General features: G+C 48.9%; 7 protein-coding genes, 2 long non-coding RNA genes, 2 other non-coding genes and 2 pseudogenes across 26 annotated transcripts in view; 6 read left to right on the forward strand and 7 right to left on the reverse strand.

Moving 5' to 3' along the window:
* Positions 1-1074: 1074 nt before the first annotated feature.
* On the forward strand, positions 1075-79455 carry CLIP2 (CAP-Gly domain containing linker protein 2). Of its 4 annotated transcripts, XM_057529270.1 has the most exons (18): positions 1075-1423; positions 11604-11751; positions 20055-20245; positions 35443-35993; positions 48988-49112; positions 50600-50813; positions 51455-51652; positions 52573-52676; positions 54675-54735; positions 60950-61054; positions 62711-63646; positions 65910-65967; positions 69212-69295; positions 70260-70416; positions 71957-72116; positions 73831-74022; positions 74310-74372; positions 77392-79455. In XM_057529270.1, exons 3-18 carry the CDS (start codon positions 20122-20124, stop codon positions 77401-77403), a joined length of 3144 nt encoding a protein of 1047 aa, XP_057385253.1. In that variant the 5' UTR covers positions 1075-1423; positions 11604-11751; positions 20055-20121; the 3' UTR covers positions 77404-79455. The 4 variants fall into 4 exon arrangements, with proteins under 4 accessions (XP_057385253.1, XP_057385252.1, XP_057385254.1 ...); XM_057529269.1 differs by lacking the exon at positions 11604-11751; XM_057529271.1 differs by lacking the exons at positions 11604-11751; positions 74310-74372.
* Positions 79456-110866: 31411 nt separating this feature from the next.
* GTF2IRD1 (GTF2I repeat domain containing 1) lies at positions 110867-224629 on the forward strand. 4 transcript variants are annotated; one of them, XM_057529781.1, is made up of 27 exons: positions 111215-111220; positions 146320-146448; positions 149153-149294; positions 152137-152292; positions 154109-154292; positions 155108-155418; positions 156491-156580; positions 158013-158096; positions 162808-162991; positions 168873-168898; positions 169841-169949; positions 170843-170880; positions 171322-171402; positions 172001-172090; positions 179149-179196; positions 180102-180167; positions 181222-181405; positions 186704-186753; positions 186973-187029; positions 188521-188604; positions 192628-192811; positions 193390-193418; positions 215639-215716; positions 217956-218148; positions 220191-220228; positions 222774-222892; positions 223975-224628. In XM_057529781.1, exons 2-27 carry the CDS (start codon positions 146326-146328, stop codon positions 224041-224043), a joined length of 2817 nt encoding a protein of 938 aa, XP_057385764.1. In that variant the 5' UTR covers positions 111215-111220; positions 146320-146325; the 3' UTR covers positions 224044-224628. The 4 variants fall into 4 exon arrangements, with proteins under 4 accessions (XP_057385761.1, XP_057385763.1, XP_057385762.1 ...); XM_057529778.1 differs by lacking the exon at positions 179149-179196 and having other exon boundaries at positions 110867-111220; positions 223975-224629; XM_057529780.1 differs by lacking the exon at positions 152137-152292 and having other exon boundaries at positions 110867-111220; positions 223975-224629.
* On the reverse strand, positions 219245-219318 carry TRNAR-CCU (transfer RNA arginine (anticodon CCU)). Its single transcript has one exon. It is a non-coding gene; the product is annotated as a tRNA-Arg (tRNA).
* Positions 224630-225270: 641 nt separating the features above from the next.
* LOC114238476 (U6 spliceosomal RNA) lies at positions 225271-225374 on the reverse strand. Its single transcript, XR_003623828.1, has one exon. It is a non-coding gene; the product is annotated as a U6 spliceosomal RNA (small nuclear RNA).
* A 1650-nt stretch (positions 225375-227024) lies between these two features.
* On the forward strand, positions 227025-372827 carry GTF2I (general transcription factor IIi). Its single transcript, XM_057528417.1, has 36 exons — positions 227025-227163; positions 270464-271449; positions 293963-294066; positions 298221-298359; positions 301362-301496; positions 302690-302873; positions 303041-303069; positions 307159-307213; positions 307713-307756; positions 317214-317291; positions 326076-326132; positions 328164-328220; positions 330108-330170; positions 338600-338710; positions 340211-340276; positions 343704-343887; positions 347487-347545; positions 348351-348422; positions 353158-353341; positions 354345-354403; positions 357511-357582; positions 358780-358963; positions 359613-359671; positions 360112-360186; positions 362817-362918; positions 363518-363583; positions 363914-364097; positions 365373-365431; positions 365813-365893; positions 366314-366397; positions 366563-366746; positions 367816-367844; positions 369538-369579; positions 370375-370416; positions 370882-370958; positions 371688-372827. The coding sequence occupies exons 2-35, from the start codon at positions 270726-270728 to the stop codon at positions 370938-370940; spliced, it is 3726 nt and encodes a 1241-aa protein (XP_057384400.1). The 5' UTR covers positions 227025-227163; positions 270464-270725; the 3' UTR covers positions 370941-370958; positions 371688-372827.
* Positions 333998-334332, reverse strand: LOC102997627 (elongin-C-like; annotated as a pseudogene).
* A 7980-nt stretch (positions 372828-380807) lies between the features above and the next one.
* NCF1 (neutrophil cytosolic factor 1) lies at positions 380808-396567 on the forward strand. Its single transcript, XM_007186522.2, has 11 exons — positions 380808-381349; positions 385686-385766; positions 388339-388414; positions 388566-388731; positions 389767-389822; positions 391583-391705; positions 392208-392315; positions 393162-393279; positions 395306-395410; positions 395986-396131; positions 396344-396567. Exons 1-11 carry the CDS (start codon positions 381278-381280, stop codon positions 396469-396471), a joined length of 1179 nt encoding a protein of 392 aa, XP_007186584.1. The 5' UTR covers positions 380808-381277; the 3' UTR covers positions 396472-396567.
* Positions 396568-403760: 7193 nt separating this feature from the next.
* On the reverse strand, positions 403761-458923 carry LOC103020815 (general transcription factor II-I repeat domain-containing protein 2). 3 transcript variants are annotated; one of them, XM_057529541.1, is made up of 17 exons: positions 458786-458923; positions 454525-454593; positions 450665-450768; positions 442155-442293; positions 432142-432261; positions 430112-430295; positions 429928-429956; positions 428450-428504; positions 428093-428136; positions 424438-424515; positions 414807-414863; positions 412188-412250; positions 410811-410888; positions 409800-409883; positions 408047-408230; positions 407686-407714; positions 403761-405582 (listed from the first exon to the last, which is right to left on the reverse strand). In XM_057529541.1, the coding sequence occupies exons 3-17, from the start codon at positions 450761-450763 to the stop codon at positions 403979-403981; spliced, it is 2847 nt and encodes a 948-aa protein (XP_057385524.1). In that variant the 5' UTR covers positions 450764-450768; positions 454525-454593; positions 458786-458923; the 3' UTR covers positions 403761-403978. The 3 variants fall into 3 exon arrangements, with proteins under 3 accessions (XP_057385524.1, XP_057385523.1, XP_057385525.1); XM_057529540.1 differs by lacking the exon at positions 454525-454593 and having other exon boundaries at positions 458786-458920; XM_057529542.1 differs by lacking the exons at positions 424438-424515; positions 454525-454593 and having other exon boundaries at positions 458786-458920.
* A 314-nt stretch (positions 458924-459237) lies between these two features.
* On the forward strand, positions 459238-471611 carry LOC103020541 (uncharacterized). 2 transcript variants are annotated; one of them, XR_009005466.1, is made up of 5 exons: positions 459238-460379; positions 463165-463296; positions 467225-467309; positions 469219-469456; positions 471336-471611. It is a non-coding gene; the product is annotated as an uncharacterized LOC103020541 (long non-coding RNA). The 2 variants fall into 2 exon arrangements; XR_451365.2 differs by lacking the exon at positions 469219-469456 and having other exon boundaries at positions 459289-460379.
* A 1210-nt stretch (positions 471612-472821) lies between these two features.
* On the forward strand, positions 472822-516481 carry RCC1L (RCC1 like). Of its 5 annotated transcripts, none has more exons than XM_057530194.1 (11): positions 472822-473195; positions 484477-484606; positions 488667-488795; positions 489987-490053; positions 490597-490648; positions 492361-492445; positions 495305-495486; positions 498382-498469; positions 499313-499486; positions 501896-501981; positions 515983-516481. In XM_057530194.1, exons 1-11 carry the CDS (start codon positions 472881-472883, stop codon positions 516019-516021), a joined length of 1347 nt encoding a protein of 448 aa, XP_057386177.1. In that variant the 5' UTR covers positions 472822-472880; the 3' UTR covers positions 516022-516481. The 5 variants fall into 5 exon arrangements, with proteins under 5 accessions (XP_057386177.1, XP_057386176.1, XP_057386178.1 ...); XM_057530193.1 differs by lacking the exon at positions 515983-516481 and adding an exon at positions 507942-508744; XM_057530195.1 differs by lacking the exon at positions 515983-516481 and adding an exon at positions 504802-505134.
* LOC103020152 (uncharacterized) lies at positions 495389-507980 on the reverse strand. 3 transcript variants are annotated; one of them, XR_003623819.2, is made up of 7 exons: positions 507859-507980; positions 506362-506894; positions 505636-506035; positions 503948-504417; positions 503520-503606; positions 495606-502198; positions 495389-495519 (listed from the first exon to the last, which is right to left on the reverse strand). It is a non-coding gene; the product is annotated as an uncharacterized LOC103020152 (long non-coding RNA). The 3 variants fall into 3 exon arrangements; XR_009005556.1 differs by having other exon boundaries at positions 495606-501262; positions 502035-502198; positions 505636-506894; XR_009005555.1 differs by having other exon boundaries at positions 505636-506894.
* An 84-nt stretch (positions 516482-516565) lies between the features above and the next one.
* Positions 516566-569970, reverse strand: part of CASTOR2 (cytosolic arginine sensor for mTORC1 subunit 2) — a 59032-nt gene continuing 5627 nt past the window's right edge. Inside the window, exons 2-9 of the mRNA XM_057530198.1 lie at positions 539113-539183; positions 529645-529838; positions 528823-528955; positions 528153-528276; positions 527313-527423; positions 526753-526835; positions 522380-522474; positions 516566-522299 (exon numbers count right to left, since the gene is read on the reverse strand). Of these exons, the coding sequence (XP_057386181.1) occupies positions 522234-522299; positions 522380-522474; positions 526753-526835; positions 527313-527423; positions 528153-528276; positions 528823-528955; positions 529645-529838; positions 539113-539183 (877 nt within the window). The 3' untranslated portion in view covers positions 516566-522233. The remainder of the gene's footprint in view (positions 522300-522379; positions 522475-526752; positions 526836-527312; positions 527424-528152; positions 528277-528822; positions 528956-529644; positions 529839-539112; positions 539184-569970) is intronic.
* On the reverse strand, positions 556070-556543 carry LOC103012999 (40S ribosomal protein S26-like; annotated as a pseudogene).

Genomic DNA, 569970 nt, shown 5'->3' on the forward strand with positions numbered 1-569970 from the left:
GGCCAAAAAATAAAAAAAAAGAGGTTCATTCATTTCTCAGAGATTATGGATACCAGTGGAGGGATGGTTGGTAGCAACTTAGCAAATTCATCCATTCAACAAGTGTCATTGAATGTCGACCCTTGGCCAGGCAGTGCGCTTATTCACAGGGCACATAAATAAGAGCAGGCCTGGTGCCTGCCCTCCCCAGTCTCACTGTACAGACCACACCTCCCCCGACACACCCACATTCCCATATGCAAGGGAGATGGAGGTGAATTTGAGATGGGCTTTGAAGGGGAAAGATGATTTGTCAAACCGAGAAAGTGGCGAGGAACCAGCAAGGGCAAAGGAACTGAGGTTAGCTTATCAACGGGAAAAGGGAGAACAAAGGCACAGAGGCCAACCACAGCCAGGCACCTTGGGTGTTGGGATTCAGTTACTTCTCATCCCTGGACTGCCACTTAGCCTCTGCCCTTGATCTACCTGGGAGGGGGTGGAGGGTAGGGGATGGGGGGTAGGCGGGTAGCTATCCCAATCCTCTGATATTGTAGGAGCCAGCTCCTGCCGGGGGAGGATGGTGCAGGGTTCAATCTGTATCTTGGGTACCACTTTTTCCAAACTAGTGTTGGGAGAAAATCACCAAGACATCCGTGCCATTTGTCCCCACCCGTTTTGGCCTCAAGACAGCTCAGTAGGACCTGGAGTTCGCACGTCAGCTACCCTGTCTCGTCTTCATCCCTTCCTGTCCAGTTCAAACGTCACCTCCCCTGTGAAGCCTTCCCGGAAACTCCAGAAACCTCCCCATCTGGGACATCCTTGTGAGCAGAGCAAGGCTGAAGGATGCGCTTCCGCCAAACACGACTGAAGCACCAATAGGTGCCCAGAGCTGAGGTGGGGGCTGGCGCGCCTCCGACGCCCCACAATTGACTGCCGCTGGAAGCGGTGGACAGGCTTCCACTCCGTTTTCCGCCCGCCCGCCCCCTTGCGGCGCGGCGCCGCAGCCCGAGAAACGCGAGGCCGCGCGAGCGCGCGCCTGACCCCCGCCGCGCCAGGCCCCGCCCCCCCGCGCCCGCCCTAGCGCCGGCCCCTTTTGTTCCCTTCTGGAGCCCGGCCGCTCGCTTTGCTCCCACTCAGCTCCGCTCCGCTCGGCCACCGGGAGCGCAGGCGGCGGCCGTGGCTGCTAGGGTCAGCGGCGGCCGGGGCTGCCAGGGTCAGCGCCTCCCGCCTTCTCGCCGCCGCCTGGCCGGCCGCACACGCGGCGCGAGGCCCGGGCCCGGAGCGCGAACGCGGAGCCCCGGGCGCCAGGAGGGGCTGCAGCTGGTGGGCAGCGGCGTGCGGGGAGGGGCCGCAGCATCCTCTGTCCCCGCGGCGCCCGGGCCGGGAGAGGAGGGGGCCGGGTCCCCGGCCACCCGTCGCTCAGCCTGATGCTGGAAGGGCGAAGGTAGGAGCAGCCGGAGGGACCCCGAGGGAGGGGGCTCGATGGGCAACAAAGGACCGAGGGACGCGGGAGGCCGCGGTAGCCCCGGCCTGGTCCGAAGCGGGGCGGCCGGCCCGCAGGCATTGTCGGGGCGTGGGGGAGGTCTAAGGGTCGGGGGCTGGCGGGTGGGCGTGAGCGGGAGCTGGTCCTGGGTGCACCCCCAACTTCCCCGTCGCCTGCAGGCGAGGAGGGGGCGCTGCTGGTGTTGGCGGACCCTTCCCGGGCTGCGGGTCCCCTCGGTGAAGGCATCACCGGCACCCTCGGTGCCCCCAACGGGGCTTCGGCACATATACTGGGGAGCCGCCCGTTCCTCCTCCCAAGGGCAGCGCTGGGCGGCTGGACGCGCCGCGGGGCTCTGGGCTCACAGGCCCGGCGGAGGGGGTGGTGTGAGGGTGGTGGTGGGGTGAGCCTGGTGGGCGCGGCTACGCAGCCCCAGGATTTGGGAGGACACGGAGCCCCCGCTCCGCTGGCTGGGGTCGCCTGGCCAATGCCCTTTGCACAACTTGGTTGAAGTGCATGGCGGAGGGGGATAGAGGGAGACTGGGGTGGGGCGGCTTTCCGCAGGGGTGCCCCCCCTCCAAGCTGGCGCTCATGGCTGGTGAGGCAGCACATTTTCTGCCCTCCCCACAGGGAGGGGCCGTGGCCGCGCAGAGGATGCTTCGCTGGGCCTCCAGGGCCCTCCCGTTTAGGTCCTTCAGGCAGGGCCTGGGCGGGGCGGGTGCCCACTGGGCAGTGCCATGCAAGTCCCAGCCCCACCCTGGATAGGAGCGGGCACCTTGTGGGGAGTCACACACCCAGCTGCGAATCCCCCAACCTCTGAGATGCCGCCTCTCCCTTCTGGGTGAGAAGTGGGAGTCCAATATGGGGGGGGGCTGCCCTCCCCCCTGTAAGATGCCCAGGGAGGCTAGTGGGGGTGGTGCTGGCTTGGGGTTGTGGGCAGAGGAGCGGGAGGGTGCAGGGAGTACCACGTGGGGCAAGACTCCCAACCAGTTGTAATGTAAACAATGAGCCCTTCATTCATCCAGCTGCTGTCACCTGGCCCCGCACTGCCAGGGGCTGACAGGTACACAGGACTGGAGCCTCGCCGCTCCCACGGAGCACAGCCCAGCAGCCTTTGATGAGTGCAGTGATGGGGGAGCTGGGAGCACAGAGGAGGGACACCTGGAGGATGGGGTGGAGCAGGGAGCTTGATAGAGCTCACTGTAGAAGTTTGCTGTCAGGATGCCACAGGGGGCTTGAGGGAGGGGAAAGAGCATTGGCAGGGGACAGGAGTCAGAAAAGGAGGCAGGAGGCCGGGTGGCTGGTGGCTGAGCGGAGCAGCAAAGGATTTGGGTGACTGGGGCATGAGGTTTAAGGCAAGGGAGGTTCTGTTGAGGGAAGGGATTGTTCTGTCCCTCCTACTTTCCCAGGTGGGGCTCCTTAGACGCCCTTCTCCAAAAGCCCCGGATGCATTGGCATCTGCAGTGCCTGGCCTGGGAGGGGTGTCGGGATACAGGCTCTGGGACAGGTGGAGGGGGATGGGACGGAGAGGAGTTTCAAAGGCAGAAGAGTCTGGCGGAGGAGACCTGGGGGGAGCCTCAGCACACAGGACTTTGTACCCATAAGCCCCCAGGTGCAGCCAGCAGGCTGGGAAGGAGGTGCCTGAAATTTTTATCCAGAGCCTGAAATCCCAAGGGGTGCCACCCACAGAGGCACTAATCCCTTTTCAGCATCTGCTGTCCACTCTGGCGATTAAGAGTTTGGATGCTGGAGCCTGACAGCCTGGGTTCAAAGCCCAGCCCTGCCACTTACTAGCTGTGTGACCTCAGACAAGTCACTATACCTCTCTCTGCCTCAATTTCCCCATCTATAAAATGAGGATACTTAAGGTATCCACCTTTTAGGGTTGTTGAGAGAATTGAATGGATGGATGTATGCAAAGTGTGTACTGTGATGGAGAGAATGCCCGGTGTTTGTTGTCGCTGCTGTACTAGGTGGCCCTCCAGCCTCCATCCACACCCACGAGTGGCCCATCCCCTCCCCAGCTGTTTGTCCATTGTCAGGTAGTCCTGCCTTTAGCCCTGCCCAAGGCCCTGCTGTTCTCTGCTTCAATGCAGCCTCCTCCCTGGGCTGTTTTCTCTGCTCTGGTCCAGCCTCCCTTGGTGATGGGAAGGCCACCATCCCCACAGCCCTGGCCATCCTTGCTCCTTCTGCTCTGGTCCACGATGTGGGGGACAGTTTTCTCTTGACCTTTCCTCCCTGGCCTTGCCACCCTAAAGATTGATCCTGCCCTCTTGATGCCATCTACCCTACCTCTGCTTCAACACCCAGAGGAGAGAAGCTGCGTTCTTCACCCCTCCTGGTTCCCTGCTATCTTAGTCTGAGCTGTTCTAACAAAATATTAGGACTGGATGGCTTATCAACAACACATTTATTTCTCACAGCTCTGGAGGCTGGAAGTCTGAGAGCAGCATGCCAGCATGGTTGGGTGAGGACCCTCTTCCGAGTTGCACTTATTTTTGTATCCTCATGTGTGGAAGGGGCTCGGGAGCTCTCTGGGGTCTCTTTTACAAGGGCACTAATCCCATTCATGAGGGATGCACCCTCATGACCTAATCACCCCCCAAAGGCCCCACCTCCTAATACTGTCTCCCTGGGGGGGTAGGATTTCAATCTATGAAGTGGGGTGGGGGGTGACACATTCAGACCAAAGCACCTGCCCGGTGGTCCTTGGGGAGAATGTCAGCCTTCGTGTAGGTTAAAAAAAAAAACAAACCCAATGCATATTGAATGCTTACTCTGCCAGGAACTGTTTGAAGCTCTGAGTGCCTGTATTAGTTTGTGGGTATCTTGATACCATCGCCTCCATTTTACGGATGAGGAAATTAAGATGTGGAGAGGTTTCCCTGTTTACCCTCCACACATTTGTTAAACATCTACTGTGTGCTTGGGAGACCTGCTTCCTTCCCCCACCCCACTCACCTACTTACCTGGTTCATTTTCCGAAAACGAGGTTTTGGCCGTGCTTTCCTCAAACACCTCCACCCCACTGGCTTAAGTACAAAGTCCAGACACTATCTGGCTCTCAGGGCCCACCCCCAGCTGGCTGTGCCCTGCCTTCCCAGCAAGGCTGTACCCAGACAGGCCTCACCTTTTATAAACGGACCAGTGACCCTGGCTTGATGGGCAGGCCTGGCCCTGAGCTGGAAGAGGGGGGAGGGCCCTGACACATGTCGTCGCAGGGAACAGGAACCGCCTCCAATTAGGTTAAGTGAAAGGGGAGTTGAGAGGAAAGGAACTTTGCAGGAAACAGTTGCAGGCGGCCTGGCTCGGCCTGGCTCCCCCAGGACCCGGGAAGCTGGCAGGCAGCCCCTCCTCCGACTTTCCTCTCTCTGGACTGTGGTTTCATTTTCTCATCCTCTCCCAGTGCCTCTCTCCCTTCTCCTCTCCCTGTAGGCTGCTCTCTCTGGGTTGCTGGCGTGGCCGCCCTGAATGGTGGCTTCAGCTTGAGGCCCCAGGACCACCCAGGGGCACTCCCCTCTGTCTCTGGGTGCCTGAGAGCTGGATGGGCCCAGCCTGGGTGAGGGCGCCCACCCCATCCCCTCCGCTGATCGGGGGCAGGCCACGTGGTCTCTGGGGCTGGGGGTGGGAGCCAGTGCTGGGCACAGCTGGTACAGTGTCAGCTGCAGTTATGACGTGGGGTGTGTGCTGGGGGAGAATGGGTGAGTGGTGGCCTCGCTGTCCCTGGCAGCCCACCGCAGGCCTCCCGTCCCCTCCCCCGCCCCGCCCCAGGCTCAGGGGCAGAGGATGTGCTCTCCTTTCAGCGCCTGGGAACTGGCGGGGGCGGGTGGCGATTGCTGGCAGGGGACCCACCCTGTCCCACCATTCCTTCCTCTGGGCTGCGCTGCCAGGCGCACAGAAACAGTAACACAGAACTCAAGTTTTCAGAGGAAACGCTTCAAAATGATAATGAAATATTACCCCTCTGAATAGAAAGTAGAGCATATCAGGTGGTTTTTATTAACAAGACATAAATTTGGGGCCTCGTGCACTTACCGGCTTCCGTCTTCACGGAGCAGCTCTGGCTCCATCCCTGGAACCTACCTTTGACTCCAGCTGCAGCCCAGAGAGACACTTGCTCCTCATTCACTTCCATCTGTGCCTTTTTGGCCTCTTCACCCTGAGAGGGGGGAATTTGAGGCTCACAACGAGGGCCTGGTTTTCTCATCTCTCCTCCCTAAGGAGGTGACCCTGTGGTGTCCAGGGCTGATCTGCTCCTGCTTGCACCCATCTCCTCCCCGGGGTGCCCCAGTCCTGCCCTCCAACCTGCAGCATCGAGGGTGAGAGCGGGTGATGGCTGGGCGGAAGCCAGCCCCTCGGTGTGGGGGGAACACAGTACACCTTAGTTTTGGACCCTGCCGTTGAGGAGCTTTTGCTGAATTAGGAAGACATCAGCCCCCTTCCTGAAAGTGTAAACGACATCAGCATCTTTGAGGAACATTTTAAGGCCAGAGCAGAAGAGCCTCCCTGCCCAGTGGGGTCATTGCCCCGGGAGTGGTTCAAGTTCCAGCGAGGGTTGCTCAGGCAGGGCCCGGGGTGGGTGGGATGGCTGAGGAGGCTCTCGGGGGAAAAGGACTGGGCCGCGTCCTGAAGGATGGGTGGACTTGGGTAGACAGGGAGTGCCTTCCGTATGCGCACAGGGAGAGAAAAGTGAAGGAGAAGTTTGGGCGGCAGGGTGTCGAGCGTCCGGCGGGGGTGTTCAGCGTGGAGCCCACTATTCTTCCAAGTCCACTGTGAAGTCGGGCATCTGGTTGTCGGACCCTGCGATGAAGGAGGGAATGACATTTGGTGTTTTCCGATTTGTTTTTTTTGGGGTTTTTTTTGCTACCTTGTATCCTGACTCCGCTCTTGCTGTTCCCTTTTCTGCTGTAGACTGTTCCCTGCATAACTTCATCTGCTTGTAAGTTCGCTCAATCAGCTCACATTCAGCTTCTTTCCTGTTCAGCTGAGCGCTGGGAACTCCGAGCAGAGGAGGGAAGGCATCTGAAAGGGTCTTGTGTGTTCTTTGTCCGATTCCAGAAAGGACTTGAGGTGACGTACAAAGATAAATGCGGTATAACGAGATGAAAAGGATGTGAGAAAATCAGAGCAAGGAGAAACCCTGGGTAGCAAACATCAGATGAAGCTGGAGGAGCTTCGGCACCTTCTATCGGCGGTAATTTGACTCTGAGCTTTCTAGCAGCTGGATCGAGGGGGATGAGGAGTTTGGAGTGTCTTCGCATTGTCACATTGTCTCGTGTAAGCCGCTGCTACATATAACATGAAAGCCTGAGTGAGGGGCAGCCGCTCCAGGGAGGGGCTGGACAGCGTGGTCCTGGTTCTGGGGTAGGGTCCCCGTGAAGCAACGTCTAGAATGGGGGGGGGCTGTGGGGGGGAGGAAGGCGGCCACCTTCTGATCTTTCTAATCCTCCTGGAGGGTCCTTACCAGCAGCTGTGGGAGCCAAGAGCTCGGGCTGATGCTCACAGCCAGCCCCCTCCATGAGGGCCTAATGGGCTCCAGGGGTGGGTGAGACCTCGTGAGCCAGGAGCCAGACTGGTCCCTGCTGGAGAATCCCCATCCTGCTAGGAGGCCTCAGGGGCTGTGATACAGGGGTGTGCAGAGAGCTCCGGACACACCCACTTGGCTCCCGGACTTGGCTAAGGGGCAGAAGAGGGGTGAAGGCATTCCAGCAGAGCAGGCGATGGGCTGGGGTGTCTTCAGGAGCAGTGAGAAGTTCAGGGAAGCTGGAATCAGGGTGCTGGGTGGGAGGGGTCCCAGGAAACAGGCCAGAGGCGGGTGGGGGCCAGGCCAGCTGGCAGAGGTGCTGCGGACCACGGCCTTGTCACCCAGGGCCGTGGGGCAGCCTCATGACCTCCTGCTTAAATCTGTTCCCTTGTTCCTGCAACCCTGTGCCTGGAGGAGCATTGGTCCCAGTTCTGAGGAAGTAAAGAGCAGTGGTTAAGAACGTGAACTCCAGGACTTCCCTGGTGGCACAGTGGTTAAGAATCTGCCTGCCAATGCAGGGGACATGGGTTCGAGCCCTGGTCAGGGAAGATCCCACATGCCGCGGAGCAACTAAGCCCGTGAGCCGCAACTACTGAAGCCCGCGCGCCTAGAGCCCGTGCTCCACAACAAGGGAAGCCACCGCAATGAGAAGCCTGCGCACCGCAACTAAGAGTAGCCCCCACTCGCCGCAACTAGAGAAAGCCCATGCCCAGCAATGAAGAAAACCCAATGCAGGCAAAAATAAAAATAAATTAGTAAATTAATTTTTTTAAAAAAATGTGAACTCCGTGGCCAGAGGGCCTGAGTTCGATTCCCACCTGCCGCTGCTCAGTGTGTCATCCCGGGCAAGCGACTTGCCAGCTCTGGGCCTCAGTTTCCCTGTTAGTAGAGCTCCCAACAGTATCTTCCTCACAGGGCTGCTGTGAAGACTGAACAGGTTAATATCTGTAAAGGGCTCCGACATGCCTGCAGCAGAGCAAATGTTACTGGTCTGGGAATTCCTTGGGCTGAAGCAGCTTGGCAGGGGATAGAGCCTCATCCCCTCTGAACCGCCACACCCAGCACACCGCACAGGTTCAGAGTCAGGTGCAGTGAAGAGCACTGCTGCAGTGGGCCAGCCCTGGGGGCGTGGGGCGGGGCTCAGCAGGTTCTGGTTAATTGTACTGACAGTAATAATAGCTGTGCAAGCTCATGAGAGCCTCTCAGGGCAGCAGGAACCCACTCTGAGAGCAGGCCTCAGTCTCTCCTTGATTCCCTCCAGAGACAGGGAGCTCACTACCTGATTCTTTGTTTGTTGGATCCACTGGTGAGCACTGGCTCTGTGTCGGGTGTGCTCGGTGCTGGGATTCAGAAGAATGTGAGTTAGTCCTCTCTGTCCTTTCCAAAGATCGCTCCAAGCCGACTGGTGAGTGTGGCCATGGGGTGTGACAAGCTATTGTGGGCCCCCAAGTCAACATGGGAAGGATGATGGAGGCAGAGGAGTGCACTTAATTCATTCATGTGTTCCTTAGACATCTTTTGAGCTTCTCTATGTGCTGGGCGCTGTCCTAGGTACCGCGAGTCCTGAAACCAACAAGATATGCAAAGAACCTGCCCTTTAAAGCTGCTCTCAGTGAGAGAGGCTAGGGATTATGCCAGCGAATGAGAGGAAGGGTATTCTAGCAGAGGGAACAGCGTGTGCAAAGGCCTGCAGATGTGACAGAGTGTGCATGGGGTGGCGGTGGCACTCCGCCAGAATTTGGTGGCTGGGGGGCATTGAGGTGGGGAGTGCCTTTCTGGAAGCAGTAAAAGAAAACACTGACTTTGAGAGCTTGTTAGCGACTGACCTCACCCCTGGGACCACTAAGTTCTGCCCCTCCTCCCCCCCTTCTTTCCCCTCCGCCAGCAGCCCTGGCTGGCCCTGCTGGTAACCATGGCCCCCTGCCTGGTTCATCCCTTCTCCAGGCCACCCAAGCGTGACCCCCTTCCCTGATTTCTAGCACCATTAATAAATTTTGCCTGCCTTTGAACTTCTTTTATTTTATTTTTATTTTTTAAATTTAATTTAATTTATTTATTTTTATTTTTGGCTGCGTTGGGTCTTCGTTGCTGCACACAGGCTTTCTCTAGTTGTGGCGAGCGGGGGCTACTCTTCGTTGCGGTGCGCAGGCTTCTCATTGCTGTGGCTTCTCTTGTTGCGGAGCTTGGGCTGTAGGCGCACAGGCTTCAGTAGCTGTGGCACTCAGGCTCCGTAGTTGTGGCTCGCGGATTCTATAGCGCAGGCTCAGTAGTTGTGGTGCACAGGCTTAGTTGCTCCGCAGCATGTGGGATCTTCCCGGACCAGGGCTTGAACCCATGTTCCCTGCATTGGCAGGCGGATTCCTAACCACTGCGCCACCAAGGAAGTCCTGAACTTCTTTTTAAATGGAAGCATACAGTCACACTCTAAGCACTTTTACATCTGCCTTCTTTCACTCAGGATTCACAAGGTTCATACATATTGTTGCATGTGGCTGTACTGATAGTTTGTACATTCTCATTGCTGTGCTTTATTCCATTGTGTGAATAAACCACCACTTATTTACTCATTCTGATGGAGGGATAATTTGGGTTATTTTCAGTTCGGGAGTATTAAGAATAGTCCATATCTTTTGGTGCATGTATGTGCACTTTTCCATGGTGGCATAGTTAGGAGTGGGATTGCTGGGTCATGCTCAGCTGTAGTGTGTAATGCCAGACTGTTTTCCACATGGCTTACACCAATTTCCACTCCTACTAGCAGTGCATGAGCGTTCTGGATATTCCACATCCTCACCAACACTTGGTGTGGTCCGTGTTTCATTTTATACATTCCGGTGGATGTAGTGTTGTCATGATGGCTAATGAAGGTGAACATCTTTTCACCTGTTTATTGGTCTTTTGCTTACCCACCCCCCCCCTTTTTTTTTTGGTGAAGTGCCTGTTCAAGTCTTTTGCTGATTTTTCTAACTCGATTTTTGGAGTTATTTCCATATTCTGAATAGGAATCCTTTGTACAATACAGAAATTACAAATTCTTTCTCTCTCTCCCTCCCCACCCACCCCCATTGGTATCATTTGATGCACAGAAGCTCTAAATATTGTCCAGTTTATCCATCTTTTCCCTTATTTTCAGCACTTCCTGGGTTGAAATCTTTGCCTGCTCCAGTGTTAAGGCAGATCTTCTTTCATGTCTACTTCTAAAAACTGTATTGTTTTACCTTTCACATTTAGATCTGCTCTCCATCTGGAGTTGATTGTTGTGTACGATGTGAAGTAAGTGTATTAGTTTCCTGTGGCTACTATAACAAATGACCACAGACTTAGTGGTTTAAAACAACATAAATGTATTGTCTTACACTTCTGGAGGTCAGAAGTCAGAAAAGGATCTCACCAGGCTAAAAGCAGGATGTCAGCAGGGCTGCATTCCTTCTAGAGGCTCTAAGGAAAAATCTGTTTCTAGAAGCCTCTTCCAGCTTCTAGAGGCCTCCCGCATCCTTTGGCTGTTGGCCCCTGCCTCCATCCTCAAAGCCAGCAATGTTGGACCGGGTCCTTTGCAGGCTGCCATCTCTTTGCTTCTCTCTCTCCTGCCGCCCCCCTTCCACATATAAGGACCCTTGTGATTACATTGAGTCTGCCTGGACAATTCAGAATAACCTTCTTCTCTCTGGTCAGCTGATTAGCAACTGTTCTCTCTGCAACCTTAATTCCCTTTTGCCACGTAAACTGACATGTTCACAAGTACTGGGGATGGGGCCATTACTCTGCCAGCCGCAGAAGGGAGCATGATTTTTTTCCCACATGGCTGTCCATTTGATCCAGCACCACTTATTGTAAAGACTCTCCTTTGCTCAGGGGTAATTTTTAGTTGCGTGTGCAAATTCCACCCCGACAGGGGTGGAGGCCCGACAGGCTGGGTTGGGGAGGAGAACCCAGGAGATGGGGGTGACTTTCCTGCAGCTGCCCTGGCCTGGATGTGTTGGATGGGGCTGCCATGGAAACCAGAAGTGAAGGAGGCAGTAGTGAAAGATGACTGGGTCAGCATCCTGGCCTGGAAGGCAGGATACCAGAGCCCGTTCCTTCCTGTTCCCCTGATCGCTGGGTGACCTCAGCAGGCCCCTCCCCTCCTTGGGCCTCTGACTCTGTCTGGTCTCAGGGACCTTCTTGGCCAGCACAGGTTTTCTTCATTTGGGCAGCTGACTCTCACTGTCCTGTTTGCTTCACTCCTGTGCCCTGGGCCTCAGTTTTCCCATTCTGTGAAATGGGAATAAAGGTGGGTCAGGGGGCAACTTGAGGTGTGTTGTTCCCCAGCCCTTCTTTTTGGGCCTGATAGGGGACCCCATCCAGCAGAGCCAGGGTGATGCCTGCCCAGTGTCCTGGGCCAGTAGCAGGAGGGCTACAGATGTCCAGTTGCTGGGGCTGTGGGTGGTTACACAGCCAGGAGTGGGTTCTGGGGCCATGGCTGTGCCCTGGTTCTGAGCATGCCAGCTGTGTGCGTGCATGTGTGTGTGTAAGACAGGGAAGTATATTGACGTTCCTTCCCTCCCTAGACCTGACACAGCCCTGATCCTTTTTTTCTATTTTTCTTTTTTTGGCTGCCCCACATGGCTTATGGGATTTTAGTTCCCTGACCAGGGATCGAACCCTGGCCCTCGGCAGTGAGAGCGTGGAGTCCTAACCAATTCCCAGCCCTGATCCCCTTTGCCGGGAGACAGGATCTGAACTCCAAGCTCGAGGGGAGGATGGCCACACCCCAGTGTGTCCAGCTCAGGTAGGACTGACAGGGTGGCCCTTCCCAGGGCTCTGCAGTCACCCCGGGGGTGGGCAGGACACGGAAGATACCAGCTGACTTTACAAAGTAAGAACCACAGCCCTGAGCTCAGAGGCCGTGAGGATGGTAGGATGGTGAGTGTGTGGGACTGGATGCCAGCCTTCCGGCCTCAGCCCCTGCTTGTCTGCCCCCGGCAGGTGCCAGGGAAGTGGGGAGTCGACTGGGGCTCTTAGGTCGGTCTGCCCTTCCCCGCTCAGCCCCGTGGGTGCCCCAGCACTCCATGTCCGAGCTGCTGGCACGCATGCCCTGCCGTCTTCCCAGCGTCGTCCTCCCTCCCCGTCCTTGAGGCCATATCAGCTGGTGTGGCCTGGGTTCCTGCCCCATCCCTGCTGGGAGGCTTGGCTGGGTCCCTTCCCCACGCTGGTTCTGGATGGCCGCCAGGCCCCTGGGTACTCCCAGGGCGACTTGGGGCCCCAAGCCGGGCCCACCACCACCCCGTTCTTCCTGGGGTCTCCCGTCCCATCTCCCGCTGCTGGCCGGCCCCTGTGTGAATGTTGGGCTCACGCAGCCCGCCCCGCGGCCTCACTGACCAGGGGAGAGCAGGGGTGGGTGGGGGGCTGGGGCGCGGGCAGACAGGCGCCGTCTCCTCCGCTCTCTCAGGCCTGAGGGGCAGCTGGTGTGAGCTGGCAGGACTCGCAGGGAGGGGGCTCTCCCAGCTCTGCTCTGCTCTCTGCTTGCACGTGGGGATTCTCGCTTCACCACTGGGTGAAATTCCCTGAACCTCAGTCGCATGCGAACAAAATGGGCCTCTTTTCCAAGCAGGATGGGACAAGCAGTGGGTGCCGGCTGGGCTGAGGCTCACGGGGACGGTGGTCACACTCGCCCTTGGGGCCCCTGCTGGATATGGGGGTTGGGGTAGCACCGGGTTTCTAGTGCAGGCGGGAGTGTTGGGATGCCCCGTGGGGCAGCTGGGGGGCCCACACCACGCCCACATAGGGGCCTGCCTTTGGGAGCCTGGCGGTCAGCACCCATGGGGTTCACTCTGTTTGGGGCCTGCCCCCCATTCCTCTTGGTGGGTGTGCATGGGGAGGGGAAGAACTGTTTCCTCTCCGCCTCCCCTGGTGTCTGTCTTTAAATTTTTTTTACTTAAAAAATGTTCTGAAATATTTTAGGCACTCAAAAAGAATAGACAGGGCACAGTGAACTCCCATGTACAGCCTGCAGGACTTGAGCAAATCTCGGGACTTCCCTGGCGGTGCAGCGGTCAAGACTCCGCGCTTCCAGTGCAGGGGGGGCAGGTTTGATCCCTTCCCTGGTTGGGGAGCTAGGATCCCACATGCCATTTGGCACGACCTGCAAGAAAAAAAAGAAGAGGAGGAGGTAGAAGCAAATCTTACAAATAGAAATGAAGCCCCAGTTGCCCAACCCCAGCCCCGTTCCCATCCCCGAAACTGCATTTCTTGGCTGTTGCACGGGATGCTGTGGATAAGCGCTGTGTAGGCGCCTCCAGAACCCTCGGCCAAGGTCCCCGGCTGAGTCTCCACTGCACCTGCACTGCTCCTCCAGGCTGTGCCCGCCCTTCGCCCAGCCCTTGGCCCACCGGCCCTTTCCCCGAGGCCTTTCTAGCAACTTGGTATCACCTGGCTTTTTGACTTTTCGCCCATCTGATTGGGTGGGAAACGGGATCTCCTTGCAGCTTGGATTTGCATTTCCCTGATGACTGGGGAGGCCCAGCTGCTCTCCAGCCTAACAACATCCTCTCCTGGAAAGCTGGCCCGGCTGTCATCAGGGTGCTGTCAGGTCGGTGCCCTCTGGTCCCTTTCTTCTCTGCCTCCAGCCCCATATACTACACACCAGGTGGGCGCCCCAGGCCTCAGTCACTTCACACCCAGACTGTCCCCAGATGAGCTCCCCACCCTGGCCCCTTCCTGCTCCCAGGTCCCTCCAGGTGTTGAGAGGTTCTCCTGCCTTCCACCATCCTCAGCCCTGCCTCCCTCCCACCTGCCCTCCTCCACCAGTACTTGTCACCTGCTCGGCATCTGTCCCCGCTCTGTCCCCTCCAGCCCCTGCCTCTGTCTCAGCTCAGGCCTCGTGGAGTCCCTGTCTGTCACAGCACCCCCATCATCCTCATTGGCTCCCAGAGGTTTTGCTGAAATGCTCATCCGATCTGCCGGATCCTTTGCTTGATGTCCTCAGTGGCTTCTCATCCCCTCAGCCTGATGCCTGGGCACGATTGGGAGACCCCCTCCCCCCGCCAGGGGTCCCTTTCAGTCTCTGGATAGCCACCCCCTGCACATTTTAGGCAGTCTAAATCCTTAGCTGTTTGGTTGACCTGGCAGAGCGGAGTCTGTGCCCCGCCGTTTCCCCAGCCTGGACCCAGCCCCCCACCCCGTGCTCCCGGTTACAGCCCTCCTCCTCCCACCTCCTTCGCCCCGTGGCGCTGCTGTGGTCTGGAGCCTTTGGGCTTGCGGTGAGTGGGCAGGGGCCACACTAAGTCCATCCCTGGCTACCATGTGGCCCGGCACATGGGTCACAGGCTCAGGAGGTGCGGGGAGCATGGGCACCCCAACTGCTGGGACCCCTGGGGTGGGGAGGAGGAGCAGCCCCCCGGAGAGCTGCCTCTGCTGGGCAGCAAGAGAGCCCAGGGTGTGGCTCTTGGCCGAGGTCTCTGAGCTGAGGTCTGGTGCTGGGAGCCTGCTTCCTGGTGCCCGCCTCCCATGCCCTCTGGGCGACGCTGGCACAAGGACATGGGCTTTCCACTGTCCTAGTTGGCATCTTTCCCCCTTCTGTCGGGGCCGCACCCTGGGCCGCTGATTGGTGGAAAGTTCTTGGGCCTCATCCCCCCCGCCCCCCACCCCCGAAGCTGCGGCCCGCCACCCCCAGGGCAGCTGAAATGGAAACCCTGAAATGCAGCCCGGGTTTGTCTTTGGTAAATGGTAATTGAGGGCGGCACAAAGGGGGCCTGTTGGTCTGAACGCCACCCGCCCTTGCTCGCCTCTCCCGCTCCCGCCTCGTCGGGGCCCCGGCTCCCTGGGGGAGGCGGGGTGTGCATCCCGGGCCTTTGGAGAACGTAATAGAGACCAGATCGTAGTGATGCTGCCATTTCCACACAGCCTGCGTGCCGGGCACAGAGGGACATTCGTGGGGCTGTCTCCTCGGACTCGCTCATCCGTGCTCCCCACACAGCAGCAGTGCTTTCCCCCCCTTTTTACAGGTGATGACACTGAGGTTCGTGCTGAGCCGGGGTCCCACAGCCACTCGTGGTGGGTCTGGGGTTTGGACTCCATGAGACTGAAATCTACTTCCTCCCAGGCCTCCCCCATCGGCTGCAGTGTGGCCAGAAGCCAGCTTATCCCCACGTCCCAGCTTTTTCCAAGAAACCCCTCTCTTCCTCTGTCCCACAAGCAGGGCTGAGTCATAAAGGGGCCCCTCCCCCTCTTCCTGTTCACCATTCTCCTCTCCATCTCCCCTTCCCTGTGCTCCCCCAGCACCGGAGGCCTGCACGGGGGCAGGGGTGGGACTGGGGTGGGCCAAGTAATGCAGCCTTGGTTCTTCTCTCTCCCGCCAGCTCCTCTGGTCTCCTTTGTCCGTGAGGCACGTGGGCGCTCTCCCCAGAGGCCAGGGGTCTCACAAATGTTATTCCAGGCCTGGGCCAGGCAGTGTAGGGAGGCGGAGGGCTAGACCTGGGTCTGGTTCCAGCCCAGCTGCTGAGCCATGTGTGACTTTGGGCTCGATCCTGCACTTTCTTGAACATCGGGTGTTCCTCCTGTAAGGTGACCACCGCCTCATCAGGGTGTAAGGCCTGGCACACAATAGGTTCCTCACGCTGGACGCCGCTGGGTCATCAGGGTCTGGGAGGGCAGGAGGGTGAGTGTGAGAGCCTCCAGAAGCCTCCCGTGAGAACAGTGTCCCTGGGGATTTGTGGCCTTGAAGGCCTTTGTCCTCTGGGCCGTAGCACGTGTGCTCTCATACGGGGTTTCCGAATCACAAGCTCTGTGCCAGGCGCCATGCTGGGGCTGGGTTCTCAGAGAGGAGACCGTAGCCCCACCTGGGGTTACCCGTGGGCTCCCAGGAGGCATGATGAAGGTAGGAGAACGGTATCCTCTCTCCTTGGCTCAGTGTGTGATCCTGAGGTCTCTGGGTCAAAGGTCCTGGGAGACTTCCTGGAGGAGGAGGCATCGAGCTAAGTGTTCCATATGTGGTTGGAATAGGTGAAGTGAAGCAGGTGGGAGAAAAGGCACAGGCAGAGTCTGGGAGGTGGGAGACTGTCAGGCGAGTGGTGAGGAAATGCAGGGTCATCGGCAGCAAGGCTGGTTGGGGAGCCTCCAATGCTGGACACAGTTATGACGCCTGGTCCCTGTCTCAGAGGGCACGTGGGCTAGTGAGGAGTCTAGACCAGCTGCATGAAAAGCTGTGATGTCAGACGGCCAGCTGGGCTGATCACTACAATCAACTCAGTCCTGCGGGCTGGACCCTGAGGAGGTGAGGGGGGCCTCCCGGGCCTCTCATCCCCATAAGCCAGCATCATTCATCCATTCAAGTGATTTCCTGAGCACCTGTAGGCACCAGGCATCCCATCAGTGCAAAGGATACCACAGTAAACCGACTCAAGTCTTGTCCTTGTGCAATAGAGAAAAACAAAGCAGGGGAGGGCTGGAGAGGGGTTGTAATCTTAGAAGGAGACATTGGAGCAGATACTTGGAGGAGATGAGCAACACACTGGATATTTGAAGGAAAAGCATTCCAGGCAGAGGGAACAGCATGTGCAAAGGCCCTGAGACTGGAGTGTGCTTAGTGTGAGCTAGTGTGGCTGGAGTGGAGTGGGTGAGGGAGGGCCTTGGAGGTGGTGAGGAGGGCCTTGAAGGCCATCGCACTACTAGGGGGAGCCTTCAGGGATTTCTTTTTTTTTTTTTTTTTTTGGCTGTGTTGGGCCTTCGTTGCTGCACGCAGGCTTTCTCTAGTTGCGGCGAGCGGGGGCTACTCTTCGTTGAGGTGCGCGGGCTTCTCATTGTGGTGGCTTCTCTTGTTGTGGAGTGTGGGCTCTAGGCGCACGGGCTTCAGTAGTTGTGGCATGCAGGCTCTAGAGCTCAGGCTCAGTAGTTGTGGTACATCGGCTTAGTTGCTCTGCGGCATGTGGGATCTTCCCGGACCAGGGCTCGAACCCATGTCACCCGCATTGGCAGGGGGATTCTTAACCACTGTGCCACCAGGGAAGTCCAAGGATTTCATTTTTTGTAGAATTTTTTTTTTAAGTTGCGATCTAATTTACACATTATTAAATCTATCCATTTTAAGTGTACAGTTTGATGACTTTTAGTATAAACACACAGGTATGCAGCCATCACCACAATCCAGTGTTAGAACATTTCTACCACCCAGAAAGTTCTCTCGTGCCTGTTTGAAGTCAGTCCCTGCTCTCAACCCCTGGAGACTGCTGATCTGCTTTCTGTGTCTATAGTTTTGAAATTTCAAATAAGTGGAATCAAACTATATGTAGTCTTTTGTGTCTGGTTTCTTTCACTTAGTATAATGTTTTTGGAGGTTCATCCATATTGTTGCAAATATCAACAGTTGGGTTCTGCATCTGCAGATACGGAGGGCTGACTGCACTATACCATTTTATATGAGCGACTTGAGCATCCTCGGATTTGGGTAACCACAGGGATCCTGAACCAGTTCCCCAAGGATACCAAGGGACAACTGTGTACTATCGTCTAGATGAACCTTGTGTTCATGTATTCACCAGTTGACGGACATTTGGGTTGTTTCCATGTTTTGGCTATCGTGAAGAACGTCACTATGAACATTTTTTTTTTTTACAAATGTTTGTATGGATATATGCTTTTATTTCTCTTGGGTGGTTGGGTCATACAGTAGGTATATATTTAACTTTTTATGCAACTGTCAAACTGGTTTCCAATGGGGTTGCACCGTTTTTCATTTCCACCAACAATCTGTCCTGATTGCTCCACATCCTCATCAGCACTTGGTATTGTCAGTTTTTCTCATTTTAGCCTTTCTAATCTGCGTGAAGTGGTATTGCATTGTGGCTTTGATCCACATTGCCCTTGTGACTAATGATGTAGGTCATCTTTTCACATGCTTATTGCTGTTTACGTATCTTCATTGGTGAAATGAGTATTCAAATCTTTTGTTCATTTTTTTATTAGGTCTTATTAGTAAGTTGTAAGGGTTCTTTATATGTTGGTGAATAAATGACCTTTATTAGATATATGATTTATAGCTTGACCCAAGCCTGACAGCGAGCGACTCCTGGGCTCCAGAATTCCTGGGGTGTCAGGGAGTTGGTCAGGGGATTAGAATGTTGGATTTGGCGGACTCTGGGGGGCAGGCCAAGGCTGGCAGGCATGCCTCATATTCCCATCAGCTCACCTGGGCATGTAGGTGCCACTACTTTTTGCCTTGCAGGAGCTCATTTTCCTTTGCTCTTATGTCTAACCACCCTGTTTGAGGAGCTCATCCTTCCCATGGCTATGCCAGGACGGTAATAGTGTTGTTGGCTCATCCTGCTGGCCTGGGAGCCTATCTGGGCACCCATATTCCTGCTGTGAGCATTGTGGGTTGGCTTCTGTATTAGTCAGAATTTCTTTGGTTGCAAGTGACAGTGTCCCTCAAAGAGAATTAGGTAAAAAGACACAACAATGCCTGTGTGTGTCAGGATTTGTTGGCTGATGTAAGTGAAGGGCTCAAGTGACCAGCTTCAGGTTCAGCTGGATCCAGGCTCTCCAAATCCTGGGACTTAGCTCTTCTTTCTCTGTGTTGGCGTTGTTCCCTGGCAGTCTCTTCTGTGGGGTAATCCTGCAGCTCCTGGCTTTCATCCCACACCTAGATAGCCCCAGAGCAAGAAGAGCACCTTTTCCTAAAGGTTCCAGCCAGAGTCCAGGCCCTGATGCTCCTTGGGTCACATGATCTTCCTTCAGCTAACCATGGGGCTCTGGCCAGGCCTGGGTCATGTGTCCACTCGAGGTGTGGGGATGGGGGGTCAGCTCATATAAGTCATATGGATCAAGAATGGAGAAAAGGGTTCTCTAAAAAGGAATAATATTCTGTGACCATGAGTGGGATAAGGATATGGCTGGACGGGCAAAGGGTGTGGCATTCCCCGACTGCATGAGTTTAACGTCCAGAAGGCACTGGTTTCCCCTGTTCCCGAGGTCCTGAGGGGGTGATGCTTTCTCCCAGAATCCTCTGTCCGTCCGCGGTGCTCTGCAGCCCCTCTCCCCGCTGGACAGTGTGCTCCGCTAGGTGGAGGACGCATCCTGCCTGCGGCTCTGGGGCAGGACAGGGCCTGGCCTATGGTGAGCCCTACGTGAATACCTAGTACAAGAGAGGGTGTGCACACAAGACAGTGGGGGAGTAGGGGATGTGGGCCTGTCCTTTCTGCCTCTCCCCCAACTCCCCTGCAGCCAGTCCCATCTTTCTGTCACCTGGGGACACATATTCCTGCTGTGAGCATTGTGGGTTGGCTTCTGTATTAGTCAGAACTTCTTTGGTTGCAAGTGACTTGAGCTGATCACCATGGAGACTGGGGGCTTCCCCTCTCAGGAGTCCCCTTTGTCAAACACCAGTGCCCTATATGCCATATGCATCGCATCCTTCTCTGCTTAGTCATGAAAACAGGGAGCTGTAATTGCGGGAGGGCAGGCTGAGGGCACAGCAAGTCCATCCTGGCGGGGGGTTGAGGCAGGTATAAGCTCCTCTGTGTGTGTGTCCCCGCACCTGGGGTGGAGTGGGTGAGTGCTGGATGGTGAACCCAAAGCTGGCGTATGGCCTGTGTGGTGAGGCTGGCTGATCAAATTAGATGTTGCTTTGTCCAGCCTGCATTGAGGGATGTGAGCTGTTGGCTGGTCCTAGAGGGTCTGGGGGCCGCTGGAGAGTGACCCACTGGGTTGCCCATGCATGTCAGAATCTGCTGGCCAGTGCTCTGTGGTGAGAGCTGCATTCAGCTGTTGGTGGCCGTGCTGACCTGCATGGTCCTGCTAAGGGGCTGCTGGGGTTAATACAGCCTGTGCTGTAGACCCCTGAGCCGGCTTGCTCCCGATTCTCACCTCCTGGGTCCCGGATGTAAGAGAGAGTGTGTGCCCGACCCAGAGTCTGGCAGACTGGAACACATGTCCTGGCAGCGCCACCGCCATGCTGGGCCCATGCCTGCAGCCACTTCTCTGTACCTCAGTTTCCCTATCTAGAAAATGGGGGTGAACCTGGTCCCTGCCTCACGGGGCCAGGGGTGCTCTGCCATCTGGTGACGCTGTGATGTGATCCCTCCTGTTCTCTGCCCACAGGTGAGTGACGATGGCGGAGAGCACGTGACCTGCACGGACCCTTCTCTGCCCGCCGAGTGGCACCATCATGCAGAAGCCCAGCGGCCTGAAGCCCCCCGGCCGCGGGGGGAAGCACTCAAGCCCCATGGGCCGGACGTCCACTGGATCAACCTCGGCCTCTGCCACTGTGACGGCCGCTGGCTCCAAGGAAGGTACGCAGGGCCGAGGGTGGAGCTGGGTTGGTAGTGGTTCTTCTGGAAGAGCCAAGGGAACTTGGGCCGCTCCCTGACCAGCCTGGAGGCCAGCGGTTCCCAGAAGTTCTTCTTGATGTCTGACCACATCCCTTTGAAAATGAACGGGCAGTGACACATGCTTTATGTGCATTGTTCCTTTTCACGCTCCTCCAAATCTGGGAGGCGGGTACCACTGTTGGCTTCCCTTAAGGATGAGGAAATGGAGGCCCAGGGAGGCATGGCAACTTGCCCACGTCACTCAGCCTGGAAAACACAGCCCAATTCAAACTCCAGCCTCTGCCAGCCTCCCTGCCCCCACTCATTCCCCTTCCATGGTCTGAGATGATCCCCATCTTCCCATCAGCTTTTTTGTCTACCACCCAGACCTGTGCCATTTGAGCTTTAATTGTGTAACCGCTAGTCCTCCTGCTGGTGGGCAGAGGGTTCCTGGCAGGGCAGGGGTAAGGCCAGGTGCTCGGGCTGGATGCACCAGCTCTGAAGGCAAATGGGTTGAGGACAGCTGTTAGCTATTGGCTTTTTCTAGTGATAAAAAGTAAGATAGTCCACTCTGTAATATTTGGAAAGTTTGATGTAGGGGTTAAATTGCCTATAATCTTCCCTAGAGGTAACTATTACTATTTTGGTTTATATCCTTTCATTTTTTTTTTTTTTTATCTCTTTGCAATCATGCTGCATATACAACTTGAAAATCTGCTTTTTTCTTTTTTTATAAATTTATTTGTTTTATTTTATTTATTTTACCTTTGGCTGCATTGGGTCTTCTTTGCTGCACGCGGGCTTTTCTCTGGTTGCGGCGAGCGGGGGCTACTCTTCGTTGCAGTGCACGGGCTTCTCACTGCAGTGGCTTCTCTTGTTGCGGAGCTTGGGCTCTAGGTGCGGGGGCTTCAGTAGTTGTGGCCCACGGGCTTCGTTGTACCGCGGCATGTGGGATCTTCCCGGACCAGGGCTTGAACCTCTGTCGCCTGCACTGGCAGGTGGGTTCTTAACCACTGCGTCACCAGGAAGGCCCTCTTATTTTTCACTTTGGTAAATAATGCTGTGATGAACATCTTTGGCACAAATTCCCGCTTTGACGACACTCCAGCCAGCAGGGTAAGACAAGGTCCATGTCATCTGATTGGCATAGAAGTTTGGAGAGGCAAAAACAGTCACAGGCCAGACTGGGCAATCTGGGCCCTGGGTAGGGTCAAGTGAAATTTGAGCCAAAGGCACGGGCAGTTGACAGAACCAGGTCCCTGGGAAAGCCAGACAGCTAGCATGGAAAGGTGAGGAAGATGGGTCATGTGGCCCATGGACAGCCCTGCCTGATACAGGCTCATGTGGAGGCCCAGACAACCCCTTTCAAGGTGGCAAATCCTCCTTTCCTCATTTCTGAGCCTGAGAGGAACCTAGGCGGGGAAAAAACAAGGGGGAAAGGCTGTTCCAGGTGAGGGAACAAGTAACGCAAGGACCCTGAGGCAGGAATGGATTGTTTGTTAAAAAAGAGAAAGAAGACAAGTCTGGGTAAAGAGGAGTGTGAAATGAGGTTGGGGAGGGCGGCAGAGGCAGGTGGTGAAGGGCAGGGGGACTGGGTTTGTTTTAAGTGTGATGGGAGCTGTTGGAGGATGTTAGCAAAGATTGTCTGGTGGTGTTGGCATCCCTCAGGCCACCAGGCAGAGGGCGCGTTGCGGGGGTTAAGAGCGGGGCTGGGGAGACTGGTGAGGAGGCATGTGGTCACCCGGGCGAGGATGTTTTTGCACTCACTGCCAGGGCTGTGGGAAGTGAAGGGGCTGACCACCATGAGTGGGCTTCAGGGAAGACTTCCTGGAGGAAGTGTGAGTGAGCTCAGCCTGAAGGAAGGGGGGAGTGTAAGTGTGGAGGAGGAGGACGATGTGGGGCCTGGAGACAGAGCATGGGCAGAGGCACCAAGTGGGCCTAGTGGTCTAGTGCGGGTGGGAGTTGTATACCCCACTGGCTGGAGAAGGGTTCCAGCCAGGCTTGACCCTGACCCTCTTCTCCACTGGAGAGAGCCCCTAGCACCTTCTGGATTCTTTCCTCATTGCCTCCTCTCTGATCCAGAGGGCCTGAGTTCTGGCTCTGATCCAGCTCTAATGTCCCTCCTGTGTGACCTTGGAAGCATTACTTAACCTCTCTGAGCCACAAATGGGATAATGTCATTTCTCTCATGGAATCAAGTGAGTTAATAAATGGAAAGTGCCTGCAGGCACAAGACTCATTAAAGAGTAATTTCTTTTCCTTTCATCCCTCCATAATCTCATTACAGAAAAATTTGAGTGATAAAAGAAGGAACTCCCATTACCCCTCCATTTAACCTAATCACACCCACCACTGTGACATATTCCTTCTGGTCTTTTTTCCTGTTCACATGTTGTTGTTTCAAGCAGTTAAGTCATGGGTTGTATCCAAACTTGCATCTTACTGCTTCACATTTGATTGCGTTCTATGGGAAGTGCCCCCCGCCCCCGTGCCAGGGCAGTGTCCTCTTTGCCGTCATTTTGAATGGCTACATCCTGGTCTCTCGAGGGAAGGGGAATGGACCACACTGTGTGGCCTGCTGATTGCCTCCTGGTCACACCGCACGGTGGTCTGGGGGCCGCTGAGGGTGGGGGCTGGGTGGTCTGACTCTGCCTGGACCCCAGCCCCGCAGGGCTGTTACTGTCCCGGGAGAGGAGGCGCCACTCCATGAATGCCCGATTGATCACAGAGACACGCCCCCTGCCGAGGGACACGGTGGCAGCAAAAGGCTGCAGCTGCGGTTGGTGCCGCCCTCCTTCCCGCTCTGGCACCTGCTGCCTTTGCAGGTCAGAGAGAGACAGACCCCCAGGCTGGGGGAGGGAGCAGAGAGCCGGGAGCAGTTGGCCAGGGCAGTGGAGCCCTGTGACAGGGGAAGGGAGATTTCTGCCGCCCAGAGCTGCTTTTGTCCCTGCTCCAGGTCTCATAACAAGAGTCCCAGCAGAGGCGGGACGTGTGGCAGCAGCAGGGGAGGACGGTGGCCCCACTCCTGGCCCACAGGCTCCCTCACCCACCCCGTGGAACTGGCCATCAGCTCTCCGAGGTGCTGGAGGTGCCCACCCCCATGGGAGGCTGGGAGGCTGGGACTCCGGGGGTGGGTGCTGGAGCACCAAGAGAGGGTCTGGCAGAGGCTGGAGCCTGGTGGTGGTTGGAGGGGGGCAGTTGCTCTGGGAATCGGGGCAGTGGCAGCCTCCCAAAGCATGAGCTCAGCCTCCGGGCAGAGGATCTGCCAAGGGTCAGGCCTGGGCTGATGCCTCCGCCCCCCGCGGCCTGTGTCGGTTCCCAGAGCGGTGACATACAGGGAGCAGTAGGACCGGAGGGGCCGTGGGAGGGGGTCTCTTACACCAGGAGGTGGCCCAGAGGTGGTCAGAGCAGGTGCACAGGAAGGCGGTCTGGGACCCACCCGTGGGCCAAAACCTGGGTGGGGCCTCTAGGTCAGGGGCAGCTCAGCCAGGTGGGATGGACCCCCTGGAGGCTGCTTCAGATCAGGCAGTCGGGGCGGGGAAGGGGGTCCTCGCTCAGGAGGTGACACTGGTGTGAAGATCTTAGTGACAAGCAGGAACCCGCCCAGCCGAGGCAAGGTCAGGGAAAGGGCCTCCAGGCAGAGGCAGTAGTGGCTACAAAAGTCCCGAGTCTTGAGACCTCTAAGGACGGGGATGGAGAGCGGCTTGAGAGGCCTGGGAGGGTTGTGAACGGGCCGGGGCAGGAGTGGGGACCGGAAGGGAGTTGGGGAGCTGTGACCCAGGCCGCCTGGGGGTTGGGAGCCTATCCTGGGCCTGAGGAAGATGTGGGGGGAGCTCAGGTCTCCGGGCTGGCGGCCCAAGATGCTGCTGGGGTTAGGCCTTCCCTTTGGGTCAGGAGCAGCCGGCGGTGGTCGGGCAGGTCCAACACTGCTGGGCAGTCGTAGGAACCACGGCAGGCTGTGCACAGGAGCCCTTAGTCCTTCCTGGGGTCTGCTTCTGAGCCTCAGGTGGGGGCAGGCCAGGCTAGGCCGTGGGTGTCCCTCTTGGGACAAGAAGGGCTGGCCGCAGGGACCTGGGGAGGACTCTAGGGACAGGGACAGACCATAGGCCACTGTCGAGGTCCCTCCGCCCTTGCCCCCCACTGGGGCAGGCGGGTCCTTGGAGGGCCTCTCCCATCCCTTGCCCTGTGGTCCAGCCCCAGAGATTTCCCATCTAGGAGGGACGGCGTTTGACACTTGTGTGTCACAAGCCGGCCCTGCAGCAGGTGTCTTATCACATTTCTTTCTCATTAACAACTGAGTGAGAGAACTGCTCTTCTGTCCATTTGAAAGATGACAAAACTGAGGCTTGGAGGTCTCAGCTGAGTTGCTCAGAGTTACAGGGCCAGAGGGTAGCAGGGCTGGGCTTGAGACTCATGCTGGGCTTGGTCTAAAGCTGGTTCAGGCTGCTGGCACCCACTGCCCCCAGGGATGAGACAGCTGGAGTGGCTGGACTCCTGAGTCCACTCCCACACTCTGCTCAGGCACCAGCTAGATGGGCAGGGTTGGAGGAGCGATCTCTTCTCGTTAGGTTGGTCACAGCTATCCCCCAGTGTGCCTGTGGCCTTTGCACACGTGGGGGACCCAGGACACAGGAGGTCGAGGACGCGTGTGCATGGGCGTCCCCCTCAGAAAAGCAGCGGGCCACTTGGGGCAGGGTCCACCTCCTATATATTGATCTCCCCCAAGGGGCCCAGACCTTTGCAGTTCTGGCTTATTGAGCTGGGGCCTGGGTGCTCCCACACCCTGTGGGTGCTCCAGACATGGGAGCCAGCCTGACGTGCCCGGGGTGGGGGGTCCCACAGAGCTTCACAGCTGGCCTCTAGTCCTAGACGCTGACCCCACTCCACTGCACCCCTGGAGGTTTGTGTCTTTCACCTTGATCCCCGTGCTTCCTACGAGGGTAGGTGGCTTCACCCCCGTTTTAACTGACCTGCCCCAGATGCTGCGCAAGCCTGGGCAGAACCAGGACCAACTTCCAGCCCTTGCTCCTGCAGAGCTAGCACTGGCTCCAGGTGGCACTCACTCCCTTCAAGGTCAGCTCTCCTGCTCTCCTCCCCTGACCACATCCTAAACTTTTTAATGGCATCAGGATGGGGAAAGCCAAGCTGAGCTTTTCTGTGGCTGGGCTGCGGATGGGCGGGGGGCAGGGCAGCCTCCTAATGTTCCTGATGACGCCCAGAATCGATTGGGAATGGGGGCGGGGGGAGGGGGAGCTGGGGGGAGCAGGGGCCCAGCTGCCAGCGCCTGCCTGCCTGCCTTGCCTGCCTGCCGTGGCTGGCGTGGCCGTAGCAGGGCTTCTCCATGGGGAGCTGGCTCTGCTCCTTCCAGGGTAAGCCTCCCGCATCTTTTTCTCCCTGGGGCCTCAGCTGAGTCTGCTGGGTAGGGGCTCTGTCCCCCTGGTTTGGGAGTAAGGGGAACAGAAGGGGGCTTCTGAGTTCCCTTTGGCTCAGGAAGGACGCTGAGCAATCCTTGGGACTGGGGCCCGCCCCAGAACGGCCTGGTAGAGGGTCCCTTCTGCAGGAATGGATGGCTGGAGACAGCGTAGCAGGGGAGATGCTGGGCCTGTGGTAGCCACAGGGGGCAGGCCCTGCCTTGGTCAGAGTGGGTTGGGAGGGGTCTTTCCAGAGACCATATGGGTGGGGCGCTGTCAAGGGACTGACTGGAGGGTGGACCGGGCTGGGGGGCTCACGGTGGGAAAGCTGGCTGCCTTGAGGAATGCTCTAGAGACCCGATCCCTTCCTTTGGACCTCGGTGTTGAGTCCCTGCCAGGAGAGCCGGGGTCTTAGAGCAGAAAGCTGCTTTGGGGTTTGTGGGGCATTTATGTATGTTGCGTTGGGGCCACCAAGAAGGGGAGGTCAGGGTCGTGGCCAGGGTATATTTCAGCCCCATTCTGGGGCTCCGGGGATGGAGAAAGGGTCTGTGTGGACCCCACCTCCCAGGGCTTGTGTTCTGGGTGGGGTGCAGACGCGTACCCTGGCAGCCTGGGTGGCAGGCTGTGCCAACCAAGGAAGAATGGAGTTCCATGGGGTGGCACTGCCAGTGAGGGGTGGTGGAGCTGGCCTGATGGGCAGGCAGGGTTTCCTTAGGTGACACAGAGAAAAAAATGCTATAATTTTAGGCCAGAGTGACCATGTACTGCCTGGGACAGCCCTAGTTTATGCTTGTGGTCTTGGCATGATACTATATTAATAGCACCTCTTTTCTCTCCACCGTGTCTGGTTTTGGATTATAAATTATGTAGTCACCTTATTTATAGCTCTTCCTAAGTCATCACACTGCTCATTCGCACATTAAAGGCTCTGACAAGTCCTGCAGCAAAGTAACCTTAACTTTGCTTAAGCCCCTGTTCCTCAAGTTTGTTTGAATTTGGAGATTAAGGTTTTGTTTTCATGATACCTATTAACACCTTGTTGAGCTATGTTCTATGGAACGTTTATAGATACGCTTTTTTCCCTCTGGCCTTCAGGGGCAAAGGGCCAACTTCATCATGCTCCTTGGTGCATGTCACATCATCACTGTGGGTCCCTCCAAGGCCCCTCTTGTGTTTTTTAAATTGATCCTTTTTTATCCTGTTTCCTATTCCCGTTTCCCCCACCCCCAGGCATTCGTGCCTGTGTACTGTGCATTGGGACACTCTTGAACCCTTTCTCACCAAGCATCACATCATAAACACTTCCTGCTGTAACCTGGAAAAATTATTATTATTATTATTATTTTAATTAATTTATTTTTTAATATTTATTTTTGGCTGTGTTGGGTCTTCTTTTCTGTGCGAGGGCTTTCTCTAGTTGCGGCAAGCGGGGGCCACTCTTCATCGCAGTGCGTGGGCTTCTCACTATCGCGGCCTCTCTTGTTGCGGAGCACAGGCTCCAGACACGCAGGCTCAGTAGTTGTGGCTCATGGGCCTAGTTGCTCCGCGGCATGTGGGATCTTCCCAGACCAGGGCTCGAACCCGTGTCCCCTGCATTGGCAGGCAGATTCTCAACCACTGTGCCACCAGAGAAGCCCTGGAAAAATTATTTGTAAAGAGTACTTAATAATCCGAAAGACTTGACCATAATTTATATAGCTGCTTACTATTTTGGGGGGCCCTTAAGTCCAGGTTTTGTTTGTTTTGTGAATAACAAGACAGTGAGTCAGTTTTTTCTTTCTAAATTATTTCCTTGGGAAATGGGCCACAGATGACATTATTTTATTATTTTCTTTTTCAAATATTGTATTTCATTTTTTATTATGTTATTTTATTACACAAGTAACATGGGCTTCTCGTAAAAGCCAAAGGTTAACATAAAAAGTGATCCCCATCTAGAGAGTGAAAATGAATCGGGGGAGTGATCATGTGCTTGGGTTTGCCTTCAGAGTGCTCACGCTGACGGCTCTGGAGGAGGGCCTGAAACAGGGGGCTGGAGACTGGATGCTGGAGACCCTTCTGGAAGCTTCTCTGCTGGGCAAGGTGTGAAATCTCAAGGACTTGATCTCGGGAGGGGTCTCTGAGACCCTAGAGGGAGGCGTGGATTTAGGAGTTATTCTGTGAAATTGCTAGATCTTGATGAATAACTGGTTTGGGGGTGGTGGGAGCGGGGGGAGGAGCAATGAGGGTTAGTGGCCTGAGTAAATGGATGGGTGGGGGGCACTCCCGAGATGGGGAGGACAGAGGAGGAGCTTTTGGAGGTGGGGTCACTTTGGTTCAGAATGTCTAACGTGAAGTCCTGGGGGACATCCAGGAGGAGGCAGCTACTGGAAGGGCAGATCTGGCGGCCAGGGAAGGGATCTGGACTGGGGAGAACAGCTTCATTCTACGTCATTTTGTGTCATTTGGATCTTTTACAAGAGGAATTTATTAACGTCTTTTAAAAAGCAGAAATGTGGCAGCATATAAGCAGTAGCTAATGGTGCAGGAGAGCGTTAGCTTATAGGGGAGCTCGGTGTAAAGCAGGGTTCCCAGGTACTGACCAGAGAAGAGGGGCATTTTTGCTGCCTCTTGGCCCCTCGCCACCTGCTCCCTGCATTGGAGACAGGTCAGGGGCTTGGTCCTTCTCTGTCTCCTCTTCCTGTCTCTCATTCGCAGGGTCTAGATAATTTAGACGGTTCTTTGATGGGCCACTATCCAGGGTGTGGGCTGGGATAGGGCCCATGGTGTGCTGGCGCTGGCCCAGGCCAGCTCACGAGAACCAGTTGTGAAATTGTCAGGAATTTTGCAAGCTAGGTATTAAAAACAGCCATCATTTAAACAATCAGATTGTGTGAACTTAAAATTAAGTACATTCTATTAAAAACATAGGTAATAAATATTCAAAACTCATGACTTCTAGTAGTTCTCCTAGTAGTGTTTATACCACTACTACTACTACTATTTTACTACTGGTAAAAAAGCTACTATTTACTACTAGTAAGATTTTGTAGCATCTGTGTTTTTTTTGTTTTGTTCTGTTATTTATTTATTTATGGCTGCATTGGGTCTTTGTTGCTACGCACGGGCTTTCTCTAGTTGCAGCGAGCGGGGGCTACTCTTCATTGAGGTGCACGGGCTTCTCATTGCGGTGGCTTCTCTTGTTGCGGAGCATGTGCTCTAGGCGCGCCGGCTTCAGCAGTTGTGGTGCACGAGCTTAGTTGCTCCACGGCATGTGGGATCTTCCCGGACCAGGGATCAAACCCATGTCCCCTGCGTTGGCAGGCGGATTCTTAACCACTGCACCACCAGAGAAGTCCCCAGCATCTGTGTCTTTGAGGTTATTTACTCTATGTTGGAAATACTATATATAATCTCTTCCCAATTCTGTGTTCAGTGGCATCATGCTGGTAGCTTGAGATGGATCATGGTGGGAGAATTTACACTATGGAAATTGGCAAAGGCTACAAAATCAGGGTTATTATTATTATTGTTTTTTTCTCTTGGAGAACTAGTTAAGACTTTCCCAGCACAGCACTGGCTGGAATATAGGCGGAGAGAGTAGTGGATGGAGACCACCCCGTCGGAGAGGACCACCAGGGTGGGCCAGGGTGGAGGACTGGGGAGGCCCCAGTCCTGTCACGGGAGCAGGGAGCCTTGAGGAGCATGGACAGCAGGGCCAGGCACCACAAGGCCGGGAAGGGCCCCCTGCAGTGCAGCGAGGGATCCTTGCAGGAGAAGTTTCCAGAGCGGGGAGGGGTCGGGAGCTGAGGGTCAGAGACAGACTGGGAAGCAGAGTCTTATTAGGGCATGGAATGGTTTCCTTCTAGACACTGCTGGATGGAAAAATACCAACTGCAGGAAGAGCAGAGGACCAAGTGATATCTAACTACAGCCTGGCTTGTGTTTTTGACTTTTAAGTACTATACACACACACACACACACACAAACACATACACACACACACACACAAACACATACACACACACACAGACAGAAACACATACACACACACACAAACACATATACACACACACACACAAACACATACACACACACACACAGACAGAAACACACACACACACACACACACACACACACACACACATACACACATGCCCCTACACGCACAGGATAAAGCCTGGAAAAACACACACCTAGATGTTAACTGTGATTATGTTTATATGATGGAACTATAGGTCCTTTTCTTTTTTTAAATCAGTAACTACATTTAAAAATTTTTCTGCAATGGACATGAATGATCTATGTAATAAACATTTAGAGAGAGAAAAGCTTGTTTTCTGGGAAGGAGAATGGGTGGCAGCAGGCGGGGGTGACGTGAGGGAAGCTGTTTTGTGGGCCAGGGCAGTGTCCATGCCACCCGTGGGCTCTGACCTCTGTCGGAGGGCCATTGCGGGAGAGGAGAGAGGTGGCAGGGAGGCGGGTCCCAGGGAAGACCAAAGGGGGATGGAGGTTTGCTTCTAAAAGGAGAAGAGGGGGCTTCCCTGGTGGCGCAGTGGTTGAGGGTCTGCCTGCCAATGCAGGGGATGCGGGTTCGAGCCCTGGTCTGGGAGGATCCCACATGCCACGGAGCAGCTGGGCCCGTGAGCCACAACTACTGAGCCTGCGCGTCTGGAGCCTGTGCTCCGCAACAAGAGAGGCCGCGATAGTGAGAGGCCCGCGCACCGCAATGAAGAATGGCCCCCGCTTGCCGCAACTAGAGAAAGCCCTCGCACAGAAACGACCCAACACAGCCAAAAATAAATAAATAAATAAATAAATAAATTTTTGAAAATAAATAAAAGGAGAAGAGGGTTCTTAGCTTTCCTCTGGAAACACAGGGAAAATGGGAAGGGCTCAGGGAGGTACAAAGGCGGAAGGGAGACCAGGTGAACTGGAAACTGCCTGGAGTGAGCCTCAGATTCCTTGACTGAAGAAATGGGAGCGACTTTCTGCAGCTCGGATTGTTGACTATTCCATGCACCCAGCACAGAGCCGGGGTGGGCCCCAGTTCTGAGCCGGCAGTGCAGTGCAGCTTGCATTGAGGGCCTGCTGCGGGGAACCAGGCTGGGTGCTGGAGAGGAAACCCAGCCCGTGGGAGCTTCCATTTAAGTCTGGGAGGCAGACATACACAGATGAAGATGGGGTAAATCTCTTGAAGAATAAAGTGAGTAGAGGGTGCTGCAAGTGGGTGGGCTTTTAGGTGAAGCAGTCAGGGAAGGCTTCTCTGAGGAGGTGAGGGAACGAGCACTGTGACTGTCAGGGCAGAGGTTCTGGGAGGTGCTCCCACCTCTGTTTGCAATGAGCCCTCTCTCCCCAACCCCAGGGCCCCGCGGACTTCGGTGCCTTCCTGCCAGGCAGAAAGCCGGCTGAGTTGTAGCTGCGGTCCTGGTGTTCCCCCCACCCCTTTGCTGGCCCCACTTTTGACACTGGGTGCTCAGCGAATGGGGTCCCTGGTGGCTGAGATTCGGCAGGTATGAAAAATGCCTGTCTCCGCTTCCCAGGCAGGGCAGGACCAAAGTCCTTGCGGAAGCAGGGGAGGATGCGCTCTCATCTGGGCACCTCCCACCACCCCCGCCTTGAGCGCCCCCCGCTCACGTTGGACCAGGCCACCAGCTGCTGTCACTCCACACCATGTCCTTTAGCCCTTTTTTTCAAAGTTCTACTTTGAACTTGAAACCAGCAGTCAATTCCCTTGTGCCTGGTGTCTGGGGAAGGATCAGCTGCTGGCGTGAGGTTTAAGTCTGTTGCTGTCCTTTGCTTTCTTGGGGTTTTGCCGAGCCGATGCTGGTCCATTCGGGAACTAGGAGGGCAGGGAGGCCCAGGCCCTGCCCTCAGGGAGCCTCCAGAACCGCCCCAGAGGCTCAGCCCATCAGCCAGGTCTCATAGCTCTGACGACACGCCAGCTCCTCTGGGAGGAGAGGTGGGGCTCGTAGAATGTCAGTGCTGGCCAGTACCTGAGCAATTTCTGACCTCGCCCTTTGTTGTCCCATGGGGAAGCTGAGGCCCAGATATGGGAAGGGGCACGGCCAGGCCCAGCCAGTGTGTTACTAATGGCTCCCTGGAGGGAAGGGGGCTCTAGCGGGGTTGCCACGCTTTGCCCAGCTCAGGCGGCTGCAAGCTCCCCGGGGTGAGTGGGGGAGTGGGTGAAGGTTTGTGCCTGTGAGACTGGGGCGCCAAAGAGGAAAAATGCAGCAGAACACCCAAGTGTGGTCTCCAGGCTTGTGACCTGGATTTTATTTTAGCAGCTGTTCAAACAACTGGTCCCCGGGGCCTGTGACCTCTGGAAGGGACGGGGGTGGGGAAGAAAGGAGATTACCTGGGGGTCTGCCTGGGCCAGGACAGCTGGGAGGACAGCTGAGTAGGCAGGTTCTTGCCAAGAATAGCCACGCAGGGTCCCCCTCGACCTGGGACCCTTCTCTGTGCTCTCTGCACAGACAACAGGTAGGGCAGGGTCTCACCTGAGCCACGGCCATTCCGTTAAGCAGACATCACAGAGCCCCTCAGCATAAGGAAGTGTTCTGGAAATGGATATGGGAAAGGCACTGACACCTGCTAGACACCTCCTATGCCTGCCTTACAAGGAAGCTCTGAGCCAGACCAGGTGGGCCTGGCTCCTGCCTGGGTAACTTTGGGCAAGTTTTATAACCTCTGTTTCCTAATCTGCAAGATAAGAATATAATATAGCAAAAGTACTGAGTCCAGGGCTTCCCTGGTGGCGCAGTGGTTGAGAATCCGCCTGCCAATGCAAGGGACACAGGTTTGAGCCCTGACCCGGGAAGATCCCACATGCCGCGGAACAACTAAGCCCGTGTGCCACAACTACTTAGCCTGAGCTCTAGAGCCCGCGAACCACAACTACTGAGCCCACGTGCCACAACTACTGAAGCTTGTGTGCCCAGAGCCCGTGCTCCGCAACAAAAGAAGCCACGACAATGAGAAGCCCGTGCTCCACAACGAAGAGTAGCCCCTGCTCGCCGCAACTAGAGAAAGCCCGTGCACAGCAACGAAGACCCAACACAGCCAAAAATAAATAAATAAATAAATATATATATATATATATATATATATATATATATATATATATATATATATATATATAAAGTACCCAGTCCATTGAGGGCACGTAGTCTCACTTCATGAATGGTAGCTGCTGTTTTAATGATGATAACCTTGACCCCTCGTTGTTAGCAGGACCCACGGGCTGCTTGGGCAGTGTTACAAGGGACCCGGAGCACCATCTAACTTGTGGCTTCCTCCCACTATGGCTGCTTTTCAGAGCAGGTTTTTTTTTTAAGGAATGGGCCCACCTGACCTAGTGGGGTTCCCAGGCCCCGTACTGCTGTGATCCCAGCAGAAGTTCCTTGTAACAAGATTGTCCTAGATGAGAACCAGGGACCCGGAGCTCAGCCCAGGCACAGGGAACAGCAGGACGAGGTTGGCTGCTCTAGGGGGTGTGTGTGTGTGGTGGGGGCAGAGCCACGGGTCCAAGGTCACCAGAACTTGCCTGGAAGCCCTTCTTCTGCCCCCTGATCCTTTTGTGGTTGTAAATTTTTTCTAATCCCTTAGTTTGAGGATCAATCATTTTCATCACAGTAAGAACGGTCAGCACTTGTTCACTTGTGTGGCCCAGGCACCGTCCCTAGGGCTTTGTGTCCATCACTGTACAGCAGCCCCGTGGCGGAGGGCAGGTGAGGAGACCGAGGTGGGGCTCCAGGGTCTGCTCCCTCAGCCACTGTGGCCTCCACCTTGTGGGATCTCAGGGGTGGAAGAGAAGAGCCTTGGGGACCCCTGCCCCTGCCCCCAGGGTCCCATGCAGGGTCCCACAGAAGGAGAAGGAGACATCCCTCTGCAGGAAGGAGTGCAAGATGAGATTGTTCCCTGCTCGGAGGGAACTGTAGGGTTTGGTCAGAATCTAGGAAACGGGTCCATGCAGAGGAGTCCAAGATTGGGGTGGTTGTAGTTTAGGGCTTGGCATGGTGGGTGCCTTGTACTCATTTCCTGGATGAATGAAAGTGCCCTGCACCAAGAGCCAGGGGCTGTTGGCCGGACCTTGGCTCTGCTGCCTCCTGCCTGGGGGGCCTAGATAAAGCACCTGATAGCTCTAAGCCTCAGTTTCCTCATCTGTAAAATGGGATCATGGAATCACTTCACAGGGTTAACTGTGAGGGTCCAATGAGCTACTGTATGTCTGCCTCTTAGCACAGAGCATCAATTCATGGGTGTGATCACTCTGGTTGTTAATCAAGTTCAATAGCAAAGCTCACTGATTTCCCAGGAGCCCAGCTCACAGCTGAGAGGGAGCCCTTTGCCCCTCAGTTAGGACCCCCGTCCTGGCTCCCCAGGCCCTGGGTGATCACATGCTTTCCCACCACTACCAGTGTCCCAGAGGGAGAACCTGCCTGCTTGAGCTTGTATGTCAGCCCTGCCTTGGAGTTGTGTGGCTTCCTCATCTCCCAGAAGCTCTGTCCTTCCAGCCTTGAGACAGCATGCAGCCAGGCCTGCGGCCCCAGACTCCTTGGCCTTGGGTACAAAGAGGATGCTGGTGGAGCCGCTGCCCCTGTGGCCCCTCTACTGGCTCCCCGTGGAAAGGACCAGAAACACAGGCAATTCTGATAGGGGCATGGCAATGTCTGCTCGCCTCCTGTCCCCATCTGTATTTGACAAGTCCGTCAGCCTCTGGAGTAGAGGAGGAAAAGGATGAGTCCTTCCCTGCCTGATACTTGGTCTGGCAGGAAGGAGGGGCAGCCTCCAGACCTTGAGGTATAAATGGGCAGGCTTGCCAGCATCCACTTGCACAGGAGGCCCTGCGTGGGGCCCAGGAGCCAGACACGCACAAAGCATGGTGGGTTTGAGCTCTGCTTTGTCCTTTTGTGAGTGATCGTAAGCAGGTTGCCCCGCTTCCCTTCTTTTTCTGAGTCTAGAGCACATCAGAGCCCAGGCCTGGGAGGCAGGCCCCCTCCGAGGGTTTGAGTCCCCATTTCTGCTGTGTGGCCTTGGGCGAGGCCCTGGCCTCTCTGAGTCTCAGGGTCATTCTTTCTGTAAAGAGGGGCTGGATCAGGGTACCCAGTTCAGTCCAGAGAGCCTGGAGTTCAGTCCAGGAATGAGGTTAAGTGCTTGCTTCCGCCTCCCACCCTCCTCACCCCCCCCTTTTCCTGGTCTGGGTGCCCTGAGGCTTGGGCTTCAGCTCGGGGACCGGGAAGAAGAGGGAGACTCAGGAGTGGAGTAAGAGGGTTTTCTGGCTCCTTCCTTGTCCCGAGATGTCTGTGGTCAGCTGTCAAGGAACAGTTAGGAGCCTTTCGTGGGGCCCAGAACTGGCTGGAGAAGAAGGTGGGGGGCACAGAGATCCCCCCACGAGACCTGAGTCCCACATGGGGCCATGGGCGGCCTCAAAGTAACAGCGGAGGGTCTGAGCCCACCGGGATGCGGAAGTAGCAGCTTGTAACCCTCGGTCATGGGTTCATTCTGCCCTCAATTTCGAGTGACCCTGAGCAGTGGAAAGCCTTCAGAGGAGGCACTGTCCTGAGCTTCTCTAGAACTTTCTTCCCTAGAACTTTCCAGAGGGGTTGGCAGAGTAGGGAGCCACCCGGGGATGCCTACGGCCCAGGAGGAGTGAGACCCGCCCCAGGCCCCACTGCCAGCCCCGCCTGCCTCAGTTTCCCCCCGGCCAGCTGGACTACGTGCTCCTGGGACCGCCAAGGGTCCAGCCCCCACCCGAGCCCTAACCGCCGCCCCTCTCCTCCTCCACAGGCTCCCCCCTGCACAAGCAGGCCTCGGGCCCCCCGGCCGCGGCCCCCGCCGCCCCCGAGAAGCCCGGCGCCAAGGCGGCCGAGGTGGGCGACGAGTTCGTGGGGGACTTCGTGGTGGGCGAGCGCGTGTGGGTGAACGGCGTGAAGCCGGGCGTGGTGCAGTACCTGGGCGAGACGCAGTTCGCGCCGGGCCAGTGGGCGGGCGTGGTGCTGGACGAGCCGGTGGGCAAGAACGACGGCGCCGTGGGCGGCGTGCGCTACTTCGAGTGCCCAGCCCTGCAGGGCATCTTCACGCGGCCCTCCAAGCTGACCCGGCAGCCTGCGGCCGAGGGCTCGGGCAGCGACGCGCACTCGGTCGAGTCGCTGACCACCCAGAACCTGTCGCTACACTCGGGCACGGCCACGCCGCCGCTGACCAGCCGCGTCATCCCCCTGCGGGAGAGCGTCCTCAACAGCTCCGTCAAGACCGGCAACGAGTCGGGCTCCAACCTCTCCGACAGCGGCTCTGTGAAGCGGGGTGACAAGGACCTGCGCCTGGGAGACCGTGTGCTGGTGAGTCCCCCCTCCCCAAGCACTCTACCCCACGTGAGTGAGCTGGATCCCCGGGACTGGGCAGGGCGGGGGACCCACGGGGCTCGGGTGGGGTCCGGGCTGGGGCACCCACTCCTGGTCAGAACCACAGAGTGACCAGGGAGACAGGTAAAGTGGGGACCCTGGAGACTGTCACTGTGTGACCCTGGGCAAGTGTCTTAACCTTCCTGGGCCTCAGTCTTCCCATCTGTAAAATGAGAACTTTAACAGTACCTGCCTTGTAGGTTGAAATGTGTGAATACATGTTAATGCCTTTAGACAGTGCCTGATACTTAGTGCCCTCAAAATGTTAGCTGTCATTGATATTATCCATTGATGCAGCCCAGCAGCGTGGATGTGCCAGGATTATACTGGAGAAGGCTGGGGACCAGAGTGCTCAAGACCCTTGGCCCTCCACCTCCTAGAGTAATGAAAATAAAAACAAAAATAAACAAATGGGGGCTTCCCTGGTGGCGCAGTGGTTGAGAATCTGCCTGCCAGTGCAGGGGACACGGGTTCGAGCCCTGGTCTGGGAAGATCCCACATGCCGCGGAGCAACTGGGCCCGTGAGCCACAACTGCTGAGCCTGCGCGTCTGGAGCCTGTGCTCCGCAACAAGAGAGGCTACGATAGTGAAAGGCCCGCGCACCGTGATGAAGAGTGGCCCCCGCTTGCCACAACTAGAGAAAGCCCTCGCACAGAAACGAAGGCTCAACATAGTCATAAATAAATAAATAAAAGAACATGAATTTCTAAAACAAATAAAAATAAAAATAAAAAAAATAAACAAATGGGACCTAATTAAATGTAAAAGCTTTTGCACAGCAAAGGAAACCATAAACAAAACGAAAAGACAACCCACAGAATGGGAGAAAATATTTGCAAACGAAGCAACCGACAAGGGATTAATCTCCAAAATATACAAACAGCTCATGCAGTCAATATCAAAAAACAAACAACCTATTCAAAAAAAGGGCAGAAGATCTAAATAGATGTTTCTCCGAAGAAGACATACAGATGGCCAAAAAGCACATGAAAAGATGCTCAGTATCACTGAGAGATGTTGAGATGTTACTAGAGAAATGCGAATCAAAACTACAATGGGGTATCATCTCACACGGCTCAGAATGGCCATCATCAAAAAAATCTACAAACAGTAAATGCTGGAGAGGGTGTGGAGAAAAGGGAACCCTCCTACACTGTTGGTGGGAATGTAAATTGGTACAACCATTATGGAGAACAGTATGGAAGTTCCTTAAAAAACTAAATATAGAACTACCATATGATCCAGCAATCCCACTCCTGGGCATATGTCCAGAGAAAACCATAATTTGAAAAGATACATGCACCCCAGTGTTCACTGCAGCACTATTTACAGTAGCCAAGACAGGGAAGCAACCTAAATGTCCATTGACAGAAGAGCGGGTAAAGAAGATGTGGTATGTATATACAATGGAATATTCGCCATAAAGAACGAAATAATGCCATCTGCAGCAACGTGGATGGACCTAGAGATTGTCATACCGAGTGAAGTAAGTCAGACAGAGAAAGACAGATATCATATGATATTGCTTATATGTGGGATCTTTAAAAAATGGTACAAATGAACTTATTTACAAAACAGAAATACAGTCACAGACATAGAAAACAAACTTATGGTTGCCAGGGAGGAAAGGGGGGGATAAATTGGAAGATTGACATATACACACTACTATATATAAAATAAATAACTAATAAGGACCTATTGTATAGCACAGGGAACTCTACTTAATACTCTGTAAAGACCAATATGGGAAAAGGATCCAAAAAAGACTGGATATATGTATACGTATAACTGATTCACTTTGCTGTACACCTGAAACTAACACAACATTGTAAATCACCTATACTCCAATTAAAAAAAGAAAAAAGACCCCTGGCCCAAGGTTGGGTGGTTCAGACATCTTATCAGCTATAACCCAGAGTGGTCAGGCAAGCTGGCTTACAGTCTCACTGAGCTGTCCTCGGGGATGCCTGGGATCTGAGGGCACCTGCTGGCCATGGCCACTGCAGGGAAATCAGGCCCAGGTTCGTGCCTTTGCTGCTACTTGCCAGCTGTGTGATGCTGGGCGATTCACTTAACTGGGCCTCATTCCCATTCATTCATCATCTGTCCATTCAGCAGAACGGGCATAGATAACTCCCGTGTGATACTTTTGCTGGGATCATTGAGAAGCTGCTGGCCGTGGAAGTGCATCGTAGTTACCAAGGGCTCTGGCTGTGCAAGACCTGGGTAGTGTCATGTGAGTGCCCTGTGGGGTGGGCAGTGGAGCCCCTTAGGGTTATTCACCATCCCTGAATGCTCCTCAGGTTGGGAGAGGAGAGAGGTTTAACCCCGCTGTGATCCTGCCTGGAACTCCCCTTGCACCTGCTGCCCCCTCAGGGAGTGAGAACTGGACGTACTGAGCAGGGGGCACTCAAGCTGGCACGAGGCAGGCACTGCTCTGGAAATCTCCGCCAGACTGCAGCCCTTCAGCAGGGTTGGCAGTAGCAGCAGACGGGCCCCAGTGACTTCCCAGCCTGAGACTGGGTTGCATCCTTTGGTTTGAAACACTGCTTTCTCCAGGGCGTATCCACGCCCAGCACTTTCTGCACCTTGTCTCTTTTGGTTCTCCCCACTGCCTTGCACAGTGGGTATTATCTCCCCATTTTACAGATGAGGAAACTGGGCCCAGCCCTGGAAAACAACCTGCCCAGGGCCACTCAGCCAGGAGGTGCTGGGCCATTCATTCCTTTATTCACTCATCAACTGTGACTGCCCTGGGAACAGGACATGCTTGGATTCTGGTGGGCTGGGGAGAGGAATTTGAAGGAGGGGTTTACTTTCACCTCAAGGATGGAGCCCCACGTGCCCCACCCTAGTCCACAGCTTCCCTTGGGTTAGTCCTCCAACCTGGACCGCTGTGCACAGCCAGGATCCAGCTGGCTCGGCCGACCCTGGGACTTGCTACTTCTCCCTTGTGCCTTCTGTAAACACCTGACACATCATCTTCCTATCCCTACCCCTCCCTTTAACAAATTATATCCTGGACATGAATGAAGGTAGAGGCCTGAGCTTATACAATTTGAGGATGGGGGCTTTTTAGGAAACAACAATACAAAAAATACTGCGTTCGCAAATTTTACAAATCATGTGATCCCATGAATGTACTGTCAGGGCCCTCCCCACCCAGAGCCTCCAGAGAGGCTGGTGTATGTGAGGGGCTCTGATTACCTAAGCTACGTTAGCTTCACCTGCCACAAACCTGCTTCTGACCCGGGTCAAAGGCATGAACAATATTTGTTATTTTTGAACGTAAATAACAGAATTTATGTCCGTTAAGTTAGGCTGCTCTTCAGCGATACCTCTGGATCCTGGTTTCGTTTGGGCCTTAGCACTACCCCAGGAGGTCCATGTACTCGCCAAATAGTCGAGGACAAGTTGTTTATCCTCTCTCTGCCTCAGTTTCTTTACCTGTAAGATGGGGATAAAAGTTCACCTGCTGGGAATTCCCTGGCAGTCGAGTGGTTAGGACTGTGTGCTTTCACTCCCGGGGCCCAGATTCGATCCCTGGTTGGGGAACTAAGATCCTATAAGCCGCACAGCGTGGCCAAAAAAAAAAAATTTTTCACCTGCTGCATATGTAGTGTTTAGAAGGTGGTCTGGCTCCAAGTAAGCTCTGTGAAGTGTTAGCTGGTATCAGCATTAAAGTCCATGAAGGGTGGGCATTCTCCCTGGGCCATGGGGTCCTGGGCACAGGGAGGGACTCAGAGCTCGGGGAGCCTCTCTGAGGTCACACAGCGGCTCACGTCCTGCATGTCCTTGACTTCCACTGGCCAAGTGCTCGCTGGGAGCAGAGCCTTGTGCCAAGAACTTTACACACAGAATCCATTTCCTCTTCAACCCTGAGGGGCCCTGGCCCCCGGAGGAACCCCTGGGAGGGTGACACAGGGGGAACATGCCTGACCTTCCTGGAATAGTGTCACTTAAATACTGGGAATCTTGTCACATGCCTGCCAGAGCCAAATTGGCAGAATTTTCAGGTGTGGTTTGGAGTTCCACACTGAGCTGCATGGATTCACCTCTTACTACCCCAGCTGCCCACGATGCAGATGTTCATTGTTCCATTTTACAGGCTGAGGATGAGAATCAGAGGCCTGAGTTTCCCACAGCACCCAGAGTGGAAGTGGCAGAGCTGGGTTGTCCTGCCTTTGTCCTTCCCGCCCTCGGCCCCTCCCCCGCCCCAGGACACACACACACACACACCCCTTCACACACACTCCTTCCTGCCCTCGGCCCCTCCCCCGCCCCGGCCCCCCCCCCCCCACAGATAACCTTTCTGGCTAATCCCTGAAATTCCTCCAGCATCGAATCATTCTATTCCGCCCCAACTTCCTCTTCTGAAATCCTTCCTCCTTGAGTGCTCCCATAGCTCGGACTGGGTAGTTTGGGGTAGTACTCAAGGATCCTGGGTGTCTGGAGTTGGGGCGCATGGCAGAGGTGGGAGCAGAGAGATGCAATGACTTGTCCAAGGACACACAGCCTTTTAGAACATGCCTGGCACAGCTGAGATGGGACCCAGGCCCAGTGGCCCAGTCTGGTGGGACCCTGGCACCCCTGGGCACCTTCCAGGCCCAGGGAGCCTATGGGGGGCCCTCGGCTGCCTAGCTGGCCTGAGACATAGCTGCTGTGTGTGTCCCCCAAGATGTGGTCCCAAGGGTCCATCCCGGGAAGTGGTCTGTCCGCGTGGTTTTAGGGTTGTTGCTCCAGAGGCAGCAGGGCTGGTGCGGCAGACTCTGGAGCCAGCCATTAGTTTGGGATTTAGGTCGTGGAAGAGAAGAGACGTTCCAGGGGAATTAACGGAGAAGCAGGAACCGAGACTATGTAGAAAGGCAGCTTGAGAACTGGTGGCACAGAAGAGGGGTAGGAAGACAGCCCCATCCGGGGACTGATCCAGACTCAGACAGGCCTGCTGGGGCAGAGACCACCGGGCCTTAATCACCCATTGTACAGGGAAGGACTGTGAAGGTCAGAGAGGGTGAGCGGTTGCCTGGGGTCACACAGCACATCATGGGCTGGCCTGGAACAGGAGCTCTGGGCTTCTATCTACCAGCCCTGGAATGTCCTCTGTATCCCCCCCACCCCGAGTGGATCCAGCAGTCCAGGTGGAGGGCTGGAAGTATCTTGGTCAGCTACAGTTGCCAGCATGGGGTATGATTAGCAAGGACCAGAGGAGGCTGTCTCAGGAAGGAAGAAGCCTGGCTGGTTGCTTGTGGCTCCAAGAGGTGCCCCAGGGCCAAAGCCGCAAGGAGTGGATGTCATTGGGTAATGGGAGAGCTCTGACCCCCAAAGATGTCAGATGGCCCATAGGTTGCTGTGGAGGGTCGGGTTCTCCAAACGTAGGCGCCAAGGTGGGGTTTGGGGTGTTTCTTAGGGCTTTTAACTTCTGTCAAAGATTGGGCAGAGGGAGAAGTCAGACTGATCTGCAGGCCAGACAGAGTCTCGGCCAACCTGGGGCAGCTCTGGAGCGAGATTGCCCATCACAGCGTCCCGTGCTGAGCCAACGTGTCCGGGCCTTTCTGCCCCGGCCTCGCTCAGTCACCGCATGCTGAGTGCCCCATCTCAGGCGAGGGGCTCCGCACAGCAGGGCAGCAAGGGCTTCCTTGAAGCGGGATCTGAGTGGAGCATCTCCAAGTACTTGAAGTCTCTGCCCCTTTATGTCCCTTCATGTACTGGCCACAGAAGCGTCCTGAGGAGGGTGGACCAAGAAACCTTTCCAGGGAATCGCCTGTACTGCTGGCGCCCTCTCCCGGCGTATCCCAAAGCTCCCTGCCAGTGCCAGCCTGGCCTGGCAGATAACCCAGCGTGTACCAGCCCGCGAGGCAGTCTGAGCAGCCCGGCCCCTCTGCACTGGGTGGGTAGGTTCTCTGCAGGGCTGTGTCCTGCCTGCCGCCCCCTCGGCAGCTGGCCTGGGCAGTGTGGGACCCGCCTCCTGAGAGATGAGGAATGAGGTTTTCTCTCTGCAGGTGTCTCCCTCTCTCCTCAGGCCCCGGTCAAGTTCCCACCACTCTGCTGAGAACAGACACCCAGCAGGGCCATCTGTAGTGTGGAGGCTGCAAGGTGGGCTCTGGGGTGTACAGGCCTGGGCGTGAGCTCAGCTCTGCCCCTCACAGCAGTGTCCCAGGGCAGGGTGCTGAGCCTCAGTTTCCTCGTCTTTAAAATGGGCCTGATATTCCCATTTCGTAGGATTTGTATAAATTGAATAAGGAAGGGACTTGCCTGGCGGTCCAGTGGTCAAGACTCTGAGCTTCCACTGCAGGGGACATGGGTACCACCCCTGATCGGGGGACTAAGATCCCGCATGCCATGGCGTGGCATAAATAAATAAATAAACAAACAAATAAATAAATAGAATAAGGAAGACTCCCGACGTGTAGTGAGCTCCCGGGAAAGGCTGGTTTTCTTTCCTTGCTCTGGGTGTTGTTTCTTCACCCCGGAGTCTTCACAGCTGAGGGGCAAGTGCTGTGATGCCCAGTGTGAGGCCTGGCTGTAGACGGGAGAGGGTTGTGAGGACCGGCCAGGGGGCATCCTGGGGGCTGCTGTCCTGGGTGCTCAGGCAGAGGGAGCTGGCGTCTGTTGGGAGCGGGGAGGGGTGAGCAGGAGGGGACTCGGTGGCCCACCGAGCACACAGGGCTGCTGGGCCTCCGTGTTCAGGCTCTGCTAATGGGGGGCAGAGCCAGGTAAGGCAGGGGGCCCAGGAGGTACTAGAGCTGCCTCCTGCTTCCTCTGTGTGTCGTGGGGCTTCTGGCTGGATGGCAGGGGGCAAGGGTGTGGCCTTTAGTCCTCCCATTTCCTAGAGGGGCAGGGGCAGGGCCTGGGAGGTCAGACTGACCCCAGGCTAGGAAGACTCCAGAATGTCTCCCTTTTTTTTTTTTCTCTTTGGCCACACCGCACAGCATGCGGGATTCTAGTTCCCTGACCAGGGATCGAACCCGTGCCCCCTGCAGTGGAAGCATGGATTCTTAACCACTGGACCGCCAGGGAAGTGCTGAAACGTCTCCCTTTTTCCCAGGGTCACAGTCGGGGAATTCTGGCCTGAGTTTGTGCAGTAGTCTCTGTCTGCCCCCTCCCACCTTTTCTTTAAAGTATCCACGTGCCTGGGAGGACAAATGACCGATTCCCCCATGTGCTGGGCTGGGGAGAGGACGGACCCGAGGCCCGCAGACCTACTTGGGGGAGTCAGCTGGGCCACTCACTACCTGCCGCTTAGCCTCTCTGACCCTCAATCTCTTCTTCTGTAACATTCATAACCATCTTCTCTCCAAAAAATTGCCAATGCCTGCCCCTCCCCCACATTTCAGCTGTGACTCTTCTGTGCTTCCCGGGAAGAACAAGGCTGTTGTCCACCACCAGACCCGCCAGCATCTGCGCACTCTGTCTTCCCTCCAGCTGGTTTTGTCCAGTCCAGGGCCCCAACCTCCAGCTCTTGTCCGAGGCCAGCCCCTCCCACCCGCCCCCTGCAGACAGCCTCCCTCCTCCCCTGCACATTCCCCCTTTCCCGACTCTCCCCCAACCCCTTGTCTTCCTCCTGCTATTTGCCCATTTCTGTGTCCTCCCTTCAGCTAAGCCCCTTAAGAGGCCCGTCCGTGACCGTGGTCTCCACCTCCTGCTCTCTCCCCATCACCGATCACTAGGGAACTCCCCCCCGCAAGGCCACCAGGGCCCTTCACATTCCAAGTACGATGGTCAGTTCTCAGTCCTCATCTTATTTCACCTCTTAGCAGAATCGGCCACTATCTCTCCCTGCCTCCTTCTAGAAGCACTTTCTTCCCTCACCTCCTGGGATTCCACATACTCCCCTGGTTCCTCCTACCTCCCTGCTCTTCCTCTTCCCAGCATCAGGTCAGAACTCCAGCCTCCGCTTGTCTCTCCCTTGATGCAACCATCCAGGCCCGTGACTTAGGACAGTCCAAGCATATGTGGGCATCACACTGCCCAGGGTTCCATCTCCTGTCTCATGTGTCAAGCCCTTAGTCAACATCTCCACTTAACCTGCATTAGTTTCCTATGGCTGCTGTAACAAGTACCATAAACTGGGTGACTTAAAACAGAAATGTACGCTCTCCAAGTTCTGGAGGTTAGACATTTGAAATCCCAGGTGTTGGCAGGGCCATGCTGTCTCTGAAGGATCAAGGGAAGAATCTGCTCCATGCCCTTCTCTTGGGTTCTGGTGTTGCCCGCACTCCTCGGCATTCCTTGGCTTAATAGATGCATTTCTTGCATCTCTGCCTCAGTCTTTACATGGCCTTCTTCCCTCCGTGTCTCTTCTCTTATAAGGACACCAGTCATATTGGATTAGGGCCCGCCCTAATGACCTCATCCTAACGTGATCACATCTAAAAGACCCTGTTTTTATTTATGTATTTGTTTGTTTGTTTATTGGCTGTGCCGCACAGCTTGCGGGATCTCAGTTCCCCAACCACGGGTTGAACCCGGGCCACGGCAGTGAATGCCCGGAATCCTAAGCACTAGGCCACCAGGGAACTCCCATAAGAGACCCTTTTTTTTTTTTTTTTTAATTTATTTATTTATTTATATTTATTTTTGGCTGTGTTGGGTCTTCGTTTCTGTGCGAGGGCTCTCACCAGTTGCGATGAGCGGGGCCCAGTCTTCATCGCGGTGTGCAGGCCTCTCACCGTCGCGGCCTCTCCCGTTGCGGAGCACAGGCTCCAGACGCGCAGGCCCAGTAGCCGTGGCTCACGGGCCCAGTCGCTCCGCGGCATGCGGGATCCTCCCAGACCAGGGCTCGAACCCGTGTCCCCTGCATTGGCAGGCAGATTCCCAGCCACTGCGCCACCAGGGAAGCCCCAAGAGACCCTATTTTTTAATCAGGTTACACTCATAGTCGTGGGAGTCAGGTCTTCAGCGTATCTTTTTGGGGAACACAGTTCACACTATAACACACCCAACCCCCATCCCCGACCTGCTCCGCCCCGTCCTCCCCATCTCAGTGAATGGCGCACGTGTGTCTCCAGCAGACCAATCCAGGAACTTGGCAGTTGGCCTTACGTCCTGCTTTTCTCTCCTCCTGACCACGTGATTCATAATCAGGCCTCTGGTGCTGCCTCCAAAATACACCCAAATGGGTCCCCAGCCCACCACCTCTGTGGGCAGCTCGTCTCTCTCCAGCAATGGAACCGCCCCCTCCTTGGTCTCCCTGCCCCCACTCAGGGCCCAACACTCCAGGAGCCCCCATCTCACGTGGGCTAAAACCCACCCAGCTTCCCATGGCCCCCAGACCCTTGTGGTCTGCCCGCCCACCCTCGTATGATCCGACTTCGCCCTCCGTCCTGGCTGCACTCGGCCGCCCCGGCCTCCTTCTCTTTGCTCCCGTACCAGGCCAGTGCCTCTGCCGTGCCCTGCTGACCTCCTCCACCTGGGACTCTGACCCCAGGGCTCCCCGCAGCTCACTGCCCCGCTTCCATTAGGCCTCTGCACCAAGGTCACCTCTTGGAGACGGGGCCCTCCGGTGCTGTTCCACGTAGCCCTTTCATCCTCCTGGAATGACAGCACTTACTCACTTACTGCTGGGCTGTCTGCTTCCCGCCCTGACGCGGAAGGTTGGGGTGTTTTGCTCACATGGCTGCACCCCCAGTGCCTGCAACAGAGCCCGGTGCCAGGAAGGCGCTCAAACCTTCCTGCTCCGTGAATGACTCACGGCCCTGCCAGGTGGTCCTGAGAGCGCGTGAGGTACCACGTGTGTGACGTCGATGCTGCCAAAGCTAGTTGAGCCCCAGATGCCCCTCACTAGCTGTTGAGGTCAGCGACGTGGACACGGTCAGGGAGGATCACCGAGAGGGGCTGCTCGCCTCTGTCCCCTCGTCTCCCTTAAGGTGGCCCAGTGCCACCACTCACCTGCCCGTCTCTCCCGGGCAGCCTCCTTCCTGCCAGGACCCCCTCCTTCCCCGCTTGCTCTGCTCTTCCGCCACGGCGGCCCGGCAGGTGCTGCTCCAGGCCTTGGAAATGAGCCCCTCACTGGACCCTCATGGCTGCCCCGTGAGACGGGGGGACTTGCCCCAGCCTGCTGATCGCAGAGCTGTCTGTCCTTGTGGGCGAGACGCATGGGTTTATTTTAAACGAGCCACCTATTTTAACTTCCTCAGAGGAAAATCCCGGAGAAACAGATAAATTCAGTCTGCCCACCTCCCTTGTTTTATGAGACCCGGGATGTAGTCGGTGTTTGGCCCAGGCCAGCGGGGACTCCAGCCTCACAGATAACCCTCAGGTGCTGGAAAAGGAGCGGGTGGGGCTCATCCCTCCGGAGACTGGGGCCCAGCCTGTCCCCCAGTGGGGGTGTGGAGAGGGACAGTCCCTTAGTGGAACTACAGGGACTCTGGTGCATTGCTGGGGAGGGCCAGGATGCAAAATGCACAGGCACTTAGGAAGACAGTTTGGCCACTTCTTACAAAACTAAACATACTCTCACCATATGATTCAGCAATCCTGCTCCTTGGTACTTACGCAAATGAGTTGACATATCTGCATGAAAACCTGCACACAAATATTTCTAGCAACTTTATTCCTAGTTACTAAAACTTGGAAGCAACCGAGATGTTCTTCAGTAGGTGAATGGATAAATAAACTAAGGTGCATCCAGACAGTGGAGTGTTATTCAAGGCTAAAAGGAAATGAGCTGTCAAGCCATGAAAAGACGTTCAGGAACCTTAAGTGCATAGTATTAAGTGACTGAAGCCAGTGGGAAAATGCCACGTACTATATGATTCCAACTGAATGACATTCTGGAAAAGACAAAACTTTGGGGACAGTTTTGATCAACCAACAGTTTTGATCAACCAACCAACCAAAAGATCGTTGGTTACCATGGGGTGGGGGAGGGAGGGATAAATAGGTAGAACACAGTATTTTTAGGGCAGTGAAACTATTCTGTATGATACTGTAATGGTGGGTACGAGTCATTATACATATTTCTCAAAATCCATAGAATGTACAACACCAAGAGTGAACCCTAATGTAAACTATGGACTTTAGTTAATAACAATTTGTTGGCTCACCATTGTAATAAATGCACCCCACTGATGCAGGGTGTTAATAAGAGGGGAAACTGTAGGGGCGAGAGGTGAGGGGATATATGCGAATTCTCTATTTTCTGCTCAAATTTTTCAGAAACCTAAAATATCTCTATAAAACAAAGTCTATTAGGGACTTCCTTGGTGGTCCAGTGGTTAAGAATCCGCCTTTCAATGCAGGGGGTGCGGGTTTGATCCCTGGTCGGGGAGCTAAGATCCCACATGCCTCGGGGCCAAAAAACCAAAACATAAAACAGAAATAATATTGTAACAAATTCAATAAAGACTTTAAAAAAAATGGTCCACATCAAAAAATCTTAAAAAAAAAAAAAAAGAGAATCCGCCTTCCAATGCAGAGGAGACGGGTTCGATCCCTGATCTGGGAACTAAGATCCCACATGCTGCAGGGCAACTAAGCTTACACACCACAACTCACAAAGGGGCTCTGGAGATTTAGGCAGTTGAAAGAGTTTAGGTTAAATTAGTTTAAGGGCCATAAAAACTAGGCAAACAATCATAAAAGACAGTTGCTGTCTGTAGGGAAAAATTGGTGCTGGGAGGGAAAAGTATCTGCATCTGCCTATCCGCGTCTGTGAGTAGTGTTTGCTTAGTCCCAGCACCATCAACCTGGAGACTGATCAAAATGAAGCCATCACTGCGTGGCAGGGGTAGAAACCCAGTAGGGGTGTGTGCAGCCTGGTGATGGGGAGGGAACGCCTCCCCTTCCCCGATGAGACGTAGATGGCTGTCACCCCCAAATTGAAAAAATTGACAAGTAGCAATATTAGCATGTCATTTAGAAATATGGAGGTCAACACCAAAAAGCTTCATCTTAAAGAGTGAAAGTGCTTCTGGGGAGAGATGGAGAAACTTACAGGAATTTTTAAGGCTTTGGAAGTGTATATATATATATATATAAAACTTTATGTATATATATAACTTGAATTGAAAGTTTTTAAAATCATTGTTATAGTAATATTCCTGATTATTGGCCTGTCCTGTGAGTTTTTTTAATTGTGGTAAAATACACGTAACATACCATTTACCTTCTTAACCATTTTTGAGCTTACAATTCACTAGTAGTAAGTATATTCACATTGTCGCACAACAGATCTTTTTCATCTTGCGAAACTGAAACTGTATTCCCATTAAACAACAACTCCCCACTTCCCTTCCTGCCCAGCTCCTGGCAACCCCCATTTAAACCATTCTTTTTTTTCTTTTGGCAACGCAGCTCGGCTTGTGGGATCTCAGTTCCCTGATCAGGGATTGAACCCGGGCCCTCGGCTGTGAAAGCGTGGAGTCCCAACCACTGGACCGCCAGGGAATTCCCTAAACCTTTTTTTTTTTTTTAACATCTTTATTGAAGTATAATTGCTTTACAGTGGTGTGTTAGTTTCTGCTTTATAACAAAGTGAATCAGCTATACATATACATATATCCCCCTATCTCCTCCCTCTTGCGTCTCCCTCCCACCCCCAAACCATTTTTAAGGATAACATTTATTGAGACTCTAGTATGCTCCAGACACTGCACATTTAGTACTTAATCCTCACAAAAGCCATTCTGACAGATGAAGATGCTGGAGCTCAGAGAGGTTAGGTAACTTGCCCAAGCTCACACAGCTTGTAAGTGGCAGAGTTTGAATGCAGGTCTGTCTTTCTGACTCCAGAGCTCTTGCTCGGGACAGCCCTGGGAAGCACTGTTTATACCTGTACCCCTCCCAACTGTCCTTGGGCCTCCCCCTCATCTCCCCTGGCCCTTGCACACTGCAAGGGAGGGGTGGGATGAGCCCAGGCACCTGGGTGCCTGTGCCATCTCTGCAGTTCCCACTGCATCCTCTGGACCTGAGTCTCTATGTGTGCCTATAGGTTGGTGGGACGAAGACTGGCGTGGTACGGTACGTCGGGGAGACAGACTTTGCCAAGGGCGAGTGGTGTGGCGTGGAGCTGGACGAGCCCCTTGGGAAGAACGATGGGGCAGTGGCGGGCACCAGGTATGGCGGGGAGGGAGGAAGGGAGTCCTCTTCTCCTGGGGTGGGTGCAGGGGTCGGGGTTGGGGCATCTGAGAATGCCAGTGTTGAGCGTCTGGGTGACTGTGCCAGACACCATGTATAGATGCTACCACCTCCCTTCTGTCATAGCAGCTCACAGAAGCATGTGGTGGGAATATCACCCCATTTTACAGATCAGAGAACCAAGGCCAGAGAGGTCATTGCTCAAGGTCACACAGTCACGAGTAAGCACTAGGAGTGTCATCTGTCCCTGGGTTCCCCTCCCCCTGCCACCCGTGACTAAGTGAGGTGGGAGCACCAGAAAAGGAGAGGCAGGGGTCCTGTCTTCTGAGAGTTGCCTTGGGTGACACAGGAAATAATCAGACAGTGCCTGGTGCTGTACAGCCAAGGTTAGGGTCACAGCTGGGTCCCAGGTTTCTCAGCATCTCTGATTAAAGGGAATTGACTGCCAGGAATGCTGGGTCGTGAGGGTCTAAGGCCATGCCTGGGCCCTTTGAGGGTTGGGGGGTGGGGCTGATGCTATGGCTGAGCAGCGTCAGGGGTGTGGGTCTAAGGCAAGGTGGCCCGCGAGCCTGTGTTGGCTGTCCCTGGGCTAGGTTCTGTCGTCCAGGTGAGGCTGTGACAGCTCTGAGAAGGAAGGTGTGCTAGGCTGGGGTCAGGCTGCACAAAGACCTGAATGTGGGAAGAGGCAGGGTGGGGTGGCAGTTTCAAGGTGAGCGGGAAACTGGACAGAACTAGATCCCTAGTCCCACGTGGAATCCATGGCTAGAGGTTTTGAGAGAAGATGATCCAGAGTTCCATGACAACACTTGCCTTCCTGTTTTCAAGACGGATGTTTCTCTCAACTTACTCTTGCTTTCAGAATCCAGGGGCAGGTTGGGCAGCATCCCTCACCCCACCCCTGAGATGCCTCCTTCCGGCTTCTGCTTCTCCATTTGGGGGCTCCATGGGCAGAGAGCCTTGGGGTTGGGGGTGGTCCAGGGGCAGCCATGAGAGTGGGGCTGCAGATATGGCTGGGGGCCTCTGACTGATGTGTGGGAGCCAAAGCATAGTGGGCTTTGGAGTCCACTGGGTCCAGTCTCAGCTTTGCCATTTAACCAGCTGTGTGACTGTGGGCAGGTTATTTAACCTCTCTGAGCCTAAATCTCATCTGTAAACTATGGATAACAATAGAGTGGTTGGGGGATCGAAATGAGCATTTATGTAAAGGGACTGGCATAGAGCAGGTGCTTGGTAATTGTTATTCCCCCATCCCCCAGAAATATGCCCAACCGCTGTTCATGGCTATGCAGAATATCAGGCCCTGCTCACCTCTATTCCCTTTCTGGGAGTCCTATTGGTCTTAGGGTGTGGGTGATGGGTCCCCCAGGAGAAGCCTCTCTCTGCTGGGCTCTGAAGAGGTAGGGGAGGCAGGCCAGGCTCCAGGCTGTGGGGCCGTGACAGTAGCATGGTCTCTCCTACCTCTCCAGGTACTTCCAGTGCCCGCCCAAATTTGGTCTCTTCGCGCCCATCCACAAGGTAATCCGCATCGGCTTCCCATCCACCAGCCCAGCCAAGGCCAAGAAGACCAAGCGCATGGCCATGGGAGTCTCGGCACTGACCCACAGTCCCAGCAGTTCCTCCATCAGCTCTGTCAGCTCTGTGGCCTCCTCCGTGGGGGGCCGGCCCAGCCGCAGTGGCCTGGTGAGGGATACCCTGGTGTGTGTATGGGGGTGGGGCGGGGACAGAGAGACCCAGTTGTCCCCTGACTTGCTCTGGTTCCAGGCATCAGTCAGTTTGGAGTTTTTGAACAAAGATGAAAGTGCATATTTTTTAACAGAGAAATTGACCCATTTACATTTATTGTTATTTTTATATTACCGATTTGTCAGTAGCTTAAGCCCTTCCCTGGGAGTTAAAGAGGGTCATACAGAGGCAGGGCAGGTAATACAGGTGCACGCAGGTTATACAGGTGCAGGGCAGGTGCTTTAGAAAGGCTGGCACAGCCACCTTGGGTGAGGAGAGAAGGTGAGGTTGCCCTTTCAGCAGAGCTCTGTCTACACGGGAGGTTCCTCCTAGTCCAGGAGAAGGTGGCCCAGGTGAAGGAGCCCACCATGAGGCAGACACCCAGGGGCTGTGACTCTCCTGGGAGCAGGGAGTTCCCTGGGTTGCAAACATCATGATTCCCTTTACATACCTAGGCAGAGTGTCTAGGGCCCTGGGAGGGGGAGGAACCGAACCCCAGCAGTTGAGGCACTTGGGCCCGCCACTTGCTGGGTAGTGGTGGGTTGCCTGGATGGTGATCCACATCCCTGAGTCCTGCCTGCACCCACGCCTTCCTGCAGCTCACGGAGACCTCTTCGCGCTATGCCCGCAAGATCTCGGGCACGACTGCCTTGCAAGAGGCGCTGAAGGAGAAACAGCAACACATCGAGCAGTTGCTGGCTGAACGGGACCTGGAGCGGGCCGAGGTGGCCAAGGCCACGAGCCACATCTGTGAGGTGGAGAAGGAGATCGCCCTGCTCAAGGCACAGCATGAGCAGGTGGGTGGGGCAGGCAGGGCCATGGAGCACCCAGAGGGCACCAGCGGTCTCCTCGGGCCAGTCTTGTCCCTCAGTCACGCTCAGTGAGGAGAACTTGGGGTGTGCAGAGAAAACTGAGATGCATGTTACCAATACCCCTCATCCTCCTGGTGAATTTCCTTCCAATGGTAGGTCCACATTCTACCTCCAGAACCTCGATACAAACTTGCGTATCCTGCTTTTTCCTACCTCCTATAGTGCGAGCATGATTTCTAGGTCATGGAAAATTCTTCCCCGTTTGAACGACTGCATTGCCGTCTGTCACGGGCTGTGTCCTTACTGACGTGGCCTGTCCCCTGCTGGTGTTTAGGTTGTTTTCCAATTCCTCGCTTTTTCTAAATAATACTGATGTAAACGTTTTTGGGGTACATCTGTCCACATTTCAGATCATGATTTCGAGCAGATTCCTGGGTTGGGTTTCAGGGAAGGAAGTCCTCGCCCATAGCCTTGACTCTGCTGCTGTCATGTGTCTACTCTTCCCTGATGCTTGTTCCCCACATGGGAGCTCCCTCCTAGGTCCCTGTCCCCATTTGGAGCCTGGCTCACTCTTCCCTCGGGTTCTGGAATTTTTAAGGCCAAGCTCACGTGTGTGTCGTGACAGGGGCCTTGACAAGACAATAGGTCTTAGGCCCTCAAGGGCTGAGGGAGGTGGCAGGTACTGGGGGCAGGTGGACCTGAGGTTCCCGTTCCTGGCACTCAGCCGGCCCTCTTCCCTTACATCTAGGTCCACGGTTCCGGTCAGACTAGGGCTGGCAGGAGAGTAGGGGTGGCTGGGTTCCAGGCCTGGCTCCTCGCACCACCTCCACACCCACCCCTCCCCCACCTGGCTCCCAGTCCCCAGGCAGAGGCTGACCCTGTCCTGGCCCTCGCTCGGGGCCCAGTATGTTGCAGAGGCAGAGGAGAAGCTGCAGCGGGCCCGGCTGCTGGTGGAGAGCGTGCGGAAAGAGAAGGTGGACCTGTCCAACCAGCTGGAGGAGGAGAGGAGGTAGGTGCCACTCCTGTCCTGGTCCTGGGGGGACACTTTCCCGGAGCCTCGTTAAGGATGACCAGGAAAAGCAAGGCTCAGGACCAGCAGGCACAAACCCCGCCTCCACCACGTACTGGCTGTGTCACCTGGGCTGGTGACATGAGCTCTGCGGGCCTTAGTCCTCTCATCTGCAAAGTGGGGTGATGATCCCCATCTCTGCAGGCTGTTGGGAGGACTTACAAGATAACTCCAGTAAAGCACCCAGCATGGCACTGAGCACATGGGAGATACTACATACGTCACTGTTTTCCTTCCTGACATGGGGTTCACCGTTCCTGCCCTGCCCGGCTCATGCAGCATCATGAGAACACCCAGATGGGCGGGGGGACCTCTCACTAGGGAGACGTGCATCCGATGTCCCCACCCCGTGACCCAGTTCAGCGCAGGGAACACCCCTTCTGCATCAGGTCCCTCGCGTGGAGCTCACAGCCCGTGTCCTGAAGCTTCATTCCCATTTCATGTGTCAGGAAACCGAGGCTCAGAGAAGCAGCAGGAAAAGGCTCCCGGAAACACCTTGCCCCTGGGGCTCAGCCCCGGGGCTGGGAGCTTTACCTGCTCTGTCTCCCTCTGTCTTACAATTAGCCCAGGAGGCAGGTATTGCCCCCCAGGTCACAGATGAGAAAACTGAGGCTCAGAGCAGGGAAGGGACTTGCCCGAGGTCATCAGCCTGTTAGTGGTGCCACTGGCTCTTTCTGTCCTGCCAGTGGCAAGTGGGAGTTGTGTTCCCTCTGTGTGGGGACTCTGGCCTGACTTGGTCCTGGGTCGCCTGGTGGGGCTCAGAGCTGACTGGGGCCTGACAAGGGCTTCCCTCTGCCCAGAAGCCTGTCTTTGTCTCCTAGCTGCTGACACACAGATTTCTGCAGCTTCCTCTGCTCCCCTGCACAGTAGCACCTCCCAGACCCAGCCCTCCACCTCCCCCAGCTTGGGTCTGGTTTTGGGCTTTCAGCTGAGGCATGTGCTCCACGGGCTGTTGTTACTGTCTGACTTGGAGACAGGAGGGCTTATTTATATCTGCCTGAGAGGGTCGGTGGGGCCCACGCATCTGGTTCCCATGGCAACGTGCCTGATGCCACCAAACAAAAACAGATCTTTGAGACGTCGTTGGAGTTGTGTTCAGGAAGGCCTGGGTGCAAGTCCCAGCATTGCCCTGCACTTGCTGTGTGACCTTGGGCAGGTCACTGGCCCTTTCTGGGCCTTAGTTTCATCCTCTGTGTGCTGGGAGCTGTCACCAGGCCCCAGGAGTAGCAGCTTTGTGAGCTGTAATGTGCCTGTGTCTCTTCCCTGTGCTCTCTCGGGGGTGGGTGGGTGTGTCTCCTTGAGGGTGGGCCCCACACCTGCAGCAGGGCGTTGGGGACCCTCCACATCAGGGAGCAGCCCAAGCAGTGGGGGCTGGGACTCTGGACCCTGATTTTGAGGGGAGAGAATGAGAATGGGGTCAGTAGGGCAAGAAGGCCACCTTGCCTCCTTCCCCACAGACTGTTCCATGCGGCATGTCTGTTCCCTGCTGTGATGAAAACAGAGCTGTTAGTGCTTCCATTTACTATCCATTCTGTCATTTATTTCCACAAGCACCCTAGGGGGGAAGGATGCTGCATTAAACATTCCTATTTTATATAAATATATATATGTGTGTGTGTGTGTGTATATATATATATATATATTTTTTTTTTTTTTGCAGAAGGAAGGATTTATTTCTTGCAGCAAATAAGGAGAACACTGGGGATCGTTCCCAAAGCAGTGTCTATTTTAGAGAAACCAGTGTTCTCTGTGTAGAGCATGGATCAGGAAATTGGGAGGGCTGGATGTTTCCAGGAACTTGGGGCTCTGGACAGTGTCTTCTGCATAATCTGAGTGTGGACTTTGGGCCACCTGTGGCCTTGGCTCTCTCTGCCATGGCTGACTTGGCAAAGCCCACCCCTCTGGGTGAAGCTCACTCAGCCCCCTCTCCCCCTGCAGGAAGGTGGAGGACCTGCAGTTCCGAGTGGAGGAGGAGTCCATCACCAAGGGAGACCTGGAGGTAATGGTCAAAGGCCCCCCCTACCACAGGCTTGCACCCCAGGCCCAGCCCTCGAAGGGCAAATGGCCATGAGGTCTACGCAGCAACTCTGGGCCCCCTGGGAGGGAGCAGGGGGTATTGCAAGGGAGAAATGGGGAAGGGTCAAAGATCATACCCTGGGGCGGGGGGAGTGGCGGTCATGAGAGACTCAGGTGTCAGAAGTGGGAATGGCTCAGCTCCAGGAGCCCCAGAGGGGCCATGCTTCCTGTGTCAGCAGCTGGGTGGAATGGACCCAAGGCTTCCACAGAGCTGGGCCTGAGGACATAGTGACCAGCCTCCGCCGTCCCTTCTTTCTTGGGCGGTAGCCCTAAAGGTGTTCTCTGGGCCCTTTGTTCGTCTTGAATTCCACATAAAATTTTGGCTGGAAGTAGCTTGTGGTTGAGTCACAGAATTTATAGACGGGAAAACAGGCTCAGAAAGGCAAAGGGACCCTCCCAGTCATGGAGCAAGTCAGCAGCCAGTGGGACCAGGACCCAGGACTCCTGACTCCTGCATCCAGCCCGTAAGAATGGCCAGTTACAGCGCCTCCTCAGTTATAGCACCTGGACGAGGGGTCTGGACCTTTCACTCTCACTCTCCAATCCAGCCACCCTTTCTGAGCTGAGGGATGAAGGATGCTCACATCAATTAGTAAAGCACTTAAGGATCCCTGCCCCCCAAGACAAACACCAGCCCTCCTCACCAAATCATTTGGAGGCCACGGGGCTCACTAGGCCTGCTCGCAGTTGGGTGGGCAGGAGTGCCTTTCCACTGAGACCCTTCCTGCTCCCTGGGAGGTGACAAAAGACAAGGACTCCCAGAACCGTCAGATGGGGCAGGGGGCAGTCAGTTCAGTCCCTCTCCACACTCTGGTCCTGGCCCTAACTGGCCTTGGGCAGCCTCTTCCTTTCCCTGGGCCTCTGTTTGCTCCCCTGTAAAATGAGGAGGTTGAACTAGGTCAGTGATTCTCAAACTTGAGAATTCATCACCTAGAGGGTGTGTTCAGACACGAAACGCTGGGCCCTGGCCTGAGTGGCCGTTCGGTAGGTCTGGGTGGGCCCTGAGAATCTGCATTTCTAACAAGTTGCCAGGTGATGCTGGTCTGGGGACCGTGCTTTGGGAATCACTGCACTAGATCATGTCTGAGCTCCAATGGGAAATTACGGTTTCTGATTTTGTGAAAAAGCCGTGTTAAGACCCCTATGCCTTCCAACGTCCAGCAAAATTGTGCATATGGCTGTCCTGTCCCTGGATGACCACGGCTCGGGGAGGGACATGTGTGATCTAGGGTCACTGACAGCTGCCCCTGTTGGGGCAGGTTTTGCTGCCTGAGCTTAAAGGATGGATACTGGGGCACAACCTGGTGTAGGAACCCCAGCCTGGTATCAGGGTGTTCCAGTGTAAGTTTCCGTCTTAGCCAAGGGGGCAGGTCATGTGGTTATGTTTAGCAGGCCCTTCTGCAGAGGCTGGGTGGGGGCGGGGGGGCTTCTGGGTTGCAAAGAACAGAGACCCCTCCTGCTAACTCCAGTCATCCGGGGGTTACTGAAAGGCTGCAGGGAAGTCTCACAGCCCCAGTGGCAGGCAGTTCAGGGAACCGGAAGGAGAAACAGCAGCAGAAATGGAGCCTATTCTCCCCCACTGAGGGGCCTCCCTCTTCTCATGACTCATGGTCAGTCTGTCTGTCTGTCACCGTGTCTGCAAGTCTCTTGGTACATCTGCTCCCTTCTCCCCAACACCCGTCCTCCTGGATCCGCCCAGGCTCCAGCACCCGCTGTCTCCCAGCTGTCCTCTTGGGAGAATCTGATCGGCCCCAGGCTAGCCAATGGGCTGGCTGCCTTTGGATCAGGTGTCCAGCCCAGATCCAATCAGCCCTGGCGGGGAGAGGCGTGGGGGTGGGACAGACAGTGACAGACAGCTAATTCAGTCCAAGGGCAGTGGAGCCCCGTTGCTGCTGTTTTTATTGTGACTATATTCATGGCCACCAGAAGGCAAAAGTCCCTCTCATCCTCACCCGTCTTAAAAGTCAAAAATAAAACCCAGAATACATCCTTGATCTTCTGGTCCCCCCTCCAGCTATGTCACCCCAGTTCTCTGCTTGTCCTTCTCCTGTCCTCCCCCAGCTACCCAAGGTGCCCCATTCCAACCTCTCACCTCCTTCCTGACCTTGAATGTTGGCCTGTCCAGGGGCTCAGTCTCAGTCTACACTCTCCCTGAGAGCGTCCAGTCTGTGGCATTAAATGCCCTTTATAAGGCCATGATTCCCTTGGTCCTCCCCTGAGCTCCGTGCCAGTATACCCACCGGACATCCACACCAGGAAGAGCAAGTGACGGCTACTTGTAATAGTTCCTGGGGCTTCAGGAAAAAACTGCCACAATTCAGTGGCTTCAAACAGCACACATTTATGCTCTCACAGTGCTGGAGGCCAGAAGTCTGAAATCAAGGTGTGGACAGGGTCAGTTCCATGCCTCTCTCCCAGCTCTGGTAGGATGGCTGGCAGCCACTGGTGTTCCTCGGCTTGTCGCTGCATCACTGCCTCTATTGTCACATGGCCTTCCTTCCTGTGTGTTCCCGTGTCTCTTCACGTGACCTTCTTATAAGGACACTAGTCATCAAACCCACCTTAACCCAGTATGACTTCGTCGCAACTACTTACATGTGCAAAGACCCTATTCAAAACGAGGTCACATTCTGAGGTTCCAGGTGGACATGACATTTGGGGAGATGCTCTTCAGCCCAGGACAGCACCCCCCACATGTAACGTGCCCCAAACAGATCTCTCCATTTGTTCCTGACTCCCCTTCACCCCGCGCCCCCCTTATCCTTCCCATCTCAGTAATTAGCCCCACAATCCCCACGGTTGCTCAGGCCCTGCAGCTAAAATTCATCTTGAACCTTCTCTTTCCCTCCTCCTTCCATCAGAAACCCACTTGACCTTGCCTCCAAAATTGTCTTCATCCCCACTGCCACCTTCCTGGACCAGGTCACAGTGGGTGACCTGAGACAAGTTACCCCTCTGTTTGGCCCCGCTGTTTCCTCTCTTGTTCCACACTGAAGCCAGATAGCCTTCAAAAAGAATCTTCAAAATGTTTTAACGTTGGAAAAATTTTTAACATAAGTAGAGAGGATGGTATGATGCACTTCCATTTACCCATCGCCCAGCTTCAACGACGATCAACTCCTGGCCACTCCTGTTTCACCGCCATCCACAGCCCTCTCTCAGGTTATTCTGAAGCAAACTGCAGACATCATATGACCAGATCTCTTGAAAACATAAATCAGATCCTGCCCCTTCCCTGCTCACACATCTGGTGACGCTACTCTAGATAAAAGCTGGGCTCTGTAGCCCAGGGACGACCCTGGGGACCCAGCCCTGCTCCAGGTATGTGGGGCTCCTGTCTGAGCTAGAACACCCCACGCTCTGTCTGAGCTTCTGCACGTGCTGGTTCCTCTGCCTGAAACACTCGTTTCTCCTCCACCCCTGCCCTGGTCAGCCGGTTCCTGCTTTTCCTGCAGGTCTCCCCTTAAATTGTATTTCTCAGAGAGGCCTTCTCTGCCTCCTTGCTTTTGCCTCATCCTTCTTGCTCTGTTCCTAGGCCAAGTCACAGTCTGAAATGAGCCTCACTGGTCATATATTGTTTGCATCCCTCCCCAGGATGTAAGCCCCTTGGGGGGCCCCTGTCTGTCTTGTGCTCTTTCCTGTCCCCGACGCCAGAGCAGGGCACAGCGTGGTGAGATGCTTCTGGAAAACAGGCTGGGGACATGTTTTGCGGTTCTTGAATGGGCGTGGCATCATGTTGCCTCCTGAAAACGTGTGCCACTCCCTGCTGCACCCCTGGTGGGGATGTCAGGTAGCTACCTGAGACTTGAAGATATTGGGGTTTTGCTGTTGTTTTATCATCCAGGGGTTTTGTGTTAGTGTTCTGTGAATTAAATAGCGCCTCGGTGTTATTTTTCCTTGGCATGGGAACACCCATTGTAAGGGGAAGAGCCAGAACTCAGAATCAGCTATTTGTTGAGAACTGGCTGTGCAGCTCAAGGCCTGGAGGGAGATTAAGAGGGGCGACGTGCCTCTGACCTTCAGGAGCCACTGGTGCAGTTGGGGAAACTCCTCCCCAATTAATAATAGCAGCCTTCTGTTATCCGAGGGGCGTCCCAAGGCAGTAGCTTTGTGCTTTGGAGTGGGGTAGACACCGTGCATGCAAGGAGAAGGCGGAAAGCTGTAGGTCAAGGGCTCAGGCCAGGCTTCACCGAGCTTCTGGGATTTGGACAGGGGGCAGGGACACAGGGAGTCCCCCGCTTCAGGAGCTTCTGTCACTGCTCCGTGTTGCTGCTGGAAGTCTATGTCTCCCCTCCGTGGAGTCAGGCTGGTTTGGGGTTGGGGAGACCCTGGTTCTAGAATCTGGAAGTCTGAGGTTTAGGCCTCCTGCTGCCCCAAGTTGCTGGATGATTCTGAGCCTGAGGTTTTCCCCCTGGAGTGGCCGCTGTGAGATAGGGGGATAACCGAGATACCCCGTGTGTGTGTTGGGGGGGCGGGGCTTGGGTTCTAAAGTTGGCACGTGAGACAGAAATTACATCCTCCCTTACACCGCCCTGAGTGTCAGCGTGTAAACGTGGTAGCTCCCACCGCTCACGCCTTGGGCAGCATCCCTGGAGCAGATTGAAGCCCAGGTCGTCCATCTCACCTAAAATCTAGGCTTCAGGGGCTCTCCCCCCGCCCCAAGCTCCCATGGGTGAATTTACCTGAAGCAGCTCCTCTGGGTTCTCCCGTGCCCCCATGGACCAGGAGGCTGGGAGTTCTGAAAGTGACAGTGAAGGGTCCTTTAGTAGGGGCTACCAAATGAAGTTGCCCGTGAAATTGTGAAGCTGGAGGCTTTTCTTGCCCTTGGGGCCACAGGTATGGTATCTGTGATCAGGCTCTGTCTAGCGTGGGTCCCGGGCAGGATTGCTGTGCCTATCATCAGAGGAGAGGAGCGGGGTGACATGGCCCCTGCAAGGCTGGGGTTGAGGCACCATCTTCAGCCTGTAATTTTCTGGAAGAGACTGAGCAGGGCTGTTTTTTAGCACTGGGGCATGCTGCCCTCTTTGGGGGAGAGAGAGAAGAGGCATTTGTTCCTTTAGGAAAATTCACAGGAATAAGATCATGGGCCAGAGGACATAAAGGTCTCTATAGCTCTTGATGAATTGCACGAGTATTTCTGGGACGATACTGTGAGTCTACACTGTCACCATTGCCCTTGCCCGTGTCGGGTGTATTCTTGGTTTTTACACAGTATGCTACGGTGCTAAGCCCTGCCTCTCCTGAACTGCTGCTCAGATTTGCTTTCACCTCGTCTCTCCTTGGTGATGACAGGATGAGCGGGAGGCTGCAGACAGAGGACCCTGGCTTCTCCCTATGGAGAACCTGGTGTCCAGACCCCTCTGGATGCCCTGGGCCTTCAGCCTCCTGCTGCCCTCGCAGATCTGTTACGGGAAATCCAAATGCCAGTCTGGATGCCCTGAGAATGTCGGGCTTTGTTAGTATGTGAAGCGGGTGTTGTGAAGCGGGGACAAAAGTGCTCTTGTGCTTTCGGGAGACCAGGCGCCCTCGGCGGGGCCTGGGGAGTGGGCAGTGCTGGGGCCGGGTTTGGGGCAGGGCGGTGGGAGGCATAGTCCAGCCTCCACGAAGGAGGCCTGGCCGGGAGAATCCTGATGGTGTGGGTATATTTGAAAACCTCCCATTCAGTCGGTTCTTTGACCTTTAAGACAGGCCTGGGGGCCAGGAATCCTGGGGTCATATACGGGGGCTTCCTGTGTGCAGGATTCTGTGCCTAAAATGAGAAACAGCCCTAGGCTCCCCGATGGGGCGGGGAGAGTAGGCTTTGCCTCCTCCCCCGGAGCTGCAAGGGGAAGGGCCACCTGGGGGTGACAGAAGGGATCCGGGTGCCCATTGTCGCCCCTTCCAGGGGCCGGCTTGGGCAGGGTTGCTGCAGTCTGTGCTCTGCCCTTAAACGAACCCAACTGGGACACAGTGAGGGGCGGGCAGCAGGCCCACCCCGCCCCGCCTCCCCAGACCTCCTCTCTTTCCTTGACCTGCTCTCCTGTCTTGTGCACAGAAGATGACCTGCCTCTCTCTCTCTTTTTCTCTCTTTCTCCGGCTTCCTGTCCCTGTGCCCCTCTCTCCTGTCCCCACCTCGCCACCCGCCCCGGGTGGACCAGACCCAGACGCAGCTGGAGCACGCGCGCATTGGCGAGCTGGAGAAAAACCTGCTACTGGAGAAGGCGCAGGCCGAGCGGCTGCTCCGAGAATTAGCCGACAACAGGGTAACCGCCGCCACCTCCTGCCACCAGCGCCTTCGCCTGCTGATGCCCCCTTCAGCTTCCCTGTTTTTATTATTTTCTCTCTCTCTGGCCGCTCTCCTCACTTTTTTTTTTTTTCCTTTTGCGCCCCTTCTAGGGAGGTTTAGGAACGTGCTTTTATGCTCCGTGGCCATGTGATGCTTGTTGAGAGGAGGGGGTCTTGGCTCTCTGGGACTTTGCTCCCCAGCTCGTGGTCCCACTGGCTGGGAATGTTCTGTGAGAGCCTCCCCCCGCCCCCCCGACATTGCATTGCCATGACCATGCTTTGTCATGTTCAGAAATCGGGGGCTCTTGGGAACGTTCTGCCCCTTCTGTGGCCAACCTATCCATGCCTCCCTTCTCCCCAGGCTGGGGAAGGCAGAGGTTGGGAGACTGTGGATCCAGGTTTCTTTAGCCTGGAGGGTCTTAAATAGAATGGCATGAGGGGCCAACCTGAAGGACCTGGGGCTGGGGCAGTGGTGGGCCTTTGAGGGAGTGGGGTGTCCCCAGGGCATGAGACTCTGTGTCAGCCCCAGGGTGTGAGTGGTTCCTAGACCAGGGAAAGCTCTGCGTGGGGGTGAAGTCCCCCCTGATTCCCAGGGCATGGTTCTGAGTCCAGTCTCCAGACCCTGCTAGCCCCTCCACGCCCACCATGCGTGCCCCGGGGGCTGGGCCCCCGTGCAGGCACACATCCAAACAGCTGGTCAGCCCAGCGGACAGCCCAGCTGCAGGTCCCCCGGCCATGGAGTTAAGCAGCCACAGAGCAGAGACTGGGGAAAACCACCGTACACGGACTGTGGGTGAAGGGTGGGTGACCATTGGTTTCTGCAGGTCGGCCTCAGTACACGAGTGAGCATGTGTGTGCCCGTGAGCGTCTGGAGACCCACACGGGTCCCTGTCCACACACTGGCCATTGCCAGGTGACTGCGTGTGCAGTACACATGCATGTACACGGAGTCTGCTTGAAGAAACCGACCCAGTCACGGTTGACAGGCTGGAGCCTTCCACACCAAGGCATCTTCCTCTAGGGTTCAACCTGATTAGAAAGACAAAAGCAGGTTTATTGAACTAAAGGTCACCTTCAGAAACAAATTTCTTAAGCTTGTAAAAGATTTAAAACTTTCAAATATATTGCACCCAAATCTGTGATCACTGACACGGTCGAAGTAGGTTTTTGGCGGATGGAGCCTCTGATCTCAGAGTTTTCCATCAGAAGGAGGGTCTGAGAGCATTCTTTCTTTATTTTTTTTTTCTGCGTTAAACATTAAACTGGACCCTTCTTTGGCCACCCCCTCCAAAAGGCCTCTCTGTGAATCAACTCATTCCGGCTGGAACTTTTCTAGGGCAGGATAGTGCGAAATTCCCTCTGTTGTGTGTGCCCTTTAAAAGTAACATGAACTTGAAGAAAGCCATAACCTCAAATAGATGGTTTCCTTTAGCCACTGATTTCTCCCAAACTGCCTAGAGCAGCAGGGACCAGGGAGTCCCCGAGTCACTGGGACACAAGCCAGGGGAAGCCTCCCTGGGAGCTGCGGTGGGCAGGGCGGCGCTCAGGCGGAGCGGGGCGTCCTTCCCTTCTCATGACCTTCCCCCGTGCCCTGCAGCTGGCCCGCTGACCCCGGTCTCCCTCTCTCCCGGTAGCTGACCACGGTGGCCGAGAAGTCGCGGGTGCTGCAGCTGGAGGAGGAGCTGAGCCTGCGGCGCGGGGAGATCGAGGAGCTGCAGCAGTGCCTGCTACACTGCGGCCCGCCGCCCGCCGACCACCCCGAGGCCGCCGAGACGCTGCGGCTGCGGGAGCGGCTGCTGTCCGCCAGCAAGGAGCACCAGAGGGAGAGCGGCATGTTGAGGGACAAGTACGAGAAGGCGCTGAGGGCCTACCAGGCGGAGGTGGAGAAGCTGCGGGCGGCCAACGAGAAGTATGCGCAGGAGGTGGCAGACCTCAAGGCCAAGGTCCAGCAGGCCACCAGCGAGAACATGGGGCTCATGGACAACTGGAAGTCCAAGCTGGACTCGCTGGCCCTGGACCACCAGAAGTCCCTGGAGGACCTCAAGGCCACCCTGAACTCGAGCCCGGGTGCCCAGCAGAAAGAGATCGGGGAGCTGAAGGCCGTGATGGAGGGCATCAAGATGGAGCACCAGCTGGAGCTGGGCAACTTGCGGGCCAAGCACGACCTTGAGACGGCCATGCACGTGAAGGAGAAAGAGGGCCTGCGGCAGAAGCTGCAAGAGGCCCAGGAGGAGCTGGCCGGGCTGCAGCAACACTGGCGGGCCCAGCTGGAGGTGCAGGCCGGCCAGCACCGGCTGGAGCTGCAGGAGGCCCGGGACCAGGGCCGCGGCGCCGAGCTGCGGGTGCGCGAGCTGGAGAAGCTGGACGTGGAGTACCGGGCCCAGGCGCAGGCCATTGCGTTCCTCAAGGAGCAGATCTCCCTGGCCGAGCAGAAGATGCTAGACTACGAGCTGCTGCAGCGCTCGGAGGCCCAGAGCAAGCAGGAGGCCGAGCGGCTGCGGGAGAAGCTTCTGGCCACTGAAAACAGACTCCAGGCTGTCGAGTCCCTGTGTTCGGCCCAGCACACCAACGTAGGCGGCCACCCCTCCTGCCTGGCTGTGCAGGGACTGCGGACGGCAGCGGTCCAGGCTCGAGGGCCTGGCTGGGGAGGGTCTAGGCGTCTACTGACCTTTTATTTCCAGTCCAGGGAAGCGTCCTCGTTGCCCCCAGGAGCACGCCGTGCGAGATCGGAGGGCACCTGGCTCGGAGGAGGAGGCCCTTCCGTTAGAAGGGCAGCAGGCCCGGGTGACCGTGGGGCCCCGAGGCGGTCTGAGCTGACCTGGCTGGGTCCCCACAGGCCATGCCTGGAGAGATGTGTATCTAGGCACAGGGAACAGCCTTCTTCCCGGTCCCCAGACATGTCCCCCTGTGCAGGCTCCTGGGCCTTCCCAAGGCACCAGTACCAGATGCTCTGGCACTGGGCTGGCAGAGATGTGGAGGGCAAACCCTGCCCATCTCCAATGCGAGCACCGACCTAGGGGACCCGAGGGCGGCCCCCTACCTGCTAGTCCTGATGGGACTGAGCAACAGTTCATCAGCCGCTTTCCCGAGAGCGGGGTGGTCCCTGGAGCGGGCTCTGGAAGGCTAGAGGGGCGGGACCCTGGAGAGGCTGCTGCCATTGGGATCAGCTTTGCTCCAAATCTAGAAGTCCCAGCTGAGCATGCTGGGGAGGCCAAGACCCCGGGTAGCCTGGGCGGGTGCTGCAGCGGGGGCAGGAAGGGCCTTATGAGTGGCTCTGGGCGCCACACCTGGTGCAGGCCCTATGATGCCCTATCTCACCTGGACTCCTTCAGTGTCCATATAGGCTTCGTTTCATAGATGAGCAAACAGATTCTGAGGCAGAGTACCTTTCCCAGGTTTTCTTGTCCATCAGTGGCAGAGCTTGTGTCCAGCCCCACTGCCTAGGGGCCAGCAGAGGGTGCCCGGGATGACAAAGTCAAATCTTATACGATAGGACAGCTAGCAGTAAGATCGTTGCCTTTTTATTAGCCATGGGTGTTCCTGAGCTTCTGGTTCCCTTTGTAAACTTAAACCAGAATTTAACAATTGAGCAACAAGTATTCAGGAGTTCCACATACAGGGGGTGCCTTTTTAGTAAAAGGAGCTCTGCCCGTGTCACACCTTGAGGTCCCACTGCATCGGCCTTTCTGCCCCCTTCTCCCAGGGAGGGACCAGCAAGTGCTCTCCCAGGATGCTGGGCAGAGAGAAGAGGAAGATTCTCAGGTTAGCTGTGTACACATGACCTGATTGGCTGCTCAGGCAAGGAGGGTCAGGCCTGGGACCCCAGGACCTGGACTCCTTAGCAGGGGAGGTTTGGGGCTGCTGCTGCCCCTCAGTCACAGACCTCAAGCCAAGGAGTGGGTGGTGATCTCAGGAATGCCCATCTCTTGATTTCCACACACATGGGGACTTGGTCTGGACCCACATGCCTCCCAGATTCAAAGGTTTAAGTCCAGGGACAACTCAATTTTTGGTCTCATGTAGTAAGTATGGGAATTTGGAGAAATTTTAGTGCGTGCCTCATTTTCCCTGCAGTGTGTGTAAGTAAAGATCTAGGAAGCTTAGTTAATCACAACAGACTGAGACGAAAGCAGGGCTTGGGATGTATAAGCAGGAGTATGAGGGGCAGGTGGATGGAGGTGACTGCCTGCTTAGCTCTGTGCTGCCCTGATATGCAGTGCTAGAATCTGGCAAACTGCAGGCTCAGGGGACAGCCAGCTTGGGCAGAAGGCCAAAAACTTCTACCAAAAGGCAGCAAGGAGCCTGTTGATGTTTTACCACACAGATATTTTTTTTTCCCTTGGTTGATCTTTTCTTCTTTGGCTTCTGGATTTATTTTTTTTAAAAGACGTGTTAGAAAAGAAGTAGCATTTCTTGAAGTCCCTCCGGGAGCCGACCCCAGTGCGTGCCCTGCACACGCTGCCCCATGGCGGTCAATTCTTGCTTAATGGATGGGAAACCAAGGCCGGGAGTCTTGCCTCTGGATGATGGTGGACACAGAGTCCCAGGACCAATCTCTGTAGGCATCCCAGGGAAGGAGACATCTGTTTAATATAATAGGCGTTTGCACGAAGGAAAGGGTAGGAGGTGATCACGTGGAAGCTACATAAACAGCCTTCCGGGGCCCTGGGAGCAGAGGGGGTCCTCTTGTCAGGGAAGCCAGCCCAAGGACATCTGTGCCCCCTGCTTTCTCGAGTCCCTGAAAGTCTCCTTGAATTGGGGAGAGGTGGGCTGGCTGGGGCTGAGGGCCGGGAGGGGGAGGCGAGTGTCCCCCTTACCAGGCTCTCCTTTCAGATGATTGAGCCCAACGACATTTCAGGGGAGAAGATGAGGATGAAGGAGACTGTGGAGGGTGAGTGGCCGCTGGGCCGTATGAGATGCGGGGCTATGGGGAAAGGCTGGTCGGTTCTGCCTCTGAGCTGGGTCCCGCTTTGTTTTGCATCATCTGCCGTTTGGTGAGAGCGGCCTACTGCGTGCACCAGCCACTCACCCACCAGGTGAGGAGCGCGGAGGCTCAGTTTATTGAGAACCTGATTGTATGTTTGGTTTTGTTATTTTTTTTTTTTAAGGGAACTCCTTTATTTACTTATTTACTTATTTATTTATTCTTGGCTGTGTTGGGTCTTCGTTTCCGTGCGAGGGCTTTCTCCAGTTGCGGCAAGGGGGGGCCACTCTTCATCGCGGCGCGCGGGCCTCTCACTATCGCGGCCTTTCTTGTTGCGGAGCACAGGCTCCAGACGCGCAGGCTCAGTAGTTGTGGCTCACGGGCCTAGTTGCTCCGCGGCATGTGGGATCTTCCCAGAACAGGGCTCGAACCTGTGTCCTCTGCATTGGCAGGCAGATTCTTAACCACTGCGCCACCAGGGAAGCCCTGGTTTTGTTATTTTTAAAAGAGGTATAAACTTCAGATTGTTCAAAGGGCGTATGGTGAAGCATCCTCTATCCCCTAGTTCCCTCCACAAAGGCACAATGTTGGCCAACTCACGTCTCTTTTCCGGAGATGGTTTATGCACATACAAGCACAGAGGTAACACAGGTGGTGACACACCTCCCACACTGTTCGGGCCCCTTACTTTTTTTTTTGGCCACGCCCTGCGGCTTGGCGGGATCTCAGTTCCCTGACCAGGGATTGAACCCGGGCCACGGCAGTGAAAGTGTGGAATCCTAACCACTAGACCACGAGGGAACTCCTTCAGGCCCCTTACTTCTTTTTTCCCATTTAATAATGTATCTTGGAGACTGCTCCCTGTCACTACATTCTTTTATATGGTCCAGAATATTCCATCATGTGGAGCTACCATCGTGTATTTAGCTGATGGATCACGGGTTGTTTCCAGTTTTTGTCTGTTACAAACCCTGCTGCAGGAAATTACCTTGCCCTCCATTAGGCTCAACCCGGGCCCTCAGCAGTGAAAGCGCAGAGTCCTAACCACTGGACTGCCAGGGAATTCCCAAGGCTCAACTCATTGTAACTCCCACCGGCTCTGGTTGAAAGTATGTTTCCCCACAAGCTTCACCAACAAAATATTTCATCAAACTCTTTGATCTTTGCCAATCTCAACTGTAAAAGATGTTACCCGATGTAGCTTCAACTTGCCTTTCTCTTACTGTGAGTGACACTCCATTGCCATTTCTCCTTGCATCCTTTGCCCATTTTTTTCCCTGTTGGGTTATTGATCTTTTTGTTGATTTTTAGAAACTACTTATATATGACTTTGCAAACATTTTCGCCCCATTTGTGGTTTGTCTTTTGACTCTTTTTTGGGTGATGGTTGCCGTGCAGATTTTTAAAAATCAGTCTTTTCTTCCTGGGATCCTGGGTTTATTATTTTTTTAATGTATTCCGTGGTTTCTTCTAGTACCTTTTAAGTTCCATTTTCTATGTTTAAATCTCTGATCCATCTAGAATTCTCCCTTCTATAAGGTGTGAGGTAAGGATCCATTTTTATTTTTTTCCCAAGAGTACCCACTTACAGCAGTACCATTTTTTTTTTTTTTTTTTTTTTTTTTAATTTATTTATTTATTTATTTTCGGCTGTGTTGGGTCTTCGTTTCTGTGCGAGGGCTTTCTATAGTTGCGGCGAGTGGGGGCCACTCTTCATCGCGATGCGCGGGCCTCTCACGATCGCGGCCTCTCTTGTTGCGGAGCACAGGCTCCAGACGCGCAGGCTCAGTAATTGTGGCTCACGGGCCCAGCCGCTCCGCGGCACATGGGATCTTCCCAGACCAGGGCTCGAACCCGTGTCCCCTGCATTGGCAGGCAGATTCTCAACCACTGCGCCACCAGGGAAGCCCTGCCAGTACCATTTTTGAAAGCCTCATCTCCTGCCTCCACTGATTTGAATTAACCAAATTTACCATCTTTAAATTCCATCAGGTAATTGGCTCTATTTCTAGACTTTCGATTCCTTTCCAATGACTTGTCTGTCTCTTCGTGTGCCATTTCTACAGTGTTTTGAAGCTTTGTTTATATTTCAATTACTGGCAAGGCTAGTCTTCCTGCTCTGCTTTTCCAAAATTCTCTCAGCCATTTTTTTGTTTTTAATCGAGACAAAATTAACTTAAAATAAAATTAACCATTTCAAAGCAGACAATTCAGGGGCATTAATACATTCACAATGTTGTGCAACCACTCCTCTATCTAGTTCCAAAACATTTTCATCACTCCAAAAGGAAGCCCCATATGCATTATCAGTCACTGTCTATTTTCCCCTCACTGCAGCTGCTGACAACTACTAATCTGCTTTCTGTCTCTGTGGATTTGCCCATTCTTGATGTTTCATATAGAAAGAACCATACAATATGTGGCCTTTTATGTCTGGTTTATTTCACTTAGCATAATATATTCAAGATTCATCTGTGCTATAGCACATGTCAGTGTTTCATTCCTGTTTATGGCTGAGTAATATTGCATCGTTTGCATCACCACATTTTGCTTATCCATTCACCTGTCGATGGACATTTGGGTTGCTTCCACCTTTTGGCTATTGTGAATAGTGCTGCATGTGCAGGTACTTGTTGAGTACCTGTTTTCAGCTCTTTGTGGTATATACTTAGGAGCGGAATTGTTAAGTCATATAGTAATTGTGTGTTTAACTCTTTGAAGAAGTTCTTTGCCAGACTCTCTTGGCTAGTCTTGCTTATTTTTTCCAAGTGATTTTAGAATCAGTTTATCTAGTTCCACAAAAATTACAATCTGGCTGGTATTTTTATTGGTATCATGTCAAATTTATAAATTAACTTACAGAAAGTTAATACCTTTCTAGCACTTTCCATGAATCTTTTTCATGACTGTTCTGAGGCTGTCCAGTATTGAATGCACATGGCCAAGTGACATGGGCACCATTACTATCCCCATTCTTCACTTGAGGAAACTGAGACTCTGAGAGTTAAGTTGCCCAAGACCACACAGTATTGGTGCCTCTTCTTCAGGGTGGGTTACCCAGAGGGACCACTGGAATGAGGAAGAACTTGGACTCTTGAGGCCAAGTGTGACCCCATTTTAGGGTTTTGATGGAAGGGCCACCCCGTCACCCACTGGACCGCAGTGTTGGCCCTGGAGTATTGATGGCCCCTCATCTCTCTCTTCACCCCAGGCCTGCAGGACAAGCTGAACAAGAGGGACAAAGAGGTGACAGCCTTAACATCCCAGACCGAGATGCTCAGGGCCCAAGTAAGTGGTAAGTCTCCCTCCTTCAAGGCAGATGCGGGGAGCTTTCTTTGGGCCGTGCCGTGTGCCAGTCCAGCAGGGGGTGGGTGGTACTGCGTCAGGGTGCCCTCCCCCACTCTGCCTTGAGAAGGCGGCCTGGCCCCGTTCACATGCACTGGGCTTCCACCTGGACAGCAGTGAATGGGGAGCAGTAGCCCACACTCGGTCCATAATATAATTGGGGACCCCAGCCAGCTTCTCTCCTCAGAGCCAGGTCTGTGTTCTCTGTGTTCTGAAATTGCATCACGAGTTCTCACTTTCTGGGCTTGAAGACCCTTGGGTTTCAGTCTCTCTACCTTTTGATACAGTATTTGTGCACCAACCCCTAGAAGAAATACCAGGATTTCAGAATCAGGGGGAAGGACTTTGGCCACAGCAAAAAGCAAGGCACAGGGAGAATGAGGCCAGAGGGGAGACGGGGGAGAGACGGGGGGGTCTGGAATTTGTGACTTGGTGACAAACTGGCCCTGCTTCTTGTCCGCCAGAATGCCATTGGTGGTGTCCATGAGACGGCCCCCATCCTGGGAAATGGTTCCCACCCCCACTCCTATCCAGTTCCCATCACGTTCACGTGGCATAATTGGTCCCGACAAAGGTCAGTTGACCTCAGATTCCTCCGGGGCCAAGGTGAAGTGTTAGCTTTTCCTTGTCCAGGCAATAGTGTAAATGCCCGGGCCCTGTCTCGGGAAGGGTGGACTGCTTTCCTGACACCAGAGGGCCCGGCTACTGTGTGGGAGCTTTGGTCTGCTTTTCGTAATAGCTCTTCTCGGCCCCTCGCTGCCTGGCCCTACAGGACGAGAGAGGCCCACCCAGTGGAGTGTGTCCCTGTGACCCCTGGGAAACCTGCTCCCTGCCCGGGCCTTGGCCCCCAGGTGGGATAGATTCCCACGGTGATCCCAATGCTCTCCCTCCTTGCCCTGCCGGCTGGCCCTCAGCACTGGAGAGCAAGTGCAGGTCGGGAGAGAAGAAGGTGGACACCCTCCAGAAGGAGAAGCGGCGCTTGGAGGTGGAGCTGGAGGCCATGTCCCGGAAGACCCATGACGCCTCGGGCCAGCTGGTCCTCATCAGCCAGGAGCTGCTCAGGAAGGAGCGGTGAGTCAGCCGTGGGCTGTGTGGTCAGACCTGCCTGACCCTCACTCCACCCAGTTAATATTAGCCAGTCTTCTCCAGAGGCGGGGCAGGGATAGACCCGGTGGACAGATGGCTGGCATCACTGATGATCACCATACTGTGCACTGCTAAGCTCCGATGAAGCCTCAGAATCCTTCTTAACACAGTTCTCCAAGCAGAGCTTATAGGAAAGGTTAGTGGTTCCCAAGCATCTTGGGCCCAGGGACTCCTTGAAACTCTTAAAAATTATTGAGGATTCCCACCACCTCTTCCTTGAAGCTCTTCTTGACTGATGTAGGCCACCGTGAGCTCCTCCATGCTTCTGTGGTACTTAGGATGGGAGTGGGAGATCAGCAGATTAACAAGTAGAGATTTATTTTCCTCACATAACAAGAAATCTGGAGGTAGCTGTAGCTGGCATTTGGTTCAGTGGCTCAAGATATCAGTGCCAACACCTTTGTTCTCTTGGGTTCTGTTAGACTCTCCCTCGTGGTTGCAAGGTGGCTGCTGAAGCTCCAGCCATCAGGAGCCATCATTCCTAGCAGGAAGAAGGAGGAAAGGGAAAGGGTCAGTGCCAGCAGATTTCCACTTTGTTCTCAACTACCCATGGCCACCTAGAGAGGGACTTTTCCCCTCCTCTATAGTAGATGCAAGCAAAGGAAAGAGCTTAGAAGGTGTGTGTCCTTTTCTCCCATGCCGTGCCCATGGAAGACATTGCTACTTGATCACTGCACTCTTTTTCTGCAAAGCCCAGAATCATTCTCACCACAGTACTCCAGGCAGCTACTGCCAGTTGATTAAGAGTTGACATAGGAAATAAAACTTATTTGACATCAGGCATTTAAAATGTCTTGCCACATGAGCTCTCTTGGATAAATGTTTTGTTTTTTAAATTTAACTTTATTATTATTTTTTAATTTGAGATAACATTGATTTATAACATTATGTAAGTTTCATATGTACAACATATTTCTACTTCTCTATTATTTCGTTTTTAATTAAACAAATACTATATTCTCTTTTTAAAATTTATTTTATTGAAGTATAGTTGATTTACAATGTTGTGTTAATTTCTGCTGTACAGCCAAGTGATTCAGTTATACATGCATATACATTCTTTTTCATATTCTTTTCCATTATGGTTTATCACAGGATATTGAATATAGTTCCCTGTGCTCTACAGTAGGACCTTGTTGTTTATATATTCTCTATATAATAGTTTGCATCTGCTAATCCCAAACTTCCAAATATTCTCTTTTTTAAAAAAAACTTCAAAATCATTCTAAGAAAGGCTAAGTCCTCTTGACTGTACCATCCCCGAATCCTGGCCCCTCTTGGGTTGTGGTTAGATGGTTTCAGGCCTTGTATTTCCTCTCTGGCCCCTCCTGGCACAGATGCTGTCTTAGTAGCCAGCGTCCCCCTTCAGGGTGGCCAGTCTCCAGGCACTTGGCAAATTGCGGAGCATGGGAGGGAAGGGGCCCATCTGAGTGCAGGTGTTCTGTGTGCCCCCCACCCCCTCCAGGAGCCTGAACGAACTGCGCGTGTTGCTTCTGGAGGCCAATCGCCACTCCCCGGGGCCTGAGAGGGACCTGAGCCGTGAGGTCCACAAGGCCGAGTGGCGGATCAAGGAGCAGAAACTCAAGGATGACATCCGGGGCCTGCGGGAACAGCTGACCGGGCTGGTACGTGGGGAAGGGGGCGGCCTGGGGATGGCGGACACCAGGGAGGGGCTGGGGCTCTCTGCTGTCAACCATGGAGACTGATGACCTCCTGGAGCCACCCCAGGGATAGCCAAGTCACAGGGAGCGTTCAAAATCCCCTAGAACCACAGGCAGGGTCAGCAAGGTACCTGGTGGAGGGGCCGTGGGCGGCCCCTTTTGTAGATATTGTAGCCGGCGGTGTGTCCGTCTGGGTGATGCAGTGCAGAGGAAGACTTCCTAAGAATCTCACCAATCCAGAGGTGGGATGGGCTACCATCAGGTGGTGAGCTCACCATCCAGAGGAGTAATCAACCAGAAACCAGCTCCTTGTTCAGGGTCCGACAGTGGCGATTCATGCATCCATCTCAGGAAGGAGAGGGGAACAGAGGCCTGACTGAGCAGTCTCCAGAGGTGGGGGTGGGGTAGGCGAGTGATGCTGGTAGCACAGGATGGAACCATCCCACTCCATCCCCCTGTGGTCAGCATTCAGGACGAGCCTGTGGCCAGTTCCTGGGCCTGGTCAACTCCAGAGCGTTGACAAGATAGGGTCTGGGAGGACAGGGCTGCTGTCAGGGGAAGCTGCTCCAAAGCCCCCTGCTGCCCTCCCACCCAGCCACACAGGCTCAGCCACGCTGGAGGAGATGGAAGGAGAAGAGGGGCCTGCAGCCATGGAAGCAGCCCTGGGCCTACAGGGTTAAGGGAGAAGGGTATCACTCTGGCTGCACCCAACTGTGTGTGTGGGGACCACCGGGCCCAGCCGCCCTGCGGCCTTTCAGTCCTGGCAGGTCTGGCCAGCAGGGGGTTGGTTACAGAGCCCTCTGTGGTCCTCGGGGTGCTGTGAGCCTGGGTATAACTCAGAAGCCAAGGCCCCGAGGCTGGTGTGGATTTGGGAGCTCTGATTCCAAGGCTTTCCCAGAGCCGCGTGGAGGGGGCAGAGCTGCGCTGACTGTCTCCATGGGCCACAGGCTGGTCAAATTTACACGTGACTGGCTTCCCCTTCCCCTAGGAGAGCCTCTCCCATGTCCCCCTGCACTGTTCTCAGTGCCACGGAGCTGCCCCCCTGGGAGAACTGGGGACGGGCTTGGTTGTTAGAAAACCTCCTGGAGCGAGGAAGGTCTGGGTGGGGAGGGAGGTTTGGGGAGAGGGTCAGAGCAGAGCAGAAGGGCCCTGGAAGCACCGGCCCGGGGAGGGCAGTGCAGGGAAGCTTCATGTGGGAGTGAGGAGGCTGGTCTGCCCACAAGGCAGGTGCATCTCCAGGTACCACAGTGGGCGGGGTCAGCTACGGAGCACTTGGAAGGGAAGGGAAGGCCTGTCCTGTTGGGGCAGGGCAGGGTTCTGAGGAGAGGTTCGGGGATGAGGCTGTAGGTCTAGAGGTGAAGAGGAGGGACCCGCATAAACAGTGTGGAGGGAGTCGGGGGGGTGCAAGAAGGAAAGAGGGGGAGGAGGGGTCCTGGGTTTCAGGGCCTGAAGAATATGGAGCATCTGACAGAGCCTGGGAATTGAGGGCAAGGGCCAAGGAAGATGCTTCAGAGAGGACCCTTAGGTGAGGGAGGGAGGCCTGAGGGGCATCCTGGTGATTCTCAGGCCTGACGCAGAGATGAGGTGGGACAGATGAGTTTCCGGCCTAAAGGAGAGACCACCCTCCTGCAGCACGTACACGCGTGCACACGCTCTTCCTCTCTCCTGCTGCTTCCAGGACAAAGAGAAGTCCCTGTCGGATCAGAGGCGCTACTCCCTCATTGAGCCGTCCTCGTCCTCGTCACCGGAGCTCCTGCGGCTGCAGCACCAGCTGATGAGCACAGAGGATGCCCTGCGGGACGCGCTGGACCAGGCTCAGCAGGTGGAGAGGCTCATGGAGGCTATGAGGAGCTGCCCTGATAAGTCCCAGGTGAGCTGGGTCTCAGCCAGGTCCTGAGGGGAGAGACTCCGCCCTGCGCCCTGGGAGTCCCAGCCCAAGGGGTACATGGCTTTACCCTGAGGAGCTCAGACTAAGGGCGGAGATGCCCTGAGAGCCTGTGTTTCCTAGGGTGGGTCCTGGGACCCCTATTCTGATGGGCTCTGCTCAGAGTTTGGATCCTGAGATGGTCCTGTTGGGAAGACCTCGCCATCTAGTGGACAAACCAGGAAATGCTGCCTGGTGAACCTTGCTCAGCATCTTGCCCTCGACTCTTACAGGCCACCGGCAATTCCGGTTCTGCAAATGGCATCCACCAGCAAGACAAGGCCCAAATACAAGAGGTAAGGGGCACCCTGGCCCCGGGGAGATGCTCTGCCACTCCCACGGCCCTCCTGTACAGGCCGACTTCTCTGGAGAAGAAACTTTGAAAAGCCACCAAAAATACAAAGATACATTGTGCAAGAGGCTTTACAATAGGGTTGCTCACAGAGTGGGGCCAATGTAGTCAAACTTGATTCAATTACCATCCTGCTCTTTTAACCTTGTTTCTCTTTCAAAAAAAAAAGAAAACCTTTTATTATAAAGTAATACATGCCTACTGGGCAACCTTTGGGGAAGAAAATACTGGCAATTCCCTGGCAGTCCAGTGGTTAGGACTCCATGCTTTCACTGCCATGGGCCTGGGTTCAATCCCTGCTTGGGGAACTGAGATCCCACAAGACACGCAGTGAAGCCAAAAAAAAAAATACTTACCAGTAGCCCTTCTACCCAGAGATGACCAAGGTTAACATTTTTAAGTGATGTCCTTCCTGAACTTTGCTAAGCGTGTGCGTGTGCGTATGTGTATGCATGTATAGTCAATCCTCACTATTCCGTATTTGCAGACTTACCTACTTGGTAACGTTTATTTGTAACCCCAAAGTCAATACTCATGGCACTTTCCTGGTCATTCCTGGACACCCGTGCAGAGTGGAGAAAAAATTTAATCATCAGACATGCATGTTCCCAGCTGAGCTCATACAGAACACCATGCTGCCTTCTTGTTTAGCTCATTCTGCAAACAAGTGTCCTTTTCACGGTCTATTTAGTGACATGGTTTTCACATTTTCATGCTTTTTTCTTGGTGATTTCCGCCATTTAAAATGGTCCCCAATAGTCTTGCTGAAGAGCTGTCTAGTGTTCCTAAGTGCAAGAAGGCTGCAATGTGCCTTCCAGAAAGTACTTTAGAGAAGCTTCATTCAGCCATGAGTTATGGTGCTGCTGGCCTTGAGTTCATTATTAATGAGTCAACAATATATATTCAGTGAGGTGTCTTTAAACAGAAGCACACATGAAACATGGTTACGTATTGATCCATCAACGAAAATGTCAGACCAGAGGTTCGCAGGAACTTTGTATTTCCACTGGGAGCGATGGTTCAGTATTTGCTGATTCAGCATCTGTGTGATTCTGTAGAACAGAACTCCTGCAAATAACGAGAATTGTTATGTGTGTATGTATATGTCTGCAGATGTGTGTACACATTAACTTTTTTTTTTTATAGATTTTTTTAAAAATTTTATTTATTTATGGCTGTGTTGGGTCTTCGTTTCTGTGCGAGGGCTTTCTCTAGTTGCGGCAAGTGGGGGCCACTCTTCATCGCGGTGCACGTGCCTCTCACTATCGCGGCCTCTCTTGTTGTGGAGCACAGGCTCCAGACGCGCAGGCTCAGTAGTTGTGGCTCACGGGCCTAGTTGCTCCGCGGCATGTGGGATCTTCCCAGACCAGGGCTCGAACCCGTGTCCCCTGCATTGGCAGGTGGAATCTTAACCACTGCGCCACCAGGGAAGTCCCGACATTGACATTTTTGAAATACAGTCCTCCTTCCTTTTTTAATAGAGGATTCCTCCTTTGGGGTTTGTCTGATGGCTCCTGCTGATTAGAGCCAGGTTCTACGATTGAGGCTGGAATACACAGTCAGTGCCATGTTCTTCTCCAGGCATCACGACTGCGGTGTGTGATGTCCATCTGCCCTTCATTCCTGATGTGAATCTTGATCACCTGGTCAAGGTGTTGTTTGACTCCTCCGCTGTATAGTTGCTGGTTCTTTCCTAACGAGCATTCAGCGGAGACCCCGGAAGACCTTGTGAATCCTCTGCTCCTCACCCAAACGTCCCCTGGATTCATCATCCATTCATGAATCTTGCCTGAGCTGGTCTTTACTGTGATGGTTGCAAAGTAACACATAAATTATTGTACTGTATCGTATTGTATTATTATTATTTTTTTGGACACGCTGCGCAGCTTGTGGGATCTTAGTTCCTCCACCAGTGATCAAACCTGGGCCCCCTGCAGTGGAAGCACGGAGTCCTAACACCTGGACCGCCAGCAAATTCCCTAAATTATTTTAATGGAGTAGGTAGTGTGCTCTATATTCAATTTCACCTCTTGGTTTTTTTCACTGAATATTTTCTCTCTTCCTTAAGCAGTCTTTGTAAAGTCTATGTTTTATAAAATTGTGGGTGGAAAATTTGTTTCCTGAAACTTCATGGGCCTGACTCCCTTGCTGGGAATGTCTTTGCTGTGTTGTGTTTTAAGCGGGTGCCTGGTGGTCTCCACCCCACAGTTAGCCACTGGCATTCACCCACAGTGTTAGAGAGCCCACCTGGGGCCCAGGTGCTAGCCCGATTAGGCTCTGTCCCTGGCTCGCTGTGTGACCTTTGGGCCAGTGAGGCTGGAGCACAGGAAGGAAGGCTTGTCCTTCCAACTTGGCCAGTGGGACCACGGCCGCCGGCGCTCATGTAGAGACAGGAGAACCCTGACCACAGCATCTGCCGAGGGCCTGGCCCTGTGGGTGAGAAGCAGAGAGAGAGATGGGTGCGGGGAGGAGGGGACCCTGCACAGGACCTGAGAGCAGGGTGGAGGCACGGAGCTGTAGAGGGACGTGGTGGGGTTGTGTCTGCAGAGGAGCTGCCTGTACCAGGCACCCTGGGAGTTGATGTCCAGACCTTGTGCGGCTTTGTCCTGCAAGGCACATGGGGGTCATCCTGGTTTACAAACGCAAAAACTGAGGCTTGGGGTCTCAGCACCAGTTTTCCTTTCCTCGGATCCAGCCTCCGTGCAGGCCCTCAGAGCTGTCTGTAAAACCCACCTGCTCTCGCCTCTTCCCCTCAATTCTCATAAACTGCTCCCACCCTGCCTCCTGTCTCACCATGCCCCAAACACACAGCAAAGAGACTGCTCCTTCCTCAGGGCCTTTGCACATGCTGTACCCTTTACATGGCCCAGGTGGGTCTCCTCCCCCAACCCCACCCCACCCCCTCTGCCGCTTGTCCCTATGCCCACTGAGACACTTGCTGACCAAGCCCTTTCTCTCTCCAGGACAAGCACTGACCCTGAGGGACACTGTGGAACTGCCCGGTCCACACCAGAGCCCCTCCAGCCTGCCCCAGCGGCGCCACCTCCAGGCAGGGGCCAGGACTGTCGCTTTGGAGGAGAGAACAGTGTAACAATAACGTACCCACCGCCGCGGATAATCCCCCACCCCGACCCCCCTGCCGGACCAGGAGGCTTCCTCAAGCACGACCTTCCACAGAAGGCGGTACAGCCCCGGCCTGGCCCCCGGGACCTTCAGCCTGGACGCCCTGGACACCCCGGCAGTTTCTGGAGTTGGTTTGGGGAGGCCGAGGTGATCCGGCCAGGCCCCCTCCCCAGAAGGAGCTGCCCTGAGGACCATCTTGGCCCTCTGGGCACGTCCCTGCCCTCCCTTTCTTCCCCTTCTTCTCCTGGGTCCCTCTCGGGCCCCAGAGCCATTGTCCCGGGAAGGGGCCAGAGGAGGGCTGCAGCTTCCCCTTCAGGCACCAATGAGGGAAGTCCAGCCCTTAGGAGCCAGGTGGGGGCCCCCTTTCTGCTTCCAGGCCACGGCAGTCCCCAGGGCTTCTTGTCCCCGCATACTGAGCCTCTTTCATGCAGTGGTACAAGTTCCCTTCAGCCCGTCTGCCCAGTGAGGCCCCAGGTTCAAAGTGCTGGGAGGCGAGGCCCTTCGTTCCCGCAGCCCCGAGCTGCTGGCCGGAGGGCAGTCACCAAGGCCAGGAGCTACAGTATTAGGAAAGTCTGGAAGCCCCTCTCCTTCCTGCACCCCCTACCCCCAGTGACCCGGCTTGGAGCTGGGGCAGGGCGGCCCCAGGGGGGCCCAGGACTAGGGCTCTGGGTATGTTTTGACTGGTCAGTAATATGCTGTCCCCTGGTTGACTTGATGTTCCGAAACCGGGCCTGCCTCCTGCAGATTCACCCATGCAGACCCCGACATATACACCCACTGACCCTTGGCACACACACACTCGGAGGGGTCACGCGTGCACACGTGCCGTGTAGGTGGGACTTTGGCAGTCAGCCACGCTCAGACCTGTGGATGCTCAACCTCGGGTTCCAGGACCAAGCCCCAGGCCTGGCAGGGCCGTGAACGCACAAGTTGCAAATGCTCCTGCGACCTCACTGTGCACATACACAGCCGGGTACACATGGGTGAGCCTTCAAGGGGGCGTGGCCACACACGCACAGGAACACACATCCCAACAGCCCCCTTTCAGTGGTACAAGGCATCTGCCTTGGGCTTTTTAAGCCCTGTCTTCTGTAGCCAAGAAAGGAGCCCGAGGATGACTGGGACAAGAAAAATCTCCCCGCCTCCCCCGCTTCCTCTCAAGCCCTGCCAAGTTACTCCAGCCTCATGCGTGGTGGGAAAAGACAGCGTCTGCCCAAAGCCCCCACTTTTAGAGCTGGAGGGCCCACGGGTGACTGCCTTGTACCCTGCGGCGTCTCCGTGGAGGGCCTGCCCCTCCTCCCCCAGCTCAGGGAGAGTGCTCACAGGGGCCTCTCCCACTAGGGGCTAGAGGGGGGGTCTGACAGCCCATCACGGCGTTCCTGAATTGCACCAGGGCAGGTATGCAGTTGGTGCCCTGGCAGCAGCCCAGGTAGCCTCTGAGTGCTCCTGGGTACAGGTGGGTGGTGTTCACGTCCCTGCCCCAAAGCAGCCCATCCTGGGGGTGGCCAGTTAGTCCCATCGGCCCCCTCCCCTCTCCCCGTTGGCTTTCGGTAGCTCTTGCATGCGGTTTTATTAACAGCGGTCTAGAAGCAACGCTGTAGTGGCTTAACCCAGAGTCAAATTCTACTCTTTCCAGCAAAATCAGGCAGCCGCCCTGCCCACTGGAGATTAGTCTACTAACAGCCAAAAGCCCACACTGGGAGGGGCTGAGCCCCCAGGGCGGGCTGGCAGGTGGCAAGCGCTTTCCCTGTGAGCATCTGCGCCTGCCCAGTGTGCGCTCAGCCATGCCCCCTCCCCAAGTCCTCCCGCACCCTTCCCTTCCCCAAAGTGGAATTGTTGAAGTGTGGCGAGTCCGTGCTCGAGACAATAAAGCTTGTGACTGAGGTCCAGGACCCCTGCAGTTTCTGCTTCTCTCTGTGGGTTCCCCTGGGCTCCCCCATCCTCTCTCAGCTCACTGGCACCCTGGTGCCAGGAGTGTGTCTTGATCCTGTGCCTGGTGGACTGCCAGCTAATTCTTACTCAGGTGTGAATGGCTGATGAGAGCCTCAGAGGGCCTGGTGTGGCTGCCATGTCCGAGGAGAGGGAGCTCAGCCAGAACAGGCAGAGAACCAGAGATGGGGGGCAGCAGCGGAGGCCAGGCAAGGTTGCCAGAGAGGTCTGGGGGGCTGGATTTGAATCTGTTGGAGGTATAAGTGGGCCCACAAGGAACAATGGAAAATACAAAATAGTATGTACAAAATAGTGATGGATCAGCTAACACAAATTGGATGCGTTCGGTGAGAGCACTTAAGACTTCAGTGAGCTAATCCTGTCTCCCGCAGCAAGATGTCTATGGATCAAATGGTCAACGTTTTGCAAGCTTTATGGTCATTTTGCAGGCTGTGCAGTTGAGGGTCCTCCCCCCCTCCCCCCATGGAGACTGAACAAGGCTCTCGAGGTTAACAGCTGAATGTACCCAGAAGCTTTGTGCTCTCTCTCAGGCACTGTATCAGCAGAGTCCTGGAGGAAGCAGTGGGACCGTGCGAGGGGGAATAAGAGTTTAAGGAGGGGTTGTGTGCGCAGGTGTGGACAGGGCAAAGGAAACCTATGAGGGTCTCTACTACCCCCCCACCCCCCGCCGCTCTTGCCAGCCCCTCCCATTGGCTGGACATAAGCAGAAGCCAAGGCAAGGGAGCCTATTTGAGGCCGTAGAGGTCAGCTCCTGGGGCACAGCCAGGATGGAGAGGGGGGTGCACAGTGGGTCTGGAGGTGGGGACAGATGGAGAGCGGTCAACACAGTGTCCATCCGGGGCAGATCTGGGATAGATTGAAACAGCAGCCAATTCTTAGGTTTCTGCCGCCTCAAATATCAATGGTCTCTATCTTTACAGAACTCATCAGCCCAGTATTCTGAAATTCAGAGAGCTTCTGCAAAGATCCTTTCCTCTGAGGCTTACCAAACACCGCTGTGACTTATTGGGGTTTTTTTTCCATTTTACCCAAGGCACCGTGTTAGGCCAGTCACCCACCAGGCGATGGCGCTTAGTGGGTCACCCTCCCCGAGGTAAAGCGTTTCCGGGACCAGTTTAACCTTCGGTGGGAACTCCACGCTGGGGGCTCGTGGTTGGAGAAGAGAGAGACCCCCCACCCGTTCATGGCTCCCAGGCCAGCAATCGATGTAACCCTGTGTGAGCTGCCGTGAAGGAGAGGTTGCTGGGGGCGGGGGCAGGGAGGAAGGAAGTGTGGGCAGGCAGGGACTGTCAAGGGGAGGGCCAGGGGCCTGGTGTCTCTGGCCCTTACAGCCGCAGAGCTGAGGGTGCATGCGACCTGAGGCCAGATGGAGAAGGAGGGCTTGAATCTCATGGAAGGAGCTTCCTGAGTTCTTATCTGTCCAGGGCTTGGCATCCAGGAGGTGCGGGATGAAAGGAGGACACCTGAAGGAGGGATGAGGGCGGCCGTCCGCCAGGGGTGAAGTGGTGACAACAGCCTGCCACAGAGAGTCCTTCTCACAGGGGCTCAAAGCCTGGGGGGCGGGAAGCCCAGGGGTGGGGACTCAGGGAGTTGTGTGCAAAGTCAAAGACCTGGAGGGCAGCCTTGAGCCCTTCAGAGCTGTACCCCTTGGGGGGGCGTCTCTGACAGCATCACCCTGGGAAGAGCTCAGGCACTGGACGTCCTTGGGGTCCAGCCCAGCCCGCCACCCTCTGGCTGTGGGCCAGGCCCATTTCTCCGCTTCCCTGAGCCTCAGTTTCTTCATCTGTAAAATGGAGAAAATAAAACTGGTCTTGTGCACCGTGGGGTCTAAATGAGACCGTGAGAAGCCCTTAGGTTATGGGCTACACCTGGTGGTTTCCTTCACTCTCCCAGCCTAGCAGGGAAGTTGCCCTTTCTTCATCTGCAGGCCCCTGGGAGCCCTCACCCCCAGCTTGGTGGGCCCCTGGACAGTCCAGTTTAGAGGCAGCAAGCTTGCTCCCCCCAGGGCCGGGTCTGGGGTATGGGTGGCAGGGGGGCGGGAGCCTGCCACTCTGGACAGAGGGTGTCTCGACACCACCCCGGGTCAATTTTTTTTTTTTTTTTTTGGCTGCACCACGCGGCATGCAGGACCTTAGTTCCCCAAGCGGGAATCGAACCCGGGCCCCCTGCAGTGGAAGCGCAGAGTCGTAACCACTGGCTTGCCAGGGAAGTCCCCTTGACTTTCCTAACTTTTAAGTGTTGAGATAATGTCAGCCATACAGAAGAACTGCGGATAGAATTCCCACACACCCTTCACCAGCTTCCTCTTGAGTAAACCTCTTGTCCAACCACAGGACGATGATCCAAATTAGAACACTGACACTGGTAGGGTACTGTGGGCTCAAGTACAGACCTTATTTGGATTTCACCAGTTTTTCCTCTAAATATCCCTTTTCTGGTCCGGGATCCCATCCGGATCCCACAGGGCATGGATTCATCATCCGGTCTGTAGTTTAGCGGACTTTCCTGGTCTTTCACGACCTTGACACATTTGAAGAGCATGGAACAGCTATCTTGCACAATGTCCCCCAGTTTGGTTTGTCTGGTGTTTTCTCACGATTAGATGGAGCCCCGAGGTGATGTACCCTCTCGGTGCACCATAGCGGGGGTACCTGATTTCAGTCAACCTGGGTTATTACTGATGATGATTAACCTTGATCGCTCGGTTAAGGTGATGTGTGCTCGTGTTACCGACCAGGGTTCTTGGCCTTCCCCAATCAATAGAAATTGACTAGAGGCCAGACAAGAAATTTGGGCAAGGCTTTACTGGGGCCCCTGCTGCAGCAGTGGGCAGTGAGAACAAACAACAGGTTCCCTTGGTTGCTCACTCCCTGAGGGGGGCAAGCTTGTTTCTTATATGGGGTAAGAGTAGGGGTGTGTCCAGGGGTCGGGCCGGAGGGTTGGCTTAGGAGTTTTGCCCACCCCTTAGGTGATGTTGTGTGCAGGGGCCATGTGCATGCAGTACCCTGCTTTTGCTCCAGACACCCTGTTTTTGCTCCAGCCTTTTCAAAAGTGGCGGTTGGGTTTTTTTGGTCTCTTTGTATCTTTTGGGTCCAGAATTTGCCCCAACTGCACATGCACGCAGTTATTTTTAGTCCCATACAGTTTCTTTGTCTTTTGTTGCTCAAGGAGAGGTGTGTCCAGGTGCAAGCATTGCAGCACTGCAGCAAAGGGTCCCAGGTCCCAGCCTGTCTCACTAGGATTCTCCACTGTCAAATTACTCTTTTTTTCCGTTTCTAATCGTAACTATTTTGGAGGATATACTTTGGGATTATGCAAATGTCCCATTTCTCCTTAAACTTTCACCACTGATTTTTGCATCTGTCCACGGAGCTTGCCTGCTGTAATTATTACTATGATATTCTAGTGGTGGTTTTCTAGTTCTCTCATTCTGTCTTCATTTATTAACTGGAATTGTTCTGTAAGAGAGAGTTGTTTCTTCTCCCCCATTTATTTATCTATGTATTTATTTCGCTATGGACTCATAGATATTTATTCCATACTTTGGGTTATTATCCAATACGATTGTTATTTACTTTGTTGTTCAAGTTGTCCTAGCCCTGACCATTGGGAGTGCCTTCACTTGGCTCCCCTGTCCCTTTTTGTTTTGTTTTGGTTTGGTTTTTTTTTTTTTTTTTTTTTTTGGCCACACCTCGCAGCATGTGGGATCTTAGTTCCCGGACCAGGGATCGAACCCATGCCCCCTGCATTGGAAGGCGGAGTCTTAACCATTTAACCACCGGGGAAGTCCCATCCCCTGTCCCTTTGATGCGCCCTGATCCTTTTGTTTTGTGAGCACTTCCTTACTTTCTACAGTACGCTCCAAACTCATTTTGTATTTCTCCTGCCTCAGCCCTGGAATCAACCACTGAGATAAGAATCTAAAGCACAAGCAACCAAAGGGGAAGAAAATAGATCAATTGAATTTCATCAAAATTTAGGCCTTTTTTTGCCTCAAAGGATATCCACCAAAGGTGAGAAAAAATGTATGCAAATCATTTACCTGCTAAGGGTCTAGTATCCAGAATATATAAGGAACTCTTTCAACTCAACAATAAAACGATGAATACCTCAATTTAAATTAGGCATAGGGGGACTTCCCTGGGGGCGCAGTGGTTAAGAATCCGCCTGCCAATGCAGGGGACGTGGGTTCGAGCCCTGGTCTGGGAAGATCCCACATGCTGCGGAGCAACTAAACCCATGCACCACAGCTACTGAGCCTGCCCTCTAGAGCCCGTGAGCCACAATTACTGAGTCCGCGAGCCACAACTACTGAAACCCGCGGGCCTAGATCCCGTACTCAGCAACAAAGAAAAGCCACTGCAATGAGAGGCCCACACACCGCAATGAAGGGTAGCCCCGCGTGCAGCAACGAAGACCCAACACAGCCAGAAATAAATTAATTAATCAATTTAAACAAATAAAATAAAATTAGGCAAAGGATATGAATACACATTTTTCCAGAGCAGATGGACAAATGGCCAAGAAACACGTGAAAAGATGCTCAGCATCGTTGGTCATTGGGAAATGCAAATCAAAACTTCAATGAGGAGACTTCCCTGGTGGCACAGTGGTTAGGAATCCACCTGCCAATGCAGGAGACACGGGTTCGATCCCTGGTCCGGGAAGATCCCACATGCCACGGAGCAACTAAGCCCATGTGCACCACAACTACTGAGCCTGCGCTCTAGAGCCCGCGAGCCACAACTACTGAAGCCCACGTGCCACAACTACTGAAGCCCGCGAGCCTAGAGCCCGTGCTGCACAACCAGAGAAGCCACTGCAATGAGAAGCCCACGCAACACAACGAAGAGTAGCCCCCGCTCGCTGCAACTAGAGAAAGCCCACGTGCAACAACGAAGACCCAACGCAGCCAGAAGTAAATTAAATTAAATTAAATTAATAAATAAAACTTCAATCAGAGGGGAGTTCCCTCGCAATCCAGTGGTTAGGACTCGGTGCTCACTGCCGTGGCCTGGGTTCAATCCCTGTTCAGGGAACTACGAACTTGTAACGGGGCACACTAACCCCCGCCCTCCCAAAAAAACCACTTCAGTGAGATACCACTTCACACCCACTAGGAGGGCTACAATTAAAAGGCAGACGGTAACAAGTGCTGACGAGCTTGTGGAGAAACTGGAATTCTCCTGCATTGCTGGTGGGACTGTAAAATGGTGCAGCCACGTGGGAAAATAGCTTGACAGTTCCTCAGAATGTTAACCATAGACTTACCATATGACCCAGCAATTTTACTCCTAGGTTTATACCCAAGATAAATTTTAAAATGTCCACACCAAAACCTGTGCACAAATGTTCACAGCAGCATTCTTCACAATAGCCCCAAAGTGAAAACAGCACAAATGCCCATCAGCTTATGACTAGGTAAACAAAATGTGGTAGATCCACATAATGGAGTATTTTTCCACCATAAAAAAGAATAAAATACTGATATATGCTACCAGGTGGATAAACCTCCAAATCATGATGCTAAGCAAAAGAAGCCAGTCATAAAAAGTCACATACCCTATGATTCCATTTATATGAAATATCCAGAATAAATTCATAGAGATGGAAAGCAGATTGCTGGTTGCCAAGGTCTGATGGGAAGAGGCAGTGGGGAGGAAACTGCTTAAGGGAGGTAGGGTTTGACTTTGGTGTGATGGAAATTTTTTGAAACTAGATAGAAGTGCTGGTTGTTGGACTTCCCTGGTGGTCCAGGAGTAAGAATCCACCTTCCAATGCAGGGGACACGGGTTTGATCCCTGGTCGGGGAACTAAGATCCCACATGCTGCAGGGCAACTAAGCCCACACGCCACAACTACTGAGCCCTCGTGCTGCAACTAGAGAGAAGTCCACGCGCTGCCATGAAGATCCCGCGTGCCACAACTAAGACCCGACGCAGCCAAATAAATAAATATTTTTTAAAAAGCAACATCTTAAAAAAAAAGTCTATTAATTTTTTACAGTAAAGACAAGGTTAAATATAATAAAAAAAGAAAGTAGGGAAAGGTCTCATACCCTGGAGGGCAGGGCCTGGCACACATGCAGTGGGGTCTGGTGAGGGGGAAACTTGTCCATTTCTTTTATGGAAACTTGTCCGTAACTACTGAGCCCGCGCACTCTAGAGCCCGCGTGCCACAGCGAAAGATTCCTGCATGCCCCAACGAAGATCCCACGTGCCAGCAATGAAGATCCCATGTGCTGCAACTAAGACCCAACATGGCCAAATAAATAAATAAATTTTGTGTTTAAAAAGTGCTGGTTGTATAATGTCATGAAAATACTGAATGCCACTAAGTGATCATGTAATCATTTAAAATGATTAATTTTATGTGATATAATTTTCATCTCAGTAAATTACTTTTTAAAAAAGAAAAGAAATTTTACATTATGATAATTGCCATGTTTCCACATGTGTACCAGTAAGATTGTGGGAGGAGTGTGATTTGTTCATATTAGCACCAAACTGTATTGGTAATCTTTGTTAAGCCGTGATGTGCGAACTTTTTTATTTGTTCAGCTAATTTCAGAGAAAAAAAATTGCCAAGAACCTGAGCAGGCTTAAGAACTGGACAGTCTGGTTTTGTATTCCAGCTCAGCCACTTCCCAGGTTTATGACCTGCACCAGACCCCTAAACCTCCCCGAGCCTCTGTTTTCCCATCTCCAGTATGGCAGGGATAGTGGAATACATCTTATGGGATTGTTGTGACAATCAAATGTGACATCCCCTCCCCCCCAACACAGGGTCTGTCTCCTGGGGGGTGCTGGTCTCAGGAACCGGGATTTCTCTTGTCCCACTTCCCCTCTTTACTCTGACTTCCTGGGGAAACATCGGTCAGACCAGCTAGGTCAGTTGGGAGGTCTTGGCCATCTCCTCCTGAGGGAACTGGGGGTGAAGCTGGAGGGTGGGTGAAATACACAGCCCTGGATCCACGGGGACCCATCTGGCAAGCCAAGCCTGTGATGTTTCCCATTCACCACCAGGTGTCACCCTCGGCCATCTCACCTCTGCGTATCAATCCACCGTGGATGGATGGGGAAGGGGAGACTGAGACCCAGAAGACACATGGCCACGTTCACAAGCCAGAACCAGATGGGGACCCAGATGCCCCAGTGCGTGACCCTAGAGCTCTCTGCCCCTGTGGCTTCCCAGTCTTGCTTCCAGCCTCTATGTGAGTATCTATCTGGGACCGAGGCCAGCTGGGGGTGGATATTCATTCCATCACCAGGACCCTGCAGACCAGGACCTGACCCATCTCCCTCCTCCCTTCACGGTGGCCTCCCCACCCTGCAGGACCTCGGGTCTTGATGCACCCCTCCTAACTCTAGGCTCTACCCCCCTCCATGGAGATGCCTCCTAGACCTAGAATCTGTCCTAAACGTTTTCTTCATGTCCCCCTTGCCGACCCCAACTCTGGGTACTTTTTCTGGTCCCCCTCCTACTCCCCAAGAGTGGCTGAAAAATGTCTTAAGACAGAAGTTTGGGGCCCAGTGTAAATTTAGGAGACAATATGGGATAGAGCAAGTAACCAGGAGACCGAGTTCTAGAGTCTTCTCTGGAAACTTGGGCAAAGTTTTCTGCTCTTTCGCTCGGGTGTCCCAGCAGAGGGAAGGACCTGCTGCCTCCAGAGCTGCCCCAGCGCCCATCTAGGTGCCCCTTACAGCCTCCTTCTCCCAGTCACAATGACCACCCTCCCCTCTGACCCACACAGACAACTTTGCCTCCAATTTCCCAGAAGCCCTGAGCCTGAAATTTACCAGGAACATCTTCATTATTCCCCTCCCTAGGTGTGCATCTCTGGACTTCATTACGTTTGTCACTTTCTATCCTTCATTTCTCAGTCCTGCGTGGACCTCCCCCAGGTACCCCGTCCCCCTTCTCACAACTCAGCCCTCAGATCCTGGCTCAAACCCCATAGCCTCAGAGAAACCATTCCAAGTGACCGGACACACACACACATAACCCCTGTTTTTCTCCCCCTGCACGCTCCCCACCCCCTCATGGCACAGACCACAGTCTGAACTTGCGTACCACCTGTCTCTCCCAGGGGCAAGCACCGTGTGGGGCTCACCCCATATCCCTCACAATTAGCCCAGTGCCTGACACAGAGTAGATGCTCAATAAACAGTTGTCAGATGGGTCTATCCCCACCCGACACACACACACCTAAATCTTCAGCCTTGCTTTCCTCTTGGCCATCTTCCTTGAACTCCAAACATTCCCAGGTTTGCCCTCCATTCTAAAAAATATAGCCCTTTATGGGTCTCCTAAATGTCCTCATTTACTTGTAATCTGAGTTTATTTTCTGTATCTATAAACTTCTCCAAGTTTTTTTTGCTGTTGTTTCCTTTAAAATAGTTTCTCTCCTAGTCCTCTTTCAAGTTTACTTCTTGTTTAGAAGGTAAACAGCACTGTCTTCATTCTCAAAGTCACTTCTTCATCCAGGGTCCCATCCTCTTGAAAATCTCTCTTTATCTCGTGGGTGGTCGTCTGCATCTTCTTAAACTCTTACATCTTTACCTTTCCTAGGTTTAATCTTTTAATCTCAGACTTTAGGCTTTGATCTTCAATCACATTCATTTTGTCACTTTATTTTATCATCATTTTAAACCTCTTAACTTTCATCTCTCATTAAGGGTAATTTTAACCCCGATTTCCTGGGTTTTCATTTTCATTTTGCATTGGCTGATTACAACTTTGTATTATATATACACATTTACATTTTAAAGTTGTCATCTCATTGGTCCTAGTCTTTGATTTCTGTCATCTTAATTTTTTTTCATTATTTCAAATAATTCTCTACTCTAAGTCTTGGCTGGCTTTTGATTTTCTCAGTTTAAAATCATTGTTTTTCTCAGGGATTACGTCATCTTCATCTTCCAGGCATTCAATCTTCACTAAACCCTGTGCAACTGGTGTTCTAGGATTGCCATCAGCTCTTTTTGAAAGGTGAGCACATGAGACCCAAGGAGGATAAACAGTTGCTGGAGGTCACACTGCCGGTGAATGGCAGGAGGGATGGCGAGCCCAGCGTGGCTGGGTCCAGGCTCCCACTCTCTGCTTCCCCTTCTCCTGGCCCCTGCCTCCGCTTCACCCCAGGAGCCCCCCTGGCCCTCTGCAGAGATCCCGTGCCTCATTCCCCTGGCTGTCCCTGCAGGCGCCCTCAGGTAGCCCCATACATCTCCCCACCCGTTCACTGCTGCTTTTTCCAAATACTTCATTCCAAGAAACTAGAGAGGCTCACTAGCCTCTCTGTGCAAAGGTCACCTTGATTTACTGAAGCACATGGTTGCCTAGAATCTCATGCCACCCAGGCTTTCACTAAGGACCTGCATGTTTTAGAATCCGTGGTCTCTGACACCCACAGCTACTGGAGTCAGGGCAGGTTCTGCCAGGAGGATGCCACAGACCTAAAGGCCTTGCTGGGCAGGAGGTCCTGCCCATGTGCACTGGCCTCCAGTGGGAACTGATGCTGGGGTCCTGGTAGCTGGTGATGGAGGACAGGAGAGGGTCTACACCAGGACCCTGGCCCAGCTTTACACCAGGCTGCTCCGACACAATCATTTCCTGGATGGTCCAGTCCTGTTCTCTGAAAGGCTGTGTGAAAGCCAGGCCGTCATGTTGCACAACGCCAGGGGATGCTTTTCACGTAGTGCCGCGCAGGGATGCTGTGTGAGGATCCTCCTGATGGGCCGAGGGTCAAGGAGCAGCTGGCTCTTACAGAGTTTATCCCAAACAGAGATCATCTTTGGGGTCACACAGGGGCTCCTGACTCAGGCCAGCCAGTTAGGTTACCTCCTCACCCCCAGCCCTTTCCTGCCAGGACCACCACAGGTCACCAGGATCCCCTAGAATGTCCATCCCTTAGGCTTGTCTCACCTCCTTCCCACACTTCACCCCCAGCTATAAAGAACAGAAACGTAGCAGACAGTTAAAAGAAAAAAAAAGGACTTCCCCGGTGGTTCAGTGGTTGGGACTCCACGCTTCCAAGGGGGGCAGTGCATGGGTTCGACTCCTGGTACCCTGGTGGGGAACTAGGATCCTGCATGCCACACGGTGTGGCCAAAAAAAAAAAAAGGAATATATCTGTTAAAAGGTGCCAGGCAAAACAATGCATACTGTAGAATCCCGTTTGTATATGAAATAAAACAGGCAACAGTAATCTATGCTGTTGGAAGTCAGGGTATGACTAGCAGGAAGTATGGGGGTACTTCTGGGGGCCTGGAAGATTTTATTTCGTCACCTACATGCTGGTTACATGCAAGTGTTCAGTTTATGAAATCCAACATGCTGTACACTTGTGGCATGTGTCCTTTTCTGTATGCAATACCTCAATAAAAAGTTTTTTCAAAAGCAAAAAAAGATGCATTCTCCTGCAGGCAGAGGATACAGCTTTCCCTGGGCCTGGACCAGGTCTGACCTGCCCTCTGATTATCGCATTAAGAGGGCTCAGACCCATCATCCCAGGTCACGACTCTGGGAGATGCTCCAGGCTTTTAGAGACTTTTAGGTAACGATCCATTTCTGCAAGTCACCCCAGTGAGTTTGGGGCCTGATTTAGAGCCAGGAACCGCAGGACTCACACCCACACATCTACGACACCTTACTGTGTGTTCTTTGTTCTCCTTTCATTTTTTTTTTTTTTAACAGCTTTCTTGAGATATGATTCACACACCATACAACTCACCCTTTTTTATTTTAATATTTTATTTATTTATTTGGCTGCGCCGGGTCTTAGTTGCGGCACGCGAGATCTTCATTGCGGCGTGTGGGATCTTTAGTTGCAGCATGAGGGATTTTTTAGTTGCGGCTTGTGGGAATTTTTAGTAGTGGCATGCGGACTCTCAGTTGTGGCATGCGGACTCTAGTTGTGCCACGCAGGATCTAGTTGCCTGACCAGGGATCGAACTCGGGCCCCCAGCATTGGGAACGCAGAGTCTTTTTTTTTTTTTTTTTTTTTTTAAAGGATTTTCTTATTTATTTATTTATTTATTTATTTATTTTTGGCTGTGTTGGGTCTTCGGTTCGTGCGAGGGCTTTCTCCAGTTGCGGCAAGCGGGGGCCACTCTTCATCGCGGTGCGGGGACCGCTCTTCATCGCGATGCGCGGGCCTTTCTCTATCGCGGCCCCTCCCGTCGCGGGGCACAGGCTCCAGACGCGCAGGCTCAGCAATTGTGGCTCACGGGCCCAGCTGCTCCGTGGCATGTGGGATCTTCCCAGACCAGGGCTCGAACCCGTGTCCCCTGCATTAGCAGGCAGATTCTCAACCACTGCGCCACCAGGGAAGCCCCCGGGAACGCAGAGTCTTAACCGCTGGACAACCAGGGAAGTCCCCAACTCACCCATTTAAAGTGCTATTTTTTTGGTATAGTCACGGAATTGTGTAACCATCATCACAATCAATTTTAGAACGTTTTCGTCACCCCAAAAAGAAACCCCATGCCCCTTAGCTGTTACCCTCTCAGTTTCTCCACCACTCCCAGGAACAACTGTGTTTACCTGGTAATGGCCTGCTTTTACCTTTTAGATAAAAACGGATCATGTTTCCCTCTGTATATCAGATGCCAAAAATTTCATGGGGAAATTGTGGCCCACCTCTGACAACTACACAAGCCCTCACCTCTGGCTTTATCTTCTTTTCCTGCCATTATTTTCCCTAATTTCCTAAACTGTTTTTGTTTATCTTTGCAAATACAACTTGAAAAACCCACATTAGGATTTGTTTGGCGTGGCATTGAATTTATAGATTAATTGAAGGGAGAATTATCTTCCCATCCATGAATTATCCTCCCATCTGTAAGCATGGTATATCTTTCCATTTATCTAGGTGTTTTTTGTTTGTTTGTTTGTTTTTGGGCCGCGCCATGCGGGAATCTTAGTTCCCTGGCCAGGGATCGAACCCGTGCCCCCTGCAGTGGAAACGAGGGGTCCTAATCACTGGACCACCAGGGAATTCCCCATATCTAAGTGTTTTTTAAATTTACATCCCAAAGTTAGCTTTACAATGTTATCTATTAGGTCTTGAGTAACTTTTATTAAATGTATTCCAAAATACCTTATACTTTGTTTTGGACTATTCAATAAATGATGCTAGGACAATTAGCTGTCCATATGGAGAAAGAATAAAATTAGATTCCCACCACCTACATAAGCAAAAATCAACTGCAGATGAATTAAAGAATTATGTGTGAAAAGTAAAGTTGTTCAACTTTTAAAAGAAAATGTAGGATAGGGAAGTGTGTTCAACTGGAAACACCCAAAGCAATAGTGGCTTAAGTAAGTTCTCTCTTAATTAAGATCATTTCTATCTCAGGTATAATCACTCTAGAAGTAGGCAACAAAACAAAGCTAAACAAAACCAGAAAAACTGTTATGACTGATTCACAGTGATACCAAGAATTAGGCTTCTAACTTTTGCCCTGCCATATTCAGCATGTTGCTTCCTTTCTGAGGTCGCCTCAAAGTCCAAAATGACTGCTGGAGCTCCAACCATCACATCTACATTCTAGATGGCAGAATGAAGAAGTTAAGGAAGGGAAATGTCCCAGAAGTCCCACAAAACACTTTCACTCATATATCATCGGCCAGATGTCAGTCTAATGGCCACACCCAGCTGGAAAGAGGGCTGGGAAATGTAGTCTTTTAGCTGAGTGGCAATATGTCCAGCTAAAAACTGGTATTCTGTTACTAAGGCAGAAAGGTAGAATGGATGTTGGAGGCCCCCAACAGAATCAGCCATAGTAAGTTTTTCTGAAACAAGATGCAAAAAGCACAAATGTTAAAGGAAAGTATTGGCAACTGTGACTAAATTAAAATGTAAAACTTCTAATAAGTAAAATATTTAACTTATTTTAATAAATAAATATTGACAACAAATGAATGTTAACTCTTAGTTTGGGGAAAGATTTGCAGTGCCTATAGCTAAGTGTTTTAAAATTTTACACAAAGAATTGGGATCTATCGTATCTAAAGAATTCCTACAAATCAATAAGAAAATGGTTAAAACCCAGTACATGAAACTTACCCTCATGCACCTAAAAAAGACCATAAAGGATGTGTTTTGTCTGGGCGGGGGGCGGGTTCCAGACAAACCAGCAATGTTAACACTGAACCCCAGAGTATACGGCAGGAGGCTGAAGAGGTGGCCTTAAGGACCAAGCTGCTGCAATGGGGCAATGTCAGTTAATAAGGCACGGGATGACCCAACTGACATGAGTGTTATACATGTGTTGTTGAAAGTGGCTTTAAATTTTCTCTGAAACGAGGTACAGTCGAGATAACTGAATAAATGAAAGAGTAAAGATGCAAACTTTTCCCACAGATGCTTCCTTCTGGGGAGTCTCAGCCTTTATAGCTTCAGACACCCCCCTCTTCCCCAGGGCTTCTGCAGCCCCATCCTCCTGGGCTGCTTCTTAAATAGGAGTCAATCCCAGAGAAATAGGAAATTCTGGCTGGCTTTGCTCGAATTCCCCAGGGATTTAAGTGCAACTGCTTGGGAGGTGACCCGGGATGACTGTGGAGGGGGTGGGACAGGGAGAAAAGCCAGTAAAGAGTGTGTCAGTGAGCAGGTGACTTTGGGGTAACAGGGGCCCGGGACCCTCTGAGATCTGCGGCTGGCTTCGTGCCTCAGGATCGTCCCACGGAGCGGGGCCAGCTGGGGTGCTCAGTTTCCAGCTCCTGCCTCTAAATGGTTGAGGGTGCCCCCCTTACCTAGAGCCAGACATCACCCTTAGGCGGAGTCACGGGATGCTGTTTGCAGGTAATGCCAGGTGGGTCAGGGGTATATGGGGAGGACACCAACAGCAAAAGTGTCACAAACAGCATTGTGTCCCCCCGACATTAGGACTGTGGTCCACCACCACCCCTGCCTGCAGGGCCCCTCCCAGTAAATCTGCCGCTTCTCTTTCCCATCTTTTCTCCCCCACATTTGGGTCAAGCTGGACAACTCGGTATTCCTGCCTCTTCCTGTGTTGTCTCTGCCTCCTGGGTTGTCCACAGGCTCTTTCCTCCTCCTGATCTGTCCTTGCCCCTCTCCCATCACTGAGGTCCAGCTTAGAAGCCAGTGTGTGTCTCTCCACTCCCCTTCTTTTGCTCTCTCTCTCTCTTTCTCTCATCCCCACGGCCTGTTGCCTTCCTCAGAGGATCCATCTAATTGCCTGGTATTTATTCTTGGATGCCCTGTCTCCCCAGCTAGCCTTGGGCTCCTAGAGAACAGGGAATGGTCAGATCTGCTTCCTCTGTGGGTCCCAGGGTCTATCACTGGGACCTGCACGTAGCAGATGCTCCACAAAATGCTCAAGAATTCTCATTTTGCAGATGGAGACATGGACCCAAGAAGCAAAGTGACTTACATCCCAAATGCCTTATTGAGCACCAACAGTAAACTCAGTCCCGTACACGGAGATCCTGGGGTAGGACTTGTTGGTCAAAAAAGAGGAGACGACTTGGTCCCTGCCCTCCGGGAGTGTCCAGTCCAGCCGTGGAAAGAGTGACCTGTGTCAGCGCCCGGCGACTGGCACTCATTTACGTGTCCAGCACACATGGAGTGTCCTGCCATGTGTTGGGAATGCAGGTAGTTGGGAATGGCCAGCCCTGTTTGCTCAGGTCTGTGCTAAGCCATGTGTGGGGTTCAGAGGCAGGAAGCCCAGGAACCAAGGGGATTCCTCCTTGACCTCAGTGAAGCCATGGTCCATCAAGGAGACCAGAGCATTCTGGGAGAAGAGGACCACCTGGAGGGTCAAGTGTTGGTGGGCAACATGGACAGTAAGGGGTGAAGTAGCTCAGAGAAGTGAGAGATCCAGGAAGACTTCTTGGAGGAGGTGGTGAGACATGGAGAACAAAAAGGAAGGGTTTCCTGGCTGCCCCAACCCTCAGGGACCATGGCCTTGTCTTGCCTCAATTTTCCTTTGGTTGTTTTCCGGTGAGGGCCTGGTCTCCCCAAATTCCCTGGGGGCCCATAGAGCTTGGGAGACCCTACGGGGTGAGATGAAAGGACATTGAAGCCCTGAGTGATGTTGGGCAAATCCCTCCCGTTCTCTGTGTCTCAGTTCCCTCATCTGTTAAATGGGTCCATCCCCCTTATCGCCCTTACAAGTTTGCAGGGAGGAAAAGAGACGATTTGCAGTTTCTGAGCCAGGAGAGGGCAAAGCTCCTTAGAGATCACGTCACCAGCCGCCTCATTTCACAATGGGGAAACTGAGTCCCGGAGAGGCAGAGGGCCCTCAGTCAGGTTCAGTGAGACCCCATCTGGGACTGAGCTTCCAGGACGATGGCAATGTGCTCCTCACCGGCAAAGTGGGGTTCCTCCCAGAGCAAGGGGGTCCCCACTTGGGGTGTGTGTGTTCTCTTCTTCTTTGGCACCTTAGAAATGTTAATTGAGGGACATTATGCAAAGAAGCCCAGATTGGAGATGCTCATTTGAATCCCAACAAGGTTCTATATTAAAAATAGCAGGAGGAGGAGGTAGCTTTGGGCTTGCAGGGAGGCAGCCGACCCTGTGCCCCGGGAGGGTCCAGACTCTTGGGCCCCTGGTGGGGCGTCCAGGTCTCAGAGCCTGAGTGTGGTCCACAGCTCTGCCAGCCTGGGGTCCCCACGAGTCCCTGTAGCACACTGGACACCCAAGCAATGATTCTAGGACTCAGATCTGACCCCATCACTCTTCTGTATATAACCTGCTGAGGCTGTCCGTTGCCCTGAGGATGAAACCTCAGCCCTGCGCTCAAGGCCTGTCGTGTCTGGTCCCTCAGCCTCATCTCCCACCATGTCCTCAGGGCTCCCCGGCGCTCCAGCCAAGGGAGAATCCTTTCTGATCACCCGGCCTCACCCTCACGCGAAGCGGTTGCACAGGCCGCTCCTGCATCCTGAGAAAGCAGTGTCTCTTCTTTCCCACCAGGACAGCTACGTCATCCTTCAAGCATCAGCAGCTCAAAGGCACCTTCCCAGCGCCTCCAGGCCAGGCTGGTTACCTCTGTCTCTGCTCTTCCACAAACTTCTCCTGTAGCGCCTGCTCTTAGAACTGATGTGTCTGTGGGTCTAGCCATCCTGGGCTGCATGCATCCCAAGGTCGGGGGCCACATTGGGGACCTCCCCTGGGCCTGGCCCCCCCCCCCAGAGCCAGTCCTTCTGCACAGAGCACGTTGAGGGGGGAGTGTCAGAAATAATCACAGGGCTGCCTCCCTGGGCCCTGCCATGTACCCCTCCCTCCAGAGATGGCCGAACTGGCCTGGGTGACTTTGGGTCCCCCACCCCGACCTGTCCTCAAGGACATCAGGGGGGAAGGGAGGGGAGTGAGGAGGGAGGCTGGTTATTAATTAAAAAGCAAGTCATGTGCAGGTCCTGCCTCATTCCAATAAAAACCGTCAAGGGTATTAATTACCAGATCTGGTGATAGACGCGGGGTAGGTTTACTCAGGCCGGGTAAGGATGCTGGTGGTCAGAATGCCAATGAGCGCGCAGCCTCTGTGGCTCGGGCCTGGGCCAAGGAGGGGCTGGGAGCTGAGGGGCACCTTGGGTGGACGTCGGTAATGAAATAACGCCACCGCCAGTTACCTCCTGCCGAGCAGTTCCCGAGTTCCAGGAAGGGCCCACGTGACCGCTTTTATGTGCCTTCCGTCATCTCACTCCCTACAGCCTCATGAGATTGGTCCTATTTTTATCTCCATTTTTCAGCTGGGGACATTTGGGCACAGAGAGGTTTTGTAATTTGACAAGGTCACACAGCTAGCAAGTGGCTGCACGAGGACACCAGTCTGGGTTCGTAACCACAGGGACACGAGGACCTAGACGGGCTGGCTAGCATCATCAAGCAGGCGGTCATCGCACAGGTGGGGAAACTGAGGCAGGAGAGGGCGTCACTTGCCCAAATCATACTGCACGTTGGTGGAATGGAAACCACGTCCCTGGGTGCTCAGTCCAGGAGTCTCTCTCCTCCTCAGCAGCTAAGTATGTGTGTTGGGGATTCCCATCAAGAAGGAATAGGGTGGAGGGGCCTCAGGTGGGCCAGGGTTTGGGGCCAAGGCCACTTGCCCTGTCCCGCCACTCTCCCCACCTCCCCACCTCCTCACTCTGCCACCTCCCGGAAGCCTCAGGAGCCCAGCCCGTCTGAACCAACCCAGTACTCCTCTGTGTCAGCCCCAGAAGGCGGTCTCAGCCCAGCACTAGTCCCAGTGGAATTAAAATAGGCCTGACCTAAATACAAGCACAATGCCAGCACTGAAAATACGGCTGTGTCAGCAGAAACTCCAACTGGTAGGAAACCAATGCACTTTGGGATGAACACCCCCCCCACCCCAGAAAGGGGGCCAGGCTGCGTGACCGTGGACACCGACAGTTCCTTGTAACATCCCCGAGCGTGACATAGAGGTGGGCAAGAGAGAAAGACACCTCCCTCCCTCCTGCCGGCCTGGCTGACGGCAAGTTCACAAAGCTGATCCGGCAGCCACAGCGCCATGGCTCTCACCCCAGGGAAAATGAGACCCAGAGAGGGGAGGTACCCTAGCCAAGGTTGCACAGCTCGTGGGCAGCAGAGGTCGGGAGACAGGTCTCTGGTTTCTGGGAAGGAGGACAAGCTGGGGGTGAAGGGACCAGTAAATGGGCTCCTGAAACAAAAGTCTGGGCCCATGAGGAGGATCAGCCTGGGGTTGATGCCTTTGACTGGCCTTGGGGTGGGGCCCCAGGCAAGCCCCTAGGGTTCCACGGACTCCCTTTGGTCACCAAAAAGAGCCAGCCCTGCAGGTGTGCACTGATGATGCAGAAGCAGGCAAATGAGCAAACTGTGCTCCCCTTGGCAGGGCCCACCTCCTGGGCCACACAGGGCCCTGCACTCAGAAGGGCTCCACGCTCAGTTAAATGCTCTGCTGTTGCCATCTTAAAATTCTTAATAGTTCTGTCATTGAATGTGTGTTTTGTAAGTGAAGTCCAACAGGACAAGGAACATACGTGGGGACAGAGGAGGTTCCTGATACGTACCCGTGTTCTGCACCACCATAGTCACACAGTGGAGGCAATGCCCCTTGGGCATGAAGTTCCAGGGGACCCATCAAGAGCAGGAGACTTGAAGCAAGTACAAGGTGAGCGTGTCCTACCAGGGGGCTGCCGACAACCTCGAGAAGCCCTGCTTTCTGTTCGAACCGCAACCTGCTTCGAATGCAGAAAAGAAGGCAATGACTTCTAAGAATCACAAAGGACCAAGGAACCCTATCATACCCTTCCTTATCCGTTACTTCCCTGCATTAGCCAACCACTCATGCCGAAAATGACGACATAGAAGGAAAAGAATAAGTAGGGCAACTCAGAGTTTCTTTTCCTTTTGGTCCTTTCTTACACATCATAAGCCAGAGGTAGAGGGAGTTGGTTGAATGCATGTGTATGGTAAAGTGAAATTAAAACAGTTGAGTTAGTTTTGTGCCGTGTTTCCACCTATTGGAGTAAGAATGACACACACAGGCGTGTACAAGGCATGATATAAACTGCGTAAACTCGGGGATTCCACATATGAGTTAAATGCTCTTATAGCTGCATTTAAAACTGGCCCTGAACAATATAAAGAGGAATGGTAAAGATGAAATGGCACAATGCTAATCACTTTACATTTAAATTTTTCTTTACTTAGAATGACATTAAATAGTAAATTTGGGGGCTTCCCTGGTAGCACAGTGGTTAAGAATCTGCCTGCCAATGCAGGGGACACAGGTTCAAGCCCTGGTCCGGGAAGATCCCACATGCTGGGGAGCAACTAAGCCCATGCGCCACAACTACTGAGCCTGCGCTCTGGAGCCTGTGAGCCATAACTACTGAAGCCCGCGTGCCACAACTACTGAAGCCTGTGCGCCTAGAGCCCATGCTCTGCAACAAGAGAAGCCACCGCAATGAGAAGCCCGTGCACCTCAACGAAGAGTAGCCCCCGCTCGCTGCAACTAGAGAAAGCCCGCGCGCAGCAAGAAGACCTAACAGCAAAAATCAATCAATTAATTAATTAATTAATTTTAAAAATAAATAAATTCTAAAAAAAAATAGCAAATTTTTCAAAACACCATGATAAGTCGAAAGAGAGACTGCGGAAGAAAGGGAAAGTTTTATATTTTAGTACCTTTAAGGACACATTTTTCTGGCTTGCTGAACAATGAGCACCTGCCCCCCTCACCTACCCCGAACCCCCGTTTTCATTCTGCAGTTCTGTAGCAGGCCCCGGCCCTGGGTCAGGCAAGAAGAGAAGCATGTGTTATGTGGTTTTATTTTTCTTCTTTATTCAAGTCTCCGCAAACCTGATTGAACAGGGGCAGAGTGCTGTGGGTCCACGGGGCCCAGAGGAGCAGCTGCCCAGCCTGAGATCAGGGACTCCTTCCTGGAGGCAGCGACGTGAGAGCTGGGCCTGGAGAGGTGAACAGAGTGCTGGCAGGCAAAGGGGCTTTGAGGATGCCGGGCGGCTACCCACCTTGGAGCCTCAGGGCTGAGTGCCCGGCTGGCCCTGGCTCGTGCGTCCACCTGAGCGGCAGCTCCAGGTGGCCTTGCACTGGCCCCAGAGGACCTGTCACAAGGCAAGGTGAAAGATGGTGCCCCAGGGACCAGGGGCCCAGTACTGCAGATCCAGGGCCTATAGAGGCCTACCCACCCCTCATTCAATGAACGAGCATCTCTTGCACTTCTTCAGGCAGTCTTCTGGTCGCAGGACATAGAGCAGAAAATGACACAGACCAGAGTCCTGGATGTGTGGGGACAGCTGGCTGGAAATGACCAAGAGCTTGGGGAGAGATAGTCTCGGCCGTCAGCGGTGACAGGAAGCGCCGGGTCCAGCAGGGCCTCGGGTAGGACAGGCCTGGACCAACAGTATCTCAGAAGAGGACGTTGCTCTCCGGGAGCTTGGGCAGGTGACCCAGATTCCACAGGTGTCGAGGGATACCTCTCAGGAGGGCCCAGCAGGCAGGGGGCTGGTGGCCTCTGAACACATTAGAAAGTGTCTCTGCTTTGGGCAGATGCCATGCCGGGGCGCTAAGCGTGATGGGCTGACCTTGGAAGCAACCTCACACCACTGAGCCCGGGTGAGCTGAGTGTGGCCTGGACTTCAGCCCCGGTCACCTGCCCTCAGCCTGTCCAAACACCCAGGTCTGGCTCAGCAGGTCTAGACATCCAGTGTGTCTGTCCTCGCAGGTGCCTGGCCTGCTTCCCCCATAGGGGTCCCTTAGAGCCGAGGGTAGTGGGGGGCACTCATCGCTGGTGCCGTGGAGCCTTACACATGCCAGGCACAGCGCTGACCATTCAGATGCACGGACTCATTTAGCTCCCACGGCACCTCCTCGAGGTAGGCAAGTCCCTCATTCCCATTTGATCAGTGAGGTCACTGATGCACAGAGAGGTGAGGTTATTTGCCCAGAGACACACAGCTAGCGAGGGGCAGTGCTGGGATTTACACTCTTAACCATTAGTCTGAACAACCTCTTTCTCTTTATCTCTTGGTTCCCTTAGGTTCTGGCTTAAGTGACCCCCTTTTTTTTTTTTAATTTTTACTGGAGTGTAGTTGATTTCCAATGCTGTGTTAGTTTCAGGTGTACAGCAAAGTGATTCAGCTACACATATACATATATCCACTCTTTTTTAGATTCTTTTCCCATATAGGCCATTACAGAGTATTGAGTAGAGTTCCCTGTGCTATACATTAGGTCCTTATTAGTTATCTGGTTTATATATAGTAGTGTGTATATGTCAGTCCCAATCTTCCAATTTATCCTTCTCGCCTAGATGGCCCCTTTTAGACCATTTAGGATGAAGCCCAGGGAAATTCATTAGAATGTTGGATAACTCCTCCCATTTTGAAAAAAACGGAGGCTCAGAGAGGGAAAGGGACTTGCCTGCAGTAGCACAGCAACTCCTGACTCCTTGCTCCAGAGTAAAGCAAACAGTTCCATTCTGTCACCCAAAGGATACTTCCTTTATGAGATCTCAAAATGTCCCTCAGCCTCCGGGAACCTGGGAGGTGAGACCTCGGGGATTGGACAGTTTGTGCTGAGGGGGCAGGTGGGGGCTGAAATCCTATCCACACCAGCTTGCTGGTGCGAGATGGGGCCCTGGGCTGGGGCTGGGGATGCAGAGAAGGAAATTCCAAGGCTGAGACCCTGGTTCCCTGGGTCCAGGTACTCCCCCTTGTCTCCTGTACAACAAGAACACACATTTGCCCACAGCTCTGCCTTCCTCGGGGACGAGAGCTGACGAGTTCTTTGAATGTATTCTTCGGAATTTGCTACCTGGATGGCTTTCCCCTGTCCTCCCTAATCTCAGCAGCCCAGCCCTGAAGGTACAGCTCCTGTACCATGTGACGTCTCCACTTGAACTTCAAATGGACAATTCTCAGTTTTCCCCCTTGCTGTTGAAACCAAGTCCATTTTCTGTGACCTTGGCCCCGAGCACTGACCTCCTTTTTTTAATTCACATTGACATGGGTTCAACCGAATTAACATTCCCACCTTCGAGGCACTCTCTGGCGAGGGTCCACCCCGGAGTTCTGGGCCAAGGACCTCCTGTGTGAGATGCTCCTCCCGAGGGGCTGGTGGAGAAGGGCAGAGGCAGCTCGGGGGGAGGGGAGGCTGCGGGGGCATCTTCCAGGCAATGGAGACAGGAGCACACTGCCTCTTTTATTTATTTTTCAGGCCACAAAAGCACCAGTTAAGTGTGTGTCCAGCCTGACCCTGGCGAGGAGCCCAGGCAGTTCCTCTGGGTCTGACCAGCTCCCAGTCCCCGGAGGATCCCGAGACTGTGCCAGTTGCCTGGGACCCAACAAGTGCCAGGGACCAGAGGCACCTGGGTCACCTGGATTTGGGGGTGGGCTGGCCCTGGGCCGGGGCAGGAAAAGTGGACAGAGAGGGGCATCTGGCCTCAGACCCCCGCTCTGGGTTCGGCCCAGCTTGCCAATTGTGTTGGTCTCAGGCCCTGTTGGTCAGGGGCCCGGGGTGAGGGGACAGAAATAGGCCATCTGTGAGGTTTCCCAGGACTCTGAGGAGTCTGGGCCCATGGCCTCCGTGTGCGCTGGCATTCTCTGCTCATTCATTTATTTTCAGAGCAGGAAAGTGGATTTGAAACGCTCCTTCTGAATGTTTATCCCCGGGGGGGGATTGTGGGGCTCATGAATAATGCAGCCCATGGAGGACTGGGGGCCGGCTGGGCTCTGTCCTGTCCGGAAAGGCTCCAAGTCTCCAGAGATGGGCCCAGGGCACATGCCGGCTGTGCCCCTTGCTCCACGGAGTTTGGGAAGTGTCTCTGAGCCTCTGAGCCTCCGGATATAAAACAGGAGTGTGGAGCTTCGCCCTGCCACCCACAAGGCAGCCCAAGGAGGGCCAGTCCGTCCTCACTGCCACCTCGGCCCTCTCCTGGGGCACCGGTGCACTTGCCTACAGCCTCACTCTCTGATTCTCAGAGCCCACCCATCTTTTATTTATTTATTTATTTATTTATTTATTTATGGCTGTGTTGGGTCTTCATTTCTGTGCGAGGGCTTTCTCTAGTTGCGGCGAGCGGGGGCCACTCTTCATCGCGGAGCACGGGCCTCTCACTATCGCGGCCTCTCTTGTTGCGGAGCACAGGCTCCAGACGCGCAGGCTCAGTAGTTGTGGCTCGCGGGCTTAGTTGCTCCACGGCATGTGGGATCTTCCCAGACCAGGGCTCGAACCCGTGTCCCCTGCATTGGCAAGCAGATTCTCAACCACTGCACCACCAGGGAAGCCCGCACCCATCTTTTCTAACCACGCACTTAATAGCATCAGAGCCAGACGGTTATTCCAGGCTGCTGGAGGACGCAGGCTGAGGGGGCGCCCGGTCCCACCGAGATCCAGGGGGCTCAGCTCGGCCGAGTGGGCTGTTGGGTGGTGGCAGTGGGCACATCTCGTCCCTGTCCTCGGTTGATCTGGGTGACCTCCCTTAAAGGGGCTGTTTTTACATCTGATGCAGGATGCAGTTCTTGTTCTTGTTCACACCCTGGGCCTCCAGCCTCACTTCTCCTGGGCAGGAAGCGGGGCCTCTGGATGTCAGAAATGTCCCCCATCCCCCAGGGACTGTGCTCAGGGCAGTGGCCCTGTCCTGCCCCTTAGCCCTCTGCCAAGACCCCTCAGACCACCCCCGAGCTCCTGTGGGACTGAATCGCCAGTCAAACCCAACTTGGGTGTGGAAGGATCATCCCTTCTGTGCCCCCTCACCTCCCAGGTGGCAGTCACACCACAGCTCTGGAGAGCCCTCTGTTGGTGGGGTGACACCCTGCAGGCTTCTAAATGCTTCCTGCTGAGCCGAAAGCAGGAATGATTTAAGGCAGACACGGGGAGGATCGTTGGGGGTTAAAATGGATCAGCAAATGGCCAAGCAGAAGTTCTTCTGGAGAGGATGGGGTGGGGGACCACATACCCGCTGTGCCCCTCCTATCCCTCACCCCATCCTCAAGGTCTGGGAGGTACTGACCTCATGCTATTCCCTATCATAATATTTACCAACAGTGCTGCAATTGAGCCAGGCAGCTCAGCAATTATAATCATGTTATCATTATTGCTGATAATTCTGATCATAAGCATAAATTATAAACAGGAGCAGGGCCCAGCGGGTAGGCGCAGGGAGGGCATGTAGGGGCAGGGAGGCTGGCCTCCCTCCCCATTCACCCACTCCCGCCCCCCTCCTGTTTTCTGGCCAAGGCCAAGTGTCCCCTCTGGAGCCTGGCCCTGGGATACTGGTAGCTGCAGGTGGCCCTTTCCCACCGGGGTCCCTGGCTGTCCTGGCCACCTCACACCGAGCCCTACTCTGCCTCACAGAAACTATTGCAGTGCAATTATTACAGAGACGGTCATTCTAAAGTGATCTTTCAGTTACGCCACAGCTGCAACCATGGAGACGGCCCCAGCACAATTACATGCCTCTCTCCGTTCTTGAAAGATTCCAGGAGAGGAGAGTCAGAGGAGACAGAGAGCAGGGACAGCGGAGACAAGAGGCGCAAGGAGAGAGAGTCGCAGAGAGCAAGAGAAGTGAGGACCCCCAGAGACAGAGAGAGACAGAAACAGAGACAGAGAGAAACAGCAGCCCCTGAGAGAGCTGGGAGAGATAAAGGCTCAGGGAGAGAGAGATGACAAACAGCATCACTCGAAAGATGTAGACAGAGAGACAGAGACAGATTCAGAGAGAGACGGAGATAATACGGGACAAGGAGACACAGAGGCCAGGGCAGACACAAGGACATAGAAACAGACCCAGGTGCATATTTTGCTGGAGAGAGCTACATAAAAAGACAGCAACAGATGGAGAGTAACAGAGAGAGAGAGAGAGAGAGAGAGAGAAAACAGAGACCAGCAAGTCACGTGACAGCAGACAGATGAGGCCTTTTTCATTCATTCATTCATCCATTCATTCATTCAGCAAATGTTTGTAGAGCCCTACTGTGGAGGGCTGGGTGCTGGGGACCCCGAGGCACACCAGGACCCCTCCCCATATCTGTCCTCACGTGATTTTAATGGGTGACTCAGACAGGGATTGAATCATCACTCACCCAACGTAAAATTCCAATGGGAGCAAGTGTTCAGAGTTTCTCCCCTGCTCTTTCCTAAGGGGCTCTGAGAGCCTTGGTGGGATGGGTGGCCGGGTCAGTGCGGTCAGGAAGGCTGAGATCTGGAGGATGAAGAGCTGACTTGGTTAGGCATTGGGTTTAGAAGGACTGTGTATGCAAAGGCCCGCTTGCATGCACTGATGCAAAAGCAAAGGCTTGGTTCCAAGGCCTGGACCAGACTTCCCCTTGGGAGATGGGGTGGTATGGAAGGCTGATGGGGGAGACAGGGAGACCCTGTGTGATAAGTCTTCTCCTGGGGGTGCAGCAGAAAATCCTGGGGTGGAAAGGACTATTTCAGCATGGGCTGAGGCCCTGGACCAGCGGGCCCATGGCATGGATGCCAGACGGGGCTGTTGGTTTACTATTTCCCATGGGACCGGAGAGCGTGGCCTCGGCCACCCCCATCCCTCCTCAGGCCGAGTCGGGTGCCCCCTCTGGCTCCTCATGGCTGCACACCCCACATCGTCGTGTGTTCATTGTTGGCTCCGAGCTCCCAGGGGCAGGTGGAGACTGGGTCTAAAGGATGCCTGCTACAGAGAGGGCGCCTTGGTGTGGAATTAGGGCTCTCCCATCGCAGGGCTGATCTGGCCCGGCCAGATGTCTGGCCTGACTGCTGGTCTGGGCACCGGCAGCCTGTGAAGGAGGAGCCAGACTGGAGTGCCGTGTGGCACAGGGGACGTGGCCGTGGGCTGGAGCTGTGTGGCTGAGTGTGGGCAAACCACAGATGCCAGCGCCTGAGCGACCCTTGGAGAACATGAAGGCTAGTGCGCCCCAAACTTGAATGTGTGTCAGAAAGACCCGAGGACTGGATTCTAAAGTGCAAAGTTCCCAACCCCTCCGGTGTCCGAGCCAGCACATCTCCAGGAAGGGTCTGGACCTGTGCTTTTTTTTTTTTCTTTTTCTTTTTTGGCCACTGTGCAGCATGCAGGATCTTAGTTCCCCAACCAGGGATCAAACCCTTGCCCCCTGCAATGGAAGCACAGGGTCTTAACCACTGGACCACCAGGGAAGTCCCTGGACCTGCGCTTTTAACAAGCACAGGGGAGGAGACTGGGGCCCAAGTCCCCCCATCAGTAGCCGAGCTGAGATGGAAGATGCCACAACACGACCCCCGGTTCCAGCTCGTCCACTTGCCTCACCTGGTTCCCTGCCCTTGTGTCAAGCACTGGGCTGGGGCTCAACTCACTATAGGCCTTGGGCTATGTTAGAAACCTCCTCTGCAGATGAGAAAACTGAGGCTTGGAGAAGAGAAAGTACCCAAACAACGCAGCTGAGCTTCAGTTCTTGCTGTGCTAGACTTCCAGCAGGGAGGGGGTTCCCGGCTGCTCCTCTCTTCCCCGCACCCTCCGTGGACACACACTCAGAGCGGGAAGTCCCCCCAGAGCTTTTTTACTGACTTTGCTCTTTTCCTATAGTTTCTGGGGAAGTTGCTTTGAAGTGTTTTCCCCTTGTTTTTTCCTTTTCTGGCCCTGAAGTTGTTCTAAGTCTTCACTAATTTATAACTCTAAATTTGCTTAGCAGAGCTGCTGCCTGGTACTTGCTGGAAAGTCAAGCCTGCTGGTTCCCGCTGGGGGTGGGGGTGGGAGCGGGGGGCTGGAGGGCCAAGACCTGAGAAGCAGGGGCCCCTCGTGGGGGATGATGTGAGGGACAAAGGCTTTGCTCCCCCTTGTCCCACATCCTCCAAGTTGGGGCCACGGAAGACTCACCGGCGGCCTCAGCCTAACTTCTGGGTGGGATGATGGAATTGTAACCTTGACCGTGTTTCTCAGGTACCTCCCTGAGCCTGTTTCTTCCACAGAATGGGCTTGATGGAAGATGCTGATCACCATGCCTGGCTTAGAGGAAGCATTCAGTAAATGTCAGTTATTGTGGTTTTTTTTTGGTTTTTGGTTTTTTTTTTTGGCTGTGCCGCGTGGCTTGCAGGGATTGAACCCAGGCCTACGGCAGTGAAAGCACCTAGTCTTGGACCTAACCACTGGACCATCAGGCAACTCCCACGTTATTGTTATTATTAGTATTTTTCAATGGTCGCTCTGTGGAGCAGGGAAGGGAGGGATGGAAAGCGGGGGGCAGGGGGTCTACAGGGGCTTCTCAGAGGAATCAGCAGATGAAGGGAATTTCGAGGCAGCTCCAGGACCTCCACTTCTGCTCCCATCCAGAGCAGCATATGGACTGAGCTTCTTTGCAAGAGTTTATTGGAAAAAAAGATTTTGCCACTTAAAAAGGGTTGGAAAATTACCCCACAGACCCGCATTGTCCAACACATGGCCACTAGTTACATATTAAAGTCTGTCTGGCCCAAACTGGGATGTGTTTTAAGTGTGAAATAGACACTGATTTCAAAGACTTAGTACAAGGAAAAGAATGTAAAATATCTCAATTCTTAAAAATATTACATGTTGAACACACTCTGGGTATGTTGGGTTAAATCAAATATACGACTAAAATGAATTTCACCTAGTTCTTTTACTCTTTCAACACGGCTACTAGGAAATTTAAAATTTCCTCCGTGGCATGCATTTGTGGCTCATATTCTATTTCTGTTGGCCCGCGTGGCCGTACACTACTTACCAGGGCCAAACCCCGGGGCCTGGGAGGCTGGGGCTGCAGAGCTGCCTGTGTCATGGAAGAAAGACCTCCCTGCCTCCCAGTTGTCTGCCCCAGCTTGCCGGGGTGCCCGAAATCCCAGTACTAGGGCTTTGCTTTCTGGGGTCTGGAAAGCTTGGAAGAAGGGAGATGATTTCTGCCCTTAGCCTTCTGGATGAGCCATGGAAAGAAAAATCTGGGAGGACAGGGCCCAGGCAGGGGATGAAAGGAGATGCCCGGAGGCCTGAGGGATGGCCCTTTGTTGGGGGAGGGGGTTGGAAATCTGGGTCCCAGACTTGGGGCCCCCAAGCAAGCCCATCACCAATCCTTTGCTCCTTCGCAGCCCTCACACCATCTGAGCACCCTGGCTGATAGGGATAACATTTAACATCTAGGCTTACAGATTCTCTGCTCACCTTGCCTGACCTTGTTTGATGGGTCCTACATGCTGCCTTGAAAGCACACTTCCATACATCGAATCTATTTTCCCTTTGGTTTCCATGATGGAATAAGAGATAGGTTGCTCTGAAGAGAAACAGGAGTAGTTAAATCCAGAAACCATTCAAGTCTCATTTTTAAAGGCTAGATAGTTATTATCAGATAAAATCATTCTTCCTGAAAATCCAAGGAAAGCCACGGAGATGGCAGAAAAGAACGGCAGTTGGGGGGATTGGGAGTCCAGAGGTCCTCGCCTGCCACTCGCCGCTGGGCTGCTGTGGGTTGATCCTTCCCCTCTCGGTACTGCGAGCTGCTTACCTGTAAGATGAGAGCATTGGGCTCACCGTCCTCACCTTTGGTCCTTGTGTTCACATCCAGGGCAGCCAAGTCCCAGGCTCCCTCTGGGCTTGTCCCAGTGTTCAGAAAAGGGATACCTTGATGGAGATGGCTAGGCTGTCCTTCTACCCTCCACTCCCACCCCCACCCCGTGGAGTCTCACCTCCAAGGAACAAGGAGCCAGAGGTGGCCCAGAATCGTGGGAAAGGAAACAATGCACAAGGAGGTCAGGGATCCAGGTTGGGCCCAAACCCCCCAGGAAGCAGGGGGCAGAGTCCATATGGCAAGTCTCTCGGGTGGCCAGTCTGCTGGTCAGAGACCCTGAATCAAACACACTGGGCCAGGAAGAAGAGACCGGCTCCTGCCTGGGAGTTCTTGGGCTGATGGGGAGACAGGACGCCCAGACGCACCGTCACTTCCACAAATGACCAACCATCCTACATTCCCACCTGTGAAATGGAGGCTGGCAGGCCCACCTGGTTAAGTGAACGAGGGCGTGGAAAGGGCTTTGTCATGGGAGCAATCCTGTGGCTTTGAGAGAGTTAGGAGGAAGGTGGAGAGAAGAGCCTTGGTTTCCACATCTGTGTAATAGTGGGGACCTGGCCAGACCTGGGCGAGGATGGGGCAGGGCCAGTGCAAATGCACTTCAGAAAGCTGGCAGGAGAAGTTCCTGTAGGTGGAAAGAAGCCACTGGCAAGGATTTCTCAACCAAACTCCCCTCTCTGCTTAAGGAGATGTTGCTGCCCTTCTCGGGAGAAGGAATTGAACTTGACAGAAATGTGAGTGTCCATGACCTTGTCCTCAGAATCCCCACCTCCTTATGAAGAGCAGTCCAAGCAAAAACTCCACGATTGACTTTGCCCCTAGATGAAACCAGCAAATTTTTTAAATGAGAATTGCCCTTTGTCGAGCACCTACTATGCATCAAGCACTTTGCTAAACATTTTCCTGTATTACATGCCATTTAATCCTCATAGCAATCTTATGAAGGACTACCTTTTTTTAAAATTTATTTTTTTATACAGCAAGTTCTAATAGATATTAGTTATCTATTTTATACATATTAGTGTATATATGTTCATCCCAATCTCCCAATTCATCCCCCCCACCCCCGCTTTCCCCCCTTGTGTCCATACGTTTGTTCTCTACATCTGTGTCTTTATTTCTGCCTTGCAAGCCGGTTCATCTGTACCATTTTTCTAGTTTCCACATATATGCACTAATATACAATATTTGTTTTTCTCTTTCTGACTTACTTCACTCTGTATGACAGTCTCTAGGTCCATCCACTTCTCTACAAATGACCCAATTTCGTTCCTAAGAAAGGACTATCTTGACTCCATTTCACAGATGAGGAAGCTGAGGCCCAGAGAGGGCAACTAACTTGGCCTAGGACACAGCCAGTGAACGTGGAGCCAGCTGTCATACCCCAGTCACACGCAACTGAGCGGGGCCTGGACATGCTAGGACAGGGCCTTCTGCTGTATCACACTGCCCCCAGTCTCTGCCTGGGTGAGGCTGAAGTGAGGCTGGCTGTTCCCACTGGGAGGAACAGCCCAGAGGCAGGCCTTGCCCTCTCAGCACTCCACTTGTTTGTCTGCCGCTCTGGATTCTGCCTGCAGAGGGCAGTCCTGAGCACACACCAAGCTTCCGATCCTTTAGGCCCGGGGGTCCAGAGGTTTCTGGCACTCTGCCCCTGGACTTGGGGTCCAGGAAGCATTCTGCCCAGAAACCAACAGCTCAGCCAGCCAGCCCTTCCTGGGACCAGCTTCCCCTAGCTGGACCCACTGAGGCCATGCCTAACCCCCAAAACCTCATGGGTCTGTGCAGATGTAATGGAGGGACCATAGGCCAGTGGGCAGAATGAGGGCTATGGAGAGGGTCCCAGCAATGCCACTCACATGCTGCATGTCCCTAAGCAAGTCACATCATCTCATTACAAAACGAGGCCAATAATACTGCCTTGCAGGCTTCATGTAAGGAATGGTGATAGCCTAGGTAATATGCCTAGTAGATATAGGTGCCTAGTAGATGCTTAACACAGCACCCATCATCACTGTTATCTGCAGAGGCCACGCCGTGGTTCACTGAGAGGCTGCAGGAAGGGGGAGATGGAGGCTCTGAGGGGTGAACTGCCTTGCCCAAGGTCACACGGTGGTAAGAGCCAGGATTTGAAGCCACCGGGTCAGGCTCCAGACCCTGGCCCTTCCCCTTAGTCACTCTGCCACACCAGGGCCAGCACAGGGCAGGTGGGGATGTGAGTCTGAGGGGGACCACAAGACAGGGTGCTTCAAGGTGTCCCCAGGCCTCCCGGAGACAAGGAAGATGAGAGAGTATCCCCAAGAGGCCGGGGCAGCATGGGATGGAGGGCATGACTGTGGCCTCATTCCCAATCCCCTGCTCTGGCTGATACCCTCTGCGGGCAAGGCATTCACTGGGCACAAGGGCCCCTCTGGGCTTGGCCTCGGGCTGGGCAGTGTGGACACAGCCTGCCAGGGGGACACCTGGCCAGCCAAGGTCAGCCTTTACCAAGGGCCCGTTGTGTGCCCGGCAAGGCCCCAGTGGGCTTTGCTAGGACCTAGTAGATTCTCAATCTGACTCCCTCCATCTAGGCCAGGCACTCCCCGGGGTTGGGGCCTGCCTGGTCTGTTTTCCTCCCCACAGTGTCCAGCATAGCAAGGGCCTAGCACAGGGCTCAGGGCACTGCGATGAACCACCGTGCTCCTCGTGATGAATTAAGATGCACGCTTTGCAGAGGATCGGAGGTGTGCTTCTGACTCCTTAGCACGGCTGGTATGGAGGGGAAGGGGGTGGCCTGGGTCGGGGGAATCAGGAGGGCTGCCCAGACAAGATGGGACCTGACGTGTTCAACTGCATCTGCTGCGACCTTGGGCATGTCACTGCTTTCCTTTCCATCCCAGGGGACAAAGGCTGAAAGAGGCACCCGGGCCAAGCCACCGGGAAATAACCTGGGCACAGCAGGGGTGACCAGCCGCTGCACTTCCAGTTTCCCCAGCGCGTGGCGCGCCGGGCCTACGGTCGCTCCGGGCCCTGGTGTCTCCCGGGGATCCTCCTGGCGCCCGCTGAGTGACCTTGACCCTCCGGCCCGGCTCCTGCGCCCCGGTCTCCCTGGCCGAGCCGCGGCTTTCTAATCCGCCCCGGCCTGACCTGGGGAGGCAGAGGGGAGTCGCGGGCAGCCAGGGGGCGCCGAGGCCGCCCCTCCTGCGGGCCACCCTGGCGGCGGGCGCTGGGGCGGAGCGCGCTCAGAGCGCCGGGCGCGGGGCGGGGGCACAACGCTCCCCCCGCGGTGCCCAGGCCGGGGCGCGGGGCGGGCAGGGCGGGCTAATCCCGTATGTAAATGGCAGCCAATGGAGGGTGGTGTTGCGCGGGGCTGGGATTAGGGCCGGGGCGAATGGCTGGCAATCTTACTGGGATTACAGAACAAAGAGCCTCCCTGCGCTCCCGCTCTCGGCTCCGCTCCCCGCGCCGCGCCCCGCCCTCCGCCGCAGCCCGCGCCGGGGGTGGGGGCCGCCGTGCGCCAGCCCCCCGGCCGGCCCGAGAGCCCCCGCCGGGCCCCCTCCCCGCCCAGCGCCCCGCTCTCCTCCCGCCCGCCCCCTCCGCCGCTCAGCGCCTCCCTCTGCCTCTCCTTCCCCCATTCTCCTGGATTAATTAAGGAGGCAGCGGCAGGAGGCTGAGTCCTGGCCGCGGGCCGGGGCCGGGGCGCCGCTGGCAGGAGCGCTTGGGGATCCTCCAAGGTAGGAGAAACTTTTGCGGGGGGCGGGCGCCGAGGCCCTTCTCCCCTCTCCTCCCACCCCCCCCGGGGCCCCCGCCCCTCCCCCTCAAGGTGTTACAGAATCTGGGTCCGGCTTTTGGGTGCATTGGGAGGCACGTGACTGGGATTATAATTCGGGCCGGGGGAGGGGAGGGACGGCCGCCCCCACCTGCCGGGAGGGGGTGGCAGTCGGGAGCTGTCACCCCCCGGCCCTTCCGGAGGTAGGGGCTCCTGGGGCGGGCAGCGGGCGCCCGCAGGCTGCTGCAGTTGGCGAATGAGGTCAGTTGTGCTGCCCAGGCGGCGGGCGCCAGTGTGGGAGCGGAGGGGGCTGGGAAGGCCGCGGCCCCCGCCCCCCAGTTCCCCCCACCTCCGCCTTTCTCGGGCTGGGCCGGTCTCCTGGCCGGTGCCCCCCACTTATAGGCTGAGTTCAGGCAGGACTGAACAGGACAGCCAGGCAGGACTGCCCCGGCACAGTGGTTCCTGTTGGGGTCCCTGGGGAGGGGGCTGGCCTGAGTGGTGGCAGCTGAGCTCCTCGTGGGGTGGGGGGAAGGAGACTCAGAGGGTGGCAGCAGGGGGTCGCAAAGCTTTCAGAGGAGCAAGTTGGGGATGCCCTGTCTGTGGGTGGTCTCTGAGTTCCCGCAGATGGGTGGGGAGGCCCCTGGAGCAGCCATAGGATGCTGGATGGGCTTTGGGTATGATGGGCTTAATGCCTTTCTTGGGTCCCCCAGCCCCTGCCTGTGGCCAGGGAGAGGGGTGATGCCCCGGCCTGGGCCCAGGGCAGAGGGGGACAGTGCAGTTGAGAGTTCCACCCTCCTGGCATTGCTGGAGGGGACTCGAGCCCTGGACATCTGGCCCTGTGACCCAGGCTCCCGGGACTGGACCTGGGGTGGGAGGCTCCTATGTCCACATCACAGCCCAAGTGAGGGAGCTCGGCATGTAGGGGTCTCCTTGCCCGGCACGTGGGGAAAGCGATGGCCTTGGGTGGAGTATGGTGCTGTTGATGTGGGGCGTGGGGCAGGTCCGGACAGCTTCTAGAGGAGTGGGCATTTGCGGGGGCTTCTCTTACTGCCCACAGCAGAAGGAAGGGGTGGCCAGAAGCTGCTCTGACCCCTCTGGCCATCGTCTCCCTCGTGTGTCTGGTTGCTCGGTGGCTAGGACTGCTGCTCCCTGGTACTGACCTGGGGCCTCCGGGCTGGGGAGGTGCCTCTGAGCAGCCCATTTATTTCAGCAGCGTCATTCCCAAAGGGTAAGGGCATCGGCATCGATTATTTATTCAGAGTGAGAGGCAGTGGTGGTGGCGAGGTTGGTGACTGCTGGCAGGGAGGGGCCGGGCACAAGGGCAAAAAGGATGGGGGCGGTCACGTGGCCATCAGGAGCAGGGGCCCAGGAGGGTGGGAGCTACACTCTGCCTTCTTCTGAACAGGGACCAGTGGACCAAGGGACAGGCCTGGCCCCAAGGGGACAGGATGTCGGAGCCCCCAGTCTGCTTTTGGGAGTTGGGGAGCTGAAGACCACACCCCATTCTGTACCCTGCTCCGAGGGTGACCTAGAAAGTTGTGGCTCTGACTCAAAGGGTCCCAGAGGACCCCAGCGGAGGAAGCGAGGCAGGGTTGGGACTCGGCCGCCACTCACTGACCACTCGTTCAAAATGTGGGTGGACTTGGGGGGAAAAGGTTGCAAAACTGGGTCTGGGAAGATAGCATTGTAGGGGCAGGCTTAACCTACTTAAGAGGACCGTTCTCTAGATGCTGGAGGAAGGGTCATTTATTTGCAACGTGCTTCATCTGTTCATTTAAGGCAGTCTCCCCGAGCTGGCTAGCCTTCTGACGTGGTTCCAGTTGTTTGATGCTTGGAAATAGTCGGAAAGGCAGACGTAATGATAGGGGTCTCGGAGACAGCTGTTCTTGCAGCCTCCCTGTCTCCAGCAGCCAGGGCGTCCCCAGTTTGGCAATGGCCCAGTTGTTGGAGACCCCGGGTGAGGATCTGAGGGTGATGTGGTGGGTGACAGCTTGGGGCTCTCGTGTCCTAAGCGTGACCTTGGAACCACAGACCACATCTGCTGGTCCATCCTCATTCCAGGTTCTGCTTCGTGTCCTCTGGCTCTCGTCTGCCCACCCGCTGCCTCCTGGGCCCATTCTTTGAAACCTGCAAGCTTGCAGTTTTCCTGAATGGCCTTTGCACGTGCTGTTCCTCTCACCTCAGAGGTTCTTCCCACCTGCGGGGGCAGGACTTCCTTAAATGGCCCCACTTGGTGAGGACTGGGGATAAGAGCTGTAGAATTTGCCTTTTTCCTCTCCTCTGTCCGGACTCAGCTGGCTGTCATGTCCTCCAGCCGGAAGCCTTCCCAAGCCTTCCCAGGACTGGCCGAAGTGCTACCTCTGTGTCCCCGTGACATTCTGTCCTTCCCCTGTCCCAACATTGATCTTAATCAAGAGTTACACGTCCCGATTGTACTAGGGACAGGGCGGGGACTGAGGCTTGCTTTCGGTTCCGTGGTGCCCCAGGGCTGGTCCCCAAATACTTAATTGAGTGAATGAATGAATGAAGTCCTGCCCCAGGGTCCGCATTGCTAAGCACAGTTTCTCGTGTTGTTCCTGAATTCCCATCTCTGGGGCAGGTTCCCACAATGGTTGGAATCCCAGGGTCTTTCCCTGAGCTTCCTGCCCCGCATCCTCTGGGAGGCTCCTCACCCCATCACCCCAGCCTGTGTCTCCCCCAAGCCTGAGCCTGGGGCTTTGCTCCCTGAGTGTCATCCATCCAGTGTCTCTTTTTTTTTTTTTTAATAAATTTATTTATTTATTATTTATTTATTTATTTTTGGCTGTGTTGGGTCTTCGTTTCTGTGCAAGGGCTTTCTCCAGCTGTGGTGAGCGGGGGCCACTCTTCATCGCAGTGCGCGGGCCTCTCACTGTCGCGGCCTCTCCCGTTGCGGAGCACAGGCTCCAGACACTCAGGCTCAGTAGTTGTGGCTCACGGGCCTAGTTGCTCCGCGGCATGTGGGATCTTCCCAGACCAGGGCTCGAACCCGTGTCCCCTGCATTGGCAGGCAGATTCTTAACCACTGCGCCACCAGGGAAGCCCCATCCAGCGTCTCTTGATCCTCCGACTCTCAGCCATTTGCGGACATCTCTCTCTCTGACGCTCTGCAGCCAAGACACAGCCAGGTTCCTTGGGACAGACCAGGAGGGTGTGCCAGCTCCAGGGGGTCTGTGGAGGCCTCAGGGGGCACTGGGAGCAAGAACTGCAGGGTTAATTCACAAGTCCCAGAGAGCAGAGCGAGCCCCAGGACCGAGGGCTCGGGAGGGCTCGGGATCCCCCGGGAGGATGTGGGGCCTATGAGATGTGACCCCTTGTGGTGACTGGAAGGGAATTCCCGGCAGGAATTCACAAGCAGGGGCAGACTGTGGGGAGGATTGTTTTATATGGGAGGAGTGAAGGAGACGAACCTGGTCCGAAGACAGTGGAACGTCACCCCTTTGGTGACAGAGTGACAGTGGGGACTTCTGGGTGTAAATGTTGGGGTGTCCAGGTGAGTCCCAAGGGGAGCCAGCCTCGCTGGGCGCCCAGGTTCCTCATTTGCAGGATGTCTGGCAGGGACTGTCTCACTGGGGTCGATATTTCGTCACTTCAGACTTAGTGCTGTGGGTTATGTCTGATGACACAGAGAGGCTCAGAGCCCTGGGGGAGGGTGGCGCATGGGGCACAGCCCTTGTTCACTTCGGGGTGAGTTAGGTTTCCTGAGTGAGCTGGGTGAGGCTGTGCTCTGTCCAGGCGCGGGCTTGGGGTGACTGGCGGGGGTGTGCCAGGCGGGGAGCAGAACTCTCGCTCCGAACTCCCTTCCTCCTGGTCCCGAGCTGGGCCTGGCTGACCCACAGCTATTTGTGTGCCCACCTGTCTCCCTGCTTCAGGACCACCTGCTCCGGGCTGCCAGATTTAGCCAGTTAAAAGAGGGACACCCAGTTACATTTGGATTTCGGATAAGCGACAGATAATGCAGTATTGGGGCTCTAAATGACACTAAAAATTTACTTCCTGTTTACCTGAAGTTCAGACTGAACTGGGGGTCTTGTGTTTTTTCTGGCAACCTTTCAGCTGAGGCCTCTGGGCCGTGAGACTGTTGGGGGTTAGGGAGGGACTCAGGGTGTGGCTGGGGCCTGGAGTTGGGGTCAGGACTCAACCTGAGGCTCGGGGGGATGGTCTAGAGCGAGTCTGAATCAGGCAGCGGCGATTCTGATTTCCTCGGTTGGGCTTTCTCCTGTCTGGGGTCCAAGCGTCCAGATCTCCTGTTAGGCCTGGGTAGCGTGGGGCCTCAGGGATCCCCAGTCTTGGAGGCCCTGGCGTTCAGAGTCTTCTGTGCCACTGCGGTCCATACGGTGTATTAAGAAGTGTTGGGAGGAGCAGGGAAGTTGCCGGGGTCGCCCTATCTGACACTGAATTAGGATTTGCAGGGCCAGGCCTGAGCCCTGGGAGGCTGTTTCTCTGGTGCTCCCCACCCCCCGCCCCCCGCCAAGGCTGGAGATTGCGCCCCCCGGGGCCCCTGGTAGGGGAGGGTCCTTGTTGGGCTGGTCACAGGTTTGAGGGGTTGTCCCTTTAAAGGGATGCCGGGTGAGTACAGCATGCCGGTTGCTGGGAATTACCTCCCCGCTGCCACGCCGCCATCGCCATCCGAGGCAGAAGCCCCAGCCCCTGTGTTGCACTGAGGCCCCTGGAATGTCGCAGGAGGGCCCAAGGCCAGGGAGTGACCCATGTCCCCTCCCCCCAGCTGGCTGTGTGCTTGTGTGTAAAGTGGCGATGATCCCCCCGCTCTGCCCGAGCCCAGTGGCGGTGCTGTGGTTTTGGGGGTTCAGTGTTGCATGGTGGAGGCCCCACAGAGGGGTAGGTGGGTCACACTGCTGCGGGTCTGGAGTGGAGATGGGGTGGGAACCAGAGGCGAGAGGTCCCAGCTTGAGGGCTTGGGGTCCTGGGCAGCTCATAGGTGCCCGGCCTGGCTGTGTGGTTGGGGAAGGAGGGACAGCTGAGGCCATGTCCCTTCCTGGCCTGTAGCTGGAGGAGACCCTTCAGGCTGCTTCTCTCCTGGAGGCTTGGGCAGGGCCAGGCCTGTTTGCTGGTGGGGTCTAGTGGGGTCTCAAGGTACGTTTTCTGGCTCCTGGCAGAATTGCCCTATGGGGGGGGGGTCTGTATCTGTCCATCCATCCATCGGTCACTCCACAAGCTAGTGAGAAACTTGCAGAGGCTCCAGGTCTGCAGGGTCTCAGGTCCTGGCATCCAGCCCCAGGCCGGCACGTAGGAAGGGCTCACCCCACGTGTTATCATATATATTGTCGAGGGATGAGGAATATCTGATGAAATGCCCAGGGCTTAAGTGTGCCGTCCAAGGAACTCGACCAATGCATGCATTCACATAGACCAGCCCCTGTCAAGACATAGAACGTTCCATCCCCCCCAAAGGTTCTCTCAAGCCCGTGTGCAGCCAGCCCCCTCCCTTCCCCCAGCCCCTGGCAGCCACTGATCGGGTTTCTGTCTCTGTGGCTTCGCATCCTCCAGAGCGCCACATAAATGCAATCACGCGGTATGCAGCCTGCGTCTAGCTTCTTCCATTCCGCCTAGTGCGTTGTCGGGGCATCGGGAGCTGGTCCTTTTGGGGGCTGAGTAGTACTCCACGGCACGGCTATACCACAGAGCTCCGCCACTCTTCTCGTGGAGGAGAGCTGAGCTCTGGCTCGGGGCCGCCCAGAGGGCGGGGCATCTTTTCCTCATGTTCACAAAGACACCCCCTCCCCACCCGCTTTGAGAGCCGACCCTGAGCCAGGATCGCTGCATACTTCTGTCCGCACAGCTGGAATTTCATCCTCCGTTTCTGGTGACTTGCACAGACGGGGAGCTCCTGATGAAATTACACCTGCCTGCAGCCGCCCTCAGGGCCGCAGTCTTCCACCCGCCCATCGACCAGGTGGCTCCCTGGACAATTGATGCTCTGGGGGCAGAGTGTGAACCTGAAGGGAGGGAAGCTGTCGGTGCCCAGTGGTGTCTTGCCCGTCTCTGTGTGCCCCACTCCCCAAGGAGTCTGGGGGTCTCTGGCAGTGAGTCCCTGGTCTCCACTTCTCCTGCTCTAGAGTTTGGGATACAAATTCTGTGTTTTCCTGAAACAAGCGGATATGGAAGGAGGGCAGGCAGGAGCATGATGTAGGGTCAAACAGAATGGGACTGTGTGACCTCGGGTGAGTGACACCACATCTCTGTGCTTCTCTGTGCTTCGCCGTGGTCATCTGTGAACAGGAGAACAGAGCGTCTGGTTTCCAGGGCCTGCGTGAGACTCAGCAGGGGTCACACAAGCTGCTGGGCTTCCACAGAGCCCTGGAGGGCACGGGACCCCGCGGGGGAAGGAGGTGGGGACATGCGGGCTTCCAGCACCCTTTGTCCCCCTCTGAGTTGGAGTAGGGCCACTTCTATCCAAGTTACCTTTTAGGGCTCTAAATAAAACGTTGGTTGACAAACATCGGAGATCCACAGTTGGCTGCGGCTGTTCTCCTGAATGTTCGCGTGGGTGGCAGCACTGAGATTTCGGTTGGTCACAGAACCTTCTGGTCAGGCCGATTCCAGCTCTGCCGTCTGCCTGCTGTGCGTGGCTTGGATGGCTGCCAGTCAGCTGAGCCTCAGTTTGACCGTCTAGAAAACGGAGGCAGCACTGCCTGTGGGCTCATGAATGGCGGTCCCTGAGTGAAGGGGGGCCCCCCCAGGGGTTGTGGCTTCCTAAGGAAAGGGAACACCGTGGGTGACAACAGCATGGCTTGCATGGGTGTCTTGAGAGATTTGGGGGGGGTTTAACTGTTTCTTTTTTTTTTTAAAGGAATTCCTTTATATTTATTTATTTTTTATTTATTTATTTATTTATTTATGGCTGTGTTGGGTCTTCATTTCTGTGAGGGCTTTCTCTAGTTGCGGCAAGCGGGGTCCACTCTTCATCGCGGTGCGCGGGCCTCTCACTATCGCGGCCTCTCTTGTTGCGGAGCACAGGCTCCAGACGCACAGGCTCAGTAGTTGTGGCTCATGGGCTTAGTTGCTCCGCGGCATGTGGGATCTTCCCAGACCAGGGCTCGAACCCGTGTCCCCTGCATTAGCAGGCAGATTCTCAACCACTGCGCCACCAGGGAAGCCCTTAACTGTTTCTTGTGAGGAAGTCATTGACTTCCTGATGAGCCAGCTGCCCCCCCCACCCCACCATTGTCCCCTCCCCCATGTCCTCAAAAGCTGGACCCCTGAGTCCCACCCTTGGGCTGTACTCGGTGGAGGGACCATGGCAGGCTAGCCCTGTGCAGAAGGGCCCTCGGGTGCCCCTGGGTGGCTCCCTGGAGCACGCAGGACTCCTGCCTGCCCGCCCACCCAGCCAGCTCCAAGGTGGTCCTGGCGGGCTCCAAGGGGGTCTTGTGACTGGGCCCATCTGGTGTCTCATGTTTATCCAGGAGCTGGTTTTTCAGGTGTGGTGGCTTTCAGCAGAGAGGCCCAGCTTGGGAAAGGTAGGGCCTCTGGGAAGGAGCTGGGTGCCCCTGTTCTCCATGTGTGCCCTGGCTGGGGGTGCAGCCCTCTGGGTGGATAGGCTAACCACAGCCTCCCTCTGATCCTGGACCATTGCCCACCCGCCCGCCCGGAGCCAGCCACTGCCTCAGATGCTCTGTTCTCTGCACATCCAGGGCGGGGAGATGCTCCTGGATGCCCTGGGTGGGAGGCCAGTGCCCCTCCTTGGGGGCGGCTCCTTTGGCTGCCTTAGAGCCTCCCCACTTCCCGGCAGGGTGCCATTTAACCATCAGAGCCTTTGAAACCAGACAGGCAAGGGTTTGAGTCCCACTTCTACCCCTCACCTGCTGTGTGACTTCAGGCGAGTGACTTTACCTCTCTGAGCCTCATCTGAACAAATGAGTGTGGTTATCCCTGCATGACAGGGTTCTTGGGAGGATCCGCTTGTTCAGTTGGGAGAAGCTGGTTCCCATCCCAGTGAAGAGTGTTTTCTCAACTTGTCACACGGTGATCCCAGAGGCTGGGCCTTGGAGAGTCCCAGGCCTGCCCAGAGAGGAACTGGATGCCATCATTCCCTTTTCTGCTCTTGCCTACTCTGCCCACGGAGCGTGGGCTGTGCCGTGCCTGAGTGTCTGTTTCTGTAAGCTGGGAAAACCCCAGGGGTAGAAGTGCTTAGTCCCCTTGGCCTGTCCACCTCTCAGACCCTTGGGGTGGGTGATGAGGCATCCCGATGCCAAGCCCTACCTTGGTGCTGGGCTACCCAGGGGTATGGGCCCCACCGTTCTCCCCAGTGGGCCTGAGGGCAGCCTGCAGGAGGTGACTGGAGGACGGGTGGGATTCAGGAGTAGTCTGGGGTGGGGCGAGGTGGGGGCAGCAATGTAGGAAAGGGTCCAGAGATGGGAAATGACACTCCAGAAGGCCTTCCGCGGGGACCAACTTGGGGGCCTTGTGTTGGGTCCAGGTGAAGACCTTCATCTGATTGCCTCACTCCCAGCCAGGCCCTGCCTGTTTCTATGATAGCCACGATGAGCTTCATCAGTTTTCAGAACATACTGCGTTCCCGTCTTGCTTCACAATGTGCTATTATTGCTTCTCCTTTAAACACGTTTTACTGCTCTCCATCCATTTCACTGGGCTAATTCTTGCCGGTCCCAGCTTGGATGTCACTTTCCTCCGGAAGCCTTCTCTGATGTCCCCTCCCGGGTCTGTGTTAAGTGCCCCTCCTCTGTGTTCCTACAGCTCAGCGCTCCTCACCTGCTGTGTTCCAACTGGCCTTGTACTTGTCTGTCTCCCTCCAGTGGGTCGGGGCCGTGCTGCCCTGTCCCTCCGCATCCCTGCCCCCAGCTCGCTGCCTGACACAGTGAGTGTCCTGTACCAACTTGTTAAGTGAATTAGAAGCAAGCTGGGTGCCGGGACGTTTGGGGCGGGGCCTTGGAAGGTCAAGGGGCTTTTCCACCCTTCCATCCCAGCTCTCACAGGCTCACCCCATCGTCCCCAGTTGCTGGCCAGTCTGCTGGCCTGGCTGTGCCTCTCAGAGGCATCCAGAGGGTAATGGCAATGGTGGTGGGGGGGCGCTGTGTGCACACCAGTTTGGGGGGTTCCCCCTCCATGAAGGGCAGCTGGGGCGTGTGGAGAGAGCACAAGTGTGAAGCCTCAGAACAGTTAATCCCCTGGACTATTTAGACACACGCTTTTTGTGCGTGCACGTGCGTGTGCACACATCTGTGCGGTGGTCCAGAGGCCGCTGGCAGCGACCGTACCCAGTAACTTGACGTTTAGCTGAGTCCTGACCACCAGCCTCAGACACGTGCCGCCCAGCGTGCGGAGCCCCTCTAGTCCCGGCGGGTGGCACAGGGACGAGACCATCAGTTAGGAGCGTGTTTGGCTACAGGCAATAGAAAACCCAAGTGCAGAGGCATAAACAAAGAGGGGTTTATGTATTCCCCCCAAGAAGAAGCCTGTGGGTGGGTCCTCAGAGCCTCGGGTTGGGGCTCGGTGGTGCCTTTAGGGACTTTGTTCTCTTCCTCTCTAGCATGTTGGATTTTTTTTTTTTTTGAAAATTATTTCCTTTAAAAGGTATACTTCAGGACTTCCCTGGCGGTCCAGTGGTTAAGACTCCGTGCTTCCACTACAGGGGGCCTGAGTTCGATCCGTGGTCGGGGAACTAAGATCCCATGTGCGGCCAAAAAAAAAAAAAAAAAGTAAAATGTACACTGCAGTGTGTTTTCATATATTCATAAAGTTGTGCAGTGTTCACCATGGTCTAATTTCAGAGCATTTCATCACTCCAAAAAGAAGTCCTGACCCATTAAGTAGATCCACACACACCCATCCCCTGGCAACCAGTCGGGGTTTGTCTTTCAGGATGTGACTTCTGCCCAGGGCTGGGGCCCAGAGCCTCTGTGGGAGCCCCCCTGCCACCTTCCTCAGGCACCCTTCTCCCTCCCCTACTCCTGAGCCTCCTGGATGGCGTGTGCCACAATCCTTAGAGCTGGAGGGGACCTCGGGATACGTTGACCTCTTTTCCTTTCCAGATGGGGAAACCGAGGCCCAGGGCTGGGAAGACACGTGGCTAAGGTCCCAGAGTTACAAGAATCAGGATCCAAAACCACATCTCGTGACTCTTGGTCCAGGGCTTCCCGTCCTCCTGCAGGTGCCCCGGAGCCTCCCCGGGCTTCCTCTTCAGGAGGCTGGGTGGGCGCATTGAGGCAGAACAGCTGGTGGGAGGTCTGGGGGCAGACCGTGGTGAGGGGGGTGGTGGTAGGGGAGTGAGTGATCAGGGTATGGGAAACACCCCAGATGAGGAGAGAGGAGAGCCTGCAGCGGGACCTGGTGGCTGTAGATTCTGCTCGGAGGCGGGAGGCAGGAGGTCGGTGAGCAGATGATGCGATGGAGTGTAGGCTGATGGCCCCTGGGACCGAGCAGGAGAGCGGGGCACCGATTTCTGACCCCGGGAGCTCATGGTGTCACCTCGGGGAAACCTCAAGCCTCATGATGTGTCCAGGTAAATCCCAGCGGACACCATCCTTGGGGTCTGTCGAATGGGGATGACGAACTGGAAGGACTGCCTAAAAAAGAGACCCCTGGAGCCCGCGGGCAGGGGTGGGCAGGTGGAGTATCGTGGGTAGTGACACTCCTGGTACGGGTGGACCCAGTCTTGGTGATGCAGGTGCTACGTTTATCTGGTGTAACGTTGAGTCACTGCCTGTGTGGGCCGCGTCCGTCCTCATGGCGCTGCGGAGCGCTCTCGAGACTTCTCACGAGCACGTGGGGTGGTGGGCAGGTGGGCGTGGCACAGAGCTGGCGCTGGCTAAGGTCCAGGTGCCCACCACCAACCTTGGGGAGCCAGTTGAGAGCTATGTCAGTCCCACCAGGAGGGTTCTCACTCTGCAGGCCTTGGAGGGCCAGGACCCTGGAGCCCAATGGGAGGGGACATAGGGATGCCAGGGGCAGTGCCTGGGACCCCTCCCTGCCGGCCTGCCCCTCTGCAGGGACAGAACTTTGGAAGAGGAGTGATTTTCTCATCCCAGGCTTCAGACAGGGTTTCTTTTCTGGAAATGAAACCAGTGCCTCCTTGCTCCCATTTTCTCGGCTTGGCGTCTGCTGCTGCAGACATGAGGGCAGACTGGGTGACCCCATGTCATGGAGGGCTGGCAGCTGCCAGAATTCTCCTCCACCATCTCCACAACTCACCCCAACATCCCGGAAGGCCCACGATCTTGGCACCGCCTTCCGCCCTGGTTTTGACTCAGAAAGTTACATCTCCGTTTCTGTAGGGTCCCTTCTGCTTGTCAGGACCCATGATGACTCCGGGAAGCCCACCTTGGGCCTCACTGCGACCCCAGAAAGGAGGCCCGGCCCCTGTCCTGAAGCCCCTCACTCTCTGGAGGGAGGCAAAAAAGACAGTTTGGAATAATGAACCAGGGGAGGACCCCTCAGCCTTTCTGCAGATACCCGCACGCGAGCCACGGGGCAGTGAGCCGTGCCTGGGGGGCTGCTCAGGGGAGGTGTGTGGGTGTCGGGCACATGTTTGCTTCTGGCAGACTTTGCTTTGCAGCTGGCCCCGAAGTCTTCCTGCTGTGTGACCTCGGGCAAGCTACTCAGCCTTGCTGAGCGTCCGTGTCCTCATCTGTCAGATGGGTAGAGTTGTGCTTGGAGGGTTGCTGCAGGGGGTGAAAGAAGGATGCTGACGGCACAGCACTGGGTGGTCACACGTGGCTGCTGATGAGGATGGCCGTACTGCGACTGAGGCTTCGTGGGAAAGTGGGGTTCAGCCAGGACCCAGGCCAAGGTGGGATTTGGATAGAAAGGCTCCGTTGGGGCCTGGCTCTCACCTCCCACCCCTGCTCTGTGAGGAAGGAAGGAGCAGGGTGCTATAGGTGTCTACGGGAGGAGGAGACAGGCCCAGAGAGGGGAAGCAGGTTGTCCCACGTCACACAGCCCCGGTAGGTGGCACGCCGTCAGTTAGACCCAGATCTCCCAAGGGCTGGCCCTGTGCACGCTCCCGAGACCATGGGCTTTTGGAAGTGGGGGCTGCCCGTCAGCAGTGATCGGGCCCGAAGGAGGGAATGGTGTGAGCTGGGCTGGGCTCCTCCAGGCTCTCCCCGTCCCTGGGGTTGGGAGAGAAGGGCAGGCACGGGTCACTTTATTGAATCACATCACCTGGCTGGAGCTTTAGGGGAGCCCCAGGTTGTCCCCGGTGGATCGAGGTAGCTAGGCTCCCCTCGTCCAAGTGAGGGTGGAGGTGGGGGCGTGAGTTCGGAGAAGGAAGTGGTGTCTGTGCACCAGCCTGAGTACACACAGGAGGGGAGGGCCGGGGAGAGGAGCGGGAATGTGGCCTGGAGCCCTGGCTCCCCCTGGCTTGTGCGGTGGAGGGCGGGTCACCTACCCGCTGGGCCTCAGCTGTCCAGTGTAGGATGGATGATGATCTAGATCCTGCCCCCTTCCCAGGGTGCTGGGGCCTCAGATGTGACGTGTGAAAGCAGCTGTGGCTGGGGAGGGCTGATCGGTGCGCACCTGTGTGTGGGAGCCTGTGAGTGTCCGTCCACAAAAGAGTGCATGTCATCCCCTGGGGACCTGGTCATTGCTGTGAGCCAACCCCCTGATCCTGCAGGGGCAGGGATTCACCATGACACCCCCAGGATGGACCGTGTGGCTCTGTCTTCCCCGTCTGGTGGCGTTCCTCGTCTAGAGCACACAGTGGGTCTGCAGGTGATACTTAACTATTTGTGAAAGGAATGAATGGGACTTGGGGCACCAGCACGTGTCAGCCATGAGATGTGTGCGTGAGTGTGTGGACAGAGGGTGCAGGGACCTGGGGCGGCAGCAGGTGCAGTTGACAAATAACCTGATGAGTGGACCTCTGAACGGAGGTGGCCTCCTGTCTCATGTGTGGGTCACCATTTATAACCTTTGGCTTCTCTTTCCCCGCCTGGGAGCTCTGGGGTGGGAACTGGGCCTGAGTCACCCCAGTTCTGGGTCCATGTCATAACAGGTGCAGTGAAAATACTGTGCAATTAGTTAGGGTCCTGTGGCATCCTTCAGGTGGATAAGGGGCTCAGGGGGGTGGACAGGCCCAGGACTAGGACTGGGGGAGCCCCCGGAATGGGGAGGGCAGGAGGAAAGGGTCCTGGAGTGTATGTGGTCAGGATTTAAAGGAGCAGGAACAGGGACTTCCCTTATGGTCCAGTGGGAGCTCTGCGCTCCCATTGCAGGGAGCCCGGATTCAATCCCTGGTCGGAGACCTAGATTTCGCATGCATGCCACAACTAAGAAGTCCGCATGCCGCAAATAAAAGATCCCACGTGCCGCAAGGAAGATCCTGTGTACTGCAACTAAGATGCCTGCGCAGCCAAAATAAATAAATAAACAGATAGATAAAGAAAACATTTTAAAAAATAGAATGAAATAAAGGAGTAAGAACAAGAGGGTGAGGGGGCTGGAGGGCATCCAGGTTGGGGGTGGTGCCTGTGGACAGGCCAGAAATGAGGAAGGGGTGTGAGGGGGCGGGTGACTCAGATGACTGCTCTGGAGTAGCTCAGGGCAGGTATAGAGGCCAGATGCCGGGGAGGGGTCGTGGTGGTCCTTCCATCTGGAGCTGAGAACGTCTAGCCCAGGTTCTCCAGTTATAGATGGGGAAACTGAGGCTCAGAGATGGGTGGTGCCCAGGCTCCACTTCAGGGTGTCATCAGGAGTTAGAAGCTAGGTTCCTTCCGATGGGTTCCTGGGACCCTTGCTCCACACCCCTGGTGGCTCACAGGTCAGGGGGCCGGGTTGAGTAGAAGCCAGAAACAAGGAAGGAGGGCGGGGCTGGGTTGCCAATTGGGGTGGGGGCCTGTGAGCCAGCCCAGCGGCCCGATTAGCTCACCCACAAGTGATTAGCTTTTTTCCGCCCGGCCTTTTCCCGACAAGACAAGGCCTGGTGCTCGTCGTCCACGTTTCTCATCCTTCTGAGAAGGCCTGTTTACGTCCGGCAGGGGGGCTCTCAGGAGATGCGCTCGCCCCAGGGGTTGGCACCACCTGGCTTCTTCCCACCGTCCCCTGACACCCAGCCCCCAAGCTCTGCAGGTGCCTGAGAACCGGTGCTGCCACTCAGCTCAGGGATGAGCTGCCCAGGGTCAGCCAGCTCCCCTGATGCCCAGCTGAGTGCCAGGCCTGCATTTCCCACCCAAGTCCCCCCAGCACGTAGGGGAACAGAAGGGTCCTTGTGCTGCCCCCCCCTGGAGCCCCGGGTGAGCTGACCTGGAGATGATGAGACAGGTGATGTCAGGGGGAGACAGCCACTCAGCAGGTGATGTCAGTGCGAAGCCCTCATCACCATCATCTCGGCTGCCTCTTTAACAAGCCCGTAAGATCTCCAGGCCCGAGCCAGACACTTTTCACACGTTATCTCACGCGTGATCCTCTCGATGCTGAGAGCGGTGCATTTGGTGATGCCATTTTGCTCAGGAGGAAACACGTGGAGGGTTTGGGTGCCCAGTGGAAGTCACAGGCTGGTGATAGCTGGGTGGACTCCTGATCCCAGCTTTGGTTGACCCCAAAGCCCAGGCACTTCCCCCCCCTCCTCATGCCAAGAGGGGCAGACAGGGCAGCAGGGGGACTCAGGCCGGCCGGGTGCAGGTGTGGTAGGTTTGGACATGCTGGGGCAGGGCCTTGGATGCCGAGGATGGTGGACTTTGGCTCAGCTTGGTTTTGCCTCTCCCTCACTCTTCAGACTTCTGGTTCCTTTTAGTGACTCATTCATCCACCCAGCAAGTATTATGGACTGCCCGCTGTGGTTCTGGGGGACAGCCGTGAACAAAACAAAATCCCCTCCCCACGTGGACACGTCCTGTTGGGGAGGCTGGTGAGACCAGCACTCTCTCTGCCTCCCTGGCTGGTCTTTGGGTCCAGCCTCCGCTGACCGGCACACACCTTCCCGTCCGATGGAACGAAGCGGCCGTGAGGTTGGCACTCTTCGTTGTCCTGGATTGGCAGAGGGCTTGGCACAAGGGTTCTTGGGCCTGTATCCTGAACTCAGAGCCTTTGGGGTCCATCTGGAAGGACCCGGGAGGCCTGGTCCCCAGTGGAGACTATGTCTCCATCCAACCCGATTGGTTCCAGGTTTTCTCATCCTAAAGGATGAAGCCCTTTTGAGCCCTCCCCACCCCTCCTTCTGTACCTCCTTTCTCTCCCACACCCCACGGCCTCCACCTGCTTCCACTCTACATCTGCTCCCCTGGGGTCACCCATTTGCCGCGCCTCCCACCCCCGTGTTTGTGTTCCTCTAGGCTCCTTGGCCAGCCTCCTGACCTCTGACCTCCACCCTTTTCCCCTCCCCTGACTCTCTGACTCTCCCTTGTCCTCAGTGTCCCTGATTTCTCCCACTATGTTCTCCCTGGCACGCTAGGCCTTTGCTACTGCCCTGCTGCATGTCTTGCAGATCTTGTCCCCTTTGCCCAGAGCTCCCGACCAAGGCCAGCCCCTGATCACCCAGGGGTTACAGGTGTCCCTCGGGATCCCAGTCTCAGCCTCTGGGCCTCCTGTCCTCCAGCCTCCTCCCTCTGTTCCGTGCTGAGCTGGGGGCACCCTCATCCGCTCTACCAACAGAACCAGAAACCCGGATGTCACTCCAGGCGCCTCCCTGTCAGGACACCCCCATCCACTCAGTCACAAAGCTCTGCCCTGCTCAGTGATCACATCCATCCTCTCCTCTGTCCCACTGCCACCATCTGCCTCAGACGTGGCCATCCCTGGCCTGGACTGTTGCAGAAGCTTGGTAGCTCCCAGTTCCCCATCTCCAGTCCTGCCCCCTGTAGTTCACCTGCCAGGACCCCCTAAACTAACCTTGTCTCGCCCCCGCCCCAAAGCTGCTGGTGGTTCCCATCCCCTAAACGATGACCTTCCAAGGTCCTTGACCTGGCCCCAGCAACCACGCCCACGTCTTTACCCACCACTTCCTGCCAGGCCCTGTCCCCACTCAACCCAGCGCTCTGCTCAGGCTCGACCAAGACACATGGGCGGCCCTGGCTGGTGGTTGGGTTTCCTGAGCAGCCGGTAATTTGGCTTTCCTTCAAACAGTCCTGCCAAATTTGGCTTTCCTTCAAGCAGTCCTGCCATGTTTGCTCAGCATTTTATTCCAAGGAGGTGGGCCCTGCGGGGGGTAGGGGGGGCAGAGCAGTCATCCCCCTTGTAGGTGAGCGGTGCCTGGGTATTGCTGCTCTGGCTTTTCTCCTCCCCTGCAAACTCCTGCTCCCACATGACATGACACTGCAGTCAGCTTGGGTATCGCCTCCTCCAAGGAGTCTTCCCTGATTCCGCCTTCCACCATCCTGTGCTTCTTGTGTGTCACTTTTTACCTTTGACGGAAGTATAATTTACTTAACAGTAAAATGCATAAATCGTAAGTGTCCAGCGTGATGAGTTTTAACCTATGTATATGCCCCGTGTAACCACCACTCAAATCAAGAAGTGTCACCCTGTGTTTTAATCTCTTTTTTTCTAAGTCTGTTTTATTGTAACTATCCTAGCTCCCCCCAGCCTGGGACTCTCTCTAGGGCAGGAACACCTGCTGTCTGTCCCAGTGCTCTGTGGAATGAAGTGTGATGGTTTTGGCGTGTGTGCGCATATGGTCATGTCCCCACATGCGTGACCATGAGTTGGGGGCGGGGTGTGGCAGAGGCTGTGCCCATGGGAACTGGTGCATTTTGAGCCTGGCCGGGGGCCCTGCTGCGAGGCCAGATGCCCCCTCCTCAGCTGGGAGAGTGCCTGATCCCGCTCCCCAGCCCAGGGCCTCCGCAAGGAGCAACGCCCCGCCCAGAGAGGCCCCTGCCGGCTGGCAGCCTGGAGATTAGTCTCCAAGGCCACGACGCCAGTTGCCATGGGCACGCGGGCCCGAGTCAGGATTGCGATTCCTCATCCTGGTCACGCAGGCGGTGGCCGCCCCTGCCCGCCCGCCAGGAGCCGGGCTTTAAATAACGAAATGGAAACCTGACCCCCGGGGAGCTGTCTGCCCACCGGAGCCTGGCCTCGCCTCCCGCTGGGACAGGCCCCTGAGGCGACCCAGACACCCGCAGGCTGCCAACAGCACCTGCCCTGTCTCCTCTGGGGCAGAGCCTGGCTTTGGGGGTTCCCTTCGTTGGCTAGCGCCCTGAGCACAGGCGTGGCCCTAGCCTGGTCCTCGGGAGCCCGCTCTGAGAAGAGAGCTCACCTTCATGAGCCCCCATCCCCACCTGAGAGGGCTAAAGCCCCACCTTCCAGAATCCGGGGCTCAGCAGGGGCGGGGATTCCCACGGCCAGGCCCCAGCTCCTCCTCCAAGCGGAAGGCGGGGAAGGCAGAAGCCCTCCCTTGTTTCCCCAGGAAGCAGCATGATGCACGTGTCTGCCCTTTGCCCGGGCCTGGGCTGCTTTCCTGTCCTGGGGGTGGGGCAGCACGTGGGTTGGTTCTTTAAAAAAACTTTTTTTTTTTAAGAATGAGGTTTCTGTTATTTATTTCCAAATTGCAAAAGTCCTACTCCTCACCTCAGATCATTTACAAAACGCAGAAGAGGAGAGGAGAGAAAGTCACTTGTGGATGCCGCCCACCGAGATGAAATGTCTGGAGTCTCCATCCCAGGCTTTTCCGCGAGGTCATTAGTCTGTATGCTGCCGGTTTCAGCCCCGGTGGGGCACTTAGGTTGTCTGCCATTTCCCTTTTTTGTGTGTTGGCGTGTGTATTTACGGATGTAGGACATGCTTTGGTGAAACGTTTTTGTACATAAATCTTTGTGTTTTGGATAATTTTCTCAGGATAAATTGTTAGGGAATTCCCTGGCTGTCCAGTGGTCAGGGCTTCACACTTTCACTGCCTAGTTCAGTCCCTGGTCGGGGAACTAAGATCCCGCATGCCTTGCGGCTCGGCCAAGAGAAAAAAAAAAGAGGATAAATTGATTAAAGGAGTGGGTCAAAGGGAGGGAACTTGGTTAAAGCTCTGGAGACGTTTCAAGGCAACTTTCTTGTATGTTGCGTAACTGGGGATCCCAAACCTGTCTCTTCAAAGCGGTTTATTGAGGGGGGGAAAAAGCTATTTATTACGTCAGCAGCTCGATAAGTGTTAGAAAGCAAGTCACCCAGGTGACTACCCAGATCAAGTTCAGAGCAGTCCCAGCCCCCCCAGAGGCCTCTATCGTGCCCCCTTCCAGCAACCACCCCACCCCACTTCCCTGCCAACATGACCACCATCCCGACCTGTAACGTCAGAGTTTGGCCTGCGTTTGAACCGCACATTAAAGGAATCCTACAGCGTGACCTTTCGCACCTGGATTCTTTGATCGTATTGGAGAGACTCTGCCGTGGCATGGCGTGTAGCTGAGTTTGTTCATACATCTGATGTCTTTTTCAACAGGCCAGGCATCAGGGAGCATGCATTGGAGGCAAACACATGGGCAACGCACTGAAAGCAGGATACCACCTGAATTATTGCCCATTTTCAAAGATATAAAGTGTGTCTCCCTAAAGGCCCTGCTCTGGTGAATAAGAAAGACTCTGCAACCAGCACAGCACTTAAGCTCATGGGAGAGCACGCCGTGTTATGGGATGAACTTGCACTGAGTGTGCAGGGATCTGGGGTACAGTCCGTCCCCTCTGGGCCTTGGTTTCCCCAGAATGCACGTGGAGGTGGTCGGATGGGGGTCCATCCAGCTCTGAGTGCTATGACATTGTATACTTAGAAGCACTAAGAGTTTCTTTTCTAAAGTGGGTGAAGTTTGGTCTCGCGATCCTATTTACCAACTTGCCTCACTTTCTACATAAAGTGAATGCGAGCTGTCTTTGACCTCTGCCCACATTACCCCAAGGCCAGGTGACTTGACGGAAGGATCTTTGCAGATGGTGCCCGTCTCTCCTTTAAAAGCTTGCACAGACCCTCTGTAAGAGGCCTTGATAAGTGGGCAACTTCCACTTGAAAACCCCCAGGGATGGGGAACCCCGGGGCCCACGAGGCTCCTGGTCTTCCATTTGGGGACAGCCCTCCCAGTGGGGTAGCTTTTCCTGTGTTGAGTCAAAGCCTGTATCCCTGTAACCTCTCCCAGTGTGACATGAATGCACATGGACTAGTGTGGGGCTTCAGGAGCCAGTCATGGAATCAAAGACTGGGGAGATGATGGGCATCACCAGGCCTGGCATCATGGGCCCCCTTGATAGCGCTCGGTAAATGGTAGGAGCTACTGTTAGTGTTCTTATTACTTTTTTTTTTTTTTTAAAGGCAAACTTTTTTTTGTTGTTTTTTTAAAAATAATTAATTAATTAATTAATTTTTGGTTGTGTTGGGTCTTCGTTTCTGTGTGAGGGCTTTCTCTAGTTGTGGCAAGCGGGGGCCATTCTTCATCGCAGTGCGCGGGCCTCTCACTATCGCGGCCTCTCTTGTTGCGGAGCACAGGCTCCAGATGCGCAGGCTCAGTAGTTGTGGCTCACGGGCCCAGTTGCTCCGCGGCATGTGGGATCTTCCCAAACCGGGGCTCGAACCCGTGTCCTCTGCATTAGCAGGCAGATTCTCAACCACTGCGCCACCAGGGAAGCCCCCTTATTACTTTTTAATTGTGGTAAAATACCCATCACGTAAAACTTACCATCTTAACCATATTTAAGTGTACAGTTCAGTGGCTTTAGGTACATTCACATCATTGTGCAACAAATCTCCAGAACTGTTTTCTTCTTCCCAAACGGAAACTCTATCCCCCTTGAACACTAACTCCCCCTCCCCCCTCTCCCCAGCCCCTGGCACCCACCATGTGACTCTGCCTCTGTGAATTTGACTACTCTGGGTACCGCTTATAAGTAGAATCACACGGTATTTGTCTTTCTGTGACTGGCTTGTTTCTCTTGGCCTAATGTCCTCAAGGTTCATCCATGTGGTAGCAGGTGTCAGAATTTCCTTTTTAAGGCTGCATAATATTCCATTGTATGTATAGACCACATTTTCTTTATCCATTCATCCGTCAGTGGACACTTGGCTATTGTGAATAATGCTGCTATGGACATAGGTGTATAACTAGCTCTTGGAGACTGATAATAATAATATTAATAAAATAATTATTTTTAATTATTATAAATTATTATTATAATAAAATAATAATATTATTTTATTATTATCAACATTGCTATGATATAGGATCTCAAACCTGGGATGGTTCTGAGAAGTCACCTCTTTCGATCCCTCCTTCAGTGCTTGAGTTGGTCCATCCAGTATCCTGCTGAGACTTCTTCCGGCCTTGGATGCATGCCAGGGGTGGGATGAGAGCCCTACTACCTTCTAACACCTCTGACCATCTGAGTGCCAGGAACTGGGGTGGCATAGGGTGGAGGAAAGAGGCTTTGTGAGAGGGATCATGGTAGAGGGAAGTTCAACCAGCCATCCCCTCTGTCTCCAGTTGACCCACTGGAAGGAAGCAGGTGGGGGCTTTGACAGGAGAAACTCGAATTTGATGCTTGGGCCAATGTTCCTCCATGGCAAGGATTAGGGGACGGCGATATTTATCAGGAGAGTCTTGGAGACTGAGGTCTATAAGAATAGATTCCATTTCAACTGACAGGAGTTAATCCCTCAACAGTGCAGTGAGGTGTATCCGATTTGCCCTGTTTTCCAGATGAGGAAAGCAAGGTTTGGGGAGGTGAAATAACTTGCTTCCTGGAAGGAAGGGCTTTTTCTCCTTGAACGGTGCCCGGCACTGGGGCTTTTTAAAGGTTATTGGATTGATTTATTTTTGTTTATTTATATCCCACCTTATTTCAGAAGGGATTTGAAAGATTCATAAAGAAACATAAACTATATAGCAAGATGGTTGGAGGACTTCCCTGGTGGTCCAGTGGTTAAGACTTCGCCTTGAATGCAGGGGGTGCAGGTTCAATCCCTGGTTGGGGAACTAAGATCCCACATGCCTTGCGGCCAAAAAACCAAAACATAAAACAGAAGCAGTATTGTAACAAATTCATTAAAAAATTTTAAAAAGACAGTGAAAAACAAAGGTTGTGGCCTGACACGGAAGCAGAAGTGAGTCTAAGTTTGATGAAGATGCGTGCCGTGGGGTCTGTTTCCATTAGGACTGTGTTCAGTTGCAAGTAATCTGATAAACAGAGACTTAAGAAGTGAGGGTTGGGACTTCCCCGGTGGTCCAGTAGTAAAGAATCCATCTCCCAGTGCAGGGGATGCGGGTTCAATCCCTGGTTGGGGAACTAAGAGCCCACATGCCGCAGGGCAACTAAGCCCTCGAGCCGTGACTACTGAGCCCGCGCACCACAACCAGAGAGGAGCCCGCGCACCACAACCAGAGTGAAGCCCGCGCCACAACGAAGAGCCCACGCGATGCAATGAAAGATCCCACGTGTCGCAACTGAGACCTGACACAGCCATAAATAAATAAATAAATAAATAAATAAATAAATAAATACAGAAACATATATTAAAAAAAAAAAAAAAGTGAGGAGTTTGTTTTCTCCTATAATGAGAAGTCTGGAGGCAGGTGGCCCAGCCCTGGGGCAGCCTTCTGGGACTTCAGGGAGACCAGTGGCTTCCCTCCCCTGGCTTTTCCATCCCAGGTGGTGGCTTTGGTCATCCTGAGGTACACGGGACTGTGGGCCACCAGGCAGCAGGTGGAAGGGGTGGGGCAGCCAGTACCTGCTCTGTGGGCAGGAGAGAAGAGGGTTGAGTGAACCAGCTACACCATTGGCCACAGAATCCTAGATTCTTCCTGCGGGTCGATCACCAAATGGGATGGCCACTCTCTAGTCGCCAGTTGCAAAAGGAGTGTTGGTCTGTTATAAAATAGACCAGGAGGCAAAAACAGATGGATGATTTTTTTCTTTGGTCCCACTATGAGGCTTGCAGGATCTTAGTTCCCCAACCAGGGATTGAACCCGGGCCCTGACAGTGAAAGCACCGAGTCCTAACCCTTGGACTGCCAGGGAATTCCCCAAAGGGGTGATTTTTACAACTGGTAAAGGTTGACTTAACTAGGATGCTACAAGAAAAAGAAACCTCCACTGAACGAGCCTTATGAAACGTGGGCTTTTATTATATCCAGCCTGAAGCCCGGAGGTGGCAGGTCCAGATCATGAGCGTCCAGGTTCTTCCACGGGTCTGCTCTGCTGTCCTCTGCATGATGGCTTCACCTCTTGTGCTGGCTCCTCTCGCGGTCCTCAGACAGCTGTCACGGTTGGGGGTGTCACATTCAGACCATCCTGAAATCCTCGTTTCAGTCCCTTTCTAAGAGCAGGGAAAACTTTCCTAGAAGCCTCGTGTCTCCGTGGCCAGAAGTGGGTTCCATGCTTCTCCTTAAACCAGTCCCAGGTGAGGGAATGGGATTGCCTTGACCTAAGCCTCAGGGCGTCACCAAAATTTGCTGCCCCGGGTGTGAATTTAGGTGCCAGGACCTAACGGGGGCTCTGTTAGCAGGGAGGAGGGAAAGGACCGGGGTCAGAGGTGGGATTGGGATTCTGGTGTCTCGACCGCAAATCTGGGCTGCCTTCCATTGTACTGTGGCCAGTGTAAGACCCCCTCCAGCTGCCCCGCTGGTGTGGAAGTCAGGGCGGTGGCCTGCTTTATTCTCTGCCAGCTGCAGCGATGGGTGGACAGTGGGGAGGGGGCGAGAACTCAGGGCCCCAGGTAATTCCATCCCCACTGGGGAGCCCCTGGGACAGGAGATCCCATGGTGGGTAGGGCTGCTGGGGAGAAGGGATGCCCCCCCCCCCCAGGAGGGGAGAAATTTCTTTTTGTTTGTTCTCTCAAGCTTCTTTTTCAAGAAACACAGGCATATGGCAGCGGATGGTGCGGGGGCCGTGTTTGGGTGGTGTGTGTGCTCTTGCCTTTGGCGTGGTGATAGTATTTTTCTCCACTGGCTCCAGTGCCCAGCTAGTACATCGGGCATTGAGACTTGAGTCAAAGGTGCTCCCCTGGCATCCGGAAGAAATCCAACTCTTTCCAGTGGTGGCTCCTGGCATTTCCTATAGGGACGGGATGGGAGAACTTTCCAGCAAACCCAGGTCTGAGCTCTGTAGAAGTCTGAACTGAGGAATGTGCATCCGGGAGGTTGAGGATGTGGACTGGGGTTTGTGAGGGGGACGTGGTGAGTGAAGGGGTCCTGGATTCATTCCTGAGGCTGCTGTAACAATTACCATAAACTTAGTGCCTTAAAACAACCGAATTTTTTTTCTTATAGTGTGGGAGACCAGAACCAGAATCAGTACCACTGGGTCAAAATCAAGGTGTCAGTAGGGTTGTGCTATCTCTAGGGGCTCTCAGGGAGACTCTGTCCCCGCCTCTTCCGGCTTCTGGTGGCTGCTGGTATTCTGTGGCTTGTGGCCGCATCACTACAGTCTTGAAGGCCGGCATCTTCCCATCTCTCTCTGCTCTGTCTTCATGTGGCCTTCTGTGTGGGTCAAATCTCCTTCTGCCTCCTTATAAGGATACATGTAATGGCATTTAAGGCCCACCCAGATAATCCAGGATAATCTCCGCATTGCAAGGTCATTAATTTAATCACATCTGCGAAAGTGATTTTTCCATATAAGGTGACATTTCAGGCTCCAGGGATTAGGACATGACTGTCTTTGCGGGGCCTTTTCTGGGCCTACCACAAGTCCTTAAGGGCAAATTTGAGCAGCTGTTCTTATAGAAGGGCTCTCTGGTAATATATACCAACCAGGAAGAGGGGGTGGGTGGAAATTCCCAGCTTACCCCCGTTTCTCTTCCCATCTCAGCTCTGCCCCACACTGGGGGCAACCTTGCACACATGCCTGTGGACACCCTAAACATGTACCCAAGTTCCATTCACCCTCCCAAACAGCTGCCCCCTGGGGATGCACCTGCACCTGCATGGTCTGCCCTCAGGTGTATCAGTTACCTATCACTGCATAACAAATAGCCCCAAACTTAGCAATGTCAAACAACAGTCGTTTCTCATTTTATCTCTCACAGTTTGGGATTTGACTAGACTCAGCTAGATGGTTCTTGTTCGAGGTCTCTCCTACAATTACAGTCAAAAGATGGCTGGGGTCGGGGTTGTCTCAAAGACTTCCTTACTCACGAGGCTGGTGCCTGGCCTGGGAAAGAGCTGGGGCTCCTCAGGCATCTCTAGATCCACTCAACCTGTGAAGCACAGTGGCTTCAGGACAGCCAGACTGCTTATATGTTGACCCAGAGCTCTGATGTTGAGTGTCTCCAAGAGAGCAAGATGCCAGGAGAAACCAAGCGCCCTTTGGGACCTGGCCTTGGAGGTCAGGGTGGCATCTCCAGAACATCTGTTGGTTAGAAGTGAGTGATTAAGGGACGTCCCTGGTGGTCCAGCAGTTAAGACTCCTCGCTCCCAGTGCAGGGGGCCCGGGTTCCATCCCTTGTCAGGGAACTAGATCCTGCGTGCCGCAACTAAAGATCCTGCATGTCACAACTAAAGATCCTGCACATGGCAATGAAGAGCCCCGTGAGCCACAGCTAAGACCCGGTGCAGCCAGATTAATTAATTAATTAATTAATTTTCTTAGAAAAAGAAGGGGCTTCCCTGGTGGCACAGTGGTTGAGAATCTGCCTGCCAATGCAGGAGACACGGGTTTGAGCCCTGGTCTGGGAAGATCCCACATGCCCAACTACTGAGCCTGCGCGTCTGGAGCCTGTGCTCCGCAACAAGAGAGGCCGCGACAGTGAGAGGCCCGCGCACTGCGATGAAGAGTGGCCCCCGCTTGCCACAACTAGAGAAAGCCCTCGCACAGAAATGAAGACCCAACACAGCCATAAATAAATTTTAAAAAAAATTAAAAAAAAAAAAAAGAAGTGAGTGATTAAGGCCCATATTCAAGAGGATGGGAATTGGATGTCACCATTGGATGGGAGAAGTGTCAAAGAATTTGCCATCATGTTTAAAGCCACCTTGGGTGGACACACCAGAGAAGAGGCCCCCTGGGGGTCCAGAACGGGGAGTTGCTTGCCCAGTGGATTCCAGGGTCTGAGTGCCCGGAAGGTGGTCTGGGGCAGATACGGGCTCGTGGCGGGGTATGTCCTCTTAGGCTTGTAGGCTGCTTGCCCCTTGGACCAGGGCTGGAGCAGGACCTCTGAAGTGCAGTCCCAGGCTCTGAGGTCAAGGGTGGGATTCCTACTAGACAGTCCCAGAACGTGACCGTGGTCTGTGTTGAAAGTGCTTCAGCCATCTGCCCTCCCAGCCTCACTGACGACCCTGAGCCACATCATGCTTGCTAGTGACTCGGGGTCTTTGCCTGTGCCACCTCCTGTCCAGGGTGCTCCCTTCCTCCCCACCCACCTTGTTCATGCCTCCTGATTGTTTCAAACCTGCAGAAACAGCCCCTCCCATCAGACACCTTTCCAGGCCTTTGTGTACCAGGCCGGTACTCAGCAGGCCTGGGGGGCACACAGGAACTGGTGGTCTCATGGGGGCCCAGACACCTCTGCATCCTAGCTGAAGGAGAGTTGCAGGGTTGGAGGGAAGAAGGAGCTGTGGGTGCCCAGACGAGGGGCAGCAGGCCAGCCTGGAGGGTCAGGACATGCCTGACCACAGCAAAGAGTGAGCCAGGCAGAGGGAAGGGTGTCTCTTCTGAAGGGCACAGGGGTGCTACGGCCCAGAAGCCAGAGGTCAGGCATGTCCAGGGGCCTGTAGGCTGGTGTGTTGGGCACCAGAGGGAGGGCAGCGAGGCTGGGATCAGGGATCAGTTCATCTCCTGGTGTAGCAGTGACTTTGGACAGGACGGTGACCCCCGAGGGCAAGGTTTGTGTCCTGTTCATCTGTGTGTGTGGCACTGCTGGGCCTGGGCTTGGGTTGGTGCCTTCTCTCTGACTGTCTCCCTACGGGGGGAGCCCCAGCAGGACTTGCATTAGCATACTTGCGTGTGCACCTGTGATGTGGGTAAGTGTGTGTTTGGGTTGCTAGTGCTCACACTCACCTGTGGGTCAGAGATGTGTTTGTCAGGTACACTCTCTCTCCCCCTTGCCCCATTCCAGCAGAGGTCACTGAGCAGCCACTCTCATTTTAGTGTTGACACTTAGTGAGTACAACCAAACGCTTCCCCTTACTCATAGAGTGAGTGTTATGTATCTCCAAGCCATGCTCCTTGCCTATGCCTCTCTCTGCAGAAATGCGAATACTGTCTGTCCATTTGTGTTCTCAGAGAACTCCTATTCCCCCTTCAAAACCCTTCTCAACAATCATCAACTCAGGAAAATCTTGTTTGGAAACCCTGACTCCCCCAAAGCTAAATAAACAGAAATTGTTTAAATAAAAGGAGGGGGGAACTTCCCTTGTGGTCTAGCGGTTAAGACTCTGCACTCCCAATGCAGGGGGCCTGGGTTTGATCCCTGGTCAGGGAACTAGATCCCACATGCTGCAACTAAAGATCCCGCGTGCCACAACCAAGACCTGGCACAGCCAAATAAATAAATAAATAAATATTTGATAAACAAACAAATAAAGAGAGGAGGAGCCCTTTTCCCCCATATCAAGCCCTGTTGCCTGGGTGAGCTTCTCCGCTTATTCTCATTTCATGGTTCTGTAATTTTTTTTAAATTAATTCATTTATTTTTGGCTGTGTTGGGTCTTCGTTGCTGCATGCGGGCTTTCTCTAGTTGTGGCGAGCCGGGGCTACTCTTCATTGCAGTGTGCGGGCTTCTCATCACGGTGGCTTCTCTTGGTCTGGAGCACGGGCTTTAGGCGTGCGGGCTTCAGTAGTTGTGGCACATGGGCTCAGTACTTGTGGCTTGTGGGCTCTAGAGCGCAGGCTCAGTAGTTGTGGCGCATGGGCTTAGTTGCTCCACGGCATGTGGAATCTTCCCAGACCAGGGCTCGAACCCGTGTCCCCTGCATTGGCAGGTGGATTCTTAACCACTGAGCCACCAGGGAAGTCCCTGGTTCTGTAATTTTTTGTGGACCGGTCCTGTGAGCTCTAGGAGGACAGGCACGGCTGTCTGAGTCATTTCCAGGAGGTGTTAAGTAAACAAACTGAGGAGAAAGGAGGCCCGGGAAGCATCTCCCCTGGGGCCTCCCCACAGGTGGCCAGACCTCCAGCTTCTGCTGAGTTGTTGTAGGCTGCCCGCCCCCGCCCGCCCCCCCCACCAAGAGCACATTGCCTTGGGACTTTGACCCCACTGATGGCCAGGTGGAGGTGTGCTCTCTGTTCTTCCCAGTGTGGCCTTGCTGGGTGGCTGATAAGCACCCAGTGTAGCCCTCGGGGTTCAACAAATGTGTGTGGAAAGGAAGGAGGGGCGCCCAACACATGTGCCCCTGATACTGGGGGACCCGGACGTGCCGGCACGTGGGAGGAGGGCTTGGGCTGCTGCAGACCCGGCCCGTGGGTAGCCCGTTGCTCGCCACCCCCTAGATAGGCCGCTCGCAGGAGGGCGGGTGGCGTTTGTTTCTTGGTTCACCCCCAAGCCAGCAGGGACAAGTGACCCTCCCCAGCCTGGTGAGGCCAGGCCTCCTGGTCTCACTCTGACGGGTGGCTACTCTTGTTCTGTGTGTGTCATACACACACTCTCTTTTTTTTACCCATCCCCATGCTGACACATGAATGCTCACTCACACTTCTGCCTCTTTCAACACGTACTCCTCAACCCCTGGGGAGACTTGAGGGATGTGGGATTCCCAGCTGGGCCACTGTCCAGGGAAGGAACCTGTAAAAGGTGGCCCTGGGCTCTGGGGACAGGCTCGCTTCCTGCAGGCCCAGGAAGGAGACATATACCCTCCTGGCAGGAGTTTCCTTACCTGCGCCTGCCCTGGGGTCCCACGGGCAGGGAAGCAGGGTGCAGGGTGGACCCCCTTCTCTGCCAGCCGGGCTGAGCCCCTCGATCTGTCGCTGCTCCAGAGGGAAGTGAGTTGAAGGCTGCGTCGTGGGGTGGAAGGAACCGGGATTAGTCGGCGTGATCTGGACTCAGGTCCTGGCTTTGCCACATCCTGGCTTTGGGACGCTTGAAACTCGAAATCCTTCTCTGTAGGATGAGGGTGGTTGTGAGAATTAACCGTGCATCGTGGCCTAACCAGTCCTGGGCACCTGGGGAGCAGTGTTGTGGCTTCTTCCCTCCCTCCCCTGGGCACCTGCTGTTCTGGCTCTGGCCCACTTTGCGTGTCCTCTGCGTGCGGCCCCGAGTCCCTGGGCTCATGGTGTGGAGGGCCAGCGCCTGGGCTCCTGTGGTCAAGTGCACAAGCCCTGCCCTGGTTCCTGTCTGCCCGGCTCCAGCCAGGAGTGGGGCCAGCCCACCAGTCTCCTCAGCCACCTGGCTGTCCTGTCACCGTGCCTGGGGTTCCACCCTTAGCCCCGTTCCTCTGAATTAGGAGTCCTGCGCCAAGGAGCAAAAAGAGAAGGGACTGGGAGTGTCAGATGTCCCTGATCTCATCCTGGCTTCATCACTGACTTTGAGCAAAAATGTGCAGCCTCTGGGACTTGTTTTTTTCACCCTTAAAATGGACCCAGTTCCCTCCATCCTGCTGCGCTCCAGGGGTGGAGGTCACAGGTGTCAGCGTGCTCGTAAACAGGCACTCCCAGGGGAGGTGGGCAAGAGGATGGCTCTTCAGCCAGGGAGAGGAAGAGGGAGCTGGCAGGGGAAGCAGGGCAAGGAGGGAAGGGGCGTGCGGGGTGCTGAACCCCTGGATGAAGGGGGCGTCTAGGATGGTGGGTGGGGAAAGGGGGGTTTTTATGGGTTGAGCTGGGAGGTTTATCTGCAGCCCTGATTTTTTGCCTACACACCCTTCTCCCCTCCACCCCCCCCCCATCAGCTCCATCCACTTCTCCTGCGGGGCCCCCTGTCATTGGGGGAGGTCAGGTTCCCTCCAGAGTGAGCACCTGTCTTCCCAAGGGCCCAGGCCATGGGCAGCAGTAAGAACAAGTTCCAGGACAGTCCCCCCTTAGCCTCTCAGTGGCCCAGTGTGGGGTGTTTAGGATTGGAAACCCCAGCCCAAGTGCTGTCTCCTCACCCTCGCCCAGGGCCCGGGGGAGTGGCCTTTCTGGGCCCGACTGCCATGGGGGCCTCCCTCCCGGGGGCAAGTCTGCTTTGAGTTGGGGCAGCGGTGACTCAGCCATGGACACAGCACTCAGCTAATCTTTGGCTCAGGGACCGGGAAGGCCTCCACCTCTCGGTGGCCGGCAAAGCTGCCACTGTCTGGGCCAGGAATCCCGGACAAGTGTAGGAGGCAGGCGGCGGGCAGAAAAACTGAGTTGCTTGGAAACATCCCCAGAGATCGTCCAGGCCCTGTACCTGACTGCGTGTCAGAATCTCCCAGGGGCTGAAAAATACAGCGTCCAGGGCCTGAGGTAGACTTGTCACCTCAGGGCTTCTAGGGGGTGGGCCCCAGGAAGCTGGGAGCTGGACCGGCAGGTGTTGGCGGCAGCTGGGCCACCTGCTCGCCTCACTCACAGATGGGCAAAGGGAGGCTGGAAAGCCGGGTGATGGGGCAGGTGTCTCACAGCAGTGTCCCTGCAGACCGGGGACCCAGATCTTCCCTCCACCTGCCCCAGCTCTGCGTTTTGGGGCTTCATAAAACAAGGTTGTCCCCTCCGGTCCCCGTGTGACCTTCAAACACATCAAGAGAGTGGCTTCCTCCCCTCCTGGGATCTCCTGGATGAAACAGCCCTGCTTCCTCCTCTGGGAGACCCTCCCCCTTTGTCCCCTCCCCTGAGGAGCCCCCAAGCCTGCCTCTCATCTCTAAGTGAAATTGGATATTTTGGACCCAAGGGCAGGACCTAATGTCCATGGCTTTGCCTTCCTTATTGGTGTCTGTCCTTGTCCTCAGTGGCCGAGAGGGGCATTTGGGCTCCCGGTTCTGCTGGTCCCTGTGTCATGGGGAGACCCACCATCCTGCTTTGCCTGGGACTAAGGGGTTTCTGTACTAAACGCAGGAAGGTCCCAGGCAAACCAGGGCGAGCTGTTCAGCCTGGCTGAGCATCAGCTGTAGATTCGATCGGCCGGTCTTCCTGCTCCCCGCGTCCTGGCAGGTGTGGGGAGTACAGTCCTCATGGTGCATGTTGACGGGAGAGGACCGGGCTTGGTGACAGAGGGACAGATGGACGGAGCTCACGCTCACTACCGTCTGTGATGGAGTGATGATATAGCAAGGAAGGCGGCTCACGTTCTGACAGGCGTCGAGGCGGTGCTGCTGCTGCAGGTCCTGGGACCGCACTTGGAGGAGCACCTGTGCAGGACACCTGTCCGACCCAGCAGCCTCCCTCATTTTCAGTTCCTGGACTGTTCCTCCTTCGTGATCCAAATACATCCAAAGTTGCAATCCCCCACGTTACCTTTTTATTTTGAGAGCCAGGCAAGGCCAGCGTTGTCAGACCACCCTGCTTATAGCTTGCAAACATCCTGGCTCCCACCCAAAGTGGCTGACCATCACACTTGTTGTCAGTTCCCCAGATATTTTTGTTTTTGGCCACTCCACGCGGCCTGCGGGATCTTAGCTCCCCGATCTTAGTTTCCCTGACCAGGGATCGAACCCGTGCCCTCTGCAGTGGAAGCTCAGAGTCCTAATCACTGGACGGCCAGGGAAGTCCCCGTTTCCCCGACTATTTGTTGAGTGTCCCTGAAAACCCAAGCAGGTGCTCAAGGCAGTGAAAATATGGTAAACCTGGCAGCCTCTGGTCTCCCAGAGCCACATTCCAGGTGGGGAAATCTGGCAGGAAGCACGTGAACAGGTCACTTCGGATGTTATGAAGGAAATAAACGAAGAGAGGAGGGCAAGGGGTGGGGGCTGCCGCCTGGCTGCGGGGTCAGGGAAGGCGCAGAGGACCCGGTGGTTGGGCTGAGGCCTGATGGGGCGAAGGGGGCAGCGGGAGGAGACGGGGACCGGGCAGAGCCTTCCGCGCAGGAGGAGCCGCGAGTCCGAGGCCCCAGAAGGGAGCACACAGTGTGTTTTGGGGACAGAAAGAGGGCAATGCTGGAGCCCAGCACAGAGCGGGGAGGGCAGACAGGCCCAGGTCACACGGGCCTGCAGCGTGGGGAGGTGGCATTCTGCCTGCGGTGGGAACCCCCTGGAAGCTTCTTAGCGGGAGCGCCACGTGAGACTGATGTGGCAGCTGTTTGCGGGGGGACCGTGGGGGCAGGAGGAGGGCAGGGAGGTTAGTGACGGGCCACTGTCCCCACGTGGGTGAGCGAGGATGGTGGCCTGGACAGGGAGGCGGCGAGAAGCGGGCAGACCTGGGTGCATCCTGGAGCCGAGCTCGCAGGACTCTCCCTGGATTGTTTCAGGGACGTGGGAGAAGAGAGCCGGGGGTGAGGCCTCAGTGTCAGCCTGCATCTGAGCTGATGGCAGGAGAGGAGCGGATCTGAGCGGGGAAACGCGGGCTGTGTTCCGTTTGGGTTGCTTGTTAGACGTTGAACAGGAGACGGGGAGGAGGTAGCATCTCAGGAGCCGGGGGAGGGGAGAGAGAAACGGAGAGTCACCAGTATACAGGTGACATGGAAGCCGCGAGATTGCCTCGCAGCGAGGGAGGGAGTTGGACGGGGTTGAGAAGAGGGCCCAGGGCCCTCCAGTGGTCAGCGGTCAGTGCCAGGAGGGACGTGGCCGGGAGGTGGGGGGGAAGCCAGGTGTGTGGCCCTGGGCAGCCCTGGGAGAAGGGTTTGGGGAGGGATACTCCCAGCTCCCTGCTGCCTCTCGGCCCTCGTAGGCCTCACCCCCCCAGGAACCCGGGGGTGGGTGAAGTCCCTTGTCACTGAGGGCTTCCTGGCCACTTGTGCCCCAGGTCAGGCGCCAGCCACCCGTCACCCAGGATGTCACTTCTGATATCCTCTCTCAGGTGACACAGAGCAGCCCTTAGCTGCCTCCAGCCTCGCCCGGCCCCTTGTCCTCGGCTTGCTGGTGTGTGGCATGTGTGACCGCTCAGGCAGTGGCCTCTCTTCTTGCCATCCACTCCCTCTGGGGACTTTCTCCTGTTCGTTTTTTGGGCACTTGCCTCCTGGTTAACTCGCATACTTTGCGCTCTGTTCTGTGTCGTTTGTTGGTTTCATTGGGTGGTTTTCTTCTCCCTCGTTTTCAGATTAGAAGTAGCTCCACCTTACAAATGAGAAAACGGGGGGTTTAGGTGGTTGGTCCAATGTGGTCCTGGCAGCCCCAGGCCTGGGTCTCACCGTGTGCGTGGTTCACGGCTCGTGGCTCCCAGCCCAGCGCTCTGGCCCCCCTGTTCCACCCGCAGCAGCTCCAGCCACGGGGACCTGCCCCTCTCTCCGAGGCCCGGGAGGGTCTTCTCCTGCCCTCCTACCCAAACGCACCCACCTGCCTAGGGCTCGGCCTCCTTGGGCTCCGGCTGCAGACAGAGCGGCCTGGGAGCCCAGATGGACCGGAGTCAGGGGATGGCCCACAGCCCGGCCCCCTCCTCCTCCCTCCCTGAGTCCCTGGCTCCTTCCTAAATGGATTAGGACCTTTGCCGGAAGGAGCCAGGAGCCGTCTGGGGCGACCGGAGGCCAGGGCTGGAGCGCTGTCTGGTGCCTCCTGCTTTGCCCTGATTCGATTTGGGCTCCAGCAGCTGGGAGGCTGGCAGCCTGAGGCCTTTCTGGAAGTGGCTCAAGGGACTGGGGTGCAGGGGGTGGCTGAGGGGAGGGGGCAAGACTTCACGCGCCCCAGGCAGGCAAACCTCTCAGCTGGCCATGCAACAGACCTGCGATTGGGCTTCGTGCCACAGAAGGCCCCAGGCTGATGCTTGGTCCGTTAGCAGGTCCCATCCGGGGCCTGTCATACCCTCAGCATCCCTTAATAACGTGGGTTTCAAGCTTTTATTAAAAATAAGGCAACCGGGACTTCCCTGGTGGTCCAGTGGTTAGGGCTCCACACTTCCACTGCAGGGGGCACAGGTTCGGATCCCTGGTCGGGGAACTAAGATCCCACGTGCAGGCGGCACGGCCAAAAATAAATAAATAAATAAGGCAACCTAGGAGAAGAAATACATTTTATAAACATTTAGAAGTGAACCCATACACATTTTGGCCAACTGCTGACCTGGCCAGTTGTTTTTTTTGTTTGTTTGTTTTGTTTTGTTTTAATTAATTTATTTTATTTTATTTATTTTTGGCTGTGTTGGGTCTTCGTTGCTGCGTGCCGGCTTTTCTCTAGTTGCGGCGAGCGTGGGCTACTCTTCGTTGTGGTGCACGGGCTTCTCATTGCGGTGGCTTCTCTTATTGCGGAGCCTGGGCTCTAGGCATGCAGGCTTCAGTAGTTGCAGCACACGGACTCAGTAGTTGTGGCGCACGGGCTTAGTTGCTCCACAGCATGGAGGATCTTCGCAGACCAGGCTCGTGTCCCCTGCATTGGCAGGCAGATTATTAACCACTGTGCCACCAGGGAAGTCCCTGGCCTGTTATTAAAATCAGTATTTATCTACAGCCAAGTAGCCAACTTGGGCCAGGACGGAGTCCAGAGCCAAGCTCTGGTGCATCCCTAATTCCTTTGAATGTTTCCATCTCTGTCATTGGATGCGTCTCACCTTGTTATGTGTGACGTGCTCTGATTGCTGTTCCGTGTCATCGACTTTACAACCCGCTAAAAGGCTACAGTCTGTGGTTTGGACTACACTGAGCTGGACACTGGGGGTGCAGCAGTGATTGGCAGACCGGTCCCTGCCCTCGTAGAGCTTACAGTCCAGCGGGCATCTGTGGTGGCAGAAGACACTATGGACTTGGCACTGTATTAGGTGCCAGGCCCAGCCGTCACCTGCCCAGGACCTCCGACCCCCAACCCCAGTTGCATGCACAGACTCCTTTACCCCTAAGAAGCAGGGAGGGCAGGACTCACAGGCTTCCTCTGATGCCTGCAGCTCTGTTCCTCGCTCCCGCCCCTGAACTGGCCACCTGGGGCCCTTGCATGGAGCACTAGAGGGTCTGAGCCCGGGGAGGGAAACTGAGCATTCCTGCCTCTGCCCTCTACCCTCTCCTTTGCTTGGATTGGTGAGGGGACAGCTGCCCCATAGGAAGATGCTGGCACTGGGTCATCCTGTGGGTGGGCCCCCTGGACCTGATTCCTGGGGTCAGGAAAGGGAGGAGCAGGATGGATCGGGGACCAAGGGAGGCTGACCTTTGTATCTAGTGGGGTCCAGGCCCGGCTGGGTAATACAGGGCCAGCAGACTTGTTCCCTGCCTGGTGTAGCCCCGATATGACGCCCTGATCTGAGGGCGCCTCAGCAAGGGGGGAGGATACAGCTCTGTCCTCCGGGAACCTCATGACGAGGGGCAACGTCCTGTGTTGGGGAAACCTCATCTGAGATGAAGGGGCCTCTGCCCCGTGGTATCTCTCTGCACCTCTGAGATTCAGTCCTGGAAGCCAGGAAGTAGACCGAAGCTCCACGGCCTTGGGGTGGTGGCCTTCCCCCGGGGAGCATGTGACTTGATACACAGCTGTGATGGGGGGGCTCGGGGACAGGTGGGAGGCCAGGGACACCTGCCCAGCCTGGGCAGGAAGGGGCAGGAGGTGGGGCAATCCGGGGCACCTTCCCAGCAGAGGTGACAGTTAAAAGCTAAGGGGGCAGTCAGTAGATGCCGAAGGGGCCAGGGAGGGCACTCAGGGAGAACAGAACTGGTGACAGCTGAGGAACCGTGAAGGATGTCCGTATGTTTGGAGGATGGTGACACTTAGAGTGCCTAGAGCATGGGGTATAAGGAGGAGTTGAGGCGAGGGACAAGAGTCTAGAACCTTGAATACCAAGCTGAGGAGTCAAGAGCTAATGTGGGCAGTAGGGAGCTATGGAGGGTGTGTGAGCAAGGGAGGGCCATGACCAGAGGGATGTGCATGGGGAGAGTTGGATTCAGGGCCTGCCAGACAGACTGCTTGTGGGTTTGGCTCTGGGGTGCAGACTTGGGGAGACATGCCCTGGGGCACCCCCCTCTGTTTTCCTGCTGTCTGTTCCCACACCGTGTACAGGCCGTGTGCAGGCTGCTGTGTGTCCAGGCCTGTCAAAGCTCAAACCCCATCATGCGTATAAGACCCTTAGGTGAAGAGAAGGCCAGCTCTTGATTTGTCCCACCTGGGAGGTAGAGGTGGCCTTGGTGATCCCGGGGGCCTGGCGGGTTAGCGGTGGGGGCAGCCGCCACGTGTGCCGCGCCCTATGGCCCACGGCCACCTCCGCCTCCTCCTTTCCTCCATCCAGGCGACCATGGCCTTGCTGGGAAAGCGCTGCGACGTCCCCACAAACGGCTGTGGGCCTGACCGCTGGAACTCCGCCATCGCCCGCAAAGACGAGATCATCACCAGCCTCGTGTCTGCCTTAGATTCCATGGTGAGTGCCCCTGCCCGCCCCTGGAGGAGTGGGGCAGCCAGCCTTTGTAACCTCTGCCGCTCACAGGAGCCCTCGCCGACCTGGGCCTCAGTGTCCCCATCTGCCACAAGGCCTCTCTGCCGACGCCGTGGGTGGGAGGCTTAAGTGAGGTCAAGTGTGTGGAACTCCAGCCCCCGCCCCCTCGCCCCCTCACCCCGTCTTCGTTTCATCACCTCTTACAGTTGAAGTCCCATCCCTGGGATGGTCACAAGTCTCCCTCCCAGCAGGTCACGTGGAGGGTAATGTGTCACAGTGATTCATTAGAGAGCTGTCACCCCCGTTGTTAAAGCCAGGGCTGTAACTGCATCACTCCTCTGACACCCTTGCCTCCATACCTAAACCTATAGCAGTTTATCCCAAATGAGAAAATAATAGGGAATTCCCTGGCGGTCCAGCGGTTAGGACTCAGAGCTTTCACTGCCAAGGGCCCGGGTTTGATCCCCGGTAGGGGAACTAAGATCCCACAAGCCGCATGGCTCAGCCAAAAAAAAAAAAAAAGAGAGAGAGAAAATAATAATGTCATTTTTCTGTAGACTTTTCCTGGGGCAAGTTCTGTGATAGAGGGTAGGCAGGTGTCTTTAAAAAAAAAAAAAATCTGTCTGGCATCAGTTAGCTGCACCCCCTGCATTTTGGTTCAGTGAAGTTGAACTTCAGAGAGGGCAGTACTTTGCCTGATGTCACACAGCATGATCAGTTTTTAAAGTGGGCTCCCAGGGGCAAAGTCTACAGTTTCCCAAGGACAAAGGGCCTCCCTTCAGGCTATTCCAGCTACAGGCAGCTCAAGGGCTGCTTAGGTGGTATTTGGGGCAGAGGTGGTAGACACCCCTGGGAAGGCCAGCTGGGTTTGACCCCTCCCCTGTACAGAGTGGCCTTCATGAGGAGGGGGGCCCCAGGAGCTCAGCCCTCTGCCAGTAGCAGTGTTAGCTTGGTGTGGTGGTGGAGGTACAGTTGACACAGGCAGCGATGGCCAATGCCACAGCCACTAGGCACTAGCCACATGTGACAATTGATACTTAAATTGTAATTTGTGAAAATTAAACAATTCAGTTACTCCATCACACTAGCTTCATTTCAAGAGCTCAGTGGCCACACGTGGCTAGTGGCTATGGTATCAGACAGTGTAGAAATAGAACATTTTCATCATTGCAGAAATTCCAGGGTCCACTGCTGGTCTAGAGGGTGTTTCAGAGGCTCCTTGGAGGAGCCAGTGACCCTGTAGCTGTCCTGGTGGCATGAACAAGACAGGCTCCCCCCACCCTGCGACAAGGCCTTTACAGGTTTCCTAAGGGACCTCGTGGGTGACAGCGGCACTTACTTGGCAGTGACTTAACGCCGGCACCCAGCGGGCCTGGGGCCGGGTCCTCAGGCGGTCTGCAGGAGGATTGGGGCCAAAGTGCTGTCCGTTCATCGCCTCCCCCCGCCCAGTCTCAGACCCTTTTCCGGGCATTTCCTCCCGACCCCCATTCTCTGTGCCTTTGGGTGCGGCTACTCCCTGCTGTGGCCTCAGCTTCTTCAGCTGAGAAGTGACCATGCAGCGCAGGGAAGGCTGTCCTCCAGCTCTGCTGGCCACTCCTTGGAAACAGCTGAATCTGTTTGTCTTCTTTGTTATACAGTGTTGCCACAGGGCAAGGGAGCAGTGGGGTTTGGTTTTAATCTTAGAGAGCAGGAAATGAACACCTTCCCCCCCCACCCCAGGAGCTCCCAGGGGACAGTCCTGCTGGCCCTGAGATGTCCCCAGCTTCCTCACCGGAGCGACTCCAAGCCGGAGCTGGCACTAAAGGCGTGATCACGGCCCAGAGAGGTTGTAGAACCTGTCCTAGATCACACAGCAGTGGAACTGCGATTAGAAGCCAGACCTCCCGACTGTCCACAGAGCGCTAACTCAGAGAAAAACCAGCATTTATCAGGCACCGACCGTATGCCATGAGCTTTGCGGGCAGGGTTTTCCCAGTGAAGTAGGCCTGAGATGCTGGTGGTCTTGGTCGCAGGGCCCCCTGTGTTAGGGCTTCCTGTGCAGTGGGCCTGCCAATCTCAACTCTGGGGCTGCAAAAAGAACCTCTTTGCCTCATGCCCACACGGGATGCCCCGGTTTACAGATTTTTTCCCACCAACCACGCCCCATTGAATCCCCACAACAAGCCCATTGCAACTCTGGGAGCTGGGCTGCTTGCCCGCATTCTGCAGATTTGGAAATTGGGGCCCAGAGAAGGGCATGACTTGCAGGAAGAGGCTGATGCAGGATTGAAGCGTGGATCTGTCTGAGCCTTGATTCTCCTGGGACCCATCCCACCTCCTCATCCAGGACTTGGAGAGCACCCAGGATAGGATCATCCCTGAGGCTGGGGCCAGGCCTGAGGCAGGAAGCCCACCCCAGAGCAAGGAGGGCCTGGGAGGAGGAAGGGGCACAGGCCACGTGTGCCTTTGTCCTCCTCCAGCCCCTGTAACCTTGTCTTCTTCCCCTGACCTTGGCCAAGCTCTGTGGGTGTCGTTGGTTCATTCCCACTGCAGTCTAAGACCCAGAACGTTGGGAGGGTGACCTCTCCCTGGAGCTGCTGGTGGGATCTCGGGCAGCTGGGAGCTCACCTCCCACCCCCCAAAGCTGGCACTGGGGGTGTCCGGAGTGGGGGGGTCCTTCCCCCGGCTCACATCCCTGCTCCCCCTGCAGTGCTCAGCGCTCTCCAAGCTGAACGCAGAAGTGGCCTGTGTCGCTGTGCATGACGAGAGCGCCTTCGTGCTCGGCACCGAGAAGGGCAGGATGTTCCTGAACGCACGCAAGGAGCTGCAGTCAGACTTCCTCAGGTTCTGCCGTGAGTACCCGGGGCTCCGGAGGGCCAGTCCCCACCGTCCCTGAGGGGAGGAGCTCTGGCGCTTTGCTGGGTCCCTGGAGCAACACCGGGTGGCCCTGTGTGGGAGGAGGCACTGGGCAGGAGGGGCTGGTGCAAGCTTCCCAATGTGGCGTCATCAGGGGCGGCCACAGTTTTTGTTGGAGTCACACAGCAGCCCCTCGGCCGATAGAGACTCTGGGCAGGCCAGACCCAGCTGCCTCCGTGTGCTCATGGACAGAAGGGGACACTGAGGCCCAGTGCTGTGGCCCAGTTCCTGCGCGTCCCTGATGCAGGGACCGAGTGCACGTGCTCAGCTAATACTTACTGAGCGCCTGTTGTGTGCGACACCCTTTAAGCACTAACTCACTTATTACCCTGACGTCAGAGGCTGGCACTGACCCTGTTACAGTAGCAGAATCTTGGAGCCGCCTCCTGGTGGCCCGTGGGGCTGAAGTGACTGAGGACTTGTCCAGCACGTAGGAAATGCTCTAGAAACGGGAGCAGTTAAGGATGATGTGATAAACGGAGCCGCAGGCTGGGCCACGTGCTGGTGCTGTTTACTGTTCCCAGCAGGCTCGGGAAACAGTCATCACCGGTCTACAAACGAGAAAATGAGATGCAGTGAGTGTAACCAGGGGACACACAGCTGACGAGTGATGGAGGTGGAGTTTGCTCTTTCGGCTGCACCCTTTCAAAACAGGGGGGATGCAGGGACTTCCCTGGAGGTCCAGTGATTAAGACTCCGCGCTTCCAATGCAGGGGACGCGGGTTCAAGCCCTGGTTAGGGAACTAAGATCCCACATGCCACGTGGCGCAGCCAAAAAAAAAAAAAAACGAGGGACGTAGCATGGGCACCCCCGGGACCCCTGCCAAGGGGTCCTGGTCGCTCCTGGAAGAAACCAGCACCAGCACTCAGAGCTGTGAGCCGGGAGCCCCGAGGCAGAGGGGTCATTCTGAATCCCCCAACTCTTCAATGCTACCTAGGCCTTCAGGGCCCCTCATAAGCAGCCCCGGCCTCTGCATTCTCTCCTCCCAGCATCCCTGGTGCTCACCAGGCTGCACTGTGCTAAAGTGCACGTTCCCCGGCTCTGTGTGTCCCTGCTCACCACTGCCTTTTGTCCCTGCTGTTCCCCACCTGGAAGGCCCTCACTCCTCCCCTCTGCCTGGCAGATGCCTCCCCAGCCTCCAGACTGACATCCCTCCCGCTCCTGGCCCCATCGGTGCCCCTCCGCCCCAGCGCCCATGCTTGACTGCCCCCCACCCCTTGCAGCTTCCTGTGCCCTGAACTTCCATCCACGCCTGTGCCCCAGCTTGGCGGTGAGCTCCCAAGGCAGGTCGCTTTCCCTTTCATGGTGGATGAAGTCCTATGGGGTTAGAGCCTGGGCGGGCATTCTAGCCCAGATGTTGGGACTCAGAGATCTTGGGGTTAAGAGCAGGCCCTAGAGTCAGACCCCTGGGGCCACATCCTGGCTCTGCCAGCTGCTGCCTGCTGGGCCTCAGCCTCCTCATCTGTGAGAGGGGAGGACAGTGCTACCCTCTCCTGGGTCGGTCTGAGGATTAAACGAATTCATACATGGCGAGCACTTAGAACAATGCCTGGCACTTAGTTCACACTCACTACACGCCAGCTGTTGTTTTCCTCACCGTTATTACCATTTTCATTACCCGACCCCTGCCTGGGCCTCGACCCTGGGATCAGCCATTTCTTGGAAGGCTGTCCCCCCTCCGCCCGTGCTGGGGCATATCGTTACTGGGGTCCAGCCGCTTCCCCAGCCAGCCCCCTCTCCCACCCGGCCCTCAAAACCTGTACCCTCTCCAAGGTTGGGCAAGGGGCTGGACCGGTGTAGGGTGGGCAGTGGCAGGGTCCTGTGGCCCTAGATGGCCAGGCTGGGAGCCAGACTGGGGCCTGGGGAAGGTGCACCTGGCTTCCCAGAGCCAGGCAGAGCTGCTATTTATAGCACCGGGAACTTGGCTGGTTTATTTCAAGCTTCTCAGGTCCGGGAGGAGAGCACACTCCAACCTGGGAGGGGCGCCCCCAAGCCCTCTTCTCATCCCCTTTCCAGTGCAGTTCCTAGCATCTTCCCAACCCAGGGATCCACTGACACTCCCAGGCCCCCACCCTGGCCCAGCCTGGCATGAACCTGCCTCTTCCCAGTCCCTCAGCCTCCTGGTGGGGTCCCCATCGTCTCCCCATTTGGCAGAGCAGAAAACTAGGGCCTCAACTGGTTAATTCAGAAATAGGTGATGGAGGACTTCCCTGGTGGTCCAGTGGCTAAGACTCCATGCTCCCAGTGCAGGGGGCCCGGGTTCAATCCCTTGTTGGGGAACTAGATCCCGCATGCATGCCACAACTAAGAGTCCACATGCCGCACCTAAAGATCCTGCGTGCTGCAACTAAGACCCAGCACAGCCAAAGTAAATAAATAATAAATAAATAAATATTAAAAAAAGAACAGAAATAGGTGATGGAACAGACATTTGTTGAACCCCATTCTGAGCCAGCCCAGCTGGTCTCTCATGAGAGCTCACAGACTGAGGCCCAGAGAGGGAAGGGACTTGCATAAGGTCACACAGCAAGTTAGAGGTGACCAGGGACGAATGCCCTCTGCTGGGCACTGGGAACTCTGAGGTAAGCAGCCCTGGCCCTAGGCAGGGCAGTTGGGGCAGGGCTTACTCGCCCATTTATTCTTCCTTCATTCATCCACTTGCACTCCGTGTTGGGTGCCCAGCTACAGGGCTTAGCACAGGGCAGGGACGTCCCAGCTCACTGGGCTGGTGGTGTGATGAGTACTCACCATGGCCCCGCATGCTCTGTGTCCCACAGGAGGGCCCCCGTGGAAGGAGCCGGAGGCAGAGCACCCCAAGAAGGTGTCTCGGGGTGAGGGTGGCAGCCGGAACATCCCACGGTCTGCCCTGGAACATGGCTCGGACGTGTACCTTCTGCGGAAGATGGTAGAGGAGGTGTTTGATGTTCTTTATAGTAAGATCCTTCCTCATTCCATTTGGGGCCCCCAGGCGGGTGGGAGCCCCCGGCCCTGCCCAGAGGAGGAGGCCCCCTCCTGCCCCACTACAGGCCCTGGGCGGAACCTCAAGGCGTGGGTTCCTTCTCTCCCCACCCCCAGCCCTCCCTCATTCTGCATCCCCAGGCATGGCTCTTCCGTCCCAGCCCCGTTTCCTGAACCACCATCCCTACCACCCCGCCCTGGCGCTGCTCACTGCTCCCTCGCGCCTGGAAGAGGCCCCAGGCTTGCCCTCGTCTCCTCGCCACCAGCCCAGCTCCCTGCTGCCCCCACCTGCCCTGTGACCAAGGGCATCTTCCTGAAGCACAAGTCTGACCACAAAGCTCTTCCCTCCACTGCCTTCTCAGGCTCCCTATCCCCCTGGGCGTGGCATCAGACCCTACCACGGCCCGTCCCCAGCCCCCTCCAGCCATGCTGACCCACCTCCTATCCTCCTGCTCATTCTGGCTTCATTTCACACCTGCTGTGACCTTTGGGCTGACCTTCCCCTCCTCTGTCTGGTGGACGCCGCGTTGCTCTCTAAGGCTCAGCTCCAGGAAGCCCCTAGCTCTGCGCTGGGTTAAGACCTCCTCTGGGCACCCACTGTGCCCTGTGCCCTCACTCGCCTGGTTGCTCTCCAGGATCAGGGACTGTATCTGCCCTTTCTCCTGTTCCTAGCCTGCACTTCAGAGCCCAGCAACAGTGGGCGCTCAGAGGGTGTTTGTTGAATGACTGAGTGAAGGCTAACTGCCCAGCCAAGCACTTCCTTTGGGGTGGAGGAGGGGAGGGGACAGGCAGGCCTGGTCTCCCTTGGGAATGTCAGATTACAGAGTCTCTGGCCCAGTGGTGACCTCCACACTCCCTGGGTGACCTCATGCGGGTCCCTTCCAGCCCTAAGGGTCCCACCCCATGATTTTTAATTTGCTTTATTCCTTTCCCTACCGCAGCCTTTGGTTCTGTGGAGCAAAGGTCGGGGTGGGGTGGGGGGACTCCTGCCGTTGTCTAGATGTCAGGAGGAGGCCAAGAGGGGTAGGGGGCCCGGAGGCCCTGGTGGGCATGCTGGCCCCAGGGACGGGAGGACTTGTCACGCATGGTTGGCTGTGCCACTGCAGACGCTTTTGCCAGATGCAAGGTTCACGCCCCGAGCCCCCTTGCACCCCTGCTCACTCTGCCCCGACCCCCCTTGCCTGCCTCGGGCAGAATCAGAGGTGACTATGAGGGGAGGGGCTTCCTTCTGGCTCCAGGTGGGAGGCAACAGATGTCTGTGAGCCCAGACTCTCGGCCCTCCCTCCCCTCCCCGCTTCCCACGTGCTCACCAGCTTCTCATCCTGTCTCTTCTCTCTCTTCTGCTTCCTCTCCATTCCTCTCTTCCTTACCTGCCCTCCTCTCTCTCATTTTCCTTTTCCCTTCCTTCCTGTGGCTTTTTTCTTGCAGTTTCTCTCTCTCACCCCTCTCTCCTCACCTCCTGCTCGCAGCCCCGGGGCCTGCTTTCCCCTCCACCCAGATGCCCGGAGAAGAGAATGGCGGGGGCAGCAGGGAACCCCCTCGATGGGGCAGCCCCGGCCCTCAGGTGCAGGCCGCAGGCCCCTGTCCACAGGCCCTGCCGCCCCCCTCACCGCCGGCAGGGGCTTATTCTGTGGGAGGCTTGCAGTGCAGGGGCCTCTGGGGTCCTGTTTCCTGGGGGTCCGGCACCACGGGGAGTCACTCAGCACGGCCCCAGCTCCGGGGCGCGCCCGGCCCTCACCGCAGCCCGGCTGCCGCCTCATACTAGGCCCCCTCCTCGACCCCCTCCCACAGGCGAGGCCCTGGGCCGGGCCAGCGTGGTGCCGCTGCCCTACGAGAGGCTGCTCCGGGAGCCGGGGCTGCTGGCTGTGCAGGGGCTGCCCGAGGGCCTGGCCTTCCGGAGGCCGGCCGAGTACGACCCCAAGGCCCTCATGGCCATCCTGGAGCACAGCCACCGGATCCGCTTCAAGCTCAAGAGGTGAGTGAGGCAGCCCGCCTGGGAGCGGCCCGGGGCCTGGTGGCTGGACCCCGGGGGCCAGGCCGGGCCGGGCGGTGACCTGCTTCCGTGCGGGCTCAGCTGCTCGTCCGCTTGTGCTGCCCGAGGGGAGGGGACTTCAGACTCCCACAGGGGACCCTGGTTGTAAGAGCTCCCAGTCCGATGGCAGAGGTGAGGCAGGAACTCAGTCACAGAGCATGCTCTGAGCCAGGTGTGGATGTCTTCCCGGGGGGCTTCTGTGTTGCAGAGAGGCTTGGTTGGGGAGGAAATAGCACCAGCAGCACTCCAGATATCAGGAACAGCCCGTGCAAAAGCGTGGAGGCGGGAAGCCGCATTGTGGGTGCCTGCTTGGGTTGTCAGCCGAGGGCTCCATTAGGGACTGACGGGCCATGAGGTCATGGAGGCTGGGCCGGGGAGGGTACCGATCGCTGGGGCAGCCAGGAAACAGCCTGAGGGCTGAACGTGGTCCGTCAGGGCTCGGGCACCACGGCCAGTGCACGAGCCCAGGGAGGAGGGATGCGTTAGGAGGTGCGAGATGATCAGCTGCAGCTGAAAGGACGCGATTGGTGGAGAGGGGGCACAGAGGCCAGGGGGCAGGGCCCAGGTCCTCGGGTGGCCCAGCCGTGTGGCCCTGTGCACGTCACACCCCGACCCGGGCCTGCACCCCGACCTGTAAAATGGGGACTGGTCCTGCATACTTCACGGGCTGTCGTGTTCTGCAGAGGGAGGGCTCGGGGAAGACATACCCCTGGCGGGACAGGTGGGTGAAGCTGTCACGTGTCCTTTCCTTTACCCAGGCCGCTCGAGGATGGCGGGCGGGAGTCGAAGGCCCTGGTGGAGCTGAACGGCATCTCCCTGATAGCCAAGGGGTCTCGGGACTGTGGCCTGCACGGCCAGGCCCCCAAGGGGCCGCCCCAGGACCTGCCCCCAACCGCCACCTCCTCGTCCGTGGCCAGCTTCCTGTACAGCACCGCCCTTGCCAACCACACCGTGCGGGAGCTCAAGCAGGAGGCACCCGCCTGCCCTCTTGCCTCCAGTGACCTGGGCCTCGGCCGGCCCGGGCCTGAGCCCAAGGCCCCCGCTGCCCAAGACTTCCCAGACTGCTGTGGTAAGCTGCTGCTGGGACTCCCGAGCCTGGGGCGGGTGGGACAGAGGTCACTCATGCAGGGGCAGCTTCCCAGGGCAGGTCGGGGTGCTCAGGGCTGCGGGGGGCACGTCGGAGCGAGGAGCTGGGGCGGGACAGAAGGCGTGGTAGCTCGGACTCAGTCAGACCCCGGGCCTCTGCCCAGTCATCTGTGAACAGTATCCTTGGCCTGGGACCAAGAGATGCCCGAAAGGACTCCCAGGGGAGTCTATGGAGGGAGAGAGTAGACATGCTAATCAGGTACGTGCATTTAATGAGCACCTACTACCTCCACCCAGTGTGGATTAGGGGTACTGGAAACACAAGAAAAGGAACAGCTGGGCATGAGAAAGACCTGTGTCCATATTTTGGCCCCTCTACTTAATGGCTATGTGTCCCAGGGCAAATCTCTACCTCTTTGAGCCTCAGTTTCCTCATCTGTAAAATGGAGATGCCAATAGTACCTGTCTCGCTGGGCTGTTATCATGATGAAATGACAGAGCACGTTAGAAACGCACATTCTCAGGCCCAGCCACAGCCCTGCTGAATCTGGCACTTTGGGGGCGGGACGAGCCCCAGCTGCCTGCAAACTGACGAGTCCACCAAGTGTTTCCGACGGGTGCTCAAGTTTGAGAACCTCTGTATTAAAGCGCCGAGTCCAGTGCTTGGCACAGAGTAGGTGCTTATAAGTTATACTTAACTGTTATTGTTATTACGAGAAGGAGAAAAAAGGACACCCCCTCCCCTCCACAGCCATGAGGGCTGAGCAGGAGGATGGGACTTATATGCCTGAAACAAGTGTCCCCATCTGTAAAATGTGACCAGGGACGTCCTGCCCTCCCCGATCTGCCATTTGGAGAGCACACTCTGCTAAAGAATGTCTCAGGCCTCTGGTCAGGGAACTTGCCTTGAGTTCATGATCACAGGGCTCAGTCCTGGGTTCTCCCTGGTTGGGGAGACTGTTACCCCAGAGCCCCAGCCCGCGCACTCAGGCCAGATCTGGGGAACCCCTCTTGGGGCCCACCTGGAACCTGTACCTTTCCGCTCCCTTGTCCAGGACAGAAGCCCACTGGGCCTGGCGGTCCTCTCATTCAGAACGTCCATGCCTCTAAGCGCATCCTCTTCTCCATCGTCCATGACAAGTCAGGTAGGACAGTGCCGGTGGCAGCACCCTGACCAGAGTGGGGATCCAGGACTGGGGTGGTGCTTATTACTGAAACGGATGTGTGTCCACTGGGTCTTTGTGAGAGAAAGGAGGAACAGCACCGCGCAAGGGACTTGTGAGTGAAACCAGAGTAAAGCCAATATATAATAGTTACATATTGCTGCATGCCAAATTGCCCCCAAACATAGCTTAAAATGACAAGCATTTATACCATTTATACCTTACGGTTTCTGTGGGTCAGAATTCAGGAGCAGCTTAGCTGGGTGGTCCTGGCTCAGAATCTCTCAGGATCTCAGCTGGGGCCGTGATCATCTGAAGGCTTGACTGGGGCTGGAGGATCCACTTCCAGCTCACCCATGTGGTTGTTGGCAGGATACCTACCTATTCCTTACTACCTGGGTCTCTTCGGGGCTGCTTGAGTGTCCTGACAACGTGGTGACTGGTTTCCTGGAGCTAGTGATCTGAGAGAGAGTAAGGAGGGAACCACGTCTTTTATGACCCAGCCTCAGAAATCACTGTCACTTCTGCCATATCCTACCCATTAGAAGTCAGGAACTTGGTCCAGTTCATACTCAAGGGAGAGAGAGGAATTAAACTCCACCTCATGAAGGAACAAGGGTCAAAAAAATATGTAGACAGGTTTTAAGAGTACCACACAGTACAGAGAACCCGAAGGTTTGGGATTCATTTGTACCAAAAAGGGATGTAGTGAGACTTTCCAGCAACTTTGCCTCGTGGAGGTCTCAGCCTCACCTTCAGTGAAAGGTTCTTTAAGAAACCTAGTTTCCTGGGATCAGAATGGAGACCACCACTGCCACAAACAAGCTGCATGCCGGGCAGGAAGGGGACCTGGATGTCCAGGCAGGACAGCATTGTGGGAGGCCGTGGTGGGCAAGGGATACAAGCAGAGATAGAATCTCACCAGGTACTAGCTGGGTGATGTCAGGCAAGTTACTCAGCCTCTCTGAGCCTCAGTTTTCCCATCTGCAAAATGGGAATAATATCTATTTCTGCACGTTGTCCTGAGGGATTAACTAGGATATTATCCATATTAAGTACTTAGCACAGATAAGCACTTAATAAATTAAAGATGTTCCTTTTATAATTTTAATGAACCAAATGATCGCTCTAGTTATTAATATGAAATTGAAGCAGAGGCTTTGGTTTTATGGGAGAGGCCAGCAGGGCTGAGGGTTCGAGGGACTCCCAACAGGGCCAAAGCTGGGTGAGACCCCGGGTGCACAAGGCATGAGGGTTAGGATTTCAAGGTCAAGACTCAGGAGGGGCCCAGGATGGACTGGCTGAGCCCGCACAATATCTGCTGCCGTGGGAGTGGACAGAGAGGCAAGAGGCAGCCAAGCCATGGGGTCCCTGCTCCGACGGGCCCTCACTTGTACCCCCTGTGTTTTGATAGAGAAGTGGGACGCCTTCATAAAAGAAACCGAGGACATCAACACGCTCCGGGAGTGTGTGCAGATCCTGTTTAACAGCAGATATGGTGAGTGGGCGGCACGGCCCGTGGTGTGACCCCAGCAGCGCACTGAGCGTCTCATTACGTGGCAATCGCTCGTGTTCCCCAACGTGACGGTGGGAGCCATATGCTGGCGGCACCACGCGCCGTCAGCGTGAGTGTCACCTCCTGTCTGGGTAGGGGGTAGTTGTGTCAATATTTCCCTGCCAGATTCTCCAGGGGGCGGGACTGATGGCAAAGCCCCAGACCTTGGCTCACCGGTGGGAGGCGGGCCGCTTGGGGGGGCGGTGGCGACCATCCGGGAAAACGGCTGTTGGCCTCTTGTGCCTGCAAGTCCCCCACGCACCACCCTGCCTCCTGCCTCCTCACCTTTGCCCGTGCCGTGCCCCCTGCCCGGCGTGCCCTTTGCACGCATTGCGGGCAGACTCCTACCTGTTCTTCAAGACTCAGCCCTTAAGGCTCCGATGGTTTCCTCTCTGTTCCATGTCGCACGCTCGACGCGCCTTGTCTGTATCTGTCCCCGTGAAGGCCAGGACAGCACTGGCCCCTCTGTGCCCCCAGCACCCAGGACAGAGCCGAGCTCAGAGCACGTGTCGGCTCACCGCACTCTGGGCAGCAGACACAGGTGGTAACCGGGGCAGGGGTGCCCTCCGTGTGGTAGAGCTTCAGCCAAGTGCAAAGTGTGGCCACTCGTTGGCTAGACGGCAGGGGCTGGACCAGACGGGCCTGTAAGCCCTTCCCACTCTGGGTCCTGGGACCCCCGAGTGCCCTCCCACACCTAGTCTCCTTTGTCCCCTCAGCAGTCCTCGCTCACTCTCACTTACTCGTTCAGCCTCTGTTGCGCTCCATCTATAAGCCCCGCTCAACGGTCAGACGCAGCGTGGCTCTGGCCAGGGTGGGTGGCTCTCAGTCACTGGGGAGATGATGCAGGTACCCACAGATCACTCAGCACGCAGGCGTGATGTCATTGAACCCCACGTGAATCGCGCAACCCCTCTCTGGGGAAGTCCCTCTGCACGATGGGACCAAGGGAGGGGGCTGGGGGGAGGGGCACCACCCAGAGCTGCAGGGACAGAGAGGAGGGTCCCGGGCCGCCTACATGTGCGGGTCAGGGGAGAGCACTGCCCTGGGAGTCCACGGATGCTTGCTGGATGCCCTGGAGATGGCCAGTCTCCCTCCCTAACCTTGGCCTTCTCACCATGACCAGACCAGACCTGCCGGGGTAGGGCTTCACTGCCCTCCCTGCCCTCCCTCCCCTCCTCTTGGCTACAAAAAACCCTCTTTCTCTACTCAACACTTCTGACAGCGGAAGTGTGGGTTTTCCACACCACGCAACCCTCCAGTTCTCTGTGGACACCAGCTAGGGGCCCTACAACTCGATTCAATTCTGACCCTAACTCCCCGGAGTTACACAGACCCCTCCCCAGGTTAAGGGCTCAGTCCCCCAAGACAGCACCCCACTTCAGATGCCAGTCACAAGTAGTGGGTCCCCAGGGTACCCACACTTCCATCCAATTTGGCTGCGCACCCGTGGTTCCCAGGACCCCCCTCCGCGAGTTTGGCAGTTTTCCATAATGGCTCACAGAACTGAGGGAGGAAACACTTTGCTTCTGTTGACCCGTTTATTACAAAGGATACAGATGAACAGCCAGATGAAGAGGTACATGGTGAAAGGTCCGGAAGGGTCTTGAGCACAGGAGCTTCTGTCCTCGTGGAGTCTAGGGTGCACCAGCCTCCTGGCACATGGAAGCTCTCTGAACCCCTTCGGTTAGAGTTTTTACAGAGGTTGCATTAAGTAGGTGTGATTGATTTAACCATTGGCCATTGGTGATGAGCTCAGCCTCCAGCCCCTGTCCCCTCCCAGGAGTGGGGGATGTTTCCAACCCTCTAATCGCGTTTTTGTTTTTGTTTTAATTAATTAATTTATTTTTGGCTGCGTTGGGTCTTCTTTTTTTAATTTTATCTTTAATTTATTTATTTTTGGCTGCCTTGGGTCTTCGTTGCTGCACGCAGGCTTTCTCTAGTTGTGGCGAGCGGGGGCTACTCTTCCTTGCAGTGTGCGGGCTTCTCACTGTGGTGGCTTCTCTTGTTGTGGAGCAGGGGCCCTAGGCACGCAGGCTCAGTAGTTGTGGCGCACGGGCTTAGTTGCTCCGCGGCATGTGGGATCTTCCCGGACCAGGGCTCGAACCCGTGTCCCCTGCAGTGGCAGGCAGATTCTTAACCACTGCACCACCAGGGAAGTCCCTCTAATCGCGTTTTGAGCCCCCTACCTTGTGCCAGGCACTCAGACCAACTCTGGTCTCAAGGTGCTTCAGCAAGTGGCTGAAGTTGGGTCTGCAGTACACGCAGTGGTGTATGGTAGTACATTCTAGTACGTAGTAACGTGGAGGGGTGGGGGCCCTCAGAAAGGGAGGACGGCTCAGAGGAAGGTGAGGTCTCTGGATAGGCTTGGGGAGTCAGGGGAGGCTTCATGGAGGAGGTGTTCTTTGATCCACCCTGGGGCCGGGGAGGCTTGGTCACGTGGGCTTGGTGGGCTGGGCCATCCTGGTTGGGGTGGGGCTGAGCGAGGCCCTGTACTGCAGGGGGCTGTTTGTACCCAAGTTTCTCCCCTCCCTCCCTAGCCAGGTGTGAGCAGGACGGGGAGTAGGGAGAGGGGAGCTGGGAAGGGCTGGCTCTGTCCACATTGGGTGGGTTCTGCCCCACCTCTGTGGGCATGACAGCTGCCAGTCTTCCAGCCTGTTGTGCGTGCTGGATGTTTCCAGAATGTTGAGCCTTTCCTAGAGGTCAGCACTTGGGCCCACCACCGTGGCCAAATCCAAGGAGGAGTGTTGGGCTTGGAGTGGTTGAGGCCTTGCCCCTCCTCAGGCCAGAGCTCCCTCTGAGCTGTCCCTTCAGCTGCCCTGGGGAGAAGCTGCCGCCCGCTGCCCCCCGCCCCATGAGTACTGGGGGATCCTGTGGCAGGGGTGGGGACGTTTGGCAGCCTGAACCATCCTGCAGACCCAGGACGAGCAGGTCCTGCTCCTGGTTCCGCCCTTTCAGCTACCAGCTCCGGGCCAAGTGGGCCAGCGACGTTGCTGGGGGTGCAGAGGGGGAAAAAACAGAAGAGAAATGGGGGGAACCCCAGCCTTGAGGAAGCCGCAGTGTCTCTCTGTCACCCGGGGAGAGGTTGAGATTACACCAGGGTCTAAGGATTGTGCGTGGTGGCTCTATCCTCCTCTTCCCAGTGGGCAGCAGGTGGAGGCTGGGCGGGCTGGAGCTTCTGTGCCCTGGGCTGAAAAGACAGGCCTAGCAAGTCAGATGGACCCGAGGGGAGGTGGATTCATGTAGACTCGAGGAACCCAAGAGCCCGTCGCTCAAGTGCTGGGGCTGGGGGGTGGCTGGTGATGCTGGGGGTCGGGGGAAGAGGTGGTTTGACAGCTGCTGAGATGGTGAGGGTTTAATTAGACGACGAGCTAAGTGTGACTTCACAGTGGGATCTGGCTGCCAAAGCCTCCAGCGCAGACCTGGGCCGCATCAACAGGAAAACAATCTTGGCGGTGCCCCAGGGAGGGCCACAGACAGGTGACCCTGCCCTGCCCTGGTCCTGGCATGACTGCAGGGGGTCCGGCTCTGGGCTGGCACTTGTTAGGACACAGACAAATCCTGGTGTGGCCAGAGGAGCCAGGCCAGGATGGGGAGGGGCCTGAGGAACAGCGAGGAGACGTGGAACCCTTGGGAGAGGTTGGAGTGACCCTTGGGAGAGGCAGGAGTGAAGTGGACACCCAGCTCAGCTCGTCTCCCAGGCCTTGGGGCCCCATGAAAGTACCATCAAGCACATAGTAGGTGCTCAAGAAGTATTTGGTGAGTGAATGAATGAAAAGGAGGAGCTGGGGTGTATGAGTGACTGAAATGGCACAGGACCACACCTAATGGTTTGGAGGAAAAGAGCAAGTAACCACTTCCTGAGCTCAGGTTCTGTCTACACTGCTGTTGACAAAGCTGTCAGCTTCCAGCGGTGTCTCATGTCACTGATGAGTGAGCGGAGTGCTGGGCCCCTCCCTGGAGGAAAGGGCACACCTGTACAACTGGAAGCATCTTGCCAAGAGTCCACCTCCAGCCTGGAAGCTTCCCTCAGCTGCTCATTCACTCCCAAATATGCAGGAAGCAGCTACTACGTGTCCTGCCCTATTTAGGTTCCAGACAGTGAACCAACGCACAGATGAATATGTTTGTAACGTCAGATTATGATAAATGTGGGATGAAAAACAAAGCAGGGTGGGCTAGGGAGGGATGGAGGGGGCTGTTTTAGGCTGGTGAAATGACATTTGAGCAGATGCTTGAATGGAGAGAGGGAGGTAGGGAAGGGTATGGTGATCTGGAAGAAGAGTGTCTGAGTAGACAGAAGAGCAGGTGCAAAGGCCCTGGGATGAGTGCGTGCTTGGCGTGTTAGGGAAGCAACAAGGAGGCCAGAGAGACCAGGGTGAGCAAGCAGAGGGGTGAAAGATGGAGATAAGGCCAGAGGTGATGGGGTCCTGGTCACGTAGGGCCTTGTAGGACTTTGGCCATCGCTGAGTGGGAGGGGAGCCTATGGGCATTTTTTAAGAGAGTAGTGATGTATTTGGTGTTTCAGGAGGATCCCTCTGGCTGCTGAGTGGCCAGAGTGGTGCCTGGGAGGTGGGAGGTGGTGATGACCAGGCCCTGGGGCCCTGCATGTCCCGCAGCCTCCATCCCGCGTTCAGCCTTGCCGTTGCCCTTCCAGCGGAAGCCCTGGGCCTGGACCACATGGTCCCCGTCCCCTACAGGAAGATCGCCTGCGACCCGGAGGCTGTGGAGATCGTGGGCATCCCGGACAAGATCCCCTTCAAGCGCCCCTGCACCTACGGGGTCCCCAAGCTGAAGCGGATCCTGGAGGAGCGGCACAGCATCCACTTTGTCATTAAGAGGTAGGGGGTGGGGTGCAGGGGGCAGGGCTGGGCAAGGGGGCGACAGCAGGCACAAGGCAGGGCCCTGGGGAGGCGACAGGGGTCAGGAGTGGAACGAAGGGGTTCTGTAACCTGACGGCTACGTGGCCTCCTCCTTCTGGCCTCTTTTTTTTTTTTTTTTTTTAGTAATCTTTTATTTATTTATTTATTTATTATATTTATTTTTGGGTGTGTTGGGTCTTCGTTTCTGTGCGAGGGCTTCCTCTAGTTGCGGCAAGCGGGGGCCACTCTTCATCGCGGTGCGTGGGCCTCTTCACTATCGCGGCCTCTCTTGTCGAGGAGCACAGGCTCCAGACGCGCAAGCTCAGTAATTGTGGCTCACGGGCCTAGTTGCTCCGCGGCATGTGGGATCCTCCCAGACCAGGGCTCGAACCCGTGTCCCCTGCATTGGCAGGCAGACTCTCAACCACTGCGCCGCCAGGGAAGCCCTGGCCTCTTTTGAGTATTGAATGGAAAAATGGAGGCACAGTGCCTGACCCGAGTAGACGCTGGCTAAGTTCTTAGAGGTGTTTTCCTGCCCCTAAAGAAGACCTGAGGCCTTTGTACTTACCTCCCTTCAGAGAGGAGCCCACCTGAGCTCAGGTGGGGCTGGGCCAGCCTCTCCCTTTCTGCACCTCCCATCGGACTACCCTGCCTGCTGGTAGTTTGTCCACCTTTCCTGTCCTCCCAGGTGGCCAGTTTCCCTGGTGTAGGTGCGGGTGGGTGGGAGAAGGCAGAGCACTATGGACTCTGGAACTGCAGCCCCTTCCCCCCGACCTGCTGCCACCCACCCCCCAGCCTTGTCTCCCAACTCCCACAGGGGGCTTTGTCCTCACAGCTGGCCGGACTCGCCAGCGAGCAGGCATCTCCAGGCAATGCCAGACTTCCTGGGATGCTTCCTCCTAAATAGTTAGAGAGGGAGGGGGCCAGAGGCCATGCCGTCCAGCCCCCTGCCTCCAGCAGCACTGCCTGCATCGGGCCCTTCCCAGGCATCCATTCTGGGAGCCCGCTGAGGGCGTGCTCCCAGCGTGTGCACGCACCCACACGCCTGCTTGCTTGTTTGTTGCCCTAGACTGTAAGCAGGGACTGTGTGTCTCGTTGCTGAATCCCCAGCGCCCACAGCAGTCCCTGGCACGCGGGAGATGCCAGTGTACATATCTGTGGAATAAATGGATGGATGGATGAAAGTGCTTGTCCAGATTTGGGCTCGGGCCATCTAACTTGTTAGAGCTTAGGAAATAAACAGGGTAATAGGAGAGAGAAAAATGGTGGGCGGGTAGGGGCGAGGAGACCTGTTTAGGGTGGTCCGGGGGCCTCTGAGAGAAGGTCCCATTGGTTAAGCCAGAGCTGGGAGGTTGAGAAGGGCCGCCTGCACCCAGCTGGGCAGTGTCTGGGTAGAATTGACCTCAGTGAGCAGCCCAGACGGCTGGGGTGCAAGAGGGTGGGGATTGACCCTGAGAGCGTGGAGTTGTTCTGAGCCTTGGGAAGGACGTCTGCAGGGTTGCTGGATGCCAGAGCTGGGGTCTGCCCGGCCCCCTGGCTGCTGGGGGAGAACGGACTCTAGGGAACAGAAGGAGGAGACTGGCGAGGAGGCTGCTGCAGCCGTGGGCCAGGCCGGCGTGGTGGGCACGGGAGAGAGCGGCTGGGGTGGGGATGGAATCCGAGCGGTGACGGGGTGTGCTGGTGAGTGGACCGTGCAAGTGGGGAGGGGAGTGGGGAGGAAGGCTCACCCCCATGTTTCCGAGTGAGTTCACCTTGGAGATGAGCAGGAGATGGAATTTTCAGAAGCCCAGCTGAGAGGTCAGAAGCTCGGGAGGGAGGTCTGGGGGTTAGAGATAAAAATCTGAGAGTTGGCAGAGTGGGCCAGGAAGGGATCACGGGCAGGAGAGAAACAGAGAAGGGAAGAGAGGGGCAATTCCCTGGTGGTCCAGTGGTTAGGACTCCACTCTTCCCTGCTGAGGGCCCGGGTTCAATTTCCTGGTCAGGGAACTAAGATCCCACAAGCCATGCAGCGTGGCCAAAAAAAAAAAAAGAAAGAAAAAAAAAGGAGAAGAGGTGGCGAGGGCTCAGATGGACTCCAGGATCCCCACGTTAGAGGCTGAGGCCAGGATGAGGAGGGGCCGCCAGCAGAGGAGGCTGAGAGTGGCCAGGGAGCTGGGCGGGCATCTCACTGCCACCGAGGGAGGTGATTCTGAGAGTCAGCTCTGACTGTGGGGCACTCCTGCTCAGAACCCTTCACCACTCCCCCACTCTCCGTGAGCCCCGGTGTAGCGGCTCCCAGGGTACCACACTCCAGCCTGTCAGCAGCCACTGTGCCCGCCTTAGTGCCGCTCCACCTTCCCTCCTGTTTCTCTGAACTCCTGCCTCCTCACGTACCTCCAGCCTTTGCTGAAGCCCTTTCCTTTGCCAGGAGCTGCTTCTCGCCCTCCTTCCCACCTGTCCTGTCTTTCAAGGCTCAATATTCTGTCTAGAAGCCCTCCCCTGTCCTCAGTCGGAAAGAATTTCTCCCTCCGGCAGCAGGTGGCTTCTTCCCCTCATCCGCGTCCCCACCAGCCCCCCAATCACCCTGATCACTGGCAGCAGTGGGACCACATCTGAGCCACCTCTGTGCCCCCTCAGCCCCTACCAGGGGTCCCACTTGATAAATCATTCTGGAGGTGAATTTGAAATCATTCGAGGGAATTCCCTGGCGGTCCAGTGGTTAGGACTCTGCACTTCCATTGCTGAGGGCCTGGGTTCGATCCCTGGCTGGGGAACTAACATCCCGCAAACCGAGTGGCGTGGCGGGACCAAAAACAAAATCATTTGTCAGGCAGTGCCTCCTGTTGTCTAGCTTAAGTCTCTCTTGCTGTTGCCTAAGTCCTTTTCCTTCAGTTGACTCCTGGTAGCAAGGGAGGAGGCTAGGAGAGCAGAAAGCAGCAAGGGCATCCCAGTGACCCCTTACATTCCTGACCATGGTATTTGAGTCCTCACTGTGGCTGACCTTCATCTCCCTCTGTCCAAACTGTAGGTCGTTTAATCCTTCACTAGTATTTGCCAGGCGCCTCCTGCAGGCCCAGCCCTTCACTGAGCTCTACTGAGGACTTCACGAAACAGCAGGCACAGTCCCCATCTGCCCCCAGGGGCTACCGCGAGTCATGGTGGGTGGTCACTCCTGTGATGAGTCCTGGGAGCATCAATCAGCATGTTTCCAGGTGTAGACTCAGATGGCATCTGAGCAGCAAGCCTGTGGGGCTTCCTGGAGGAGGAGGCTTGGCATCAGGCAGACTGGGCTTGAAGCCACACGCTGCGTGATAACCTTGACTAGCGCTTCTCTTCTGAGCCTCAGTTTCCTCATTTGTAAAAATAGGGACAGTGATGCCCTATTCCTCAGGTTTTTCTCAACATAGTATGAGGAGGTAGACATAACATACCTGACATGGAATAGATGCTCAATAAATGTGAGTCTTCTCCCTTGACCTCATCTCCTTCACGTATAGAGAAGTACTAAATCAGTGCTGACAACCTGGGTTCGAATCCTGGTCCTACCATTTTCCAGCTGTGTGTCCTTGGGCAAGTTACTTAACTGCTCTGCCTTACTTTCCTCGTCTATAAAATGGGGCTAATGAGGCAGATTCCCTGGCGGTCCAGTGGTTAGGGCTCTGCGCTGCCACTGCAGGGGGGAATGGGTTCGATCCCTGGTGGGGGAATCAAGATCCCACGTGCTGCACCGTGTGGCTAAAGAATAAAATAAAATAAAAAGTGGCTAATGATTGTTCAGGCCTCATAGTGCTGATGGGAGACTACATGGATGTGAGCAAGGTGCTTAGAACAGAGACTGTTCCTTTCTGAGCCCCAGTGCATTTTCACTGTTGCACATCCCAGCCTCGTCAGGGAGACATTTGAGATCACATTTGCGATCGTCCTTGCAGAAGGGAGTCAGAGAACAGAGCGCTTAGGAAGCAGCCAGGAGGGGGAGTTTCTGCCCCAGCCCAGGTGTCTGCAGGGGGCGGGGAGGTCAGGGTGCTCTCCTGACAAAAGGGAGAAGCCCCTCGACAAGGCCTGTGGGTCTTGTTATTAGTGGAAGGGGGCTCCCTGGCGCCTGGGTCCCCACTCATGCCCAGCCCTGACCCCTGAATCCCCGGTTCCCCCCAGGACACAAGCCCAGAGCGAGAGGCTCTGAGTTCACATGTGTCGGTTCTACCTAAGGGAGGACTTCAGAGGGAAAAGTGTCTGGAGGGGGTCCTAGAACTCTGCAGTGTGCAACAGCGACCCTTGGTCAGCGCTCATCAGGTGGGCCCTTCCAGGCCGGGCAGCCCATGAGGGCGTCTGTCACAGCGTTGGAGCCATGTCGGATCAGACTTTCTCCCTGTCATCTGTCTCCCCCCATCCCCGCCCGCCAACTCCACTAGGAACTGCAGGCCAAGGTCTCACACCCCCTCCCCTGTGCTCCCTGACAAGTAAATACAACCATAAATAATAAAACCTGCTGTTAACGCTGGGAGCCTCCCCGTCATTGGGCGGAGCTGAGGAAGCATGCCTCACTGTGGAAGCCAGTTTCCTCCAGAATTATTCCCTGTGGCTGCTTCTCGGCCCTGGGGGACCCAGACGAGCGTGAGCCTCCAGGAACAGTGGGGGAACCTGGCGCCTCTCAGAATGAGAACAGGACGCCGTGCTTGGGGTCTCACCGCCCCGGTAACCCACGCTGTGCCTTCTGTCGCTGACCTTTTTGCCTCTGTTTGAATTTCCCTCTGGGCCCGCCTCGGGCACCGTCGGCCCCCTTGTATTTGGACTCAGGCGAGCGGGACTTCATTTGTCCCACGTCGCCTCTGGGGGTGCCGGTTGAGTGGCCAAAGCCCTGTCCCCTTGTCCAGCCGCTCCGTGGCACGCAGGCCCCCCAGGCCAGCTGCCTGAGGCCCCCCAACCCGCTGGGGGCCACCCTGGGGGGTCTGGGAGCAGAGCAGAAAGGACAGCAGCCCTGCGGGTAGGCGGCCAGGTGATCCCAGCTCCCTCGCTGACCTTTACTCCATCCTCGTCCTCCAGGGATGAGAATTCCAGGTGTCTTATCAGGGTGACTCAGGAGCCCCCAAATGGCCCCTGGGCCCCTAGCCATCCCCCCTCCAAGCCGTCCTCTGTGTGATGATGGAGTGATCTGAGGGTGCCATGCCCCCTGGGGGCTCCCGTTGCCCACGGTGTAGAGACCACGTGCCTGGGCACAGCACTGAAGGCTGGTCACCTCCCGCAGGACGCTTCCAGCCGGCCAGATGGAGCCGCCAGCCCTCCCTATGCCTTTACCTGGACAACCTCTCAGCCCTCCCGCCCGGGCTCGCCACCCCCAACTCCGTGAAGTCTTTCCTGACCCCCTCCCTGCTTGGGCCCCCTTGGCTTCTGAGACACACCTGAGGGGTCCCACATGTCACGCTGTGAGGCTGTGATCTGGGACGCTCCTGGCTTGTGCCATCGACAGAGAGCTTCCTGGGAGCAGGGCCTACCCCGTGCCTGTCGCTGAGACACAGGTGGTGGTGGGTAAAGGCTGCGGAGCCCTGGTGGGAAAGGGGTGTGAGTTATCCGCCAGCTGTGGCCGAGGAGAGCTCAGGGCCGGAGGAAGCCCCGCCCCCCAACCTGGGTTGTCGAGCTGAATAGGTTGGACCCTCCGGGACCCCCACAGGGGCTGGCCAGTGCCTTCCCTGGCCGTAGAGAAATGGTTTGGGATGTCTGGTTGTGTGGGGGTATCTGGCTATTCTGGACCGTGCCCTCTCCTGCCCCCATGTGAGGCCAGCCCGGTGCCCAGGTCTGCGGCCATGCACGTGGGACTCGAGTGACCGTCACTGAGGGGACCTGGAGGCCGGCTCCCCTCTCATGCCCATCTCTCCTCTCTCCCCAGGATGTTCGATGAGCGAATTTTCACAGGTATGTGTGGGTACCGTCTAGTCTGTTCTGAAGCCACCAAGCTGATGCCCCCAAGAGTGCTTGAGCTGCCACCACACCGGACCCGAGGGAGCCTGGGTGTGGCTTCTGTATCCGGGGCCCCAGCTCCCAGGCGCAGACAGACTGTCAGGACATCCCCTCCAGACATGGGAAGCCCTGGATGGGGAATAATAAAGCTAACATTTGCTGAATACTAACATGTGATGGCTACTCTCCTAAGCTGTTAGCGTATTTAATTTTAATTTAATTTAGTTTTCAACAGTCCTATAAAGCGGGTTCTGGTTTTTTCCCTGAAGTCTAGCTAGTGAGCACTGGGGTCTAGATGCAAACCGAAGTGCCCAGGCCATGACCAGTAGGTGGCCTGCCTCTCAGGAGGAAGAGATGGGCTCTGCCAGGTGCAGCAAAGGGAGCACGGATCTTGGGGTGCAACATATCTGAGTCCCAATACCGGCCCTACCTCCCCCCAGCTTTGGGACCTTGGGCACAGTCATGTGGGCCTCAGTTTCCACATCTGTGAAAAGATAAGAGCACCATCCTCTGGGTTCCTGGGATAACTAAATGAGAGAATGGTCCCATGGTACAGCCTTGGGAGAGACTCGGTCCCTTTCCCAAGGGCTCCCTCAGCCCCAAAAGCATAGCCCCTGTCCTGAGGTCAGGACAGCCGTTTCTGGCTTCTTCCTCCTGCCCAATCCTCTGAGATCCCCGGCATCCTTATTCCTCATCCCAGGGGAGGCATCTCTCCCTGGACCCCTTCCTGGCTTGGCTGGACATGGAGGCCACAAGAAGGAGGGACAGAGGCTAGACCACACCTGAGGAGTGCCCCCAGGAGCTTCCCCCAGAGGCCCCTGCTGGGTGCCCCGCAGGCAGAGGAGGCTGGAGAACCTTCGCCCTGACCGCCCTGCCCCTCCCTGGCTCTCCCCCCAGGGAACAAGTTTACCAAAGACCCCACAAAGCTGGAGCCAGCCAGCCCGCCCGAGGACATCTCTGCGGAGGTCTCCCGTGCTGCCGTCCTGGACCTGGCTGGGACTGCTCGGTAAGGCCACACCCCGGCTCTACCCCAGCTCTGCAGGGAGGAGCAAGGCCTAGGGCTGGCTGGAGGATGCTGGGCCCGGCGTCTCACTCCACCTGGACACCCCGCACAGGCACCTGTGCGCCTCACCCCACTGTGGCCCAGGGAGAATCTAAAGGGACCCAGAAGGAGAACAGAGATTTCGCCAATTTTCTTCCACCTGGAGGACTCTTGTCACCCCTTGGGATCTAGCCATACGTTATCTAGTCTCAAAAGCCTTCCCTGGCACCCAGACTAGGTCAGGAATCTGCCCTGCATGTCCACAAGGCCTTGCACTTAGCTCACGGCCTGGTCGCCATTCACCAGTGCCCCCCACCCAGACCCTGGGCTCCTGGGGGCCAGGGATGGGCCATCTCTCCCGGAACCCCCACGTCCAGCCCAGGCCTCCCCGACAGTGTTCTATGAATGAACCAAATCCTCCATCCCAGGGTCCTGCCCAGCTTCACTCCCCAAGCCCCTCCCCAGACTCCTGAACCCTCTCCAGGCGGGTGGTCCCTACAGCTCTCAGTCCCCCCGACAAGCACTGATCAAACCCTCACTGCACTAAGTGGTGGGGCTCCTAGACTGGCCAGACCCAGGCCTCAGGAGCTCCCGGCTGGTGGGCAAGGTGGACGCCCAGAACGTCACCCCAGGATAGGGAGCAGGAGCTCGGGTGGGGCGGCCAGGGGACTGTTGTCCGGGACGTGGGGCACTGGGAACCTTGCTGGCGTGGGGAGGGGGGGGCGTGGATCCTGGTGGGATGGGAGCAGATGTGGTCAGGGGTGCATCTTGAATTGGCAGCCGCCGTGGGCCCCTGACTGCTTGGAGGGGGAAAGCTGGGGCGGATGCCATGTCATTTCTCGGCTTCCTTCCCACAGGTCGGACAAAAGCAGTCTCTCTGAAGACTGTGGGCCAGGTGAGGAGCTGGACCCCACTGCGTGTGTCTGGGGTGGGAGGGCGTCCACCAGCCCCACTCAGCAGCTCTGGGGAGGAGGCCGGCTCAGACCATGAGCCTGGGTATTCATGAATGTCCTCTGTCCACCCCTCTCCCCTGACCCTCCCCCAGGCCGCAGAGCATGCTGGGAGCTCGCTGGGGGCTGGGAGGGGTAGGTGGGATGTGGGTGGCGTTGTGGGAGACCTGGATTCGGGTATCACCTCTGCCTCCACATCCCTGGCGATGCAGGCCTCAGTTGCCAGGTCTATACGTTGTATCTACCTATAGCTCAGACACCAGGGCTGACGTGACTTTTCCTGGCACTACTAACAAGTCACAGACAGGAGAATGTTCAGGAATGACTCCCCTGCCCGGCCAAGCTCACGCCCACACTTGACCAGATCCCTCGTTTCCCCCTCACAGGAACCTCCGGGGAGCTGGGTGGGCTGAGACCCATCAAAATCGAGCCAGAGGATCTAGATATCATTCAGGTCACTGTCCCAGGTAAGGGCTGATCCTGCCACCCCCGCCTGAAGGTACAGGGATCGAACACCACCGTGTCCCCTCCCGGGCTGTCCTGTTCTCTCTCCCGAGCACCTGCCCCGGTCAAGAAGGGGTCGCCAGGCCGCTGCTTCTCTGGTCTGATCGTGAAAGGGTGCAGCATTGCGTGTGCTTTCTGTAGCCACGTCTGCCCTCTGGGCTGGGGGTCAGGTCTCAGCTCCGACCTTCCTAAAGGTCCCCGCAGCCTTCACCTCTCTGGCCTGGCTTCCCTGGGATTTGAGAGGCTGCGGGGGAGAAGAAAAGGTCATTGGAGTAAGAGGATCTGAGTTTGACTCCAGACCTGGATCCCTCTGAGCGTCAGTTTCCACATCTGTGAAGAGGGGCATGTACTTGTCATCTGGAGGCTCAGTATGGGGTAACCACAGGCTCCAGGCCCCTTGGGTCCCCGCTGTCCTCTGGCACAGCTACCCTCCCAGAGTCCAGGGTGCAGCTTCCTTAAGGGTCCTGCTCTGTGGGCGTGCTGGGCTGGGAAGTCCCTGAGGGACCGTGACGGGGTGGGACAGACAGAAGATGCTGTTGTCATTTGGAGTTTTGCCTCCAGACCCTTCCCCAGCCTCTGAGGAAATGACAGACTCGATGCCTGGACATGTGCCCTCAGAAGATTCCGGTTACGGGATGGAGATGCTGACTGGTAAGAAATGGGCTGGGGACCCACCTCCCTGGGATGTAACAGGGAGAGGGGTGGGCCAGGAAGCCTCTAGACTTTTCTTGGTATTGACTGTCCCCCTTAGAAGAAACTCAGTATATGCCTGGCTCCCCCATCCAGGCCAGGTTCCTTTCTGAAAACTTGAAATAGGCCTTGAGTTAATATTAAGTCTGGTTACTGTGTCTTTCCCAGGAGCTCCCATTTGGATAAATTTTTTTTTTTTTTTTTTTTTTTTTTTTTACAAATTTATTTATTTATTTATTTTTGGCTGTGTTGGGTCTTCGTTTCTGTGCGAGGGCTTTCTCTAGTTGTGGCAAGTGGGGGCCACTCTTCATCGCGGTGCGCGGGCCTCTCACTATCGCGGCCTCTCTTGTTGCGGAGCACAGGCTCCAGACGCGCAGGCTCAGTAGTTGTGGCTCACGGGCCCAGTTGCTCTGTGGCATGTGGGATCTTCCCAGACCAGGGCTCGAACCCGTGTCCCCTGCATTGGCAGGCAGATTCTTAACCACTGCGCCACCAGGGAAGCCCCCATTTGGATAAATTTGTTTATTTATTCAATAACTATTTATTGAGCACCTACTATGTACAAGGTCCCATGCAAGGTGCTGGGGACAGAGCAGTGAACCCAACAGACCAAAGTCTCCGCCCTTGTGGGCTGACATCCCAGTGCAGGGAGACAGGTAGTAAGCAAATCAATAAGAAAAGTAGGGGAATTCCCTGGCGGTCCAGTGGTTAGGATTCCAGGCTTTCACTGCCAGGAGCCCGGGTTTGATCCCTGTTCAGAGAACTAAGATCCTGCAAGCTGTGCAGTGCGGCCCCCCAAAAAAGGAAAAAGAAAATTAGAAAGTCAGATGGTGGTAAGTGCTATAGGGAGACACAAAGCCAGGAGGGGAAGTATCAGGGGCAGGAGGGGGTGGTTATTACAGGATTTGAGTGGTCAGAGAGGACCTCACTGAGAAAATGACATTGGAGCAAAGACCTGAAGGAGGTACGGGCAGGAGCCGTGTGGATATCAGGACAGAACTTTCCAGGCAGAGGGAGCAGCATGGGCAGAGGCCCTGAGGTGGGCTATGCCCAGCATGTCTGAGCAACAGCAAGGAGGCCGGGTGGCTGGAACAGAGTGAGGTGGGGAAAGGGAGGTGGTGGGTAAGTTATGCAGGGTTGTGTACATCAAAGGAAGGACTGGAGACTTAACTCTGAAGAGACAGGAACCAGGGCTGGGGTTGGCGCTAATGGAGTACATTTTAACAGTGTTTACTCTGACCGTGGAGCTGAGAACAGACTGCAGAAGGTCTGGGGACAAAGACAGAAACAGACTCTGACGATAATTTAGGCAAGAGGAATGGTTGGGCAGGTGGATAGCAGCAGGGAGAGGGTAGGGTTCTGTGGGTTTTGTTTTTTAAAGTTTATTTTGGAAATGTTCAAAACCACCCAAAGTTGAAAAGAATAGCTTAATGAATCTCACATGCCCAACTCTCAGCTCCAACCATTCTCAACAGATGTTATTATTGATAATAAGAAGCAAGAATTACTACACATAGTTAATGTTTTTAAAAAGTGAATCATTATAGGACTTCCCTGGTGGTCCAGTTGTTAAGACTCCGCGCTTCCACTGCAGGGGGTGCAGGTTCGATCCCTGGTTGGGGAACTAAGATCCGGCGTGCCGTGTGGCACAGCCAAAAAATAAAAAAAAAAATTTTTTTAAGTGAATCATTATAAAGACAAATGGTATGTAAATTATAGAAGGTTTGCGGATATGGCAGAAAACAATATTAGTACTTAGATGATTTGAGTTTGGAAGGCTCTGTAATAGAGGATGCAGGGCCAGGGCAGGAAACTTTAGGAAGATGGCTGGAATTTGTTTCCCTTGCCTGTGATGTCTGGTGTGGGCTTGATTAGGTGGGGAGAGGGGTGGGTATTGCTTAAGGATACTGTGCAAAAGCATAGTAGGTGTATTTAAATGAACAGTGTGAAGAAATCTCATAATGTTCAATGTGAAAAGCAAGTGCAGAAGGATATAGATAATATAGCATTTCTATAAATTTGGAGATGTAAAAATAGTATTGCTAATGTTTTATTTTAAAAAATCGTGTGCAAATATGACAAAATGCTAATGTGTATTCATTCCGGCTGATAGGTCCATGAGTGTTTGTTATAATATTCTGTATGCTTTACTGCACTTTTTAACTTTTCCCCTACCAAAAATAAACAAGTGACTGGAAAAATAAATAAGAAGGTTTCCTACAGACCCAGATGGGTGGTGCTGCGTTAATTGGTGACAGAATAAAGGCAGAATATCTCTGCTCCTCGTCTGCTTCCGTCTTCTCTGTCAGGGAGAATGGTCTGGAAACAGGAAAGAGTGAGGAGGACCTGGGAGTCCAGTTCAATAAGGAGATATAAAGGGTCCCCAGAGCAGCTGTGGATGAGTGTGATCTACGGATAATACCTAAGATGTCCATAGGACGTGAGAAGTCACAGCTGACAACAGAGATAGACTTGGAGATGAGGTTTTGCCCAAATTGCAAACAGGTGGACCGTGCATTAGTCCCAGGCACAGTTCTGGAACAGATTTCTACATGGGCGACTGTAAGCCATCAGAGGGGACCCAGTGTGGGGTCATCCACAGGACTGAGTTGGCTCATACGACATCAAGATCTCCAGATGACCCTGGGCCAGCTGCGGAAGCTCCTCATGATTTTTATAAACAAAAAGGTTTTGACTCTAAATGCAGTTTTAAGTATTGTTTTCAATTTAAATAAAAGTTATTTGAATTTCAAGCAAAAAAAAAAGGGAGGGCTGCAGGGGGACCCCAGCCTCCACATGGGGAAGGTTTCTCCTGTTGTCCTGGAGGGCTTGGTCCTTCCTCAAACATTCGTCAGTTAGTTGGATAAAGGGACCTTAGGCAGCAAGATTATGCAATTTGCAGATCCTTGGGGAGGAATGGTCAGTCCATCCAAGAATGATGTTCCCCATGGCCTTGACAGACCAGAACACTAGGCTGAAACGCACAAGAAAAATTCACAGCCCCAGGACGTGTGTCATGGGTTGTGTTCCCTGGGGCCCAGTCTCTGAGATGGAGTTTAATGTGTGGGGTGTATATTAGGGGCTGCCCTTGGGATTAACACCTATGTAAGGGAGGGGACAGAAGCACAGGGGGACGAAGGAGAAGGCAAGCCATGATCTGGCTGCAGCAACACATCCACCAACCCCACGGGGAGCTCGGAGCCAGAAAGGCCCCTTAGAGTTGCTCCCAGTTTCACTGGATATCCTGGCCTTTATACCTCCATCTCAATCAGTCACGAGATGCGGGCCACCCTGGAAGGGCAGTCCTTGAAGGGGCAGCTGCCCGCTGACCACACTCCCCGCTGCTAGGCCAACAAGCTCTTCCTTGAAGGGGATCTGAGTAGTAAGTACATCCCAGTACCTGCCACAGAAGAAGAGAGAGACAGTAAACAAACACATGCAGCCACAGAGAAACAAGGGCTTGAACAAAGGGGCATCTCTTGCACCTTTTAACTCAACAGAACTTTTGCTGAGCACATGGGGAAATGGGCACAGACCTGGTGCTGGTTAGAACGCAAATGGGCAAATTGCTTTTTAGAGAAATTTGTCAGCTTGAAGAGCCATAAAAATGAGCACCACCACCCCCTCCCCCATATGTCCAGCAGGAACCGGGTCCGAGGAAATTGTCTGAAATGTGAACAGTGTTTTCTGCACAGAGATGTTCGTGCCAACGTTAATGATGACCATGAAAAATTGCAACAAGCTGGTCCAGCTGTCAAGGAACTGTTAATGGTATCCTCCTGATGGACTATTAGGCAGGCACTAAAAATAGGCAACAAGGGAGATTGTAGAAGACGCAAAACTGATGGTGTTTACAACTGTGTTGAAAACATAATCACTGTTTTGGGGGGGGGGGAATATCAAAAAAGTAGCTATGTTAGGTTAAGTGATTTATCTTTGTCACTCCCTAAATCAGTTGCGATGTGCTTTTAATACCTTGGTAATGAAGAAAGAATATTGTCAGGCACGGGCTGGGCATGAGTGGAATTGGAAGCAATCCGGTGACTGTGTGGGGAGTGTAGTGGACCAAAGGCTCAGAATGAGCTGACAGTGTGGCCTGGTCTTTAAGAGGTCGCACATTACCTGGCTGCATTCGCAGCAGTATTAAGAAGACCGAGGGGGATTTCCCTGGAGGTGCAGTGGTTAAGGATCCGTCTGCCAGTGTAGGGGACATGGGTTTTATCCCTGGTCTGGGAAGATCCCACATGCCGTGGAGCAGCTAAGCCCTCAAGCCACAACTACTGAAGCCCGCGCGCCTAGAGCCCGTGCTCCGCAACAAGAGAAGCCACCGCAGTGAGAAGCCCGCGCACCGCGACGAAGAGTAGCCCCTGCTCGCCGCAACTAGAGAAAGCTTCACGCGCAGCAACGATGACCCAACGCAGCCAAAAATAAATAAATTTAATAAATTAAAAAAAAAAGAAGAAGACCAAGTGGGTCCCGATCTGTGGAGGCCCCTGGGGTTGGGGGGCCGTGGACCAGCATGATGCCATTTCTATTGGAAAGGCTTCTCCCAACTGGTGGTGTTACTGTATTGTACTAATCATCCCTCGTTTGCTCACCTGGTGCCTTGGGCATCTCTGGTCAGGCCCTCGATCGTTTACCAAGGTTGAAAATGGGGAGGCATTGAGCACATGGACGGGTTTGTTCAGGGTAAGTAGCCCAGCTCCCATGCCAGGGGGCGGGGGGAAAAGCAGGCAACTTTCTCACGTTTGGAATTAGGGCCCCCAAAGTACACAGGTCATCATCTCCTGCTGCCTTTGAAAGAGCCCCCCGCCCCCCAGGAGAGGACCTGGCCCCGCTTCCTTCTGTTTTCAGGGTCCTACAACAAAGGCTGGCAGAAGCCCCTCCTTAGTGACCTCTGCTTAGTAGAGCCACAGAGCTGAGCTGGTTCCCTGTGGGTGTCTGGGTCCGGTCATCTCCTGCCTGGCTCTCAGATTGCTGCTACCGCCTGGGGGTGGCCCTGCACACACGGACAGCTCAGAGCGGGGACGGACTTCCTGGTCTCCCCTCTTGTTCCTCTCAAGCCAGTTCGTGAACTTGATCGGTGCTGCCGCTGTGACATCTGGGCATCTCCCTCAGCCCTGAGACAGATCCAGCTCCCTGATTCAGGGAACCCTCCCTGGCAGCACTGCTTGTCCCTCTGTCCCCACCGGACTCCTCTCCTCCTGTCTGCCCCTCTCTGTCTAGAAATGGCAAAGATGAAGTTGATGAGTTTGGGATCCCCCAGGGGCTTCCCCTGAGACAGGGGCCTTCGTTCATTTGGGAGGAGAGTCCGGGAAGGGCAGTCCAGGTACAAGGGGGGACTGGACAGGACAGCAGTGCCGTCAGGCCCGTCACCCCCGTGGGCAGCTGAGCTGAGGGACCACGGGAGCCCATGTAAGTCGCACGCCTGAATTAACACAGCTGAGGAAGCTGGGAGCTGGGCTGGTGATCTGCCCTCCATCACTGGCTGAGAGCTGTTTCCAGGCATTGATCCCAGCCCTTGTACCTTGCTGGTCTGCTCCCACAGCCAGAAAAAAGCCTCCAGGCAGAGTCAGGTGGGCCCAGCATCTACCTGCCCATAGTGTACCTATTGCCATGAGGAAGATTTAGGCCGAAAGCTCAGGCCTGGCCCTTTTTAAGTCAGAGGCTGAGCATAGATGAAACTTTCCAGAACCTTCCGGGCTGAGCCCCAAGGCTTAGGCTTGTCTGGCAATCCCAGATGCAGGCTCCCCTTCCCTCCGTCCGTGAGTGGGCCTTGACCGTGGGCAGCTCTCCCAGGATCAGCCCCTTTCCTTCCCACTCACAATCCCACCTGGACCATCCCTGCATTCCTCATCACCGAGCATCCTCTCCACCAGCTGGCCAAGAGCAGACCCGGGGTCCGACTGCTCCCCCCCTCACCAGCTCAGCCTCATGTCAGGGGCTGAGGAAGGGCTGTTTAAGGGTTAGCCCTGCCTGGGAAAGCACCTGGCAAACACGGCAAACTTCCTAAGTCGCAGTTTCCTTCTGGTTGTTTCAAGTGTTGAAAGTCCCCACGCCTTCCTCCAGCTCTTGGCACCAAAGAGCTGCTGCTGATGGAGGCCCTGCAGCCCGCCGGTCGGCCTGTGCCCCGCCCCCTGCACCCCACTTCCACTGTCCGCACTTGGAGTTCATCCTCCTGCGGAAATCCGCCATCTCTGAGTTTGTCACCACCCTCCCCCCACACACTGTTCCCCCCTCCCTGCCTGTGTCCCTCTCCCACCCCACTGCGTTCCCTGGACACTTGGGTCCAGCCCAGGTGTACCCCCCCTCGGCCCCCCAAGGCCAGTCTCTCCCCTCCCCCGTACAGCTTGAGCCCTCACCTCCCCTGTTGTTCACTGTGCCACGACCTTGCTGCCTGTTGGATGGGCACCTGGGGACAAGGTTGGGTCCCTTGGGCCCAGTCCAGAGCCAGTGTCATCTTGTCAGACGCCCCGGGACCACAAGACCCTAGATGGCTCCACGCCCCCACCTGCCTTTCCTCCATCCCCTTATCCAGCCATGCCATGTGACATGTGGGATCGTAGTTCCCTGACCAGGGATAGAACCTCTGCCCCCTGCAGTGGAAGCGTGGAGCCCTAACCACTGGGCCACCAAGGAATTCCCTCTGTTTTTCTTTACGGCATCACCGCCATCTGGCATCGTATGTAATGTCTGACGTCACACGAGGAGGACAAGGCTTTGTCTTGTTCCCGTGTGTCCTCAATGCCTAGAACAGAACCTGGCAGGCAGTAGGTGGAAGGATAGGCTGGTGCAGGGCTGGTCTCCAAGGGGTGTTTACCAAATGTCACAGGATATCTGGTCTCTGAAGCTCACATGGAGGCGAGGGCAGGTGCTTGTGCAAAACTGGAGTCCCTGATCCCATCTGGGAGTCACCATGCCATGCTCCAGAGTCTGGGCCTGCCGTTCCCCACCTGTCTGCCCTGACTTTGGTGGTGCAGGAGATGATGAACATGGCTGCCTGGCACCCTCTTTTTCAGACAAAGGCCCCAGCGAGGACCCGCGGCCTGAGGAGAGGCCTGTGGAGGGTGAGGCACTGTTCACCCCCTACTTTTCACCCCCCCCACGTCTCCTCCCCTCCCCTGTCCTGCATCTCCTTTTTGTCTCTTCCCAACACCGGGTTTGGGGGTGGGTGTCCTGTGGGCTGCCTGAGTTGGGAGGAGGTTTATAGACCTGTCTTGTAGAACTAAGAGGTACATGGTCAGAGGTAGAAGCAGCTCTTTCTGGTAAAGGAAATTGTAAGCCTTTCTTATTTTGTTTTTATATACGCCCTGCCTCTTTCCACAAAGGTTTTAAGGCTGAGTCTTCCTGAGCAAGTCGAATTTAGGCCTGAAAGCACAAAATTGGCTTTGTGTCTAATAGACATGTTCAATCTCAGGAACACTGCTCATTCCCACCCTGTGGAGGGTGGGAGTAGGACAGGCAGGGAGATCAAGGTGAGGATGGGTCTGTTTCCACCCCTGGAACGGAATGAGTGGGTGTCAGAGGAGAGGAGCATCACTTTCCCAATCCCAAACCCAGCCTGGCAGGGGAGGAACTCTGAAGTTTTAATCAACATCCACTGCCACCTAGTGGTGGCATACTCAATTTGCAGGCTTAGAGTTCACACGCTAGCTAAGTCACTTACGGTGCTGGTCTAGAGTGACAATTACATAGAAAGGCCCATGGTCGTTCTTAGGCCTCAAAACCTTCCATTCAGTCCTGGTAATGCCCTAGATCCGATTTCACAAGCAGGTATTTGAGCCCCAGAATTGTGGACCTGTCTGCAGGGGTGCCACTTCTGAGGAAGTAGGTTACCTGCCACCCTCACCCTTCCCCATTCCAAGGTCCCAGCTCAGGGTCATTCTTGGTGCCAGCAGACCTAGGACATGAGCTGAGAAGCAGGGTCCTGCTGCCACTGGGGAGGCTCACCAAACTGTTCTTTGCCTTTCAGACAGTCATGGTGACGTGATCCGGCCTCTGCGGAAGCAGGTGGAGCTGCTTTTCAACACGCGATACGGTGAGTGAGGAGCCGGGCAGGGTCGAGGGCAGCCAGGCCTCCCTCCAGCTGCCCTGTTTTCCGAGGGCCTGACCCCCCATCCCAGCTGCTCCCTGAACAGAGACAGGGGAGGGAGGGACCGGAGGGGCTGGGACCCACTGGGAAAGGGCCGGGGCACTGCAGGGGCTGCCACCCTGCCCCTTCCTCAGCTCTAGACCTCCCTCCCGGGGAGACTGAGGCACTGCCAGAGAACCCCACCCTCTGAAACGCAGCGTCCCCACCTCCTCCTTCAACAGGCTCACACTCACTCACAGTCTGCCTCAGCCTCAGCTTGCAGAGGCCACTCTGACTGCTGTCACTGCTCCTCTGTCCCCACAGACACCCTCGTTCAGGGTCCTCAGGAGGACAGATGGATAAGATCTTTCCTACCAGAAAGACCAGGAAAGAAAACAGGGAGGCAGGGAGAAGCCTACTCTTCATTCAGCCCTTGTGGTTGGCCAGGCACTGGCGAGGTGCTTCACATGAGTTCTCCCATCCCATCTCACAAAATGCCCGTGTCCTTATGCCCATTTTACAGATGAGGAGACTGAGGCCCTGACCTGGGCCTCAGATCTCTCTGGTTCCCAAGGCGTGGTGTTGGGCCATGCAGGGGTTTGGGGTTATTTATGGTGGCAGGGGGACCCTCTGGAGGGCCTTCCGGGCAGCACGGGGACAAGTGGACTTGGGTGGAGCCGATGCCAGGTCTCACCAGCCGTCAGCAGTTTCTCCTGCATTGCCAGGGTATGAGGGCACGAACTGAGCGTAGGTCTGGGGGCCCCACTTACTTGGGTTCACATCCCCCAGCTCTGGGGCTCTGAGACCTGAGACAGGTCACGTCCCCTCTGGGCTCTGGGTCTCTTACCCACAGCCTGGGGCTAACAGTACTTACCTCAGGAGGGTCAGGAGGGTTCAACTAAGGGCTAAGTTTCAAAAGGGCTCCAGCACCTGCAGCCCCCCCATGCAGACATGGGAGGTGGGAGTTGAGGCCCGTGGCCCCATAGATCTGGGTGGCCCTACAGCAGCCGTATCTCTGCAGCCAAGGCCATTGGCATCTCGGAGCCTGTCAAGGTGCCCTACTCCAAGTTCCTGATGTACCCAGAGGAGCTGTTTGTGGTGGGGCTGCCTGAAGGCATCTCCCTCCGCAGGCCCAACTGCTTCGGGATCGCCAAGCTCCGGAAGATCCTGGAGGCCAGCAACAGCATCCAGTTCGTCATCAAGAGGTAAGGCCCAGCCGGGTCCACGGGAGCCCTTCCAGGCTTGCCCGGCACCCAGGAGCAGTGCCAAGTAGCCATCTTCCTCTTCAGACTGGGGAAGGCTTTTTTTAAAGAAAATAGGGCATTCGATGAGGTTTGGCCTCAGCTGAGCAGGCATGAGGTTGCCCAGGCCCAGCCCAGGCCTGAAGGACCTTAAGCAACCAGACTAATGCCCTCTCAGTCCCACGAGAACAGCCCCCAGTTTACCCAGCTGTAGAATAGGAGTACAGCCACCAGCTTGATCTCCTGGATAATTCTGAGCATCCTCTGGGTCAGGGGGCATCCAGGCTGAGGACAATGCCCCGTGACCCCAGGACTGGAAAATCAGGCATTGGCATTTTGAGTCCCTTCTGTTTCCTCGGGCATCTAATTTTTGTCAGCGAGGACCCAGGGAGCTCCAGTGTATCCAGCCTTTGTGCCAGATCAAATATAAAGTCCCTTTGGAGGAGATGGAGGCAGCTACTGAATTTTTAAAAGATGAGGGAGGACCTGGGGTGAACTGTTTTGTGTTTTTTTGCTTCTGTGTATTAACGTGATGTCCTATAAATTTACTTTTGGTTTGGTTGGAAGTGACAAGAAAGAGGAGACTCTTAAGGGTTTGTTCTCCCTGGGGGAGTAGATGGCCCCCAAATTGGGAGACTCACAGTGTCCTTCACGCCTCGAGTGGCAGGCTGGTGATGGGGTGTGGAGCAGGGAGCTCTCTCGTGGGGCCTGGTTTGCGCCAGGAGAAGCAGAGAGGGTGATGTTCCAGGAGATGCAAATAGTGGACACGTGGTTCCTTCCTTCCACAAATACATCTTGAGTGCCCACCGTGTTCCAGGAGTGATGCAGCAGCAAATGCCACCGAGTCCTGCCCTTGAGTTGGCTGACCTCACGGAATTAAATCATAGTATAGTATCAGGTAGAGATAAATGCTATGATGCAGGTTAAAGGGGCAAAGAAAGAGGGGCAGGAGGAACCTGTCTATGGAGGGGACTTTGGAGCAGAGACCTAATGAAGCAAGGTTTGCAAATTATTTGCAATGGAAGAGCATTGAAGCAGCGGGAACAGCAGGTGCAAAGGCCCTGAGGCAGGGACATCCTTGTGTGTTTGAAGTCTAGCAAGGTGCCATTGTGACTGGTGCAGGGGGAGTGAGGGAAGAGTGTGAGTGGTGAGGCCCAAGAGATAGCAGGACCTGGATCATACAGGGTCTTAGACTGGTTTAAAGAGTCTGGATTTTATTTCAAATTTAACGAGAACTCACCGGAAGTTTTTGAGGAGGTTGGGCAGGGGCAGAAACAGGGACTAGTGAGGAGGCTGTTCCTGGCCCAGGGGACACAGTGGCATCTTGGATTAGGTAAAGGTAGGGGTGGGATGGTGAAAAGTTGTCAGATTCAGACCGTGTTTTGAAGATGAGGCTGGTAGAATTTGCTGATATATGGGATGTGAGTCTGCTGTGTGTTATGTTTGAGGTGCGTGGGGGCCTTCCAGGGAGGGTTGGCAGGCGGATTACAGGGGTCAGACTCAGGAGAGAGGTCGGGGTGGGGACAGAACGTGGGAACCTGTCAGCATTCAGGAGGGACGTAGTACATGGGGGCTGCTTGCCTCATCCATCCCCTCAAACTGAGAAGTGGAAGCCCTTGGGTAACTCGCAGGCTCCTGGGTCTAAGTCCAGCTCCTCCTGTTACTCCCCCTGACCTTGGGTAGGTTGTTCAGGGTGTTAAATGGGGCATACTGTACCATTCATGGAGTGGCCCTGGAGGTCAAGGCTTAGCAAAAGACCTGGCACAGTGTAGGTTCTCAATTAAGATGGTTGGGTTTTTTTTTTTTTTTTAGTATCAGGTTTATTGAAGTTTAATTTGCATTCAGTAAAACTCACCCTTTTAAAATGCACAACTCTTTGATTTTTGGCAAACTCACACTGTCACATCACTACCATCAAGATACAAAACGGTTCCATCACCCCACAAGCTTCCCTTGTGCCCCCTTGTTGGCTACCCCAGACCCTGTGACCTGGTAGTTGATCAGTTTTTTTGCCATTTTGCCTTTTCCAGAATGTCATATAAATGGAATCATACATTGTGCATCTCATTGGGTCTGGCTCTTTCAGTCAGCTTTTGAGATTCACCCATGTGGTTGCCTGTATCAGGAGTTCATTTCTTTAGATAATTCGTTTTCTGAATGCCAAGTGAAGAAAATGATTCAAGTAGGAAAGAGTGATTAACTTTGTCCAGTGGAACAGTTGGGGTGTTAGGATTAAGGACCAGTTGGGGTGATTCTAAGAGATAATTGGAGAAGAGAGATTGAGCACTTGAGTATATTTATTTTGTTCTTCATTTAAAAAATTAGCCAAAAACACTATTGGGAAAATTAGTGAAAAATCGCCACTTCTCATTAATCTTAGTTCTAAAAAATATGTATTTTGGGGGTGATGTAAATGTTCTGGAATTAGAAGTATGGCTGCATAAACAACTTTGTGAATATACTATAAACCACTGATTCGTGTACCTTAAAGAGTGAATTACATCTCAATAAAGTATAAATGTATGTGTGTGTATGTGTGTCTTATGTATGTATGTTCATATGTGTTTATATATATAAACACACACACACATATGTATACATATATTAGCTTGCCAGGGCAGCCATAACAAAGTACTACAGACTGGGTGGCTTAAACAATAGAAATTTATTTCTCGCAATTCTGGAGTCTGGAAGTTCAGGGTCAAGGTGTCAGCAGGGTTCGTTTCCCCTGAGGTCTGTCTCCTTGGCTTGCAGACAACCACCTTCTTGCTAAGTCTTCACATGGTCATTTCTGTCTGTCCACACATCCTTGGTATCTCTCTGTGACCTAATCTCCTCTCCCTATGAGGACACTAGTCAGATTGGATTAGGGCCCACCCTAATGTCCTCATTTAAAGACCTTATTTTGAAATACAGTGAGCCTATAAAAATATATATGAGAAATCATCACTTGGAGGAGATATCACTGATGGATTGACTTCCACCTAAACCCGAATTCCATGTCCTTCTAAACAGCCTCCAGACAGCAACTGCCAGTTGATGAGAGTTGGCACAGAATCAAATCAAACTCCCTAAATCTTTGATCAAAAAACATTCTTAACCCAGATTCTTGAACAAACATGTATCCAAAATTTTCATATTCTTTTGTGCATTCTTCTGGGAATAGGGTCCCTTGCTTTCATCAAATTCTCCGAAGTTAAAAAAAAAAAAAAACCTTGGGAAATTTAAAACCATGGGTGGATTCACACGGATGGGAGACTGAGGTCCAGGGGAGGAGTGGCAGAAGGTCTGTCTGATTGCAGTGCTGCAGGGCAGTTCTGGTGCCGACCTCCCAGACTTAGCAGACCCCACGGATTCAGGACACAGTCCCCAGCAAGACCACCCCCACTTCCAACATCAGCTACAAGTTCAAAGGTCCCTAGACCACCGACACTCCTGAGCAGCTGGCTGCAAATTCAGGGGTTCCTAGGACCCCTCCCCAAGTGTGATAATTAACTAGCACGACTTACAGGACCCAGGAAAGCACTGTATTGCAATGACAGTTTTATAGAAAGGATGCAGATCAGGACCAGCCAAATGAAGAGACATAAAGGACAAAGTCTGGGAGGGACTGGACGTGGGGCTTCCATCCCCTCTTCCTGTGAAATCAGGGCCCATCACCCTCCCAGCACATTAGTGTGTTCACCAATCAGGCAGCTCCACCAACCCCAGTGTCCACACTTTTACTGGAATTCATTGCTAGCCTTCACTGGATTACTGGCCAAGTGATTGGACTGTCTCTAGCCCCCCTCCCCTCCCTAGAGGTCAAGAGGACTGGCTGATACCAGTGGCTTGAAGACCAGACAAGCTACATTATACAGCACTGATTCTAAGTGCCCCATTTTTGGTGCAACCTTGTCCAGCTGTAGCAGGCCTGTCTGGGTGGCGGGGGTCTGGGCTGAATGGCAGGCTGAGGGCACTGGGGAGGTCACATTGGCCAGAGGAGGGCTGACAGGGCATGGCGGGTGCAACAGATACCAGAATCACTCCTTCAAATCTCCCGAAGGGAAGGGATGCTGGACCAGGGTTCAGTGTGAGGTTGGGTCTGTGGGTGAGGCTTCCCGGGGAGGTGCTGAGCTTTTCCTCACAGGGGTATCCAAGCAGTGACACAGGAGACCCTGCCTGGGAGTGAGGCCAAAGGCCAGACTCTCAGGGCGCCGCCCCCCCCATCAAGTGGATGAGGATTTGGTGTCCCTCCTGGCAGCGGGCATCTGTGCCTGACACAGAGCTGGGCTCACAGGGCCAGGGAGGGAGGAGGCACAGCCCTGCCTTGGATCACAGTTTCAGGAGCTGGAAAAGCCCTCAGACTGCATTTAGACCCCCCATCACTTCCTCTCTGCCTTCTTATGGGGAAACTGAAGCCCAGAAAATGTGATGATTTCCCCACAGGCACTGAGCAGGGCTCCCAGCTCCCAGGCCAGAGTGCTTTCTGCAGTCCTGTTGTGTCTTCAAGCATGGGTTTATGAGGCCCGTTCCCCTCTGAGCCAGGGCAGGGTTATTATTCCATTTCAGATGAGAAAACAGGCCTGGGGTGGGAGGGGTCCCTCAGCTGGAGAGGCTGCGGGCGAGGAGGAGGGGATGCCCAGTTTGAACTCTGCCCCTCTCGCTGTGTGGTCTTGGGCACGTTACTCACCTTCCCGATGCCTCAGTCTCCTCTTCCTGCAAGTGGGATGATGGAAACAGTGCCTACCTCAAGGATGTCGGGCGGGTTACCTAATGTGAGGACGGGCTCTGTGGAGTCTGCAGGGATACAGACATTAGTGTAAAGCTGGGTCTGTTCCCCGAGGCCCCGACTCCAGAGTGAAATGGTGTCAGCCAGAAACCTTGGACCTTCCCTACACCTCCAAGATCTTGCCACAGTCAGTCCCGACTGTGTCTACACTTCAGACCAGCTCCGTAGGAAGGCCCCCAGACCACGTGCTCTGACCCTGGCCAGTGGCAGTTATACAGCATCCTGGAACCGAGAGTGAGGGCGTCAGCTCCACCGGGCCGGGACCAGGCTGGTTTCGCTCCTGGCTGGATCCTCAGAGCCCAGCGCAGCCCCCAGATCACACACGTGGGTCAGCAGGACAGCTGCCTGGGAGGCAGAAACCCCAGACCTTGACTGTCCAGAGCCAGGAGCGCCCACTGCACAGATGTGCAGACTGAGGCCCAGGGGGAGAGCTGGGTAGTACCGGGGAGCCCTGGAGGGACCTTGGTGATAGCCCCACTTGTGTCTTGCAGGCCTGAGCTGCTCACCGAAGGAGTCAAAGAGCCCCTCACGGACAGCCAAGGTACCCTGCGCAGGGTCACGGGCCGAGGCGCGGGCCGGGCGTGGGAGGGGCCCCAGGCTTCTGCCATCACCCGTCCTCCTGCTTCCTCTGTCCTGGTCCCGTCTACCCTGGCATCCCCCCATTGCCCTCCCTGCTGGGTTTGCCCCCACCAGATACCACCTCTGTCCCGGGTCCCAGGAGCTGCCTGCTCACCCTGGCTTCTCTCCCCCCCGCCCCCAGAGAGGGATTCCGGGGACCCTCTTGTGGACGAGAGCCTGAAGAGACAGGGCTTTCAAGGTAAGGTTGCAGCTCAGGATGGGGTCCGCAGTCCCAGTGCCATGACCTTGACCTGGCTTGGGTTTGGAGGGCCAGGCTAGGGGTGGGAGGGACTGGCCGCCAACCTCAGGGCCCCGGGGCCTGAGCGAGGCGGGCGGGCAGCCAGGCAGGGCTGGAGTTTGCCAGCTCCAGTGAGAGGCTCAGCAAGGTGGCTGGGGGTTCGGGGGTACAGGGCGTGGGAGCCGGCCCGCTGTCCGTCTGGGGAAGCAGCTGACCTGCCCGCTTCGTATTAGGCAGCCGGCAGTGCTCTTAGTGCTTTGAAATCCGAGGAGAGGAGGTCGCGGAGGGCAGGGAGGGCTCTCCGGAGAAGCAGGACTCTGGTTGGGCCAAGGAGGGGTGGGAGGACGTGAGTTTGGAGGAAGAGGCGTGGAAGATGGGGGAAGCCTGAGTGCAGGACTGCGGAGAGGACCGGACGTGAGAAACAGACGCAGAGAGGGGCCAGGGTCTGACGGGGGAGGCTCCCTCCCCACAGTGGAGGCTGGTATTACCTTTTGGTTAAGATCAAGTGTAATATCAGTAGGGGCTGCAGTGGCTGAGAGCAGCCGTCCACGTGCACGTCGGGGCAGCTCTAGGGTGTGGCTGTGAGTCCCCTAGGGTGGGTGCTCCCCATGTGGGCCCTGGGTGGTCAGTGTGACCCTGAGGAGAAAGTGGGGTCAGCCAGACCAGCGGCAGGAAGGGCCAGCCCCTGTGGGTGGAGGAGCCCGGGGAGATGGGACCCAAATCCCAGAGGGGCACCTGCTTACCCCCGAGCCTGTCAACTCCTTCCTGGGCAGCCGGAACTTTCTTTGATGGGGGAGTTCCGGCTCTCACCTCACCCCGTGTGACTCCTCGTACTCAGCCCTCTTAGCAGACTGGGATCCAACCGGCCAGAGACCCATCCCCTCCCTCCATCCTCCCTCACCTCTCTCTTCCCACAAGGGAGTGCCAGGCTCTAATCTCCCCAAGGCCGGGGGCTTGTCCGGGGGTCTCATGGCAGGTGCTGACACGCGGGCTCCTTAAGAGCTAGCCTCTGGGTGGATGAGTGACCACTGGGGGCTGCCAGGCCGGCTCCCTGCCTCCGCGGGGCTGCCCTGTCCGCTGAGCTCACGTCCCTGCGCTGCCTCCTGCCTCCCGCCTGACCCTGACGAGGCCCCACTCCACCCGCCGGTGACGCAGGAAGCTGCTCCCCTTCATGGCGTCTCTCACCTCCAGGGCTGGCTCATGGGTGTGGGTTTCAAATGTCAACAGTTAATTTCCAACTCATCGCTGTTGTCGCGAGAGTGTGCGTCCTTCCGGAAAAAACACACGTCTCCGTCAAGAAGTTAGTGCTGGAGGACTCCAAGGGGCCCACTCCACGGAGCTGATAATTGCCTGAGAAGGAGTTCCCCATAGTTAGGAAATCCTATTCCTTTAAGGTCACCAAGTGCCTTTTCATTTAACGGCCCAAATCCGTAACCGTTTTTCACTTTGCAGAAAATTATGACGCCAGACTCTCACGGATCGACATTGCCAACACGCTGAGGGAGCAAGTCCAGGATCTGTTCAATAAGAAATACGGTGAGTCCCGGGGCACCCTGGCGGGAGGGCGGAGAGGCAGGAGCATACCAGTTCTGGCCGTGGTCTCCTCTGGGAAGACCGCTCACCTGCATACAGATATGTCTTGAGCACTTACTGTGTGCCAGGCACTGGGGAAAAGGCAGTGAAGAAAACACGCAGTCTCGTGGGGACTTCTCTGGTGGTCCAGTGGTTAAGACTCCGCGCTTCCACGGCAGGGGCTGTGGGTTCGATCCCTGGTCAGGGAGCTAAGATCCCACGTGCCACAAACAAACAAACAAACCAAAAAACCACGCAGTCCCTGCCCTTGGGGGACCCTGCAGACCAGTGACGTGAGACCGACATTGAACAGCTCTACCCAGAATCCAGTGACAGTGAGGCGTTGTCCCATGATTATGCAGGAAAAGAACAGGCTGCTCAAGAGAAAATAGCTTTCCTTAGATTGGAAGCCAGGGAAGGGCTCTTGGAAGAAAGAACTGAACGATGGGTAATCAAGCAGAGAGTGAAGGAAGGGCATTCTGGCTGAGGTAATGGCATGTGCAAAGGCCCTGAGGCTTGTCTTAAGAAGGAGCCAAGGGAATTCCCTGGCGGTCTGGCGGTTAGGACTTGGTGCTTTCACTGCCGTGGGCCCTGGTCAGGGAACTAAGATCCTGCAAACCATACGGTGCAGCCAAAAAAAAAATATATGTGTATATATATATACATATATATATGTATATATATGTAGGTAGATAGACAGCTATAAGAAGGAGCCAAAAGCCGAAGCATAAGGGCAGGCACTGGGGGAGAGGAGGGCCCTGCAGAGCTGGCCAGAAGACAGATCCAATTGGCCAGGGCCTTGGAGGGAACCATGATACCGGGTTTGTGTTTTGGGCGGATTGAAGTAAATGGAGCAGCTTTGCACTTTTAAAGTGTCTTCCTGGCTGCTGTGAGGAAAGTGAGTGGCTGTGGGAGGGTGGGAGTGGACACTGGGAGACCAGCCCAGAGGCTGGAGCAGTATTTAGGCGAGAGTGATGATGGCTTGGGCAGGCCCTGGCCGGGATGCTGCAGGAAACCGGATGGAGTGAGATGTGCTTCAGAGGGAGAATCACTGGCGCAAGTTGACAGGGGCGGCGGGAGGAGTGGAGGCATCCAGTTGCATCCTGCCTCGAGGAGAACAAGCTGTATCTGTTAAGGTGCTTTTTGGTCTCAAGTAACAAAAACAAACTGGCTTCAACCGTTAAGGGGGTTAATTGGCTGATGATTCAGTTACTATGACTTTGCAACAGATCACCCTAAAACGTGGTTGCCTAAAATAACCATGATCATGTATTATCTCTGAGGTTGTCAGCGAGTCAGGACTTTGGGAGCAAGCTGAGCTGGGCAGCTGTCACCCACGGTCTGTCCCGGGGTTGCAGGCAGAAGGCGGATGAAGCTGGGGTCATCTGGACGGCATCCTCACTCACATGTCTGACGCCTGGGCTGGAGAAAGAGCTGCTGCTGGAACAGCTGGGCCCCTCAAGCATCTTTCTCAGTTTCTGTGTGACCCCTCTACGTGGGCTTTCTGGCATAGCAACTCCATGGTAGCTGGATTTCCTGCTTGTTGGTCGGGGCTCCTGAGTGTCCTGAGAGAGAGAGCCAGGTGGAAGCCATGTTGCCTTTTATGACCCAGCCTCAGAGGTTGTTCAGTGTCCCCTCTGCCATACTGCATTGGTCAAGGCAGTTACAAAGTTCCACCCAAGTGTAAGAGGAGGGAATATAGACCCCATTCTCTATGGGGAGTGTCGATGTTACACTACAAGAGGAGCATGTGGGATGGGAGAAAGATTGGTGCAGCTGACTTTGGACAGTACAGTTAGCCATAACTCAGGAAATCCAGCAGTAGGGTGGCTTTCAGGATTAGCTGGATCCAGCAGCTCAGGGAATGAACTTGGTGTCCTTCCACCGTGTCAGAATCATCTCAGGCTGACTTCCTGCTTGCTAGCAGAATGACCACAGCAGATCCAGACATCCCATCCAGGGAGAGAGCTGACTTTTCCACAGGCTTTCTCAGGAAAGCCTGATAGTTTCCTAGAATTCCCTGGGCCCTCTCCTGTTTCTCACTGATCCCCATTGAGTCACATGTTCAGTCTTTACCCAATCCCCATGGCAGAGAAATGCCACGTGCTCATCGGCTTAGGCCTGGGTTACCCAGACCTGTCACCGTGACAAGGAGGAGCGGGGGGGAGCACAGAGCTGCCAGAGACAGGTGGATATCCAAACTGCCAGCCAGGGAGAAGGGGCAGCGCCCTCACTGAGCGGGGAAGTTTGAAGAGGGGAGATGATGGGTTGCATTTGGATATGTTGAGTCTGAAGGGTGAGTGGAGATGTCTCATAGGCAGGCAGAGAGACAAGTCTGCTGTTCAGGAGAGGTGTCTGGATTGGATGCAAAAATTAGACCATAGGAGCAGAGGAGACACCCCTAGGGGTGCAAAGAGAGCAGAAAGAGGACCCATGCAGAAAGCCAAGGAGCCCCGTGTTCAGAGGTCAAGTCCAGGAGGGGGAGGAGTGGCCAGAAAGGGGAAACCAAGAAAGTGAGGCATCACGGACACCAAGGACAGGGCTTTGAGGAGGGGAGAGTGGCCATCTGTGTTGGATTTTGCCAAAAGAGAGCAAATACCTTCTGGGTTGGGCAACACAGAGGCCGTCAATCATTTTAGCAAGAGCCCTTTTGGGGGCAAGGAGTGAGGTAGTAGAGACGGCAGTGTTCCCATTCATGGATGATGGGTATAAGTACATTTCTGTCTGCAGCAAAGTCAGGATAAAGAATTTGTAAAACAGGCTGGAAATCCATAGAAACAGAAAGTGGATTAGTTTGGTTGCCAGGGCACGGAGGGAAGGAGTGAGGTGTGACTGCTAATGGGGATGGGGTTTCTTTTTGGGGTGATGAAAACGCTCTGGAGTTAGATAGTGGTGATGATTTCACAACCTCCTGAGTACGCTAAAAACCACTGGATTGTTTAAGATGGTAAATGTTATGGTATGTGAATTACATCTCAATTAAATAAAGCCAAACAACCAAGCTGAAGCAATGGCACGAAGCCAGGGGTGACATGAAGACTCAGCCATTCTGTACTTGCTAGATGCAGGGCATGCATCAAGCTCTGAGTTTCCTAGGAGCCAGAGCAAAAAGGGAAATGAGGCCAGTTATACCATTCCCAGTGTCCACGAGATAAAAATTAGTTTATTGCCCAGAAAAAGTTAAGCTACTTCTCGTAGTGCAAAGACGTGCGGAGATTTCTGCAGCACATCTTCGTGAAGGGGCATCCTGTGACACTGAGGAGTGTCCAGCCCTCCGTCCAGGAGGGGACTCCCATGGTGCACCCCACCTAAGTCAGAGAGCCATGGACGTTCACATCAGCCTGACAGCAGGCAGCAGGCCTTGGCCCAGAGTAGATCAGCAGTGGACTCAGGACCGCTCCCAGGCTGTGAGACAAAGTACAGTCCCTGGGATGGACATGCCACAGCCCTCTGCAGAGGGGATTGGCGACAGGAATGAGGCCGAGCCCCAGATATGGAAAGAGAGCCCTGAGGCCTGAGCCGCACCCTGGCTGGCCTCCCTGCTCCCAGATGCGATCTGCCCTTTTAGGCCAGGCCGATCCTGAACCAGGGTGAGGCAGAGCCTGTGGGGCTGACAGAGGATCAGGCGTTGTAGGGAAGGGCCAACTGTGCCCACGAGGTACCATCCTTGAGACGGCTTTCAGATTCTCAAGCTGTGAGGCCTCTGACGTTAGCCCCTGCCCTCTCCCAGCAGTCATAGCCACACGTCCCCTGGCCACTCCTCAGCCTGCCCTGGGCACAGACCCACACCCCCGCCCCCCTAGGGCCCCTGCCTCCCAGTCCCTCACTGACTGTGCCTTTCTGCAGTGCTACACGACAGCCCCCCACCGTAGCCCCCTGTGCACGGGGTGTATCACACTCATGCCTGGAGCACCCCCTGGCTGCTGACAACCCACCAGCCCCGCCTCTGGCTCCTGACAACACTTCCTCTGTCCCTCTCGTCCGCAGGGGAAGCCTTGGGCATCAAGTACCCGGTCCAGGTCCCCTACAAGAGGATCAAGAGTAACCCCGGCTCGGTGATCATCGAGGGGCTGCCCCCCGGGATCCCCTTCCGAAAGCCCTGCACCTTTGGCTCCCAGAACCTGGAGAGGATCCTTGCGGTGGCTGACAAGATCAAGTTCACCGTCACCAGGTACTCAGGGGAAGGGGGAGAGAGAGGAGGCGAGGCTACCACGGGAGGGGGCTCGCACCACAGACCCCTGGCCTTTCCTTCGGGTGGACCTGCCCTCCATGGACAAGGCAGCTCTTCCAGCACCACCCTGGGTCCTGGGGGTTGGAGGAAGGGGGACCGCAGGCCAGCCAGGGTGCAGGGAGCCCCACAGAGGTGAGACTAGCTCCCCTGCCCCCCAGCCACCATAGCAGGGGCAGCCTTCGTGGGCCCCGTCTACCTGCTGCAGCACCTGCACTCCTTCCTAGCCCCCTGGAAGAGGCCCGTGTCAGAGCAGAGGAAACCGAGACGAGTGATTTGCCCCAGGCCACAGAGCTAGCTGGGTGGAGCCAGCAGGGCAGAGCCAGTGGGAGACCCTGCTTGGCCTGGTGCACAGCGGCCCTGCCGCATCGTCCCAGGGTCCCCGGGGTCCCGTGCGCACGAAGCACCGGGCATCTTGTTAAAATGCTGATTCTGCTTCAGCAGGTCTGGGGTGGGCCCCACGCATTCCTCACAAGCTCCCAGGCCCTCCCCTGACACCTGCATCTCTGTTTCTCTTCCAGGCCTTTTCAAGGACTCATCCCAAAGCCTGGTAAGAGGCGCTGGCTATGGGGGACCACTTGACATGGGGGGTGGGCCATGGTGCTGGGGGCCAGAGGCCAGAGTGGAGCTCACCGTGGGGTACCGGTTCAAGGGCCCTGGGGCGGGAGCCCCCGCCCTTCTGTCCTCCCGCTTCCCTGGGCTCTGGCCCCAGCAGGGAGGAGGACGGCCAAGCTGGAGCCTGGCCCCGGTTCCTGGGACAGAGAAAGGGATGGTGGGGTGGCACTGGTGACTTTTAAGCCTAGGATGGGGGTTCAGGAGGGAGAGGCCTGGCCGGGTCAGTGCCCCCCACTTTCCCTAATGCAGGGGCCTTGGTGAACAGATGAGGTTGATGGTGGGTGGGTTCCTAACCTCAGAGGGAGGGGTGTCTGCAGGGGAACCTGCGAGCTTGGCGGTGGGATGTGGGTGAGTGCTTACCCGCTTCGTAAAATGCCTCTCCTGGCCCCATTTCAAGGCATCCACCACCCCCCCACCATCCCCCGGGCTATGTCCTGGCCCTCCCAAACCCTGAATGAGCAGGGGCTGTCCCTGCGGGGGGTGACATGACCACCTGTTCAGCACTCGGGGCTGGCCGGGCCTCCAAGGAGGCAGCTGCATACGCAGACCCCAGAGCCTGCGTGTGGAGAGATGGGGAGGAGCTCTGCCGCCTCTCCCCTCCCCCACTCGGAGTCACTGGCTGCCCTGGGCCCTTGGGGAGGCTGTGCTGGAAACAGAGAAAGCCTGCAGTACAGGAATCCAATTTCACAGTCACGGTCACATCCACTTCACTCCTCACCCACCTCCGTGCGCCCTGACCCTGCCACCTATAGCTGTTCACTCCCTGCGCCCAGGCCTGGCTTGGTGGGCTTCTGGGGAAGGGGCGACCTGGAGGGGGGCCAGACTCACTGAGGGGCGTAGCCATGTGGCAGCTGCCGTCGGGCTGCAGGGACCCCAAGGAGGAGGAGCAGAGGAAGGGGTGCTTGGGAGGGTTTCCTGGAGAGGAAGGTTCTCGCGGGGCCTCGGGAGAGCAGGACTTGGAGGGCCAGGAGGAGACGGAGGGAGAGGCAGGTGGTCAGCTGGGGAAGCAGCAGGGGTCCAAGGCCTACGCCCAGGGTGTTTTTCCAGAACTCTGAGAGGTGTGAAAGCCGTCGGATGATATTAGGAAGGTAGAGATGGTGAAGGTAAGGGCAGCAAAATGCAGCAGTGGTGGCCCCGGCGGAAACCTTGCCAAGAGATTACTGGGTGTCCGACCCTGTGCTGACAGCTTCCCGTGGGTCCATTTTACACATGTTTCCGGAGGTCCTTCCTCCTAGGGCTGGGCAGTGGTCTGGGTACCGTGGTTACAGACAGAGGAGGCATCTCGTTTACTCCTCACACCTGTGAGGTTGGCGCCAGAGCCTGACCTTCAGGGGGAAACTGAGGCTCGCGTTTCCGCAATGTGCCCACGTCACACGGCTAGCAAGTGGCCTGGCCGGCCTCTAGGCCCGTGATCTGGAGCACTTCGCCCCCGTGGAGAGGTAGGCCTGTGCGTCTGGGGGCTGCAGGACAGAACGAGGGTACGAGGGTTCAGATGCTCGTGAGAACATCACAGGCCCGGGGACCCTCTTCTCATCGGCCATGGGGGGCAGGACACACCTCCCCTGGTGCCACCTGGGGCCCCTGGCCCATCCCTGCTCTGTGGCAGGCCACTCAGCCCTCTGTGGACCTGCCTTGCTCCAGGACCGTGGTGGGCAGCCTGTGGTCCGCTCGCCTGCCCCGCAGCAGGGGCCCCGTGACCCTGTCAGCCCTGTGCCACTGAGTCAGCTTCAAGCCACTGCCCGTCCCGACTTCACTTTCTGCCCAAGTTGGTGTCAGAGCCGGGCAGTGTCCGTCCTCTTCCCATGAGCGGCAGCAGGAAGGATGGCCGGGCCTCCCTCTGCTGATGGAGAGGAGAAACAGGGTGAGGCAGTCCGTCGGCCTCCCCCTGCACACTCTGTGATCCCCAGCCCCTCCTACCCAGAAGGAAGGGCCCCACGGAGGCCTGAAAATATAGCTGCTCCAGAGGTATGCACGTATTTTAACGAGTTTGAAAAGCAAGAAATACGCGTGATCGTATGCTGGGCTGTGAGTTCAGCGCTTTGCGTATCACCTTTTTTTGTCCCCTTTTTACGGATGAAGAAACTGAGGCCAAGGGAACTTCAGTGACTTGCCTGGGACGCCCAACCTGTAGTGGGGGAAGCGTTGGTTCCACACCTGGCTCCCTGCTCCGTCAGGGAGGCCCACTGATGCCAGGCGGGCGGCACGTAATTCAGAGCAGCCACCAAATAGCGGAGCGTCGGGCTTTGGGGAGAAACACTGGGGGGCAGAGAGGCAGCCAGCAGCCATCGCCCCCTTCTGGGGGGGTGACCTCTTCCACTGACCACGGCTCGCCCTCCAGCAAGGGGGGCTCGGCAGCTCATCTTCCTGTTCGAACAGCTTCTTGAATCTCAGCCATCACCCCAGGGTGGCCATCTGCCCCCCATTTCTCTGTGCCAGTCTGCCCGCCCACCCATCGGCCTTCCCTGTGGCCCCTCTGTGTGCAGAGAGGGCCCTTGGAAATGCTTCCTCTGCCCACGTGGTATGGGAGAGGGTGGCAGGCTTCCTAGAAGAAGAGATGGGCACCTGGCCCTGGCCCCAGGCCTCAGGGATGGAACTGCCAGCGCCTTTCCAGGCATTGGCGCTCTGGGCCAGGTGTCAGCCTGGAGGGACCGGGGCAGATGGGCTGGCAGGCCAGCTGTGTGCTTCCTAACGCCATTTGTCACGCTGGGCTGGGAAGGTGTCCAGACTCACAGGGGCCTCCGAGGGTTCACCAGAGGTCGCCGGGTGCAGCTTCTGCCCCAGAAAGGGCTGTTCCCAAACTGTCCATTAGACAGTCGCTGAAGCCTGCTGCGGGCCAGCTCCTGGGGTTCCGAGGTGAATTGGAGCAGGAGGTCGGGTCTCTAGGGGAGGCGGAACGTTGGCAGGTGCCGTAGCCTGGAGAAAGGTAGGCTATACCTGTGCGCGTGGGGGGGTGGCAGATGCTGTGCTTTGGGATTGGGGGCCGAGGTGGTGTGGGGGCCACGGGAGAGCACAGGCTGGTGCTCAGACAGAGCCAGGGTGAAACCCCAGACGCCTCTTACTAACCCCGTGACTCTGGGCTCATTATTTCACATCTCCGAGCCTCCACTTCCTCGTCGGTGAGATGGAGATGGTCATATCTGCCTCCCCAGGTGATCTGAATGAATGAAGGGTGGGCAGTGGTGGGTGAGCCATGGAGGATGGTTTTCCCCCTGCTGATGCTTGAGAGAGATGTTTGTGAAGCCCTCAGCCCTGGACCGGCTGTGATGGGAAGGGCTCAGCCAATGGGGTTGGCAGTTGTTATTGTTATTCCTGGGGGTCGGGAAGGCTTCCTGGAGGAGGGGACATTAAGCTGGGCCTTGGAGTTGAGCAGAAGGGGGTGTAGTTCTAACACAAGGCACAGCCTAAGTGAGGGCACAGAGCGGGTGTCTGACTAAACCAGGCTCAATCCCAGGGGCCTGAGTGAGTGAGGCCTGGGCGAGGTGCACACCACTGGAAGCTCCTTGCCACCTGGCCAGGCTGCTCCCCACATCACCCACCTGCCTGCAGCAGCACTGAGTTAAATTAGGGACACTGGGCCAGGGGCCAGAGAGGCAGGTGGCTGGGGACAGTCTCTGCCCTCAGCAGCACCAAGTCAAGGTGGGTCTCTCCCCAGACCCAGAGGGGCCCGAGGCTGTGCAAACCCAGGACAGCAAAGGGGGCTGTTCCTGATATGTTGGGAAAGATCAGTGGTGACTAAGGAAGGAGAGGCCCTTCCCCCAGGTAGCTGGTGTAGCAACAGCTGTAGAACATTCTAGTAGGTCGGGAAACACGAATACATACCCATGGTGGAAATCTGGAAAATATGGAGATCTCACTGCCCAGATGGCTGTTTATTTTTACGATCATACATTTCGTCCAGATTTTTCCCAAGCTTATTAATTGTATATCTCGTCCTTTCCATAAATTTACATACACACACGCTTAAGCATAAGCATTTTCCCATGTCTTTATTTTATTCTATTTTATTTTTTTAACATCTTTATTAGAGTATAATTGCTTTACAATATTCCCATGTCTTTAAAACACTTTACAATGGTCTGTCATCAGGGTGCATCATAGTTATATAACAGTCCTATCCCCCAAGAGTGGACATTGGGGCAACTCCTCACACCGTGGATACCTGACATCCACATCATGCTGATGATTTGCTGATTACCAAGCCTTCCCATACCAGCACATTTGATCTCCCCCAATAACCAGTCCTACAGGAAGAAACAGGCTCAGAGAGGTTAAGGAACTCGCTGGAGGTCACACAGCCATGTGCCCAGGCTTTCCCCACCCCCGACCTTTCATCCACACTGGGTAGGTCTTTGCTGCCCCCTTCTGGCTATCAGCATCTGTAACATTAGTCCTGCCTGTCTAACCCTTAAGGCTCATAATCCTTTGAGTTCATTTATTTGCACAACAACAATAAAAAGATTATTGAATGCCTGTTGTACGCCAAGCAAGATCTGGGAATACAAAATAGAAAAAAATCTCTACCTCCTGTGGTGCTTATATTCTAATAGGGGAGACAGGTAAATAAGAACAAATAGTATCATATTCAATAGTGACAAGTGCCGTGGAGACAAATACAAAAGATAGGACTGTCTGTCAAGAGCACAATTTTAGAGAGGCCACCAGAAGTTAAGGCCTGAATGAAGACAGGGTATAAGCCATGTAGAAATCTAGGTCGATGGTCAGGGAACTAAGATCCCACATGCCGTGGGGCAACTAAGCCTGCGTGCCACAACTACTGAGCTCGCACACCTCAACTAGAGCCCCCATGCCACAAACTACAGAGCCCACGTGCCCTGGAGCCCACACGCCACAACTAGAGAGAAGCCCGCGCACCACAATGAAGAGCCCGTGCCGCAATGAAAGATCCCTCGTGCCTCAATGAAGATCCCGCGTGCCGCAACTAAGACCCAGTGCAGCCAGAAATAAATTAACTAACTAACTAAATAATAAATAAATGTTTAAAAAAAAAGAAAGAAAGAAATCTAGGTCAAGACATCCAGGGAGAAGAGTTGTCAGTGCAAAGGCCCTGGGGCCCTAGACATATTTTGAAAGTAGGGCCAACAGGATTGCTGAGAGTGAATGTGGGGAGGGGGAAAGAGAGAGATCAAGGATGGCATCAAGGGACTTCCCTGGTGGCCCAGTGGTTAGGACTGCACGCTTCCACTGCAGGGGACATGGGTGTGATCCCTGGTTGGGGAACTAAGATCCTGCGAGCCACATGGTGTGGCAACAAAAAAACCCAAAATAAAACAGGATAGCATCAAGATTCTTGTCCCAAGCAGCTGCAGAGGGAAGGGGAGGTGAGGATCTGAGTGGTGGGCAAATTTGACACCGTAGTGGACAGGTTGGGAAGGCAGTTGGATCGACAAATCAGAGCTGCACGGAGGGGTATAGCTCAGGGATAGAGCATTTGACTACAGAGAGAGTCCCCCTGGAGACGTGCAGTCGGGAGCCATTCTGTATTTCATGCATTTTAGTCATGAAACTGGTGGATCACAGTGGGGTTCAGCATGGAGAGTCAGAAGGGGTCCGAGGATGAACCCTGGGGCCCTCCAGCATTTAGAGCTGAGGAGAGACAAGTGAACCCCCAGAGGGTGTGATGTCCTGGAAGCTGAGTGAGAAACTGTCAAAGAAGGAGAGTGATCACCTGGGCCCAGTGCTGCTGCAAGGTCAGGTTCAGACCTGAGACGGGCCTGTGGGATGGAGCAGCCCAGAGGTCCAGGCATGGCACGGTCAAGAGCAGTTTCAGGGGCTTCCCTGGTGGCGCAGTGGTTAAGAATCCGCCTGCCAATTCAGGGGACACGGGTTCAAGCCCTGGTTCGGGAAGATCCCACATGCCGCGGAGCAACTAAGCCCGTGCGCCACGACTACTGAGCCTGCGCTCTAGAGCCCGCGAGCCACAACAACTGAGCCCGCGTGCCACAACTACTGAAGCCCACGCGCCTAGAGCCCGTGCTCCACAACAAGAGAAGCCACCGCAATAAGCCCGTGCATCGCAACAAAGAGTAGCCCTCTCGTCGCAACTAGAGAAAGCCCACGCACAGCAACGAAGGCCCAACACAGCCAAAAATAAATAAATAAAATAAATACATTTATTAAAGAAAAAAAAAAAAGAGCAGTTTCAGGGAGGGGAGAGGACCTGAGTGGAATCGGGCTCAGGGGAGAACAAGAGAAAAGAAATGAACTCATCAGCTGCAGATGATGGCCCTTTAGGGACAGAGGAGAGGTGGGGTGGGAGCTGCAGGGTGAAATGGGATGAGGAGAGGGTTTTAGAGATTGAATAGTGACTGTGATTTTAGAGAAATGGATGATATGGCAGCAGAGAGGGTGGGGAGAGTGGGCAGAGGAGGGACATCCCCCTGAGAACAGGAGGTGGGGAAGGGGGTGCTGAGAGCACTGCCAGAACCGCTCTGCACACAGGGGGACAGGGGAAGGGTGACTGGGGCGGAGGGAAGATTGTTGGAGTCAGGGTCCTAGAGGGAGGGCTAGAAAGATGGGAAGGGACAGTCTCAGAAGGAAGTACGACCTGGACACCGTGGAGGGGCCACCGCTGTTGATGACCAAGGGGTTTAGATGTGACTGGAAAGAGGAGAGGAGGTAGAGACAGGGAGGGCCAGGGGCTTGGAAGGCGTGTCTGCCCGCGCGTTGATCCCCAGGAAACAGGACGGATGGCAGCGGTGTGGGTGTCCTGAGCCCCGTGCAAGTTCAGTGCCACCCGCAGGCAAAGACCAGTCCTCCCCCTCGCCCAGGAGAACCAGCTCCCCGCAGGCAGGCCACGCATCTGGGGGTCTGGGAGAGCTTCCCAGGGAGCTGACATTCCTCCCGGGGGATGGGAGGATTCCAGGCGGAGGGGCAGCACTCGCAGAGGCGGGGAGCCCTGAAATGACCATCCATGTCCAACCCTCGCTGAGTGCCCAAGGCGTGCCAGGCCCCAGGCCTTTCCCCCAGAGCCTCGTGGGGTCTTCACAGCAAGCCTGTGAGGTAGATGCTGTTTTCATTCCCATTTTGCAGCTGAGCACACTGAGGCTGAAGGAAGCAGTCATATAGGTAACACAGGGCTGAAGTCATACCCACGGCCGTGCCGTTCTGGAGCCTGGGCTGGTTGGGCAGTGGGGGGAAGATCGCAGCAAAAGAATAAGGCCGAATCATGCACGGCCTTGACCTAAATGCTGGGGACTCAAGCTTTCTCTGGTGGCATTGGAGGCTTTTTCAGTCAAGGAAATGATAGGGTTGGATTTGTGTTGTCTTATGATTACCATGGTAACTACACTTCCACCTACCAAGGTGGATGGGAGAAGGCAAAACTGGAGCAGCGTGGGCTGTGGGACCCAGAGATGGGTGGGGTTAGGATCTAGAGGTGGCAGTGGGGCGTGAGGAGGGAGAGAGGGCAGAAGGTTCCAGAAGGGTGATGGTGGTGTCCATCCCCAAGGCGGGGTCTGCAGGCCTGTGGGACATCCAGGAGCAATCGTGGTGCTGAGAGCCTGCAGGGTGGTGCTGGGGCTGGCCTGGGTGAGCGTGGAGCCAGCAGAGAGGGCCCAGGGCAGAGCCGGGAGCACACCGACCTCCAAGAGATCTTGAGGGAGAGGAGCCTGTGAAGGAACAGAGGAGGTGGAGCCCGAGGAAAGGAGGTGGAGGGATTTGCGGGTTAGAAGCGCTGAGTCAGGCAGCTGTTTGCAAATCTCCCACGAGAGCAGAGTCCTAGGCAACACCAGAGAGATCAAGGAAATGAACATTCTCCAACGGTTCTCGAATAGCAGTGGCTTTAAAAAAAAAAAAAACGCCTTGTTAGGTAGTGAGTTCCCCATCACTGGAGGCATCCAAGCAGCCACTCACCTGGAGGCACTGCAGGAGAGGCGGGAGGGGCTTTGCCCGCTGCAGCTACCTTCGGCTTGTGCATCCCGTGCCTGTCTGCCCGGAGCCCCAGCCCTTTAGAACCAGGGAGGGCGCAGACAGAGGGGTCTCCCCACCCACTGACTCACTTCCCTCTGCTGCCCGGCTCCAGGCTTCCCCACAGCTGCCCTTCCCCGGCTCCCTTCTGGCCAAACACAGGCTTCCAGCTTCCTCTCCTTTTGGTTTGGTTCTTTGGACCCCAGCAGCTCAGCCCTCCCTGCCAGCTTGGGGGAGCTCCCTGGTGAGCAGCCAGCCGCCCCCTCCGGAGCAGGGGCTCTGGGCCCCGCAGACAGAGCAGAGCTGCCGACTTGCTGTGTGACTCCAGCAGCAAGTCCGGTTTGCCTGCCTGGGCCTCGCTTTCCCTCTTTGCAAAGTGGGAAGAGTCACAGCCCGACTGCCCCGGGGTGTCCCAGCAGGGCAAGGAAAGGAGGAATAAATGGCCCGTGCGCGCGGGAGGGGTGAGGTGGAGGGGCCGGCCAGGCCGGAGCGTGGAGGGCCTGGAAGGCCTGGCTCTGCAGCGTGGACTGGACCCTGCAGACCCGGCCTTGGCAAGCTCTTCCGCTGACGTCCCCGAGGCCGGAGCCCGAGCACCCCCGCGGGACAGGGCCGAAGCTCTGCCGGGCCCCAGCTTTACCTAGGAAGGCCCCATTCCGGAGAGTCTCCACTTGAGTTTTCATTCAAGGAACTATGTCAGATTACGTTCTGCTGAGACAATAGATCTTCCCACTTGACCTACTTCCCACCCCCAGCGTTGCCTGAGGCCCAGTTTGAGAAGCTCAGCTGTGGGTGAAGGGTCTGCGGAGGGGAGGGCTGTGATCCCATTTGCGGGGAGGCTACAAGGGGGGAACGGCTCCAGCCCCAGATGGCACCTCTTGTCATCGTCCCCACTGGGGCCTCTGCGAGGTCTCTGCGGGGTCTCCTGTCACTCATCGGGTGCTGGGAGGAGTGGGCTTCCCGGAGAAGGGGACCTGAGCCGGGCCTGGGATTGACCTCAGCAGAGGGCATTTGGGAGTGGGGAGAGGGACTGAATAGGAGCAGGAACAAGTCGCCTGCTGGGCCCTCGGGAGCTGGGTGACCTTGGGTGAGTTAACTTACTGTCTGTGACCCTGGATAAGTTAACTTGCTATCTCTGGGCCTCGAGGTCACATGGAGCAGGGACAGCCTTCATGGTCCACCCCCCGACCCTTGTCACGCACCCCTGCCTCCCTCTCTTCCCTACGCCACCCCCCTCCACCCTTCCAACTCGTAAGAGCTCAAAATAAAACCCTCCTTTCTCAAGTTTCTAAAGATGTCACAGCTCCAGTGCCAGCCACATGTTTCTCCACTTCATTATCTCTGCTTTTCTTTGTTAATTAGGCTCCAGTAATGATCTCACTTCTGCCTTCCCGGGAAGAGCTGGCATCTGCTGGGTGGGGCCTGGAGGCCTTTGTGGGCAGACGCCCGGCTGCCAGGCCCAGAATTGGCTGGTTGCCTCCTTTCCCGCAGGAGAGGCGGCCCAGTGGGCCACGGAACAATGTGACTGATGTCAGGGAGGCCCCGCCCTTTCCAGCTGGGTCGTGGCCGCCCCAGTCTGCCCCTGGGCTGGTCGGTGGTCCCAGCCCTGCCCTCCCTCAGCTCTGCCAGGTGGGGGAAGGGTACCTCAAGGTTCCCAGCGGCTGTTAGACAGGGGACTCCTCAGGCCCCAGGAGCGAGCAGTGGGGGGCTTCAGGCTCTTCTGCAGCATTCCAGAAAACCTCACCGAAACTAGTTCCCCAGCTGGGACCACCCAAGCCGACAGGAACAACCAACGCCTTTATTTAGGCTGGAATGAGATCAGCTCTCAGGGTCACCAGGCACTGCGTGCGGAACAGAAGCTCTCTAGCTGGCTGATAAATGCGTCTTTGAGACATGCAAGTGGAGGCCTGGGGGGCGGGGCACGAAGGATGGCTCAGCACACGTGGCTTACTGGGTGGACCGGATCTTTCCAACCTCCTGGGCTGGGTGGGGTGGGGTGGGGAAGGGTCTGGTGGCAAAAGAGACCTCCTGGTGGGAGGTGGGGATGGGGACAGGACAGCACAGCCTGCGGAGGGACCCCTGCAGGTTTGGGAGCTCAGGGCCAGGTACTTAGTCTGTGAACGGTTCCGAGGTGTCTGCTGGGCCAGGCACTGGGCTGGGTGTAAGTAGCTTTTGGGCAACACCAATTAAAGAGAACTCTGCCTCATGGAACTTACGTTTTGGTGTGGATGCAGAGAACAGACCATGTGCGAAGGGTAAAGTGTACCAGGTGTGAGTGCTGAGAAGTCACAACCCTAGATGTGCGGTGGCCGGGGAAGGTTGGTGAGCAGAGGCCTGAAGGCGGCAGTAATGAGCCAGGAGGGCATAGAGAAGAGCCTGGCAGGCCGAGTACAGACTGCAAAGGCCCTGAGGTCCCCTGCCAGGGTGGGAGGCCAGGTCGGGTGGGGGACCTGGTAGGAGATGAGGTGGAAATGGGAGAGAAGGCCGACTGTGGACGATGGGTCAGGATGCTGACCCTTGTTCCGAGTGAGCTGGGAGCCAGGGCAGGCTTCTGAGCAGAGGAGAGACAGAATCCAGTTTAGGATCTAACAGGATCCTTCTGGCTGCTGGGTGAGGACACACAGGGTGGCAGCAGGGGACGATGTAGGGAGTTGGTCCTAGCAAAGCAGGTGAGGCCCAGTAGTGGCAGCAGTGGTGGTAAGTCCTTAACTCTGGGCAGAGTTTGTAGCTGAAGCCGACAATTTGCTGATGTGGGCTGTGAGAGAGAAAGGAGTCGAGTTTGACCTCAGGGATTTGGGCTGAGCTTCTGGAAGGATGGAGGTGCCGGTAGGTAGCTGAGACGAGGAAGATGCAGGAGGAGCTGGCTGGGGGGGTGGGGGGAGAGGGGGAGTCTCAGGCGTGTTTGTGGCGTGTTAAGTCTGGGGTATTATCCAGGCGCTGTTCCATGTACAGTGGCGGCGGGGGGCGTGTCCAGGGAGTGTTCCAGGCTTGAGGTATAATTTGGGGAATCACAAGCCTGTTGCTGGTATTTAAAGCCCTAACAGAATGAGATCATCGGGAGTGAGTGGAGTCAGAGGGCCAGGGCCCTGGTGCTTTCAGCCTTTGTGGGTAAGGAAAAAACCGGGAGGAGCCAGGAGTGGGTGGTGTCCTGGGGCTGAGTGGAAGAACCCCGTTCTCCCTGGGGGAGGCCCTTCTCCCCTTGTGGCCGTGAGGCTCCCATGGCCCAGAGACGCGGCTGAGCATCTTGCAGGGACGTCAGGGGTCAGGCCCTGAGCAACGATGGCTTCTCAGCAGGCCCCAGGCCCACTGTGCCGGATTATAGATGCCACCCAAGGCAAGCGGGAGAAGGTTTCCCCTCCGCTCCACGAAGTAGGGGAGCCCTGGGTTTCCACTGTCTGTTCCATGAAACAGCAGGTTCTGCACGCCCTCTTGGGTGGGGACCTGGAGAGTGGCAGGGCTGGGTGAAAACAACTTCACTGGTACCAGCAGAGGATCTTCTTCGCCGGGGAAAGGAGGATGGATTTGCCCCACGGACAACAGAGAGCCCTCAGCGAGTTTAAAGCAAGGGAAGGACATGGTCAGATAGACTGTTTAGAAAAATCTGAGTAGCTTGCAAAGCAGAGTATGAATTTGGGGAGGGCAGATGAGAAGACCCACCTGGATTTTTGGTTGGAGACAAGGGGGCACAGAGGGGTTTCGTTGGCTGCTGTAACAAATTACCCACTCAGTGGCTGAAAGCAACACAGGTTTATCTCCTTACAGTTGTAGAGCTAAGAAGTCCGAAAGTAGTCTCACAGGGCTAGTCACGGTGTCTGCAGAGTGGGTTCCTTCCCAAGGCTCCGAGGGAGAATCTGTTTCCTTGTCTTTTCCATCTTCTAGAGGCCGCCTGCATTCCTTGGCTTGCAGCCCCTCCAGCATCTTCAAAGCGCATCCGTCCAACCTCTGTTGTCCCCTCTCCCTCTGCATTTGACCTTGCCTCCTTACAAGGATGCTTGTGATTACATTTAGGATCCACTCGAATAACCCAGGATAATCTAGCCACCTCAAGATCCTTAACTTAATCACACCAGCAAAGTCCCTTCTGCCATGTAAAGAAACATAGTCACAGGCTCTGGGGATTAGGGCATGGACAGCTTTGGGAGCCACTGCTCAGCCGAGGTTTCTCTCCTGAGCGACCGTGTGGGAGGTTGGAGCCAGGGACCCACGAGAAGGGAGGAGGGACAGGTTTGAGGGGACCTGGAGAAGCCAGCCTGGGATGTGCGGAATCAAAGGTGCTCGAGGGAGCAGGCGGAAACATGGGTTTGGGGGTTGCGGGTGCAGAGAGAGAGGAAACAGCAGCATGGATGTAACAGAAGGAAGATCTCTTCCCTCCCCGTGTGCAGCAGCTGAGTCGGACACTCCTGCCCTGTCCTCCCAGCCACAGCAGAACGAGGCCTTACTGCCAGGTGGTCAGTGGGCTGGGGTGAATCCTGGCTCTCCCTCTAACTCACTGTGTAACCCGGGGCACGTGGCTTCCTCTGTATGCCTCAGTCTCCTCGTCTGTAGGATGCAGACACTCCTAGGACCAACTTCGTAAGGTTGTCAGAAGGATTAAGTGAAGGAATCCATGCAAAGATCTAGGAAGAGTGCCGGGCACGCAGGAGCTTAATTTCTCAGACAGTTATTTACCGAGCGCTTGTGATGTGTCGGGTGTTATTGCGGGTGCTGGGGCTGTAATCCTGAACACGGGCAAACAGACTGCACGTTCAGCCCACAGGAAGCATCTGTTCTCGGGTCGTTGGCTGCAGAGTTTGCTGTACAGCATGAGGATTGGGATCGGTACCCCCCCTCCCCGCGTAAGGCAGTAGAGCCCTCCCTCGCCTGTGCGGTCCGCTGCCTCCGTCTGCCCACCTCGCCTGGGCTGGGTGCTGATGCCCTGCTCATCACGCTTAGTGTGTGGCATTCCGTACCTGGCCAGTCGTGGCCACAGTTCGGCCTTGGGACCATGGAAGAGGGAAGGGGAGAGGAGAGGGAAGGAGACGATTTCACTTGGGAAGGGCCATGGCCATGTCTGCTCCCAGGACCGTCTGTCCAAGACAGACCCCCACAAGAAAACCTGGCACTTGCTCTGCCCAGCCAGGTTTGCAGGTTCGAGCATGGAGCTGCAGGCAAGTTTGTGAGAAAGCCCTCTGAGGAGGTACTGGGCTGTTCTCGGATGGGAAAGCAGCACCCAGGGGTCAGAGAGACCTGAGTTTGAGCCTCAGCGCCACCCATCGCAAACAATGCGGCCTTGGTGGCTGGGAACAGGCACCTTGACTCCTCTGAGCCTCGGTTTCCTTATGTGTAAAATGAGGATCATAACACCTAGAGGTCAGGCTTGTCGTGAGGAAGATAGAGCATCTCTGCGTAAATCGCCAGGTACCGTCTCTGGTGGGTACGTGGCATCGGCAGATGGAGGATTTGCATCCCAGTGTCTGGCAGCTGGGAGGGCAGTGAAAGGGCCTGGAGCCCCAACAGGGGACGCCCCAGCCAGAGAGCTCTCTGTTGGCCATTGTTCCAGGCTCTTGTGTGCCGTGGGTCAGCTGAAGGTCAGACATCTGGGCTCCAGGGAGGAACCTGGATCACCTGCCCAGGCAGGTTGTGGTCCACCCACCACGCCCCTCCATCCCAGGGAAGGGAGATGGATTGACGGGGGCACAGAGCCCAGCTCGAGGGAACTCTGGGGGAGAAGGCTTGCTTTCTTCCCTCCCCTGTCCCCCTCCCCAGTGAACCCCATGCACTGATCAGATCCGTCATGATCCCTGGCTCATAACCCACTCTGCCATCAATCCCTGCATGTAACCATCAATCAATCAGTTGACTGATGGTTGTAACTTTTTATTTTGAAATGATTTTTAATTTACAAAAAGTTGCAAAGATAGCACAGAGTTCCCAAATACTGTCTGACCCATGTAGGATGTTAACATCTTGCATAACCATGGTCCGTTTGTCAAAACTAAGAAATTAACATCGATTGGTACCATGCGATTAACTAAGCTACAGGCTTTATTTAGATTTCTTCAGTTTTTCCACCGATGTCGTTTTCACATTCCAGAATCCAATCCAGGATACCACATTGCATTTAGCATTCATTTATTTTTATTCTTTCATTCATATTCCCACATATTTGTTTGCTCACTCGTTAATAAATACTATGGTGAACTCCCATGAACCCACCACCCGTCTAAGAATCAGAACAGAACCAATAACGTACATCCACCTACGTGCTCTCCCTCATCCTGTCTGCCTCTCTCCCCAGAACAAATATTCTGAATTTTATGTGTGTCATTCTCTTGGTTTCTTTCCCTTCAAAATTGCAAAACTGCAGGAAAAAAAAAAAGAATAGTATAATGCCTGCCTATATATTCTTTGTCTGGATTCATTCATTCTCTTTTTTGTGTTTGTGTGTGTTAATTCTTCTTTCTTCTTCTTTTTATTTTTTTTATTTTATTTTTTATTTTTTATTTTTTGGCCTCGCCATGTAACATTCGGGATCTTTTTTTTTTTTAATAGATTTATTTTTTTTTAATTTTTGGCTGCATTGGGGCTTCGTTGCTGCACGCGGGCTTTCTCTAGTTGGGGCGAGCGGGGGCTACTCTTCGTTGCGGTGCACGGGCTTCTCATTGCGGTGGCTTCTCTTGTTGCAGAGCATGGGCTCTAGGTGTTCGGGCTTCAATAGTTGCAGCACACGGGCTCAGTAGCTGTGGCCCCCGGGCTCTAGAGCGCAGGCTCAGTAGTTGTGGCGCGCGGGCTTAGTTGCTCTGCGGCATGTGGGATCTTCCTGGACCAGGGCTCGAACCCGTGTCCCCTGCATTGGCAGGAGGATTCTTAACCACTGTGCCACCAGGGAAGCCCAGACATTCAGGATCTTATTTCCCCGACCAGGGGTTGAACCCAGGCCCTTAGCAGTGAAAGCGCCGAATCCTAACCATTGGACCGCCAGGGAATTCCCTGGAGTCGGTAATACTTTCTTTTCTTTTAATTATTTATTTATTTACTTATTTGGCTGTGCCAGGTCTTAGTTGTGGCACTTGGGATCTTCATTGCGGCACACGGGATCTTTAGTTGTGGCATGCAGGATCTTTTAGTTGCGGCATGCATGTGGGATCTAGTTCCCCGACCAGGGATCGAACCCAGGTCCCCTGCATTGGGAGCGCGGAGTCCCAACCGCTGGACCACCAGGGAAGTCCTTGGAGTCATTAATTCTTAACGTTTTTTGCCAAATTCCTTCCCTCCCTCCCTCCCTCCCTCCCTCCCTCCCTCCCTCCGTCCCTCTCTGTCTCTCCCACAGGCACAGACCCCGCCCCATTGATTTCTGTCTCTGCCTCTTTCTCCATTCAAAGTAAGTTGCAGACATCTTGACTGTTCACGCCTAAATATTTCAACACACAACCCACAACTCCCCAGAACAATGCTATTCTTTTGCAGATCCACAATACCATTGTCACACTTATAAAACTTACTAACTCCCTATCATCTAATAGACAGTCTGTATTCAAATTCCCAAAAATGTCTTTGACACTGTCGTCCCCCGTGATTTAATCACTGCTCACAGGTTGATTTCTTTTAACATGTCTATTGCATATAATACGGGTCTAAACCAAAATTGTTTCATTTTGCTTTTTTTTTTTAACTTTTTAAAAATTATTATTTATTTCTTTAGTTGCACCAGGTCTTAGTTGTGGCAGGCGGGCTCCTTAGTTGCGGCATGTGGGATCTAGTTCCCTAACCAGGGATCGAACCCAGGCCCTCTGCATTGGGAGTGCAGAGTCTTATCCACTTTGTCACCAGGGAAGTCCCTTTTTTTTTTAACTTTTCTAACCAAGGTGTCCTATTGTAACAAGCCTGGAACTTGCTTCTGTCACTTAACATGACGTAACACAGGGTTGAAATGTGTGGCCATAGCTTTGTTTTCAGGGCTCCGTAATATTCCATTGAGTGACTGTACCATGATTGATTTGTCCATTCTCCTGTCCTTGGCCATCTGGGTTCCCTCCATGGTCTTGCTGTTACTAAGAGTGATCTTAGCACGCTTGAGCATGTCTTCTTTGGCACACATACGAAAGATTCTCTTGGGTACACAAGATCATGGGCCCGGGGAGGGCTTCCACCCCACTGCAGCACGGCCATCCCCTCTCTGAGCCTCAACTTCTCCGTCTGTAAAACAGATGGAGGACTTCCTTGCGGATCCAGTAGTTAGGACTTGGCATTTTCACTGCCGAGGGCCCGGGTTCAATCCCTGGTCGGGGAACTAAGATCCCACAGGCTGCGCAGCATGGCCAAAAAACCCCCAGAATTCCTGCTGCCCCTAAATACAGATCATGGAAGGGGTTAAGAGATGAACTGAGTTTTATCCTGGCAAAGGTCTGGTGCCAGGAAAGGGAGGTATCATGCAAGTCGCAGGGTCCCAGAGAGGGACTTGGCTCCGCTCCCTGCACAAGGCAGCTGTTCTGCCAAGGTGGGGTGCCCGTGGATAACCAGCCTCTGCTCTCTTGAGAGCCAGGCCCGCCCAGGTCTGCTTTCTGCCTGGATCGCCCAGCCCAAGCCTGGCAGAGAGGAGAGGCTGCTTCGAGAGGTTTGAGGAGGAGTAGTTATTGCACTCTTCCCCAGAGATCTGGTCTCTCCCTCTGAGCAGCGTTCCTTGCTGCGGGCTGCCTCTGTGTCATTTTGGATCATGACTGTCAGCTCACAGTCATCAGCCTGAGCTGGGGACCTCAGACCAGGCGCAGAAAGGCCAGGCTGCTCAGGGCTCGTGTACTTTGCCCCGGGAGAGGGCTGTGAGGCCACCCCAGGCCTCACCCCGAGATGACTGGCGTAAAACTGTGTACATAGCATGGCTGTGGTTTAATAAGCTTGGTTGCTTTCTTTCCCCAGGCAAAATTCAGTTAATCCTCAGGCTAACAGACAGCAGATTAGAAACAACAGGATGAGAGCTACAGTAGTGAGATAGACAGTAGTGGGAGAGAGGAGACCAGAAAACTGGAAACAGCAGCAAGAGGCAGGAGAAATGCCAGCCTGGGGCAGTGGGGGACAGGTCACTGCAGCCAGGGCAAGTTCAATAGCACTTTCTGGACGGCACTGGCGGTCAGGTCATGAGGGTGACCTCCGCCTACCCCCAACCATGTGCTTAATAAGAAAGGGGTAGTTGATGAGTTTTAGAAAATGGTCTCCCCCACATGCGTAAAGCAAACCCAGGGACTTAAGAGAACAAACTTCAATCGTCTGGAAGAGTTTCGTATGGAAGATTTCGTTTCCTGAGACTACACAAGATAACTGAGGCACTGACCTGGTAATAACATCAATGATAACTTGACACTGATGGAATAAAACCTTAAATTTTTTTATGCACAGTATCATTGGATCCCTCCCAACAGGCCAGGATTCCCATTTGAGGGATGTGGAAACTGAGGCTCACAGAGGTTGAGTGCTTTTCCAAATACCACACAGCATTAGGGTTACAGTCAAGATTGCCTTGCAACCTGCTGGGCCAGGGAACTTCCCTGTCACTGGCCCTGAGGACCCCCTTTCTCCCCACTGTCTACAGGCATTCAAGCAGGTACATTGAGGGCACACCGCACTCCGCGTGGAGCCCTGTGCCATTTCCAAATGGAGAACATTCTGAAATGTTTGCAACCGTTGGTGTCCTTACAGCCAACCTGGGTTCAGAGAAGCTCAGGCAGGACCCCCCCAGAGAAGAAGAGTAATAACTAGACCGTAGACTGTGCCAGGCACGGGCATAACGTCCTCACCTCATCCTCACGGCACCTCCATGTGGTCGTTGCTGCTAATTTTTATTTTTTAAGGTTTTTTTTTGTTGTTTTTCGTTTTTTTTTTAATTTTAGGCTGAGTTGGGTCTTCGCTGCTGCGCACGGGCTTTCTCTAGTTGCGGCGAGCGGGGGCTACTCTTCGTTGCACTGAGCGGGCTTCTCACCGCGGCGGCCTCCCCTGTTGCGGAGCATGGACTCTAGGTGCACGGGCTTCAGTAGTTGTGGAGCACAGGCTTCAGTAGTTGTGGAGCGCAGGCTTCAGTAGTTGTGGAGCGCAGGCTCAGCAGCTGTGGCGCACAGGTGCAGCTGCTCTGCAGCATGTGGGATCTTCCCGGACCAGGGCTCGAACCCATGTCCCCTTGGCAGGCGGACTCTCAACCACTGTGCCACCAAGGAAGCCCTGTTGCTACTTGCCAAACGAGGAAAGCCAGTGGTTGTCTAAGGTCACGAGCTAATAACAGAGCCAAGATTTGAGACCAGACAGTCAGACTTCAGAGCGTGTGGTCTTAACTCCTGGCAACAGGGCTGCACCTCAGAGCCCGGGAAAGACCACTGGGTTTACGGCCGGGGCCCCACGGGGCCCCAGTGATTGTGCCTCACCCCCCTCCCCATGTTCTCATGTTTCCTGATCCTAGTTTCGCCCACAAGCAGACCAGACTCAGAGGTGATGGCTGCCGGGACCGTCCCACCCAGCCTAGGCTAGGACAGCCGCTGCCCACAGCCATCCTTGGGGAGGTCCCTGGTGACCACAGGCCTGGCCACCCCCTCTCCAGACGGTGGGTGTGTGACGGTGGTGGCAGGAGCCTGGCTCTGTCAGGAAGGAGTCCTGTGACCTGCCCACAGCCTGCCAACAGGCCCACTTGGCTGGAGGTGCAGGCTAGCAGGGCGCATGGCCTTCCTCCTCCACACCGGGGCTCGCCAGGACTCGGCCAGGGGCCAGCTGAGGACGGTGGCCATGATTCATGTCACAGGAGACCAGCTCTGTCCTGGGCACCTCCGAGCCCCCCGACACAAGCGTGTTCAGCCCTCCCCCCTGCATGGAGCTGGAGGGCTGGGGCTCAAGCAGGAACACAGGCAGAGCCTCTTCACCTGGGGTTCAGGTTCAGCCTCCCAGCAACTGCGTCACTCCTTTGCCCTCACCACCCGAGGGGTTGCCTCCAGTTTCCTCTGAGTACACAGAGGACCAACGCCTCTCTCCCCTCCAGCCCCCGCCAGAGGCTGACCTGGCCTATTTCATTCAAAAACTAGTCCTCTAAGAAAAATGGAACTCCCTTACTCCAAATTAAGTAAAAACAAAGAGGTTGGGGAGAAGCCAGGAGCAGCTGCGGAGAAAAGTGGGCATCCTCTCAGAGGCCCGACGCTGAGCCGGGAGGATCCAGTGGTAACGCGCGTCGTGGGCCGGACAGTGCACGTGGGACATGCTTGGTCCACTCAGCAGCTGTGATTATTCTTGGTATTACGGAAAAAGGCCCCTAAACTCCCACCACGCTCCAGAGGCATTCAGGACACCTCCCGGTGCCACCAGCGTCCCTCAGGCAACCCAGGTCCCACTTTCCTGACATTTAACTGCTGCCACAGTTTGCTGCCTGGGACCGGCCCGTGTGCTCTTCCTGCTGGCTGCCCTGAGATGTGGTGTCACCCCTCCCTGTCAGCTGCAGCCTGGTTTGGGGGTGCTGTCCCCGGCAGATCAGACAGGACATAGGGGAGGGGAAATTTTCCATGTCCCCTAACATGTGTTGAGCACCCACGGGATGCCTGCAGCCCCAACGTGCAGATAAGTCTGCGTCCCACGGGGCCTTGGGTGGCATGGGTGTCACCTCCTCTGGGAAGCCCTCCTTGATTCCTGGCTGGGTTGGGGTTGTCCACCCCCCACCCCATGTTTCCACGAGCCATGCACTGACAGTTATCAAGCCCAGTTGGTCACCGAGTGTTCCTCACCGTCCCCTGCCTCGTCTAGGGCTGTGCTCTGTACTCTGCTAAATGCCCAAGGGCAGCACCGCATCCAGATGGGATGGTGCTCGTGAAATATTTGTCCAAGACGAATACTATATCAAGACAGTGAGCTGAAATGCTGAGAGGTGACATGGCGTGGCCCATGCGTGGCCCTTTGGGGCCTGGCGTTGCCTCTCACAAGGCGAGGGCAGTGTGCAGCCCAGCCTGCCCTGTCTTTGTCTCTCTCCACCCACTGGCAGCAGTGCAGCAGGAGCCTGCTGGGGGAGGTGGGGTTGGTGAGTGAGTCCTGCGCGCCCAGAGAGGTGCACAGGTGACGGCCATGTCCAGCAACTACGGGGACCTGAGCTTGTGGGCTTGCTTTGAGGTGCTGTCTTTTAATCCAGAAGGCTTTTTGTCATGTACGGACTGAGTCCGGCCCTGCCCTGAGCTTGAGAGGAGACAGAGGCGTGGAACTATGAGCTGATGGTACGAGAGATTTAGAGGAAACACCTTAAAGATCAACCCTTCTTTCTACAGATGGGAAACTGAGACTTCAGGAAACCCAGAGTGCGTGGTAGAGTGAAAGACGAGGACTTTTGGGTCAGACAGAGTATTCCTGGCACTTAGCGGCTGTGTGACCTTGGGCAGGTTACTTAACCTCTCTGAACCTTTGTGTCCTCGGCTGTGGTGAGCAGTGGCCGTGACCGCGTCCGGGAAAGCTGCCAGCAGAGCATCCAAGTGCTCATTGGGTGAATCCAGGCTGATCTTCCCCTGGCCTGTGTGGTGCTGCCGTGCCTGTGCAGAATGCCGGCCACCAGAGCAATCCCTGGTGGCAGGGGGTTAGCTAGATAGAGTGTCCTGCACCTCTCTGCAGGCTCTAGGTGGCCCTGGGGCCCAGGGCTCAGTCCTAGTTGTCTGCTGACCTGGAGGAGGGTCAGGTTGATTCTCGCCACATCCGGGGTCCTGAAAACCATCTGGAAGGGCCATGTTGGGGCGTGTGGGAAGATGGAGGGCTCCAGGGGGTGCTGAGTTTGGGGTCTTGGTGTGGCCGAGGGGAGCCATCACTCCCCAAGATGGGGACACAGGAGGAGGAGGTTATCTGGGATGCCTGACATTTGCAGTGTCTCGTGGGCACCCAGGTGGCTGGTTGGCCGTGGTTGAAGAGAGAGATTCAGGAACTCCGAGATACTAGGTTCCAGAGTCAGGAGCGCGGGCAGGAACAGGGCCAGACCAGGGACAGCGGGTGAAGGAGGAGGAGGCGCCTGGCAGTGCGGGAAGCTCTCTGCCCTGCGGGGCGGCCCTGGGCTGGGAATGGAGGCCCCTCCCTGGCGGTGGTGCAGGGAGAGGGCTGGGCCTCCTGGCTGGGGTGTGAAGGGCAGGCGGGGGCAGCAGACAGTCTGAGTGGCACAGAGCCCTTGGCTTCCTAAATGGAACCGAGTTCTGTGAGATTTTCCAGATTAGCACAGGGGTTGTTTTTCTTCACAGACCCATTCTGTCTGCTCTGCCCCTCACCGCCCAGGCCCTGGCTCCCTGCTGGCTGCCAGCTCCTAGTCCCCACCCCTGCCCCAGAGGCCCAGCCCCGTGCTTACTGTGCGAGGGTGCCCGGGCCCTTCCTGGAACTCCAGCTCCCTCCCCAACCCAGGGCACCAGCCCAAAGCCCAGACCTTCTCCATGCCATCCACTCCCGCCCAGCCCGGCCCTGCCTCTGGGGGGCTCCACGGACCCCAGCTGCTCTTCTAGGCCAAGGAGAGGAGTGAGGGGAGCACAGGGGCCAAGCAGAAAGTGCCTGTGGAGGGCTGCCCTGGACGCTAGGCCGGAAGCGTGTGCGGCCCCTACACCCCCAAAACACGCCTGTCTCCCTGGTCACAGGCCTGGGGCTCTTGGTCTGCAAGGCAACCAGGGTGAGTTCTGAGAGCCCAGCTCAGTCAGGCCAGCACACACTGCTGGACCCACCCCTGCCCCCTCCCCTGGCACCGGCCCGGGCTTTAGCCGCATCCAGCACGTTGTGACCTTTCTCCCTTCAGTGCCCACGCATGGGCCAGTCCTACACCTGCTGTCTTTCCCCCCCCGCACCCCACTCGTCACAGACCCCTACCTGCCTTCCAAGAGACCACTTGAACTTCCTGCTCTCCCAGGGGGCCTCCCCAGGCTTGCACGGACGGGGTAGGCACCCCGATTCATGCCCCACGTCTCCCCGGGGGTGTCCCCCGTCGCACTTCTGGGCGCCGCCCCTGCTGGGCTGTGAGTTCCTGGGAGGAGGCCCACGGCCTCCCTCTCCTCGGGGTGCTCCATGCCTGACGTGGGGCCTGTACGGGGCAAGGTGTTCAGAGGATGCGGGACGGGTGGATGGATGTACAGACAGACGGCTGAGGCCAGAAACAGGCTGCAGGGGAGTGGGCGGGCCCTGGAGAGTCTGCGCCAGCAGGTGAGGGTCTGGGCCGCCATGGGGGAGAAGGAGCAGGTCCGGTGGCCGAGACCCTGCCGACCCTCACGCCCCCTCGTCTTCCTCTTGTAGATGAAGATGATGCCAACAGACTTGGGGAGAAGGTGATCCTCCGGGAGCAGGTGAAGGAGCTCTTCAACGAGAAATACGGTCAGTGCGTGGCGGGGGAGGGCAGGGCCTGGGGGGCAGCCTTCCTTGGAGGCGCCCCTCCCTCTGCAGCCAGCCTGGCCTCCAGTTGCCCCCAGCTGGCCTGTCCGCTCCCTGGGGACATAGTTGCCCTGTCCGAGACTGATGGGAGCTGATCCCTCATTCTCCCCACCCAAGAAAGGGGAAAAAACCCTGATCTGTGGTGCACACAGTGGGGATGGCTGTGGTCAGCATTTCTGTTTCTCTAGGGCTGGGCTGTGTGGCAGAGGCCATGCCCCACGGCCAAGTGCTTGTTCACACAGACGCTTGTCTGCCCAACACACACTCAGCCCTGAGATTCCAGAGGAAGGCATCTGATCCCGCTGTCCAGGGGCTCCGTGTCGGGAGGGAACTGGCCGTGGAATGTATGAAAGGTGCCAGGTCCTGTGCAGAAGGCATCCAGGTGCCAGGGCGGAACCCAGGATGGTGTAGTTGATAATACGGTTACCACTGATGGAGCATTTTCTAGATTAGTGGATGCCAGGCTGCACTAGGTGCTCTATATACATTTTGTTTGTGATGAATTTAGTAGTATTGGCTCCACTTTGTATTGTAGCAGAGGACAATTAAAAAAAAAAAAAGAATTTCAGAGAGTGACAAAGGAAAACAGGAAAATGTAGAAGTGTGATGAGGGTAAGAGGGGGTAGCCATGGCCTGTCTGGATTGGTGAACCAGAAGCTCCTTGGGGACTTCTCTGGTGGCGCAGTGGTTGAGAATCCGCCTGCCAATGTAGGGGACACAGGTTCAAGCCCTGGTCTGGGAAGATCCCACATGCCGCAGAGCAACTAAGCCTGTGCGCCACAACTACTGAGCCTGCGCTGTACAGCCCGCGAGCCACAACTACTGAGCCCGCGTGCCGCAACTACTGAAGCCCACGCACCTAGAGCCCATGCTCCGCAACAAGAGAAGCCACTGCAATGAGAAGCCCGTGCACCCCAACGAAGAGTAGCCCCCACTCGCCGCAACTAGAGAAAGCTCACGCACAGCAACGAAGACCCAACGCAGCCAAAAATATAATTAATTAATTAATTAATTAGGGGGAAAAAAAAAAGAAAGAAAGCTCCTTGGAAGAAGGGACGTTTTAGCCACAACTTGAATGTCAGGAGGGGACAGACATTAGAAGGAAGCTTGCCAGGCAGAGGGAACAGCTCAGTGACTGGGGAGCAGCGAGAAGGCAGGAGGGCCTGGAGTGGGAAGATATCCCGATGACGGGGTGGGGAGAGGTGGGCAGGCCAGGACTCCAAGTTGGGGTTTCATTTTGAGAGTAACAGGAAGCACCTCTGCGGGTGGTTTGTGGTGTCTTTTTCACTTTTTATTTTGGAATCAGTTTTCAAACATATACAAAAGCAGAGAGAATGACAAAATGACCCACCATGTAACCCAAACCCGGCTTCTGTGCTTACCAACATTTTGCCAATCTTACTTCATCTATTTCCACAGGCACACTTTGATAGGTTTAGTACTTTAAAACAAATCTAATACATCCCAACATTTCAGCCACAAATACCTAAGTAAGGACTTTTATGTTTTCTAACACAATAAGAGTGGATTTTTAGCAGGCATCAGGTCCTCATTTGTCAGGTCCAGGCGTGCACACTTAACAAATCATTGCACTGGGCATGTGTGAAAGTACCTGTTTCATTGCCAGTGTTGGATATTGAATTTTTTTTTTTTTTTTTTTTGGCCGAGCCTTGAGGCGTGCGGGATCTTAGTTCCCTGACCAGGGATCGAACCCATGCCCCCTGCAGTGGTAGCGTGGAGTCTGACCACTGAACTGCCAGGGAATTCGAAGGATTTTTTTTTTTTAAGTTTATTGAAGTATAGTTGATTTACAGTGTTGTATTATTTCTGCTGTACAGCAAAGTGACTCAGTTATATATATTCTTTTTCATATTCTTTTCCATTCTGGTTTATCACAGGATATTGAATATAGTTCCCTGTGCTATACAGTAGGACCTTGTTGTTTATTCATCCTGTATATACTAGTTTGTATTTGCTAATCCCAAGCTCCCACTCCTTCCCTCCCCCACCCCTCCTGGATTTTTAGTTTTGCTAATTGGATAAAAAAAAGTGATGTGTGTGTTGACTTATAAACTCTCTGTGGTCCGGTGGCTACTGAGTGGGGCTGTGCTGGGTCCCAGCCGTTCCCCACAGAGCTTGGCTTTGACAGGGGACATCTTCCCTGACTCCCTGTGCCCTCTAGGTGAGGCCCTGGGCCTGAACCGGCCTGTGCTGGTCCCTTACAAACTGATTCGGGACAGCCCAGATGCTGTCGAGGTCACAGGCCTGCCCGATGACATCCCTTTCCGGAACCCCAACACATATGACATACACCGGCTGGAGAAGATCCTGAAGGCCCGGGAGCACGTCCGCATGGTCATCATCAACCAGCTCCAGTGAGTGCCCCCAGCACCTGCGTCAGGGTGGGCAGGGTGGCGGGGGCCATGGGAGAGGGTGCTGCTTGGATCTGGGAGGGGAACCCCCAAAGCAGGCCCAGCCAGGAGTCAGAGAGAGAGAGAGACAGAGAGAAAAGGAGAGAGAGGGACCTTTCACTTGCACAGAATCCAGGAGATGGACTAGCTTAACACTCTCATCTTAAAGATCAGGCAACTGATACCCAGAGTGAGGAAAGGGACAGTGTAAGTTACAGTGGGTCAGCTGGGCTCTAGACCCAGGTATCTTAGTCCATTCGGGCTGCTGTAACAAAATACCACAGACTGGGTAGCTTAAACAAAAGAAGTTTATTTCTCACCATTCTGGAGGCTGGGAAGTCCAAGATCAAGGTACCAGCAGATTTGGCGTCTGGTGAGGCTCTTCCTGGTTCACAGATGGCCCTCTTTTTGCTGTGTCCTCACATGGTGGAAGGGACAAGGGAGCAATCTGGGGCCTCTAATAAGGGCACTAATCCTGTCTCGAGGGCTCCACCTTCCTGACCTAATCACCTCCCAAAGACCCCACCAACAAATACCATCACACTGGGGATTAGGTTTCAACATTTGAATTTTCTGGGGACACCAGCATTCAGTCTGTAGCCCTGGATGTCCTGATTACAACCCCTTTCAACTGAAACACAAGGCCTCAGCATTCATGGGTGTTTATTTTTTTGATTTTAACTAAATTTGATTTTTTTTTTTTACTATTCCCCTCATGTTTACCCATCTTACTGTATTTAGAAAATAACAGTAATTCAGTACCCCCACCCCCCAGAGACAACCACTGTCTGTATTTTACTATATATCCTTATAGTGTTTTTTTAAAAATACAGTAGTTTATTTGACTATTTTCGGATTTAGAAACAATACACACAGCAAACTTGGGAAAATACAAGAAGGTAGAAAAACGAGGAAGATAACCCATAACACTCCTATTCAGAGTTAACACTGGTGGTGCTTTTTTTTTTTTTTTAATATTTATTTATTTATTTATTTATTTGGCTGTGCCGGGTCTTCGTTGCAGCGTGCAGGATCTTTAGTTGCAGCATGTGGGATCTAGTTCCCTGACCAGGGATCGAACCCGGGGCCCCCTGCATTAGGAGCACAAAGTCTTAACCGCTGGACCACCAGGGAAGTCCCTGGTGGTGCATTTCTTTCTTAGTTTTTCCTCTACCCATATTTTCTTTTCAATTTTACACTCCATGTTTTAAAATTAAAATAGTATTTGCATGTGTCAAAAAAATCAAATTATTCAGAGGGGTCTCAAATGAAAAGTAGAGGTTTCCCTTCCTTCCCAACTACAGTCCACCCCCTGAAGTAACTTCTGGAAAATAGGAGAAAATGCCCACCCCACACCCTGTAGGCATACTTCCCACAGAGAACCACCAAAGACATTCTGGGATTTTCCTTCAATGTTTCCACTTTTCTTTTAATGCCTGTTAGATATATATTTTGAAAAATGAAACTGAGATCAAACAGTATTTATCTGTAGACAGTAAGTAAAACTTGCTGTTTCCTCTCTGGCTATCTTGCATGTATTTGACCATTATCCATTTCCATGATAACTCCCTTTAATGACTGTTTAGATAGACCATAATGTCCTCTACTGATGGACATTTAGGTTACGTCTAATTTGTGGGGGGTGGTTCATATAATAACACTGCAAGTAAAATAATCAATAAAATAAAAAGTAAAAGATATTTTAAAATATACTACTGTCTCAAATATCCATTTACATAAATCTAGGCACACACTTTTGATCACTTGGTCAGACGACACCCTCGCTCTCTAGAGGAAACCAGGTCCCGAGACTGGCGATCATGCACCTGCTCTGGGCGGGGATGCTGACCGTTTTCATCCGGGTCTTACCTGGCTAATGTTCCAGCAGTGGCGGCATCTCATCTCATGTCATCTCACGAGAGACGTCGCCCAGACTCAGGGAGCAGGTGAGAAGGAGGAGGGGAAACCTCATTTTCTAACTGCCACCTCATCTTTCTCTTTTTCAGACCTTTTGCAGAAATCTGCAATGATGCCAAGGTGCCAGGTAAGTCAGAGGCTAAAGAGACCATCCTTGGGAAATCCCTGGCAGTCCAGTGGTTAGGACTCTGAGCTTCCACTGCAGGGGGCACGGATTCAATCCCTGGTCAGGGAACTAAGATCCCACAAGCCACGCGGTGTGGCTGGGAAAAAAAAAAAAAAAAGGCCACCCTTCTGCCTCTCAGGGACCAGAGTCTATGAACAGATCTGGGCCAAGTGGCACGCAATAGAGGGAAGTGTAGTCCCCCTGCCCAGTACCTCCCCAGGGAGCCTGAGATCTCCTTCTGCAGCGCCAGTATCCCCAGGTGCTGGAAGGCCAGGAAGCCTGCAGGCGCCTTTCAGAGAGGCCCTGCCACAGAGGGCCAGATCAGCTAGAGAGGATCAGCTAGAGAGGGTGTCAGATCTGCTAGAGAGGATGAGGGACAGGCTGGAACCAGCAAGAGGGGGCATCAGGTAGGATGGGGAAAGTCACCTGGGGAGGGGAGGAGGGGTGATGTGGGGTCGGCAGGGGTGAGGCAGGCGGGCGCTGCCCGAGACTGGCTGGGCCCCCTAGATTCTGCCTGCATTTGCAGGGCAGCACCTGCACCAGACCCTGGTCTTCTGGAACCTTTCAGGGCGCAAGAACCTGGGAAACTCTGGGATTCTGATTAAGCAGGTGTGCCGTAGAGCTCGAGAGGATGGAGCCCTGGGGATTGGGAGGTGCACCTCTGATCAAGAAACACCCATCTAGTCCCACCTCTCGTGGTACCTCTGGGAAACTGAGGCCCAGGGAGGGGAAGGGACTTGCCAAGTCCACGTAGTGAGTTGGTGGCAGCCTAGAACCTGGTGTCCGGACCATCCATCTGAACCACAGGCCACCGTGGACTGCAGGCCCCAGCGTGGCTGTTTAATGGGGACAGTGACGGAATTCAGCGAGGTGGCCCCACCCCAGCCTGAGACCCAAGATGGTCCAACTCCAGATGGTCCCAGTTCCCCTGGGACGCCACAGCCCGGGGTGGCACAGGCAGCCAGCAGCCACCTCCTTCTAGCATGTGCTGATGCCACGGGCATGGCACTAGGCACTCATGGTAGGGAGGTGACTAGGTTTGGGGGCTGCTCCCAAGTCAAAGGCAGACACCCAGAAGGCTCCATGGAGGCCTCAGGGAGGAGACTTTGGGACAAATGATCAGGGACTGGATGCTGTCACTTACATCCACCCCCCCCCCCACCATGGCCATCTTTAGGGTCTTACAGTGACCCTAGGGTGGCCACAGCCCGGGGCCAGCACCTCTGGCTTGTTTGCATGTGGAGCCTCCTACAAAAATCCCTCCTCCCTGGCTCACAACCTGGGCTCCTCCTGCCTCCAGAGTCTCCTGTTTCCCGGGGTCTTTATACCACATCCCAGACGCCAGGCTCTGGTTTTGCTTCAGCAGCTGAACAAACAATTGCCCCCTGGGCCCAGCCTGCCCTCATGCTGTGTCATTAAGACCCTTCTGGTGGACTGTGTCAGTAACCTGTCCATCCACTCAGTCAAGCCCAATCCCCACCTATGCATCACACAGCTGCAAATCGTTTTTTTTTTGGCCTTGAGAATGCGGGATCTTAGTTCCCCGACCAGGGATGGAACTCCGTCCCCTGCGGTGGAAGTGCAGAGTCCTAACCACTGGACCGCCAGGGAATTCCCCAATAGACACCTGCAAATCTTTTTGATAAGTCTTACATATTCACATGAATTGAATTCAGCAGCAACACAACCCCTGCTAGTCCTGCTCTGTGCTGGGCTTGGTACTAGGCTCTTTCATACACATAATCTCCTTTGAGTCTCATATCACAGTTGCCCCCTCTTGGCTCAGAGAGGTTAATCAATTTACCAGGGTCACGCAGCTAGTAAGTGGCAGCAGTGGAGTTTGAACTTAGGACTTCTGGCTCTAAACCAGGGTTTCTTTCCATTGGGACACTGCCTGTCTGCTTAGTACCTGTGACCTGTTACCATTCACAGCAAATCAGATCTGGGTCATCAGATCTGGGTCATCGCACATCAGCGGTAACAGTAGCAACGATACTGATACCAATTCCCAGTTTCTGACTGTTTACTGGGGACCAGGCACATTAGCTCATGTGACTCTCCCAGCAAGCCTGCAGGATCTTACATTTTACTTGTGACAAAATGAAGGCCCGTTGGCCACTAAGTGACTCCCCCTAAGACTTAAGTCTGTGTGGCTCTGAGTCTGGGGGTTCTGGGGAGGCCGGGAGCCCGCAGGCTGCATGGTCTGGGGAGGGTATAAGGAAACCCTGGGCCTGAGCTGAGCCTGCTGGGGAGACCTGCCTGGGGGAGGAGGCTCTATTGTTAGCAAAGCAGACAGGTGAGCGGGAGCAGGAGGGTGGGCGAGTGGGGCGTGGGGCTGCTTAGGGAAGGAGGCTGGAGAGACGGGCCTCAGCCGCTGGTGGGTCGGGAGCCTTGAGTGCTGAGAAGGGGACTTCAAACCTGAGAGCGAGGCCTTCTCCAGGGGGGGTCAGGAGGCCAAGACACAGTGGCCCTGGCACCCAGCGACAGCAACCCTTTCTCCCACCAGCCAAAGACAGCAGCCTCCCCAAGCGCAAGAGAAAGCGGGTCTCCGAAGGGAATTCCATCTCCTCTTCCTCCTCCTCTAACCCGGAGTCAGTGGCATCCACCAACCAGATCTCACTCGTGGTAAAGTTGCACAGACCTGGACCTGACTGCTCTTCTCTCTGGCTTTCAGCCGGCACTCGGGCAGGCTCGTCTACTCTGGAGCGTGGGTCTGGGGTGTGGGGAGATGCTGGGCGCTGAGTAGAGTCTGCAGACACATCTGCCTGCCCTACGCATGAGATAGTCCAACCCCCTCTCTTCAGGAGCCCACACGCGCCCGGGGAAGGAGTTCATACCCCCACTGTGCAGATGGGCAAGCTGAGGCCGAGGAGAGGGAAGGGACCTGACCGCCCACTCGGCAGGACCTCAAGCAGACTCCTGGGTTCCCGGGGCAATCAGATACTAGACTAATCTCTGTGCTCACATCACGTGCTCTGAGTCACAGCCCTGTGAGGTGTTCCCTGCAGTATGTAGACAAGGAAAACCAGGGTCAGAGGCCGAATGACTCTGTGGCGTCGTGGCTGGTCAGTGGTGGATGGAGACCCCACCTCCAAAGCTCCACCTGTTGTGTCATGTGGCTGGATTTTTCTCTCCCACCCACGAGGAAAACCTCATTAAGAGCACACACTTGAGGGTTCTTTCTGATTTCAAAATACTAGCTTTGAAATCCCAAGTCCACATGGGGAGAACATTGGAAGACAGTTGAAAATGACTTTAGGATTTGTTTATCCTTGGACCCCTTCCTGCTAAACCCCGAAGCTCAGGCTTTGCCTCTGTTCCTGCCAGGGTGCTCACAGAGGGTCCCTAGCCCCTCCCACCACCCAGAGAGACAGGACAGCTGCTTTGGAGCCTGACGCCTGGAGGGGGCTGAGTTGATGGGGGTGACCAGCAGTTCTGAGCCAATCCCCAATTCCCTCCCCACATGTCTACTCACATGGTTAGCCCCCGGGACACAGGTGGGAATAGGTCAGAAGGCTCCAGCCCAGGCCCCACGCCACTGGTGAACTGCGTGACCTTAGATAGGTCACGTCCCCTCTCTGGGCATTCCACGGCCTCAAAATAAATAGCATCTGAGGAAGCCCTTCAGAAAGCAGCGCTGAGTGTTCTGGTGTGCTCTCCACGTCACCTGGAGTCCTAACCCGGGCTCTCTGTCCCCCTCTTTCTAGCAATGGCCAATGTACATGGTGGACTATGCCGGCCTGAATGTGCAGCTCCCGGGACCTCTGAATTACTAGACCTCAGTGCTGAATCAGGACCTCACTCAGAAAGACTAAAGGAAATGTAATTTATGTACAAAGTGTATATTCGGATATGTATCGATGCCTTTTAGTTTTTCCAATGATTTTTACACTATATTCCTGCCGGCAAGGCCTTTTTAAATAAGTAAAAAAAAAAAAAAAAAGCATTGCCTTTGTTCCTAACTGTTGCGTGTTCTCTCTTGGAATTTGTGGCTGCAGCCGTCACTGGAACGAGGTCAGGAAACCCAGCTCAGGTGGCCTGCTCAGGCCCTCCGTCCTTGCCAAAACAGAGGCGGTGGCCCTGACCATGGGGCCCTGGGTACAGACTTCACTCATTTGGCTGCTGCTGGGGTCACATGACCTCAGGATGCGGCACCACGGAAGGCAAAGTGCTAGGCTGACCCCCCTGGCCTCAGGGATCATTCAGTGTAGTAAGGGGCCGTCTTGTCCTTGCCCCAGTAACTCAGGTGAAGTCAGAAAAGTCAAGTATGGGGACTTCCCTGGTGGCACAGCGATTAAGATTCGAGCTCCCAATTCAGGGGGCCTGGGTTCGATCCCTGGTCCAGGAACTAGGTCCTACATGCCGCAACTAAGGAGCCCAATTGCTGCAACAAAGGAGCCAGCGAGCTGCAACTAAGGAGCCTGCCTGCCGCAACTGAGACCTGATGCAACCAAATAAATAAAAATATATATATATTTTAAAGTCAAGTATGATAAGCAAGTATGGAATCTCCATAGCTGGAGGGAAGGCATCTTGGCGAAGGGGCTTTGGGTTGGGCCTGGAGGGCTGGGGTGGGTTTTTTTGTGTGTGTGTTTTTTTTAACATCTTTATTGGAGTATAATTGCTTTGCAGTGGTGTGTTAGTTTCTGCTGTACAACAAAGTGAACAGCTATACATATACATATATCCCCATATCTCCCCTCTCTTGCGTCTCCCTCCCACCCTGCCTATCCCACCCCTCTAGGTGGACACAAAGCACCAAGCTGATCTCCCTGTGCTATGCGGCTGCTTCCCACTAGCTATTTACATTTGGTAGCATATATATGTCCATGCCACTCTCTCACTTCATCCCAGCTTACCTTCCCCCTCCCCATGTCCTCAAGTCCATTCTCTCTGTCTGCGTCTTTATTCCTGTCCTGCCCCTAGGTTCTTCAGAACCATTTTTTTTTTTTTTTTTTAGATTCCATATATATGTGTTTGCATACGGTATTTGTTTTTATCTTAAAAGTACGGAACGCTTCACGAATTTGCGTGTCATCCTTGCGCAGGGGCCATGCTAATCTCTGTATCGTTCCAATTTTAGTGTTTGTGCTGCCGAAGCCAGCACCTGGGGTGGGTTTTTGATAGAGTTCTGGGTACTGAAGCAGAGTGATGGGTCACAGCTGCTTCTCAGAAAGACCACTTTGGTGGCAGGTGGAAAGGTGAAGGAAAGGATGAGACCGGAGGCAGAAAGACAAGTCAAAAGGGCCTGGCGGTAGTCCAGGCCTGGCACCCAGTGGCCGCTCATTCAGTCCTGGTGGGGAAGGCAGGGCGCCCTTACCTAGCGCAGAATCAGGAAATGGTCCTAGAAGCACATTAGGAGTTGGTGGGACAAAGCGGGGAGGGCTGGCGCAGGACGGTGGGACAAAGCGGGGGAGAGCCGCACGTGCCAAGGCAGGGAGGCCCGGACTGAGAACCTGGAAGTTCCAGGAACAAGGAGTCGCTGGAGCAGAGGACTCGAGGAGAGTGGCTGGAAGTGTGACGGATAGGCGGATAGGTGGGTGGGTGTGTTCCCAGCAGGCTGTTCCCTGCACATGGTGCTGTGATCGAGAGGTGGACGGGGGCAGAAATGCAGCCTGGGTTCTGCTGGCCCAGCCTTGCACGTTGCATCCTGTTCTCCCGGCCCTGGTGGAAGACCTTGTGGGCCGGGCAAAGGTGATGGGGGATGGTGGTGAGAGCCACAGCACGGAGTACCAGGGGAGAACCAAGACCAGATCTGCATTTTGGAAGGGTCCACTTCCGGCAGAGAGGAAACTTCAGAGGAGAGAGAAGCTGGAGGCCACGTGGGAGGCTCTTGTAGTTGTTCCAGCGAGAGCTGGCAGGGGTTTTGAGCCAGGTGGAGAATAACAGGGAGGTCAGCCAACAGGACTTGGAGGTCAACTGGATGCAAGTGCTGGGGCATGGAGGAGTCAGGGTGACCACGGGGTCCAGCCAAGGTCCAGCAGGAGGCCTACGGCTTGGAGGAACTGAGTCCTGAATCAGCTAAGTACACAATCCAAACAGTTCAGGAGCTTCTGCCAGCCCTCTGGGTTAGGCCGGTGCCCAGAGCTGGGAGGGAAGGCCCTGTCCCAGCCTTGCAGACTCTGCTTCCTCCTAGAAAGATGCAAGAAGCCAGAACCACGAGCTTGGCATGCCCCACCCAAACTTGTCCTCTCTCTGCCACATGCCAGTGGCCCCAGGACCTGCCAGGGCTCTCCACTCCATCCTCAGGCCCCTGGCCCTGGGCCCAGCTGGCCTTGTAATCTCCAGGATCAGGGGAGAGGCGACCCCCTATACTGACCACACCCTCAAGGCATAAACTGCCTAGGAGATCAAGGACATCGTTGCAGCTGCCACCTTGCCTTCAGCCCCCTTCTCTTGGCACCCAGCCTTACCCCATCTCATCCTGTCTCTCCCTGGATTAAAAAACCCCACTGCTTTCCCTCCCCCGCAGCACTGAGTGCCAACTTCTTGGCCCTCCCGGTCTGTCCCCCTCCTCTGCCTCTCATCCCACCGATCTGTCCCCTTTCTTCTCCACGTCAGCCACAGAGCAGTGAGCGGCTGCAGCCTTGGCACCGGCCTCCCCGCGGCCCGGCTGGCCTGGGACTTGGGTCCACCTGACGCCCCCGCAACCCAGCTGGCGCCTCCCGGTTGTCTAGACCGGCCAGGGCCGCCCCGCCCCCGGGCTCAGATCTGCGGCCAGAGCCGGAAGTGGCTCCGGCCCCGGGCGGGCGGGGCTCCGCGTGCCCGAGACGGTGCCCGCCGCCGGCTGCGCGGAGAGGCGGGGAGCCCCGGGGAAGGGCGCTGGAACCCCGAAACACCAGCGCTGCGGACTGCAGAGTCTCTGCATCTGTCATCTTTCGGACGTGTGAAAATAGGTAGGTTGGTGCAGCAAACCTTCGCGCCTTGTTGCCGGACTTCATTTCATAAAAGCGTAAGGGGGACCCCCCCCCCTCCAAGTCAAAGCTTTTGAACCAAGAGGTGACCTGTGTCCGTTTCCCCTCCTGTCCCGGGAGCTCTGGGCTTTGGGAGGTGTGTCCGGGCTGAGTACGGAGGATGATGTGCTTGGGGGCCGCTGGCCACCTCCCCTCCACCCCCCACCCCGCCTGCTCGCTTTGCCCACAGTGTGCCCAGCCAGCACCCCCAGATACGCTGGGGGATGCCTTACCAAGTATGTCCTCCCAAGCAGCCCCTGCTTTCTGCAAGAGAGCCAGATGCTGTTTATGCAACCTCTCCAGAATCTCAGTGTACTGTACTTTTTAAAGTGATTTGATTCAAAGCACTCATTCTTTAATTAAACTTCATTTAGCTGCCATCTGTCTGGGTTCAAAATTGGCTTCGTGTTTTGCAACTCTAAATGAGAATTGTTATTGGATTTGTAAACACATGCACCAAAAAAAAAAAAAAAAATCACAAAACACTTTCAAAAGTAATAAATGAGGAATGTGCAGAAGGAATGTTAGGAGCTGCATCTTAGGCGTTCTAATTGCTGGGGAATGTATTCTGGTGGGTACATAATCATTTTATATACAAATCTTTGTATAGAAATCTGGTATCAATGAAAAGATCAAGATTATAGAAAATGCTGGAATTATATCTGACTGAAAACAGTAATAAAGCAATAATCAGAGCAGGGACAAAGCGAGGGTGAGGCCGGATGGGGGGCGGGGAGCAGCTCTCGTGCACCTGCTCCCCTGCAGGGAGCCTCCCTCACCTGCCCAGCTGCTTCCCTTCTGCTAAAAAAGGAGGAAGGTGAGCCTGAGCTCTACTGGCAGGGGCTTCACAACAACCCTTCTAGATACCTTTTTAAGTAAGGAGTCAAAGCTTTATTAAGGCTCAGCTGCTGACCTCCAAGGTGTAGGGTCTGCTCCCTCCCACCTGGGCCAGGCAGAGAAGGAGAAAGAAGAGAAAAGATGGAGAGGGATGGTAACACCTCTTTGAGGCCTCGTGTAGTGGCTCTTCGGGGAAAATGGTATTAAGGATTTTTCGGTGGGGAAACTGAGGCACGAAGACAGTGGAGGAGCAGAGCTGGAGGCTGGTGGTCGCAGGATGGGCAGCTCTTGGTGTCAGAGTTTCTGGGTGATCGAGTTTGGAGGATGCAAGAGTGGGAGGGGGGGTAGAAGTTGACGTGTGTGGATTGAAGCAGGACCCCAACATCCCCAAGACTCTCTTTGAGTGATCTGGCCTCTGCCCTGTGCTCCCCTGATCTCATCTCCCAGGCCGTGTCTCCCCAGCACTGCCCTTCTGTCACATGGGGTTGGGGGTCCTTCTTTCATTTCCTCAAAGCGGCCTCTCCTCCTTCCCAACTCACGTGGCAGCGCCTTCCTGTTTTACCTTTCACTGAAATGTCCCCTCCACAGAGGCCTCTCCAGACCACCCAGTCTAAAGCAGAAATACCCTCCACCTCATAATTTTTAAATTTCACCTCCTTAAAAAAAAAAACCATGTTACTACTGCACTCATCTCCACAGGGGGCAGAAAGTGAGCCTTCCCTTAACTCTATTTTTTTTTTTTTTTTTTTTTTTGGCTGCACCGCTCAGCTTGCAGGATCTTAGTTCCCCGACCAGGGATTGAACCCAAGCCCTCAGCAGTGAAAGCGCCGAGTCCTAAAACCACTGGACCTCCAGGGAACTCCCTTCCTTTAACTCTAGATCCTCCTTCCTAGTGATTCCAGTAACCTTGCCCCCACCCCCATCACCCTCCCATCTATGGGGAACTGGGACAGGTGCCTCAGCCTGTTTTCCACCATTAAAGCCTGCTTGCTTGATCTCTGGTCAAGCGTTTAGACTCCAGAAGCCCGATGTTTCAACATCAATGTCCCTGAAACAGTCCACCTAAGATGTAGGAAATGGGAGCCAGGATAAACACTAGGTGCTACAAGAGGTACGAAAAACACTCCACGTGGCTTACACTTTTGGAGATAATAGTAAAATAACCACTATATACTAACTGTCTACAATGTCAGAGCCATTAGGTAAGACCTTTTGTGTGCACTGTTAATCCTCACAGCCCTGCAAGGTAAATATTCTTTCTTCCTCTTATAGATGAAGAATTTGAGGTTCAAAAAAGATCAAGGGTTATTATCCAGTGTTACACAACTAGGAAAAATTGAGCACCAAGCCAGGATTCAAAGCTAGGGCTGCCTGACTCAGAGGATTCAGGCCACCAAGCACTGCCCCAGGGTAGATCCTGCATGCAGCTGCCCCTCCCCGCTCTGGGTACATGGCAAGGGGTGGAAAAGCAGTGGGCAACCTCCAACTGGGAGGAGTTCTCTTCTCGTTTCCTCCTTGTTTGAAGAAGAACAGAGGTACATTTAAAAAGAGGGGGGCTTCCCTGGTGGCACAGTGGTTAAGAATCCGCCTGCCAATGCAGGGCACATGGGTTCGTGCCCTGGTCCGGGAAGATCCCACATGCCGCGGAGCAACTAGGCCACTGCGCCACAACTACTGAGCCTGCGCTCTAGAGCCTGCGAGCCACAACTACTGAAGCCCACGTGCCTAGAGCCCGTGCTCCGCAACAAGAGAAGCCACTTCAATGAGAAGCCCACGCACTGCAACGAAGAGTAACCCCTGCTCGCCGCAACTACAGAAAGCCCACGGGCAGCAACAAAGACCCAACGCAGCCAAAAATAATAATAAATAAATAAATAATAAATAAATTTATTAAAAAAATTTTTAAAAGGGGGAGGGCTTCCCTCGTGGCACAGTGGTTAAGAATCCACCTGCCAATGCAGGTGACACGAGTTCAAGCCCTGGTCCGGGAAGATCCCACATGCCGCGGAGCAACTAAGCCTGTGCTCCACAACTACTGAGCCTGCGCTCTACAGCCCACGAGCCACAACTACTGAGTCTGAGTGCCACAACTACTGAAGCCCGCGCACCTAGAGCCTGGGCTCTGCAACAAGAGAAGCCACTGCAATGAGAAGCCTGCACACCACAATGAAGAGTAGCCCCCACTCTCTGCAACTAGAGAAAGCCTGCGTGCAGCAACGAGGACCCAATGCAGCCAAAAATAAATAAAATAAATAAATTTATTTTTAAAAAAAAAGAAGGGGGGAAAATGGGTACCAGTTCAAGGCTCGCCCAGAAAAGTTGCTAAGACACTCCTCTTAGTCCACAGGAAAGGGACATTAACAAGAGGCCACAGCTGGAAGGACTAGAGAAATACAAACACATACAATCTCACATATACACACTCACACAGACTCATACACATACGTGCACATATTTTTAAAACGGTTAATTAGAGGTGTTGTCACAATCCCCAATTATAGCAGAGTGCTTGGCTCACAGATGTTGGACTGGCATCTGAGAAAGTGCCACAGAGAGGAGCCATCCTCAGCCACAGCTCTGAACACACTCGGCCCTGCCAGCACACAGCTCTGGTGGCCCCCACTGCCCCAGGAGGAAATTCTCCGGCCTCACTCCGGCATCTGGGGCCCAGCCCCCAACAGCTCCTTCTGTATCTCCCAGTGTGCCTTGGGCTCCAGCCAAACCATGTCCTTACTGTTCTCAGAACATTCTAGAGCCTAACATACCTCCACGCCTCTGCCCCGGCTTTCAGCCTGGCTGGCCCTTCCCCTTTCCTGTGCTTCACAAGGGTCTGCCCTGCTCTGTGGTCCAGCAGGAAGGTCCTCTCTTGTGCCACCTCCCCAGGAGGTCCCGGCCCAGCAGGTGCTCTCAGAAAACTCCACACAATGTGCTATTGTCCCCTGAAAAAAAAAAAAGAGCTTATTGAACACACAGCCTGAAACACTAGCTCCTAATATCTCCTAAACATCCCCCAGCAAAAAGAATGTCCTTTTCTTCTCTGTCGCCTTCCAGACATCCTGCTCTGAAGTCTGAGATACAAGCCTTCCTTGCTCAGGAAATCTGCTGTTCCTCTTAAAGTCTCATTTCTCGTTTTTTCATTTTTTCCCCCCTACCATGGTGTACATTACATCCCCATGACTTATTTATTTTATAACTGCGAGTTTGTACCTTTGGACCACCTTCACCCATTTCACCCATCCTCCACTCCCTGCCTCTGCCAACTACCAATCTATCTGTATCTGTAAGGATTTTTTATTTTTTTAAATTTATTTTTGGCTGCGTTGGTCTTAGTTGCTACACCTGGGCTTTCTGTAGTTGTGGCGAGCGGGGGCGACTCTTCGTTTTGGTGCACGGGCTCATTGCAGTGGCTTCTCTTGTTGTGGAGCATGGGCTTTAGGCACGCGGGCTCAGTAGTTGTGGCTAGTGGGCTCTAGAGCACAGGCTCAGTAGTTGCGGCGCACAGGCTTAGTTGCTCCGTGGCATGTGGCATCTTCTCGGACCAGGGCTCGAACCCATGTCCTTTGCATTGGCAGGCGGATTCATAACCACTGCGCCACCAGGGAAGTCCCAGTTTTTTGTTGTTTTATTTGTTATTTTGTTTTTTAGATTCCACATATAAGTGAAATCATATGGTATTTGTCTTTCTCTGATTTATTTCACTTAGTGTAATACCCTCTAAGTCCATCCATGTTGTCACAAATGGCAAGATTTCATTCTTTTTTGTGGCTGAATGATATTCTATTGTGTGGGTATATATATATACCACATCTTCTTTATCCATTCATCCATCCAGGGACACTTAGGTTGCTTCCGTGTCTTGGCTATTGCAAATAATGCTGTAGTGAACACAGAGGTACAGGTATCTTTTCAAGGTAGTGTTTTTGTTTCCTTCCAATAAATACCCTAAAGTGGAATTGCTGGATCATATGGTAGTTCTATTTCTAATTTTTAGGAACCTCCATACTATTTTCCAGAGTCGCTATGCTAATTTACATCCCCACCAACAGTGCACAAGGGTTATCTTTTCTCCACATCCTTGCCAGCATTTATTATTTGTTGTCTTTTTGATAACAGCCATTCTAACAGGTGTGAGTTGATATCTCATTGTGGTTTTGATTTGCATCTCCCTGATGATCAGTGATTTTGAGCACCTTTTCATGTACCTATTGGCCATCTGTACCTCTTCTTTGGGAAAATGTCTATTGAGATCCTCTGCCCATTTTTTTTTTTTTCTGGAGTATAGTTGATTTACAATGTTGTGTTAGTTTCAGGTGTACAGCAAAGTGAATGAGTTATACATATATATTTATCCATTCTTTTTCAGATTCTTTTCCCATACAGGTTATTACAGAATATTGAGTAGAGCTCCCCGTGCTATACAGTAGGTCCTTGTTAGTTATCTATTTTATATATAGTAGTGTGTATATGTTAATCCTAATCTCCTAATTTATCACTTCCCCCCATGTTTCCCCTTTGGTAACCATAAGTTTGATTTTGAGATCTGTGAGTCTGTTTCTGTTTTGTAAAAGAGTTCATTTGTATCTTTTTTTTTGCTAGATTCCACATATAAGTGATATCATATATTTGTCTTTCTCTTTCTGACTTACTTCCTCTGCCCATTGTTTGCTTTTTGCTCTTGCATTGTGTGAGTTCGTTATACATCTTGGATGTTAACCCCTTATCAGCTATGTGATTTGCATATATTTTCTCCCATTCGGTAGTTTGTTGAAGCCTCATTTTTTTTGAGGGGGGTCTCTGACCCTTTTTCCTTCTCCAAGAGCTTGCCCTGCTCTGCTGTCAGCCAGCCCTGCAGCTGCAGGCTGCTGCTTTTTTTTTTTTCGGCCGTGCCACTCGGCTTACAGGATCTTAGTTCCCCGACCAGGGATCGAGCCCATGCCTGCAGCAGTGAAAGCGCAGAGTCCTAACCACTGGACCGCCAGGGAGTACCCCAGGCTGCTTCCGCTCCCTTTGCTTCTGCCTCCTTCCTTCTCTCTCTCTGCTCTGCTACTGCCCCCACCTCCTATCGGAGGAGGTGTTTCTAGGACTCTGGGAGGCTCACATACTTGCCTCATCACCCGAGGGACTTCCTGCTCTCCAGACCTCAGACATCCTCAGGGCCTAAGCACCTGGTTCCCTGGATCGCAATGAAGAGAATGGTTTGAAGTGAATCTGGAAAAGGGGCAGGGACTGCAGAGCAGTTGGGGGAGTTACCTGCTGTGTCTTCAGTAGATTTGTGAAACTCTTGAATTGGCTGTCAGGACCAGGAGGTGAAAGTGACCAGAAAGCGTCCTCCTGAAAGGTCATAAGCCCATTGGAGTGACAGTTCATTGGCTTATTTAGTGATTAAACAAACACTCATGAAGCATCTTTGCCAAGACCCCGTGCCTCCTGCCTGTGATGGACAAGAATCAAGTCAACAGCCGACATGTAACTACAAGACCAGAGCTGTGAAGGAAATGAACAAGGCGTAGGAACCAAGGCTGGGGTGGGCCAGGGAAGAGATGAGGATGAAACTGAGTCTTTAAAGGTCAGTAGGAGTCAGCCAAGCAAAGAGCAGGAGGAAGGCAGACGTCTCCAGAGAGAGGGAGCAGGGCATGGGGGCCCTGAGGTGGGGATTGGGGAGGAAGTGGGCTTCTTTCTGTGGAGGTGACGAGTGGTGGGTGAAGGGGAGAGAGCCATGGGATGGAGCTGGAGAAGCAAGACTTCATCCGCAGTGTCCTGGCTACTGCCAAAGAGTTTTCTTTAGTCATGGGCGCAACATGATCCAATTTATGCTTCTTCAGAACTCACTCTGGTTGCTCTGTGGAGAATGTAAAGAACTCCAGCAACTCAACAGAAAACACACACAACCCAAGTAAAAAATGGGCAAAAGACTTGAGTGGATATTTCTCCAAAGAAGATATACAAATGGCCAATCAATGAATGAAAAGATGCTTAACATCATTAGTCATTAGGGAAATGCAAATCAAAACCACGATGAGGGGGACTTCCCTGGTGGTCCAGTGGTTAAGACTCTGCGCTCCCAGTGCAAGGGATACAGGTTCGATCCCTGGTCGGGGAACTAAAATCCCGCATGCCACACAGCGTGGCCAAAAATTTAAAAAAAAAAACAAAAAAAAACCCCACAATGAGGTACCACCTACTAGGATGTCTATGATAAAAAATAAAACAGAAAATAGCAAGGGTTGGAGAGGATGTGGAGAAACTGGAAACATCCTGCATTGCTGGTGGGAACGTGAAATGGTGCAGCCTCTGTGGGAAAGCAACTGGTAGTTTTTCAAAAAGTTAAACATGGAATTATCATATGACCAGTGTGATATTGTGATATGATAAATATATATTTTGGTCTTCACCTGTTTTCCCGGTACCACCTCCAAAAACCGTTGGGATTTCCTAAGTGATAAGAGCAACAGAGGTGTCTTTTGTTATTCATAACAAGCCCTTCACACACACCTGAGTTTATGTTAATGAGGTGACTTTTGGACCGCCCCTAAGGAAGGAGGCTGGTTGCCAGGTGAATCAGCCTTATAGTTAGAGGGTTGGAACTTTCAGCCCCACCCCCTGAACTCCGAGGAGGGAAAGAGGGCTAGATTCAATTACTCACCAATGGCCAATGATTTAATCAGTCTTGCCTAAGTAATGAAGCCTTCATAAAAATCCCTACGGTACAGGTTCAGAGAGCTTCCAAGTGGATGAACCAGAACGCCTCCATGTGCCAGGAGGGTGGTGCACCTCAAACTCCATTGGGACAGAAGTCCCTGTGCTCTGGACCCTTCTGGACCTGGCCCTATGTACCTCTTCATCTGGCTGTTCATTCATATCCTTTAACATCCTTTGTAATAAACTGGAAATCTAGTAAGTAAATTGTTAACCTGATTCTGTGAGCCACTCTAGCAAATGACTGAACCCAAGAAGGGAGTCATGGAAACCTCCAATTTATCACCGGCCCTTCAGAAGCTCAGGTGACAACCTGGACTTAGGATTGGCATCCAAAGTGGGGTCAGTCTTGTGGAATTGAGCCCTTAACCTGTGGGATCTGATGCTATCTCCAGGTAGATAGCATTAAAATTGAGTTAAATTGTAGACCCACTAAGCTGGTGTCTGAAAATTGGTTGGTGTGGGAAAACCCCCACACATCTGGTGACCAGAAATGCAGAATGTTGTAATAGAGGAGAAACACAGGAGTTTTTCATTTTCACCCAGCAATTCCACTCTAAGGCATTACCCTAAGGAATTGAAAGCAGGGACTCAAATAGGTATTTGTATACCAACGTTCATTGCAACATTATTCACAATAGCCAAAAGGTGGAAACAACCTGCAGTCCACCAACAGATGAACTGATAAGCAAAATGCAGTGTATCCATACAATGGAATATGATTTAGCCACAAAAAGGAATGAAGTTCTGATACCTGCTGCAACAGGGATGAACCTTGAAAACACGCTGAGTGAAAGAAGCCAGACACAAAAGGGAAAATGGCTCCATTTCTATAAGGTATTTGGACAGGCAAATTCACAGAGACAGAAAGGAGATTCGAGGTTACCAGCGGCTAGGAGGGGAGGGGAAAGAATGGGGAATGATTATTCTTTCTTTCTTTTTTTTTTTTTGGCTGCGCCGCACAGCTTGTGGGATCTTAGTTCCCTGACCAGGGGTCGAACCTGGGCCCTCGGCAATGAAAGCACGGAGTCCTACCGCTGGACTTCCAGGGAATTCCCTGGGGAATGATTATTTAATGGGTACAGAGTTTCTGTTTGGGATGATGAAAACGTTCTGGAAATAGTGGTGATGGTTACACATCATTGTGAGTGTACTTAATGCCACTGAGTTATGCACCTAAATAGTGAATGTTATATATATATATTTTTTTTTTAATTAATTAATTAATTTATTTATTTATGGCTGTGTTGGGTCTTCGTTTCTGTGCGAGGGCTTTCTCTAATTGCGGTGAGCGGGGGCCACTCTTCATCGCGGTGCACGGGCCTCTCACTATCGCGGCCTCTCTTGTTGTGGAGCACAGGCTCCAGACGCGCAGGCTCAGTAGTTGTGGCTCACGGGCCCAGTTGCTCTGCGGCATGTGGGATCTTCCCAAACCAGGGCTCGAACCCACGTCCCCTGCACTGGCAGGTGGATTCTCAACCACTGCGCCACCAGGGAAGCCCCAATATTTTTTACCATGATTAAAAACAAAAAATTTTTTAAGCATTCTGGCTGCTGTATGGAGGACAGTGGTGGCATCTAGAGGACCTCTCTAGTCATCGAAATCAAGTTCTCTCCTTCCGTTTTCCCCACCATCCATCCATGCTGGAAAAAGCATGTAGTATTGACCATACCATCCTCAGCCTGCCATTCAAAGATTCCCTGGCCCACCCAGGTGATCGGAAGCCCCTTGGACACTTATAGGTGGGCATCTGGGAGACCCAAGCTTGTCTTGATCCAACCCAACCCAGCTGGTCCAGGGAAAGCAAGTCCCTCCAGAGCATCTTGAAACTACACCACTGTAGAGAAATTTTGCAGGTAGGGGGACCCCTTCCAGGGCCCGAGAATGGGCTCTTGTCTAACACTCGGAAATGAATTGTCCAAGGAGACACACGTGCTGACAAAGCAAGAGACTTTATTGGGAAGGGGGCCCGGGCAGAGAGCAGCAGGGTAAGGGAACCCAGGAGAACCGCTCTGCCACGTGGCTTACAGTCTCAGGTTTTATGGTTATTGGGTTGTCTCTAGCCAATCACTCTGACTCAACGTCCTTCCTGGTGGCACGCGCATCACTCAGCCAGGGTGGATTCCAGCGAGAAGGATTCTGGGAGGACATATGGACTGGCATCTCCTCTCTCCTTTTGACCTTTCCCGAATTCTTCTGGTTGGTGGTAGCTTGTTAGTTCCGCATTCCTTACCAGGGCCTCCTGTTGCAAGTGACTACTATCTTGCCCGGCCAGGGTGGGTGGTTTCCATCAGTGGTTCCCCTAACAGAGAGAGTAGCTGCAGAGGGCTTTTTGCCAGTGATGGCAGAGCTGGTGCTGAGTACTCTAAGTGCCATGACAGGCGGTGCTTCCCGGAGGCAGTCCCTGCAGATCCCTGAGTGGCCACAGGCACCAGGAAGAGGGCAGGTTCAGGGCCCAGTGGGGGCTGAGTCACTCTCCATCTGGAGGGAGGAGGAAATTCTGTCTCTCTGGATCATGGGGATCCTTTTATGTGACTGTATCTTGCACATACCAACTGCTGGCCAGTCGCTCAAGGGTCCAGGAATCCCGCTCCTCTCCCAGGCCTGAGTCTGACACACGGAGGGGTTTCTCAGAACCAGTGTGATGAATGAACGGGTGCTGAGGCCGCAGACGCCAGCCTGGGAGCCCAGGGAGGCCCAGCCCCTGCCCAGGGTGACCAACAGGAAGTTGGCGTCTGAGTCAGGATTGGACCCGGGTGCCCCCTCCCAGACTGAGCCTCTCTCTGTCTTGGGCCCCCCCCCACCCCAGGGGGGAGGTCCCTCCGCCCTCAGACCCTGAGGAGGGGCAGCTGTTGAGTCACACACATGCTCTTTTCACCGGGTTTTTTTTTTTTTTTCCTTTCTTTTCTTTTGTTCTCTTTCTGGGAAATCTGATTTGAACTTTGAAAGCCGAGCCATCTTAGGATCGGGTTGCCAGATTTAGCAAATAAAAATACAGGATGCTCTGTTAAATGTGATTTTCAGATCTACACCAAATAATTCTTTGGTATATGTATATGCTATGCAATATTTGAGACAGAACTTACAGTAAAAGAAATTATTTGGTGTTGATCTGGAATTCATATTTCTGTATTTTTCTGGCAACCCTCCCCTAGAAGCCAGACTCTGTTATCTGCGGAGAGAAGGCGGCCTTTGAGCGGGGGGAGGATGGAGGAAGAAACAGAGCCATCAGGCCTGGTTCAGGAAGATGGTGGCCTCTCTCCACCGGCTCCCCCAGAACCTAGCTGGGCCCCGCCAAGCTGAGCTGCCGTCCCTTCCACGGCGCACCTCTGAACAATCCCAGAGGCTCTCTGTTTGCTCCCAGCCTGTCTGCCTTTCTCAGCACAGAAGCAATCCAGACACCTGCTGCAAGACGTCGAGAGATAAATGAGGAAGCTGCTCAGACAGCCGGAGAGGACAGGAAGCTTCTGGCTGCCTCGAGAGAGGAAATTGGAGCAGGGAGGCAGCGCTGGGGGAGGTGGGTCCAGGACAGCAGCACTGTGGCCCTCACCCCGACCCCTGGGTGGCACAGAGTGAGGGCCATGACGGCTCCAGAAGGTGAAGAGTCGCTGAAAAGCCCAAGCACAGTCAGCTGCACAATTTTGTTTGTGATTTGGTCCGGACACCTGGTTCCTGTGTACCGCAGCCCTGCTCAGCTGCACGTACAGCGGGATCCAGCCCCAAGGCCAGGCCCCCAGAGCAGGCAAGGTAACTGAGCCCTGCTCCTGAAAGCCAGGACCACTGGGGAGCCTGGGGCCCGCGCTACATGCCACAGCCGTGCTAGGCCACAGGTCAGGACCCCTGCCTTGTGTTCGTCCACTGGTCCAGGGCCCCAGCTACCCCTGGCACCTCCCCTTCTCTGCCAGGCTGCACCTGACCCTGGAGCCTCCTGTCTCCAGGCGGGGCCCTGATGATCTCCTGGGTGCCTGCCTTGTTAGGCTGCCAGCGCTAGGGCCCCACCCTCCAGGCCAAGGCCTGCGGAACACTCTGAAGCTGGTGGTGTTGGCTCAAACTGCAGAGCTCTTCTGAATCTTCCATTTCCTCAGTCTCCCCACACCTGGCTCCGCGACACTCTCCGTAGTACCTGCCCAGTCACTGGGGCCCAGCTTGCCTTGAACCTGAGCTGCCTGAGTGATAACACATAATTCCAAGAAGGTGTTGCACCCTTTCTCTTTCTTCCTCTCTCCCTTTTTTTTTTTTGTTGTTTTGTTTTTGTTTTTGTTTGGCCACACCACGCATCATGCAGGATCTTAGTTCCCCAAGCAGGGATTGAACCCGTGCCCCCTGCAGTGGAAGCTCAGAGTCTTAACCACTGGGCCACCAGGGAAGTCCCTTCCTCTCTTTTTTTTATAAGGTTTTGGGACATTATTGTATTTTATCACGAAATTAACGAACATTTCCTGTACCAATGTCAACAACATAGAGTACGAACGGAAACTTCATAATCTCGACTTTGCCTCCAGGCTTATCCGTTGCTATTAACTGTCAAAGTTCATGGTGACATGTGTATCCTTCAGCATCTTTATGCTGGCATAATTCATCACACACATACATCCACTGGTAATTTTTCTCCCTTTTTTTTCCTTTAAATGAAAATGGATCCTACGGTACTCAGGAGTGCATGCGGCACCTAAATGGTGGCGTAAGTGAGAAATGTGTTTTGTTCGCTGATGTGGGCTGCTGCCGCCACTCAGGCACACATCTCTTTATGTTTCCCCATCCTGAAAGTGTGACTTTGGTCCCCTGGTCACAAGACGGCTCTGCCTTGCATCCGCTGAGTCCATGTTCCAGGTGGACAGAAGAAGGAAGGCAAAAGATAACAGGCATATACCAGCTGACTCTGATTAAAAGCACAGTAACGTGCTACAAGAAAAACAATAGTTTCCCCAGAGGTTCCTTCCTGTAGATTTCTGCTGATAGATCTCATTAGCCAGAAATATGTCATGTGGTCATGCCTAGCTGCAAGGGTAGCTGAGAAATCAAGATTGATTGGATTGATTGATTGATTTTAGATTTTTTTGATGTGGACCATTTTTAAAGTCTTTATTGAATTTCTTACAATATTGCTTTTGTTTTATGTTTTGGTTTTTTGGCTGTGAGGATGTGCTATCTTAGCTCCCCGACCAGGGATCAAACCCGTACCCCCTGCACTGGAAGGGGGAGTCTTAACCACTGGACCGCCAGGGAGGTCCCAAGGTTTACTTTTTAAGCTGGGTACATGGCCTGTGAATAAGGAAGAAGGGGAGTACAGGTATTGGGGCGACACATCCAGCAATGCCTACTATAGATACCATACCAATAACTCAGCAACTCTTTTTCTCCGCACTTGATGTATCACAAATCTTTTCAGATTCCTATCAAAAGCTGTACAATAGTCCTACAGAATAGTACCACCATAATTTATAATTATACCGAATCATTTTCCAAAACAAAGCCAGTGGCAGTAAACATCCTTGTAGATACATCCTTTACTGCTGGTTGCTTCTGTTTCTGAAGTTTAGATTTACCCAAAGTGGCTTACTGCATGAAAGAGGGGCATCTATTGCTTTTATCAATTGCTGTGAACCAATTACCCTGACATTTCATAGCTTAAAATAACAAACATTTATTATCTAATATTGATTCTGAGGGTCAGGAATCTAAGAGCAGCTTAGATGGGTGGTTTTGGATCAGAGTTTCCTAGGAAGTTGCACTCAAGCTGTGGGTTGGGCTGCAGTCATCTGAAGGTTCAATTGGGGCAGGAGAATCTGCTCCAAGCTTACTTGCATGGCTGTTGGCAAACCTCAGTTTCTTTTCCTTTTTTTTAAATAAATGTATTTATTTTATTTATTTATTTTTGGCTGTGTTGGGTCTTCATTGCTGTGCACAGGCTTTCTCTAGTTGTGGCGAGTGGGGACTACTGTTCGTTGCAGCATGCAGGCTTCTCATTGCGGTGGCTTCTCTTGTTGCAGAGCATGGGCTCTAGGTGCACAGGCTTCAGTAGCTGTGGCTCACAGGCTCAGTAGTTGTGGCTCGTGGGCTCTAGAGTGCAGACTCAGTAGTTGTGGCGCACGGGCTTAGCTGCTCCACAGGATGTGGGATCTTCCCGGACCAGGGCTCGAACCTGTTTCCCCTGGATTGGCAGGCAGATTCTTAACCACTGCGCCACCAGGGAAACCCAAACCTCAGTTTCTTGATGGTTGTTGGCCAGCAGCTTTAGTTTCCCAGCACATAGGCCTCGCCTTAGGACTGCTGACAACGTGGCAGCATGCTTCCCCCAGAAAGAGTGATTCAAGAGAGAAAATGAGCACCAAAAACAGAAGCCCCAGGCTTTTTAATCACCTAAGATCATCACTTCTGCCTTCTGCTGTTGATCACACAGAGCACACCTAGTACAACTTAAGAGGACTACACAAGGGTGTGAATACCAGGAGGCAGGGAACTTTGGGGTCTATGTTCCCCCAGTGGCTGGCTACCAACTTAACCTGTTTTTTTTTTTTTTTTTTTTTTTTTAAATTTAAGAGTTTTTTTTTTTTTTTTTTTTTAATTTTTTTATTTATTTATTTATTTTTGGCTGTGTTGGGTCTTCGTTTCCGTGCGAGGGCTCTCCCCAGTTGTGGCAAGCGGCGGCCACCCTTCACCGCGCTGCGCGGGCCTCTCACCATCCCGGCCTCTCCCGTTGCAGAGCACAGGCTCCAGATGCGCAGGCTCAGCAATTTGTGGCTCACGGGCCTAGCCACTCCGCGGCATGCGGGATCCTCCCAGACCAGGGCTCGAACCCATGCCCCCTGCATTAGCAGGCAGACTCTCAACCACTGCGCCACCAGGGAAGCCCTAAAATGTTATTCCTAAATATTGTATTATTTTTGAGTTTGTTATAAGTAGAATTCTTTTTTTTCCACATCTTTATTGGAGTATAAATGCTTTACAATGTTGTGTTAGTTTCTGCTGTACAACAAAGTGAATCAGCTATATGTATACATATATCCCCATATCCCCTCCCTCTTGAGCCTCCCTCCCACCCTCCCTATCCCACCCCTCTAGGTCATCACAAAGCACCGAGCTGATCTCCCTGTGCTGTGCAGCAGCTTCTCACTAGCTATCTATTTTACATTTCGTAGTGTATATATGTCAGTGCCAGTCTCTCACTTCGTCCCAGCTTCCCCTTCCCCCTCCCCGTGTCCTCAAGTCCATTCTCTATGTCTGCGTCTTTATTCCTGCCCTGCCACTAGGTTCATCAGACCACTTTTTAAAATTCCATATATATGTGTTAGCATTATAAGCAGAATTCTTTTCTTAATACCATTTTTGGATTGAAATGCAATTGATGTTTTTGTATACTGGTCTTGTATCCTACAACCTTGCTAAGCTCATTCATTTGCTCTAATAGTTTGTGTGTGTGTGTGTGTGTGTGTGTGTGTAATGGCTTCCTTAGGTTTTATATATACATGATCATGTCATCTGCAAGTAGAAGTAATTTAGTTCTTTCATTCCGACCTGGATGCCTTTTATTTCTTCTTCTTGTTTAATTGTCCTGGCTTGAACGTCCAGTACAAAGTTGAACAGCAGGACTTCCCTGGTGGTTCAGTGTGTACGACTCTGCACTCCCAATGCAGGGGGCCCGGTTCGATCCCTGGGCGGGGCATCCCAGATGCATGCCGCAACTAAGAGTTCGCGTGCCACAACTAAAGATCCCACATGCCACAACTAAGAACTGGCACAGCCAAAATAAATTAATTAGTTAATTAACAAAAAAACAACCAAAGTTGAATAGCAATAGTGAGAATTGCCATCGTCATCTTGTTCCTGATTTTAGCTTTTTAGTCTCTGACTATTAAGTATGATGTTAGCTGTGGGGGGTTTTGTAGATGTTCTTTATCAGGCTGTGAACCGTAACTTACACTTAAATGGTAATTTTCATATAAAGTCATTGGTACAGTGTTTGGCACAGAGTAAGCCATGAAGAATGTTGGTTATCATTCTCATCATCAGTGTCTATTTAACTATCCTCCTACTGTGGGACATTTAGATATTTCCTCTATTTGACCATTATCAATAACCCAGCAATGAACATCTGTGCTGATCCCTGTGCCCTTTAAAAACCAAACAATATTTCACAATATATGTAAATCAAATCATTACGCTGTACACCTTAAACTTATACAGTGCTCTATGTCAATTATATCTCAGTAAAACCGGGAAAAAAATAGTAGCCCCCAAATCTGAAATACTATAGCACATTGGCTTCAACTTCACCCACAAAGGTTAAGAATATGGCAATTCTATCAATCCTCTAGCAGTAATATCTTCAAATCTTCTCCATAACTGTTATGGGTTGAATTGTGTCCTCCCAAAAAAGATATGTTGAAATCTTCATCCCTAGTACCTTAGAATGTGACCTTATTGGGAAATAGGGTCATCACAGAGGTAATTAAGTTAAAATGATGTCATTAGGGTTGGCCCTAATTCAGTATGACTAATGTCCTTATAAAAAGGGGAAATTTGGACACAGAAACAGACAAGCACAGGGGAAGACAATGTGAAGAGACACAGGGAGAATGCCGCGTGAAAGCAAAGGAATTCCAAAGACCACTGGTAAACCACAGGAAGCTAGGAGAGAGACCTGTAACAGATGCTCCCTCCCCACCCTCAGAAGGAACCAACTCTGCTGACACCTTGATCTTGGACTTCTAGTCTCCAGAACTGAGACAATAAATTTCTGATATTTTTATTTTTAGTTTATGGTACTTTACCACGGCAGCCCTAGGAAATTAACACAATAACTAAAACAGAGGGGAAAATGGAGATATGGGGAGGCAACTGGAGGTATCTGCAGCTCGGGGTCTGGAAAGGAAACGTTTCTTCCAACGCTGGGCTTCTGACCCAGATGCGTTACCATCATGTGCACAGGTTCTGTTCTGGGCTGCGTGTTAGCTGATGTCAACTTTGCATGCCTGATGGGACTTCCCTGGTGGCGCAGTAGATAACACTCCCCGCTCCCAATGCAGGGGGCCCGGGTTTGATCCCTGGTCAAGGAACTAGATCCCACACACATGCCACAACTAAGAGTTTGCATGCCACAACTAAGGAGGCTGCCTGCCACAAGTAAGACCCAATGCAACAAAACAAATAAATATTTTTAAAAAAACAAAAAACTTTGCGTGCCTGAGGCTGCCTGGAGCTTGCCCTCTCCTAAGCCTGGTGTAATGTATACAAGTTAGAACTAGACTTGGAATGGGGAGCTAGAACATGCCCGGGCAGGGGAGAGAGAGCTCCGGCCCCAGCACACACACACTCCCTCAGAGATCACCATTGTGACAATATTTGTGTGGAAAATGAGCTTTTTTTTTTTTTTTTTTTTTTCATTTTAAACAAGAAGTTTATTTAAACAACAAGACGCTTGACTTGAAGGGAAAACTATCTAGGATTCATTTCTTTTAGAGTAATTTATCCCTACTTAAAGACAGATTGCCCTACATGTAACAGCTACGTACAAAAAAGTTATAAAATTGTCCTTGGTTTTACAATGATAAATGAAAAACATTAAAATTCTCCAATCGAACAAGGTATGCAAGAATTTTTATGTTGTTCTTTTTTTGTTAAACAGTGAGAGCAAAATAACTTACTGGAATATAAAGATAAGAGCGGATGAGCATGCCACTAATGGAGAAAAGGGGGTATCTTCACAGAACCAGTATTTTTCCCCATTCCATCTCCATTTGATGTCGATCAAAACATACCGTTGGCCATTTAGTTAAAAAAAAAAAAATGCAATATGCTTGTGCACATACACCAGTTACTTTATGTACAATAAAGGAATGGGGAAGGGGAAAATGAAAGAATAGAGAAACTATACTGTAGTAGTCAGGATGTGGTGGCCCAGCACACACACACTCCCTCAGAGATCACCATTGTGACAATATTTGTGTGGAAAATGAGCTTTTAAACGTCTCATTTGTGCACACCTGCATTCACCAAACACGACTGAGCACTGCTTGACTCACTTTGTTCTAAATGGAGGAATCAGAGTTGCAAAAGGCCTGTCCTTGGGAGAGACAGACCTGCACGTGGGGCATTACAATGTGGAGAGCAGCAACGAGTTCACACTTCCAGAGGGTTGCCTCTGTGCCAGGCCCTGTTTTAGGCGCCTGACGGCTATTAGCTCATTGAAGGCTTATAATAACCCTTTGAGGTAAGACTATTATTATCTTCCATTTACGCCAGAGAAAACTTGCTCATGGCTACACAGCTAGTAATAGGCAAAGCCAGGATTTGAACTCGAGTGGGAGCTCTCAGCTCTCACACTATTCATTCCCTCTACAAAATTATTACAGTAAAAGGAATAAAGTGCTACAGCAGTAAATATGGTAACAGTAAATATGACCCTAGCAGTGGGCACAGTTTCCTGCGGAAACAAAGAGGGAAACACGACCCACTCTGCCTGGATGAGCTGAAGGATGTTTCCACGGAGGAGCCATTCCTTAGCTGAGCTTTGAAAAAAGAATTCACCGGAGGACTTCCCTGGTGGCACAGTGGTTAAGAATCTGCCTGCCAGTGCAGGGCACACGGGTTCGAGCCCTGGTCTGGGAAGATCCCACATGCCACGGAGCAACTAAGCCTGTGCGCCACAACTACTGAGCCTGCGCTCTAGAGCCCGTGAGCCACAACTACTGAGCCCACGTGCCACAACTACTGAAGCCCGCACGCCTAGAGCCTGTGCTCCGCAACAAGAGAAGCCACCGCAATGAGAAGCCCGCGTGCAGCAACGATGACCCAACGCAGCCAAAAATGAATGAATGAATAAATAAATAAATAAATTTATTTAAAAAAAAAAAAAAAGGAATTCACCCGAACCCAATGCTGGGAAGGTCATTTCACATATGTGCAAGACCGGGCAGGCATGAGCTATAGAGAACACATTTCATCATTAGGTCCTCTCTGCTCATTTCAACTACAACTGAAATGACATTTATTTTAAAAAGAACTATTTAAAAATTTAAATTAAAAAATTTTACATCTAAAATATTTTAAGAATAAGTATTATTACTTAATAGCTAATCCCAATGTTTCTACGATATGCTAACCATTTTCGAAGTGACCTCAAAGGATATAAAAGCTGCAGTTGGCAGGCCAAATATCCCCAGGGGGTTTGGTCCCAGGGAGTGTTACACAGTAGCGGTGACTAGAAGGCCTTAGAAGACAGCAAACATGGATTCTTGCCTAAACTGGAAGTTTATAAAAATTTTCCGTGAGGTGGCAGCAGTTCTTCAAGTAGTTGTGGAAAATAATCTTGCTTGAAAATTTAAAAAAAATTTTTGCCAATAAAGTGATCTCTTTCCTACCCTTGAATTTTGCCTGTCTTGAAATAAAATCTGTGATTTACAAGTCCTTCAGATTAAAAATGGAAACTGTTTTTAAGTGTTGCTCTTCTCTTGACAGTATTTTCTACCAAGGAACAAAAATTGAGGTTCTTCTGTCTTTCAAGGTCACTTCCAAAGCGTCTAACAAAAGATGCAAAAATTCAGTTCCCATCCCAGCTACTGGAAAGCAGTATTTAATTTTAGCCCTGCCAAAGAAAGTGCAGCGGGCAGTAAGTGATTTTGGCATCTGGAAGTGTTTCATGCTTCAAGACCGACCAACTGTGTCCCTTACTTTTCACTCTCAGGATGGCTGCCCTGTTAATTTCTAGTTTCTCGGAAATTACACTGATCTCAATTTACACTGTAAGAAAAAGAATAAGAAAAGAACTAAGCTAGCTGGATTGCGGCAGAGAACAAAAAGTAGAATGGATGGGCCCTTACAGAAGAGAATTGTTTCAGTCTCAGAACAAAGGGGCAGATGGATTAAGCCAGTCTGAGCCCTAGCTCCGCCTCTTGCCAGCTGGGTCCCTCACCTGATTTCTCTAAACCAGTTTTTTTCAACCATAAACATAATGACAGCAATATCTATTCACGGGATTGTAGAGTGCAAAGCAGAGAACATCTTTGAAAACACTTTAAAAGCTCTTCACGTGCCGTACACGTTAGCTGGAGTTAGAGCAGACATTTACCAGGTCACCAAAATATTTTTATCCACCGGCTTTTTCTTCTTCGCCAGTCTCCCATGCAGGACAGACAATGGAAGTAAGACCAAAGTCATCATCCTCTTGTCAGTCAATTCTTGGCTGGTTTTCATCCCCAGCTGCACATCAGAGTCACCAGGGAGCCCTCACCCCAGCCTGGGGCAATCACCACAGTCCCTCTGGGGTAGGGCGTGGACTTGAAGCAGCCACTTCATAAACCTCTGAATGTCCTTGAAGGGACTTGGCCTTACCCTGAGTGGTCACATGGTTTCCTTTCTGAGGACACTGCCAGCCAAGAAACCAAAGCTTTTGCTTAAATGAGTCTGTTAAACAGCTGCTTCAAATTCAACCTAACAGATCCCTTGGGGGCTAAAGCCAGCCTGACCTCGCTGAGTTAAATGGACATCCTTTCATTCATTTAAACTAGCATCTTTATAGAATTATTCAACATTGAAAGTGGATATCTGTGGCCTATAATTTGAAAGATCTTTACTATAATTATAGAGACACTTCGGAAATTAACGTCCAAATAACCAAAGGCACTAGATGACTACCCTCATACATTATTATTATTTTTTTTTTGTCTACCTTAATTTTAAAAAAAATATTTATTTATTTACTTAGGCTGTGCCGGGTCTTAGTTGCGGCACACGGGATCTTCGTTGTGGCATGAGGGATCTTTAGTTGCAGCATGCGTGCGGGATCAAACCTGGGCCCCCTGCATTGGAAGCGCAGTCTTACCCACTGGACTACCAGGGAAGTCCTGTTCATACATTATTTTAACACCTTCCTTCCTCCATTCCCCATCTCTTCTGCAAAGCGATGCTTAAATTCAGAGTTTTTAACTAATTTTAAGTACTTCATTTATTGCGACCAAGTTTATTAAGCCCCTCTAGTGAAAATATTAGCAGTTTTTGGTTAGTTTTAAATCAGAGGGACTTCCCTGGTGGCTCAGTGGTTAAGAATCCGCCTGCCAATGAAGGGGACATGGGTTCGAGCCCTGGTCCGGGAAGATCCCACATGCCATGGAGCAACTAAGCCTGTGCACCACAACTACTGAGCCTGCGCTCTAGAGCCTGTGAGCCACAACTACTGAGCCCACGTGCCACAACTACTGAAGCCCACGCGCCTAGAGCCCATGCTCTGCAACAAGAGAAGCCACCGCAACGAGAAGCCCGCGCAACGCAACGAAGAGTAGCCCCCGCTCACCGCAACTAGAGAAAGCCTGCACGCAGCAATGAAGACCCAACACAGCCATAAATAAATAAATAAATAAATAAATAAAATCAGAGGCATCATTAATAATCTTCAAATATGAATATTCCAGGGAATTCCCTGGCGGTCCAGTGGTTAGGAATTCACACTTCCACTGCAGGGAGCACGGGTTTGATTCCTGGTCGGGGAACTAAGATCCCACATGCCGCAATGCACAGCCAAAAAAAAAAAAAAAAAAAAAGAATATTCCAGAAAATTTCTCCATGCTATCTGATCAAGATTAATTTGCTATAAAATTACCTTTCTCTGGAAGGTATCTACACACATTTGAATTGAACTCATCATTTTTCAAAATAAGTCCTAAATTAAAAAAAAGAAAAACCATTCTGTAATAAAACCAGAATAATTTCATACAACTTTCCTTTCCAGGAATAATAGCAAATGAAACAAGGCCTTCTTGTAAAATGTGGTCCTGACATGCCATGGTAGAAAACAAATGTGCGATGAACTTCACCTCTTCAAAATAAACTCTGTCTTGCAGCCTTGGAAACCAAGGGAGGGCAGCAACTTCTGGCCAAATGCAAAATTCAGGCTGCTGGGGTCCAGGTATTTCTCTATTAGGGGCCACACATTCACTGGGATGTAGCCAGATTGCATATCTGTAACGCCTTCATTATATCATCCTAACCACAGCCATGGCCCATCATAACTACTTCTTTCTTTTTTTTATTGAAATATAGTTGACATACTTTTATGTTAGTTTCAGATGTACTACATAGTGATTTGATATTTGCATACAGCATGAAATGATCACCACCATAAGTCTAGTAACCATCTGTCCCCATACAAAGTTATTACAATATCATTGACCATATTTCTTACACTGTATATAAATAAGCCACATCCCTGGGGCTTATTTATTTTATAACTGGAGGTTTGTGCCTGTTAATCCCCTTCACCTATTTCGCTCCCCTTCCCCCCAGCATCCTAACTTCTGATTCATACTCTGGGCCTGCGAAGTGCTTATATCTGACAACTATCGCTATACATAAAGCCATCCACTCTTGGGTCTTACAAAGCCATAAAATATTCATGATCTTCTGTAGGCCACGTAAATTGAAAAAAAAATTTTTATTGAAGTATAGTTGATTTACAATGTTGTGTTAATTTCTGCTGTACAGCAAAGTGATTCAGTTACACATATATATATTCTTTTTCATATTCTTTTCCATTGTGGTTTATTATAGGATACTGACTATAGTTCCCTGTGCTATACAATAGGACCTTGTCATTTATCCATCCTATACATAATGGTTTGCATCTGCTAATCCCAAACTCCCAATCCTTCCCTCCCCCACCCCCCGCAAATTGTTGTTTAATTGTGGTAAAATGCACATAACATCAAATGAATCATCGTAACCATTTTTAAGTGTACAGTTCAGTAGTGTTAAGTATATTCACGGTATTGTGCAATCCAGCTCCAGAACTGTTTTCATCTTGCAAAACTGAAACTCTATACCCATTCAACAACTCCTCTTTCCCTCCACCTCTCAGCCCCTGGCAACCACCATTCTATTTTCTGTCTCTATGAATGTGACTACTCTAAGTACTGCATACAAGTGGAATCATACAGTATTTGTCTTTTCGTGCAAGCAAATGTTTTTAACCGTAATTGTGTCCCATCGAATTCATAGCCAGAAAGCAGAAGATCTGAAAACTTGAACTTTATGAATAAGTATGTAAAACACACTACACATACACACAGACTCCAGACATATGCTTCCCACAGCACTGAGCTTGGGACAAAGTCCATCTGTGGGGGCCACCGAAGGCCTGTTGTGCAAGATTGCTGCCCCAGGTGTTTCATCTGAGTGAGCAGAAAAGAAAGGTATGCTTATGACAGCCGGGAAGGGTCAAGGTCCTTCAAGTTATACAAGAATGGACATGCAGGGGCTTCTCTGGTGGCACAGTGGATAGGAATCTGCCTGCCAATGCAGGGGACATGGGTTCGAGCCCTGGTCCGGGAAGATCCCACATGCCGCGGAGCAACTAAGCCCATGTGCCGCAACTACTGAGCCTGCGCTCTAGAGCCCGCGAGCCACAACTACTGAAGCTCACGCACCTAGAGCCCATGCTCCACAACAAGAGAAGCTACCTCAGTGAGAAGCCTGCGCACTGCAATGAAGAGCAGCCCCTGCTCACCGCAACTGGAGAAAGCCCGCACACAGCAACGAAGACCCAGCACAGCCAAAAAAAAAAAAAAAAAAAATTCATACTGCTGGAAAGGCTCCCTCACCCACCAAAAAAAAAAAAAAAAGAATGGACATGCTGAGAGGGTTCTCAGGACACAACCTATAGCTGAAAGTCGACACGAAACCAGTGGCAATGGCAGGAGGGACCAGCAGCCGCCTCTGAGATCAAACCCAGGGCCAGGCGTGCAAAGAGGCCTCGGGGCTCAGAGCTCTGGCCTGGGAATTTCACAGAAGCCTCATCTGGTTCTGCAGTTTTGGCTTTGAGGCTGTGCTCCTAGGCCTTCCAATGCTATTTGCATCTCCTGGGCCAACTTGGCCCAGCGTCAAGGTAGGCTGGATCCAGGAGAAACCAGAGAGCAGGTGCCGTGACGATGGAGACAGGAAGCCCATTGGGAGCCCTTCTTACTGTCTCCACGCTGAAAACCACTGTGTTCTTGCTTCATAAAAGGTTCTGGCAAATTTGCTCAGGGGTGGAAGCCATTGCTGGCTGCTCTGCTGGTGACAGGGGCAGAGTGGGGCGCAGGGGCCCGCAGCCTGGGTGCCCCGCCTTGCCAGGGACGCAGGGCGGTGCGGCTGGCCTGTGGCTTCTCCCGCTTCCCAAGGTGGGGCGTCAGGAATGCGGGTGGGGAGGGGCCTTCACTAAGTGCTCTGCAATGTTATTCTTACCCCCTCCCTTTGCCGCAGTAGGATCTCTCCGGAGAGTTCCTCCATCTCGAAGCGCTTGCAGGGCGTGGCCGCCTGTGCTGGCCGCCGGCGGCCAGGTGGGCCCGAGCAGGCCGCTCCTGGGGCCTGGCAGGTGGGCTCACGGGACAGGCGCTTCCTCCGGCCTCCGGGCCTCCGTCCTCATGCCTGTAGGGGGCCTCGGGAAGACCGGGTGGGCGCCGCCTCGCCTCTCCACGCATCCCACCCTGCCTGCCCTCCAAGGCCTTGGTCCCCGGGGTCCAGACCTCCTCCGCTCCCAACTGCACGTGGTCTCAGGCTTCCGGGGACTCCTGGCGGCACCCGCTCTGGCTCTTTCATGGGGGCGACTCGGGTTCCGTGTACTATTCCGTGTGGCTTTACGTGTTGGGAGGAGAAGGGGCTTCCTCCGGATGCTGCGGTGGCCATGCTGGTGGGGCCGGGACACAGATGTGGATGCGGGGCCGCCCTGCACGTGCCTTCCCGCCCCCTCCCAAATAATCCGGCTGCTGCTTTCTAATCTTCATTCCCCCATTGGCTTGAGAAACTCGCACTGTCTCTCTCTCTTTTTTTTTTGGCAGCAGCCAGGGGGCATGAAGGATCTTAGTTCCCCTACCAGGGAGCCATTGACCCCTCCCTCCTCCCCTGAAGTGGAAGAAAGAGTCTTAACCACCGGCCCACCAGGGAAGTCCCTCTCTCTCATCTGTCACTATCTCTCTGCCTCCCACTTCCCTCCTTCTCTCTCTCTAACAGTTCCGCAGTTTCTTAAAAGTTAAACGCACATTTACCCTCACAGCCAACAATTCCACTTCCAGCTGTTAATCCAAGAGAAGTGAAAACATGTCCACACAAAGACTTCCATAAGAACATCCAGCCTGGATTGGGATTGACATGTATACACTGATGTGTATAAAACTGATGACTAATAATAACCTGCAGTATAAACAAACAAAAAACAACTAATACTAAACTTTGGGTTATTTGTATGGAAATATGTTAATATAAATGTTTCAGACATTACATGAAATTTCTAAAAATCTTATATGTTCTGGTATAATGTTATAAGTCATAATTCTAGTTAGTACTTTAAAATGTATATCTCAGAAATAACTAAATTTCCTTGTCAATTGCAAAAAAAAAAAAAAAAAGAAAGATAAAAAGAAAAAGAACATCCAGCCTGGTCCATAGCACCCAGCAGTAAAGAGGAATGAATTACAAATACATACAGTAGCATGAATTAATCTCCAAAATGCTAGGCTGAGTGAGTGAAATAAGCCCGACACAAAAACTACATGTTGGATGACTCCATTTCTATGAAATTCTGGAACAGGAAGACTAGTGACAGAAAGCAGATCAGGTGAGGCCATGCCTGGAGTGGATGTGGGTGGGATCAATGCATGCAGAAGGGCAGGAGGGAACTTTTTAAGGTGATGGAAATGTGCTATATCTTGATGGTGGCAGGGGGTTATGCGGGTAAACACATTTGTCAAAACTCATTTAACTCAACACACAAAAAGGAATCATTTTATTCTGTGTCAATAAAATACTTGAATGAAGGTTTTGTTATTTGTTTAAAACCGCTTAGTCCAGCTTCCCTGAGTGGGTGGCACAATTTTGCCTGGAAATAGAAGCTGGAATGACAGGCATCCTGACTAACGTGTCCAGCACAAACTTCTTAGGTGGCACAGAAGGCCCATTGAGATCAGACACAAGTCCCTCTGCAGCCTGGTCTGCTCCTGGCCCCGAGCCCCTGCCAGCACCCCCTCTGTGAGCCGTGCACGTTGACACTTCCGTATCCTTGACACGCTCTTCTCTTTGCCTTCAATACCCTCCACCCTCCATCTTCTCTGCTGGAAACTTCCATGCATCCTTCAAAGCCTGACTCAAGGGTCCCTTCCCCACCTCCTCAGGGCCTCATGACAGTGTACCAGTCATACTGTGTGATAACCTGTTTATTACTCTGTCCTCCCACAAGTCTTGTAGACTCCCTGAGGTCAAGGACAGGGCCATATTCCTTCCTGCATCCTCCAAAGCAGCTAGCAGATTCCCTTGAATGCCTGTTAGGCAATACGGTAGACCTAAATAAATTTGCTAAATAAATTCTCACAGCCTCCCGAAGAAATAGATGCTATTCTCCTCAACGTGCAGATGAGGAAAATGCAGTTCAGAGAGTTTAGGCAACGATGCTGAATATCTCAGAGGCAGGATGTGGTGGAGTTAAATCTAAGGCTTCGAAGCCTGTGCTCTTTACCTTACTCAGTCAGTCAACAAAAACCAAAGGCTTACTGTGTGCGTGAGGCACTGTCCTAGACCCAGAGGGTGGGAAAATGACTGAAGCTCAGAGAGAAAAGTTCACAGATAGTGCAAACATATATTCAAACATTGAATAAATGAATGAATGAATACAAGCTACCTTTCCTCCTCTTCGCTGTCTGCACCAGCACGCACCAGTATGTTCAGCAGGGGCCCACTATTTCTTCTCTATGCACACCTCCACACACGCCCTGAGGGACCTAATCCATGGAACCTTTGCACGCTCCCTCTCAAGGGCAGCCAGCTGTGGATCTAAGGAACTGGTTTGGCTAATGGATTTATAGTTCTTTGGTGGGCTTATAGTCACTGCTGTGTTATGAAAAATCTGGTTGGTTTTATTAACTAGGTTGATGCTGGCACTGCTTGCATTTTTGCTAGAATTTGAGTTTGGAGTATGTGGCCATCACACATGTAAGGGACCAAACATAACTTTCCCTGTCCATTTATAAACTTAATGGCTTTTCTGGTGCCTTGAACAGCGCTGAAATGGACTAAATGTCCAGATATTTGTTATAAGTTTTGTCCATTTCATTTGCTGAAACTTGATTTTGAGAGAGTGAACTTTCCTAGTCAGATTTCTAAAAAAAAAAACAAAACAAAACTTTCATTTCCTATGTCTGTCTGCAATATGTCAGGAAATAGCTCAGAGATCATTTCACTTTACTTGAAAACAAAGTTAACCTCTGATTTGGGGCCGGGTGTTACTTGTTTTCACCTGCTTTCCAATTGGTTGGTGGAACAGATAAATTTGTGCTAAATATTTTACTACATGGTCCCACCGAGAACAATGCAATTTAGAAATTAGTGCCTATATTTTACTTTATGTTTTTATAAAAATTAAACCTATCATCAAGATATGATGAAACCAAAGTATTGCTACTTAGAACAACATGGGTGAATCTCATAATATTGAGGGAGGAAAAAGAATACAAAAGAGTATATACATGTCATGATTCCTCAAAAAGAGGAAAAATGGATCTGTAGGAAAGGAAGTAAGGGCTGTGGTTCTCACTGGGGGGTAGTAACTATGAAGGGGGTCCAGGGGGCCTCCTGGGATGCTGTCACTGTGCTATTTCTTGATCTGAGTTCTGATTACACAGGTGTGCTCACTGTGAAAGTTTATAAAGCTATTCAACATTTGTGCTCCTGTCTGTATGCATGGCATATGTCAACAAAAATGAAAAATGTGTTGAAACCAAATTTCAGCACCTTTTCTAGATAAAATGAGGGGTTTTCCTCCAATTGCCCTTTATCTTCTGTAAACCAGGAAGTAGTGACAATAAGGTAAAATTTGTTTTGAGTTTTTAATTCTACTTCATTGAATTAACAGTTTCATTTAATTTAGTCAACATTTTGGACCTTTGTTCTAAGATAATCTATAAGATTACCCATATCTATCTTAATGGATTGATTTCTCAGGATTTTGCCCAGTATGACTGTTCCTTTTTTCTTTCTTTTTTGATGGCTTCAATGTGTTCTTACTTTTTAAAAAAATTTTTATTGGAGTATAGTTGATTTACAATGTTGTGTTAGTTTCAGGTGTACAGCAAAGTGAATCAGTTATACATATACATATATCCACTCTTTTTTAGATTCTTTTCCCATGTAGGCCATTACAGAGTATTGAGTAGAGTTCCCTGAGGTATACAGTAGGTCCTTATTAATTATCTATTTCATATATAGTAGTGGGTATATGTCAATCCCATTCTTCTAATTTAACCCTCCCCTCCCTTACCCCCTGGTAACCATAAGTTTGTTTTCTACATCTGTAACTCTATTTCTGTTTTGTAGATAAGTTCATTTGTACCCTTTTTTTTTGATTCCACATGTGAGCGATATCATATGATATTTGTCTTTGTCTGATTTACTTCACTCAGTATGACAATCTCTAGGTCCATCCATGTTGCTGCAAATGGCATAATTTCATTCTTTTTTATGGCTGAGTAATATTCCATACATTATTGTTTCATAAAGAAATAAATACCTTTTAAAAGGTACATGATGTACAGAAATAAAATGTTCCCCATAGTTCATTTCCGACTTAGCACACCTCCTGATTTCTTGTTTTGTTGTTTAGTAAGCGATGCTTAGGTGCTAAGTTTGACAAGGTGAACACACATGAGAATGCCACTTTGGTAAATGAAGCCCAGGGACATTTTCAGGTTCCAGAGACCCCACACCAGCCAATTCTGTAAGCTAAGCAGCTAGCACTATTCCAATACCAATGATGCTCATTTGAAAACTCCTTCCTCTTGTATTTATTTAAATTTTTTCCCTTTTAACTCTGAATATTTATATGACTAAAAAATCAATGGAGTTCCACCAAAATTCAAATTGTCTGGTTTCTCTTAATCAGAAAATTCGGTGACAAGAGACCTATGTTCCTGATTGGCAGCAACTGGCTGATTCACATTTATTTTGTCAGGTATCTGACATGTGACAGGCATTTGCACTGTGCCAGGACTGGGATCAAAAAATGAATGAGATGAGATCTTTGTTTTCAAGAAATCAGAATCGAAAAAGTAAGATAAGAGAGGTATACAGATAGTTATAATGCAAGCTAGAATGTGGTATGTGTCCTAAGAGATTTATAGAAAGCTATAAAATTCCAAAGAAGGGAGAAATCACATATCAATAGAGAGCTCACCAAGGCCTTTACCATGTTTTTCCAATTATAAATAAAACATTCTTATTGTAGAAAAATTAGAAGATTCATACATATAAATGACTATTTAAAAAACACTCAACCAGGAGTTCCCTGGTGGTCCAGTGGTTAGGACTCAGTGCTTTCACTGCCGTGGCCTGGGTTCAATCCCTGGTTGGGGAACTAAGATCCCTCAAGCCACGTGGCAGGGCCAAAAAACAAACAAACAGAAACAAAACTCAACCATAGTACCTCCACACATTTTGGTATATTTCTTCCAATCTTATTTTTTTGTGTGTATATCTTAATAAAAATGACATATCATATTTATAGCCTGCTTTTAGTTGCCCAAGATATGGTGTGAGGATTTTCCATGTCATTATTGTTTCAGAATCCTGTTTGGTTTTTTTTTTAGAATTTTTAAAAATTAATTAATTAATTAATTTATTTATTTTTGGCTGCGTTGGGTCTTCGTTGCTGCGCGTGGGCTTTCTTTTTAGTTGCAGCGAGTGGGGGCTACTCTTCATTGTGGTGCACAGGCTTCTCATTGTGGTGGCTTCTCTTGTTGCGGAGCATGGGCTCTAGGCACGCAGGCTTCAGTAGTTGTGGCGCACAGGCTCAGAAGTTGTGGCACACGGGCTTAGTTGCTCCACGACATGTGGGATCTTCCCAGACCATGGTTCGAACCCGTGTCCCCTGCATTGGCAGGCAGATTCTTAACCACTGCACCACCAGGGAAGTCCCCAGAATCCTGGATAAAATCCTGAGGCATTTTATCTCATAATGTATAGATGCACCAACATCATTTTATCTAGTGCTCTATTACTGAGCATTTACATGTTTTTTACTTTTCTGCTGTTATGAATAATGCTAAGGTAAATCTACTTATTCAAAAACATATGTCCCCAGCTACAGAAAATTTTTTGAAGCAAGCGTCATTTGGACTTTGCAAAAGTTGGTAGAAGTTTTTACAATGACGCAGAGTATTACTTGAAAAAAACCAAATAACCACTGGGATAGGTCACCAAAGGAAGATACTTTGAGAATTAACTAATACTATTTAGGGAATGTTTTTGTCCTAAAACTTTTCAGGTATTTGTGTTCAATATTTATAATTTTTGCAATATCTTCGTACCAATTGCACAGATTTATATATAAATATTATATATAAGTATTCATATAAAATATTAAGAATATTTATAATATAATCTAAATATTTATTAAATGACATAAATATGATAACATAATAGTTATATAAATTTACATATATAAAGACTTAAAATTTTAAGTACTTTTTAAAAAATTGAAATATAGTTGATGTACAACATTATGTTAGTTTCAGGTATACTACATAGTGATTTGACATTTGCATACATTAGGAAATGATCACCACTAAAAGTGTAGTAACCATCTGTGTCCATACAAAATTATTACAATATTATTGACCACATTACTTACACTACACATTACATGCCCATGGCTTATTGGCTTATTTATTGTATAAGTGGAGTATTTTTTCTGTTTGTTTGTCTTTTTGTTTTTGTTTTTTGCCATGCCATGCAGCATGCAGGATTTTAGTTCCCCAGCAAGGGTCAATCCCAGGCCCCCCTGCAGTGGAAGCACAGAGTCCTAACCACTGGACTGCCAGGGAAGTCCCTGGAGGTGGTTTATACCTTTTAATCCCTTTCACCTCTTTTGCTCCCCCCGACTCCCCTCCTCTCTGGCAACCATTCCTTCGTTCTCTGTATCTATGAGATACATTTTCTTTGTTCTCAGTATCTACGATATACATTTTCATTTTCTTTCCTTTGTTTTTTAGATTCCACATATATGTGAGATCACATGGTACTTGTCTTTCTCCGACCTATTTCCTTTAGCATAATACCTTCCTGATCCATCCATGTTGTTGCAGATGGCAAGATTTCATTTTTTTTAATGACTGAGTAATATTCCATTTTATATGTGTACAACATCTTCTTTATCCATTCATGTATCCATGGACACAGGTTGCTTCCATATCTTGGATACTGTAAATAATGCTGCAATGAACATTGTTGTGCATAAAAGTTTAAGTACATTTATATATTTAGTAAGAAATCTTTATATCACTACCTCAAATGGAAGAAAATCACTATAGACACACAGATCATTGGAATAGAACAGAGAGTCCAGAAATAGACTACACACATATGGACAGTTGATTTTTGACCAGGGTACCGAGGTAATTCAGTGGGGAAAGGTGAGAATATAAAATAGTGTACCCACTTTGGAACACAATTTGTCAGTTTCTTATAAAATTACTAACCATAAGACCCTGCAATTCCACTTCTAGGTATTTACCCAAGAAAAATGGAGATATTCATATAAAAATATTCATAGCAGCTTTATATCCCCCAAATGGAAGCAACCCAAATATTCATCAACAAGTGATTGGATACAGATTTCTCTGGCCGTGCAATGGTTAAGACTCCACACTCCCAATGCAGGGGGCGCGGGTTCAATCCCTGGTCCGGGAACTAAGATCCCCATATGTCCTGTTGCGCGGCCAAAAAAAAAAACACCAAGTGCTGGGATAAACAAATTGTGGCATATCTGTACAATAGAATACTACTCAGTAAGAAAACAAAACGAAATAAAAAGACAAATGACCAAAAACTACCAACACAGGAAACAATGCAATTGAGTATCAAAAACACTGTGCTGGGTGATAGAAGACAGATAAGCTGAGACAAAGTGAGAGAGTGGCATGGACTTATATATACTACCAAATGTGAAATAGCTAGCTAGTGGGAAGCAGCCGCATAGCACAGGGAGATCAGCTCAGTGCTTTGTGACCACCTAGAGGGGTGGGATAAGGAGGGTGGGAGGGAGATGCAAGAGGGAGGAGATATGGGGATATATGTATACATACGTACAGCTGATTCACTTTGTTATAAAGCAGAAACTAACACACCACTGTAAAGCAATTATACTCCAATAAAGATGTTATAAAAAAAAAAAAGAAGACAGATACAAAAGATTGCATATAGTATGACTCCATTTATATGAAAAGTCAGGAGTGACAAATCTAATCTATGGTGGTAGGACCCATGGTGGCCTAGGGCTGGTTGAGGATTGAATAGGAAGGGGCTACAAATGGACTCTACTTTGATGACAACAGTCATTACATATTTGTCAAAACTCAAAGAACTGTACTTTTAAAATGAACATATTTAAGTTGATTTTTTAAAATTCCATTCTATTCTTAGCATACACACAAAGGTAACTATGTGAGCTGATGAATGTGTTAAGTGACCTTATTATGGTGATCACCTCACAATATATATATAGATCAAATCATCACGTTGTATACCTTAAGCTTACACAATATTATATGTCATGTATATCTCAATAAAGCTGGGAAAAACATAAAAAATAAATTCTTATGACCAAAAAAAAAAAAGTCCATTCCAGTGTCACACGAGATGGTGGAGTAGGAAGCTCTGGGGATTAGTCCCTCCTCCATTGAAGCAAACTTTGAGCTGGCAAGAATGACTGTAATCCACTATTTCCAGCCTCTGGAACCTGATCAAACACTTATAACAACCAGGAGAGTGCTTGATGAGGGAGAGGCGCTGATTTTTCACAACTGGTGTGCACAAACCAGCTACTATTGCCGATTCCTCAGTCCCACCATGACTGTAGGTAGGGATAGCAGCCTATGTTCCTGGAGCAGCTGGACTTGTGCCAGGGTAGGTAGTGGGGATCTTTGGGGTTGTGCATTTTGGCTGGTCTGATGGTTCCCTAAGGGACTAGTGCAGACACTTGCCTTGGTTTTGCCCCCCTTGGGCTACTGCAGGTTCCCTGGCAGTACTTATTGGAAGATTTAAGGGACCAGAACATTTTTTTGTGGGGTGGGGGGGAGGTGGGACTCTTTCTAGGTCACTGGTTTTGTGTGTGTGTGCGTGTGTGTATCCCTTAACTACTTATTGTGGATATAAATGCTTTTACTCCTTTTGCCTTCTTTTTAAAATTATTTATTTATTTACTTACTTATTTATTTTTGGCTGTGTTGGGTCTTAGTTGCGGCACACGGGATCCTATTGTGGCATGCGGGATCTTTTGTTGCAGTGCATGGGCTCTTCATTGTGGCGTGTGGGCTTCTCTCTCTAGTTGTGGTGGGCGGGCTCAGTAGTTGCGGTGTGCGGGCTTAGTTGCCCCGCGGCATGTGGGATCTTAGTTCCCCGACCAGGGATCAAACACGCATCCCCTGCATTGGAAGGCAGATTCTTAACCACTGGACCACCAGGGAAGTCCCTAGGTCACTGGTTGACTGCAGAGATAATGGAATATAAACTTCAGTGACCACATACAATAAATACATCTTATGAAAACAGTTTGGAAAAGACACAGACAGTCCCAGTCCTCAACAAGCAAAATCAGCAATCCCTGAGGACTGAGAGAATCAGATTTTCTAGAGCTACCACATTATAATACTTAGAACGCCCAGTTCTCAGCAAAAAATTACAAAGCATGTAAAGAAACAGGAAAGTATGACCCATTCATAGGAAGAAAAGAATTTGACAGAAATCATCCCTGAAGAAGCAAAGACACTGGAATTACTAGTTAAGATATTAAATCACTATTTTAAATATGCCCAACAAGCTAAAGGAAACTATGGACAGAGAACTAAAAGCAATCAGGGAAATAATGTATAAGCAAAATGAGAATATCAATAAAAGATAGAAATTATCAAAAAGAACCAATCAAACTCTGTAATGGAAAAAACACAACAACTGAAATGAAAATTTCACTAAAGGGATTTAACATATACTTACAGAGCCCGAAAATACATGAAGCAAAAATTGGCAGAACTGAAGAGAGAAAGACTGTTCTACAATAGGAGACTCCAATACCTGACTTTTAATAACTGATAGAACAACCAGATAGAAGATCAATAAGGAAACAGAGGACTTGAACAATAATACAAACCAATTAGACCTAATAGATATAAGTAACACTTCATTCAACAACAATTTTTCTCAAGTAAACATGAATCATTCTTGAGAATAGACCACAAGTCTTAATAAAGTTGAAAAGATTGAAATCATGCAAAGTATCTTTCCTGGTCCCAATGGGGTGAAATTAGAAATCAATTACAGTAGGAAAATTGGAAAATTCACAAATATGTGGCTATTACACAACATGTTCTTAAACAGCTAATGAGTCAAAGAAGAAATCATAAGGGAAATTAGAAAATACTTTGAGATGAATGAAAATAAAACATATACTAAAACTAACAGGATGCAGGACTTCCCTGGTGGTGCAGTGGTTAAGAATCCGCCTGCCAATGCAAGGGACATGGGTTCGGGCCCTGGTCTGGGAAGATCCTACATGCCACGGAGCAACTAAGCCCGTGAGCCACAACTAATGAGCCTGCGTGCCACAACTACTGAAGCCCACATGCCTAGAGCCCGTGCTCTGCAATAAGAGAAGCCACCACAATAAGAAGCCCGTGCACCGCAACGAAGAGTAGCCCCCGCTCGCTGCAACTAGAGAAAGCCTGTGCACAGCAACAAAGACCCAGTGCAGCCAAAAATAAAAAGATAAATAAATAAATAAATTTAAAAAATAAATAAATAAAACTAATACGATGCAGTGAAAACAGTGCTAAGAGGAAAATTTATAACTGTAAATATCCATACTAAAGAAGAAGAAAAATGTCTATAACCTAACTGTACAATTCAGGGGACTAGAAAAAGAACAGCAAACTAAACCTAAGGCTAATAGAAGGAAGGAAATATTAAAGAATTGAGTGGAGTTAAACAAAATAGAGAACAGAAAAACAATAGAGAAAATCAATGAAACCAACAGTTGGTTCTTTGAAAAGTTCAACAAAATTGACAAATCTTAGCCAGACTGACTAAGAAAAAAGAGAGGACTTAAATTACGAAAATCAGAAATGAAACTAGAGACGTTACTATCAACTCTACAGAAATAAAAAGAGTTATAAGAGAAGAGAATACTGTGAACAATTATATGCCAACAAGTTGGATAATCTAGATGAAATGCACAAGTTTCTAAAAACACACAAGCTACCAAAACTGACTCAAAAAGAAAAAATCTCAACAGACCTTTAACAAGGAAAAAGATTAAACCAGAAATCAGAAACCTGTCAACAAAGAAAATCTCAGGACTGGATGGCTTAACTGGTGAATTCTACCAAACATTTAAAGAATAATTGACACTAATCTTTCTCAAACTTGTCCAAGGTACTGGAGAGGTGAGAACACCTCTTACCCTATGTGATCAGCATTACCCTGATACCAAAGCCAGACAAAGACACTGCAAGAAAAGAAAACTACTGGACAATGTCCCTTATGGGTACACACAGATGCAAAAATTTGCAACAAAATACTGCCAAACTGAATTCAGCAGCATATTAAAAGGAATATAGGGAATTATCTGGTGGTCCAGTGGTTAGAACTCCACGCTTTCACTGCTGAGGGCCCGGGTTCAGTCCCTGGTCAGGGAACTAGGATCCCGCAAGCTGTATAACGTGTACAAATTAAAAAAAAAAAAAAGGATTATATTCTATGACCAAGTGGGATATATCCCTATATCCCTGTATGTAAGGTTAGTTCAACATACAAATATCAATCAATGTAACACACAGCATCAACAGAAAGAAGGGGAAAAAACTACACGATTATCTCAATTGATGCAGAAAAATAATTTGACAAAATCCAACACCCTTTCATAATAAAAACATGCAACAAACAAGGAATAGAAGAAAACTTCCTGAGCATGATAAAGGCCATATATGAAAAACCCACAGCAAACATCATACTCAAAGATGAAAGGCTGAAAACTTTTCCCCTGAGATCAGGAACAAAACTAGGATGTTAACTTTCGCCACTTCTATGCGATGTAGTACCAGAAACGTTAGCCTGATCAATAGGCAAGAAAAGGGACTTCCCTGGTGGTGCACTGGTTAAGAATCCACCTGCCAATGCAGGGAACACGGGTTTGAGCCCTGGTCCGGGAAGATCCCACATGCCGAGGAGCAACTAAGCCCGAGTGCCACAACTACTGAAGCACACGCACCTAGAGCCTGTGCTCTGCAACAAAGAGAAGCCACTGCAATGAGAAGGCTGGGCACCGCAAGGAAGAATAGTCCCCGCTTGCCGCAACTAGAGAAAGCCTGCACGCAGCAACGAAGACCCAATGCAGCCAAAAATAAATAAATAAATAAATTTTTTAAAAAAGTTAAACATATTATTACTGTAAGGCCCAACAAGTCCACTTCTAGGTCTATATCTAAAATAAGTGAAAACAGGGACTCAAACAGATACTTGTACATGAATGGTCATAGCAGCGTTATTCACAATAGCCAACGGGTGGAAATGATCCAACTGATGAAGAGGTAAAGCAAACATGGTGTATACCTACAATGGAATATCATTCAGCCATAAAAGCGAATGAATTTCTGATGCGTACAACAGCATGTAATCTTAAAAACATGCTAAATGAAATAAACCAGTAACAAAAGGACAAATGTTGTATGATTCCAGTTTTATGAGGTATCTAAAATAGGCAAATTCAGAGACACAAGGTAGAATAGAGGTTACCAGGAGAGGGGGGAGAGAAGAGAGTGGGGGGTATTGCTTAATCGATACAGTTTTTTGGGTGATGACGAAAGTTCTGGAAACAGTGATGATGGTTACACAACATTGTGAATGCATGTAATACCATTGAATTTTACACTTAAAATGGTAAATTTTATGTTATACATATTTTACTGCAATAAAACAAAACCAAAATCCGTACCAAACTGAGACTGTCTCTTCAACTTACTTGTAAAGATCAAAAGGGCGTGTTAAAGGGAAACCCTTTTCACCACTTAGGTAACGAAGCCGTCTGGCTGAACAGGACTCAGACGAGGATGGCGGAAGCTAACCCGTGCTAAGCAAGCTCCCGAAGACGAAACTATAAAACCAAAATACCCATTTACCTATTCACAGTTTATAATGAGAAACAGAAATGTCCGACGGACCAAAGAGGCTTTTGTTCTAAGCTGTTTATGTTCTGTCTGCAAACTATATGGAGAGGGAAAGCCCTCCCTAGATGGGGATTTCCCCGTTGCTTGGCAGGTGCCCGAGAAAGATTGCGGCAGGATTCAGCGGTATCTTTGGCCCTTTCTCCCACTTCCTCACCCAGGACCTAAGTACCCTAACGAGACTTTCCTTCGGCCACGTGCTTCTGGGATTTGCAGGGATGCTCAGAGCCAGCGTGCTCGGGACCACCGTTGAAGCGATAAGCCAGTGGTGCGAGCGGAAGGGAACGGAAGGGAAGGGAAGGTCGACTTCCGCTGTGCCTGGAAAATGATGGCCCGGGGCTGCAAGGGAAGTGACGAGCCTGCGGGGTCTCTGGAACCCTGGAGGCGGCCCCACGCTGCCGAGAGGGGCGCGCGGGAAAGGATGACTCCAGGCGCCAACGCAGCCCACCTGGACCCGCGGGACCCAGAGGGAGAGGCTTAAAAGAGACCATGAAATGGAAAGCCCCAGACAGGCCAAGCAAAGGAAGGAAAAGATGAAAGAGCCAGAGAAATATAGAAATATTGCTGTGGGGAGAATATGTGTGTGTATGTACACATCTCTCTCTCTCACACACACACACCCCTATCTTGGTGTGGGGGAGGCTTTTCTTACCGTTGATTTATAACACTGATGACATGGAGAAAAAAATGGCTAACTTTGACCATGTAAAAATGAAACTTCAGTATGACAGCAACACACAAAAAATGTCACAAAGACAATCTGGGGAAATACTTGTAACGCTTTAAACAAAAGGAGAATTTCTTTCATTTAAAAACCACTTAAGGAGTGGGGAGCGATAAATTAGGAGTTTGGGATTAGCAGATAGAAACTACTATATATAAAATAGATAATCAACAAGGACCTGCTGTATAGCACAGGGAACTATACTCAATATTTTGTAATAACCTATAAGGGAAAAGAATCTGAAAAAGAATATATATTATATATACATACCTATATCTATATCTGAATCACTTTGCTGTATACCTGAAACTAACACTGCATTGTACATCAGCTATACGTCAATTAAAAATAAATAAATAAACAGCACTCATATAAGAAAATAAGGGGGGGGAAAAAAGAGCAAAGACCTAATTGGGAAAATGCACATGATTAGTTTGCAAAAACATAATGTAAATGGCTAATAAAAATATGAAAAGATGCCCAACTTCGTTCACAATGTGTACATTAGGACCACTAAAATAAAAAGTTACTTTCCACCAAAATTGGGCAGGTGTGGAGGAAATGGGCATTTTCACACCTTGTATGTATAGTGGTGCTATCTTTTTGGAGGGCAAACTGGCAATGTGTATCAAAGTTTTAGGTGCACAGGTTTGTATTTTTTTAACATTCAAGAAGTCAGGGACTTCCCTGGTGGTGCAGTGGTTAAGACTCCACGCTCCTAATGCAGAGGGCCTGGGTTCGATCCCTGGTCAGGGAACTAGATCCCACATGCATGTCGCAACTAAGAGTTCACATGCCACAACTAAGGATCCCGCCAGCCGCAACCAAGACATGGTGCAACCAAATAAATAAATTTAAAAAAATAAAATAAAAAGTCATTCAAAATTTTTATTGTGGTTAGAACACTTGACATGAGATCTGTGGTCTTGACAAAGTTTTAAGTGTACATCATTGTTGACTACAGGTACAGTATTGTACAGCAGATTTCTAGAACCTATTCATCTTGCTTAACAAACTTCATGCCTGTTGATTAATAACTCCCATTTCCCCTTTTCCTCAACCCCTGACAACCACCATTCTACTCTTTGAGTCTATGAGTGTCTATTTTAGATACCTCATATTCGTGAAATCATGCTGTATTTGTCTTTCTGTGACTGGCTTATTTCAGTTAGCATAATGTTCTCAAGGTTCATCCATGTTGTTCCATACTGCAGAATTTCCTTCTTTTTTAAGGCTGAATAGTATTATATATATATATGGATCACATTTTTTTTTTTTTATCCATTTATCTGTGGATGACAAGTTTAGGTTGTTTCCACATCTGAGCTACTGTGAATAGTGCTGCAATGAACATAGGAGCGTGCACAGATCCTTTTACGTGATAATTTTGCTGCCAAGAATTTGCTTTAAAAACATGCCAATATGAGAAACAACCTAAAGGTCCATCATTAAGGAATTGATTAGAAGAATACTCATAGTATGTTCTCATCTCTATACATTTTTAAGCAATGTGTATACACCACTATAGGCTTCCATGCCCCCACCACCAGGATGACTTTGATGAGAAGTATTAGAAGTGTCAATGAAAAATTAACCAGTCAATCTAAGAAGGAAATGGAAAATTTTATTCAAGCCGTATTTGAGGATTATAACCTGGGAAGATCATCTCAGAAAGCTCTGAGAACTGTTCTGCCTGTTAGAAGTCAAGGCACAGTTATATAAGTTTTTTGAGGCGGAGGGCTGTACATCAAATAATGTATTTTTTTAAGTTATGTTATTATTATTGAAGTATATTTGATTTATAATGTGTTAATTTCTGCTGTACAGCAAAGTGATTCCATTATACATATATACACATTCTTTTTCATATTGTTTTCCATTATGGTTTATCACAGGATATTGAATATAGTTCCCTGTGCTATACAGTAGGACCTTGTTGTTTATCCATTCTCTATATAATAGTTTGCATCTGCTAAACCAAACTCCCAGCCCATCCCTCAGGAATGTTATCTTTTAAGGAGTTGTCTTGTCCATGTGGGGAGAATGTTGTTGTTTATGGTTGAGCAGGTATTCCTGAGGATGGGGGAGGTCTGGTCGATGCATAATGCAAATACACAATGCATGATGGGGGGAGAGAGGAGGCCAAAGGGCAGAGAAGAATTTTTATGTTTAAATTTTTCTTGTCTTGCCATAAAATATGAATTTCATTTCACAGAAGGCTAAGAGAGTTCCTCCCCCTTTAAAAAAAAATCCATGTTATTATTATTTTTAAAATTCCATATATCCTTTAATAGTTATTGCAAATGCTGCCTCCTCCATTTAAAATTGCCTGCTTTATCTCCACCCATCTTGTACTATCTCATGGTGTTTACCGGAGTGTACCTTGTATTTGATTCATGTGTCACATCAACCTGGATGAGACGACTGTAGCCTACAAATAAATAGACAACGATAGTTAAAAATTCAGACTTGGACACAGGCTGATTTAGATGAGAATCTGGATTTTGCCATCTGTGTATCATTGGCCAAGGAACTTAACCTTTCAGAGCCTTTTTAGCATATGAGGAGGTTCTAAGCACCTACCACGGGGGGTAGCTGTCAGTGCAGTGAGATAATCTACTAAGTGCTGAGCAAAGCAAGTGGCATGGAGGGAATGCTCGATAAATGTTAGCCTTTATTATACATTTCTGGAGGACAGAAGCAGTCTCTCGGGCTTTCCAGAATTTAATCGGTGCTCAGCCTCTTTCCTGTTGCTCACTTTGGGGTTAATCTGAGTTCACTGGGGATTGGACCACATAGTTTGCTGGAATGAATGAAGTCAAAGGCCCCAGGTACAACACAGAGCCTGCCCAACCCCTCTCCTTAGATTCAGGGGGAAGAGACAAGATGGTTAGCATACCTTCCCACTGCTGGGAAAACAATTTAAAGTAGTACTTGACTACTTGATGATGGGCTAACTTCACATTTGAACAGCATCGTTATTTTTGGCTTCTTTTTTTTCCCCTCTAATCCGTTGTTCAAAATTTCCCTTTATTCTTAGATGAAAACTTTCCCAATGTATTTACCTTAATTATAACAAACACAGGGCCAGGAGGGGGTTAAAAAGGTTGCTTTGATTCACCAGAAAAAGAGTAAAGGCTTGATAAATGCAAAGATAATAATCAAGCACCTGGACATTAAGTTGATATTAGAAACAAAAATAGAAAAGGGAAAGAGGGACTTCTGTGGTGGTCCAGTGGCTAAGACTCCTCGATCCCAATGCAGGGGGCCGGATTTGATCCCTGGTCAGGGAACTAGATCCCGAACGCTGCAACTAAGAGTCCTCATGCCGCAAGGAAAATCCTGAGTGCCGCAACTAAGACCAGACGCAGCCGAATAAATAAATAAATATTAAAATAAATAAAGGGAAAGAATGGGGCTATTTGTTTTCAGAATTAAGGCCAGATTATCCTTTTCTTGATTTTAGGAATGACACATTGCACGGCTATCGATTATGCATTTTGTTTGGAAATAACTTTCCTTGATTCGATTTTTTACTCAAAGGTTTCTGAGTATAATAATCTTGGCAGAGATATATTCTGAAAGGATGTGTTGCATATAATGCCAGTTATTTTATTAGTTGCATCACTTGATCAGTCAGATATGATAACAAGTCCACCTGAATCCAATGATAAGTGTTAGTATCTGTAAATATATTTTCTTAAATCTTAGAACAAAAAGCATTTTTAAAATTCTTTAGTTAGAAAAGAAACATGAACATTTTGTTCATAAGATATTTTAAAATACTGTTTTGAATGCTAAGTTATACCATTTAATATTTATAGAACACTTAACTAAGAGTTTATAAAGTATTTTCATTTACATATTGCCTGATTTCCCCAAATCCCTGAGGGAGACAGAGAAAATACTATAGAGATTTTTATGTTTTAAAAATGAACTTACACAACAATTACAGCAATAGTAACAAAATACTAAATAGAAGATACGTTCATTTAAATCCTGTTAAAACAACAAATAAAACTGTTTATTTCAATTGATGTTACATGAATATTAGATTTACTGCATAGGGCAGATGTTTGCACAAAAAGGCATAGCAAGAGCTAGAAGGTCTATTTAGGTTACATCTACATTATTAATTATTATGAATAAATTATAACTTGGATTTAGTTTTTTTTTCCCACCTTTGGAAGAGTTCTCTAAAAGGTAATTTATTCAGGATTCGAAATATTCAAATTGTCCAAACAAAAAACTGCTCAAAAAGAGTGTTTTATAAGCAGTTAAAAAAGCATCCTTGTAATAACAAAGGAGTTATCTGTTACAGGGCAGACACCCATGCAGAAGCTCCAGATGTCATTTTGGCCCTACCCATGTGATCTGGACTAGGCATGCAATTCCTAACTGGGATCCCAGATCTAAAAGATCAAACTGTTATTTTACACATGATAGATATGTTACATCCCATTCTCTCTATATACTGTACTATGTATATACTGTAAAGAAAAACCAAGAAATTGGACCCAGATATTTGGGTCCTGCATGAAGCAGAGTCATGGGGAAAAAAAAAGACCTCTGTTTAGTGTTCATCAAAAGACTGGTGTACTTTGAAAAAAGGGTGTGTCAAGAGTGTCTCAGCTTGGGGCCTTCCCTGGTGGTTCAGTGGGTAAGACTCACTCTCGCAACGCACAGGGCCCGGGTTCAATCCCTGGTCGGGGAACTAGATCCCGCATGCCTCAACTAAGACTTGGTACAGCCAAAATAAATAAGTAAATTTTTAAAAAAATTAATAAAAAAAGAGTGTCTCAGCTTTCGCTAGAGTTACGGTTTTGAGCAACCTAAAATATACGACAGGGTCACAAAAAGATTAATTATTCAGTTTGGATTCCAAAGAGCATCTTTTTAACACTAGGGAATTCCTTGGCGGTCCAGTGGTTAGGACTCGGTGCTCTCACTGTTGGTACGGGTTCGATCTCTGGTTGGGAAACTAAGATCACAGCATAACCTGCCCTCCCCCCCGAAAAAAAACCTAAAAAACCCCACTAAATAATCTCAACCACAGTGACCTTGACCAAGTGGTGTTAAGTGTGGTTCTGTCAGCATAGGTAGCTGATAGGGGTTTCCTATGGGGGTGGGTCCCATGATAATGGAGAAAGCAGACTCCTGATACCAGTATTAAAAATCCAAGAAGAAGGTGATTATTTTTCAGGACTAGTGAAGACATTCAAACATTGCCACATCACTTGTTATTTAAAAGCAATAACCAAGTCTGTAAGTGCTCAGAGACTGTATGAAGATGCATTTAAGTTGGTGGAAGAGCTCACACTTGGTTTAGATCCTTATCTATCCTGGCTGTGGCCCTTCTGACTTGGCTTTTGTCTCCCACAGTACAGTAGACCCCCTTATCTGCGGTTTCACTTTCCACGGTTTCAGTTACAGGCATTTGGAAAATATTACAGCCGTCCCTTGGTCTCGAAGGGGGATTGGTTCCGGGACCGCCCCGCCCCCCCCCCAACACTCCCCAGATGCCAAAATCTGCAGATGCTCAAGTCCCTTATATAAAATGGCTGTAGTATTAGCATACAACCTACACACATCCTCCCGTGTACTTTTAATCATCTCTGAATTTATAATACCTAATACAATGTAACTGCTATGTAAATAGTTGTAAACCAATGTAAATGCTATGTAAATAGTTGCCGGGCACCCAGCCAGCAAATTCAAGTTTTGCTTTTTGAAAGTTTCTGGCATTTTTTTGTTTGTTTGTTTTAGAATATTTTCCATCCATGGTTTGCTGAATCCGCAGATGCAGAACCCGCGGATACGGAGGGCTGACTGCAGATGGAAAATTCCAGAAATAAACAATTCATAAGTTTTAAATTTCACGCCCGCCCGCTCCGTCCTGCCTGGGCCGTGAATCATCCCTTTGTCCAGCGTATCCTGCCCGGTAGTCACTTAGTAGCTGCCTGGGTTATCAGATCAACTGCCAGGTATTGCAGTGCTTGTGCTCAAGTAACCCTTATTTTACTTAATAATGGCCCCAAAGCGCAAGAGCAGTGATGCTGGCAGTTCGGATATGCCAAAGAGAAGCCGTAAAGTGCTTCCTTTAATTGAAAAAGTGAAAGTTCTCGACTTAGTAAGGAAAGAAAAAAAATCGTATGCTGAGGTTGCTAAAATCTACGGTAAGAACGAATCTTCTATCCGTGAAATTGTGAAGAAGGAAAAAGAAATCCGTGCTAGTTTTGCTGTAGCGCCTCAAACTGCAAAAGTTACAGCCACAGTGCGTGATAAGTGCATAGTTAAGATGGAAGAGGCATTAAATTTGTGGGTGGAAGACATGAACAGAAAACGTGTTCCCATTGACAGCAATGTGTTGCGCCAGAAAGCACTGAGCCTGTACGAAGACTTCAGCCAGGGATCCCCAGAAACGGGTGACACCAAGCCATTTACTGCGAGTAAGGGATGGTTACACAGATTCAGGAATAGGTTTGGACTGAAAAATATAAAAATTACTGGAAAGGCTGTGTCTGCTAAGGAAGAAGCTGCTGCCACACTTCCAGCAGAGTTGAAGAAGCTGATTAAGGACAGAGAATATTATCCAAAGCAAGTCTTCAATTGTGATGAAACTGGGCTCTTCTGGAAGAAGATGCCCAATAGAACCTACATTCATAAAAGTGCAGAGGAGGCACCAGGGCATAAAACACGGAAGGACAGATTAACTCTGGTGCTACCTGGCATCTCACATCATCACAAGAAGGGTAAGTACAGTATAATAAGACATTTTGAATTTTTTTTAAATTTTATTTTTTGGCCTCGCCGCGCAGCATGTGGGATCCTAGCTCCTCAAACAGGGGTCGAACCAGCGCCCCCCTGCATTGGAAACATGGAGTCCTAACCACTGGACCGCCAGGGAAGTCCTAATAAGATATTTTGAGAGAAACCACATTCACATAACTTTTATTGCAATATATATCGTTATAATTATTCTGTTATTTTTTAATGAATACTTTCTCTCATTGGAAATTTCTAGGACATGATCTTTTTATTTTTTAAATATTTATTTATTTATTCATTTGGCTTCGCCGGCTCTTAGTTGTGGCATGCAAGATCTTGGTTGTGGCATGCGGATCTAGTTCCCTGACCAGGGCACCCTGAATTGGGAGCACGGAGTCTTAGCCACTGGACCACCAGGGAAGTCCCTATTTATGTTATTATTAATCTCTTACTGTGCCTAATTTATAAATTAAACTTTATCATAGGTATGTACATATAGGCATATAGGAAAAAACATAGTATATGGAGGGTTCAGTATTATCTTTGGTTTCAGGCATCCACTTAGGGGTCTTGGAATGTATCCCCCAGGCATAAGGAGGGGTTACTGTATGCAGTAGAATGGAGTGTCATGTTATTTGGACACTCACCTGCAGGACTGCATCCACTAAGTTAAACATTAAAAAGAGAGAAATATTTAAAATAATTTGAAATAACCTGCAAGATTCTGCCAACTGTTGGCCTCTGTGTACTCATGTCTCAAGTGATTAGGAGCCAAGAGCTGGGAATCTTCTCTTCCTGCAATCTCGGTCTTGGTACACACATCTTGTTATGTTGAATGTGATTCTAAACAAAGTTGAGTGTGATTTAAACAAAGGATTCCACACGAAATCATCCCTAAATACAAATCAATGTTTTTTTGTTTTTTTTTGTTTTTCATTTCTTGCTCAACCCAAAAAACAGCAGTGCAATCCTGTGCTGGAAAAACAACTGGCTGTACTGAGCTGGTATCCAAGTGGCTTGTAACTCTGGTCACCATTGACATAGCATCTGGACCAATGATGTGAGAGAGAAACTGGCTAACAAACAGCAACAAGCATATCACTAGCAGCCAAGGTGGTAAGCCAGGCCTTAGGGAGAACTGAAAATGCATGAGATTTATGACTGTGAGCCATGAATTTGAGGGTTACACCTGCCAACAGCCGTACACTGGGAAAAAGCTTGCTCTCTACACGCTGTTCACACCACATACCGTTCCACACATTCATTGTCCCCAAAGGGCCAGCTTTCTGTCCAGAGGCAATTCAAAGCCAGCTAAAGTTTTAGGACCTGCGTTAGGATTTGATAGTTTTAGGAACCGCTTCAACCTCCAAGGAAGCTGGAGTTGTTCATGAAGCAGCAGCAAAATTTCACACTGAGCTGTGCAATTCATAAAAAGGGAAGGGACTATCTCCTAAATAAGTCAATGGCAAGGGTAATCTCGACTAAGTGAACTTTCGCTTTACTAACTCACTTTGTGACACCCTTCCAATGCTACTCCATGGCTCCACCACACCCAGTGCATCCTGCCTTCCCTGTCCTCAACCTCCCAGTCTTCCCAAGAAACGGTTCAGGACTCCAGTCCCTCTATAAAACGTACTCACTGATGCTCACAGCAGCTGATGGGTTTGCAGCTCGTAGGCTGGCTGCTCTTAGCAGCTGAGTTGTAGGCTTCTCAAGAGTTAATGTTTGTTCCTAAATATGTCAGGTGTACTTGGTATTGGGAAGACGGAATTTAATTAAATATTCCAAAATGTTAAGAAATATGAGGGCAAAAATTGTCCTTATGAAAAACTAAACGCTGCGGAGAGACTTGACAAAGGAGAGTTCTAATCGATTTAGGTGAAGACAAAATGACTGTAAAAGATTGCAAGGGAAATGGGGAAAATGTGGAAGTCTTCTGTAATCAGATTGCTTCGCAGGGACCTTTAAATTCTCCATCTATTTTAAAGAAATCCAACATGGACATTCTAGACGAGGCATTATGGGTGCGGTCGACGGAAGAAAGAAGATGGGGAACGCCAATCTGTGAACCCAAATTCAAAGGAAAGGTTTTGGACCTACATCAAAAGACTAGCTGCTCGGAAAGTTTTCTTGCGAGCGACAAAGGCTGGAAAAAGCGCCGTGGTCGCCACCTACCGAGGAGGAGGGGGAGGGGGAGGATGGCCGGCGGGGCCCGAATCTCCGGTGGGGAGAAACATCACAAAATCACTCGATTTTGTTCTTTACATAAACATCTAAAATCTCTGCGCTCGAGTTTTTTGAACTTCTAACTTGGGTGAACAGTAACGTCTCACCATTTTCGAAATTCACGAGCTAATGAAAGTTGAGATGCAAAAAATTATCGGGGGGAGGGGCTTGAGTAAAATTGCCTAGCGGTTGACAGAACAAAACGGGCTGCAAACCACGTTTTCTGCTCCCCTCCATGGCTTTTCCACTTTAACTTTCTAAATGTTGAGTGAAAGTGAGCAAAGCCTGGGGGTTGAAGGGTGAATAAAAACAGAAGGGTGCCCTTCCCTCACCCATCCAAAGTTGGGGCAACAGTCTCTTTTGGCCGCTTTTGAGGCAAGCTTTCAAAACTAACAGGAGTTCTTTGTGTTCCGGAGGGTGGTGCAGGGCGGAGGAAGTCCCTTGGCGGAGCATGGAAGGCGGCAGGCCGTCCTGGGACTCTCCGGCCTTTGCAGTGGTCCGACCTCTCAATTTGCAGGGAATCTCGGGTGCAAGAGTGAGTGCGAGCCTTGGACCGTGGCTGAGGCCGGCTGCAGAGCGGCAGGGAGCAGGCTGGAGCTCGCCCGGCCTGGATTTTCATCCCTGCGCCCCGGCTCCCCTCCCCCACCCGAGCAGCAGCGCAGGCCCCAGGTGCAGCCATGTTCCTCGCTCCCACCACCCGCGCCTCCATTGACAGTCCTTGCCCGAGAGGGCCGGGCGCCGCGCTCGCCGCGTCCTCGGGCTCTGGGCTTGTCGGCGCGAGGCTTCCTGGGAGTCGTAGTCCAGTGCCCCCGCCATCGCGTTGGTGGGGACGAATCAGAGACTACAACTCCCGCTGGGCGGTGTTGCGGGTGCGCACGCGCAGCGCGCCTTCGAGGAACAAAAAAAAAAAAAAAAAAAAAAAAAAGAGGAGGAGGGTGAGAGAGAAGCTCGGAGAGCAGAGGAAAGGGGCCGCCGATCGCCCCCCCGCTTTCCCGCACGCGCTCTCTAGCCGTGGCTGCCCGCCTGCTGCGGTTACCCCGGCCTATCCCTCGGTCCCCTGTGAGCGGATCTAGGCGCTGAGCGAGGCCCTGCCGGGGCGGCCATGCGGCGGTGACAGGAGCTCGGCCGAGACGCTCGGGCCCCTCGCCCTCTCACCTCCTGCCCGCTCGCCAGCCAGCCTCAGCCCGAGGGTGCTCCGCCGCAGCCGCAGTTCGCGCGCGGCCCACACTCGCTTCCCTTCAGCACCCCCAGCCCCGGCGCTGCCTGGAGGCGGCTGCACTCGGGTGAGTCCCTGTCGCCTCATCTCCGGTCCCCCGCCCCGGTTGCCATCGCTAGCACGGTCTTTATTTGAGACTCGCTCCCTCCGGGGCCTGCACTGACAGGGGTCCGGGGACCGTCGGCGGCCGTGTTGGGTGCCACAGGCCCCCCCCCCCAACCCCGGCCCGCCGGCGTTGGGGGTGGGGCAGGAGCAGACGCGGTCGCGGGGGACGACAGTTGCACGCGCGCGCCTGGCTGCGTGGGGGAGGGGCGCGCGCGCCGGCGCGGCGTGGGGGGGCCCCTCACGCGTGAGGCCCGCGCGCGAGCGAGCCTGCGGGCTGCGCATGCCCGGCCGCTGATTGGCCGGCTCCGGCGATGCGGGTGCGCGCGCGGTGCCAGGCCCGAGCCGTGGGGTCGCGCTCGGCCTGGTGTCTCCGGGGCTCGTGCGCCCGGGCAGCAGACGCGCCGGATTGGCCGGCGGGCGGCGGGGGCGGTGCCGCGCTGCCTGGTAACTGCGGGCCGGCGGGCGGGCCCCGGAGCGCCGCCCCTCCTCGCCGCTGCCCCTGCCCGCCCCTACCCGCGCCCAGGTGGAGCCCGGAGTGGGCTTTGTCCCCGGCCCGGCCGGCGCGCCTGCCCCGCGGGGCCTGCTCTTTTGGGGAAATAAACACAATGACCGGAAGGAAAACCTCAGCCTGCAGGCTGTGAAAATAAGCCGTCTGGATTCTGCCAGCACCCGGTCGGGGGTTCGGGGAAGAAGACAAAAAACTGCTCTCTTTCCCCGCTACTTGTGCTTATCCAAGTTTTGCCTTTTAATAGTGAGTTTCTTTTTTGTATTTAATGTTACGGTTTTGCGCTCATTTGCGTCTGAGAATGTTCAGATGTTGGGCCCTGTTGGTGTGGTGCTCACTCCTCGGAATGCGGGGCTCCGGGCAGACTTCTCACCTTCCTGCATTCAACTTTGCTGCAGACAATGGCTTGATGGGCCACTGCATAAAAGTGGTCTCCGGGTGTTCAGGAAACAAAAGGGGAAGTTAGTTTGCAAATGAGAGTGCCGTAGAGTGCCCTGAGGAGGCCGGGTGTTCCCCCCTCACCCCTCCCCGCTAAGCCCTAGGATTTGGGATATCCGATTTTATTTCCTACTACATATTTTTGTTTTGTCCGTTTTCCAGCCACTGTAGTCTACTGCCTTGCACTTTAGCTTCTCCCGCTTCTTGGGATCTTGGCTCACACCTGTAGGCTGGAATAACTTTTTCTTCGCTTGAGGCTGTGGAACTCTTTCTTGGTCACATGCAATTACTTCTTTAAAGCCATATCTTATAACGTTGGGTCAGAATTTGTTGCCTCTTCATACAGTCAACTTGTTTGCCCCTCCTAGGCTGGCGTCTTTATTTCCTCTTGGAGTGGGTTTGGTTATGCTCTGTATACACGTGTCTGACCTAGACACTAGGTATTAAACTCCTGGAGCGGTAAGGATTAAGCCTTTTCCGTCTTTGTCTTTCACCCCCTTCCAGTCTACAGCCGTCAAAGTGCTTTGTTTATATTAGTAGCGACAGCTAACGCTTGAATAATGTTTACATGCCTGGCATCGCTCTTAAGCACTTAAGGTATGTTTTTCTTATTTAATATTCATAAAACCCCGTTCCTATAGATGAGGAACAAGGCTAGAGAAGCTGGGTAATTACCTCTTGGTTACCCAGCAAGTAAACCTTGAATCCAAGATTTGAACCTGGGCTGTATGACTCTTAACCCCTAAGCCAGTGGTTCTGAAAACCCGAGCAAGCGTCATCCTCCCCTGGAGGGCTTGTTAAAACACAATAGCTGGGTCCCGCCCCAGACATTCTGATTCTGCAGGTCTGGGGTGGGGCCGGAGAATCTGCGATTCTAACTGGTTCCCAGGTGCTGCTGCTGCTGCTCCCTGGACCGACGCTTTGCGAGCTGTTCACCGCGGTAGGAAGTTAAGTTGTGAGGGAAGTTTATTCTAGATGCTTGCTCTTCATTACTTTAAAATGAGATCTTAAAGAACCAAAAGTAATTCGTACTGCTTACTGTAGATTGCTTGGAAAACTGAGAGTTAAGAATTTTTCTTAGCGTTGGTTACAAAATTAAAGTTTAATAGGTCTCCAGTTTAAAAAGGAGCCATGGATTTGAGTACAGAATACAATTAGAAATCTAATCTTGGCTTTTTTTCCCCTCTTATTCATTTATTAATTTTTTCATGGCACAGGCATTTATCTCTTTCAAGTGATGCCTGTAGCATCCTATCCTCACCAAAGCCTAAAGATAGGACCTGAGTTTGGACCTGAGGTAGGCTGGGCCAGGCCGGGGCAGGCAGAGCTGCTGGAGCTCCGTAACTCCTCCCTCCTGCCAGTTCCATGCACCAATGATTTGGCTAACTTTTAAGAAAATGGCTACAAAGACTTTGTCATTAAAATGTAGGCTTTGGGCTTCTTTTTCTTGGGGCACAAGACTTGGTGAGAATGATTTTTAGTTTTTTTGGTGTAATGGATTTCTTTCTGAGGAAAGTAAGTAATCTCAAATCAGGTAGGAGTGGGATTAGTTTACGGTAATCTATCATTTAAAAATTTTTATTTATTTTTTGGCTGCGTTGGGTCTTCGTTGTGGTGCGCAGCTTCTCATTGCGGTGGCTTCTCTTGTGGGGCACGGGCTCTAGGTGCGTGAGCTTCAGTAGTTGCAGTAGGCGGGCTCAGTTGCGGCGTGCGGGCTCTAGGGCGCGCGTGGTTTCAGTCGTTGTGGCACGCGGGCTTAGTTGTTCTGCGGCATGCGATCCTGGACCAGGGATCGAACCCGTGTCCCCTGCATTGGCAGGTGGATTCTTAACCCCTGCGCTACCAGGGAAGTCTCTCTTCTATCATTTTTTTGATGATACATAGATCAATGGTGTGTTCCAAAACATAAAATATAAAAGACAAGGTCCCCGCTCCAGGTTGTTATTATCTAAAGGAGCAGTAAATAAAACACTTAACCTTTTCTGTTATTACTGGTGTGTAGCTATTTGCATTGCATTCTACCTAATTCAGTTCTACCATTGTTTCTTTCTTCATTGAAAACATGAATTTTTAAAATATTGCAATCCTCTTCATATAACTGCTGTGGTATAATTAACATGAACTTGTCTTAATCACTGGCTTAAACAGACGTTGATAAGTAATTTTTATGTATGTCTAAGGGAAAGCATTTTTTGAAGAGTTGTTTGAGAAGTAACACCCTTTGAGAATGGTATTTCACTTTTCCCGAAATGCATGAGGTAATCTACCTGAAAGATAAATACCATGAATTTTATTAATAGCAGTTTACCAAAGGTCATTGGTACCATTTTTCTTCAAAAGTTGTCTACATTTATTTGGGTTAAGCTTATTCATTGTTACTAACTGAAAGAAAGTAGGAAATACAATTAATCAGTTATTCATTATAATTGTAGAGTTGAGTTTCCTTGTAATCAAGGGGCTTAAATGGCAGCATAGCAATATGAAGAATAAAATTTGGTTAAACAAAGTGTAGCTGAGGCTACCTGCCTGGGAGAGTAAAATTAAGGATTAGTATTTTAGAGGATGTATTAAAAATTATGGGAAAATTACGGAAAAAATCATGTGGATACATCAGAAGTGCTGAAGGTATTATCTTTTTTAAAAAATTATTATTTATTTATTTATTATTTATGGCTGTGTTGGGTCTTCGTTTCCGTGCGAGGGCTTTCTCCAGTTGCGGCGAGCGGGGGCCACTCTTCATCGCGGTGCGCAGGCCTCTCACCATCGTGGCCTCTCTTGTTGCGGAGCACAGGCTTCAGATGCGCAGGCTCAGTAGTTCTGGCTCACGGGCCTAGTTGCTCCGCGGCATGTGGGATCTTCCCAGACCAGGGCTCGAACCCATGTCCCCTGCATTGGCAGGCAGACTCTCAACCACTGCGCCACCAGGGAAGCCCTGAAGGTATTATCTTAATATTCTTCATTTTCCATTCTTACCTCTTTCTTCCTGTATCATTTTCCCTCTTTCTTGTCTTTCCTTTACTGGAATGCTCAACGATGCAGTTTCCCTGTTTTTGTTTTTTGTTTTTTCCTCTTTGTTTCTGCAGTCCTTGTGTTCATATCCCATGCCTGTCTCTGGCACTACTCCTTTGCTTTAAACACTTTGATCTAGTGGGAAAGTAAGAAAGTTCCATATAACCAGGGACTGTCAGAGTTGATGGCGGATTGACTCATGTTCCTTGGTTTAACTTGATGAAAAATTATAGAGGATTTTAAAAGAGTTAGTTTATTTAAAAAGTAACTTGAGGCAAAGTGAATTTATAATTGAGAGAGAGGGAGTATGGCTTTGTGGGTATAGACATAGGTTCTTTTTTTTTTAATATTTATTTATTTGGTTGTGCTGGGTTTTAGTTGCAGTAGGCGGGCCCCTTATTTGTGGCTCACCGGCTCCTTAGTTGCGGCACGCATGTGGGATCTAGTTCCTTGACCAGGGATTGAACCCGGACCCCCTGCATTGGGAGTGTGGAGTCTTACCCACTGCGCCACCAGGGAAGTCCCCTTATAGTGATTTTTAAAAAATTGTGGTAGGGACTTCCCTGGCAGTCCAGTGGTTAAGACTCCGCGATTCCACTGCAGGGGCCGCGCACGCCATGTGGCACGGTCAAAAAAAAAAAAAAAAAAGTAGCAAAAAATTGGTAAAATATACATAACATAGAACTTAACACACAGTGTTAAGTGCACAGTTTGTACAGTCACGTTGTTGAGCAGCCATCACACCATCCATCTCCAGGACTTTTTCATCTTCCTAAACTGAAATTGCCCGTTAAAGAGTAATTCCCATTCCCTCTTCCCTCCAGCCCCTGGCACCTGCTGTGAGGCATGTGGGATCTTAGTTCCCTGACCAGGGATGGAACTGGTGCTCCTTACACTGCAAGCGTGGAGTCTTAACCACTGGACCACCAGGGAAGTCCCAAATTTGACTGTTTTAGGTACCTCATATAAGTGGAATTATTTGGACAGTATTTGTCCTTTTGTGATTGGTTTATTTCATTTAGCGTAATGTCCTCAACGGTTCATCCATGTTTTAGGATGTGTCAGAATTTCCATCCTTTTTGATCGTTATAGTGATTTTTAAAGTTTTTGTTTTTATAGTATGGCAAAGGAGGTAATTTTTTTAAAGTACTGTATATGACTATATTATGGTATAATTATAGAAGTGGAGAGTAGTGAAGAGTTTGATCCTATTTAGGGTATTTGGTTAAAATCAGCCCTGGTTAGACTGAGCCTGTGAAGATTTCTGATTGTATAGGTCCCATACTTTGGAAAATTGATGTGTGTTTTGATTCCATTTGCATACACTGTCTCTAGAGACCATAGTATTTTTTTATTATATGTTAATTATTTTCTGATTATGTATTTTTGTTGTGTTGATTGCTTCTGTAAAGCTTTTAGAGTACTTTTTCTTAGGGTATGTTGTAAAACAGTGGGGTAGTCACTTTACCCAACTAGATACTTCATAATTTTTTTATTTGTAGTCTTACCTATAGGAAAATCAATTTTCTTTATAATAACAAAATGAGTGTTTGAACTGTTGTTCACTATTCATTGTCTATGTTTTAAGCTTTGGAAAAGAAGAGATCCCTTACCACATTTGGAACAGTACTCATTTATCTACTTACCCAACATATTGAAGGCCTTCTGGGTGGGTTAGGTATTGTGTGACGCCCTCAGAACACAACCCCCAGAACACAGTCTATTTCTAGGAGAATGCTGGTATGGGTAAATTCTATTGTTTGTTGAGAGCTTCACAATAAAGACTCCTTAGTTCAGTTTGTATATTCAGTCTAGTTTACTTTTTTTGGTATTTGGCGCAAGGTGACTTTTAAACTTAAATTGTAAAACAATCTTTGAGGAGTAGGTTTGATATAAGCAAATTTTCATGCTTGTTGGATGTATGCTTTAAAAGGTGCACATACTGTATTTCAAAGCAGTGATTTGTTGTTTATCTTAAATTTACACAATGTTGTAGGTCAATTATATCTCAAAAAAAAGCTGGGAAAAAAAATGGTTAAAAAAAAGCAGTGATTTATTTTGACAACTTTCTTATTATTTTTCCTGCCCCATCAGAAAATAGGTTATTTTATTTTATTTTATTTTTATTTTTTTAATTAATTAATTTATTTATTTGTTTTTGGCTGTGTTGGGTCTTCGTTTCTGTGCGAGGGCTTTCTCTAGTTGCGGCGAGCGGGGGCCACTCTTCATCGCGGTGCGCGGGCCTCTCACTGTCGCGGCGTCTCCCGTTGCGGAGCACAGGCTCCAGATGCGCAGGCTCAGTAGTTGTGGCTCACGGGCCTAGCTGCTCCGCGGCATGTGGGATCTTCCCGGACCGGGGCACGAACCCGTGTCCCCTGCATTGGCAGGCGGATTCTTAACCACTGCGCCACCAGGGAAGCCCTAGGTTATTTTATTTAGCAGTATTAAAGCAGTTAGTTGGGAAATTTTCATTTGTCAGACTTGGATTTGGAGAGTTTATAGGTAGATAAATAGGTATTACATATATGTGTATTTTAAAAATAAGTAATTAAATTAAAAATTTTTTAAATTTATTTTATTTATTTTAATTTTTGGCTGCGTCAAGTCTTTGTTGCTGTGCGCGGGATTTCTCTAATTGCGGTGAGCAGGGGCTACTCTTTGTGGCAGAGCACAGGCTCTAGGCGCGCGGGCTTCAGTAGTTGTGGCGCATGGGCTTGGTAGTTGTGGCTCGCAGGCTCTAGAGCGCAAGCTCAGTAGTTGTGGCGCATGGGCTTAGTTGCTCCGTGGCATGTGGGATCTTCCCAGACCAGGGATCGAGCCCGTGTCCCCTGCGCTGGCAGGTGGATTCTTAACCACTCTGCCACCAGGGAAATCCCTAATTAAATTTAAAGTTAAGTGCTGGGACTTCCCTGGTGGTTCAGTGGCTAAGACTCTGTGCTCCCAATGCAGGGGGCCTGGGTTCAACCCCTGGTCAGGGAATTATTAGATCCCACATGCCGCAACTAAGAGTTAGCATACTGCAACTAAAAATCCCATGTGCTGCAACTAAGGATCCCGCATGGATCAACTAAAGGTCCTGCATGCCGCAATGAAGATCCCGCGTGCCTCAACTAAGACCCACGCAGCCAAATAAATAAATAAATATTTAAAAAAAAACAAAATTAAATGTTTACTCAATTTATTGAATGCTTGTGTTAAGCACTCTGTCAAGTACTTAATAGCTTCTGATACCAACCTTGTGAGGTAAGTACACATATTATTGTCATTTTCCGGATTAGTATATTTGGGATTAAAGAATCCCACAGTCAACCATATCTAATATTGGAGCTAGGACTTGAATTCAGAATTTGGCATGATTCCAAAGCTGCTATTCCTAATAGCTTTGCTCTGTTGCCTGCTTTCTGTAAACAATACGTTAAAAAGATAAAGATGGAACTTTTAGGTCACAGTTACTTGATTTTCATTTCCTCTTCCAATTCATACAAAGTTAGAAAAAGAACAAGTGAGCCAGCTTATCAACTACCAAATGTTTTTTAAATCTGAAGTAAGGGGCTTCCCTGGTGGCGCAGTGGCTGAGAATCTGCCTGCCAATGCAGGGGACACGGGTTCGAGCCCTGGTCTGGGAAGATCCCACATGCCGTGGAGCAACTGGGCCCGTGAGCCACAACTGCTGAGCCTGCGCGTCTGGAGCCTGTGCCCCGCAACGGGAGGGGCCGCGATAGTGAGAGGCCCGCGCACCGCGATGAAGAGTGGCACCCGCTTGCCGCAACTAGAGAAAGCCCTCACACGAAAACTAAGAGACCCAACACAGTCATAAATAAATAAATAAAATAAATAAATAAAGTATAAAAAAAAAAATCTGAAGTAAGGACAAAGGGGCACATCTTTGTGTATTGGCAGAGAAAGCTGCTACTTTTAAAAAATCTGCACTGTCAATTTAAAAGTGTAACTTACACATTTGTGAAAAATTTCGAACTAGTGCCAAGAAAAGTTGTGGGTCTTCCTGAATAGTTGATAAGGTGTTTGTTTGTTTGTTTCAAAGACAGTGTTTTGGCTGCTGTGACGCTCAGTATTGAACTTGTGTGATCCACCTTTGGGCAGATTCTCTTTCCATGCCTTCATTTCTAAAATTTTATCCTTCTTCCCTTCACCTGGCTTTTTTAAAAAAGATAAAGTTTAGCTGTTTTTGTTAGCTATCTCAACAGTATTTTGGAAATGGGGTGGAGAGGGTATAAAGTTTTAAGTATAAAAATAAACACACTTGCAGGTCTTAACCACGGCACCGTCAGCGAAGTCCCTTGAATTTTCTTCTGTATCTAAGATTGTAAGTTTTAAGATTGAAATGGAGAAATGTTTGTTGAAAATAACAAAATAATACCACAAAAAAGAAATAAGACATAAATGGAATAAAAGAAACCAGATCAGTGTTATGGGTCCCCACCCCCCACCTCCCACAGACTGAACAGTCTGACCTGAACCTTAATTTGAAGCAGAAACACGTTGAAAATTTAGAATATTTTAGAAATCAACATAATCAGGAATATTGAGAATCTCAATTTTTTGTTAGAGTGATGATGGCCTGTGTGAAAGTGTTTTAATTTATTTTATTTATCTATTTTTATTTTTGGCTGCCTTGGGTCTTTGTTGCTGCGCGTGGGCTTTCTCTAGTTGTGGCGAGCCAGGGCTACTTTTCGTTGCAGTGCGTGGGCTTCTCCTTTTGATGGCTTCTCTTGTTGCAGAGCATGGGCTCTAGGTGCGCGGGCTTCAGTAGTTGTGGCATGTGGGCTCAGTAGTTGTGGCTTGGGGGCTCTAGAGTTCAGGCTTTGTAGTTGTGGCGCATGGGCTTAGTTGCTTCGTGGCATGTGGGATCTTCCTGGACCAGGGCTCGAACCTGTGCCCCCCTGCATTGGCAGACAGATTCTTAACAACTGCGCCACCAGGAAGGTCCCTGAAAGTGTTTTAGAGTTCTCTTTGACTCATTGTAAAATCTCTTTTTATTTTTTGCTGTTCAGCATTAACAGCAAGGATCAATAAATTAAAAGCAAAAGTGTGGTCAAATAAAAACACTTACATAGAATTAATTATGGGCTTATTTTGAGGTAGAACGGATCAGTACAGTAAGGACACAGATAAACCTAATCCCTGAAATGGATCTCCAATAAGAAACACAAGAAGATTTTAAAGAATGGCTGGAGTCTGTTTTCAGAGACATAAAAGAAGGCATTGCTTCTATTAAACAGTAGCTGACAGGATAAAAGATAAAAAGATGAAACAGCAACAGGCCAATTAAGTTCAGCTTTAAACTTAAAGGAGAATTAAAATCAAATCAAGGAAACAGAAAATGAAGTCAAAAAAAAGTTCAGAATTGAAGAATTAAGGAAATTGAAAAAAATGGGGAAGAAAATGGAATGGACTCTGGTAGCTATTGTTTTTGTGTACTGGCACACTTTATCAACCCTTTTCTCCTGATAACAGTGTCATGCTTTGCCTTTTAACTGCTTACCATCCTATTCCACGTGGTTCTGGCTAGACTGCAAATCACAATGTATCCCAGGTAATCTTGTTCTGACTAGCCACGTGGGCTTGGGATAGGCTCGTGACACAAATCCCCAGAACTTTTGTGCAAAAAATAGCAGGAAGATATGATAGTCCGCTGCCTCTAGGATCACAGTGTAGGTGTGTGGTAAGCATAAAGATGCATGTGGCCACCATTGTCTTAGGAAAGAAACCCATCTGCTCAAGAAGTGAGGCCTGCAGGGAGGGAATAGAGAGAACTCTAATGGTATCTCTTGTGTTCCTCGATCTAGCTGTGTATAGAATCAGTGCAGTGTTTAGACTGGATAGTTAAATAAAACAATAAAAATTCCTTTGTTCACTTGTGGTGGTTTGAATTGGGTATTTGTAACCTTGCAGTGTAAGATAGTTCTGGCTAATTCATAAATTGTTCTTGAAAATAGAAGACTATTTTAAGTAAGGTGTGGTTCCCAGAGTTGGTGGGACTAATAAGAATGTTCTAGAATTATAAAACAAAACTTTTGTAAAAATACCAAAAAGTTGATAAGATAGGAATTTTGAAGAGCTATTATGAGAAGCTAATATTAAAAGGAAAATGGGGGCATTCCCTGGTGGTCCAGTGGCTAGGACACCTCACTTCCCCTGCAGGGGGCATGGGTTTATTAACCAGGAACTAAGATCCTGCAAGTCCTGCTGCGCAGGCAAAATTAAAAAAAAAAAAAAAAAGGAAAACAGGAACTAATAGTAGAAGTGGGAAACTCTTTTGCCCTAAGGGCATCTGCCAGTTTCACCATATGAACTTGAGTTTTGAAAACCATGTGAGATGAGAGGCTGAAATCAAAGCCCAGAATCTGCACAAAATTCAGGGGACAGATAGACCCTTCCCCTCAATAAGTTGAGACCTCAAATTGGTTAAGGCTGATTAAGAAATAAGCCAGCTTGCATCCCTATTTGTGGTCTGGGTTAACATCTCTGGGTGTTCCGAGGAACCTGAAGAGGAACCTGAAGCTTCGGATTACGGTGATCCCAGGCAGGTATTGTTCCCAGATACCAGGTCTCATATTTAAAACAGTGTTTTGATGTAAAATGACCAGCATACAGTAAAAGACAATCAGGCATACATGGGAACGAGAACCGTGAGTATGAGCTAGAACTATGAGAAACATCAGAAATACACCTGCAAAGACTTGAGATTTTTGAATTATCATAGACTGTAAAACAACTACCCGTGCTATGTTTAAAGAAATATGTCGAGCTTGAAAATCTTTAGGGAGTAGGAAACTCTAAATGTGACATGGCAACAAATAGAAATTGTGTAAATGAAAATTATAAACAAAATAAAAAACCTGATGGGTGGTTTTAACAACAGAATAAGTACAAGTGAAGAAGGAATTAGTGAAATGGAAGATAAGTCAGAAGAAAGATAAGTCAGGGACGAAAAATGAGAAAAATTCAGAAGACGGTAAGAGATTTAAGGATTAGCATACATTTAGTCTGAGTCTCTGTGTAGGATAGGAGATAGACAATGGGACAGAGACAATACCTGTAGAGATAATAGCTGAGAATTTGCCACTACTGAAAGATGACAATCCTTAGCCCAGTGAATGATAAATGTACTGAATAAGAAGAAATCTACACTACACACACACACACACTATACAGAGTGAAACTGTAGAAAACCAGAGACAAAGAAAACATCTTAAAAACAGCAGGGGTGAGGATTGGGATTACCTTTAAAAGAGATTCTAGATGACTTCTGAATAGCAACAATGGAAGCCAAAATAAAATGAAGCCAAAAGATAATGAAATAACCTCAGTGTGCTGACAGGAAGTATTTGTCAACCCAGATTCTTATCCTAGTTGAAAGTATCTTTCAAGAATAAAGAATTTTTAGCAAACAATAAGTTTGCCATGAGAAAGAAACTGTAAAGGATTAACGTTAGGCAGAAGGAAAATCTGAGATGCAAGAAAAGAATGAGCAAAGAATTTCATAAATATGTATGTGGTTAAATCAAAATGAAAATTAAATTGTTCGAAACAAATAATATTGCATTAAGAATACAGAATTAAAATACACATACACAAAAGCTGAGTAATTAAGGAGGTATATCCACATAATAATTATCAGAATTCCGACAGTTCATGCAATGTGTAGTCATCATCAGAGGTCAGTTTAGTAATGGGCATAGGACCCTAAGTAGATGAGTCACTCAGGAAGAAATACAGATGATAAAACTATGAGAAGTGTTTCTTTAGTAAGCAAAGAAATTCAGCTGTTTTAGTAATAATAAGGTATTCATAGTGATTAGGTCATAGTTCTCCAATATGTTGGTGAGACTGATGAATTTAGTGTTTTTAAACATTTCTGGTAGCAATGGAAAAATTTTAGCGTTATGTATTAAGAGGCATAAAGATTTTCATGCTATATTTCAGTATTTTTAAAATACAGAAATAAAAAGGCAAAAGCCAATTTTATGAAGATGTTGAGAGAAATTGTGTGATTCCATTTCGATGGGCTATTATGCAGCTATTTAAATAACTTGTTCTGTAAGAATATGTAACATGACAGGTAGATGATGCTAGCTGATCATTAAGGCAAGGTCACTGTACTCATAGTGGGTTAGGCTCTTTGTAATTTTACTTATTTATTCTGAGAATCTGCATCCCAGATGTCTTGTATATGCATTTTAACTTTACTATATCATAAAACTGTACTTCTCCGTTCCTTTTCTGTGTTCTTTTTCTCAGGCAGGCTACATTGGTACTCTGTTCTATGGGGATACTCTTGTAGCAATAATCCTTGGAGATTCGGACTTCCCTGGTGGCGCAGTGGTTAGGAATCTGCCTGCCAGTGTGGGGGACTTGGGTTCGAGCCCTGGTCCGGTTGGATCCACATGCCGTGGAGCAACTGGGCCCGTGCACCACAACTACTGAGCCTGCGCTCTGGAACCCGCGTGCCACAACTACTGAAGCCCGCCTGCCTAGAGCCCGTGCTCCGCAACAAGAGAAGCCACTGCAGTGAGAAGGCTGCACACTGCAACGAAGAGTAGCCCCCGCTCGCAGTAACTAGAGAAAGCCCGTGTGCAACAATGGAGACCCAACGCAGCCAAATTAATAAATTAATTAAAAAAAAAATCCTTGGAGATTGGCAGTGAAAAATGCTCACACAGAGTTGGGATTGGCCTTTGTTTCCTGGCTCATGTTCCTTTAAGTTTCTTTTCCACTGATTAGTTCATTCTTTTGTTATAGCTACTACCGTGGTGGCTCAAGAGGTCATGAGAATTTAAAAGTTTACTCAACATAGTTTAATTTGTGATAATGGAAAAGTTCTATATCTGTGATTCTTCACTGCAAAAGTCACTACGTGTGGCTGCTAATCACTTGAACTGTGGCTAAAACTACTGAGGAACTGAATTTTTAATTTTACTTAATCTCGATTAATTTAAATTTAAATAACTACCTGTGGTTATTGGCCACCGTATTGGATAGCACATCTCTAGAGTGATACATACCTTCCAGGTGTTTCCGTGACTGCTGATTTTCTGCCTTGGATTATTGCCTCATTCCTTACAAAGAGAGATCACCATTTCTCCCCACACCACCCCTCCTTTACCGAGACAGCATCAGAGATAAGACAATGGGGAATAAATACATTGTGGTACAAATCCCAGAAGTCATTTTCTTGTCTAACATTGGGCTCATCTTTTTTTTTTTTTTTTTTTTAATTTATTTTTGAATGCATTGGGTTTTCATCGCTGCGTGCGGGCTTTCTCTAGTTGTGGCGAGCGGGGGCTACTCTTTGTTGCGGTGAGCGGGCTTCTCGTTGCAGTTGCTTCTCTTGTTGTGGAGTACGGGCTCTAGGCACGTGGGCTCAGTAGTTGTGGCACACGGGCTTAGTTGCTCCATGGCATGTGGGATCTTCCCAGACCAGGGCTTGAACCCATGTCTCCTGCATTGGCAGGTGGATTCTTAACCACTGAGCCATCAGGGAAGCCCTCATCTTTTTTTTGAAAGTTAGTTTCCTGTAGTGTGTGTGTGTGTGTGTGTGTAATATTTATTTATTTATTCATTTTTATTTTTTTTGGCTGCACTGGATCTTAGTTGCGGCATGCAGGATCTTTGTTGTGGCACGCAGGATCTTTGCTGCAGCATGTGGGGTCTTTTTTTTTTTTTTTTTTTAAAACTGTGGCATGCGGACTCTTAGTTGCGGCATGCATGCGGGATCTAGTTCCCCGAACAGGGATCGAACCCGGGCTCCCTGCATTGGGAGTGCGGAGTCTTACCCATTGGACCGCCAGGGAAGTCCCTGGGCTCACCTTCTGAATTGTCTCAGTTAAGTTTTTCTTCCTTCTCTGTGTTTAAAAAGATTAAAAGGGATCTACCATTTTATATTTACTGTTTTATGGAGGACATGATCATTTTGGTCATTTTCCTTTTTGTTCCAAAGAACTAACTGTCCCATTTTAGGTACTTTAAATTTTTGTTTCATGGTCACTTTATTTTTATTTTATTTTCTTTTATTTTTTGGCCACGCCGCGTGGCATGCGGGATCTTAGTTCCCCGACCAGGGATTGAACCCGGACCCTGGGCAGTGAAAGCGTGGAGTCCTAACCACTGGATCACCAGGGAGTTCCCCATGATCTTTCTTTTTTTTAGAAAAATGTATTTATTTATTTTTGGCTGTGTTGGGTCTTCGTTTCTGTGCGAGGGCTTTCTCCAGTTGCGGCGAGCGGGGGCCACTCTTCATCGCGGTGCGCGGGCCTCTCACTATCGCGGCCTCTCTTGTTGCGGAGCACAGGCTCCAGACGCGCAGGCTCAGTAGTTGTGGCTCACGGGCCTAGCCGCTCCGCGGCATGTGGGATCTTCCCGGACCGGGACATGAACCCGTGTCCCCTGCATTGGCAGGCGGACTCCCAACCACTGAGCCACCAGGGAAGCCCTCTTTCTTTTTCTTTCTTCCTTTCTTCCTTTTTCTTTCTTTCTTTCTTTTTCTTTCTTTCTTTCTCTCTCTCTTTCTTTCCTTTTTTTTTTCTTCTTTTCTTTCTTTTCTTTCTTTCCTTTCTTTCTACCTACCTACCTATCTATCTGTCTGTCGCTGCATCCGGTCTCAGTTGTGGCATGTGGGGTTTTCATTGAGGCAGGTGGGATCTTTCGTTGAGGCGCGTGTGGGCTCTCCATTGTGGCACGCGGGCTCTAGTTGAGGCCCGCGAGTCACTAGTTGTGGCACGCGGGCTTAGTTGCCCCGCAGCGCGTGGGATCTTAGTTCTCCAACGAGGGATTGAACCCATGTCCACTGCACTGGAAGACTAATTCTTTAGCAGTGGACCACCAGGGAAGTCCCCCGATGGTCTTTTTAATTGGGAGACTTCTGAGTTTTGACAGGATAGATATAAGAGATCATATCCTGGTGATATTTGTTGTTCATTTCTAGTGGCACACATGCGTGCACACACACACACACACACCCTGTTTAAATTAAATCAGAAAAAGAGTTCATGGTTCCTGCCCTAGTGGCTTATGAGATGCTGTCTCCTTCACAAGTCTTTTTTTCTAGGCTCCCTGGATACTTCCATTTTGCTTTTCTACTCTTACTCTTTCTCCCTCACAGGGTGGTTGTAAATTTTAAAAAGATGACTAACAAAACATGATAGGTATATGTGAGTGTTTATTTCTTTTTTGTTTATCTTGCTCTTATTTTAAATTGAGTTATTTTATAGGGTCAGAGGTGAAAGGAACCTTCATGGTAAGTGATTGATTTAGAGTCTCCGTTCATAGAGGAGGAGCCTGAGGGCCGTTGTCCACTGGAGTCCCAGAGCAGGTTGGTGGTCTGGGGAACCCACAACCTGGCTTTCCTGGCTCCTGCTTCTGGGAGGACCAGCCCATCATGCCTCATGCTCTGTAAGCTTGCGTCACCAGCCTGACCTCGTGTGTCCTCTGGTGTTCATTGTTAATGCCACTGTGTGATGGCAGTTTCTGGCAAAGGGAACAGGAGAGGATGCAGTCATCGGGTTAAGGGTGCAGGGAATGTTCCATGAACAGTGTTGACTAAGGACTATCCAGGGAAATGACCTCTTGGGGCAGGCAAAGAACAGTTCAGTGAATTTCTTTTGTAATCCAGATACAGCCATTTCTAGAGAGCAGAAAGCCCCAAACAAAATGCATCCTTCCCCATCAAGCCTGACTGGACTTGGTCACCTCCAGGGTTCTTACCATCAAAATGTACTAAGCTGCTCTTGAAAAGTTCTGGTAATGGAATAGGATTTCTCATCGCCTGTGGCATCCCCACAGGCTGTTGGTATGGTGTCCCTCCCATTTCTTATCACACACTGAATGTGATTGACATCATAGCAGATCTGTGGCAATTGAGGGTGAGAAGTGGAAATAGCAGTAGGCAGAAAGTTGTCCTAGTGTTAATGTTCTGCCTGGGATAGTGGCTATATGACCTTGACAAATCATTGCATTTGTAAAATGAGAGCAAGTCTTTTTCTCCTGCCAGAGAGTTAAAGGAAAAGTGAGATTATTAAGATATATTATGAACTTTCAGAGATAATGATAGTATATTCTAAGTGAAGGTTATTAGGGAAAAATATTACGCCTTGTTGTCCATTTTGACTGAGCCACATTTTACTATAAGTTTACTTAAAACTTATTTATCCAAGAGAAGAGAACAGGACCTAGGCTGTTACGGAAAATAATTTCTATCATCTAACCATTCTCTTGCTTGATACTGCCTTTTCTGTTTTGGGAAACAAAATTCTTTTTGTTAACAGGTATGGGGATGTGTCAATTTTTTATTATAAAATTTTATTTCCTAAGTATGTATACTTCATTAGTTTTTGATGCCCAAATCTAGCCTAGCAGTTAATTCACATGCTAACAGATGGTGGAGCTAGATCACAGTTTTTAATAATAGGGAAATCATCCTCTTTTTTTAAAAAATTGGAATTTAGTTGATTTACAATACTATATTAATTTCAGGTGTACAACATAGTGATTCAATATTTTTATAGCTTGTACTCCATTTAAAGTTATTATAAAATATTGACAATATTCTCCTGCGCTGTACAATATATCCTTGTAGCTTATTTATTTAATATAGTAGTTGGTACCTTATAATCCCTTATCCGTATCTTGCCCCTCCTCCCTTCCCTGATGATCCTCTTTAATAATAGGGAAAAGATTTACATACATTTTTAGCCAAAACAACTTTTCATGCTAGCAGCACAGCATGTTCTCTAATATTGGGCCTTCAGTTAAGGAACACCCAGGTGTCTTTAGTAAATTAACTTATATACACAGATTTATTTTTAGAATTTCTATTTATGCTTCTAGTCATTAATTTTTCAGTCATCCTTTCATATTAGTTTCATTTGATTATTTGGTCTCTTGCTAAAACCTAGAATTAACCAAATTGAAAAGGGGTACTTTTTAATAGGCATCTAATTTGCATGCTATTTATAGAAAGACAGTTCTTTTAGTATTAGAATTTTTAAAACTTTGCTTTAGGTTTTGGCTTCTTAGAATGTCTTTATGGGATGTATTTTCGCCTTTTAATTTTTAAATTTTGATGAAATATATATGACATAAAATTTACCATTTTAACATGTACAGTTCCCCTGGCATTGAGTACATTCACATTGTGGGGTTTTTTTTATTCTATTAAGAAAATTTTTTTATACATCTTTATTGGAGTATAATTGCTTCACAATGCAGTGTTAGTTTCTGTTGTACAACAAAGTGAATCAGCCATATGCATACTTATGTCCCCATATCCCCTCCCTCTTGAGCCTCCCTCCCACCCTCCCTGTCCCACCCCTCTAGGTCATCGAAAAGCACCGAGCAGATCTTCCTGTGCTATGCTGCTGCTTCCCACTAGCTAGCTGTTTTACATTTGGTAGTGTATATACGTCAATGCTACTCTCACTTCACCCCAGCTTCCCCCCTACCCCGTGTCCTCAAGTCCGTTCTCTATGTCTGCGTCTTTATTCCTGCCCTGCCACTAGGTTCATCAGTATCATTATTTTTAGACTCCGTATATATGCATTAGCATCCGGTATTTGTTTTTCTCTTTCTGACTTGACTCTGTATGACAGACTCTAGGTCCATCCACCTCACTACAAGTAATTCAATTTCGTTTCTTTTTATATCTGAGTAATATTCCATTGTATATATGTGCCACATCTTCTTTATCCATTCATCTGTCAGTGGACGTTTAGGTTGTTTCCATGTCCTGGCCACCATAAATCGTGCTGCAGTGAATATTGTGGTACATGTCTCTTTTTGACATTCGCATTGTTGTGTGACCATCATCACTATCTATCTCCAGAACTTTTTTGTCATCCCAAACTAAAACTCTGTATGCGTTAGATAAAAAATTGTCATTGCTCCCTCCCTCTAGACCCTGGCAACCATCATTCTACTTTCTGTCTCTGTGAATTTGATTATTATAGGTAATCTCATGTGAGTGGATCACACATTTATCCATTTGTGTCTGGATTATCTCACTTAGAATAATATTTGTAAGGTTCATCTATATTGTAGTATGTATCAGAACTTCATTCCTTTTTAAGGCTGAACTACATTCCATTGTATGGATAATATCATATTTTGTTTATTCATCTGACAGTGGACACTTTGGTTTCCACCTTTTGGCTGTTACGAATAATGCTGCTGTGAACATGAGTGTACAAATATCTGTTCAAGTCCCTGCTTTCAGTTCTCTTGAGTATATACCCGGAAGTGGAATTGCTGCATCATGGTAATTCTGTTTAATTTTTTAGAGAACTACCAAACTGTTTTCCACAGTGGATGTACCATTTTACACTCCTAAGAGCAATGCACAGCGGTTCTCATTTCTCCACATCCTTGCCAGCACTTACTATTGAATGGTTTTTGTGTTTGTATTTTCATAGTGCTTGAAATTCAGCTGAGCCTCTTTGCTGATGCAAAAGTATCAGTGTTTTCTAAAGAGAATGTATTATAAAGGAATCTTAGCTCTTACTTGTCCTGCAACGTATTTCCTTCTTAATAAGAAAGGAGGAATTCTCTTCACCCAACCTCAGTCTACTTAACCCACTCTTCAGTAATCAGTGTGCGCATGGGAGAAAGGGGAGGTTGTGTCTGTTTCCTGTGTGGAACTGTGATAAACTATCACTGGACTGTGAAGTGCATCACCTCTTCCTCATTGGGAAATTTCTTAACTGGTTCTGGGTGACACCTAAATTTATTTTGGGAGGTGATGCTGACCTAGTTTTATGGAACTAAAACTAGATGGAAAGTTGGGGGATAGATTCTCTATCTTACAGGATAATAGGAGTTTGGGGCAAATATTGATAGATTACTTGGTTTTTAAGTCTTATTTTTTTCTCTTAAGCAAGAAAACTGTAAATTAGGCAATTTATGGCGGACCCTCACAGCTCTAAACATATGTTGAGCAAGACACTGAATTTCTACCACTCACTTTCCTAATACCTCTCTTTCCTAGGGATCATGGCCCAAGTAGCAATGTCTACCCTGCCCGTCGAAGATGAGGAGTCTTCGGAGAGCAGGATGGTGGTGACATTCCTTATGTCTGCTCTTGAGTCCATGGTGAGATGGCTTTGCAGTTCTATAAAGTTTTCCATAGTTGGATAAAATTGGGCTTGTGAATGAGATTGAGTTGTTTTTGGAAAACATACACCGTGTCTTTTATTTTTAATAAATACACATTTTTTTTGCTTGAGTGATAGTTATGGATTTAAGCCTTTCAAATTTTATTGCATGTTTCAGAATGTTCTTAACTTATCCGGATGTGTAATTTTTTACATTTAATTTCAATTTTTTACCTCCCAGTATCTTAGGCAATCCCTTGTTTTGCAAGCATTAACTTTGAATTTAAGTGTAATATTTGAAGTTACTCAGAATGAGTTCGTATATTATAGTGTGGTGCTGGTGTCTTATTGTATCTATGTAAAGAACATTACCACAATTTTGGGCCATAAGAGCATATTCACTATTTTACATCTATTCTTTATTTTGTGTGCTGTGCTTCACAATTGTCTGAATTCTGTGACCTTCTACCCAATATGTAGTGTGTTAACTCTTTATTTTTAAAAAACTTGTACACATAATTGCAAAATATTAAGTAGTATTCTTTTGCTGTACTTTTATATTACTATCATGGTAGTAATACAGTTTGCTTATTGTGTTTTTCTTAATATGTATTTGAACTCATAGATTTAAGAAACATCAGACTTAAGTATTTTCTGACACAATGAAGTTATATATTCTAAGCAGGAGGATGCTATGTATTTCCTGTCTTAAGCATTGACTAGTATTATATAGCATTTAACCTCACAGTTCTCAATATGACATAGTTCGTGGAATCTTTTTTGTTTTACCATTAGGGCATTTTTTTTCTTCTTTCTGCTGTATAAGAATTAAAAAAATTATCTCCTTAAAGAAAGAAATTTTAGAATGGTTAGTGGCTATATATACTATTACTTTTTTTTTTTTTTAAGTATTTATCTATTTGGCTGCACCAAGTCTTAGTTTCATCATGCGGGCTCTTAGTTGCAGCAAGTGGGATCTAGTTCCCCGACCAGGGATGAAACCCAGGCCCCCTGCATTGGGATCATGGAGTCTTAACCACTGGACCACCAGGGAAGTCCCTACTATTACTTTCTTTTCTTTTTTTTTTCCTACTATTACTTTCTGACTGTCACTTATTTCTCGCTTTTGGTCATAAAGTTAGCCAAAATTTGTGGCTGTAACGTTAAATAATTTAGAGATTAAATCCTATTCTGTTGATATTAAATAATTTTCTTTAATACTACTCTCTATGTAGAATGAAATAGGGTCACATAGGACCCATTCCCTTCCTTAGAATGTCTTTATAGTTTTCTCATATTTGGCAGAAGTAAGAGGATCTCTCCTCCTGTTCCCAGTTGTATACTGTGAAGTATAATTTATAGGTGTATAGGTCGGCTTCATCCTTCTTTCTTTGGCCCATAGATTTCTTTGATCTAATCCTTAGACAGTACATGAATCTTGCTTTACTGTTTCCTAAATACTGCCTTTGGGGACAGGGTTGTCCAACTAAGAGTGTGGATAGTGCAGCAAGAATGCACCCTCATTTATCACAAGGTAAGTAAATAATAGTTCCTTACAGGTGAGCAGCCATGGTACATCTCATAGATATGTACCATATAACACATCATAGAAATGTCATATAACAAAATTACAGTACAGCACTGTTCGCTGTGCTGGGAACGATTGTCAGCTCACCTCGGTCACAAGTTCTCTACTGTGGCTTTATTACAGTTCAAAAGATTTCTGATCGTGACAGGAGGTATAAAATTATTTATTTGAGATACTGTTTTTAAGTGATATTATTCAAGTAATTTCCATTTAAGAAATTAGAAGGTGGTAATTGTACAAATCAAAAACAAATGGAGGGGGCTTCCCTGGCGGCACAGTGGTTAAGAATCCGCCTGCCAATGCAGGGGACACGGGTTCGAGCCCTGGTCCGGGAAGATCCCACATGCCGCGGAGCAACTAAGCCCGTGCACCACAACTACTGAGCCTGCACTCTAGAGCCCATGAGCCACAACTACTGAAGCCCACGTGCCTTAGAGCCAGTGCTCCGCAACAAGAGAAGCCACCTCAATGAGAAGCCCCTGCACCGCAATGAAGAGTAGCCCCTGCTCACCGCAACTAGAGAAAGCCCGCACACAGCAACCAAGACCCAACCCAGCCAAAAATGAATAAATAAAATAAATAAATTTAAAAAACAAAAAACAAATCGAGGAAGCTGTAGTTTTCAACAAATGATGCTGAGAACATAGGTTCTTTGGGGGAAGAAAGTCTTTATTGTGTGTCAAGTTAAACTCTAGATGAGTAAAAATTTTTAAAAATTGTCATATTAAGATAAACTAAAAAACCAGAAGAAAATATGTATAATTATGTATTTAATTCCATAAACAGCTTTTCTATGCCTAAAATCAGTGAGGCACTGTTATGCATTAATAGGGAAACACTTAACATAGTAGAAAAATAAGCTAAAGTTAGCCTAATTTGCAAAAAACTGTCCAAGGTACAATACTCTAATTTATTTTATTTATTTTTATTTTTGGCTGCGTTGGGTCTTTGTTGCTGCACACAGGCTTTCTCTAGTCGTGGCGAGCGGGGGCTACTCTTCGTTGCAGTGCGCGGGCTTCTCATTGCAATGGCTTCTCTTGTTGCAGAGCATGGGCTCTAGGCACGTGGGCTTCAGTAGTTGTGGCACGCGGGCTCAGTAGTTGTGGCTCACAGGCTCTAGAGCGCAGGCTCAGTAGTTGTGGTGTACGGGCTTAGTTGCTCCGCGGCTTGTGGGATCTTCCCAGACCAGGGCTCGAACCCGTGTCCCCTGCACTGGCAGGTGGATTCTTAACTACTGCGCCACCAGGGAAGTCCTAAAGTACCCTTTTTAAATGGTTCTGGGAAAGTTGCACAATAACATTTGCTAGGATATTGTGAGTTAGCTCTTCTAGAAGTGCAGATGGGATTATCAACTGATAGAACCTTCTTAGAAAGCAATTTTTAGTAGGTTTTGAGAACCTTAAAAGTATTTACTTTCAGAGTCAGAGTTTTTTGACTATGTTGTTTTCATGTCTCTGACTCTGTTCTGAGACAGTCACTCAAGATACATGTAAATATTTTGTTCCCAGATTAGTATTTCATTGTTATTCTTAGGAGTGATAATTAGAATCAGCAATGTTTTCAATGAGGTTTGCACTAAATGAATTATTGTTTATCCATAAAATGGAATGGTATATACTCTATTAAAAGTTTAAAGAATATTTAATCTCATAGGAATATATTCAGTAAAAGTATACTCTTCTAAATGGGATTCCTGGTGTATACATATGGAGATACTTCTGGAGGTGGGATTATGTGATGGAAGTTGTAGTGTGGCTTCCAGACCCCAACTCCCCCATTCAGGACTGATGGCACTAATCCCCCAGTTTCTGTGAGTGTCAGAGGCTCCCTTGCCCAGGGTCTTTCCCCTTCCTTGGGGAGGCCCATCCCAGCTCCAGAATTTCTGTGGTGCATCTGTGGCAGCTGTTGATTCCCCCTTTGCAGAATCCTGCCCCCTCACAGCACACAGCTGTTGTTATTGGGAGTGCTCGCCAGTAAGCCTGTGTGCAAATCTGAGTCTCTTTCTTGGATATTTGACCTATAACAGATTACAAAGGATTTCTACCTTTTTTCTTATAAATTGTGTGATTTCTTCTGTTTAGAATCAGGGTTGTTGGAACTTCCCTGGTCGTCCAGTGGGTAAGACTCCATGCTCCCAATGGAGGTGGCCTGGGTTCGATCCCTGGTCGGGGAACTAGATCCCGCACACATGCCACAACTAAGAAGCCCCGCATACCGCAACTAAAAGCCCTCACGCCGCAACTAAAAGATCCCGGATGCTGCAACAAAGATCCTGCGTGCCGCAACTAAGACCCGGTGCAGCCAAAATAAATAAATAAATAAATATCAAAAAATAAAATAAAATAAAATCAGGGTTGTAAACTATCTGTTAGAAAGAGAGGTCCCTTAAAAAAAAATGGGGACTCTGTTGTGTATATGATAACTTAAGGCCAAAACTAGAAACTTCACCTCATCCACGTTAGGTATTAAGGCAGGTCAAGTGATAAGATTTTTTATTCATCCAGCAGAAACAGTGCTTTTAAACATCTGTATATAACATAAGATTTGCTATTTGTGTATTTCAGTGTAAAGAACTGGCCAAGTCCAAGGCAGAAGTGGCCTGCATCGCAGTGTATGAAACAGACGTATTTGTTGTTGGAACAGAGAGAGGACGTGCTTTTGTCAACACCAGAAAGGATTTTCAGAAAGATTTCGTAAAATACTGTAAGTATTGTATTTTTATCTTCGGTATTTCATAAATATTAAACCTAAATATTTATGGATAACACATCGTATTTTCTTCTAAAGCTGAATGAGATTTATACCCAGAAAAGACTTTCTGAAGTCCATGGAGACATTTCAGAATGCTCAAAAGTGAATCACTGACATGGTAACATATTAGGGGAAATACTGAAGAGCTTAAGAAAAATGGTAAATGTTTATTGTACTGTGCTCCTTGCTTGACATTACTCTGGATTAGTGAAACATGTTACAAGGTAGAGAAATGTCAAACTGATTAAAATTTCTTATTCAGATAAGCAGGTCTTTCCCTGATAGATGTTTGGTGCGTTGGGAAAAAAAAAAAGTTTTTCTCTGTGCATTAAATTTGAGTAAGCATGAAGCAAAGTTAAACAGGTCTTCTTGACTCCCTCAGTGGAATCATCTCATCCTCTGTCCTCAGTCAGTTCTGTGATCCTCCAGCAGGAGTTCATCCAAGTAGTGTACTTATTTGATACCAGAACAAATGCAGTAGAGAAATTTACTGTAGGGTGTTAATACCTAGGACCTCTCACAGTGTGACAGTTTTCGTATCTGTGTTTAACCTAACACTCTCCATAGGTTTTATGTTAACTCAGTGATACAGCATTTTCTTAAACATGTCTATCAGCATATAATATGTATGTCTTTAAGATCCAAACTTAAATTTCCATTATCCAGTTAGATCCAATTCATGATGCAACAAGCAGATAATGGGTGAATAAAAGTAGTTTACTTAATTCATTAATTTCAATTCTCAATTGTATTTTTAAAAAACATCCCCTCCACTGTAAAACATCCCCCCCCCCATATAATCTTTTAAGCTTTATGGTAGCAATCTATTTAAATTTTTTCCATTATTTCTTATCATTTTGAGAATGTTTAAGACTTTGATTATGTTTATGTATTTAAATTTATATTAATAATGTTGCTTTGATTATGTGTATATCAGTTGCCATCTGTCCTATGAATACTGTAATCCAACTGGCAGCTGTGTTTACATTTCCGTTCTCTATACTGTCTTGCTAATGTGGTTCTTCAGTGGTTAGAACTAAGCATTAGGGGAATTGTCCTCAGTTGCAAATTGTAGTCCCTGCCTATTAGTATTCATACTTTTTTTTGTTACCAATAATTTGATGCCACAGAGAATAATCTTTGGATATAATTCTTAAGTTCCTAATATTTGTTTCTATAAATTATTCTGCAGACAAGGATCAATAGTTGTCTTCTGAAACCAAAACAATAGGTGTATGAGTCAGTTTTGTTTTTTAAAATTTATTTATTTATTTATTTTTGGCTGCGTTGCGTCTTCGTTGCTGCGCGCAGGCTTTCTCTAGTTGTGGGGGGGGCTACGCTTCTCGTTGCAGTGGCTTCTCTTGTTGTGGAGCATGGGCTTTAGATGCGTGGGCTTCAGTAGTTGTGGCACGTGGGCTCAGTAGTTGTGGCTCACGGGCTCTAGAGCGCAGGCTCTGTAGTTGTGGCACACAGGCTTAGTTGCTCCGTGGCATGTGGGATCTTCCTGGACCAGGGCTCGAACCCATGTCCCCTGCACTAGCAGGCAGATTCTTAACCACTGTGCCACCAGGGAAGTCCCTATGAGTCAGTTTTAGAAATTCTTTTTTTTTTTTCAATTTATTTATTATTTATTTATTATTTTATTTTTGGCTGTGTTGGGTCTTCGTTTCTGTGCGAGGGCTTTCTCTAGTTGCCGCAAGCAGGGGCCACTCTTCATCACGATGCGCGGGCCTCTCACTATCGCGGCCTCTCTTGTTGCGGAGCACAGGCTCCAGACACGCAGGCTCAGTAGTTGTGGCTCACGGGCCTAGTTGCTCCGCGGCATGTGGGATCTTCCCAGACCAGGGCTCGAACCCGTGTCCCCTGCACTAGCAGGCAGACTCTTAACCACTGTGCCACCAAGGAAGTCCCTATGAGTCGGTTTTAGAAATTCTTGGAAAAAAATTCTAAGCTCTCTTCCAGAGTTTTGAAAAGCACTGTCCAATAGAAATAATGTAATGTAAATCACTTAGGTAATTTAAAATTTTCTAATAAAAAGTAAGGAGAAACAAGTAATTCATTTTAGTCGTATTTTAAACTGGTGTCTAAAACATCATTCAACATGTAATCAATATAAAAAATTAGTGGGGTATTTTGCACACTGTTTTTTGTACTAAGTCTTCAAAATCTAGTGTATATTGTAAACTTAAAACACATCTTAATTCAGACTGGTCACATTTCAAGTGCTCAGTAACCACAGGTGTTTAGTGGCTATTGTGTTAAACTTTGCAACAAGAATGTTTTTTGTGGTGATAATCTTCCCATATTTAAGCTTGTAGTTAGTCTTAAGGTATCTTTCCATTTTAAAACTATTGTTACCTAATTTTTACTTTGTAGAATGGTTATAGCTACTCTTATTTCAGAGATAATCACCATTTCTTATCATTTCCATTCAAGTCATTTATGTCTTTTAGGTGTTTATTTATTTTTTATTTTTTTATTTTTTTTAAGATTTTATTTATTTTTATTTTTGGCTGCGTTGGGTCTTCGTTGCTGTGTGCAGGCTTTCTCTAGTTGCGGCGAGCAGGGGCTACTCTTTGTTGTGGTGCGCGGGCTTCTCATTGCGGTGGCCTCTCCCGCTTCGGAGCACGGGCTCTAGGTGTGCGGGCCTCAGCAGTTGCTGCAGGTGGGCTCCAGAGTGCAGGCTTAGTAGTTGTGGCGCATGGGCTTAGTTGCTCCATGACACGTGGGATCTTCCCAGGCCAGGGATCGAACCTGTGTCCCCTGCATTGACAGGTGGGCTCCCACCCACTGCACCACCAGGGAAGCCCCTAGGTGTTTATTTTTAAAGTTCCTCCTCCTCCCTTTCCTTTCTGTCAAATCATAAATGTTAGTATTATGAAAAAATATTCTTAGTAAAAAATCAAATATTAAGATAATGGATATGGACCTTATATATCATTAATATTTTACAGGTGTTGAAGAAGAAGAAAAGGCTGCAGAGATGCATAAAATGAAATCAACAACACAGGCAAATCGAATGAATGTAGATGCTGTAGAGATTGAAACACTCAGAAAAACAGTTGAGGACTATTTCTGCTTTTGCTATGGTAGGGTTATACACTTGAATTTTCTAAAAGATATGTTATACAGTTGACTTTTCTAAAGGGCAGATCACATAATTGACTTAACATTCATGTAACATACTTTTACAAATGAATGGGTTAATTCCCAAATATTGGGTTAACATTACAAATGACCTTTCTTTTCTTCTTCTTTTTTTTGGATAAAGTAGATTTTATGGAAATGACCTTACTTTCTAGTTCCAGTTTGTGGGAGCCCAGAAATAAATGTAGCTGTTAGAGGTTTTGTTTTGTTTTTAATTAAAGAGCAGTTTTAAGGTTCACAGCAGAATTAAGAGGAGGGTACGGAGATTTCCCACATGACCCTGCCCCGCACATGCATAGCTTCCCCTCTGTCAGCATCCCCACCAGAGAAACTACAGTACATGTCACAGTCACCTAAAGAGGGCTGTTTATGTTTGACATGCGTGCTGGTCGTGCCAAATCCCAGGGAAAAACCACCTTTTGTCAGTCTAATTATGCAGTAAACAGGTCTTTTTAAGAATAAGGGAAAGAGGGGGAGGATAATAGGTTGCGCTGTGAGATTGTAGGTAAAACTCAACTCTGGGGAATGGAGTTTCTAGCATGTGTGGGCTCACTGATAGAGACAGCTGACAGGATATATTCATTTGTGAATGTAGCGTGTGTTTATCTAATAAGTTTTCAATGAGAATATTAGCCAAAAACTGCCTGGTATGTTATGGTAATAGTTGGGTTTGTCAGGGTTCCATGTTCTGAGGCTGAATTGCATATGAAAAGATTGTGTTATACCAGGGTGGGGCCATTGTTCCTTTCCTTTTGTGTGGGTTTTATGTAAGTGTTTTATATCTTTTTCATTTTGGCCTTTTGAATTCATTTCAGGTTTAGACTTCTGCTAACATGGGAATAGGGCCCTATAGTATTTGAAAGTAGTTTTGAAATCAGATATTACAAAAATATGAATGCCAGGGAATTCCCCGGTGGCCTAGTGGTTAGGATTTCAGGCTTTCACTGTTGTGGCCTGGGTTCAATCCCTGGTTGGGGAACTGAGATCCTGTAAGCCGCGTGGCCAAAAAAACCCAAAAAACCCCACGAATACCATCTGTTAAGCCATGATAACTAATGTTGGTTTAGTTTTTTCAAATCTTACCATTTAATGATTATCCTTTTTTTTTTACCTCATCCCTGTCTCTTAACCTCAGGGAAAGCTTTAGGCAAATCAACAGTGGTACCTGTCCCATATGAAAAGATGCTACGAGATCAGTCAGCTGTGGTGGTTCAGGGGCTTCCAGAAGGAGTATCCTTTAAACACCCTGAAAACTATGATCTTGCAACCCTGAAGTGGATTTTGGAGAACAAAGCAGGGATTTCATTTATCATTAAGAGGTGAAGTACTTTTTCCCTTGCCCTCAACAGTTTATTCCCATAAAGTTGAATATTTAAGTTATGTTAATATGTTTTTAAAATTCTTTTTTACTGTAGAAGTCATTTAAATTTATGCTTTATGATAATTTTGTGTATTTACGTATAGTTTTTGTTTTGTTTTAATGCAGACCTTTCCTAGAGCCAAAGAAGCTCCTAGGTAAGTGATTGTTTTGCTTACATGATAACAGGATGGGTTCCTAAACCTGTTGTGTCAAATTTAATACATTTTAATGATTTCTCCTTTATTTTCTTTGAGAATATGTTGTAAGGCATTTTGGAGTGGAGTGTTATGGTGTTTATATAAACCAGTGAAAAGTCATCGAGCTGAAAAACCAGACTTGTTTTTTGTTTTCAACTCAGCTGCTTGCTTTATGATGTATTCAAGGTTTTATGTTTGCAATGTGTAAGGTCATATCCTGGATCTGCCCTCATTTCCCAGAATTATGAGTGATTTAATTTACATGGTGTTCACTGAGCAGGCACGGAAATATTGGGCATAAGATTGGGTGAGGAGGGGATACAAAACCATGTATAAGCATTAAAGCTTTTTAGTGCTGGTAGTCTAGTGGTGGAGATAAAAACCCGTAAAGTCACCACAAGAAGAGCACAGCATACACATTGTAGGAATGGTTAGTGGAGGTTCGTTGGAGGAAGCCCAGGAAGATGTTTATGAGGAAGAGGGCATTAAGATGGGTCCTTGAAGAAAGAAGAGGATTTCAATAGGACTTCCTTCTGGGAAGGCCAGACATTCCATTTGAAGGGAAAAGGGATATTTAGAAGACTAGTACCCTTTGGAGCCAGGGTTATTTGAGACTTTTAAAAGGAAATAACCGTTGTCATTGGCAACCCCTTAAGCAACGTAAACATGAAAGGGCAAAATAATATATAGACACCCAAGTGTATATTGTTTTCTGATAAGTAACTTTTGTTATTCTCACAATGATAGAAAGATTAATATTTTAGAAACTTTGTTGAGGTATAGTTGACATGCCATAAAGTTCACACATTTTAAGTATATAGTCCCTGTAGTATATGGAATTGCTTTGGCAACTTAGTTGACCCTGTTTATTTCTGGACTTTCTACAGTGAGTCATGTTGTATGTAAATCAAGATAGTTTACTTCGCAATCTGAATGCTTTTTATTTTTTAATTTTTTTTTTAAAATTAATTAATTAATTAATTTATTTATTTTTGGCTGTGTTGGGTCTTCGCTTCTGTGCGAGGGCTCTCTCCAGTTGTGGCAAGCGGGGGCCAGTCTTCATCGTGGTGCGCGGGCCTCTCACTATCGTGGCCTCTCTTGTTGCGGAGCACAGGCTCCAGATGCGCAGGCCCAGCAATCGTGGCCCACGGGCCCAGCCGCTCCGCGGCATGTGGGATCCTCCCAGACCAGGGCTCGAACCCGCGTCCCCTGCATTGGCAGGCAGACTCTCAACCACTGCGCCACCAGGGAAGCCCTATTTTTTAATTTTGTTGCTCTGGCAAGGATGTCCAATGCAGTATTGAGTAGAAGTGGCCGTAGCATACATCGCCTTGTTCTTTTTTTTTTTTTTTTTTTTTGAAATTCACGTTCTTTTATTTATTTATTTATTTATTTATTTATTTATTTATTTATTTATTTATTTATGACCGTGTTGAGTCTTCGTTTCTGTGCGAGGGCTTTCTCTAGTTGCGGCAAGTGGGGACCACTCTTCATCGCGGTGCGCGGGCCTCTCACCATCGCGGCCTCTCTTGTTGCGGAGCACAGGCTCCAGACGCGCAGGCTCAGTAATTGTGGTTCACGGGCCCAGTTGCTCCGTGGCATGTGGGATCTTCCCAGACCAGGGCTCGAACCCGTGTCCCCTGCATTGGCAGGCAGATTCTCAACCACTGCGCCACCAGGGAAGCCCCAATCGCCTTGTTCTTGATACTAGGTGGAAGGCATTCAGGCTTTCACCATTATGATGTTAGCTGTTGGTTTTTGTATATGCCTGTTTTAAGATTGAGAAAGTGTAGATTTATTTGTCATATTTAAATTAAAATTCACTTTTTCGTGATCAGTATTTTTTTCCCTGAAGTACTCTAAGTATACTAAGTAAACTAAGTATCCTTAGTTTGCTATTCGTATTTTATGAGGTCTTTGATTCTAGAAACTTGTTCTGAAACATTGGGGCCTGGTGGTTAATTAAAGAATGTTTCTATAGGGTGTTTTATAATAATGAGTTATCCAAGTGGGTGGGTTTGTATGACTCAGCTCTTTTGCCATACCAGCTTTCAAAGTAATTGAAAAGTTGCGATTGTAATGGGATTGTATTTTCCAGTGTAAAAATTTTTTAACAGGCTTATTGAGATACAATTGACATACAATAAACTACACTTATTTAAAGTGTACAGTTAAGTTTTGACACATGAATATTCTGTGAAAACCATCACTGCAATCAGGGTAATGAAACGTCCTTCACCCACAGGCTTCCTCACACCCCTTGGTAATTCTTCTTTTCTTCTCTCTGCCTCGTCCCCAGGCAATCACTCATCTTTCTGTCATCAGCATAGATGTGTCTGCATTTTCTAGGTTTTTTTTTTTTAACAGAAATGGAATCTTATAGTATGTACTCTTTTTTGTTTGTTTGTTTTGCTTCTTGTTGTGCGATTTATCCATGTTTCATGTATCGGTAGTTATTTTTTTTATTGCTGATTAGTGTTCCATTGTATAGATATACCACAATTTATTTACTCATTCTCTTGCCCATGAATATTTGGGTTTCCATTTCTTGGCTGTTACAAAGAAAGCCAGCCACTATGATATTTGAGGGCAGGTTTTCATGTGGGCATATATTTTCATTTCTCTTGGGTAAATACCTGAAAGGGAATAGTGAGATCATATGGTAGATAGTTACATATTTACCTTTTTAAGACACTGACAAACTGGCTTTCAATGTGGTTGTTCCAGTTTACGCTCCCAGCAGCAGTGTGTGAATTCTAGTTGTTCTACATCTTTGTCACCATTTGGGCGGGGGTTGGGGGGGGTCCGTCTTTCCTTTTTTATTTTCACAAACATAAAATTCCCTATTTTATGTTGTGTAATTCAGTGGGTTTTAGGATATTTATAAGACGTACAGCTATCACCCTGTCTCATCCCCTCAAGAAGAACACTGTACCTGTTAGCAGTTACTGTTTCCCGGTGCTTCTGACCCAGATCTACTCTTTTTTTTTTTTTTTAAATTAATTAATTATTTATTTATTTTTATTTATGGTTGTGTTGGGTCTTCGTTTCTGTGTGAGGGCTTTTTCCAGTCGTGGCAAGCGGGGTCCACTCTTCATCGCGGTGCGCAGGCCTCTCACTATCGCGGCCTCTCCTGTTGCGGAATACAGGCTCCAGATGCGCAGGCTCAGTAATTGTGGCTCACGGGCCCAGCCGCTCCGCGGCATGTGGAATCTTCCCGGACCAGGGGTCGAACCCGTGTCCCCTGCATTGGCAGGCAGATTCTCAACCACTGCGCCACCAGGGAAGCCCCCAGATCTACTCTTAATAGAAATCTGGCATCATTTATACATCGGTATTGTCTTATTCAGGAACAGTGTATTGGTGTATTTGTTTCACTGATAAGAATAAGAGCTTTCCCATTAAAGGGAGGGTTCTGGAGGGTTGAGGGGATAAAAGCTGTTAGGTGATTATCATCCCTAATTATCTTCCTTACAGGGGAGAACGAAGGACACTCTTTTTTTTTTTTTTTTTTTTTTTTTTTTAAATATTAATTACTATTCTTTTTTTTTTTTTTTTTTTTTAATGAGGATCTTGAATCAGATGCGTATGTTTTTTTTTTTTCTTTTTTTGATTGATTGATTGATTGATTTTGGCTGTGTTGGGTCTTCGTTTCTGTGCGAGGGCTTTCTCCAGTTGTGGCAAGCGGGGGCCACTCTTCATCGCGATGCGCGGGCCTCTCACCGCCGCGGCCTCTCTCGCCGCGGAGCACAGGCTCCAGACACGCAGGCTCAGCAGTTGTGGCTCACGGGCCCAGCCGCTCCGCGGCATGTGGGATCTTCCCAGGCCAGGGCTCGAACCCGTGTCCCCTGCATTAGCAGGCAGACTCTCAACCACTGCGCCACCAGGGAAGCCCCGAAGGACACTCTTAAACTAACACCATACTCATTCTGATGACCCAGAGCTGTGAACTCCCTTCCCCAGGTCATTCTGTATTTAGGACCTTTGGAAATATTAGTCATACTTCAAGTATTGGAAGAATCTAAATCTAATTTTTTTTGTACACAGGTGGTCGAGTGACGGTAACAGATGCTGAAAGGTCAATGCTATCTCCAGGTGGAAGGTAAAGCATATCTCATTAGTACTAATGAACCTCTACACCTCAGCAAGTTTTAGTGTTTAGATTATTGAGGTATTAGAATATTAAAAAGCCCTGTGTCACACATCTCGATGTTTAATAATGCAGTTGAATCCTTTGGAGGTCCTGTGAAAATGCACTTTTTAACTTAGTAGTTTTGAATGGTAATAGTTCCTGGGTGAAGCTGATGTGATTGGTCTGATGAGCACATTGTGAATAGGAAGACCTTATAGTAAGATGGGATTTGCTACTCGGTGTTGTTTTATTATACTTTTCCCTCCCATATGGTTGATTGGAATTAAAGTACTAAATTCAGTTGACAGGTCATTTATGCAAGAAATAAATATGTAAATTTTAGAGTGAGTCAGTTTTGCATTGAGCTTGGTCAGGTGAATGAGTTTATACAGTGAGATCCGGGGCATCTGAGCACCGTGTGAGTGGCCCTCACAACGCAGCGCTTCATCAGGGCTTCTTTTCCTTTCAGTTGTGGCTCCATCAAAGTGAAAACTGAACCCACAGAAGATTCTGGTATGTACTTGTGCTTTTAGACTCAATTACGAAATGTAAGAAGCCTTTTCCTTAATGTAGAAGGTGGTTTTTTTTTTTTTTTCAAATTTTTTAAAATTAATTAATTATTTGTTTGTTTGTGTTTTATTTTTTGGCTGTGTTGGGTCTTCGTTTCAGTGCGAGGGCTTTCTCTAGTTGCGGCAAGCGGGGGCCACTCTTCATCGCGGTGCGCGGGCCTCTCACTGTCGTGGCCTCTCTTGTTGCGGAGCACAGGCTCCAGACGCGCAGGCTCAGTAGTTGTGGCTCACGGGCCCAGCTGCTCCGCGGCATGTGGGATCTTCCCAGACCAGGGCTCGAACCCGTGTCCCTTGCATTGGCAGGCGGATTCTCAACCACTGCGCCACCAGGGAAGCCCTAGAAGGTTGTATTTTGACTCATTACTTATTGCTTTGGTGAGAAGTAGACAGAACAAATTTATTCCAAAGGTGACGTTGTTAATGTTACTATATTATACTAAAACCCCAAGATAGTAATTTGTTTGACAAAGTGGTAGCTAGACATTCATTGCTAATTACACATTTATAGACAAAATTTATTAATAGTTTTTTCCAATTACACAGGAATAATAATAATAAATGTCATCTAGTCCTATAGTGCTTTTTACAAAAATCAATATAATATCGTCTTGACTCTGCCTTTTCCCATTGCATTCCCATTTTTTTTACTCCCCAGGGAAACTGTCTTTAACTGTAAGCTGTTTTTGGTATTTAATTCTTTATTTTCATTTTTATTATTTATTTATTTAAAAATTTTTTATTAGAGTATAGTTGATTTACAGTGTTAGTTTTAGGTGTACAGCAAAGTGAATCAGTTATACATACACATATATCCACTCTTCTATAGATTTTTTTTTTTTTTTTTTGGCTGTGTTGGGTCTTAGTTGCGGCATGCAGGAAGGATCTTTTTTGTTGAGGTGTGCAGGCTCTTCATGGTGGCATGCGGGGTTTTTTTTTTTTTTTTCCCTCTGTCTCTCTAGTTGTGTGTGGGCTCTAGTTTGCCGCATGCGAGCTCGGTAGTTGTTGCACATGGCCTTAGTTGCCCAACCAGGGATGGAACCCGCATCCCCTGCATTGGAAGGCAGATTCTTTACCACTGGACCACCAGGGAAGTCCTTTTTTTTTTTTAGATTCTTTTCCCATATTTAGATTCTTCCCCATTACAAAGTATTGCTTAGTAATTCCTTATTTTTAAATGTCATTCTCATACTATTTCATATGGTTTTCTTTTTATAAATTTATTTACTTTATTTATTTATTTTTGGCTGCATTGGGTCTTTGTTGCTGTGTGCGGGCTTTCTCTAGTTGCGGTGAGCGGGGGCTACTCTTCATTGTGATGCGTGGGCTTCTCATTGCGGTGGCTTCTCTTGTTGTGGAGCACGGGCTCTAGGCGCGTGGGCTTCGGTAGTTGTGGCGCGCGGACTCAGTAGTTGTGGCTCGTGGGCTCTGGAGTGCAGGCTCAGTAGTTGTGGCGCACAGGCTTAGTTGCTCCGCGGCATGTGGGATCTTCCCGGACCAGGGCTCGAACCCGTGTCCCCTGCACTGACAGGCAGATTCTTAACCACTGCGCCACCAGGGAAGTCCTGTGGCTTTTCTTTTCTTAATGGTGTCCTTCGAAGCCTAGAAGTTTTTAATTTTGATCCAGTTTTCCAAGTTTTTCTTCTGTCACTTGTGCCTTTGGTGTTACATCTAGAAAATCTTTGCCCAACCTAAAGTCATAACGATTTTTATACTTAGGCTTTCTTCCTGAATTTATAGTTTTAACTCTTATATTTCGGTCTAAGAGCAATTTTCAGTTAATTTTTGTGCATGTTGTGATGTAAGGGTCTAAATTTATCATTTACCACACTTATCATGTGAATATCCTGTTGTCCGAGCATCATTTGTGAAAAGATACTCTTTCTCCATTGGATTGCCTTACTGGCGTGTTTGTCAAAAATCAATTGACCAAGTTTACTTCTGCACATTCAACTGTATTCCACTGAACTCTAATGCCTATTCTTAGGCCAGTACCATACTGTATTTCATGTAGGTTTTTTTTTTTAATTTATTTACTTTTTATTTTATTTATTTTTGGCTGCATTGGGTCTTCATTGCTGCACGCAGGCTTTCTGTAGTCGTGGCAAGCGGGGGCCACTCTTCGTTGCGGTGCGCGGGCTTCTCATTGCGGTGGCTTCTCTCATTGCGGAGTACGGGCTATAGGTGCGTGGGCTTCAGTAGTTATGGCACGTAGGCTCAGTAGTTGTGGCTCATGGGCTCTAGAGCGCAGGCTCAGTAGTTGTAGCGCACGGGCTTAGTCACTTCGCGGCATGTGGGATCTTCCTAGACCAGGGCTCGAACCCGTGTCCCCTGCATTGGCAAGCTGATTCTTAACCACTGTGCCACCAGGGAAGCCCTTCATGTAGTTTTAAGGTTTGGGTTTTTTTGTTGCCTATTAACGTGGAAAATGAGAATATAATTACTTTACCACTTGTTTCGAATACTTCTTCCCTTTTCCCCACTTTTATCATAGAGGTAAATTGATTTTTACCATTCAGGTTCTTTTAGAACTGAGCATTGTCTTGGATATTTTACTTAATGTTTGCATTCTTGCCATGTTCCATTTCTAAGGCAGAGTATTTTTGCTTATTTTAAAAACATACAGGTCTTCCTGACTTGATTACAATTTTATTGTAATAATTTATTGTTATTCTGGTTCTATGATAAGAGTCAGAATGAAAGCAACTTCATCTTTTAAAAATAATATATAATTTTTAAAGGTCATCATATTATTACTAGGGATATATTTTTAAATTAGTCTTGGTGATTGGTAAGGAAAAAATGGATTTTTACGGCTTTTTCTTACTAAAGGCACATATAAACTATGATGTCTCCTGTTCGACCTCTTGCACAGGATGGATGCCAATTGGTATTACGTTGTGTTACATCTGATTCTCACTGTTGCAGGGCCTGTCACTGTGGGGCTTTTGCTGTACTCTCAGATGACTTCAGAAATTATCTTATACAGTGAATTTCAGATTTAGAGTTCATCTAGGAACATGAGGATGATTTTATTAGAAAATCTCTTAATTCACTTATGTTATTGAACTAATTACAAATAATATATCATTTAGGTAGATGATGAAAGGCAGCAGAAATTCTTAACATGATTGGGTGGAATATTATGTATAATTGTAAATGCCACCCCCTCATTGTGTTTAATAGTGAACCACAAGAAGCACTCCTCGTAAGACACTAGCACATTCTCATGTTTCTTACCAGTGTTCCAGATGTCCAAACCATTACAAATAACAGTAAGTAATTAGAAAATGCAGGGTACCGTTAACTTTTACAGGTGATAAGATTATGTATACAGAACACTAAAGAGAATCAACTAGAAAACTACTAAAAACAAAACATCCATAATCTATTCTACTTCAAGAAGTGTTAAAAAGTCTGCAGATAATAACAACTTAGATTAAAAATGATTGAAAAAAATTTAATAATCCTTTGAAAGCTTTCTAAGCAATAAAATTTGACTAAGGAAAAATTCTAAAAATTTTGTATGGCAAAATCAGCCAAAATGTATCAAAGGACATGTAAGAAACAGGGAATGGCTATTTGCAAGACAAATGAGAAAGGGTTGTTTTACTTGACCTAGAAAGAGCTAATCCAAGAAATAAATGACCAAAGATTCAAGAGAAAATGCTCAGTTTAGTTAAAGAAATGGAGATAAAAATCCAAGAAAGATAAAGTTTTGCACTCAGCAGATTGGCAGACATTAAATTCTGTTTATACCCAGTCTCAGTAATGGTGTAGAGAAACAGGCAGTTTTAAAAATTCTTGATGTGTGTAATAATTATTGCTGTCTTATGGAAGATACTTCGGTAATATCTCTCATTTGGAGATGCACATGTTCTTTGACCCATTGCTGCTTTGCAAAAAGAGCAATTAGCCCACAGCTCCATTAGTGAATTCTGTGTTGTCTTTGAACACAGTGAGGCCATAGGTCTGTATCCACTGATGCACAAGTATCTATAAGACAGACTACTTGTTAGCTAGAGAAAAGCTAGATGTGATGAAAGAAATGAATAATATTGTAATGCCTTAAACTTTTTATTTAAAAATGTTACATTTTGAAATTATTGCAAGCTAATAAAAAACCTGCATGTATAATATAAGGATCTTTTTCCTGTACCATTTGACAGTAAGTTGCCAATGTGATACCCTATCTTTTTTTTTTTTGGTGGGGAGGGAAAAGCAAGAACACCAGGTGTGTTTAGTGTGCAGCAAGGACACCAGGGATCTTTCCCAAAGCAGTGTCTCCCCTATCACTCTTTTAGCTACTTCAGCGTGTGATTCTTAGAAGCAAGGATATTGTCCCACATTACTACAATATAATCATCAAAATAAGGAAGATAAATTACTCCTAATTCTCAAACCCTTTTCAAGTTTTGGGTTTGTTGGTTTGTCTGCTTTCCCATTAATGGCTTCTTCAGCTTTCTCAGGCTTTTCTGGTCTTCTATGACCATAACACTTCTGAAGGAAGTGTCTGATATTTCCTCATGATTAGATTCATGTAATGCGATTTTTGCAAAAATAGCACAGAAACGATGCCGTGTTTTTTTTTCTCCTTTCGTATCAGGTGGAAGTTGTTTTCTATTTATCCCTTTATTGAAGGTATTATTTATGTGACCAGAGTTAGTTTTTCTAGGCTTCTCCACTGTAATTTCTTTATATTAATTGTATTTCCTTTGTAATTATTATATTCATGGGAGTTTCTCTGAGACTATGGAAATATATACCACTCATCAAACTTCCACTTAAAATTAATTCATTTATATTAGAGTACACTCTATTTCTATTTTATCGTATATTTCTGTTTTATTCAGTGTATTACAATTCATTATTATCATTATTTATTTTGATTTGCAAATAGTCCTTGCTTTGGCCATTGGGAACCACTTCAAGATGTCCCCCGTGTCCTTTCCTTGTGTTGTTTGTAAATATCCCCATCGTTTTTAGAGAACTTTTAATTTTTTGCTAAGCAAGGTTGTTAGGGTTCATCTTATTCTTTCCCTAATCCAGCACTAGAGTCAGCCGTGGTTCCTCACTGTGGAGAGTGTTATTTATTAAGAAATCATAACCTAGGTGCTAGATGTTCTTATTGCAGTTGGGATGTCATTGCTTCTAAGTGGACAAAGCTAGGGTATCTGTTTATTTGTATTTACATACACATAATTATATACATATGTACATCCATTTACATCTATGTTTTTTCATGCCCATATCTTCAGTTCCACTCTTGAGACCCCAAGGTTTTTTCCCTCCCTTTCCTAGAGAGTATTCTTTGTCACAGTTAGAATCATAGCAGCCAGATATTCTCAGTATGTTTATGTACTTCGTTTAAGCCATGTCTTATTGCCAGCCTCCTTGCCTTGCTGACACTTTGACACCCTTCGTTGGGCTGTCACCACTCATGCTTGTCCCCCATTTGTCTCAGTCTCCCAGACCTGTTACTCAGTTTCCTCTCCCCCCTCATATAAATAGTCTCATTCTGCTACCCTGCTTTGGACCATCAAACCTCCTCGATGCAGCTGCCTATCTTGGTCAGCGTAATCTAGTGGCATTTGGAATGAATTGTTGGGATAGGGAGAAAGAGAATTCTGTGTGTATGAGTATATGTGAGTGAATGAATGAGACTTTTTATGTATGTTATTTTTAGGGAGGTCTGCAAGACAGGCAGTGTTGAATTCTCCTTTTTGGGAGTAAGTATTTGAATCTATTGCTCTGTTTCTTTTACAGAAGTTTTTTTCTTTCCCCCCTTTTTTCCATGTCACAGGAAATTTCAATTTTCGGTTCAGTTTTTAGTTTATTGTGCTGAAATCACCGTTTCGCAAATCTTCTTCCCTTTATTTATATATTCCTCTTCTGAATAGTTTGCATCCAAAAATAAACATGCGGACTGGAGAAAAATCATATTTTTGGAATTCTTTATACATCTTAAGTATAGATAAAATAGTACACATCACTATCATAGAGGTTTATTTTTTCTGCCTTACACTTTGTCTTTTTTTTTTTAAATTAATTAATTAATTTTATTTTATTTTTGGCTGTGTTGGGTCTTTGTTTCTGTGCGAGGGCTTTCTCTAGTTGTGGCGACCGGGAGCCACTCTTCATCGCGGTGCGCGGGCCTCTCACTATCACGGCCCCTCCCGTTGCGGGGCACAGGCTCCAGACGCGCAGGCTCAGTAGCTGTGGCTCACGGGCCCAGTTGCTCCGCAGCATGTGGGATCTTCCCAGACCAGGGCTCGAACCCGTGTCCCCTGCATTGGCAGGCAGATTCTCAACCACTGTGCCACCAGGAAAGCCCCTACACTTTGTCTTTATATTCTTTTGTGTGTATGTGTGTGTCTTAACTTTTCTTGCAGTTTCTTTTAAAATTTCCATTTTATTTTATTTTTTATATTTCTTGGGCATAACAGTTGTGGTCTGTTTAGGAGAAAACAGCCATACCAGTTATTTGAACCATACCAGTTATTGTTATGGAAAAAATTTACAGATTAATTAGTTGTAATAAAAAGGACTATATACTGAGGTATCATGTAAGTAATGACTCAAGGAATTGGCTGCCACCCCTAAAACTTCGATTCTGATTTCTAAGGTGGGATACTATTTGGATGGTAAAGGTGTATGTGGGGGACATGTTGAAACTGGTTCTGGTTGTGTTGGAAAACTTGTAAGGTGGATCCAGATGTTGCTATGGGAAGGGTCTGCTTTCACTAGATTAAAGGAATATACCAAGGAGTGAGTGACCCTGATGGGAACAGGATGCAGCAAGCCAAAAGAAAGGTGCAAGTCCCTTTTCTCTCTTCTAGCCTTGTAGCCTCCGTCCTCTATTCCCTTGTGGCAGAGATTCTCAAGCAACCAACTGGTGTGCAGTCCATGCTTCAGAAGAGTCTAAGAGGGCAGGTCTGGACCTGAGACAGCAGCTCAATGACTCACACAGGCTACCCCTTTGGCTGCTTGGCATCCGCACACACCTCCGCATATTTAAACCTTCATGTAACAACTAAACAACGGTCCCATCTGACGGGATGCAACTTTCCCTTCCTACAGAGGGAAGCATTTTCGCCCTCTCCTCACAACGAGGAGATAAAATGTTCCAATAGTCATGGTACCCATCTCTGGGAGACTAATTTACTGCCCAGTCATGGGCTGTGTTAATTACTCCTCAAATATACCCCCAACCTATTTATTCTCTTATCTAAAGGCTAACCGGCAAAGGAAACCTCCAACAAAATTTTTGTAAAATAATAATGGGAAGGATAAGAGAGAACAGTTAATATAACCAAATATATAATATTTACAGAAACACACATACTCCTAACAAGGAAGAAAACATGCAGTGTCCCCATTTCTGCAGCTTGTCACAAAAATTCATACCTTTCTTAATTCATTACGCATTATATTATGTTTTCTTTGCCTTCAGCCAGGACCCTCTCCGAGAAGGTTCTTTACCTGGTAGAGGTGACCCAAACCTTCATTCCGCAATGGATCTGCCTTTTTTGTTTGCTTTGATTTTCTATTAACTTCTGCTAATGAGCATGGAAGTACTAGCCACCCCACAGAATCCCAGGGTTTCCAGACAAGTTCCCTACCACCATCTTCTGGCAGCAAACTAACCTTCCATTGGTGATTGCTGTCCATAGAGTAACCCCCTCCTTTGCTTGTGGCTTCAGGGATAAATGTCCTTTAGTGTATCAAGCTAACTCTCTTTTTGAAGTATTTCTTCAGTTGAAAATACTCTGTACAAACTTCCTAAAGTCACATAGCACCAGCTCAATATTAAGTCCATGATGGGACTGGTATGATTATAGCTGATATCTTAGTCTGAACTGTGTACATACACCCCATCCACTGTTGATTTCTTAAACTTGTCTGAGAGTATCATCTACTCCTGACATGGCAGATGAGAAAGAGAGAGAGTAGGAACTGCAACCATTTGGTGAAATCAGCATTTCATTTCTGAAAGCCCCTCCTGTGAAACCCTTTGAGGCTCCCCAGCCAAGGGCTCTTTGTTTTTGAATATATGGGGAATATATCTTTATTAAGAATTCATTAAAGAATTTGTTAAGAATCTTCTTTCTTAAAACTTTTAATTGAAGTATAATGTATGCAAAGTATAAGTGTATATATGCTCAATAAATAAAAAGTACACACTCCTGTAACCTAACACTTATGGATACAGAACATTAATAACACCCCAAGAAGGTCTTCTCCTTCCCCCTCTCATTACTCTTCTCCCAAAATCAACTACTTGCTTGAGTGTTTTTTTTTTTAACCTAAGGCTTGTGCATTTTAATTTTTCTTCAACTTTCTTGAGGGATAATTGACATTACTTGAATTTTAAAAACATAAATTTCTTTTCTCTAATTTTGACCTTCCTCTACATGGAATTGTAAAATATGCATTCATTTATATCTGGCCACAAAGGTGTACTTCAAATTATTTATCCTCATTGTGGGCAAAGTATTATGCTGAAAGGTATGATTTGTTACCCTTGTTAAAAAAGAGATATATTAAGAGGGGGGGAAAAATTAATGTGTCTCATTATTAAAATGGTTATGCCATATTTACTCTGGAATAGTGAGTTATTAAAATTCATGTTTGCAGGTGATTTTCAGTGATTTATAAAAATATTTTTAATATTGAGTGAAATTAGAGTGTGACTAATTTTCTTTATTTGCAAAGATCAGAACTTGTCAGAGAACAAATTTAGGATTAAATAATCCCAGAATATTAGTAGTGTGGTTAAAACTACTACACTAGTAGTTGGTAGTACTATTAGTACTACCACTAGCACTACTAGTAATAGTAGTCTAGGTTGGGTTTTAGGTTATTTTTGTCCCCCTGGTGCCTAGCAAACTTTTGTCTTTTGAAAGCCTTTAAAATATGTATGCATTATTCTGCATTATTAGGAGGGCAGAAGGGATTTCCCTATACTGTCTGAATGCCCTGAAGTGTAATTATATAATTTTTTTTTTTTTATAGCTTTTTTTTTTTTTAAAGGATTTTCTTATTTATTTATTTATTTATTTATTTATTTTTGGCTGTGTTGGGTCTTCGGTTCGTGCGAGGGCTTTCTCCAGTTGCGGCAAGCGGGGGCCACTCTTCATCGCGGTGCGGGGACCGCTCTTCATCGCGGTGCGCGGGCCTTTCTCTATCGCGGCCCCTCCCGTCGCGGGGCACAGGCTCCAGACGCGCAGGCTCAGCAATTGTGGCTCACGGGCCCAGCTGCTCCGTGGCATGTGGGATCTTCCCAGACCAGGGCTCAAACCCGTGTCCCCTGCATTAGCAGGCAGATTCTCAACCACTGCGCCACCAGGGAAGCCCTAATTATATAATTTAATTAAAAAAAATAATTTAATTTGTTTTTACAGGCATTTCTCTGGAAATGGCAGCTGTGACAGTAAAGGAAGAATCAGAAGATCCTGATTACTATCAATATAACATTCAAGGTAATACTGTTTAATGCAATTTTTCTTTCCAGAAGTTATCAGTGGTTAAAATTAAAATTCGTTAATTGCCCGAATTCCTTAGATACTATTTTATGGATTGGTCCTTTGGTCCTTGACTAGCATGTATACTTGTAATTTATCACTGGAATAAAATAAATTTCAAAAATGGGGCACTAAAATAAACTCAGTTTACAGGGGAAATGTTAAATAATCATTAATATTCTTAAAAGGACAAGCAAAAGTTGTGGCACAATTTAGAATTCAGTTTGAATTTTCAGTTATTTGCAAGGCATAAGAAGTCTTCTAAACGTTTAATATCTCTATTTGTGCAGTAAAAATAACTGCATTATCACTATGTTAAAAATCTATAAAAGATAAGACATTAATTTTAGGTATTTATCATCTTGTTCTGTAGCTGCTTGATTATCAAGAGGGAATTAAAGGTCATAATTTCACAATGCAGTTTGCTTTTATGCTTTGATGGGTTTTAGTTTAGAAGAACATCTATAGTTCATGGTAAGTTTAATTTTTATAGATGCATAAAGTACATTAAACATTTAAAGTATAAGATCTGATTGGTTTTATGTATATACCCATAAAACTATCTTCACTGCAGTGAAGATAAAGAAATGTCCATAACCCTCAAGTTCCCTTGAGTCTCTTTGTAATTCACAGCCCTCCCCAGCCAACCACCGATCTGTTTTCTATCATTTTAGATTAGTTTGCATTTTTAAGAAATGTATGTAAATGGAATCATAATAAAGTATGTACTGTTTTCTTGGGGTGGGGAGCTATGACTTCTTAAATTCCACATAATTGTTTTGAAATTTCATCCATAGTGTGGCATATATTGACGGCAAATTCCATTTTATTGCTATTATTCCATTGTTCGGCTGTACCACAATTTGTTTATCCCTCTGTCTATTGATGGACATTTTGGTTGTTTCCAGTTTGGGGCTATTAAAAGTAAAGGTGCTGAAACATTTGTTTGGAAATACGCCTTCATTTCTCTTGAGTAGATCCCTAGAACTGGAATAGCTGAGATATATGGTAGGTATTTAAGCTGTTTTCCACTGTGCTTTTACTATTGTACATGTCCATAAGCGGGGACAATAGTTCTAGTGGCTCCACATCCTTATCAGCACTTGAATGGTCCGCATTATTATTTTTAGCCACTTCAGTGGATGTCTTATGATACCTCTTTTTGGTTTTAATGTGCCTTTGTCTAATAGGTTTAGTTCATTTAAAAAGATAAGGCTTTATCAGTTCTGGAGTATTATAAAAAAGTTATGAATAAATTTGTTCTGTTTGTAATCATGTGAATATCTGTATATAGATATTTGAATTTCATGACTTTTATCTGTCAGATTTGAATATTTTATTGCTTGTGATGTTAGTAATCACATGGCTAAAAGGTTGGGATAATTCTGAGGATTTTTAATTAAAAAGTTAAAAATTTGGAAAATATTTAGCCTTTATAGCAGTTGTTGGTACCTTACTAACATATTTAATAAATACTGTTTAATAAAATCTTTTTAGCACATTATATTTAATTTTTAAAATAAAATGTCTGCCTTTATCTTTGGTATTGCCTTTTTTAGCTTTGCTATTACTAGGCAGGATTATAGAAGCTTTTTTTTCCCCCCTTTGAAATAGGGAGTGTGAGTGATTTAAGTAATAAGAGTGGAAATCAGATGTTTATAGAGGAAAAGATTGCTGAAATGATAATATTTTAAGTGCAGCTGAAGAAGGTGGGAGCCAGACTATTAGTTTTTCATCTAGGCTGAGAGATACAGTCCATGCAGTTTGGGTACTTCTCTTAATAATTAAGCTTTGACAATTCTTTGTATATTCTGAATAAAAGTCCTTTGTGATGTGATTTGCAAATAGGTTAATTTGATGGTGTCCAACTTAGTGCTTTTTTTTTTTTTCTTATATGAGTTGTGCTTAAGTATCATAGCTAAGAAATCTTCGTCTGACCCAGTGTCACAAAGATTTTCTTCTGTGTCGTATAAAAGTTTTCATAGTTTTACATTTAGGTCTGTGATTGGTTTAGACCTAATTTTTGTATAGTGTGCAGAATACCAGGTTCAAACTTAAGGCATACAGATATCCAGTTTTTCCAGTACCTTTTGTTGAAATGACTGTTCTTTGTTTTGTTTTGTTTTGTTTATTTTTGGCTGCGTTGGCGGGCTTTCTCTAGTTGTGGCGAGTGGGGGCTACTCTTCGTTGCGGTCTGCGGGCTTCTCATTGGGGTGGCTTCTCTTGTTGCAGAGCACGGGCTCTAGGCTCTTGGGCTTCAGTAGTTGTGGCGCACAGGCTTCAGTAGCTGTGGCTCACGGGCTCTAGAGCACAGGCTCAGTAGTTGTGGTGCACAGGCTCAGTAGTTGTGGTGCACAGGCTCAGTAGTTGTGGTGCACAGGCTTAGTTGCTCTGCAGCATGTGGGATCTTCCCGGACCAGGGCTCGAACCCGCATCCCCTGCATTGGCAGGCGGATTCTTAACCACTGCGCCACCAGGGAAGCCCAACGACTGTTCTTTTTCTATTGCATTACCTTTACATCTCTGTCAGTTTTCTCAAGTATATTCTGTTACATTGATCTGTTTCTATGTTTTTCCAAAATTACATTGTCTTGAGGACTATAGTTTATATAATAAGTCTTAAAATCAGATTGTGAGAGTCCACCAAAATGATCTTTCTTTTTCAACATTATTTTGCCTATTTTAGCTCCTTTTCCTTTTCATATAAAATTTTAAAATCAGCTTATTGATTTGTTCAAAAAGCCCTGTGGGGACTTTTTTTTTTTAAGATTTTTTTTTTTTAATTATTTTATTTTTGACTGAGTTGGGTCTTTGTTGCCTCGCACAGGCTTCTCTAGTTGCGGCGAGCAGGGCTGCTCTTTGTTGCAGTGTGTGGGCTTCTCACTGCGGTGGCTTCTCTTGTTGCAGAGCATGGGCTCTAGGCACGCAGGCTTCAGTAGTTGTGGCACATGGGCTTAGTTGCTCCACGACATGTGGGATCTTCCCGGTCTAGGGCTCAAACCAGTGTCCCTTGCCAATGCAAGGCAGGTGGATTCTTAACCACTGCGCCACCAGGGAAGCCCAAGATTTATTTTTTTATTTTTCAATTCTTTTTGATGTGGACCATTTTTAAAGTCTTTATTGAATTTGTTACAGTATTGCTTCTGTTTTATGTTTTGTTTTTTTGGCCGGAGGCATGTGGGATCTTCTTACCTCCCCAACCAGGGATCAAACCCGCACCCCCTGCATTGGAAGGCGAAGTCTTAACCACTGGACCACCAGGGAAGTCCTTCCCCCTTCCCCCCCCGTGGGGATTTTGATGGAGATTGTGCTGAATCTATAGACTAATTTAGGTTGAATATCTTAATATTGAATCTTCTGATTCATGAGCATGATATATGTATCTTACCTATTTAGCTCTTTCTTGATTCCTTTCATCAGTGCTTTGTTTTCAGCATACAGGTCTTGTACATATTTTGTAAAATTTATATGTAAGTATTTAATGTTTTCCAGTGTTACTGTAAATGGTGTACTGTTCTTTTACAGTTTCAGCTTCCAACTATTTATTGCTAATATGTAGAACTACAGTTGACTTTTACATACGGACCTTGTGTCTTGTGACCTAGTTAAAATTCATTTATTAGTATAGCAACTCTTAGGGAAAAAATCTTTGGGATTTTGTAAGTAGACAGTATTATTTCTTTCCTTTCATTTTCTTGTGTTAATTGCACCAGCTCTTCAACATTCCAGTGTTACCGTTGAATAGTAGTGAGAGTAGGCATCCTTACCTTGTTTGCAGTTTTAGAAGGAACTCTTTCTCTGTGAAAGCTGTAGGTTTTTTGTAGTTGCCCTTCATCAGATTGAAGAAATTTCCTTCAGTTCAGAGTTTGTAAAGTTTTTTTTTTTTTTTAAAGGAATTCCTTTATTTTTATTTTTATTTATTTATTTATTTATTTTTGGCTGTGTTGGGTCGTTTCTGTGCAAGGGCTTTCTCTAGTTGCGGCAAGTGGGGGCCACTCACTATCGCGGCCTCTCTTGTTGCGGAGCACAGGCTCCACACGCGCAGGCTCAGTAGTTGTGGCTCACGGGCCTCGTTGCTCCGCGGCATGTGGGATCTTCCCAGACCAGGGCTCGAACCCGTGTCCCCTGCATTGGCAGGCAGACTCTCAACCACTGGGCCACCAGGGAAGCCGTGTAAAGAGTTTTTATGGTGATTGGATGTTGAATTTTGTGAAAGGTGTTTTCTGTATCTCTGGAGATGATTACATCATTTTTTCGTTTAATCTGTTAAAATGGCCATCAACATTAATTTTCAAATGTCGGTTCTGACTAATATCTCTTAAGAACATTTTCAAATGTTCTTAAGAGATATTAGTTAGAAGTTTCTTTTCTTGTATATGTCCTTATTTGGTTTTGGTAATACTGGCCTAAGTGAATTGGGAAATGATATATTTGAAGAATTTTTTTGTAGAATTGATATTATTCCATTTCTATATATTTTTGATAAAATTTCCCAATGAATCCACCTGGACCTTGAGGTTTCTCTAATGGAAGGTTTAAAAATTTGCTCCATTTTTTAATTTTAAAATTTCTTTTAATCATTGTAGGTCTGCTCGGGTTATGTATTTCTTCTTGAGTAAGAGTCGGCAGTTTGTGTCTTTTAAGGAATTTGTCTACTTTGTCCTAAGTTTTCTTTCCTTTTTTTTAATTTTACCGTTTGCTGGGTCTGTAGTAATTTAATTATAGTAATTTGTGTCTTTTTTTTGTTTGTTTCTTATTGGTCATTCTAGCTCAGGGCTTTGTCTTAAAACTTGGCAATACTGACATTTTGATCAGACAGTTCATTGTTGTCAGTATCTGTCTTATGCTCTGCATTGTAGGATGTTTAGTATCCTCCCTGGCCTCCCTGCTAGATGTATACCAGTAGCATCTCCCTAGCTGTGACAAGCCACAACGTCTCCAGACGTTGCCATATGTCCCTTGGGGACAGTATCACTTCCAGTGGAGAACCGTTGCTCTTGCTCTAGAACTTTCTCAATTTTTTTCTTTTTTCCTCAAAGATCTAGCTTTTACAAAATTTCAGTGATTTTTTGCTCTTGCGTTTCTTTCTTTCTTTCTTTTTGGTTGCTTTAATTTTAATTTGGTTTTGTTTTATGTTTCTTAAGATGGGAGCTTAAATCATTGAAATATTTTCCAATGTAAGCATTTAATGCCATAAACTTCCCTCTTAAGCATTAGTTAACTGCACCCTATAAACTTTGTTATGGTTATTTTCATTCATTTCAAAACATTTTCTAATTTCCCCTTTGTCCTCTGGTTAACGTAGAAGTGTAGTCTTTTTTTTTTCTTTTTTTCTTTTTTTTTTTTTTTTTGGCCACACCACATGGCTTGTGGGATCCTAGTTCCCTGTCCAGGGATCGAACCCAGGCCCTCGGCAGTGAAAGTGCAGAGCCCTAACCACTGGACCGCCTGGGAATTCCCTGTAGAAGTGTAGTCTTAATCTCCACATACTTGTGGACTTGTCAGGTAGCTTTGTTACTGATTTTTAGTTTATTTCCATTATGGTTGGAGAACATTCTTTGTATAATTTCAGTTATTTCAGCTTTGTTAAGGTTGCTTGACGGTCATTCAGACCTGCTATATCTGTACTGACGTTTCTCTTTACTTCTATCCACTACAAAAGTATTGAAGTCTCCAACTGCCTCTGTCTATTTCTCCTTCCAGTTCTTTCACTTTGCTTCATGCATTCTGAAGATCTGTTGTTAGGGATCACTATGCTAGAAGCTCCTTTTCCCTTGGGCTCCTTTCCTGGCAGCCCCTTTCCAATGCAGACCGTTGTCCTGATTTGTAACAACCTAGGTTAGTTTTGTCTGTTTTTGTAGTTCATATAAATAGAATCTGTCAGCATGTATCGGGCTTCTTCTGTAAACATGTAATTTGTGAGACATTTTGTTGGGTGTACTTATAGGTCGTTTATTTGCATTGCTGTATTGTACAGTCATCCTTTGGTATCCACAGGGGGACTGGTTCCAGGGCCACCCCCCCAGTATCAAAACCCACAGATGATCAAGTCCTTTATATAAAACGGTGTAGTATTTGAATATAACCTACAAACACCCACCCCTATACTTTATTTAAATCATGTCTAGATAACTTAAATATCTAATACAATGTAAATGCTATCTAAATAGTTGCCAGCATGCTGCAAATTCAAATTTTGCATTTTGGAACTTTCTGGGATTTTTTTGTTCCCAATTTTTTGATCCATGGTTGGTTGACTCTGCAGATGCTGAATGCAGGGATACAGATGGCTGGCTGTATTTCTAAAATGCTTTTTTAAAATGTTTAAAACCCACAAACATAATATACATCTGCCCAGGTTTACTGAATTTTACATGATATAACATGTTAACTATGTTATTGACACCCTTCCAATTCCCATTTTTTTCTGTGTTCTTCCTGAGTTAACCATTTTATTGAAATTGAGGGTTGTCCTTCCTGATAACGATTTTATATTTTAAATGCATATACATTCCCACAGAAACGTCTTTGTATGTGTATCCAGGCACCTACATTTTATGTATTACATTTTCTCAGTTTTTAAGCTTGACTTAAATAGTATCATACTGTATATGTGTTTTGTATATGTTCTTGTGTGTCATTCAGTACAAGTTTTTGAGACTGACCATTTTTGTCACGTACAGATTTAATACTATCATTGCGACAGTTACCTGTGTGATTATACTGTAGTTCATGTGTTCATTCTCGCACTTAAAATCATTTATGTTTTCTTCCAAAACTTTCGGTATTCCAAGATAGGCTTGGACACATCTCTGTGTACCTGTCAGTTTTCCTCTAAGATGTTCTCAGATGTGAGCGTTGGGAAAGTGATTTGTCTGCAGTGACTGTTAGACACTCCTGGAGTTGTGCTAGTGAAGTGTGCTGCTGATCTTATGACAGAGTCCAAGTCATTTGCTATTATAACATGTATGTTTAAAAGTAAACAACATAATTTGGTAGTATAGTGATATGTGAAGGTATGCTGGGCAAATATTAACCAAAAGAAACCAAGTTTAGTAATATTAATTTGAAGCCAAAAAAGAAAAAAATAACAAATATGAAGAGTAAGACTATATAATTTATATACTAATAAGTCATTAAGTTAATAGGATAATCATTAATTTGTATATACCTAACAATGTAGCCTCAAAAGTCTAAATAAAGAATTGATATAATTTGATACAATTGATAAATTTGTAAATGCAGTCATGTGGGAGATTTTAACAAATGATGAATGCTTATAAATGGTAAATAGAGTATTTGAACTCTGAAATTTACAAACATAAGCTAGTTGTTGTATATCCAGAACGCTTTACCCAGCAAATAAATGTTTATTTACGAGACTTGGATCTTTTACAAAAGTTGACTTTTATATTTGTTCACAGGTAGCCTTAAAGAATTCCCCGAATATAATGTAATTAGTTAAATTAGAAGTCAATAATAAGCATGTTATTTAAAATAGAAATGCTATACAGTGGGAATCCTAAGAAATACACTTTTATTGACTTAAAGAGGACCTAATTAAAATAATTTAGAACAGAACAATATCGATAATGATACATAGCTAGACTTGCGGAAAAGCAGCTAAAGCAGTATTTAGAAGTCAGTTAGTACATTTAGCTATCATTTAATTTATTTCTTCTGTATATTTTTACCCAGGATCACATGACTAGGAAGCAGTGAATCTGGCATTTGAATTCAGGTGTCTTTCATTTATCATCTTGCTCTTAGTTGAGATTCCAAATACAAATAATTTTTCTATTTTCTATGAAATTATTTTCTTCTATGCTGTGTCCTTTATTTATAATGTGTAGTTTTGTGCCTCTTCGTGAAATCCCTCATGCATTTGCAAAGTCTTTCAAAAGTCTTAGGATATTTTCCAAAAAATATTCAGAGGTAGTGAAGTGGTTTGTATTCATATTAATGCAAGGACATGTTTATGTTAAGTAGTCATTGAAAACACAATGTTTTGTTCTCTTTTAAATCTGTTACTTTCACTAAAAGCATAATACATGCAGGTGTGTTGTCAAAATCTATAGCATTCTGTGAAGGTTTAATTAACACAAAATACATTGTATGTTAATAATTGGGAAAAACCATGTTAAGTTATTAAAAAGTGTTTATGGATCTTCAGGAAGGGAGCATTCTGAATTAATTGTTTGTCATGTTTCTATTTCAGTGGAGATTCAAGCTTATTGATAGGTTAATTGCATTATTTTAGAGATTGTAAGGAAGGTGTAACAATTTGATTCTGCATTTTTCTTTAGTATGACAAAACATTAATCCAAATATTTGGCAAGGAAGAAACAAATGCACCTTGTAAGATATATCTGCACTTATAATCTGTATGAAGTAAAAGTTGCAGTTTGCTGTCATGAACATTACCCATATCCACCATTTTAGACATATTGTTCCCATTCAATTCATGTCGAGTTAGTTGTTTTCAAAATTTCTTTTGACTGTCTGTATATGAGTTTATCTGAATACACCTTTTCCATTCACTAAGACCATAAATTGACACCATTCATTTTGTCAGTCTTTTTTTTTTTCTTTTCTTTTCTTTTTTTTTTTTTTTTTTTTGCCTTTTTTGTTCATGAAAAGGCTGTATTATTCCATATCTCTCGCCCAAATTTGTTTGCTGAAGTGACCCAAAATACATTTTTGGGATTACTTTTGAAGTATTATCTTTGTATCCCAAAGCAGGCCCTTCTGAAACTGATGATGTTGATGACAAACTCCCCCTTTCGAAGTCTTTGCAAGGTATAACTTTTTCACTTCCATTTTCCCACATACTGTTCTTATTTAATGTTTCTTTATATTGGACAGACTGTGTTTTAGTATTTATATCTGTATTATTACTTTTCTAAATGGAAAAGGAAAAAGAAATGTATTGGCCTTTTTTTTTTTAAACATATAAATGAACTTCACAAGCAACAATTTTTCAAAACCAATTTTCCCTTTTGTGAATCTAGTAATGAATCTCGAAATGGGTACATGACACACTTTCATATTTAAGGTAAAGTACACATTTATACCTTATATCAGAATAGTCAGAAATAAGGCTTATATTGCATAGTTAGTAATGTAAATATCAATAAGGTCATGTTGATACTTAGTTTTTAGAAAGGTTGTAAGATATCATTTGTAAATCCCTAGGTTTATTGATTGAATACCTCTTTGGGAATTTCTGTGTAGTGTTCCCTAACTTGATGATCATAGGCTATTTGTGCTGGCTTTTACTTTACTTCTGTCTATTCTGGCTTTTAGCTCATAAGATTTATTTTATTTAGCTTTACTTTTAATATAAATGTAATTGCTTATTTCAGATTTTTAAAGAACAAAAAGTACACGTAGAGTCATTGTTTACATGTACTCTTGTAATATTCTGACCGGGTGGGACAATCACCTTAATTTTTCTTATTCTTACCCAATCTTGCCTTTTTAAGTACTGGCCTCTTCTCCGTTATCTCTCATTGTTTTGACCTCACATTTTTGTTTTCTTTGGCATTATAGTCAAAGAACCCAATGCTCCATAAATTCAAATGTTAACGTTTAATTGGGGGGTGGGGGCTGTGTGTTGAGAAAGCGTATTTAAGAAGTTCAATAAAGAAATAATTCATGGCTACAGATTTATAGATTTATCTAGTGTTTTGAGCTCAGGTGAGTTTTCAGAATATGAAATAAGTGGAAAAGAATCCCCAGATAATTACAGCACCATAAAGTTAGACATTGAAAACCAAAAACATTTGGTCTTTGCATGGCACTTTAAATTCAAAGATGCTAGGCACTGAATGACAGTGTTTGTAGTCAGTGTTCTTTAAAAATCAAGATAAAGTGTATTTGAAACCTGTGTCTGGGAATTGTACCTTTAGTATAGTTTCTTTAATTAGTTACCAATGGATGACAAAATAGACCTGATTTTGCTTCCCCTCCCCCTTTGTGCTTTATTCTTCCTTATAGGTAATAATATATTTTTATTTATACACGAAGGCAGTGATTTTCAATCTTTTCTATGTTAGTAGCTCAGACATTTAAGGACAGAGGATAAATATTCTGGGGCAGTTTGGGCACTTGTCCTCATTGGCTCTCTTGGGGTTTAGATTACTTCTTTCCTATTTGTGAGTCAAGCTGCTTCTCTGATAGGGTGAGCCTGTTTCCCTTTTGACTGCCTAACCTGATACATTGCTTTATGTTCCAGTGTTTAGAAGCAGGCAGATTATATTACCTGAATTAAAATGCTTTTGAGACTAAAGGTAGTATCTTAAGTTTTAACTTACGAGTTTCCTTTAAGTGCAACTTTGGTTAAATAATGGGGATTGAGTTTCCATAGCTTCCACCATAGTAAAAATGGAAAGCAGGAAACATTTCACAGCCCAACCTGAACTTGTTTATCTAGCCTTGATAGAGTCTATGAGCAAAGAAGAAATTTACTCTGGTGTGTGTTTTTGTGTGTGTGTCATTGACAGATGAGCATGGCACTTTGAAACATACTATTCTACTTCTCAAATTCTAACATCTATCAGTAATTATATTGTGTAGTTCCAGTAACTAATAGTAAATCCCCAAACCTACTTCGGTTTAATCTATATGTTTATGTTTTAAAATAATTTTTTGAGCTTTCATACAGAAGTGTTACATGTTTTTCTGAATTAGATAACATTGTTTGAATTAACTGCTAAGGAGTTAAGGAATCAGTTCGTATTCATGTTATTATTTGCATTGTTACCTAGTATCTCTTCTTCCAATATCAGTGTTTATTGGTTTATTATATGTGGTATATTTTCTTTTTAGGAAGCCATCATTCTTCAGAGGGCACTGAAGGAACAGAAATGGAAGTACCAGCAGAAGGTTAGATACAGGGATTTTTACTTTGCTGTACTTGTATTATGTTGTTCTGTTCTATAGAGAATATTATCCTTAAAACACCTTATTTGGAAATGAAATGATGATTGTTATGGTATGCCTTCTTAGCCAACAGGTTGTTTTTTTAGTCCTAAGATGATATTTAATATACCTCTTTTATTGTACTGAATAATAAAGCATATGGGGAGGAAAACTTAAGTGGTAAGTAAAACTCTTCATGAGGCAAAATGCTGCCCATTTTTTCTTGGTCATTTTTTGCCATATTTTGAAAGAATGGTTTTGATAGTTAGAATTAAAATTATTACTGGCTCTGTTCATATTTCATTTTAAAACATACTATTAGTACCATTTTTAAAAGTAGGGTAATGTATTCTCCATACGATTAATGAAAGAAAGATCTCCTCTCGGTTCATTTTTATATCCACAGCCACCCCGTGGACTGCTTTGTCTCTTAGCCAACCATCCTCCTCTGATTGTAGGATTGAATGGATATTCAACTATGGTACAGCTGTTTTAGTTATTGGAATCTTGAGTTAAACGGTTACCATGCAGAATGGCTTCCTGTTGCTAAACCATTTAGATAGTTCCAAAAGAATTTTTGTAGATTTCTCCCAAGGAAAATAACTGGTTAAGGTAACTGGACATTGTTTTAGAATTATTATTTCTCACATAAACTGGTCATGTCAAGCCTTATTTTTTTAAGAATAAAAAGGAACTCTATTCTGTACCTTTTTATTCCTTATATTTGCTTTTTTGTTTTATTTTTTAAAAATCAGTAATTTGATCTTTTACTTTCTTCGAGTGGAGGGAGTTCTGAAGGTTCCTGGAAAGTTGACTGATCTTTCCAAATTCAGTTTTAGAATTAGAGTATTCTAATTGGAATACATTTCTTGCAGAAGTATTGAAATGCTCATTTTAAATTTCTTGTTTTTTTAATAGACGATGGTGTGGATGAAATTTTTTTGTTTTCTTTTACTGTGTGTAGGTAATTAGATATTTCCTCTGTGACAAAATCCTCTGTTTTGGATAGGCAGTATTTATAGCAAGGAGATACCTGTATACAAGACAAATTGTACTGGGGTTCATTGGGCAATGTGAATTAGATATTAGGCTTTGAACTACTTTATTTTTGAGGAAATTTTTATTGTCATATTGCAGTGTTAATAGAGTCGAATTGAAGTTCGGTTCTGTTCTTTATTCCTTTACTAACAAGTAAACATAATCTTTGGCAAATCAATTAATCTCTCAGCCTTTGCAAAATGAAAAGAGAGTTGATGAAGATACTCTCTAGCTGAGCTTCCAGCACTAACATTCTGATGTACATTTGTTTTGTGTAGTAACACAAATATTTAATTTTGTAAAGTATGTTGCATATAAAGTTAGGTGATACAGTCCTGTATGCATTTGTCATAGTCACTGTTTTGATATGAAGGTCCCCATTGCAAAAATTTTGATTGTGGTTTTATTTAACAATATAAGCCACTCCTAGGATTTCTGCAAGAAGAGGAGAAATAGTTTAAAAAGAATAATAAAGCCTTTGTTTTTATCCTAGTGTCTTCTAGTTACAGCAGGAAAATAATTGTACTTCATTATAATTTTATTCCTCTAAAAATAAAAGTTTTTTGAGTCCATTAATGCAGGTAATTTGGTATTGTCTAATAGTTTTCCAGAGTTTCTCTACTTTTTATTTTCTTTTATCCCTACTTACAATGAAAAGGGTCAGATATTTTAATTTAACAAATACGAGATGAATTAAAATGCCAGTAAAATTTTATAGTAGGCTGCTTTTGGAATATCAAATCAGTAAAATGTTGGAACATAATAGAAAGTGCTTTATAATGAATGTCATTTTAGAATTTTATTTTTTTCAAGATTCTACTCAACATGTCCCTTCAGAAACAAGTGAGGACCCCGAAGTTGAGGTGACTATTGAAGGTTAGTTATCTAAAAGCATTGATTCCAAAAGTTTACTTCTGGTCATAAAAATATTTGTCACATTCACATTGCTAAGTATGCATTTCATTCATTTTTAAAGGAAACTTGTGAAAAAAAACCCTGAAGCATATATGTGTATGTGTGACCAAAGCAGCCCATATCCCACCAGCACACCCAGTGCTTTGGGAGTTTTAGACAACAAAAGTAAGCCGTGAAAATGAGCAGTGGGCCAAGCTATATACTTTCTATCATTGGGAATAGAGAATTTTTAAAAAGCGAAAACTATGACCAGACTGGATGCACACGAAAACAGATTTATAACCTGTTATTGGGTGTGATATAAGAGACTTAATTAGTACTGGAACCCCTGTGTCTACCTTAGTGAAGTGGAGGAGAAGGTGTTGATAGTTTTCCCCCATAAAATGCAGTTAGAGGCTAGCATATAATCTGTCCTTCAAAACTTTTGAAGCAGCAGCTACAAAAATATTCTAAAGTAATCTCTCTATATAGTTAAAGTTGCTTCAAATGTAGTTTTTTCTTCAAAGAAAATGCATGAATGCAGATGAGCCAGTTTGTCCTGAATTATTGAAAGATTCAGCTAATTATTAACAGTATCACGCTTTATGTTTAATAATTATTAAATGTGTATAGATTTTTTTTCCTTTGAAGTTATCTCACACTATTCCTCTATAAGTTTTTTCTCCTCAAAGTAGTTTTTTCTAAGGTAAAAATACAGCTCTGTTAACCCCCGCCCTGCTCCAGTGACCCTCTACTCAGTGGTAGATGGCACTGTATTGTGTATGAACAAATAAAATACACACATATCACATTTCCCGTAGTTTTTTCTTCCCATAACTTTACATCTTGGTACTTCATCATTATTACTTTTTTTAACTGCTACATAACCTTTCTTGGTTTGCTATCTTTGTCTTTCCTTTTTTTTTTTTTTTTTTAAATAACCTGTCTCCTGCTGGTGTCCACTTGGTTATTTACGGTGTTTGGCTACTTCAAGCTATTCAAAGTGTTTGTCTTCATTGCTTCTAAATTATAAGTTGATTGGTAGCTTTTACCTAATATCAGAAATTTTCTCATACTTTGTGTATTAACATCTCAATTAATTTAATATACATATTTTATCATTAACATAATTTTACTAACCTAAAAGCAGTTTTGAATTGTTTCTAGTCAAGTAAGTAAGTAATTAACTAATTTGTCCACACCGGGCGGCATGTGGGATCTTAGTTCCCCAGCCAGGGATCAAACCCCAGCCTGTTGCGCAGAGTCTTAATGGACTGCTAGTGAAGTCCACAATAATTGAATTTAATTGCTTTTTAATTTGAAACTCAACTATGAGAAGAAAATTTATAAATATTATATTTATATTATGAACACTAAGAACCTTTTCCTTCCTATAGAGATAAGAAAAATTGATGATTAAAATTATTAGCATAAAGCTTTTAAATAGGACTAATAACCACATTGATTTATCTGAAAACAAATCTTAAAACAGATAAAGATAAAGATAAACAGATAAAGATAAACAATTTGTTTATCTTTATCTGATAAAGAACAGATAAACAATTTGTTAGAATTGTTTAGAAAATAAACACTTTTTTTTTTTTTTTTTTTTATTTAAAGGATTTTCTTTTTTATTTATTTATTTATTTATTTATTATTTTTGTCTGTATTGGGTCTTCGGTTCGTGCGAGGGCTTTCTCCAGTTGCGGCAAGCGGGGGCCACTCTTCATCGCGGTGCGGGGACCGCTCTTCATCGCGGTGCGCGGGCCTTTCTCTATCGCGGCCCCTCCCGTCGCGGGGCACAGGCTCCAGACGCGCAGGCTCAGCAATTGTGGCTCACGGGCCCAGCTGCTCCGTGGCATGTGGGATCTTCCCAGACCAGGGCTCGAACCCGTGTCCCCTGCATTAGCAGGCAGATTCTCAACCACTGCGCCACCAGGGAAGCCCCTAAACACTTGTTTTTAATAGTATAAGACCTTTAAAGGGATGCCAAGATAATTATGAAATAAATGACTTATAAACTTGAAATGTGTGTCAATCTTTTCAGTTTTAACTCTTTGGAGGGAGTGATAAATCCCATTTCTTTTAAACTAAGACATAGTACCAGAAGTTTGATACATCATCCAAATTTGTCAACAAGTAGAATTTTGCTATTGAGGCTGCTGCCTTATGTTCAGAAGACCAGTGAAATACCAGGTCTGTGTAACGTAATTACTTTACAGGGTAGCATTTTCTGTGGGATATATGTTTATGAACAAACTATTATATACCAACTCTAATTAAATTGCTAATTAATTGTTATCCATAATTAAGGAAGGTAAAATGTAATCTGTAATACTAACAAGGAAGGTCAAATGAGAACTCACATGCACATCTTTTTATAAGTATATTGTATTTTTTCCTGGAAAGATGATTATAAAATGCTAGAAACTAGGAAAATATCCATAGTTAGAAAATTAAATTTTGATACATTCTCATATTAGAAAAAATAATATTGGCATTGAAATGGTAACTTTTTTTTTTAAATATGTGATCTGAGAAAAGACCCCTAGTGTAATATGCTTAGTGAAAAAAAAAAAAACCCTGCCTTGCAAGAACAAGTCACCTTTAAAAGGAAAAGTGTATCTATAGAACTATGTTAGTTTTGTTTAGGAAAATACTTGTGCTTGGAAGGAAATAAGATAATCCTGCTTGCCTGGGGGTGACTTCTGTTTTCTCATATTGTATCTTTCTGCATTTCCCAAAAAGTTTATAGAAAAGAAAAAAGAAACTGTCATCAAGTAAGTTTGTAAGATTTGCCACAGTACTTTAACCTTGATATCTTTATTTGCAATTATGTGAAGTTATGAAGGGTTTAATTGAGATTGATGCAGACACGTTAAACTGCAGGAAATAGTCTATTGAGCTGAGATGTGCTCTTCCATTTGTGATGATCAGTTTGTTCTTGAAGACATTGGTGCGCATGTATAACTTTTGTGACTTAGGTTTGGGAAATACCCCCTTGGAGTAATATGGCTGTGCGTACCTTAATTTCATAAACATCATGACTACATTTCTGGGTAAAATCAGACTGTTGTCAGGTCTTTGACACATGCATGTCTTTGATAAGTACAGAGACAATCTTACCTAAGAGTTGTTTGAGGTCTGGCTGTCATCGGTGTGCTAATAATGGGAAGCGTTTTGCTTGAGAAGAGGTCTCCTTACAGTGCAGTTCACTTTCAACACGTTTTCCCTCGAACTTGAGTCATTCACACGTTTATTCTGCTGTGGCCTAACACCCTGATTGTTTCTTAATTTGTCTTCAAATTGATTTTTTAAATTTTATTTATTTATATTTATTTATTTGGCTGTGTCGGGTCTTAGTTGTGGTGTGCGCGGGCTTATCTCTAGTTGTGGCTAGTGGGTGTTCTCTCTCTAGTTGTGGCACGTGGGCTCCAGGGCGCGTGGGTTCTGTAGTTTGTGGCACGCTGCCTCTCTAGTTGAGGCGCACGGGCTCTGTAGTTGTGGTGCGCGGGCTTAGTTGCCCTGTGGCATGTGGGATCTTAGTTCTCCGACCAAGGATTGAGCCCGAGTCCCCTGCATTGGAAGGCGGATTCTTTACCACTGGACCACCACGGAAGTCCCTTCAAATTGATTTTAAGTAGATTAAAAAGGTTAATTTTGTGTCTTAAGTAAGACTCTTTGAAATTTTAAATTTTCTTTCTTAAATAAATTGAAAACTATACATAAATATTTACACACCAGAACGGAGTTCACAATACCACCTATATATGGACTATACTTTTTTGTTTTTTTAAAAAATAATTTATTTAACAATCTAGAAAGTTTGCAGCCATCAGCAGTTCCAGTGCAATTTCAGGTGCAGTTGGAATTCAGGAATCTCCATGGAGCTGTTAGTGTAGCAAACCTTGTAGGTAAGATACATGCATACTTTTGATAGCACATGTGAAGGGATCTCTCTAAAATTGACTTAATTGGTTTCATTCTCAGCAAACTGACCTGGGCCACTCAATATGGCTTTTATTGTTCCTGATGTTAGCGCATGTTCTCTTTTTACAGTAAATTCGTGACCATCCGAAGATATCAATTTTACATGCATGGCATCAGGGCCCTTATAGCCACTGTAGGTTTTCTCTTCTCCATCCACTATGTTCTTATGAAATTCTACTTTGCGTCCACAGGAACTTTAGTAGTTTCTCATCAGCCCTGCAGCAACCACTGTCACCGCACCGGGTCCCCGCGCACCACCACAGCCCTACGCCAGGGCCACTTTGGGTAACACTGTTTCAGAGTTTGAATAGTTGGATTTCATCCTCTGATGGTGTCCTTTTTCATGAAATTTATGCTTAGGACATTGATAAATACTTGGCTGCCGCACAAAATGAAGGACTGCACTGTTCAAATGTTCATTTAATCAGTCCACAAATACCAGGCACCTTGTGTGTGCTGGGGGTTGTACTAGGTGCTAAGGAGTGAACAAGGTAGGCAAGTCCATTGAAGAGTTTTGAACAGAGAAGTGATAAGTTCTGTCCTCCTTGTTGAAGAAACAGGGCTGCTGTAAAGACTGAGAGCAGACCATAGTGGAAGCAAAGCTATTGTAGTTATCCAGGGCAGAGAGGGAGGTGCTTTAGAACTGGATGGTGACAGTAGGGATAAGGAGTGACTGAATTCTGGGCATTTCTGAAGATAGAGCAATAATAGTCTTTGCTATTTGTCACTGTGTAGTTATGCTTATCTTATAAATGTTACATGAGAGTTCATAGAATCTATGTAATTGGGTAGGTTATCATTTGAATATTTTGTATTTTCGACTTTATAGTTGCTAACAAATCACTTAGTGAACATCCAATTATTATGTAAAAATTAGACTTTTGGAGGATTTAGGACATGGGTCCATGGGTGGAAAATGCCACCTATTAATTTGAAATGTGTAGGGGTAATTAATTAAGAGAAAGAGTGCCTGGTTTATTTTGATTTGTTTCTTTTACTTTGAATACGTGTCAGATTATTTGATAAAACATTACCAATTTGATTATGTTGAAAAGAGTATCAGAAAAAATTTTTATATGCTATTAATGCATTCATCAAGAATTAGATGAGTTTAGTAACACATTTTAGCTCTGAGGTCTGTGTTATCTATAGGCATATTTGTAAGTATGTTGCAAAAAGGAAAACAGGATTTTTCTAGATAGTAATTTGGGGTTAGGGTCTTTTACTGCCTTTTTTCAAGGGGTGGGAGGCTTGTTTTTAAGACTGAGGCATAGCTGTGACATATTCCTCACTGAATTGCAGCTTTTGCATGTTAAAATATCTTGAAATTCATTTTATAAGCTTTTAGTTTTGATGATGTAAATATTTTTAGTTTGGGCTTAAATTGGACGTGTCCAGAGATATGTGTCTTTTTACACAAAAGTGGTTGTTTATAATGTTGAAGCACCATGATAGAAAACAGTGCTACCTGCTGGACTGATTGTTAGAGGCAGACTGGTTTCTGCTACACGGAAATAATTTGGATCCTTTGTGAAAGAGATTTTGAGGTCAAGAGTAACAGTTTTTCATACTTTTTCAAAATCAGAGTTTTTTGCTGCAAGAGTAGAAAAAAAAATAGAAGGTGTGGTTGAGTTCATAGCTCTTCTTGATCTCATTCCATGTTTCATATGAATTAAAACACTCTAAGATCCGGTAATAAATATATGAAATGGGTTAGTCTTTTAATAAAATATATGTTGTGGTATTTTATCATCACACATAATTAATTTCATCTGTTTACATTTAATAGATTGACTTCATTATTTGTCACTGGAGAGAAATGTGATTATCACTTTTTAATATTTTACAGTCTGTTAAATCATTTGTTATCTTGTTAAAAAACACTCTCCTAGATTTGTCTTTTTTTATTTATGGTCGATGAGGTACTTTCATAAAATATATTTATACTATTAAATCCTTTTGTTTTAAAATAAGTTAATCTGATTGAACAAATGAGGTCTTGGACACTAAAGAAAAGCTCTCTTGCCCTTTCCCCTTGGCCTCAATTTCAAACCGTTCGGATTACAATTGGGATGAATATAATAGAGCACTGACTTTTCATTACCATCCTAAAGCTATATTTTCTTTTTTATTTTATACTCTTTCGGTTTTCATGTTATATAATTCAATTAGCAATAATTTTAAATGATAATCTATAGAAATATTTAGGCTGCATTGGCCTGTAAGGAAAATACTTTTGTTTTAAATGTCATTGCTTAATGTTTGTAAAGAAATGTTAATACTAAGCATTTAAAATGCTTTGACAATATTCATAGGTGAAATGAGTATATTTCATTTTACCATTTGCAAATTAGCCTGAAAATACTCTCAGGCGTCTAAAAATCTATTTGGAAATTGGAAAGGGGGGATTTTGTCAGTCTGTTTTCAGAATTGAAAGCCAGACATTAGAGAAATACCTAATACGTTTTCCAAAATGTATCTACTTAGGTGTGAATCTATTTAATAACCTATTTAAGAATCTTCTGACCATTTTTAATCCTTGTAGTAGTTTAATCATTATAAGCCCATGTTACATAGTCAAGTTTTATTTTACTGGTAGTTTGTCTTTTTTAAATTGTTTTTTACTACAAATTTTTTTTTGTTTTTTTCTGGATTTGAACATGGGTTTCTACAGTGGAATTCAACGCGTGAAAGTTTTTGTAGTGTCGTAAGTTGTTTATATGATAACTTGTTCCTGAAATAGTATTCCCTTTCCCAGCACATAAATGGGTCCTAATATGACTTTATCTGGTATCAGTGACATTGATACCTTTTTCTCTTATTGGTTTGAATAGTCAGTCAGTAAATGATTTTAGGTAGTCAGAATATCTGTTGATGTTACAGTTGGCCCACCATATCTGCAAGCTTTAACCAACTGCAGATGGAAGGTATTCAGAAAGAGTTTTTTAGAAAATTCTAAAAAGCAAAACTTGAATTTGCCATGTGCCAGACAACTATTTACATAGCACTTACATTGTCTTAGGTATTAGAAGTAATCTAGAGATGATTTAAAGTATAAGGGAGGATGTCCGTAGGTTATATGTGAATAATATGCCAATTTATATAAGCGACTTGCGCATCCGTGGATTTTCATTTCCACAGGCTTTGTCTGTAAAGGAAGAACCCAAAGTCAGTGAACAAGGGCAACCATGTCTGTGTTCTCTGATGCTATGATAGGAATGAGATTTAAGTATTTTAGGCTTTAGTCAGATTTTCCCTTGATTAACATACAAAGTATATAAAAGTTAGCCATTGCTGTCCAAGGCATCATTGTATATTAGGCTAAATTTGAATTTCTTACTGTTTTTTGAGAGTTAACCTGCTTAGCTGAAAGAATGATACCCATAATTTCATCTCAGCTGCACTATCTAGCATATGACATGGTTAAGTCATATAGCATTCTCTGATCTTGTTTGTTTAGCTATAAAATGAGAATGAAAATTATACTGAAAAGGGGAACTTAGTGTATCTTATGGTATCTTTTTGTTACTGCTGTTGCCTTTAACCCAGTAATTATTTTCTTCTTCATCCCACATTTTTTTAAAGTATAGATACCTGAAAATGGTATTTTCAATAATTTATAGATGGTGTTTGAGCAGAAATCTCAGTAGTGTGCCAACTGATATTTTCAGGGACCAGAAGAAGATGACAGTTGATAGCTTTTCTTACTTGATCCAGTGTCCTTTAACTAGCACCAGATGTATTGAAGTATCACGGCAGAGTTGAGTTGCAGGCATAGCCACAAAGAACTCTTACTACAAAGTCTTGGGTAGTCTATATTCAGTGCTTAAATATATGATCGCTCATTTTCTACATACATGGGTATTGTATTGGATGAATCAACAATACCTGTTTCACAAATAATATAATCTTACTTCTTTTAGTTTCGTTTGTTAAAAGTTTTTAACATACAGTTATCCAGCCTCCTTTATGTATGCTTGAATTTTGTATAAGCTTAAATATTTTTCCATTCAAGATATATTTTCTCCCCGTTTTCTTATATATTTGTATAGTTGTTGGTAGCTGTCTCCATTAAAACCCTTTTCTTGGAAGACTTAAAATACACTGTAATTCTAGACAACTCTCTGAGAGGAGTTAGGAGAAGGGGAAATTTATATGACTTAATTCAAATTAAGCAGACTGAAAAAAAGGAGCAAGACAAAGGAAAACGAGTGTTATTCACTTGAGCACCTCCGAAAAGAGTAGAAAAGCTGGAAATGTAACTGGGAAAAAATACGCTGAAAATGGCAATACAGAAATAACGGTTGCTGTCCCAATCATATTTAAATCCCCCCACGTCTTTCGAATGCTGAGGATTTTACAGGCAGTGGCTGTCACTCATTTAGACTGTTCCTCCAGTGATGATAGTTTTCTTTTTCAAGATGATGATTATTCTCCACCTACCAAGAGACCAAAGAGCAATGAGCCTCCCCAGCCACCAGTCACAGAACCTGCCAATGCCGGCAAACGGAAAGTGAGGGAGTTCAACTTTGGTAAGTTCTCAATTAAATGTGGTCCTCTCTTCTTTTTTTTCCTTCCGAACTTTTTCTGTTACTGAAGAGTTACAGCAATCTTTGGGGAGGATGCCTTAAATATATTACTGCCTTATAATCTAAGCTGAGGAAAGCCATGGACAGTTTGAAGTAACCTTACAGACACTGCTTACACATGTTTGTGTATACCAAAGCATGAGACATTGTGTCTTCTGTTGTTAACTAGAATTGGTAGACTTAAGGGGATTTCCTGGCAGTCCAGTCGTTAGGACGCGATGCTTTCACTGCTGGGACCCGGCTGCAGTCCCTGGTCAGGGAAGTAAGATCCCACAAGCCGTAATGTGGCCAAAAAAAAAAATGGGTAGACTTAAAAATCAGTGTTAATGACTTAGTAATTCAGTTATTTGTCTGAGATTTAGATCACTTTTTTATTTCAGATATAATTTTTATATTAATTTTTCTTGCTTTGTGTAACTGCTGGCCTCTAATCAAACCACAGTGGTATCCTTTTGAAGGGACTAAGTAAAATATTAGTGGCAAGATGTGTTTGTGATACCTATTTTGAATAGATGGAACATTTAGCTTTATACGTTTTTTATTTATTTATTTATTTATTTATTTTTTTTAAAGGATTTTCTTATTTATTTATTTATTTATTTATTTATTTATTTATTTATTTTTGGCTGTGTTGGGTCTTCGGTTCGTGCGAGTGCTTTCTCCAGTTGCGGCAAGCGGGGGCCACTCTTCATCGCGGTGCGGGGACCGCTCTTCATCGCGGTGCGCGGGCCTTTCTCTATCGCGGCCCCTCCCGTCGCGGGGCACAGGCTCCAGACGCGCAGGCTCAGCAATTGTGGCTCACGGGCCCAGCTGCTCCGTGGCATGTGGGATCTTCCCAGACCAGGGCTCGAACCCGTGTCCCCTGCATTAGCAGGCAGATTCTCAACCACTGCGCCACCAGGGAAGCCCTATACGTTTTTTAAATAGTACTTTAATATTTTAAGTTGTCTTAGTCATAATTACTGAATATAAATTGAAGTTATATATATAGTAAGTTTATATATATTCTTTAGCATGCTATTATAAGTTGCAACTGTATATAAAGTCTTATTTCCGTACAACTTAGAGACATGTTTTAGAAGGTTTCCTGCACAGTCTTGGAGACCTTTCTCTTCTTCTCCTCACTTTGTAGTGTTTAATTGACGGGTCTTTTCTGCCCTCCTGCTTTTCAGAATTTATAAGTTTAAAAAGAGGTACTCAGTATGAAGTGTTCTGAAAATAATCTTTAAACAACCCTATAATCTCTCACTGAACCAATTATAAGAACTGCAAAAAAGAGAAAGTCCTTAGGAAAACAGTAAAATTATATAGACAGGTGGATTATTAAAAATCAGGATATATTATGTAGAAAATAAGTCGTTAGATGTTGGGTCATCTTAAGAACATATTAGTGCCTCCAAACAGGGATTTATCATTGAGTTTTAACTTCCTCTCAATTTTCAGAGAAATGGAATGCTCGAATTACTGACCTGCGTAAACAAGTTGAAGAGTTGTTTGAAAGAAAGTATGGTAAGTCTAAACTCAAAAATTCCTGTAAGGTTTTGTCTGTAAGCTTTTTAACAGTGGAATTACTGTTCATCTAATGTGAGCAAGTCCCATTCTACCAGTGTTTGTGCCTTCCTTACTTATCTGTCCCTGGAAAGGTAGTGGATAGTGTCTGTCCAAATATTAGAAATTTTCTTTCCAGATCACAACAAAGCTTTAGAAGAAGTTTCCTTTCTTTAATTATCAATTAGTATTTCCGTTAAACTTTCAGCATGCATGTTTGGGAGTTTATTTATATATTTGTTGCAAAATCTTGAATCTTGGAGATTTAATTGAAGAGTATTTTCTTAAGCAATAGTCTTCCTTAAACCTGATGTGTTAAATCTAGTATTCATCTAGATGCCCTTATTTTCCCTACTCTCAATAGATACCTGAGTTTGTTAGATCTCAAATTCTCTTTTCCTTTTAGTATTCCGTCCTATGGCTACCCTTTATATAGTAATCAGAGAAACAAGATTTATTATCACCTGGTATCAAATGCTCACCTAGAAATAGCAAAAATTGTTTAAAAATATCTGTTTTGTTGGGTTTTTTTAATTTGGAGAATTCTTTGCAAATGACTGGCAAAGCTGTAAAATTGTATAATACACTGAATTTTAACTTGAAAGTCTGTAGTGCTATCCTGCATTACTGAATTTCTCTAAGTGAATTTTTAATTTAATTTTATTTTTTATAAATCTATTTTATCCATTTTTACTTTTGGTTGCGTTGGGTCTTCGCCACCGCGTGTGGGCTCTCCCTAGCTGCGGCAAGCGGGGGGCCACTCCTCGCCGCGGTGCGCGGGCCCCTCACCGCGGCAGCCTCCCCTGTTGCAGAACACGGGCTCTAGGCACGCGGGCTTCAGCAGTTGTGGTGCGTGGGCTCAGTAGTTGTGGCTCGCGGGCTGTAGAGCGCAGGCTCAGTAGTTGTGGCTCACGGTCCCAGCTGTTCCGCGGCATGTGGGATCTTCCCAGACCAGGGCTCTAACCCGTGTCCCCTGCATTGGCAGGCGGACTCCCAACCACTGCACCACCAGGGAAGCCCCTCTAAGTGAAGTTTTTAAATGATAAACCACATTGGGATTATTTACTTTAAGTAACTTGAACAGTTCCCTATCATGGATTATAATACTCCTCAGTGAAGATCTAGAATTAGAGTAAACTTCATGAGGAATTCAGTAACTTTTTCTATAATATTTTCAGTTATTTTCTTAAGGTTCTCAGTACTTTTCCCATGTTTCAGTAGTCAGAGTCTATTGCCTGTGATTTTTTTTTTTTTTTAATAAATTTATTTATTTATATTTTATTTTTGGCTGCGTTGGGTCTTCGTTGCTGCGTTCGGGCTTCCTCTAGTTGCGGTGAGCGGGAGCTACTCTTCATTGCAGTGCGCGGGCTCTAGGCACGTGGGCTTCAGTAGTTGTGGCTCGCGGGCTCTGGAGCGCAGGCTCAGTAGTTGTGGCGCATGGGCTTAGTTGCTCCGCGGCATGTGGGATCTTCCCGGACCAGGCCTCGAACCCGTGTCCCCTGCATTGGTAGGTGGGTTCTTAACCACAGTGCCAGTAGGGAAGTCCTATTGCCTGTGATTTTAATTAGACTATTTCAAAGTAAAAACTCACAACATATTCTTTCTACATGGAAGCACTATAATGTGGTGGTTAAGATTACAGGCTATGGGGACAGGCTGTCTGGCCATGTCCTCTCTGAGCCATTTGTGAAAGGCATGATGAACTATAGCTCTACTCTGAAGATTTGATGAGATAGATGAGATAGTGCTTGTGAAGTGCTTCCTATAATACTTGGGATGTAAGTACGTAATAAATGCCTCCTGTTTATATTTTTGTTTTTGTGTTCTTAATTTAGTACTATTATGAATTTAAGTAATTTACTTACCACAGTTTTATAAATTTCTGTGTTTCTCATAAAGAGAAGCAAAGGTTATGTTTTTACTTTTCTTGTGATGGTGATATATTTATTTGATTATTTTGCATATAAGAGAATAATGTTTACCAGTCATTGTGAAATTATAATAACAATATTCACATTTCATAATTTCAAAGCATCTTTAATGGTAATTGCCTTCGGGGAAGGTATTTTCATTGTTAAATGTGAATATGATTTTCAGATGTAGTATATCCACGAAGGATATTAAATCTAACTCAGAATTAATGTGTAATATGGTACACTTGAAACTTGAGTACAAAGATTAATGTTTAGCAAATAAACTTTTACATAAAATACCAGCAAAAAAGTGGACCTGTTCTGAGAGGTGATTCCTGAGGGAGCAGGGGCTGAGGGGAGTCAACCGTAGTCATTTTTGCTTTGGAACCTTTCTGGCAAGGTCAGTAGCATCTGTGCTGTTCTGTTCACTGGAAAGCAGTTTATATAACTGTGCTATATGTTAATTACATGAACTAGAAACCTTTGAAAGAATTAGTGGTGTTTGCTATGTAGTCATGGAGAATTTGGCATTGCTTTACTTAGTATCAAAATGTTTGTGCAATTCTTAATGCTAGCTAAAAATGTGCTTGTGTTGTAGATGAACGTAAACTGATGCTTTTTAAAACTTTTTATTATGAAATTCATACTTCCAGAGACCCTCTATTTACATATCCATCACCCAAGTTCAACAGTGTTTAATATTTTATAATATTTTCTTTCTTGTCCTTTCCTGTCCTCTTTGTGATGCAAGAACATTTTAAAACTCTGATGTCCAAGACATCATGCCATTTCACCTCTCAAAACTAAATTGTAAAATGCCGAGTTGGGTGAGAGGAATGCATTGTCTTAATCTCAGTTCCATTGTCACACCTAAAAACATTACACTGTTTTAATACCCAGTGATATTTAAATGTCCCCTATTGTTTAGAAAAACTGACTCTTTGTAGTTTGTTTAATAAAACTATCAAAGTCTATTCATTGTATTTGATTCTTAAGATTCCTTGTGCATTTGGCTTGTTGCAGCTGTTGTATTATTTTACTCTCGGTAAATAAATCTTAGAATTTTTACAGTTCAGAAAAATGTTCTGCTTCAGTTATTTTATTAAAAAATCCTTTTTACATGAACATTTATGTTTTTAAAATATTACTTCTCTTTCATTATATGCTGTATGTATTAGCTGAAATTAACTGGTATATTTTTCTGGGGTCATTTGTGGTTCAAATTTGAGTAGAAAGTCTGCCTATATCTACATTATTTCAAAATAATATATTATTTCATTGCAGTTTTGACTAAGTAGAGTACTGGCACCTTTGGTGTTCTTTTCCTCTTAGTTCTTTTGTACTATTTTGCTTCTGATGCAGTGATAATAAAAGTTACAAAGCAATATGTATGTATTCGATTATTATTCTTTTCTACAAACTGTGCTTAATCCTTATCATTTCATAATTTTCCCTTTCTCTTTTTACCCTTAAAGCTCAAGCTATAAAAGCCAAAGGTCCTGTGACGATCCCGTACCCTCTTTTCCAGTCCCACGTGGAAGATCTTTATGTAGAAGGACTTCCGGAAGGAATCCCTTTTAGAAGGCCATCTACTTACGGAATTCCTCGCCTTGAGAGGATATTACTTGCAAAGGAAAGGATTCGTTTTGTGATAAAGAAGTAAGACTCTTGGACTTTTGTCTTTGTTCTTGATTAGTGCATCTTTTTATATTGTTGACAAATATTCACTAACCACTAGGGCTATATTTAAATTAAGTTTGAGTTATTATATGTTGTTTTATTTCTACTTTTCAATGTGTCTATGTAAGTTATGCCAGGGTTGGCTTTTGGAGTATGAACACCTGTCCATGCCTGACTGGCATACAACTGTTATTTTCTTTTATAATTTTTCTCTCTAAGTATGCTAAAGAAAATATTGAAGTATCAGTGTCTTATTTTTTAGGCCTGAATTTTAAAAAGCATAGGTGGAAATAAAGTCGATTGTAAAAATAAAAATAAACAATAGAAGTAAGAATGAAGAGAAAAAAATTGCAGAATGCTATAAATTCTTTAGCACTGACGTAAGGGTTGTAGCAAGGAGCTTTAAAAAAAAATTTACGTGCAGCAGTTGGAAGTGTAAATGCTTCCATTTAAAAATGGCAGCCACATCACACATTTCCATAATTTCTACTGACTAAAATTCTATTAAGATTACAATAAAAGTTTTAAAAAACTAAGAGGGCATATATCAACATATTTCAGCAAATGTCGATATATGAAAACTTTCTATTAGATGCATGAAGCAAGTATTAGATGCATTTGTAAACAGGAACAATTGGAGAATAGTTGTCTAGGAAATTATCAAATATAATTGCTAAACTAAAATTTTCAATGAAAGGGCTAAAAGATTGTTAGTATTATAAATTGTAAAGATGATTGTGTATATGAGACACGAGAAAGGATATGAGAAGAAAATAAAGATATATGCCTGGTCACATTTCATAAAGTTTCAGTGTCCTAAGGATAAAGGTAGAAATCATTAGGTTCCAGAGAATAAGACCGTGTCATCATAAAGAATGAAAATCACACAGATGTCATATACTTGATTTGAGCAGTAATGGATGTAACGCTATTAAGTCATTCTTTCCAAGTTCGAATTGGAAATGATTTGAACCTTGAATTCTGTAGCCAAACATGCATGAAAGCAAATAGAGATTGCAGCATGAAAGAGGTTGGGTAGCAGTTGGGATGTCTCTAGCACCAAGTAACAAAAATGCTTATTCAAATTGGCTTGTTACGGTAAGATTCTTATCTCACGTAGCAAGGGGGTCAGAGATAGGATGATTAAAACAGTGATACTTGGGGACTTCCCTGGCAGTCCAGTGGTTAAGACTATGTGCTTTCACTGCCGGGGGCACAGGTTCGATCCCCCGTCAGGAACTAAGATCCTGCATGCCGCATAGTGCGGCCAAAAAAAAAAAAAAAGTTAGAAAAATTAGACAATAAATAAAACAGTGATACTTGGGGCTCTGCTTCTGCTCCTTTCCAGATTCTTCCTTCCTTGTGCTGATAGTTTCCTTAGACTAGACTAGTGAGCTGGATGCAATAATTCCAGCACTCACAGCCAGACATGTCTACTAGGAGGGACAAGTAGCTACCTGTGTTTCTCTGAGAGAAGGAAACCTTGGAATATGGCCTTACTTCTCTTTGGTTAGGATTATGTCAAGTGCTTACTCCTCAGCCAGGCACAGGCATGGGAAAGATAGCACCATGATGGGTGTAGACCGTGTAGTACTCACCCTTCAGTGAGTGGGGGCGGGGTTCACTTCCCCTGAATTACGTGGCTTTCATGTTAAGTTCTAATAGGAATGAGTCTTTTTGAGTCACGTGCATATTATAACTGATTTAATTTTTTCCCACGTATCTTTGGGCTATAAATAGTAAAGTCAGTAACAGTAGCAGAATGATAGTCATTTGCAGAAGTATTCATGTTCATTTTTCTGGCAATGCTCTGATATTGTTGAGAAAGTGGGGAAATTAACAAACACCTTGATCAAAGATTACAACCGAGCAGACTTGCCTCTGTATTGGTATTAAACAAGGGAATGATAGGATTTAACTAAGGATAAAAAGGACCCAAGAAATACCATAGGTAATAGGTGAGCTGTCCTCCACAGAGAAACTTGTTGCTAACAGATATTTTTCTTTCAAATAAATTATAGTTTAAAAGATTCTGTCCTCCATTTTTCTATGAACAATTCAAGTGAAACTCTCCTTACACGAGACAACGTGGTAGGCAGCCATGCAGACTAGCAGCATTGGCATCACCTGGGAGCTTTCAGAGACACCACATCTGAGATCCTACCTAGATCTACTGGATCCAACCTGCATGTGATGAGGATCCCAAGTGATGCCAGTGCTCATTAAAGTTTGAGACACCCTGGTGTGGAGAACAAGCTTTGAAGTCAGAATAATAATAATGGCAATTCAGCCCGATGTGTCCAGTACAGTCAAGGAATTTACATTATCACCCACACTTTTTTTAGCAGATGAGGAAACAAGGCAATGAGAAGGAAGGAAGAAAGAATGAAAGAATGAATAAATAAGTAAATATTTCGTAGTCTCTCATGAAATTGAATGGTAAACAAAAAAGGCTTGTTATAAAACCCTGACACCAGTCCTAGTCAGGAATCAAATAACCACTCCTTCCCCCCTACATATTGATATATTAATAAGCCTGTTCTAAGAACTCTTCTGTACTGTCATTTTCTTACAGTGCTTGTGTTTTAATTTGTTAGAAGTTTTGAAATTTTTATTTGAATAACTAAGGAAAACATACAAATAATTTTATAGATTTTGCTCATGGCTGCTGATCTTAAAGCCTATAAAACTCTATCTTTGGGTATTTAAATGTTTGTGCAAGCTCACCACAAGGTACTCATGCTGTGCAGGTTCTGTTCAAGTGCTTTCGATGTCCTTATTTATGGGAAGCCATCTCTCACATTTGGAAGGGACTTTGTAAGCCTTTCCCCAAAGGTTAATGTGGTTAGTCTTGATAAACAGAAACTATTATGTTTATTTAGAAGGGTAATGCTATACTTCAGCAAATGTTTTATTTCACAGCTCTTCCATTGACTTAACCCTATATTAGTTTCTAACATTTTCAAGATTATGGTTAATATATGGTCATGCTTCTCTGTGATCTCTGTCTCCTCCCCCTTCCCTGTTACTTCAGGATATTACAACAAAATAGAGTGAGGCGGGATACATAAGTTAGATTGTACAAATTCTGTGGGGTGTTTGTGTATTCAGAAGAATTTTTTAAAAGCATGTATACTGTCCTGCAGATGTTAGTTTTGAAATATATATGGTTTTTATAACCAGATTATAGATGTTTTTAAGTAAGGTTGTCTTGAATGTAATGTAAAATTGAAGACTCCCATTTAAAATTTTTGCAGTTTGCTTCCTTTGGTGTTATGCTTTTATGAAATACCTTTGATTTACAAAGTTTACTCTGTGTGTGTGTGTGTGTGTGTGTGTGTGTGTGCGCATGTGTGTGCGTACACACACTCCGTGAAGCACATTATGAAACAATTTGCAATTACCATTTGGTTTTATTACTCTGGAAATCTCAAGAAATTAGGATTTAGTTGTGCTCAGGAGTTCAGGCTGTCTTTTAAAAACTGGCTTTGATGACTGAATATGACATAAGTACTAGTAGTTATTACTTTTGCTGAATATTATCTGGTAAATATTTAGTAATTTTTCTCACCTTTCAGACATGAACTTTTGAATTCAACACGTGAAGACTTACAGCTTGATAAACCAGCTTCAGGAGGTAGGTCTCCAGTCTTGTGTCAAATTGTATGTCAAATCAGAACGTGATGTACAAGGAGTATTGTCCAGGATTCTCTAGAATAATAAACCCATTTTGTTCTTAATAACCCATTATAAATAAATGTAAACATCACATTTCTGGATAAACTATAAAAGGACCATGTCTGTTCTGTGTTTGAGATGCCAAATTTTTCTGGCATAATGTATTGAACAGTTTATTATCCTAGTCTGTAGTATCCTAGTCTGTATTAGTATCAGTTGAATGATCATCCATCATTATACCCAGGAGTTAAAGACTTATTTCTTAGAGTACGTAGCCATGGGCATCATCACTTGTTGGTTAGATGTGTTTTGAAGGAAATCCAGTCATGATCTGTTCTCTTAGTTTCTTTTGCTCTGGAGTGGAGGGAGTAGGGTGGGGATATGAAATGGAAATTGCATCACTTAGAGTTGGTGTAATGAAAGGATTGCCAGCATTATTGTAGCCCCAAATTTATCATCACAAAAATCACCTGCTAGCTGATCTTGAGTAAAAGGAATTCTATTTCCTAGCTTTAGTGGTGGCACTTTTAGTGTATCTCTGTAAAATTACTATTAATTGTGAATTTTCATTTTGTTATTGTTTCGTTAGTTCTTACACTTTTTATTCAATGTCAGCACTGTTTTAATAAACACATTGTAAAATCTTAGAAGTAATTTTAGTTAGAACAGAAAAACAATGCCACCTATTTAATAGTTTATTTAGTAACATTTAATAATTTATTAATGTCATCAAATTGAAGAATTTGTGTATATTACCCTTACAGTAAAAGAAGAGTGGTATGCCAGAATCACTAAGTTACGAAAGATGGTAGATCAGCTTTTCTGCAAAAAATTTGGTAAGTTTAATTTCCCCCCTAGCTAAAGTATATTACAGAATAACTTTTCCAGATTTTGCTTTAAGGAAGTAAATACAATGGATGACTCATCTCCAGTTTTCTTTTATTGTTGCTTTTTTAACATATACTGTGAAAAGTTTTAAGTCCGTACAGAAGGGAAGAGAATAGTGTAATGGACACCCATGTACTCTTGACTAAGTTAGTTATACTGTGTGCAGGTTATTCGGCACAGGACATTGCACAGTTTGGGAATCCTTTTGTCTTCTTACCTTTTAATAGTGTACCACAGTGGGATATAGGGGACCACCAGGAGCAGTCTGTCCCTGGAGGGCAGGCTGCTGGTTAGCAGTGTTTTGGTTGTCCTGTTTGTAGTGCTTGCTGTGCTTGCATCCCTAAACACTTAAAATACTCAGGTTTGGTTTATCATTGCAACATCTTTTGTTACCAGAAGTAACTCCCTTGCTTTATTGTACTTTTCAGCAGTGTTCAACAAGTTGTCTTATTTTTTTTCCTTTCTTAAGCATTTTAAAGTGTTCTTTTGGAAAGTTTCAAACGTTATTGACTCTTGGTTTGTTCCTGGGTTTCTTCATGCCTTATTGGCTGTCCTCTTCATTCTGTTGTCGGTACCTCCCTTGAGTCCATTCTTTAAATTTTGGGGTGCTACTCTACAGCTCAGTCCTGAGCCGTCCACAGATAGTCCCACTCTATCTCAAAAATAGTGTATTGTCTATATTCCCAATGACTTTCACATTCAAGTTTCTAGCCCTGCAAACTCCTCTTACACCACACTTTTATATTCACCCAGCTGCTTGACAGCTCTTCAGACGTCACAGGTCCTAGATAGAGTCCTTGATTCCCCCTCCAGCATGTTCCTTTCCCAGTCCTCCCGGTGGCACCACACTCTACCTAGTCTTCCAGCCAAACCCCCTAGCAGTCACGCTTGATTTCTTCATTTCCACAAGGCCTCCTGCTGACTCTACATTTAAAACACACTGCAAATCCATATCTTTTTCTTCTTCACTGCTGTCTGTCACTGTAGTCAAAGTCAGTGCCCCAAAGCAGCCAGATTTTACTGCCTGCCCTTCTAACATAGACCACAAAGCACACTGTATGTCATCACCCTTTAATTTTTCTTAAAGCACTAATGGCTACCGTTTTCCTTCCACTACAACACAGTTCAAACAGCAGCCCAGATCTTGTCTCTCTTGGCTATTAGTAGAACAGTGCTTGGTGCTTGGGCAGATACTCAACAAATATTGAATGGACCAGTGTCATTAAAAATTACTCAGAAGGACTTCCCTGGCGGTCCAATGGTTAAGACTGTGCCCTTCCAAAGCAGGGGACGCGGGTTAGATCCCTGGTCAGGGAGCTAAGATCACACATCCCCCTCGGCAAACAAACAAATAAATAAAAGTGTGACTCAAAAAAAATTTTTTTAATTAAAAAATAAAAATACATGGAACAGGGCTTCCCTGGTGGCGCAGTGGCTGAGAGTCTGCCTGCCAATGCAGGGGACACGGGTTCGAGCCCTGGTCTGGGAAGATCCCACATGCCGCGGAGCAACTAGGCCCGTGAGCCACAACTGTTGAGCCTGCGCGTCTGGAGCCTGTGCTCCACAACAAGAGAGGCCGTGATAGTGAGAGGCCCGCGCATGGCGATGAAGAGTGGCCCCCGCTTGCCGCAACTAGAGAAAGCCCTCGCACAGAAACGACGACCCAACACAGCCAAAGATAAAATAAATAAGTAAAAAAAAAATACATGGAACAGTTTTTTAAAAAGTACTGAGCCTTGAGAAAAAGTCAGAGTGTAAGTTTTTCCTCATCAGTATCCTTGACCACCCAACATGAATATAGGACCTTAATGAAAATGTATCTCCTCGTACATCTGGTCAGAAATCAGCTAATGAACAATAAACTAGAGAATCTTCACCACTTTAAAAATCATATTTCTAAGACATTTAGTGAAATAAGATTATGAACCTTATTTGTCATTTGAGATGCCACCATAGTGTCGTCATAATTCATGAGTAGCTGACATAGGATAATGTGCATCTACATTAACAGGCTTAAACTTTGGCCTCACATTTAGTTCTAGAAATTCAGCCTGGGGTAAGAAACAGCCAATCCTATTAGATCGTGGGTGCCTGCCAGCCAGCAAGCTGACTTTTCCCTCATGGAAGGAGAAAGCTGTGGGTGAGATAGTGTACTCATAGAAAGAAAAATTAGCCTGTAGAAAATATTTTCTCATTGTATCAGAGCCAAGAAAATAGATAAGAGTTTATGTATTGTTACATGACAAACAACAAAATCCTGCTTGTGGCCTCAGGTGGGTCATTTGGGACTGGAGTTACTTTAGAGAGTGAGAAGCCAGCAGAATTGTTGCTTTCTTTAAGGTTACTGAAAGGGAAAGAAGAAAACATAAGACTGTCTGTCGTATCAAGCACAAGTCTTGAAAGTTGTACAGCAGCAGCAGCGTAGTCATTCAGCACCTGTGAAACCCCTGTGTGTCAGGTGCTGAGAACTCAGCAGCACAGAGGATGGTGAATGCTTCCCCTGGGAAGCATTCATTTATAACTTAGGGAAATATGCATAGCAAAGCAACCAGTAAATGTGCAGTATATTAGAAGGTGTTAAGTGTTCAGGAAAAAATTGAGCAAAATGAGGGAGATAGGGAGACAGAGGGTTGGTTACTTAATATAGGGGAGACCTCGGTTGATGATGTGATGAACACTAATGCACTTGGCCTTCCTCTTTTCTGTAACTTGTGCTGTTTCTCAACTCCAACAGTTTGGTTCTTTTTTATTTTATAGAAAGTTTGTTAGAATTAGGATTATGTTCTTTTTTGTTATATTTAACAGAATAATTACAATTAATATTACTCCTAGGTGTGAGTGTGAAAGCCTTTACCACATTTTAAAAGAGAATATTTCTTATAACAGCCATGATCTAAAATTGTATTTGGTTTTTCAAATACACACTCCTTACTTTTATCAAAGAGATGCTATACTTGAGCCCTTCAGATTTGGTGCTAATGAAATGAAGGAAGAAATTAAGACAGAAGGCCTTTGAATTTGAGAGGAAAGTCAAACTAACAATCAAAGAAATGCAGATTCTTCAAGGAGCCACTCTTTTTTCAACCATCAGATTGTAAAATATTTAAATGTAACACAATACAAGGGAGACCTATAAATGCTTAAATGCTGATATTTTGTAAATTGTTTGGATCTTTCTTCTTACAAGCTCTGTTTGGATGTGGCTTCAGAGTAGGGGTTAGTAATTACATTTTTACATTTTAAAATTTCAATGCCACACCTATTCAAAAGTAGAAACATAGTACAATGCATTCCCGTATACCCATTTTTGTAATCAGTGATCTCTAAGATTTTCCACATTTTGTTCATCCTTTCCTCTTTCGTTCCCCTTGTAGGAATTTCATAAAGCATATCACAGGCATTGTGTCATTTTCCTTGTTCAGTGTGCACCATTGAACAACGTTGAGTTTTATTTATATTATTTTATTTTTGGCCACGTTGGGTCTTCGTTGCTGCGCGCGGGCTTGCATTGGTCACGGCGAGCAGGGGCTACTCTTCATTGCGGTGCGTGGGCCTCTCATTGTGGTGGCTTCTCTTGTTGCGGAGCACGGGCTCTAGGTGCACGGGCTTCAGTAGTTGTGGCACATGGGCTCAGTAGTTGTGGTGCACGGGCTTAGTTGCTTCACGGCATGTGGCATCTTCCCAGACCAGGGATCGAACCTGTGTCCCCTGTGTTGGCAGGTGGATTCCCAGCCACTGCGCCACCAGAGAGGTCCCAGCATTGACGTTTTAAACACAGTCTCAGTGTCCTCATCACGCTTGACAGAATTAACAGTCTCTCTGCTCTTACCCAGTCCTTCATTGAGTTTCCTCATTTATCTGAAAAGTATGTTTTTGCTTCGAACCTGGATTTAAACAATGAAGTTTCATGCCTTAATTTTGCTTGATATATCTCTTTTAATCTAAACCAGCCTCTGCTTACTATTTTTGTCATTCCATGAATTATTTCCTTGGAAAATGGTACACTGATGAGGTTTAAGGGGTAAAGAACAGTAATCTCATGGTTGCAATACAGATAAAAGTATAGCCTGAAGTAAGTTAGTGTGCAAGAGCCAATAAAAAGTTTATTGTACTCATGAAGCATTAAGTAGCAAAAGTCTGCCTCCGGATATTTGAAAAAGTAGTATTTAAGTTGCGCTCTTTATTGTTGGTCATGATTTTCTTCTCTTTATTTATTCTCAAAGATATTGAGCATTTTAAAAATAAGATGTTAGAGGGACTTCCCTGGTGGTCCAGTGGCTAAGACTCCACGCTCCCAATGCATGGGGCCCGGGTTCGAGCCCTGGTCAGGGAACTAGATCCCACATGCATGCTGCAACTAAAGATCCCGCATGCTGCAACTGAGACCCAGCGCAGCCAAATAAATTTCTTTTAAAAAAGAATACATAAAAGTAAGATCTTAGAGCTATTAAGATGGCCTTAGTATCAGGAAACTTAAATTCACCGAAAGTTACTTCTTGATCATGGGTCATTTAATATTTGCATTTGCTGTATTAAGTCTATTTCAGTAGTTGGTGTTGATGTTTTCAGAGTATACTTTGCTTTTTAAAAAGTTGACATATACTTTGCCTATGGATTGTATTAAAATATGATTTCAGCGGAAACTTAGTCTCCAGTCTTTTGAATTGCCTTTCTTCTGTAAAGCTGAAGCCTTAGGGAGCACCGAAGCCAAGGCTGTACCTTACCAGAAATTTGAAGCACATCCTAATGATCTCTATGTGGAAGGACTACCAGAAAACATTCCTTTTAGAAGTCCCTCGTGGTATGGAATCCCAAGGCTGGAAAAAATTATTCAAGTGGGCAATCGAATTAAATTTGTTATTAAAAGGTAGGATTATAATTTGCAGAAACAAATTTAATGTCATTAAGAAAAAATTAATTTTATAAAAGTGGGCTTTTCCCCCTCCCAGTTGGACTTACTCTCCATATTTAAGATTAAGGTATTACATTTAGATTCATTTTTTGAGCAAGTGTCTATGTAGTACCAGGCACCAGATGTACAAAATTGGGTCCAACAGGAATCCTGTCCTTGGGAGGCTTATTATATAGATCAGTGCAGTAAAGTGCTACTTGAACACTTTGGGGGAGAAGGCAAGGGTGGCATGCAGTTTGGTCACTTGTGCATAGAGAACACAAGAAGGGGGTTCAAATAAAGGAAATAACCTAAGTAGGTAGGCACAGGGAGGTGTCAGATGTACTTGAATGTTCGGATAACCACACTATTCTGTATGGAAGGATTGATGACCTTGAGGGCATAGCATGATAGACAGACTGAGATGGCCCAGTGGAGGAAGGCTTTATGTCCTTCACAGTCAGCAGAGTATTGAAGAGGTTTTAAAGCTGGTTCCTCTTAAAATAATTTGAATTGGACCTTAAGAGTGTTACTTTGGCTTGAGTTTGAAGGATAGCAGAATGGGTAATTTGAGGGCAGGGAGCGGGAAAAGAAGGCCCATTTAATAAAGAAGAATTGTCGTTGGGATAGAATTTGCTTGCTGATTGGGGGTTGTGCATTTGTATGTCTATTTGTTGGGACACGCTTTAGGGTGACATAGCTAGATATATCTACCTGTATTGTGCTCTAGTTCATCTGAAGTTTCAGAAACAGGAGGTCGAACTGCTTTGGGGCAAAACACAACTTTTGCACAAGTTAAGCTTAAAATTCCTTTGAGGACATACAGGTGGTTCCACCTGAATCTTTGTAAATTGCTACTTTAAGAATAATTAAAGTCACCAAAATGATATTGTCACTGCAAATGAAGGTAGAGTGAACCACACTGGAAATTAAGGTGGGCTTAAATGCTCTCATCCTGATGTCAATTGTATTTTTACAGACCAGAACTTCTGACTCACAGCACTACTGAAGTTACTCAGCCAAGAACGAATACACCAGGTAAGATAGCTGTGAAATCCTTTTTAAAAGCTTAAGTAAGTAGTTTCTAAGCTTTTATTAATCTTTTACAGCCATGGAATTGCTCTTTTTTCTCCCTCCCACCCAAAAAGTCTTTTGTGGAAGGTCAATACAGGCACTCCTTGATTTATCCACATGAACATAAGCAGTCTGGGGGGAACTCGAGCTTTGAATTTAGACCAGTGGTATTCAGTAGAAATATAACGTGCGTCACAAATGCAAGCCATATATGTCATGTAAAATTTTCTAGTAGCCAAATCTGTTTTTCATCCTGTAATCAACATAAATACATGATGAGTTAGTTTACATTTTTCATTTCATTTATTTACATTCTTTATTTGAAACTCTGGTGTGTATTATACACTTACAGCACATATTAATTCAAGTAGCGACATTTCAAGTGCTCAGTTGCCCACATGTGGCTAATGTGCCAGACCATGCAGATTTAGGCCTTAATCTATTCACAAGGACCTTGTTTTTTTTTTTTTTTTTTTTTTTTTTTAGGACCTTGTTTTTAAAATGACAAATACTGTGATTGCAGCAGCTGTGCTGACATCATGCCCAATAGACAAGAACTTTAAAAGTCTCGGTCTCAGTTGTCTGAATGGTTTTATTTTCTTTGAGGTATAAGTGTGCCTTTATTTGTTTCCCATCTTTTTGTTTTCCATTCCATAATGTCAGAAAAAGTGACCACAACTCGTAGATCTTCTACAACCTTAGGAACTTCTGTTGCTAAGAACCAATGGGTGTTTCTGAATTGTTGCAGTTAATCTTTTCCCTCCCTCTCTCCCCCGCTCCCTCCCTCCCTCCCTCCCTTCCCCCCTTCTCTTTCATTTTTGTAGTTAATCATTTTTGTAATTGCTAAGGTGAACTACTATACAGGAGGGGTTATTTGTCTGAACTGTAATACTGATTCTTGAGCTTTTAGGTACCTGGAGGCAACCGGTGAAGGTCACCAGTATGCCAAATAGATTGTATAATCTTTTGTTTATCATGGCATGAGAAGTATTTGAGAAATACTGTATTAGGGAAACAAACTATCTTGTGCCCAGAATCCTGCCGGGGAGAAGATAGAGTTGAGGCTTAACTTCTCAGGTTGAGCAGCAACGTTAACCCAGCAAGCTCCCCAGAATGCTTTTGATTTAGGCAAAGAAACAAAATATTGGTGACAAATTGAAGATTGGACGTGACAGAGACTTTGCTAAGCAAAGTAATGCAAAGAAAAATATTCCCAAAGGTAGCGCTTTAATATGCATTAGTCTGAGTATGATGAAAGTCTATGTATGAGTCTTCGTTTCTCAAGACAGACCTCAAGTTCAAGCTTGTGATTAATGTGATCACTGCTTCTATTTGGAGCAATTCTAATAATGACTGCAAATTGAGGATGTTAAACATGTATTATTGGAACGATCTGTAGGCACCATACAAGTTACTCCGAGGATTTAGTAATATTTTCAGTAGTACTTGATCTGCTGTTTTCTAGCATAGATGGTTACAGGCCTATTATCAAAAGACTCTCCGTTCTCCCAATTATTAACAATGCTTGGCCTTCTACCATTCGTAGAAGACCTTGGAAAGAATCAAAGGTTGTCCTTCTTCATTGCAACAAAGTGTTACTGGGTCTGCCAGTCACCCAGGCGTTAGTCTTGCTGGCCCAATTCAAGTCCCAGCGTACCTGACAGAAGAATTGTATTAGTCCTTGCCATCAGAGACATCTACTTAACTCTGAGGTAACAGTTGTATGCTTAAACACACGTGGGTGCACTTTGTTCTCAATTTGGTAAAAGGTAGATGTCAACATGTGAGAAAGTTGTGGCACTAGCCAGGTAGCTGAGCTTTGAAGGGGAAGAACGAGAAGGTACTTGGTTCTTGTGTAGAATGGTACAGAGATCTTTTTGTATTAGAGCAGCAAATACCAGAGAAGGAAGTGCAGGGTGAGGCAGAAGGGGAGACTGAGCACCAGGTTAACAGAAGCCCTTTACCTCGGAGAAGGAGAGTCTAGATATTGTTATAGTAATATTCAAATTTGGTTTATACCAGACTGACTTTGTCTGGTCGAATGGCCGAGTTACCATATTAAACCCTTGAGATGCTGGGTTTTCTTTTAAAGAAAAGGTTTTAAAGTACTTTCACAGTAAAAGTAAAGTGGAAATGAAAGATTTTCTGAGGCTCCCAACCTTTAGCAGTATTTTCAGAACTTCTCCAACATTTCCTATCGCCTTGTCCACAGACACAAGTGACTTTCACACGTAGTGCGATTCTTGCACTCTCTACCCTTTCCTCTTACTCTCTCTTTCCCTCCTTTCCTTATCCAATACCTCCAACCATCCTCCATTGTCTCCAAGTCTACCTCCGTCCTCTCCATCCTCAGCTCCACCAAACAAGCCCCGATTTTCTGCCCAAGTAAGTGCCACCCTGCGTGTCTTTTACAATAGCTTATTTTTTCTTTATTTTTATGTTGTATTTAAAAGGGGATGGTTGTCTTATAAATGAGGGGTAAGGAAATAAACTGGATTCTAGATGTGAGTAGTGCTGAGTGACATCTCCCTAATCACTTTATCATTTATTTCTTGCTGTGATTAGTGAAGTTTTCCTTTGTGTAAAGCTGTAGGCACACGTGTTCGATAAAACAAGGAATGCCTGTTTAGAAAGCAAATGCAAGTGAAGCTCCTCTGGTTGAACCTGGCATAGGAGGCCTGGATCTTTATATGGCTGGTCCTCCCAACCCTGCGAGGGTTCTTTGATGTACCTCCAAGGAAAAGTGTTTGAAAACCATTCATTCTAAATACTTAACGAACAAGTTCTTCTTTATTTACAATGTAAACTTAAATTTGAATTCTATCTCCCTGTACTTCTGATATTTGACAAGTGCAGGAAATTCTTCTTTTCCTTATCTGAAGTTTTTGCTTTTAAGCAAAACTTTATGAAGAGTGTCACTGGATTGTACACCTAAAACTTATACAATGTTATATGTCAGTTATATCTCAATTTTTTAAAAAATAGCATCACTGGAAAGAACAGCATCCAGTCTAATTTTGTGTCAGCATCCGTAAGGGACATTGTTAAATAGATTTATTTTTCCTTTCTAGTCAAAGAAGATTGGAATGTCAGAATTACCAAGCTACGGAAGCAAGTGGAAGAGATTTTTAATTTGAAATTTGGTAAGTAAAACACAGTGATTATGTCTTAATTTAAAAACATTAATGAAAGGCAGTGTTTTGAATGAACATTATAGCAGTTCAGGACCTAAAGAAAGAAGGTCCCAGAAACTGGGTTTGACTTTCTGCTACTACATTCACTACTTAAACTGAGCGAGTTACTTTCTGTCTCCTGGATTCCGTTTTCTCGTGTGTCAGAGTGGGAGAGGAAGGGAGGAGTTGGGGAGGAATCTCAGTTCCGCTGTCTGTACTTGTAACCTGGCTAACACCTGTGGCAAATAGGTTTCATCGTCTGTTTCAACGTAGATTTGTTGACAGCGGTTTCCTGGCGCGCTGTCTTGAGGATTCTGAGGAGGCTCAGCAAGAGTGTTTCAGTTGATTGGGTGTGTCTGTCATGGAGAAGGAAGTAAGGAGTGGAGTGATATCAATATTCCTGGGGCGTTGCCATCGTCGTTTTAATAACTGGTATTGACGTTTGTGTCCTGGATCAGGAATCTTCAATACTCTTGACCAGTTCTGCTCAGATGCATCTTATGCACCTCTTATCTTTTTTCTTTCTTTCTTTCTTTCTTTTTTGTTTTTTTGGGGGGGCCGTGCCCCGCGCAGCTTGTGGGATCTTAGTTCCCGACCAGGGATCGCACCCTGCCCCTCAGCAGTGCAGGCACAGAGGCCTGACCACTGGACTGCCAGGGAATTCCCTCTTAACTTTTAAACAGCAAACTTGCACCTAGACGATAACACAAGGGCTGGATAGTTGCCATTTCGGTAGTATGGCAATGAAATGGCTGTAGTTCATTTCTGCCCAGAGCACGGAGACAATTTTGATTAATTTACCCCTTTGATTTGAAGTGGTAAAATGTTCCTCTTATTTTTTAGGCTTCTTCTTCAATTTTACACAATATACTAAGCAAAATACCTATATTACTAAGTGGAAATTGCTAGATTGTTGGGAACTTTTGCACGACGTATTTGAGAATGCCCAGATGTCAACTACACTTAGTATGGCGATCATTTGACAATATATACAGATAGCAAATCATTATGCTATACACTTGAAACTAATACATTATATGTTCATTATATCACAATTTAAAATATATATATATATAAAAAACATAAACAGAGACTGCTGTCAGACAAAACTAAAAGACTGTCTGTAAAATTTTACCTTCCATAAGTTATGTTCTCTTACACTTTCAGCTCAAGCTCTTGGACTCACAGAGGCAGTAAAAGTACCGTACCCCGTGTTTGAATCGAACCCCGAGTTCCTTTATGTAGAAGGCTTGCCAGAAGGAATTCCCTTTCGAAGCCCTACCTGGTTTGGAATTCCACGACTTGAAAGGATTGTCCGTGGAAGTAATAAAATCAAGTTTGTTGTTAAAAAGTAAGTTCTCTTTGCCAATGTAGTCATTTCTGGAATTAGAACAATCAAGGCATATTTCTATTTAAATTTTTTTCTAGCTTCAGGTTACGGCTAAGGCTTTGAAGTCCACAATGGAAAGCGTAGCATTGAGCTACAGTCCTGGCCTTCTCCGTTGCCTCCCATCCTTTAACTTGTCCTTGATTTTCTTCATCAGGACAAGGAGAGTTGTACCTGCCTCACATCGGTGGAGGTGAAGTTTGTTAAGAGATGCTATGTTGTCTCTTACTATTGATAGATACTTGAGGGAAGGATGAAAGTGCTGATTTTTATGTGCTCTGTTTTTCCTGGTTAAACTTATGGCAACTGAATTTCAGTGATTAAGTTTCTCATTTATATGTCTACAGAATTTCAGTAGTTGAAGAAACTAAACTAGTGATAGTTAATTTTCATTTTCATGAAAGAAGTCATTTACTCTTCATAAAATCATTTAGCAGGTATTTGTAGGAAGGAAAAGTGAATTTTTTTGGTCCATAACAGTAGAAACTATTGTTACATTACAGAGTTATTTTGTGGTCGCCTTTATAAAAAAACATTGGTCATCACAATTTTTACTAGCTGTGAAGACCAATATTATACTGGCCACTGTAATGTTTCTTGGTTTTCTCTCTAGACCTGAACTAGTTATTTCCTACTTGCCTCCTGGAATGGCTAGTAAAATAAACACTAAAGGTAAGAGATTATGTATACCTTCGTTATACTTCAGTGCGTTAAAACATACTGAGTTATTGGCAGATATCTTTTTGGGGCTTTCGGTTTGTTTCTTTGCTTTTTATGGTATTTTATTTAATGAACCCCCCTCCTCTCTCTCTCTCTCTCTCTCTCTCTCTCTCTCTCTCTCTCTCTCTCTCCCTCCCCCTCCCTCCCTCCCTCCCTCCTCTCTGTCTCTTAAAAGTAAACATTTCATTGGCAGTTTCACGTTTGCAATCCTCCTTCATTCATGTTTCCACAGCTTTGTTGAGACTCATGTGGAGGATTACACTACCAGTTTTAATTCTTCAGGTTTCTTTGAAAAGAGCCAAACTGTATGAATTTTAATACTCTGCTTTTATAAAGCATCTCCTTCTGGATTTTTTACAATGTGCAAAAGAAATTGTGTGCTTACTTTACAGCTTTGCAGTCCCCGAAAAGACCACGAAGCCCTGGGAGTAATTCAAAAGTTCCTGAAATTGAGGTCACTGTTGAAGGTGAGGTTGCTCTGTGGCCCGTTCCTGTCTGCTCTCCAATTCACTAGTTAATCTGTTGCTTCTTCACTTTTTTATGCAAATGAGTTTTTATAAAACTTGTTTTAGGTGCAGAACACTTAACTGCGATAAAGCTAGATTTTTTTTAAAATTTATTTATTTTTGGCTCTGTTGGGTCTTCGTTGCTGCGTGCAGGCTTTCTTTAGTTGCAGCGAGCGGGGGCTACTCTTCATTGTGGTGCAGTGGCTTCTCTTGTTGTGGAGCACGGGCTCTAGGCGCGCGGGCTTCAGTAGTTGTGGCGCACGGGCTTCAGTAGTTGTGGCGCACGGGCTTCAGTAGTTGTGGCGCACGGGCTTAGTTGCTTCGGGGCATGTGGGATCTTCCCAGACCAGGGCTTGAACCCGTGTCCCCTGCGTTGGCAGGCGGATTCTTAACCACTGCGCCACCAGGGTAGTCCGAAAGTTAGACTTCTAAATGTTTCTAATTAACAATTTCAATTACAAGGTGATGTTTCTCCATAGCCTCGCCACCACTTGTTACTTTCTGCTTTTTAGATAATATCCATCCTAATGGGTGTCCATTCCTTTTTATTGATGACCGGTATTTCATTGTGTGGATATACCATATTTTGTCTATTCACCAATTGATGGACATTTGGTTTGTACTACTTTTTGGCTATTTATGAGTAATGCTGCTCTGAACATTCGTATACAAGGGCGGTGATGGGTTAATGAAAAATGGTTTTGACCTGCCTTCCGATTAACAGAGAATCTCTTTCTGTTGTCTTACCCAAGCCACAGAGGACCTTGTCCCACAGTAGCTTTCTTTTGCTTAACCAGGGCTATAAATAGACCTCAAATTTAATTTATATTTGTTAAAATACCACAAAATAGTTGTTAGTGGTTTAACACTAACTAATTTGAGTAGTAAAGAACTGTGTCCATGTTCAGGGACTTTTTGTGAAGAGTGTGATAGCAAGGAGGGACTTTTTTTTTCCCACCATACTAATGTTTTCGTTTAAATTATACATCATGCTTGTAAATGGATTTTTTTATTACTTTAAAAATCAAATTTATTGAGTACACTTTATATGCGATAAAATGCACGCATTTTAATTGTACAGTTTGAGTTTTGAAAAATGTTTGTAGCACCGTTTTAGTCAATGGATAGAACATCTCCCTCACCCTAAAACGTCTCCCACACGCTCCTTGGCAGTCACTCCCTCACAGGCCAGGCCACAGGCAACCATTGATCCCCTTTTTGTCACCATGGAACACTTCTGCCTGTTGTAGAATTTCATATAAATGGAATCATGTTGTATCTTTTCTTTTTATGGTTGCCTTCTTTTGCTTAGCACAATGTAGTTAGATTTATACTTGCTGCATGTTTCAGTATTTCTTTTTATTGCTGAGTATTACTCCATTGCATGGATTCACCAGAATTAATTTATGCATTTGTCAGTGGGCATTTGGGTTTATTTCCTGTCTATGTCTAGTAAAGATGCTATATGAACATTTGTGTGCAAAACATGGCATATGCTTTCCTTCTCTTGAATAGATATTTAGAGTGGAATTACTGGGTTTTTCACTTTCTAAGAAAGTTTACCAAACTGATTGTATCGCTTTACACTTCTGCCAGGAATGTGTGAGAATTCCAGTTGCCACACATCCTCACAGTACTTGATACCGTCATTCTTTTTATTTTAGCCGTTCTAGTGGGTGTGTAGTGTCATTTCACTTAAGCATAAACCAGAATGACAGTTTATTGATTTTTGAATCAGAAGTAGATATTTCAGTCAGCTTAATTCTGTCAGGTGATCACAAGTCTCTTCCTGTCTTGCCCTGTTACTATTAAAAGGCTGCTTTATGAACATGGAGTATAAAAAGAGGTGTTAGTTGAGTGATCTTGGTAGCCTGTTAAAGAAGTATGGCAGTAGGATATACTGAGTTCCTCTGTCTGGTTATTACACCTGCCAGGTCAACCAGGCTGCTAGATCCAGCTGGTCCAGAAATGCTTTGCTTTTATCACTATGCTCTTTACAGAAGCTGTGGTTTTTATTCGGGAGTTTGAAGTAATTAAAGATTAGAATGTTGAATCTTGATATTTTATTCGATTCTGCGGCCATTGTCAGGCTTTTAATGGAAAACAACTGATAACCCATAACATTGTTTCTGTATATTACTAAGAATTCAAAGAAAGGATATGTCAGTGTCAGCTAGAGAATCCAAAGGAAAGCTTCATATAGTGGAGATGAAATAGTTGTATCTAAAGTCGTGTTTATGTTCAAAGGCCGAAAGAAAAACATAAAGGCAAACATAGGTAACCAGTGGCTTCAAAATGGCGTAATGAATCATTAAGTGAATTGAAAGTTCCTCAGATCAGCCAGAAGGCTAGATGTGTTTTGGGGGGAAATGCCTGATTATAGGGATGGAAGTAGGAAAATGGATGGAGGTCTGTAAAACTGACAGCAGTGGCTGTTTTCATTGCAGAGTGCTTGTATACACACTGAACTTAACTTTTCCAGCGCAGGTTGGACTTCAAGAGCATGTCCTAGAGAAATCACGAGCAGGACGTAAGGATGATTGAATATATGTGCTGATTATGTTTCTTGTTTATGTGTTTTAATTCTTTAGGCCCTAATAACAGCAACCCTCAAACCTCAGCTGTTCGAACCCCTACCCAGACTAATGGTTCTAATGTTCCCTTCAAGCCTCGAGGGAGAGAGTTTTCCTTTGGTAAATACGTGTTATGTATTTCTTTATTTCATTATTTTAAATAAAAGGAGTTAGTAAAATATTTTACTAGTTTAATTGTTTTCTTGTTTTTATTTGGTGAGTTAGTATATATTAGCAATTAAAGGCACAGATTATAGAGCCAGACTGAATTCAAATCTGGTGCCAGTACTTTACAATTCTGTGACCTTGAGCAGGCTGCTTAACCTCTCTGGGCCTCAGTTTCCGTATCTGTAAGTGGGGATAACATTACTTCCTGTTCCGTAGGGTTATTAGGAAGATGATAAATACCAGATCATTTAAAGGGTAAAACTGTATCTGGCACGTAGTAGATACTGTAATTGTTTTGGGGGGGGGGTATTTTGGTTTTCATTTGTTTTTTCATTTATTCATAGCCAACATATTAGTAATATAATAAAACAGTTAAATAATGCATCAGGATTAGAGTAGTTATCAAGACATGCCTGTGTTTAAAACCGATGTATTTTTTATTTTGTATTGCTTAAAGATGCACAATAAAAGATGAAAAAGTTCCTGCCATTGGATGTATACTAGTAACTATTACTAACATCTTAAATCGCTCTTGTTTTTTTTATATGCAGAGGCCTGGAATGCCAAAATCACTGACCTAAAACAGAAAGTTGAAAATCTTTTCAATGAAAAATGTGGTAAGTTTATTTTGAAATACTATTATTAAAATATGAGGTAGCTTTATTATAAAGTAGAAAAATGTGAGCATGGTAAAATTGTTCAGCATTTATATATTAACTGTCATCAGAAGTGTGTGGGTTTTGCAGGCGTGAATTTTATAACTTCCACATTTCTGAGCACCAAGAAATTGAAGAAATTTTTCTAAAATTAATGTGATTTTTTTAAAAAGAAAGGTTTTAGTAGCTGCACAATGTAATTTAAAATACGTTTTTTAAAAAGGTTTATTAGTTTTTTAAAAAGTTATAAATATGAGAACCAGTAAATGTGTTTTGTTTTTGTTCTTTTAGGTGAAGCTCTTGGCCTTAAACAAGCTGTGAAAGTGCCGTTTGCGTTATTTGAGTCTTTCCCTGAAGACTTTTACGTGGAAGGCTTACCCGAGGGTGTGCCGTTCCGACGACCATCTACTTTTGGCATTCCAAGGCTGGAGAAGATACTCAGAAACAAAGCCAAAATTAAGTTCATCATTAAAAAGTAAGGAAATAAGATGAAACAAGATTGGCCATGAGTTGATACACTTTGACGCTGGGAGATGGCACATGGATTCAACTTTGGAGCTCAGCCAAACTAACCTTAGGGTCAAAGAAGCTCTTTAAGCTGTACCTTTGTATATATTTTAAATTTTTCGTAACTGGTCAAAAGAGGGAGGGCTATGGCTTATCAGAGGGATAACAACTTGATTTTGTGAAGTCTGTGCACAGTGACATTTTTTTTTTAATATAAATTTATTTTTTATTTATTTTTATTTTTGGCTGTGTTGGGTCTTCATTGTTGCGCGCGGGCTTTCTCTAGTTGCGTCGAGCAGGGGCTACTCGTCGTTGCAGTGCGCGGGCTTCTCATTGTGGTGGCTTCTGTTGTTGCAGAGCACGGGCTCTAGGTGTGCGGGCTTCAATAGTTCTGGCACGCGGGCTCTAGAGCGTAGGCTCAGTAGTTGTGGCGCATGGGCTTAGTTGCTCTGTGGCATGTGGGATCTTCCCGGACCAGGGCTGGAACCCGTGTCCCCTGCACTGGCAGGTGGATTCCTAACCACTGTGCCACCAGGGAAGCCTCACAGTGATATCTTAATGGTTGATACTACTGGAGTCTAGGCAGTGGTTCAGTTTTATAAAGCCCTTTTATTTCTCCAGCTTCCAGAATATTTTAAATTTCTCTCCTGTTTGCTTGGAAATCTGTGAATTATGCCAGCACAATTGAAATAAATGGAAATAATTAGAGTTAACAAAATGCATTTGAAATGGATTGAAAGGAATTTTAGGTTTTATTTATTAAAGGTTATTTCTGAGTTCCCTAAGGATGCCGTCAAATAATCAAAGCTGACATTGCCAACCAGAGTGGCCTCCCTCTGTACCTTCGGCCAGGTCTGTAGAGGCTGAGGCCCCTGCTTCTGCTTCCTAAGAGAGACAGTCTCTTGTGTTCAGGTTTTTACAGCCTGTCTTCTGTTTCCATGCTACCTGCATTCGGGTCTGTTCCTGTTTCCTTCTCCAGTCTAGCATCGACTCTTTCCAGGATATATTGAAACCACAGGAAGAAGCTGTTCATACTAGATGGGGCTGGGGTGGATGTTAAAATCACAAATATAATTAGTCTTTATGTGTGTGTTCCTTTAGAGATCCATGTTACTTCTGTTCTTCCATTACTAAGAATGTGTATTTATAGAAAGTTACTGGCTTTTTAAATCTCTTATTTAATTTTTAATGTTTTACTATTGGAATGATAGCCCAAAAGTTTTTTCTCTTTTCTTGTTCTTAGGCCTGAAATGTTTGAGACGGCAATTAAGGAGAGCACCTCCTCCTCGAAGAGCCCTCCAAGTAAGTAAGCATGTGCCACAGAAAACATGCTGTTAGACACTTACTTTGCAGCACTAATTTAGAAAATTGTTGAAAGAGTGGCTACTGAGATAAAACCAGGAAAGCTCATTCAAGGTTGGGGTTTGGGCTAGTTTACAATATTTAAGTTCTTTAATACCTAAGGATCTCCACATATCTGATGCTCTACGAAACACCACAAGGAAGAGAAAAAAGTGAAAAATGTCTTTCAGGAAGCCTAATATCACAGAACAACAAAACATGTCATGAAAAGGAACAAAGTTGGGTTAAAATGCTATCTTTTGTAGTCTGAACTGTAAGCACTTTATTAGGGAAGATTTAATTACATTTGTATATGTTCTAATCTCAAGTTTCTGTTTTAAGGAAAAATAAATTCTTCGCCCAACGTTAATACTACTGCATCAGGTGTTGAAGATCTTAACATCATTCAGGTGACAATTCCAGGTATGATCTCTCTGCCTTAATCATAGTTTGTGGGGCTTCATGGATGTTGAATACACTGCACATTGTGTGCTGTCCCCACCAGCCCCTGCCGAAGTTATTAACCAAATACATCACCTTGTCGGTTTATCGCTGAACAGCTCTTGGCAGTTATTAGACTCGGCATGAGCTAAAACCTGTAGGCTACCCAGATGCCTAGTGTGTTGTTTAAAAAATTTGTATAAGACAGCAAGCAAAAAGCTCTTCATAACTGCAACATTGTCGTTTGGTGTTATTATTAAATTGTTTGGTTAAATCATTTCAATCTTGATTCGTTTTTTAAAACATTCCAAAAACATAAAGTGGAGATACATAAAGCACCTAAAAATTTATCTGGTATTAAAATCGCATTATTAAGTTACAACTTTCTCTTAACCTTTTTAGACGATGATAATGAAAGACTGTCAAAAGTTGAAAAAGCTAGACAGCTAAGAGAACAAGTTAATGACCTCTTCAGTCGAAAATTTGGTAAGTTTTGCATTTGCATAGTATAGCTTGCAGTAAGCAAGGAAATTTTGTCTCAATAAGATCTTAAAAGTAAATTATGCTCAGGTAGTTTTAATCTGTGCTTTTACAACACTCAACTAAGGTGCTAGGTTCATCTGTGCTTTTATGCCGTTTGTCTTGCTATAGGTGAAGCCATTGGTATGGGTTTCCCTGTGAAAGTTCCCTACAGGAAAATCACAATTAACCCTGGCTGTGTGGTGGTTGATGGCATGCCTCCTGGAGTGTCATTCAAAGCCCCCAGCTATCTGGAAATCAGCTCCATGAGAAGGATCTTAGATTCTGCTGAGTTCATTAAATTCACAGTCATTAGGTACGTGAGAGTTCCTTGCTTGGTCATAAGAATGAACCTGCAGATCATTGAGGCTGAGTCATCTTCCAAAATGTAGTCATATGTAGTAAGTTTACCGTGTAATGAAATGAACTATAATGAAATTCTTTAGTACTGTACTATTAGATTCTCTCCTCCTTGTGCTGACTCAGTTCTCTGGTTTTTAAGGCAGGGGATTGTTAACACACCATGGCCTGTCGACCAGCTCCAGCCTGCCATCTGCTTTTATTTTAGTTTTATGTCTTATTATAACCCAGTCACATCCGTTTGTTTACATATCATCTGTGGCTGCTTTCATATTGCACTGGTAAAATTAAGTAGTTGGGACAGAGACAGTGTGGTCTACAAAGCTGGAAATATTTACTGTCTGGCCCTTTACAGAAAAATGTTGCCAGCCTCTGCCTCAGGCATCTGTTCACAGGCTTTGGATCAGACAGGGATTCAATACTAAGTCACTTCTGTTTCCTTGTCTGTCCAGTGAGATCGTAGTTGTTTCCTTTGAGAGTGTTAGCTCCTTATCCACAGATTAGGAATGATGGTTACACCTGCCCTCTAACAGCACTGTGAGAATTACAGTCTTTGATGTGTGCTTGTCACAGTAAGTCTTACGGTATCCTTTTGTCATCCACCTAAGCAGAAGTCCCAAGTGCCCTTCACTTTTTTCTTCCACCTCCCCAAACTTAGCTGTTACTAAATACACCCATTCATTGTCAAGTTCCCACTGTCTGCATAGGACCAACACTCAGAAATAGCTAATGTATTACCTTCCCGAGGCTTTTTCCTCATTTCACTAAAATTTCTCTATTCCCTTTGCATTGTTCCTATTTTTTTCCCACCGTCTTGGTGTAGCATTTTCTAATAATGTGCCATGTTAGTTATTCGTGTATCTGTGTCTATAGATGAAAAAGTATAAGATTAAACAGTAGTGGACAGCTTCTCTCATTCTAGCACGTAAGTGACATGGGCTAAATATTAGTTGAATAAACTGAATATACGTGTAAACTCTTGTAGAGTAGAAAAAAAAACTTGTACAATTTGTTTCTCTCTTTAGACCATTTCCAGGACTTGTGATTAATAACCGTGAGTATTTCTTGAAGTCGTTTTGGTTTTTCTCTTTTCTGGGATGTGAGAAGGGGGTGGGGGGTGTGTGTGTGCGCACTTGCACGTACACTTACCTGAGAGTGTAACATTTTATTACTTCACCTGCAGCAGTAATCACTCGAGGTCGTCGTTTTAGCCCTCAGTGTGGGAGGCACCAGGCACTTTCTAGACGTAAAATTGGGCGAGTTGCTTCGCCTTTTTAAATCTCAGTTTCCTTATTAGGAAAATGGTAATGATATTAGTACCCATTTTGGGAGTTTTAGAGCATTTTAATTGACACATTATGTGTCAGGCCTCTAAAACAGGGACCAGCAAGCTGCGGCCCGTGTAAATAAAAGTTTTATTACAGGACTGCCAGGCCCATTTGCTCATGGCAAACTGGACTGACCTGCAAAGCCTGAAATACTTACTGCCTCTTTGTAATCAAGTTTGTTGACCCCTGACCTAGTATGTGCTCAGTAAGCAAAATCTATATTTGTTACTGTTTTTACTACTACTGTTACTACTTTTACTACTAGTTTGTAATTACTGGGCTGGAAAAAGTAAGTCTTTTCATGTGATTTAGCTACTTCTGTTAATATTTAGGCCTAGTGTCTGGCAGCCACTGGGCCCTCAGACACTGTTACATGAACAAGTGTAAGTGTTCTTCCAGTTCCCTGATGTTCGTATCATTTTAAACAGTGTTTTTTTAGCAAAACTTAATTATGCTAGTATGTTTTATGTTCTTCTGTTAACTTTATTGTTAAAAAATTTCAAAAGTGAGAATTATCCTTAACTAATACCATTAGCATTTTCAGTCTTTTTTTCCAACTGGTATTTATTCCAACTCTTTAAAATCCATCTGTATTGAGTATTCAATTGTATACTTTGTTGGGAAAGTATTCAGGAGTTTTCAGTGGTCAGTGAGCAGCTGAGCCTCGTGAGTTGCTGGTTTGCCCCCTGAGCTGAGAAATTGGGCCGCTTTTGTGCCTGACCCCACCCCCCTGTTCTGCTTCACACTATTGTTGCTGTTCTGTGGCCACCACTCCTTCAGTGTCACGGATTTGGTTATGTCTCTTCTGCCTCCAAGTTTCGAGTTTCACTTTATCACAAAATATATTTATTTGCTTTTCCCCCCAAGCCATGAGTTCTTTTTTTGTAGAATCTGTTTTTATTATACTGTCTATCTTGGCCAAGTATGTTAGTATCTGGGGATGTCAGTAATGAATGAAAGAGAAGTAAACCTTGCTTCATAGATTTTCAGTCATCTTTGGCATTCAGCTTTAACTACACCTGGGAACTTTGTCATTTAAAGAAACCCCATGATAAGGTGTGGGGGTTTTTTGGGGGAAAAAAATTTATTGATCCCAATTCATCTACCTTCTGTGTAATTTTTAATTTCAGAAGACACTGTATTTTATGCCTCCCTGCTCCTTTACCTTATGTTTAAAATGTTCAGTTTTGTTCTTTTCCTTGTGCATTAGTCTATTATAGAATTTTATGGTAATTACTATGAATTAGTTACTCTGATGGGACATACTAGAATTTTTAATATTTGTTCTTGTCATAAGGAAAATAGTGCCTGTTATAGCGAAGTTGGAGCATCAGATTAGAGAATGTATGTAAAAAATGCTTTTCAAATGTAACAACATATCATTAAATTATTACTTAAATGAATCTGCTTTCTTTTCAGAGTTGGTTGATCAGAGTGAGTCAGAAAGCCCAGTGATCCAAGGTAAATTAAGCATGGTAAAATATAGACGTATTCCTACTTAGTCAATAAAACAGGTCACATAAATTGTGTGGCCTCACATGCTTACGTTTACCTGACTTCAAGGAAACTTAATTCCACAGCACACACGTACACACATACGCACACACTCGTGCACATGCAGACTTGTTTGCTTGGACTCCTTTGTCTGAAAGCCTATATAAGCTCAAGCCATAGGTCCTCATTGAGAACTGGACCACATGCCATTTGTTCCCACCGTCCCAGGTCAGGAACCCTGAGACCAGTGGCGAAGAATGCAGTTGTGGGGTGATGGGGGGAGAATGTTGTTTTTTAACTTGGCTTCTTATGCCACTTGTTTCCAATGGTTGCTGTAAACCAAAATTATGTTGGGTGGAAATGCATGCATTGTAGTTTAAAAAATTCCTTAGAAACAAAGTGTTTAGGCCAGCTGTGTGATTCATTGAAAGTAACGAAAGGCTTTTATTAAAAGGGAACCCACAGAAGAAAGGGGAAAAAGACAGAAAGAAACTCCTACTTTCATGTTAGAGCTATGTTAATTAAGATTGTTATTTAAGATTTCGATTGTGTAGGCAAATTTAACAGGTTTCAGAAAAGCAGGTTTTTGAGAGTCTGGTTGAATAACAGTGTATTTAATCCCAAGAATCTGTGGCTGCTGTCTCACCTAGACCTGGGCTTTGTGCACAACGTCTAGAGAGCTTTCTCCCTCTAGGCTCTTTAAATAACTGAAAGCAACTTTTGAAAAATGTTAAAGTAAAATCTTCATGTATTTCTCTTCAGAATCAGCCGAGCCAAGCCAGTTGGAGGTTCCTGCGACAGAAGGTAAAAAGAGTAGTCTGGTTGTCAAAAATTAAGTGCCAAAGACAAAGGATTAATTGTGTTTTTAAAGCTGTTTAACTGGACCTGTGTGGTTGTTTTGTTTCTGGGTGAACTGGATTTGTAGTTTATGCCCAGAAACATTGTGTTTAGAGATGACTCATGGGTTCTTTTCCTCCATTTTCCCCAAATGACTCTTAATGAATTCTGAAATAGTTGAATGACTGCTGTATAACCTAGATATAGCTAGTGTGGGTCCTTTACATGCATAATTAATAAGATGTTTGTTAACTTTGAAAATCTTAAGTAACAAAATTTAGAACTTACTGCTAGAGAACAGTCTTATCGTTTTTAGTATCTTATAATTCCTATTAAGTCATTGTAATGATAGTTTGGTATGAGTAGATTTATAATTGAACAGATTTTCATTAATAGTGCAGTTAATCGGTTCCCTTTTGTTTTACTTGATAGAAATAAAGGAGACTGATGGAAGCTCTCAAATCAAGCAAGAACCAGACCCTACGTGGTAGACCTCTTCCCTCCTTAGGGTAAATCACCTTCTGTGTCCAGGATGCCATGTGGTATCTGTCTGAACCCACCTGCATATTCATAAGCTAAAGTGTTTTCCCTGCTTCAGCCATAAATGGTGGCCCCGCCTTCAGGGCACGCGAGGACAAAGTAAAGCATACTGGGTGGTTTGAGCTAGAAGATTCAAGCAGAGAGATTTTCCTTGGATCAATATATGTCAGGCAAAGATAGTAAAGCGCTTTGCCTCCAATGGAAAATGTTTTGTTTCTAATCTATAGGTTAAATCTTGTCCTTGCCATTGGAGTTCACTGTGAGTCAGTATCAACAGACTGACTTTTTTTCCCTAATCATAATAACAGTATTTGCAGAGTCTGGCTGAGCTACACGGTCCATTGTGCATCTTGTATAATTAAGTTATAAGCCTGATCCAGTTATTCCAAACATCTTAAACTTGGCCAGGTTACTACCCAGGAGGGGCAGCTCTAGACCAGGAGTCACTGAAACTTGGTTTTCATGTCGTATTGAACCACACTAAGCCCCAGCGGTTGAATGTTTTCATGATAGTTAGAGGATACAGTTAGCTCTCATCTGTACCTGACACTCCAGAGACTTTTTTTGGTCATGGAATTGGCCATGTACTGTCAGTCCATGGATTTAAGTGGTAATTAAGTTGAGATATTAGTGAATCATAAATTCCTATAATCAGATTAACCTGTTTTCTTGCTTGTCTGTTTTCTCTCCTATTTTAGCTTAAAGTATCAGTGGGTGAGAAGAGCTTTTCGGACCTGTTACTGCCCCAAGCTGTGTAATATACTTGTATAACAGAAATACCTTCTATACAAACCTTTTTTTCTACTTTTAGATAGAAATGTCTACTTTTTCAGCAGTTCTGTGAATTGAATTAAAGAGCAGAGTGACTGTAGATTTGGAATGGCTGGTTTCCTTTGGAATGTATTATAAGGATTTTACAGCAGTGCTGGAAAAACGACAGGGAAAATGACAGGGATGAATTGCATCAGATTTTTTACGTATTCAGCAGAGCCTTCAGCTGTGGTGTTTGTCTCCCAATCAAGTGAAGATCTCTCCTACTGGAACATCTCAGCTTCTGCAGTGAAGAAAATACCTGTGATAGTTCAGCTCTTTAGTTTTTCTATTTGAAAAATCACTTAATTGATCCTTTTGTTCACGGTTCTCCTTAATGACTGAGTGAACAGTTAATATCTGTATATTTGACTAAACCTTTTCCTAAGCTCTCTATCATGGTTCATATGTTTTTTATCGTAATTAAAAACCAACCATCTGGATCACCTAACAGCCAGTAAGAGGTCAGTATCTCAGCGTGTGGCTTATAGATGGAGTACAGAGAACCTCTTCCATCCACATTTACTTTTCATCCAAATAAAATGCATGGTGTACCAGAAGTTTCAGATCAGGTATAAGTGTTTGGGCAAGCTGAATGACACTAAAGCCTCACTATCATGTAACCCACTGTGGTGTGGAATTCTTTGGAACACTATTCCAGCTTGGATCAGACTCAAGGGGGTTTCATTGCCTTCGTTACTTTACAATTCTACTTGTAACATTGAGGCTCCAGTGTGGGGAGTGAGGGGTCAGTAAGCTGATTCGGCACCCTCTGATATTCTGCGCCATTCGTAGGAGAATCTTACATGTGTTGAGATTTCACAAACAGTAAGAGTTGTAAAATACCAGCTATATGAAAAGCTAGAGTATGTGATGGCATAGAGTTTTCATTAGCTTTATCACAATATTCACGATGGAGAATTATATTACATGGTAGCAGAAATAGGCATTTTTATGTGTTGCTTATATTTTACCTCAAATTAAATTGTAGATATAGGGTAATAAATAAAATCCATCCATGCCTTTCACACACTAATTCATTTCTTTCTAAGGTGTTTTCATGACTGTGTGGGGAACCCTGGGGTGGGTCGGCGGTAGGCGGAATGCAAGGCGAGGTTAGGTGGGCACGGTCCGGAGGCTCAGCTCCTTGTCAGGACACCACTGCTCACGGTGTGTCTGAGACCACTGTGCCTCTGGGCTGAGCTGGGGCTGGAGCCCCCAGCTTTGTATCTGTGACATGCCAACCGTATGCAGCATACGCGTGATGTTGGAGGTCAGACTCCCTCCCCCTCCCCTATGAAAACCACACACTGGCTCCAGGTCTTCTCTGTCCTCTCCACCATCACCCTCTGCCTCTCCTTTACCCTTACAAGTGTGACCTCAGGGAAAGCCAGACTGGTTTGTTCCTAACTTACCAACTGACATTAGGAGGAGACAGCTGCTGCAGTAGAATCTCAGGGTTCCTTTACTGTGTTCTTAAGGTGTACACAACCTTGCTGCCTCCACCCACGCTTCCCATCCCAGCCACTGGAGAACCGTAGTCATCCAAAGGCTGCTTTTAAAAGGAGTTAAGCTTGTACACGTAACTCTTTAACAAAAAGTTTGTGGGAGCACAGACTTACAAGGAGATCTGTTTCCCAGTGTAAGTGTATACATCCAGTATGAAAATTCTGTATATATGCATACACACGTCTTTTGTTTTTATATATACTATTAGAAAGCTTTTTTTTTTTTTTAATATAAAGATTCTTAACGTCTAACAAGTGCATCCGTTTCTGTCCTGTGGCCAACAGCACAGGACCAGTGCTGCGTCCTCCTTGTGGTGATACGCAAAAGGTTTAAGAATGCCGTCCTATCCCATTCTGCCTCTCCTCTAAACAGGCTTATTGGTTCCTTTAAGAAATGTTGAACCTCAGGCAAGGGGTGCTGTTGCTGCATCTGTCTTTGAGTGGAAGAGCCTGGAGGCGGAATAAGTCACTTTTATTTATTAACTCACTGTCGTTTTAACACACCTCATTAACTCTCTGCTTCCCACAGTCGGGTGTCTCAGCAAAGCCTTCCGTAGGACAACACTGTTTCCTGGCGAGGTGACTGCCTTAGCAATTTGCCTCCTTACCTGCGATGGTCAGATAAGCCCTGGTTTCAGCACCATGGGCTTGTTTAAAAATGGCTGGAGTGTCGCCCTGGCTTGCTCATTTGGAGCCCAGGAACCGTCTACAAGACAAGCCTTCCACCGCCTGTGTTAGTGAACAGGTGGTGCATTCAGAAATGAGACAGTTGATAAATAACGTGATTCTTCAGGGGGTGAGGGGTGTTAAAACTTGGCCACCAAGGTCTTCATTAGATCAGTAAGGACCGGACTGAAAAACAAACGACAGTTCACATAGGTCTCATCAGTAATTCTAATGTGTTTCTGGAACACGTCCTGATTCCATGATAGTTGATGGTTAAACCTTATTTTACCAGGAAATGCAGCAGAATGACTGGGAACATAGGCCTTGTGAGCAAATCCAACCTCTGCTTCTGGACAGCTGTTACCTTAAGTAAATTTCCGACAGAAAAACGCTAGAACCAAAGAAATGTGTCCATCGCAGGATTGTATGAGTTAAACCCCGTTTGGTGGAGTTGGGCCAAGTGCTAACGACCCCGTGCCCAGCTCTGGGCCTTGGGTGGCGGGGAGAGCCGAGCCCCGTTCATGGGGCAGCCTCTGCCCTCGGGCAGGTGGCAGAGCTGCTGCGGCCACGGCTGTCGGCAGTGCTGAGAGAAGTCTCTGCATTTGCCCCGCCTGCCACCGCTCAGACTGTGCAGTGCACGTAAGCCTACCCTGTGGAGCAGTCAGCATATCCTAAGAGACCTTTTTATCTTTTCATTGATCTGAATCATCTGTGATGCAGGAAGTGAGGTTAGGCTTATTCACTGTGCATTCACGCCCTGTGCCCAGGTCACCTTGGGACTTGAGAGATGAGGAAATAAAGACAAGAAATCAGGTCATTGGCACAGTCTTACCTCCGAGACTGAGGGGACGAGACTGGGCCCGGGTCTGTAGCGCCCAATGTCGCCAGGACAGAGCTGCCTACTATGGCAGGCAGCCAGCGCCCCTTTGAAGTAGGCTGGCTCTGTGAGCATCCTCTAGCTTCATTTCTGCCTTTTCTCTTTCCTACCCACCAGGAACCGGAAAGGTCCGTTGGAGAGGGAGATTGAGAGACCAGACCTCTCCAGTTTCCACACCCCAAGCCCCAGTCTAAATAAACTCAAGATCCTGGTTGGCTTAACCATTAGCGGACAGGTAACTGTCACAGTCTGGTCTCACCTTGCTAAGTGGAAGCCCCACTTTCTGGACTACGTATTTTGAAAGATGTGGTGGTCTCCCAGGGATGCCTCGGTTTCCCTATGATAGGGGAGAAGAGGGAGACGGGATCTGGGGAACTGAGGCCGTCTCTGAGGTCCCTGTTTACTCAGCCCTGAGTCCAGGAGGATGAGCACAAGCGGGGCTGTGTAGCCTTCTGGTTAGACCCTGTAGAGTTGCTCTCCAACCTCTGCAGTTTGGGTTCTGTTTTACTCCACTACCTACTAAAGGGATGGGTAGCTTTCTGTACTTCCCCTCATGGCTGCCAACTTTCTTGGCTCAAAAGGCAGATACGAAAGCGGCTGGTAGCAGGTTGTTGAAATCACAGGTTCCTCAGGGTATGGTGGCCCGTTGACAAGTCACAGTGGGTGGGCCTAGCTGCTGCTCCAGAGGGGCTTTGTAACCCCAGGTACTGGGTGAAAAACAGCAAAGCCCCTTGTCTTCCCAGCTCCCCTACTCTGGTCAACAGTGGTCTTGTGTGTCACCTCCCTCCTGTCCTGTCCTACCCCCGACCCCCCGTACCTTGTGGTTTTATTTTGAGGAAGTATCAGGAAAGGTAGCACTGAAAACAAGCTATGATACAATGCCCATTTGTAACAGTGTTTCCTGCCGGGTTTCCTTCTCAGAAGCAAGAGCAGGTGGTTGATGGGCCTTTTGTAGCATCAGCTTCATGCATGATCTCAGGATGCCTGTTTAAAACCCACAGTGCCTCAAGTTGAATGACCCTCACCAAAGACCATGTGCTTGGCAGTGCCTGGGGGAACCTAGTGAGAACTGTTCCCACTCGTTTTCAGTAAACGAGTAGCCCTGACTCGTTTACTGAACGAGCCCCAACCAGAGGCAGCAGAAGAGAGAGAAAGCCCACCTCCAAGGCTCCTAAGAAGATTTAGATAAATCCTGAAAGGATCTATAGATCTGCATGCTCTGTAATTCAGACAAACTGTCTTCTCCCTGACAACGACCAAAGACAATCTATCAATGTATCCTCTAGGAAAAGTCCCTAATGAAAGACAGCAAGTGCAGGTTTCCAGCAAGGGCAAGGTCAGGGCAGGCACCCTATGGCATGTGGTCAAAGAGCCATAGCAAGTGTTGGCCTTCAGAAGAGGAGCTTTCTGTCTCAGGGGAGTGCGTCATTGCCCCTGGTGCTTGAGGCAAGATGGGACCCTGCCAGGAACCTTTGTAAGCAAACCATCTGTCTACAGGTGACAAGCGCCTCACCCCAGGCCTGTGTGTCTTTACTGTTCTGCACCCCCTGGGCAGTAGCAGGGGTACCGAGCCCTGGGCAGGTCCCAGGTGGACTTCGTCACGCCCCCAGCTTTCTCCTCTGCACTGTGTCCGAGCGGGGGAGATGGGGAAATGGCAACCCAGCCCTGGTGACTGGATTTAGGCGGGAGTTCTCGTTACTGGAATTAGCTTCAAGCTCTAGACAAATCACCACAAAACCCCCTGAGGTGGCAGCATGCTGCTGGATTTAGCCTTGATGGTTGGTTGGTGAGCTTCAAATAGCTCTCGCCACGTGACACATCATGCCCCAGGGAGGAAGTGGGGCGGGAGGGCGGGCACAGGCCGTCCCTGGGGGCCAGCGTTGAGCTCCTGGCTTTGGAGTGGGACCAGCTTGCAGAGTTCTGTCCGTTTAGTATTTGTTAAGGGCGCTCTTGGTGTCAGGACCCCTGCCAGACACTGGAGTGCAGAGGGGACAGCCCCAGCCCTGCCCCCCCAGAACAAACAGCTGTCCATGCCCTTAGCACTGTCCTCCCCAGCCTGGTCTGGGAAGTCCCCATCCCACGCCCACGGCCCCAGGCACTGCCGAGCTCTCCCAGGGCCAGGCCAGGGGCTGCGCTCGCACTGACACAGAGAGCACAGGCCTGCCCTGGGGTCTGAGTCCTGCACAGTTTGCCCCAGCAGCCTGGAGTGCCAGCTCTCATCCGTGTGACACTTCCCTCCTTCAAGGCCCGGTTTAAACGGCAAAAAACCGCCTTGGACCTCCCTAAATCCTCCCAACAGTCCACGGAGTAGGTACGGTTGCTAATGCCGTTTTATAGAGGAAAAAACAGGCTCGGAGCTTGCCCAGGGGCACACGACCCTGTACGGGAGGAGGTCAGCGTGGGTTGGGTTCCGGGCCCTGTGCTCGTAGCCAGCAGTTGGCGTGTACATGGCCTCCCACAGACCAAAGGCTCAGTCTGATGCCTGTGAATGTCCAGCGCTGGAGCCCTCGCTCCTGTGTCCCTAGGGACTGGACAGCACTGTCATCAGGCCCAGGGGAGAAGGAATTCCCACATGTGGCGCGGGTGTGTCCCAAGCCCCGATCCTGAGTGCAGGCTCCCGGTTTTCTTCTGATGAGGCCTCAGGGTCCATCCCTGACCCAGCCAGAGCCCGCTCTTGGTCTGATTTGCTGAGAAAGGAAGGCTCAGGGTCCCTTGGGAAGCAGGTTGTGAGTGGCCGGCATTTCCACGCAGACCCCTGCTTGCCCTCAGAGCCCCGCACAGCCAGCCTGACCGCCAAGGGAGCCCTCAGCCTGCCAGCCAGCAGCGGCCCTGGGGCCCCTCCTCCTCCTCCAGGCACCAGGCGGGAACTGCCTAGCGTGGGCATCAGCAGGAGGGGCTTAATTCAGACTTGGGAAGGAACGTCCTGTACAGAGGGCTGCTTTGTTCCCATCTTGGGAAGCCTGACAGGAGATCCCAGAGGGCACTGCCTGGGCCTCAGGCCCTCAGGCCAAACCTTTCTCCACGTAGCCTGTCTCCAAGGCCCAGCCTTGGGGATTTCCTGGTTGAGGAACTGCCCAGCCCCGTCCATCTGGGGAAGGCGGTATCTGGAGAGGCCAAGGTCTTTGGGCCAGACTGGGAAGCCCTGCTTCCCGTCCAGTCTGGCCTGTTGTGAGAATCTCCCTCTTTGGGGCGTTTGCCCAGTCTGGCTCCTCCTTCGTGAACCCCAGTCGTCATTCATTCACTCAGAAGAGCCGATGGTTAAGAGCGTGGGTCCAGGGCTTCCCTGGTGGTGCATTGGTTAAGAATCTGCCTGCCAATGCAGGGGACACAGGTTCGAGCCCTGGTCCGGGAAAATCCCACATGCTGCAGAACATCTAAGCCCATGCACCACAACTACTGAGCCCACACGCCACAACTACTGAAGCCCGCGCACCTAGAGCCCATGCTCTGCCGCAAGAGAAGCCACTGCAACAAGAAGCCTGTGCCCTGCAATGAAGAGTAACCCCCGCTCGCCGCAACTAGAGAAAGCCCACGCACAGCAACAAAGACCCAACACAGCCAAAAATAAAAAAAGAGCATGGGTCCAGGGTCCAGACTGCCTAGGTTCAAGACCCAGCTTTTTGCTTACCAGTGGTGGCAACCTATTTACCTCTCTGTGCCTCAGTTTTCCCATCTATAAAGTGGGGGAAATAACAGTACCTACCTGATAGTCTCATTGTGAGGATAAGATGTGATCCTAAATATAAAGCACTCCTAACCCAGGCTAAGTCCTTTGTTAGCACTCAGTGGGAAGTTGGGGGGGGGATTCTGGGGGCTCTGGTATTCATCTAGTACCTGGGTGATGGATAACGAGATATCTATAATGTTAGCTAAAATTTTATGTTTAGTTAAACTTCATTTTTCTGCAGTTTTCTATAATTTCACAATTTGAAAGTTCTAAAATTTTTGTTTGTATCTCCCCCCCCAAAACAAACTTTTATTTATTAATTAACTCCAGTTTTGTTCATTTTTTTAAATTAAGCATTTGGTCTCTCACTTGTTTCATCCATGCATTCAAGTAAATCTATCTCATCCCAACAAAAGGCTAAGAGCCTGCTTACGGAGGTCCTTTCAAGGTAAACACGAGTTCTTAGCACTTCATGCTTTGGACGCCTGCGCTCTGCCTGGGCGCGGTAAGGAGCAAGGGGACGTTTAGGGAGACCACAGGAGGGAAGTGGAGAGGTAGCAGCTGATGGCTTCGGCCGCTGAGTTGTGCCTGGTGTCTGCAGGACAGGGCAGCCTGGCCAGGCAATTATGCAAGAGTGGAAAGACCGCTGAGAAGAAGGGAAGGAAGTGCCGGGGCCACGACCAGACCCGGCACCCGGGGTTGTGGGGGGGGGGTACCACTGCAGCCAGCCCCACCAGCCACTTCCTCTACCCTTCCCAGGTGAGCCAATGCTGCAAGTCTGACCTCTGTGTGGGGACCGCAAGGCAGCACCACGTGGGACAGGGAAGACCAGAGACAAGCTGAGCGTCCCTCAGGGAGGGGGCATTTAGTGAGTAATGAAAGGACAGCCACGCAGCCGTGAGCCAAGGGCCTTGTGCTGCAGGGGCCACTGATGTGGAATTAAGTGAGGACTGCCGTCCATCATGTGATCCCACTCAATCTGTTCTTTGCTTTCAACTTTCTTTTGAGGTACAACACACCCACAGAAAAGGGCCGTGCATGAAACTGACGTGCCTGGGGCTGGGTTAATTTTCAGAGAGTGAGTGCACTTGTGGAAGTCGCATCCTTATCAACAGAGCAAATCACCTGCCGCCTCCTAATTCCCTCCACTCACTGCTGCCCCCACCCCCACCCCCACCACCCCCTCGCCAGAGGTCACCCTGGCTTCCAACCCCACTGACTGGCATGGGCAGTTTTTGAGGTTGGTGTCAATGGCATTCTGCAGAAGGTGTGCTTTGTGTCTGCCTTCTCTATCCGCGCATTGTGTCTGGAAGGTTCACCCGTGTTGTGTCCAGCAGTTCCTGCCCATTGCTGAGTAGTGCATCATCCTTCTGTGCAGGAAGATCCTAGATGTGTAAATGGAAATGATCAGGGGAAGGACTTGCAAGGCTGGTCACACCTGGGGCTGGTGACCTCAGGGTGATCGGGGAGCAGCAGTAACCAGAAGGGACCTGCCAAGCAGATCTTTCAGAGCAGAGGAAATGGACGCCGCGCTTCCTAGATAAAATCCCCTGCCAGAGACCAACCCTCACCCCTGGTGGTCCAGGGGGACCTTTGGCTCTCAGAGTGTTCCCGGTGCTGATGGCCTTTGCCGTCATCTCTCCATCTTGGAATCTGGGGATCTGGGCCACAAACTGTCCCTGCCCACTTGAGCCTGCAGCTAAACTGCCTGGGTCTAAGGCCACCTGCTGCTCTATAACCTCTGAGCCCCCCAGGCCCCCCATCTACCTGGCCAAGCACCCCAGGCTTTAGTGAGAGAGGCCCCAGCCTCTCCCCCAGCAAGCTGCTGTCCTCCTCACCCCTCCATCCCAAATCCCCTTCTCCCCCTTCCCAGCAGAGCTGGGAGTCCCCTTTCACTCAGGAGGAAACCACGTGCTCTGAGCGGCCATTCTTTGATCAGGACTTGAACGCGGTTCTCACTCAGTCTGCCCTGCTGCCCCTGCTCTCAGCCACAGTCACCCGGGATGTACACCTGAGGCTTGCACACGCTCCCCTGGAGGATTCGTTCCATCAATCACTTCGTGCGTGATGCAGTTACTATCCGAATACTTACAGAGGGCCCACTGCGTGCCAGGCACCAGCTCTAGGGGTTGGGGCCAGAGCCCTCGTCAAAACAGGCCAAACCCTTCTCTCACGGGGCTCACATTCTGGTAGGGAAAGACATTGTAAAAATAAAAATAGTGATGAGTGGTCTGAAAAAAAAAAAAAACAGGAAAGAGGGGTGGGGTCCGCATGAAGTTTTGCTATTTTATGTGAAGTTTATATCAAGGAAGGCCTCTCAGAGGAGGTGCCCTTTGAGCAGAAACCTGTAGAAGATGAGGGTGGGAGTTACAGGTGTGTGGGAGATGGGCCAGGTGGAATGGCTTGTGCAAAAGCCCTGAGATGGGAGCACCTGCAACAGAGGGGCCAGCGTGGCTGGCTCAGAGGAACCAGGAGGAGAGAGCTGGGAGTCGGGCAGCCCTCCTGCGGGGCCCTGTGGGCCACGGCGGGGACAATGACGGGCGTGTCCCCGCACAACTGCGTGCGTGGGGCCACCCATGTCCGCACCACGGGAACCCGAGGAATCCCAGAAACTGAAAGAAGAAGCAAAGCCCTATCTGCACGCTCCCTGCCCCCACCTGCCCGCGGCCCCGCCGCGACAGAGGCGACTTCCTTTTTCCAGCCTATTTAAGTCCCAGCCCGCAGAGCCCCGGAGAAGAGGTGGCCGCACGCAGCCCAGCCATGGGGGACCCCTTCATTCGCCACATCGCCCTCCTGGGCTTCGAGAAGCGCTTCGTCCCCAGCCAGCACTACGTGAGTACCGGCCTGAGGCGCCCTGCGCGTGGGGACAGGACTGGCGGGGCGCAGGTGCCGGTCCTCGCGCAGCCCCGGGACTCCCGGCCCGAGACGCGGGCGGCCGAGGGGTGAGGGCGCGGGGTCGCGGCCAAGGCTCCCCGGCTCTGGGCCTCAGGCCGCCCGCCGGGGCCGCAGTCGATGTGCGCCCTTCAAAAGATGCGCGCCGCCACCCGGGCCCTCGGTGCGAGGCCCCCGGCCCCCGCCCGCCCACCCCACGCCCTGCTTCCCGCCCCAGCCCGGCGTCCCCTCTCCGCGCCCGGCAAGTGTCCCCGCTGCCCCTCTGGGAAGGGTCCTCGGGAGGGCGCCCTGGTGGCGATCAGTTACATTAGAGTCGTGACCCCTCCTGTAGGGTGACACCACCACAGGGACCAGAGGAGTCCCCCCTCCTGCCCTGGGGGAGCTGGAGGAGTTCAGGCCCAGACATGGCAACCCCATCACGGGGTCCCCAAACCCAGAAGAAGGCCAGGGAGGGATCCAATTAGTAAATTGGCACTTGTATGACACTTTTAGTGTGTGTGCCAAGACCCTTCTTTTTTAACTTTTAATTTTGAAATAATTTCAAATTTACAGAAATGTCCCAAAAAGTACCAATAACTCCAATATTCCTTCACCCACATTTCCTCTCTCCTTCTCTCACTCTCTGTCTCTCCCCCTCCGTCTCTTTGTCCCTCCTGCTTTCTCTCTCTCTGAATATACATTTTCTGAATCATTTGAGAGTTATTTGGAGACACTGTGTTTCTTTACCTCTAAATATTACAGGTGTGTATTTCTTAAAATCAAGGATGTTCTTTTACATAACCAAAGGTGTCAAAATGAGGAAATTAACACTGATGAAACACTGTCATGCAACCCACAGACTTTATTCGGATTTTACTAGTTGTCCTCTTGTCCCTCCTTAGGAAAATTTTTTCAGGTCAAAGATCCAATCCAAGATCACACAAATTAAAACAAACAAACGAACAAAAACTATCCAGGATCACCTGTTGCATCTGAGTTGTCATGTCTCTTTGGTGGTCTTTAAACCCAGATCAGTCTTAATCAGTCTTTGTCCTTCTCAACTTTGACTTTTTGAAGAGATGGGACCAGTTATTTTGCAGAACACCCCTCGATTTGGGTGTGTCTGATATTTTGTTAGATCTTGGTAATGCAGGAATACCCCAGAAGTATTGATATGTTCTTTTCATTGATCCTATCAGGTGGCAGGTGATTTTGATTTGTTCCTTTATTGGTGATGTTAACTTTGATCACTGAGTCCTGGAGGTGTTCTCCAAGTTTCTCTGCTGTAAAGTTACTATTTTCCCCTTTGTAATTAATAACTAAACTATGGGGAGGTTATGTAAAGCTATGTGAATATCCTGTGCCTTATAGTATCTGTATGACTCTTGCCTGAATCAAATTACTATAATGATTGCCAAAGAATGATTTTTCAACTCTATTGGTCCTTCTGCATTTATTAGTTAACATTTTCCTGTGTCTTCCCTTCTTCCTTATTTATGTCAGTATGGTTCCATGGATTCCTGTTTTATTCAGTGAGTTATAATCCAATACCATCATTACTTATTTTGATGCTCAGAATGTCCCAGATTTGGTGACTGGGAGCTCCTTCAGGCTGGCTTCTGTACTTTTTTTTTTTTTTTTTTTTTAATATATCCTGTCATTCTTTTTTTGGGGGGCGGGGGGTGCGGACAGGGCACCTGGGTACATTCTTATGGCACAAAGTGGTCCAGCTTAACTTGGACTTTCCCAGCCCTAGTCCTGGACTCAACCATTTCACCAAAGAGCCCTGGTTCTTTTTAGTGGGAGTGATATTAGAACCCAAGATCTGGAAGCTAGGTGTGCTCATTGCCACCAAGGTGTCATGGCTCATGACTGCCTTTTCAGTGGACAGACTGGCGGAAATAGCTATTTCACATCATCCTTGCTTCTCATCACTTTATGTTTGTAGCTCCTTTCTCTCACTGCAGGAACCCTGGCTCCCAACGAGATCAGTATATTCACTCTTCTGCTCAATTCTAAAATACACATAAACTTGTTTCAGAATAATTACACCCACGCCATTATTAACAATAAACCTACTAACCTATTAAGTCAAATTTAAGTTTTCTTTGCAGTTCTTTTTGTCCTTTTGGACTGAGAATACTGAAAGTGCTGCAACTAAAAGCTACTTGGATTCTTTTCCATTTTCCTTTAATATTTAGGTTATTACCCATTCTATATAGAGTTAAGTTCATTTGTTTCTGTTTGTTTCCAACTTTAAAGTTAAAAAAATCCTTGTTGATTTAATTTTACTTCTAAATATGTAAAATATTAGCAAGTTCACCCATTTAAAGTGCACTATGGTTTTTGGTATATTTAAAGTTCTTCAACCATCACAACTATCTAATTTTTAGAACATTTTTATCATCTCCATTGGTAGCTATTCTTTTTATTCCCCAAGATTTTATTCTGAGAAATTTCAAATTACAGCAAAGTTGAAAAAAATTTTACAGCAAAACAAAACCAAACAAAAAACCCAACCAGGGACTTCCCTGGTGGTGCAGTAGTTAAGAATCTGCCTGCCAATGCAGGGGATACAGGTTCAAGCCCTGGTTCCGGAAGATCCCACATGCTGCAGAGTAACTAAGCCTGTGCACCACAACTAACTGAGCCTGCACTCTAGAGCCCACAAGCCACACTACTGAGCCCGTGTGCTGCAACTACTGAAGCCCGCGCGTCTAGAGCCCATGCTCCACAAGAGAAGCCACCACAATGAGAAGCCTGTGCACTGCAACGAAGAGTAGCCCCCATGCGCCACAACTAGAGAAAACCTGTGCACAGCAATGAAGACTCAACACAGCCAAAAATAAATAAATTATTAATTAAAAAACAAAACAAAACAAACCCAGCCAGTCATATGCTTACTATCTTGATTATACCATTAATATTTCCTGTAGTACTTGCTTTATCATGTATACATCCATCCATCCATCCACCCATCAATCTATCTTATTTTTGGTGCATTTCAAGGCAAATTACAAACATCAGTACACTTTGTCCTAAACGTTGGGTTGGCCAAAAAGTTCATTCCGGTTTTTCCTTAAGACCTTACAAAAAAAACCCGAACGAACTTTTTGGCCAACCCAATACTTCAGCATGCATATCACAACTAGAGTTCAGTATTTTTTTGTAGTTTTTTTCTCTTTTGATGTAAAATTTGTGTAAAATGAAACCCACAAATCTCAGAGATACATTTGCTGAGATTGGACAGTACATCTCCCTACGTAACACAAACTCTCATCAGGATGTAGACCGTGACCATCACCCCATCTCACGCCCCAGTCATTCCTCCCCAGCCCCAGGTTTTTTCCACCTTAAATTAGTTGTGCTTGCTCTAGAATGTCATAGATATGGAATCATATGTAGCCCTTCATGCCTGGCTTATTTCATTCAGCATAATTTAATGATTTTGAGATTCATCCACATGATTGCAAATATCAGTAATTTGTTCTTTTCTGTGGCTGAGTGGTATTCTCCTAACTATTTTTGCAGGCCTGTTTTTCCTTCCTGAGGTTTTTTGTTTTGTTTTCTTCTTGTTTGTTTGTTTTAAAATAATGGCTTTTTTGAGATATAATTCCCATACCATACAATTAACCTATGTGAATTGTACAATTCAGTGGTTTTTTAGTATATTCACAGAGTTGCACAACCATCACTACAATTGATTTTAGAAGATTTTCTTCATCACCCATACCCGTTAGCAGTCAAGCCTTAGTCCCCCTACCCCCAACCCTGCCCAGCCCCTGGCAACAACTAATCTACTTTCTGTCTCAATAGATTTGTCTCTTTTGGACTTTTTTTTTTTTTTTTTTTTGTGGCCGCGCAGGTGGCTTGTTGGATCTCAGTTCCCCGACCAGGGACTGAACCTGGGACCTTGGCAGTGAAAGCGCAGGGTCCCAACCACTGAACAACCAGGGAAATCCCTGGACGTTTCACAGAAATGGAACCATACAACATCTTACTGAGTTCTTGTGTTGTCTGAGGCCAGCCCTTTCTGTATCTTACCTTCTGTTAACTCTCATACCAGCCCTAGCAGTGAGGTCCTACTTTTACCTCCAGTTTACAGATGAATTTGAGTTAATTTGAGAGAAGTCATCCCTCTTGCCCTGGGACCCCTGAACTTGTTGCCCTTTCTATGGCCCAGGTTACCACAAAGAGCATTCTCCCTCCCACCCCCAGTCCTGTGGGCTTCCACCATGGGGTGGGGGGCTGCCCAGGTGTATGGCTGAATGAGATGCCCCACCTCTACCGACCCCAGGTCTACATGTTCCTGGTGAAGTGGCAGGACCTGTCTGAGAAGGTGGTCTACCGGCGCTTCACTGAGATCTACGAATTCCATGTGAGTGCCCTGTGTTGGGGGTCCAGGGAGGGGATGCCACACCCAGTCCCAGCTCTTCCCTTTGCGGAGGGGAGCAGCCCAGGTGCTGACCAGGAGCTGAGGAACCCAGAGTCCCCCCATCCCCTCCCAGCCCACAGATAAGGGGACATTATTTTTTTTAACTTTAAAAACCACTAAAGCAATTTTTATTTTGGTGAAATATGCATAACATACATTTACCACTTTACCCATTTTAAGTGTACAAGCCAGTGGCATTAAGTACATTCACAGTGTCACACAGCCAACACCACCACCCATTTCTGAATATTTCTGTCTTCCCAAACCGAAACTCTGCACCCATTCCACAGGATCTCAAGGGGGCCGTCTCAAGGGCCCTGCTTGCTCTGTCCCTGCAGGGGACAGCCTGGCCAGTGTCACCACCGCAGGTGTCATCCTAGGAGCTTGCTCTTTCACTCACCGTCACTGGCCTGATGAGGACCCCTGGTGGATTAGAAGGAGGGCGGATACTCCTGACACCCAAGAAACCGGGTCCTCTTGTTTTGTGGGTGCCTGTTATCACCAAGGTTTACATGAGAGAATCCCCCAGGGTTCCCAACACCAGTGGCTGGTTGGACAAAATTGGGGGTGGTCATCGGGGGTCACAGGGCACACATGCTGGGTTCTGGTCTAAGACAGGGCCATGTGGATGGAGGGGCCACAAAAGCCAGATGGGTTCCCCCAGGGCCCACTCCACACGCAGGGCCCTCCTTAACCAGGGAAGGGGCTTCAGGAAGCGTGCAGGTTCCTGCACTTCTCTTGTGTGAATTATTTAAAGTGAAATGCAGATAAATGCAAAGAAAACTGTAGCCAGCCTTGTACACCCACCACCTGGAGTCACAGCTGATATCACTGGGCCATTTGCTATAAGGCGGTTTTTTTGTTTGTTTTTTTTAAAATTTATTTTATTTTTGGCTGCGTTGGGTCTTCATTGCTTTGCGCAGGCTTTCTCTAGTTGTGGGAACGGGGTCTACTTTTTGTTGCGGTACGCGGGCTTCTCATTGCGGTGGCTTCTCTTGTTGCAGAGCACGGGCTCTAGGCACGCCAGCTCAGTAGTTGTGGCTCGAGGGCTCTAGAGCACAGGCTCAGTAGTTGTGGCTCGAGGGCTCTAGAGCACAGGCTCAGTAGTTGTGGCGCACGGGCTTAGTTGCTCCGTGGCTTGTGGGATCTTCCCGGACCAGAGCTCGAACCCGTGTCCCCTGCATTGGCAGGTGGGTTCTTAACCACTGCGCCACCAGGAAAGCCCTAAGGTGTTTTTAAGATAAGGCGTTTTTAAGATAAAGGAGATAAAACATTACAAAAGCAGTGGAAGTCGCCCTTCATCTCATATCCCGTCCTAGCTCCTACCCTGGGTGGCCACACACACACACACACACACACACACAGCACAGAAACAACATGCAGTAGTGTGGAGCCTGCATTTTTTGTAGTGTATATAAATGCCATCAGTGTGCTTTTTGCCTCTTTCTCAATCTTATTACTGTCGCCAGTTTACATTTTTGAGACCAGTCCATGCTGATACTTTGTGGGGCTTCATCTCACCTCTTTAAACTGTTCTGGGTTATTCCATTGTAGGATTAGCTTCTTTTATTAATTGGTCGACTCATTCATTCATCCAACCACTATTTATTGAGCACCAACTAAGTACCAGGCACGTTATACTTAGTGAGAAGGAAATGCTGCTGAAAGGCATAAAAAACAGATGCAAATCCTTGCCCACCCTAATAGACCTTATGTTCTAGTGGAGGAGTCAGGATAACAGACAAACAAAAAAATAAGTAACTTATATAGTATGTTAGATGGTCCTTAGAATTACAGAGAAAAATAAAGCAGGGAGGGGATGTGGGAAGAGTGGGACAAGGAAGGACAGTTGTCAGGGAGGAGGCCTCACTGAAGTGGGAGATATCTGAGCAAGGACTTGAAGAAGGAGAAAGAGAGAGAGAGTGAGCTATTGATCTGTGTGGGGGAAGAATGGGAATCACACGTGCAAAGGCCCTGGGGCAGGAGTGGGCCTGGAGCATTCAAGGGTGCTGGAGCAGAGTGAACAAGGGGAGAGTGGCGGCAAGAGAGGTGAGCAAGACAGGCAGAGGCAGGTCACATGGCACCTTGTAGACCAATGTGGAGCCTTTGGCTTCCATTCTGAGTGAGCTGAGAGGCAGGGAGGTTCTGAGCAGAGGAGGGATAGGATGCAACTTAGGTTTTCAGAGGATCCCTCTGGATGCTGGATTGAGGACAGACAAGGGAAGGGGAGGCGTGAGTGACCTAAGAAGGTTATAATAACCAGACCCAGTGGAAGCTCTGACCAGGGTGGTGGCAGCAAGTGTAGTGAGAAGGATCAGATTCTGAGTAGACTTGGGGAGCAGAACCAAAAGAATTTGCTGATGGATTGGATGTGAGGTGGAAGAGAAAGAAGAATCCAGGATGCCACCAGGAGCTTCTAGCCTGAGCAATTGGAAGGGTATTTAGGTCATGTCCAGTTTTGTGTTTTACAGTGCTGTAATAAAACAGATTCCTTCACGTCTGCTTTTCTGTCTAGAAAATCTTAAAGGAGATGTTTCCTATCGAGGCGGGGGACATCACCCCAGAGAACAGGATCATCCCCCACCTGCCAGGTGAGGAGCGGGGCTGAGTCACCTGGGCAGGCTCACCTGTCCCAGCTCCCCTCCCCTGCCCTCCGATTGCCCCCTCCACTCCCACCCTCTCCGGACTTGACCTCTCGAGTGTGCTCACTGGTCCTCTGGTGCCCCTCCCTGGTCCGCCCAGCCCCGCGGTGGTTTGATGGGCAGCGGGTGGCCGAGAGCCGCCAGGGCACCCTCACTGAGTACTGCAACTCGCTCATGAACCTGCCTGGCAAGATCTCCCGCTGCCCCCACCTCCTCAACTTCTTCAAGGTGCGCCCTGATGACCTCAAGCTCCCCACGGACAGCCAGTGAGTGGCGGGAGGAGGAAAGGTGGTGGTCAGACCCTTGCCTGGAGGGGGTGGGACTTTCCCCATGTTACACAGGAGGAGCCTGAGGCTCAGAGAGGGGAAGTGACTTGCCCAAAGTCACACAGCAGGGAAAGCCAAGGAGGCAGGATTCCAACTCTGGATGCCCCAGCATCCCTGCCAAGTTTCTACCTGTACCCCTCTGAGCCTCAGGGTGCTGGGGGTTGGGGGGAGGCACTGTGGGCTGGGGGTCTAAGGTCCTAAGTCCTTGTCCTGACTCTGAGACTGCCTGGCCGTGGGACCTGGAGCCTTCTGAAAGCAACTTCCCCTTCTGTGACCGGGTGGTGAGGGCCAGATGCAGTAGTGGGTGCTGGGGAGAGTGCTTACAAACTGTGAAGTGTGGAGCCCCCGAGAGGACGTGGGGGGCCGGTGGCCTCTGTTCCTTCCTGAGCCTCTCTCAGGCCCCTGCCTATCCTTTGTCACCTCATTCTCTGCCTGCCCTCGCCCCAGGGGTCTCCTGTGCTCAGGGCCCTGTGTGGACAGCATCGGAGATGCTGATGAGATCTCGCGGGAATGTGCTGCGGAAGGTCCCTCTCTCCGTCCCTCCCTGGTACCGAGTGCTGGGGGAGGCCTGGAGGACAGGGCTGCCGTAGACAGACAGCAGAGCTCCAGCCACTGCTTCTGGACCCTTGAACACATCCCCGGTCCCGGGCAGGGCAGCTCCCATTGGCCCCGGAGGATGGGGGCGCCCACTCCTGTTGGCTTCCCTCTCGAGGCTCCAGCAGAAGGGAGCTGGCCCACGAGCCTTCTCCTTTGGGTCTGCAGGAGGCTGGGGCCCCTCCTCGGGCTGGCTGAGCAGATCCTGTCCTCCTCAGAGCCCTGTCCTCCCAGTCCGGTTGCTACCTTCTCTCTGCGGAGGCCCCCATTTCCCACGTTCCTTCTGGGAACTTTCCTGGGAAGTTCTTCTGTAGGTCTGCCCGGAGCATGCTGTTCCCCAGGGGAAGCTGAGCGTCTAACCCAGACTGTTCTCTGATGCAGGGTGAAAAAGCCAGAGACATACCTGATGCCCAGAGATGGCAAGAGTAACGCTGCAGGTGAGAGGCCGGGGTCAGCCAAGTGAGGGTCACCCTAAGGAACTGCTGACACCATCAGGGACCCTGAGCTCAGTGTGTGCAGGGAAAAGAGCAGGAGGTGAGAGCAGCTGTGAAGGGTCTTGGTGGCTGCACTGAAGAGTTGGGGTCTTTGAGGGTCACTGGTCAGTGAAGGGAGCTCACCTCCATGGCTGCAGCACCCAGCACAGAGCCTGGTTCCCAACAACCCAGAGGATGTTCTGGCTGAACGAATGAACAGATTTAGGGGCAAAAGTGGCCTTTAGGGGTGACTCAGGGGCATGACAGTATCTAGTCTTTATTGCACGATAATTGTTAATAGCACTACCTAACATTTATTGAGCACTTACCCTGTGCCAGGCACTATTTTAAATGTTTTCCATGTATTAACTCATGTAATCATCTCTATAATAGTATGAAATAGGTACAACTGGGCTATTATCCCCATTTTGCAACTGGACACACTGAGGCTTGATTTAAGTTGAGACTCTTTTTTTTTTTTTAAGATAGTAGTCATCTTTTCTGTTTTTTCTTAAATTTATTTATTTATTTATCTATTTTTGACTGTGTTGGGTCTTTGTTTCTGTGCGAGGGCTTTCTCTAGTTGTGGCAAGTGGGGGCCACTCTTCATCGCAGTGCGCAGGCCTCTCACTATCGCGGCCTCTCTTGTTGCGGAGCACAGGCTCCAGACGCACAGGCTCAGTAGTTGTGGCTCACGGGCCCAGTTGCTCCGCGGCGTGTGGGATCTTCCCAGACCAGGGCTCGAACCCGTGTCCCCTGCATTGGCAGGCGGATTCTCAACCACTGCACCACCAGGGAAGCCCAAGTTGAGACTCTTGACAAGGGACACACAGCTACTAAATGTGGAGCAGGATTTCAGCCAGTCAGTGGGACACATGGTCAAGTACTCTGGGCTACTCAAAGTGTGGTCCAGTGACCAGCAGTGTCTTAGGTCAGGCTGCTATAACAGAGTGTCATAGAGTGGGTGGCTTAAATAGAAGAAATGCGTTTTCTCATAGTTCTGGAGGCTGGAAGGCTGAGATCAAGGTGTGGGCAGGTTTGGGTTCAGCTGAGGCCTCTCTCCTTGGCTTGCAGATGGCTGCCTTGTTGCTTTGTCCTCACATGGCCTTTCCTCTGTGCATGCAACTCCCTGGTGTCTTTTCCTCTTCCTATAAGGACACCAGTCCTATTGGATCAGGGCCCCACCCTTATGACCTCATTTAACCTTAATCACCTCCTTGAAGGTTTTATCTCCAAATACACTCAGATTCTAAGGTACTGGGGGTTAGGGCTTCAACGTATGAATTTGGGGGTGGGGGGACACAATTCAGCCCATAACAGGCAGCAGCAGTATTGCCTGGGGGCTGGTTAGACATGTAGCCTTTCAGGTCCCACCAGAGGCCTATAGAATCAGCACCTATGTTTCAGCAAGATCCCTGGGTGATTTGTGTGCACCTTGAAGTTGAGAAGGGCTGCTCGCTAACCACATCAAATGAGAAAGAGACCGTGTGTAAAGTGTGTGACCAGTGTCTGGAACACACTAGGTGCTCAGTAAGTGCAGGGCTGCGAAGGCTAGTTGGTCTTCGCTGCTTTCCAGTATACAGGGTGCATCTACCCCTGGCCCGTCTGCAGCTGGGTGGGGATGGGATGCCAGTGCCTGTTCTGGTGGCCTACACAGGGCCCACAGGGGAGAGCCAGGACGAGGCGCCCACAATGTCCACTCACCCTGCCCTCCCTCTACCCAGACATCACGGGCCCCATCATCCTGCAGACGTACCGCGCCATCGCTGACTATGAGAAGAGCTCAGGCTCCGAGATGGCTCTGGCCACAGGCGACGTGGTGGATGTCGTGGAGAAGAGCCAGAGTGGTCAGCCTCCCCGCCCTGCCTGGACCTCCCTCCCCTGGTGCCTGAGCCCACAGCTACAGGCCCCCACCAAGGCTATGCCCCCCAGGCAGCCCCAGGCCTCCTCCCCGCCTGGCCCACCAGGGGGGTCTGGCTCCTTCAGGGGCCCTGACTGTTCTCCCCACACTGTGGGTCACCCTCTCTCTGAGAGTGTGCCCCAGGGCAGCTCTGGGGATCTGCACACATTCTGGGCTGTGACTGTGCATCTCTGGGGGTTATATCCGGGTGGACAGGTGAACTTCTCACCATGTGTGTGAAGTGGGTTCTGAGCTATAGTTCTGTGACCCTGTGTGTACTGGTATGTGTGATTTTGGTGTGGAGTGTGGTGAAGGTGACATTTCTGAATCTGAGTGTTGGACGCCTGTGTGTCTGTGTCTGAGTGCCCTCACCCACCCCCATCCCCTACCGATGGCTGAGGGAGGCTTCCAGGCCCGCCCAGACCTACTGCCCTGTATCCCTGGCACAGGCTGGTGGTTCTGCCAAATGAAGACAAAGCGCGGCTGGGTCCCGGCGTCCTACTTGGAGCCCCTGGACAGTCCCGATGAGGCAGAAGACCCAGAACCCAACTATGCAGGTGCCCCTCCCCTCCTTGGCCTCAGGGGTGGGAGAGAGGGGCAGGATTGAAGAGCCAGAAGTGACTGCTTTGGGGTCAGGCATGACTGTGGGCTGGGCAGGAGGGGAGGCAGGGCTGAGACCCTAGGTTGGGTCTAGGTGGGGTAGGAGGTGGTGCCCTTGGTCAGGACAGGGGGAACCAGGAGGTAGAACAGAGGTGAGGGGGATAAGGTCAGCCTGGGACACCAGGTGGCTGCCAGCCTGGGGCCAGGTCCAGTGGGAAGCTGCATGATGAGCCAAACTGAGGCTCAGTAAGGAGGGCTGCCTGGAGGTGGGGGCATCATGGCTGACTAGAATGGAAAAACTGGCAGCCCCTGGGCTGGATGGGTCCCACGTGGGGTTTGAAAAAATTTAGTATTTGTTGCCCGTATTTTGCAATAGAAACATCTTACGATTTTATGTGGATTTATGACTTCTCTTTAAAAATTGGGAAAGGCATGTGTACTCGGCCTGCAGCCCCACATGCCAACAGTGGACTGGAGTTGAGTAGCTCAGGTGCCACTGGATGGGCGCTCTACCTCCGCACTTCCTGCCTAGCCACTCCTCGTGTGCAGGTTCCTGGCCAGGTCTCTGCAGTCATGGGCGCTCCTGGCCTCTGGTGTGGGTGATGGTGGGTAGGAGCGGGCGAGCTCCCCTGGGTAGAGTAGGCAGAGGGCATAAGTCCAGAGTGTCTCCACGAGGAGGGGGGAGGGCTGGAGGAGAGAGGTCCTGGGCTCCAGCTGGAGGAAGCCCCAGGCCCAGAGAGGAGGGGTGGGGTGGCGAGCCCCGTGGTCGGGGGGGCTTCACACTCTGCCCCTCCCCTCTCCAGGTGAGCCCTACGTCACCATCAAAGCCTACACTGCCCTATTGGAGGACGAGATGTCTTTGGAGCAGGGCGAAACCATCGAGGTCATTCATAAGCTCCTGGATGGCTGGTGGGTCATCAGGTAGGAGAGCTGTGCCCTCCCTCCCACTGCACCTGCCCTGAGAGTCAGCCTGGCCTGGGGCTGGGCCTGCGTAGGCTCAGTGCCGACTTGACTGTGTGACTCTGGGTAGGCCACTGCCTCTCTCTGGGCTGTTTCCATTTTGGAAGCAGACTTGTGATAATCCCAGCCTGCCCGTGTCTCAGGGTTCAGTGTCCTTGTCTGAGTGGGCACACCTTTCCTTTGTGACTTGGGGTCACGTCCCCTGACCAGTCCATCTATTCATTCTCCAGCAACACAATTAATTGTATTAATTATTATATTTGATAGCTGCTAGAGCAGACCCTGTCATCCCTTTTCCTTTTAAAATCCTTCATTGCAATTTCCATGTGTTTATTCCTCCAAGTGAATGTAGGAATACTAACTTGTTTTCCTGGTTCTGGGGAAAGCAGAATCCCAGGGTCTTGCACACGATTTCAGAGCCCTGAGTCACAGGGCCCATCCATGACCCCAGTGAGCTTGTGGCCACAACACCCCCCATCAGTGTGGCCCTTGGCTGGGGACTTTGAGGCAGGATTTCTCAACCTTTATTTTTTATTTTTAAATTTTTATTGGCATATAGTTGCTTTACAGTGTTGTGTTAGTTTCTGCTATACAGCAAAGTGAATTAGTTTTTTGACCCAAACTCAGTTAACCCCCATCATGCACCCCTGAGACAATGTTTGTGAGTCTCCCACCAGCCAAGAAGAATCAGAGTTTTATGGAGTGAGGTTTGTATTATGCAAAGGCTGTTGTTTTTTTTTTTTTTTTTTTTTTTTTCCATAGAGAGCAGAAAAATAATTTATTCCAAAGGAGGGCAGAAATAAGAAATTCATCCTGAAAATATACTTTGGTATAATTCTGGTGGGACAGATTTTCCCTCTGAACATGTTCTCCTACTGACTGCCCCACTGGAGTCTTACTATCATGTAACAGTTTTTAAACACTTTGCTGATTCTCATGTTGTGAGCAGGCAGGAGCCATCTTCAAATCCACAGTTTCCAAGGAGAGTAATGTTATTTCTCAGAACAACAGCATTTTCTATCTCCGAAGAGTACATAAACATTTTATAGGGGCAGCACAGTTTAGATTCAATAGGCACATCATTCATCAAAGTATAAAAAAGGTGACAGGAAAAAATACTGCATTGTAGAATAAGATATTCAAATGTGGTGGGAACGTTTAAGGCAGCTGACAGCCAAAGTGGGCGAGTCAAGGAAGGTGGTCTGGGTATGGAGGTGATTTTGCATCTAGAGGAGTTCTCTTCGTGACAAGAGATAGCAGCAAACGGAACAGGTCACCAACATGGTGATGATAACTCCCCGGTTGGGACCCTTAGGGATGAACCAGGGCACCAGGAAGCCGACGAAGCCCCAGAACACGCTCATCACGATGAGAGGCACGGTGAGGCCGGTATACGCCATTGCTGCTGCGGGAGGTGCCAGCCCCTGCCCCGCCGCCTCCCTGCGGTCCCACCCGGAAGTGAGGCTGTTGTTTTTTTACTACCAAATGTAGTAGTGAGAATGGAAAGAAAAATCTTCTCAACAAATGGTGCTGGAACAACTGGATATCCCTATGGGGGAACAAAATGAACCTAGATCCCTGCCTCACACCATACACCTTTATTTGGGACATTTCACAGATTTTACCAAGCACAAAACCCAAAACTAAGAAGCTTTTGGAAGAAAGCATAAGGGAACTTGGTGACCTGGAGGTAGGCAGAAGTTTCTTAGGACACAGAAGGCAATCACCATAAAAGAAAAAACTGACATACAATATTGCAGATGTTTTATAGCAAACACCCGTCCCTGGGGCGATGGATCTGCTAACTTCCTCCCCCTCCCATTGTCACAACTGGGAAGTCCTGTGTCGCATTGATGAGGAAACTGAGGCACACAGGTGCAGGGTCTGGTGTTGGCTGCCGTGTTTGCAACCTCCCAGCTGCCTTGACCCCACGTCTGAGGCCCCGCCCCTGCAGCTGCTCAGGCCTCAAGGGCTGCCTCTGTTGCAGGAAAGAAGATGTCACAGGTTACTTCCCATCCATGTACCTGCAGCAGGCAGGGCAGGACACAGACCAGGTCCAAAGCCGGATCAAGAGGGGAGCGCCACCCCGCAGGTGAGCAAGGGTCCCCGGGGCAGTGGGGGCGGGCTGGGCGGGGCTGAGGAGGGTATACCACGGCTTCAGTCTGTCTGTCCAGGCCCTGGAGAGGCAGTGCTGGGGCAGGGGAGATGGTGCAGGGGCGCTCAGCCTGGCGGGGTAGGCAGCACCGTCACTGGATGGAGGCCCCCTCCCACACGCTGGGGCTGGCGCAGGGGCGGTGGGAAAGCAGAGGTGTGAGATGGAGGTGGCGGCTCCGATGCCTAGAGTCCTCGGGATGGCCCGTGAGGGCTGCGGCAGTTCGGAGGGCTTTCCTGGGGAGCGGGTAGGCTGAAGGCTGCTGAGGGGTGTGGGAAATGGGCCTGGGCTCTGAGTCAGGGCAGGGGTCCGCGTCGGTGAGGGGCAGTCGCCTTCATGCCCCGCCCAGGCTGTGCTGGACACCCCCAACCCCCCAGCCCGCCTCCTTCCCACTCTCAACCTCCCCGGGCTAGTCTTTGGACTCCAGGGGTGACCATGAGAGTCCCCTCGGGCAGGGACGCGGGGAGGGCAGGGACGCGGGGCGCTGACCAAAGCCCCTGTCCTGCTGTGCCCAGGTCGTCCATCCGCAACGCGCACAGCATCCACCAGCAGTCACGGAAGCGCCTCAGCCAGGACACCTATCGGCGCAACAGTGTCCGTTTTTTGCAGCAGGGCCGCCGCCGGGCGCCGCCGGGGCCCCAGAGCCCAAGGAGCCCGCTGAGTGAGTGAGGACGGGGGCCTGGGGGCAGGGCCTGAGTCTGGGGGCGGGCCGGAGGTGAGGAGGGATGTGGCCAGCGTCCAGGGTGATGAGAGGCGGGGCCTGGGGCGGGGCCAGGTGATGGAGGCGGGGCCTTGAGGGGTGGGGCCTGAAAAGTGAAGAGAGGTGGGGCCGAGCAGGCGGGGCGGGCCTCAGCTGGATCTGTCCACCAGCAGAGGAGGAGGAGCCGCCCAAGACCGAGCGCCCCAAGCCGCAGCCGGCCGTGCCCCCGAGGCCCAGCGCAGACCTCATCCTGCACCGCTGCAGCGAGAGCACCAAGCGGAAGCTGGCCTCCTCCGTCTGAGGCCGCCCCCACATGATGCTCTCCCCACCTCCAGCCCCTATCCCTGTATATACATGTATAGAGCCTGAGGTTTGGCGGCAGGTGGCAGCCCCTGGCCCCGCCCCACCTAGCTGTTCGCCACCCTTAATAAATGTTGCTTGGAGTGGACTGATGGTTTGCGAAGTCGCGCTGCGGGCTGGGCAACACCCCTGGTATTTCTAGAAATAGGACTGAAGGCTGTGAGCTCTATTGGGGGAAGGTGCAAGAACTGAGGTCCGGTTGCATACTTTCATGGCCTTGCCCAAGACCAAGTTTGCACAAGGCCAAGTGCAAGAGGAAAGCCCAGTGCCCTCTGACTGTTTGTCTGACAGACTGCCTACTTGAACTCTGGCCTCACTGCAGAAGAGTTCTGAAGAAGAGTAGACACAGTGCATAGTTGGGAGGGGGGGTGAGCCAGGGCTGTAGGTGACCTTGTGTGTGCACCCTGATTACCAAAAAAAATGTAATTTAGGTATAGGGAGACACACCTTAGATGTAAGGACATAACGCAAAGTGAAAGTGAAGGGATGGAAAAAGATACTTCATGCAAATGGAAACCGAAAGACAGCTGGAATAGCTATACTTAGAGTAGACTTTGTAACAAAGACTGTAATAAGAGACAATGGCATTACATAACAATAAAGGGGTCAATCCAATAAGAGAGTATAACATTTGTAAATATTTATGCACCCAACATAGGAGCACTAACATATATAAAGCAAATATTTACAGACCTAAAGGGAGGAATAGACAGCAATACAATAATAGTAGGGGACTTTAATACCTCATTAACATCAATGGATAGGTCATCCAGACAGAAAATCAATAAGGATTTTCCAAGATAAATCATGTTAGGCCACAAAACAAATTTTAACAAATTTAAGAGGGTCAAAGTTATAGCAAGCATTTTTTTTTCTAGCCACGATGGTATGAAACTAGAAATTAATTACATGAAGAAAACTGGAAGACTCACAAACATGTGGAGATTAAACAAGTTATGAACAACCAGTGGGTCAAACAAGAAATCAAAAAGAGAAACAACAACAACAACAAAATACCTTGAGATAAATGAAAATGGAAATGTAACATACCAAAATTTATGAGATGTAGCAAAAGCAGTTCTAAGAGGGAAGTTCATAGCAATAAATGCTTACCTTAAGAAATAAGAAAAGTCTCAAACAACCTAACTCTACACCCCAAGGAACTGGAAAAAGAAGAACAAATGAAGCCCAAAGTTGGTGGAAGGAAGGAACAAAAATTAGAGCAGAAATAAATGAAATAAAGACTGAAAAGAACAGAAAAGATCAATGAAACTAAGAGCTGGTTCTTAGAAAAGATAAACAAAACTGACAAACTTTTAGCTAGACTCAGCAAGAAAAAAAGAGAGAGGACTCAAAATCAGAAATAAAAGAGATGTTACAACTGATACCAAAGAAATACAAAGGATCATAAATGACTACTGTGGGGACTTCCCTGGTGGCGCAGTGGTTAAGAATCTGCCTGCCAATGCAGGGGACACGGGTTCGAGCCCTGGTCTGGGAAGATCCCACATGCCACAGAGCAACTAAGCCCACGAGCCACAACTACTGAGCCTGCGAGCTGCAACTACTGAAGTCTGCGCGCCTAGAGCCCATGCCCTGCAACAGGAGAAGCCACTGCAATGAGAAGCCTGTGTACCGCAACGAAGAGTAGCCCCCGCTCGCCGCAACTAGAGAAAGCCCATGTGCAGCAACAAAGACCCAACACAGCCAAAATAAGTAAATAAATAAATAAATAAATTTATTTTTTAAAAAAGTTTACTATTCTTGCAAAATCAATCAATCAATCAATCAATGACTACTGTGAACAATTATATGCCAAACTAGAAGAAATGGATAAATTGGACAACCAAGAAAAAAAATGGATAAATTGCTAGAAACATACAACCTACAAAGACTGAATTTGATGAAACAGAAAATCTGAATGGACCGATTATTAGCAAGGAGACTGAATCAGCAATAAAAATGTCCCCAAAAACAAAAGTCCAGGACCAGATGGCTTCACTGGTGAATTCTACCGAATATTCTTCTCAAATTCTTCTCAAACTCTTCCAAAAAATATGAGGGGAACGCTTTCATATTTTATGAGGCCAGCATTACCCTGATACCAAAACCAGACAAGGATGCCACAAAAAAAGAAAATTGCAGGCCAGTATCCCTGATTACCATAGATGCAAAAATCTTCAAAAAAGTATTAGCAAACAGAATTCAACAATACCTTAAGAGGATAACACACCATGATCAAGTAGGATTTATTCCAGGCATGCAGTGATGGTTCAATATTCACAAATCAGTCAATGATACACCACATTAACAAAACAAAGGATAAGAATCATATGATCATTTCAATAGATGCAGAAGAAGCATGTGACAAAATTCAACACCCATTTAGAATGAAAACACTCAAAGCGGGTATAGAGGGAACATACCTCAACATAGTAAAGGCCACATATGACAAGCTCATAACTAACATCACACTCAATGGTGAAAAGCTAAAAGCTTTTCCTCTAAGACCAGGAACAAGACAAGGTTGCACACTCTCACCAATTTTATTCAACATAGTATTGGAAGTCTTAGCCAGAGCAATCAGGGAAAAAAAAAAATCCAAATTAGAAAGGAAGAAGTAAAACTATCACTATTTGCAGATGACATGATATATGTAGAAAACCCTAAAGACTCCATTAAAAACTCTTAGTACTAATAAACAACTTTAGTAAAGTTGGAGGATACCAAATCAACACAAACATCTTCTGCATTCCTTTATGCTTATAATGAACTATCAGAGTGAGAAACTATCAGAAGACAATCCCATTAACAGTTGCATCAAAAAGAATAAAACACCCAGGAGTAAATTTTTTTTTTTTTTTTTTTAATTTATGGCTGTGTTGGGTCTTCGTTTCTGTGCGAGGGCTTTCTCCAGTTGTGGTAAGTGGGGGCCACTCTTCATCGCGGTGCACGGGCCTCTCACCATCGCAGCCTCTCCTGCTGCGGAGCACAGGCTCCAGACGCGCAGGCTCAGTAGTTGTGGCTCACGGGCCTAGTTGCTCTGCGGCATGTGGGATCTTCCCAGACCAGGGCTCGAACCCGTGTCCCCTGCATTGGCAGGCAGATTCTCAACCACTGCGCCACCAGGGAAGCCCCCAGGAATAAATTTAACCAAGGAGGTGAAAGACCTGTATATTGAAAACTATGAGACATTAATGAAAGAAATTGAAGAAGACACAAAAAATGGAAAGATATTCTGTGCTCATGGATTGTAAAAATTAATTTTGTTAAAATATCCATACTACCCAAAGCAATATACAGATTCAATGTAATCCCTATCAAAATTCCAATGGTATTTTTCACAGAAATAGTACAAACAATCCTAAAATTTGTATGAAACCACAAAAGACCCCAAATAGCCAAAGCAATCTTGAGGAAAAAGAACAAAGCTTGAGGCATCACACAACTCAATTTCAAACTATGTTACAAAGCTATAGTAATTAAAACAGTATGGTATTGGCATTAAAACAGAGGCATAGATCAATGGAACAGAGTAGAGAACCCAGAAATAAACTCATGCATATATGGTCAATTAATTTACAACAAAGGAGCCAAGAATATGTAATGGGGACAGAACAGTCTTCAGTAAATACTGTCTGGGAAAATTGGACAGCCACATGCAAAGGAATGAAACCGGAACACTATCTTACACAATACACAAAAATTGATGACCAACTTAAGTGTAATACCTGAAAACATAAAGCTCCTAGAAGAAAACATAGACAGTAAACTCCTAGATATAGGTCTTGGAGATGAGTTTTTGAATCTGCACCAAAAGCAAAAGCAACAAATGCAAAAATAAACAAGTGGGACTACATCAAACTAAAGGCTCCTGCACAGCAAAATAAACAATAAACAAAATGAAAAGGCAGCCTATAGAATGAGAGAAAATACCTGCAAATCATATATTTGATAAGGGGTTAATATCCAAAATATATGAAGAACTCATATAACTCAATATCAAAAACAAGCAATCCAATTAAAAAATGGACAGAAGATCTGAATAGACATTTCTCCAAAGAAGACATACAGATGGCCAAGGGGTACATGAAAAGATGCTGAACATCATTCATTCAGGGAAATACAAATCAAAACCACAATGACACAGCAAATCATACCTGTTACAATGGCTATTACCAAAAAGACAAAAAAATAACATGTGTTGGCAAGGATATGGAGAAAAGGGAAGACTTGTGCACTGTTAGTGGGAATGTAAATTGGCTGAGCCACTATAGAAAACAGTATGAAGTTACCTCAAAAAAATTAAAAATAGAACTATCAAAAAAAAAAAAATTGAACTATCATATGATCCAGTTATTCCATTAGAATCTGGGTATTATGAGAAGAAAATGAAAACACTAAAGATAACTGCACCTTGATGTTCATTGCAGCATCATTTACAATAGCCAAGATATGGAAACAACCTAAGCGACCATCAATGGATGACCAGATAAAGAAATTGTGGCATAAATATACAATGGAATATTATTCAGCCATAAAAAATAGTAAAATCTTGCCACTTGCAACAAAATGGATGGACTTTGAGGGCATTATGCTAAGTGAAATAAGTCAGACAGAGAAAGACAAATACTGTATTATCTCTCTTATATGTGGAATCTAAAAGACAAAGAAAGAGACAAAAAACAAGCAAGCTCTTGGATACATTAAACAGATTGGTGGTTGCAATAAGTGGAGGGTGGGCGAGGGTGGAAGAAATGGGTGAATTGTTATTTACTTATTTCTTTATTTGTTTTAGTTTATATAAATTGAATAGACATTTTTTTAAACTGGCAAATATAAACAGGAGAGTATAATTGATCTCTCATTCCAGATTCAGTTGAAAGTAGCCATCCTGGGGCCATTGCTAAGGCACAGAATGGGCACAGAAATTTAGACATCTACCCAGTTTTCACTCCCTGAGACATAGTGGCGGTCTTGGCTAATAGAGCCGTGAATATTCAGTGAAGGACAATAGTTTATCACACACACAAAGAATTATAATTTAGCTATAGGGAGGGGCGCCTCTGATTATTCACTGAGAGCCTGCCCAGTTAGGAGGTTGTACCAGAAAGCGATTATTCACCACCCACCCCAGCACTGCTGCTAGCCCATGGCCTCCAAGTCTTTGCTGGTGGGTCTGTCCCCAAATGCAAAGATACCATGATGCAAACTGGAGCTGCAAATCTCGTGAAAGATGCAGCTTGTCTCGAAGGCCATGGGTGGCATGGAGAGCTTCTCTTCCTGTGTGGCAAGCAGCATATGAGGCTGGACAAGGCTGGTCGCTTAGAGATAAGAGGAAGTGGGTTTCTCCCAGTCTTGGCTCAGTCATACGAGTGACCATGCTGGTCAAGCCACTTGGCCCAGCACACGCTACAGGTAGAGGAGGAACCTGGGAACCCTGGGAGTTGAATCAAAGCAGAACAGCCCCATGAATGGTCCAGCCAACAGAAGGCAGCCCAGACTGAACGCTGCGGTCACCTCCCTGTTACCTAATGGGCTAATCAGCCGGGAGCCACATGTGACAATGACGAGCGGGGGCTCTATGACAGAGGCCTGCCAGGTCTCCATGTAAGCATGGTGGCTGCTTAGAAAAGGAAGAAGAACATGGACTTTGGAGTCACATGGACCTGGGTCTGAATCCTCTCCTGGCTGTGTGGCCTCAGGCAGGCCATTTAATCACTCTGAGCCCCAGCTGCCTGTCTAAAAACGCGGGGGCTGGTCTTTCTCCGCAGGGTTTGCAGGACCACGCCTCTCGTGTTCAGAGTCAACATCTGCTCAGGTACACCAGCAGCTGGCCTCCCCTGACTTCCGCTGTGAACCAGTCCATCCTTCATTCACTTCCCAGGAAGTGAGCCTCTGAGCCAGCCAGACCCAGCTGGACCTGCAGTCAACCTCCCAAGGTCAGGAACTGCCCAGGTTGGGTCATTCCTGTGTCTGAGGACATATGTCCAGGCCCCAGCTGGGGCTGGGTCCGCTGCCCAGGTGAACACCTAGAGGTTGGTCTCTCCCCCTGGCAGCTTCCCTTCATTTCTATCAATGCCTTTTCCTCCACTGCTTCCTGAATGGGTCATCAGGTAGGATCTTCAACCTTTTTGTACCCTAATCAGATTAATTCCTCCAAATCTGGAAAGTATTCACAATTTTGGGTCACTAATTCCAGCAACTAATAGATACTAAGAACACAGATATCTCTAACTTTATATCTATACCTGTATCTGTATCTGCATCTATATCTATATGCTTTTTTTTGAGTGGATAAATTTTTGTTACCTTGTGTGATTTTTTTTTGCAATTGAAGTATAGTTAATTTACAGTGTCATGTTAGTTTCAGGTGCATCTATATGTTTTTAAGTGACAACCCTCCAGGGGAAAAATTCCATAAAGGAAAGGACATTATTTGGTCAACTGACAAAACTGGAATATGAATGGTAAACCAGACAAAAGTATTGCATCAGTGTTCAACTTACTGGAGTTGGTAACTAAATCATGGCTATAGAAACCCTCTTCTTAGAAAATACTCCCTAAAGTATTTAGGGATAAATGAGGTAAGCAACTTTCCCTCAAATGGTTCAGAAAGAAACTATGCACATAAGTTTATATACATTATTACAGATAATCATACAGTCATTTATACACACAGGCAATGTACACACACACAGGAGACAGAGAGGGGGAGAGAAAGCAAACAAATGATAAAACGGGGTAAAATGTTAATAATATGAGAATCTGGCAAAAGGGCGTTAAGTGTTCTTCAGGCTCCTTTCATTTCTGCAACTTTTCTATACATTTGAAATGATTTCAAAATAAAAGTTAAAAAAAAAAAAAAGACAGCCCCCAAACCTCAACTTAGGCTTTGAAAACCTACGTTGTTTTGGGATTTTCCATTTTAAGTCCTACCTTTTCAGGTTCGTGTGGAGGCAGGGACGGCTAAGGCAGGGACACCACAGCATGTGAACACGTCTCTAACTGATTCTCCTTCAACTTGGAAACACGTGAGGTCACACGGAATTCCACGCCAATGGCAGATAGATGTGTGTGCACATATACCCAGTGCATATATGCATCTGTCTCTCCATTTCTCTGTGGACTGATTTAAACTTCGGGATGCAGCCCCAATGCCCACAAGGGTCAAGCAAGTATGTGAGTGAGTGAAACAGGCCAGGCGTAAGAAGAGTCAACTACTAGAAATACAATAAAACTTTCTTGATTTTTACTGGGCTATGGGGAAACATAAAATGTCATACAAACAGGTATGATAACTGCAAATAATATTTCCGAGTCAAAGTGGGAAAAAACGGAAAACCAGATATATTTAATAACTCATTTTCTCATCTTGCAACCCCTCGGGTCTAGAGGATTCTAGGCTTCCAGCCCAGGGGATCCTGCCCCCCCAGGAGTGTGCTTCATCACGTCGCGATGTGGAGCACAGAATCCCACTGGGAGTCCTTCAACTGGGAGCAGTACTCAGTTTTACTCAGTTTCATAATGGAAAAGAGCTGTTCACAAATGTAGGTACTCCCAAACATGGAGAGAATCTTGGCACAGTGGGTTTTGTACTTGGGATAGCTGCTCCAGAGGTATTTATAGAATTCTGGTATTCCAACCTTGTCGTATTTGGTTTTCAGGACCGTGTTGCACTGCAGATCAATCACCTCCATCTGGAGCGCTTCCTGGACGCTCTCGATCTTCATGGAGAAAGGGGAGCTGAACAGGGTCAGTTCACTTTCGTAGAGTTTGAAATCGGACAGCCTTTTCTGGAATTCCGTCTTCAGCTCCACGATTTTGGGAATGTAGTTCAGGCCATCGCTTTCATTTCTGGAAACCGATTTCAGGGTGGGAAAGTGGGCCAGGTTATTCCTGGCCAAATGAGTCTCCCAGAGGCACAGTTTAGCCAGGAACGCCCGAATCAAGTCGTACATCTGTGTCACGATTTGGGAATGCCCTTGGAGAGAGATGTTCAACGTGTTCAGGTGCATTGTCATGTCCACCAAGAAGGCCAAGTCTTTGATCCAATCTTGAGAGCTCAGCTGAGGCAGGGGCTTGCCTCTGGAAGACATGAAGGAGTCAATTTCTTCCAACGATTCAAAGAACCTCTTCAGCACCAGCCCGCGGCTGAGCCACTTAATCTCCGTGTAGTACAGAAGGCTGCCGTATTGGCTGTCCAGCTCATAGAGCAAAGTCGTGAACTCGCTGTGGTTCAGTCCGCGGGAGCAGATCCAGTTCACGGCGTTAACTACCACGCTCATGATGTGGTCCATCTTTAACTTTTGAGCACAGAGCGATTCCGGGTGAATAATGCAACAAACGGACTTCAGATCTGAGCCCTTGCAAGCCATCGCCACCTTGGACTTGAGTTTTGTGACCAGCCCGTCGTTGGCATCTACCATCGCAGGAGTGCCAGTTGAGGCCACGCTTACTAATTTCGACCAGTCGATATTAAACTTTTTAAGACTTTTCTCAACACGCAAAAAGATCTCATTTCCAGATTTTGTCCCCGTCATGGGCACCGTATCCAAAAGTTCTTCCGATACATCAAAATTCTCATCAACGCCCCGGATGAATATGGCCAACTGGGTGGTGTTATTTATATCTGTGATCTCGTCGATGGCAATAGAATAGGCCACAAATGATCTGATTTTTTCACGTAATTTCTCCCATAAGTTCCCAGCCACGTCTTCTATGGGCTGGACGGCAGGGTTTTCCCTTGGACTCACATTTGCAAACACTCGTTTTTGCTCGGGACACATGATGTCTGATGACCCTAAGAGATACTTTCTGAGCCCTTTCTTCAGCTCCTGGAGCTTCTCGTCGCGCATCTTCTCTGTGTACTGGTCATAGTGCTTGCTGTGGTTGGTTTGATAATGGCGTCTCAGGTTGTATTCTTTGGACACAGACATGCTCTGTTTGCATATTAAACATGTAGGGATATTCTGCACCTCCACGAAGAAATACGCTCTCTCCCACTTTTCTTGAAATACACGGCCCTCTTGGTCTATCTTTCTTTTTCCCACTTTTGATAGAAACATGGAGACAAGAAACAGTTCAGTTTTCTCTTAAATCGACTGTTAGTCTAACACCAGCAAGAGCATGATGACAAATGCAAGGGATAAGGTGGCAGGGGTGGGGGCGTGGTTAACTGGAGAGCACCCCAGCCCTGCAAAGGTGTGGGGTGAGGACGGGGGACACTCAGGGCAAGCAAACGACTGCCAGAGGAAGCATGGCCCTGGCCTGCCCGGATCTTCAGATTGCTAAAGAAAACCTGGAAATGGACTTTTATGAAAAAGTCCCCGGTTCTTCAATATTGGCCACTAGTTCCCTTTTTCGAAAGGTAGATGAGCCAAGGGACTTCCCTGGTGGTGCAGTGGTTGGGAGGCCGCCTGCCAGTGTGGGGCACGTGGGCTCAAGCCCTGGTCCGGGAAGATCCCACACGCGGCGGAGCAACTAAGGCCGTGCGCCACAACTACTGAGCCCACGTGCCACAACTACTGAAGCCCGCACGCCTAGAGCCCGTGCTCCGCAACAAGAGAAGCCACCGCACCGCAACAAAGAGTAGCCCCCGCTTGCTGCAACTAGAGAAAGCCCGTGCGCAGTAACACAGACCCAATGCAGCCAAAAATAAATAAATAAATAAATAAATAAAATTAAAAGGTAGATGAGCCAAAAGAAAGACATCTTTGGTGAGGTTCAGCAAGTGCTATGCTTGCCCATCTGGTTTAAATGAGAATGATTTGAAAGTGTATCTGCATTTTAACATATATTTTTTCATTTGATTTTCAAGAGAACTTCGAAATAACAGAGAAGGGAATGAGCACAGAAGACGTATGATTTAACTGCTGTGAGTCCCAAAAGACACCGGTGATAGTCACAGACCCTCAAAGAACCTACTTGTTTTCCATGTAAAGAAATGGGCCACGATGCAGGTGAGCTTTACTTTGAGAGAACACAGGTATAAAAATTCACTTTAAGAAAATGTAGGCAGAGACAGGCAGTCAATTTAGTGGCTGCCTGGGGCTGGGGGTGGGAATGGGAAATGACCAGAAATGGGTAGGAGGAATCTTTCAGGTGGGGGGAATGGAAATGTTCTAATATTAGATTGTGGTGATAGTTGCACAACTCCGTAAATATACTAAAAATCACTGGACTGTGTACAGTTTGCACAAGTGAATTTTACGGTACGTAAATTTATGCCACAATAAAGCTATTAAAAAGGTAAAAAGCTATTTAACAACCAGAGGAGTCTAGGAATAATATTTGTGCATTTTAAAAGAACACTTTAGTTTCCAAATTTAAATGAGGAGGTTCCCTAGATGACTCTTAGGAACATCGTTACATGTTATGCTTTTTTTCTTTCTGTAGGTACTTTATTTTTTTTTAATTTTATTGAAATACACTTATTTACAATGTTGTGTTAGTTTCAGGTGTACAGCAAAGTGATTCAGTTATATATACATATGCATATATATATAAATAAATATATATATATTCTTTTTTAGATTCTTTTCCATTATAGGTTATTGCAAGATGAGTATAGTACCCTGTGCTATACAGGAGGTCCTTGTTGGTTACGCCTTCTGCTTTAATATCCAATAGGATTTTGACTTGCTTGCAAGGACTTTAGGGGAGACATTAAAAATATTTAACAAGCAGAGTGGCTGGGACATTGCCCAATCAGAACAGAAGTCAACTGGAGGGGGTTCTGGGAGCCCTGCTGTGCCAGGCCCTGTTGGTTCTGAACTGTGGGGAGGTCAGGGGTGGGAGATCCTGGGGGTGGGACTGGGGTGGCCAGGCAGGTACTATTTACCAAATAAGGTAGAGTAGTAGTTCAGTATTATGATATGAGCTGCCCCCACCACCCCCACCCCATAAAGGACTCTTGAATAAGAATGTGGTATGTCATCACACACAGCAAGCTCCGTCAAATTGTTATATGAGAAAAATATGCCTGGCTAATAAAACTCGAGCAACAGAATTAAAGGGCTTTAAAAGAAGCAGGAAAAACAAAATGCACATAAAGAGCGGCATGCTTTGCTCTTCCTGGCGGTGAGTGTCCACTGAGACAGCCCACGTGGTACAGCAGGGGCTAGGACCACCTTCTCTCCCCCAGGATACTCACCATTGCTGAGTTCAAGGCCGGGAAGTGGTCTGAAGAGAAAGAGACATTGGTGAGTGCAACAGAGGTCACTTTTCCTCTCTTGTCCACTTAGTTCTATTTGACAAACTTTTGTGAGTGTCAGTGCGAGGCTAAACTAAAACAGGCTGCCCACGATCACCAAGAAACGGGAGCGAGGACACACAGCTCCCAGAAGCAGAATACGATGAACTGAGTGTGACAGGCAGCATGACATAGCACTTGACTGCAGGGACCCACCGCCCACGTCCTGGGGTGAGAATCCCTGTGCCCTTCAGCTTCTCCACCTCGAGCAAGTTACGATCTGCAGCTCATTCTCCTGACCAGGCAGGGGACTCTCACGTACCTGATGACTGTGAATTTGATAAATTCTGCGGCATCCAAGATCCTTCTCATGGAGCTGATTTCCAGGTAGCCAGGGGCTTTGAATACCACCCCCGGGGGCATGCCGTCAATGACCACACAGCCAGGGTTGAAGGTGATCTTCCTGTAGGGAACTTTCACAGGGAAATCCACTCCAATTGCTTCACCTGTGATGATACAAAGAGTGTAAAACCAGTTGTGTGTCACTTGCTTTTCCCAAACCGTGCTTTATCTTTAATGTCAAGATTTTAAAATTAATCACATCAAGTAACAACATTGGTGATCAGCCATTACTTTATTTTCCAGCCATGCTAGGGTGTATGAATAATTTTATTGATTTTGAAATTGGTAACAGGTAGTGTAGCAGACTGTTTCTCTACCCATGAAATAGGCATTATCATAGTATCTACCTGAAAAGGGTTTTGTGAGGATTAAATGATTAATCACATGTCAAACACTAAAAACAATACTCAGCTATGGTAAAAAGTCAGTAAGTGAAAGATAGCTATTATAATTATTTTTAAAATATTTTAAATTTATTTTTAATTGAGATATAATTGACATATAACATTGTATTAGTTTTGGGTGTACAACATAATGATTTGATAAAGATAGCTATTTAAAAAAATTTTTTATTGAAGTATAGTTGATTTACAATGTCATGTTAATTTCTGCTGTACAGCAAAGTGATTCAGTTATACATATATATACCTTCTTTTTTTAATATTCTTTTCCATTATGGTTTATCATAGGATATTGAATATAATTCTCTGTGCTATACAGTAGGACCTTGTTAATCCATTCTATATATAAAAGCTTACATCTGCTAACCCCAAACTCCCACTCCATCACTCCCCCAACCCCCTCCCCCTTGGCAACCATCAGTCTGTTCTCTATGTCCATAATTCTGTTTCTGTTTCATAGATAGGTTCATTTGTGTCATATTTTAGATTCCACATAAGTGATATCATATAGTATTTGTCTTTCTCTTTCTGACTTACTTCACTTAGTATGATAATCTCTAGTTGTATCCATATTGCTGCAAATGGCATTATTTCATTCTTTCTTATGGCTGAGTAGTATTCCATTATATATATATATATATATATATATATATATATATATATATATATATATATATACACACCACATCTTCTTTATCCATTCATCTGTCGATGGACATTTAGGTTGTTTCCATGTCTTGGCTGTTGTGAATACTGGTTCTATGAACATAGGGGTGCATGTATCTTTTTGAATTATAGTTTTGTCTGGATATTTGCCCAGGAGTGGGATTGCATGATCATATGGTAGTTCTATTTTTAGTTTTCTAGGGAACCCCCATACTGTCCTCCATAGTGGCTGCACCAACTTACATTCCCACCAACAATGTAGAAAGGTTCCCTTTTCTCCACACCCTCTCTAGCATTTATTATTTGTAGACTTTTTAATGATGGCCATTCTGACTGGTGTGAGGTGGTACCTCACTGTGGTTTTGATTTGCATTTCTCTAATAATTAGCAATGTTGAGCATCTTTTCATGTGCCTATTGGCCAAAAGATAGCTATTATTATTATGAAATTAGTGTTTCCATGTAAAAGTTCTTCTTCAGTAAAAATACACACTAATTTTGATCACAGCTCCTTCACAGAAAGATCAATTTCTTAGATAAAGTAATCAATTAGAAGGAAATATTTCTAATGTATAAAATTTGGTTATGTAACGATATAAAAACGTACCAAATTTTCGGCTAAAGAGGTCATTGACTTGTTCTCTTAGTTGTTTTATTTTTTCAATGCTTGATAATCTTTCCTTCTCATTATCTAAAAAAATTAAAAAAACAAGCAAACCAGGTTTATTCATGTATTTGCTCCCCAGAAAAGCTGTTGGAGGAAACACCTGTTAGCACATGTGAAAGCACTTTACCTGGCTTATCATTCAGTTTAGTTTTAGCAATAATTAAGCATTTTGGAAATTTGTAAATTTAAGGCATTATAGATGACAGAGAGTTGTCCAAATTATGACTCTATGTAAATATAAGACATACTACTTTAGAGAACATTTTCAATATCATGCAAGATAAGGATGTCCACTTTCACCCCTACTCTTCAACATTATAATAGAGATCCTAGCCAGTGCAACATAGCAAGTAAAATGAATAAGATGTATGTGCTAGGATTAGGGGGGAAAATTTTTTAATACTTGAAATTTTTATTCTATTTAATTTTGAATAACTAAAAGCGATTATGTGGTTCAAAATTCAAATGATATAAAACAGTAAATCATGAAATGTCTCCCTTCCATCCCTATCTTAGCTTTCAAGTTTCCTTCTCTGGAGGATCTATGCTATTAGATTATTTTGTATCTCTCCAGATATGTTTTATGTACACCTATTCAAAAAAGAAGATTAATTGATGGGCAGCAAATACATTTCACCTCTGTGGCCAGTTCCAATCCAATGGTAGCCAGTGCTTGGAGCTGGCTGCCCTAAGGGGTATTTTCCAGGTAATGCACCAGGGCAGGGCTGTGAGAAGCAATATATCTGATAAACAATGTATGCTATAGCAAGATATTCAGTGTGTGGCAACTGGCGGCATATTTTATATTCCTGAATTGTCTTTCCTTAGTTGACAGGGTGAACTTAGCAAAAAAATAGCTCCAAGAGACTAACCCATGTCATAAAGTGGTTAAAATATAACAAAATGAAAAACATAATCTAAATTATGATAAAGTCAGATAGAATTCCATACCTGGAATCGTCACCTGAACGATGTTAAGATCTTCAACACCTGCTGCAGAATTTGTAATATTGGATGAATTGGTGTTTCCTTAAACAGAAAATGAAATTTAGAACTTATAGAAAATTAGGTTACTTCTCCTCTAAAACTATCAAATTGCCACTTTGATCAGAAGGCCAGACTAGGGAATTCCCTGGCAGTCCAGAGACTAGGACTTGGTGCTTTCACTGCCAGGGCCTGGGTTTAATCCCTGGTTGGGGAACTAAGATTCTGCAAGCCAGGAGGCGTGGCCAAAAAAAAAAAAAGAAGGCCAGGTTAAATTTTTAAAACTCCAGAGAACATTTAGCTGTAGAATAACAAGCTGGCTTGGCAATAATTGATGTTTGAGTCTCTGTAGTTTAATGTCGATGTCAAAGGAGAAAGGGCACCATGGCTTTTATTTAGTTCCTAGCCCCTGATACTTCAGTCAGTCTAATTTGATTTAAAAAGAAGCGTGTTTAAAAATATATTTCCTGGGACTTCCCTGACAGTCCAGTGGTTAAGACTCTAAGCTCCCAGTGCAGGGGGCATGGGTTGGATCCCTGGTCAGGGAACTAAGATCCTGCATGCCACTCAGCCAAAAAAAAAAAAAAAAAAGAAAAAAAAATTTCCTTTGTTGTTATTCTCAGTTTAAAGGTGGGGGATAGGAAAGAAGACATACGAATGTGTCCAAGAGGACACTTAGGAAGCAGATGTCCTATGAGAAATGAGATAACAGACAGTCAAGGAAAGGCTCAGATGGGGTTAAATAGTAAAACCACAGTTGACGTTATCAAGATTTCTGGTCAAATGATACACACAACGCTCACTTAAGTTCTATATGAGAAATTTAAATGAGCCTGTCTAGTCCTTTCTGAGGGACTCAAAGTTCAATCCCTGTGTTCTGTGAAAGATCAACCACTTGGGTGTTTGAGATTCTGCATCTGAAGAGCAAGACCTCAAAGGGACACAAGGAGACACACCATCATTTTTCCCCTCTCCCCCCTTCATTCTCCCCGCCTTCATTCTTCCCTCCCTGCCCCCTTCATTTCCCCCTCCCTCTTCATCCTCCCCCTCTTCATTCTCTCCCTCTCCCCTCCCCCTTTCAGTTTCCCCCTCCCCACTTCATTCCCCTCCTTCGGGCTTCATTCTTTCCTCACTGGACCAAGCACAGTTTGGCCCTACTCTGGGCAGGGCTAATTTGCACAGCCTAATTCTGTTGTCTGACAAGCCTAGAGCACTGGGTACCTGATGGGAATATGGGCTGCTCTGGTCATAGGTACACACACATTGAGTTCAATCTTTCCCCTTTCAGAAAAAATGAAAACTGTACTTAGCCATGTGAATGTGGCAAGGTTTTTGGCAACCAACCTTCAATTTTCACCTCAGCTTCAGGGTCCTCACTCATTTCTGAAGGGACAAGCTGAGTAGAATCTTGAAAAAAAAATTTCTAAAATGACATTCATTGTTTATGTATTCTCACATTCCAACATTTTACTGCTCCCATACCCAAAAAGTCGCTTATCCTGGCATTTTAAATACATTTTATATTTACTAAACATAGAGGTATAAACATAAAGGTAATTTTAATTTTAAAAAGGATAATAGTGTAATAAAGGATAATCTTATAAGGGATAAGAGGAGATAAGGAACTTTCAGATATTATCAAATAATGTGAAGTTACCCGCAGTAATGGACACAGAATATCCTTCTATTTGAGCTAATGGAATACATCTGGTCATAGTGTTTTCTGGTTGTCATCGGGAATTACTAGGATTAAAAAAAAGCCATTTGCTCCTTTCTTATCCTGCCAGCAGCCCCCAGGTGATTCATGGTCTATTATTACATGGATGCATGTAATGTACATGACATATACATGCTCAGTGAAATAAGCCAGTCACAAAAAAGCAAATATCATATGATTTCACTTATATGAGGTACCTAAAGTACCTAATTGAGTTTTCTGGTGGATAAGAATTATGACATATACATTAAGTTCTACATATAGACAAAAGCCTGGCTAGCTTATCTCGCCTAACTCTAGCTCATTTTAGAAAGATTTGTCAAATCTTACATTAATTGTTAGCAAAAGAAGAAAGACTAGAATGCAAAACTGTTTTGATATTGTACTATCGTTACGTAGGATGTAACCTTTGGGGAAAAACAGGTGAAGGTACATTGGACTGCTCTGTACTATTCTTGCAGCTTCTTGTGAATCTATAATTATTTTAAAATAAAAAGGTTTTAGGGAGTTCCCTGGTGGCCTCGTGGTTAGAATTCTGGGCTCTCACTGCTGTGGCCTGGGGTTCAATCTCTGGTTGGGGAACTGAAATCCCACAGGCTGTGCAGTGTGGCCCCTCCCTGCCCCAGCTAAATAAATAAATAATAAAAAAATAAAAGGACTGACATAAAATAAAAAGGTTTAAAAAATCAAACAAATTCAGCTCTATTGTAAATGGGCTTCCCACTATATCACGATAATAAAATATCTGTTTAGAAATGAACTATTTCGAGGGCCAACATCCCATGAAATCTTTCTGATTCTAATTCAGCACCAGTTCTACAACTGACTCCTACACAGGTCTTCTTCTTTCCAAATATTGTACTATCCATCCATTTAAAAAATGACCAAACAATACCTTAACAGGCTTTTACAAAGGCAAGTAAAATGACATAAGGGAGGAATAGATTTAAACTCAATTCAAAATAATTGTCCTCCTTTACATCCAGAGAAGGTCAGAGATTGAGTTAAAGAAAAGAAACAAAAAATTAATGGAAGAATCCTGACACACGCTACAACATGGATGAACCCTGACAGCATTATGCTCAGTGAAATAAGCCAGTCACAAAAAGGCAAATACCGTAGGATTCCACTTATATGAGATACCTAAAGTAGTCAAATTCATAGAGACAGAAAGTAGAATAGGGGTTGCCAGGAGGGAAAATGGGGGAGTTGTTGTTTAATGGGGATAGATTTGCAAGATGAAAAGTTCTGGAGATCTTCTTCCCAACAATGTAAATACACTCACCACTACCAAACTGCACACTTCACAGTGGTTAAGATGGTAAATTTTCTGTTATGTGGTTTTTTTAAACCACAATGAAAATACATAATTTAGAAAAATAAACAGGAGTTAAATAATGACAGAGTCTGCTTGTCTTCTTGGTTCTAAAGCAATGAAGTTCAAAATGACTAATTTTATGAGTGAATGAACAATTCTAAGACTGGACTCTATCATAGTATGTTCTCTGGCAAAATCTACCAAAATTCTTCTCGGTCAGAGACTTAGACAAATTGCTCAGGGGGCCGTTGGAACCATCCTCTACAACAAAAAACTCCAGACTCCCTAAATCAGGGAAGCTATCGAAAATGACTGCAACTCTGCTCCTTGGAGAAAGTTTTTGATGTAAAAGAAAAACACAAATCATTTTGGTACTGAGACAGATGTACAACCGCTAAAAACAAGATCAACTTGCCTGTAAACTGACAAAGACATTCATACCTCTATGTTTGCAGAGGAAATCTCCTTTATTAATTTTATCTTATATAAACCACTTTAAGAGTTTAGGCCTTAAATATGATACTCAGGATTTATACACGAATGGAGGGAAGTATATATCAAGTTTTACCTCTAATTCAAGAATTTCCTAAAATTCTATTCAACTTTGCTCAAAAGATTTTGGCATGCCCATCAAGAAGACAAAATGAAATAAAGTAACAAATGGCATCAGGGCAAAGTTTTCTTACCACTTAAGCTTTATAGCCAGGCATTTAAAGTAGAATCATTTACAAATCAAAAGAGTAAGAGTGACAGAGTTCTTAATACTACATCTTAGGATGAGGACTCGGCCAGTTCTCTAAGAAGGCATGTGGTCTCCTGTATTTTCAAACATGTGTGTTTAAAAGAGTGTATTCTCTTCAAAATACTGTAAACTAAAAAAAAAAAAAAAAAAGAGAGAGAGAGAGAGAAAATGCCTCATTTTTCTAACCTTCCACTGGTAATTCCATTTCTATTACTTCAGTGCTGGCAGAAGAATGATGGTTCTCTGAAAGGAAAGCAAACAAGGCAGAAGTACAAATTTTAAAAAAGAAATCATTTAAAAACAATGCAAATAATTCAAGACCCGCACAGGAATATACATGCAATACTTCGACTCCCTAATATCAAATTCACACAAACGATCCTTTCTTTACGTTTTTTCCTTTGTTTTTGTTTTTATCTGTGCTTTGGAAAAATTTCAAATACAGAAAAGCAGAGAGATGGCATCATGAAGCCATGTGCCCGTCCCTCAGCGCCAACAGTCATCAACTCACGTCATCCCGTTTTATCCGTGCCCACCCCACCCTGCACTGGTAGTTTAAAGTAAATCCCAGAATTCAGTGTGCAAATACTGCATAACTACAGGCAAGTACATAAGTAAAGTCTCTTCCTTTAGCATTACCATGATATTGCGATGACCCCTACAAATGAACAATTATTCTTTATCATCATCTCTTAGCTAGGCATTGTTCAAATTTCCTCAATTATCTCATAAATGTCTTTTCTTAAAAAAAACTTTATATTTGGAAATAGTTTTAAACACAGAAAAGTTGCAAAAATAAAATAGTACAAAGAAGATCCATCTACCCTTTACTCAGATAACATGATGTTAACAATTTACCCTGTTTGTTGGTAATCTTTGTCTCTCCCTCCCCCCGCCCCCAATCTATATAGAGAGATAGATGTATATACACACACTTTTTTTCCTGAAGCATTTGAGGGAAAGGTACATACATTATGGACCTTTATCTCTGAACACTTCCGTGACTATTTCCTTAGAATAGGGATATTCTCTTATACCATCACAGTATAGTTATAAACTCACAGAATTTAACATGTGAGACAATTTTATCTATTCTACCATTCATATTCCAACTTTGTCAGTTGCCCAAATGTTCATTATAGCCTTTCCCTTTCAGTATGGGATCCAGTTTGGGGGGTCAGGTCTTGTTTTTAGCTGTCACGTCTCCTTTAATCTTGAATGGTTCCATAGTCTGTCTTTGTTTTTTATGGCATTGCCATTTCTGAAGATTTGAGCCCCCGCCGTCCCCCCCTTCCCCTCCCCACTAGAATGTTCCTCATTTTGAGTTTGTCTGACGTTTCCTCATGGTAAGACTCAGGTCTTGCATTCTCAGCCAGAACACTGCCTAGATGACGGTGTGTCCTTCTCAGCATATCACATCACAGGCACCCGGAATTTGGGGCTGGCAGGATTTTGAGTTGATAGGTCTCATCCTGCTGTGAAAAAATAAACTACCTAGGGGCCAATATACAGAGGCCATCTTTGGTTCATTTCTAGAAAACGATGCAATTTCAACGTTGCATCATCAAACTGGTCAGGCTGTGTAACACACAGTCACAAATGTGACAAAGATCAAATCACTTACATACAAAAAGCAAGTCACACACCCATGTTGAATCTCATTACATGACTTTACCAAACAGAAGTTGAGGTAATTTAAAAAAACAAAAACAAAAACAAATTGCCTCGTGTTAGGTTCAAGCCTAAGCAAGATCAAGTTTACATTAAAAAAAAAAAAGCCCTACAAGTAGGCCAATGCATTTCTTTTCCTCCTCTTCCATTCCAAAAAGTAAAAAAACAAAACAAAACAAAAAACCCCAGAACTAAATATCACACACAGTAAATTCAGTGTAGATAAACTTAAAATACTGACATGCTCTGGAAAGTGGGCATGGAGGAACAGACCTTTGAAATACTTCAAATGAGGAATTTTTTGAAGGATCATTTTTTGAAGGACCTGCTTTGGAGCACAAATTTCATCATCAAATTTGGGTTAGAGATATGGATTCATAGCCACTCCATAAAGAAAAAAGGCAAAATTACAAATAAGTGAATGGCAATGAAATTCTGACACCTGCTACAACATGGAAGAAACTTGAAGACATTACACCTAGTGAAATAATCCAGTCACAAAAGGATAAATACTGTCTGATTCCAGTTATATGAGGCACCAAGAATAGGCAAATTCATAGAGACAGAAAGTAGAATGGGGGTTGCCAGGGGCTAAGAGGAAGGGAATGGGGAGTTATTGCTTAGTGGGGACAGTTTCTGTTTGTGATGATGAAAAAGTTCTGGAGATGGATGGTGGTAATGGTCACACAACACTGTGAATGTACTTAATGTCGCTGACCTGTGCATTTAAAAATGGTTAAAATTGTAAATTTTATGTTACATATATTCTACCACAATAATATATATATATATTTTTGGCTGCGCTGTATGGATTGCGGGATCTTCATTCCCTAACCAGGGATCGAATGCGGGGCCTCGCCAGTGAGAGCACCGGTTCCCAACCACTGGACCGCCAGGGAATTCCCACAATAATAATTTTTTAAAAAGGAAATGAGTGATAAGATGACCAGTATCAATTTACCAAGAGGACAAGGGCTCTCAGGTAAATTTATTCACAGTTACAGCAAAAATACTCCTGGTCTAGAGTTTTGACAGCAAAAATCCTATGTGCTGAATGGGTATCAAATGTGTTCAAAACGATCTGATAATCAGTGCTTTCAAGTCAAAAGTCAAAATTAATCACAAATTTTATTTTATACAGATTATTTATACAGATTATACAGGCTAATCTTACATTGAATTTGCTTTCTAAAAACTGAGATATAATTCACATACCATAAAATTCATCCTTTTAAAGTGTACAGTTCAGTGGTTTTCCATATATTCACAAGGTAGTACAACCATCATCACTATTTCTAGAACATTTTCATCACCCCCAAAAGAATCCCTGTGCCCACTGGGGGTCATTCCTCACTCCCTTCTCTCTTCAGACTCTGTAACCACTAATGGACTTTCTGTCTCTATGGATTTGCCTATTCTGGACATTTCATATAAATGGAATCATACAATATGTACCTTTTTGTGTCTGGCTTCTTTCACTCAGCATTATGTATTCAAGGTTCATTCATGTTACAGTGTGTATCGGTACTTCATTATTATTATTATTATTATTTTTAATTTTTGGCTATGTTGGGTCTTCGTTTCTGTGCGAGGGCTTTCTCTAGTTGCAGCGAGTGGGGGCCACTCTTCATCGCGGTGCGCGGGCCTCTCACTATCGCGGCCTCTCTTGTTGCGGGGCACAGGCTCGACGCGCAGGCTCAGTAGTTGTGGCTCACGGGCCTAGTTGCTCCGCGGCATGTGGGATCTTCCCAGACCAGGGCTCGAACCCGTATCCCCTGCATTGGCAGGCAGATTCTTAACCACTGTGCCACCAGGGAAGCCCTACTTCATTATTTTTAATGGCTGAATAATATTCCGTTATATGGCTAGACCACATTTTGTTTCTCCATTCATTAGCTTATGGATACTTGGGTTGTGTCCACCTTTTGGCTATTAAGAATAATATATGTTTTTGTGTGGACATATATTTTCTCTTGGGAAAATGTAGAATTGGATATATATCTAAGAGTGGAATTGCTGGATCATATGCTCCTCATTTAGCATTTTGAGGAACTGCCAAACTATTCTGAAAAGGAGCGGTACCATTTTACATTCCCAGCAGCAATGTATGAGGATTCTAATTCCTCCGCATCGTCACCAACACTTGCTACTGTCTACCTTTTTTAAAGAAAATATTTATTTATTTATTTATTTTTGACTGCGTTGGCTCCTCGTTGCTGCATGCAGGCTTCCTCTAGTTGTGGAGAGCGGGGGCCACTCTTTGTTGCAGTGCGTGTGCTTCTCATTGCAGTGGCCACTCTTGTTGCAGCGCACGGGCTCTAGGCACACGGGCCTCAGTAGTTGTGGTGCGTGGGCTTCAGTAGTTGTGGCTCGTGGGCTCTAGAGCGCCGGCTCAGTAGTTTTGGCACACGGGCTTAGTTGCTCCGCAGCATGTGGGATCTTCCTGGACCAGGGCTCGAGCGCATGTCCCCTGCATTGGCAGGTGGATTCCCAACCACTGCGCCACCAGGGAAGTCCTGAGTTCATCTTTTTTTATATGGTGTGAGGTAGAGGTCCAAATTGATCTTTTTGCAGGTGGATATCCAGTTGTTCCAGCACCATTTTTTGAAAAGACTATTCTTTCCCCATTGACTAGTCTTGGGCACCCTTGTTGAAAATCAACTGACTATAAAAATATTGGTTTATTTCTGTACTCTCCATTCTATTCCATTGATTCATATGTCTATCCTCATGCCAGTACCACGGAATACTGATAATGACAGCTTTGTAGTAGGTTTTGAAATCAGGAAGTACACATCTTCCAACTTCGTTCTTTTTCAAGATTGTTTGGCTCTTCAGGGTCCCTTGCATTTCCATATAAATCGAAGGAAAGTCTTCCAATCCATGAACACAGGATGTCTTTCCATTTATTTAGTTCTTCTTTAATTTCTTTCAACACTGTTTTGTAGTTTTTTGTTTTTGTTTGTTTGTTTTATAAAATAGTGCAGCCACTTTTTAAAAAATATTTATTTATTTACTTGGCTGCGCTGGGTCTTCGTTGCGGCATGTGGGATCTTTAGTTGTGGCATGCAAACTCTTCGTTGCAGCATGTGGGATCTAGTTCCCTGACCAGGGATTGAACCCGGGCCCCCTGGATTGGGAGCATGGAGTCTTAGCCACTGGACCACCAGGGAAGTCCCTGTTGTGTAGTTTTTAGTGTACAAGTCTTACACTTCTTTGGTTAAATTTATTCCTAAGTATTGCATTCTTTTTGATGCTGTGGTAAATGGAATTTTTTTAAATTTCAGTTTTTGATTGTTCATTGCTAACATATGGATATACAATTGATTTTTGTATATTGACCTTGTATCCTGCAACCTTGTTAAACTTATTTATTAGCTCTAATTTGTGGGTGTATTCCTTGGGATTTTCTATATACAAGATCATGTCATCTGCAAACAGAAATAGTTTTACATCTTCCTTTCCATTCTGGATGCCTTTTTTTATCTTACCTAATTGCCCTACCTAGGACCTCCAGTACAGTGTTGAAAAGAAGTGGCAAGAACAGACGTCCTTGTCTTGTTCCTGGTCTTAGGGGGAAAGCCTTCAGTCTTATTAAGTATGACATGAGCTATATAGGTTTTCTGTAGATGCTCTTTTTTAAAAAAAAATATTTTAATTTATTTATTTATTTATTTATTTTTGGCTGTGTTGGGTCTTCGTTTCTGCGCGAGGGCTTTCTCTAGTTGCGGCAAGCAGGGGCCCCTCTTTATCGCGGTGCGCGGGCCTCTCACTATCGTGGCCTCTCTCGTTGCGGAGCACAGGCTCCAGACGCGCAGGCTCAGTAGTTGTGGCTCACGGGCCTAGGTGCTCTGCGGCATGTGGGATCTTCCCAGACCAGGGCTCGAACCCGTGTCCCCTGCATTGGCAGGCAGATTCTCAACCACTGCGCCACCAGGGAAGCCCTGTAGATGCTCTTAATTATGTTGAGAAAGTTCCCTTGGATTCCTAATTTGAGTGTTTTTTTTTCTTTTTTTTAATCACGAAAGGTTATTAGATTTTGTCAAATGCCTTTTTCCTACATCTATGGGCATAATCGTGTGGGTCTTGTCCTTTATTCATTATGTTGTTATTCCACTGATTGATTTTCATATGTTGAACTAATCTTTCCTTCCTAGGATCAATCTCACTTCGTCATTGTAGGGTCAGGCCATTCAAGATAGCTGTTCTCCTGTTCTCTGTACATCCCCAGTGTGACCAGTCCCTGCTTCACTCACATGACTACCCAATCCTCTTAATTATAGGGCTTAATTAGTAACTGCCTACATGATTGCCCCCTGCCCCAGCGCTGGTTTCCTGGTTACTGATGAGCCAACCTGATGTCGATTCCCTCTATAAATGGTAGCGTCCTTCTCCTCCAAGTAGTGAAGGTTGCTGTTACGTGCTGCCTACTGTTTGCCGCACGGTGGGGTGTTGCTCCAGGACTTTGCTTCAGATGTATAAGATCCCCCTGTCCAATAAGCCACTGATGTCTCTGTCGCTGGGCTTTCTTTGGTCTCGAGGCTGGGCAACTACAGGGCTTACAGGCCTGTGGGGTGCAGCCCAACAGTCATGATGTATAATCCTTTTTATATGTTCCTGGATTCATTTGCTAGCATTTTATTGAAAAATTTTGTATGTCTATGAATAAGCGATATTTTTCTGTAGTTTTCTTGTGTTGTTTTTGTCTGGTTTTGGTATCAGGATGATACTGGCCTAACAGAATGAGTTTAGAAGTGTTCCCTCCTCTATTTTTTGTAAGAGTTTGTGAAGGACTTTATTATTTTTTTATTTGTTATTTTTTAAAATTTATTTTTTTTTTGGCTGCATTGGGTCTTCGTTGCTGTGTGAGGGCTTTCTCTAGTTGCGGTGAGCAGAGTCTACTCTTCGTTGCGGTGCACGGGCTTCTCATTGGGGTGGCTTCTCTTGTTGCAGAGCACGGGCTCTAGGCGTGCAGGCTTCAGTAGTTGTGGCATGCACGCTTAGTAGTTGTGGCTCGCGGGCTCTAGAGCACAGGCTCAGTAGTTGTGGTGCACAGGCTTATTTGCTCCACAGTGTGTGGGATTTTCCCAGACCAGGGATCGAACCCGTGTCCCCTGCATTGGCAGGCAGAATCTTAACCACTGCGCCACCAGGGAAGTCCCATGAAGGACTTTAAACACTTGGTAGAATTCACCAGTGAAGGCATCTGGTCCTGGGCTTTTGTTTGTAGGAAGTTTTTGAATTACTAATTCAAATTCTTGTTATATGACTTCAAATTTTGTGTTTTATCCTAAGTCAGTTTCAGTAGTTTGTCCATTTCATCTAGGTTACTCGATTTGTTGGCATATAATTGTTTAGTGTTTGCAATAGGCAGATGCCCCCCCCACCCCGAAGATATCCAAAAACCTGTGAACAGATTATGTTACATGGCAGGGGGCAATTAGGTTGCAGATGGGATTAAGTGTGCTCATTGCTAACCTTCAGAAAAGATTATCTTGCATTATCCAGCTGGGCTCCATGTAATCGATGTACGGGGTATTTAAATGTGAAAAAGGGAAGCAGAAGAGTCAGTGTCGGAGTGGTGTGATTCAAGAAAGACTATGTTAATTCCTTGATTTTGGGCTTTTGTATCCATGCTCCCTTGGGCCTGGAAGGCTTCTCTCCCATATCATGCAGTCAGCCAGGAAGAAAATAGAATGGTACTGATGCTCTGACATCCATCAGCATCAAGGAAGCCTGGGTGCACTATATCTCAGCACAGCTTGTACTGTGCATTCTTCATTTCTGGGGACCCTGGAGATGGGGTCCCTGCACATGTAAAAGACCTATGGGACTTCCGTGGGCCAAGATGTTATGTGTGCACGTGTAAATGTGTGTCGGAGGTCTTCTGAGAGATCTGTGTTGCAGATGGATCATGAGGTCCTGGTGGGGGTAGCTTCTGAGCACTAGTGGGGCCGTGTTCGCTGGGGGCTCCCCGAGGGCCAGTCGCCATTCTGAGCAGGTCACACTGATTGTCTTTTTGGATTTAAGAATATCTCCCTTACTTAAAGGATATAGACATCAGTACTTCAGCATGTGAGTATTTAACCTAAATGGTTACAAAAACATTCAGTGCTATGGAATATAGTCCATGATGTTAGGCAACTTGGAACTTTTTGGCATCAAGAAGGAAGCTGTTCTACAAAGATCTCTTGAATAGTTCTGTCATTTCCAAGCCAAGCAGGAGAAAGATTATAAATTCACACATTTAACGTAAATGTTTTTCTTCAAATAACGTACTTCTTTCCGAAAAATTAAAATAGAATGATTGCAGGTACATCCAACTTGTTCATTCCACTGATGACTTTTGGAGCAGAATCTGTAAGTATCCTATCCCTGACTGTACACGATTTGATCAACACCAAGGTCATTTAAGTTCAAAAATATATTCTTGGGAGCCAAGACGTAATTTAATTAAAAGTAGTTTGTTCAGAGAGGCCACAATAGTGAGAGGCCCGCGCACCGCGATGAAGAGTGGCCCCCCGCTTGCCGCAGCTAGAGAAAGCCCTCGCACAGAAACGAAGACCCAACACAGCCCCAAAAATAAATAAATAAATAAATAATAATTAACGGTGCTAATAAAGAAAGAAAGAAAGAAAGAAAGTAGTTTGTTCAAAACAACAGTAATTTAGAAACAAATGTGACACTGATTCTTCATGAGGGTCACATTCAACTCAGCAAGCACATCTGAGTGCTCAGTATGTAGAAAGCCCGGGCTTGGGGCTCCAGGGCAGGAGTAAGATGCTGTGTTTCCTGCCACTAGCTGAGGGAGGCCTGGCAAAAGCATAGATAGCACACAGCAGGTCACACTAAATGCTGGAAGCCCCCTGCAGGAGTTGAGATTCTGACTGTGCCCAGAAAGAAGCGGGGGGAACTCCTCAGCGGTCTGCAGGGTAGGAAGGGAGTCACAGGGAGGGATCAGCTTATAGAAAAGCCCCGTGGAAGGCGGATTCAGGGCACTTTCAAGGAATCACAGACCGAGCTGTGTGTCTGAAGAGCCCAGGGAGGGTGATGGCTGTGGAGGCAGATGAAATAGGAGGGGAGACCAGAAAGGGCAGGAGGAACGTGGAAGGAAACTGGGACTTTACAGGTGGTGCAGAGCCACAGGCAGTGTGAGTGGGGGAGAGATCCTAGTTTTCAAAGAGCATGTGATTGGGGTGGGGTGTGTGGGATGGATTGAAAAGAGATCCTCTGCCCAGAGGGAAGGAGACTGGTCACAAGGGACAGGACAGGCGGGGGTGGATGAGGGTGGGGTGGGGTGGGGTGGGGTTGGCCCGGGACAGAGCAATTACAACAGAACTTCCACTGGTCTCTGCCTTTAGATTTTCTGAAACAATTTTTTTAGTGAAAGTTTCAGAGCTATGTAATGCTGCAGAAAAATTTTCAAAGTTAAGATTTTGTAGGAAACATTTCCGATCTGATAATGTTTGAGGATGTGACTGCAAATCGTCCTGCACTCACTCTGTCTCCATTCCCAGTGGAGCTGGAAGATGGAGAAAGAATCTGAACACCGTACGGCAGTCACAGCGACATGATGGTACCATATCGTCAAACTGACATCACGCTGGGGTCCAGCGGGATTTTGGTCTTTGGGTAGAGAACCAAGCCACCCAACTGCACACAGCACCCGCCTGTGCCATGGTTGGAAAGTTTGTGTATTTGGTAACAATTGTCTTCTCCCCGTTGAACTTGTATGCTGTCAATGAAACAACTATTAAGAAAAGGCACTTGAATTTCTTAACTCATCTCCATCTCTTTTAACACTTACTATTTTCTCAGCCACCTAGGGGACAGACTGGACAGAAGACAATTAAGGCAGGAATATTTTAGAACACACAAAATAATATTTAATAGACAAACTCTAGTAAAATGCAGCCTGAAATGTCTTTACATTCACGGATGCCTAGAATCATGTGGATTCAGGCTAAATATTAATACAATCTATTTTATGACTATAAAATTGTTTACCCTAATGGCACTGTGCTAGATCCTGGGTAAATGTACATGGATCTTTACGACTCTTTTCCTGTTTTTCAGATGGGTGCTAATTAACATTTTCCATCACAGATAACTTCTAAAGAAGAAAATTATTATAAAATGATATTACCTTGCATACTATATTCATAGTAATTAGGATCTTCTGATTCTTTCTTGACTGACATAACTGTTGCTTTCGGTGAAATGCCTTTGAATGCAATGGAAATTATAAAATTATGTGTTAGGCTAGACTCACGAACAGAGATATGACTGGCTAGCATATCTTCCAGGTTCTGTTTGGATTAACACAGCAACACTGCAATCAGCAAAAGAACTTGTAGCTCATGCACTAGGAACAAATGGTTTATCCATATAAAAATATAAATATAAAATAATAATAAAACAACATAAAGCAAAGAAGGAAGGGAGGAGAGATGGATGGAAGGAAGGAGGAAAAGAAGGGAAGGAGAAAGAGGTCTAATTCCCGGTTCGGGGAAATTTTCCCTTTCAAGATGGATGAATATGTACATGCATTTATATGCAATATAAATATTGCAAATATTCTGCTGTAATGGGGCCCAAATTGGCACAGATAATCTTAATTTACTTACTACAACAAAATGAATTTCAAAACCTGGGGAAACTACATTGGTTAAACCAAAAGGCTTTATCAGGGAAAGGTATAGTAGATGGCAAAAATTGGCCACAAATGTCTTCCATCCCAGTATATACACCTGTTTGCAATGTAACTTTCCCACTCCTATTTTCTAGAAGTGGAAAACTACTCCACCTTTTGAATCTGGGCCTGGCCACGTGACTTGCTTTGGCCAGTGGGATGTAGGCAGAGGCTTGAAAAGTGCTTGTGCATCAGCGTCTGCTGTTTTTGGAACAGAGTTGCCATGTGAATGAGCCTGGAGGATGTGAGACCAAGAGGAGAGGGAGGCCCAACTCTGGCAGCTGAGGCCTCGGCCCCAGGAGTGAGGCCAGCCCAGACCAGAAGGACGGCTTGGCCAACACACAGAATTGTAAGAAAGACTAAATTATTGTTTGAAGCCACTAGGTTCTGGGGTGCTCTTTTATACTGCAATAGATAACTGATACTGAAGTATACATATAATTTAACTGTGAAAGTTAACAGAAGCAAAAACAAAAATTGTGACAAGCTTGGGATTTCACTGTTCAGCATTAATTTACAAGTTGTGGCAGGGGAGGTCGTCTGAAAACCTTTAACAGCTCTGTTGGCATAGGGATAGTAAGACTGGGTATTAACGAATGTGACTGTCAAAAAGAAAAATTTGTTAAACGGAGGAACATAATGGACACGGCTGATGGCCATATCAGTGAAATGGAAGATTAAGTTGAGGAAATTGCTCAGAAGTGGGACAGAAAGGTAGTCTGATGGAAAGATTAAAGGAGAGCTCACAAATGGAGGTCTACTTGTGCATAAAAAAGAAAAAAGCTCTTTACATGTTTGTAAGTGATCTGAAAGAATTTCCACAAATTGGTTAAGAGCTGTTGCCCTTAAAATGGGGTTTGAATTTGAGGTGCAGTGAGATTTAAGAGAGATGGAGCTTTGAGAGGGGAGGAGTGAAGAGGAATTTTACTTATTACTACTTATTACACTACTTATTACCACTTACTACACTGAATTTTTATTTAAAACATGTATAACTTTTGTAATTTATAGTAAAACTTTAAAGTACAAACATTTGATAAATATGTGACAGCTGGGCTGTCAAAGAAAAATTTCTTTTCAATGCAGGCAATTGAAAGCAGATTTGACGGTGCAGAATGCAGAATTGCTTCAGCCTTTCCTCAAAATATGAGGGGGGAGGGGGAAATTCAGAAGTTAAAACCATTTAAATGTTCTGTGCAGCAAGTGCTACACAAACATCAAAGGAAATAAGGCCAATGGATGGTCAGCTCACAGAAGCCTGCAAGCACCTGGAAGCAATTTGTATCATGAAATCCATGGTAGAAAGTCACATTATTAGGGAGCTTGTTTATAGGGCATCACATCTCCAAAGAGAGGCCTCAACAAAAGAGGCCTATTTTAAGGCTGGTGGGAGACACTCATCCACCCAATAGCTGGTGAGGAGGGAAGGGAAGGTGGTGGGGCTGTGGATCCTTGAAAGGGCCCCCCCCGGGGAGAGCTGACAACCCCTCACTCCCACTCCATTTGTTTTCCCGGTTTCTGAGAGGAGACTGTGGCTTGGGGGTTTTAAATTCTCTGTTACCAACGGAAATGCAGGCAGAATGTATCTGAGTTTGGAAACGCACCCAAGGCTAAGATTAAAGGGGCAAGCGTGTAAGGCATGTCATGTGTAAGTGGGATGAAGACGGCACAGCTGAATTCTGTTGGCTGAAATATTTGGCTCCTTTTCGTTGACTTGTGTTGGTTTTACCTAGAATAACTAAAATGGACAGGCACTCTTATTTTTCAGGCTGACATTTAAGGTGGAGCTTCTACCGAGCACATGTTTATCTGTGGATAGGAGTGACCCTGGGGTATGACAAGGGCGGATTCAGGCTACTCCTGCCCCAAGGGATTGGGGAGGCAGCTGAGCATAAACCACACCTGACACCTTCAGCAAAGCTCGTGCTCTGACCTCCATTTCACTGGAGGTAACATCTCTCTTTGCCTTCTCTCTCCATCTTTTCTTAATATTGAATATTTTTCTTTTACATTATCTCAGATTTAACTTTAACTTTACATTTGGAATTGTTTATTTCTTATTTCTACATTGCTTTTCTAAACATTATTAACTTCTCATTTTACCCCGTATAGTCAGCTTGTGTTCATCTTTATCTTTTTGAGGTTTGAGTTTCAGTTTTATATCCTTGTTTATTTTAGGTTTTCTAACGTTTCTACTTCTAATGCTTTCAATATTTTTCCATCCCTTGATTAAACATTTGAGTTAAAAAATTTTTTTTCTATTTTTAACCTTTAACATTTTTCCTTCTAATGCCATTTTTTTTTTTTTTTGAGGCGTGGGAGAGCAGGGATGGGGGTTAACTACTCTCACCATCAAAGAGGGATTTTTTTCCCAACATACATTGTCATAGTAATGTACGTCTATTGTAGAACATTTAGAAATGACAGAGTAAGAAAGCAATAAAATAAGCTATGTCCGAAAATAAAAACACTGCTTTATTCATAAATCAAATTCATATTCCAAATGTGTATCCAAGACTGTTTACTCATTTAGCAGTCAAGTTCTAATTTCCATATAATTAAAATAATAACTTTGTCTACAAATGTATCTACTTAATAACATCTTAGTACCTAATATTTATTGAATTAGAAGGCTTTTTTTCTAGATATTTGAGTAAAATATGATTATTCTGCAAATAAGGCCCCCATTGAGGTTAATTAGTGCCCTATCCCCATTATCTTGTTGATTCTTTGGGATTTTCTACCCAGATATGGACCAATATAACATCTGCTAATTAAAGACAGTTTTAGTTTGTCATTCCCAATCCATATACCTTATATTTCCTTTTCTTGTCTTACTGTATTAGCTAGGACTTTCGGTATGATGTTGAAAGGGAGTGATGAGACGGTACATCCTTGCCTTGTTCCTGATCTTAGTGGGAAAGATTCTAGTTTCTCAGCATGAAATATGATATTAGCTGTAGGTTTTTTGTAAATTTTTTTTTATCAAGTTGAGGAAATTCCCCTCTATTCCTGGTTTACTGAAAGTCCCATTTTTAAGTAAAACAAAAGAAAGGAGTCAAATAATGACCTGCTGAACACCTGATTCTACAAGCATCAGTGTACATACCAGAATCTTCCATGGGTTCAGTCTTCACATTGATGGGGGCACAGCTAAAAGGAGAAGGGAATGCTGGTTAAGATGGGCAGGGTGAGAACTGCCCAAAGGCATCTGGACACACTGAATCTAATCCCCAGATCTCCACACCATCATAGGTTCCCCTCCCCCCATCAAACTGAATGCAAAGCTACCTCAACTTTAATGTTGTAACAAATTATTCAGAAAGTTAAAGGTGTCAATGAATATATTCTCATAATCCCAAACATCCTTTTGAATAAAGAATATGTAACAAAATAAGACATTCCATAGCCTAAAAACGAATACATTTGGGTTAGATGTGGACTTAATTTTTTATTTCTCCCTTACCTTTCACTTGGTGATGTCACTGATCTCTCAGCATCTGTTACCACCCCAGGCCCACCTGTGCGTGAGTAAAAAGACACACGCTAGCCCCTGTCTGCACCTTGAAATATGACAACATTCAAAGGCACATACAGGGAAAGCGAATACAAAGAGAACAGAATTCCTGGCTCTAGGTCATCATGGAATAGCAGCGGAGGAGAGACCAACTCAAAGCAGCCCCCAGGGCCTGGGCCATCTGTGTGGGCACAATGGGGGCCAAGGAGCAGACCTGTGCCCGAGCGACCTCCGGCAGGTTACTAAGCCTCCTCGTGCCTCAGTTTCCTCGTCTCAAGATGGTGGTTGGGTGAGGATTAATTAATACATGCAAAGTGCTTAGAACAGTGCCTATCACAAAATACGTGTCAGCAGCTATTACCGTGATTCTATAATGACAATACAAGCCACCTGGGACAACAGTCACCTGGTCAGCTGCCACCCCTCACCCTCCAGCCCCTTCTTTAATGTGAGCTGGGGGACCCCAGGGACTCGCAACTGCTCCAGAAATACTTGCTCCGTGAGTAGCCCACGCACAGGAGTGTCCCATTGCCCTCTGTACCCCGAGGTAGGCCATGTGGACAGTAGGACCCTCCACCCACCCCTGCCGCCTGGCTTCTGTACCTATATGGGCTCCGCATAACACCCTCTTTAGACCTGGTCTTTCATGAACAGCTATGGCCCAAGGTTTCCAACTACAATCCAGAATAATAATCTGAGAAAATAAGGAAGTGGGCATAGATGGATCTCTAAATGCTCCTGGTAAAATTACTATTTCCTTTTTTGGTCCCTTCATCAGTTAAGGAGCTTATGAGGGGTCCTGGTTTCCCAAACATGGTCTCAAACACCCTGCACATAGCTTTCTGCCTGACCACATGGAATGGGCTTCCCGGGGGAACCAAGCTATTGAGATCCTGCTTATCTTGGGGGCCAGCTCCTCCAGGAAGCTCTTCTGACCACACAATTCTAACCCCTTTCGGGGGCTCTCAGGGATTTCCTCCACGGGTCACCCCTGGTTCTCTGAACAGTCTCTTTCCTTCTCCCAGACCATGTATCTCAGAAGCACGGGAATGGTCACACAGCCCGGACCACTCCTGAATCCCACAACGCCTGGCCCGTGGTTGGTGCTCAAAGACCAGGAAGTCACTCCAGCATCCTCAGACTCCTGTGCACACGGACAAGGTAGATCTCCTGCCCTCCGAGGGCATGCGAGCTGTCGGGAGGGTGGCGTCTCGTCTCTCAGGCTGGCTACGTGTGTTTCCCTGAGCTGTAGTCCCTGCAAACATCACCACCACCCCTGGCCCTGGGATCAGAGGTGGCCTCCTCAATGCAGGAAAGGCAAAGCATAAACAAGCTTTAGAATGTGCCAAACTTGCATTTTAATTAAGAAAAGCAGAACTGGTTTAGCAGTCAAGGGCAGTCACCAAGTATGAGAAGCTGTCACTTACCTAGCTGATTCACGGGACCCAGGAAGGGTCTGCAAGAAAACCAATACTGTTACCTGACATGAACACACAAGACGGACAGATTAAACATCTGAATAACCAACTTCTAAACATAACGGGACAGAATTAACTAACTGAAATTAAGCTGTCAGTTTATCAGCTGTTAGGAGGGGGTAGAGCCTATCACCTGTTGATAAGGAATGAAATCCCCGCTTTGTTCTCCAAAATCCACTTCAGGGTTGCAAGGTCATAGTTCTCAGGGTGTTGAAAGGGGACCCCTTCTGGGAGCCCCTGCACCACCACGGCTGCGTGGTCCCTCAGCATCTTCTCGTAAGGAACAGGCACCATCGCTGTCGTCCCCAAGGCTTTGCCTAGAAGCAGCAGCAGGATGTCTTTAAACAATATGAGCGTAAATCCCTGAGAGTCAATTTCACGTAGTGTCATAAACACAGGTGGTGATATTTGGCTCTGAAATTAAAAGCCTAAAGTGTCCTATGCCTCTATATCTCAAGTTAATAAAATTTCCGACCAAAAGGCCAAAAGAAAAAGTATAAAATGTTTTCCTTTAAATCTTCACATAAGAGAATATAATAGGTTGCATAATCTATAAAAATATTGAATCACAGGGGCTTCCCTGGTGGCGCAGTGGTTAAGAATCCGCCTGCCAATGCAGGGGACACGGATTAGAGCCCTGGTCTGGGAAGATACCACATGCCGCGGAGCAACTAAGCCCGTGCGCCACAACTACTGAGCCTGCGCTCTAGAGCCCGTGAGCCATAACTACTGAAGCCCGCGTGCCTAGAGCCCGTGCTCCACAACAAGAGAAGCCACCGCAATGAGAAGCCCGCGCACCGTAACAAAGAGTAGCCCCCGCTCACCACAACTAGAGAAAGCCCACGCACAGCAACGAAGACCCAACACAGCCAAAAATAAATAAATAAAATAAATAAATTTATTAAAAAGAAAATACTGAATCACTATGTTGTACACCTGAAACTAATATAATATTGGAAGTCAACTATATTTCAATAAGTAAATTAATTAACTAAAAATAATCTATTTCCAAAGGAAAGAAAATAATAGGTCTTTTTCTCCATTCTCTTGGAGGTTGCACAATTCAGGGCGCTCACCCTGGTGCCCCCAGGGCTGCAGGGAACACCCTGAGGTTACTCAGGCTGCAGCCAAAGAGGATGAGAGCCCTGCCCAAAGCTGAACTGTCCCTGTGTCACACTGTACAGATTGGGCCAACCTGCCTGTAGAAAGCTGAGTCCACCTGGGAATGTGTCGGTCTCTCTGCACTGGCTGACCAGCTCCGAGGTGCTGGAGCTCCATTTCTCATATGGAAGTGTAGCTTGAGACCCTAAGATCCCCTATGCCGGAGGAGTCCCCCAAATCCAAATGCTCACAGGGACCTGCAGGTCACATAGATGTTTGCAGCTGTCTAGGAATGATGATCCAGGCCCTAAGATGCTAAGGTGCTTCTATCACAAGTACAACACCTGCAGACTTCCTTGTTATCTAGCTTTTTAAAGCACTGTGTGGGTATTAAAAAAAAAAAATCCCGGGCTTCCCTGGTGGCGCAGTGGTTGAGAATCTGCCTGCTAATGCAGGGGACATGGGTTCGAGCCCTGGTCTGGGAAGATCCCACATGCCACGGAGCAACTAGGCCCGTGTGCCACAACTACTGAGCCTGTGCGTCTGGAGCCTGTGCGCTGCAACAAGAGAGGCCGCGACAGTGAGAGGCCCGCGCACCACGATGAAGAGTGGCCCCCGCTCGCCGCAACTAGAGCAAGCCCTAGCACAGAAACAAAGACCCAACATAGCAATCAATCAATCAATAAATCAATAAATAAATCTTTATAAAAAAAATATCCCTGTCTCCATGCCTGTGGGAAGATGTGGGTAGGCGGGGAGACCAGTGAGGATGAGGCTGGTGCGTGAACCAACCATGAATGTCTGTAATAACTGCATGGCCATGGGGAGGGGGCTCCGCAAAGACTGAAGGCTGATGAATTCAGAGGTTCCGACGGACCAGAAGAGACCAAGTGGTCTTCCATAAGAAGACTTGATCTGGTACTTAACTGGCTCTCCCCTTGATGTGAATGTGGATTTTTCCAACGTTAGAGACGGTCTAAATATTCATGCTGATAAAATGATTTCTAATACCATCTTCTGTAGTGAACTATTCAGACAATTAATGCTTAAAGTGAGCTTTACCGTAACAAAAGCAGAAATAGTCCTCGACGGCTTTTCTGAGTATTTCCGTTTCCCCTGAATCAATCTGCATCCCGTTGGCAGGGCCTGGGGGTTTCACCTCCTGCAGCCCTTCGGCAATGCCTGTAAACGAGTGATCAGTACAAAGTCAGTATCCAAGTATCTGTACTGTACATTTCCTTAACGTCCATGCTTCTGGTACTGAAAGGAAAAAGGGGAAAAAAAGGAATAGACATAAAACAAGATCTTTTTTTAAAAAAAATAAATTTATTTATTTATTTTTGGCTGCGTTGGGTCTTTGTTGCTGTGCGCGGGCTTTCTCTAGTTGCAGCGAGCAGGGGCTACTGTTCGTTGCGGTGCACGGGCTTCTCACTGTGGTGGCTTCTCTTGTTGCGGAGCACGGGCTCTAGGCGCGTGGGCTTCAGTAGTTGTGGCATGCAGGCTCAGTAGTTGTGGCTCATGGGCTCCAGAGCACGGGCTCAGCAGCTGTGGCGCACAGGCCCAGCTGCTTTGGGACATGTGGGATCTTCCCGGACCAGGGCTTGAACCTGTGTCCCCTGCATTGGCAGGCGGATTCTTAACCACTGCGCTACCAGGGAAGTCCAAAACAAGATCTTTTAATTTAAAAAAAAACAACACAACAAAGAACAGGCTATTTATGATGAACAGGATAAAATAACATAGTGATCATCTCTGAAATGAATCTATTGATAAACAATAAATAATTCAACATATAAGGAAATATTAGTAGTTCAGAGGAAATGGTAACAGAAAATTGTTTGCTGGGAATTCCCTGGCGGTCCAGTGGTTAGGACTCTGCACTTCCACTGCAGAGGACTCGGGTCCCATCCCTGGTTGGGGAACTAAGATCCCGCAGGCCGAGCAGGGAAGCCAAAAGAAAAAAAAGAAAAGAAAAGAAAGAAAATGGTTTGCTATCCAGTCTGCGAGTGACAGTCACTGTGTAGGAAGACCCTCAGCACTGGGCAGGTTCGGGACCAGCCCCCCGGTCAGCTGCTACTCCAAAAGTTTTGAAACTGGTTGTTTGTTTTCATCAGGATTAGTCAGGACACAGAAACCACACATTAATTTGAACAGGGAAAGTTTAATAAAAGAATCATTAGTGGGACTTCTCTGGTGGTCCCGAGGTTAAGACTCTGTGCTCCCGATGCGAGGGGCCTGGTTCGATCCCTGGTGAGGGACCTAGATCCCACGTCCCATAACTAAGAGCATGCATGCTACAACTAAGACTTGGTGCAGCCAAAAAAAAAAAAAAAAAAAAAAGAATCGTAGTAACAAGGATGAACTGCTAAGGGATAATGAGAACTCTAGACAACACACAAGTAACAGGCAGCAGGAGTATCAACTACCACAAGGGCTGAGGGAGCGACTAATCCTGGAAGAGAGTCCCCCTGAGGCTGAGATCCAGGCCTCTCTGGGGAGGGGACAGAGCCCGCAGGGGTGCCACAAGCTGGGGCTGGCAAGCAGGAACCCGTCCTCTAGAGGTGCTAGTGGAAACCACTGGCAAGTTGCCCCTGGGGTGCCGCCAGATTCGCTGGTGCAGGGAAGCTGTTCCCTGGGGTGGTGGCAGAACTCTGGAAACCACCCGTGGGGTGATGCCAGCAGAACTTTCTAGGAGGCCCCTCTCTCGGGCACTGGCGGAACTAACTCCCTGGGAAACTGCCTGTGGGTGTGGTGCCCCTGGGATTTCTCTGGGAAGCTGCCTTCTGGAACTTTCTGGGACTTCTGTGTGACTTGCTGGGCAGCCGGCCAGGATGCAGGGGAGCCAACTGGATGCTGTGTGCGGCAGGGGTGCCCCTGGGAATCCCAAGTGCAATTGGTCACCGCGTGCTACAGGTACAAGCAGGTGAGAGCCCGCTGGAAATGGAAAGAGAAGTGTCTTCCTCCTCCAGGGACCTCCTGAAAAAGCCTCCAAGGTAGGTCCTGGGCCAGCTGCCAAGGGAGAAATGTTTACAGGGTCCAGTTCCAGTATCACAAGGCAGGACAAAGAAGGGTGGACTTGGAGTAGAGAGGCAGTAACTTGAAAACCGTCAAAGTGATTTCTTGGGCCAGAGAGGCTTGTACAGTGGAGTTACGTTCTAGGGTCAAATGTAAGGCAAAAATCGTGCACAGACAGAATTATACTTGAAAACCCTCAGACATCCAGGAAGTACAGGATATATATAGTTTTGTGTAAACAATTCTGCAAAGCAATTCCTAGGCATGTTCACATATCAGAACCAATTAGGCTAAAAGAAGGAAGCAGGTGAAAACCTATGTGTGTTTGGTCATTCAAACAATTTTGGCCCACAGGTAAAATAAGAGGTAAACAGAATAATTGACAGTACTGCCTGCAGGTTCACTCCAGAGGTCAGTGAACTACAGCCTGGGGCCACACCCTGCCCGCGGCCCGTTTTTTGTATGACCTGTGAGCTAAGAGTAGTTTTTCATATTTTGAAATGGTTAAATAAGTTCAAAAGGACTTACTTCATGACCTGAGAAAATAACACGAAATTCCCATTTCAGTGACGTAAATAAAGTTTTATTGACCAGGTGCATTCATCGCCATATCACCTGCTTCTACTTTCATGCTACAAAAGCAAGGTGAGTGGCTGCAACAGAGGCTGTAATGACCCAGAGACTAAAACATTTACTATCACTCCCGTTACAGAGAAAGCTCGCCAGTCCCTGGTTTACTTTATATTGCTTTAATATTAAGCACTTATAACCCTAACCCAGGTTGATTCTAAATTCCTTCTGTTTTGAGGATTAAATTTGTGAATGCTTATACAGCAGGGAGTTGGTTTCTAACTTCAGAAGGCAGGTAAATGTGTTTTTGATGCAATTCTATGGTAATTTTTCCTTACTTCTAAGACAACTTCTAGAGAAATAACCATCACATATTCAAGAATGACACCCAGCATTACTGTTCCAGCGATGGCAGAGAAGTGTGTATTTGCCAGGAACAATGAATGATAAGCTCTGGACAAAATGAGAAGATCAACTACTTGAAAGCACTGAAGAACAACCAGAAACAGGCGAAAACAGGAAGGAATGCTATCCTCGAAAGAAGGGAAGCACACATATGGAATGAGCTGCACATTGACCTGGCTTTTCCCCCATGGGAACTCCTGACTTCCTGTGGGACTCAGGGAGAAATAGAGCTTAACCAAAAAGCAGCAGTCTTAATGAAACGAGGAAACCTATGTCACATATCAGGACTGCCATTGTGGTTAGACACTGAAGAGGAAATTCTGGAGAAAATGAGTCACAGAGGTGGGACACCCAGTATCATCATAGCAACTTGCCTCAAATTCTTGCTTCATCTCCAAACTGTGCAAGCACAGGGTGAGGCTTTAAGGAAAAGCAACATCTGGAAGGTAAATTGCTGAGCAGAGATTTAAACAGCTGTGTGGTGCTAGAAAGACAGGGTTTGGTATTCAAGATCCACCGAGTTCGAGAAGCTTGTTTAACACCATGTGAAACTAAGGAGCACATCTTAGGAGGAGGGGCCGCCTTCTGAGACTAAGAGGGATGCTCTAGGGCCAAGGGCAGCTCTCATCCACATGGGGGCAGGGTGACCTGCCAGTAACTTAACTGCCTGCCAGAACAAAATGCAATTTTACTTAGCAGATTTTTACAACATATCATGCATAATACCCAGTATAAAATTTAAAATTAGTAGGAATGTGAGGAAGCAGGAAAATGTGACCCATGCCCAAGACAGGAAAAAAAAATCTATAGACGTAGAACCATAAATGACCCAGATGTTGAAATTACCAGATAAGGACTAAAACAACTGCTATAAGTACATGAAAGACTTTTTATAGGGGTGGTGAACACAACAAATGAATATAAGGGAAACTGCAACAGCGAAATGAAAATGCTAACCAGAAAAGGAAGAAAGAAAATGGAATTTTATTCTAAAAAAAAAAAAAAAAAAAAAAAAAAAAAAAAAAAAGAAAATGGAATTTTAGAAATGGAAAATAATCAGAAATGAAAATTTCACGAGATGGACTTAACAGCACCCTGGATATGGCAGAAGGAAGAATCAGCGTCCTCAAAGAAATGCCAATAGAAACTATCCAATCTGAAACTTGAATACAAAAAGAAAAAGGTGGGGGGGAAGGAACAGAGCCTTAATGACTTGTGAGACAATAAATAGCAAATTTCTGGACTTCCCTGGTGATGCAGTGGTTAAGAATCCACCTGCCAGACTTCCCTGATGGCACAGTGGTTAAGAATCTGCCTGCCAATGCAGGGGACACGGGTTCAGTCCCTGGTCCTGGAAGATCCCACGTGCTGCAGAGCAACTAAGCCCGTGCGCCACAACTACTGAGCCTGTGCTCTAGAGCCCACGAGCCACAACCACTGAAACCCGCGCACCCTAGAGCCCACGTGCTGCAACTACTGAAGCCCGTGCGCCTAGAGCCCGTGCTCCACGACAAGAGAAGCCACCGCAATGAGAAGCCCGTGCACCGCAACTAGAGAAAGCCCACGTGCAGCAACGAAGACCCAATGCAGCTAAAGATAATTAAAAAAAAAAAGACATTAAATAGCAAATTTCCTTCTCTGTGTAAATTAAGAAGAGAATCAGAATAAATATTTGAAGAGATATGAATGGCCAAAAATGTCCAACATTGATGAAGACGTCAACATGCAGATTCAGTAAGCTCCACAGACCAAGTAGGGTAAAAACAAAGAAGGCTATAAATAGGCATTTCATGGCCAAACTGCTGAAGACCAAAGATGAGACAGAGCTACGGAAAAAGATACATTACCTTCAGGGGAACAAAAATAAGAATTCTAACCTGACTTTGTTATCTAAAACAGTGGCAACCGGGAGGAAATGGAATGAAACTTTTAAAGGGCTGGAGGAAGAGAATTCCCTGGCGGTCCAGTGGTTAGGACTCCATGCTTTCACTGCTAAAGGCGCAGGTTCAATCCGTAGTCGGGGAACTAAGATCCCGCAAGCCACGCGATGCGGCCAAAAGAGAAAAAAAAAGGGCTGGAGGAAAAAAATTGTCAAGCCAGATTCCATATCGAGTAAAAACAGTCTTCAAAAAACAATAAGGACCTACTGTGTGGCACAGGGAACTATATTCAATACCTTGTAATAACCCATAATGGAAAAGAATCTGAAAAAGAATATATAAATATATGTGTAACTGAATCACTTTGCTGTACACCTGAAACTAACATAACATTGTAAATCAACTATACTTCAAAAAAAAAAATGATTCAAAAACGAAAGCAAGGAGAATGATGTTGGCAAGATGGCAGACTAGGAGGCAAGGGGCCTTCCTTCCTCCACAGATACACCAAATTAACAATAGACGGACCAGAACACCTCTGTGAGAACTCTGCAGACCAGCTGAGAAGCTGTGGCACCCCAGCCATTGTAAAACCAAGAAGAGATTTCAGTACAGGGGTAGGAAGGTTCGCAGCATTTGCCGTGCCTATTCATGCTTCTCCCTCTGTGTGGCATAGTGCAGAGCAGCTGCGAAGGAACCCCCAGACTGGGGCTCCTCCCTTGAGGTGGAAACAAAAGAGTGGACTGTGTGTCCAACATTCTGGCTTGTCTGGGGGTTACTGGAGGAACTGATTTATATCTTGCCTGACTCAGAGCACTGACTTAACTCAGAGCTGCAGTTCTACGGGAAGACACCAGGGGGCGAAAGAGATTCAAAAAGGTTTGAGAGGTTCTAGAACAGCCAGCAGGGCTGATGGGTGGTCTTCCCCGCACGGAGCCAGTAAGCAAAGACTTGGGAGAGGTGATTGTCTTTTCAAACGCCTAAATCCCAGGAAAAAAAAAAAAATTACAAGGCATACAGAGAAGCAGGGAAACAAGGCCCACTCAAAGGAACAAAATAAAACTCCAGACACCAATTCTAAAGAAGTGTAGATCTATGAACTACCTGACAAAGAATTTAAAATAAAGATCCTCAGTGCACTAAAAGAGAGTATAGAAAGACAGCTAAATGATACATGAACAAAATGAGAATACTGACAAAGAGGAACTATAAAAAAAACCAAACGGCAATTCTGGGGCTGAAAAATACGATAACTGAACTGAAAAATTCATTAGAGGTGTTTGAGGGCAGACTTAATCCTGTTCCATGCTATAACATGGATGAAACTTCAGGATGTTATGCCAAAGTGAAATAAGCCAGGCGTAAGAGTGTAAATACTCTATGATTCCACTTAGATGAGGTATGTAAAATAGTCACATTCATAGAAACAAAGGAGAATGTGGTTATCAGGGGCCAAGGTAGTGGGGGAAAGGGAATTGTTTATTTAGTGGATACAGAGCTTCAGATTTGCAAGATGAAAGAGTTCTGGAGATCTGTTTCACAACAATGTGAATATTCTCAACACTGCTGAACTACTATACCCATAAGTATGGTTTAAAGGTAAATTTTATGTTTTTTTTTAAACCACACACACACACACAAATGAAGGCAAGGTAAATACATTTTCTGATAAACAAAATCAGAGAGGGTTTCTTACTATTAGACCCACACTAAAAGAAATGCTAAAGAAAGTTCTTCAGGCTGAAGGGAAATAATTCCAGATGGAAATCCAGAGCTACAAGAAGGAAAAAAGAGTATTAGAAGTGGTACATATGTAGGTAAATAAAAAGATTATTTAAAAAAATTTTGGAAAGTGATTGCTTAAAACAAACGTCATAAGGTGTTGCAGGATTTATAACATATTAGGGCTAAACAGAAGTAAACAGAATTATACTGTTTAAGGTTCTTAACATTGTAGGTGTAGTAGAAAAATAGTAATTTTAGGTTCACTGTGACAAATTAGGAGGGCATATTGTAATCCCAAGAATAACCAAAAAAAAAAAACAAAACCTAAAAGAGCTAAAATGTCAATAGAGTAGATAAAATATAATACAAAAAAATTTCTCGATCTAAAATAACACAGGGGGTTTCCCTGGTGGCACAGTGGTTAAGAATCCCCCTGCCAGTGCAGGGGACACGGGTTCGATCCCTGGTCCGGGAAGATCCCACATGCCGCAGAGCAACTAAGCCCATGTGCCACAACTACTGAGCCTGTGCTCTAGAGCCCACGAGCCACAGCTACTGAGTCCACATGCCACAACTACTGAAGCCCACGTGCCTAGAGCCCGTGCTCCACAACAAAAGAAGCCACTGCAATGAGAAGCCTGCGCACCACAATGAAGAGTAGCCCCCACTGGCCACAACTAGAGAAAGCAGGCGTGCAGCAATGAGGACCCAATGCAGCCAAAATAAATAAATAAATAAAATAAATTTATTAAAAAAATAAATAAGAAATAAAATAAAATAACGCAGGAAAGTAGTCCCAAAGGAACAAAGAACATATGAGATGAATAGAAAAGAAACAGCAACATAGAAGCTTTAAACTAAACCATATAAATAATGACGTTAAATGTAAATGGATGAAACAATCCAAGTAAGAGTCAGATTTTCAGACTGGTTTTTACAAAAAAGACCTAACTGCACGTTTACAAGAGACATAGTTTAAATATAAAGTACAGAGAGCTGAAAGTAAATGAAAAGAAAAAGATGTGCTATGCAAATATTAGTCATAAGAAAGCTGGTGAGGCTATATTAATACAAGACAAAGGAGACTTCAAGATCAGGAGGATAAATGAAACAAAGAGGAATGTTTTGTGAGGAAAACAAGGGTCAATTCAGCAGGAAAACATTACAATCCTAAATTTATATCTAATAACATTCATATCCATATCTTCAACATGTGTGAAGCAAAATGTACTAACCAAAAGGAGGAACAAATATACGATATAGCTGGCTATTTTAACACTCCTCTATCAATAATGGATAAAATAATAGGCGAAAATTGGAAATGATACAGATGAACTGAATAACATTTAACAACTTGACCTAATTGGTCTGTTAACTGCAGAATCTAAATTCTTTTCAAGTGTACATGGACTATTCACCAACATAAATGACGTGCTAAGTGATAAATTAGGTCTTGATAAACTCAAAAGGATTAAAATCATACAGAGTGGGACTTCCCCAGTGGCGCAGTGGTTAAGAATTCACCTTCCAATGCAGGGGACGCAGGTTTGATCCCTGGTCAGGGAACTAGATCCCACATGCATGCCGCAACTGAGAGTCCGCATGCCACAACTAAGGAGCCGGCGAGCCGCAACTAAGGAGCCTGCCTGCCGCAACTAAGACCCGGTGCAACCAACATGAATAAAAAAAAAACAAAAAACAAAAAACATAGAGTATGTTTTTGGACCACAATGGGATTTAACTAGAATCAATAACCCCCAAATTTCCAAATATTAGGAAATTAAGCAACATGCTTCTCAGTAACCATGGGTCAAAAAGAAATTACTAGGGTTCTTAGAAAATACTTTGAACAAAATCATAATAAAACACAACATATCAAAGTCTGAGGATTACAGCTAAAGCAGAACCTAAAGGAAACGTTATAACTTTAAATATTTTTTTAAAACTCAATGACCTAAGCTACCAAATCAAGAAGCTAGAAAAGAAAAGCAATTAAATTCAATTAAATAAGGAAATAATAAAGAGCAGAAATAAATGACAAAGAAAACAAACAATAGACAAAATCACAAAGCCAAAAGTTGCCTCACTGGAAATTTAATTAAAAGAGATGAATGCCTTACAAGATTTATCAAGGAAAAAAGAGAGAAATCATATTCAGAGAAATATGAATAGGCTTATATATGAAAAATTAGCATGCAACTGTGAAAATTTAAAAAAAATCTGTGATTCAATTTCAACGATTAGAAATCCAGTTGGCAGCTGACATTGATCTGAGCATACCCTTCTTGTTCATCAATTACATACTCACCATCTTATTTAAAGATTGCTTCATTTTTTTAATCTTCTTGATAGTAGAGACCCTAAGTTTGGTCTTAAAAGTCAATCCGAATCAATCATCCTCTCTCCTATATATATATATATATATATATATATATATATATATAAAATCTTCTACAGATATAGGTTTGTTTTGTAGTAAAATGGTATACAGTTGGCCCTTGAACAACATGAGGGTTAGGGGTGCTGGTGAAAATCTGTGTATAATTTAGTGTTGGCCTTCAGTATCCACGTTTCCTCCGTATCCACGGTTCCTCATTTGTGGATTCAACTAACCACAGATGTTGTAGTACTGTAGTATTTACCATTGAAAAAAATCCAAATATATATGGACCTGTGCAGTTCAAACCCATGTTGTTCAAGGGTCAACTGTACACATATAGAGAGAGGATATATACATCCTTTGCCAACCCTTGGAGACATCTATATATCTATACCCATATCCCCGTACACACACACAAACACACACACACACACACACACAAATATACCCTCTGATAAACTTTTTTTTTTTTTTTCCCTTTCTTGGTTCCAGGGAATACAAAATTGCTAATTCAATACCTGGCAGATGACCTACAGTGGCAGAGATAATCATTATACAGCATGTAGGTTTTAACAGACTAGACTAGTTTAGTTCACAGATGACCACATATGCTCACTAATGCACTAGACTAGCTCACAGATGACCACAGATGCTCACTAATGCTCCTTGTAACACATATTGGGCACATTGAAGGTTCTGAAAGTCCCACAGTAAAAAAAAAAAAAAAAAAAAAAGACAAAGGAGTATAATGGTTATTAACTGAAAGAAAAACTGAATAGGCCTTGAAGGAGTTTTTCCCTTTCCTTTGGGAAGGAGTAAAATGAGAGTATTTTTTTTCAATTTGGTTTCATTTTAGGAATGAAAGACAATTTCATCTATGTTCTTCAAATGTATTCTACACAACCAGGGCCCTGCTGAGGATACAGTGTAAAATACATTGATCATGTTTCTTGGACTCAGTGTTTTGCTAAGTCAAAGGGATGTGTCAGAACCATTTTTAGGATAATGCTTATGATATCTTAGAAGAAAACAATACATAAGTCTTGCCTGCCAATATTCTAAGATTTACGAATACAAAGGATAAAATTGTTAACACCTACAGTATTTTGCAAAATCCTTCTGCAAATCCGTTCTGGCATTGATAAAAGCACGTCCTTTCTCTGTTCCAACGACAAACATGTCTGCTTCATACATTGCAATGCAGGCCACTTCCGCCTTGGACTTGGCCAGTTCTTTACACTGAAATGGAAAAAAAAGAATGAAATGTTATCTACAAGGGCAGATCTGGATTTTTGTGGGGCCTGAGAGGTCTGCCTTAAGAAAAAAATACAAAATTAGGTACAAAACAAATATTTCTTTAGAATGAGAAAAACCACCAAGAAAAAAAACAAAACAAATTTTATCAAGCAAATACCATTAACATCATAAAACCACGAGAAGAAGATTTTTATTCAGCACCTGTGATGATGCTTGTGATTTATAATAAATGTATATTTGGTCGTCTTCCACTGTTTCTGGCACAAAGCTCCTAAAACCCTTGGAATTTTCTAAGAGCGAGATAAAGGTGTCTTTTGCTTTGTTAATGAGGTGACTTTGGGACCAGCCTAAGGATGGGGGCTGGCTGCTGGGAAAACCAACCAGGTGATTAGAAGGGGGGAACTTTCAGACCTCTGGGGAGGGGAGAGGGGCTGGAGAGTGAATCAATGGCCAGTGGTTTAATCCATCGTCCCTAGGTAATGAAGCCTCCAGGAAAACCCAAAAAGACAAAAGGATTGATGAACAAGTGGAGATTTAGGGAGAGTGGTGCACCTGGAGAGGGCATGGAAGCTCTGTTCCCCTTTCCCCACACCTTGCCTTGTGCATCTCTCCCATCTTGCTGTGCTAGAGTTATACATATCCTTTTATAACAAACCAGTAATCTAGTAAATCAAATGCTTCTCTTGAGTCCTGTGAGCAGCTCTAGCAAATTAATCAAACCCGAGGAGGGGGACGTGGGACCCTCCAATCTGTAGCGGGTTGGTCAGAAGCACAGGTGACGATGCGGGCTTGCCAATGGCATCTGAAGTTGGGGGAGGGGGAGGGAAGACAGTCTTGTAGGGCTGAGCCCTTAACCTGTGGAATCTGATGCTCTCTCTAGGTAAATAGTGTCAGGATTGAGGTGAATGGTAGGACACTCAGCTGGTGTCTAAGAATTGCTCGTTAGTGTGGGGAAAACACCCATGTTGGAACTGCGTACAGAATCTTGACCGCCTGACACCTGACACGCCTGTCTCATATGCCTTTTTGCTCGTTAGTGTGGGGAAAAACACCCATGTTGGAACTGCGTACAGAATCTTGACCGCCTGACACCTGACACGCCTGTCTCATATGCCTTTTTGCTCGTTAGTGTGGGGAAAAACACCCATGTTGGAACTGCGTACAGAATCTTGACCGCCTGACACCTGACACGCCTGTCTCATATGCCTTTTTGCTCGTTAGTGTGGGGAAAAACACCCATGTTGGAACTGCGTACAGAATCTTGACCGCCTGACACCTGACACGCCTGTCTCATATGCCTTTTTTTCCCTACATCTTTGGCTGCAGACTCTTTGCCTCTTCCTGTGACAACAATTTCATAATATCATTTTCTATGGAGAGAATAGAGATAATTTAATATTTCCTCCAACGTGATTGATTACCTTTTTATTACTGATGATAAGGATGAATGAAACATGAAAATTCATACCACAGACACACTTGCTGTTGTTCTTCGCGGTGCTACAGGTCGATCCCCTACAGACAGGACTTCTGATAAATTCTACCTTGTGTAGTTCCTTTCAACAATTTAAAAGAATGTTTGGTGTATTTATAACTGAATACGCTACGTTACTGAGTATCTTCCTGACCAGAGGGAACTTCTGTTTTGACAACGCATCGATGAAAAACAAATCCTCTGTTGACAATTACACCCATTTTAATGACTGGAAGAATTTCCCACAGACTAGCTTCTGGCTCTGTACATTTAAAACCTTGTTTCTCCTCTACTACCCACATACTTTTGGAGTTGGGAACATGTTCACACCACAATATGACCTTGGGTCTTGTCCCTTGATGTCGAGTTACCAGAAGAGTTGACAGTCAACCATCGGATTATTCCTGGAAACCATTCCTATACCAGGACATCTAGCAATAATTTACCCAGACACAGAAATAACATCAAGCCACATAATACTTACCACTAAACTAGAACTAAATGTAATCTCCAACCCAGCTTCCCCTTCTTGAGAACCCCAAAATGCCCATCTCCACTCAAACATCACCTGACACAGTGGATTATGGGGGGCAGAATAATGGCCCCTAAAGATGTCCACGTCCTAATCCCCAGAGTCTGTTATGTTACCCTACAGGCAAAAGGGACTTTGCAGATGTGATTACAGTTAGGATCTTGAGATGAGATTATCTTTTTGTTTTTAAATGAAAGTTGTTTTTTAATTTAATTTAATTTATTTATGTATTTTTGGCTGCGTTGGGCCTTCGTTGCTGTGCGCAGGCTTTCTCTAGTTGCGGCGAGTGGGGGTTACTCTTCATTGCCATGCGTGGGCTTCTCATTGCAGTGGCTTCTCTTGTTGCGAAGCGTGGGCTCTAGGCACGCGGGCTTCAGTAGTTGTGGCACGCGGGCTCAGTAGTTGTGGCTCATGGGCTCTAGAGCGCAGGCTCAGTAGTTGTGGCACACAGGCTTAGTGGCTCCGTGGCATGTGGGATCTTCCTGGACCAGGGCTCGAACCCGTGTCCCCTGCATTGGCAGGCGGATTCTTAACCACTGCGCCACCAGGGAAGCCCAAGATGAGATTATCTTGATTATCTGGGTGGGGCCACAGGGGTCCCTTAATGAAACCACAAGGATCCTAGTATAAAAAGAAGGAGGCAGAAGGGAATGACAAGGGAATCCAAGGGCACATGGGTGCCCTTGCTGGAAGGAACCACAAGTCAAGGAATTCCAGCCCGAGGAGCTGGAAAGGGCAAGGCACAGTTTCTCCCTGGGAGCCTCCAGAAGGAATACAGCCTGTTGACACCTTGATTTTAGCTCTGTAAAACCCACTTTCCGCCTTCTGAACTCCAGAACAGTTGTCAGATAAATGTGTGATGTTTAAAGCCTCTGAGTTTGTGTAATTTGTTATTGCAGCAAGAGGAAGTTAACACAGGGCTTGTGACAGAAAGAAGAAGGCAGAATAGGAGACAGCAACCTTAACTGATGTGGTTAAAAGATCTCACTTTAGCAAAGTTTACAAAAACATATGTGCATGTGTTGCTAGGATCCCGCAAGGCCATGGAAGTGGCCAGTGCAAGGGAGGTGCCCAGAAGCTTTTAAGCTCCATTAACTTCACGGCAAATCTATCTCTGTGTCAAATGAACCAAAAATTCAGCTCTTTATCTAAAGTACAGAATCTGGGATTAGGTGAAGTTATCAATCTTTGGTCTTACTTAGGTCATCAATGGTAGAAAATATCTTTTTAAAAGCATTTTTTTTCTCATTATGATATATGCTGTTACAAAAATTTTAGCAGATACAGAAAAGTACACAAAAAAGAAATCACCGGGCTTCCCTGGTGGCGCAGTGGTTGAGAGTCCGCCTGCCAAGGCAGGGGACACTGGTTCGAGCCCTGGTCTGGGAAGATGCCACATGCCGCGGAGCAACTGGGCCCGTGAGCCACAATTGCTGAGCCTGCGCGTCTGGAGCCTGTGTTCCGCAACAAGAGAGGCCGCGATAGTGAGAGGCCCGCGCACCGCGATGAAGAGTGGCCCCCGCTTGCCGCAACTGGAGAAAGCCCTCGCACAGAAACGAAGACCCAACACACCCAAAAATAAATAAAGAAATAAATTAAAAAAAAAAAAAAATGAAAAATGAAAAAAAAAAAAAAAAAGAAATCACCTCTAATTCCATTACCCCAAATTACCCACTATTCACATTTTAAAATATGTACACACAATTTTAAAAAACAAAATCAGAAACATACTACTGTATATAGGTTGGCATTCTGCTTTATTCACTTTTCATTATTTCTGAGCATTTATAATCCTGAAAAACGTGAGTTTTGAGTGAATATATAATATTCTATCCTATGTATATGCCATAGTTTAACCATAGCATTACAGAAGTTATTTTCCTATTACAAATAACACTGCAATAAACATCCGAGTTGTATGTCAATTATACCTCAAAAAAAAAAAAAAAAGAATTCCAAGGATGTAAACATTTCCGTACACGTTTATTTCCGTGGGCTGGAATCAGGTCAGCGGCGCACCTGACTCAAAGGGTATAAATTCTTTTAAGCTTCTTGAAACATTACAAATAGCATTTCAGAGGGGCTCACACTCCCTCCAGCCCTGTGAGAAAGGCCACGTCACCTGACCATGACGAGCACCGAGAATCATTGTTTGTGGGCTGGCCTTAGTGACCTGATTCCCGAGAACAGGACTTGGAGAAGAAAAGAAATAGTAACTTGACAATGGAGAAACGTGGCCGACACTACTTACATTAGAGTCCTCCCGAGAAACAGAACCAACAGGAGATTTTATATATATAAATGCAATCACAATGTTAAATAATTATGTATGATATACACATATATATAACACTGAGATTACATGTGTACATATAATGAGATTTATCATAAGGAACTGGCTCTCGTGATAACAGAAGCTAAGTCCCACCATCTTCAAGTTGGAGACCCAGGAAAGCCAGTGGTGTTGTTCAAAGGCCTGAGGGCTGGGGACCCCTGATGTAGATTCCAGCCTGAGTCTGAAGGCCTGAGAACCAGGAGTGCGAGGGCCGGGGAAGATGGACGTCCCGGCTCACGCAGTCAGGTGGAGAGCAAACTCAGCCTCCTTCCGTCTTTCTGTTCTATTCAGGCCCTCAATGGATTGGCTGATGCCCGCCCACGCTGGGGAGGGCCACCTGCTTTACACAGCTCACCAATTCAAACGCTAGTCTTTTCCCCAAACACCCTCACAGACACACCCAGAAATGTTCTTCCACCAGCAAGTTGACGCACAAAGCGAACCATCGCGCCACCCTGACCCAGTGATCCAGGTGAGCCCCACCAGTGACACGTTGATGCCACGCACCCCTGAGGCGATGTGACGAGAAGATGAGGCATCTCACCTCTCCGGTCTTCTTTCCAAAACTCCATAACCCTGGTCTAAACAGGAGGGCTACATCAGAGAAACCCAAACGGAAGGAGATTTGATAAAATACCTGACCGGAACTCTGCAGAACTGTCCAAGTCATCAAAAATAAGAGGAGATTGAGAAACTGTCACAGATCAGAGGAGCCTAACGGGACATGATGACTAAATGCCATGTGGGATCACAGGGTGGAGCCTGGAGCAGAAAAAGGGCATCAGTGGACAAGCTGATGAAATTTGAGTGAAGTCTGGAGTTGGTTGATAGTGATGTACGGTATTGATCTATTAGTTTCGGCAAATGTCCCATAGTTACATATAACGTACCACAGTTATGTAAGTTATGGGTGAGGAGTATGTGGGGACTCTCTGTATGATCTTTACAGCTTTTCTTTTATTTATTTATTTATGTTTTTGGCCAGGCCACGCGGCTTGTGGGACTTTAGTTCCCCAACCAGGGATCGAACCCGGGCCCCCTGCAGTGAAAGTGCAGACTCCTAACCACTGGACCACCAGGGAATTCTCCAGCTTTTCTGTAAATAGTAAAAGTATTCCTAAATACGATAACATTTTATTTAAAAACACACACACACACACACACACACATCTCGGTTTCTGAAGGCTTGAGGAAGGGGTGAGTGAGAATAATGGTTTAATGAGTGCAGAGTTTCAGTTTAAGAAGATGAAAAAGTTCTGGAGATGGGCAGTGGTGAGGGTCACACAACAGTGTGAATGTACTTAATGCCACTGAACTGTACACTTAAAAATGGTGAAGATGGTAAATTTTACGCCATGTATATATATATATCCTACCACACACACACAAAATGTGATTTTCTCAAGAAAATGTCATAGCTCACATCCAATCCGTCGGTAAGTCCTAGCAACTCTACCTTCATCAGATCTTTGTGGTCCCATCGCTTCTTATCTCCGCCACTCCCACCCTAGTCCAGGCCACCAAAACCTCCCACGTGAACCACGGCCTGCAAACTGGTCTCCCTGCTTCCACTCATGTTCCATGGTCATCGACTGTTTACACAAGCACCCCCCGCCACTGCCATCACTGCTCAAAACCTTCCAATGCCTTCCCACTACCTGAGGGAAAAAGTCCCAGTCTTGATATGATCTGGTTACTAGCTGCCTTTTTTTTTTTGGCTGTACCGTGTGACATGAGGGATCTTAGTTCCCCTGACCAGGGACTGAGCCTGTGACCCCTGGCATTGGGAGCACGGAGTCTTAACCACTGGACTGCAAAGGAAGTCGCAGCCTCTTGTACTTGACCTCTGGCCACATCTTCTTTCCTCACTCTGCTCCAGTGTTACTGGACTTCTTGATATTCCTTGAAAACACCAAACTTGTTCCTGCCAAGGGGCCTTTGCACAAGCTGTTCTTGGTGCTTTGAACGCTCTGCCCCCAGATACTGGCCTGACTCACTTCCTCACTTCATCTAGGTCTTTGCATAAAGGGCAACTGCCCAGGGAATTTCTCCCAGACCACCCCCCTTAACCATCTGTTCTCTCCCCTAAACCTCTGTATTCTGACCCTTGTTTTATTAACTACTTTTTAAAAAAATATTTATTTATTTAGTTGGCTGTGCCAGGTCTTAGTTGCGGCATGTGGGATCTTTAGTTGCGGCATGTGTGTGGGATCTAGTTCCCTGACCAGGGATCGAACCCAGGCCCCCTGCCTTGGGAATGCGGAGTCTTAGCCACTGGACCACCAGGGAAGTCCCCCTGACCCTCATTTTAAAATAATATAATATTTATTATATTTACTGATACAAATACACACACACACAGAGTTTGTTTATTGTCTGTCTCCCCAAATAGAACATGAAATCTATGTGAGGGGGACCTTATCTGTCTTCTCAAGTCTTCTGGCCCCAGCACCTAGAAGACCTTGACATATAGGAGCTGCTTCATGAATATTTGTCAAAAGAAGGAATGTGGTCAGTTCTGGGGTAAGATATTTCTAGTTCTCTTCAAATAGATCTGATGCTTTTTAAAAAAATTCATTCCAGGGTTTGTTTGTTTTTTTTAACATTTTTATTTACCCTCAGATAATCTAGGATAATCTCCCATCTCAAGATCCTTAGCTTAGTCACATCTGTAAACTTCCTTTTGCCAAATAAGGTAACGTTCACAGGCTCTGGGGATGAGGACAGGACATCTTTGAGGGCCGTTATTCAGTTTACCGTAAGTTGCTTTAAAGTTTTCTCTTTATAGTTGGTTTTCTACAGTTTACATATGATGGGTCTAGGTAGGCGTGTGTGTATGTGAGTGAGTTACCTGTGTGTTTGGTATTTTGCCAGTTGACCCAATAATGTTCTTTATAGAAAAAGTGTGTGTTTGGTATTTTGCCAGTTGACCCAATAATGTTCTTTATAGAAAAAGTAAATCTCTCTCTAGATTTTTTTCTGGTCCAGGATCCAATCCAGGGTCGTACTTTCTATTGGCTGTCCAGTCTCCTTCCATCTGGAACAGACAGATCTCCATCTTTGTCTTGCGTGAGACTGACATTTATGGAAGTGCAGCCCGGTTATTTTTGTAGGATGTCCCTAAATCTGGGTTTGTCCTATGCGTCCTCCTTAGAGGCAGGAATACCACGGAGGCGGTACTGCTCCTCCTCAGTGCCCCCTACCAGGCAGCTCGGGAGGTCCCTCCGTCCCATTACTGCAGATGTTCCCCTTGGTCACTTGATTAAGGGGGTGGCTGTCAGGTTTCTCTACTTTTATAAAGTTACTGATGTTCCCTTTTTTAATCAATACGTATCCTGTGATCAGATGCTTTGAGGTTATGTAAATCTCCCCTCAAATTTTCACCCACAAGGTAAATTTTACACTCTGGATGTAAATAGATGCATATCAATGGATTATTAATTTAAAAAAAATTATTTTACTTATTTTTTTTTGGCTGCGTTGGGTCTTCGTTGTGGTGTGCGGGCTTCTCATTGCGGTGGCTTCTCTTGTTGCGGAGCACGGGCTCTAGGTGCGTGGGCTTCAGTAGTTGTGGCAAGCGGGCTTCAGTAAACGTGGCGCACGGGCTTAGTTGCTCCGTGGCGTGTGGGATCCTCCTGCACCAGGGCTTGAACCCATGTCCCCTGCATTGGCAGGTAGATTCTCAACTACTGCACCACCAGGGAAGCCCCTGGATTATTAATTTACCTTTGACTTTAAACAAAAAATATTCTCAAACAAGGTAACGGAGGTTCCTTCATTAAATTTTCAGATCTAGAGAGATTACATTTATACAATTCCATCCATAATGTAAGAAAAAAATTTCTTAATTATCTGACAAGCCCATCATCCCCTATAAAAAAGGATATGTGTACACAGATAGGATGTAACACTGAAGCTGAACATCAAAAGTGTCGGTGAAGTATTTCACCGTTCTGATGTTTGGCAGTGATCCAACCACGTGACATTTTATAGAACTGCAAAGCCATCTCACCATGGACTCAAGGGCAGACACGAGGAACGTCACCACCATCCTGCTCTCCGAGGACTCCTCGTTTGTGATGGGCAGGGTGGACATTGCTACTTGGGCCATGATCCCTAGGAAAGAGAAGTATTAGGAAAGTGAGTGGTAGAAATTCAGTGTCCTGCTCAACATGTTTAGAGCTGTGAGGGTCCTCACAGGTGACCTAGTTCAACCCTTCCTTTAAAGTTGAAGAAACCAACACTTAGAGACAGTAAGTGATTTGCCTAAGATCTCTGTAGAGCAATGCTAACTTTCCATAGTGTATTTTCCACTAAACCTAGATATCACCTTCTCATAAAATAAATTCAGGTATTATGCTAGAGAGGCATGTTAACTATTTCCCAGACGAGGAGGAAGGAAGGTAAGGTCCTTTATTGATCCAGTGTTGTTTTGTCAGATTTCAGCATGACCCTGCCTAGCATCACATTCTGGTCCACATACACAGGAAAAGGAGAGAAGTGGCTTTGTGTATTACAGATGGGAAGAGAAAATCCCTTCCTTCCTTTCCCGGCTAGGACTTCTGCATGAAAGCTCATTCTAATTTTCCCCAAACTCTAAATCAAGTGAGCATTAAAAAGTTTCTTTGAAAAAGTTTCTCTAACACCATAAAAAGAGTTCTTTGAACTAGAGCATACAATGTAAGCACCTGTCATTGTGTCCTGCCCCTGCAGTATCTGGCTTAATTATGTTTGTAAGCAAAAGATAAACAGATCAACATAAATATGTATGTGGGAGGAAGCCTAAAGATCTACGGGGGTGAAGTACGGTGGTCCTATAAGGCTATTCAGAAATATTCGCAAACGTTTCTTTCAGAGCCCGTGGTTCGATTCCTTGCCCACTTGAAGGTATGTGGCCGCGTGCCTTGCCTTGGCCGAGGATGTCAGGGAAATGACATCATTTCCACGCAGAGGTTCCTGCCACACTCCTTTCTCTGCAATGGATCTGCCACGTTCCATATGGTTGGGTTCCAGATTGAGGAAACTGTGGATCAGACCCACAGCCAATCACAAGAGACCTCTAGTGCAAGCAAAGAATAAATCCTTGCTCCTTGAATGCACCAAAATCTGGTGGTATTTTTAACCATCGCCTACCCTAGCCAATCTGGATGGATATAGCAGGCTGAAAAGGAATTCTAAAAATATAACTACTCATCTGTCTAGATCTTCTGAAGACACTTGAGGATCCTTGAGGATCTCTTAAGTTAGAGCTAAAGTCTTCCTGAGAAAGAAAGAACGTAGACTAGCACGTACAGAGCCATTAGGATGCAAATTGTTTGACTTAAAATTTTTTTATAACTTTCCCTATTATGAAATAGAACATGAGAGTGTGACATCATACCAGGAACATAAATTAACAGGCAAGACCTGGGCGTGGACAGGTGAGGAAATATACTTCAATTTGAAGATTTTATTTTATTTATTTATTTTAAAAAATATTTATTTATTTAGGCACACTGTGAGGCTTGCAGGATCTTAGTTCCCCGACCAGGGATCGAACCCCTGCCCCCTGCAGTGGAAGCGCGGAGTCCTAACCACTGGACCTCCAGGGCAGTCCCAATTTGAAGGTTTTAAATAATTATCTTAATATCAAGCCTTTGACACTCTTCTTGTTATCACACCCATATTTGAGAACAGATAGAAGTTTGTGAATGTTGTTTGTCATAACAAGGACTCTATTCCCATAGAGCTGGAGTCAGAAAAAGCAGCAAGCAGCACCACCAAGGACACGTGTTAAGTCTTAGAAACTCTTTCCTCTAGCATCTAGATTCCATGATCATCACTTAGTACAGCAGGCCGAAGAAACGGGTATCACAAAGTATGAAACAGCAAAGGCATGCTATTTCTGCCACTTACCAGACTATTCACTTAGATTATGCCCTATCCTGATTCTTTGGGAGCTCAGAATATTTTCATTCATAATTCTTATTTTCTCTTTATTATCCCAGACAGAGAAAAAGGAGCAGATGTATTCTCAGGTTACAAACATGTTGATTTGTCCATGAAAAGCTAGACGCAGGGCAACTTCCTGCCTACTGTTGTTTTCACTTCTCACCTTCAATTGCTGTAGATCTGCTATGCCAATCACATTCAGTGTGTATTAAGAAATGGGAGGGACACCATACCAACAGCGCGTGGGGATGCCACAGGCGAGGAGAAGTCCTATTTCATTACCAGAACTTTTCAAGAGCATCTTAGTACTTTTTGATGGTAAGAACGCTGGTGGGGACTGAGTCCCATCAGGCTTGATGGGGAAGGATGCATTTCGTTTGGGGCTTTCTGCTCTCTAGAAACGGCTGTATCTGGCTTACAACAGAAATTCACTGAACTGTTCTTTGCCTGTCCCAAGAGGTCATTTCCCTGGATAGTCCTTTTTTAAAAAAAATATTTATTTATTTATTTGGCTGTGCCAGGTTTTAGTTGCGGCACACGGGATCTTCATTGCCACGTGCAGGATCTTTTTTTAGTTGCAGCATGCGGAATCTTTAGTTGTGGCATGTGGGATCTAGTTCCCTGACCAGGATTCGAACCCAGGCCCCCTGCATTGGGAGCGCAGAGTCTTAGCCACTGGATCACCAGGGAAGTCCTCCCTGGATAGTCCTTAGTCAACGCTGTTCATGGAACATTCCCTGCACTCCTAACCCGGTGACTGCATCCTCTCCTGCTCCCTTTGCCAGAAAGAAACTGCCATCACACAGTGGCATTAACAGTGAACACCAGAGGACACACCAAGTCAGGCTGGTGACGCAAGCTTACAGGGCATGAGGCATGATGGGCTGGTCCTCACAGAAGCAGGGCCAGGAAAGCCAGGTTGTGGGTTCCCCAGACCACCAACCTGCTCCGGGACCCCAGTGGGCAGCGGCCCTCAGGTTCCTCCTCTATGACTAAATCACTTACTATGAAGGTTCCTTTCACCTCTGAACTTCTATGGGCCCCCTCGTTTTAAAATCAACGGAACCACATATTACATGAGTCTATGCATATGAAATGTCCAGAATAGGGAAATCTATAGAGACAGAAAGTAGATTAGTGGTTGCTTAGGGCTGGGAGGTGGGGTAGCTAAAGGGTACAGGGTTTCTTTTCAGGGTGATGAAAATGTTCTAACATTGACTGTGGTGATGACTGCCCAACTCCATGCATATATTAAAAACCACTAAATTGGGGGCTTCCCTGGTGGCGCAGTGGTTAAGAATCCGCCTGCAAATGCAGGAGACACGGGTTCGAGCCCTGGTCCAGGAAGATCCCACATGCCGCGGAGCAACCAAGCCCGTGCGCCACAACTACTGACCCTGCACTCTAGAGCCCGCGAGCCACAACTACTGAAGCCCTCGCACATAGAGCCCGTGCTCCGTAACAAGAGAAGCCACTGCAATGAGAAGCCCGCGCACCGCAATGAAGAGTAGCGCCCGCTCACCGCAACTAGAGAAAGCCCGCGCACAGCAACGAAGACCCAACGCAGCCAAAAATAAATAAATAAATTTATTTATTAAAAAAAAAAAGAATTCTGATTAAATTACTTCATGTTAAAAGGTCCAACTTGAAATAATTTTTATTTATGCAAAATACATCTATTGGCAAAGCTAGAGTTTCACTCCAATTTCTTTTCTTTATCTTTACGTGTCAGCTGCATTACTTGTTGAAATATTAAAATAATTTTCCCATTGGAAGTTACAGAAATCTCACAAAGATTTTTAAATAAGCTTTTAAATATAGTGAACATGTGTTCAATTTTTATCTAAAATAAAGCAAATATTTGTTTTAAAAAAGGACTCACGTGGGTAAATTTGCACTGTTCTAAAGATAAACCTGGAAGCAAGCTCTTTAATACCTTACCGTTTTTTAAAACTGTGATGAAGAAATATATTCTTGACCATTATCTTTCAGCGTTAACGAATTCAAACACTGTTAAAAAAAAAAAAAGACTATGTCTCATTCAGCAGAGTCGAGTCTTACAATGGAAGTAGGTACACCAAAAGGCAAATTCAAGCATGGTCAATATTATCCGAGGAAGCAGTACATATCTTTCCCAGAGAGAACATTTTTCTTCCATGATTTCTTTCATTGTTTAGTGGAGAGGCTTTTCTAGCTCTTTATCAGCAGATGCAACTTTGCCGACACCACACATTTTTTCAGGTAAGTAGTTCTGAAATCTGTCAACCACCCCTAGCGGGCTCTGTGTTGTCTATCACAAGTCCATCCCCTCTTTGGTGGTGGTTTCCCTTTTTTCTTAGAATTTTGCCATCGATAGATATGTCTTTAGATTTCACGTCGTCTAGCCATAACTTTAATACTTTGCAGTCTCTCTAAAGCCTTATCACATACTTGGCTGGTCACCTAGCAGCTATTGGAACCCTCAAAGCCACAGTATGGTGACTCTCATATTGATGACATGAATAGTGGATTCATAGTGACCTCTCTGTGACCTCTTGCTAAGTCTTGCAGAACCAGTTTTCCCTGCAGTGTTGACATGGGTCATTGTTTCTTCCATTAATCATCCAGTGAGGTAGTGTAGGGGCCATGATGTATGAAAAATACGCATTTTTAAACAGTAGAACCAGACACAGTGTTGTGAGATGCTCACACTGAGAGCCACCGGAGATCTGAGCCCACTTAAGGGACTGGCGTATTCCAGGCTCTTATGCTTGCACCTAATCCGTAATTACACCACAGTAATCTCCGAGAGGACGGTGATGCCAAAACTTTAACAGAGAATAAAATAACAGGCAGAATGAAACTAGGCGGAACTCAAAAAAGCTATTATCGGTTGGCGTCAACTGTGCTACCGGCAATAATTTTAAAAATGTATGTTTCGAAAAAAAAAAAAGTATGTTTCGTAATTATTGCTCTGTTTGCACCCTTTACTTAACAGCAAATGGAGGCAGGAACTTTGTCTTTTACATTTTATGATTTAGAACACACCATGTGTCAATAGCACATCCAAACTAATGAACCATGGTTATAAGCTAATCATGTGGTTTCCCACCTCGAGGACATTTCCCTGAGAAACAAAATCGTTGCATTCTGATAGTTAAAAATCCTTGACAATGAGAGCTTGTACCGGAGTTCAACCCCCCAAAGCCTATATGGTGATTAACTTCTCTACTGAAATCTAAAGCACCAGCTATGTTCATTTAGATCACAGATTTTATATAGTGCTTAACTTTTTGCTTTTTTAAAACTGGAGATGTAAACTGAAACAACTCTCAAATCTCACAGTTTTCCCAGCAAACTTTGAGGACTTTCTCTCCTTTTCAATGTTATATTTTACTAATGAAAAGCAAACATCAAAACCAGACTACCACCTATTTTTATAAATAAAGTTTTATTGGAACATAGCCACACTCACTGGCTTGCATCTTGTCCATTGACTGCTTTCCTGCAAAGGCAGGGTTGCATGTGACAGAGACCACATGTCCTCAGAGCTGGAAATATTTATTATCTGACCCTATACAAAAAAAGTTTGCCCATCCCTGTTCTAGAATTCATTTCCACCACTTAAATTTTGGAATGTCATCCACTGCATTTATCAAACCTCTGAAATCTTGAAATAGACACCTGCTTTATTTTTTAAACTGTTTCTAAATTTACCTTTCCAAAGGTTAATTTTTCAGGTCCCTGAAGCCTTGATTTTAATTAGCAAGTTCCCAAGGTGCCACCTTCTCCCTGACTCAGCCCAGGCCTAAAGTAAGTGGAAACTACAAATGCAAGTGTACCTATTCAGCATTCAACAGAAATGTATTGAAATGGTCAAGAGGTACAAACTCCCAGTTATAAAATAAATTAGTCCTGGGGATGTAATGTACAGCATGGTGACTATAGTTAACAATACTGTACTGCATATTTGAAAGTTGCTTAGAGAGTAGATCTTACCACAAGAAAAAAAAATTGTAATTATGTGATGTGATGGATGATGACTAAGCTTATTGTGGAAGTCCTTTCACAATACATACATATGTCAAATCACTATGTTGTACTCCTAAAACTAATACAGTGTTATATGTCAATTATATCTCAAGCTGGGAAAAAATATCCTAAAAAAAGAATAATAACAAATTTCAAGACAACCAGGACTCTTCTGGAATGACCAAGGAGTATGGAAAAGAACTAGATATAATATGTATTTTCAATGTCAAAAAATGAAAAAAAAAGTCAAAATTAAATGCTTGGGAATTCCCTGGGGGTCCAGTGGTTAGGACTCCACAGGTTCAGTCCCTGGTCGGGGAACTAAGACTCCACAAGCCGTGGAGCGTGGCCAAATTAAATGGAAAAAAAAAGCTTAACAAATAATCAAGAACTTTAGTTTAGCCAAACAAATGTTTAAAATTAAAAAACATGTAATGAGCACGTGCTATGTGAAAACATACACTGCTGGCAGGAAAGACAAGGGGGAAACAAAGTGATTTTTATGTAAATAAAATCCACATCCTGTGGTCTCCAGTTAGACAGACCTGCATAGATACAGCAGAATAGCAGGTAATGAAGGCAAAATGAAAGCCAGAACCCCCCGAAATGGTTCTGAGTCAACAACCTGGGGGATGAGACTGAAAGCATGTTAGCAAGTTCTGCAGCCTGAGAATTAAGAGAAGAGACCTTCCGGGCAGCAGGTGTGGGCAAAGACCCAGAGCTCTGGGCAGCAAACATCGGGCACTAAACAACAGGAAGGCAGAAAGAAAGTTGACCCGCTCCAAATGGATTAACACCTGCAGTAGCCTGGCGCCAAGCCCTGCGTCCACTGAAGGCAAGGTGGCCAGTCACACAGATCAAGCCTTCCTCTCCAGGTGGAAGAAAATAAGAGAAAAGGCTGCTTAACTCTTCGTTTGCAGCTATGAGCAATATCCAATTTGCCAATTTCCAATTCCGTATTTAGACATCTGCTTACTTCAAATTACCAGCAGGAAACTAAACGGTGGCGTTTCTGGCTCAGCCATTCCATTCCTTGGTATGTACCCAAGAGCTGAAAACAAATGTCCACACAAAAACTTGAACACTGATGTTCAACAGCAGTATTCCTAATGGCCCCAAAGTGGAAATAATCCAAAAACATTCATCAATTGATGGAAAATGAAAATGTGGTATATCCATACAATGAATTATTATTCAGCCATAAGAAGGAATGAAAGAAGCCAGATCCAAAACACTCCCTTTGATGATTCTATCCTTAGGAAATACCTGGAATAGGCAGAGACATAAGGATACAAAGCACATTGGCGGTGTCCAGGGCGGGGATGGGAAAGGGGAATGGCTGCCTAATGGATATGGGGTTTCTTTGGGGGTGATGAAAACGTTCTAGAATTACTGGTGATGGTTGCACAGCTCTGTGAATAAACAAAAACCACTGAATTATACACTTTTAAAGGTGAATTTCATGGCGTTATGTCAATAAAGCTGTTATTAAACAGCAAAGCCTGGGTTCGAAGCACGGGGAATATAGCCCTGCAAGCCTTTTTTCTCCTTTATCGCTAAATCATAATCGTGAGGGACTGTAGTCTAGGACCAGAGACTCTTCTTCTGACCTCTAGGTTGGTTTTCTGCCAACAAACCGGCCACTGGTGGCCACCCCACTGACCACACCCACAACAAACCCCACACCGCGCGCCACTCGGCAACGCGCGCGACGTGAGGGGCGGTGTCGGGACACCTCCGCCCTGGAGCCGGGCGCAGTTACCAGGCAACAGCGTCTGACCCGCCCCCCCAGCTAACCAATCAAGCGCGTCCGCACGCAGCGCGGTATCCCCACGTACGCCAGCTGGAGCGTGACCTCACGCACCTCGGGCCTTAGAGAGCCCAAGAGTCGGCAGCACCCGCCCCCACCGCCTCCGCTCAGCCAATCAGAAGGGAGAGGGATGCGCGTTCCGTGCGTGCTACCGTTGCCCCCCGCGCCAGGGCTTCCCCGCCCCACCCCCACTCCTTGGGCCTTGCCCGCCAGGCGCCGGTTCGGGGGCCGGTCGGGCTGGCGGCGAAGGGGGTGCTTGCAGCCCGCGCGCCTGGGTGGGCGGTCTCCCCAGGCCTCCCCTCCGTCAGGCCCGCGGGACGAGAAAGTTCCAAGCAAAGCACCCGCTCTTAATGGCGGCTGCGGCGGGGGCGGGGTACGCACCTGAGGTCCCCGCCGGCGGGCAGCGCCCGGCCGGCCGCGGGGTCCGAGGGCTGAGCCACCTGGGAGTGGCCCGGGGGCCGAGGGCGGCGGCCGCGACCGCGAAGAGGCGAGGGCGCGGCGTGTGGGCGGCGGCCGAAGCCCTGCTCTCCACTATCCCTTCTTTTTCTCTTTCTTTTCCTTTTTTTTTTTTTTTTTTTTTTTGGCTTCCTGGAAGGCAGCCTAGACTCGTGTGTCCGCAGCGCCCCAAGTGGGAGTTGCCGTTTCCGGTGCCGTGGAATAGTTCAGCTTCACAGTGAGCTTGTTGGAAGTCCCTTAGTCCCGCTCTGTTCAAGGCCAGACGTGCTCGTCCATCTTCAGCCTTAGATGAGTGGCTGCACGTGTCTGGTCTCACCCCTGACACCGCCCCCGAACGTGGACTACTTTCTTGCTGTTATTTAATTTGATAGTTTCGCATGATTGCAGTTTGTACCTTTAAAGCGGTGAGGTCACAACTCCAGTGACCGGTGAATCTGCCTTAAAGCCAATGAGTTGTTTGTTATATTACTGTAACAATGTGTCCTCACCTTTTGATGGGGGTCAGTGACATAACCAACCAATCATGAGCTGTCCCTCAGATGGTGATGGCACTCCAGCAAGTAGTCGAATATTACTATAGTGTTGTTTAAGCAAAGTTACAGTTACATATTTTATATATGCCAAAAGGAGAATAGAATAATAGAAACCATTTACCCATTGCTCCAATTAAACATAGCTGCCTTGTTTCTCGTTTTAAAGGAATATTCAGACGCAATTGAAGGCAGCGTTCTCATTCTTTACTGTCTTGAAGTTATGTTCTAATACACATTTTCTTTTGCAAAAAGACAAGTGTCACGATTCGCTGACATTTTTTTCTGTAAGTGGCTCACAAAGATATGCTTCCTAGCAGAAGCTGCTAAAAAAGATGTTATTTCAAGGTAAAGATAACCATCCAGCAGTTAGTTGAGATGGTACCTGCTTTTTTTGACATAATTTTTAAAAGAGATGTTTGAAAATATTTCCATTATGTTATAGTTGATTCCTTCTGTTTGGAAGAGTTATGGTGTATAAATTCTGAGCAAACACTGAGCAAAACTGAATACTGCTCCTAGGAGAAATACAGGATTAGGTTTCTGCCAGCCTCTTCACATTTTGGTAAAACTATCAATACATAACCTTGTTTTATGTGTGTGTCTGTTTAAAGACACCTTATTTAATGTATATTGTTGATTCATTAGTTGAACTCATGGCCAACAGCGCTGTAACTCTTGTGTGAAGGAAGCTTAGCTAGCACAAGTATTTTCTACGTAAGGCACATTGCTGCCTTGTGCTTGGGAATACTAGACAATGCTATGTTTGAGGACCATTTTAAACAGCAAAATCATCAAAAAAAAAGAAAAAAGAAGGAAAAGAAAACCCACAAAATGTGGGAAGTGTAGCATTACATAGACCAGGAAAAGGACACTTGTTTACAGTGGGAGACTGGTGTCACCTTGTTCTACCTCAGCTGGGAACGTGCGCGGCAGGCAAAACAACTTTTTTTGCCACTCTACTGTGTCTGCTAATCGGTGAAAGCAGAGTGAGTATTGCTTTTAAATTTACCTGTAAATTGTAGGTGAATTCACAAATATGGAGTTAGTGAATAATAAGGATTGATTGAATTTTGTTGCCCAAAACAATGGGAGTACAAAACTCTCATACTTGGAAACTTAACCTGGAAACAATTTTCTAATCTGCTTTAAAATCTTCTATATGAAGAGTTTCAGTGTTTTGACTCATTTGTTAAAAATGTCAAAATACACATCTTCTGGTTTGAAAGAACAACTGATTGACAGCAAGAAGAGTTGTGTATATGTACTAGCTCTCATTTCTCTCATTCTCTTTTGAGCCCATTCCAATTAACCCTCATAACTCCACTAAGACTATTTTCCAAGGTCACAAATGACCACCACGTTGCTATAGTTGTTTTTCAGTCTGTGAATCACTTGATCTATCAGCATCTGACAACCAATCATGACATCCTCTTTGAAACTCTTCTGGGCTTCTAAGACACCACACTTGACTGCTGTTCTGCCTACTTTTCTGACTGCTTCTCTAAATCTGTTGCAGGTGCTTCTTTCCCCACCCCACCCCCCCAACCTTTACATAGTGTAGTAACTTAGGCTTTAGTCTTAGATCTCTTTCCTGTCTGCTCTCATTCCTTAGAAAACCTCATCCAGTCTCAGGGCATTAGATACCACTGATACGGTTATGACTGTCAAGTATGTATCTCCAGCCCAGACCGTTCCCCTCAATCCCAGTCTATATAACCAACTGCCTACTTTGAAATCCTCACTTGGAGGATGAGTAGGCATCTCAATCAGAACGTTTCCCACCCTCTCCCCAGTTCCTCCTGCAGTCTTCCCCTTCTCAATTAATGAAACTGCATTCTGCCAGTTACTCAGGCCCCAAACCTTGGAAGCATCCTTTACTTCTCCCGTACCCCACACGAATCCTTCAGACAACCCAGTCAGCTCTAACTTGACCAAGACTCCACCACTTTGTGATCACCACTACCACCACACTTGTCCCAGCCAACATCATCTTTTGCAGTAGACTCCTAATTTGTCTCTCTGATTCTGCCCTTAACCCTCCTCAGACTATTCATAGCACCAAAACACCACAAGCTGGAGAATTCTGTAATTTGTACCTCATTTCACTCCTCTGCTCAAAACTGTCCAATAACTCTCCATCTCAGAGTTAAGTGTAAATGTCCTGACTTAGGCTTCTGGCCAAGATAAAGTAACAAGCATTGGATTTATCCTGTTGCCTGAAATGACTCAAAAATAAACGAGCAAAATACATGATAATGAGGGAGAATTATGAGCAAGTTTTTGGCACTAAATTTGCCAATTTAAGAGAAATGGACAAATTCTTTGAAAGACACAAATTACCAAAGCTTCCTCAAGGGAAATAGATAATTTGAATAGCTCTATATCTATAAAAGAATTGGAAATTTAGTTAAAAATCTTCCCATAAAGAAAATTTCAGGCCCAGATGACTTCACTGGTAATTTCTACTGAACATTTAAGGTTAAAATAAATTTACGCAAACTCTTCCCAAAACTTGAAGAGAAGGAGATACATTCTCACTCATTCTATGGGGACAGCATTGCCATGATACCAGAACCACACAAAGACATCACAAGAAGAGAAAGGCACAGGCCAGTATCCCTCATGAACATAGATGTAAACATTCTCAATGAACTTTTTTTTCAAGATAAAAGGAATATATGTGAATACAAAGACTTCTACACAAATGTTCTTAACAGCTTTATTCATAATATATGAATGCACGGAAAAGGCCAAATGTCAATCAACAGGTGAATCAATAAACAAATTGTGGTACGTCCATATAATGGAATGGTACTCAGCAGTAAAAAAGAACGAATTACGGGTACGTGGAATCTCCAAATTCATCATGCTTAGTCAGTGAAGACACACATCAGAGCCCATATTTTATAATTGTTCATATATATAATTCTAGAAAGGGCAAACTATTTTATAGTGGCAAAAAACATGTCAATTTCCTAGTACTGGGGTGGAGAAAGGGATTGACTGCAAAGGACATGAGGATGATTTTGGTGGGGAAGGAATTATGCTGTATCTCAATTGTGGTGGTGCTCACACAGCTGAATACGTTTTTCAAAATTCTTCAAACTATAGTTTGGATGAATGCAGTTTATTTTACATAAATTATACCCCCATATTGATTAAAAAAACAGCCCTTCACATTCCTGTTTCATGAAAAATAAAATTATTTTAAACATATGTAGTCACATTGTTTTTGCTAAAAATCATCTTACCTACTGGTATTTTCCTATCACTACTATTTTTTTTTTTTTAATTATTTATTTATTTATTTATTTATTTGGCTGTGTTGGGTCTTCGTTTCTGTGTGAGGGCTTCCTCTAGCTGTGGCAAGCAGAGGCCACTCTTCATCGCGGTGCGCGGGCCTCTCACTATCGTGGCCTCTCTTGTTGCGGAGCACAGGCTCCAGACGCGCAGGCTCAGTAGTTGTGGCTCATGGGCCTAGTTGCTCCGTGGCATGTGGGATCTTCCCAGACCAGGGCTCGAACCTGTGTCCCCTGCATTAGCAGGCAGATTCTCAACCACTGCGCCACCAGGGAAGCCCACTACTATTTTTAATGAGAGCAAAGAGTTTAAAAAACAAAATAAGACATTTGTTTAAAAATTATTGTTTATTTAATCTTTATCTCATTATTTAAATAATTTCTTTGTATATTTCATAAAGTACATATTAGTATAATAATATGTGCAAATGATTTATATATATTTTTTCATGCTCACAAATTTTACCCATAGGGATACATAATCAAAATAATTTGGAGACTACTGCCCTAGAAAGCTGGAAGATCCCTTTTCTCAGAAAACTGAAAGAAGAATTTACCCAGAAGCAGCGAGCTGAATTCATCAAGCAGATGGCTGAAACCAATGGTAATATTAGAGTATACCACATTTATGTGCCACGGGAAGACTCAAGATTGTAAAATGTCATTTCTCCTAGTTAATTTCTCTCAATTAGCTCATGAATTTAATGCAATTCCAATAAAAAAAAATCCCAGTGGGATTTTTTAATGCAACTTGGCAAGATGATTTTAAAATTTATTTGAAAGTAAATGTTATGAATAGCAAAGGCAATTTTGTAAAAGAACAAAGAAGAGAGATTTGATTGAATAAAAATCAAAGCATATTATAAAGCTGTAGCAGGTGAAATCTTGTCATATTAGTTTGAGAATAAATCAGTAGAAACAAAAATTGAATTCAGAAATTGATCCATGTATGTGGAAATTTATCATATGTTATAAATGACATTTCAAATCTTCAGATAAAGTGTTAATAGCCAATAATTTGGGGACAATCAGATATCTGTTTGAAAAAATATCAAGAAATATACAATCTTGTCTCATACCACTCATAAAAATCAACTCCAAATCTACATACAAAAAGTAAAAACATTAGATTAAGTGTCTTACAAGTATTACAGAATATCCTTATTATCTTGGGTAGTAGTTTTCCTAAACAAGACACAGAAAGCAGAAGCTGTAAATGATAAAGTTAGTAAAACTGACTACAAGAAAATAAAATCGTGTAGGACAGAAGACACCATAAATTAAGAAAAAGACAGGATAAAATATTTCAACACATTTCAACACATAAGGGTTTCTATGCATAATGTATCAATTACTTCTATAAATTAATAAGACAACCCAATAGAAATGTGGCCAAGAATATGAATAAACAAACAATTCTCAGTGAAGGAAACATGAAATGCTAGTAACCATAGATGTTCAACCTTCCTAGAGATTACAGAATACAAAGTGAATCAATAATGAGATATGCTTTAGGTATTAGATTGACATTTTAAAAGTTTGTATCAGGTGTTTGGTATATGGAAAAATGAATCCACCCATATACTATTGTAGCACAACTTTTAGAGAATAAAAACATCTATTAAATTTTTTAAATGAGCATTTTCTATGACCCAGCAGTTCCGGTTATCAATATCTACCCAGGATATACCCTTAAATAAGTGCAAAAGGAACACGTACAAGAATATTCACTGTAATAGAAAAAAATAGAAACAACTCAAATGTCCATCAAAAAAGGAGAATGGTTAAACAAGATGTAGTTTATTCACAGTAATATCCAAGAGTGGAAAAGAATGGGGTTAAGTCCAAACAAACTGTTGTAAAAGTATCTCCAGGGCTTCCCTGGTGGCGCAGTGGTTAAGAATCCTCCTGCCAATGCAGGGGACACTGGTTTGAGCCCTGGTCCGGGAAGATCCCACATGCCGCAGAGCAAGTAAGGCTGTGCGCCACAACTACTGAGCCTGTGCTCTAGAGCCCCCGAGCCACAACTACTGAGCCTGTGTGCTACAACTACTGAAGCCCGCGTGCCTAGAGCCCGTGCTCTGCAACAAGAGAAGCCACCACAATAAGAAGCCCACGCACCGCAACTAAGAGTAGCCCCCACTCGCCGCAACTAGAGAAAAGCCCGCACACAGCAACGAAGAGCCAACGCAGCCAAAAATAAATAAATAAATTTATTTTTAAAAAAAGGTATCTCCAATATAGTTTTGAGTGAAAAGATGAAGTTGCAGAATGAAATACATATTATCCCAATTTTTAAAAACACACCTAACAAAAATAAAATAATGGTTTTCCATGGTATATGTGGTGCTGTGGTTAAAGGAGCCTTTAACCTTAGCTATGTATAGTGTTTTATTAATTTTTCTACAAAGGTAAAAGTCATAGATTAATTGTATAATTAAAAGTTAATAATAAAAATTAAAATATATAAGACTAATAATTAAGTTCACTCTTTCCTAAACTAGGGACTATCATATCAGCTACCCAAGTAACAAAGAAATTAGAACGTCTACAGGAAAATGTCCTTATGGGTCGGGGGAAGATTTAGTTTGGCTAACAGTTCACAGACATTTTAATACTTTGGGGTAGCTGGTATTTTGCTGTAGAACCATCTTTTCTGAATAGCAATTTGGACAAAAATGTAAATACTTGCCAGCATACAGCCAGTACATAAAACCAACCAGGCTTTGATAGTAAAATATAAAAGCCCAGTTGTGACTGTAAATCCAGGTCTCCTTTCGCCAAACCTGGCTTTTAGGCTGTTTTATCCTGTTTCTCCATTAGTGTGAGCCACAAAATTGATGGGCAAGCATCGCCACCCAGTGGCTGTGGTTCACATTTGCAGAGTTTCTTACTGTGCCCTTTTTTTCCGAAATCTCAAACCAATGGTTCTTTCAGATATCCCTTAAAAGAAAAATGGGGCTTCCCTGGTGGCGCAGTGGTTGGGAGTCTGCCTGCCAATGCAGGGGACGCGGGTTCGAGTCCTGGTCTGGGAAGATGCCACATGCCGCGGAGCAGCTAAGCCCGTGAGCCACAACTACTGGGCCTGCACGTCTGGAGCCTACGCTCCGCAACAGGAGAGGCCGCGATAGTGAGAGGCCCGCGCACCGCGATGAAGAGTGGCCCCCGCTTGCCACAACTAGAGAAAGCCCTCGCATAGAAACGAAGAAATAAATAAATAAATAAAAAAAAAAAGAAAAATGTTCTAGAAATTCAAGAAACCCATATAGGGTTATCAATTTTTTAATTCTGGCAAGTAAAGATTTTTAAAAAGCCTACTACATACCAGCATTGCCAGTTTTGTAAAAGAACAGATATTTAAAACCAAAAAATCGGAGAGGCCATACACTAGATAACAGGACAGTCCTGCTTATGAAAGAACAGTTGAAAATTTATATGCATTTCATACATATATAAGTATATTATAACTATATTAATAATCAGAGGTGGTTAAACATTTCTGAGTGTGCCTGTGATGGTGTTTCTAAAAGCGATGAGTGTTTGTATTGGTGGCCTGAGTACAGAAGATGGCCCTCCCCAATGTCCGTGGGCCTCATCCAGCCCATGGAGGGCCCCAATAGGACAAAAAGGCAGAGGAAGATTGAATGTACTCTCTCTCTTTCTCTCTGCCTGTTTGACCCGGGACATCCGTCTTGCCCTGCCCTCGAACTGGGACTTAACGCCACTGTTGCTCTGGTTCTCAGGCCTTTGGCTCTGACCGGAACTACACCAGCAACTTTTCTGAGTCTCCAGCTTGCAGATGGCAGATAAGGAGTTTGCTATTTTCCTATTGGTTCTATTTCTCTGGAGAACCCTCATACAATAATATTTACATGATTCTCCTTTATTGGTATATGTCTCAGCTTTATCAGTAAAAGCAGAGCTGAAGACAAAGTCTTGTACACAGAACCTTAATTTTGGAGGTGTCAGGAGTGAGAGCAGGGAGAATTAATGAGTAGTATTGTCCTTTCCATATGGAGGCAAACTGCCTTTGATCCTCTTTACCATTGGGATTGAAAAGAACCCATTCGCCAGATCAGTATCCCCTGGGAAGTTGAGAAACCATATCGATCTGTTCCAGTAAAATACTACCCCTGACTCAGCAGCTATGACTGGACTAAGCACTTAGCTAAGTTTATAGTAGTTTACAGCTGTCTGCCATAACCCAACTGGTGTTTGCAGGAGTCAAACATGTGAACTAAATGGAGACGTGACGGAACCACCACTTCTGAGTCCTTCACGTCTTAGAAGTTGGTGCTCAGGTCTACAATTCCACCTGGGATGCAGTGTATCTTCTCCTTTAATACTTCCTGGGTCAAGACAGGGTGAGGGAACCAATGTGAGCTGCTAAGAATGTCTGTCCCAACTGTGTAACTGGGAATCAGGGAAATAGCCACAGGGTGGGTGTGTGGACACATTTGACCCCCTGTGGGACACACTTGGACCTGGCTCCATGTGCCCTCACTCTAACTGGGGCCTTGTTGGTGTTTCAGGTCCTATGGTGTCCGTGTCAACTCAGACCCTCTATCCAGCTCTTGGGAGATCTGATTCTCGTTTCTCCAGTGGATGGTAACTCTGGTAAGTAACCACAGGTGCCTTTGGGAAATGGTAAAGAGAATATTTATTGACGCTACTGGAGTGGCTCTGCAGGGTCCTTCCTCAAGTGGACCCAGCCTCCTCTATCATTGCTGGACTCTGGTCTGAGAACTGGGTTAGATCCTAAAACCGGGTGAGAGATTGATTTTCATTGTACTAACCAATGTCAGCTTTCTGCTCACCAGATTTTCTTCCAGTTATACAAGGCAAGAGAGCACCCTAGCTGTCTGCCCTTGCATCTTATCCCTCGGAATACCGGGGTCAGATAGCCACGCCACAGATCACCGGTGCCAGACACTACAGTTGCCATTCCGCCCTTGCCTCTTGTTCTACCAAGTCCACCCACCTTGCTTCTGATGGCAAAGTCTAGCCGCCTGGCTCTGCTGCTCTGGAACCTACCATCGTTTTTGGGAGTCTAGTTTTAGAGCACCGTCTGCTACTGTCACCCTAGCCTAGGCACTCCGAGTGTCTCAAAGATGCTAGAGCTTCCTCACCAGTACATCTCTTATTGCCTTAGTGACGGAAGAGTCCTCTGGACCCTCCCAGGGTGGATTAATCCACTTTAACATTCCCACCTCCCCGAGCCTTTTGACTCTTTTCCAGGGAGTTCCAGCATCTCCACCTCATTTATTGATACTGTTGTCATATGTAAGCTTCACAGAGCCATCCCAGCAGCATTAGAATTGGCTCCTTGCCAGGATGTTAAATCCTGAAGGAGCTGGCCCGGTGTCAACAAACTCTCTCCATCCATTCTTTTATTCTGCGCTTCTGGTCCAGCACCCTAAAGGTGCACATGCACCCACACATATTCCCCTAGTCCTGCTGAGCCCAGTACTGCAATTCTATCAGTGAGTAAGCTGTTTCCTCTTAAAATAGGGACTGCTCTTCCTCACTCAGGTTGTGCTGAGACCTGACTGAATATCGGTTTGGCAGCAATGAGGTGAAGTGGGTTGCACCTTGAGGAGGATAAGCGTCATCTCGTGAGGCATCTACTCAGCTGGAGTCATAGCGTGGTATCTAGGCAAGGGGAGGCTGCTCCCCTATATCAAGGGAGAGGGGGCCGTTTCTGCTGGACTGGAAATTAGATTGGGGGCGGCGTCTGTGTTGTAATATTCTCAGGTGCACGGTCCCAGTGCCCCATCCCAGTCTCAAGTTCCCACCCCCTTGCTATCGGGGTTTGACTTCAGCCTAGGAGACCTGCCAAGGCTGTCCATCCGGCCTCCTCTGCAGCTCTGTCACCCTGAAATCCCAGGCCCCTGGCTCCTTTTTGGCTGCAGGAGATGAAAGTCTTTTTAAACAGCAACAACAGGAGGCCTGTTGGTTTTCTCAGCATGGCCCAAGTGAATAGCTGGCTGATCTAAACCTGTCATTCTTTCTTCAAGGCTTCCTACACAGTTAACAAAGCCAGCCAACTCCACAATCTTATAATTACTATTACCCCCATACTATTCATTTCATAGAGATACAGCTTAACCAAATGCTCTGAGTCTACCTGCACCTCATCCCTTCACCCCAAGTAAAAAGAGCCTTAGTAATCATGATGCTACAGCAAGCCAGGGGTTATCACCACCCCACTTCAGGTGCCAATTGTTTTAGCTTGTGTTCTTCCCCAAACAGAGCCTTACATAAAGACTTATTCCCTGGTGGCTTACTTGGCAGGTGATCGTAGGGAAGAGGAGAGAGGGAGTGGCAAGAGTCGTGCAGGAAAAGCAGATGTAAGGGTCACCATTGAGGCTGCCGCTGTGGCCAATGGGGTCCTAATTCTGCCAGGATCCTGAGAAGTGCACTGAGGGCCTCCCCGAATGGACCTCAGTGGTGGCATTTATCCCTCGGCTCCTAAGCCCATTGGTTGACGTTTGCCGCTAGGAGGTTAATTCCTCCTCTCTTCCAGATTGCATGCGTGTATGGGCCCTGTGAGCTCCTTTCTGTGTCTGAGGCATCTGTGGAGTTTTTGGTAGAAATTTTAAAATGCCTGGCATGCACGTGGGACAAGAAGCTTGAAGAGAGTCAGAGCTTGCGTGGAACTGCTCGTCCTCCCATGTCAGAGACGTCAGACTAAGGACGAGAAGGGTGACCAAGGACCCTGGGTGCACCTGCTCCCATACATATCTGTAGAGTCACAAACTCAGGTAAAAGCCCCAAACTTTACCATGGCCCAAAGGCCAAAGGTGATCTGCTGCCCTTCTTCCTCCATCCTTCCAACCTTGTCTCCTACCTCTGTCCACCGCCTCACTCAGCTCTAACCACCCTCCCCTCCGTGTGTGGGAGGGTGGGGGGGGCGCTCCCAGACACACTCCCGGTGTGGTCAGTTAGCATTTAATCGGAGTAGCCACGCACCAGAGGCAGCTCCCAGGAGCCTCCAGGCAGCTCTCTTTCCATCAACACTGGAGGGGTTGCTGATTAGCTTAATGAATGTTAGAAATGGGTTTAGTGAAATTAGTGGCTTGTTAGTTGGTGTCTCAAAGTCCAGTGAGGAGAAAGAAACCACCCTGTGATTTGACAGAGAAGGTTTAATATGAAGAATTATTAATGATAACAAGGGCTTGGCTGGTATGAAGTAATGAGAACTCTAAAGAATACAGGAATGGTAGACAGAGGGAGGAGCCCCCGCCACTAGGGCTGAGCCAGGCCACCCCAGAAAGAGGCCACCCCCTAGAGCTGAGACCCAGACCTCATTGGGAAAGGCTCACCCATGGCTCACTGAATGGTAGGGGTCTCACTGAGAGGTAGCTACCTTTCCTGCTAGCAAAGGTCACAGGAAACGTGCACTCTGGAACTTTATAGAAATCCACTCTCTTGGGGGCCAAGGAAGGTCTTCCATGGGGAGGTGCTTCATAGGAGGCACTTGGCTCTGACAGTGCCCGAGGGGGCTGCTGGAGGAAGCTGTTGTCCGCTCTGGGCCGCTGGCCACCGCCTGCTGCAGGAGCTGGCTGCTGGTGGTTGTCATCACTGGTTGGGCTGCTAAAGTAGCGGCACTTTCCGGTCCCAGATGTAGGCAGTTGTCGCCTCCAGTTTGGAGTAATTGAAGATGCATGGTGGGGCACCAGCGCTCCCCTTACAGGCCTGTCCCGATTCCAATTTTAGCTGAGTTTCTTGAATTAATTCCACACCTGGAAGGAATCCAGTTTTATTGTACTATCAAGACCAGTTCAGATTACTTTGTTGTCCTGGAATGTGCTTTGTAGTCATTCTGTGAAACATGTTTTTACCGTTCTGTGGTGAGGTGTGGCTGATGTTTTACCCTTCTGTGGGGCTGTTTCATAGAGGGTGGTGGGGGAAAACTGCCTGATACGACGTGGTCGCTGTGAGACCGCTCCTCAGAGGCCTCTACCTGCAGTGAACGTGATTAACCCAAGCTGTGAAATCTCTCCTCTGTTTGCAGTGAGGTCATGCTTCCCTTGCACTGCTCCCAGTGACTGAATGAGGCAGGAATAGACACTCAGGCAGACCAGATCCTGGGAGGCATGGATTCCTCTGATGGTCATCTTGGGCTCCAGCACTCCCCAGTGACCTTACCAAGTCTTCCTTAGACTGTACAGCAGCCATAGGACACTTTTACCCAGGCTTCCCTCTTCCTCTCCCTCATTTATTTATTTACAAATTTATCTATTTATTTATTTTTGGCTGCATTGGGTCTTCGTTGCTGCGCACAGGCTTTCTCTAGTTGTGGCGAGCAGGGGCTACTCTTCATTGCGGTGCGCAGGGGTCTCATCGTGGTGGCTTCTCTTGTTGCAGAGCACGCGCTCTACATGCGTGGGCTCAGTAGTTGTGGCTCGCGGGCTCTAGAGCGCAGGCTCAGTAGTTGTGGCACAGGGGCTTAGTTGCTCTGCGGCATGTTGGATCTTCCTGGACTGGGGATCGAACCCGTGTCTTCTGCATTGGCAGGCAGATTCTTAACCGTTGCGCCACCAGGGAAGTCCCTCTCCCTCATTTAGAGTCAGACTTGTATCGTGGCCTGGTGGCTCTCCCAGCTTTCTGAGCACCTCCCTTCCCCTTTTTCTCTTACAGAGATATTTTCCCTAATAAAATCCTTGCCTATCTAATCCCACGGAGGCCTTGCGGAATTAAAGAACCTCGGCTAAAATTGGAGTCAGGACAGGACTGTAGGGGAGCGCACCATGTGTCTTCAATTACTCCAAACAGGAAGAGACAAATGCCCACATCTGGGACAGGACGATGCCTCTACCCAACCAATGAGAAGCCACTATACTTTGGACTCCCAGCTTCCTCCAGTGGACTCTTTGGTATCACAGCCCCTCCCAATTACCCACTTTTCCATATAAAAGCAAGTTCCCTTTCGGCGTTCTCCGGATTTGCCTGTGGTCTGTCATAGTTTGTACTTCTCAATTTGCAGTTTCTTTTCTTATTCCTAAATAACCTCACTTTTGCTGGCAAAACACCGGCTATTACATTATTAAAGTTGATACAGGTATCAAGCATATAAAGAGGAGAGAAAAGGAAGCAAGAGGAGGGAAAAAGAGACAGTTTGCCCTCAGCATTTGGGACTAATATTCGGGAATGACTGTCATAGATCATAATGGGCTGCAAGAGATGCTATAGGCCATGAAGTTCAAAAATTCCTTTCATGTATTGATTTTCTTTTAATACCTCCTCATTTTAGAGGTGAGATCCAGAGGAGGGAGACAACTTCCCAACATCACAGGACAAGTCAGTAGCAGAGCCAGGACAGGAACCCAGGTCCCCAGACTCCCAAATCATTCATGAGGGCATGCCTTGTTCCTGGCTGCGTGCTAAGCTCTAGTACAAAACTGGTGAGGACAATCTGAATGAAGTTCTTGCCTTCCTGGAACTTCAAAGGAGGTGCTCCAGCTGGATGTTAGAAGGCGAGTAGGAGTTTGCTAGACACCTGCAGGGAGAAGAGGGCAGTGGGAAGGGCATTCAAGGCGCTGTGTGCAGAGGAAGGCCTGAAACATCCCTGGGATTCAGAAATTACAAGTAGAGCCACCTGCCTTAAGTGGCGTGTTGGGCTGAGGGGCGAGGTGACGCTGGGAGGAGGATGCACTGTCGGAGACAGCAGGGAGCTCGCTGTGGCTGGAGCGCCGACTGAGCGGCGTGGGCGCGGAAACAGAGGCAACAGGGCCAGGTAAAAAATGTCGAGGGACAGAGGATAGGGGAGAGCACTACGCTGGAGTCGCGCAGAGTGGGCAACCTCTTAAATTTTACTCCTGCTTATTACCAAGAAGCAAAGGGCCTTTGCAAAATGAGAGCGCCCACCAGAGCCGGGAAGGTGCTCAGCAAACGCGCGCTCTGCGGGAAGGCGAGTGAGTTCAGGCCGGCTGCCGGAGCTCGGAGAGAGGTCGCGCACTAAGTCGGTAGGGCCGGGACGGGTCCTCTAGGTCGAGTCACTCAGGAACGAGCGATACCAGGCTCCGCCCAGTCCAGCCCAGCCCTCCAGCCTCCCTGAGCCATTGGCTGCCCTCAAGGCCTTTGCTTTCAGCCAATAGTAAACGTGGACGCAGGCTCTTCCGCCGGGGGAGGTCAAAGGTCGCCAATATGGCGGCGCCCAGGAACGGCAGAGGCGAGTAGCGGAGGATGGCGCTGGCGGCCGGGACTCGGTTGGGGCGCCGGCTGAGCGGGCCGGGGCTGTGGCGCGGACACTGGACGGCGGCCGGGCGCCCGCGGAGCCGGCGCGAGACGGCGGAGGCCGAGGCGGACGCGCCCGTGTTCCAGTACGTGGGCGAGCGCGCGACCCGCGCCGACCGCATTTTCGTGTGGGGCTTCAGCTTCTCCGGGGCGCTGGGCGTGCCCACCTTCGTGCTGCCCGGCTCCGGGCCCCAACCCCGCGCCGGCTCGCGGCCGCGCCGCAGGATCCAGGCCGTGCCCTACCGCCTGGAGCTGGACCAAAAGGTGAGGATTTCGGCTCCCTCCCTTCCTCCCTGCGTGCTGCCCTCCGGTCTCGGCCGCGCCTCCCGAGGCACTCGGCCCTCTCGGAGAGGTCGGCGACGCTGGGTGGCCAAACTTCGGAGAGCACGACCCTCGAGCGGGCTGCCGGAGGGGAGTGCGTTAGGGTGCTGCCAGCATGTACCGAGTGGCCGAAACGTGCCAGGTGTTGCGCCCGGCTCGCGTCATTCGGGAGTCGGGGTTGTTGCCACAGTTACGGGGGAGGAAAGGGAGGCTCGGAGAGGTTGTGAGACAGGCCTACGGCCCCCCAGCTGGCAGGTGTTCGTACTTTGGGATTCGCCTTCGGGCCAATCAGACCCCAGAAGTTCTGCTGTTAGGAAAGCCGACTTCAAAAGGTCAGAAAAAGCGTGGGCCGGCTGGAGTCGGTGAACAATTCGGAAAGGAAATGTTAACTGGAGCAGTAACAGGAATGAGAGGAAGGATGAAAGGTCTAAACACACTGGAATGGTTGCACAGGAGTCCCCTGAGTTGACTCACATTTGAAAAGATGCAGCAAAGAACAGCTACCGGAGGGCGACTTATCTCGGCAGCTAACATACAGAAAAGCGAAAACGGATGTTTAGGATAGGTTCTTGCTTGGCGTGGTTGTGGACGTCTTGGTGGGTGGTGAAAAAGAAGCAGATTTGACCAGTTTGGTTTCTGACTTCTCTGTCAAGGATAACAAATGATCTTTTGCCCTAAAAGGGGAGATCGAGAGAGCCAGGGAATTTAAGCTCCAGAGGAATGAAAAGTTGGGCTTGACTTCTTAATATTGAGTTATGAGAGTTATTTATGTATGCTGGGTATAGGTACTTTATCACATATATGATATGTGCAAATGTTCTCTGCCAGTCCATGGATTTTCTTTTTATTTTTTTAATAGTGTCCTTTGGAGAGAAAAAGTTTTTGATTTTAATGAAGTTCAGTTGATGAGTCTTTCTGCTGTGGATTGTGCTTTTGGTATATCTAAGAAATCTTTGCCTAACCCAAGATCACAAAGATAATTTTTCTCTGTTTTTGTCTGGGAACTTCATAGTTTGAGTTCTTATATTTATGTCTATGAGACAGTCATTTGAATTGATTTTTGTGTATGGTGTGGGGTTAAGGGGCTTTTTGGATGTGGCTATCCAATTGTTCTATCACTAGTTGAAAACACTGTCCTTTATTGAATAGTCTCGGCACCTTTGTGAAAATCGGTTGATGGTAAATGTAAGGCTTTATTTCTGAACTGTCAGTTCTGTTCCATTGATCTGTATGTTTATCCTTATGCTAAAATTATGCTCTCTTGATTACTGTAGCTTTATAATTGGTTTTTAAATTGGGAGATGTTAAGTTTTGGCTCTTCTGGGTCTTTTGCTTTTCCATACAAATTTTAGTATTAGCTTGTCAATTTCTGCAAAACTACCTGCTGGGATTTTGGTAGTGATTACACTGAATCTGTAGATCAATTTGGGCACAAATGTCATCTAAGTAATTTTGAGTCTTTCAATCTATAAACATGAAATGTCTCCCCATTTACTTGGGTCTTTAATTTCTTTCAACTATGTTTTTGTAGTTTTCAGTATATGAGTCTTGCACGTCTTTTGTTTTAAATTTATTCTTAAGTGTTTTTTTCTTTTTGATGTTCTTTTGAATAGAATTGTATTCTTAAGTTCATTTTTGGAGTGTTAATTGCTTTTACATAGTAATACAATTGGATTTTGTATATTGACCTAATATTTTGTGACTTTACTGAACTTGCTTATTAGTTATATAGATTTTCGTGTATTCCTTAGGGTTTTATACATACAGGATCATATTGTCTGGTTGTATGTGAATAAAGACAGTTTTACATCTTCATTTCCAATTTGAAACTTTTGATTTCTTTTTCTTGCCTGACTGCATTAGATAGAACCTTCAGTGTAGCAGTGAATTGAAGTGACATCCTTGCCTTGTTCCTGATATTAGGGAGATAGTATTCAGTCTTTCATCTTTAATTATGACATTAGCTATAAGTTTTTAATAGATACCTTTTGTCAAGTTGAGGAAGTTCCCTTTTTGTCCTGCTTTGTTCAGAGTTTTTCTTTTCTTTTTCTTTTTGAAAAAAATCATGACTAGGGATTAGATTTTTGTCAAACACTTTTTCTATGTCTGTTTCTGTGATCATGTATTTTTTTGTCTTTTATTCTATTAATTGGATATATTACATTAACTGATCTTTGGATATTAAACCAGCCTTGCATTCTAGGATAAATTCCACTCGATTGTGGTGAATAAATCCCTTTTGTACATTGCTGGATTTGGTTGCTAATATTTTGTTAAGGACTTTTTGTTGTTTTTTTCTTGTGATGTCCTCCTTGTCTGGTCATGGTATCAGGGTATTACTGGCCTCATAAAATGAGTTTCTGGAAAGGTTTGTAAAGAATTGGTATTATTTTTTGTTTTAATGTTTGGTAGAGTTCACCAGTGAAGTAAGTCATCTGGACCTGGGCTTTTCTTTATAGGAAGAGTTTTTTTTATTACTAATTCAATATTTAAAAACTTGTTACAGGTATATTAAATTTTTTATTTCTTCTTGAGTCAGCTTTGGTACTTTGTGTCTCTCTGAGAATTTGTCCATTTTGTGCCAGTTATCTAATTCGTTGGCATAAAGTTGTTGATAGTATTCGCTTATAATCTAAATTTCTATAGGGTTGGCAGGTTGGTGATGTCCCCTCTTTCATTGCTGACTTTGGTAATTCATATTTTCTCTCTTTTTACCTTGGTCAGTCTAGCTAAAGATTTGTCAGCTTTGTTAATCTTTTGAAAGAACCAACATTTAGTTTAATTCATTTTTTGGTATTGTTTTCCTGTTTTCTGTTTCATTGATTTCCAGTTGAATTTTTATAATTTTATTCCTGTGCTTGCTTTGGGTTTAGTTTGCTTTTCTTTTCTAGTTTCTTTTGCTGGAAGGTTAGGCTGTAGTTGAGGTCTGTCTTCTTTTGTAATGTAGGTTTTTTTTTTTTAATAGGGTATTTTAAAATAATTAATTAATTAATTAATTAATTTATTTATCTTTGGCTGTGTTGGGTCTTCATTTCTGTGCGAGGGCCTTCTCTAGCTGCGGCAAGCGGAGGCCACTCCTCATCGCGGTGCGCGGGCCTCTCACCATCGCGGCCTCTCTTGCCGCGGAGCACAGGCTCCAGACGCGCAGGCTCAGCAGTTGTGGCTCACGGGCCCAGTTGCTCCGCGCCATGTGGGATCCTCCCAGACCAGGGCCCGAACCCGTGTCCCCTGCATTAGCAGGCAGACTGTCAACCACTGCGCCACCAGGGAAGCCCACTGTAGGTGTTTATAGCTATACTTTTTTCTTTAAACACTGTTTAGCTGCAGCCCATAAATTCTGTTATGTTGTATTTTGATCTTTATTCACCTTATTTTTCGATTTCCTATGTGATTACTTCTTTGACCCATGAGTTATTTGGAAGTGTTTAATTTCCAAATATTTGTTTTCCCTAATTTCTTTATTCATTGATATCCAATTTAATTCTGTTGTGGTTACAGAACATACTTTAATTTCAGTCCTTTTAAATGTATTGTGACTTTGTTTTATAGCCTAGCATATGGTCTCTCCTGGAGAATGTTCCATGTGTGTTTGAAAAGTATGTGTATTCTGTTTTTGTTTGGGTGGAGTGTTCTAGATGTCAAGGTCAAGTTGGTTGATAGCTTCTTGGTTAACCTGTTGTTTGCTCCAGCTGTTATCCACCAGTATCCAGGCAGCTGCAGTGTTCATCATTGGTCTCTGACAGTTTTCAACAAACATTCCTGGGGAAAAGGCTGTTTACCCTGGATGATATCTGGGTCAGATCAGATAAATAGAGCCTTGTGCTTGGGGTCTTACAGGCAACCACTAGATAGATCAAATGAGAATTCCCTGGGAATGGGGCTTTGAAATTTCTCCAATCCCATTTTGCCTCCTCCAATGGCTTCCAGACTGCTGGTTTTCACTATAATTGTGAGCTGTTGGTTTTCAGGAGCTGAGAATAGGTGGATGGGAATAGGTCAAGTTAAAATGCTGCAAAGCTTGCTGTTCTGAGATTCTGCTGCTTTTCTTAAGTAAACATTCCCCAGATTGCTTTAAGTCCTTGGTTAATTTCCAGAGTTCTGAAAGAATTGTTTCTGAGAATGTTTGCCAGTGTTCTTATTGCTCCACCATTTTCACTGATGTCCCTAAATCCATGTCCTTTTTTTTTTTAATTGAAGTATAGATTTACAATGTTGTGTTAATTACTGCTGTACAGCACAAAGTGGCTCAGTTATACATATATATCCTTTTTTTAAAAAATAAATTTATTCATTTTGTTTATTTTTGGCTGTGTTGTTTGTCTTCATTGCTGCATGCAGGCTTTCTCTAGTGTCAAGCAGGGGCTGCTCTTCGTCCCGGTGTGCGGACTTCTCACTGCGGTGGTTTCTCTTGTTCTGGAGCACGGGCTCTAGGCGCGTGGGCTTCAGTAGTTGTGGCTCGCGGGCTGCAGAGCGCAGGCTCAGTAGTTGAGGCGCACGGGCTTAGTTGATCCATGGCATGTGGGATCTTCCTGGACCAGGGCTCGAACCCATGTCCCCTGCAGGGCTGGCAGAATCTTAACCACTGTGCCACCAGGGAAGCCCCTATATTCTTTTTCATATTTTTTTCGGTTATGGTTTATCACAGGATATTGAATATAGTTCCTTGTGCTATACAGTAGGACCTTGTTGTTTATTCATCCTGTATATACTAGTTTGCATTTACTAATCCTAAACTCCCATTCCTTCCCTCCCCAACCCCCCAACTGGCAACGACAAATCGGTTCTCTATGTCTGTGAGTCTGTTTGTTTTTCCTAGATAAGTTCATTTGTGTCATATTTTAGAGTTCATATATAAGTGATATCATATGGTATTTGTCTTTCTCTTTCTGACTTACTTTGCTTAGTATGATAATCTCAGGGTCCATCCATGTTGCTGCAAATGGCATTATTTCACTCTTTTTTTATGGCTGAGAATATTCCATTGTGTGTATTTACCACATCTTCTTTATCCATTCATCTGTCGATGGACATTTAGGTCGTTTCCATGTCTTGGCTATTGTGAATAGTGCTGCTGTGAACATAGGGGTGCATGTATCTTTTCAAATTATAGTTTTGTCTGGGTATATGCCCAGGAGTGGGATTGCTGGATCATATGGCAACTCTATTTTTAGTTTTCTTTTGAGGAACCTTCATACTGTTTTCCATAATGGCTGCACCAATTTACATTCCCACCAACAGTATAAGAGGGTTCCCTTTTCTCCACACCTTCTCCAACATTTATTATTTGTAGACTCTTTAACGATAGCCATTCTGACCAGTGTGACCTCATTGTATCAATAGTTTAAATTTGCATTTCTCTAATAATTAGCGATGAGCATTTCTCTAATAATTAGCGATGATGAGCATCTTTTCATGTGCTCATTGGCCATCTGTATGTCTTCTTTGGAGAAATGTCTGTTTAGGGCTTCTGCCTATTTTTTTTTTTTTTAAATTTCCATACAATCTTTTTTTTTTTTTTTTTTTTTAATGAGGATCTTGAATCAGATGCGTATGTTTGATTGATTGATTGATTGATTGATTTTGGCTGTGTTGGGTCTTCGTTTCTGTGTGAGGGCTTTCTCTAGTTGTGGCAAGCGGGGGCCACCCCTCATCGCGATGCGCGGGCCTCCCACCGCCGCGGCCTCTCTCGCCGCGGAGCACAGGCTCCAGACGCGCAGGCTCAGCAGTTGTGGCTCACGGGCCCAGCCGCTCCGCGGCATATGGGATCTTCCCAGGCCAGGGCTCGAACCCGTGTCCCCTGCACTAGCAGGCAGACTCTCAACCACTGCGCCACCAGGGAAGCCCCCTCTGCCTATTTTTTGATTGTCAATCCATGTCCTTTTTTAAAAAAATTAATTTATTTTTTATTTTTGGCTGTGTTGGGTCTTTGTTGCTGCGCGCGGGCTTTCTCTAGTTGCAGTGAGCGGGGGCTACTTTTCGTTGCAGTGTGCAGGCTTCTCATTGTGGTGGCTTCTCATTGCGGAGCACGGGCTCTAGGTGCATGGGCTTCAGTAGTTGTACCTCGCAGGCTCTAGAGCGCAGGCTCAGTAGTTGTGGCGCACGGGCTTAGTTGCTCTGCGGCATGTGGGATCTTCCCGGACCAGGGCTCGAACCCATGTCCCCTGCATTGGCAGGCGGATTCTTAACCACTGCGCCACCAGGGAAGCACCATGTCCTTTTAATGTAATTACTAACATGGTTGGATTGCATCTGCCATTTCGCTGTTTGTTTCTGTATGTCTTTTTTGTTTGTCGGTTTTTCCTTTGCTGCCTTCTTTTGTGTTAAATAGGTATTTTTCTGTTGGACCTTTTAAATTCCTTTGTCAGGTGTTTTAATATGCTTTTTGAGTTTTTGTTTTTTTAGCGGTTGGTCTTGGGATTATAATATATAATTTATCATAATCTATTTTAGGTTAATAGTGACCTAATTCTGAAAGACTATAGCAACTTTGTTGCAACACAAGCCCATTTCCTCTTCTCTCCTTTGTGTGGTTATTGTGATATATATTACACCTTTACACGTTTTAAGCCCAAGAATACAATTTTATAATTATTATTTTATGCAGTTTTCTTTTAAATCATTTAAGAGGGGAAAAGAAAGAAAATTTGTTTATGCAGTGTTTTATATTTATCTTTATAATTATTTCCACTGATGTTCTTCATTTCTTGTGACTTTTAGTTACCATCTGTTGTCATTTCCTTTTAGCCAGAAGAATTTCTTAGTACTTCTGTTTTTTTTTTTTTAAATTAATTTATTTTATTTATTTATTTTTGGCTGCATTGGGTCTTCGTTGCTGTGTGCGGGCTTTCTCTAGTTGCAGAGAGTGGGGGCTACTCTTCGCTGCAGTGCGCAGGCTTCTCATTGAGGTGGCTTCTCTTAGTGCTCTAGAGTGCAGGCTCAGTAGTTGTGGCTCACGGGCTTAGTTGCTCTGCGGCATGTGGGATCTTCCCGGACCAGGGCTCAAACCCGTGTCCCCTGCATTGGCAGGTGGATTCTTAACCACTGCACCACCAGGGAAGTCCTCTTAGTACTTCTTAAAGCAGGTCTGCTAGCAGTGAATTCTCTCAGTCTTTGGGAATGTCTTTGTTTCATCTGCATATTTTTTTTAAACGATAGTTTTGCTGGATATAGAATTCTTGGTTGACAGTTTTTGTCCTTCAGCACTTTGAGTGTGTCCTTCTACTCTGGTCTCCATTGTTTCTAATGAGAAGTTAACTGTTAATCTTATTGTTGTTCCCTTGTACTTGATGAATCCATTTTCTTTTGATGCTTTCAAAATTTTCTCTTTGTATTTCAAAAGTTTAACTGATGAGCAAGTTTAATCTGTTAGACTTATGGGTTTTTTAATAAAATTTGGTAAGTTTTCTGCCATTACTTGAGTATTTTTTTCTGCCTCTTTCTTTCTCTCTTGCCCTTCTGGGACTCCTGTTATGTAGGTGCTGATATACTTGATGTTATGTTTCAGGTCTCTGAGGCACTGTTCTTTTTTTTTTCCAATGTTTCTTTTTTTTTCCTGTTCTTCAGAATGAATAATTTCTATTGATATTTTTTTCAACTTAACTGATTCTTTCTTCTGCCATCTCAAATCTGCTGTTGAGCCTATATAGTGAATTTTAAAATTTGGTTATTATACTTTACAACCCTAGAATTTCCATTTAGGCTTTTTTTTTTTTTTTTTTTTAAACAGATGTAACTTTACTTATTTATTTTTGGGTGTGTTGGGTCTTCGTTTCTGTGCGAGGGCCCTCCCTAGCTGCGGCAAGCGGGGGCCACTCTTCATCGCGGTGCGCGGGCCTCTCACTGTCGCGGCCTCTTGTTGCGGAGCACAGGCTCCAGACGCGCAGGCTCAGCAGTTGTGGCTCACGGGCCCATTTGCTCCGCGGCATGTGGGATCTTCCCAGACCAGGGCTCGAACCCGTGTCCCCTGCATTGGCAGGCAGACTCTCAACCACTGCGCCACCAGGGAAGCCCCACCGTTTAGGCTTTTAATGTTTTTATTTCTGTATTCAGATTCCATATTTGTTGGGTCATTGTTGTCATATTTTTCTTTAGTTCTTTAAATATGGTTTTAAAATATTCTTTGAACGGTAGTTCAAACAATAGTTCACAAATCCAACATCTTGGTCCACTTAATTTCTCTTGGCTGCTTTCCTCCCTCAGTATAGGTCACACTTTCTTGTTTCTTTGCATGTCTTGTACTTGTTTACTGAAAACTGGGCTCTTGGATATAACAACTTTGGATTCTGATATTATCTTCCTTGAGTTCTTTGTTTTTGTTTTTTTGGAGGTGGGGTAACTTTTCTGTAATTTAGGGAGTCAGTCTCCCCTGCTCTGCGTGGCCCCTGACACCAGTGTCTTTGCTTGGGGTTTTTGTTTTGTTCCCCATCCTAGCTCCCTTCCCCTCCCCGCACTGCCTTTTTTTTTTTTAGCCAGGCTTCTTCAGGGTTGCCCCTTATCTGCATACCTTTGTGGTCAGCCAGTGATTTGGGCAGAGGCTGTGCTCAGACACCTTGAGCTTATAAGGTTTCTCTCCTTCACCTTTGATTCTGTGTGTGGTTTGGGAACCACATTGAAAGTTCAGCCTGATCTCAAGTCTGCCTCAGCTTTTCTTTCCGCTGGGAGCTCCTTTGTGCAGTTTCTCAGTCAGCCATGCTTGTGTGGAGAGCCTTCCATGGCTCTCTCATTTCTAGGATCTTCCCATTAAATTTCTGGCTGGTCTGCCTCTCCTCTTACCCTAGTCAGGATTGCAACCTCAGGCTCGCTGAATTGTGGATCTTCCTTGTTTGTGTCCTGCTGAGTTTGCTGTGGCACGTGACTTTTCACCCTCTACCCCAAATTAAGTTTGTCCTTTCTGGCAACAAAGCTGATGGTTTCATGGCCAGCTCTGCCCTTTTCTAACTTCTGTGCTGACTGAGCTGGGGTAGATGGAGCAGCCCAGGACAAGAGGTCTACAAATCCCTGATACTCTTGCCTGTAGTTCTAGCAGCCCTTCATGAGTAACTTCTTGATTCATTTGCCTTTGATTGACTTCTGGAGCCCTGAAATGGTTGTGGGTTTGTTTTTTGCAGTTTTCTCCAGTTTTATACTTGTTGTTTGGGGAGAGATTTGCTAACCTCTTCACACCACCATAGTTGGAAAGTCCCCTTGTGGCATATTATAAAAAACATTGCTTAATGCTGACTCTGTGTCAGGTATTGTTCAAAGCCTTTTCACATGTTAGCAGATTTAATAATACAGTAGGTGCTTCCCAAATACTTGTTGAATGTTGAGTAAACAGGTGAGAATAATCGTAGTGTGCTGGGCATCAGTTTTGGACTCACTTTTTTATGTTTCCTGCTGTTTGGTCAGGGGCTGGCTCCTCCCTCCCCACTGGGTCATTTCTGTGGAGGTGGAGCCGTTCCAGAAGGCCGGAGAACTGAGGGGTTTTGTTTGTTTGTTTGTTTGTTTGTTTCCTAATACAAATGTACATTTATGTACCTTCCATGTGAATGTTACGAGGGAAAATGTCACAAGGCAGAAGGAGAGATATATAACTTTTGGATGACTTGATTAAACAAGTCATCAAGTTTAAAAGAAGTATTTAGCTCGCTTCCTTCAAGAAATGCTGGAGTTAAAAAAAAAAAAAGAAAAACCTCACGTTTGTTCATTATCAGTGGAAAGCTGGCATTTTCATCAGGATTAGGTTAGATTTACATGTAGTCTCTGAGACTGACTACATAGGCCTTTGGTAAACTGTAAACAACCAAGAGATAGTGGGGGATCATCAGGGTGACCATGTAATTTGTCATCATTTGCTTGAGAGTGAACCTTGGGACATCAGGTGTAAACCAGGACTGCCTCAGGCCACTCTGGGTATTATGGAAAGGGGGTTGACTCTAAAACCAGGCTGCCTTTGGTTTGCTTCCAGCCCCACTGAAGCCTCAGTTTCCTCATCTGATCAGTGAATGTGGGGATTGATAACAGTGTGGGTAAAACACCCAGCAAACACACTGGCCCTGTCAATGTGTTATATTCACGGTAGCTGTAATACTAATTCTTCTTCATGGCAGTGGTGGTTTGAGAGTATAACAGTGTAGCATAAGGGTAAAGAACATGCACTCTGCAATCAGACCGCTTCCACTTACTAGCTGTGAGACTGTATTAGGCAGGCTACTTAATCTTCTAGGAGCCTTGATTTCCTTAACTACCAAATACTACTACCACCACCAATAATAATAAATACTTTATATAGCTCTTACATTAAGTTAGGTACTATTTAAGGTTTTTTATTTTTTATTTTTTTTTATGGCTGTGTTGGGTCTTCGTTTCTGTGCGAGGGCTTTCTCTAGTTGCGGCAAGCGGAGGCCACTCTTCATCGCGGTGCGCGGGCCTCTCACTATCGCGGCCTCTCTTGTTGCGGAGCACAGGCTCCAGATGCGCAGGCTCAGTAATTGTGGCTCACGGGCCCAGTTGCTCCGCGGCATGTGGGATCTTCCCAGACCAGGGCTGGAACCCGTGTCCCCTGCATTGGCAGGCAGACTCTCAACCACTGCGCCACCAGGGAAGCCCCTAAGGTTTTTTTAAAAAAATATTTATCTATTTGGCTGCACTGGGTCTCAGTTGCGGCACGCGGGATCTTCACTGCAGCATGTGGGATCTTCGTTGCGGCATGTGGGATCTAGTTCTCTGACCAGGGCTCGAACCCGGGCCCTCTGCATTGGGAGCACTGAGTCTTAGCCATTGGACCACCAAGGAAGTCCCTACTTTAAGGGTTTTAACTACGTTAACTCATTTAGTCCTCACAGCTACCCAATAAGAGAGACACTGTTGTTATCTCTGTTTTAAATAGAGGGAAACAGACACAGAAGTTAAGCAGTGTATCTCAAGTCACACAGCTGGTAAGGGTCTACCAGTTGTAAACCCTGTGGTCTTGCCAAGATTCAAAATAAGGTAGTCTTCCACTTAACTACTCTGTGAGACTGTGTCTTGGTGAATGGGGATGATTTGATACTTAGACCATTGGGTGATTGTGAAGATTAAACGAGATAGTACATATCAAGCCCTTAACACATAGTAAACGTCCAATAAATGTTAGTTGCTATAGTAATAGTGTGTGTTCTTGGAATGGATAAACAACCTGTCATTTATTGCTGGGAAAACTTGATGTCACAAATCAGTCAATGCTTTATGGGAATTTTTTTTCCAGATTTCATCTGCTGCCTGTGGCTATGGATTCACATTGCTGTCCTCTAAAACCAAGGATGTTACGAAAGTTTGGGGTATGGGGCTCAACAAAGATTCTCAGCTTGGATTTCACAGGAGCCGGAAAGATAAAAGTGAGCGTTCTCACCTTGGTTTCTCTCTGCTGTGATTGGTCTGAAAAAGCACCCTTTTTTTTTTTTTTAATGTATTTATCTTATTTATTTATTTTTGGCTGCATTGGGTCTTCGGTGCTGTGCACGGGCTTTCTCTAGTTGCGGTGAGTGGGGGCTACTCTTCGTTGTGTTGCGCGGGCTTCTCTTTGCGGTGGCTTCTCATGTTGCAGAGCACGGGCTCTAAGCACCCGGGCTTCAGGAGTTGTGGCTTGCGGGCTCTGGAGCGCAGGCACAGTAGCTGTGGCGCATGGGCTTAGTTGCTCCGCGGCATGTGGGATCTTCCCGAACCAGGGCTTGAACCCATGTCCCCTGCATTGGCAGGCGGATTCTTAACCACTGCGCCACCAGGGAAGCCCCACCCTTTGATTTTTAAGAGTATGATTTCATAAACCAAACCATAACAACAGAATAGATGGAGTCTTTAAAGGGATGTTGTTTGAAACCATCTAGATGGGATTATTTTTTAGCTTGTTTGGTAATAACATTGAACCTTTAGGCAGAGAGGCGTTTGCTGGTAAGTAAAGGTGTTCTTTTTTTTTTAACTTTATTTATTTATTTATTTGGTTGTGCCGGGTCTTAGTTGCGGCTTGAGGGCTCCTTACTTGTGGCATGTGAACTCTTAGTTGCGGCATGCATGTGGGATCTAGTTCCCTGACCAGGGATCGAACCTGAGCCCCTGCATTGGGAGCGTGGAGTCTTAACCACTGTGCCACCAGGGAAGTCCCAGTAAAGGTGTTCTTTTTTGGCCCCAAAGAGATGACCTTTCTTTCCTAGCTTGGAGATCACTTGAAATATTCTACAGTGCTTAGAATATGGTCTAGGGAAAAAATTCAGTGAAATCCTTAAGATGGAGGTTTGATTCCAGATATTTGAAACTTGAATTGTAAAAATGTTAGAAATGATTTATAATGACATTTTAAAAAGTAGATGCTCGCCATCAATATAAGTACGATAAGAAACATTTTTAAAAATAAAGGGAAAATTACCCAGAAATATACTGGACAAGACTTTTTCCCCATTTTTTCCTGTTCCCCATTCATATGCAAATATGTTAAAAATATAATTGATTACAGCATATGTTTTGTTTTCTGCCTTTTTTCACTTAATTTTGTATCAGTATTGTTTTATAAATTAGCATTGAAGTCTTTGTTCGCTGTGTAAGACGCCACATTACATTTTTTTACACCTTTTATTATATACAGAAATGGGCAGAAGAGTATACGGCATCCCTATAAATTAGCATTGAAGTCTTTGTTCGCTGTGTAAGACACCACATTACATTTTTTACACCTTTTATTATATACAGAAATGGGCAGAAGAGTATAGGGCATCCCATGTACTGCCATCAGCTGCAGCAATTATCAACTCATGCCAGTCATGTTTTATTCATTTCCCCCACTGTCCCCCTCAACAAATTTGAAGCAAATCTTAACGTTATTGATTTTTTCTTAAATATTTCAGTACATATCTAAAAAAATTAAGGACTATTAAAAAAAATAAACACGACATCATTATCACACCTAAAAATAACAAAATAATCTTTTTATTTATTTATTTTTTTAAAGGAATTCCTTTATTTTTATCATTTATTAATTTATTTATTTATTTTTGGCTGTGTTGGGTCTTTGTTTCTGTGCAAGGGCTTTCTCTAGTTGCGGCAAGCGGGGGCCACTCTTCATCGCAGTGCGCGGGCCTCTCACTATCGCGGCCTCTCTTGTTGCGGAGCACAGGCTCCAGATGCGCAGGCTCAGTAGTTGTGGCTCACGGGCCTAGTTGTGCCGCGGCATGTGGGATCTTCCCAGACCAGGGCTCGAACCCGTGTCCCCTGCATTGGCAGGCAGAATCTCAACCACTGCGCCACCAGGGAAGCCCTAAAGATTTTTTTGATGTGGACCATTTTTTTCTTTTTTTATATAAATTTATTTATTTATTTATTTATTTTTGGCTGTGTTGGGTCTTTGTTGCTGCGCACGGGCTTTCTCTAGTTGTGGCGAGTGGGGGCTACTCTTCGTTGCGGTGCAAGGGCTTCTCATTGTGGTGGCTTCTCGTTGCGGAGCACGGGCCCTAGGCGCGCGGGCTCAGTAGTTGTGGCGCACGGGCTTAGTTGCTCTGCAGCATGTGGGATCTTCCTGGACCAGGGCTTGAACCCGTGTCCCCTGCATTGGCAGGCTGATTCTTAACCACTGTGCCCCCAGGGAAGTCCCAATATAATCTTTTAATATCAGATATCCAGTGTTTATTTTATTTTCTTTTATTTTTAACTTTTTTCTCTTTTTGGCTGTGCTGCGCGGCTTGCAGGATCTCAGTTACCCAACCAGGGATTGAACCTGGGCTACAGCAGTGAAAGTGCCAAATCCTAACCACTAGACTACCAGGGAACTCCCCTCCAGTGTTTAAATTGCTAGTTGTCTCATGAATGTCATTAGGTTTTTATTTTATTTTAAAAAATTTATTCGAATCAAGGTCCAGATAAGGTCTGGACATTGCAATTGGTTGATAAGACTTTTAAAACACTTTTGAGTTTGTGTCAGTCTTTTTCTGCTTGATATTTATTTATTGAAGAAATCATGTTGATTATCCTGTAGAAGTTTCCAGTCTGGAGTTTGCTGAATGCATCCCTGTGGTGCTGTTTAACATGATCCTCTGTCCTCTGTATTTCCTGTCAGTTGGTAGTTGGATGTGGAGCCAGATTCCATTTATTTATTTATTTATTTATTTTAAAAAGGAGCCGTAACACTTCAGATTCCCTTTAAATTTATGTATTTACTGCTTCCCAGGCCCTTAGGGGGTCAGTGAAGATAGTAATAGGAGATGTAAGGTTTTAGTATTTTAAAGTACTGTATTTTTGCAGCTAATAAGTCTGTATACACTAACAGCATTGTCCAGCGTCTTTGGTTTTGCTTAGAATTACATCATCTTATTGTGATAAATTTGTTATTCCATGCTGATCAGAAGCTCTGTTTGAAAATTATATCAGTCACTAAAAATACTAACAGGCAAGCATAATAATAAGGCCATATATTTGGTAGACAAAATGATTTCATTTTCATTTTTTTAATTTTTAAATTTTTTGGCTGTGCCATGTGGCATGAGGAATCTTAGTTCCCCAACCAGGGGTCGAACCTGCGCCCCCTGCAGTGGAAGCACGGAGTCTTAACCACTGGAACGCCAGGGAAGTCCCCAGGACAAAATGTTTTTAAACATGAGGTTCATAGGGGAAGAGAGAGGGGTCGTTAGTGGGGAGTGGGTTGAGAGCCAGTGTGTTTGCAGTTCTTCTCGTTAACTCCAGCCTCCATTAAAAATATTCTGAAGCTCATCATTTAAAACCTACCATAGGAATTCCCTATATAAACCATTCTGGCTTCTCCAGTAGGATTATGAAGAGCAATAATGTTCTTCTTTAGAGTGCCTTCTAAAACACTTTCTCCCTTTCTTGCTTATTTAAATATTAAAATTTTCTTTTTTGAATAGATAACATACTTGCATACCTCAGAATCCTAAAGACGCAGTTGAATATATGGAGAAAAGTCTGCTTTCCACCTCTGTCCTCCCAGCCACACGGTTTTTCTCCCTGAAGACAACCTGTGTCAACAGTTTCCAGAATATCCTTCTAGAGAGATTTTATGTATATGCAAGCACATGCATCTATGTATTCTTTTTACTTCCTTTTAATCTAAGTGGTATCATACCGTATATGCTGTTCTTCACTTTACTAGAAATTCTAGTGGGTATTGCAGGAAGAAAATACTTTTCCTTTCCTTAAAAATCCAGAAGGTGGCACTTTCCTGGTGGTCCAGTGGTTGCGACTCCGTCCTTCCACTGCAGGGGGTGTGAAAAAAAAAATCCAGAAGGTGTTAAATGACGTGGGAACAGATTTCTTTAATAAGTGTGCTTTTCAATAACCCAACATGTGATGGAGGCCAAGGGCTGGGAGTGGGGCTGGAGTTCTCGTCTTAGCTCTGCCACCAATGTACTCTCTCAGGCAGTGTAATGTATGTGCACCTTGTCCTTTTCGTTTCAGCGAGGGGATATGAGTATGTTTTGGAGCCCTCGCCCGTCCCACTGCCACTGGACAGACCTCAGGAGACGCAGGTGCTGCAAGTCTCCTGTGGCAGAGCCCACTCTCTCGTTCTGACAGACAGCGAAGGAGGTGATGCGAGAGTGGGGACCGCTTTCCTGCTGTTGGGCCTGAAGTGGCTTGTTCACTTGAGCCACATCTAGTTAGTGAAGCTGTTGGCATTTCCCAAGCAAGTCGGTAGGATGGTTTCAGGAGAGCTGTGTTGGGCAGCCCTTGCTAACTCTTCCGTGTTCTCTGCCCTCTGTGGTTCTTGGAAAACCCCAGGTATTTGTAAGCGTGATGGCGCACAGCAAGCAGCCTTACTTCGGCGCCCTGCTCCTTAGCCGTGGAGCCACCAAGCCGACCATGGGTGTAGATGGCTTTTTCCCTTGTACTGAAAGCAGCCCGTTTGCTGACACTGCTTCCAGGTGGGGGGCTTCCACGGTCCAGGCTCCTGGCTCACCCCGGCGCTCTCCAGAAGAGCATTTGTTTCCAGGCGAAGGTCAACTTGACTAACGTTTTCAAATTTCATTTTTTTTTTTTTTTAAGAAGTTTTTTTTTTTTTTTTTTTTTTTTAAATTTATTTATTTTATTTATTTTTGACTGTGTTGGGTCTTCGTTTCTGTGCAAGGGCTTTCTCTAGTTGTGGCAAGCGGGGGCCACTCTTCATCACGGCGCGCGGGCCTCTCACTATCGCGGCCTCTCTTGTTGCGGAGCACAGGCTCCAGATGCGCAGGCTCAGTAATTGTGGCTCACGGGCCCAGTTGCTCCGCGGCATGTGGGATCTTCCCAGACCAGGGCTCGAACCCGTGTCCCCTGCATTAGCAGGCAGATTCTCAACCACTGCGCCACCAGGGAAGCCCTCAAATTTCATTTTTTTTGGCTAAGTGTGCTTTGTAGGAAAAGGCGAAGGTGGTGTTAGGAACTCTTCAAAGAGGGGGCTTGGCATTGAGGGCAGCCCAGTGACAAGTACAGGGAATGGGGGCTGCTGAGGCCTTTCACGGAGTGTGCTCGCCTCACACTGTGGAATTCCTGAGAAGCGCAACCAGGGCCCGGGCGGGGAGACGGAAGACACGGCAACAGTGGCCCAGGCCTTCGCGGGCAGTCTGGACCCCAGCACACCTGCGGGGGGTGCCTGCAGAGGCTGGGAATGTTGGAGAAGGAAGCCAAGGGGCAGCTAGGATGAGTGGTCGGGCTAGGACCGCTTCTGAGACCCCCTCCAGTCCTGACATTTGAGGACTCCATGAACTTGCAGAGCATTTAACTGGCGGTGTTATCCTTTAGTCTTCAGCATGGGGAACAATTCTTACGGGCAGTGTGGAAGAAAAGTGGTCGAAAATGAAGTTTACAGGTGAGTTCCCGAAAGGACTACCCCTTCCCCAAATTGTGTCAAGCATTAAACACCCCCTGAGTGATTATGATGTGATAGACCCACAGAGCAGTAAAACTCGAGGTTCCTCATGCTGGAGAGGAGCAGTGAGAACTCACTGGAAGGCTGTGGAGAGTATCTTTCCGGTGCAGGTGGGAGGGAGGGCGTGTGAGCGTTGACTGTGATGCGTGGAACTTCTTTGATTTTGTTTGTTATTTTCACCAAATTGATTAACTTAAAAATTCCTCTAGTCTTTAAAAAAATTTCCCTCTAGTTCCTCACATTACGCTGGTAGGTCTAAACACCAGTCAGAAATCTGCAGCGTATTAAAATCACCAAAGGATTTTGTTTCATTTTACTTTAATGCCCAGACCTACCTCTTCCTTATATTTGACCTTGAGAGTTTCCCTAGCGTTGCTATGTGTGTGGGGAGGCTGCTAGTTGGGGTGACGGGAGGGGCCAGAATCGCATAGTGCTTATCATGACCATATCTTTTGGTTCTCCCCAAATTGCTCCTGGCTGTAGCGAAAGTCACAAAGTCCATAGGATGCAGGACTTCGATGGACAGGTGGTCCAGGTAAGAGACGTGGGCTGAGAACCACTGGTTCCGCCCCAGGGGGTGATTTTGAAAGGGTGAATGTTGGGTGAGGTGATGGCAAATTGTTAGGGGGATTTTCTGAATTAATAAATTATTTTAGTAAATATTGCCTGCCTACTATAGGCCAGGATTTACGCTACCTTGTGGGGATACAAAGTTTAGTAAAAATTGGGGAGGGCGGGTAACACTCCAGTGGGAGAGGCAGGTTATAAAAACTAGCTGTCTCAGAGTATATGAGGACTGTGTGTGTTCCAGGCTGCTTTATCTTGTACCCATGCTTGGGTACAGTGCCTGGCATATGGTAGATACATAAATGCTTAAATATGTAAATGAGTGTCTACCGAAAGCACCAGAAGGAGAACAGGTACGTCTACCAGGCGTGGAGTGGGAGGAGAGACAGCGTCACGGAGGAGGTAGCCGAGGAGCTGACCAGCTGGACCGGGGTGGGTGGTAGGAAAGGTTTTATGGCAGAAGGAGCAGCCTGAAGGCTTGGTGGTGCCGAGAGCGTGCAGTGTGGCTGGAGTGTGGTGTGCCTGCCTGCGGTGGGGCGGGGTGGAACCGGCTGGAAGACGGGTTGAGAGGGGACGATGCGGGGTCTTGTACACCTCATTAAGGAGTTTAGACTGCGTCCTCTTGGTGGTCAGGGGCTGCCAAAGGTTCTAAGCAGGGCGAGTGACAGCCAAGTCACAATCTGTTTGAGAAGATAACTTTGGCCATGGAATAAAGTTGAGGGAGGAGGTGAAGTCCAGGTGGGACGCTGTGGGGAGAAGGGACAGGTGAGGAGACGTAAGGAGAATTGACCAGATTCGAGGCTTGATTCGATGGGCAGGGAGGGAGCTAGAAGGAGCCGAGTGTGACTCCGCAGGCAGATGGGTGGCGCTGATGTCCTTGGCCCGATGGCAGAGTCCCGGAGCAGGGGAGGTGAGGGGGAGGTGGCGAGGGGATTTGTTTTCAGGGTGGCAGTGGAGTGCAGTGTGCATCTTGCCCAGGCTTCAGAGCCACCTTGATGCGAGTTCAAGTCCCTGCTTGTCCACATGTTAACTGGGTGACTTGGGGCAAGTTACCAAACTTCTCTGAGATTCGGTTTCTTACTGGGTGGCCTTGGTCTTTGACTTAGCTCAGTGCCTGGCGTAAGGAATGTTTGCTAAATGGTGCTTTTCATTAGGCAGTTAGCACAGTAGGTGTGGGACTCAGCAGAGTGGTTGAGACTGGAGATGACCGCGTGGCGGTGGCAGCAGAAGCCGTGGGGGTGGGTGCCATCTCCCAGGAAGCGTGCAGAGCTAGGAGGGCAGAGGGCAGACCTCAGCGGAGGATTCCAGCCCTGAAGGGTCCGAAGTGGAGGCTGAGCTAGTGACAAAGATGGGACACTGTTGGGGGGTGGGGAGAGGCTTACGGAGGAGGGAGCGGTTCCTCAGGTGGCGTCGGGTGGAGGAGCTCTCGGCTTTGCTCCTTAGGACACCTGGCACTGTTCTTTTTTTTAGCAAGAGCAGTTTCAGGGGAGTAGGAGACACAAGCTGGGCTGCGCTGGAATGAGAAAGAGTCAGATGTGGAGCAGAGCAGGACAGCCTACCGGCCCAGCCCCCTTGGCACTCAGGAGCGGTGGGGAGTGGTGCCCGGCTTCGGGCACTTGGACCAGGACACCGGCTTCCAAGGATTCCTTCTCACCAACCTCACCTCTGTTTGTGTGATAGGTCGCCTGCGGTCAGGACCACAGTCTGTTCCTGACGGATAAAGGAGAAGTGTATTCTTGTGGATGGGGCGCGGATGGGCAAACAGGTAGCGTCCCTTCCACCCCCGCCCCCCTCCCTGTGGGATGGTGCAGCTGCCTTCATCCGACTCTACCCTCTCCTGTCACTTCCTGGGAACGCTGTTCTGTTGTGTGCCCTCCCATCCCCCTCACCCCTGGCTCCCCGGATTGGATAGAGGATTGGAGAGTTCCGCAACAAGTCTGAGTCTTTTAAGAGACAAATGCCACCTAAAGGGAGCTCAATTTTAACTCATTTGAGAAGAATGTGATTAAGGGAGGGAGGAATGAGGGATAAGCTTTATCATCCTTGTATATTTTATTTTTCTGTGTTTGATATTTGTCTGAAGGGAGGACCTTAAATTAAAGATTTAAATCTTGTGTAAATCCTCTATAATCCTGCTACCTCATCACATCATCTTTGTTCCTTGACTCATGTTTTCTCCCAAGTCCTTGCTCATACGTGAACATCTTTTATTGTAATCATAGCAGAGGTGTGATTTTTTTATGCTTGTTTTATCATTAAATTTACACGAAACATTTTTCCATGTTGGTATAATTTTCAGTTGCAGTTTTTAATATTTGTATGGTACAGCATCAAACTAATGTACCATAAGGTGAATTAATCATTTTATCAGGTGATTATTCATTACCCTATTGTCAGGAGGCATACTTTTTGGGGGGTGCAGTAGCCATTGGAGATATGACATTTGTCATGTACAGACATCTAGCTTTTTCTTTCATTTGGATTGTTGCCCTAGATAAATTCCCAGGAGTGGGTCAAAGGATTCGAATATTTTTATTTTCAGAATGTGTTGTTAAATTGCTTCCCAAAAGTTTTACTAGTTTATATTGCCATCAGCAATGTATAGAAGTATCAATTTAATCATAACCTCTCTAGTAGTATTGTCAATTTAAGTGTCCTAATTTAATTACAATGCCAGTTTTTAAAATGTGGATTTTTTAATCTATAAAGTGGAAGCTTCTTTTTATTTTTTAAAATCTTGGTGTGGGTAACTTTTAAAAATCAGCTTTTTATGAAAAGAATGAAATTGTTGAATACATTTTGACAGCGTAGACCAAGGAATATGGTGAAAAGTGAAAGTCCCACTCGCTGGAGATAACCGTGGTTAACAGTTTCCTGGTGCGATTCCAGAAGCTCCACTGTCACATGGCCTCACTGCCCTTGCTTGCCAGGCTCTGAGTCCAGCCCCACGAGCCGCCTGCAGCCCGTTCTGGAGCCTGTCCTCCTCTGTGCTGCCACTGTGCCTTTGCACATGCTGTTCCCGTAGCCTAGATGCTCTTTTTTTTTTTTTTTTTTTTTAAACATGTTAATTTCTTTCTTTCTTTCTTATTTATTTTTGGCTGTGTTGGGTCTTCGTTTCTGTGCGAGGGCTTTCTCTAGTTGCGGCAAGTGGGGGCCACTCTTCATTGCGGTGCGCGGGCCTCTCACTATCGCGGCCTCTCTTGTTGCGGAGCACAGGCTCCAGACGCGCAGGCTCAGTAGTCGTGGCGCGTGGGCCTAGTCGCTCTGCGGCATGTGGGATCTTCCCAGACCAGGGCTCGAACCCGTGTCCCCTGCATTGGCAGGTGGATTCTCAACCACTGCGCCACCAAGGAAGCCCTAGAATGCTCTTTTATGCTCTCCCTTTCATCCTGTAGGCCTCAGCTTCAGGTTGTCTCTTCAATGAAGGCTCCCCCGACCATTCTGTCTAAAGCAGTTTCTATCTCAGCATCCTATTTCTTTCATAACCCTTCAACATTTTGAATTACTTTTTAAAAATCTTTTTTATTATATATGGAGTACATAATAACAGGGTTTTGCCTGTTGCCGAGGGTTGCTGCCAGTCTGACGCTGCTTTGGGCCCCTTTGAGAAAGCCTGGTGCAAGCACGCGTCTGTGGTTCAGGGTTCTACCTTGGTCCGCTGCCCAGGGGTTACTCTCCATTGCAGTGCTGATGGTGACATTTGTCCTCCCGGCAAGCCCCGTCTTTTCCTCTGGTCACTGTGTACCACACCAGTTTGCCAGTTTTGATTTGTTGTAGTTGGGGGATGGTGTGGGGTGGGGGGCTGAGGTGGGATGGGCTCTTAGAGATTTCTTTTATGTTCTAGCAGGCCTAGCAGTGCATTAGGAATTGCTTGTTGTAACTTTGGTTTCCCAGTGCATATGGAAGTTATGTTTACACTACACTGTAGTCTATTAAGTGTGCAATAGCATTGTGTCTAAAAAATGTACGTATCTTAATTAAAAAATACTGCCCCCCAAGTGCCAACCATCATTTGACAATACAGGGTTGTCACAAACCTTCAATTTGTAAAAAATGCAGTATCTGTGAAGTGCAATAGAACGAGGTGTGCCTGTATGTAATATACAAGGTCTGATAGGTTCATTGTGTGTTGGTGTTTCATCCTGAAAAAGTATCTAACTTGAATCAGACTTAGAAAATATCAAGGGTTTTATTTATTTATTTGTTTGTTTATTTATTGAAATTCTATTTATTTATTTATTTTGGCTGTGCCGGGTCTTAGTTGCGGCACGAGGGATCTTCGTTGCTGCACGCGGGATCTTTTAGTTGTGGCATGTGGGATCTTAGTTCCCTGACCAGGGATCGAACCCCGGCCCCCTTCATTGGGAGTGCAGAGTCTTAACCACTGGAACACCAGGGAAGTCCCATCAAGGGTTTTAAAAGTAAACAATTACTATGATGTTTTTCCCTCTTCTGAGAGAACATGGAGAAGGAAGTTGTACAGCATGTAGAGTAACAGATTAGGATTTTGAGTTGATGTTTGCAAAGTGCTTAAAACTGTGTTTGACACATAGTAGGTCAATGCAAGTGTTTGTTAAAAGAATAAACAATTAAAAGTAAGTAACACAGTTTTCCATTGTTCCAGGTCTGGGTCACTACGATATCACCAGTGCGCCCACCAAGCTGGCTGGAGACCTTGCCGGAGTGAACGTGGTCCAGGTGGCCACCTACGGGGACTGCTGCCTGGCTGTGTCGGTCGATGGCAGCCTCTTCGGGTGGGGGAACTCCGAGTACCTGCAGCTGGCCTCGGTCACGGACTCCACACAGGTATGACCCCACGAGGTCCTCTGCAGCCCGGGGCTGGGGGTTTGGAAGTAGAGTGTTAAGGATATTTAGAAGAGATCCTTCACGAAGGGGTGATGTGTAGGGTGCCGTGTAGGCCTCACCTGTGCTACGGCTGCCTCTTGAAGGGGCCGAGTTCTTGGCGATCTCATTGGAGCCTGGAAAGAAAGCTTAGATGCAAAAGCCATCATTACCAATACTTCGATGAGATAGTCCTGGTTTAGAGCAGTAGTTTAGGTATGGCTGTGTGCCCTGTCTTGTTCTGAAAGGGATGTGAGGCTGTTTACATAAGGTCCTGTGATGTCACAGTCGGCCTCTTGTTGCCGTCTAGTGTGTGTACCCCCAAATATACAGATCTGAGGTGTGCACCTTGATGAAGACACCTGTGCGGCCCCTAGATCATGCAGTAGGGCATTGGCAGTCCTGCTGGGGGCCTCTCCCTGTCACACCGTCAGTACAGTACAGTGGGGTTTTAAACGTTTTATTAAGGAAAATTCCAAATGTAAGCAAAAAGTAGACCTCACTGCATAATTAATCTCTGTATCCATCATCCATGTTCAACAATTACCAATTAATGGCCCGTTCAAAAAAATAGGTAATTTACTGTTTTAAATTGTGTGACTTAGTGGTTTTTAGTATATTCTCAAGGTTGTGCAACTGTCCCCACTAATTCCAGAACATTTTCATTCACCCTCCCCACCCTGCTCTCCAAAAAGCCCCATACACCTAACGGCCAATCTCGTTGCATCTGTAATTCCATCTGCTTCTCTGTCCTGCATTATTTTGAAGCAAATCCTAAGACATCATATCCATAAATCAGCATGTATCTCTAAGTGATTAGGACTTAATATCATCAAACTTCTGACAACATACAGAAGGGTTTTAAATATATATTAATAGATAAAGAGATATGCACAAACGGATAAAGATAGCTAATTGGATGAAAAAATTCATTCTCTGTGGTCTGACACAGTAGCTAGAAGTGGCTGCAGATTTGGCTGTGAGCTCTCTAGTAGCCAAAAGAGAGACGAAAACGTGGTCATTGAAATGATTCATTAGTTTCCATAAGATAAACAGCAAATAAAATGTTTAGAAGAGGGACTGGGCTTCCGGATAGCAAGGCCTGAGATCAGTGTCTCCCACGGCCTTCCTGTGAGGGCAGAGCCAGGGTCATGTCGTCATTATCTGTGCTGCATGACAAAGGACCCCAACACGGAGCGGCTTAAAACAACACACATTTATTGTCTCACCGTTTCTGTGGGTCAGGAACCTAGGGGTGGCTTAGCTGGGTCTCTGGCTCTGAGTCTCTCAAAGGCTGGTGTCACCTTGGGGTTCACCTTGGGAAGGCCCTGCCTCCGGGCCCGTCCTGGTGGTTGGCAGCAGGGTGTAGGTCCTCGTGGACTGTTGGCCCTGGGGCCCCAGGTCCTCGCTGGCGCTTGGCCAGCTCACAGTGGCCGTCCAAGCCTTCCTGGGCTCCTTGCCATGCAGGCTTCTCCAAGTGGCGGCTCACAGCGTGGCTTCAGCCGAGTGAGCCAGTGAGAGGGCGAGAGAGCGCGTCAGTGAGACGGAAGCCAGTGCTTTATAAGTTCATCTTGGCAGTGCCTTCCGCTCACGTGTGCTGGAATTCTGTTCTTTAGAAGCAAGTCACTAGGCCTAACTCCCACACACAAGGGCGCAGATTACCCATGGTGTGACTAGCACAGACGGGTCATTTGTTTTGGAAGCAGCCCATCGCATCCATGATCTTTACGTGGTCTGAGCCTCATCCTGTCAGTGACAACAGTGGTGCGTTTCCAAAGGCTCTTTGCTGGAGTGTTTCTCAGCCTTTGCCGAGGGCCCTGTGCCAGAGCCCAGTTGGGTAGAGAAGCTGTGAGAGCCAGGCAGCAGACGCCAGGCCAGGCCAGCAGCCTCGCGTCATCTCGGATCAGTAAGCCCCTTTATTCCTTTGGAGTCATCTTAGGGATTGTTACCCTCCAGCTGTCTCCATTTGCAAGTGACTCTGAAAAGATTCATGGCTGTCACGGAAGCACTTAAAATCTGTCTTGCAAAGTTATTCCTCAGTAGGGGTGCCAAGACCAAATCCTGCTGGACAGCTAAGTTGGCCACACTTCGTTCTCCCAACCCCTGACCCTCCCATCTGTCACTCTGAGCAGAAGTGCCACTTGGCCGTCTCTAGGCACTGCGAGTTCAGTACATCCCGGAGTGAATTCACGCTCATGCCGACATCCTGGCCCTTCTCCCTTGTTACCCACGTCCACTCACATTCCCCTCTAGAAATCACGTCCCTCTCCCACTTGGAACCCTTACTGCCTCGTTGTTGTGCTTAGGATAGAGACCAAATCCTAACCATGATCAACAGCACCCTGCGTGATTTGCTTTCCCTTCTCCCCACCGGCCTCTTACAAATACTCCCCCTTGTCCCCCTGCTTCAGCCACTCTGACCTTGTTTAAGCTCCTGAACGTGCCACACTCACCTTGCTCTCTTCGCACGTCCATCTCGCTGCCTTGGGATTCCCTTCTCTTCTCCCCTGGCCCGCTTACTCCTGATTGCTCCTCCCTGCACACCAGATCAGGTTCCCTGACACTCACGCCAGGGACCCCTGTGCTCTCCTTCATTGCATTCAACACAGATCCATCCTGTGTTAGTTTTGGCTGACATCTGCCTCCCCCGTTGGGCTGCAGTCTGAGAGCGGGACTGCTTCTCCTGCCGCCTGTCATCTTCCCAGCACCCAGTTAGAAGCTTAGCATGTGTACGACGTTCAGGAGATACGTGGGGAGGGAATGAATGAACTGGGGCTTATCTACTCTGTACATGAAACAGTATTTCCAAGTTCTCGCTGGTTTGTCTTCCTAACAGTGTGGACCCTTCCTTTGATTCAGGTGAACGTCCCCCGGTGCTTGCCCTTCTCAGGAGTCGGGCGGGTGAAGCAGGCTGCGAGTGGGGGGACAGGCTGTGCTGTATTAAACGGTGAGACCCTCTTGCAGGCAGTTGGTTGGGAAGCTGTGGGTGGGTTGGGTGAGGAAGAGTTGGTGTCCACTGGATTCAGGCTGTGGTTTTCAGTGCGGGGAGCACGGTTGTGGGAAGATCTAGTTAGTTTAGTTCAGTTAATAGAGGGTGAGGGTGACATTCTTGACAGAAGGATAACAGCCGTGATTTATAGGTCGACGAACAGCCAGCGTAGAGCTGAGTAACTATCCAAACCTCTGGAGTGGCGGATGCACTACTGCGCCCTCTCCCTATGCCTGGGCCAAAGCCCCCAGGCCTGCCTTCTCCAGAGAGGCCGTACCAAGAGCCACGGGCACACAGGAGAAGAGCCTTAGGGTTCAGGTACTGGGAGCCAAGCCCCTGGCATTAAACGTCTGGCACCACTGATGAGTAGTAAATTTTTTATGACCTGAAGATCATTACGAATTTTAGAATCCAGCCAGAAGTTGTGTGTGTACTTGGCTTGGTCTTCTGATCCGTGTGAGACGTAGAGCTGTTAGGAAAAGCTGCCCCTCTAAGGCTCTCCTGTGTTCACGTGGGGTTTGTGGCTGATTTATGGAGTGGCCCCGTCCAGCACACTCAAGATGTAGGACGTTTGTGTTGTGAGATTGGTTAGCTGGCTAGACATACTCCACAAGCAAGAATTTGAAAGAGGAGAAAAGAAACATTATTTTAAATGTCAACATGTTCTTGCCAAGCAAGAAGAGGGAAAAAAAAAAAAAGTCCATGTGGATATAATGCATCTTGGTGGTGTGGTTCGAATTTCTAGTGAGGGAGGGCTGCACTTGGTTTGACTTCCTGACCGTTGTTTTTACTGTAATCCAGGAGAAGGACATGTTTTCGTCTGGGGCTATGGAATTCTTGGGAAAGGACCAAACCTCATGGAAACTGCCCTTCCAGAAATGATTCCACCCACTCTCTTTGGCTTGACGGAGTTCAACCCAGGAGTCCAGGTTTCTCGCATTCGCTGTGGACTCAACCACTTCGCCGCCCTCACTAGTAAGTGACCAAGCGCGTGTGGCCCCAAGGCTTTACCGAGCTTCACCCTCTCAGGTTCAGCCCCAAACCGTGGGTCGCTCTCAGTTTCCATCCATCCAGCGGAGTGGCGCCCTTGTGTGGATATTTAAAGAGAGCAGCCAATCCAGAAGTTGTTTGGCTTGAGGTGGTCTAATGTGTGTCTCCTTTTCACCCGGGAGGTTTGTTTTCAGTTCATTTGGTTTGTGGTTAGGCTGGCATTGCAGTGAGTTTTCTCAAGCGGATGCAGTCGGTGGTGGGAGAGGGGACCCTCGAGTGGGCCGGGCTGCTGGGGGCGACCCGCGGAGGTTTGGTACGTCTGCGGTGGGTGAGCAGGAAGTGAACGTGGGGGGCTTCATCCCGGTCCCTGGCCAAGCCCGACCCTCATCCAAGCCAGGAGCGTGGGGCGGCAAGAGGCACATTTGTAAGACTGTCCTGTGGTTTTGAGGGGGTAGATGTGCCCGGTTTCTCCACAGTGCTGGGGGTAGTGATCGAAGGGGGGCTGAAACGGAGATTTTCTCAGAGGGTTGCCCAGTTACCAAGCCATGACATACAAAGTTACTCTGCAGACCTCCCGCGTGTCTGCGCTTCTCGATTACAGCTCTCATCCCACCACCGCGGCTGTCGGTTCAATTTGCTCCTCATGAGTTGACTTGAATAGTAAGACGGAACTAAATTTCATTTTGTGATTCTCAAGTAAATTCAGTTTTTCCTTGCAATTTAAAGACCATCTTGTCTCACGGCAAGCTGTTGTTTCCCTTAGAAACATCTGGGCCGGGACAGTCGGTTTGGGTCGTCCTCGTCTGTGTTCCCTGGCCTCGTGCTAACGTGAGGACTGCTCCAGACGAGCACCGTCTGTTCCGGAGTCCTCGCTACCGTTCAGTCACTGTCTGCGTTTCAGGGTTTGGGGCTTGAGCAGCGGCGGCTGCAGCGTGGGCCGCTGTGGCGGTGCGTGGAGTGTTGTCTGCGCTGAGGCACTGGGTGGCAGCAGTGGTGACCGGCGTGGAGGACCCCTCACGCCCCTCTCGCTGGGTCAGCCACCTTCATCTGCAAATGCGTCTGTGTCACATTGGCGTTTTAAAGCTATTTTGATGTAGCAGATAGAGTCAGTGTGGGCGAATTCTGGAGGTAACAGTAACCTATTTCCCCAGTGTTTAAGGCTTAAACTATGTGCAAAGTACATGTACTTGGAAACCCGTACGAAGCCTTTGACTAGGGTATTTTGCTTTGTCTGCTGTCGTGCTATGAGGCCATTTGGGGTCACACTGAAATGAAATCGTACCTAGGTTTCCCCCAAGACCCAACAGCCACCCTCCAGTGCCAGTGACTGTTCCTCGGTAGAGGGCGCCTCAGAGCCTGGGCTCCTCTGGTTTGCCCTGAGGTCTGCTAACGTGCTGGGGGCCAGACTGAATTGTTCTGTTAAACACACCTGTGAGGTGGAAGACCAAGGACGGCAGCGAGACCAGAGGGCTCTGCCAGCGCGTCGCGGAAGGTCCCGTATTTAATCAGCCGGTTGTTTCAGTCCCGGTTCCTCCATGTCTTCCCTTCTTCTTCCCATGACCAGAGCCTTCTGCCAGAGGGGGCTGGGAAATGGGGGCTCTGTGCCGAGGATGCCCCAGGCCGGTGTGGACGGAAGTCTGCGCTGAGGGCCCTGCCCGGTCTGAGGGTCCATCCTGGAGCCGGCGTTCGCAGAGCCCCAGTCTGGATTCAGTCTCCTGGCCTGCCCCTACAGCACCCTGCCTGTCCTTTTCCTTCATGGCACTGTTTCCAATTTGAAAACATGCATTAGGTGGTTTAATCATTTGTTTAATTTTCGCTCTTCAACTGGCTCCAGCCCCGCGAGGACAGGAACGTGCGTGTCAGTCCCCGGGCTGTCCCAGCTCCCAGCACACAGATGTAGACTCGGCCCAGAGAGGCGCCCTGTCACCGTGTGTCACTTGACCAAATGCTCCTGAGACGTGGAGACCCAGACAAGACATGACAAATTGCCCTACTTCTCACTCTGTCAGGGCGTGACCAGGATTTGAGGATGCTGAGATTTCAGGAGTTGTGGAGGGCAGGGTTCGGTTGGACATAACTGGGTGGTGAGGGTGTGTGTGTAAGGGCCGCACAGAGCGGGCCGTGTGCAGGAGCCCCTGGGCCCACCTCCAGGCATGTGTTCATCTCCCATGAGAGGGACCCAGCATGAATCTGGGCCGGGACGTGTTTTTGGTATGGGGATGGTACTGTATACTTGTCCCCTTAGAAGAAAGCATTAATGCCTGGGAGAAACTGAAGTTTAACTTTGATCTTTTTGTACCTGGTTCTAGAAAGCCTATTCTCATGACCCTTCCTCCTCTTGGAGACTTGCCCTTGGCCTCAAGCCCCAACCAAGCCGTTTTTCTTTATTTGCAGACAGAGGAGAGCTCTTTGTGTGGGGCAAGAACGTCCGAGGGTGCCTGGGAATCGGTCGCCTGGAAGACCAGTACTTCCCGTGGAGGGTAAGGCTGGGCTGGGCGGGCGTGAGGGCGGCGTGCCCGCAGGGCAGACTCACCTGACGCAGCAGCCCGGCCAGCACCGGGCCCGGGCTTCCAGCCCCGTGGTGCCTGTAGGAAGCCTCCTCGGAGGCTGGCCTCGGGCACACGGGTGCCTCGGGGCGCCGAGAGGGAGAGGGTTGAGATGAAGAAGTGGACGTGCCCGAGAGCTGTTTACAGAGGCCTGTGGAGAGGAATGTTTTACAGCGAATTTAAAAGAAAGCGGGATGTTTAATGTTCAGAGTGCCTTACCACAGCCCTCAGAGTGAAACATGAAGGCTCTTCTGAGGGGAGGATGCAATTACACAAAAAGACTCATTTCAGAATTAAAGGGGAAGAGGGTTCCCTCTTAAGTTGTAGTTTATCTTAGTGTCGTTTACTAAGTCAGTTCTTTAAGTTCTTCAAAAAGAAAAGGCTATTTATTTTTTTGAATACAGAACATATGGACGTGGTACAAAATGTATTATGAAAAATAAGTCTCCCATTTCTTGTCCCAGAGGCAGCCACTGGTTCTGGTTTCATCGTCCCCTTCCAGAGATAGTCTCTGTGTAGAGGAGCAGGCGCTTGTGTGCGTGCACGCCTGTGTGTGTGCACTTGCGTGTGTTCGCGTGTGTGTACGTGCCTAAGTGTTTTCTTTGAAGGTTAGGTTTTTTTTTTTTTAATTAATTTATTTATTTATGGCTGTGTTGGGTTTTCGTTTCTGTGCGAGGGCTTTTTCTCTAGTTGCGGCAAGTGGGGGCCACTCTTCATCACGGTGCGCAGGCCTCTCACTATCGCGGCCTCTCTTGTTGCAGAGCACAGGCTCCAGACACGCAGGCTCAGTAGTTGTGGCTCACGGGCCCAGTTGCTCCGTGGCATGTGGGATCTTCCCAGACCAGGGCTCGAACCCTTGTCCCCTGCATCGGCAGGCAGATTCTCAATCACTGTGCCACCAGGGAAGCCCGAAGGTTAGGTTTTAACGTGTTTTGAGGTTGTGTAAAGCATTTTTAAAAAAACACGTGTAAAAATGCAAAAGAAATGTGTAATTAAAAAAAAAAATAAGGGGGACTTCCCTGGTGGCGCAGTGGTTGAGAATCTGCCTGCCAGTGCAGGGGACAAGGGTTCGAGCCCTGGTCTGGGAAGATCCCACATGCCGCGGAGCAACTGAGCCCGTGCGCCACAACTACTGAGCCTGCGCTCTAGAGCCCGTGAACCACAACTACTGAGTCTGCGTGCCACAACTCCTGAGCCCGCGTGCCTAGAGCCTGTGCTCTGCAATGAGGGAAGCCACCGTAATGAGAAGCCTGCACATCGCAACGAAGAGTAACCCCCGCTTGCTGCAACTAGAGAAAGCCCACGCACAGCAATGAAGACCCAACACAGCCATAAAGGAAGGAAGGAAGGAGGGAGGAAGGGAAGGAGGGAGGGAGAGAGAGAGAAGAAAGAAGGAAAGAAGGAAAGGAAAGAAAAGAAAGAAAAAGGATTTATTGGTCAAAAACCCACAGAAAATGTTTCGAGGCACTTACTTTGGTATTTTAGGGGCTCTTTCTCTCAGCCCTCCCCTTGGCTGCTGGCTCCCCTGAGCTCGGCAGGCCTTGACTCCGGTGCTTTCTCTAAGAGAACACGTCAAAAGGGAGACTTTAAACTTGTTGGAAAAAAAATGACTGTGGCCCAGAGTTGTTCCCAGCCTGGCTAGTGCTGACCCGCTTGTCCCCTGGGGACCCCAGCCCAGGTGAGGAAAGGCGTGGCGGCGGGTGGACCTCGGCCGGCAGCTCAGGGAATACGGAGCAGTTAGAATCCTGCTCGTTCTCTTGGGGGCTTCTCGCAGCCCTCTCTTTAACACCCCCCACCCCCCACCCCTGCAAGGGACTTCCTTCTGAGGGGCAGCTGGGGAAACGGCCAAGCAAGTGGGTTTTGAATGAATGAATGACCGTTGTGACTCGGGGCTCCCCACCTGCCTTCATGTCCTCCCAATCAGAGCGAAGATCAGCTGTGAAATCAGGTCTGAGAGCGTTTTTGTTGTCCAAGTGGCCGGGCCAGGCTTGGCCTCTGTGGTGGGGTGGCAGGCCTGGGGGCGGATGCCCTGTTGGTCAAGCCGGACCCCTGCGCTGAACGTCCCTCTGAAGTGTCGTTCCCGGCCTCCATGCCATCAGGGAAAGGGCACTCTGGTCTTTCCAGTGACGGCTGCTTTCATGCCCCACACCATTGTCTCCCCTTGTGTGTCTGTGGAGCTCCTTCACCCACGTGTCACCTTTTGGTCGGGAGGATGGCGCTGAGGTCCATGCCGGCTCCAAGATGCGAGGCTGGGGCTCTGGGAGAGTGGTGGTGACAGGAACCCGGTTTTCGATCAACTAGGTTGGATTCCTTAAAGGTTAGTCTCTTGTTGGGTAGTTGGACCTTTCTCCAGTCTGTTCTGTTGTCTCACTTAAAAAAAAAATTGCAGGTGATTTTTATTCCTTAAACTATTTTCTCATTAATCTTAAGTAGGGGATATGTTACATCATTTAAAAAGTATTCCAAGAAAGAAAAAAAAAGAGTAAAGCCATATTTGTAGCTCCTACAGTGGTATTAACTAGTTATTCTTAGACTTACTTACAGAGCCTGGGCTTTTCTGATGATTTGTAGGCCTAGGAAGTGACATCTGAGTCACCTGATTGAAACCTCTCCTCCCGGAAGCTGTCCAGGATGTTTTTCTCCTCCACACTGATGCTCAGAGAGGTTCAGTGATTCCTTTAAGGTCACACACCTAGTAAGACGCGGAGGGCTTCCCTGGTGGTGCAGTGGTTAAGAATCTGCCTGCCCGTGCAGGGGACACGGGTTTGAGCCCTGGTCTGGGAAGATCCCACATGCCGCGAAGCTACTAAGCCCGTGCGCCACAACTACTGAGCCTGCGCTCTAGAGCCCACGAGCCACAACTACTGAGCTCACGTGCCACAACTACTGAAACCCGCACGCCTAGAACCCGTGCTCCGCAACAAGAGAAGCCACTGCAATGAGAAGCCTGCACACCGCAAGGATGAGTAGCCCCCGTTCACAACTAGAGAAAAGCCCGCGTGCAGCAATGAAGACCCGACGCAGCCAAAAATAAATAAACTTATTTTAAAAAAAAAGGTGGAGCCAAGAATGAATGAGACTCAGAATTTCTGACTTTAAGACGTCACCATGGTCCCCCTCCTCTGCGAGGGCCTGAGCGGGGCTCCCCTGGAGTCCCCACAGCGGAGGGAGGGCGAGGCAGAGGTGGGGACCCTCTGCCCGATGGCAGCCCTGCGGGCCTGGGAACAGGACACTGGGGAGAGCTTTTGAGCGGCCCCACCCCCACCCAGGCCATGCCCTCACTTTCCATCGCACATGACCGCCATTCTCAGGGCCCGGAGCTGTCCCGGGGGCCGGTGCTTTGCACCGTCTCTCTTATCCTCAGAACAGCCTGTGTAGGTTGGGCTGCCCCCCAGCCTGCACCCGTGCACACTGACTTCAGGATTCGAAGCCGCTGGCCCAGTCTCCCAGCTGCGCAGTGGGTGGGCTGCGACGTGAACTCGGTGCTCTGAGTGCAGACTATGCTTCCCCCTCACCGTGCGCCTCTCTGGTGGGGCTTGGGTTGGAGCACAAGCTGGGAACCCTCTGCTTGCTGGGCCTCTTTCTTACCTGGCTGCTTCAGGAGCCACAGGCCCCGGCAGTTCTGACGCCCCAGGGGAGGGCGCGCCGCAGGGGCTGGGCCTCCTCGCAGGCTGAGCGGCTCCCCTCCGGGGTGTGGCCTGGCTTCTGGGCGCCGGGCAGGGCATCTCGGGCGCAGCCGAGTGGGGACACGGCAAGTCCGGTGGCCAGATCACAGCTGGTCCAGCGCTCCTCCTTTGCCGTCCTCTGTCCTTCACCTGGGGGGTGTGTGTGTCTTGGGAACTTGTCCTTGTGCAGAGAGCTGTTCCTACACTGATTCTGCTGAAACTTTTCAGAGTCACTCAGGCCAAATATGGTTCGTTTTCTGGAACTGTTTGCCTTTGCAACAATGTGAGTGTAGATTGGTTTAGAATAGAAACTCCTTTTAACCCTGATGAGGCCACAAATAAAACGTGGCTGAGGGCAGCCTTCTCTTGGACTCAGTTCAGAGGCTGTACTGAGAGGCAGTTGGCCGGGGGGGGTGGCTGGGGCCTCGGGAGCCACCTGCTGCTCCCCAGGGAGGCTCCTGGGGCCGGCGTCCGCCAAGGCGAGGTGGCTGCCTCTGCTTTGGGTTCTGAGGGTCACAGCCCTTGGGGAGCAAGGACAGAGGTGCCCAAGTGTGACAGCTCGGCCGCGGGTCAGCGCGGAGCGTGGCCCTTTCCTGGGGGAGGTCAATAAAGGTGCTCTCGTGGCCCGGGGAGGTTGCTAGGAGCTCACCTGGCCTGGTCAGCCCAGGCAGCATGTTTTCTTCTGCTTCTATGGCCAGCCTGGAACGCTTTCTGCAGCTCTGGGCCTTTGCGATGAGCTCAGGACACCGCTGCATGTTTGTTCAGTGATTTCTGTAACAGGTTTTGCTGAAGGCGTTTGTTTAGGGACGGGTGAGTAGCACGACTTGGTTACTAGCATCCGTTTGCCTCGTGGCCGGGAGACCCTAATGGACTTGTCTCTGAACGGTTGACGTTGCTGCCTCTGGGCTTTTAGGGCAGGCCATCTGGACGAGGCCTTTCCCTCCGAAGCTCAGTAAACTCCGCAGGCTGTTACAGATCCCTCTCCAGCTGTCACGCTGCCCCGCTGCGCGCTGCCACTGGGGAGGGACGGCGGGATTCGGGTCCGGTCAGAAGAGCAGCGTCAGCGTCCTGGCAGGGGCTGAGGGGGAGGTGCAGGTGCAGGTGCAGGTGCAGGTGCGCCGTCTTTGAAGTTGCTCCCTGAGGGGACACTACGCTCGCACCGGCTTTCTGCGTCTAGAACCTCTGGAAAGACAAGAAACCAGTTAAAAGTAGTTTCCAGTTCAGAGGGAAGGTGGGGAGCAGGGCATATGATGACAGGCTGGCGTCCAAAGGTATTTAATACCTTTTCCTCTTTTCTACTGAATGTCATTTTATATCGTAGCCACGTGGCTATCACCTATTCAAAGTAATAATAGTGATAATAATAACATTTATAATAATAATACAACAAGAGGAGAAAGCAAAGTGCCCCTCTCCTGGAGAACTGGGTGGCTGTGTGCACCTGGAGACCCCACCTGTGTGTGGGCACCATGGAGTTTGGCGGGAGGGGGTCCGTCTCCACGGCCCAGCTGTGGGACAGTGAGAGTCACCTTCCGGGTCCGCAGGCTGGAGCCTCCACGCCCACACGAGGCTGTGTGCATGCCACCCGGAGGGCTGGGCCTGCCTGGGAGGAAGTGGTGGCAGTGTGGGTGGCAGTGTCGGCAGGGCTGCCAGCCAGGCCTCTGGCACCTTCTGAGACGCAGTAAACACCCCTCCTCCGGGGTGCACGGGACCTGGGAGCAGCCTGCCTGGGTCTGGAGCTGACGGGTAGAGCGGGTGAAGACACTGGGCTGGGAGGCCTCCTTCCCACAGTGGACCCTGAGGGCAGCGCAGGGCAGGAGGGTTTCTGGAGCTGCTCCAGGGAGCTGTCTGGTGACCCCTGGGAAGGGTCACTGAACAGCTGGCTTGAGCGCAGGTTGACCTCTGGGGAGTCACACATGGGGAACGGCCTCTGTGGGGTGTGCACGTCCCAGGACGGTACATGCAGGGTCCGTGCGCATGCCCAGAGCGGCCTCTCGGGGGGGGTGTTGCCCTGGTCTGGGTGGGGAGTCAGGATGGCCCTTCCCACGGTGGGTGCATCTACCCTTCCCAGCAGACCTGCCGGGTGGGCGTAAGCACCCCATTTCCAGGTGAGGGAGCCGAGGCTCAGAGTGGTTAGGTCACTTACCCAGAGCAGAGCCAGGGTCAGGCCCTTGTTCGGCCACTGCCAGGCCATCCCTCCTCACGGTGTGCTGGGTCTTGTCTGTTCAGGTGACGATGCCTGGGGAGCCTGTGGATGTGGCGTGTGGCGTGGATCACATGGTGACTCTGGCCAGGTCCTTCATCTGAACCTCCTGCCCGACCCGCTCGAGCCAGGCCTTGGCCTCAGGACCGCCTGGACTGCGCAGCAGAGGCAGCCGCTGGGGCTCTGGATGGGGCCCGAGAGGGTCGGGCCCTCCGTGTGGTGTGCCGCGCTCCCCTGCGGCCCGGAGTGGTGTGACTGGAGGTGCCGGGACGGGGTCCCCCCCTGCCGAGGGTGAGACGTGCTGCACTCGGCACAGATGCTGCCGTTATCGGCCGAGCCCCAGGGGTGTGCGGCCCCGGCAGGGCGAGGATGATCTGCTCATCTCGGCTCCTTCTGGGGAACACACGGCGGCTTCTGGTGTCACGTCTGGTCTTTGGAAAGCTTAGCCCGCTCAGCCGTCCCTGCTTGCTGCTGGGACACCAGCCGAAACCCCTCGCACTGGGGTTCTCTCTGGAAATGCCAGTGGGCGCCAGCCCAGGACCCTGTGGGCCCATGGCTCTCAGCAGCCTTGTAACCATTCTTACTGCCTGGCTTGGAAGACTTGAGAAGCCCCCTCGGGAGGAAGAGCGAGGCCAGATTCTTGTGGGCCAAGGGCTCTGAACACATCCTGCGAAAGCTTGGCTGGAGTACTAGCCTTGGAGAAGGAAAATTCAGAAACAGTGACAGACATTTGCATTAGTAGTTAACTTGTCTTTTTCTTTAAAAACGTCTTTTAAAAATCTCTTTCTTTTGGAATAAAGTCTATTTTCTGCTTTTTCGTTTTTAAGAACTGGAGAGACCTTTTTATTTTAACCTGATCATTTAGAGATTAGCTTTCAAAAACAAGGCTTTTGGTAAAGAGGCAACTAGAAACCAGTGAAAAATACTCTAGAAGACAGTCCCACTTGAAAACTGTTTTCTGACCAGAGTCTGCTCCCGCAGTGCAGTTGGGAGAAAATGACGAAGTATAAAACCAACTGGGCAGTCATGTCGCAAAGCAGGCTCTCACTCACGGTTTGCCTACATCCCCCATCTTTTATTCATTCACTCAACAAACACTTACTGTTGTACCCCATACTTGTCAGGTACTGTTGATCCCACTGGGTCACGTGGTGGCAAACAGAATCCCTGTAAGCAGGTCTCATGACACATTCGAGGAGACAAAACAGACAATCAAGCAAAATGCAAAGTGCATTAGGCGGTTGCATGGGCTGTGGAGGAAAAGCCGGAGAGGGACAGGTGGTGCTGGGGCGGCGGTTTAAAGCAGAGCCGTCACCGACCCGACATCCTCGCTGCGACCTGAGGCAGCGCGAACCGGCCAGGCGGTGCCTGGGGCAGCGGCCCTGGGACCCCTCACCTGGCCTCGTACCACTTCCACTTCTCTGTAGGGGGACCAGTTCTTATGTTTATTACAGCAAAGTTTTTCCATAAACTTGAAACAGAAATTGAAAACCATCTGTCATTTTCCTTCCTGGAGCTTCTAGTTGGGCCGAGGACCATGTCACCCCAGTGGCGAACGGCAGTAATCCATCCTCAGGGAGATCCACGCCTTGAAGCACATGCTGATTTGAGGAGGGTGATGTCCCCGAAGGGCAGGCCGGGGTCCCCCAGTGATGTTCGGGGACCATAGGGGATGGTGGTGATGGAGGGTCTCCGTTGAAGGTGGGAATGGTTTTTAGCCTCCCCTCCTCCCCTCACGTGGCAACCATGATTCAGATCCAGTAACTACTTCCACCTTTGACACAGCACCCAGGGTATATTAAGGGACGTCTTTGGATTTGTCTTAAAACCCAGTGTCGGGACTTTCCTGGTGGTCCAGTGGTTGAGACTTCGCCTTCCAATGCAGGGGGTGCGGGTTCGATCCCTGGTTGGGGAGCTAAGATCCCACATGCCTCACGGCCAAAAAACCAAAACATAAAACACATGCAGCATTGTAACAAAGTCAGTGAAGACTTTAAAAATGGTCCACATAAAAAAAAAAAAATCTAAAAAAAACCCCAAAAACCCCAGTGTCTCCCAGTGGGGTCTGTGCCCTTTGTGGCAACGGGTTCCCGGCTGGAGCGCATCTGCCAGGCCCTTCCCGTGGCTGTCCTCTGTGCTCGTGTCCCTTCTCAGCTTTTGTCCTCTTGTTCCCAGCCTCTCCCAGCATTTAACACAGAGGCCTTCTACACCATTGGCTCAGCTGCTGCGATTTCTCATTTTGTTCCTGTGAAGGGTCAGTGCTTCAGGCTCCGGGCTCCTCACGTTATCGAGTGCGTGGATGACCCCTGGGTGAAGCGACCACAGGCTGCCTCCGACGTGACCGCTCTTCTCACACTCAGACTCCGTCCATTCACAGATGTTGGGGCTAGTGCAGAGCCCTGAGAAGGCACAGGGACTCCACCACCGTTTTGGAGAGTGGACAGTCCCTTCCAAGGCACTTGGGTCTCCGCCTTCCGTCCCCTGAGCCCCTGGCAGACGTGCAGGCTGCCATTTCATAACGATTCTGCCGGAGGGACGGCTCTCACTGCGCAAAACCTTCGAGCAGCTAATAGAAGACGTGGCTCTCCACTCTCGTCCGGTCAGTCCTGACACACTCGGAATCCTGTCATGACCACGCCTGTCCCTTGAATAGATGGCTGCCCATAATAAGTGCCCAAACACTCAGGCGCTTGCTGTGTTCTGTGCGACAGTCGGATGCTGAGAACCACACAGTCGAAACGGTGCTGACTGGGCCCAGCAGGTGCTGGCCTGGCTGAGCGCCCCGCTAACCAGGCCCGGGGCGAGAGCTCGGGCTGCGTCCGTGAAGACCGACACTGTTCTCCTGGGTGACGCCTGGCCCCAGCACCTCCCGACCAGCAACAGGAGTGACTCAAACTGTCCCGTGGGCCATTCCTTTTTATCAGAACTGATCAGCTGCCTCGTGTGTTGTGACGTACGGACAGACCTTGGGGGCAGCACCCGACACAGGCCCAGCCCTGTGAGACAGCCATCGTCCCAGCGCCCGCCAGCCCAGGACTGACCCCCCCAGGAACTTATCCCCTCCCCCGAAAGCCCCATACCTGCCCTTCTCTCTCCCAGGACGCATTACCAGCCACCCCCAGAGACTCACATTGCACCGATCAAGAAATCCCGGCCTTTCTTCCACACGAACCTCGCTGTTTAACCTGGAGCAACAGCCGGCCAGATTACGCTTGAGCTGAGACAGTGTTTGGAGTCCTTCTAAGATGTATTTTCTCAGACTTGGGGCCACACTGAGGTGTGTGCTCAGCAGTCACATTTAGAAGGATAAATCCAGATACTGTGGTCACCTCCTCAAACCAGGAGTCCACTGTCTTGCCAGGGAGGCAAACAGGTGGGATGTAGCTGGTGGGGGCGAGGATGGCCCACGGGGCTGGAGAGTAGCTTAGTCTTGCCATTGCTCTGGTAGCCTGGTGGCAGCACAAGTGCCAGGAGACCAGAGAGTAGAGGACATGAAGCCATGCCCATCAGAAAATGCCCTGTTGGACAAACAAGACCTCATCAGACTTGAAAGCTTTTGCACAGCAAAGGAAACCGTCAACAAAACAAAAAGCCTACGGAATGGGAGAAGATATTTGCAAACGATGCGACTGACGGTGTTAATAGCTAAAATATACAGACAGCTCATACAACTCAATTAAAAAAAAAACAAAAAAAAACAACCCAATCAAAAAATGAGAAGACCTAGATAGATGTTTCTCCAAAGAAGTCATACAGATGGCCATCAGGCACATGAACAGCTGTTTAACATCGCCAATTATTAAAGAAATGCCAATCAAAACCACAATAAGGTATCACTTCACCCCGGTCAAAATGGCCAGCATCAAAATATCTACAAATAATTAACGCTGGAGAGGATGTGGAAAAAAGGAAATCCTCGTACACTGTTGGTAGGAATGTAAATTGGTGCAGCCACTATGGGGAACAGTATGGAGGTTCCTTAAAAAACTAAAAGTAGGGACTTCCCTGGTGGCGCAGTGGTTAGGAATCCGCCTGCCAATGCAGGGGACACGGGTTCGAGTCCTGGTCCAGGAAGATCCCACATGCTGTGGAGCAACTGAGCCCTTGTGCCACAACTACTGAGCCTGTGCTCTAGAGCCCTCATTGAGCCACAACTACTGAAGCTTGTGTGCCTAGAAGCCCATGCTCTGCAACGAGAAGCCACCACAATGAGAAGCCTGTGCACCACAACGAAAAGTAGCCCCAGCTTGCTGCAATTAGAGAAAGCCCATGCGCAGCAATGAAGACGCAATGCAGCCCAAAACCACCCCCCAAAAAACAAACAAAAACAAAAAAAACTAAAAGTAGAACTACCACATGATCCAGCAATTCCACTCCACTCCTGGGAAAATGTCCAGAAAAAAACAAAAACGCTAATTTGAAAAGATATATGCACCCCAGTGTTCATAGCAGCACTATTTACAATAGCCCAGACATGAAAACGACCCAAGTGTCTGTCAACAGATGATTGGTTTAAGAAGATGTGGTGTGTATACAAACACACACACACATACAATGGAATATTACTCAGCCATAAAAAAGAATGAAATATTGCAACAACATGGATGGACTTGGAGGGTATTACGCTAAGTGAAATAAGTCAGAAAGACAAAAGCTGTATGATATCACTTATATGTGGAATCTAAAAAATAATACAAATGAATCTATATACAAAACAGAAACAGACTCACAGACATAGAGAACAAACTCATGGTTACCAAAGGGGAAAGGGGGAGGGAGGGATAAATTAGGAGTATGGGATTAACAGATACACACTACTACGCATAAAATAGATAAGCAACAAGGATTTACTGTATAACACAGGGAACTATACTCAGTATCTTATAATAACCTATAATGGAAAATAATCTGAAAAAACATATACAAGTTAATCACTTCCCTGTACACCTGAAACTAACACAATACTGTAAATCAACTATACTTCAATTAGGAAAAAAGAAAAAAGACAACGCCCCATTTGAGTCTACCCTTGGAGACAAAAACCGACCGTAAGCTGTTCCATAGCTGCAGTTGACCTTCATTCCGGGGGGGGGGAATGTTGAAGAAGCAGCAGAGGCTGATGGGGTACATTCTCTGGAGCACCGTCCATATGCCAGGACCTGCCAGTGCTTGGGATGCGGCAATAAGAAGGACGCATCATCCTAGCAGGTACATTGGGGCTGACCGCCCCTGATCGGTCTGGCCTCCGAATGGAGGAAAGCAGGATGAGGCCACTGCCCCACAGAGCAGCCAAAGGGGGCGGTGTTCTCCATGGGGACTTTGGGATTCCTTGAGGCAGATTCTACCCCTTAACCCTGGCCTTCTCAACCTCGGCTGTGGAACAGAATTATCTGGGGATGGTTTTGTTCTTGATATACATTTTGTTTATTCATTCATCGGTTGATGGATATTTGGGTTGGTTCCACTTTTGGGCTATTGTGGATAATGCCAAAACATTCATGTACACGTTTTACATTAGCCCAGAGTTTGATTTTTTGGGAACATTCCCATACAAGTTTTTGGGTGAACATGTTTTCAGTTTTCTTGGGTAGATACCTCGGATTGGGATTGCTGGGTCCTTCATTTAAATTTTTAAGTTTTGACACCTGTATTGTGGAATCCACAACACACTGTAATACTGAGTTCCTAGGCACTGATTATCTATTTCCCGGAATACAACTTGGGCTGCTACCTACAGGCCCGTTAGGGGGTCTCTGCTCACTTCTCCTCAGCTCTCTCCACTCAGGACCCTCTCAGTGCCCGGTGCTTATCAGTGTGGGGAGATGGGCTGCGGTCCAGCTGATGGCTGCCAGAGCTTCCCGCTGGTCCAGCTCAGGTGGACAGCTCCTGGAAAACATCTCAAACGAGATGCTCCAAGACCAACTTTTTGCAAGGTAAAGACCTCTGTGGTCTTCCTACTGCTTTATGCTACCCTCCACTGTGTTTATAGGAACTTTCTTTAACCGTCAAGGGATGTTAGAATAACTCACATTTTCTTGGCCGTCCTTCCTGCTATGCATTCACACCTGTTGCCTTCTCTACCACATTCATTTTTAAAAAAAATTGAGATGTGAGTCGTATACCATAAAACCATTTTGAAGTGTACAATTCAGTGGTTTTAGCCTATTATCTGTGTGGTAAAACCATCACCACGATCTCATTCCACACTCCCTTTGGAGAGCTAGTTTTCACCATCATGAGCCCCTGCTTCTCCACCAGCTGAATAAAACCAAGGGGAGGCAAAGTGACTACAGAGTGTGCTCTTTCCTTCTGTGGCCCTGCATTCTTTTTATTACTTTTAAAAAAACTTTTATTTATTTTTTGCCACACTACACAGCATGTGGGATCTTAGTTCCCTGACCAGGTATCGAACACTCACCCCCTGCATCCCTTAATTGGAAGCATGGGGTCTTTAACCACCAGGCTGCCAGGGAAGTCCCCTTTTTATTACTTTTTTAAGAGCGGGTTGGGGAGCTTTAAAAACTATACTGAAGCCAAGATGAGTTGAATCAGACTCTTTGGGGTGGAGTCCTGGCACAGGTAACTCTCCCCACTCTCCAGGGGAGTCTAACGTGCTGGGGTAAGAACCCTGCCAAGATGCAGCCAAAGCTGCTCCCACGAGGAATTACGCCCTGGCTGGGGCAAGGGCACATGCATGGTTCGGAAGGTGGGACGCCAGCCAGTCCTCTCCATCTGTGATGCCCCCCGCCATTCCTGACTGCACTGCGAAGGCCCTTGAGTTGGCCAGGGTCATCTCTCCTGAGAAACGAGGCCAGGATCCTGGCTGCCCCCTTTCCTCCTTCTATCAGCCATATTCAATAACCCAGACTCACCATTCAGATGCTAAGTTTGGTCTCCTGCGTGAAGTCCTCCGTCGCTCCCCATGGTCTGTAGCAGAGTGTGAGGCCCCCAGCTGGCCTGAGAACCCACCTTGCATTTCAGCCTCATTTCTACCAGCCCCGTCCATTTCCTCCCTCCCCCACCTTGCTTCTCCATTCCAGCTACGCTCCCGTCTAGGCCCTCTGCGCCTTTGCTGTTCCCTCTGTTTCGGTCCCACTGCCTTACCAAGCTCAACCCTAACGTCCTGGCTTCTTGTTCCTCCTACTGCCGGACAGTGGTCATGGCCCCAGGGCACAGCATCCCCTTGTGGTGGAGCCTGGCACTGCACTCCCTGGGAGAGCCTGTTTTCACGTCTTTACACCTCCTGGAGCAACTCAGGCGCAGGGGCCACGGCAGCGTCATCTGGGTCTCCAGCCCCTGGCACAAGGTCTGGCATCACCCTAGAGACAGTGAACATGAGTGAGTGGTGGGAAAAGGAGGACTTTGCTACTGTCTTAGGCAATCAAGAGTGCCCACCCGTGTTGTGTGGTATGTGAAGGGTTGAGGGGGTGTTTAGTCTGCAAACCCCAGAAAGAAAAGCCTTCACAGCAGCCAGAGCTTTCTTGGACTCGGGGTGGTGAGTGAGTGCTTTAGCTCCCATTTTCCCTCCCTTCCATCTCCAGGGCTGCTTCTCCTGTGAGGCAGGGGTGAGGGGATGGTGCGGCCCAATGTAGGCAGAGCCCTGCCCTGCTCACACCTGCCCTCCATGGAAAACATCAAAGAGGGGCAGGGTGAAGGGCGTCCAAGGTCCAGGACCTGCTGGTCTCAGGCCTCTTTCTTGCCTGGGCAGTCCCAGCATCCACCTGCCAAGGGGGCAGGAGCTCAACCCCAGAGCGCTTGTGGGAGGGACACCGAGCACCGTGCCCTCCCTCCTGCCCCCAGGGTGTCTTATCTGGAGGCATCAGCTCCTGGGCTTCCAGCACCAAGACACCTTTCCTGGGGGGTGTGACATTCACAGCAGGGTTCCAGCCCCTGATCCTTCCCCTGCCACCACCAAGGTCCTATCCTGCTCCAGGGGTCCCCGGTCCCCCAGGCCCACCTCTGCCACAGGTCTGGGGAGGAATGGTGAGTGTAGCAGCCAGTTTCCAAAGTGGCCCCCAAGGTTACCTTGACTTCTTGGTTTTCACACTCTCGTGTGGTCTCCTCCAGGGTCAAATCAGAGCTGGGCTGCAGGACGACAGAATATGATGGAGATGATGGTACATGAATTCTGAAGCTAGAAGAAAAACTACTTTTTTTTAGGTAGGTCCTACCTTGGTCCTTGAATCCCTTGCTCTGGGAGAAGCGAGGCACCATACGACGAGGACACTCAAGCAGCGGAGACCCACGTGGAGAGGAACAGGCTTCCTGCCGACAGCCAGGCCCACCTTGCCAGCCATGTGGATTAAGCACCTTGGAAATAGACCCTCTAGCCCCAGCCGAGCTTCAGATGCCTGCAGCCTCGTGAGAGACTCTGAGCCCAAGCTGCTCAAACTGCTCCCAAATTCCTAACCCACCAAAACCAGGACACACAAATAATCATTTCAAGCCTTACATTTTGGGGCAACTTGTTATATACAGCACTGGGTAACTAATACAGCCCCTCTCGCTCTCAGGGCTATGTCCTCCCTCAGATTCTTGCTTTGTCTCCTCCCAGCTCCTGGCCTATGTTCCCCCACCCACGGTATGGAGAAGGGAGAGAGATGAGACGTAGCCCTGGATCAGCACAAAATCAGACAGCCGTCAGCCAACATCATTTTTTTCTTCCATTTTAATGAACACTTTACAAAGTACAAAATATACTGTCTTTTTTTGGGGAACATTAGGTACTTTTTTTCTCTCCGTCATACAGTACATGAATCTCAAGGGTTTTGTGTTTCTTCAAGAAAGAAAGAAAGTGTGAGGGCCTGGGGTACAGGGCTGCCCAGTTCTCCCCTCGCCCAGACCCTGGGACAGATGCAAGTGCCGCTGCTACTGCTGGTGACCCGGGGCATGCCAGGGGAGGGCCAGACCCCCAAGGCGAAACCCTGGGCAGGGCAGAGGCCCCTCTGAGCCCTGCTGTGCAGCCAACATCCACTCACCCCCATCTCAGGATAACGGAAATGATTTTGGCAAAGAGCAAGAGGAGGGCTTGGGGTTTTGTTTGCTGTTAGCTCCTCCCCACCCCCAGTTTTGAAGCCAACCCTGCCCAGCTCTTCCTGGACCATTTTCTGAACAGGTAAACTGAAGCAGTGGAGAGGAAAATGCACTGGGCTTGGCCTCTGCCTTGGGACCTGAATTTGGCCTGTTTTTCAGCACCCCCCCTGCCCTCCACTCCGGTTTCCAACTTTGTTGGATGCTCTTCATGGACGAGCCCCAGTAGGCGGAGGGGCACCAGCCCCCAGAACCCCTCCCTGTAAATACTGTCCTCAGGACTGGCTGCTGCCGAGGAGTCCGCCCAGCAGGTCTAGCTCTTGGCTGCAGGGACCTCCGGGCCGCTGCAGGGCGGAGCACAGCCCCTGCAGGGACACCCCTGCCCCCGCCGTCCGCAGAGCAGTTTCAGCAAAGTCAAGGGGGGCGGGGCTGCCTTGCGTTCGAGGTCTGCTGCCCGCACCCCTTCAACTCTACATGTGGCCCTGGCTAAGAACGTACCCAGGCCTCGAGAAATACCGGACGAGCCAGTCCCTTCACTCGGATCTGGGCTCTGCACGTGTGTGCTCGCGTCCACACTAGGGTGTGTGACACAGCGCACGCTCACGTGTGCGTATACACACACGTGTGGTCCTGCCAAGAACACTGCTCTGACGCCCAGCACTTGCCGCGCTCACAGCCTCCCACACAGAGAACCAAGAGCCACAAGCTCCCTCCCCACCAGGCTGCCCACGAAAGCACGGGCCAGGCCGCAGGCTTCTACCTGTACTCCAGGCCATCCTGGTGCCCTCAGCCCCAAGGACAGCAGGCTGCCTCAGCCAACAGCTCCCATCCTTCCCTCCCAAGAAAGCAGGCTTCCCAGGAGGGCGTGGGTTTCAAAGCTGAAGGCCATAGCCCAGCCCACAGCTTCTCTCTCCCTCGGTCTACGGAAAAGGGTCCTTTTGCTGCCTCTAATTTGAAAATGAAAGAATGGAAAAGAGCTGGCATGTGAGAAAAGGTATCCAGCTATACCAGGGCTCAACTCCCCTCTTCCCAAGCCCACCCTCTGCTGGGCTGACCACCGTCTGCCATCTTGGTGGCTCTCTTCCCAGGTGGCCTCCTTGAATAGAGGGCTACTGCCCCCTCCAGGCCTAGCCCCTGCCTCGGCACAGTACCCAGGAAACCTGAAAAGCCCAAGCCCTGGCTTTCCACCGCTGGGAGACCCCGTCGTCCTCCCCCAAGCTCTGCCTGCCAAGCCAACCACCAACTCCGCTTCTCGGCAGCCGTAACGGCAGCGCTCGGCCGGCTGCTCCCCAGCCACGGCTTACATTGGCCACAGATACACGGGGGTGCTTCCTTCCTACCCGCCCCCCTGCCACAATTTTCACTCAGGAAGGAGCATCAAAAATTCCTAGCACAGGGCTGTAGCGCTACCACCTGGAAGGTCCCCAAGGTCCCCTCTCTTAGCTGGGGCTGGGAAGGGCCCTGCTTGTGCCCACATCCAGATCCAGAGGCTCAGAAAGGTGGCTCAGGGTGGCTGGGAAGTGTGGCCAGAAGGGGCAGGTGGTGGGTGGGCAGGTTCATCTTTGATTATCAGGCAAATGGTACCGCTGGCTTGGGGGTGGGGGCCTGGCCCTTCCTATCCCCCCCGAGCCTCCTCTCCTGAGCTCCGTGGCAGCCTCTGTCACCACAGAGGGGACAAGCCCCAACCGACCATGCATCTTCTGGACACCACACTGGTCACCGAGGCCACGCTGCCCGCATGGGGAGGCCACAGCGGCCAGCTCCGGGTCACCTGGTCCCTCCCTTCCCACCAGGGGCCTGTGGCCCGGAGTTGATGGGAGGGGGAGAATGCTGGTGCTTGGGGGGTTCTGGACCCCCAGAATCCTGGGGAAGGGAGGCCTTATGTGCCTCTCCTGCTTGGATGGGTGCCCTGGGCTGAGGTCAGTGGTGTAGGCCCCGCCTCCTGGGGGGCTCTGGAAACCCCTGTGGAGGAAAGAGGTGCAGAGCGGGCACTGCCCAGCTCTTTGCTGGGTCAGGACTAGGGCCGAGGGAGAATGGGGTTTCTTAGGAACCAGGGGCGCCCATGTTGAGAGCTGAGCCAAAGAGGCAGATTTTTATAATTGGGGGCAGGGGTGAAGTGGGTGATCACGGCTCCTGGTCTCCCTCGCTCTCCCTACCTTAACCTCGCGCCGCTCTGCAGTGTGCAGGGATGGGGCGGGTGAGGAGCGAGCGTAGCATTTAGATGGTTTGAGCTTTTCTTACCAGGGAACAGCACAGACTCAAAAGACACACCTGGAGCCCAGGTGGCAGCTCCTGGGCCACCCGCTCACCCCCAAGCCAGAGCCTAGAGTGCCCCAGCCTGACAGGGCACCCTCTTCAGGCCGCCTCTCAGGGGGTCTGGGGACCCCTGCGCACAGCAAAGCCAGAGGTGGCTGGGGGCAGCCAGCCACCGGGGAGACCACTCCCTCTTCCCCCAGATTGCTGGAGACCCAACCGCTGACTCACGGGCACACACAGGCACCGAGGATGCGCCGGCCTCTGCACACGGCGGGAGGATGGGGGTGTGGGAAATAGAGGGGGCAGGTTTTCAGGGTGTTGGCTCCCGCCCTGCCAGCTGGATACACACCTGTGTAGCCCAGAGAGCCGCGTCCTCGCACCAGCCCCTCCCGGAAACAACGTCAAGGGCATCCATCCGTCCCCTTCTCAGTCGGATGGGGCCAGTCCCCAGGAGGCGACCTGGGGAAAGAACCTGAGGCTTCTAAAGCGACAGAAATCAGGTGATGGGGCTGTGGGAGCGGACCTGGACGGAAAGCCGGAGGGCGCCCGTCCAGCTGGCCCAGGTCTTCGGGCTGAGAGCGCCGGCAAGGGGGCTGCCCTGTCCCAGCTGCTCCTCCCTCTGTGCCACTGTCCCCCCAATAAAATAAGGGTGTCCAGGGGCCTCGGTCGTGCCAACGGGATTACAGGAAGGGGCCGAATCCAGCTTTCAAGGGAGACTCGGGGAGGAGGGGGTAGGGACCCTCAACACCCGCCCCGGAGCTCAGTTCCCGGGCTGCTGGTTTAGTTTTTCTCTCAAGTCAGGGCCAAGGCAGCCAGCCGGCTTCTCTAATAATCGTATTGCCTATATACTTGAATTAAAAATATATGGTGGCTCAAAACGTGCCTGTGTGCACGGCAGACACCGCGGGGCGGAAGCCCTCACGCCCCCACACACACACACGCACACACGCGTGTGCACGCTCACACAGTATATATTAACATATATATTGCTCAAGTATATATGCTATTTACAGTATATATCTATATCAACATAAAACACAGGTATTTATATGTGTGTACAATATACGTCCTAGGGGGTCTAGGGAGCACACGTTTCTGGGGGTCAAGGGGCCGACACACTTGCTCGGCAGGGAGGAGAGGCGGGGGAGTGACACGGTAGGGGGGGGACAGACAGGAAGGGGTCTGGAGCGCGTGCCACGGAAAAATCAAGGCCTTCCAAGGACAGTAAGGGGACTCGGGGCGTGAAGTGCTGCCCTGCCCACGTGGACACCCCCGTTTTGGAACCAGCAAACAATTGACATGTTTTGGTGTTTTGTGCAAAATGAGTTAACTTAAAAAAAAAAAAACACGTGGGTTCCGAATCAGTACTTGGGCCCCGAACGTCTGCAAGGATCCAGACGGACAGCTTCCCCACCTGGTGGATTTCCATGGCTCAGAGGGTCCCGCGCGGCACAGAGAATGGGGGTGGGTGGGGCTTCACCAGCCCAAGAGAATGTCCCTTCTCCTGCGAGCTTCTCAGGGACAGCACGTTGTCAGCTGCTGCCCGGGCACCGACGAGGACCCTGTAGGTCCTGCTTGCTTGGAAAACACCCCCAGCTGGAGAGGAGGCACGGGGGTCACCCCATTCTCCGAGGGGGCTGGCTTGCCACCTGGCTGCCCACCGCCCTGCGGCCCTCGGGCCCCCGCCGATGCTCAGAACCACTCTGCCTTGGCAGCTCCGTGGGGGGGTGCCCCGGGGACCCCTGTACAAGCAGACCTCTGCTCCCAGCTTTCTGCCCAAAGGGAGGGCCGACACCCCTGGAAGCAGCTCCCGACTCTCAAGCTTGTCCCTGGAGACACTCAGGATGCCAACCAAGCGATGTCACACTCTGAGCCCCGACAGACTCAGCGGGCCATCCCCTGAAACTACTGCCAACTGCAGCCTGGGTGCAAATACATTAAATAAGAAACTAAAACAAGGTACGGTTTTCTCTATTAAGGCTCAGATAAGCTGCCTCCCAGGTCAAGTACTCGTGAACGCCACGATCCCTGGACCGAGGGGTGGGTGTGCAGGTGAGTTGGGGGCAGAGGCCTTCCACTTTCCCCCAAAAGTGGGGCGACGGGGCGGGGCAGGAAAACGGGGGAGCCCTGTGCTGGTCTAGTTAACTGCTGGGGAGGTGGGGGTGACCTAAGAAACCCCAGGCCCAGAACGCTGGAGCTGCCCCCATTTAGGGGAACCCGAGGCTCTGCCAGCCCCAGGAGGGTCCAGGGAAAGCAGAGGGGACAGGAGCTCGTGCCCCAGGCTGGTGGGTCTCCTGGGAACCCCCCTCCCCCCGGGACTGAGCGCTTGTGGTGGGGAGGGTCTGGACAGGCCCCTTTGGCAGCCTTGCTGGGAGTCGGGGCGCAGGCCCTGTGGCTGGCAGGCCAGGTTCTGGGGGACTGGGGTCCCCCCCCAGCTCAGGGCCCCACCCGTGCTCCCTTGGAGCCTCACCAGCACATGACCAGAGGGTGGCCCACTGGCCTCTACTCTGCAGGAACCAGCCCAGAGCCAATGGAACCAGAGACCAGTGACCACAGGGGCCAGAACCCCTACCCTCACAAGGGCCTTCCGGGGCCCCATGAACTCAGCCCTGCTCAGCCAGCCCCCCCAAGACGACCCGAGAATCGGTACTCCCAGTGTCCTGTAGAAGGTGCCAGCTTCCTTTGGCGTCTGCCCCCGGCCGTGGGCGAGGCAGGAGGAGAAGGTGGGTCAGCTCACAAGCTCCCTGGGCCTCAGACATCATTTTCTGGGGTAGGGGTGGGGGAAGGAGGCGGGGGGGGGGCGGTTCTCTGGAGGGTCTGGGGGCTCCAGGAAGGCAGGAGGGCACGGGGAGGCCTTGGCTTGGGCCACAGGCCTGGCGGGGTCAGCCATCAGGGGCGTGTCCTAGGGACCCCTTCCTTGGGGGCCCCGGGGCCGATTTTCCAGTCTGTTGAGAAATACTGCGAGAAGAATCTTCAGGGTGGGGCTGGGCCCAGGCCTGGGGGGCAGACGGGGAGGAGCGGAAGAGGGCCTTCTAATGCTTCTCTGCTTGGCTGACTTTCAGGGCGCTGATGACGCCATTGATGTTTTCTTCCGGTACCTGCGAGGGGGTGGGAAGCAGTCACCCGTGAGCCCTTGGAGCCGGCCTGCCCTGCCTGGGGGCCGGGGCTGGACACTCACCAGTGCGTGGTCGAACTTGAAGGTACTGATGTAGTAGGCGGGGATGTCAGCAGCAGCTAAGGGCTCGGAGATCTGGGCCACGATGCCGCACTCATCTGGGGACAGAGGCGGGGACCACGTTCAGCCTCCTCCCACCCGGCCACCCAGCACAGCCTTGGCCTCTCCCCTCCCTCCGCTGACAGTGCCCGCCCTGTACCCGCAAGCTTCCCAGAGACTCCCCACCCCTCCATCCAGCAGGCTTCTCTGATCTCTTTGGCCGGCAGTGAGCTCTCCATCCTCAGGGCTCCACAGAAGCCACTTCTGTCTAACTGTGACCACCCTCTGCCTGTTTCCCGTGCCTCGTAGTTTGGACTCATCTTCCTGGCCATCTTGCGAGTTCCCTAAACAGAGCTGGAGGTAGCGTGGCGATAAGAGGACGTGGGTTCAGGCCCTCTTTTTTGTCGCCCTTTTCTAGCCAGATGACGTGGCCAAGTCACTTCCTCTCTGAGCCTCAGTTTCCTCATCGGAGTCCCCACTGGGTAAAGGTCCCTGCCTGTCCTAAAGGCAGTGTCAGGCATCTGATCACGAGGAATGTCATTTCCTTCTCCTCTGGATCTCCAAAGCAGTGGCTTTCTGGCCTCCTCCAAACCTCAGCCAATAAGGTGGCCTTGGGGTTGCCTGGGGATGGTTCTCCCCTCTCCTCCACCCTCCTCCCCACTTTGAAGGCACCATGCAAAGCTTCCTCCTACAGGAAGACCTCCAGGATCTGAGGACCACTCTTCTCTCCATCAGCACAACCCCTCAAAGCTACTGTTCTGACTCTGGCGATGATGCATTTCCCCAGCGCTGTCCCGATTGGGTGGGAGAGTCCAGATCTGGCCACCAGCTCCCCATGGGATTCTGGGGCCAGAGCCTGGGCATCAACCTGGGCTTCACCCTTCCCCCACCCCCAGCCTCCCCGGCACCCTTTCACTCCCTGGCCCTGGTCCTGCTTGTCAGCCCACCCTGGGACCTAGACATGACCCTGCAGGTCTCTCAAGCTCCTGCTTTCTGCTTGGTCTCCCGGGGCTCCTGGCTGGACCCATGGGCCCCTTTGGTGGCTGCACAGGCCTCGTGCTTGCACTTCTGGCGACTGTCTGCGCTGCTACGTGGTGACCGGTTGTGTCCTAAGATTCTTTAGCTACAGACACATTCATTTTCAGTTCTGTGAAAGGTGGGGGGGCGGGGGCGGTGGCTAGGAGATCAGGGTCTAGAATGGTGCCTTTCAAACTGTGGGTGGTGACCCATTTGGGACGTCAATTTAGAAGGCTGGTAACCAGGGTTTTATAAAATGACAACAGAGAAGGAAAGGGCAAACAGCTCAGCACCAGAGCGAGTGCAGTTTTGTGAAACCGTAGAGTTGTTTGTGTATGTGTGTGCTGGGCTGTGATGGAAAACATATTTCCTGCAAACCGTGGTCTAAAACATATGGAATTCGCCAGCCTAGAATCTTTCAGATTCTCAAGTTATTTTTCTTGCAGGGCTATTTATAGCTATTAGCCTGGCGCTAAAACCCTCCACATCCCGGGAAGGTAGATCCAGCCGCTGCCTGCTAGATTCACAGCGCTGCTTCTCACACACTGTGTCCCCTGTCGCCCGCCTGTGAGGCCGCTCAAAACAGCCCAGGGCAACTGCAGATGGTAAGACGATTCAAGTTTCATCTACTCTCCCACCTCGATTCTCCCTTCAACCTGACTTTCTTTTTTCTGTAATATTATTATACTGAGTGTATTTTGGTAAACTTTGAACCAAAGCTGGGGATAAAAAGATAAGCTGATATGCATCACTAATTATTAGAGAAATGCAAATAAAACTACAATGAGGTATCACCTCACACGGGTCAGAATGGGCATCACTAAAAAAATCTACAAATAACAAATGCTGGAGAGGGTGTGGAGAAAAGGGAACCCTCCCACATGGTTGGTGCAGCCACTATGAAAAACAGTATGGAGGTTCCTCAAAAAACTAAAAATACATTTGCCATATGATCCAGCAATCGCACTCCTGGGCATATACCCAGACAAAACTATAATTCGAAAAGATACATGCACCACAATGTTCATAGCAGCACTATTCACAATAGCCAAGACATGGAAACAACCTAAATGTCCACTGACGTTTGATGAATGTCAAAATGAATGGATAAAGATGAATGGATAAAGAAGATGTGGTACATATATACACAATGGACTACTACTCAGCCATAAAAAAGAATGAAATAATGCCATTTGCAGCAACATGGATGGACCTAGAGATGATCATACTAAGTGAAGTAAGTCAGAAAAAGAAAGACAAATACCATATGATATCACTTACATGTGGAATCTAAAATATGACACAAATTGAACTTATCTACGAAACAGAAACAGACTCTCAGACATAGAGATCAGACTTGTGGTTGCCAAGGGGGAGGGGGTGGGGGAGGGATGGAGTGGGAGGTTCGGGTTAGCAGATGCAAACTATTACATATAGAATGGATAAACAACAAGGTCCTACTGTAGAGCACAGGGAACTATATTCAGTATCCTGTAATAAACTAAAATGGAAAAGAATATGAAAAAGAATATATATATATGTATTTATAACTGAATCACTTTGCTGTACAGCAGAAATTAACATAACATTGTAAATCAACTATACTTCAGTAAAAAAAAAAAAAAAAAAGATAAACTGATATGCACAACTTCCTGCTTCTCATCTGAGTCTCCGGTGACGCCTGCCCCTTTGCCTGTGATGACCTGGTGAGGCCCTTTTCCACTGTTTCTACCGTGGAGAGGCACCGCTGCATCACACCCACCTCTGCTGGTGCTGCCCTCTCCTCCCCATCAGCCGGGTTAACATCTACTGGTCACCTCTGGAGCCACCTCCTCCGGGAAGCCTTCCCTTCCTCAACCCTCTCCAAGCCTTACATGTCCTTACATGTGATAGTGACAGCAACTGCTGCTTGCTGAGCACTCAGTGTAACTGACACGTCATGGAGGGCTTCGCACCACCCTGAAGCAGGATCTACCATCCTCCTTGTTTTACAGACTAGGAAACTGAGGCTCAGAGATTAAGCAACCTGCCCAAGGTCACCCTGGTTTCCTTCAGCCTCCTTCTATGGGAGCCTCCTCTCCTATGGGAGAAGTTCACTGGTGAACTTGCCTCTAGGCTACTGGGTCTCCACATCCCCACGGCCCCAAACTGGGCAGCAAATGTGGGTGGGCGAAGTGCTGGGGTCTGTGGAGAAGGTGGCCCCGAGAGACAGGCCGGAGCCCAGGGTTGGGCCAGGAGCCTTCAGTGTACATTGCCCAGCACCGCGGAAAGCAGCCCACTGTCCTGCCCCCAGGATGGCTCTCGCTCTGGCCTTGACATGAGCAAAGTTAGGGGGCGCTGTCCAGCCCTGCCAGGTGCTGTCCAGCTGCGACCCTGTCCAGAGAAAGCCACAGGCAGGCGGCAGAGCCTGGTTCCCTCTCCGACCTGCAGCCCTCAGGTCAAAATGCCCTGCCACCTTCATGTCCCGTCCCAGAAGCAGAGCCCCCGGGGCCGACCCCACGGCCCCTGGAGCAGTCTGAGCTTTATCTGGAACATTCTGCACTCTGTCTATGGGAAATCAGGGTTTACTGATCCCATCAGGGCCACCTGAGGGGCGCTTCCCGAAACAAATGTCCTGTGATTTACCAAGAGCGTCTTCCGGGTTCAAGGTCTTGGGTCTGACAAGTCTAGCCCAAAGAGATCATGTCTCATCAAGACAAAGCTCGCCGCCGTCATCACAATGGGGCCAGCAGCCTACACTCAGCGCCGGGAGAATCGGTACCGTGTGGCCCTTCTAACCGAGGCGTCTGAGACCCGTGGCCCCTTGGAATATGCTGATGGGAAAAACCATCTACCAAAGACAGTTTGGACAATTGTGGAGACTGAAGCTAGACTGAGTCTTGGGGGATTCCTGTGAATTTTCTCCTGGGGGATCAGCTCACTGTGGTTACACAGGGAAAAGGGTGAGGGGCTGGGATGTCCGAGTTTTACTGTGAGCTATTCGGCAATTGTGTTAAAAAAAAAAAAAACAAAACTCATTAAAAATGACAACAGTTATTCCCTGTCAACAGTGGGACTAAGGAGAGATTTTTTTTTTTCCTCTTCTATTTTTATCATGTTCCCACTATTCTAATAATAAGCAGGTTTTAATTTTTCAGTGGGCGGGGGACGGAGAAGAGTGCTTTGGCTGAAGCTGCTCTTCCATCCTCCGAGGCCAGTGCCTCCTGTCACTCACTGGTCAAGGGACCGCGCGGGCTGTGGGGACCTCAGTCTCCTCATCTATACCAGGGGTACAGATGCACGGCACTCGGCAATGCCGGCCCCAGCCCCCCAGGGCTCACCAAATCCTAGGGGCTGTCCTCCAATCCGCACCATCTTCCAGAGCTCTCCAGATGCGCTCGTGAACAACAAATTACTAGGAAACCTTGAAAGGGAGCGAGCGATGTTAATCCCCAGATATTAACGGTGCTCCCTCTGCCAGCCCTCCCTGGAGCATTCCCTGTCCTTGGGCACTGATGTAGGGCCAGAGCAAGGGGGTGTCTGGCCTGAGCTCAGGGGCCCTAAGGATTCTCCCAAGCCCTCAGCGCACTCACTCTGCGCTGTCCTCGTCTGGGGGTGGGTAGGGGGAGCAGGAAGGCAAAGCTGGGACTGGGCTTTGGAACAGCTGCCCCCTTTGCTCAGGCTGGTCAGGGTACCCCTCCCCAGCTGCAGACGGGGGTCGGGGGGGTGAGGGGCAAACAGCACTGGATGTCGCTGGATGACCCGGGGCCTTTGTCTCTGAGTGGCCTGTCATCTGTAAGCCGGGGCCACTCACCTGCAGTGAAGGGCTGGGGTAGGGACTTATTAGGACCAAGTGGGTGGATCAGCCCATCGCAAGCCTCCAGGCCGGGGCCCGGCTCACCTCTGCTGGGTCTGCACGTCCATCACCAGGGAGATGTAGCCCTCGATGAGGGAGAAGGAGAAGAAGCGGATGTGACCACAGTCATCGCCGGCCGCCAGGGGGTCCTTCGCTCTGTGGGCCGGGGCAGGTGGTGAGGGGTGGAGTGGGGCCCCCTGCTGCACCCCAAGCCCCACCAGGCCCCCCTGCCCCGCCCATCAGTATGGGGGTGTTGGGAAGAGCACGGGCCAAGTCGTGGCTCTGATCCTGCCTTGCTGGGGGGCCCTGAGGCACTACCTTCATCGGTCTCCGCATCTGCGAGGTGTGGGCGACTCCACGGCATTCACAGAGATGAACACCACACTTCACGTTTCTGGAGACCCATCCCGCCCTCGGCACAGGCTACACTTGCCCTTCCTGGGGGTGGCTTCTCTGTCCCTGCGATGGCCCACATCTCAGGGCACAGTCTATGGTCACTGTCAGCTCACTGGCCCCTGGCCCCACTCCACATGGTGTTGGCCCAAACTTACAATCTGCCCTGAGGAAAAAGGCAAAGCTGTCGTCCACCAAATGAAAAAACCTGAGTTCCCAGCTCTTCAAGTGACTGGGCTTGCCCTAGGAGCTCAGGTGACAGTGGGGTGTTTATTATATCCACATGTGGGCCTAGGGCTTCACCAAGTTTTGGGGTTCCCAAGGAACGCCATTCTCCCCTCTTAGAATGGGGATCTGGGGTACAGCCATGTCTCGCTTCTCAAACGAGCTCCCAGGGCAGGTCTGTGCCTCCCCCCTCAGACTGGGGCTACCAGACACAGCCGTGTCTCCCCTTGGCCACCCTGCAGCCCCTCACACCCGAGGAGGCCCTACCCGTTGGAGTAGAACATGACGTCCATGAGGAGTGTGGCAACAGCGGGCAGTGTGTCAGGGTCCAGGCTGGTGACACAGAACCTGTTGCTCGGGCTGGACAGAGGGTGGATGACGGGCCTCTGGACTGTGAGAGCACAAAGACAAGGGGTGCTGAGGCCGGGAGAAGAGGAGCATCGTGGGGCAGGAGAGGGCCCGGGAAGAGGGGTGGGGTCAGCTGGTAGCTGCTCTGGGGAGGCCGGCTGCAGGCCCTGCAAGACCTGGCCCCTGTCGCTTCTCCAGCCTCCAGCACCCCCTACAGCTCTCCTGATCCTCCAGGCCCACCCCCAGGCCCCCGGGCCTTTGCACATGCCATGCCGCCTGCCTGGAACGCCCTTCCCAACCTTCACCACCTGGCTTAGCTCCTACTTGTGCTCCAAGCTTCAGCTTGAGAGTCACTGCCTCTGGGAGGCCTGCCCTGATAGCCTGGACTGGGTCAGGAGTGGCCTCTGGCCATTGCTGGCTGCATCCACATCCACTGCCCTGGCTAGACCTTGGGAACAGAGTCTGATCAGGACTGTTGTACCGTGTTATGCCCGGCCCTCAACTGATGCTCTGAGAATGGGGCTGCCCTGGGGCAGGACCTGGTAATTTCTTGAGGTCTCTGCACAACCCTCCCCCTCCCCCAACTCACCCATCTTGGGCTTCACGAAGCCGTTGGTGATGCCGAGGTTCTCGGCTGCCACTGTCTCGCCATTGACGACCCGCAGGATGGTGAACTCTGATGACAAGGTGTGGGTAACGAAGGGCAGGTCCCGCTCACGCACCTGGGGACGGGGAGTCAAAGAGTGAGTGTACCATGGTCCCTGGATGGAGTGGGCCCGGGGTCACCAGCCCCTTCACTCTGAGATTCTGTCCCCAGAACGAGCTTTCCCTGTCCTTGCCTCCCGCTGTCCTGGGACGGGAGCCTGGGACCAGGGGCACATGCCTCCCCAGGGGCAGCAGGGAGGATGCAGAGGGGAGAAGACACCGCGCCGAGGGCCAGGAGGTGCAGGTCCACCCCCCCCACTCCCTCTTGTGTGTGGTGCCCACACCTGTCCCTGCCCCTCCCAGGCCCACACTCTCCAGGGTGGCCACGCCCTATGGGAGAAGAGCATGAATAACACGGTAGCCAGGAAATGCCGCTGGCTCCACGACTAGACACACTTGCCACCCCAGGGAGGGGTATGGGACTGGGGGAGCCAGACATCCAGCTAGGAGGGCATCCCACCCACACACGCCCCCAGCCCTCACTTCCTGGCCTCCAGCTTAAACCCAGCATGGTCCACGCAAAGGGCAGGCAGTGGGTGGGGCTACAGCCCAGCCAGGGCCATGCTGACACTGGACTGATGACCCTAAGGTACCCTTGACCTCTCTCTGAGCTGATCACGAAATGGGGCGGGGAGAGGCACAAACTTTGCAGACCACATCCGAGGGGGTGCCCATGTTGCCTGGGCGTGGGCTGCAGCTTGCTCACCAGGATGAAGTCCGTCTGGTAGGTGGACAGCATGAACACAGAGATGTTCTGATCGGCCAGCGGGGCGATGACCGACTTGGCGATCTTGGTCACACCGATGGGCTGGGAGCTGGAGAAGCTGCCGCCACCCGACACCACGTTGAGGGCCAGCCAGGTGGCGTCCGCCACACTCAGGTGTTCCGAGGAGGGCAGCTCTGGAGGGGGACACAGAAGGCCGGCTTATGACTGATGGGCCCCAGCTGTGTGACCTCGGCCAGCCCGCCCTGTGGGCCTCAGCGCCCTCATCTGTCAAAGGAGGACGGGATCGTCCTTAAAGGTCCCATCCTGGGAGGACCGAGCAGGGAAGGCTCTCAGAGGACTCTGGATGTTCCGGGCAGCTCAGCAGGGCAGGGACCATGGGAACAAGGGGGTTAGCTGTGCTGGGCCTCAGTTTCCCCTGCTGTGAAGTGATGAGTACTCAGCAGTAACAATTTTGTTATTTCTGGTTCTCGTTACCTTTCTGGGTACCAGGTGCTGCCATCACGACCGTATACCGGTGGACCGGGTCCCATGGTTTTCAAACTAGGTTCCCAGGAACCTCCCAGGGGCTGGGAGGTAGAGGGGAGGCCAGGAGAAGACAGGGTGGGGGGCCTGGGATTTTCCTTCCTGCTTCAATTAGACCTCTACTTCAGGCTCCTCTGGAAGCACATTCAGCTCCAGAAGGCCTCCTGAGGTTGCCACCTTCCAGTGGGCAGTGACTGTCACCCAAGTCCCTCCTGAGAGCCTGGGGATCCTGGGGGCGGGGGCACCGGCAGGGGCAGGGTGGGAGAGGTTCGGAGCGGCAGTGATCGCCCAGTCTCCTTGACTAGCTCACAAAGACCATCCCTTCCACCCCGTCCTGCAGAAAGAGTTCCCAGGGGAGGCTGTGCACGGGACATGGTACACACATGTGCACGGCTGCACGGACGGGCGGCCACAGAACGGAGCACAGGTTGCACACGGAACTCTCCACGCATCACAGTCGCCTGCTCAAACCCACCCCGTACGAGGACTGTTATTTCACCCCATACATGTGACAAACCAGAGCTCTGAGGGGCTGGTGACTTACCCAAGATCACTTAGACAGGGAATAACAGAGCCAGGATTCAAACCCAGATCTGACTTATAAACAGACCCTTATGCTCTATGCTGGGCAACACATGGGAAGAAGGGCCAGGTCCCCAACAAGGGGGGCGATGAGAAGAGGGGCCCGGACACTGGTGAGTTAAGGGGGCTGTGATGATCATGGTGCTGCCCGAGGGAAGCTGGGCTGGGCTGTGCTGGCCTCAGCAAGATGGCTCCGGAAGCCTCATCCAGGCTCCTACCTGCCCAGCTAAGGTCGTCATGGCAACCACAGCCTACGGAGCCCATTGGCCCTGCTGGCTGAGAGGGGCCAGTCCTCCGCCAGGCTGGCTGGAGAGGTAGGCTGCTTCCCAGAGAAGAGAAGGGGTTTGGGAGGGGGAGCAGGAGGAAAGCCTGATCTCAGGCTTCCACATCTAGTCTCTCCACCTGTCATCTGGGGTGTCAGAAGAGAGACTTCTCGGCCCCAGGACCGCCAGAGGAAACACGCTCCCCAGGACTGAGCGTCCCAGTTCAGTTCTGAAATTCTAAGGGGTCTGGAACTGGCCATGGAGGGGATTTCCTGGGGGCAGTGTTGTGAGCCCCCAACCCTGCCATCTTAAGCAAAGACAGCCCCAGGAGCCACCGAGGGCCAGGGTGCTTTGATGGTCCGTCATCTGAAGCACCATTTTAATATACTAATAAATAAACTATTAATAAATATACTTAATAAAACAGTTAAATTTCACTTTTCATTAGGGCAGAACCCCAAAAGCCTTCTTAGGAAAATTCTGGAGGGGTCCTTTCCATCACCGCATGCTAACACATCAGGACCATGTCAGCTTTTGTGAACCTGCCTCTGCCTGCCTGTTCCAAGCTCCTCACAACTCAAAACTGCCCAGTGGCTTTCCACGTTCTCTGGCGTAAAAGCCAAAGTCCTCGTGACGCTGGGAACCAGCACTGTCCCAGAGGGCTTTCTGGGATGATAGATATGGTCTATACCTACGCTGTCCAAAGCCACTTACCCCGTGTGGCTACGGAGCACTTGAAATGTGGTCAGTGCTACAGAAGAAATACAATTTTAAGTTGCATTTAATTTTGGTTCCTTTAAATTCCCATGGTCGTGTGGGGTGAGCGGCTAGTTCAAGTCTACAATTGGCCTCACTAGCATGCCAGCGCCCTGGGGCGGTTGTCTCGGTCGGCTTTGTTTTCTGCTATTCTCAGCGCCTGGCACACGGAGGCTCCAAAAGAATGGATGAGGAGGGACGAGGCGGCTGTCCCTGCCCCTCTGCTCTGCCCAGGCCCCTGTTCCCACCCATCGACCTTCTCTGCTCTCCCCGTCCCCACCCCCCCACCCCCAGCTCAGTCTCTGTGGTCAGGGCTTGGTCACACTGCCAGACCCCAGGTGGAGGGTGGCCTTCGACATCATCCCACGCTCCTATACCCGACTTCCCAGGATCAGGCAGAGGGCCCCGGGGGAGCCAGTGTCATCCCCAGACACTGCCAACTTCTCTGAATTCTTAGTCCAGCAGTGCAGAACGCTGTCCATTTGCTTATAGACCTGGCTCAGAAGTCAGTCCCTGCCCCATTTCACAGAATAGGAAACAGGCCCAGAGAGGGAAGCTGACTGGCTCAAGGTCACGGTGCAGTAAATGGGGAGGGCACCTCATTCTGGCACCGTGGCATGTCTGTCCAGACCCGCCCCGCCACCAACCCGTGGTGGGGTGTTGCGAAAACCCCTCTTGCAGGGATTAGCTTCGGGACTGTAAAGTTGGCAGCGGGGTGGGGGGTGGGGTCCGGGCAGCTGAGGTTCCAATGTCCCAATTCTGACACCGTGGTTCCACTGGCCCTGTAAGGCCTTCACCCGGCAGGTGGAGCCTCTGCTGCCCCAGCCTCAGGCCTGCCCTCTGTCCCCCACCTGAGCTCCACAATCCAGTGGGGCCTGACCTTTAGCAGTGGGGTCCTCGGCGAGCACGTGAGGGTGGTGGCAAAGAACACAGGCTTTGGGCTCAGACAGTGACAAACTCTAACCCTGGCTCCGTCCTCTGCAGCGGAGGCCGCTGGGAAGCTGCTGCTGATACAGTGGGGAAGGCCATTCCCTCCAAGTCTGCAAAGCGCCGGGGTATGTGCATTTTTAGGGGGTGCTCGGGTAACCAAGGCTCTGCTCCGAGGAGTCTCTCAGCGGGTTTGGACAGGTCCCGCGGAGAAGCCCAGGCCTGAGGCCGACTGGAAACGGGGGCAGAAGTGGGCAGGTGGGAGATGGCGGGCAGCCTGCAGGCTGCCACTGGCCAGAGGATTTCAGCTCAATCCAAATGCTGCTCAGAGTATGGGCGGCCGGTGAGCAGGGGTGGGTCTGCCTGCCGGTCCCGGCTCTCAGTCTGGATGGAACCCACTGAGGTGCTTCAAGCAGCAGGCCTGGACTGAGAGGGTGGTCAGCCCTGGGTCAGCGGTCACCTCTCTGAAGCTTCCAGAAGGGTGAGCTTTGTCAGAGCAGCAAAGCAGCTGGAGACCACAGTGCTCACTGCTTCTGGCCCCAGGGACCCCAAATGCTGCCCTGACACTCTGGGGGAGAGGGAAGGCCTGCCTGGTCCCATCCTCACCCAGGCCAAGCCTCAGGGTGCCCCAGGTGCCGCTTCGGGGCTGGGGGCTGGGCTGCCAGGAGCTGCCAGGAGGGAGCCAGCGTGCTCTTCCCTAGAGGAAAGGTAGACACATCCCAAGACTGGAAGGGATTATTAATACTGTCACTGCCCAGGGGCTTCCCTGGTGGCGCAGTGGTTGAGAATCTGTCTGCTAATGCAGGGGACACGGGTTCGAGCCCTGGTCTGGGAAGATCCCACATGCCGCGGAGCAACTAGGCCCGTGAGCCACAACTACTGAGCCTGCGTGTCTGGAGCCTGTGCTCCGCAACAAGAGAGGCCCGTGCACCGCGATGAAGAGTGGCCCCCGCTTGCCGCAACTAGAGAAAGCCCTAGCCCAGAAACGAAGACCCAACATAGCAATCAATCAATCAATAAATCTTTAAAAAAAAAAAAAGAAATACTGTCACTGCCCATCATCCAAGACCCTAAAGACAGCCTATAAGAGCTGAGGACGCTTGCCACCTCCCAGAAAGCAAGTCGGCAGCTCTGTTGCTGGGAGCCCACCCCACCGCCCCAGGAGTCCCCCGTTTCTGGCTGCAGGACCTGCGGTTTCCTGTGCTAAGTGGTCACGTCCTCTGCACAGAGTTTGTCAGGCTTCTCCCACCCTGCCTGCAGCAGGGTCAAGAGTCCTGGGGTCAGGTGGGTGGGTTGCATCCTGGCTGTGTGACTCTGAGCAAAATCACCACCTTTTGGTTTCTTAGTTTTCAAATGTTGGGCTGATGAAATCAGGATAGACTCCAGAAGATGCTTGGAGGATTAAATGGGATAATCCCCATCAAGCGTGTAGCTAAGTGTCTGGCGTCCGAGGGCTTGCCAAGTGCCAGAGCCTTTCTGTTCTAATGCTGCTGCTGGGAGTTTTGTTGGTTTCTAGACAGAAGTTGGGGAAAAATGTATCAAGAGTTTAAAAATGTACAATTTCACTGTAAAGGAGTAGTTACACATGGGACAAAGAAAGAGTTATGGGTATGAACGTTCAACCCAAAAGGATTTAAGACAAAGACCTGGGAGCTACCAAAAAGTCAACGCCAGGGCCGGGTAGACGAACCACAGTTCATCTGTGACAGAATACTATGCATCTGTTTAAAAAACAGGTTTTCCAGCTATGAAACACATTTTCCAATCATGAAGGAAATCAGAATATAAAACTTACGGTAGGTATTAATTATGCAATTAATGTCTCATTCTGTAGGTGTGGTAAGTAGGAGAGGGCTCTTATTCTTAGCTGATACAGGCTCAGGTATTCAGGGTGAGCTGTCCTGAGGTCTTAGTTTCAAGTGGTCCATTAAATAATAAATGTACGTGTGCAACGTTTATGGACAAGAAGTGAAAACAGTTGTCCTCAAAGGTGACCAGCCGGCAAGTCTAGTTTCAGGTGGAGGGAACAGGGGTGTTAACTGTAGGCTCTCAACGGTTGTGCAAGTTTGAAAACTGTCAAAATATAAAGAGTATTGGGAAAACACACTTTTGAAGGCTATCTGATATTGGGAAATTATACTGAGTGGAATGAAAAGATAAGAAGCATATACACTACAGGTCAACACTGCGAAATAGCCACACCTGGGGGTACAGAATGCGGAGACCTCGTGGGAAGGACTTTGCCATGAGGCAGCGCTGGAGAGGCCGAGGGAGCAGGGTGGGCGGGCGGGAGCTGGGGTGTCATGGGAATGATGCGGGGGACTCTCCAGGGAAGCGGCCCTCCCTGCAGCAGGCACTCCATCCTCAAGGCCCACCCCTCCTCCCATCCTGGGAGATGTAATCTCAGCTCCAGGCTGAGGGGCCAGGCTGTTATTTTACACAATGCGGGAGACGCTCCAAAGGCAGGTGTGCATCATTCCCCATCAGTGCTCACCGGGAGGGCGGGTCAGCTTCAGGGGGCAGTAAGAACTGGCCCCGACTGGGATCCGAGCTCCTTCACTGACCTGGACCTCGTGCAGAGGGGACCCCTGCTGGGGGTATTACTGAATTGGTAAATTAGGAGCTCAGAGCTAGGCGGGAGATGTGGACACACGGCATCCATTTGAGCCAAGAACCTCTAAAATTCCACAACGAACAAGGAGCTGTCTGGTTAATGTCACTGACAATCGCCCCTCCCTCCCAGGAAAGGTCCAGCATCTTACGTACAAGTGAATTGCAGACAGCTGCTGGTTTCTAACCATGAAAGCTTCACACTGGAGATAACTGTTGGCGAACAATAACCAATGTACCCTGGCTGATGTTAACAGTGGCCAAGGGAAGCCCTTGGGTGAGAAGCAACATGTGCAGAGCTGGGAGACGGGGCACCATCCTTCATACCATGTGACACAGCCAGCATCCCTCCCTGGTCCCACCGGGGCAGCCCCAAGACCAGACTCCCTTTCTGAAGAGGAGTCTCCTGAGAGAACCCCCCCAGAAGCGAGGTGAGAGGGTAGAACTCAGCATCGCTACCTCTCACTGCAGCCTCCACCCCACCCCAAATCCTGCCCTCTGAGAGCAGACTGCCCTGGGCCTGCCCCCTTTTTCTCAGCTGCTCCTGACCTTGGTCTGCTGGGAACCACCACTTCTCAGCAGCACTTTCTCCTTATTTCGGCTGGAACCACCCTGAAAGCACGTCCTGCTTCAAATCCCCCTCTGTCACTCACAGTGACTCTGGGCACGTAAATGGCGGTTTCCTCACTTGTAAAATGGGTCTCCACTCTTTACCCTTCAGGCCACTGGAATGACCCCAGGAGGTGATATGTCTCTGCTGGGCTCCAGTTAACAGTAAGAGTGGCGGAGGGGGAACGGGAGTCTTACTTTGTACGGTTTTCCTCTGTAGCTCCACAGTGTAAGCGCGAGAGATACTTACTACTTAAATATATGTACACAGTTTTTTCTCTGGTAACGATGGATATCCAAGTAGCCTGACGTGCTGACCAGGAGTCACGGCCTGGAAGCGAGACCCTGACTCAGAAGTCACAGAGCGGCTGGGCCCCTCCTGGGCTAATAATTTAAACCTGCTTCCCCACGTCCTACCTACCCTGCACTAAAGAGTAAGCCGATGACCCCTCTGTCACCGGCTCCATTCCAGCCACTCAGAAAGGTTCAGGGAGAGGCAGAGCGAGACTTCGCCTCCATTGTTTATGGTTCCAGGGAACCTCAGGGTCTGTAAGTCCCTTAGGAGCTGAGGCTCGGTCCTTACACCTCCTGGTCTGCCCTGCCTTACCCTGTCTGGGGTCTGGCCCATGGAAACATGCATAAATGACACCAGTGGTGAGGCCTTGGGCAGGCTACACATCACATGTCTGTGCTTTAGCTTCTTCATCTATAAAGTGAGGACCATAAGAGTCGTCTCCAGTGTTTAGCACAGTGTCTGCAGACAGAAGCACCGGCAGGGCTGGTAAAATGTGTTAATCTATGTTGACTGGCGGAGGGGTGGGCGTGGAGGTCCAAGACTCAGCTCTGGTCTTGCTTCCTATTTCGAGGGCCTCTCTCGTGGGGTCTCCTGCTCGGCGGGGCGTCCCCTGTGACTCGCTCTCGCAGCATCCACACCCTCCTTGCACAGCACCCACCGCAATGGCAGCTCCACTATTAATGGTGTAATTAGCTGGCAGGCCCTGAGGCTCATAGGGTCAGAGGTGGGGTCTCTCATTCCGGCTACATCTCCAGGGCTCAGCAAGATGCCGGCACATAGCAGGTGCTCAGTAAATACTGCCCCCCGCCCCCCACCCCGGGGCTGGCTCAGAATAACCCGACACTCAGCTCAGCCAAAGGACGGCTCCCTGGTTACTGACAATTCCTGCAAACACAGCCTTCCAGGACCAGCAAAACTGGCTCCCCAGGTCCCGCAGCCTCTTGCTCTCCCTGCTCAAGGAGTTTTCTTACCTGCTGCCTTCAGAGGTAGAGAGTTAGTCAGAGATACTGGTCTGGGGAGGTGGATTAGATAGAATATCCCTTCCCACAGAATAGACACTCTGAGGGTGTTCCTTCTACATCTGAGGTGCCCTGATTCTCAGCAGTTCTGCGGAAAGGCCTGAATGCCCATGAGAAAATAAACATGTGCTTGGGTTGCCTGAGCAGACATTCTTCACGTGAGTTGTGGCTAAGGCAAAATTCCGGTCTGTGGTTCCTGTGCTCAGGAAATGTCTGATGGGGGACTTCCCTGGTGGCGCAGTGGCTAAGACTCCACGCTCCCAATGTTCAGGGCACTAGATCCCACATGCATGCGGCAACTAACAGTTGGCATGCCACAACTAAGGAGCCCTCAAGCCACAACTGAGGAGCCCACCTGCTGCAACTGAGGAGCCCCCCTGCTGCAACTAAGGAGCCCCCCCGCTGCGACTAAGACCTGGCACAACTGAACAATATTAAAAAAAAAAAGAAAAGAAAATGTCTGATGAATGAATGAATGAATGAGTGACTGACTGACGACACAGGTGTCTTTGGCGAAGGGGCAGGGCCTCCAGTGGGGTCTGCCCTATTCCTGCTCTGGCCACACAGCCGGCCCCCTTGGAGACATGGGGGGGCCCGTGGGATGTGGGGCGCCGAGCCCAGCCCCCCATACTGACTTGGTGCCCTAGACCACGTGCGTGTGAGGACAACAGGGTGTAGCTGGGAAGCTGCTTCCTGGGGCTTCACTTTCTCACCAGTAAAGAGGGTCAATACGCATCGAGAACCACAAAAGAGTCAACTCCTGACTCCACAATGCCATTTCTCAGACTCCGTTTTGGGAATCAACCTGCATAAGAATACATGTTACGCACCGACAGAGTTTATAAATTTCTCATTGGAGGACAATGAAAACAACTTCGACTCCAACCGTAGGGGCCTGGGCAAGGAACCCGGGCTGCTGTTGAAAGCCTGTGATATCACAGCATACTTTGTTGTTATGTTAAGTGAAAACATTTCTATGAATTAAACAGACCGCCTGAGAAAAGTTGGAAAGAAAACCACGAAAAAGTGACCAGTAGTTGTCTTGTGGGTACGGCTAGGGTTTCAAAAACTGTTGGATTTGTTGCCCTCTCTACATATTAGGAAGACTCTAACTTAGCAGTTCCGAATTACCACCAGCTCTCGGGGGGTCCAGCTCCTTTGCTGGTGAGTCTGGACACACAACTCCCCGCCTCCACTCTCAGTTCCTCATTGATAATCACAGGACAAGCACGACACCTTCTCATCAAGTAATACGTATCGGTCAGCACTCGCCACCAATGAACGTTCACTGTTACTTTAGAGCCGGACAAACATAACGAACTTCAATAATAAAACTAAAAGGGTGTGGAGGAGGAGGGAACAGAGTTTCTTTCTGGGGTGACGGAAGTGTTCTGGAATCGGATAGTGGTGACGGCTGCACAACCTTGGGAATATCAAAAACCACGGAACTGCTGTACATTTTAAAATGATGCACTCTCTGGTAAGTGAATTCTATCTCAATTTAAAGATGGAAGGAAGATAAAGGGAAATCATAAAAGGATGGTGACTGGGGCACGTTCCTGTTCGAACAAGGACTGAAGATGTTTTGAAAGCACCTCCCTCGCGGCAGGAGTCCCAGGGAGCATGCAACCTGCCTTCCTGGTTGCTTTAGCTCCTGGCTGGGGAAGCCCCGCCCCCTTTCAGCTCTGGGGCCTTTCCTGGGAAAAAGTCTCGTGAGCAGAAAGGGAGGGGATCAGCCAGAACACAGGAGAGGAGGGAGCTCTGCCACCAGCAGGTGGGGACAGAAATAAGGGGTGGGGGGCGGGCAGCCGGCACTGACTGCCGGCCCCAGTCCAGCCAAGCCCCTGGGGAGAGAAGCACTTACCCAGGAAGCCCTCCTCATCGACAATGATGGTGTAATCCTCCGGGGTCTCGGTCAGACTGAAGAACTTGCACCTGGGTGGACGGACAGACAGACACAGGGTATTGTAAGTCCCAGCAGACCCTGTGGCAGCCGCCCGCCCCACTCCCCTGGCCCCTCTCCCATCGCTGTGACCCGGTTTACCCAGAGTTCTGCCCCAGGCTGGTGGGGGGCTACTTATTTCTCCCTCCACTGCCTCAGTTTTGACTCAGGAGGACTCAGAGAGGCCTAGGGACGCTGATCGTTTCCTCTGCACCCCCCGATCTTTGAGGACCCCTGAGCCGGCCAGCCTCCAGGGTCCCCTACAGGCCCAAGGGCAGCTCTGGCAGGGCTCATGCAGATGAACCGTGTTTTCCGTGCCCCCCGCTCCCCACACACATTGTGACCTTGAGGCCTCTGTCGCTGTGTCGTGCCCCCCGCCCATGGTCCTGGCCCCTCTCCTCACCAACTCTGAGAGCTCCCACTGTCATTTACGGCCTAATTCGCATCACCCAACCGACAGCCCAGCCTTCAGGGTACTTTTCTCCCTTGCAGGAGAGAGGGGCGTGGCTGTCTGTGCCACTGTGCGGCACGGATCCCTGAACTGCCACATGCTGCCTTTGGTAATACTGCTTGGCCTGGGGTGTAAGTTGCTCATTTCCTCCCACAAATGGGACCATCAATTTCCCAAGGCCAGGGAGGGTCTGGCGATCACTCTGTCCGTCTGTATCTCATCCCTGCTGGTCTCAGCCCTGAGCACGCTCTTGGCACCTGGCAGACACGCTGGGCTCCGTGTCCAGACAGCCCTTGGGCTGGGCTTTGAGGCTGTCTCCAGCTGAGGGGCTTACCACCCCCTCAACGCCCGTCTCCCTGTCCCCCATCCAGTTAGACTGGCCCCCAGAACACCCCAGGCGCAGCTGTAGGGAGAGACGGCATGCACAGGCAGCGGTGTGCAGGAAACTGCCCACGGTCATTGATTTATCTGGTGTCGCTGATCTCAAGCATGGGGCTCAGCTCGGGCTCCATGCCCGATGTGTAAAACCCATCCATCACAGGAAGCCGTGACAGAAGGAGGCCCAACGAGCAAGCCTGGCGAGGGCCCGAACAGCACTTCGACGAGGATTAAAATGGGAAAGGAATCCTGAAGTGGATGCAGCGGCGCCGGGGATGGGGGTGGCCGGAAGGTCCGCGGATCTCTCTCCCCCTGGTTCCCCTCTCCTGGCAGCCATCCTGCCACGCTGAAGCCTTATCAACAGAAGCCCCACAGCACCCTTTTCACTTTATTCTTTAAATTTTCACAAGTAATGAGGTCAGCTGGAACTGGTAGGACTGCAAAAGGGTCCAGCCGTTTGGAAGACGGTCTGTCAGGTTCCTATAGGGTGAAACATACACGACCACTGGCAACCCTGCTCCTGGGTATTTAGTCAAAGGAAATGAAAACATACGGCCCCACAAAGGCCGGTACGCAGATGTTTACAGCCTTTATCTGTAATCACCCCGAACTGGAAACAACCCAAAGAACTGGGTAAACTGTCGCACATCCACACCAGGGAATACTCGTCAGCAGTGAAAAGGACTGAATTACTGATTCTTGCAACAGTGTGGACGAATCTCACGAGCATTCTGCTAAGTTAAAGCCAGACTCAACAGGAGACGTGCTACGTGATGCCATTTATATGACATTCCGGAAGAGGCTACGCTGTAAGGATGGAGAACAGATTCCCAGGGGCTGGGTTGGGGCTGACATTTGACGGCCACCGGGGAACTTTTGGGGTAAAGGAGGTGTTTGGTTCTTGATGGTGGTGGTGACAAGATGATATACACTTGTCAAAACCCGAAGAACTGTACCCTAAAAGGGGCGGCTTCTGCTGTATATGTGACTTATACCTCAGTGAACCCGACTTCAAGGAAAACGCTTCGCCAGAGTTGTAAACGAGGTGGCGTCCCGCACCCCCCCACCCCCGCCCCCCGCGACACTCTGTTCAACCAGCAGTACCACACTCTTCAATTTCCCTCCAGCTCTTTGGTTTTCAAATTACATCTCTGTCCCTGCCTGTCCCATATCCAATTTGCAACTACTGCCCGGACAAGTGAAATCTATAACTGCTGGGGGACAATGGCAAATTATCACTTAGTGAATGGCAACCACTGGTCTGGCCTAGCTCCTCCTTGGGGACCCCTGTGTGCTAAGAAAGAGCCTCAGAAGCCCCCCCCCACCTCCCCGCCAATCACCAGATTGCCACAAGCAAGGACTCCCTGGGTGGGGGGAGTGGCCACCCAGTCATCGGAGAGCCCTGAGAAGTCCAACAGATGTGGTACTTGCTCCTGGTGCCCTCTCGGTGGCGAGGGATGCTCCAGAAATAGACCATATAAATGATCCTGGAGGGCATAAACACCGGCAGAAGGCAACATCGGCCTCTGCTGCCGATGGGGTATGACTATGCTGTTGATGTGACCCGTCTCCAGGGGCCGAGTGCCAGCTGTCATCTCGGAATGTGCACCTTGGCGTGGGCAGGCCTCCAGGAGGGCGAGTCAGTCGGAGGGACCTGCAGCTACTGCTCTGGTCCCCACACTCGGAAGCAGGCCTCCTGCTCTCCTAATATTACCCACTCAAGTCCTACACATCTCTGAGCTCACCCCATCTTACCTCCCAAGTCGCTCTGAGATCTGTTTTCCCCTCTCTCCATCACCCCCTCCACGTGAGCACTTGCCTAGAAGCCTCCCCTTGCCTCACCCCCCCACTCTTGCCTGCCTCCTTGACTCACGCCCCCAAAGGTGGACAAATACTCTTTCCACTTCCCGGCACCCCCTTCCCTCTTCTTTGGCTGGAGACGTGCTGCTCATCCTTCAAGACCCAGTTTAAGCGTCTTCTTTGGGGTGAAACCTTTTCTGATTGGCCCCACCACCTCCTCGCTCTCACTTCCTACCACAGGGGTGGTCCTGTCTGGATCTTAAAGCCACTGTGGACAGCTGGGCTTGGTGGTGCATCACACCTCGAAGGGACAGTTCATTTATCTCACAGTGTCTGTGAAAGATGCCCTTAGAGTTGGGCTGTGTACAACCTGTACAACTGCACATGATGGTCCTGAGTGCTTTCCACACTCTATTACAAGTCCTACTTGTTTCCCCCAGTGGACCATAAACTCTCACAGGCAGGGACGGTGGGTTCTCTGTACACACACCTTGCACCTGACACTGGCTGGACAGAGAATCAACACTCAAAGTCTGATGAGCAGAAGAATGAACTGTGGCCGCACACCTACCCCCAAAGCCAGAGACGCCCCAGTCAGAGCAAACACTGCTTGCCCTTGTGTGGCACTGCCTTGACTTGCCCCCTCTCTGGGAGGCGCTCAAGGCTCCAGTCCCAACTCCACGCTCTCTAACGAGCCCTGGCTAGATCCACACCCCAGATGCCGGGCCCCAGCGTTTGTGGCCTCTCTGTACTTTGTCTACAAGGAGCTGGAGAGAGGACCAAAACCCAGCAATCACCCAGCCTGCTGCTGAGTGCTGTTAGGAAAACCGGGGAGGAGGAGAAGTGTTTGCCCTCTAGACGCCCGCATGGTGCTTAGGAACAGGATGAAACAACAGGGGTAGAGAAAGCAGCCTGGGAGAGCGGGAAGAGGACCAAGATCCTGGGGTCAAGAGACCTGGGTTCCAGTCCCAATCTGGCACCTGGGGGTGGTGAACCCTGGGCTGCTTCATTCCTCCGTGCCATGAGGGACAGGTTCAAGGTGGACTAGTTTCCATCCAGCTCCGGCTCGGGCAGGGAGGGCACAGGCCACATGGAACCCTGTCAGCTCCATGGCAAGGTGGACCTCAAGGGGCCTGGTTGACAAGGCACGGAGAGACGATCCCAGAACCATTGAGTCTGTTTGGAAAATGCTTTTCAAGGGCAGGCAAAAATCCCAACTAGCTCTGATCAGAACCCAAGACAGATCTGCTGCCCAGGCAGCGGGGCAGGTGGTACATCACAACTCTGGTGGGGAGGGCTCATTCATTGCACAGTCTGTGTAAAGAGTGCCCTTAGAGTTGGGCAGTGCACAACGTGTGCAACTGTGTGTGATGGCTGATCAGCAGGTCCTGCTGGAGCAATCAGATAGATAGGATACAAAACTCTAGAGTCCTGGGCAATGAAGTAGGGAGACTGGGGAACAGCAGCTCTGGGGAGAGCCCCGGTTCACTGTGGCTCAGGACATACCCCAAGAGTCATGCAAGTCCGACTTCCCTGGTGGCGCAGTGGTTGAGAGTCTGCCTGCCAATGCAGGCGACATGGGTTCGATCCCTGGTCCGGAAGGATCCCACATGCCGCGGAGCAACTAAGCCTGTGCACCACAACTACTGAGCCTGTGCTCTAGAGCCTGTGAGCCACAACTACTGAGCCTGTGCTCTGCAGTCTCAGCCTAAATAAATAAATAAATTTAAAAAAAAAATCATCCAAGTCCCCTGTCCAGGGGGCGCCAATGCATACTTGGGCTCTATGCACAAAGTACGGGTGCTGGATAGTACTGGAGGCCATACCAGGAAGTCTGTGTCTGTTCAGATCCTCACGGCCCACACGGAGCATGCCCAGAGGAAGCGAGGGGACTTTACACTGAACCCCCTTCAGCCTGGGGGAAGATTCCAGCCACCATCTTTAAATCTCTGTGGCTGTTGTGGACCATGGGATGGAAGCGATGCTGCTGCTTATGGCTGTGTGACCTTAGGCAAGTTACTTAACCTCTCTGTGCCTCGGTTTTCTCATGTGTACAATGAGGATGATAATATTTAATATCTCCTTCATAGGGTTGTTGTTGAAGAATAAATGCCCAGCATGACTATGGTAAGCACTCAATATGTTGGCTATTTTTCCTTCTTGGAGGACAGAGGCAGCTGAAGTGGGGGACCATGAGGAGGCCGGCTTGCATTCCCAGTAAGAAAAGCTCTAAAGCCAAATGGGCTACAGAGACCCACAGGCTGGCTTGGGAGGTGGTGAGATGTCAGTTGTCTGAGGGGCTGAGCCCCAGGCAGGTGGGCTGTAGCGGTGATACTGCCTCAAAGGAGAGGATGGATTAAGCCACCTCCAAGGTTCTGTGGAGCGCGGAGTCTCTGATTCCTTGAAACGCTGGTTCTTACACATTGACGCCAAGCAACAAGCTTTGGCTGAAGAGTCTCCATTCATCTTCCCAGGAGCCCAGCTCCCACCAGGTAGCCAGTGAAGAGATGATGGTTTATGATGGAAGACACTGACTCAGCCTGAAACTCCCAGTGCATCTGGGAGCACCAAACCTGTTCCCTGGTCTCAGCTCCCTGACATGCCACGCTGGGACCTCAGGAATCTTCACAGACATTCGACACGTCTGAGCATGGGGACTGTCCAGATCGGGGGGGCCAGGGAGGTGGCCTGACTCATCACCATCGGGAGGGAGCTCCTATCTGCATCCGTCTCGCCTTCTCCACTCACCCGCTGGCTGGGTGATGGTCCTGCAAGGCTGTCCTGTGCTCCCTTCCTTGTTTCCCAGACACCACAAAGACCCCTTTACATAGTCAGGGCTCAGCATTAGTTGGCTTTATGTGGAGTCTCTTTGTGCAGAAGGCCGGGGTCTTTGGGAGGTGGGAGCTAGCTTTGTGGGCCGGACCCCATCTGGGACTGGGCCTGTTTTCTGTGGGGTCACAATGTGCCCTGTGTCAGCCAGACCCTGCTGAGGTCCCCTGTTGCCTGGCCAAAGAACAAGTCCAGCCCTTTGCAATTAGAGCCTGGTCAGCTGGGCTATGAAATGAGCGCAGAGCCTTCACACACACCTGACAGGCCTTGCAAACAGGACTGAGAACAGGCTTCCAGCATATTCCAGGTACCTATTTGCAACCCGTTATTCCTTTGTTCCAGCAGGGCCTCTGAATGCCCATTTTGAATTTCAGCACCTGGAAACCCACGCGTGTTTCTCACCGAGTGCAGCCTGCTCAGTCTACAACGAGGGAGGTTCAGCCACATCTTCCTCTGCAGCGTGTCACAGTGAGGAGATGGAGGGGCCAGGGTCTGACCCACTTTTGGGGACCACCCGCCCCGCCGATGCGTTCCTGCAGCAGCGCACAGGAGCCTTGAACAATATACAGCGAGTGACAGACGCGCTTTGGGGCGGGCATGGTGGCCTCCCGCCTTCCTGGGCTCTTCTTCCCCAACGACAACCAGGCGGAGGGTGTGTTGTCGGGCTTTCTTCTCTTAACCAGCCGTAGCTTTTTCATCTGGGTCTTCTCCTGGGTCTTCAATAGGTCTTTCGTATTACTTACATTTCATTTCTATTGTCTTTTAACAAGTGGAAGCTGCCATTTCAAGTTTTAGTTAGAAAAAAAAAAACCTGCGTCACGTTCTGTGATTTGAAGGGCAATCCTGAAGAATGTCTTTTTCTGTTAAGATGGAAAAAAATCTGCTTATGTCTTGGGTGGCCAGGAGAATCGGACAGCGTGGGCAACAGTGTTTGCAAATTCTAGGGTGGCACGCACAGACAGGACTGTAAAAAGGGGCTGGGAAGGGCAAAAGGAATCGGTAAGGTCTGGATAAAGCCCCTGAGACCCAGGCAAAAGTGGCCAGATCACTCAGTCATCACAAATTGTTAAGTGCCTTTAATGTATAAAGGCACTGCTTCAGGTGCTGGAGACACACCTTAAATAATTGGACAGTTAGAATTTCCACGGGGGCTGGATAAATAAAATAGTGAGTCAGACGATGGTGTGACTGCACAGCCAATAAAAAAAGTGGATTTGGGTTTCCCCGGTGGCGCAGTGGTTAAGAATCCGCCTGCCAATGCAGGGGACAAGGGTTCGAGCCCTGGTCCGGGAAGATCCCACAGGCCGCGGAGCAACTAAGCCCGTGCGCCACAATTACTGATCCTGCGCTCTAGAGCCCGTGAGCCACAACTACTGAAGCCCGCGCGCCTAGAGCCCGTGCTCCGCAACAAGAGAAGCCACTCCAATAAGAAGCCCGCGCACCGCAACAAAGAGTAGCCCCCGCTCACCGCAACTAGAGAAAGCCCGCGCACAGCAATGAAGACCCAACACAGCCAAAAATAAAAAAATAAAAAAAAAAAAAAGTGGATTTGCAATTTAAAGCAGAGCAGGGAGTGGTTGCCAGGGGTTGGGGGGTAGGGGAATGGGGAGCAACTGTTAAATGGGCACAGAATTTCAGTTTGCGATGATGAAAAGTTCTGGAAGTGGATGGTGATGGTGGTGAAGGCTGCAGAACAATGTGAATGTGAGCATTTAATACCACTGAGATATACACTTAAAAATGGTTAAATGGTATATTTTGTGTTATGTACATTTGTCCACAATAAAAAAAAAAAAGAGCAGGGGAGGTCCCTATGAGACCTGTAGAAGCTGGAAGAGCGGGCGTGTTGCTGTCCCAAAGCCCTGCGGTGGGTACATGCTGGGAGTGACCGAGGCCAGAGTGGCCACGTGGTGGGGGAGGGGAATGACAGGTGGTGACGTCAGACGTCATGGGGGAGGGATGATGCCTGTGGCCACTGTAAGGACCGGGCGGGGCCGAGAGACCAGTGAGGAGGCTAGTCGTCGTCTTCAAGGAGGCTGGTGAGAGCTGATGGTGACTTGGACCAGGCCGGTGGTGGTGGGCATGCCTCCATTTATGGCCAGGAAATAACAGTCAACAAATTGGGGCTGGTGAGGTCACTGAGAAACACAAGGCCAAGGCAGGGAACCATTGCCTTCTGTGGCACGTTCTCATCAGCGGCACCAGGAGAGAGGTCAGTGGGCAGAAGGGGTGCCTTGAACTGGCACAATGTACTCGCCTCTGAATCTGGCCCGGACCCACTGCTTTGGTCCTTTCCTCCATGGAGACCTGTGTTGGTGAGGGACTGTGGCGCTCCCTGGCCCTGCTCCGAAGGCCCAAGCACAAGCCACAGAGAACTTCAGGATGGCTCTTCCTTCAGGATGGTCATCCTGAAGGCAGACGGGCGGCATCAAAAGGGTCATGCCAGGGTAGGAACACCGTCTGTGGAAGGTCCGCCTCTTGCTGCGTGAACACATTCCCAAGTGTAGGGCATATACGAGGCGCTGGCTGGTGGTTCCCTTTCTTCCTTGGGAGGGACTGAGATGGAAAAAGGCCCAAGTGGGCGTCCTGGTTTTTGCCACCTATCCAAGATGAGGCTGGAACAACTTACTGGTCCTCAAATCACGCCAGGTTCCTTATCTGTGAGGGAGGTTTGAAGATACCTCTCCTGCAGGGTCATTTAGGATTTAAGGAGGTGTGGAACAGACGTGGACGTGCTCAAGACCCCGCCTAAGCACGTGTGGCCACTTGATGAAGTGCGCTGGCCCGGGGACCGAGTGGATGTCCGAGGCAGCATTCCTTTCCAGGCAGTGCTTGGTCTTGCAGTGGGCTCTGGGTCTCTGCCTGACTTCGGATCTCCCCATTCCTCACGGCCTCCACCCCAACCCTTACCAGCAGGACAGTCAAGTCTCACGCAGCGGCCGACGAACCCAGCCCAGGTCCCCCAGGCAGGCCAAAGCCCCCTGTCCCAGTGCACGCTCACCCTCACCTGCCCATCCCCTCCCCAGCGAATGATCACATCCACTGAGGTGCTGAGATGATTCGCTTCCTGGTCTATCTCTGCTGGTGAGATACCTGCTCCTGGGAGACAGCTGAGTCTATCTCATCCAGATGCCCCATGCCTTGAATGGGACAGAGGGTCTGTGCATCATCTGTGTTAACTGAATGAACATGGAGTGTAATTAATGACTGCCATTTCATAGACAGGAAAACGGATGCTCAGTTAGGTTAAGGCAGCTATGACCTTGGAACCACTGTGCTGTGTGGTCTCTAAGGTGGGGGGCAGCCCGGGCGCACGTGTGGCCTGTGGCATATTCCCTATGACTCAGCTCTTCTCCTGGAAGCTATCCACTGTCTTAAACCTGGGTAACCGGAGACACGAACGAGAAAATTGATAACAGCCCGTCCTTGGTAACAAACACCTGGCTGCAACCCAGATTCCCATCACTGGATGAGGAGGAAAATGATGACAGAAGAATATTACCCAACAGTCAAAATGAACACTCTGCAGGGACTTGCAAAACTCCGAATGAGTCTCAGCAATGTAATAGTAGATGGAAAAATAAGTCCCCAACTGTTATGTCCAGCATGGTATTCTTTTTATAGTTAAAAGCAGCTATAATGAAAAAACAACAACAAAACCCAACACCTTTAAGACTCCACGGAGTTGCAATCTTACTACATATAAAGGAAGCCAGAGAATAAAGAACACGTTACCCGGGGTTTGGGGATGCGCGGGGGAGACCTCTGGTTACATGGAGGGTATTGTCTCCATCCTACTTTTGCTCTGGCTTTGCATGTCCTGATTACACTATAAACATTAGCTAGTTAGTTAAATGAGTAAAGGTGAGCCGTGCAAAGACACACGATGGGTGAGGGTTATGGACCTGAGCTGAGGTCACTGGTGCAAGGGTGAGGGGCTGCAGGTGATTGGGACTGGGGTCTGGCAGAAGGGACCCAGCCACAGAACAGGAGCCAGGGTAGGCTGCTAGGCTGTAAAAAGGTGCAGGAAATGCTGCAGCCAAAGAGCTATCCAGAGGAGGTGGCCTGAGAAGGGTCCAGGAGCCAGAATCAGGCAAGAGTCCTAGGGTGAACGGGCAGGACTGGTCCCAGGGCTACAACTCACTCACGTTTGGGTCATTCTATGTGGTCTTGGCTGGTCAGTGATTTGGGGGCTCACTTGGGCTCAAGAGATGTATATTCGATCCCCAACTTGGTCCCCACAGTCCAGTCTCTATTTAATAGTCTGATGGTGCTGTGTGTAAAGGGCTAATGCTCTGGGTCTCAGTTACAGCACCAGCCCCGATGGTCTTATTTTTTATTTTTTCATTTAAAAACTTTAAAAAAATTTAGATTTTATATTGGAGTATAGTTGATTTACAACGTTGTGTTAGTTTCAGGTGTACAACAAAGTGATTCAATTATACATCTATATATGTATATACTTTTTTTTTTTACATTCTCTTCCATTATAGGTTATTACAAGATATTAAGTATAGTCCTCTGTGCTACACAGCAGGTCCTTGTTGGTTTTATATATATAAGTGTGTATATGTAAATCGCACACTCCTAATTTATCCCTCCCCCTCACCTTTCCCCTTTGGTAAGCCCTGGTGGCCTTAGACATTTACGCAGCCCCTGAGCCTGTGTCCTCTCTCATAAAGAGGGGGATAACCCCACCGATCACGGGGCCAGGGTTCGAGGTCGACAGCCCTCTGTAGATAAAAGCACCAGGCACCAACGGCTGATCCAACAGCACTGGTTTCCTTCTTTCCTTTCAGTTCGGATAATGGCCCTGATGTTCCCCTGGTTTTCTCTGGAACTGGAAGCTTATTCAACCTCCCCTGTTCCTGCAGCTGAGGACACACACACACACACACACACACACACACACACACACACACACACACACACACACACACACACACACACACACACACACACACACACACACACACACACACACACACACACACACACACACACACACACACACACACACACACACACACACACACACACACACACACACACACCTCCAAGGATGCAAACAGGTTTCGGTCAGCAGGCTGAAAACAATAATCAAAAGACCTGACCCTAAAGCAATCTGTGGTCCTCGTCCCCCCAGCCCCGCCCCACCAAGCCCCTGACACTATTAATTGGGAACCAACGGTCCCTAGAAGATTCACCATTATAAGACTTTGGAACCACGCTGAGGTACTGCCTGGATGGAGTTGCCATCCTGTTGCCTGGCAACTCTGAGATGCCTAGCTCCCAGGTCACTCTGCGCCTCTCTCATCTCCTGTGGCCCCTCCAATTCTGTACCGTCTGCTGCTGGCTCGGGGGCAGGGTGTCCTGGGTGGCCCCCTTGGCTGACTCCATCCTTAGATGGCCCCCCATCAGCACCGACCTCCAGCTTGGAAATCCCCCAGGGCCTGGATCTTGTCCCTCCACCCCTCTTGGGAGCAGCTCAACCCTCTCTCTCCCTCGTCTCCCCGTGCCCACGCTCTGCACTCCAACCTCCACTTCCAAGTTCCTAAGACTTAGGCTGCCCTCTCAAAACATCTCTGCCTTTCCATCCATCTCATCCCCTTTCTCTGGCCTCAGAAAAACAGTACCACTGTGGCAACCTATCTTTAAGCCTCTGTTCCCACTGGCGCCTCTCCCTCAGGAATCTCATACTTGGCTTCCTTGTCTTGGTGACAAACAGGCTCAAGTTTCCCCCATCCTAAAAAAAGGCTCCCTCGTACCCATCACCTTCTTCCCTCCACCACCACCACCAGCCCTCCAGCCACTGCCGTTGGCCTGCCTCAACCCTCAGCTCACAGTGACCTCCACCAGCCAAAGCTGATAGCCTCTTCCCTCATGCCCTCCTGTCCTTGGACCTTTTGGCTGGACCTTACATGGTGGGCCAAGGCCTCAGCCTGGACACTCATACTGACCACAACAGGGTCTTCCAATATCGACACTCTCCTTTTGCTTCCTGCAGTGTCTTCTCTTCCAAGCCTCCCCAATGCTCTTCTCACATTACACCCTCCCTGCCAATTCTCTCCCTCCCAGGGTCCCAGCCACTGTGGCCCAGGCTTTCTCCCCAAGCCTCAGACTCACACTTCTCTGCCTATGCCGGCTGGACTGGTCTCAGACTCATTTCTCACATCCACCCGCTAAGACAGGAAGTGTTGATGCCCATTTCACAGATAAGGAAACTGAAGACAGTGACCCGGCAGACAACCGAGGCTGCTGCGCGTGCCCTCATCCTGATGGGACAAAACGGAATCACACACCAGTCGACTCTAAAAACCCACTGCTGGGACTTCCCTGGTGGCGCAGTGGTTGAGAATCTGCCTGCCAGTGCAGGGGACACGGGTTCGAGCCCTGGGCTGGGAAGATACCACATGCCACGGAGCAACTAAACCCATGTGCCACAACTACTGAGCCTGTGCTCTAGAGCCCACGGGCCTAGAGCCCGTGCTCCACAACGAGAGGCCACCCCAATGAGAAGCCCGCGCACCACAATGAAGAGTGGCCCCCGCTCGCCGCAACGAGAGAAAGCCCGTGTGCAGCAACGAAGACCCAACAGAGCAAAAAAAAAAAAAAAAAAAAAAAAAAAAACCCACTGCTGTTCCCCTTGGGCGTGGCTGACAGCCGACCACCAGGGCAGAGCCAAGGCCTGGGGCTGCCCTGACCCTGGGGCCGCAGGCTGAGTCATCTCAGAGAACGTTCTCATTTTCAGTGGCTGCGGCTGCCGGTTACGGGCAGCCTGGCTGACACTCGATCTGTTTACTCTCGGATTCCGAACCCAGCAGAGCGAGGCCCTCACCGGGGCCTCTCCTGGGCATCCTGGGCAAGGAGCCCGGGCCGCTCAGAGCCCTGCGGACCTTAAACCGGGGGACGGAGGGGGAGACAGAGGGGGGAGAGGAGGAGGGCCATTTCCAGGTAAACTCGTCCAGCAGATGCACGCTGAGATTTCAGACTTACGAACCTGATAAATTAGCAGAGGGAAAAGATTTGCGAGGGTTGGTTTAATTGGTGGAATCATTTACCACAAGTTTCCCATGAAAACTGCAATGGGCTGGGGCGGCGGGGGGGGGGGGGGGGGGGAGGGGGGAGGGCGGGGGGTGCGGATCTTCCTGGAATCACCCAGACAGGAAGGTGGAGCTCAGGGAGGTACAGAATCAGGCTGGGAAGGCCACTGTGTGCTGCCTCCTTTGGTAAGGGAATCCCGGAGACCGAGCCTCTATTTGCATACCCCTGGGGAGGGGGAGCTCACTATTTTGCGCGGCAATTCGTTCCATCCTGGGGTAGCTTATTTCTAGAAAGCTCTATCAATGTGGCCTCTTTAATAACCGATACCCAGCTAGTCTTAATTCTGCCCTTCAGAGACGCAGGGATATTTGCTCCAGCTGGGAAAGTGGCAGGAAAGGAGCCCAGTAGGACCATCACGTCTTTGCACAGCGGGAACAGGGCTTACGGGCTAAAACGCTACATAAACCTCAGCTGTTTGCTTAAAGCACTGGTTCTCAACCTTGGCTACACATTGCACTCACCTGGTGAACCCTGAAAAGTACCCGGGGGCCTGCTGAGGGTGGGTGGACAGCCGAAGTTGGAAAACCCGAGTGGCAGGGGGCCAGCCTCCCTTGCCGGATGCGTGGGCCTTCCTGGCCGGGAGAGGTCGCTGGCAAGCTGCCTAAGCAGGGGCTTGAGCATGGTACATCCGCCACCAAGTTCTGGGGGGACCACCCTGGGCGGGGGCCTAGCTGCAAGGCAGTGTCCATTTACGCAGCCCCTGCTTGCTGCTCCTGGGGTTGCCTCACACGCGGCTCTGCTATCTTTACGCCTGCAGACTCCCCCAGGCCGCTGTGGGGATGGCACTTCTGGACCCTCCGAGACAAGACTGAGAACACCTGTTACACCCCGTGGAGCACACTGCTTCCTAAATCAGAAGCGCCACTGCTCTCCGAATGTCAGGACCCAGGGCCGTGGGTTTAAGCTGGTTCCAATAATACCCGTTCACCACAATGCCAGCAGGGAGGTGATGGACGGGAACGACCTATTGGTTTGCCTGGGCTGTCCCAGGTTGGGCACCAACAATGCTTCGAAAATGGGCAGAATCACACAGAGGCGACAGAAGTCGGGTGAGCGGGCAGGAGAGGGGAGTGGTGACCAGAAGCGGGTAGTGGGGAGACTTCCAGGATCCTGGGGACGTTCTCTATGGGTTTTTCCTGGGAGCTGGTTCCCCAGGTGCGGTCAGTCTGTGGGAATTCACAGAGCCACACGCATAAGATCTGTGCACGCCCCACGTGGCCGCTACTTCACTACCAGAGAAGAAAAATCCCAGAGGGCAGGCTGGGTGGAGGCCAAAGGTTCAAGTTCTTGCCTTTCTACGGGGCTCACATGCCAGGGTGTACCTCTAGGGTCCTCAGAACAAAGGTTTGAGGGGGCAGAGGCAGTGAGGAGGTGACCTGAAGATGGATGGGGAAAAGGACTCTACAACATCCCTTCTGGGACTTCTCTGGCGGTCCAGTGGTTAAGACTCCACGCTTCCACTGCAGGGGGCACAGGTTCGATCCCTGATCAGGGAACTAAGATCCCGCATGCCACGTGGTGTTGCCAAAAAAAAAAAAAAGTCCCCTTGGTGACACCCCCCCACCCCTCACTGGGCCAGGACCAAGCAGCTCCTCAATGGCACTCATCGTTTTAGGTGAGAAATGTTTTTAATGAGGTCAACCTGGGCTTGGAGCATAGTTTCTCACAGGTAATTTTTTTTTTTTTTTACTCAAAGCCTTTTTCTGAACTATGGCATAATTTACCATAATGAAATGTGCAGATTTTAGGTGTGCCGTTAGACGAGTTTTGACAATTGTATACTCCCATTTAGCCACCACCCCAATCAAGAGAGAAAAACTGGGAGATTGGGAATGACATACACCCTACTATATATAAAATAGATAACTAATAGGAACCTGCTGTATAGCACAGGGAACTCTACTCAATACTCTGTAATGGCCTATATGAGAAAAGAATATAAAAAATAAAAGAGTGGATCTATGTATATGTATAACTGATTCACTTTGCCATACACCTGAAACTAACACAACATTGTAAATCACCTATACTCCAATTAAAAAAAAAAAAAAGATATTGAACATTCCCATTACTGCAGAAAGCCTTCTGTCCCTGGCCTGTGGATCCCTAAGACCACCCAGAGGCAACCCCTGTTCCAGTTTCTATCATCATAGATTATTTGCTGGTTTGTGTGCCTCACAGCCATAAAATCATACGGTGTGTACTATTTTGTGTCTGGCTTCTTTTGTTCAGTGTATTGTTTTTGAGATTCATCTGTTTTACTTTATGTTGCTTTGTAGCCACTTTTATTGCTGAATATATATGTATGTTTATATATATTTATAATGTATTATAATATATTTTAATTTATCCCTTCTCTTGTTGATGACATTTGGTTGTTTCCAGTTTTTGGCTATTATGAATAAAGCTGCTATAAACATCCTTATTAAAAAAAGATTTCCTGGCTGGCTTCCTCTGTCCCAAATTCCCGTAATTCCACAAAAGCAGCTCAAGTTTGCCCCCAAGAACTCCTTTGCACACCTCGGCCCACCCAAGCGTGGCTGAGTCCCACCCTCTCCACGGGGTGGGTCCTATAGCACAGCGGTCAAGCATCTGCTGAGATGGGGAAGGACCCCGCTGACATGGGGCCAGGCAAAAACAAGCACACAAAGCATTACCGTAGTTTGACTGCGGGAAGGGCTGTGGAACAAGGAAGCGTTTTATTTATTTATTTTAAAAAAAAATTTTTTTTTTTTTAAACTTTTTGGCCACGCCCCGAGGCATGTGGGATCTTAGTTCCCCAACCAGGGATCGAACCCGCGCCCCCTGCATTGGACCCTCTGAGTCTTAACCACTGGACCGCCAGGGAAGTCCCCAAGGAGGGGTTTTAAAACAGAGCAGCTGTGAGGGTTTCCTTTGGATAGGGTGTCTGGGAAGGGCTCGGAGAGGATGAGATCCAGGCAGGGGAAGCAGCATACGCAGCGGACCCCAGAAGGAAAGACCCCTAACTCGCGGAAGAGAAATATTCTACGGCGCTGTGGTCCAATTGTGTATAGCCAGGGAAACATGGAATATCATCTATACTTTGTAATACATCGTTGAGTGGAAAAAAGCAAGCCCCAGAAAACACACAGCCAGATCCCCTTGTCAGGTGTATACACAGGACAAAACTGTTTGTAAAAGTCAAGGGAAAGATAAGTGTGGGTGTACAGCAGTTACCATCATGGCATGGTTGCAGTGGGGGGTATTCTTATTCAAACAATAAACAAACGTAACTTGAAAGCTAGGATCGATAAGTATGTCACAGAACAAGGATGATGAGTAATTGCATTCTGTGCACCTGAGGTCCACTAAAAAAAAAAGGAAAAAGAAAGCTTCGAAATGTTTGAGGGTCTATGTCTTAAGCAGCTCACTTTGGCTGCATGGAGAGCAGTTCCCACATCTCACTGGCAATCTCGCTGTTCTCTCTCTGCACCTGCCTCTCTGTATCTGCTTGAGTCCCATCTTCTCTTAGGTGGGGGGAGCTGGCTTCATACTCCATTCACTGTGGACCACCGGGGGGCAGCCCAGGGGATGCAGGACCCAGAAACCGAAGCCCGTGAGCCTGGCCATATCAGACCCCTGGCCCCTGTGTCCCTCCAGCTGGGAGCCTGGGAGGACGGTCAGGAGCCCCAAGAGGAGGTCTGCTCAGCTGCTACCACCTTTACCAAGTCAGCAGTATCAGCCGAGCCCCCCAAGATAGGGAGTCGGACACAGACGCACATGTGTTTCTGCAGGGGTTTCAGGGACAAGAAACCAAAGGGGGTGGATGGAGGATGGGAGGAGGACATCAAGGAAGAGCTTGGAAATGCCTTAACAGGGGGTTACAGCTCAAAGGTGTGCAAGATACTCAGGTGAAGAGAACCAGAAGTCAGACACGCTTTGCATATTCCATACCCAGGAACATTCTTCACTTGTACCAAGAAGCCCATGGTCCTCTCAGCCTCTTTTTCTTCCTAGCACTTTTGGGGCAGAATAGCAGAGACATATTTTTCTGTACCCAAGAAACAGGCCAGTAACAGCACGATGACAAATGGGCCTGGTACCTGGTCTCAGTGGAGGTGGGGCGGTGGGGGACACCAGGGTTGGAAGGGACTCCGGCTGCCTGGGGTGGGGCGGGCGGCTCCTTTCCTACCAAAGAGGGGCAGCTGCCACTCAGCTCCGATGGACTGTTACATGTGGGCCCTGGGTTGCAAGATCTTCCAATTCTTCCAGAAAAGCTGGAAATCCAGATTTTGGTGATCTCTCTCAATATTTAAATGTTGGTGTACTTTTTTTTTTTTAAGTATAATTTCCACTTTATTTTCTTTCCAGGGGACAGTATTCTTCAGTCTTTAAGGACTTAGCTCCTTCCATGGGCTTTGGCGGAGGTCGTGGGGCAGCACCAGCAGGTCTAAATCGGGGTGGAGGTGTTCGGTCCTACCGGGCTTCCCGAGAACGACTCCTGACTACCTTGCGGTGAATGGCACAACTCACGCAGTAATGCGGTTTCACATACAGCTTGGGAAGCACATAGGCATAGAAAACCCTCGCTTCGGGAATGTCCCTGATGGCTGCGGCCTCTACGATGTTCCGAGTGACGAACTTCTTAATGGCCTCATCCTCGGGCATGCGTCGGGCACAGTTGGTGCAGCGAATAGGCTGCAGGTGGCCGCGGCCCTTTCTGGCATAACCATTATTCCTTCTTTTCTTGGTCGTCTTGGAAGCGAGGAGGCGAGAGCTAAATGTTGGTGTACTTTTCAAAAAACACACCGGGTGGGCCAAAGAAAACATGTCTGGCCTACAGATTCCCCAGTTTTCCCTTTCTAGACCCCCTGAAGTTCTCAAATGTCTTGGGATTTAGGGGCAGTCAATTTCCTGGATGAAGGGGTGTCTGTGTGTGTGACCACTCATGGGATCGGTGCCTGGAGTGAGGAGGCGGGGTCCCGAGCTAACGGCCCCTGGGATGCCTCTGAGGTGGGGTCAGGAGTAGGTTAAGCGAAATGTAAACCAGGTGAAGCAGAAGATGGCCTGTGACCATCTGCCGGCTCTGGACGCTGACCTGGGCATCTCAGCTGCTCCCTGCTCCAACTGGGCTTCAGCACCTCCAGCTGGGCCTGTTCAGCCTCGACTCCTAGCAAGCTGGGTGACCCTGGGCATGCCCTGCATCTCCCTGTGCTTTGGGCTGGCGCCTTGTCACTCCCAGAGTCAGAACACAGGGCCTACGTCGGAAGGATCATGGCTCCAGCTTTGCCAAGCCGCTGCCCTGCCCACCGCAGTTCCACGGGCCCAGCGCTGCGTTAGCTGGGGATGCAGACGTGATGATGTGTTTACATAAGCGGGGTGGATGCAGGGAATAAGCAGAGAAGGGCAAGCGGGGGAGTGCTGGGGGTCTGGGACTCAGGGAGGGCACCCTGGAGGTGGTGGTGCTGGAGCAGAAAGTTGAAGCAGAGCTAAGTGTGGGAGCAGCTGGGATGTCAGAAAGGAGCCCTGAAATCCCCGGATGGAGCCAATTCCTGCTGGCCAGGCCAGCCTAGGTCCAACCACGTCACACTACAGTATACCCGACTGCTTTGTCTAGGAGCCCACGGGGTGTATCTCCACCGTATGCCTGCAAAGGGTGGCACATACGGCCAGGTGTGACCTCACTCCGCCCAACCCTAAGTCAGGACAGCCATCGTTGAAACGAACCTGGCATTCTCTCTACTGAGTCCAAACAAACCTAGAACAGTGTTATCCAGGAGAGCTTCCTGGAATGATGAAAATGGTCTACACCCGCGTTGTCCAGTTGGGTTAGCCACCAGCCACGTGTGGCTACTGAGTGCTACGAAATGAGGCTAGTGTGGCTAAAGAATTGAATTTTTAAAAAAAATCTTACTTGATTTTAATTAATATGAACTTAGCTAGAGTTCATATTAATTAAATGTGAACTAGAGGCTACCGACTTGGACAGTACAGTTCTAGAACTTTTCTGCCCATCACTCATTCATTAGCAAGCAGCCTCCACCTGAAACAATGCCCATGTCGCCTCCGTGGCCTGCAGCTCCAGGTCATTCGGCTGCGGTTAACCCCCCAAGCCACAGGCCCTGGGACCATTCCAGGTCCGGATTCCATCTCTGTCTCCATGATGTCCGGAACCTCACTGAGGTCCTCAAGAGTGAAGGACTAGCTGCTGGCATGAGGCGGGGTCTCGAGTTTACCACTACTTTCCCCCAGGAAAAGCCCCCCGGTTGTTCACTTAGCTCAGGGGGTAAAATGTTTAGCACTGACATTTAGCTCTTTTTTTGTTTGTTTTTGGTTTTTTCTTTTTGGTTATGCTGCACGGCTTGCAGGATCTTAGTTCCCAGACCAGGGATCGAACCTGGTGATAGCGCACAGTCCTAACCACTGGACCACCACGGAATTCCCAACACTTAGCTCTTTTAATGAGCTCAACCTTGAGCCAGGGAGAAAGGGCAGGAAAACTGCTATTGTGCCCATGAGTACCTGACCTACCTGCCTCTCTCTTCACCCTCCCGTTACCAAGATGGGCACACTGAGGCTTTGGGACAGTCTCGTCGGGGCTCTTTCCACTGGTCCTCAATCTCAGCGGTCCAGGAGGGCTAGGGTGGCATGGGGGACACATAGGGCAACAACAGCCAGGGCTGCCAGAACAAAGCACTGGGGGCCTTAAACAACAGAAGTTTATTTTCTCACAGTTCTGGAGGATGGAAGTAGAACAGAGTGCTGGCAGTGTTTCTGGAGAGGGCTCCCTCCTGGCTTGATGAAGGCTGTATCCTTGCCTGGCCTTCCTTCTGTGCACAGTGTGGAGAGAAAGCAAGCGAGCTCTCTGGTGCCTCTTCTCCTAAGGACACTAATCCTGTTGGATCAGGGCCCCACCGTTATGACCTCTTTTAACCTTAATTACTTCCTAAAGGTCCATCTCCAAATACATTCCCACTAGGGGTTAGGGATTTAGCATATGAGTTTTGGGGGGACACAAACATTCAGTCCACAATACCCTTAAAGACACTGGCGGCTACTGAGAAGAGACTCGTGAAACAACTGGACAAATGACCAGAGATGATGGGAAAAGGGCTGAAATGAACATAAGCCCATGAGAAACGGTACAGAATGGTTCCCAAGCTGAAGGGAAGGGGCTCTGAGCTGAGCCGCAGCCTAGCTCCCCAGGGCCTGTCTGCACCTGGGGGGATCAGTGTGACCGCCACGTGCCTTGGCAAGTCCTCTCCTTTATGGACTCCGTTCCAAATCCATGAAATAAAAGAGCTGAACTAAAGATGTCAGGCTGGGTCCAGCCCAGAGTGGCCGAGCACTAGCTATTCAGCGTGCTAACATTCTCCACCAGGGAGGGCAGCGCTTACACCCAAATGGTGCCGTCCCAGACCTTAGGCTGGGGCAGGAGAGGGCTGGAAGGGACCCCTTGGTGGCCAGCCTCCAGCCCTGCACCTGCCTGCCCTGGGGCAAAGAACCCTCTGGTTGGTCTACTCTCCCTAGCTGTCCCAGGCTGGGGCAGGCTCAGTCAGCAGCAGAGCTATGCTTACTAACTGGACAGGGGTCGTCAGCCCCTGCTGCTTCCAAAGTGCGCCTGGCCTGGGGGTCCAGCTATGGCTGAGACATGCCTGCAAAGGAAACCCCAGCCCAAGCCGTCGCGCTGTCCTGCACTCCTGGCTGATGGTGGCACCAACTTCCCAGAGTCGGGATGGGCCGAAAATCAACACAGGTACCCACTGTCAGCTCCTTACCACCCAACCTCTCCTGGGGGATGCGGCGTTTTCTTCTGCTGGGTTTGTACCTGTCATTACCTCTCTGAGCTGCCTGGAGCAGCTCGATGACAGTCTAGTGGCCCTGCCCCACAATGAGAAGGGCCAGGCCCCAAGGGCCTTCCACGGGCTCTGGACAAAATATTTCACTTTTATTAAAATTCTCACTTGGCTGTGGCCTATATCCCAGGGCCACATCCAACTTGCCAAAGTTGTGGAGGGAGAGAAAGTAAGGGAGACAGTGGCGTTAAAGTAATCAGAACATAACGATGTTAAAGGGAATTTCTGATGAGCTGGTTAAGTCAGTGTTATTGCCCCATTTTGCAGATGAAGAAACTGAGGCCTGGAAAGGCTAACACTCCACCAAAGGCCGTGAGTTAAGTGGGCGGAACATGCTACGTGTGACTGGTAAGCGGGTAGGCCTGGGCCTCTGCGGTGCGAGCATCCTCCACCTGCACAGGAGGTGGGTGAGCTTCTTGCTGCATCTTTGGCAGCCGCAAGAAGGCTCTTCCAGAGCTCTCTGAGGGCAACAGGGGCCAGAAGCTGCCTACCCACCGCCCTGGGGCGGGTGGGTATCTTTATGGGGTCTGGCACACTTTACCTCTGGGACAGCTGTGAAGCCCCAGGGAGGGCACTGCTCAGGCCCAGCTGCTCCCAGAGCCTGGAGCCTCCCCATCAGCTAAATCTGGCAGGAAGGTGGAAAGGCCTGGGGGTGCTGGGACCTGGGCCAGTTTCCAACATTTGTGGAGGTGAGAGAGCTGTGGACCTGTGAGGGGGCAGCCCCTGGAGGTGTGGACTCAGCTTCAAGGGCTGGGCACACTGGGGATGCTTGAGTGTGGGCATGGCTACCTGGGCCCCAGGGCCTGGCAGACAGATGTCTTCACCTGCACATGGAGGGGGACAGCGGGGGAGCTGGCCACAGAGATGGGCAAATACCCTGATACGAGAGCAAATAAAATCAGGGCTTTAACTATGGTGGGCCGACTAGAGGCTGGGTGCTCTGGAGGTGAAAGGCTTAAGACCTGCCACAGCCCACTGGGGGCCTGTGAGCTGGCTGGGGGAAATAAGATGAACAGTGACAGAGGGCCCCAAACAAGAAGACAAGCAAATGCCTCAGGGCTGGCATGTATGTGCATAAACACGCACCCCCAGAATGGAAGGTGACATAGAGGGGTCCTTCACCTACCAGGCTGTCTGATGACACACTGCGTGGCGAGGTGGTGGGAAGCAGGCCCAGGACACCCAGACAGGGATGTCAACGGGAACCCCTTTCCGCAGGCACTACGTGAGGACTTTTCCAACACACGTGCTCTGACCCCGGGTTCTGCTTCTAGGCATTTGCCTGCAGGCATATTCTCACGCATGCAAAATAAGGCCTGTGCCCCAAGTTACATGGTATGGCATTAATTGTAAATAATGACAAAAAAGGTTGGGAACAAAGGTCCACCTGCGGAGTAAGTTTAAAGATATGATGGTCACCTCATCCTTGGGAAACTGTGCAGCAGTTAAAATGAAGGATGTGAATCACCACTAAGACGAACTTCAGCTGAAGAATACCACGGTGCAGAATGGGAATACTGAGCATGGTTTAATACCAATTTATGTTAAAAAAAAAAAAGAGAGAAAATACTACATATGCGTATTTGCATACACACACACACACACACACACATATATATACACGCACACACAGGAAATATCACCGAGATCCCCACTGATCTCCTTGTCTGTGGGGGCGGGAATTGGTTGGCTGAAGAACAAGGGTGGGAGGAAGCTTTTACTGGGCACCTTTGTGTAACTTTGGAATTCTAATAAATTGTGAATTTGCTATCTATCCAAAAATTAAAAACGAAGGGGAAAAAAAAACAGAGGCAAGGAGGCGATAGGGCCAAGGTGGACTGCCAAGGCAGGGGAGCCAGGTAAGAGTGGGGTGCCAGCGGGGGGCACTGAGAGGGTGCAGGAAGGAGGGTGTCGTGGCCAGGGGCATGGCGTTGGGGGACAGACTATCCCGGGGATCAAACCCCAGCCCTGCTGTTGACTTGTGCTGTGACCCTGGCAGTCACAATCCTCTCCTCCTTCCTGCCCAGGACCCAGGCGACAGCCCAGACATAGCCTGATGCCAGGAGAATGGAGGAGAATCAGAGGATGATGGGGCTCCCTGCCTCTCCCAGGCTGGGGTACAGCCTCTCTTGCCCACCTGCAACCCTCTATTTGGGAGGGGGCCTGACCCTGACCCACCTAAGAAGCCAGGTGACCTGTCATCTTAAAGCAGACCCTGGCACTCTGCATTCTCACCAGCTAGAAGCTGCTTGGTCACCGCCCACCCCCCCACCCAGTAAGCCTGGGTCCTTCAGGGGTGGGTAAACAAAGAATGGGGAAGGTATCCCAAGATCTCCAGCCTCAACGTGAAGACAAACAGCCCACCTAAGCCTTCCTGAGACCTGGTCTGTGCTCACCCTCCTGCTTAGAGACCACAGGACCAGACCCAGTCAGAGAGGCCCAAAGCAGAGCCTGCAAGGGGGGAAAAGAGCATCTCCCAGAGCCCCAGACCATCTGGGGACATCTAGGGGTTATGGAGAATGGCAGATGCTCAGGGAAGCCTAGCTGATGACAGCCAAGGCCTGATGAGCAACTCCTAGAGGCCAGGCACTGGATGCACAAGAGCACATGAGGCGCCAACAGGACCCCAGGGGCTCAGCAGCACTTTCCAGATATGAAAACTGAGACTTAATGAAGTGAAATGACTCCAAATGTGGCATATGGACTGAATGTCTGTGTCCTCCACAAATTCATATGTTGAAGGCTTAACCCCCAATGGGATGGTATTTGGAGGTGGGGACTCTGGGAGGTGATTAGGTTTGGATGAGGTCATGAGGATCGGGCCCCGTGATGGGGTTAGTGCCCTAAGAGAGGAAGAGAGAGATCTCGCTTGCTTTCTCTGTCCATGCACATGCACCGAGAAAAGACCATGTGAGGGCACAGGGAGAAGGCGGCCATCTGCAAGCCAAGAAGAGAGCCCTCACCAGGAAGTGAATCTATTGGCATCCTGATCTTGGATTCCCAACTTCCAAAACTGAGAAATAAACTTCTGTTGTTTAAGCCATCCAGGCTGTGGTATTTTGTTATTGCAGCTCAAGCTGACTCATACAGGTGGCACAGTGAGGGTTCAAACTCAGATCCGTCAAGACTCATGCTCTCTCACTGACAATCCTCTCCACACACCCCCCCCCCCCACCCCCGCAACACCTCCACCTCTCAACTTTCTTCTCATTCTCACTAGCCTGGATTTGTTGTCTGTTGTTCAGTACGCATTTTATTATATTAAATACACATAAAATTTACCATCTTAACGATTTTAAGGTATACAGCTCAGTGGTATTAACTACATTTACATTGTGTGCAACCATCACCACCATCCGTCCCCATAACTCATTTCGTCTTGTAAAACTGAAACTCTGTCTCTATTAAACGATAACTCCCCATTCTCCCCATCACCAGCCCCTGTGCGTCACCATTCTACTTTCTATCTCTATGAATTTGTACAGTATTTATCCTTTGTGACTGGCTTATACCACTCAGTCCCCAAGGTTCATCCATGTTGTAGCAGGTGTCAGAATTTCCTTCCTTTTTAAGGCTGAACAGTATTCTACTGTATGCATACACCACATTTTGCTTATCAATTCATCAGTCAATGGATACTTGGGTTGCTTCCATGTTTTTGTTGTTGTGAATAACGCTGCTGTGAACATGGGTGTACAAATATTTGAGACCCTGCTTCCAATCCTTCCGGGTATACACCCAGAAGTGGCATTTCTCTAGCCTAGATTTCCCACACTACATTCTCTCTCATTTCCTTTTCCACTGGGCCATTTCTCTGGGCCTTTTCCCCCAGCTGTCCTCTTCCTTACCTGCCCTGCCCTCCCCTCTCCCACGAGCCTTCTTCGGCCCTGGGATTACACCAGTGACCAGATCCTGACCGAGGAGGCTGGACAGAGCCCTCCCTCTCCTCATAACAGGGCCATCCCCTCCAGCTCCCACGCTGCTCCAGCTCACCATGGGCCACACTGGCCAGGGCTCTGTGCTTTTGCACATGCTGTATCTCCTTCTTGGAAGTCCCTTCTCTACCTCAATGCTTCAAGCCTGGCTCAATGCCACCTCTCCTGGAAGCCCTCCCCGACCCACCTGGACTCAACTGTATTTCCTCTCCTGTACCTCGAGCTCCCCCGAGCCTTGAGGACTTTCCTCTCACCAGATTAGTGTAATCAAGATCTTGGAGAGCTGTCTTCCCCACCGTGCTGTCTACAACGAGTCCAGGGTTGGTGTCCAAGTCCTCAAAGGGCCAGCATGTGGCACAGAATGGGTATCGAGACACACTTGGGAACTAGTGGAGATGAAGGAAGCCTCAAGGGCCAAAAATCCACGCTAGGTGTAAGGAAACCCCAGAGAGCAAGAATGAACCATCTCCACGGTGCAGCCTCTGCCTTCCCAAGCCACTGTCCCATGGGCTTGATTCCCCCTGGGGAGGCAGACAAGCCCTCGGAGGCTGGAGGCACAGGCTTCCAGACCTCACAGGCACCTAACTGCTCCCACGGGGACCCCCCTTGGCCGGTCCCTGCCCTCGGTGGGTGAAGGGACGAGTCTGCGGAGGACACCTGCCCTCATGGGACAGAGGTGTGTGCGCGGGGTAGGGGTGGGGGGGATGCAAGAACCTTCATTCTGCAGGGGGACTCAGGGGTCCTGGCTTTTGAGAACAGGCACTCCACGGGGCATTAACTCAGGGCAACCTTCCAATGGTTTGATTTTTTACGGGGCGTTTTAACAACACAGCTGGTGCCCAAGCGAGGCCGGCAGTACCGGTGGGCACTGAGAGGTCTCGCGATCGCCACCATCTGAGAAGGGCTCCCAGGACCTTGCTGGGAGGGGAGAGCTCATGCCTTTGAAAGGACACCAGCGCTCTTGGTTCTGACAAGCTGCCCTTACAGCGGGCCGCCGGCCTAACCACAAAGGTTCTCGGGCCCACGTGCCTGCAGACTCCTCTTCTGCTGCTAGCCTCCCCATCCCCGGCCCCCTGGGCCAGTCTGTCAGTCCCCACAGCTCACTCAATTAAAAAAAAAAACACCCCTAGTCAAATAAAAATCAGAATTAGTCATTCCATCCTGCAACCACCAGCTCAGCCCTTCCAACAATTCCAAAGAAGAACAGACCATCAGCACCGTGGGGACAGAGGCCACCGCTACCCCTTCGCCAAGGCGTGCAGTCCAGCCCAGGGCACTTCGGTCCTCAAAAAATATCTGTTGGATTCATATGAATGATCAGCTCACTGTGGGTCGGATGCCTAAGCCCTTGATGTAAAATTTCCCACTTAATCTTCAGTGGAACCCAAAGAGCTCGATAGCATGGTGCCTATTTTAAAGATGGGGAAACTGAGCCTCCTTTGAGGCTCAACAACTTGTCCAAGGTCACAGAGCTGGTTAAGTGGTGGATGTTGGATTAAAAACACGTTTTCTTGACTCTTACAAGTGTGTACGCCCCCTGAGAAATGGGCCTTAGCACAGGCCTGAACCCCAGTCTGCTAGGTGATTGCTGTGTGAACTGGGGTGAGTTACGAGCCGCTGACTCCACCGTCTGCTGGGAGCCCTCCTTCCTATGGAGCCTGGTGGGGGAAAAGGATGGAGAACCCTACTGCAGGCTGACACGTAGTAGGCTCTCAAGAAAGATCGCCGAGGCTAAAAGCTTTGTTTGTTCTAAATCCATCCTATCAGTCACTGCCTCAGTGACTTTTGAACTCTGAAGGAAAAAGATTGAACTTTGAGAACAAATTTCCACCCACTGCCTTTCCTACTCAAGAAAGGGAGTAAGTCGTGGGGTGGGGAGGGGCTCAAGGAAGGTAGGCCTGGTGGAGAGGCCCTGAGGGTGGAGAGGAAAGTCCAGGGGAGCGTCCAGGAGGCCCACCTTGGAGGGAAAACTAACCCTACCTTGAACGTATGCACCTTGTACTGCCCAGGGTCCGAGGCCTGTGCAGGAGGAGGGAGGCCTGACTTGACTGCCCCCCTCTCCCTTCCTGCCAGAACTATATACCTCCCGGCAGCCTAGGCTCAGATCAGGCGGCCACAGCCTAGGCTGGGTCAGCTGGGGAGTCCCCTCTCCACTGACAGCTGCCCAGGCCCTTCAAGGACCCCAAGAGCTACAGGAACCTACATGTCACACTTCCTTGCCTCCACTCATGCACCCACTTAGGTGACACCAAGTTTCAGCGAGCGCTGTACCAGGAGGACCATGGGCAAAGCCTGCTGTGGCCAGGTGCTTAACCTGGGCTATCCCTTCCCCATAATCCTGTTCACCCACAAAGACACCGAGTCTCCCAGAGGTTCAGTAGCCCAGACTGTGGTCACCCAACCGGTATGGGACTCCAGGCTCCTACCCATACTAAGCTAGTGTGGTGGTTTACGAACATGGACTCTGCAGCCAGAGGCCCTGGGTTCAAATCCCTACTCCTCAGGTATGTCAAATGGTGCAGCCGCTGTGGGAAACAGCCTGGCAGGTCCTCAAAATGTTAAACACAAAGTTACCACGTGACCCAGCATTTCCATCCCTAGGGATCTACCCAAGAGAGATGAAAACACACATTCACACCAACACTTGTACACAGATGTTCACAGCAGTGATCTTTATGATAACAAAAATGTGGAAACAATCCAAATATACATCAATGGATGAATAAACAAAATGTGGTCTATCCAATACAATGGAATACTATTCTATCATAAAAAGGAATGACGTATTGACACACAGGCTACAACACAGATGAACCTTGAAAACATGATGCTCCGTGAAAGAAGCCAGTCACAAAGAACCACGTATTGTATGATTCCATTGATAGGAAATGTCCAGAACAGGCAAATCCCTAGAGACAGAAAGTAGATTAGTGCTGCCAGGGGCTAGGAAATGTCTGCTTATGGTTTCTTTTGGGGTGACGATGGACGAGTTTTGGAATTAGACACTGGTGATGGCTGCACAACTCTGAATACACAAGAAGCTACTGAGTTGTACACTTGAAGAGGGTGAATTGTATGGTACATGAATTATATCTCAATAAAGCTGTTATTAAAAAAAAAACCCTACTCTTCACTTGTTGGTTTTGTGATCTTGAGCAAAGTCAGTGTCTCAGTTCCCCCATCTGCAAAACGGGGCCAGTAAATGTACCTACGTGCTAAGGGTTATTGTGAGGATTAAGTGAGTTAATGCATGACGTGCTCGAAGCCGCTGTCTCACTGGGTGCCAGCTCTTTCCCTCGGTCTGACTCTGCTGCCCACGCTGCCCTGGCTCACCGCCATCCACTCACCCACCACACTGCCCTTTGGTTCTGCACACTCGCCAGGCTACTACCTTTTTCTTTTGTCCCCCAAATGTCTGTAAAACATACATGCTATCAAACTTATCATCTTGATCATTTTAAAGTTTACTGTTCAGTAGTAAGTGCATTCGTATTGTTTTGTAACTGATCTCCAGGACTCTTCATCTTGCAAAACTGAAACTCTATACTCACTGAATAACAAGTCCCCACTCACCCCCCCTCACCAGCCCCTGGCAACCACCGCCTCGAATTTCTGTCTCTATGAATTGACTTCTCTAGGTACCTCATGTAAGTGGAATCAAACACTATTTGTCTTTCTGTGACTGGCTTATTTCACTTAGCATAATGTCCTCAAGGCTCATCCATGTTGTAGCATGTGTCACAATTTCCTTCCTTTTTAAGGCTGGATGATACTTTATTACATGTACAGACCACATTTTGCTTATCCGTGCGTTTGTCTGTGGGCTCTTGGGTTGCTCCCACCTTTTGGCTATTGTGAATGATGCTGCCGTGAACATGGGTGGGCAGATAAGACCCCAGGCTTGTAAGCCTAGATCTCAGAGGTCAGAGTGTGTCCAATATATTATAATTAAGGCAAGGAAGAGTGTAAGGCATCCAGAGGTGAGCTTCCCCTTAGAAGGTGTAATTTAACACACTCACCACAAACTGAGTGGCTAAAGGTTTGGGGGAACTGGCAGCTGGGGGTGATGCTGGTAGGCCTGTCAGCTTGTGCCAAGGTACAGCACTGGGTCTTGGACAACCAGAATCTGACTGCTCCAGCACCGGTGGGACTAGGCTGGTTTATTCAGGGCTGGTTCCTCAGACCGGAGGTCTGTTATAAGAAAAACATTTGCCAGCAAGCGCAAGCTCAGTCCTTTGCAACAGAAGATGAGTTAGTGCAGTGGAGCACTGGTCCTGAGGAGGCCTGGACATGCACCTGGCGTGAGGACAGAGGGGGACCAGCTCTCCCACCCTATACCCTGAGGCACAGGTGATCCCAGAAAGCCACTTACCCAGCCCCAGGGTGGCTTCAAGAGCTATCTGGCTGGATGAAAGCTGGCTAGGGCGATCACACATTCTGGTTTGCCCTGTTGTCCAGGGTAATTATTTTTAGTGCTCCCTGTTATTCTCGGAAGTGTCCCCATTTGGATGATAAATTACATAGTCACCGTATCAGTTATCCATTGCATAACAAATTACCTGAAAACCTAGTCGCTTGAAACAACAAACTTGTGTATCTCTCACAGCTCCTATGGGCTAGGAATGCGGGCATGGTGCACCTGGGCACTTCTGGCAGAGGGTTTCTTATGAGGTTGCAGCCCAGGTGCTAGCTGGGGCTGCGGTCATTGGAAGGCTTGCCTGGGGCAGGAGGATCTGTGGTCAAGGTGACCCACTCACAGGCTGGCTGTTGGTGGGAGGCCTCAGTTCCACTCCACTGTGGGCCTCTCCACAGGGATGCTTGAGTGTCCTTACAACATGGCAGCTGGCTTCCCACAGAGCAAGAGAGAGACAGAGCAAAGCAGTGCCAGGCAGAAGCTATCTTTTTAAGCCCTAGCCCCAGAAGCCTCGCAGTATTGCTTCTGTTCTCTTCTGCTCATTAGAAGAAAGTCACTAATCCAGACCCCACACTTAAAGGCAAGGGAGGTCTAGCTTTTGAAGGGAACAGTGTCAAAGAATTTGGGGTATTTAAAAACTACCACAGTTACTCTAAAACTAGGGCATGTGTGGTGGAGAGATGGGGCAAAGCCAGAGAGGACAGAAGTCAGACCAAAGAATATTCACAATGTCAGATAAGGATCAGGGGTCAGCCTGAGAACGGTTTTGAGCAAGGCAGAGATACAGTCAGAGATTCAGAGTGAACCATGACATCTACCCCAGCAGCACCTCTGGTGAGGCCACAGGGCCTCCACGCAGCCCCCGCAGTACCAGGGGTCCCCTCCTTCTGGGTCTTTGGGCCTCTCACCCTCTACCTTTGGCAGAGAACACACCTTTTCTTCCCACTGGACCAAAGCTCCTTTTGTGTCTTCCACTGGGCCCTGCACACAGCAGGTGCACGTTGCAGGGTTTCTGCATGAACAAAACATACCAATTTGCACCAACCCCAAGCTGTGGTCACACGGGCCACAAGTCCCAGCCTGCACTCTGCATACACCTTTCTCTTTCCAGCCTCCAGGCCTTTGCTCCTGTGGTTCCTCCTGCCCAGAGGGCTCTGGCTGTGCTAACCATCTGCATTGTCCTGGAGGCAGATGGCACTGGTGGCAAAGCTGTTTGGATAATTCAGGGGGGAGATGAGGAGGACCGGCGCCGGCAGAAGCAGGGGGCTCGGGTGAGGGGGGCGACCTCGCTAAGCAGTTGGATGTGGGGCAGGCCAAGGACAACTCTGTGCTTTCCATACCTGGTGCTTGGGAGCTGGGGCTGAGCCAGCCCCTTTCTCTGGGCAGCAACAGGTCATGGATACCCCAGGCGGGCGTGGGAATTGGCTCTGGGGCTCACCCTGTGCTCTCCCCACCTCCTCCACCTGTGCCCACCCCCTCCTGCTCCCTGCCCGGCCTGTCTTCTTTCATCCCCAGCACCTCTACCTCCTGACATTTCCCTATTCCACCCAGACTCAGCTCACAGTGCCACCTCTTCTACGAAGCCTTACTTGCTTGCAGCTGTGGGATGCTACAGCATTTTGGCTGCCCCTTTCAGAGCCCTAAATGCCTGGCGTCCTTGGCGAGGTACCTGGAGGGCAGTGACAGAATCTCCACTTCCTAAATCAGAATGTGATTGTATGCACATTAAGAAGCCTTAAAAATATCTCCTAACCCTGGGCTTTTCAAACTCTGCCTCCGCAGACTGTCCCTGACCAGCTTAAAGGGCATATTCTCTCTCAGCTAATGCTTACTGGGGTTTACAGTGGACCAGGCTCTATTTGAAGTGCTTGTCATGGTTTGTCTAAGTCCTCACAACAACCTAGGCAGTGGACATGATCACTACCCGTTTTAGAAACTGAGCACACAGAGAGGTCAAGCATCTTGCCCAAGGTCACACCACCAGGATGTAGGGGTGCTGGGATTCCACCCCAGGTGCCGGGTCCCAGGCCCTAACTCCCCTGCCAGCCTGTC

The sequence above is a fragment of the Balaenoptera acutorostrata genome, chromosome 15 (assembly GCF_949987535.1).
Source record: "Balaenoptera acutorostrata chromosome 15, mBalAcu1.1, whole genome shotgun sequence".
Lineage (NCBI taxonomy): Eukaryota > Metazoa > Chordata > Mammalia > Artiodactyla > Balaenopteridae > Balaenoptera > Balaenoptera acutorostrata.

Excerpts from the sequence above, each read along its gene's own strand:
- CLIP2 (XM_057529270.1), top strand. The coding sequence starts at position 20,122 with ATGCAGAAGCCCAGCGGCCTGAAGCCCCCCGGCCGCGGGGGGAAGCAC. Across the intron at positions 20,246-35,442 it reads GGCCGCTGGCTCCAAGGAAG|GCTCCCCCCTGCACAAGCAG; the intron begins GTACGCAGGGCC and ends CCTCCTCCACAG. Across the intron at positions 51,653-52,572 it reads TCAAGGCACAGCATGAGCAG|TATGTTGCAGAGGCAGAGGA; the intron begins GTGGGTGGGGCA and ends CTCGGGGCCCAG.
- GTF2IRD1 (XM_057529781.1), top strand. The coding sequence starts at position 146,326 with ATGGCCTTGCTGGGAAAGCGCTGCGACGTCCCCACAAACGGCTGTGGG. Across the intron at positions 156,581-158,012 it reads CATCGTCCATGACAAGTCAG|AGAAGTGGGACGCCTTCATA; the intron begins GTAGGACAGTGC and ends GTGTTTTGATAG. Across the intron at positions 181,406-186,703 it reads ATCCAGTTCGTCATCAAGAG|GCCTGAGCTGCTCACCGAAG; the intron begins GTAAGGCCCAGC and ends TGTGTCTTGCAG.
- GTF2I (XM_057528417.1), top strand. The coding sequence starts at position 270,726 with ATGGCCCCAAAGCGCAAGAGCAGTGATGCTGGCAGTTCGGATATGCCA. Across the intron at positions 330,171-338,599 it reads AGTTGAGGTGACTATTGAAG|ATGATGATTATTCTCCACCT; the intron begins GTTAGTTATCTA and ends TTCTTTTTCAAG. Across the intron at positions 347,546-348,350 it reads TGATAAACCAGCTTCAGGAG|TAAAAGAAGAGTGGTATGCC; the intron begins GTAGGTCTCCAG and ends TTACCCTTACAG.
- NCF1 (XM_007186522.2), top strand. The coding sequence starts at position 381,278 with ATGGGGGACCCCTTCATTCGCCACATCGCCCTCCTGGGCTTCGAGAAG. Across the intron at positions 388,732-389,766 it reads AAGCTCCCCACGGACAGCCA|GGTGAAAAAGCCAGAGACAT; the intron begins GTGAGTGGCGGG and ends TCTCTGATGCAG. Across the intron at positions 393,280-395,305 it reads GATGGCTGGTGGGTCATCAG|GAAAGAAGATGTCACAGGTT; the intron begins GTAGGAGAGCTG and ends CCTCTGTTGCAG.
- LOC103020815 (XM_057529541.1), bottom strand. The coding sequence starts at position 450,763 with ATGGCCCAAGTAGCAATGTCCACCCTGCCCATCACAAACGAGGAGTCC. Across the intron at positions 428,137-428,449 it reads GTGACATCACCAAGTGAAAG|CTGTGCCCCCATCAATGTGA; the intron begins GTAAGGGAGAAA and ends TTCTCCTTTTAG. Across the intron at positions 410,889-412,187 it reads AGCTGAGGTGAAAATTGAAG|GAAACACCAATTCATCCAAT; the intron begins GTTGGTTGCCAA and ends TTTCTGTTTAAG.
- RCC1L (XM_057530193.1), top strand. The coding sequence starts at position 472,881 with ATGGCGCTGGCGGCCGGGACTCGGTTGGGGCGCCGGCTGAGCGGGCCG. Across the intron at positions 490,054-490,596 it reads GTCGAAAATGAAGTTTACAG|CGAAAGTCACAAAGTCCATA; the intron begins GTGAGTTCCCGA and ends TCCTGGCTGTAG. Across the intron at positions 501,982-507,941 it reads ACCAGTACTTCCCGTGGAGG|GTGACGATGCCTGGGGAGCC; the intron begins GTAAGGCTGGGC and ends TTGTCTGTTCAG.